Source organism: Hirundo rustica, chromosome 2, assembly GCF_015227805.2.
Source record: "Hirundo rustica isolate bHirRus1 chromosome 2, bHirRus1.pri.v3, whole genome shotgun sequence".
NCBI classification, from domain to species: domain Eukaryota; kingdom Metazoa; phylum Chordata; class Aves; order Passeriformes; family Hirundinidae; genus Hirundo; species Hirundo rustica.
Genome location: NC_053451.1, coordinates 103,041,903 through 103,568,343, shown reverse-complemented (window position 1 = coordinate 103,568,343; position 526,441 = coordinate 103,041,903). Strand labels below are relative to the sequence as shown.

The 526,441-nt window shown below is 40.4% G+C and overlaps 7 protein-coding genes and 1 non-coding gene across 17 annotated transcripts; 5 read left to right on the top strand and 3 right to left on the bottom strand.

Moving 5' to 3' along the window:
- The first annotated feature begins 51,831 nt into the window (after positions 1-51,831).
- On the top strand, positions 51,832-108,671 carry ADGRG2 (adhesion G protein-coupled receptor G2). Of its 2 annotated transcripts, none has more exons than XM_040055426.2 (28): positions 51,832-51,865; positions 62,996-63,114; positions 69,678-70,295; positions 81,735-81,773; positions 83,168-83,200; positions 84,765-84,797; positions 85,757-85,798; positions 87,716-87,763; positions 88,345-88,412; positions 89,988-90,061; positions 90,865-90,904; positions 91,023-91,057; positions 92,387-92,469; positions 93,123-93,183; positions 93,653-94,341; positions 95,927-96,125; positions 96,449-96,605; positions 98,660-98,809; positions 99,031-99,153; positions 100,356-100,401; positions 100,507-100,610; positions 101,185-101,309; positions 102,066-102,334; positions 103,020-103,119; positions 103,438-103,712; positions 105,235-105,336; positions 106,066-106,218; positions 108,271-108,671. In XM_040055426.2, exons 2-28 carry the CDS (start codon positions 62,997-62,999, stop codon positions 108,453-108,455), a joined length of 3,969 nt encoding a protein of 1,322 aa, XP_039911360.1. In that variant the 5' UTR covers positions 51,832-51,865; position 62,996; the 3' UTR covers positions 108,456-108,671. The 2 variants fall into 2 exon arrangements, with proteins under 2 accessions (XP_039911360.1, XP_039911361.1); XM_040055427.1 differs by lacking the exon at positions 108,271-108,671 and adding an exon at positions 105,583-105,627 and having other exon boundaries at positions 106,066-106,198.
- Positions 108,672-111,795: 3,124 nt separating this feature from the next.
- PHKA2 (phosphorylase kinase regulatory subunit alpha 2) lies at positions 111,796-157,006 on the top strand. Its single transcript, XM_040054951.2, has 31 exons — positions 111,796-111,928; positions 116,938-117,096; positions 118,423-118,470; positions 118,946-119,114; positions 119,947-120,029; positions 120,661-120,741; positions 121,756-121,854; positions 122,170-122,316; positions 122,533-122,586; positions 123,155-123,277; positions 125,065-125,160; positions 126,556-126,663; positions 127,352-127,430; positions 128,866-129,000; positions 130,836-130,945; positions 133,385-133,529; positions 134,010-134,088; positions 136,217-136,380; positions 137,014-137,187; positions 138,324-138,412; positions 139,372-139,505; positions 140,985-141,141; positions 142,548-142,627; positions 142,858-142,936; positions 143,032-143,161; positions 143,749-143,850; positions 144,446-144,564; positions 147,949-148,116; positions 149,604-149,657; positions 151,020-151,220; positions 151,741-157,006. Exons 1-31 carry the CDS (start codon positions 111,851-111,853, stop codon positions 151,912-151,914), a joined length of 3,618 nt encoding a protein of 1,205 aa, XP_039910885.1. The 5' UTR covers positions 111,796-111,850; the 3' UTR covers positions 151,915-157,006.
- Positions 157,007-157,614: 608 nt separating this feature from the next.
- On the bottom strand, positions 157,615-192,356 carry PPEF1 (protein phosphatase with EF-hand domain 1). The gene is made up of 17 exons (XM_040057176.2): positions 192,155-192,356; positions 186,920-187,108; positions 183,663-183,790; positions 182,802-182,853; positions 177,013-177,185; positions 175,145-175,259; positions 173,203-173,249; positions 169,131-169,297; positions 167,543-167,579; positions 166,904-167,053; positions 164,514-164,714; positions 162,995-163,180; positions 162,258-162,400; positions 161,510-161,616; positions 160,384-160,547; positions 159,455-159,539; positions 157,615-158,998 (listed from the first exon to the last, which is right to left on the bottom strand). The coding sequence occupies exons 2-17, from the start codon at positions 186,981-186,983 to the stop codon at positions 158,805-158,807; spliced, it is 2,013 nt and encodes a 670-aa protein (XP_039913110.1). The 5' UTR covers positions 186,984-187,108; positions 192,155-192,356; the 3' UTR covers positions 157,615-158,804.
- A 4,965-nt stretch (positions 192,357-197,321) lies between these two features.
- TRNAV-UAC (transfer RNA valine (anticodon UAC)) lies at positions 197,322-197,394 on the top strand. Its single transcript has one exon. It is a non-coding gene; the product is annotated as a tRNA-Val (tRNA).
- Positions 197,395-202,164: 4,770 nt separating this feature from the next.
- RS1 (retinoschisin 1) lies at positions 202,165-214,920 on the top strand. Its single transcript, XM_040056282.2, has 6 exons — positions 202,165-202,216; positions 210,256-210,281; positions 210,571-210,676; positions 213,199-213,340; positions 213,480-213,675; positions 214,764-214,920. The coding sequence occupies exons 1-6, from the start codon at positions 202,165-202,167 to the stop codon at positions 214,914-214,916; spliced, it is 675 nt and encodes a 224-aa protein (XP_039912216.1). The 3' UTR covers positions 214,917-214,920.
- Positions 214,921-226,268: 11,348 nt separating this feature from the next.
- On the bottom strand, positions 226,269-349,590 carry CDKL5 (cyclin dependent kinase like 5). Of its 4 annotated transcripts, XM_040091241.1 has the most exons (19): positions 349,520-349,576; positions 310,712-310,822; positions 301,547-301,776; positions 300,977-301,011; positions 274,616-274,661; positions 271,493-271,629; positions 268,388-268,508; positions 267,205-267,264; positions 261,708-261,798; positions 257,236-257,425; positions 254,557-254,637; positions 250,074-250,234; positions 246,785-247,817; positions 243,312-243,417; positions 241,188-241,311; positions 233,745-233,847; positions 229,947-230,069; positions 228,728-228,847; positions 226,269-227,487 (listed from the first exon to the last, which is right to left on the bottom strand). In XM_040091241.1, the coding sequence occupies exons 3-19, from the start codon at positions 301,608-301,610 to the stop codon at positions 227,104-227,106; spliced, it is 2,979 nt and encodes a 992-aa protein (XP_039947175.1). In that variant the 5' UTR covers positions 301,611-301,776; positions 310,712-310,822; positions 349,520-349,576; the 3' UTR covers positions 226,269-227,103. The 4 variants fall into 4 exon arrangements, with proteins under 4 accessions (XP_039947175.1, XP_039947166.1, XP_039947193.1 ...); XM_040091232.2 differs by lacking the exon at positions 310,712-310,822 and having other exon boundaries at positions 349,520-349,590; XM_040091259.2 differs by lacking the exons at positions 310,712-310,822; positions 349,520-349,576 and adding an exon at positions 312,413-312,455.
- A 27,452-nt stretch (positions 349,591-377,042) lies between these two features.
- Positions 377,043-448,019, top strand: SCML2 (Scm polycomb group protein like 2). Of its 2 annotated transcripts, XM_040056914.1 has the most exons (15): positions 377,043-377,130; positions 390,468-390,575; positions 396,542-396,610; positions 403,238-403,308; positions 407,807-408,041; positions 411,136-411,224; positions 412,664-412,907; positions 424,833-425,086; positions 430,029-430,164; positions 431,377-431,580; positions 436,003-436,185; positions 437,196-437,309; positions 443,148-443,429; positions 444,123-444,286; positions 445,746-448,019. In XM_040056914.1, exons 2-15 carry the CDS (start codon positions 390,554-390,556, stop codon positions 445,869-445,871), a joined length of 2,193 nt encoding a protein of 730 aa, XP_039912848.1. In that variant the 5' UTR covers positions 377,043-377,130; positions 390,468-390,553; the 3' UTR covers positions 445,872-448,019. The 2 variants fall into 2 exon arrangements, with proteins under 2 accessions (XP_039912848.1, XP_039912850.1); XM_040056916.1 differs by lacking the exon at positions 396,542-396,610.
- A 10,344-nt stretch (positions 448,020-458,363) lies between these two features.
- On the bottom strand, positions 458,364-503,748 carry RAI2 (retinoic acid induced 2). 5 transcript variants are annotated; one of them, XM_040057099.1, is made up of 2 exons: positions 503,657-503,748; positions 458,364-460,566 (listed from the first exon to the last, which is right to left on the bottom strand). In XM_040057099.1, the coding sequence occupies exon 2, from the start codon at positions 460,459-460,461 to the stop codon at positions 458,791-458,793; it is 1,671 nt and encodes a 556-aa protein (XP_039913033.1). In that variant the 5' UTR covers positions 460,462-460,566; positions 503,657-503,748; the 3' UTR covers positions 458,364-458,790. The 5 variants fall into 5 exon arrangements, with proteins under 5 accessions (XP_039913033.1, XP_058275507.1, XP_058275508.1 ...); XM_058419524.1 differs by lacking the exon at positions 503,657-503,748 and adding an exon at positions 503,091-503,165; XM_058419525.1 differs by lacking the exon at positions 503,657-503,748 and adding an exon at positions 489,588-489,647.
- Positions 503,749-526,441: the final 22,693 nt, after the last annotated feature.

Sequence of the window (526,441 nt, the reverse complement as noted above, 5' to 3'; positions counted from 1 at the left end):
GAGATTGCTGCCTTTTTTCAGATGTTCTTTCTTTTAGTGGTTTCACATCTGTCAAATTTCATTCAGGGGAATGCTTTTGGTCTTTTGCTGGTGGGAATAAGTGCTTTGAAATTTTATGCAGGTAATGGTGGCATGTCATGATTTATATTGTTCCTTCAAATGGAGATCCATTAAGAATAATTTAGAAAATCCATATTTTGAATAGATTTTTTAAAAAGATCTTCTGTCATGGAAAAGCAGCATCATGTAGATACTGAGCTTGAGTTACGTCAAGTCGTCTGCATGCCAGAAGAAGTTCAGATGTGATAAAATGTTTCTTTGTCTTGCTCGCTTGCTTAACCTGGACATTTTTGCATAGCAGTTATGCTTTATTTGTGTGTGCATGTGTGTGTACGTAAAATGGTTCCCAAACAGTATAAACCTCCCTCTAACAAATTGAGTTTGAAGGCGTCTTTATGTTATTAATTAAATAATTATGAATTTCCAGCTTTTGTAAACAAACTTTCTCAAAGAAGTATCCAATGCAGACAAAAATAGAAAAAGGAAACAAGAACAAGGTCCCATCCAGACAGCATAAAGTCAGAGCAAAGGCACAGGGAGAACAGGTTTCTATTACATGTCAGTCATGCAAAACAGAAAGAATGCCAGTATTAGAAGCACCTACAAAATATGCCTCAAGAGAAACATGCACATGAGATGCTGCACTGCCAGACAGCAGCGTACAGGGCATACAGTGCATGAAATCAGAGAACACCTCCAAGGATGAAAGGTTAACAGTGATGATATGTTCTTTTCTTGGGTGTCATTCTGTGACCACAGGCATCCACTGTGGACAGTAAAAACCTGTGATTTCATGCAGAAGCTCAACCTAGAACTAAAATTTAAATGAGAGTGAAATATGAAATACATTCAAAGTTACTTACGGGCAAAAATTTAGGAATAGGAACAAAAGGCATGAAAATGAAAAATCAGAATAATAAGGTCAAATGAAAGGATTCACAGATTTACCTGAAAAACGGTGGGGTCATCTTTGATAGTTTCATTTATAGGAGGTGCGACATAGAAGTGAATCATCCTGTCTGAGCTCATTATTTAGACTTCATGGCCACTGAGGAGAAATAAACAATCCTACAGAATTATAACCAGTAAAATAAATGGACCTGTGGAAAAGAGTGTCTTTGAATATGTACTTCTGAAACAGCCACACGTAGGTGAGAAGAATTGCATGTAACAATGATCATGACAGCCAAGAAAGGCAGGTGTTAAATGTTAGTTTATACTAAGTAGAATAAACCAGCAAATATTAGAGGGACCTTCTCGACCACAAAATAAATATCTTCAAAGCCATGCGTGCCTACTGTGCATCTAGGATGAGATGCAATTTCAGGGCAAAGAAAGGTTAGTTGGGGGAATGGCAGAATCATGGAATGGTTTGGGCTTAAAGGGACCTGAAAGATCATCTAGTTCCAAACCCTTGCCGTGGGCAGGGAGTCTTCCAGTAGACCAGGCTGCTTGAAGTTCATCCAGCCTGGCCTTGAACACTTTTAAGGATGTGGCATTCACAATTTCTTTGAGCAACCTGCCCCAGTGCTTCCCCACCCTCAGTTCATTGGTGCATTTGAACCCCCTGGAGTATCAGAGTTATTACGTTATTTACTGTCAATTTCTTTTTCATTTAAGGAGAAACAGAAGAAGAAAACGAATCCAGAAATTTGGTGATACCAGTCTTTTACCTCTTCTAACAGCTCCTGAAATCTCATTTTCATTTCCTTTTCCATAGCTCCTATTAAACAAACAAAACCCACAGTAGCTTTTTAACTGCACTCCAAATGGACTCTTCCTTGGTGTGTCTGGAGCTGAAATAATGCAGAAACCTCTAGTGGATTTTTTAAATTCATACTAAAATGGAGAGGCATTTTGCCTCTCCTCCTGCTCTGATCCTGCCAAATGCTACACAGGCTGAAATTTGCACAGGAGTTTGGTTTCATTTTTAGGCATATGGAAATCTTGTTCATTCTTTATTAGAATTAAGAATATTACTGCAATTATCCTCCATATCCAACCCATAATGGAAAATAGATCTATGGAAGCCTGACCTAAGGTAATCTTGGTTCCCTGGACTTATGTGCACTGCTTTTGAAACAGCCTCTTTTCCATGTAGCCCAGGGCAGGAGTCTACATTTATCTCCAACTTGTTGCTTTTATTTTGCACTTTGCAGTAGAGACATTCTTGAAGTACGTTGTACAATGTGTAGGTTTCCCTTTCCAAAATAAATATATTGGATCACTGTTATTCTGGTAACTCTCCTGTTTTGAATCTGGATCTGGCTCCTTAGGCTTGTACTTTGTGAAATAAAGTCATTCCAGTCACAGAGGGCCAGGAGGCAAGAGATCAGGATATGTCTGGTTCATGGCTTTCCAATTTGACGAAGCTATGCTACCAGCATTTTTTAACTGATGATTACACCATTTTAAAAAAATCTTTACATTTTCAGCCTCTGGTAGATAAGAAGTGTAAAGGAAATCAGAGCAAAGTTTTCTACTTGCCAGTCAAACTGGCCTCAATCCTGCAAACACTTTTGCAGTAGTTAAGCTTTACTTACAGCAAAGCAGACCCCATTACTTGGTGATTTTAGCAGAACCAAGTGTCTGGTGAGTGCACAGTTGCAGGGAAAGGGAGAGGCAGGATGAAAGGAAATCCTAAATTGGTTCCGTCCCCTTTACTGTGTAATTTACAAACTGGGTTGGAGGGGGCTTTTCATGTGTCATATGGTCTAATTTGCAACAGAATGGATTTCATCAACACCTTCAAGAAGTCCTGTTTGTTCTACATGTGTGGATTGGCACAAGTTAACATTCTCTCAGGAACTCCTGGCATTTGGTATTCTTACCTGAAAAAGGAAGTTGTGTACAATTGGAGAGCTCCAATCTAGTTATGATTTAGTGTTCACTTTCTGATACACAGAAGAGGCAGCCGTCCTTTTGAAGAGAGAACGTTCTTTGTAAGAGAAAATTCAGAAACTGCTACAGAACAGACTCGAGCATCATCTTGGATGACTGAGCAGAACTGTGGGAATATCTAGTATTTTGTAACTTGTTGAAGCTTTGAGTCCAGATTTTTAAACCGCTTTCTAGAAGCAAAGAAATGTGCAAAACCAATGTCAAGACTTGGAATTATTGTCAATGTAGCATTAGAAAGTTGTTACTCTTGCAAATTTTGTACTTTGGGGCATGAAGGCTTGAATGAGGTTTCATTAATCAAAGTGGAAATACAGGCAAGTGTTGTGAAATACTTATGATAATCCATGCTTGTGTAAATTGGGAAGCAGTGTGAAGAATCAGGAAAATTATTTTATTTTTGTTTAAAGTGTACGGTTCTGAAATCTTTTGTAGAAAGTGAAAACACATGTATCTCAAAATGGTTAAAAAAAGGTCATAAATTTAAAGAGTACAACCTTTTTATGTATATACAAAATAAGCATTTCATACATAAAGTATCATCCTTGATACTTTCACCCCAGGAAATCTCATAGAGAAAATCATAAAAGAACAATGGCCAGAAAATTCGAGCTACTAGAAAAATATCACATATGCTTAATTATGGAGATAATGATACCCAAAATTACCAAGTATGGGGCTCTCCATCTTTAAACTGAGTTTGTCTGAAGTGATTCCAGAGCTGAGCACAAGTTATTAAACTCAATATATGAACTGCTGAATGCCATTCCCCAGGTGACATTATGCAGGAAATCAGGCTGCTGGTGTAATAATTTTACTAATTTTATTGGCTGGACTCTGCTATTCCTGTGTACCTCCTTGCAGATTTCAACACCATTATTAATATTTCTCAAAGTGAGAGAAATAAACTACAAATTATTTTCTACTCTTTAGAATTATGTATTCTCTGTTGTAAGAGGCAAGGCAAAGTGATCATTGCATTTCATGTTCTGAGCAACTGTTCTTCCTGTGAGTTTTGATGAACCATAATTTGTCAGGGTGGCCCCTGTAAGTCTGCTTGAAAATATTAATGAGATTTCTGTGGTTGCAATTTGCCCATTAGTGGTAGGATAAAAATAATCTTCACAGCTGTTAAGATTTATAGTCGTATGTGAAAATATATCTGGGGAGAAGGGAGGGCATCAGAAAATGAGATCAAGCAGTTACTTTAAACTGAGAACAAAAATATATCCTGACCAATTCATTTCTAACTCTGATCTCTCACATAAACCTTTAATAAGCTTCCCTGTTAAGGGAACAAATGTATTTTGTCATTATTTTAAGGAAATTACAGCTTAATTTTAAGACATCTATTAAAAAGTTTTTAAGGAAGCATTGAAAAAAAGTAACATTAAATCATATTGCAGACAAGAATTCCAAAAAGAAAAAAATATTGACTTGCCGATAATTACTGTGTTGTATTTATTAGGACAAATGTGACAGGTTAAATTTGGGGTTACCAGCCTGTGGCTGGAGTGCTAGAAAAACTTTTCCTTTAAAGCAGATGACCTATAGCTATGATGCAAAGTGAGCTCTCATGCTGTTCTCAGAAAAAAAATGTCCAAAGCAGCTTTGACTGCACAGAGCATTACACTGGTGAAAAAAAATAATCCATTCTTAGGTTTTCTCCAGTTGCTAATTTATGAACTTGGACAATGCAATATTCCTTTAAAACAAGAATCTAAAATTCATGCAACTCCCTTCACAGACTGGTAACCTCAAATGCATCTTATTAAATGCACTGGGTTAATAATTTATTTAATTTTAATCATTACTGTGATTTGCTGTTTGGAATATAATTTGAATTTATATTTCATCAATTTTGCCTTTATAATTAATGATTCGATACATAGCTCTCCACTGAAAACCACATGACAAAATATATTTGATTCTTTATTAATCAATGTCTGCTCTTTTTCATACAACATGAACAGAAGCAGCTTATCCAGTGAGAAGTTTTGGCCTTCTGCATCTGCAGCAGTATAATTCTCAGTGCAATCAGATTTTCTCTGATGCTGGTTTTCTGAAGGAGACTCAGTTCACACTGTGGGTATTATTCCATCATACATGTCAGTGAATTTCAATGTTTTATGGGTTGTTGACCTTCTGTAGTTTTCCAAGGGAAAGACAGATCCTGGGATAGTGAATTTAAATTATAATGCCGGTAGCCGTGTGTCTTTTAGTCCTATTTTAAAGACCTTTCAGAAGCAGTCAGCAAATGCCCAGGGTTCTGTGGGACACTGTGGAAATCACGGAACCAAAGGAAATATTTGCCGGCCTCCCCTTTGAGAGATAGACATCTGTGTGTGTGTGTCCTGCAGGACACTAAAGAGCCCCAGCTTCAGCTCCCTCCTCCCCATTGCTGCGGTCACACTGAAAAAACAGGATTCCCAATCCACCATGAAGCACAACTAAAGTACTTATAATTAAAAATACATGGAAGAGGTAAAAATCTGATTTTGGACAGTGTCTTATTCCCAGCCTGACCACAACACACCAATTTAGAGCCTATTTCCAAAGCAGTGTACTTTCTCTCCAGTGCAGGCGTTGACTCATGCTAAGGAATGTATTCCATTACAGCTTTGCTGGCTTGCACTGTAACTTCATGTAGAACCAGTTAGTTGCTGTGGTGACAGCAACCAACAAACAGAAAAAAATCATGAACTCTTTCAGGACTGGTCAGAGCAGCTTAATGACAGCATCCATGCTTAAAAGTATAAAACTCTCCTTGTTTTGCTCTCATTTAAAAGGAGATTTAAGGTGTAATATCATCCTAAGGCCATTTATGTCTCCTCCTGTGATATTAAATTTTTGAAGCTATAGAATCTGTAATCTATAGCCATTCTTTCAAGAAAATGTGGAGTTTATCTCCTTAATAACAAACTGGTCCACAGTTAAACCTGGTGAAACTCCACTGTCTCTTGGAGAGGTATGTGAAGACAGAATCTGAGCTTGTTGGTGTGGATAATACTCATCTAGTGCTGAAATCTGTATAATACTTTTATAACCTGAAATTTACTCTAACATTCAATGGGCATGCTTGAAAAATAATGTAGGATAAATGTAGCATTGCAATATGTCCAGAGAAGTACAAACTCACTGAAAATTCACAAAAAGTAAAAGCCATAACTCTCTTCATTATTACTCTTATATTTGATTTTATGAGCAATTTCAAGAAAGGCATAGTGTGGGATGCTATCTATGAAGAGGGGAGATTTCTTATTTCAAAGAGAAAAAAATATTTTACAAGTCCATTATTCAGTTCTGACTGTGGTAATGTTTAGATTCTGCAGATACCATCCAGTGACAATGAGATGGGTATAAAGTTACTGCAAGGATGCTGAGTTGTTACGTGCTCTGTGTCAAAGGAGATGGAGATTGGGGGAAAAGGTTATTTAGGGCTCTTATAGAAAAGGAGGAGTTTGCGTATCAGGAGGAGATGATAGTGTTCTCTTCCCTCAGATTACTCTGTTCAGTTTGAGGAATGAAGAACCAAGGGAAAGATCTCACTACAAGTGAGTTTGCCCTTTTTGTTCAATCCACTCACCAACCACAGGGACTGCTAAAATCTGGGAATACAGTTTTGTCCATTGCACTGTTACAGAACAGAGTTTCTATTCTTCTCTTAATGCATTTTGGTTTAGAAGAGTGTCGTAGTTAAAGCTGCTCATGAAAAACTTTCTGGCTGTGGGACTCCCAGATCTCCTGGGAGTGTCAGGAGAACTCAAGCAGATTTCCAGCCAAACTACAGAACCACAGCACAGCCCAGGCTAAAAAGGATCTTGAAAGATCATCTGGCCAATCTTTCATGGAAGAGGGAGCCCAGATGAGATTATCTAGCACCTTCTCCAATTGCATGTTAAACCCCTCCATTTATGGGTACTTCATCCTGTCCCTGGGGAGGCTGTTCCAGTGTTTAATAGTTCTCAGTATATAAAGTTGGATTTTTCCTAATTGAAGATGGAACCTCTGCTGGACCAACTTTTGTGTCCCATCCCTTCCCCCTACCCCCACCTTTTCCATGTATCTCCTTGTGAGGTGAGAGCCACTGTCCTGTTTCCAGCAGGAAAATGTTCAACCTAAAATGTTCAACATAAAATGCTGCAATTCCCTTGTTTCATCAACCCAGTGCCAAAGCATTCACGGGGGCACTTTGGTTCCTGCCTGCTTGCAGGAGCACCTGTGGAGGGGGCTCTAGGTAACCCCACCAGAGCAGCCAGCAACGTGTGGTCACAAAATGCTCAGGGGCTCACCTGAGTGTCCTGCCCTGTGTCCAGCCCCACAGGGACAGCAGAGGGCTCTTCCTGTGCCCGTCTGCTCCATCTGCAAGGAGGACATCTGGGATAAAGGGCCACCTGAGCTCAGACAGAGGTGGGACACAACACACAAATAGGAATATGGGTACCTTCATGCAGGTACTCACTGCGAGTTAGGGGATGCCTGGGCTCACTCACCTCAGAGGAGAGTGGCTGTTGCAGCGTGGTGGCATTTTTATGATTGTGCACAGATCTGGCACTATACATCTGCATTGTTATTCTCATTTGTTGCCATTTTAATGGCCGAACTGTCAGATCCATATGCCATGCTAAAATGTGCAAATAAAAATCAGTGTGGGAAAAACAGACTTGCATGAGTTGGGGAATTTGGCTCAGAAGTGATGATACGTGCGCATATTTGTGCCTGCAAGGACATATATTTGTATGCATGTGTGTGTGTGTGTGTATTTCATTAATAGATGCTGGATTGCTACAGTTAGGTAATTCTCAGCCCATTATTTTTATTGCTAGATTTGTTAACTTGCCACTTATCCCCAAGGGACTATATTGACATTGGCAGGATAAGCCTAAGGGCTGTTTTGATGTCTAGACAAAAGGAATTAAAGACAGCAGAAATACTTACTCAATATTTTCCTTCTGTGGGAAGTTTCCGTCTCACTCTTAGGAGCCTTTTAATGTAACTCTATTAACGATTTAATATAATAACAAATGTGTGCTGTAATGGAATAAGTGTAAGCATTTTACATGTATTTACAGTTGGCTGGGCAGACTCTCCCTGCCTAACACCAAAGCCAATTTAATATTGTGGATTTGAAATTAAACTAGGAGTGTTAAGTCTCTAGGAATTTCCACTGCAATGAAAAAAACTCCCCTCAGTTAGACTGGTACTATGGAAATCCTACACTATTTTGAAAGGAAGATAAGGTAAACCTAGTCTTTAAACAGCAGGAGAAGAACAAAGCAAAAACTTGGATTATCTCTGTGTGAGCAACATAATCTAGGGAAGATCCATGGATGCATAAATCCTAGGTCAGAGAACAAGCATTAGAGTAAAAGTCTTGTCTGGGCTCCTACCAAACCACCAGACAAAACGTCCTGCTGCATCGCTCCCATCATAACTACTGCAACAAGAGAATTAAAGGGAGGAGTGCTGACAGCTCTGCTTTCAGACTTGTGTCTTGATTTTTCTTCTCCCACATCTTTAAAGTTATTTACGTCAAGGTGTCTTCTGTGAAGAGGATCTGAGATTTGTGAAGGAAGTCTGGCTAAGTCAGAAGATTTTCATGGGAAAACATCAAGAGAAAAGAATAGAAGATTAAAGGGCAGTTCAAAGAGAAGAGAAAGGATACATTAGTGAAGAAGTCCAGGAGAGAGTGAGGTAGAAAAGATATATATATATATGGATATATATGGGTAGATAAAGAGGTTTTAAAAAGTTTCCATTCTTATGAAGATTGAGCTGAGTGAAACTTGTCTGAGTCACCAACAAAAAAGTTTGTCAAGATATTCAGTGTTGGTTCATACTAACTACTCTGTTCCCTCCAGGACTTTGAAGGAGGTGTTTTGGTAGAACAGTTTAATTAAAATTAAAGAGAAAAGCCAAGAGAACCCTCACACATTTCCAGCAAGATCTGTTCCCTGCTATTGCCATCCTATCCCTTCTTTCTGGAGTGAAGATACCTGCTTCACCTCTCTCGCCGTCAACCCCAGTTTAGAAGATCCCACACTGTATTGTGGGGAGCTTCAATCTCTGCTGTGTCACAGCCTGGCTCTGTCTCCACATTTGGCAGGGATTTTTGGCAATGTCTTGTTGTTTCCACTCCATGCCTCCCTCTGGTACCACAGGGGCAGATGAGCCTCGCCTGTTACTCTAACTGAGACAATTTCCTTTTTGATTGATGACCTACCTTAAAATGTGAGGACAATGAAGGAAAAATAAATGTTGCTTGGCTTTGGAAATCTGCTCATCTTTATCTTTTCCAGCAGAGAAAAGAATGTAGTCCAAACCTAAAAGAGGAAGAATTTAGAGGACTGAATACCAAAGTTTTATTACCCAGACCTTTTTCATATAGAAAACATAAATTAAAGAAATGATATATATAACTAATGAAAGGCAACATAGAAGACAGAATGAAACAGAAGAGGAGAGCTTGGAGAAAGATCTCTCAGTTACAGATGCTGTATTGTTAGAAAGTTTAAAGATGCATTTTGTTCTGGAAGCCAGGAATACTTTTCTCAAAACCATAAAACTCCATCATGACCCAGATTATGAAAAGGCTTTTCCCTGGCCTTACTAGAAAGGAGAGTCTATGGCAATTTGGAGGCTGTTTGACAGCCTGGAGCATGGGGCTTTAAATGATCTATGTTTTTTGGACTTGATTTTGAAGTTAGAGAAGACACTGTCAGTCAGCAAACCGCAGAACAAATGTAACCCAAAACAAAGCTACTAACCAATTTGCAAATGCAACTAAATTCAGGATTGTTCACAGTGCCTGTGCATGCTGGGGTAAAATGTATCCAAAGGCTATCAGAGACACTGAATTCTCTGAGTTCCTTTACCTCATTCCTTATTTTTTTTAACATGACAGAGCTGTTCACAATGCTTATGTGAAACCCAGCACACATGTGGATAGAAGTATCTACAGACACACGTGGCCATTCTCAGCTATGCTTTTTTTTCCCCCTAAAACACGTTGTGGATGTTTTCATATTGCAGCAGTAAGTCATCACCACTGTGGTGCTTTTCCCCAGGATTCCAGCGGGAACTGGCTGTTCCTGCTCTGTGTGACAGGGCTCTGTGAAGGCACTGTGCGAGCTCCTTGTTCTGCCAGACTTTGCTCCATTCCTTGCTACTGTGTCTCCTCCTCCTCAGTAGCTCTGGCACTCACAGTCTGCATTTTCTCAGGCAAGGCTGTTTTTCACTGCTGGCTTTGTAGAGCTGATGGCCAGGTGACCATAATTACCATAATATAGTCAAAATGTGCTTTGTTCTCTGTGTCAGTGCCTTGAACGTGCCTCTAGACACTCCAGCTTTTCAACAGCAATACTGTGCTCAGTTTACGGACATTTGTAATTGAAAAAAACCCCCGCAAATCTGTCGCTAGGTGATATAGAGACAGTGTTTATTTTTTGGGTGAGAAAGGTGCATAAGGTTGAGGTATTCAACTCTGTGGCATGCATTTTAGGTATGTGACGCCCACTAACTCTCTATAAGTAATATATCAAGTATTTTATATGCATGAATCATGTTTCCAGTTGTCTGTTTTTAGTATAAACCACTGGAATTCATTATAACAATTTCTCTCATATCGTATATCAGCTTCCCAGTCAAGCCCTCAGGTTTTTTAAACACATTTGTATTATATTTATCCTTTATTTGGTACTCATCATTGCATACTTGTACTTCAAAGGAGCTTGTTCAGGTAGCTTAACAAGGCAAATATTTCCCTATAAACAGCAAATTCCATTCCAAAGGATCATGTATTTATCTTCTCCTCCAACTGTTTTTTTGATTTTTTAAAAAAATAATAGAGAAAGCTCAACTAGAAGGATGCCAAGTGTTGGGGATTTCAGATATTAAATAATTGTGACAGTTGGCAATACTCTGGAGTTTGCAGTACATCATGCTTCTATATTCCCTAACCTGTGATTTCAGATGTTCCTGTTTCAGTCTTTACCAAATCCTTAATTCTGTAGGGAAGTGAAATATCCCCGAGAAATTTTGTTTTTCTGAAAGCAAACTGTTGCTATAGCAAAATATGATGTCTCAAATTTGACTACAATGGAGTTTAAAGGAGAGCGAGATATTTTAGAACATAAATCATCTCTGCAAAATCACTGAAAATGCTCTTTAATAGACAAAAGAGGGTGAAAGTAGATTTAACTGGAAACTTTCCTGTAAATGAAAAGCATCTTTCTTTAGTGGAATCCTCCAGCTGATGTTTTCCATTTAAAATTATTTGCATCTCTGTTCCAGGCACAAAGTACATATATTTTCTTTAACTGTATTCTTACATCCATGTAACTTAGAAGATGAGGTTGGCCTTGGAGTACACAAGTGAGCCACTCACCTGGGTTTGTCTTCTTCTGGATACTCAGGACAGCTGCCCCACTCAGGAGGAATAATGGAAGGGAAAGCAGTGTGTTATTCTGAAGGTGGTACTCAGTTCCCCCCTGGTGGCTGGGCCCTCCTGCTCAGACAGCAGTTCCCACTGTCCCCTAAGCCCTGGTGTCAGTGCAGTGCTGGCTTAGAGAGAGACATTGGCCAGTACACTTGAGTTGTTTCGCTCTCCACAAAAGCATTTAAACGTGTGAAAAGACATTGCTTTGCAGGAAAAAAAAAAAATATAATGACCTATGTCGTGACTGGATGTAGCATTGCAAGTATTTGCCTTCATCTGGAATCCCAGCCTACAGCTGCCCCTGGCCTGATGGGAGCCTCTCAGCTCCATCTCCTAGCCCGCCAGCACATTGGCACTGGATTTAGATATTCACACTGAAAGCATCCACATCAGGTCCATATAATCTCTGTGGTGGAGCATGGCTGTTGGACATCATCAGGCAACCCAGCTGGCTTTGGGACCCAAGTATTGTGTCAATGTGGGCTCAGGTTAATTCTGTGCTTAAGAAGTAGGGCTAATTTAGCTCAGGGGCAGTGTTGAGAGTTACAGAGCTTTATGGAGCCTGTGATGAAATTAGAAATGCTGGGAGCTGGTTCAGAGGCTTTTGCTCCAAACCGTATAGCACAGCACAGCCATTGCCCTTCAGTCCCAGAGTGCACAGTGAGGTGCAATGATAGCTTGAAGTATTCAAATGGCCAAGTCATTTGTACAACCTCACCTCCCTCAGTCTCAGAGCTGGATTTTGTAATGATTATATTAAATATTACTCCACATAAAAGCACTTCCTGTGCCAGGGGCAAGGTGTTACTCAGCATTGTGGCTGACTCCAGTCAAGGGTAAAGTGCTGTATTCTTCTCTTTTTGTTGCCATTAAGGAAAGTGCAAGTGGCTTCCAAAAACTGTGTTTTCAAGTTTTCATAGTCCTAACATTCATATAATGAATGAAAAAAATTTTTCTTCAACTGGTAGCCTAATTTGAGTACAGACACCATAAAAAAAGAAAAATAGTGACAACTTCCTACATTTGTATGGCACAGGAAATCATTGAAGCTGATATAAAGGTGCCTCACAGACTTGTAAGATTGATGCTGTGAGGTCAGTCTTTAATTACAACAACTCTAAATATTTATCCAACTATAAAAGACAAAGTAATAAACATTTCAACTATTTGGGAACTAATTTTTTTTTTTCCTTTTGAAACACAGTGCTGCAAATATGACTTATTTTTCAAATGGTAGCTGAAAATGGGTTTTATGTAATCTAAGGGGTACTTTTTTTACATATTTAAAATGCAAAGCAAATTATAGATAACCTGTCAGTAATATAAAATCACTAACCAATCCAGGAGTACATTTAATGTAATTCTTTTGATGAAATGGTTAAACATATTGGATTAGAGCAAAACACATGTAAGTAGAGAAGTTTAATGATCAAGTAGTGTCCTAGGTTACAACGTAAGATGTGCCCAAAGTATGTATTCTATCACCATCGACATGAGCTGTTGAAGCTAGGCTGGGCAGTGTTTCCCTTGCCCCCTCCCTCCAGACTATCTTCTGTTAATGGCCCATCAATACCGTCCTGCATGACTCATGGATAACTCCCTCCAGGAGCTATCTCTGTTTAATGGGCAATCAAGGACCCATTGCAAGACTGATAAAATGGTATCAGCCCATTGTGAGATGCTCTGCCCAGGGGGAGGAGCCAAGCATTCCCACCTGGATATAATCTGGGATTCGGGACAGCACAGGCAGCCTTACCCACTGGATTCCCAGAGGACAAGAGCTACCAAACCTTTCTGCAGGAACACTGCTTCAACAAGACCGCTTCATCTGGACTGCTACCACCATGGTGTCAGGTTGTATTCTGACTCTGTCAGTGGGGTTTTTTTTTGTTTTTTTTTTTTTTTTTTTTGGTACTACTGCATGTGTTTTATTTTATTTTACCTTTTTTTTTTAATCTCCTATTAAATTGTTTTTTTCTGACTTGGATTCTCTTGCTGGTTTTGCCTTCAAGCCAGCACGAGTAGAAAGAAACATCTTTTGCCAAGTATTCTCCTGTTTTCCCTAAAGCCCATCAACCACTGAACTCTCCCTCACTTGAGCACTGTTCTGCTGTCAGGTTTGTGCCCCACAGAGAGCCCAAGGTGCCAAGAAGGCACCACTGTTGTCCATCTTCCTCTCCCAGGACAGGATGAGCTATTCTCAAATTATTTCCCAGGGACTACTTTGAATATATTATTTAATAATGGAAATTTTTACATGTCATGTGTGAGCTTTCTATGGAGTTCTTATTTCCAGACCCATTCTCAGTTTAACAAATAATTTTTTCTACCATTTTATACTGTGATGTGTGTTTTTCATGTAAAATGGAGTTAAAATAGTTGCCAAGGAAGCAAGAAGTGACTGTAGTTAAAACAGCCTGAAGTGTTTATTAATCTTCAACTCAAGTGCTGGAATGGGAAACGCCTTGTTCAGGGAATTTTACTTTCCTGAATCCCAAACTGGATTGTTTAAGTGCAGCTGTTTGTGTTATGTGCCTGTCCTTGTAGAATCACACACCAATTTGTGTAGATTCAGGTCGATAATGGTAAATGGAGCTCCTATGGTTAGAAGAAGATATTGTTTGAGTAAAATCTACTATTATGATTAACTTGTAACAGATATGAATATTTTGAAGACAGATGGCATATTACTTCATATATCCTTGAATTTTATGCTATGAATTAATTTTTTTTAATATTATGTCATATCTTACATGTTTTTTCTTCTAAAACTATTCCAAGGAGTACAATCAGACACTAGCAACAGCACAACACAATCCAAATGACCTTGTTATAACCGTGTAAGTGATTCCAAACGAGGAAAAACAGCTTACAAAAAGCTTTGAGTCTCAAGGTGGGTGTGCTCAGACTCCGAGGCAGCCTCGTTGTTGTGCAAGGGGACCAGGAGGAGTCTACAAGGAATCCTTTCTGACAAGGGAGCCCAAATTCCATATCCACGTGGTGATGCTGAGGTTTTACTCCCTGGCCTCGGTTATTCCCTCAGCAGTGCCTCGAAGCTGGCGTTGTGCATCTCGGCAGTGCCACCGCGTTGGAGCGAGGCCAGCCCAGGGATGCAGGGCTGGGGCTGAGCTACAGCAGCAGGGGAGGGGAGGCCCAGGTGGGCCAGTGGGAATGGAGCCCACGTTGTCCTGCTCCCCAAGAGCCACAGGGGGAGGCTGGGGTGTCTAAGAGAATGTTAGGCTCCCTGGCTTGTTCCCAGCAGGGGCTGCTGAGCGAGGCAGGACCTGGTGTGGCAGGAGGATGTGCCAGGCTGAAGGCCACAGTGGGTGATGCCTCGCTGGGTCCGCACCTCAGTGCTGGCTGGGAAACTGCCTTCTCCCTCTGCACTGCCATCTGGGTGCTCAGGGCCAAGACTTTGTACTTTTGTGCCACCAGGCATGGGTTGATCCCGTCTTCTTTTGTCAGAGGACTGGGAAAGGAGATCTGGATAAAGGAGCTGCTGCTGCTGGCTGCCACCAGACCTGAGGGTTTTCTGTCCAATTGCTCAAAGGGAACCATTTTCTTTTGCAGCTGCAGAGAGAGCAGCAGTTTGATGCCACATTTTGTCCTCTTTGCTCCAGTTCTGGTTTGCCCTTGAATATGTTTCTGAATATTCACAGTGCTTCCAGCTAGTCCATGCTAAACTTTTTCTTCATTCCCACTGCCAACCGAAGGTGGCTTCCCAGGGGAGCACTTTGCAGTTGCTGCTTATCCCAAGACCCAGCCTTTGTAAGGCTTGGAGGAAGCGCAGGTTACTTTTCCCATGTCCCTCTGCATTGCCTAGATCTGGCTAGCAGCGGGTAGGTGCCAGCCAGAGGCAGGCTGCAGGATGGATGCAGTGCTGGCTGACTGCCCGACATCCACGCCTGGGCTCTGCCCCTGCAGTGCCCCGCTGGCGCGGGGGTGACGCCCGTCGCTGTCCCAGCCACCACACCACTCGCTTGCAGGGCTCCTCTGCGTCCCAGTGTAAAATTAACCACTGTCTCTGTGTGCCCAGGGCCAGCTTCAAAGCCCTTTGAAATTGTGGGGATTTTTCTACCCACTTCAAAGGGCCCTGGCTCATGAGCGTGCAGCACAGGGCGCACCAGTTAATTTTTAAACTCCCATTACCTGAAAACTTCTTGTAAAGTGTACTGGAGCATAAGGCTGGGGACGAGCTTGCTGAACACTTGACAAGGCACAGATGAACACCTGGGATTAAAAATTTCTTTCTTTGCTATTTATCTTTTTATGCCGTGCACATGCCTTTTAATCATTCCTTGTAATCATTTACCTATGTTTCCTGCTGTCCTGCACATTTAGTGCTTGGTTGTTCCCCTTGCGACACCTTGCCCAGCAATCCACAGGACCCAACGAGGTCTGCAGAGCTTTCCTGAGCTGATCTTACATTTCTGAGCAGCCTAAAGGTTTAGAAACCCTCGGCATACTTGAGTCAGAACCACACAGCATGCACAGCTCTGAAGGAAGCTGCTGCTGCTGCTGAGGACAGTCTGTGGGCTGTGCCCACATCCCTCCCTGCCTTCCTGCCTCCTTGTCTCTTGCATGGCTCCCAAAATATCTCCTCCACTGCTGCTTGGGATGCTTACTGCTACAGGATGGCAGGACGAGAAGTTCTTCAACAGGGTGCAAAGGCTGCTATTCTATTTGGCTCTGGTTTGTGATGTGTATAAAGATACAATGTAAGATTAAACAAACAAACCCAAAGAAAACCCCTTTCCTTTATTTACTTTCCTAGGAAAACTTCATGGTTTTTGTTTCTTCCAAAGTCCTCTACATTGCCCATTTTACATCTCAGCTCCAATAGTAATAAAATAAAGTTTTTTAAAAAAAAGGAATTTGAAAAAAAATTTGAAGTAGTGCCGATAGGCAAAGAACATTTTATTTATAGACTGAGGAATAAATAAACATACCTCTGAACTGAATTGGAGAGTAGTCTCCCAAAGGAAATAGTGGATATCAAATTGCTTGAATAATTTAAAACTAGGACAAAGCACTTAATAATATATGGCAGAAAAGAAGCCTGTCTTGGCAGGAGATGGAGTGGATGACTTAATCGGTCTTTTCCTCTCTAGCCTTTATTATTTTATGGTTTGTTACTGCAGATGACTCAATGTTAACAATGCTTATTTTCTTACAACTGCTTACTAGAGAACAGTGTATGTCCATGTCCTTATTCTTTATTAATTATCCCCACTTACCAGAAAGACACTGGAGGTGCTAAGCAGTTTTTAGGAATATTGTGTGAGTGTCTCTGTTTTAGGGCTGCATATATAAGAAGAATGGCATCTTCTAGCTCCATCCTACAGAAGGCACCATATATGTCGCATATCACTAGGATGCTTTATCCATCATCACAAATTACAGCAAAATTATTTGTGGAATCTTTTTGAAAGCACTGAAATTGGGTTGGTATCACTAAAGGTAAAAATCACTTTTCTTTAATGAACACAGTGTAATGTAGCAGAGCTCTGTGAGAGAGGGAAATCCACAGTCTGAATTGCTTCTGAAGTGAGCCCTAGACAAAATACCATATTCACTTTGGAAGTGTTAATAAATGACATTAAAAGTGACTGACACCTGTTGTTCTATCTTATTTGGCCATAAAGAAGCTTCTAACCTGTGTAAAATACACTGAGAAGCATGTGGGCAAAGACATTTCACTACAGACTTAAGGAAGTGTTTGTTGGACATTGGGTAAGTCAGAATGTACATTGCTAGGAAAAGAACAGACATAAACCAAAAATGATACAACTATGACTTCACTTGACATGAAATCTGTGCTGTTAAGAAAACAGACAATCACTGATCAGATAAATACAAATGACAAATATAGGAGAGCCTTCACTGGCTTGGCAGCTGGATGAGACGAACTCTAGGAGACTTCCAGGAGAGAAAAAGACTCAGTTTAGAGAGAGGGAGATGGAGTACACAATATAAAAAAATATAAATATATATAAAAAAGAAAAATTCTATAGTATCTACATTCTACACATTCTTCTGTGCAAAAGCAATGAACTTTCATAGAGGGAAGAGTAAGTTAGAGACGCTGAGAATCTTTCTAATAGAATACTGAAGAGCTGGAAAATTTTGCTTGGATCGTATAAAAAATCTACCACAGATGTCAGACAAATATCCATTTAGAATGATTTAGGTGTATTTGATATTACTTTGGGCCAAAGTACACCAGATGATTTCTTCATAGTCCTTTCAATCCCTGCTGTTTATGAATTTGTGAATTAATGGAGAAGGCAAGTGTGGAAAGAAAAATCCTGGGAGGATACTTACAACAAGGCTTATGAGATTAGCGTGGAAAAGGCTTCCATGCAATTACTTATAGTATTGCCTCATTTTTACATTTGTCATGCTGCTAAAAGAAGACAGAAATTGGCATTTTGGAACCATTACAGAATTTTTTCAGTTGTTATGTTTGGCATTGTAATCCAGAGCACAGACAAGACATGACTGCCAGAAAGATACATTTACAGAGATATTGAGAAGTCTGTGGTGGTTCTCATCTGAGGATCCAAAGGCTCCTGGAGTGTGTAATTTGATTTCCATGAAGGGGTTACAGGCAGGGCTGTGCTTATCAGAGGAAAGAAAGTGCCAGCAAAGAACCATGCAAGTTCTGTGTCTCTCGAAAATACTGTCCCAATAATCCTCAAACCCTTTTATTTGCAACACCAGCAAAAGTTCTGTCACTGCTTTTTCACCATGTTAATTTATGCATGTTGGCTTGTGGCAGAGGGCACATTCCACATACAAATAGTCTAAATCATTCCATTTTACTATCAGGGTTACCACGGAGAAAAGTCCTCTTAGCTTCTTGCTTATTTCTGCTCCATAAACCTTCAATATAGCTTTAGGCTAACAGAGTTTCACATCTACAAATGCCAAAAAAAGCCTGGAAACAATCAGTACTAAATATGCTGTGAATCTCCCATTTCATTCATGCATATTTTCAGAGGATCAAAATGAAAATGTAGCAGCACCTATGATGGAGAAGCAAAATACTAGCTTTATCTAAAGATAACATCTGATTCTGCTATTACTAAAAGCTGTTTGCTTTTAGCTGCTTTTTAAATTTTATATCCCATTTTGATTGTTCTGGTGAGAATATGGGCATTTTTTGCTACTTTCTTATGCACTGAAATATTTGGTTGTTGGTTGTTTTTTTTTTTTTTCCCCCCTCCTTACATAGGATTTATGTCTTCCCTTGCTTTATTGCTGTCCTTTTAGTTCACTGTGTTCTCACACTGGAGGGCACAGCCTAAATAACCAAATACAAACTATTCCCTCATCGGAGCTGTCACCCTTTACTGATATCAACAAACATAACTACTGTAGTGATGAGCTCCATAAACTGAAGCAGAAAACATCTCCCAGGATGCTATCCATTCTCTGCTGTGGAAAAAAGCTCTGGTTCATTGTTCCCCAAAGCTCTGTTAGTATTTTTTCAACAGCTACTTTTACTAGCCAAGGCTGAAATATTTGGAGAGTTCCCTGGGTGAAATAAAACTGTTGGTGGAACAAACAACTGGGAACAGTGTCACTCTTATTTTTCAAATCACTTATTTTTCCCCCTATACCCACTAAATCCACTACAATACCAACCTCTTATTAAAGATGCACTTGATGAAATTATTTGGCTGTTGATGTTCCAGTCCCGTAGGGTTCAAAGCCCGTTAATAGCAGCAAATTTAACTGTTTTTTTTCTGAAGTTACATGTTCACACCCACCCTTCTGTGTTTTCCTTTTCCCTTTCCTTTCCTCTTCTTCTACTGTAAGAAAATAAACAATCGAATTTCTGGAAATGTGCAAAGAAGATTTCCAGAGATCATCAGGGTCCTCCTCTGATGTTTCAGAGGAGAGTAGGTGCTGGAGAAGGTGAAATTCATCAGAAGCAACCATCCCTTCTTGGCTGTGCATCAGAAATCCTTCCATGAGAAGCTCTCCATGTACCACAGAAACTCGAGGGGAAAGGAGGCTTTTCTCATGAGTCATGAGTAGAAGTTGCCTGTGGCTCCCAGGAATGGCAGTGAGTGAGAGGAGTGAGTGCTGGGAGCAGCACATCCCAGGAACGTGGATGGAAGCCCTAGGGAAACACCCCACAGCCTCCGATGGTTTCTCCTGGAGATCGGGATTTGGGTTACTACTGGTCTGCATTTCAGCTGCTTGCAAAAGGTTGGTGACATCTGATTTACCCTGCAACAAGCCTCTAAACTCCTCCTTTAGATCAAAAGTAACAGGACACCAAAAATTGCCTATGCTGTACTTTTTCCATTTACAAGTTTGATCAAGACATTTTGGCTGCTCTGGTTTTGATGAAAATGAGGAACAAACAAACATAGCCTCTTAAAACCAAACCAAAACACAACACAATAAAAACTAATTTATGATGCCAAATAAAATGACAACAAAAACAACAAAAATCTGTCTTGTGCTTAGAAATGTCTGTGAAAGAGAGATGCCAGGGCAAAACTCTCCCTATTATAATGAAGTAGTTCTCCAAATATCATATAATGATAAGCTTGACAGGAATATAGGATGGATCAACATTCACTTACATCATTACCACATAGCTGCAGCTTCCAAATAATGCTAAATAAATATAGGAAATAGGAATTGTTTCCCAACTTTTTATTTCCTTTATATGAAATATTTAATCACAATTAATTTTGAAAAATAATTCCATTTATTTCTTGCTAACTAGAAGGTACCAGTGGTGACATTTTATCAGATACAATATACTAATTCAGATAAAACACTTAAGTTGGGTTTAAGTCAATTAATTAAGTACAGGAAAGTCTGAGACTGTTCCAGATAAATTAATACTAATACTTCTTGCTCCAACGTTGTTGCAAGTACTGTAGCACCGAGTGCTGTAACAGCTGACTCTGATGTCTGTGGGGCCATTCCAGATTTGATTTTGTGCAATGTTCACCCATAAACTGCAAAACTTGGCCACTCTACAGGAAGAAATTTATTTTTTCTCAAATATAAAAGAAGAACTTTTAAGCCACTGAAAGAAAACATGATCATTGAGCACTCAGCACTTCCAATTCCACCACAAAACCGTGTCTCCAGGTGCCACATCTACACATCCTTTAAATACTACAGGGATGGTGAGTCAGCCACTTCACAACCTAGCCCAATGCTTGAGAACTGTTTCCATGCAGAATTTTTCCCCAATATCCAATCTAAATCTCCCACAGCACAACTTGAGGCTATTTCTCCTTGCTCCCTGGCATGTTACCTGGGAGAAGAGGCTGACCTCCACTTTGCTAGAATTTCTTTTCAGGCAGTTGTAGAGAGAGATGAAGTCTCATCCCAGCCCTCTTCTCCAGGCTAAACAACCCCAGCTCCATCAGCTGCTCCTCACAGGACCTGCACTCCAGACCCTTCCTCAGCTCTGTTGCCCTTCTTTAGACTTGCTCCAGCACCTCAATTTCCTTCCTGAAGTGAGGGGCCCAGAACTGAACACAGCTCTCAAGGTGTGGCCTCACAGTGCCCAGTACAGGAGGACAATCCCTGCCCTGCTCCTGCTGGCCACACTATTGCTGACACAGGCCAGGTGCCATTGGCCTTCTGGGCCACCTGAGCACAGCTGGCTCATGTTCAGCACTGCCAGCCCCTTTTCCCCAGGACACCTTTCCAGCCACTCTTGTCCCCCTGTAGCACTCCCTGGGGTTGTTGTGGCCCAAGAATGAGACCTGGGACTTGGCCTTGTTTTACCTTGCACAATTTGCTTCATCCCATCGATCCAGGCTGTCCAGATCCCTCTGCAGAACCTTTCTACCCTCCAGCAGATCAACACACATGATCACCTTGGTGTCATCTCCAAAGTGACTGAAGGTGCCCTTGATCCTCTCATCCAGGTCATCAATGAAGATATTAAACAGGACTGGCCCCAGTACTGAGCCCTGGGGAACACCGCTAGTGCCCGGCCACCAGCGGGATTTTGTTTCATTCACCACCAATCTGGGCTCCACCATCCAGCCAGTTTTTTACCCAGCAAAGAGCACATCCAGGCCGTGAGCAGTGAGGTTCTTCTGGAGAATGCAGTGGGAAATGGTGTCAAAAGCTTTACTAAAGTCCAGGTAGACAATGTTCTCAGCCTCTCCCTTCTCTGTGAAGAAGAGAAGGAGATCATGTCAGTCAAGTAGGACCATTGTCCAGAAATTTTCAGTGAATAAACAGTAAAAATATTAACAATGTTCTCCCTCTTTAGCAAACATTTGCTAATGGATTTCACAATAACAATACGTGTTTTCAGGATAAAATCACATGCAAACTAAACGTTATATTCTGTGTGGGAACACTAACAGTTTTCCATCTTCATTACAGATGGGTTGGACACAAACTTTTTTTTCTGTAGTTATTAAATCATATTGCATGTTTCTGTGTTGACAGGTCTGGACTTCTACCAGAATGCAATAGATACAGAAGACTGCGTAATATCTGACACTGGCTAATTTTCAAACAGTGTTGTTTATCTGTTTTTTGGACACACAACTCTGTGACTGATGGCTTCATTTTATCAACAGGATATATTACTTTTACTAGTTTGCATGTGCAATGTGGAAAGGTATCAAAATGACTACCCAGATAACCATGAAAACTGAGTTCTTTGATTAGTCTAAACTCTTGGAATTCTTTAAAAAATATTTCTCCTGGCTTGTCCATCCCTATTTCCATTCACTGCCTTTTTTCTATTTGTATGGACAGCAACTGTTTTCCAGGCAGGAATTATAACGTGACCCAAGAGTCTTTTTAGCTAATTAACATCTCTCCATAATATACATGCAGCCAAATGAGGCCTCAGGAGTGAAAGACCAGTCTTCCTTCTAGTCCTTTGAATAAAACTGCAGTTTAATATAACAACAATTTTATACCACCTATTTCTTGCACTTCTTTTGAGCAAAAGAATTTCCAGATAAATCCACTTCTTCAGTTTGGTGAGAAATTTCTAGTGAATGAAGCAAGACTCATCACAATGTTGCTCATTGTTGAGTTTTGATTAATGTTCCCACTCAATTGCTGACTCACTCTCTTTCCAGCATGTGCAAATATTTGGTTTCTTTCTTTTTCTGGAGCATGTTCTGCAGAGCCCACTGATGTAGTATCCAAGGAAATTTTCAACATCAACCAAAATATTATCAATGCAGTAGAACTTTGGTGACATCCTTCTTTTAAGGGTCTGATGAGACTGCTCAACCCAACCATCCCAGGATTCACACTAAACAACTAAGTGCTTTTCTGTTGTTTCTCATAGGAAAGAGAACAGTGACACTGAGGAGTCTCTTAGTTCAGGTCTTTGGCCACATACTAAACCAGAAGTGATGTAAAGCCTCCAGGCATACCAAAGGCAGAGCTGAGTTCTGCTATCCTTACAGAGACAGCATTACAAAACTTATTTACAATCAAATATTTGATGCTAACAAAAAGTGAAACAGTTGGGGTAAATTTCTTAACATCTGTGGTTAATCTAATGCAGGTTTTCCATCAGTTCAACCACATCCATGAATAAATCAGTTTTCCTTTCCTTGCAAGTCCTTTTTTTTTTTTTTTTTTTTTTTTTTTTTTTTTAGATAAATCTTCCTTAGTCTGGCTGTAATCTGAAGCTCATTCTTGATGAGAGTGTTGAAAATAGAAACATCATTCTCTAGTAGCTTGATAGTGAATCAGACATCTGGTGTTCTTTTGCTACTTTATGTTTTCAATAAACTGTCAAAGGCTGCAAGATATGCCTTAACACAAACAGCCCTTATGGAAAGTCTAGAGGCAGAATCTTCCAAAGTCAAATGACCCCCTGGGTTCTCAGGTCGCTAAATTCTCATATCATGGCCATGAAATCCCTCCTCTGGCTGCTTTTCCTGTCTTCTACCTCCCTTCTTCTGCATCTTTCCCATTTGTCTCAGCGAAGAGTAGTTGAACTTATGCTTCAAGTGTACCCCTGATTTCCCCAGAACAGAGCTGATCTTCTGGGAATAACCTTACTCCACCTGTGTGATCCTCAGAGTGCTCAATGGACACAGTATTGTATTTCTTAAGTCTCTCCCTGGAAAATCTATGGTCAAGGCATACATTGAATTTGAAATGCAAAAAAAGAAAAAAAAAAAATTCAAAAAACAAACAACCAGGTAAAAAGCCCCTCACCAGAGAAAGGTGCTTTGTTGTGGTTTTGTTTGTTTGTTTGTTTGTTACCCTGCAATCATTGGTTTCTACACCAGTATTTTTCTGAGTCAGTATGAAATTACCGTCCAGCCTCCAAAAACACTCTTGCTGGAAATGTCCTGTTCCCCGTTCCACAATTTGTCGTACTCAATTTATAAAAAAACAACCAACAAAATAAAAAACACTCCCTTTCCCCACCCCCATGAAACAAAGTGTCTTTATAACACTGAAACTTTTATTGCTGCTGCCAAGGGCAGACACAGGTTTCTGCTAATTCGGAGCCGTTATGAGTCCTGTCTCAGAGGCGCCTCTGAAGACGGGGTTTGACTGCTCTCTGCAATCAGCCATGGCTCCCAGCGTCTTGGGCCTGGCAGAGCACCCTCCCTGTTACTCAATAATCACTAGGCATTTCTTCATGCCCTGGCCCCTGTGAGGAACATGCTGTTACTCTCTGATGCACAGGAGGTGCACATTACAGCACTGTTAAGGTGCTGCGGTTTATATTTTCACTGAGTGTTTGGGTGGAGAATGCTTTGTTGTTATTCAGTCATTTTGAAATCACTCTTAATGCACGTCAAGTTAACCAAAGATGCTAATGAAAGCGTTCATTCATCGGAACCAAGCAGACCATGCAGCCTAAAAGGCTTACAAAAGACAGAGGTGAAGGAAAGAGAGGAAGAGAGCACTTAACCTGTATGAAGTTTGGGACAGCTGAGGGAGAGCATTGCGTAGACAGCGTGACCACACCCGGTGGGAACATTTCTGGATTGCCACCAGCCTCATTACTAAGGCACAGAGCAGGTGCTGCTCATCGACATTCTAGCTGCAGAAGACCCAGAAGGCTTCTGTGTTGACTTTTTCTTCAGGATCTCCTCAGTCTGACACACAGCAGACCATAGAGAACTGGGTCTCCCCCTCAGTGTCCAGGCCCTCCCCTTGCTCTCTGACCCTTGTGTCTCTTGGGCTGCAATAGCTGCGGCTGGTCAGGCACTGCCCAGAGCCTTCCACACATTTCCCAGCAGAAGCGAAGGGATGAACTCTGACATGAGGAAGACTCTGCTTTGAGGCAGGGATTTGCAGGAGAAAATGCCTTTAATGCATTGCTGTACAGCAGCTTCTACAAGAGAGGAAATATTGATGGGCCACGTGGCTCCGTTTTCTCTCTCCCTCTCAAAACCTGAAGTAGAGCCCTTTGAAAAATGGGTGAAAGCAAACTCCCTTTTCTCTCCTGCAGCAGAGCTCTCATGAAATCAAGTGGTTTGCTTTGTGGCTTATTTAGAGACACCCAGGATCTCCTTTCCAGGTACTTGCTTTGTCCCTCCTGAACCTGCACAGCCTTCATGCGCACAGCACCCACCTTTCCCTCCAGCTTTGTTCAGTGTCTTGCTAAATCACTGCATAGCACTCGGAAGATTGCCAAGTCTGCCTCCAGCCAAGCCTATTTGGAAGACCCCTCTGGCCTTCATTTGCACAGGTGCAGCCCCAGCACGGAGGAGGATTAACCACACGTGTACCTTGAGCTGTCAGCCGCGCTCCGTGTGCGAGCCGAGCTGAGAACCCCACTGAGAGACACATCAAACCCGCAGGAGTTATGGCAGGCAGGAGAAATTACAGAGGGAGAGGGCTTGCACATATTATATATATATTATATATGTATGTAAGTGACTGATTGTAATTAGTGGAAAGATTTAAAGGGCTTCAGCAAGCTTTGGATCAGATCATACTCTTTTTTTTTTTTTTTTTTAACTTTGGGTACAAAGCTTTTGCCAGTACAAGGTAAACTGGTTGAAGTATTTCCTGTGACTCACTGAAAAGTAAATGAGCTATTTAATGCAACTGCTACATTCATTTCAATGGATATAATCTAACAGCAGCCCAACTACACAGGCAGAATTACATAAATCACTGCTGAGCTACTAGCAGCTGATAAGATAATTGCTAAAACACCATTTACAGGAAAGTAGTCTGTGTGAAAAAGCAATGTTGGATTGATGCATATTTAATTTCTTAGTGACTTCAGTTCTAGACCCTTGTTTATTAATCTTACCTGCCTAATTTAAATAATGGGATGCTGTGTGCTTTTCTGTGTCAAAGAGAATATTACCAGGCGCTGGTTTCAATATGAAGGAAGTGCTTGAGATATAGTTAACTGTGAAGTAACCCTGCTCATAAAAATTAGAATTTTTGAGCTAAAAGCATGTTCCACTTTTAATCAAACACAGAAAAACTTAACATTGAATTTCTATATTCTACCACAGCTACAGAATAACTGTGAAATAAGAAAATGTTCCAAATATTCTTAAAAAAAAAAAAAAAAAAAAAAAAAAGCAAACCCAAATCGGGGACCCAAAGTGACAATGGCTTCTCTGGATTATTACAACAGAATATTGAAATTCTTTTTTTGGCAATGTGCAGTCATAAAATGTAATCAGGTATGTATAAGAAGTCAGTTTGATACATCCTGGATGCTATATAAAACAGAAATGTTAAAAATCATTTTAATTTAAGTCTTGTCTCTCAAATAAAAATTATAGATTTGCTTGCAAGTGGAATAACAAAATGCAACCCAAGTTCTTAAAATGTAGGTGAGTTGTAAATCAACAGAATACTGTTCCCATGATTGCTAATTTAAGTGAAACCTGAGCCACTAAAAACCTAGAAAAATGTCAAGGTCATTGTCAATAACTTTGATTAGCAATGGAAAAGGGACACAAGAGCAGGCTAATGGTAGGAGGACATAAAATATTAAAAAGGAGCTTTTGATTTGTGTGCTATGGCTAAAACTAAGTAGCTGTAGCGATTGACCAAATAGTAGCCTGTATGTTTCTGACAATGTACCCACCAAACTATTAGTACTTATCTGATTTTCCCAGTTGTCTTGTGAACGCTACTTATTCTTTGGGTTTTTTTTGTTTGTTTGTTTTGTTTTGTTTGTTTGTTTTGTTTGTTTTTTAATCTGGGTTTTAAAAACAGAATAAAGTATGAGAATGAACACACCAACCTGTTTGCAAATCATTACACAGTAATTTATATTCCTGGATTTAAATATATATAGAAAAAGGAGAAAACAATATGCATTATTCTAGGGACACCTTTTTTATATTCCAGTTCCCAAGGAAAGGCATCACTGTGTAAATATCTCCTAGGTGCAAGGCTGTGCAGCTGTGAGCTGCAAGGATACACCTTTGCCAAGCACTGGAGATTTCTCCAGGAAGACAAGGAACAGGAGATGGGAAGTCCTTCCTGGAAGATGAGACATCCCACTGATTGTTCACAGGCCTTGGACTGCAGGAAGCGAGAATAAGTCAGGAGAAGTAACCCTGAGCTTACCTCCTGACTGGTGCTCCTCTGCTCCATGCTAAACTGTTTTCAGCAGGAGTGCACCCCTGCAAATCTTCACTGCCAGCTTGTACAACAGATGCCCATGCCAGGGACACTTGCACATCACGAGAAGGTGGCATAAATGCTTCAAGCACAAGCTTTAGCTGGAGAGGTCATTCAAGGGTGCAGTTATTTCCCAGATAAGCACATAGTGTGTTTGTCCTTCAGCCTCGTGCCATTTCTGTGGGGAGTTACAAAACAAATGATGAAGTTAAAGTCACCTTTCTGATAGACTGAACCTCTTGAACATTACAGGACAAAATTAATTGCTTCAGAGACTTCTGTGCAGTTTAATTCTTTGCACAGATAGGGAAGAATTAAGAACTATCTAGTTTTATTCTTGAGGAAAATACTAGTGGAAATTATAGGGAAAATGAACTCCAGCAAGTACCAATTCTATTTTTCACTGACTAAATCTGGTGTACCATACATCAGCTTCAAATAAGTTGTGTAATTATATTGTGTTGCAGAAAATCAGCTCAGATATTTAACTAGTCACTATGAGGTTATGAACCTAATGTTCTTATTTAAGAAGAAAAAATGGAGATTTAACGTGAATTAAAATGAAAAATTTATACTTTACAAACTGCAATGACTTCTAATTAGAATAGCACAATGAGTGCATAATACACCTCAGTGAGGGCTGGAGGTGTCAGCAGAAACCTCTAGGAGCAATTCTGCCAAACACTGCTAAAATTCAAGATTTTCCAAGTGGAAAACTTCACATGGACACACAAATATTTCCCAATGATATTTTTTCTCTCTGGAATCTTACTAATGGGTTGTGATTGCAAGCCGAGTCATCTTTAGGGCCTAACATTTTAGTTGGTGTCCAGTAATTTGTAAATTGTTTTTGGAATCACCCAGTGCAAACATTAGAAAAAACACACAGAGATATCCTTACTGTTCTTGGTAACTAAACTGGAAACATCGTGGAAGAAAACTACTGATAAGAGAAATTCCGTTTTTAGAGTTAGACCTTACCAGAAAATTCATGGCAGCAGTTTCATAATCTGAAGAGGCAGATAATTTTGCAGGGGAGTATAAGTACTGATTGCCAGAAGGAGGATGTTTTTTGTGATTTCAGCATCAAAGAAAATAAAGCAGCATTTTAAACACCAACAGCTTCTAGAACCAAGACGAGCATTTTCATTATACTGAGGGTGACCTAGTGCATTAATAAGTCTGTGACTCAGTGAATCTCTCAGATAATTATCTACAATTCTACACAGCATTTTGAGGCTTTACTTTGTAACATCTAAACTTGGGGCTCTTGAGGATTTTTTTGCATTCTTAGTCTGTACCATAATAATGATAGGGGTCTTTGTGGCGTGCTGAAATGCAAAAATCAATGTACTCAAACAAAATAAGAGAAATAAATAGAAAATACTAATATAGGAGTGAATTTAACCACTGGAGAAAGTAGTCTAAAAATAGTTTCACACTAGCAGTGATGCTGCCTGATGAGCTATCTTTTAAGTCCATTAACTCTGTGACTCAGTGAATCAGATAAATATCTAGAACTCTGCATAACAGTCAGTGACTTCTTGCTCTCTTCCTCTAGCCTCTAAAATAATTTTTTTTTAACTCTAGGTATTTTTAGCATCCTTTCTTTCCTGAGAGGGGTATGACAATTATATAATGTAGAAATCAATGAGGAAGCAAAATACCCCTTTCAGATTCACCTTTGCGTCACCGGCTGATTTGCAGTTGTGGACTGCTGTGATGAGAGTAGACATGGAACAATCTCTTCAGAAATAAGATCAGAGGTGCTTTAGGGTGGTATATTAAAATGTGGGTGCTCGTTCAGAAGTAGATGAAAGGTGTTTCATTTTCATATGAAAAAAGTCTGCAAACGTGTTCCTGCATTTTACCTTGACTTTTAAGTAAAGGCAAAATTAAGAAACAAAGGGGTTAGTTGGGTTTCAGAAGGAATGTTCTCTGGTATTCATGGTACAGTAGAGTTACACATAGAGAGTTACACTGGCATCAGTGAGTGAAGCATGCATGAAGACATGAAGCAAATACAAGTTTCAGCTTTCCCATGGATCACTCCCTGAAAAAGATCATGATGATTTCTTCCTAGATGCGCCGAGGGAAAGGGGTCCACAGACCGTGATACTGAGTTTGGGTAGCTGAGAGATTCACTGTGATAAGTTTTTGGCCTGCATATCCTTAGTAGCAAATGAAGTCCCAGACAGGATATATTCAGGAAAAGATGTGGCCAAACTTCTCAACAAGCTCTGCAGAGCTGACATTTTTTTATCAGACTAAATCTGTATATTCAGACACATGGTGTCATTTCTGGTGGTGTCCTGTGCAGAGCCAGGAGCCAGACTTGATGAACCTTGTGTGTCCCTTCCATCTCAGGATACCCTATGATTCTATGATTCTGTTCTATTCCTTTCTGGCTCAGCAGAGGCTTTTCCCTGCCTGATGATGCAGAGCACATTAATCTTTTTTTCCCCACAGCCTGAATGGCACAGTGAAACCAGCTAGAATGCACAGAATGCAGGGGACAAAATTCTATCTCTGTTCTGGGCAGCATTGTCATCTGCCTATGCTGGACTCCCATTCCTCTCCAAATTATCTTCAGGCACGTTTGTCTCCTTTCCCCTTTGCTCTCACCACCACCATGGCTCCCAGAGGTGCAGTTAGTGGCAGAGCAGTCCTTGCACACAGAAACTCAGCCGAGGTGATCACTCCCTGGCACACAGGACACCCTACAACGTGAGTCATGCTGCAGTCACACCTTTCCTTTATCAGCTGTTCCCACCCTATGGGGCATGAAATATCAGTTAAAACTGTCGTTTGTTTGTTTGTTTTCCATGCACAGTAGTATGCATGAGCAAAGTATTTTGTGGGAAACGTTTGCTCACGAAAATCAGATATTTTTCAGGATACTGCAAGCTTAAAAAGTACTTGCTTTGACTGAAAATTTTTAGGGATAATGAAAAGGTATTTGTACTTTTTAAATGATTTTGTGAATATTTTTGATGATCTGACACATGGAATACTGAGTTTCTTTCCCTATATCTACCAAATAATGCAGAACAGAAAAAAAAATGGAAAAAACCCCCATTAATCTGGACACAAATGAATTCACCTAAAAAAGAGGACATAATCTTTGTGTGTGTATCCACCTGAATAAACAGTAGCCATTTTGCAGAAATCTCTGTGGGATTGTCCAGGGAATTTGTTGTAACCTGTGGTTAATCATTGATCATCTTCCTATGCAAAAGTGCAAGTCGCATGACTTGGTGAATAGCATATAGGAGAAGAATGTAATAAGTAAATATTTAGCCACTAGCTTCTTATTTCCATTCGTATCATGTAGAGCAAACAGACTGTGTACCAACTGCCACTTCCTTAATAAGGAAAAAGCTAGTAATGCCAATAAAAGGTGATTTTTATTACAGAATAAGTTGCATATTTTTCATGCTTTATCTTCACTTCTTATATAATGACTCTTCTACTACTGCATAGTTTAGGCATTGCTTTTGTTTGCAGTACAGTTTGTATACTTTTTTGGAGAGTGTTGGAAAAAATCTGTGGAGAACTTGCCTTAAAAAAGGACTTTAGAACTACCTCCAAGTATATAAAAATAAGTGCCGGAGAAATGTTCTGAGCACTTTATCTAACAGGATCTTTCCTGTTAAATATTGCTTCTAGTATACAATCCGTGTGCTTTAAAATGTTACATGCTGTTATTATGAAAACAAAGAGGTCTACAATGATCTCATTGCATGATTTATAATTTTAAATGTAACCACAGATGCTTCATTTTCTGAAGATCCTCCTGAGAATCAAAACACAAGAAGTTGACCTTAGCACCTGCACCCAAACACAGCCTTGAAAATATGTGTCATTATATAATCAACATGAGCAAACCATTTAGTCAAAATTGGGAACACCCAAAGAAGCTGTGCACACTCAGATGGAAAGACAAAGAGCACGGGCATTGGTGTGCCATAAAACATACACAGTGCAATTTTTACATGAAGTAAAATTCTGAAAATACTCTTTTAAGTAATTTCAGCTGTAACCAAAACTTCATTTACAGTAGAATGTAACTGTAGATATATTCTGATTCACAGTGTCCTGTATTACAGGACACTGCTCTAATATAGTCTACATACATACAGCAACAAGAAACCCAAGAACGCACTTTTCTGTGTATTAAATACTGATTAATCAGAATTTAATAATCATCCTTTTTTTTTTTTTCCTGCTTTAGAGCTCTCAGACATCTGGGCAGTCAACTGGAAAATGTTGTTAGACATATGTGACTAATCATTAATCACCATTAAAAGTGAACAGCCAATAGTCAAATGAGATATACTTTGAAAAAAACCCAACAAAACAACAACAAAAAAACCCTGAAATTTATTTCCTAAGCTCTTTGGCACAAGATTAAGGACAGCAAAATATGTTTATGGTGATCATGGTGAACCTGTGAATTATTCACATGTAGAAAGAAGATTTTTTGACCATGAACGTGGCCTCAGAGGTCTCATAAGAGTGAGAACCTCCCAGGTGGATGTGACAGTGAAAGCAGTATCCTGAGTGTTCAGCAGTTACCCCAACCCACTTGGCTTAGCTCAGTGGGAGTGTGAGCCATCCCAGCTGGGAAAGGAGCTGCATCCTGGTCTAACTGGGAGTGCAGCTGACCTGCCTAAAGTCTGCTGGACTGAACATCATCCCCAAGTTCAAGCACCACCTCCCTTCAGTTTAGCTAGTGCTTAACAAGAGATACTGCCTGGTGAATGAGAACAGCGCCAGGGAAACATTTGAGCTGTAACTTTAGATAAGAAAGCGTGAAAGGTAAGCAAAACTGGCAAAGAAAGACCAGAAGGATATAGGTTAAGGTCACATGATAAGACCAGTGATAGCACAAAGCCAGTTACTGGGTGGCCTGCCCAAGGTGAAAAGATTTCCCACCACCTTTCCAGAGAGAAATTTAAAATAAATCTGCCAGTACTAAGCTGGAATGGTGTTTGGATTTTCTTGGAACCAGACAGGTATTTAATTTCCCATATCCCAAACTCCCTTACACTGTGTTAGCTTTTCATTTCCTTGCGTTGGCCTAAAAACATAGAGGTGATTAGTTTCCTTTAAAATGTTAGCTGAATGCATGTCTTAATGGAATAAAAGTGTTGTAGACTTGGGATACTTTAGGCTGAAGTATTGGGTTTCTTACAATATTTCTTCCCGAAATGCCACATTTATGTATGTTCTTGAATAAACACTGGAAGTATTTGTTCACAATATTTTTGAGGGCCATCCTTGTCCATTTTTGGCCAGTCAGGTAAAGAGAAAAAATAAATCTGTAGAAAGGGCTGTTCCTCAGATCTTGGCATAAATTATTTACTTTTGAAAAGTTTTCTCAGCACTCAGTTTCTGCTCCATTATGGATTTTAAACTTCTTGGATAGTGGTGAGTAGTGAGTTTGGGCTTTGACTTCTTTATTACAAGTAATTTTTCATTGCAGTAATCTGTTGTTGCTGTCTACTTAGCCACAGGATATCTCATTGTTTATATGTTTACACCAAGCTTATAACAATGTTATGTCACACAATAACTTAGCATAACAATTTAAAAGGTTTAAAAGCAAAAAACAAATCTCATCTTTGGATTACTTCAACCAAACAAATACCGTTGATGATTATGACATTCTCATTTCTGTGGACTGTTTTTGCAGTTAATGCAGACAAAAGTACACCGAGTTTTTTTTCCGAGGCTGTCAGGAAAGGTGGGATGAGAAGCCCCCCAGGCTAAGATTCCCATTTATCCAGCTGACCTGTGGCCATGCTGTGGCTGATGGGGACAGTCCCTTCCTCCCCCGTTGCCCTGGCTATGGTTTCCTATCGCCACACCGGTGTTGGCAGGAGCAGTCATGCAGCACATGGTCGACTGGCCTCTGAGTGCCACTCTACAGCTGCGTAGTGTTTTATCAGCCCATTTTCAGCTTTGCTCATGAGCTGTCCACCTCTCCCTCTGGCTGGACGTTGGCTGGAGCATCTTCGTGACCCGTCCCGGAGCAGCAGTGGAGCCCAGACCCAGCGGTGAGTGTGGGATTCTGGCCACGAGGCCACCAGGGAGGGCTCTGGCTGATGCTAAGTAGGTGTTGAAAAGGTCTCATTTGTTCGGGGGAGCGCGTGGGCTGGCGCACTTTCCGAGCTCTGGGACACCACACCCTGGGGCTGCTCTGCGAAGGCAGCGGCTGCGCCCGCCAAGGAAAACGGAATAAGATGCAGCTGCTGCGTCCAGTGGCAAGCTCTGCTCTGCCACTCCTTAATGCATCCCAGAGACTGCCGCAGCTCTGGAAAACATATTCCTAGCTCAGATATGGTACACTGACTCTGGGCCTTTATCAAATGGTGATTCACTTTGAATCACAGACACATGCTGAATAAATTAATTCATTTATTCATTGCAAATACAGAAAATAGCTGCTTATTACAAATGCAATTCTCTTTTAGTCTTGTCATTTATCCTTTTTCACTGTCTATAATCCTTAAACATCTTAGCCCATATGACAGATTTATAACATTGAAAACAGGGCTCTTTTTAAGACAATCAGCTTGGGGGATATAGAAATGACAGACTTAATTTTTTTTTACTGTGTCCTTTAATATAGAACAGTCAAATTAGTTTCATATTTTTTTATTAAAAAAACTCTCCCCAGCTCTACAAGTTTCGCTGCCAAACGTTATAGTATACTAAAAAAACACTTCAAAGTAAGGATTTAAAATGGAAACACTTATACACCAATGCTAAGAAATTCCAGGGTTCTGCTCTTACACAACTTCTCTTTCCAAACGAAATGGTCTCATCAAGATTATTGAAGTTGAACACTGACTATATATTTAATTTCCAAAGTTCTGGGGTAAAATATCCAGTTTAACAGAGCAGCTGGAGTCTCACTCTCCTAAAATCGTTGGAGGGCTGGAGTTTTGCAGCTGTGTTTGTGACGTGGAAATTTTAATAGCTTTAGAGAAACAAGAACTGAAGTTGACACATTTGAGTTATAAATACGATTTGATAATTATAGTGTCTGTGGTCTCGTAAGAGTTTTTCCTTCGTATTGCAACATTTTTTGTATCAATATTTTTATGTTGGCTCTCAGCTTTTATTTACATATTCTGATGTAACCAGAAAACACTACAAAGTCTCTGAAAATATTTTCCTTTGGTAATTATGGGACGCTTTACTTTAACCTAATCAGATTGCAAACCCAATTTGCTTAGTTTCAGAAATGGAAAGTTCTTTTTATAAACTTTTTACTGTTCATAATGGATGCTGCTGGTAACTCATTAGGAAATATAAACTGCATTTTAGCAGCTCCTATTTTATTTAGTAGAAAGCTGCAGCCCTTGGAATTCATACATTTTAGCATGCTAGGATCTAGGTTAAATTATATATATTTTTGAACTTCCACATCAGACAATCGTTTTCCTAGAACTTCACCAATGTGATCATAATAAGCCATTTAACACTTCTCTTGCCTTTATGTTCTTGGGAACTTTTGCATACATCAAGAAAGATGCACAACATCTAATATTTCCAAAAGGAATTATATGATCTTCTTATTTTACCAAAATGTCAAATACACCAAATTATGGCTATTATTCCTAAATTATAGAAAGCAAATATACATTTTAAAACTCTGTAAAATAATCCACTGTTCTGAACCACCCCATCTTTAGCAGCCCCCTCTGCAGCTGGAACTGCTGGGGGTGCTCAGAAGAGAAAGTACCACAAATCTTCTATGAAGTTTCTTCTGCTATTTTCATTAATGTTGAATTATGTTAAGATGCATTTAGACAAAAAAAAAAAAAAAATACAATTAACATGCCTAAAAATAATTTTAAATACTATGATCATTGAGTGATTTCTTTAAATAGTGAAGTAAATAAAAATATTATAAAATTATTATTGTAATTTTAAGATGATTGATTTCTTAAACCAATGTGTACACGTAGTTAGGTAATTGAAACTATAATTTTGGAGCACTACATACACCTTACAGGAAGCATAGATCCAACCTTACCATCCTTTACTTTTTTATTGATTGAAGAAGTAAATAAAAGTTTCTTATTTTTTTCTAAAGGTTTGTTTACAACACCACATCAAATAGAGGCCTTTAAATATCTAATGGTTTCACCATTATTTATTGCCAACTTTAAATAACATCCAGGTCGCCCACATGACTTGTTATCTCCCTCTCATGTGTGTCTTATGAGCTGATGAAACTGAAATGTACTTCTATGGGCTGGATAATTCAACTCCTCTCAGTCCTAAAACATAGAAAACATTAGAACTAAGGAAAAACAACCCCATTTTCAGGATTTCCAAAGTCATATTCCTACAACAGGATAGACTTTTCACATCTAGGTTTAGATGTCTAAGTCAAACAGCCTGGTTTTTTGTGTGGGAGAAGGTCAATGATAAGGGTGAGAATTTGGCATTTCAAAGATGCCTGAAATCAGGCACACAGAGCTGAAAAGTCAGATCAGTATTCAGCAGAATATGTCATTTGCCCCTGCAAGAACTGCCATGGTGCTTGCCTTGCCCGTTTTAATTTTAGAAGACTGTCTGGTCTACCAGGTGAAAATGCCAAAAGAACTTGACTTGTTCAACATTCTCACAGTTCTTACACCGAAACCCAACCCTGCTTCATCTGTGGATCGGGTTCATAGCCCTTTTCCTTGACTAATATGCACAAGTGATCACAGAAGTACCTCAGACCTATTGTTTAAGAAATGAATTCTACTGGGGGGTGGAGTGGACCTTATCCTCTGTATAACACAACTTCCCCAGTCTCCTAAAAACTCTGTAAGTAATTCAAGATGGTGGAGTTTAATAAGGTTTTTGAATACAATCTCTAAGCAGGCAATATACATTACATCTGCAACTAAGTCATTATTTTGTCACTTGAAAAACCTTGGGCTGCAGTCCAAGAAAAATCAGATGACGTTAGATACTACTGTGAAATCATCAAATTATTCAAAAAATGTTAGCAGTTATCTTGGCACCGTAAGATATCACTGAGCCAAGAAGATGTCATAATTGGAATACACTGGAAATAAACTAACTGGTATTTCGTGCAGATCCCAGTTAGTTTCACAATACCTTTGGAATAGTAACCAGATATTTAAATAAAAAGTTTGCAAATTGCACTTCTTAAAAACTTTCATTTAGAAGTCAAGGAAATCATCAAAATATAAATATTTTAAGAAAATAAGAATTTATAAAGAATGTATAAATTTATAAATAATTTAAGAAAAGAATAGTTGCTTTTCTAGCTTCTGTAGATCTTCTGCATAAGAATTCTAGGTATTTACACGGCCTTATGCTGAAGTTTGATATGAATTTGGCGAAACTTTGGCAACAGTTCCAGTCCCATGGTAAAGCTTCCTTCACTAGGCACTCATTGGATTACTGTGTCCAGGCCTGTCACCCTTGACCATGATCTTGAACCATGTGGTGAGATCTTGCTGCTCCTGAAAGTTGGCATCACTCCACGTGCTGACAACCTCATCTGGGAGGTGTTCCTCTTCTCAGAGTGGCCTGAATGGCTTCCCAGTGCTGTGCTTCTGCCTAAACAGACAGATGCCCATGGAAAAAAGCAGTGGGTTGCATGACTTCTCTCACAACATTCAGTACTTTGTGGACAACAAACATGGGAGTAAAGGGGAACTTTCTTCCAGAACTTCCTTATCTCCAGTAGCCTCCTTGCCCCTGATTTGCCCAAACCTGTTTTTCTTATCCCAGTGACTCCTTGTCTTTAATCCTTTCTGCTTTTGATTTCTTGTGTACATACTGCATGGGCAGGGCTGTGCATGAGAAAATACATTACTAACCTTGCTCTTTACCTTCCCAGGTACATGTGATGATTCAGATATTATAAAAATAGGCTTCACGGAAGTTTCCCAACAAGTCATGTCTCACTTTAGCAAGAAGAAGAATCCACACAGAATCACAGTCTACCCAAATACAGTGGGAAGAGTTCTAGGGATACAGACCAGATTTATCAGGATTCAAGTCACCACCACATACAATGAGCTCCTAGAAACAGTCTCTATCTTGTAGAGGACAAGAAATGAATTGTGATACTTAAATAAAAGAAGAGAAGCCCCTAACATGTGTAGTCCTGATTTGTGTGATTTGAAGTGATTTTATCATGAATTAATTAAAACATTTTCAATAGATCCCTAACAAATTGTTGTTTCCCATTTCTTATGGGAGAGAACATTTTTCTTATTTCCATGTCTACAAACTGAAAGACAGGCTCAGATTATCATTAATCTTCCATGCTTTTATCACAAATAATTTTAAATTCTATCTATTCTACCTATTAACCTAACAATATATAGTTCCAGCATCTTATTATGACATGGTAAGTTGTAAGTGATTTGTAACCTTACTTTGGGCCACTGACTTAAGCAATCAAATAAAGACCCAGATGTCTTCAGACAGGAAGCCTGAACAACATGTATTTTTTCATTCCACTTTTGTTTTACTGAAGTCGAATGAATGAAAACCCTCTCAGATGCCTTTCCACAGGGAAAAAAAAAAAGAAAAAATTGTTGAGCAGAAAGAGATGTGGTGAAAACTGTGACATGGTAAGCATCTGCTTTTTAACTACCCATGATCTAGACCACGGTGTACAAAGTGTACTCTTGTTCTGTTTTTTGGATGTCCAGATATTAGTAAACTTGTCCTACTCAAGCATCAGGTCCTGCCCAACTTCTCCCATGCAGATGAGAGTTTCTCAGCACCCAATAGTGATTTACGGGGTTTCCAGCTTGGGCACTGTTTCCTTGGGATGTAAATACACAGCATACAGATGAGAGTGGGAATTTTGTGACCTTTCAATCACTCATTCACACAATAACTGTATGGTTTTATTTGCACACCTTCTGTGATGGGATATCCTATGCCCTTTAAACTGAATCTTCATACAAGAAGTCTGAATTCTAAATATTGGGACATAAACACCAGGTCCTGAGAAAGACATAATGAAGTTTCTTCACCAAAACCAAAATGAAAACAAGTGCCATTGGCTTGCTAAGAATGTCTGTTTCTGTGACTGAGCCCTCAACAAAATTTGAATATATAACAACAAACACCTAACTGGCTGACATTTGGTGTTAATTATTTGCTAGCGGAACCACCCAGCAATATCTGGCATCACCCCTTTCACTAAATTTAGAACAGGAAATGATTGCACTGACACAGCACTTCCATGAGCACTTCAGGCTGAGACTGCCACTGAAAGGAGTGACCCTGCATCAGCCCCATCCCTGCTGCTCCCAGCTCCTGCCCCAGGGCCATCCTCCACTCCTGCAGGAGTATCCTGAGCGGTCCCTCATGCCCTGGGCTGAGGCACAAACCTGCGTGAGAGCTGCCCTTGCAAACAACCCCAGCTGACTGGGTGGGCACACGAGTAGCTGTGCTGGAACAAAGTAGGACATGATCTGAAAAGAGGAGGAGGAACCACTGAGAAAAGTGGAGGATGTGATTCACTTGCTTTAGCCTAAGACATCACAGGAAACTGCAGCAGCAGACACTGGCTTCTGCTTCACACATGATGGATCTGAATTGCTTTATAATTGCCTTTATTATCAGATATTTCTACTTATTGCTGAGGAAGCTCAGATATATTTGGCACTTTCACAGTTATTTGTTATGGAGCAATAACATTAGTGCCATTCAAAATTCATCTTTGCATCTGAAAATCCTGTAGTTTTTGGCTAGCATCCATTGACAAAGGACTCTACAGCAAGTATGATCTGCCTGAATATCCATGAATAGGGAGTAGCTATGCCTAGGGAATTTACACCTGCCCTTCCTAATGAATTTACCCTCAGATACTTTCTCTACAGTCCTTAATGGTAACGGCTTCTCATTGCTTACTTTTCCCTGTAAAAGATTTTGTGAGGACCTTAATCCTTTACACCTTCCTACTGTTCTTGTGGGAGACCACAGTATCAAAGTTGGGTAGAGGGAATAACTCATATTAATAAACCTGGATGAATTTCCAGGCATTGTAGTTAAAAACATGCTTTATCTTTGACAATCATTATTTTAAATGCTTATTACATTTTCCTAGCACATTTTATGAGAGTTTTCTCCATTCAGTTAAGATTCTTAATTATTTAATCCTCACAGCTATGTCTCTATTAACCCTCATTTATTCAGTCATCTGTAAAAATGCCATTATCTCTGATTCTCATTCAAAGTGTTGTTGAAAGCAGCAGTATTAGCTCCCAGCTCTCTATTTCATTATTGCTCAAATAATTTAACAATGGGGAGAATATTCAGGGGGACAGATCAGAGAGAGCTGCCAAACTTCTGACTCAATCTATGACAAATTTTGGCATAGGGTAGCAGCAGATTTTTAATGAACAAAAAGCAAATAAGGTGGTTTTGGTTTTGGTGTTTTTTTTTTTTTTTTTTAAATTCAGTTTGTTCACTCAGAAATACATTTTATAAATTAAGAATAATCCTCTTGCACCCAAACACAGGGCTAGGAGACGAGAGGGACAAATGATCTCTCTGTTACCCTTGTGAATTTTCTGTAGATCCTGCTCCTGCGTAGCAAATTGTCTGCGCAGTGAGAATCATCCTTTCCACATTTGCTCTGGTGATTTGACACTGGGACATGTTTCACATCCTTTTCTCCTCCCAAACTGAAATAAATTCACAGCAACAAGACCTGTAGGTACTGCACTGCCCACATCTCTTTATGTCCAGGAAGTATCTTGGGCAGCTTCTCATTCAGTTTTTTGCTCTCTTGTGCCTCTGTTACAGATCTTGTCTGAATCTGCCAGAACCAAAAAGAGATTTTCTCTCCTACACTTTGAATGATGCCAAGATACATTCATCTACCGTTAGGAAGTCACTAGAAAGAAACCAGGTCATCTTTATTCCTATCCCAGCTCCACCCATTTTGCTTGCAATTCAAACTGTTGAAATTCAATCTCCTACAGAATTTCTGAAAATCATGTGCGTCAAAGGGGTATTTATGGAACTCCAGGAAATGCTTCATCCTCTTCTCCAAACTGCAGTCAGTCAAAAACTGTGGGGCCTGACTAATGTGCAGAGCAGTTGAAGCTCGTATGGTAGTTGGTTATCAATGCGTATGCAAAGAGCAAGGGAATATTTTTCATGTTTCAAGGATAGGGTAAAATACACTGGGGTTGTAAATTATAAGGAAATATGACCATCTTTCAGATTAAAATTGTTTGAGCAGAGTGGTTCCTAATAATGCTGAAAAACTCACCCGCTGTACCCATGCTCTAAGCTGTGTTAGAGCAGAGAGCAGCTGTTGCCTTTTCCTTGAGGAGAACACAACTGGAAAACATCTAGAGCCTGCAAGAAACCAGCACCTGTGAAAAAGCTTTCACTTGGTCGTGTCTGATAACAAATTCCAAACATTTAGCTTGTTTTGCAGTGGAAGAGGATGAAGAGGGGTGAGCATAACATCTGACCAAGTGTCATGCCAGATTTGCTTCAGTATTTGACAATAATCAGGCTCTGAGCTGCTCAACAAAGGGCTGAGTATCACATACCTGTTTTACCAGAAGACAAAATGAACCATGAACAGCTAAATACTTTACTGAGATCCATAAGATTGGCTTTCATTTTCATTTCCCTGATCTGGCCCTTAAGCTCTCTGTTAATAGTGTACCTGAAAGTATCGATGCATGCAAGTATTTGGCATGGTAATCCAGTTTACACTGACAATGAAGTCAGTGAAGATATGAGAGCTCAGCTAGTGAAGACTTGGATGTTTAGCCACGCAGATGAATTTGCTTCCTTCTTTCACCAGCAATACTTAAAACTGCTGAAAGGATAATGGATTTGTCCAAACAAACTGAATGCCTTTACTCAACAATCAGACACTCTCCTTTAATTCCTTTGAACCACAGTGACTTAATAATTGAGAAGAATTCAAAAGCAAATTAAAAAGTACTCTTCATACCAAAGTAAATGTTTTCAGAAAAAATTCTTGCTGAGAACAATCACTCAAGGGCACTTCTCAATTCAAGTTTGGTGAATACACTGTTGGCTACTTATGTAATCAAACTAACTTTATTTTTACATTTCAGAGAAAGTTGAAGATGAATTTTTATGGTGCTAAATAATTAAAGCCCAAATGGATTTTTAATCACATTGATGATTATAATTTATTATTCACACATACACATGGTTAAAATGTAAACATAAATTTGTATAGATATTAAATACTGTATATACCTCACACAAAGAGTGAAAGATGTTTCATGGTTGCAACTCAGGATAGATTTACATTTTTACAAAAAGAAACTGAGAAGAGAATCAGGCATTAAAAGCATATTCTTCAGACTGAGTAATTTTGCTATATTATCATATTTTCATATATTAATTTCATATTATATACTATATAGTATATAAATATACATTACAAGTGGAGAGATATTTCCAAGTCAAGGACTACAATATTGCAGAACAAGTCAGAAAAATAATCCAGGCAGCAAGTTCCATTTTCCCCAGCAAGTTACTTTTCTGTTGTTAGGTTATATGTATCTTCAGATAAGCACTTTCAAGATTTTTGGTTTCCAGCTATCAACAGTGAAAATAAATTCCAATCATACAGGAAGTCTTGAAGTCTCTTTTTGTCCCACTAGGAACATCACAATAGCTTGAAGACAGAACTGAAACATCTGCTACCAGGATTAGATGAGTTACCAGGGCCTAAAGAATCTACATTTCCTGTATTCTTACAACATCTTTATATTTCAATGACTGTATTGTTTAAGCCACAATTATATCTTTAACAGAACATTGGAGAATCAGTATGCAGAGAAGAAATTTGAAGTGTCAGCATATTTAAAGTAAATGGAATTAGAGATAGCTGACTAAATTGAGAAATACATTTTTATCAGCTTGGCTGCAAAATGGCCGTTTTTTTTCCGGCTCTGTGTAAAACAAAGGGTCATTTTCTTAATAGAGAATGTAACTACAGGAATCTGACATATTTTCTTGGCAAAATAATCAAGTTAGGGTGCGCAAATCATGCTTTTTAAAGTTAGGTTATTAGTAAAAATACTTCATTAGTCAATGGTGGAAGTTTATTACCAGTGCAGTGTGCAACTGCCACATGAGCCATAAATAAATCTGTTGTCTCAGCAGCATCTTGTGGCATTGGGAGACAGTCTGTACTCCAAAGTGTCAGTCTCTCACCAGAGGACTTCTGGGGGTCTGTGCTCATTCCAAGCTCTTCTCAAACTCTACCGCCCTACAGGGCGCAGAAAACTCTGATTTACCACAGCCTGAAAAGCAACACTGATCTTTAAAGCAATGCTTTGCGTGTTGGTGGAGAGGTGTTAGTGGCAAAGGGGGCTGCGAATGGCCCGTGTGAGGAGGAGCCAGAGTTGCCCCATGCCAGACCCCGACAGCTCCAGACAGCTCCAACCAACCCACCACAGGGCAAGGCCGAGCCCCGCAGCCAACGTGGTGGCACTCCTGGGGAAAAGCGTGTGAGAAAGGGCAAAAAGCCACACAGCAGTGTGAGGAACGAGGAAAACTGGTGAGACAAACAGCTCTGCAGACAGCGAGGGACTGCGAGGAAGGAGGAGAGGGATGCTCTAGGCGCTGAAGATGAGGTTGTCCTGCAGCTCCTGGTGAAGATCATGATGAGGCAGCGTGCCCCTGCAGCCCATGGAGAATGTCATGGTGGAGCAGATATCCACAGTGCCGCCTGTGGAGGCAGGAATATCCACGGCAGCCTATAGGAACCCCAAACTGGAGCGGGTTCTGATGGGAACTGCATCCTTTGGTGGACTCCTGCTGCAGCAGTCCTAATCCTGAAGGAGTGTAGCCCAAGGAGAAGACCCACACTGGAGCAGGGAAAAGTGTGAGGAGGATGCAGCAGCAAAGAACTGTCCTGAACTGCCCATGAGCCCCATTCCCCATTCCCAGAACCACCTGGGAGGAAAATGGAGAGGAATCAGGAATGAAGAAGTGAATTTGAGCCTGGAAAAAACAGGGGGTGGGAGGAGGATATTTCATTTTTTTCCTTTGTTTCTCACCATCCAACTCAATGTTACTTGGCAATAAACTGAATTTTCCCAACTCATGTTGAGTCTGTTTTGCCTGTGATGGTAATTGGTAACTGATGTCTTTGCCTTTATCTTGACCATGAGCTTTTCCATGGTATTTTCTCCTCCTGTCCTGCTGTGGAGGAGGTATGAGAGAGCAGCTGGGTGGATGCCTGGCAGCTGGAGGAGGCCAACCCACCACATGCTCTAGGATAGTTTCTGTTCCGTTTTATAACAATAACTGTCTCCTTTTACAATATACTGCCACTTCTTAAATGCTTTTAGTGCAGCTCAGACAATGTTCTCATTCCACAGAACTATGCGGATGGGGCAGAGAGAAACACACGCCAGATGCTCTCTGTGACTTCTGGTTTATCTTGTCCTTAGTGACTTTAATCATTCCTACAATTTCTATGCCTGAAATTACCTCTGGAACCAGGAGATTCCAGAAATTACCTCACAGATGTCATACATTTGCAATCAATTTGTTCAGCTTAAAATATTTTAATACCATGAAAGACAAACCTTGAAGAGAAGTCTTTGAAGATATCATAAAGCTGAGTTAATATTTTAAAGAACCGATCGTTAAGTCAATATGACTATTTTGAAATTAAAATATTTTGGTTATTAATATTTTAATGCACTAAATCATTGAATAAAATGAAAAATATACATACCAGCACACAAATAAATCACAGCTAATAAGTGGCTAAGTAAAAATTTAGAAGATAAGAAAGAGGCATGGTACCCAAGACTGCATTGGCCAAAGACTGAAAATACAATTTTCCTGAGGCCATCAGAAAGTATAAGGTTAGGCTTTACACTACCTGTGGAAGACTACCAAGACCAGACCTCATGAAATGTCATATGAGGTCCCCAAAGACCGTATATGAATCTCAGTGTGCAATGAATTTAAAAATAATTGGGAATGTAAGGCCAAATACAACTACTGAGAAAACAATTAATTAGGTTTTACTGTAGGAATACAGACATCCATATTCTTGCATATTTTTTCATTATGCTATCCTTTTATTCATTTTATATATATTTATAATTTATATATTATATACTGTATTCTTGGAGAACTGAGGACCACTGTTAGATCCATCCTGGTCTGCTTCAAGCAACTTTCCCTATGCCAAGCTCAGCTAAACTGCACCTTACTGAAGCAGGTTCCAGGTGTCAGCTGACACAATGATCTCAGCTGGTCAGTGACTTCGGCAATATCATTTTTAGACAGGTAACATAGTTGTCTTTTGTCCCTTTTATTTGTTTATTTACTTTTGTGGCCGTGGCCATGAACACTTTGACCCAAGTACCCAGGATAATGAGCTGCATCTCCAATTCATTTCCATTTGAATAGACCTTTCTGAAAAAAGAGTGCTAAATAAAACTCCTCTTAAGACCTTAGTGATTCTTTGGCAAAGAGATTAATAAAAATTGGAATTCAGAAGTCTCTGCTCAATACTTTCCTGGAGGTAGAAGGGACCACCATAGGGCCTTTACAGAAAGGCAGGACAAATTTCTGTCAACATTAGCAATGGGCATTTTGTATCTTTGCAAAAATTAACTTATAATCAGTACAGTGACCAAAGGATGAGATAATTAAGAGGAAATAATTTATCACACAGAAAAGATCCTAAAAATAAAGTCGTGGTCTTTCCAAAAGACAGGACTAGGTCCAATCCAACATCCAAAAGACAAATACAAAGAATGTATTCCATCTGTGTTCAGAAAATTTCCACAGGACCTATTAATCACTCAAACAATAGTAAGTCCTCAAAACAAACATTGTGTAGACTTTCTTCAAACCTTTTGAACAGGAATGAACTATGCTTGAAATACAGGTGCTGTTACTTGGGATCTGTTTACACTGAATAATGTAAACATTCAGGACTCTGATAAATTTAAATTTAATATTGGAGGTAATATATTTTAGAAAATTATGTAACATCCAAACTTGTGGCAGAGCCAGCCTAAGTCTGAAGGTGAGAAATGATATTTCACAAGGGAAAAACAAAGCAAAACCACCAAGGGAACAACTTTCCCACCCAAAATAAACCTCCCAGACAAGCTTAGGGACTACAGAAAGGTAACCCTGGCAAAACAAGGTTACCCAATGACACAGAATGTAATACTTCTCTTATAAAAACATGTTTTTTCAATTGAGTAATTCCAGTTGGAAAATCTATTTTTTAAAAAATAAAAACAAGTGTTGTGAGAGACTTATAAAAATGCATTCCAAATAATTTGATGAGACAGGCACAGAAGACTAAAAGAAACATTAATTTTCTGGCACTTGAGGCTTTATTATATTATTTTTTATCTCAGTTATAGTATGTTTAATATTTATTTTTGGTAATTATATTACCTAGGTAGAAGTGGATTTTCTGCACAGAACATACAGGATGTCAGTCAAATCACAACTAATGGCAGTGCTGGGGTTTATTAAAACTCCAGTTGTACACTTAAACAAAGATTTCTGGCACCACCACATGTTAGCATCACTGTTAACATTTTAAAACACTGAAAAAAAAAAGATTTTTAGTACCAAACAACACATATATGCAGAATAATGTTGAATTTTATCTCTCTTCTATAGATGAATAACCTAATTGCCGTTGACCATTTTATTGTTCCTTTCCATCAGACATGCCATGAGAGTTTTCAGTGGATATCAGATGAAGATAAGCCCTTTGCTGTGTGATGGCTCCTCCAACCACATGCAAGGCTTGTTGCAGCAGAGTCAGCCTGTAGTAGGTTGTCTAGCTGCACATAGCCTGGCTCAAAAGCTGCCACTTAGTGGTACTTGAAATTCCAGTCTTCAACTCAGAAATCATTTATTGCAAAGTCTACATACACCGAAGTGTTTGGAAAATTAGATGTTTCCTTTGTCTTATTCCTCTGCACAATACCAGTATTAAGAGTCAGGTTTGTGATTTCCGTGTGTATATATTCCTCCATCCCAGTCAGAGTGAGGGAGAAAGGTCTCTTCTGAAAAAAGTTTTTCAAACTCTTGTTTTTCCTCCCAAGCATTTTAGCATGATTAAAAAGAAACTTTGTTAAATGGATTTATGCTGGTGTAAAATCAAAGGCAGGGTGAATTAGATGACCTTTTAAGAACGACTTTCTTCCAAACTAGCAAAAGATTGAAAAATGGACAAGGTTGAAAAGGAAGTTGAAACTTCAGCAGAAAGGTCTTTGAGAAGTACTGAAACGGTTTCCAAAGGTCTCCCCACACTCCCTGATTCAGTCACAGTAAAGTGGGCAGAGATCAACACTGCAAAACAAGGGAGTAAATTACAGAGTTAAACTGGAGAAGGAGATCTCTCCTCTGATAGACCAAAAGCAGATGTTCTCCCTCAAAACACGATGGCATCTTACACCATCCATATCTCACTTTGCAGCTGAGATATACATACTTTTAAAAAAAGATACAGCAAAGCCAAGAACAGAGTTAAGACAGGACAACTATGAACACAAATTTTCCTCTCAGGAAAAGAAGAAAAAAAAAGTGTTGTCAGGGGTGAAAGGGCTTGGCATGAAAGCTAAAATCCTTTCCCTAGTACGTGAAAGATACACACTGCAGACCATACACTGGAAAAGTGTTCCATGACAAAGAAAAATCTCCTCTCTGTTGCTTTACCAGTTACACAGATGTAAGAATCAACTGGGGTATAGTAACCTCCTTGGCTTTATTTTAAGAGTTCATGCTATGATAAAAGTCTTACTACACAAGACCATTTAATGTGGAACCATTAGTCAGTGTCAATTTTCAGAGGTTAACAGAGCTTTTTTTGTAAAGTAAGTTTTAAAAAAAGAGAAGTGAAAATGTGAAATGTTACCAGAATGAGAATTTGCCTGCCAAGATCCACATAGACTTGCTTTTTATGGACAAGTTACAACTCCTTTAAAATGCTTATTTAATGGAAATATATATGTCAGTACAATTTAAAGAGAGTGAGTGCCATAAATAGAGAATTGAAAGGTTTAATTGTCCTTCCCAGGTGTTCTCTTCAGAATTGCTTTCCTTGGCAACCCTTCCTTGTAGTTTCCCATAATGTTGATTAGCACCCTGGTCTGGGTTTTTGGGTATGTGAGCCTTTCATCGCCCTCACGTTTTTCACAATTTGAGGATCATTGTCCTTTGCTTGGCTGAAAGCGTATTTTATTCTAAGCACAAGCAGAGTGTTAGCAGAAGTTCTTCTCACAGTGTGATAGACCACCTGAGGCTGGAGGGGATTTCTGAAGGTAGTCCACTCCAAACTCTTGCTCAGAGCAGGGGCTGTTGCAGCAGTTGCCCAGGACCATATCTGGACTTCTGAACATCTCCAAGGGTAGAGACTCCACTCTCTGGGCAACCCGCTTCAGTGTTAAATAACTCTCACCATAAAATCTCTCTCACATTTAAATGGCATCTCCTGCACTTCAGTTTGTGCTCTGTTCACTTTTTAGTCCAGCAGGTAATAATGAAGGCTTTCAATTCCACAGAATGGAGTGTTGCATGAGAACATTTGCAGAGGGAGAAGCATTGGAGGCCTGATCACCCAAAAGAACAGAACGCTCATTCTGCTGCTACATATAATCATTCACTCGTCATGTAAGGTACGTGAAATTCTGTCAAAGAAAACAGTATCAAAGATTTCTCATTTCTTTTGGCCTCCAAACCTAACAAATTCCCTCCACCTTTACCCCAATTTGGAATGTAAAGGCAATAGGGACCCTTAGCTGACAATAGGAATACAGCCTGACAGGACACGGCTGAGTGTTTGCAAGCAGGACAGCCTGCAACATGGAATTCAGCAGTGCCAAATAACATGGTGAACATAAATATCACTTGTCATCAGTAATGACACAAGTAGAGAAATGCATATTTCATTGGTGAATTGAGGCCAAGAAATTAATCACAGAGACACAGTTGTTTTATTATTACCATTTTAAAACCCTTCTTGGACCTTCAGTAAGGAAGAGACTAATGAAGAAGCTGCTACAGTCAAGAGGAAATCTTGCCCTGGGTTTTGTACTTAGTATTTGACAACATATGTAAAATCACAGCTGGATAGACTAAGCCTCCTTATTTAATGATTACATATCTAAGAGATTTCTTGTATATATTGGCTCAGTTAACATTTAGCAAACACTGTGCTCATGGTACCCACACCTATATGCTACTTTCTGACAAAAGAATATTAATAAGTAGTCATTCTATTAGAATATCAAATAAGTGTATCTACTCCAAGGACTCTTTTGTAAGATACAGATTTATTGGTCAGGCACAAACTTCTATGAGAGGCAGCTGTTTTCCACAAATCAAGCTCTCAACTTTGTGCCTAATATGTGCAGTTTTAAGATTAGGCTTTAGAGCGTCCTCCTTTCAGCATCACAGGTAGTCCGTATCACTTCTTTATCCTAAAATTGCTCACTTGTTTATGTCTTTGTAATCCTGGATGAAGAAAATAGACCAAAGGATTCATAGATAATTTTATTTAATCTCCAGTGCTACCATCAGTTAAAACAGAAACCCTAACATCTTTTTTACCTGAAGATCTGTAATTTATATGACTGATAACTAATACATGATTTTATAGAACAGGAGTGATTTTCAGGAAGGACTGTATTTATATATGAAAGAGAGAAGTGTAACCATTTTAACTGCTATTTGTACCTCCAATCACTTTCTGGAGTTCACAGAAATGTATCACATGGTAGAGAAGATGACAACAAAACAACAAACCCCACAAAATCAAGAACCCCACAAAATCAAGAGCCATGGAAATGATCTCTTTTGGTTTTAGACCAATTTGTTTTGACATAAAAGGTATTATATTAATGTGATTCATTGAAATAGTCAGTCCCCTAAATTTATGCTCCCTGGGGTTGACCATATGCACATCACAGGGCAAAGCAACCTCCCAATCCTGCCCACTAAGAAATAGTGAAGTCTTATCAAACATCTTTGTGAAACAACAGCTTCAAACCTTCAGAGTATAAATGAAAAGGGAAACAGACCTTACTTCTCCCACTACCTCCCCTCTCCACTTTCTCTTGTCAGTTACATATGTTTTTTTCCTAACAAGACATGAATTACATAATTAGAACAAATTCCATTTGGATACGTAAATGATAAACATGAAATTTGTACCAAAACCTGTCACAGTAATGTCTTATCTCCCTAGGAAACATACACAAACACAAATAGAGAAAGAGTTTAAAGTAGCAGCAGTAGTAGCATAGTAGCAGTAGAAGTAATAATAATAATAATATCCCAAATAATTTAGAAAGATTATTGTGAAATTCTGGTTAAGATTAGGTTAATGAGAATTTAGTCACTGACTTTGTTGGAGTTGTTGTTAGGGTTTCTATATTCAATCTTGTTGAACACAGGTGAAAATAAAAGACTTCAGTTGTTAAACCCTTGAAATTCAGTACTTTCCCACCACTAGAAGAATGCATGGCCAAATTGGACATCAACACCAGTTTATGGTACCTGTGCTTCCATTTTCTGGAGAGTCTTCCAGATACAGAAAAAATAAATTTATTTAAGATGTTTTCATATGATCATTTTGTTTGAGGAGGGAAGATTAGACTCCTTCTCTTCAAGGAAGTATCATTTTCTTAGACCTGCATTTATCACCTGCTGTTCCTACTAATCCAGTGCTCAGTATTGCACAAGCACAATAAAGGAGGCATTGAGCAATCTGAATTAACGTAACCTTCTTTTTTTGGCGTTTTCTCAAAAACATGACAAAACTAGTGGGATTGAAAAGTTCTTTATTACTCAATTATCCATGCTTGTTCCTCAGACCTGTTCCTCAGTCTGTATTTTCTTGGTAAGTGAATAGGAGTTTGCCTTTGGCTTCCATGCAACACTACCTCGATGCAGTGTTGTCCTAGAACTGTATAGATGGCATGGATGGCAGCTGAGCAGAGCAATGCAAATACACTGGGAATTAAGTTCTTTACTTAGCTTTTAGGTCATTACAAATCAATTTGGTTTAGTTTCTCTGTGGACACCACCCAGCTGTACGCAATACACAGTTCAAATAAACAGAAATATATATTGAGTGTTTTCCTTTTGTAAGTCGCACAGTAATTTCTCCTAGAAAATCAACTCGGTCGGAGTGGAAAGAGAATAAGTATTTTGAGGTGAATCCCTTACCTGCAATTAAATTTCAATGCTTGAAAATTCAGCAACTGGATGATTTTTACCCAAAACATTGCATCATCTGTCAGAGGTGTTGGATGGACAGAGACAGACGTTCCATTTGTACATCTGTACACCAGTAACTATTCACACGACAAGCAACACAGAAAGCTTCCTAACCCTGCACTACCAATGGGTAAGGTATTCAGGAGCAGGCTGGGCTTGGATTTCCAGGCTCGTTGAACCTTTTAGCCTTTCTGAGGAGACATGAGTAAGCCACATTGGTAAAGTGCACTCTCTGTGGATGTGTCAAAAGAGCACTGATGTAGACTCACTAGGCAAGCCTTTTCATAGACAAATGATATTCTTATGCATCACACCCTTAGCACAAACTTTAGGACTGTTTTTCTTTTCTTTCTCATTGACCTCAGACATCCAGATCAGAAGTGCTTATAATTCTCACAGGTAATTTAAGCTAGGAAGAGAACAAGAGTTTGTGTCCCTAAGCCTTTGAGGAAGTGAAAGATACTCCACCAAGCAAGGCAGAGAAAGACAAATGCCTCCTGTTTTTTCCTATGCAAGGAATTGCAAAAGCATTGGCCTTGTGTTCAACTAGATGCCAGCTCCAAAGTATCCAAAGACACCACCGATCTAAGCAAAATGAAACAAGCCTCTTCATCTATCCCCATTTATTCTTTGCAAGTATTTCTCTACACAGCTATGCTCATCATGTGGACTCATCACATCTTGTATCCTTAGGAAGACCTGCTGTCTGTGATGTTCCTAGAATTTGCCCCAGTCTTACCTTTTCAGTAACACTGAGAAGAGTTGTTGCTTAAAGCTCCAGCCTTTCCCTCTGGGTATGATTTCCCCAGCTACGCCCTGGAGCCAGGCTTTTTCCTCTTTTTAGCAGCGCCTAGGTACCAAATCTCCAGCCTACATGCAAGGAACAGTTCCTAAACATTTGGTATCAAATGAGTCATTGAAAATCCTGTCTTTTCAGAACATGCTTCATTCCAAGCAACTGAAAAGTGAAGAGGTGTGCCACAACTTCTCAGCTTTCTGCTGTCGTAATAGAGAAGCTCATGTACACCACCAAGAATATGAACGGACGGAAGGTATGAGTCTCATTGAAACGAATGAAGGCTGCTAAATGTGCAAAATCTATGTTAACATTAGGGCTTAACGTAGTTAAGTCTGTTTTAAAGGTGAAGTAAACTCTACAAGAGCTGGTTTAACCCTGAACACGTTGCTCATCAAGGAACGTGAAACAGTTTACTCGCAGCGATTGTTCCTTCCCCCGAGTTGGTTGCGTGCAGCCACCAAGCGTCCCCACGCCTCGTCCCAGCGCAGCCGGCACCGCTCGCTGTCTGCAGCCCGCGCCGCGCCGGCCCCAGGCCCCAGCAGCTCCCGGGACCGCGCCCGCACCCGCGGGGCCGCCGGGCGGGAGGGGCCGGGGCCCCCGCGCCGGCTTCCCTGGGCTTTTCGCAGCACCTCCCTCGCCTGCCTCCGCCCCCGGCCAGTGGCTGTCCCAGCTGCCGGGGCCGCCGGCGCGCCTGCTGTGCCCAGCGCTGAGCGAGCGGCGGGACGGACGGACGGGACGGGACAGCACGGACGGGACGGGCGGCCGCCCGGCGCCAGGTGAGCGGCTACGGGCTGGCGAGAGCAGAGGCGGCCGGAGGCGGGGGGCTCCCGAGGGCGGGAGGGAGCGGCAGCGCGGCAGCGGCGGGGATGGGAGTCCCCTGAGCCGGGTGGAGGTGAGCGGCTCTGCGGGGCCGGGCGGCAGAGGTGCGCGGCTCCCTCGGGATGAGCTCTCCCGCCGACCCTTCCTGCGGGGACGGGCGAGGTTAGGGCGGGGAGGTCCCGCGGTGGTGGGCGGAGGAGCGCAGGTCAGGGAGCTCTGACCTCCCCGGGCGAGTGCCCTGGCTCCCGCTTAGTCACGGATCCTGGCCTGGAGTGGCCCCGCGGGTGTCGCCCGGCCGGGGGAGCGCGGCCCGGGGGCTGAGGGGGGCAGGGCCGGGCCCGTTGGGACTCGAGCCGGGCCGGTGCGGGGCGAGGCCGCCCTGAGGGGCTGCGGGCGGCGCGGCCGCGCTGCTCACCAGGTACGGCTCTCGGTGCTGCTGGTGGAAAGCTCTCCTTCAGCTTTCCAGCATTATCTTGAGTGCTTAATCGGTCAACGGCGAGAAACATTTAGTAACGTGTTTAAATTGGCCTAAAAAAGGGATTGATTTTGGTAGAGGCGTTGATGGGGTTTGAATGCGGTTTAGACCAGGAGACAGGGTAGTGTCCCGTTGGGACAGTATTGCTAAACCGGATCGGGGTTTCTTCTCACATCAGCTTAAAAGTTTTCTCTGCTTCTTTCACACACATTGTGCAAGGAAACCTGTATCGCTGGAAGTGATGTCTTCGGAGTCACTTTTTGTGCACAGTAATTATTTCGAGTGGGGGGGTTGTCTGGTTTTGTGGGGGGTTTTTGTGTTTTTTGTTTATTTGTTTTGTTGGTGGTTTTTTTTTTTTATGTTCTCTGGCTAGGTGTACTGGAAGCATCTATTCTTGACTGAATTTATTTTTGTTTTGGAAATATATAGGTTTCGTCGTTCATGGATAGTATTTGTAATGGTGCTGAACTCTGTTGCTTTTACTGTGTTATTTTCTTGCATTGATTTATGTGGAAAAGGGGAATAGATGTTTGTAAGCTAGTTCAAGGTGTGCTTATCCAGCAAATTAAATGCATGATTGTGCAAGCCCAGGCTGGATTTGACTTACGTGAAATCACAGAATCGGTAAGGTTGGGAGGAACCAAGTGGTCATCTGGGCCAACTTCCCTGCTCAAATCATTTAGAGGAACTCTGAAGGTGTGTTAGAATGGGCTTCAACATGAACCAAAATAGAGTTTACAACCTCCAGATCTAAGAGATATCAATCCCAGAGCAAATCAGTTGTGTCTTCAGTTCTGTCACTTGTACTGAAAAAAGTAAATCTGGTGTTACGTGTGTTTGCTCAGAACACGTTCCTCCCTTTTGCTTGCATAGGCTAACAGTGTACATCATCACTAGAAGAGAACTACACAAGCTGATATTCCTGTTCTTAAGTTTTCCACCTTAAGGGTATTCCCAAGTGAAAAGCAGACTTCTGTAACTGTTTCCATGGGGGAAAGAAGCAGAATTTGTTCCTCTGCTAGGTGACCAGTAGTGTGTTTGTTGAATGAAAGAACAAAAAACACGTCTTTGCTTAGGAGGATCTCCAAGTACTTGTCTTCACTGAGGAAGCACGCTTATAATTTAATGATGAAGACAAATCTCTGAAGTGGAACACTGTGAAAGAAGATGCAGGAAAGAAATTGCACATAAATGAAATTTGCTCAGATAGAAATTGGGGCCCCAAAATTTTCTACTTACACTGTAAGATAATATATCATTATCATATATAAATATATCATTTCTACCGAGTAAACTAGTGTTATTGGTATCTTTATTAATATTACTTTAGTATCTTAAGGTAATCCTGTTGATGAAATGGAGTTTGTTAGTGTGTTCTTTTTTCTTCAGTGCCTTCCAAATTTAATGTTAAACCTCTGTTTCTAATACACCAACAGAAATTGGCTCATATTAGGGCCAGTTGGAGAGGGATGTAGGACTGAATTCCCATTCTCAAATTAGTAACTCAGTTTATACAGTTTTTGTGCTGTGAGTGCTTTTAGTCAGGTCTTCCACTGGTAACTGTGGAGTGCTGGCAGATTGAGAAAGTTTGGGAGTTCATGGGAGAATAACTCTTGTTAAATTTGGACAGTTTTTTGTTCTTAATATGTAACATGATCACTGGCCTTGGCAAATGCAGTTTAGCTTTAACACTGACCACTCCACTGGAGTTTTATGTTTTTAGTGGAATATTAGATTAGATTATTTGAAGACCAGAGTAAGGGTAGCTCATGCAAGTAATCTCATAGGCTTCAACAGAAGAATAAGCATGGATAAGTCATGTTATTTGGCCTGAAATGTTAGCTCTATGATAAATGATAAGTCTACTAGTGGTTTTATATATTTAGGTTCAGTTAAAAGCTTTGCTCTTTTCTAGATGCAAGGATTTAGACAATATTAATTTGTTGGTAGGTGCTATTCAGCTTGTGAACATGAATGCAGTTGATTGGTTTGTTACACAGGTGTTCATGATTATGAGGGTTTTACTCTTTCCAATCATAAATTCCTAGTGGAGTTACAATTTGGAAAGGCTCTATAATTGCTCTATGAAAAAGATAGGCTTGTACAACTATATGGTAATTAATAGGACTCAATTGCTTGTGAGTCTTGCATTCCTTTTGTGACAAGATACCTTTGAAATTTATTGTTGTTCAGGATGGACTGAGGGTCTTTTGTAGCTGACAAAATCAAAGACAAAAAAAATCCATCTCAAATTCCTCCCTGCATGAGTCACGTGGATTTGTCTTCAGCTGTGAGCTGAATATTTTGTATGCCACAGGTCTTCAACCTGTGAGTGCTACCTACATCAGATTCAGGACAGTTTTATTGCAGGTGTTATGCAGGGGAACTGATACAAGATTTTAGAAGTATGTCTGGCAGTTCAAGTCCCAGAGTCAGTATTTTCTGGCTTTCTTTTATTGATGAGCTCTGTAGCACAGAAATATAAATACTGTTTGCCACAATAGCTGCTTTTCAGCTAGTGCCTTATAAAAATGTGATTTTGTTGTTCTGTTCTACATCCTCTTCTGCTGGCTGCTTGCATACAGTATTCTTAACAGCTCATAGAAAAAGTATAGTTAGTAACATGACTAGCTTTTTTTTATTTTAGAAGAAAATTATAGAATATCAGTTATACTAGATGAGACAGTAGATAGAAAAGAAATACTTTATAAAAATAGAAATACTTTATAAACCTTTAACCTTAAAAAGTTCTTCAATCTACTTAAAATACTTTTTCAATCTGTAGAATTTATAGAAAATTACTAGAATTTACCACAGTATTTCTGTTTTCTGAAATTTGCCTGAGTACCTCAAGTGATGCCTTAGTTACCAAAAAAGAACAAGCCCTCACAGATTAAGCACTATTTTCTCATTTATGGTGTTCATTAAAGGAGTCATTGAGGAGTTAAGGTCTAAGAGATCTGTCAGAAGGTTTGCTAGAAGTTGTTATGTTTGACAAGATGTGATGCTTTTAGAAATGGTAGAATTAGAAAGACAAGGAGTAATCTGATTATGATAATTGTGGAAATATTATTGTGCACACATAACAAAACTCATCATCTTTTACTGATGCTTTTAGTGTCCCTGTCTTTAGAGAAAAAAGGACTATGCCTCTCTGCCTGAATTTATTAGACATTTGGACATGCTTGATTGTGAATATTGCTAATTTTAATGTTTAAGTTCTAAGTTCCCAACCCGACTTTGAACACCTTTGTTTCTTTTGCACCAAATTAATTATGGACATAAGCTGGCTGAATGGTTTCTGATGGGTTTCATGTTTTGAAGTGACTTTGTTCCTCCATTACTTATTCATGCCATAGTCTATGTGTTCATGTAAGTTGGATTAAAAACGCTGTCTTTTTTTCACCCTCAACTCTATTTCGGCAAGTCAGCAATGTGGTGATTGTGGTTTATTTCTGAGAAGGCCAATCACTCTTTATAGAGGTGGTGATGGTGAAAAGAGCCATGTGGAGTGTACAAAGTGAAGTTTTTGAGCTGATATGTTTGTGGGGGTGCACACAGGAATGGTTCAGATTTAAATAAACTTTTCTGAAGTTGCTTTCAAGTCATCTACTCACCTGTGTGATGGCTTTCAAGTGTTTACCAATGTTTGCTGTTGACTCACTTTCAGTTGTAGAAGTCTAACACGGGCAATGGTACCATCTCCTGTTCCTCTGCAGACACGTAAAGTGAACCCTGAGGAGGAGAAGTGCTAAAGGAGGCCCAGAATGCTGTTTGGGCCTAACCCTGTTTCCTAGAATGTCTTAGTAGAGGTTCTCTAAATATTTACCCCATGTGGAGACTGAAGTGCCAATGTGACTGCATTTCCTTAGGCTGTGTAGGGTACTGATGCTGTATCTGAGTTTTAGTGGGACTTTGGAAGATGCTTGCTTCAGTGCAGCCGTCTTTCCAAACTGAAGAGTTTTATTTCTGTGGTACAAACTATTCTTTTTGGTCATTGGGCTGTCAACTGAAAAGAGTCTGAGAGACTGTTATAAACCACCCCCGCCCCCTTCCAACCAAAAATTTCCACCAAATATTGTGCTTCTTAGCTTCCAGAGAAATTTTAATGGCACCAAGTGCAAGATCCAGGAGACCTGTTAAGTCCATAAAGTGAAGCTTACAATGAAATCACAGTATAGTTTCTTTTTTAGGGTGTTGCTATTCGAGCCAAGAGAGCTTAGAAAGGAGACTGGGGAAGAAAAGTGTAAATTGAGCAGAAACAACTATTTACTTTTTATTTTCCTCCACTTTCAGTAAGATGAAACTTTGAGAACTTTTTTTTTTTTTTTTTTTAAGTAGGAAAATTGAAAGCATGAGCTGGGCAGTCTTCTTTTTGGCATGCCTGGTGCTCACCTCACAGCCTGCCTACTGTTTACTGATAAGAATATTCGAGGTTTTGAAAAGTCTTTGTCTTTCCCTCTATCTCTCTGCATCAAATTAAGTCCTGTAGCTGAATACAAAGGTTTTTGAAAACTTTTTGTGTACTTTTTTGTGCTTATATCTCTTTTTACCCTTTCCCATGCTTTTATATGACTCAAGGTGCATGCATAGTGTTCTTTTAATCATTTCTGATGTGCCAACCTTTGTGTGATATACTCCGCAGAACACATCTTGTTGTTTCCCCCCCTCCCTTAAACCTATGTACTTCCATACCCCAAAATATTAAGAAAAATGTAAACAACCTGTCTGAAGTTGAAATAATCAGACTCATGGCAAACATAACTACTTTTATTGCATGTCTGCTTGTCGTGCTTCATCAGTACTTTGTAAACTCTTTTAAGACAAAACGTGCTCAGGCATTGTCAGTGAAGGGCTTTTTAGTTTGCTCTAGAATTAATAGAGGGTGTGGGTAAACTGTGGTCTTGAGGGAATACACCGTGCAGAAAAGGATTTCCTGGATAGTGTAAAACTTTTATAAGAGCTAGAGAAAGGCCTTTTGCACATCTCCCAGGTGACAATTGGATATGAGGAGGAGGTGAAACATTTCCAGTCTGGGTAAGAGGGAACAAAACTTGCTTGTAATTGTCCCCTGTCCCGTTTTTGTGCTATATAGAGCCCAAGTTGCTGTATGAGAGAATCAAGTCTCAAAAGTGCAGTGGTTTTAGTCCTAGGTCCATAATGGAGGGCCATTGAATAGCACGTTCCACTCCTGAATCCACTTACACAGGCCTGAGTGATTAAGTGTGCACTTTTACATGAATCTAAGCGGCGATCTGTGAGCTGAACTGAAGGCAGACCTCGGCTTGCACAGCTGGTCATTTATAACATAAAATGTATTAAAAAGTCATCATAATGCCAGTATCCTGCAACGATTGAAGGGCTAAACCAAAGAACGGATTTCTCAGAGAGTTCATCCTCCAGTTCTCTGAAGAACTCAATCAACCAGCTATGAATTTTGCAGATGACTGATATCTGTGCTTAAATGGCATGTTGCTCTCTGTAAGCCAACTTATTAAAAAGTAAAATATTTAATATCTTTGAAAGCAGTAAAGATTTATGTCAGGAGGAAAGTCCTTGAACTTGAACACATTACCATTACAGTCTTAGAAAAAGCTGGTGTTTTACATAAAGGGACTATATGAACATGGTGACTATATAGAATACAGTTTTTACAGATATGATTAACATCGGAGAAAATTAATGAAAACCAAACTATTAACAGACAGTAATAATCATATTACTGTCTTCTGGAAACACACTTTAAAAGCCCCCCATGGAACAACATTTTAAACTCAATGGTGCTATTTCTTCTGTTAAGTCAGTAAATTCTGTATGTGCCAAGATTTACTGTGACACAAGAGTTTCCAGCATAAGCGTCCTCCCTATTACATCTAAGTTGCTTCAGCCAAAATTTAAAAATAGCATTAAAACTTTACTGTGTTTTGGTTCCAGTCTGGAAAATATAAGGAGCTGATGGAAGAAGTCTACAGTCTTATATTTCTGAAAGGGAAGACATCAAGAAGTTTTCATACCTGGGCAGTACAATGTGTTTATCTTCCTTGGTTTAGTGTTTTATCACCTGGTATAGACTTGAATAAGGCAGAATGTCACAGAACAACAGCCAGAAGCTTACCATTCATTATTCTCCTCCTCCTCAGCAGTAGCTTCTATAAATTTGGGAAATATTTTTATTGAAATCCAAAATCTTAGTCGGGGATGTATCCAGAAGACAGAATAAGACCCAAAGACTATGAATGAAATAAGTGTGGCTTGAACAAAGCAGTTCGAGCTGCAGCAGTAGACAGCGTGATTGGAAGTAAATGAATGACTGCTTTGGACCATGATTTCTAAGTTTCTGTAATCAGCTGTTCCTGCATTGACTGTGAGAACTTGCTCTGGCTAGAACTTAGCATAAAAGAACTAATAGTTTATTAAATGTTAAAGACTGCCAGTAAATATATATTTTCAACAGGAATTATGAAATTTGGATGTGAAATTTTTCCAAAAGTGATTTAACAAAATATGTTACAGAACACCACTGCTGTATTTATGTTTTGCACTTTCTTTGTCTTTAGTCCTATGAAAATATATCTGCTGTACTACAAGGCAAGCAATTGCTGAAGGTAAGTGCTAAATGTGTCACCTATGGGTGCACACTTGGAAAGTAGTAAAGTAAAATAGCGGGGCATGAGCTAATTATTATTAATGATAGGAATGCAGACTCCTTTTTTATACCGTCTTCCTGTCTTTGTTTCCACTAACGACTTTAATTTGCAAAGAGTGTGATATCAATGCAGAACTGTGACGTGTATAACACAACAGACAAACAAACAAAAAAATCTAATTTTTCAAAGTATGTTTGTTCATTTGTTTTAAGAAAAGTGCTCTCAATTATAATTTGACTTTCAAATTAATAAGATGGTGTGAAACATTGTGAGACCTGGGTACAAGGTTGTCATTGGTCAAAATAAGATACTCTTCATGGAGAGCAAACGGGACATAACAGATTTATGACTGAGCCTTTAATTTCTCTTTTCTGAATTTTATTTTTTTCTGCTGATCCTAAAGAAATGTTTTATATTGTCATCTATTTCAGACACTTAGCTCTTTGTAAGTAAGAACCACTTAGTTGTACCTGAGAAAGTGAAGCCAGCTGGTTACATCTTTACCCGTAGTCTGTGCGTAGAATTCTTTCCCACACTTGGGTGGCTCAGTAACTGTTGTACTTAATTAGATATGCTTGATATACACATGAAAATTTTTCATCCTGCTGCAAAAACTATGCATAATTTTACTGGACTCCCTGAGTCACGCTGTATTCATCTATTATGAAGAACAATACAAATGTTCATTTGTACACATGAGCAAATTAATGACAAATGAAAAGAATCCCTTATGCCTAATTCTGTCATGTCCACAACTATATATCTGCAATTATATTACTGTTCAGGATCATTAAGAATAAGGTTTTAGGATTCTAATACGGAAAAGGGCTTACATAAGTTTAAGAAAAACATAACGGCCAAATGTTTTGGAATGTATCATAGGATCTTTATTTGAATAGATATGGTGAAAATGTATTTTATATCTTGCTTAAAAAAAAAAAAAAAAACAAAAAAACCCAAAGATAGTAGCATGTTTTTCTTTGGTAGTCTCTAACAACATGGTTACAAAAAGAAAGGAACACAATTGTTATTTTCCCAGCTCTTTTAATTGTATATTTTATCTGGACATTGGAACAAATCTTGAACTAGTGTAACCATCCGAAGTCTTGCAAAAAGTCAGTTGAGTTGTGACCGTGTCAGTATTTCACTTTATACATTTACTCAGTTTCCTGCTATCTGGATTTTATTGCTTTTCTTGGGATCATTAATTTTCATTCATAGCTTTGAATGGTTTTAGAGTTCTTGATATGACTGAGTTCAGTCAACAAGAAGCTCTGACTCTGTCCCTACTTGTCTTGCCAGGCCCATCTGTGGAAGTGAGAAAAATGTCAAAAAACCCCACTTGAGATAAAAAAACTTAAATGTACAGGAAGTGTTTATTACAGCATTTTTTTAAACACTAGACAAATATTAGAAAAGCTCACTCTGAAATGTCGCAGTTAGAGGAAGGTCCATTCAAACTCCTCAGGGCTACAGAGTGCTCAGACAGGGCTGCAGTCAGTACCAGGAATTTCTTGGCTCCTGTACTCGAATTTAGACTTTTGTAATGCAGTTTTTATTTCTGGGGGATGGGACACTAACATCATTGTCTAATGAGCTCTGCCAAACAAAACAGAAGGCATGCTTGGTGGTTCAGGAGTAAACATCTGTCCTAGTCAGCTCATTTCATGTTGATCAGTTTGCAGGGCTGAGGCTTAAGGGGAAAACCAAAAGCAGGGAATGTAGGAGTATTCTGGATCACTATCATATGTGACACAAAGCGAGCAGCTTCCCTCATTACTTGCCATTGTCCATGGCTACACTTGTGGATGCCACTGAGTATTTTTGGTCTCCATCCCATTCACATTTCAAATCTTGGAGTCTAGGTAGAGGAGAAAAGGGATGCTGGGAGTTGTGTTTATTTTGTTGTCTAAATACATCACTATGGATGCATGGTTTAGTGTACAAAAGATTTCCCCATAAAATGGAAGAATCTATATTATAGATATAATATGCAACTTGGTTTTGCTGGGAAGTGACCTAATTTGAGACTAGACTGGGAAATGTAAGTAAGCAAAGAAAGGAAACAGTTTTTGGATGAGCATGTCTTAACCCTAGGAAATTACATTGTAAATGCAGTCTTTGAAGCTGTCAGATATATTTAAGGACAACAATTTTCATTATCAGGTTCTCAGGATAATTAATTTAATTCTGTTACTTAGGTTGCTAATGGAACAACTTTATTAATACACAATTTTTAGGCATTCACAGAAGCAAGCTGAGGACAAGTTTCAACATGTTCCTGGAGATCTTTAGAAACTGACATTTCTTGCCATTTCTTGCTTTGTTTGGTTTTGATCTGTTTCTAGATTTGTATATTAGGATATATATAGGATTTTGTATATTAGATAAGACCATGATTATAGCATGTGATTTATTTTGTCACGTTTTTTTTATTTCTTAGAAATATTGCATGTTGCGTAGTTCTTGAAAATACTGGCAACAATCTTCCAGTGCTCTTAATTTTTAAGAAGCCTTTACTTTATGCTTTCTATGTTATACTGTTATATGGTTATAATTTATTTGAATATATGTTTAATCAATTTCTAAAGTTTCAATTACTCAGCAACTTCACTGTTCTTAATTTGTTCCTGTGGCACTTCTCTTGCAGAGTTCAGCCCATAGTAACCATTATAAATTAAAAAGTATTTGCAGTTGTGTGAATGCTTGCAAAAAAATTACATTTTAGCCCTAACCTTAAAAACATTTAAAGCCCCAGAAAGAGTTCAACATTTAACGATGCCTGAAAAGAGGGGAAGCTACTGCAGCCTGACACAGCACGAGCAGTACAGTACAGTTTGCTAACCAATGCACCTGCACATGCACCCAACTTGTGATGGCCAAGTTAAACTTCTGGTGTCAGGCAGAAGGCTCTGAACTACCCTAAAGCTGATACATGGAAAATATTCAATATGCAAAGTTTACTGCTTTGCATGTTTCAAGAATCAGCTACAGACTCACTTGCCACTATGTATCTAAACTTTTTTATTTAAGAATAGTTGTCTGAAAAAAGCACCCGTTTCTTTCAGCATGCAAAATATTCAGATACCCCTATTTTTGAAAAGATCTTAAAAAAAGTATCTCACAGAATGGTATCTCTTACAATAGGAGACAGATTCTTTTTCCTACACATTTTCTTTTTTCCTGTTGCTCACATTAAACAACCATCACTAGTAAGAAAGGTGGACAAACCAGATTTTCATGATATTGTTCATGAACTTGCTGCCCGTAGTGTTTTGTGGTGTTTCTCTCTCTCTCTCTTTTTTTTTTTTTTTCTCCTTTCTTTTTTTTTTTTCCTTCTTTTTTTCAGTAGCTTCTTGCTTTGAAAATGAGATGAAGGTTGGGAATCATGATCTTGCTTCTTAGTTCATAGTGTTGCTATTAAAGTGTCACATGAGAGAATGTGTGGATAGTGGACTGAAGAGATGCTTTCTTGCATACTTAACTGAGATTATGAAAGCTTTTGGACAACCTCTCCATGCTTGCTCTGTCAGCTTTTTGTTTGGGTTGGGCTTTTTGTTGTTGTTGTTTGGGAATCTTTTGGAGGGGTTTGTTTGTTTTTCAAATGCTGAAAGTCTTATTTGTGCAAGGAGTCATGGCCATGCTCTGATGTATTTGTAGTCTTTGGAGAATTAGAGCTTGGATGGTTTTTTTGGTTGGCGTTTTTTGTTTGTTTGTTTTTGTTTGTTTGTTTTGGGTTGTTTTTGTTTGTTTGGTTGGTTTTTTCCTTTCAGCAAACATCTTTCTCTCTTAGTGTCTTGGCAATATACAGAGTATCCATATTGCATTTCTGTGCAATATATACCCAGTAGTATAACAGGGTTGAGAAGATTTATGCTCATGTTGGAAGCATATTTTGTCATAATGTTCACACACCTACACATTTTCTAGTCATTGTGGTTTATTTATTTATCTGTTTCTTCTAGAATGGTTGCCTGGGGAAAACAGCACTGCTGTGTTGGCAGAATACAGGACATTTTCTTGAGATTCAGGATTATTCAAGCAGTCCTTTTATTTCAGTTGTTCTTGGCTACAGCAAGCAAAGGTAAGAGAATTTTTTCCTGATTTGTCTAGTGTTGGTATTCCAAATAAATAACATTAGTCTTGATGAATAGGACTTTTGAATATATTCAAAGAGGCAAGTCTTTGCCTCTTGAAATCAAGAGGAAAAGGTGTCATTAACAAGAAATGAAACAGTTGGTGCTTAACATTTTGGATGCTTTTTATGTTTTCATAAAAGTCATTGGTAGAAACTTCTTCTAGACTGTGGATGAGGAGAGAACCAAAACACAATTTGTACTAACAAGACAAACTATTTTATTGCTGGTGTTTTTTTGAGCTGAAAGTGTTACTATTTTCAGAACACATTGCTGCATCATTTGCACTGCTCTTACAAAAACACCGCAAGATCCTTTGAGCTTTGCTCTATTTAGGGCATGTGTGTGTAGAACATCTCCTGCATTGATCTTGGTTATGGATCTGAATATGCCTAAGGAAAAGGTAGTAAGGTCCAAACATGTAACAGAAATGACGCATTTGAAGTTGGCAGTTTATGCACTTTATGTACCAGTAAATGAAAAATAAATTCATAAGGTTCTTGCAGATAAACTGAAATGGTGATGCTTCTTTGTGAGATAAAATAGAATAAAGTGAGGTAAATTAACTTGTGGTTTTTTATGGCTGTTCTGTAAACCGATGGTAGTCTGTTACTGCTCTGGACCTCAGCTGATAAAGATAACAGTGCTTGTCATTTAAAGTTTCCTTATGTCAGTAGTGTGTAATGAATGCATTTTTCATGTTAATAATGTGCTTACTGTATTAAAAAATTGGGAATGTTTTTTTTTGCTGTGTACTTAATGGCTAGTTTCAGAAGCTGCTTTCTGTGTCATGGCATTTTATTTTACTCTAGGTCAGAACTTCTTGTTCAGATTTACTGCCTGATTTTTTTTTTTAATAAGTATGCCTGCTTAACAATATTGTACAGCTACTGAGGTTTCATAGGTTACAGAGTAGACTAGTTTTGGCTCTAATCTCCAGATACAGTAACTTTTATTAAATGTTTCTATTGAGACAGAATCTGAGATTCAGGTGATAAACCCTCTACTAAGATGGAGAGGTGTTAACCTCTTGTACTTTTAAATAGTAGAAAGGACAGAGCTGCTCAGCAGATGGACAGATGCCATAGAAGAGTTTTTCCAGGGAAAATTCAACTGTATCTAAAGTATTGAGGAAGCAAGCAAAGAAGGATTTCAGTTTTCAGCTTTGTATCACTTAAAACTGTCGGTAATCATCAAGGAAAGCTAAACTGACAGAAGAGTGTGTTTATGTTTTTCCCTTATTTTATTGGGGATTTTTGGTTTTCGGCTGCCAGCAGCATGTCTGCTCTGTTCTCTCCTCATCTGAGGTGCCAAAGTACTTTTCTGTTCTCCAAAAATTATGAAGAGAGAACTTCCTGTGTTCTTTTTGATGCTCAGGTGCTGGATAATGTGATGTTGTTTATCCCCAGCTAAACAAATAGAACTATGAAAGAAAAGGAGGGATAAAATTAATTTTGGGGAAATAGTGCTTAGCTTCAGATTTTCAAAATATTCAACAGAATCAAGTGACCCACATGTAGAAGGTTTAGAGTTTTAGACTTCTATAAACAGTTATGAGCTCTAGATGGAATATGTGGATATATGAGAGTCTTTTGACATAATTTTAACGGACTGTAACAAGCCAAATGTGTCACAGTTGGCAAACACCTGCAAGGAAGTTAGTAACTATTGTTACTAGTTAAAAGCCAGATTGTAGAGACACATAAACTTGTGACTATTTTTATTCAAGAGAATGCCTGACTATATTAATGCTCAGCTGTACTGCTCCAGTGGTTATTATTAATACAAGGAATATAATACTGGTGCTTATGTACTGAGAGAATCTGCTCCTGTAGGTCTAATTCTTAATACCTACAGTCGGCCATCTCTTGTAAAGGTACCAATTATCACTGTCTAAAAATGTTTATAAAAAAGAAAGAGATGCATTTTTGGTTTATGTTGTCATGCTCAGAAAGTTAATTTTAAACATTTGGAAGTATGTGGATACATTTCAGGATTTCTTTTAGGGCTTAAGAGAACATGCTTCTTAAGTACATGCTTTTAGTTTTAGTGAGGGAAAAAACCCCAGGCTTTGCATCTCTTAGAGATAAGTATAGTAAGAAGAAAAAATTTGCGTTTCAGAAAAGGCTTATATGTCCAAATACAGCAAAAAACATTAAAAAGTCAGCCCATGATTACTATTGAATGGAGTTTCCTTCACTCCAAATTATGTTGGGTTTTTTAAATTAGTATTATTATTATTTTTATTGTCATAATTTTTTTTTTCTTTTCTTTTCTTTTTTCCCCTCTGGAGCTGTTTGAAGCATTCATTCCACTATGCTCCCTTTTCTGTGCTGTGGTGATAAAGGTGTGTTCATGGCTACTTTTCTGAATGTATTGTATTGTCTGGATGTGAGAACACTACAGGAATGCCTCTGTTAAAGCACAGGCAGTTCCAGCTCCTCAGTTCCATGGTCAAGAGTGGATCCCAGCCCACAGCCACCATTTCTTGAGAAAAAAAGTGATGATTAACATATTTTCCAAAGGCTTTACTGTAATGTCATTTCCTGCTTGCAGTGTATCCACCCACATGTCAAGGAGATTTAGTCAAGATAATACTGATAAATAATTTCTAACGTAATGCTGTACTGTGCTCACTTGGAACAACAAAGTGCATTTTCTGACTATGATTATGATTTCCTTTTTGCTTTTTCAGCATTCTTTGGGTAGATAAAGCATATTAAAATTTCCAGCCTTTCTTGTAACAATTCAGATAGTATTGGTATCTGTTATCTTACTTTTGGTATTCCTTTTTTGTACTTTTTTATGACTGTTTAGAGCAAAACGGGCCAGCTTTCCAGTTTCCAGAAGGGTAGACCTTTCTATGGAAAAACTTTTCTTAGTTTAAATTAATTCTTCAGGCCTTGCATATTGATCAACAGCAGTCTTTTTGGATTATATAAAGCAGACCAAGAGAAGCATCAACAGGTTCATCTCATTTTGCATAATTTCTGTTGGCTACCTGTCTTAAAACTGTTTTGATCAACAAGTTTGTGTCCACTCTGGCTCCCTTGAAGTAACAACTCCCCTAAAGAACGTAATAGAATTTATCCACTACTGGCATATCAACACTGATTTAATGCTTAACGTGAAATCAAGCCTCTCTCAGAATTCGTTTACTTCCAAAACCAAGTCTGCTGATGATACTTCAAGTTTTGATTCGTATTTTTGCTCAGGAATGGAATTCCAGTCTGTCAGTTTGGATAGTTAACAGTGACTTCAAATTTTGAAGCTGTATCAGGGAACTTCCTTTTCCAGTCAATTGGCCATCTCTGCATGCTCAAGATTGCTTACAGGAATTTTGGAGGCTATATGAGTCATACAAGTATACTTCTGCCATATACTGTCTGAGGAACAGCTGCTTCATCAAGTCTTTCAAAACTTTCAGCAAAATTCAAAATTTCTACTTAATAGTGAAAGACATGAGCAATTCTTTTTAATTTGGAAAGACTGTGTCACCACTGTTGGCATGTAACTAGCTGGCTATTTCCTTTATAAAATCGGTTTCCTTATGATCTGTCAATGCTGTAAGGTGGAGATCAGTTCTAATTTTACTTAAAGAGATAGGTATATACAAGCCCCCATTTTAAAAAATCTCACATTCTGTGACACTTCCCCTCCCATCCAGTCTTCCTCATCCAGTTTTTAAGTAATTTTAAAACTCAGTTTTCCATGCTGATGTGTTCTTAGCTGAGTATCCCAGATTTTGCTTTCAGTCTCTTTGACAAGTGGCCAAACTGAATGAGAGAATTTATGCTGCAGGGTTAGGCAGGGGAGGCTTGCTGTTGGGTCAAGTATGTTTTTCTTCTCCTTTGCCATTTTGAACCAATCTAACTATTCACTCACCATTCAAAATCCACTGTCTGCTAGTTAAGATTTTTACCTAATCTTAGCCTGTACCCAGAGAGTTTTTGTTTGGTCTATGGCCTTGCATGGCACTTCTCTCACATATACTGAACTTCAGTAATGATTCCAGGCTGTGAGAAATGCGTGCAAGTTTCTGCTAGTTAGCATCACAGAGAGAGTCTCAAATTTATAGGATGCAACAAGAACCGGTATCAATGACTTTCCATTAAACTGGATTGATATATTTCCTGTTTCAAACATTTCTGATAGCTTGTACCTATCAAGTTGCACTTGGAAGTTAGGAACTTTCTCCTTGTTTTCCCTTGTTGCTATTGAAAAAGAAATTTGAGAGCCTGGAGGTCAAGAGACAGAAAAGTTGTCAGAACTGGCCTGATGAAAGCTGGTGCTTTGGTTGCATGAGAACATTACAGAAGAACTGGCTGTGATCTTGACAGCTAACTAGGACTATGAACATAACCTGCTCTGGAAAAAAAAAACCCATCCAAGTTGCCTGGAAGTTTGTCTTCTTACAGAGGATCTAATGGAAAAGTTTTTTTTTCCTATGTTAGATGATCTTTTTCTGCTTTCCAACCCTGACCAATCATGATTAATCCCATACCTCCTCTGGTGCGTACATAAAAGCTCTGCATATATTGATAAATAATTACCTCCTTAAAGGTGTCAGTAGTGTGTTCACTTGCACTGGCTGAACATCTGACAGGCTGTTTCATTTTTCTGCTGTTCCATTTCATTGTTCCAAAATTTTCTTATTTTGTTGCTGCTGTGTGCACCATAAATCAAGCAACCGTGATACTGATTATGCAATTGAAGTGTGCATAATTCCACAAAATAAGAGTCAGTTCCTGAGAGTTTACATCTATAACCACAAAAGCCTATCCTTTTCTGTGCTGGGACAATGGAGGAAACAAGGCACCTACAAGAACTGAACAGTTACGCTCAAGTTTCAGTGTTTGTGGCATTGTCTGGAACAACTTGTTTTATAGGGAAGGTGCCTGCTGGACCTGTTGTTTATGAGCAGAGAGGGTTGGTGGATGATGTGATGGTTGGAAGCCTCAGCAATCACAAGATGATTAGTTTTTGATTTTTGGAGACTTGAGAAGGAGCCCTGAAGGGCAAAGGAGTCCTAGAAGGCTGCACATTCTTCTTCAAGAAGGAATTCTTAAAGAGGCAGGAGCAGGTCATCCCCTGCTGAAAAGTGAGCCAGTGAGGAAGATGACCAGCCTGGCTGAACAGAGATCTTTGGCTGGAATTTAGGAAAGAAGAGTTTATGCTCTTTGGAAGAAGGGGCAGGAAACTCAGGAGGACTATAAGAATGTGTTAAGTTTAGGCAGGGAGGAGATCAGAACCCAACTAAAATTTATTCTGGCTACTGCCATAAAAGCCAAAAATGTTTCTATAAATACATTAGCAACAAAATGGTAAGGAGAATCTCCAGCCTTTATTGGATGAAGTGGGAAATGCAGTGACAAAGTGTGAGGAAAAGGCTGGTGTACTTCATGCTTTCTTTGCCTTAGTCTTAGGGTACCCAGCCCCCTGAGCTGTAAGACTGGGATGAGGAGCAGAATGAAGCCTCACTTGTATGAGGTTCAACAACACTAAGTGCCAGGTCCTGCACTTGGGTCCCAACAACCTCATGCAGCACTACAGACTTGGGGAAGTGTGGCTGGAAAACTCCATGGCAGAAAAGGATCTGGAAGTGTTGATTGACAGCTGCTGAACATGAACCAGTGTGTGCCCAGGTGACCAAGAAGCCAATGGCACCTGGCCTGGATCAGCAATAGTGTGGCCAGCAGGACCAGGGCAGTGATTGGCCCCCTGTGTTTGGCACTGGTGCCACATCTCAAATCCAGTGTTCCAATTTGGGCTCCTCCTTTCAAGAAAGACATTGAGGTGCTGGAGCGAGTCCAGAGAGGGGCAACAGAGCTGGTGAAGAGTCTGGAGTACAGGTCTTCTGAGAAGCAGCTGAGGGACCTGGGATTGTTTAGCCGGGAGAAAAGAAGACTCATGGGAGACCCTATTGCTCTCTTCATTAAAGGAGGTTGTAGCGAAATGGGTTTCGAGTTTCTTCTCCCAAGTAACTAGCAACAGAACAAGAGGAAATGGCCTCCAGTTGAAGGAGGGGAGGTTTAGATTGGATACTAGGACACATTTCTTTATGGAAAGGGTAGCTAAGCATTGAACCAAGCTGTGGAGAGAAGTGGTTGAGTCCATCCCTTAAGGTGCTCAAAAGATGTGTAATGTGGCACCTGGGGACATGGCTGAATGGTGGACTTGGCAGTGCTGGGTTGACAGCTGGAATCAGTCTTGGAGGTCTTTTCCAGCCTGAATGATTCTGTGATTCTGCATGGTCATCCTTGGTCTTGTGCATAAATTTCACTTCAAAGCTTTCATGAGCAGCTAGGATTTATTGACTGCCTCCAAATTTGTCACTTCCTCACCACAAAAATAAATCTGAAGAAGTAGGTTGCAAGATTGTTTCTTAATGTGTTGTTTTGAAATCTCCTAGGAAAATGCCTAGAAACAGTACTATATGGAATAATAACTTTGGTATAAAAGATCTTTTTTAAGACTAAATCATTTTACAAATCACTTTTTCTTTATTTAGATCAGGAGGATTTCCTAGGGCGATACAAAGCCGTCTTTAAGACTGCATGTGAAGATCCTTGGAGAATGTCTTCAAGAATTTCTCTGCATCCCTTGAGAGAATTCCTTGTCTGTGTGCACCTCAAGCTGTATTCCTCATACAGCCCATGGACAGCATATGTATATGCTGAAAAAACTCTTCACTCCAATCTCTCTGCAAATAAGTATGATCTTGGACTTACAGGAGATCACAGTAAATTGAAGATATGGTTGTTTGGAAAACAAATAAATACTACAATAAGACTTCGTAAAAACATTTGGAACCAAATATGTATCCAGTGGAAAAGTGATAATGAGGAGATGAAGTTATTCATAAATGGAACAGAAAAATTACACAAGAAACTAAATGGGAAAGTTAATTTGCCTGGAAAAGGCCAGTTTTTACTTGGCTGTTCAAAGCTGCATGGTACAGCTGTGTCACCTCGCCAGGGTATGACTGGGGAGCTGTACCTGTTCAGAATGTGGGACAAGGCAAATATAACACAATCTAAGGACTGCCAGGATAGTGGTGTTATACGCTGGAGAAAGGAGGATTGGACCTATAACACGACAGTAGAAGAGGATAACTCTTTACAATGTGGTAAGTACCACTGCATTGCTTTTGAAATGGTAATTCAGTCAAAAGTTGATCTGCGTGTGTCTAGCATTTCTCTTCCAGATTTTACGAAGTCTTAGTCTATTAATCATTTCTAGCTAAATTCTTGATGAGCTCATGTGAGGACCTACATCTTTTCCCAGTTTTTATCCAAATGAAAAGGTATAGCATCAATCTTTTAAAGACTTTTCACTTGCTACAACTTTTCTATCAAGCATGTTTGTAATATGAGAGCAGGATGCATGCAACTAAAACTCCTTGGAGTATTGAAGCATGTATCAATGCAATCTTAAAATATTATTTACACCTCTCCCATTCAGGGAATAAATACAGAGGAAAGCATTGCTGGTTTTCATTCCGTGCATTTGCTGGGCCAAAATTTCAATGAGTGCAACTTTTCACAGCTTCACTGGCACATGACAGCATATTTATTCAACTGGTAGGGTCTACATCTGAAAAAATTATAGGAGGATCAAATTTCTTCTTTATGAGTATCAGTAATGTCTCCTTTATTAAAATGACCAAATGGTTTCTCACACGTCTCAAAATTCCCTTCTGCCCTGAAAAAGTACCATAGAAACCTTTGAATCAAACCAAGATTTTATTTTCAGAGAAATTGAGTTCAAGCAAGAGAATAACCCTATTTTTATCTTTTGCTATCACATCTGTTGGCAAAAAAGACAAACTTGAATCAAGCTTTTGAAGGAATATAATTTATCAATCATAGGAAATTATATTATCCCCCAAGAGATTTCAATGTGACTAGCTCAAGTGTTGTTTCCTAAAATTTTTGTATAGCATCAGTGATTCAGTTTAACTGTGAAACAGTTTTAATCTTCATCACCTTTATTCTTAAAAAATGTACCTATCTATTTAATGCAGGTTCAAAAATATCTTTTATCTATGTGATCTTATAACCACTGCCTGACTGGACTAGATTCAAAAGGTGTCTTGGTGAGGGCAGTAAAGTAAGGTGACCAGATTTCTTTTTCTGTGAGAGAAGGAAATCTGTCCAACAAACTAGAACCTGTGGACAGTGCTTCTAGCACTGATTTGTAATGAATGAAATGCCTTTGCTGTCCTTCATGATGTAGTCAGGAGCACATACTTTTTGTTGGGTTGTGTGACTAGGGAAAGGAGCTGAAGAAAGGATGTCTTTTTACGCATGTCTGGCTGTGCTTGAAGGAACACAGTCCTAAGGCTCAAAGGAGGAACATTCTGGCTACCAGTTGTACATTTGGTACAAAGGAGATCTGAGAGAGGTATGTCTCGATAGTGGGGAAAATCTCAGTCAGAGTGGAGCATCTTACTGTCTTTTACTGATGCACAGAAAGGACAGCCTCCTTGTTTTCTGTTCCAGCAATTTCTGCCCTGAATATTGAGCATCCTTGAGCATCACAGGGCAGCTTGATCAGGCAAAGTTTTAGAGTTCATGATTTAGCAGCTTGTGGAATCCTTTGTGTACCTGCAAGAGCCCTCTAGTGAGTATGCAAGATGCATTGTTTTCAAAGCTTTGTTGCTTAGCCAGACTGAATAACTGGGCTGATAGGGGTTTGTTTCAGTGCAGAGACCATCTCTACTGCCAAATATAAGGTATTTCCTGTAGGTAACTTGGAACATGAACGGCTTTTCAAAGAGAAGCTTGCTGGAATTTTTTTACAGTTTATTTGCCTTCCTTCAGTAATAGATGCATTTTAGCTGATTATCCCCCAAGTGAAAAGCATATATTTAGCAAATACCAGTCCAATATATAACAAAGCTTTTACTGTAGAAATATCTAGTAGTCTGTATCAGGTGATTTTAATTGATGTTGTTACTACTCTTACAATCTGATTTCTTTCAGTAAGTTCCTCCAAATGCCTGTGTAAAAATTACCTGATTTGGGAAGCTTCTCTGTATTTTGTTAAAACAGAAGGACTTTCAGTAGTAAGTCTGCAGAAGGATCTAATTTTACATCTGCAATGAACGTCACTGGCAAAGGGCTAAAGTTTAGGAAAGTTCTCTGCAGGCACAAAAGGTGAAAAGGAAGTGGTTCATTGCAATCATAATTATGCCAGAGGACAAGTTTCAGAATTTTTTTTGTGACCCGATTGGCATTTTGTGCCTACATAAAACAATTATTTGTAAAATGTTTTGTCAAAGGCTACAGTAGTTTCTGTGATTTCTTCTTTGCTTAATTATTCAAAGTCTTTGTGCACAGTTGTCAAATTGGTGTCTCATGGGCAGTGATCCATTGTATGAATAAGTCTAGATTTACTTAGCATCTCTTTTCCTACCTTGGTTTTTGTTGACTCTTCTGATTGTTTTACTTTGGGTTTTATAATTTATTTCTGAGAAAATATTTTCAAATTACCAGATTTTTTTTTTCCTTAACCACTTGAGGTGTATTAAGGTTTAAAATCCTGATTGTGGTAAGATTCACACACATGCATAACATTTAAAGGTATGCTTAGCTTTAACCGAGTAGCTCACTCCCCAGAAGTGGCTGGGATTACCTTTGCAGTAGCTACATATTTTATGCATCTGAAGATTTGCAAGAAAGGACATATCTGACTGCTTCCTACTTTGTGATGAGGCTGGTCACATTTCTTGGACTAATAGTTCTCAGTTGTGAACTTTTAGATCTGAGTTGAAGATGAAACTCTTGCTCCTTCCAGTGACAGTCTTCTGGTCTTCCTGCTTGGTGTGGCCACTGCATGCTGAGCAGGTGTAAATACTGCAGGCAGGACCAGAGAGGGAAGGAGGCCTCATCCTTGGTGTATCACTGGCCGTCTACATACATTCTTCATATTTCTTTGAAAATTCCCCTCTTGCTAAGAGTGAGAAGTAGTATAACAGCTGTGATACAGAGAAGAGTGCAGGTTGAATGCTTCTCACTTTACAGATCACCCCCTGGTATTTAAAAATACGCAAGTGAAGAAAGATGTGCTTACTATTCCTTATGCTAACCTTGGAAAATTTCTTTATCTTGCTCCTTGATGAATGATTCCTCTGTAGCTACATACTTTAATCTGGACAGTATGAATGATAATCTTGTCTCTGTATAATCCAAGAAAAAAGTCTACTAAGTAATCTAAAGTTTGGGGTGATTTAAGAGAACAAAAACTCATTTATTTTCTTGTGTATAAAGTGTTAAATCCTTGAAAAGAAACTTTATTCTCCTTAAAGTACCAGCTCTTCAGTTGTCATTTTTACATGTGATTTTTTAAAGTTGCCTTTAATAATAACTTCACAGTGAAATGCACTGTTTAAACATTAATCATTTCAGTTATACATTAAACAAATATCCAAACTGTTACGCTGTGCATTTATGCAAGGAGCACAGATATGATGGGATATCTTCAGCAAATTTGAATGAATAAATAGATTATTTGGGGCATAACTGTAAATAGTATCACTGACGATAAAGCACTGCTGTCTCATTTGTGATAGTGGTGCTGTAACTTCTAGCCTGTTTCTTTTGGTTGCTTTTTATCCTAATTAAAATTCAGTAAGTATGTTATGGCATTTTTGATTTCTCTAAAACTGTCCCATCCAACCTTCAAGATTAAGGTGTTGCCTTCCCTTTTTCACATACTCTTTTGACTTTCAATATTGCTGAGCCTGCTACTGGTGTTGCTGAAGAGGGTTTCCACACTTCTGGGTACAGAGCAATTTAATGCTGATAGGAGAAATGGGAAGTGACCAGTGTCCTGCTCAGTGTGACTATGTTGCCTCTGCATTCTCAAGGAAGAGGAAAACTTCATTTTGGGGTTTTGTTCTAGTCTGCAGATATGGACAGTAGAAGGTAGGTATTAGGCTCATGTAATCCCATTTAAAGATTTCCCAACTGTGTGCCCCTCTGATGGCAGGATCACCTTTACTGGGAGGGAGGGTGGAGTCTCAAGGCTTTACATCCTCAGGGAGGAGGTGGAAATGCAGCTGTCACTCATCCACTCATCCAATCTGCATCCCAGTCTGTTGGTATGAAACCTTGAGCTGTATTACTACGTTTACTGAATAGATCATGAAAGCAGAAGATGAAAAAGTAAATTATTTGTCCCAATGCCTTTTTTTTTTTTTTTTTTCCCTAAAACTCTAAGGACAGAATACTTAAGAAACCTCTAGAAGCTCTTGAAGGAAATGTGATGGGAAAAAATACCTAACTCTGGGGTGCCTTCTTGATGAGTCATATGCCACTTTACTTTGTACCTATTAGCAGAATACATGTTTGACCTTCCCTTTCTTTCCTCTTGTTCCCTCCCTCTCCTGTGATACCAAACAAAGTGGCTTTTTGGAAATCAGCCTTCCAGAGAAGTGTTACGTTGATTCATCTCAGTATCTAATGTACAGCTTTCCACAAACAGATAAAAACTGTATTTATAACCTAATTTCTCACAAGCAGTGAAACATCAAAGCTGAGTTAAAAAATACTGAGACTAAATTTTCTGTTAAGGGTACTGAAATGAACTGGCCCAAGTGACCGAGCCTGACGTGAACAAGTTCTGATGTTTGTTTCTGTCTAGTGGCCAGTGATAATTCATCTTCTCTTCCATGGTGCCAGGGAGTCAGAGCAGATACAAGCTGTCATGAGGGACTCCAAAACATAAAATTAAGATTGCATTTGAGTTTTATCCTATAAACTTATATACAAAGTGCCTCAAAAATCTACCTTAGGTAGAATGTCAAGATAGGCTAGTATTTCCAGTGTGCAACTAACTAACAACTGTTAACTTGTGAAGGATTTTTATGTGTTGTTATTAATGCCTTGTGTGACAGAGTGGTTCATTTTGGCAAAACATTTATTCAGCTGAAAGGTTTGTCAAATGTTAAAGGGACCCAATCTCTTCCTGGAAAATATGGATTTAATTTGAATAGGAGAATTGAATGTCATATTTTCACTCCCTGTTTCTGCAAATAATTTGGTTGTAGAACAGCACTGTTTTGAAATTTTGGTGTTTCAGCTCCTCAGTTTTGTTTGTGAGCAAGTCTTGTAAAATGCATCAGTGCTGGGCATCTTCATTTCACTGAATGCAAATGGAGTGCAGTGGTTGCTGCACAGTTCTGGTGACTGCTGTAACAAACAAGTAACTGTTGCCTGTAAAAATGTTTAGAAGAGGATCTGCATAGACTTAAAAATTGCAATGTGGAATTGACTTTTTAAGTCATAAATGCTTGTAATTGCACAAACCAGAAAGTTTATGATACTAGATATCTGTTCAGAATTAAATATTGTCTTTGGCCTTTCTGGTGGGAATTCTTAGTGCAAATCAATTCCATTGACTGAATCAGTTGAATTTTTGGTGAAAAAACTTCCAGCACTGTAAGTGTGCTGCAATTTCTTAATTAGAAAATCTATTTTTTATAAATTTCCTTGTATTTTTATTTTTATGTGTAAGTCAAAATTGATATTAGCAGCAATATACAGTTGTGATTGTCTCCTGTCATTCAGTGGTGACAGCCAAGTACTGTGGCTTCAGGAGACCAAATTACATAGCCACCAAGGTGTCCCTTGGGATTCTTCCATTTTCTGTTGATCTGTTTGTGAGAGCTGAACATAGTCAAGACTACCTGTACTGTGAAAGAAGAGTTCTGGGCGCTAATAAGACTGTTTCCATTTTTGGCATGTTTCTCAATTAATATAAGTAAAATTTTAGTCACTTCATTCCATAAATCTCTCCTCTAGGCCCTGCACAGGTGAGGCCATAAATGTATGTTTCTCTGCCAGGAATGCTGTTGTGCTTCTACGGATTGGCAGGGCAGTTTCTGCTCCTTAGCATTCAGTGCCTTTTGGTGTCTGGAGCTGGCTAGAGAGCAGCTGCCCTTGCATTCTCTCACGTGTTTCTTGAGGCCGGCTGGCACAGGTCTTCTGTCTGTGCTGTCCCCTGCCCCTCCTCACCAATCGCACAGCCTGGGCAGGGGGAGTGTCCATTGGGAGACTCGAGTTCACTAAATTTCAGACTCCTTCTCTGAAGAAAGCCCAATAGTTGCTTGCCCAGTCTCAGGCTTGCTCAGAGGATGCTTTCTGCAGAGGTTTAAAGGAGATCACGAAGCGTTAGGGTAAAACAGCAGTCAGCAGCAGCACTGTTCCCCTGAGACAGGGGGACAAGAAACTGCTGCCAGTAATGTCGTTCTTGCACCAGATTGTTATGGGCAGCCCGATTGCAGCTGCTTCTCACTTCTCCACCCTGGAAAAACTGAAGTGCTCACAGATCAGGTTTCCTGAAGACAGGTGGATCAGAAAGGGTGTTGCCTTTCCAAAAAATTTAAGAAAGAAGCTCATAAGTTAGATTGAAGGTAGGGAGAAGAAAAGAATCTTTTATCATTATCACACTTGGAGATAGAACACCATGCACCTTTCATGCTTTAAGGGCTTTTTCTCTGTCCTGTGCCTGAGCTACTGAGCAAATGGTATACTCTGAGTGACAGTGCTTTTGCTGCAGGCACCAGAACCATCTGTCCCATCTTGACCGCTGTGTTACAAAGCCCCCTTCTGCCTTTCTTTCCCTTTCACTGAATTCATTTTCAATTCTGCTTTGCTTGGTGCAACAGCTTCAGCAGATTTTCTGGAGACCATCCTATTCTAAAAGATCCTGTAGCCTGAGATTTAAAAGCTGTTATGCTAAGGAATGCTGTAAGCACAAGGCTATTTTCTTTAGACAGGGCCAGGTATTGATCTCTCTCAGAGCTACATCAGCCCGTGCAGCTAACATTAAGTAGTATTAGTAGGTTTAATCTCCTGCCAGTCTGGAGCTGCTGCAGTTACACTGGTTCCCATTGTCTGACAAAGTCATTGGGGAATGAAGGTTGTCACAATTTTTGCAGCTGTGGTATGGAGCTGTGGTGAGAGCTGCTAAACAGGTTTCATACCTGTGAAGCACAGATGAGATTCTGAGGCGCCGTGCGACTGAGAGACGGGACTTCAAAGAGGGGGTGCAAAAGTAGCCCAAGCAGAGAGCCTTAAGTCAAAGCTTAAGTAAAAATAGCTCAGAGTTTGAGTTGAAGTTAAAGTTTATTGAAGTCTAAGTCTAAGTTGAAGCTATTGAAGTCAAGGTAGAAGGAATTTAAGTCAGGTATTATTCTCACAGTACAGTGTTACATACTTGCTACAGCTCAAATTAGGCCCCAGCCCTAAACAATCACAAGATTTTCCCCATGAACTACAGCTAGCCTATTGTTAGCATTATTTTGTCAGCTTTTACAAAATTACATAGTTTTAAAAACCTTGATAGTTACTTATACAACTCTCTTCCTAGTTCTTCTTCATATCTGTCTTCTCTCTGCACCATGACCTGTACCCAACTAAGATATCTCGATTCACAAGCTCCACCGTGCCCCCCGCTTCATCTCTTACCTGTTTTCCTACACCCAGGTTGTGGCTTAGCTAGCTATTTGTATCAGAACAGTAAAAAATTATATGAAGGCAGTAAAGGACTTGCTGCTTTTGTTTCAATGATGCATGTTAGTGACAGAAACTGGTGCTTATCTTACTTAATCAAGTTACCTTTTCCCTCAGAAAAGAAATCATGTGAGAGCCTATTCTGTCTCCCTTGCAACAAGAGCAAAGAATGAATCTGCCTATTTAATTACTGTTTGAATCTCCAAGAGTGTTTTCTATTAGAGAAAATGTAGCAAAATATTGCTACAATGTGTAATCCTTTGTTTTGGAGTAGGATATGTATTATGTTAGATTAGGTGTATTGATTTGGTGATCCTAAACTAACGGTGTTGCAAATGAAAATCCATAGAGCAAATAAATTGAAGTTTCAAAAATGTAAGGATTTTCATGCTCTTATCAATAATAAACAACCTAAGGCAATAAATTTTCTACTAGCCTGTTAACTAACACATCTTGAGTTACTTTACTTTCTACACCAACTTTAGGGATATTTTGGATTGAACTCTAATCCTTCTCCAAATAAATCTATTCACTTTTTTTTTCTTGTTCTTAAACACAACAAAGGAGGAGGGTCAGCAAATAAATTATATATATCTCCTCCTTCCTCCTTTCTGTATGCAAAGGCGATTCTGATTAAAGACGTGGTTAATGAACTTAAAGCTGGATCTTGATAAATGATGTCTCTTACTCATGGATAATTTCTAGCAACTGTAGGTATATGACTATTGTGCTGTAAGAGAAGCCATGGTTAGACTGGTCTCCATAAAAAAATGCATCTCAGATTATGCATGCCATCATCAGTTGCTGCATTTGCCAGCTCCGTAATCATGGCTTGTGTTTAGCTTGGTTTACTCCTTATAGTGCTAGATGTGCTATTAAAAGCTGTTGGCATTTTTACAGTTCATTGTCTTTTTACTAACCTACAAAACTAAATATGTTAATGAACAATTTTTGTACCTACCTCAGGGTACTCCTTGTATTCTCAAAAATTCACTATGTGGTTGAAGGGATATGGAGGATGCAAAAGGCAGCTTGTATACAGCAAGACTGTCTCCACTGATTCCACAAGAGTTTGTGAGAAAGATCTTGTAGATTCCCTGTGCAGATTTTATTTTTTAAATGGACAGAAGAAGCAGTGTGGTGGTGTTTGCTCTGAGATGCTACATATTCAGGTGGGTTCCTTTTGAGAATTTAATTTCCTCCAGAGGTTTTTTTGGAGATAGGGGCTTTTGCACTGGTTAAGACAGGATTAGTAAGAGGTAAACTTTTGGAGATAGAATTCACTTTCTGTGGTAGGAAAGTCAGATTGCCTACCTGTGGAAGGTACTTTGTTCTCTAACCTGAAGTTTAGTCCATTATCTTTATTCTCCCCATTCTACCTTAAAAATTATGTACTGTTTAAACAATACAGAATAATTTTATCTGACTACTGCTTCAGTTCTGCATATTAAAGTTAGTATTGTCTTGGTATTGTATTAAGGGTTTTCCCCAAGCCGACACTAGGTGGTAAGAAAATAATTTTATAGCACCTGTAATTCTTAATCACTTTACAATTTTAAAGTAACAGCACTTGCACATAAGAGCTCTAGAACATATACCTTACTGGATTATGTAAATATGTATTTTATCTGGACTTGACATATAATGAGAAGTCCTAATATTCCTGAAAAATTACTATAAAAATTAGGGTTATATCCAGATTTTCATGATCTGTCAAGTTCATATGTTCTGATTGTCAAAAAGAGCAATTTTACTTCTCTGTAGGCAGAATCCGAGTTGTCTGGGGGAGTTTAAATTCAGTAGGCTGATACATATAAAGGTGTGGATTTTTACTTATGCTTTAACTTAATGGATATGTATTATTTTATTAGACTGTTGGTTCTCTCTCTTTCTTCTACATAAGAAAATTTCTACCCAGGATGTAAATAACCTAAAACAAACAGTTTCATGGAAATCTCCTAAAAAATTGTAGTGCAATTAATCCAATTTCCATGTATTCATCCTGCCATGTTTCAGAGTTGCTGCTTTTAGCTTTATGCTGTGTATGCCACTCAACAACAGTGAACTGACATTTTTCATCTTGTCAAGCTCGCGTGTTGTCTCTGGCTTCAGATCACTGGTCCCAGTATCCCAGCATTGGGGTAGCCAGGCAGCAATCTGCTTACGTAACTGGCTGGCAGCTCTCATCTTTGTGCATCCCATACCTTGCTCAGAAATAGGGACTGGTTAATTTCCGTCTCGTTTATGATTTCTGACCTTTCCATTTCCTGTTCTTGTGGCTGTCCTGCTGCAGAACAGGCTGCCTCTTCTGAGTTGTCTTCCTACATCATCTCCAGAGGATCTTCCTCCTTCTCTAACTGGGTCAAGCTCCACTTCCATAGCTCCCCCTTGAGTCTCTGATTGAGCTGCAGCATACATTTGTTTTTCCTTAGATCCAGAGATCCTATTCCCCCTTCCATGGTATGGGACAGAGGCCTGGTAGGCATATGCCAGGACCCAACACAGTACCAAAATTCTCTGTCTTTGGTGTAAGCAAGACATCCTTCCTGCAAGGTCTGCCTTCTCACCGGGATTCCTTGGCCATTCGGGTGTAAACTCCCATACCATCAGAGGTGGATATTGCTCTAGGCACCTGCCCAAATTCTCCTGCATACCTTGCTACCTAGGAATTTGTTCCCTCAGAGCATCTTCTTGTGTGTTGTCTCCAAGTGCTTGGTTACTGGAGGTCCCACAGAGATATGAGCGTGCATGACTGGATTCAGAGTCTGGGGATGATTGTGTAGACTACAGTTGCAAGTGAACCCCCAGTGATGGAAGAAGGAAGGTGTCAGTATCTGAGGGCATTAGCAGTGGTGGAGGTAATCTACAGCAACCTGAATAACAACGAGGTCTCCAAGGATCTGGGTGGTGTGCATTGCACGTGGGCTGTCTGGCACAGTTTAGTACCCACCAGTGTGATATGGCAGTGATGGACTGGCCAGATACCGAGGCATTACCAGTGTAGAAACTGTCCCACCTACTCCAGCCATTTGGAGAGAATCTCCTTCTCCTTCTGCTACCCTTGGGCTTAAATCATGGCTATGCTTACTGTCCCACCAGGTTCACTGTCTTGAGAGCAGTTTTTCCTCCTCCTTGCCCAGACAGGGTCTCATCTATTAAAGGTGCTGAAATAGGTAACAGCGCTTTAAGTATAGGTGATTGCTACTTGTTTTTCAAGGCCCAGGATGGTGTTTTGAGTGGTGACAGGCTGCAGGGAACATTTGGAGCTGTCTGCTACTTTTTCCTTCACCACAGGAAGCACATAGCACTTGTCTTGATGGCAGGTTTGCTGCAGTGGTGTGATTTAATTGATCTGCTGGGCCTCCTTGTTGGTAGCCCAGCCACCATCTCTATTCCAGGGAGGCTTTAGTCACTTGGCTCACTTGATGATGTCACATTTCACTTGCCTAAGTGTGATGGCTTCAAATTGTCAGATCCACCCCTTGATCAAGAGCCCATCTGTGTGTTTCATCTCTCCCTGGGTGTCCCTGAGGGCATGTTTCATGGGCCTATTGAGGTGGAAATAGCTCAGCTTTTCATCCCAGCCCTCGTCCACCTGAGCTGCTTAATTTCTGGCAGTCTGATCTTTCATTGTTTAGATGTTCTTTGGTGGTGCAGCTCTTGGACGTGTGAGTATATGATGTGCATCCACATTATGATGTTCATATACGTGCTATTTTAGTACTCTTCATCTTTACTCAAGCAAATGTGCTGAATAGGTTTCTGAAGACACTGGCAATGGAAGAGAAGTGGCAAAACTCATGGCCTAATCTGTAGCTTCCATAAGTATAAAAAGATAAACTGAGGAAAAAACTGAACTCAAAAGAGTTCAACTTCCAGCTTTCAAAAAGTCTCGACACATTTCTCAATGGATGCAAAGTAGGTTTGCAAACCATTTTGAAGTACCACATCTAAAATGGTTGTGTTTAAAGAAGTGTTGTGTATGTATACGTGTGTGTACAAATACGTATAAAATCTGCTCCTAAAAAAATCTTCTTATTTTGCAGTTGAAACTACTGCTACGCTGCCTAGCAGAAAAATAACAGGTATGTTTGGGTTCTGTGGGATTGTGCCCCATTGTTCTTCTGTTTTAGAAAGTATGTAGTAAGATTGCTGCTTCTGTGACTTTTTAATTCTTGGAGATAGTTAAACATATGCAAACATTTGCAAATTAATTTTCCATATCACCCTTGTGGCTTATTAGCTAATTTTGTGATACAAATAACATCAGTAAGTTTCCAGAGAAAATGAAAATAAAGTCACTGAGATGATTCTGATTCTTGCTTCATTACAGAAATAGTATTCACATTTATCCTTTGGAAAGGCGCTATTGCTAGTTTCCAGTAAGGCAAGCAAAATACTCTTTCTGGAGCAAGGAATTAATGAGTTTAGCATTTCAGAAAATCCTTGTTCACTATTTTTAATTTAAAAAATCTAGTTTTCTTCAGGGTCTTTTGGTATCTCTGCAGCAAGAGGAAAGGCTTTACAGTAAGATTAGTGTATTGTAAGTTACATTATAGGATGACTTTTGACCTTTGAGAGATGTTGAAATACCTTAAGTATATTTTTAAAATAGTGCGTTATGTTTGCATCCAGCTGTTCTTTAGATTGTATTTCTGTGATAACTGTGACCTGTAATTTGACTTGTCTCTGACAGTATCAAAACCCGCCCAGTGACTGAAAGGGCCAACTTTAAAGTTGCTATGTGAACAAGATATCAAATTTCCTAATTTCTTTTTGATCAAAATACTGACTGTAACAATATAAAAGTATAATAGCTAGTGTTTTCTATATAAGTAGTTGGCTGGTTCCTATTAAGATCAGGAGTTCAAACTTGAAATGAATTAGTTTTTTTTAATCGCTGCTTTTTACAGGATAGAAAAGAGAATACTTATCAATGGGATAAATTTTAAGTGCCAAGTGTCACTGTTATTATAAAAAGTCTGAGAAGAGTTCTTCATACCCAGCTAGAGCCATCTTGCCTGTGTATGCTTGATTCCCATTCTCAGAATTAGCAAAACACTCAGGATAAGCATGTAGCTTTCAGGCCAGTGTGGCACGTATCTTGGATCTTTAACATTATACAGTTGTGGTTTTGTGACATTATACAATTCAAACTGTCCAGTATTTCTGGGGGGGGGGAAAAAAAAAAAAAATTGTCTTGCATCGAATTCTATTCCAGTGTATAAAAATAGTGACTTTTTTTAAACCAGAGGTTGTTATATCTGCCTTTTATGACAACCTGGAAGCGTTATTCTGAAAGAGCAGGTGTTGCCCTCTTCTGGTGAATGCAGTAAACTGTTGATAATATAAGAAAAGCCTGCAGATGATGATAATGTATGTGTCTGAAACTTCATAATGGTCTCTCTCTTTTTTTTTTTTTTTTTTTTTTTTTTTTTTTTTTTTTTTTTTTTTTTCTTCTCTGAAATAAAATTCACAGATTCAGAAGAATCAGCTGCAACAACAATTTTTGGTAAGAAAATCAAGACTTTACTGATTTTTTCCAATTTTTGTTATTTCCTCTTAGGTAAATCTGCTTTTGTCTGAGGTAGTGCAGAAAGGTTGTAATGTAAGAGAGTTCCAAAATGAAAATATTTTCAAATTACTTGTTTCATTCTACACTGTAATAAAAGAGGTTACCTTATTGGATCACTCATGGCTTGTGGCAGTGGTCCTTAGGGTGAAATAGGTGCAAGTTGCTTGATCAGGAGCCTTTTGTTCAGTTATCTGAACAGTGAAAAGTTTTCAGAGATGGCAGAGGAGGGAAACTGTAGTGAGAGCTCCTTTACCTCTCCTCCCACTCCAGCAGATTTCATACAGTGTACTGCACTGCACACACACACACGAGGCTCTAACAACTTCTGGAACCAGAGGTGATAAGCATCATCTATGAAAGCATTAAAAAAAAAAGAAAAAATAATGACACACACACACACACACAAATAACCTGTGGGAAAGCCAATCGCTTTTTTGCTTAATATATGCTAACATAGAGTGAGTGCTCTGCATAAAAGAAATGATGCAGATGTAAACACACATGATCTTGTTATTTTACAGATACAGTCTCTCTTTGGGAATGGTTCCTCTTTAACAACTGCATCACATTCAATATTTGTGTAGGATATACTAGGCCAAGTAATACAGATGAAACCAGCACTTCGTTTTCGCTCTGCTCATATTTTGACTACTTGTTAGTTGCATCAGAAAACTTGTTCTTCTGTTGCGAATCTGCTCTGGTCCCTTGATAAAAAGTCACTAAGTTGTCATATTGAAGTGTTACAAAGTGGTCGTCTAACCACTTTGTTTTCCTGTGCTGACACCTAAAATATTCTTAGTAAGCAGAGCCCTTTACATTTTCATCTATTGTCTTAATTTAATTTTAATTTCTTTTTCCTTTTGGTGTAGCTGAAAAAAACTTGGCATCATTATTTTATTTATATATGGTTATTGACAAAAACAGCTTTTTTGGAGAGACAATTTGCCAAGCCCAGTGTGTCATCTGATTATGACTGTCGTGAGTTCATGCAGGAAGAGGTCCTTGGGGTTAAGCAGTTATTGCAGTTGGATATGCAAAAATTAATCTGCATCTTCTGAAAGAATGAAGCAAAATGAAATTATCTGAGGAAAATTTGATTCCCAACTTGTTGTATTCAGATGCTAGGATTTTTGAAATAATGTGAACATTATTTCAATTATTAGTATTGAAATAACGTGAACACTCCTAACAAGGTTTGCAGTTGTTCTTAAAATGAAATTTAGATAAATAATATTCTGTTTCTGTGTAAAATCTTGCAGGCTTGATATTTTTTTCTCAAAAATTCATAGAAGTAAAATACTTTATTAATATAATTTTTTACTTCTTTTATTTTTTTCCCTAAAATTCTGTATTGTTACTTTTGTCACCTATCCTATTAATTCTTCAGGCAAGATGTTATTAATGATTCTCTTATTTAGATTTTGCTGGATTTAGACTTCTGGGCTTTTTTTGTTTTATTTTATTTTTATAGATTTTACTGTTACGAATTTTTCTATTTCAGATCTGTCATCAGAGGAGTCTACACAAAGTGCAGGTAAGAATTTGCATGAAGAGAGTGCGGTTTTAAGGGAGACGTTTGTTGCATTCATGTTTGTTGCTTTTTTTTTTTTTTTTTTTTTTTTTTTTTTTTTTTTTTTTTTTTTTTTTTTTGGTGACTGGGATATGTTTACTCCAAATTATTTTCTTACATGATTTTAAAATTTGTATTTATCTGCAATCTGTATTTTAAGTCAGCATGTTTAGGGCTCTGAGGTGCACTTAACTGAGCTGTAAACCTCTTTTCCATGCAAAATATTGCATTGCTTACCAAAACACAAACAGGGCAGATGTATATTTTAGCAAGTATGTAGGGAGTTTTGTATATAGGATGCTTTCTATGCTTTCTGATACTATTTAAGCTATTCTACAGAACTAAAATGTACACCCTATTTCTTGAAGACACTTACATATGTTCTTGCAAGGAGTTGTCAAATAGGATCAGAAAAGACTCAATCAGAAGAACTTGTTACCCCTTCCTTTCCTCATTTTCCTGTTTGAGACAAGGAGTCGGTTAATTCCTTATCAGTATGGATTTCTCTGTGCCTGTAAAGGAGCTGGACATCCTGCTGCTCTTCACTGTTGATTGAAAGCCACATTTTTAGAACAGGATTCCTCCTATGCTGAAGTGCCTATGTAGAATAGGATAAATAGGAATCGCCTTAAAAGCACCACTTCCTCCTCTGAACGATAGGGAGCCAGGTGTCTCTGGCTTGGGTGGGGATACAAACATAATTGGATAGATCTTACTCCACTTGCTGCTTTTGCATCTCCCAGACTGCAAGTATAACTTCGTTTTCTTATAACTTGTCAGATGTTTACACTTTTCTCTGGAAAGACAGAGTCTGAAGTAGAAATAAGAATTTACTTTTGTGACAGATATTTCATGGGGTTTTTTAAGTTAAAATGTGAAAACTTTTGACTTTTTTTTTTTTTTTTTTTTTTTTTTTTTAACAGAAGCCTTTACAACAACTGATTATTACTCCACCACGACACCAGGTAGGGTTCATCTATAACCACTGATACATTTTTGTGCATCTCAAATTTTAAATGTGTGTGAGTTCAGGAAGTCTGCTCCCAAATGTTTTTTAATACGCTTTTTAAATGGTATTGTTGTGTGTCATATTGACAGTCTGCCTTACCTCACATTAATGTCCAGTTTGGTAGAAGGACTAATTCTTCAGTGCTTTTCCAGATGGCTGCATATAGAAGAGTTTGGTTATTTTGTAAGTCAGAACAGTAGGTTATCACAAAACTGTAAGAAACACAGTCTCGGGGACCATGTTTGCTTAAAAAGAGGTCTTCATGCCTTTTAGTAGATTGAAGCAAACTGAATACAGTCATTGTACTTGACCTCAGGGCAGGCCAGTAGGAGCAGGAATAGACTGAATTTGATTTTTTAATTATCCACATAGAAGCTCAGTAGTGCCATTACAATGGATTCGCCCTGAGTTAGTGCAAGTGGAAGAAGAACTGGCTTGGAGCCTGAATGACAGGGATAATTTGACTGTGTGAACATGACCTGCAGAAGCATTGCAGCTGTGTTATCTGATGCCCTTGGGGGACTGTAAGCACTAGTGATTTTTGATCAGTATTATATCCTCCACACTGCCAATCTATTTTGTGCATTTTGGTGGCATGCAGAGACCTTAAGACTAGGGGGTACACAAATGGGTGCTCTGTAAGGAAAAAGGAGCTGATGTTAATCTTCTGTGACAATTTCGGATTTCATGTTAGGTTTTTAAAAGTTGCTCTCTATGTTGTAAACAATTTTGACAATTTATTGTTATACTGACATTTGATTATTGTTTATCAGTTACTTATGAGCATTTTATTTTTTTAAGGATTGTTTTAAAAAAGCAGTATATACAAGGTTTGTAACTATTTCACTGCCGACGAAAGGGAAGGCAAATGTAGGGTCATAGAATTGTTAAGGTTGGAAAAGAGCTCTGAGATAATCAAGGCCAACCATCAAATTTATTTGATTCTTAACTGCTGTCTGAATTGTTTTTTTCTAGTAATTTGAGTATTGCTTATATTCTGTATTGTCTGGTAGCTTATTTATTGATGGTGATAAAATTAATAAAGCAGCAAACTTTTACAGTCAAATGTTTGCACCACAGAGAAAGTGAAAAAAAAATAATTTCCCTTCTCATTTGGTACTAACTAATGATAACAGCAGAAAAAATAGAATTTTTTTTTCTCTTAATGGAGGCCAATCCATCTGCTTAAGTAAGGAGAGTTGTTTTAATGAACAAGTATAGGAGTTTTGTCTTGCATGCAAATATCTTTCCGGTGCTTTATTTTGAAATGATGCAACAGAGCCACCTGTTTACAGTACCCTAATTTAGGATCAGTGTTATTTCTCAGCAGTGTGTGTTGTATTAAAAATATGGAAAATATGGAGCAGCCAAAAGCTTGCTGTAACTAAATTAAGGCATGTTGTACCAGATAAGAGTGTACGTGGTTGCTGTCATCATAGCTTGAATTCCATCAGGTAGAACACTTTTAGCTTCATGCTATCATATGGAGCCATAGTAGGATCCTAGGCAGATAAAAGTGTTTGAATTCTGTGATAATTAAAGAGCTTATCAATTATATGCTGATTTCTGTTTAAATTTAAATTAAAAAAAAAAAATGGAGACTACTTGCATTGTAAGTCTTCTGTCAAAACAGTTGCAGAAATTTATTCAAAATTAATTAATCAGAGGCAGCATATTTCTGAATACTAAGACTTGGAAAATATCATGAAAAGTGCTGGAGAGAGGTGAAGCCTAGATAGTATGTCAAATGCTTCCAGAATATAAAGACGTTTACATTTCAAACACTGGAATGATTGTAAATATGTGTGATAATCTTGGATTTAACTTTTTTACTCAGTAGTTTTGTTTCTTTCCCCCCCAAAAAAATCTATAGCAGGAGAAACCATTGTATGCAACGTAACACGTGTCTGTAATTATTCAGGTTGGTGGTTTTCTTTTCCCTTTTTTTAAATACAAATCATGTCCAAGTATTTTAAACTCCAAGTAATGGAGCAATATTTAGTTGCCATGTAAAGGCCAGGTCTGTAATAAATTTCCTTGTAAATTTAGGGGTATTTTTATATGAATTCAAAAAATATTAAAAGTGGGGAGGTTAAAAACTGTTTAGACTCTTGTATTTTTGATCTTTGGTTGCTCATCAAAGGCACACATCAATTGCAGATAAGAACTGCAAAAAAACCCCAAGGAAAAAGTAAGCTATGGAGTTCTATTTATAGTAATGTGAAGTGCAGTTTTTCTGTTTTAGGAAAAGATTAACTGGGAAGAATTTAGGGACAGTCATCAAAATTCAATATATAGAAAATAATGAAGCTATTGGACTAGTTCATTTGTTGAAATAGGTGAAAAGATGGAAGAACAATTGCAAAAATAGATGAGCCTAGTGCAAGTGTTCTTATTTCCCTTGTATCAAAACACAAGACAGCAAATTTTTCAATTCTCAAAAAATTTTACGTTCTGTGTTTCAGCATTGATTTTCCTAACTTTTTTTACTTTTGGTTTTAGTGTTCTATGTGGGCAAGGTAAAACTTCGGGCAAGTGAAGAAAGTAACACATCACTAAATGTAGAAATAGTAAGTATTCTTTCTTTTAAAACTTTATTTTAAGGAAGGTTGAAGTGAGTTTCATTGTCTACACTTAAAATAAGTAACATGATTCTTACTGTGTTTGCAGTATAAGATACTGTTTGCAGTAGATGGAACAGCTCTGTTTTAAACAGCTGCTTTGCAGCTAAATTTTAAAATTCCAGCTAAGTAAACTTCCTACAGTAAGGACCTGTATTCTCTACCTTGCCACTGAAAGGAGGGGGAAGCCCTGGGTAATCTCAAAAATTTACATTTAGGCATTCAGGATCTTCCTTTGGAGATTGATTTAGGCACTTGCCTTTGGAAGATGAGCATCATTAGATGGCAGCTATTTGGGCATAATTAAAGTTGGATTATATCCTGAGATAATTCTCATTCTCATCCCTATCCAAGATTCTCATAAATAGTTGTATGCTTTTTTGTGTATTTTTTCGATTATGCTTTTGCATGATCATTCTATGTTTTTTTGATTGTGTTTACTGAGTTATTAATTTTGCAATAGGTTTATGTGACATGAGTATATCCATTTAAGCAACACAAGAGAGGCTTAGGAGGACAGTGTCATACATGGCAAGGACCATATAGATGATCCAGTATCAAGATAATAGCATGAAGATGAGAATGTTTAATTGTTACAGATGGAAACTGAGGAGAGGAAAAAAGAAGAACCTTGTGTCTTTATCCTATACATCCCTCTCAGTCAGCCTGAGATTTCACTTGACAGTCGCTGAAAGCATGAGAGTAGTCAGCAATGTAACCACAGAGAAGAGCCACTGCACAGCTGCTCCTGGAGCATCGAGTTTGGGCAGGGATATATGCCTCTGGCAAAAGCTTGCTCTACATTCTGTTGTGTTTTAGTGGTGATAATGCCTACTGAAACTGTCCTGGCATGGTAACATTACACCTGCAGCTTCTGGAAAAAATGAGTTTCCATAGAATAATATTTCTTAGGGGAAGTCAATACCACATATATTAGATGATGTTTTTCCTCATGGCCCTTGCTGCTTGCACAAAATGTAAAAATAACCAGAAATGCTGGTAACCAGAAAAGCATAAGAATGCATATGTAGAAAGGTTTCTTAGATAAACCTCAGTGTATCCCCAGACCCTAATGCTAGATCATACTTATTTAGCTCAGTTCTGTCATGTCTTTCACTACAGTTCTTGGCTTCTCACAGCTGGTATTTATTATTTATGTCATCTATGGAGCTTGTCCCATTGTTGCATTTAGAGTTAAAAGATTCATTCGGTGTCTGGACTAATCTGTCTTTGTTGCAAACTAAGCCAAATTCCTCTTTTTCCTGCATGAGACATGATGAGTTCACTGTCCTTTTGCCCCTATCTTCCACAAAGATTTTGGGGTTTGGTCTGTACTAGATTAGCAGTTCCTTCCGTAAATTGTGACAACAATGTAATGGTAAATACTTGTTGCAGTGTATTCATGAGAAAATGTGCTTCTTATCTTTGTAATTTCAGCCCATTAAAATGTGTGAAATGAACAATTTTCTTTAAAGGCTAAAAATAACTGGTTGTACTTAGGTGTGCGATCTTTTTTCCTAACAGATTAATAACATAACCACCCACAATCAAGTCAAAAAATTAATTGAAATTCCAGCACATACCCCACAAGAACTTAGGTAAGTAATTCTGAATAAGGCTTGAAATTTTTTTTATATTTGAAAAAGATGAAGTGAGACTTTCCATGTGTAGAGCAGATTTTGTGTTATTCCTACACATTAAAAAATTCACGAATTGTAAGTTCTTGCTCTTTAACATAAAGTTCATACTGGTTAGAATATTCTTAGTTAGTTTATGTGCCGCTGGAGTTTCTTTTAAAAAATGGTACACCAATTATTTGTTAGAATTTAAGGATTCAGCCTGTCTGGTAGAACTTTCCTAGCTGCATGTTCTTCAATAAATTTTCTTGAAGTCATATCTACGGTTTTATTTTGGTGTAGTTTTTTCTTTCCCAGTCTTTATAAGCAGAGGTTTGACTGAGTGAATATTTCCCAAACTTGCCCTGAAAATCAAAAAGATGTGGTCGGTCAACAAATCTTCTTTGTAGAAGAAATCCATATTTCTTACTCATTCTATTTCTGTGGCTTTAAGTATAATTTTAGAATTCTATTCCAAGTAATGCTTGGCAAAAGGCAACATTAAGATTTATCTCTTGCTCTTTTAAGTAGCATTTACAATGAGTTGATGTTCAAATGTGATGACAGAGGTTTAAATTTAGTTTGTGTAGTGACTAATAGAAGTCAGCTCTTCAAATGTTTAATGCTCTGAAAAGTGGATTTACAGAATTAGAACTGGCCTGACTTTAAAATATCATTGATTAACTGAAAAATATTTTTTCTCTGTGATTTTTTAGTAAATTGTTGTAATTGTTTTTAGAAACTTAACTAAAAATCCTACATAACAGTAATACTGTATTTTAAAGCATTTCAGAGTTCAACAAAACCTTGCGAGCAGTAAGTGAGGTAAGATTACTGTTTGTTTTACTGTTTGGAGAACTTTTTTCCAACTTACTTCTGATAAAGCATCACTCCTGATTTCTCCTTATAAACCAATTTTTTCTGTTTTCATTTGTCATTACAGTCCTCTGTTATGGAATGCAGTGCAGAAAATCAGAGGTTCGTTTTTAAATTTATAAAGACAAAATATTTAAAAGCTTATATACTGGCTTGTGATATGTGAAGTATGCATGGCTCTGTAACAGGAGAAAAAGACAAAATGTCTAGGAAGTTCGGAATTTCAAGAAACACCCTGGAGAAATATATATAGGTTAACAAAGAAATTCTGATTTCATTATTGTCCTGGCATTAGTGAGTTTGAAAAAACCTTCTAGAGTTCATTGGTTTCATTTAACCCAGATGTGTTGCTTCTCATTAGTCTTCTGCTGAAGCCCAGGCTTCCCTGCCATATTCCTTCTGCATCTTGGTATTACCTGAGTCATGTAACTGGGAGCACCAGAATTTCAGAATTTGTGAATGCAATGGAATCTTTATGAGGGATTTGCTTGACACATCCCAAGTTGTTGTTCTTCAGCTTGGGAAGCCAACCATCCTTGGGTTAGGGGGAGTCTGAGGAAGTAACCAGTTCAGGGCCTAGAAACCATAGATTATCAGAATGGCAAAGCTCCTCCAGAGAGGTGATCCTGGAAACCCTGAAACATTGACGATGTCTCTCAGTTTAATTGCTACTCACCATTAAATTATGCTTTAAAATTGTCAGCTTGGAAACACTGTATTGTAAAACAAAAAGTGAAACTTAATTTCCCTAAATACTTGAATTTGGACTTTATCTTCCTGGATTAGGATGAAAGAAAAGTCCAAAACACTCAAAGAAAATAGACAGATCATACCTTCATGTCATATACTGGCGGTCGCTAGGGTAATCTTTTCATTCTTATGAGCTGGAAAGAAACATTTTCATTCATCTCTATGTTTGCATTTGCTGAATATGAAAAATTTTTACTGGAGGTTCCCTAGTTCAGACAGGGCTTCAAGTCCTTAAACTGTAGTTGTAAAGATGGAGTTACACACCTGAATGGATCACTAAAGTTCTTCTTCAAGAGAGAATGCTGGCTCCCCCAGGTGATGGAGGTTTCATAAACACTGGCATATTTACACTAACAGTGGAGACTACATTATTATCCTTACAAAATTACCAACTCTTTAATGACCAACATTGATCAGGGAGGACTCCATTTAAGAACTGATATAGTAGAGTTAAGGGACATTAAGTGCCACAAACTGATGTATTATGCTTCTAATCAGCCTGGCATAGTGGTTTACATGCATTAAAAATATGCCCATATTTGACAGAGCCTAGGAAAAATGCGCTTTCGCGCTCAGCAATCGTGCTAATGTGCTTTCACTTAGCATTTGATGTTAGTTCCATGTGTAAAAAAGATGCAGCAGCTGTTTCTTGAGTCTTAAGCTTTGTTCTTCTCATTATAGTACACACTGCAATTTCATAATGAAGCTGGCTGAGAGAGAGAACATAAGCAGTTTAACAGAAAAAGCAAAAATAAGTCAACTTGGTAAGTCATACTTTAAACAGTCTCATCACAATTTTATGTCTTTACATGTGGTCTTCAAGTAGCTAAAAAGACAAGATAGTTACATTTAGATAAAAATATTTTCAATTTTGAGCAATATAAATAACATCAAAACTCAGTCTTCTGATTTTTGGGGATGTATGTGATAGAAATAACTTTTTAAAACATTTTGGTGTAAAATTGCCTGCTACTTTAATAGAGCACACTTTGAAAGGATTAGGTGTAAAATAAGCTGAGAACATAAATGTCGTGCTGAAATGACAATTTGAATTGAAAGGGTTGTTAAGTAGCCAAACTCTTGTAGTGATATTGTGACAGGGTGGAGTACTGGCTCGTAGCAGTTGTCTCTGTAGTGTTGCATTTTGGTTTGTTTAAAATAAAAAAAAAAAAAAAAGAGAGAGAGGAAAAAAAATCTGAGCTTGTCAGGCACTGAACAAAAATCTGGGGGTATGGCAATATTCTGACGGGTCAAGAGTTCCTTTGCTTCACAAAATTAATTTGAGAACAAACTTCAAAATAAATTATGCATTATATACTGTTTAAAGACATAATACACATGGTCGAATATTCTACTTAATGGTATTAATGGTATTAGCAGCTGTTACACTAAGGATAATGCTTCTTTGTCATCTCAGATCGGTGCTGCTGTTCATCAATGAAGTATTGTTCCTTGACTGCTGAGGAATTACAAATGTAGTAAGTATAAATACAAAATTTAACTTGCTTATTTCCTAATGCATGGCTAGAGCTAACTTCCACTGTAATCGTTAGAGGACTCCACAAGAAAAAACTGACAGGCATTTTCCAATGTAGCTCCCTCTTCTTTCCTGTCTCTTTCCCTTCCCTCCCTTCTTATCCCTTTTTTTTTTGTTCATTTTTTCCATGATACATCTAGCTTTTGTGTTCAACAACAGCTCACCTTCAGAACAGGAAGCAAAGGCAGTAGTAGTATTTGTTTATGGAGTTGCTCGTTAACAACTACAGCAAAATAGAATGTAAGAATCCTCTAAATATTAGAGCATAAACCATCCAATCTGATTGATTTTAAAATATACATTATTAGTAGTATGTCCATATAATTTATATATATTCCTCTATTATAACTTGTTTTCTTTAAAGTAGAAGAAATGTTAACATGGATTTTTGTACCTTTTTTCTTTTACAGTTCTATACAAGTGCCACCTCATCTTATATGGGTTCCTTCCCCTCATTCTCCTTCTCTCCCTAAAAAAGCTTTTCTCAAATCTAATTCTTTTATTCCCCCCACTATACTTTCTGCTAAACAAAGCCCCACAATTAGACCACTGATCCCACCGTTAACAGAAATTTATTTTTCTGGAACTCTTTCCACATCTCCCCTTACAAACCCTCTGTCTGAAAGTTCTATGCCTTCTACCAGTGTTACCACTACACATTCCTCTTCTGAGTCTCTTGCTCAGCCCACCATGCCAACTTTTTCTTCCATAACTTCCAATGAATCCATCACTGTTCCCATACCTGCTACAAAATCTGTCATTAATGCTGCTTTCTCAATTAAATCTGATGCTGCACACCTTAACAAGACTTCTACAATACTTTCTTCTTCTGTAGGTTTCACTAAACATTCTTCACTTCCTTCTTCTGAGCCTCACAAACTTCCAATTGTGAATCATCAATTTGAGGCTATCACCAAATCTGTTGCACAAATTCCCCCTGCTACAAGCCAACCTATAGCTGCTCGCAAAAACGTTAGTACAGTAGCTATTGTTCCCCTTACTCCTTTCACAATATCTTTGACCCCTACTGCTAGTCCTGTCAACCATTCTGTCTCAGCTTCTCGTCCTCATTCTACTGCTGATGGCCATGGGACCCCAGGTAAATAAGACAAATAATCTTTTTTGTTTGAATTCCATATACTGGATTTGCTTTTAAGCTTCATTAAACAATGTTATATATATGAGAGGTGACCTTACAAATGCAGCTACTTTGGATGGGAGTGTTGACCTGCTGGAGAGTAAGAGGGTTCTGCAGAGGGATTTGGACAGGCTGGATCCATAGAGTGAGGCTCAACAAGGCCAAGTGCTGGGTCCTGCACCTGGGTCACAGCAACCATAGGGAACAGTCCAGGCTTGGGGAATAATGTCTGAAAGCTGCCTGAAGGAAAAGGACCTGGTAGTGCTGGCTGACAGTGGCTGAACATGAGCCAGTTGTGCCCAGGTGGCCAAGAAGGCCAATGGCATCCTGGCCTGTATCAGTGACAGTGTGGCCAGCAGGAGCAGGGCAGTGATTGTCCCCTGTACTCAGCACTGCTGAGGCCAGACTTCACACCTCGTGTCCCTTTCTGGACCCCTCACTACAAGACAGACATTGAGGTGCTGGAGTGAGTCCAGAGAGGGGCAATGGAGCTGGGGAAGGGTCTGGATAAGAGGAGTCTCAGGGGTGACCTTATCACTCTCTACAACTCCCTGAAAGGAGATTGTAGCTAGGTGGGGGTCGGCCTCTTCTCCCAGGCTGCCAGTGACAGGATGGGAGTAAATGGCCACAAGCTGTGCCAAGGGAGGCTGCTGGACATCAGGAAGAATTTCTTCTCTGAAAGGGTTGTTAAGCTTTGGAATGGGATGCCCAGGCATGTGGTAGAGTCACCATCTCTGGAGATGTTCAAGAAGTGACTGGACATGCTCAGTGCTCTGGTCTAGCTTACAAGGTGATATTTAGTCAAAGGCTGGACTTGATGATCTTAGAGCATTTCCAGGCTAAATGATTCTGTGATTCTATTCTGTGTGAAAACCCTGAGACAACTTCCACCTGATGTGCATGTATTTTAAAATGCATTCTGATGCCTTTTGGCATGGTGAGTGATACCTCACGCTACACCATTGTTTGTAACTGTCCTAGGTAGGTACGGTGCTCAATCCCCACTAGAACAAATGTCTTTTGGACAGAAAAAAAAAAAAGTCAGAGAGCAAGGTAGATTTTTTTTTTTTTTTTAAACTATCCTAATATTTAAAATATTGCATGGTAATTGTTGGATCATCCTAAAAATATTGTTATTGACTAGGAATATTCTTAGTGGCTACGTATTTTCTTATGAAAATTTTACACATTTTACAAGCTTATTTTCAAATTTCTGACACTGTCTTGATTTTACTCTACATTCAGGCATTCAGTGTCTAAAAACTCAAAATAATAGGTTATTTAATATATTAATGGTCTGATGTGAGGAACTTTGAAATCAATAAAACATGAAATTAATGTTGGCAGTTTGAAACCTTGCTTTGTTTTCATGAGATCTAAATTACGACATTCTGCAAATTAGCTGATAGGGAGGAATTACGTAACTTGTTGAGAAACCTTATGAGTAGTGATACAAGCTTTTAATCAAGAGAGCTGTTTAATTTTTCTGCTTCTCCAAGCTTACGTCATTTGTTGAACACAATGTTTAACTTTTCATTTGTCACAGGAAAAACCCTTTCAGCTACCACAAATATAACTTCTGTACACACCACCATTAGTATCGCTACAGCTGAGCAAATTGTGTCCAAAATAGAAAATGATTTAGCAGCTGGAAAAATAGAGCCAAAAGATGTAGAAAGGATGGTTAATGAGGTGAGCAGTATCCTCACTGCTTCTCAGCCATTACCACCACGAATTTCTAACAGGTAGGTCATTTTGGCAATAGGTTACAGAAGTGTTGTATTTACTGTCTTGATTAATTGGCTTCAGCAAGTTTCACTTTCTCATAATCATAATCCAGAAGAATATTTTTTGTTCTTTAATATAGTTATTCAAAATGGAAGGATTGTCATTCTAATGTTATCAGTTCTACTATAATATAATGCCATGGAAAACATTGGGGGTTTTTTTGTTGACGCCATAACTGAGCATTTTTCACTAGACTCGGATTATTACTTCATAACTGTAACTTGCTTGAGCATTTTGGATGTATGTGCTTGGTAATACTAAATATACTTTTTCTTAACAGAATTATAAAACTGGTGGACTATATTGGCTTAAAACTAAACTTATCAGCATCATCTGCTGCATTTGCCTCCCCTTCCTTGGCTCTGGCAGTTGTCAAAACCAACAGAATTCGCTCCAGCCAAATGTCTTTTGCTGTCCAGGACTCAGCTGATCTCCAGGTTACAATACTTACAATACCTACAAATTGTCAAACATTTATTTTAAAGTGTTTATGGTTTTATATTTATAGGAAGATGAGTTTGTTTCTTTGTTTATGTCAGTTTCAGGATCTTTAGTTCATGTTAGTTTCAGGCTTTTCTTTAAGCCCTTCACAGTTTTTCCTTTAATTTTCAACTGTGTAAATAGGCGTAAAAGAGAGATGACTTAGCAGAAACTGGCAGAACTAATAAGCTGTTGGAGAGGGTACAGCTAGAACACCAGAATGGACAAAGTGCTTGGCAGAATAACTTTGCCTCAAGCCCCCTGAATTATGAGTCATTTATTCAACCACCATGACAGTGCTGAAATTTGTCGAGGAGTGTTGCCAGATGGCTTCATCTGTTAGAAGGAAATAATTGTAGAGGTTTCCAGGAAAGAACTATTATGTATGTTGCTTGGTTAATGATGCTCAGCCATTTGTCACTAATGGCATCTCACCAAGAAAGAATTGCTTAGAAAGTTTGGTTGGATCCCCTTTATCTCATTCAAAACCTCCCTCCTGACAGAGAAAATAATGGACAGTACCAGCCTTGGAGGCTTAAGCAAGGAGAGATGGAAAGTTTTGGACCAATTTTGACACATTCTGCCTCCTCAGAGAAGAAAATAGCTTAATGTATCGTAAGCCACACGTAGTCCTGGAACTTTTCTGTGTTGCTGAAAATTATATAGTGAAAATGTTTTACATTTGAGTTGCTTTCTATTTCTTAACAATATACAGTGCATGAATGTGAGATGACTAGGAGATGGTAGTACTGACATACAGATATTTGCTAAGGAATGATTTTTTCTTTCATGGCACTGGCAATGAAACACTGGAAATTTTCAATAAGTATCATCTACTTCAAACTAGAGTGACAGGAGTGCTTTTGTGGAATGATTTAGGATTTCTTTGATGGCTGTCTACACCAATGATCTCCAAAGCAAGGTTTGAGTACCCCAGGGTGTGCACATGACAGTCCATTGCAGTGCAAGAAAATGTTATTTTTATGATTAAGGAATAATAAAAGAAAAATTTAAAAGTAATTTTTAATCCCCTTAATTTTAAAAAATATTTTATAACTTGCATAATATATTAGTACACTGATTCATACTTGTAACTTATGGATAGGTATATACTGGAGTTTATGCTCAAAACTTTTAGGGGATGCAAGATCAGAAACATTTGGAGTGTGCTGGTCTAAAGACATGAGTTAGAGCACATTGTTAAGGCACTTTGGGGAGTTCACACTGTTATTCTTATTCCAGCCATTCTTTCAATACTCAGATAATTTCTTTCTGCAGTACTACTAATATTTCACATCTCCCAGGAACTCTGAGGTGATGATATTTGTATTTGAGAGATTTTTGTACTAAACACAGCTCCCTGGTCTTTAAGCACAGCACATAAAATGTTCAGCAGATAAAATGGGTGAAAGTTGAGATGCCTGTTTGTATAATATTAGATCACTAATATTGATCTAAGCTCTTGAGGTACCTGAGTGGTAGCTTATCCAGTTTATTTTTGTAATTTTTGCCAGATGATCAAAAAGTTAGGGTTTATGTTCTTATTTCAGAACATAAACTTAACCTACCGAACTTAAAAATGTATTGACAAATAATGGCTATTTACATTTTTTCTGAATTCTGACATACTTCCTACAGGGTATAAAATTTTCTTGCCTTTGCAGGCTTTCATGCTGTGAAGTGTCGATCTCCCTACACAGTTACATAGAGCTACCTGGGTTTTTGCTCCTCACCTTTTCCAAGTCAGTACAAAACACACAGTGCTGTATTATGTTCCTGTAGGGAAATGCTTACAGCCAGATTATTTTCAGCTGTAGGCAGACCTGAAATGGGATGCATCCTTTTCAGTCCTGTAAATACTATTTATGCATTGGAGCAGGAGTGGAATGAGAGGAGCGGTGGGTTTGTGACAATAAAGAGATACTTATTTTGAAGTTTTAAACTGAAAATATGTCATAATTTATTTATTTGGAGACTGAAACAAGGCATAATCCTGATGTCTCTCTTTCAGATCTCTCTAGGAGTTCAGCCAATTCAGAATTTAAATAATCTTGGATCAATTACGCTTCCTTCATCATTGCTGAAAAATCTACCCACCAAAGAATTGGACTTGGCTTCTAGAGTTATATTCAACTTCTTTAAAAAGACCACTGTGTTCCAGGTATTTTTTGGCCCACTGTTCATAAGGATTTTAAATTCAAGCTTAGAGAAAAATATGAATGGATTTTTTTTCTCCACATAACGCATTTTAAAACTTCTGACTTAAAAAGTAATTATTTTTGTCCAGTGTATGCTCCACATAGTAAATGAGCTTGTGGATGGTGTACTCTAGTATTGTTTCCTTTAGGATTTTAAAATCTGGTGCTTTTTTTGTCATTCCAGGATCTTTCCTTGAAGAATGCATCTTTAATCAGCAGTGTTATATCATCAAGTGTTGCTAACCTCAAAATTAGCAACTTAACTGCAAATGTTACTGTGATTTTGCAGAATATCAAGCCTAATCAGGTAAAATTTACATTTGGCAGACTTAATACAGCTTTGTTGCCTTCACTGAAGTTGTTGTAGTGGAAACATTTTACTAAAAATACAGGTCAGCTTGTCCTGCTTTACTGGTGTGGACATTTCATCTCCACATGGACATTGAATAATATTCCTGTTCGCTTATTTACCACTGATATAAGTTTTGGTTCTCAAGCAGTGTAAGGTAATTTTGCTTTATTGCAAATTCATCCAGCTTTTATCTTTCTTACTTACCCTTCTGTTTTATTCTACAAATAATAAAAACTCTTAGAGGGATGACTGACAGTGTGGGTTGCTATGGTAGATGCTGCAGCTAGGACTTTTGTGGGTGTTACATGGCCAGGAAATAATGTGAGTATTTTTTCTCAGGGGAACTGAAACACAGGATTGTGTCATCTGGGATTATTAGGATTCTTACACACTATCTTTCTGAAAGGATCATCAAGGGTTAAAGACTTCTATCTCATATCTTAAGAGAGTTTAAAATATTCAGTAATTATTAACTTAAAAATTTTAGGGGTTCCACTAATGCACCTGGAGCTTTTTTCAGGAGCTGGCTTAGTGGCATCTTTACTTGTTTTGACATAATAATAAGTTTTGAGATACAACTGCAGAAGTATTAGTATTTCTAGCAATATAGTGTATTGCTGCTGGTATTTATAGAATTATATATATAGAATTATTTGCATGTGTGTGAGGAAATCTATGTGTAAATGCTTAACACTGTGATAGTAGGAAGTGATAATATTTGCAAATTAAAAGGTTTTTCCTTTTCTGTGGGGTCATGACTTCAAAAGTTACAAAGTCTGGAAGGAGAAGAAATTCCAAGAATTTGTATGGTGTGGGAATAATGAAATGAAATGCTCTCTCTTTATGAAAGGGCATTCAAAAGGTTCTACCAGGAACTGAATCTTTGCATAAGCACAAGAGCTAGCTCCTGTCTGGTGACTTCAAATTTGTTCAGCATATTTGTGCATGTGGTTTGCAATATTAGTCCTTTTATGCACCTAAATTAATTTTGTGTTCATGTAGAACAGGCATATTTGCTGTATACAGTGTTTGTTCTTGACTGAATTTTGTAGATCATTCATAAATCATTTGATCTTAAACTCACAGTTTAGTAAGTGGTTTTTTTGTTGTTGTTGTTGTGTTTTGTTTGGTTTTTTTATTTTTTTTCTCCTAAACAGGATAATTCAACAGTTAGATGTGTATTCTGGGACTTTAATAAAAATGGTAAGTACTTGAGATCACCCAAGATACTATGCTGTTTTAGCTACATTAATTCATGTTAATATGAATAAAGCCTTTTATGAATAACAAAGCTGCTTTTTTAAACAGGTGGACATGGAGGCTGGTCGTACGAAGGTTGCACAGTTAAAGAAAGTAGAGTAGATGAAACAGTCTGTTCATGCAACCATCTCACAAGCTTTGCAGTTTTGATGGTAATTATTTTAAAAATTATGTAATCTTATCCTTGTTGAAGAGCACATTTCACCTTGAGCTGTCTTAAGCAAGTGAAGACCCAATAAACTCACACGACCTAATAAATAATACTCAGGTTCTATTCGCTTTAGTGTTAGTACATACAATTAGCCACGTGCTTAAACTCCTTGTTGAATGGGAGTCCATGGGCTCCACTGGAGGAAAAAAAATTCTATAAGTGCTGCAGCTGTTTATACTCTAGGAAATAAAATTTAGAAAATCAAATTTAAAACAGGTTTTTAATTAAATGACTTTCCATGATTAGAGTAATGGAATTCTAAAATAATACCTCAAGTTGGAAAGACCCATAAGGATCATGGATCCCAGCTCCCTGCTCTTTACAAGACTAGATTGATTTTTTTTTTCCATCTAACCTTTTATAAGAGCCATGATGCAAAGAATGGAGTCCGTTTGTTTGTTTGTTTGTTTATAAGCGTAGAGGGAAAGGTGCATTTTGATTTATTTTGGTGGGGTTTTTGTGTTTTTCCATTAAATAAACCTGTTCTCTGAAAATAACTTACATTTCTGTTTTAGGACTTGTATGGAAATAATCCTTTGAATCCCACACAAGAATTGGTATTGACTTTCATATCATATATAGGCTGTGGCCTCTCTGCAATTTTTCTTTCTGTTACTCTTGTGACCTACATAGCTTTTGAGTAAGTACCCATGCAGCTGAGCTCCCTCTTTATTCTTCAATTGTGATTGATTATAGTCTTCACTGAGAAATCCTTTTCAATAGTTATGGATTCTGTCTCCACAAATAATGCACAGATTTGGCCAATTCAACAGGAAGGTGATGATTCAGTCTTCAGAAATGTTAATCTCACGAACAGGTGAATTATCTTGAGGCTCTAGGCAGTAAGAATTGAAGAAGTAGCACTCTGAAGTTTTTTACTATGGATTATCAGAATGGAAGTGTGAAGGAATAGATTTAAGATACAACATACAAAAAAGCAGTACAGAATTTTAGCATTTTCAAAAACATTTGTATTCTTTGTTTATTCTCCCATTATTCTAAGACTGGGACTTGTCTCTATCAAAGCTTTAGACATGCAATCAAAAACTTGATCTAGTTTAGCAGTAAAGAACAGACACATTTTGGGTTTGGGTAGCAATGTAACAAGAAGTCCAACATACAAGGCAGGAAAAACCAAAAACGTGGTACTAAATATGTCCAAGTTATTGTTTGTATTTATGTAATCTTTTCTAAAAAACTTTATATATACAGATGGGTAATTTGGAAGTATGTTGTAAATTATTCTATGTATAAATGCAACATATTGTTGTATATGAATGAAAATGTAAGATTTTTTTTCCTTGGCATTTGTGAATGCCAAGGACTGCAGGAGAGGAAGTTAAGCCAAGGATCCAGGGACAGCCGATGTCATCTCACAAATTTGCTTTTTTCGTAGGAAAATCCGGAGAGACTACCCCTCCAAAATACTTATTCAGCTGTGTGCTGCATTACTTCTACTAAACTTAGTTTTTCTCCTGGACTCGTGGATTGCGCTGTATGATACACGAGGCCTATGCATTGCAGTTGCACTATTTCTTCACTATTTCCTCTTGGTTTCCTTCACCTGGATGGGCCTGGAGGCTTTCCACATGTATCTGGCCCTTGTGAAAGTCTTTAACACCTATGTACGGAAATACATTCTGAAATTTTGTGTTGTTGGTTGGGGTATGTATTTTTTTTCTCTTTTATGCTAACTAGATAATTCCTCTTAACAAGTATTTCAATGAATTTGACACAGGTCAGAAAGGAAAATTAGGCAATTATTAAATGTTATATGTTCCACCTTTCTGAAGCATGGAATCCCCCCAGCCTGCAGAACTGAAGTTTCTGCAATGCACAAGGATAATAAATTTTCCTTGTGCTAGTACAATGGAACCTATTTTGAATGCGCATGCTTCCATTATTTTGAGAATAAGTGCCAATAAGTATATATATTCCATTTCTGGACCAGCACTGTTGTTAACAAAAAGCAACAAAAGCAGATCTAACTGGATAGAGGATGAAGAGATTCTGATTTTTGTCTCCTGTTTGTTTCTTAAAACATATGTAAGAAAGAAAATCAGTTATCCTGTAAGATATATTTTGAATCAGTTTGAAGACTGGTGGTATTTTGTGGTTTATTCAGAAAGTTTTGGAGCTGGCTGTGGAGGACTCCTCTTGTTTCTTTGTAAGTTGTACTCCTGAGCAGTTTGAATGCTGCAATTTTTCAGACAGCTAGTACTCAGCAGAATTCAACAGCCAAATTTTAGCAACAAGTTGTAGATTTTGTAAAAAAATATAATAATTTCAAGTCCTTGTAGTACTGTCTCTGTTAGGATTTTTATGTATGTGTTTGCTCATTATCTTCTAGGGTTACCAGCACTAGTTGTGGCCATTGTGTTGGCAGTATCACCGGATAATTATGGACTTATAACCACGGGAAAGGTTTCAATAAATGGACCTGATGAATTGTGAGTTAAAGGGAAGTGCTTTGGGGGGAAGATGAGGGTGGGGGGTGGACGGAGGTCCTACAAATAGCTTTTCTTTAAGGTGAAAGGGGGAAGGCAAGGAAGCAATAGCAGTTCTCTGAAAGAGTATGACTGCAGTATCTCATGTGTTTTAGGGTTATTGCCTATATGAAGGCTCAAATCCTTTGGCCAAAAAAGAATACATTTTTTTTATAAAGCCAAAAATGATTTGCATATGCAACAAACTACAAGTTTGTCTCATGTTTATTTCACTTAATTTCTGTTTCTGATAATGGTTGACAGACTATTCTTTTGTTTTAGCTGCTGGATCAAAAATAGAATTGTCTTCTATATTACTGCTGTGGGATACTTTTGCCTGATATTCCTGATCAATATCAGCATGTTCATTGTTGTGCTGATCCAGCTCTGTCGTATCAAAAAGAGGAAACAACTTGGTGCTCAAAGGAAAACCAGTATCCAAGACCTTAGGAGTGTTGCTGGCCTCACATTCTTGTTGGGAATTACTTGGGGGTTTGCTTTCTTCACAGTAAATGAGGTATTTACTTACCTCTTCACCATTTTCAACACTTTGCAGGGTAAGTTTGTCCTCCATTTAAAAGCTCCCTGTGTATAATATAACAAATCAAACATTTTGAAATGTCATTTTCTTGATTCAGCAATAAAATTTTAACTTTGATATGCACAGTAACATGTTAATTATATTAAACATGATACTGCTTTACAGTAACCTTAAATTGCAGTTTTGTTATGATAAGGTACGGAAAAACTAGATACTACTTATATAGGTATTATATATTTATAAATATTTTCATTTAAAAAATGTATGCAAACCAGATATCCCTGGAAGTGACTGTTTCACTAACAAAAACCAGATGATTTTTTAATAGGCAGCTGTTCTTAGTATTCATGTTATAAGGCAGTTAATGTAGTGAAAACAGTGTCATTTCTTCAGCTCCCCTAAGGCTTCTGGGGGAGGTTTGACATTCAGAAAAGGGTCATTGAAACAGGCAAGGCTGCAACATCTAAAAGTTAGTGACTCAACTCTCAAGCATGGCCTATATAGTACTTAAGAATATGTGGGAAGTAGATATGGAAACATGAAGTTTTGCAATGCCAGGGTGCTACTGGACATATCCAAAAGCAGAGTTGCTGCAAAGACATTTATGTAAACAGGAGGTATTGTAGCTGTCCACAGTGTCCTAAATATGCCTAAATTGCCCTTCTGAAGTTTTGATCCAAACTACTGCATAAGTGGCACTTACATGACTGGCTGGATGATTTCCCAGAGAGATTGAAACAATGAAAATTGCAGTTCAGTGTACAGACTTCTTCCCTATTTGCTGTGTTGATTTACTATTATTTACTATTCATTCTAAACCTAATACAACTGTTTCCCATTGTGATTGGAAACTGCAAAGGCTGAGTGCCATTTTCCCTTTAAAGGGAGGCAATTGTGATGAACTCTTAAGCAGGCAAAGTTAGGTGCTGCCCTGTGTCAGTTAGTGGTGAATGAGAAGTAGACAAAGAAACTGTAATGTGGTGCTGGTAGGTGATGGGATGAGCACCATCCCTTCTAGAAAATACTTGAAATTGTGGAAAAATTATTACTATTTTAGATATGAGTTGTTTTCTTTGTATGAGTGCTCAAAATTTTGCAGCATTGATGGTAACAGGTTAACTGCTGATAACAGATGTAACAGATGTAACATGTAACACACCTTGTGCTAAAAAAGCTTCATGATCTGATAGCGTGGTATCACACCCTCCCTTTGACATTGCTTTGAATTCTTTTCCAAAAGAATTTAAGTAACTTTCAAGATCAACTGGATTTTTCCCTTTCTCTTTGGTAGAAGGAAACTTTATGTACTTTGTGCATTTGTTTGTATTTGGTTTTTTTTCTTTCGTGTGTATGATTCCTCTAGTCTATCTAAGGAAAAAGTGCTCTTCAGTGTTCAGAGTTGTAAACTTTTTCAGCAAAGAAAAGTGTCATTACTTTTTCTTAGAAATTTAAAAGAAATGAAAGAAAACCAAAACATTGTTCATCAGGAAGTAGTAAAAGTGGATTTTGCAACGATCTTTTATGTTATTGCTTTGCAGGTTTTTTCATTTTCGTGTTCTATTGTGTAACAAAGGAGAATGTCCGTAAACAGTGGAGAAGGTACCTTTGTTGTGGGAAATTCAGGCTGGCTGAAAACTCTGGTAAATATTTCTTTAAACCTCTGAATACTTACATTTAGTGTTAAGTTCCTAGTATTTTGTAATTTAAAAAAAAAAAAAAAAGGCATTTGATCATGTTGCTGCAGTTGCAGTTCTGATTTATTATCCAAGATACAGTAAACCTCCAACATTATACTCTTTAAAGGTGGTAGCTGATGCAGCCCTTGCATGTTTACATGCTGTTGCCTTAAGCTGTTAACTGCTGAGAGATGACCTCTTCCACTGCAGGGTAAAGGCATGTCTTTGCAGAAGACTTTTGGTCAGTTAGAAACGGTAAGATTTGTTCCAGCTTCTGGGTCAGCCATAGTTTTACCAGTGACTTCTACAAAAGCAAAGTGAAGCGTAGTTTAAACCAAAAAAGACATTAATTAGTTAGTTATTTTGTTACTAAGTAGTTGTCCTCTCATAAAGCCATATTCTTTTTATACACTTTCACTTAGAGGATCAACTGCACTTCAGTTATTTTTCTGATCTGGTCTACAGTTGTAAAACTATGACAGTTGGCTGCTTGTATTTTAAAGAGGGACGAAAGAAAAGGAACTAGATTTAAATAATTTTAAACATCAAGAGTCATTAAATTCTTAGGAGAATATAATTGTGTCTAGAATACTGCGAGAAGCGTGTAAAGCCTTGGTTTTATATCAATTCAGTTGCATTATTACCTATATTTTTATATAGTGCTTGTATGAGTTGTGTTATTTTCCGTTTTAGACTGGAGCAGAACTGCTACGAATGGTTTAAAGAAGCAGACTGTAAATCAAGGAGTATCCAGTTCTTCCAATTCCTTACAATCAAACAGTAACTCCACTAACTCTACAACACTGCTAATGAATAATGATTATTCAGTCCATGCAAATGGAAATGGTAAGTATAATGCAAAATAGTATTTCTTCAGAAGTAAAATTCTCCATCCTTCCTCTTCTAACGTAGTACTGTCCTCTGCACTGCTGCCCTCTGCTCTGTTCCTGAGAAGTTGAAATGCAGGTGTAAGTAGCACTGTGCTCAATTTCATTTGCAATTTGCTGTGGCTTATTTGTCTGTTGAGAAAACTAGATATGAATCACCACTGAATGTACTTATTAAAAACTGTTCTTTTTTCAGTGAACAAAATCTAATTCTTCACGCTCTTGCAGAGTGCATGTCATGCTGCTGATTTGAGCTCTCAATAAAGACAGTCAATTTTTCAAGCAAAAATAACTTACAAGTCTGTAATGTATAAAAAACCCTAAGTCAAGCAAAACTCAGAAGACATTACTCCCCTGTGCCTGAGATATTTTTCCCAACTGATCAACAGTTGAGGCTAAGAAGTCATGTCATCAACTAGAATGTTTATTATGAAGTTGTTGAACATGCTTGGAGAGACTGTGTTGTCCTCATTTCTTGGCCTATGCTGTCAGAAGACAGCACATAATCAACAGGATTATATCAGCAGATAACCTCTCAGAGGTACAGCTATGTAAATGCTATGGAATTCATGTGTGGGTTAGAGGTTACTGTTCCTTTTAGGGTACTAACTGCACATTGCAGAGAAATACAATCACAACACCTCGAGAGATGGCATTTGGACATGCCAGAAACAGCTTTGCAAATTTAATTTTTCTGGGTTTTTTACATTCCTTTGTAGAGTATCCCTGTTTGGACACCCCATAATGTAATAATTAACATACTTTATCTAACAGATCAGTTGAGAATCAGAAACCAGTAACACTCACTGTCATTAGATAAAAAGTAAGGCAATATTTTTAGGTAGAAGAGAGAAATTTTCTGGCACAAAAGCCTGCATGTCTTGTAGGGTTCTTTTTTCCCTGTTATGTTAATTGCTCTGATGAAAGAAGCCATCTCTCCCTGCAACATCTGACATGCTTATGCATAACTACAAAAGCATTTTGACTGCTTTTCTCAACAGAAAGAAAGATAGCAGAAATGTTCTATTGAACTTGTTTGTTTTAGTAGCCGGGTGAATGAGCCTGCTGTGGCTTCCTGAAAGAAGTTTTTTTATTTTGAGTATTTTAGAATGAGATGCTAAATTGATGATCTAAACCATTGAGTGATGCCAATTCTGTTGGATGTGCTCCAATTCTGTCCTACTATGTTCCCCTAATCAGACCTTTACAATGTGTCTGAGTCCTGTGCCAAAAGCTTCTCAGACAAAAGCAGCTGAAAGAACTTTGATAAAACCTTGTTCCTGTGCACTTACAGCCATGGATATCATGGGTGACCCACCTCATTTCCTATTTTATTGTCTATTTTGAATGTTGTGAACCTCATACCACATCCTCCATTCATATGAAGAGGGTTGTATGATACCTTGCCTTTGTAATTTGACGGAATTGTTCTTCTTGATCCTTAGAACTTCCATAAGAGGCTAAAACCTAAGCTTGGATAGCTCCCAGCAAAGCTCTTGGAGGCAATTCCTTACACCTAATCTTCCAAACATGGGGCAGTTGTATCTCAAAAGAGCTGGGCTGATGCCTCCAGAAGGTATTAGATTGCTGTTAGTTAGGAACATGGGACCTTCTAACTTGCTGCACCTCATTGCTCTCCTCTCAAAGCTGGAACTTGAAAATAACATTGCAACACTTCATTTGAAAAAGTGACCTCCAAAACAAAAAGCACTTGGGAAATTAGGACCTATGTCATAAATATACTGAACTATAAACACTTTATGGTTTTAGCCTCACTGCTTCTACTGAAATGCTATTCCAGATTCAGGACTGGAATATGATTAACATCTCTCAAATATCAGGATTTTACACAGGAAAAGAAATGTATACAAAATATTTACCAAAAATACACATTTTGAAATTGTTGCATGGATAAAATGACAGTGTATGAACTCCCTACAGTGACTAAAAAAACATAGGAGGCTTGATTCTGAACCATTCTGATAGGGGATGCACTTTTTTGTTTCAACAGGCCATCTTTCCAGTGAGAAGAATGGTGTTTGTTTCAGTGTACAGAATGGTGATGTGTGTCTCCATGACTTTTCAGGCAAACAACTTGTATTTCAAGACAAGGATGGTACTGGCAGCCAAGAAAGCCAGATCTCACTCAGAAGGACTTCAAAGAGAGGAAGCCTAAATTCTATGGAGAAAATGTGATTTCCTTTTAAACAGCACATTATTTTACAGTGTGAAGTAGAGTTTTACTTTAGCAGTTTTACATAATGTGAGCAGACCAAGAACTGGTTTTATTTTATTTAATATATGGTACTGGAACTTCAAGGCAGCCATGCAATGGATTGACAAGGACAACTATTTAAAAAAAAAAAAAAAAGGAATCTACTATTTTGACAAGGTCTTGAATGGCAGATTACAGCTGGCCCATGTCCATTTTATTTCTTCATCAGAGTGAGGTTTTCTGAGGTGGTGTGTTTTTTGTGGGTTTTTTTTTTTTGGGGTTTTTTTTTTTTTTTTACATTTAAACAAATTTTTTATTTAGACTTTTTCATTACAATTAAGTTTATCTGGATATAATGCTTAGTAGTATTGTATAAATGTAGAAAGTTACAACTTGTGCATACAAACGATGTTAACTTTAAAAATGTTAGCTACACTGTCTTCATCTTTTTGTACGTTTTAGTAGCAAACTCTGCAGTGATGTACATAAGCAGAAAATATCAACCTTTAAGCATCTCAATGATACTTTTATATTTATTTCTTGTAATATAAATTTAAATATACCTGTGTATAGAAAAAAATGGTATTTTGTTTGTAACTTCTATTGTAAGTTTTCATTTTTCTTTAATTAATTAACTTTAACATAAAAATGATACAAAAGCTAATTTTTTCAGTAAGTGGATCACTTACAGTGGTTTGAATATATTCAGTAGATGCAGAACTGTAAATAACAAACACAATTGGTCTTGAACCTTTAGCTACCTTTTAGTACACCACAGAGGGATTGCAATTGGGTATAATTCAAGTCGAGTGCCATGAATGGCGTATTAAATAAAGTAGTCAGTAGGTTATTAAGTACAACTAAGTTGTGTTGGTGGTTTGAGTGAACTCATCAGTTTTTGCCATGGATTTCACCAGGGTCAGTATTTATCCCGAGTGGTGAGACAATGCCATTTCTCATTTGCAGTGATGAAAGTAGAGAAGTTTGGAGGGAAGGGGGGAGGCAAGTCGAAGAAAAAATAGAAATAATAAATGACAGCTGCTATATTTAGTAGTTGAGAAATTGTTTCATTGCATGGCTGTTTTTTAAGGGGCAGCTCTTGAGCTATTCTAATGAGTATTTCTGCTTGTGCTTTGGCTCTTGGTTGGTAGGCCAAATACTGAGGAGCTAGCTCAGTAATTGCTGAAGCAAAATTTCATTCCTCCTGTGATAATTACCTGAAAAAAATGGATTTTGGCTCTTCATGTACAACAGCTGAATGTTCATACAGCATTTTGAAGATTCCTCCTGAACAGAAATTGGCCTAAGCCCTGGTTTTACCTTTCCTTTGTCACACACGTGCAGCTGGGGCACTGCTTTTCCAATTCGCATTCTTGGGCAAAAGTTGGATGCCCCCAAAGCAAACTAGGGCAAACTGCTGCCAGACTGCAGAGTACCAGGCCCTGTAAAGAGGGCTGTGTGAAGCAGGCACATGCTGAAGGGGAGCAAGGGCTTTGCTTTCCCAATGGGGAGGGCTCCCTGGGGCACCCTGAAAACACTTCTCAACAAAAAGCATGAGTTATGTGCCGCTTACCTGGGGCTCTGTTGGAGTTAGCAATTGAACCTCTTCAGGACTCAAACCCCATTGCGGTCCTGTGGGCAACACATGGGTTCTTTCAGTCACTTACATCCAAGATTACTCTGACTATGCTTTTAAGGTGAGAATTTAAAATATTTGTTTTGTTTATCCACAGGGTTTTAGCTGCATGTTGGTAAAAGCCCATCCTGGAATGCTAGTAGCTGGAATACATTTCTGTGAATGCTTTAACTATTTGGCTAATTGCCTTTGCAGTGTTTCATGTAAATTTATTTAATGTTCTTATATTTATATTTTCAACTGTAAAAAAAGCAATAAATTTGCAGCAAGTACAACACAAAATATGTAAACTTTTTTCTTTTAGATAAATGTGTCATTAATACTGGGCTGCATTACAATTCTTCAGATTACAGGATCAACAGTATGTAACCTCTTGGAGAAAAAGCTGACCCAGCTTTTGTATTTACTCTCTGCTACATATTTTACCTTGCATGGTTCTAACAGATCTGGATTTTAGCAGAGAAAACCCTGATGTATGTTAATTCAGTCAATGCCTGCCCTCAAGTCTGCTGAAGCTCTCCCACAGGAATAGCTGAGTTTGGCTTCAGTAATTACATTCCTTATGAAAACACATATTCCACTGACCTGCTCGGAGTCTTCTTTTTGTTTTTATTTTTGCACACTAAAATATGTTAGGATTCTTGAAATAATTTTTATTTTATATATTCCTAGGGGAGAGGAGTCCTCTCTGATTTTGCCACTTAATAGCACGCATGTATCTGTAGTAAAAGTTTGCACTTACACCAGCATAATATTTTTGCTCATCCTCAAACTAACTGAAAACTTGTGTTTACATTGGGTAAAACAGTAAAATTGGTTCCAGTATCCTTTTGGTACTTGGTCTCTTGCACTCTGTTTAGCCAGGACACCCAGAGTTCAGGGAAAGCTGCACCACCTGCCCAGAGCACAAAGTAAAAGATAGAGATACACAGCAACGTGCCGTCTACAGCTGGCACCACCGTGCTCAGCAAACGTGGTCCCTTAAGTGCAGTGTCTCTAAAAAGCAGTGTCCTGAAGGGGCAGGCTGGTGCGGAGTTCCGGGCAGGAGTGAGCTGCTCCGTGTTTTGGCACGGCACAGATTTCACCGCACGGCTCTGGCAGAGGGAGAGGATGAACATCCAAGCTCTGTCCTTTCTCCTGCAGTGCAGGACCTACAGGGGCGTTGTCCGACCGCCACCGAAGGAACGAACAGGTCTGTGAGGGATGCTCTCAACCACGACTGTCAATTACACTCTGAAGGAAAAACAGCAAAGAAAAGTTAAAATAGTAACTCTGTTAATGCTACAATTTCACTTAGGAAAAAAAAAAAAAAAGAAAAGAAGGACAACGGGAAAAATATTCTTTCCGAATTTTGAGTGAATGACACACCCTTAGCTACTCTGCTCCATGCTTTTGTTCGACCAGATTTCAAAACGGTGGGGTTTTTTAAGGCTGGGGAAAAGAAAAGCTTCCACCAAGTATTCTGGCATTCTCAGCTTTATTTTACGAGCTTACGAATAGGTCGTACACAATCGAAGCTATTTTTCACAAACGCAGCTGGCTTTTGTCTCCAGGCGGCCCCTCCCCTGCGCGGTCCTTGTGCACCGCGGTCCCCGTGTCCCCGCCGTGCCTGAGGGCGGAGGCCGCTGCCCGCCCCGCCCCGCCCCGCCCCGCCGTGAGGGCGGGGAGAGGCCGCCGCCATCTCCGGGTACCGCCGCCCCGAGCGCGGCCGGGCCGGGCAGCCGGGCCGGCCTCGGGGCCATGAGGAGCCGCAGCAACTCGGGGGTGCGCCTGGACGGCTACGCCCGCCTGGTCCAGCGGACCATCCTCTGCCACCAGGTGAGGAGCAGCCGCCGCCCCGGCACGCCTGCTCGGGGCTTGTGGCGCCGGGCGCGGTGGGGCCGCGCCGGGGCCGTGGGGCGGCTGCCGGGGCCGGGGGCTGCAGGAGGGACGCGAACATCCCTCCTCCGGCCGGCGCACGGCCTCCGGTCCGCATGTCCCGCCCCCGCCTGCGGAGCAGCGCGGGGAATGCTGAGGCCATGTGTGGGTCCTGGGCGTGCTTGTATAAGTGCACCTTGGAAATCGTATGGAAAACGTAGCGAGTCTGAGCTTGTAAATAATAGTGTTGTGTATACAATGTCTTCATGGCATATGATACACACCCACACTCTCCCTCTCTCTCTCTCTATATATATACACTGTATACTGTGTGTATATATATATACACGCGTACATGGTAACAGCAGCATTACGCCCTGGTGACATCAGGGCTCCGAGCAGGACTTTGTGCCCTGCCTGTCAGCACAGCGCGGTGCGGATCCCTGTGTGCGGCGGGGCACGTCCCGGAGCTTCCAGTCTGTTCTCCCGCTGTCCGCGCTGATCAGGCTCTGGAGCATCAGGCGGGGCTGCCTGCACAGGCGGGCAGCGAAAGAACGAAAATAGCAAGGGTGGTCGGGAGAGGTTGTTGAGCACCCCGTGTTTTTTCGTCAGCACAGTGCCCTGTGCTTAGTGTGGTTGCTTCACCCAGGTGGGCACTGAGGACTCAGCAGTGTCGTGCTTTGGTTAGAACAATCCAGTCTATGAAGATGAGCAGCAGGGCTTTTTTGCACAGACCAGTTACCAAATATGCTTTGTTGATGAGAGTTGCAAGAAGCTGGTAAGCAGTGGAAGAAGAGGCTGGGACCCAAATGCACTTTGTCAGTAAGCTATTTCTCACTAGCCGTTGTTTTGAGCACAGGGTCCAAACATCTGGGAATTGGTGTTTGTGTACTAATTATTGTAGACTCAGTAGAAACAAATGCAAGAACTGGTGTATGTGATGTGAGAAGATAATTTTTGTCTCTTGCTGTGCTGGGGTGCAGGAGAAGCTTTTAGTTGTGTTCCCATCCCTGCCTTTTGTCAGCAAGATGACCTTGGACAAGTTGCTTTGGCTTCCAGTGCCTGTCTTAATTTCCTTGTTTATAAGATGAGGATACTGATAAAAGTTTCCATTAGGGGAGACATGGAACCTCAGATTCAAAGCTCAAACATGCCCCATTAAAGCCTTGATGAAATTAATATTTAACAATAGTAAAAAGGGTAAGTAAATGGTTGTACAGGGGCTGGTGACCCAGAATTTTGTAATTGCTATTTAAAGCAATAGGATGAGTGTTCATGACTGTGTATTGCCTTTTCCACTAAGGGCTCAATGTCTGGGAGAATTCAGAGGGGGGAAAGGAGGTAAGTTTTCTTCTTTGTGTGGAAGGCAAGTCACAGGCTAGCAGCAAGGCAGGGGATCAGTGGTATCTCAGTAGGATCCAGAGAGATGCTTAAGGCATGTTTCTAGATTTTTTTTTCCTATATTTATAGTCTCTCTGTTTTTTTCACTGCTATAGATTGAAAATGTTGTATTCAGCCAGGTGAAGAGTGCTTACCTGGGCGTTAGGAAGACTGTTTTTGGGCCACATGCAACTGTGTCTTTCTTGGGAGCAGAAAGTCTGTGGCTGGGTGGGCTTGGATGCTGCTGCCTCACTGCTGCTGGTGCCTTCTTAGTGCTGCTCATGAAGGAGGCAGAGAAGTGAGTTTTAGTCATGGGTTTGCCCAGGAGCAGCCTGGCAGAAGAACCACAAGGTGTTTAAAATGCTTCTGAGGCACCGCTGCTCAGCAGGGGGGTGATGTGTGACTGTCACCCTGCACCTCACACCCACAGCTGCGGGAATGCAGCCTTGGCACATCAGCTGCTGTGCTCTGACAGAGGACAGGGACACCCTCACCTCTGTGAGGCGCAGCAAGGGCACCACCGAGCGTGCACAGAGCTTTGGGCTTTGACCAGGTGTTTAACACACCAGGAGCTAGGTTTCTCAGTAGCAGCGATTGATCTTGTGCTCATTCCAGTCACTAAATCAATGGGACTTTTAGAGGCAATTTTTGATGCAGGATATCTGTGCTACCGGGCAGATGTCTTCAAAGGGCAGGTTCAACTGCACCAGGGCTGACAGTTTTCTCTGTGTGGCACCTTGCCGGATCAGGTGAGTAGCAAATCTTTTCCTGTTTTGCAGATGTTGCATTGTCCTTGTCAGTCCCTGTAGCGTGCACAGTGATTGTTATCATCCTGTTGTAAATGGAGGATAAGACCAGACTACTGGCTCCTGTCTGTGGGGGGCTGCAAGCACTCCAGGGCCAGGGATCAGAGGGATGCTTTGGTGCTGAAGCAGAGCAGACATTGAAAAGCACCGCCAGAAGGATGTTCTCAGCTGCTTATCACACCTGTTAAATTGAATGACATAAGAAAAAAATGTGAATCTTAAGATTAGGAAATAGTAAAACTTAACATCTATGTACATTTTAAGTATTGCTGTGGTACTATAAGTGAAAAGCATGTGGACCTGATAAGGAAAGCTCATACCTTTGTGGGTAACCCCAGCTGTATTACGGAATCACACTGGAAGGGACTCACAAGAGTCATCAAATGCAACTCCTGGCCCTGCACGGGACCTTCCCCGAGACTCATTCACGTCATGTTACATCTGGTTCCACAGGCAAATCTACAAGCTTTGCTAGAGCTTACCTCAGTTTTCACTTGACAGATCAATGGGACAATCTGTTAATGGCACATTCGCACATTTCAGCAAGATGCTAAACTACTTGCTTTGCTGCTCTTGTTAAAACCCCACTGGTTTTGTGCCTGTGCTGCTGAAGTTCTTATTGACACCTGCTGCCCTGTAGGAGCTGCTGTGTTTTGGGGTTTGGATTGTTAGGGGGCCTTTTTGACTCCAGATTGTTGGAAAGATTTAAAAATAGGTTTGGGTACGATACAGAAGTTTAAAGTGTTAGTCCAGCAATCAGCTTTCTGTTGCAGTGCTCTCAGCTGGCAGCCCATGGTGCTGATAAAATTCTTTGCTCTGTGGACCTTATGTGCAGTGTGATTTGCAGGATGAGACCTGCTAGTCTAATTAGCCATCACTGCATAGATGGAATGCTTTAGCTAAGCTAAAATCCCTTTGACATCAGTGGGATTAAGTGTACTGAGTGTTTCTGTGGGTTCTTTAGCACCTTGTAAGCGTTGTAGTTTTCATATGGTGTCAGCAGGTAAGAGAAGAAAGTAATTGTAGTTTTTAAGAGAAAACACCTCTAAAAAAGCTGAAACAAAACCACTTGAAATATTAATTGGTGTATTGCATTGTTCTGCTAACATTCTGAATGTGCATGAGGAAAGCTGAATGTGCCCCAAAAGCTGGGACCAACTTGTAGAGGAATCAAAGGTGGTGAAATGGTGATAGCAGCCTGTGGATGTGTTTACTAAAATGTCTTGAGGGAGGCAAGTCCCTTCCTGGGAACTGAATAGGGAACTGAATTTTAAAGTCTTGGATCGACCATTGCTCTGGGATTTCCATTTTGGTACATAGACATTTTTATTTTTTAACTGGCAGCAAACCCAGCATGGAGAGTAGGGAGAAATAAACCAAAATTATCATTTCTCGGACAGCAGAGTGACCTCTGTTAAGACAGGGCTGCAAGTGAGTAGACATTTGTTGTCCTAAATTGGAGGGAGGGAAATGAAGTGTCCTCTACAAACACTGGCTTTTGTCATGTGGGCACAGTGCTGAACTGGGACTTCTGTTACTCCTTGTTTGACTTTTCAAGATCAAAAAGAAGTTTTTTAAGCTGTTTGCATTCATATGTGCTGCTTTTCCCATCAAACAGGTGAGTAGGGGTCCTTCAGCTGTTACTTGGTTTGTGAGGACGTTGCTGAGGCGGGGCTGTTGCAGCAGAACTTCATTTCTGCTCTGAGTGAGGCCCTGAGCATTGCTGTATTAAACCCTAACAATGGGACAGACTGTGCTGGGTCATGCCTGTCAGGCTGTCGCCCCTGTGCTGCTCAGTGGTCACATGCAGAGGCCAGGAGATTGTGACTAAAGCCCCTCCCCCTCAAACCAACTTTTTAAAAAATAACTGGAGTGAACCAGTGTGTGGGAGAAATGAAAAATTGGTAGATGTATCCTTTTAAACTTTTGTAAAAGTCTTTAATATTGTAATCTTTGCCCCTTGTCACACCAGCCCCACCAACTGGTCTTCACTGAAATTTCTGTAAAGACTTGATTCGATTGAAAGTTATATTGGCCTTTTGCCTCTTTGTCTCATTTTTTTGTTCGTCAAGAATGTACAGCCAAGAAAGATGGCCTAAAAATAATTAAGGATAGCAAAGTGGTGGGAATTAATGACGCAATGAAAAATTTAATGGAGTATTTGGGATGCAGGAGAGTACTCAGTGCTCTGCTTTAGACAGTGCTGCTTTTCAACACCTTCAGAATTTTTTTCCTGTATGTTTTCCAAAGGAGGACATAAAAAAGGTATTACGTTCGTTTAGCTGTCATAAACCCAGTGGGCAGATATATAGAAATACTTTTTTAATCTCCTAGAAGATCACTAGTGGTTTTTTACTTTCTCAAGATTATGCAACAGACCAGTTACATAGAGTAGCATATAACCCACAGTCAATTTCTAGCATTAACTCAGTACCTTCTTTTCCTGATAAATATGTAAGATTTAAATTTCCATTTCCTTGATGTATTCTGAATTTCACTCAGTGACTTAGCTACTAATCCTGTGTGGATGAATATGTCCAGCTGGATGCTGTAAACTTTATAGCCTGAAGTGTTCAAATAAATTTTGCATTTCAGTTGTGTGAGTTTGGTAAAGAAGGATGGGATCTCACCTCTGTTGTGAAATCATGAGCAGCCACAAGTGTGCACTTAGCATGAAATCGTCTTTAGTTTGTCACCCTTAAGTACAGAAAGAAGTGATGCTTCTTAGCAGATGGGACTTGAGGTGGTAATGTTTGTTCTTTATTTCTTCTGCCGTGGTTCTAGAACCCAGTGACAGGGCTGCTTTCAGCCGGGGCCGACCATAAGGATGCCTGGGTACGGGACAACATCTACAGCATCCTGGCCGTGTGGGGGCTGGGAATGGCGTATCGGAAGAACGCGGACCGGGACGAGGATAAAGCCAAGGCCTACGAGCTCGAGCAGGTGTGTCAAGGCTCAGCATAGACCAGTTCCACTCTTTGGGTTTTCTTCCTGTAGTGTTTTTGGAGAGTGCGTTCGCACCGCTGCTGTGTCTGGGATCTGGCAGGGTTTTCCCAGCTTGGAGTACATGTTCCAAAGACAGCAGCATCCATGCAGTGTGTGGTGTGCAGTATGCCTGGCACCCTTCTGGCAAGGAGGATTTGAAGAACTGGATGGCAGAGAACCTAACATCTGAATTTAACTACAAACGAAACAAAAATATGTAGAAGGCAAACTTCCATCGGTTGTCTGATTGTTGAAAATGAGGCTTCTGAGAGATTTTGTGCCCTGATTTACAAGCCTCTCTCTGATTAAACCTTAAGGTCCCTCATGATGTGTGTTGCAGAGCAGAAAATCAGGCCTAGGCTGCTTGAATCTTGCAGCAGTCTTGCAGCTAGATCATTCTTTCCCATAAAGAGGAGTAAGCCTTTCAAAGGAGAAGTCTTTGGAATGTGCACGGAGGTTGTACATTATGTGTAGCCATATTAGATCATAGCAGAGAAGGTAACGATCTCCAGACTGATAAGATCTGTGCTGGAGAATTCGGACATAACTCACACAGGTAAATACTAAAATCTGCAGCTGGGAATGTGAGTATCAGAAATGGGAGTGTAGACAGAGGTGGGTTAAATGGGAAGTGAGGGACAGTTGATGTCTTGCTGTTGTTTTGGAATCACTGGGTAAATTTTTTGCTGGTATGCCCTAATCCAACTAGGGAGGTCCATGGTGACAATAACCTTGACTCAGTTTAGGTGATCATATTTTGAAGCTATATTTTTGGGGTGAAAAAGTGGGTTTGATTATTTAATGCACAGTCTTGCACTTCTCTACATTCACACTTCTGGCCCTTTCTCTACTAGTCACTTGATTTTTGTTGTACTGTATAAAGAGTGGAAGAAGCTCTACAGGTTGTGCAGTCATGTCAATGTCTTGAAGTCACCTACCAAAGTTCCCTAGATTTGTCACTCAAAAAATTATTATTAGTATTAATATTCTTACAAGACATAGCATTTTTCTTACTTCCTTTAGCTGGATAGAAGGATCACGGAGAGTTGTTCTACTGTTTAGAGAGGACCTTTGGGAAAAGACTTCTCCTAGACAGGGATGAAGGAATAAAATCTGATCAGTATATTAAAAAAAAAAAAATAAAAAGCATGCAAAACATTTTGGGCAAATATGCATTCTTTTTTACCTTTGGCAGGACATTAGTAGAGGGTGTGAAATTTGCCACTTTTGAATGTTGTTTGTAAGAGCTGATGAAGCTGAAACGGATCTGTTTTTTTCCTGCAGAATGTTGTGAAGCTGATGCGGGGACTCTTGCAGTGCATGATGAGACAGGTAATACCATAGGATTGGGATGTTGTATTTACAAAGCATTTTATTGAAGTGTGTAGTTCTTGTGTCTTCTGTGGAGTGACTTTGTGTGTACGCAGATGATGGTGTGGGGAGTCTTCTTAACTCTTGAGCAAAACAATGACCTTGCTTCTACTTCTTGTCCAAGTAATATTTTGAGATTGTGCTTGGAGCAAATCAAGTTTTGCTTTTGCAAACTGTTTTTCACCAAGATACATGCCTGTAGTTTAGATCTGAACGCAACAAGGCAATTTAGTCTTATTTTTCCCTGCAGAGATGTGGATTTAACTGGAGTCTAAAGTCAGGGTTGTGTTTAAGCCCTCAGATCAATCAAAACTGAGTGAGGTAACAGGATTAAGACCTCAAGATTCTCCTCACCTAAGAAAAGTTGTTGATTTTGAAATCGTTCGGTGAACTTCTTCCAAAATGTCTCAGATTTGAGATTTGTGATGTTTTTTAGGTAGATAAGGTAGAGAAATTCAAATGCACACAGAGTACCAAAGACTGCCTCCATGCCAAGTATAACTCTGCAACTTGTGCCACGGTGGTTGGGGATGACCAGTGGGGCCATCTACAAGTGGATGCAACTTCCCTCTACTTGCTCTTCTTGGCACAGATGACTGCATCAGGTAAGCAGAAGATTTTTTTTTTTTTTTGCCTTTTGCTGCAGCCTTTTCTATTCCAGCTTTTATTTAAAAAGAAAAAAAAAATTGTAACCAGCTTCAAAGATCTTTACATAATTATTCATCAGAAGCAAGTCATGTTTCTCTAGAAAAGAGATATGCCTTACTTGGAATTTCATGTTTATAGTAATTGGCAGTGCCTATGCCCTTAATCAAGGCATCAAATACATGAGCTAGTTAGAGTCATGTCAGAGAAGTCTCATTTTTAAAGACTTCGTAGGGGAAAACCACATTTCTTCTGAGAGTGGCAACATCAAGTCAAATGCACTTGTGCCATTAATGTTTCTTCTCTTACTGGTGCTGTTGTCTTGTGTTCTTCTTAATTGTACTCCTCCTGTGAGGATAGGGATTTGTTTCCTATCCTTGAAGCCCCTTGCATTTGGCCCTTGCAGAGCAGGCACTTGGTCATCTTGAAGGTTCCTAGGGAGAGCACTAAGCAGGCAGAGGGCTGGGGAACTGCAGAAATTGGTGTGCACTGCTCTGGAGAGCAAGAGCTGGCTCAGGTGCCTCTGCTTTATTCCCATGGTCTGAGTGTCACCCTCACAGTGGTGGTTTTTGGTTGGTCTTTGAAACAGCCTGTAATTGGTGAGGTTTGAAGTATTTTGTCAGTAGCAAGTATTGAGGCTTGCTGCCTGACCTTTGGAAATCATTATGAGTTTTTCCTTTGATTTCAGTGGGCAGGGGTTGGTAGAAAAAAACCAAAAACATGAAACTCACTGAAGAGTAGTTATTGCAGTTCTGATACAATATAATTATTCTCTTTCCTTCTTTTGATCAGGGCTACGTATTATCTTCACCCTTGATGAAGTTACTTTTATCCAGAATCTTGTTTTTTACATAGAAGCTGCCTACAAAGTTGCTGTAAGTAGTTACTTACATGTAAATCATCTGAAGGCTGCTCAAGTGTGGGTGGAAAATTATTTACTGCTGGAGAAGCAAAATAGGGACTTGTTTTTTCTGTGAGAAGATATCAGAATCTGTCAGTACTTTAGACTGCAAACAGCATCTTTGGAGATGTTAAGAAGGCTGTGGAGAATTTTCTGCTGCATGGGTGAGGTATAATTGTTCTGTCATAATAATAGGGGGTTTTATTGAAAATCAATAATATTTCATGATGTCTAATTATAAGTCTTGTGGGCCTTTCTAGAAAGGGCAGGTTGTTAGCAAACCAAGTTGAAGGGACATGGAGAGAAACATGCCCAGGAGGAGGGATAGAGGGCTTTGTGTGCTCGGTGAAGGCAGTGATTCATGACTGTGTACATGATCCTGCTGGGGTGTATTTATATGTTCTACTTTTCAAACATGAGATGGGTCTCTTTGGAGACTTGGAGCCCCTTTTCTTCTTCTTCTTCTTCTTCTTCTTCTTTTTTTTTTTTTTTTTTAAGCAAGTAATTCATGTCATGTAGGGGTGGGGGTTTGTTGTGAGACAGGGGGCAAAACATTGCTTTTGTAGATAACCATACCATTTTTTTTCTTGATGATGTTGTTACAGGATTATGGAATTTGGGAGCGTGGTGATAAAACAAACCAAGGAATCCCTGAACTGAACGCAAGCTCCGTAGGGATGGCCAAAGTGAGAATGTCTTCCTGACACCCCTTCATGGCTGCTGTGTTATTAAGAGCTCTGACAAACCTGACGGCTCCCTTTGTATGGTCTTCTTGGCCACTGCAATAGTTAGCTGATTGTGTAAGAATTTTTGTTTAGGTGTGAGTATTTTTTATTGTAAAGTCCATGAGCTAATGACTCTCATTGAAGGACCTCAGTACAGTTCCAGGGATTGCAAGAGTGGTACCAGATTAATTGAACCATGAATCTGACAGATTCAGTGAGCTGCAGTCTTCTAAAGTGGCCTCTGGTTTTCTTTCCCTCCTCCTTAATTCTTCAGCCTCTGTGTCATATGTGGTGTTGTCATGGTAAGATTAAGCCAGATGTAAATATTAAAAAACAGCAGAATATCAGTTTAAGAAATTTTCTTCCAGTAGTTTAGAGAGAAAAATAAATTAAGATATACTTAAAAAGAAGTGGATATTTCTGGTTCCCTCATAGCACGAGGTTACAGAGATGCTGAATGAAGCTCAGGCGGCCATAAATGTAAGTGTGCAGTTGACAGCTACCTCACTACATGGTGTCTGAGGAACAGACAGAAGACAAATATCATTAAGGTCAAAGGTGTATTTGCCTTTCAGCAGGATTTGTTAGATCTTGTGTGCACTGCAGGAGGGAGAGACCGTTGGTCTTGCCCCCACACTGATATAGGAGGCTATTTTGGAATATAGGACAGGACAAGCATTTTTTGCTAAGTACGTCAATATTTAGATGATGTCTCAATGGAAACCCAGCTCCCAATTTTTTTGATTTGCCTTTAAGTTGTAGGAAGGGTCACCAGTACATCAATCCTCTATCCTGCTAGCTGAAAACCAGAAATGTTTTCTAAAATATTGCCAAGCTTCCCTTTAAGTTTGCCCCCAGTGGGGCAAACTGCTGTCTTACATAATTTCTTTCAGAGGTTAAGCACAGGTGTTAGGGTGTATAATTGGTTTAAAAGGTATTTATTGATTTGGGGTTGTGGTTTGGTTTTCCTTGAAGGCTGCTTTGGAAGCAATTGATGAACTAGATCTTTTTGGAGCTCATGGAGGACACAAATCAGTGATTCATGTTCTTCCTGATGAAGTGGAACACTGTCAGGTAAAAATTAGTCTGCCCTTTGCTTTACTAGGGGAAAACCTAACACCCTCTCCCTTTGTTTTTAAATGAAATGTTGGCTAACTAAGTCAAGAATGTAACATAATACGGATGGCTTAAGGCTGTGCTGCTCACTCTGTTTCTAATTGATCATGTGAAACTGAACAGTGTGAAGCATTCTCACTCTAACTCAGTTAAAAATGGCTGCACAGACTTTTCTGTCAGTTTGTAAACAGTGTAGTCTCATTTGCACTTGATATAGTTTTTTAAATAGGCAAATTGTTTTACATCCCTCTCTCCTGTTCTTGTTTTGCTCAGTCTATTCTGTACTCCATGTTGCCAAGGGCATCCACGTCAAAGGAGATAGATGCTGGCCTTCTGTCTATTATTTCTTACCCAGCTTTTGCAGTGGAGGATGTAAACCTTGTCAATGTAACCAAGAGCGAAATCATATCCAAATTGCAGGTGAGACTTTTTGTTTCCCAAAGAGAGAAGCAGAACCTCTTTCTGAACCAAAAATCCTAATTAAACAAGGGTTGCCAGACTTGGTTCATCTGTGCAGGAAGAGGGGGAGGAAGATCCCTAGGTACCTGTAAAACTCGGCACATACCTTAATGCTGATGTTAGTCTGTGAGGAAGAAGTGTATGGGACATTCCCTACGCTGTTGTCTGTTCTTACAGGGCCGCTATGGCTGCTGCCGCTTTCTCCGAGATGGCTACAAGACACCCAGAGAGGTACTTCGGATCTATGCTTATGATGTATATTTTCAGTAAGCACGTGGGAAGAATTTTATCTCTTCTTTGTAGACATACTTTGTTTTATTCACATGAAGGGGTGAAGTTCTCCATCACTGCTAAGATATTTTATTGGATTTGGGGGTAATCCAGGTATTCACCCTGTAAAGGATTCATATTTGAGGGAGGCTAAGGGTTTAAAAAACAGTTATTAAAGACAGAAGTGAATTCATAATTCTGTAAGAACTTAACCCTTAGATATTCTTATGGTGTCTGAGATGAAGTGGTATCTCTGAAACATCTCCAAATATCTTTGAAATGAGTCAGAGCCAAAATAATTTGGGTGAAACTTTGATCCTGAGACTAGGAAGAATCGATTTGTCTAGAGAACCATTAAATGAGTTTGAGAGTGGATGTGCCAAAGAATTCAAGAGACTGCATGGAAACTATTTCTGGTGGTTTTATTGCTTTCCATGTTTTAATTTGTATAAAATAGGCTAGCATTATGATTGGAATATAAGTGACTAATTTTGCACTGTGACTAAATGAGTGTGGTTGAATTTTTTAGGATCCAAGCAGGTTGCACTATGATCCTGCTGAGCTCAAGCTCTTTGAGAATATTGAATGTGAGTGGCCAGTATTCTGGACGTACTTCCTAATTGATGGAATATTTAATGGGGACAAAATCCAGGTGAGGAAAGAAGAAATTGCTTTCAAATTGCAAAACCATTTACCCACAGTATTTTGTAACTTTGTTCCGTGTTTGTTTTGGGTATTATTTGGATACCCCATTAGCAGAGTGGAATAGTCTTCAGCCAATTTCACCTTCCCTGGCAGTTCAGGATGTGGTAGAGGCAGCAGGGTTGTGCACACTGGGTCCTGGTTGACCTCTTCCTGCCAGGTTGATTGGCTCTGTTAGCTGGGGTGATAAAACTGGGCTGAACAGGGTTTATTTGCCTGGTTTTGTGTATTCACCAACCTTGATGCTCCTTTCACAATTACTTCAGGATGAGACAAGCTTATTTTTCCCCAGCCTCTCTGGCTTGGCTGCTGAGAACAGGATAAGTCACTTCATGCCATTACTGTGCCAGACATCCAGTGGTCAGTGGAACTAAATGGCTTGTAGCCCTCCAAAGGTTATGGTGGCACCTGGGGAGTGTTAGTGAGTTAAAGAGCAGCAAGTAGCCAGAATTAAATGCACTCGTACCAGAAGTTCTGCATATTGGTAGCTTGATAGAAAATAAAAATATATGTGATTTAAAATTGCCTAGTATGCAGAGGGATAGGAGATCCCTAAATTCTATAAAAAATTGAAATGTCATCAGAAACGATTCAGAGAATTTCAGACCAAAGAGCCCTCTTTCTGTATCAGATGTTGCAAACCAGGTGAAAATTCCTCCTGACACTAGACACATAAAATGTTTTCCTGAACACAGTAAAAGTAGTCTGGTGAAGAGAGAAATGGCATTATTTTGTCAGGGGGAAAATCAGAAAGTTTACTGAAACTTCAGTCCTGTCAATAAAATACCACTTCCTGAAGCAGTCTCTAGGCCTTAGTTGGATTATCTGGGACAGTATGTACCTGGTTGTTTTTTTGGTGTGCAGATGGGACTGTTCTAGGGCATGGTCAGGGCAATTGCTCCAGTTTCCACTGTTTAAACATAGCTGAATGAGTCACTGGGACACTCAGGTGAGTGTCTAATACCCAATTACTGCTGAAAACAAATGGTTTTGCTTGAAAAATAAGCACCCTGAGGACTCAAAAAAAGTGGAGTGGGACAGAACACTGAAAATGTCAGTGTATTTGAAGCTATAGGTATCTTACTTGGAGTGATCCACTGTACTCAGGAATAGCAGAGAAAGGATTTCTGAGGCAGGTGCTGGTAGTGCTTGAGAAGTCTCCCTCTAAGTAAAAACTTGGAATGGAAAGTTAATAAATGGAACAAACTAAGGAATCTGGTAAAAAAGAGTTACTCTACTTACAAAATTTTAATCAGATTAAATCAGTTAAAAGAAACTGTTTTCCCAATCCTGCAAAGCAGAATTCAGTAAGCCACAGACAAATGTTCGTGGCATACAGCTAATAATGTATACACCTTACACTGACAGATATTGGCAGTCTGATGTCTGTGTCACTGCACTGTCAGCCATTGAAAATTCCCTCTAGGATCTTTTCCAGTGACTTCTCAGTAGGAATATGTTGGAAGTTTTGTACTGCAGCTTTGTGTTACAGATTGAAGACAAGTGTTCCTGTGATCACACTCTGTGATTCTATGTTTCTGATAACACTGAGATGCTGGAACAGTCTCTGATAATTTGAACCCTTTTCTTCCTTCAGCAAATCATGATTCCTCCACTCCTTTTTTTCTTTTTTAAATATATGAACTTTCAGTAAAAAGTACTGTTCAAAAGGGCTTTATTGTTTCAGTTTTGCTGACTGTAATATGAATTCTCACTCTCTTTTAAAAATAATTCCAGGTACAAGAATACAGAGAGGCTCTGGAAGGAATACTTATTAGAGAGAAGAATGGATTAGTGTTAATGCCTGAACTCTATGCAGTCCCTCCAGAAAAGGTATTGGGAAAATGCAGCGTCCGGTACTTCATACACAAAGTAGAGGGAGCAAGAGGAGTGTCAGTCTTACAGTTTTCCTGTGTCTGATGAATCTAAAGCAACAATAAAAAGTACTATAAAAAGTACTATTGCACATTATTTTAACAAGTAAGAGATGTCCCACAGCTCCTGCTGAGAAATGGTAAACTTCAGGCTTCCAAATGGTCACATTTTTTACTTGTAATTTTGAGTGTCTGTGGAAATACTACAGCAGTCTTAAATTTTACATCCTTAGAGCAAGACATGTGTTTAAGAAGTGTTGATACTGACTTAGGAACTGGTGCTCAAAGACGAAATAAAGCATAGACTGTCCTGTCTGTCTAGTCTATTCATTGATTGTGCTACCCTTTTCCAGAGCATGTATGGGAGGCAGGTTTCAAGTGGATTAGGGTTTGGGCTGGCTGGGATTTTTGTTTGGTTTGTTTGGGTATTTTCTTTTCCCCCAAATTTTGCTGTTACTGTTTATCTCATTCTCCCGTTGTGACAGGGAAATTCAGACGAGCTTATGTGCTCTTCCATGCTATTTGCCTTTGTATCCCTCCCTGCCAGCTTCTTCTCCCACTCCAGACTTCTCAGCCCTCACTCACTAAGGGTGTGGAGCCTCCTGGGTTGGTCTGAGTTGCTCAGCCGACGCCTTGCTCGCAGATCTGAGGTGGAAACTGAATTGCCTTCCTAGTGGGAACAAGCGTGTAAGAGTCCAGAGCCTTCTTGTGAATTTTGATATGATGATAATGATCTGAAAAACGTGCCACATAAACAGGGTGGATTTTGTCTGTCTATAAAAAAAATATGAAATGGCTGCCTGAAGATGTAATCAGGGAGGGTTTTTGCCCTGCCCTCAATAGATCTGTATACTGCAAAACTAAGGCAGTTTTTCTAAATTAGTACATCTGCTCTTAATTTTTCTATTGACCATCCTTGCTAATGGAGGAAAGGTGGAAAAAATCTTAATATTGGAAAGCACCTTTGCTTCAGAAAGCTGGGTAGACATCAGAAGTTCAAGTGTCATCTTGGAAAGGGTTGGAAAGCAGACACCCAGTTACCTATGAGCAGCCCAGAGGGAAGGCAGCAAAGGCATGGTGAGAAGAAAGTGGAAGAGCTAATACCAAAGCTACAATTGCATGTGGAGTCCCTATTCATCCTCCAGTTTAAAGGGTGGGAAGAGGTACAAAAAGGAAGTGTAGTTCTTGTCCCAGAAAATGTGTAGCCTTAAAAGTGAAACCACAATACCTCTATGTCAGTAGTAAGGGCAGGCTTGAAAGGGTTGATGTTGGACCGTATGTCTGCAAATACTTACATGTTGATTGTTCTTCACAACTTTAGGGTAATTTTTCTTGCTTATGTATTTGTTTTCAGGTAGATGAGGAGTATGAAAATCCTCACTCGGTGGATCGTGTCCCGATGGGAAAGTTGCCACATCTTTGGGGCCAATCATTGTATGTCCTGAGCTGCCTGTTAGCAGAGGTAATTATTTCTTGCAAGTAGATAAACTTGTGTTTCATTTTGTTTGAGATGGCTTGGGCTTAAAGTACAGTTTGGTTGACAGGGAGAGGACAGTGTGTTTTCCAGTAGAAACACGTACGTGAACCGTGAAAGGCTGACTCTGAGCTTTCAGGACCTTTTTATTTTTTTAAGTATAGCTATGCAATTGTCTGTTTCTAATGAAGCTGAGTAAGTTGTGACATGGTCTGGATATTTGGTTAGAATGGAGGAGCATGCCCAGGCTGACTTGGCTATTCCAGAGCCTGAATTTTGGGCCTTTTCAGCTTTACTAAGCTGTTCCTTGCATGATATATGGCATGATGTATCTGCTAGTCAGACACATTATAAAGCCAGACTAGTTAAAAGAAGCACAAATATCTCTCTAAAAAAAAAAATCACTTTCCATTATATCAGTTGCGTAACTCTGAAATAGAAGTTCTGGATGCAGGTTGTGTCACTCAGAACCATTTTCTTGTTGTTCCAAAAAATATTGCAGCCATTGTTTTTACTGAATGTACTACTTAGTGGACAAGGTAGATAAACCAGGCTTTAAATCCTGCTGTACTGAAAAAATATGAAAATTGATTAGGATTTATTCTATATGTCACAAGTCTTTTGCTTAAATTCTGTTTGTTTCCTTACTTTTTTCTTTCTTTTGCATTTGTTCCAGGGATTTCTTGCCGCCGGTGAAATTGATCCCTTAAACAGGAGATTTTCCACTGGATTTAAACCTGATGTTGTTGTACAAGGTAGGGGAATTTTGTAAACATTCTGTGTGAATTGAATCGTGTGGTGGCAAAGTCCCTTCTCCCTACAGGAGAGATGAAAGATGTGTTTAAAAATTATGTGGATTTTTTTTTTGCATGGGACATAGATGCTTTGATGACACTGTGAGAAGGAGAAAGAGTTTGTTTGCCTCGCTTCCTTTTTCCAGGAGGGAAGACAAGGTTTAAGACACTTAAAAAAAAAAGTTAAAATTTTAATACTTGTCTGGAATTGGAGAGTGGCAGACTTAATCTTGTAGTGAAAAGGAAAATCTTGGTAACTTCTAGAAAGAAGAAGCAAGACTGACAGGAGATGGATCAGGTTAATGAGGTTTCATGTAGCCCCTTTTCAGAGGAAGCAGGGAGCACTGAGTGCAAGGATCTCTGTGCACAGAGGTGAGGCAGCCAGAGTTACCAGCTTTTGGCTGCTGCAGGGAGTGGCCTCTTTAGTTTGTGCAAGAACAGCCAAACCCAGAAATTAAGTAGAGAGCAAACACCAGCAGATCAGGTCTTAAAGAGTTTTCCAGGGCCTGGACTGCTCTGATAGAGCAACCAGCTCATTTATCAGGAGCAGCCTTTGTCAAGGATCCTGTGATGTGGGCTGGTGCTTGTTTACCCCCTGTTGGTGCCTTGTGGGAGTAGCATTTCATTATTCTGAAGTGCTTCATTTCCAGTAGAAATATAAGTGCTTGCTTATTTTTAGCATCCTTTGGCAAGTATTCACAATACAAAGAAGAATACTGAATTGTTAGTCCCAAATCAATAGGCCAGTTGTTATGGGCAATGCCTCAAGTGGGACAAGAGATGGGGGTTCTGGGCCTGGATTGTAAATTCCTCTCATTAAGGATTTTTTTTTTTTTCTCCCTACCTCTGCCATTCCATGCTCTCTGAAACATTTATTGCAATACAAGTGACAGCACCTGTTCTGCAGTGACTTGGCTGCATTGTTATAGTGCGCTGTGTTAAAATAACAAAGATTTTCAAGTCATGCTTCCCTTTGTTCTGTGGGGGGGAAAGCCCTCAAAGAGACTCTCTGCTAAAGAGACTGTGTGATCCAAACTAGTGGAACTCAAAGAAATCAGAAGCAACTGATTAAGTCCCCAAGACCTGCTTTAACCTCAGCAGCTCTGACCCTGCTTTGAGCAGGAGGTTTGAGTAGAGACCTCAGAGGACTCTTCTGACCACCACTGTTGTCCAAAGTGGATAGGAATGGCAAGAAATACTGAGAAAGAGAGAATTAAAATCTGTCAGGTGCCCTATTGCAATCCCTTTTGATTTCATGAATCCATAAATTAAGAAAAAAGGCCTTCGTGCCTTTTTAGTTAGCTAAATGCATTTGTTGAGAGGTTACGGTAGAGGCAGTCAGTTAAAAAGAGTAGAACATTGTTTTTTACTTGTGTTTTTGTTTTCTGTTGCACAGTAACTGTTTTGGCAGAATCTAATCAAATTAAGAAACTCTTGCAAGACCGTGGAATCAATGTTCAGAGCATTGCTGATATCCATCCACTCAGAGTGCAGCCAGCTCGCATCCTCAGCAACCTCTACACCATGCTGGGTAAGTATTTCAATGTGGAAGCCTCTCTACTGCCAGGCAAGGTATTTTTTTAAGAAGCTTAACCAACTTAGAACTTCTGTCTTAAATAAGGGACTCAAACCAGGGGAAAAATTACCTTGTTAGAAATGGTGGTAAAAATACAACTTTCCCTGTGCCCTTGGAGTTAGACAAAACCTGACTTCTTTTGTCCTCCAGAAACTACTTCCATAGAGAAACTGTTTTTTGAAAAAAAAGCCTGGAAAACGCAGAAGAAAAAAATCAAATATTTTTCCTTTAAGAAGTCATTTGAGTCTGGAAACTGGGCAGTATGATTTTTATCTTCCCAACAGGCAGTCTGGGAAGTTTTCTGCTCTGAATCAGGGAAGTTGTACTACTAACAGATCATCTTTGGGCTGTCAGGTTCTTGCTAAAGTTCCTCCCAACCTGGAGCTGAGATAAGCTGCTGAAGCTCCCTATCTCTGTTGCAAACCCAGAAGCCTTTAGGGCTTTTCTAAACACAGAATCTTAAATACATTCCAGCTCCTCAGCAGTGGCTCTCAAATCCTGTTTTCCCCAGAGCCTGAATTGACTTAAATAAATGCCCCAAAGCTCTCACTGGTTCTACTTGTTAAGTCTTTTTATAACTGGTTCTTGATTGAATATTGAAAATAATAATATATATTGAAATAATTGAAATAATTCCTTACTGGAATTATTTGCATCTTGGTGGAAAGTTTGTTACACGTATTCCTAATTTAACTTAGTTTTACTTCTTCAGGCATGCCAGCAGCTCATGACTCAGAATTGTGGATACTGCTATAAAGTACAATTGAGATCAGTTGAGATGGGGTGACTCAGCACTGGTAGATTCCTTTGCTGTGTGGACAAGGGAAGCTGTATCCTGCTCCTCTGTCAGTCTGGATCATGTTCCCATGGCAATTTGGTTACAGATAATGCTGAGGCTGCTCGTGGGGTGAACATTTTTTTGTGGTGGTTTTTGTTTGTAAGGTTTGTTTTTTTGTTTTAACAGGGAGCTTTTTTTGGAAACCTTCAGAGTGATGGGGCCTTCAGATAAGTTTTAAAAAGTGTGCCCTTTACACAGAGAAATTGTATATGTTGTTTCTGTGGAAGAATCTGGCTCTTCATTTCGAAGTTCTTTAAAAAAAATGAGACATTTGCAGGGCTTTGCTGAGGATTACATTTATTTTATTATAATTCATAATAGCTTTCTTTCACTAGTGGAGGGGTGTGAGTAGGATGATTTGATACATTGTTTTTAACAGTGACTTTTTTGGGAATGTTCACAGTAGTATTTTTTCAGGCACATGGTTATTTGTTTCTTATTCCTTGTCAGAAAGATTTGAGTCAGCTCCTGCCTGCTGGTGCAAAGGTTGCAGTGTGGATCATTTGCTAATAAGTTCTACTGAGAAAAGTGAAGCTTATTAAAGCCTGATGAAAATCTGTTGCTGTGTTGATTTAGCCTGCAGAAATGAGTTTTTGAGGTCCTGTATTTGAAAACACTGGAGTTTCTGGGTTATGTTGATGGCCTTGTTTTTGTAATATTACATCTCCTGCCCTTTTTGGTGGGGAAGCCTTGGGTGCTGAGCAATTACTGTAATTATAAGACCAAATCTGTGGTCAGTGAAGCCAAAATTTTAATTTTTAATCAGGCCTTTGAAGGACTCTGGCTATTATATTGCTGCTTGCTACAAAGCCAGTTTGTAGCCTCACACTCCGTTACTGGTTTTCTGCCTTACTGGTATTAGCAGAGTAAATTTTCCTGTCCAAAGTGGTTAGTTTGGAAAACAGCACAGAAAATGTTAGCTGGGATTCTTTTCTTTCTCTTTCCTTTCCAGGACGGAACAAGAAGATGAAATTAAGTGGCCGACCGCACCGACACATTGGAGTGTTGGGCACCTCCAAGCTCTATGTGATAAGAAATCAAATATTTGCTTTTACCCCTCAGGTAAGCATGTAAAGCTGGCAGGAAAATCATTCCTTCCTTAATGGGGCATCATTAGTGAAGCACTTTGCTTTTCCCTGCTGTCATTGTACCTTAGGTAGAACAAGGCTGACACAGCAGATGTGCTTTACTCCTTAGGGTTTTTAGGAGGACAGGATGATCAGCATGGTAGAACTGCTGATGTCTCTTTTCCATCAAACAGAGTCTGGTTTCTTTGGCTTCTGGCTTAGGAGACCACAGCGAATCAATAGTACAGAGCTGTTACTGATCTCTGCCCACACCAACATTCTAATTAATGAAATAGTTTCTGCAGAAATAGATGACTTAATACAGCTTTCTACTGATTGCTTTGATGAAAAATTCAGTACCACAAAAGAGTGCCAAATACTGTAACCCCTGGGAGGTGAAGGTGTGATCTTTTCATTATATTGTTGAAACGGTCAGTAGTGCTGAGAAATGGATGTTCTGTCTTTTCTTTCTCTTTAGTGTGTGTTTTCAATGTTGCTGAAAGTTTGGATCCTCAGAGAATCAATGATTCTTATTTATACATGTAATGAAATGCAATACACTTTTCAACAGAATTATTCCAGCAGTTGGCACTAGATGGCCAGGGAGTCTCCTGCTCCAAGCATGCACAACTGATTCAGGATAAAGAATACATCCACCCTTCTAAAGAGGTGTTTGACCAATGAAGTCTTTAAACTCCAGCTGAAGGCATTCAGTGGACTCTGTAGAAGGTCTCTGTACTGCTTCATAATGTCCAAACAAATCAAATTTACTCCAAAAAATGTAGATCCTTTCTCATTCTTCCCCATGTCAGTTGATCACAAGCAGCTTTATAAAATGTTAGTTGCTGTGTTACTTCCCTCTACCAATTTTCACTTTTGCAAATAATGGGAAAATTCCTTAGAGATGTGATTTTTTTCAAAGTATCTCTTAGTTCACATCTTACTATGTAAGTTGGACCCAATATTGCCAATAAAATCTTGTCATATATCAAATAAAGACATACTTATTAGGATGTTCCAAAATGACATTTATCTTTACATTAGCAACACAGTGACAATTCCTGCGTATTCCATGTTTTACTAAAACCTACATAACATTTTCCATTGTACTTTGAAGCCAGACACTTCCCCTGATGTGATTTTTTTTTTTTTTTTTTGAGGTGGATGGAGTTAATGTTTAGTATCACCTTCCTAAGGTTAGCAGTTAAATCGTCTTGTTGATCTTGACTTGTGCCCACAAATTTTGTGATTTTGTCATTTGAATTTCGTTCTCTTTTCTAGTGAAAACATTGATTGGGTGTGGGGCAAAGGCTGACTTCATTCAGATACAGTAATTCTGAAAAAATGGTTAATAACTCCCTTTTGAGAACCATTTTTAAAGTAGTTCTGCTTCCTAGGATGTTTTTGTTCAGCTCGTAGTGTGAAAATTTGCAGAAGCTGGCAGGTGTCAGCCCTTTTCTTATACTTACCATCTGGTTGCTCCAAAGAAGGAAATTGTACTAATCTGCTGAGACTGGTTTTTAACCATCTTACGTTATAATTTTATAATTATCTTGGCTGTCTTAAATTCGCTTTGTTTTCCTTTGCTTTTATGCACTGGAATTGGCCTGGTTTTTTTAAATGCCTCTTCCTTTTTAAAGACAGGCAAGTGTATTTCCTTATCTCTGGATTTCTGAGACTTGTTCTTTCAGAATTACCAAAGCTAATTGAGAGTGGCTCAAGGATTGTTTTGACTAGTTCTTGATTCCTTCTGTGAAGAAATTTCTCTGGACTTTGTCAGCTTCAACTTCCATGTTCTTTATGCACTTACCCCTCCCCAAGGCTTATGGGCTTCCTTACCTTTTGTTGTGGCTGCTTAAACATACTTTCTATTGTTTGTCTGGCTTCTTTGGTTCCAGCTCCTGAAGCAGTCATCTCTTACTGTGGTTCTTGGCTCCCTGCTGCAGTGGGAGCAGCACTTTGCCATTGCACATTTCATGGACCTTTTTTCCTCAGTAATTTTTCTGCCAGCTTTTCTGTATTTTGCTTGACTTTCCCAAGAGACATACTGTAACTGGCTCCCAGTCCCCAGCGTGCACTTCAGCCTGTTTATTGGTTTTGTTACTACTGTTGGCTCTTTTCCCACATTTAGGGTACTTCCATCTTCCAGATCACAGGTCAGTGTAATTGGGAAGATTCTGCTTTGTGGCTGTGATTGCCTAGGTTTTGTTTGTATGGCTTACTTTGATGGTCAGTCTAGAGGTATAAGAAAATAGACTTTTGCACAAGCATGGATTTCTTTTTCACAGTCTGAGGCTTGTTAGGTTAATTCAGGTCATTTGTGTTGTGGTCAGGAGTAGCTCATACGGCTTTTGTGAATTATTTAAGGGGAGAAATAGAAAAAATAAGGAAAGCACTGACAACTACCCCTATGTTGTGTTTTTCTCTTCTCTAGTTTACTGACCAGCATCACTTCTATCTGGCTCTAGACAATCAGATGATTGTGGAGATGCTCAAGACAGAGCTGGCTTACCTCACTTCTTGCTGGAGGATGACAGGGAGACCAACCTTGACATTTCCCATCACCCACACAATGCTTGGTAAACTTAATTTTCTCTGTTTCAAGCAGAGTAGATTACTGCAGGAGAATAGGATGGATGCTGATTTGAGAGAAGAGGTAGCAGGACTTCTAACAATAGAAGTACAGATTTTTTTATTTTCTCAAGTGTATTCTGAATTTAGATGACATTGTAAGACTTAATTTTGGTTTTACTCCCTCTTCATATGCTTCCATGACCTCATCATCTCCATGCTATTTCTGTCTAAAGAAATTTCATAGAAATCCCTTTGGAACTTGTCTTGAGCGGGTTGGTGTTTATCTTTAGAACTTGTCTAGGGATTGTGTTTTGTTTGCTTGTTTGTCTGGGATTTTGAATAAGCTAGTAGTGGTAGAAGTTGTGGGTTCTGCTTTAAATTTGCCTGATTTACATTGTAGACAACACCCACTAATTCAATGTATTTGGATATAATAATTTATGGATGTGTTGGTGAGTTTCGATTCTTCCATTATTCTTTTTTAGTTGATGATGGTACTGACATTCATCCAGCAGTTCTTGCCACAATAAGAAAATTAGAAGATGGTTATTTTGGAGGTGCAAGGTAATGTCATAATCTCCAAATTATTATCTCTATGATTTTAAAAATTAAATCCTGTAAAAGTCTCAGTTTTGAACTTGTGGTAGTGCAAAGACTTTATACTAGAATTCTGCAGAGAAGGAAGTTTCAGCTTTAATTATTATGTGCTAATCAAATGGTAGATGGACCTCAGGTGCAATGGAAAAGATCTGTCTCCCAAAAAATGTACCATCACTGGCTGCCATTAATGGATAAAGCAAACAAATATCAAATCGTTAGAAATATGAAATCTTGACTCTGGCTGGGCTTCTGTTATTAAAAAGCAAATCACTTTCACAGTTACTGGACATGATTTAAACATTGATTGCACGTAGTACTTGTAAGCTGGTGGGTTCCATTCATCTATATGTGAAATATGATGCCACAGTATCTCCCTATTCTTTTTCTACTTGCCCTCTCAATTGGTATCTTCCTTTGACATTCAAATATTGTTGTGGTTTAACTCCAGTCAACAACTCAGCCCCACCTGGCCACTCACCCACCCTCCCCTTTGTGGGACTGGGGAGGGAATTGGAAGAATACAAGTGAGAAAACTCATGTGTCGTGATAAAGAGAGTTTAGTAAGTAGAGCAAAAACCACACGTGCAGGCAAAGCAAAATGGGGAATTCATTCACCACTTTCCATGAGCAGGCAGTTGTTCAGCCATCTTCAGGAAAGCTGGTCTCCATCAAATGTAACTGTGGCTTGGGGAGACAAATGTCTGTATCCCTGAACATCTTCCCCTTCATCCCTCTTCCCCCAGCTTTTTATGCTGAGCATGACACCTATGGTATGGAATGTCCCAGGGGTCAGCTGTCTGGCTGTGTCCCCTCCCAGCTCCTTGTGCACCCCCAGCCTGTGCTGGTGGGGTGAGGTGAGAAGCAGAACAGGCTGGGACGCTGTGTAAGCCCTGCTTGACAGTAACTAATATCTTGTAGCTTGTTCTGTCCCGCACCGGGCGGACGCTGACCTCCGGCTAGCTCAGATCTGCACAGCTACAAGATGTTCCCAGTTTGGACGGGCACGCAGGTTATCTTTACCTGCTGGCTCGGCTTCTCAGCAGCAGCTGGACTAAATAGTGTCGTGACAGCAGCGGCAGTAAGAAAAGGATGGCTCTCAGCTTAGCAGGTTAAAAGATGTTTATTCAGGCCCAGCTGCGGGAAGTCCACAGCTGGTCCAAACCGCAGGCCAGACAGCCCAGAGACCAAGAGCAGAGAGCAGAGCAGAGAGAATTTGAATCTCCCTCCTCCACCTTATAAGCGGGGGAGGGGTTCCAGCGGGGTTACAACAAGACAACAAATCAGGGGATTCGGGGGTAACCAGGTGTGCCCACCCCCAAGCCTCGGACCACTAAAATCCAGAGCCAAAGGAATTCCCCCCAGGGGACCTAGCACCTGAAGCCCTCTCCCTGAGATTTTGCAATCTGGGAGGGATCCCAAAGTGATAGACAGGCTGCCCCAGAGAGGGGGGTTGGGGCAGAGGGGATGTTACAAGTCAGGTGAGGGGTGGGAGGACTGACACAAAACACCTTATTATGTACAGAAAACACAAAAGGGTTACAGAACTGGGGATACGGTGAATTGAACCATAACATAAAACTTCTTATAAAAACCTAATAAAACAATTCTCGCACTGCCACACTAATACATGCCTGTGTTATCAGTGCTGTTTCCAGCACAAATCTGAAGCGTAGCCCCATCATTAATTCTTATTCCTAAAACCAGCACAGATGGTTTGGCAGCCTCCAATTCTGTGAAAAGACACTGCCATTCATCGGGCCTTCTCAGCCCCACTTCCTTATACATTATCCTTGGAGCTCAGGTCTTTGTTCAGGGCCTCTCTTCAGATGAACATACAACACACTGCATAATTAGGCTTTGAGTTAGGCCTGTTACCATAGCACAGTTAAAATCAATTAGTACCTTGAGCAGTAAGTACCCAGCTGGATCTGCAACTGTTGTTTTCCTTTTTTATTTTTCAGTGTCAATTTCTGTGGCTTTATAGTTAGCAAAGGTGGATTGAACAGTAGGTTTCATAAGTTTTGGAGGGTTGTTAAAAGCTAAGTGAGCATTGATCAATATCAGAATGGTGGATGTTAATGCTCTTTTACAGGGTGAAGATAGGCAAGCTATCAGAATTTCTTACCACCTCTTTTCATACATATCTGAGCTTCCTGGATCCAGACTGTGACCTAAAACTGTTTGATGACCGTAATGAGAACTGTCATAGTCCTGACAGTGAATATGGAGACTACCCAGCAGATTTCTGTGAAAAAGGTAGTAGTGTTTTTTCACTTGGTATTTTTTTCTCTGTCAAGTTCTATCAGCAGAGCCAGGGTTTGCCTACAGTACAGAGTCTGTTTTGGGCACAGCTGATGGTCATTTGGTTTTCTGGTGCATCCACCTGGGGACAGGACCTGCATGAATCAGTTTGGAGAATGAATTCATGTGTGTTCTTCCTGCATTTTTAGTATGGCATTGACTAGCAACTGCTGCAGCAGAGCTGGGTCTGGAGAGTCAGCAGGTGGGGAGGTGGAAGAGGGAAGGGGACTGTCAGAAGTCTTGGACAGGAACTTGTGTGGAAGAGATAATAGTCTTAGAACTGTGTTCGAAGAGACTTTTACAAACTTTAAGTCCAGCTGTTTTCTATGATCTACCAGCAAGATAAAACCCCTTTTGATTCCTTCAAAGGCAAAACTGACTTTTAAATCTGTTTTCAGTGTCAAAACCTACTTTTTTTCTTTTGTTTCCAATTTGTTTGGCTTAAAAATCTCTTCCTTACACTGTTGCATATTTGAGTGCCCTTATAAATAAACAAGAATACAGTGGTGTGTTTGAATAAGGAAGTGATGATGACAGATAGTAATTTTTACCTTTAAGAAAACCTTTTTTTAATGTATGTTACACTAGATAGCCAGGATGAGCTGGATCAGTATATAAATGATGTCCTGCAGAGCACAGCACTGAAGTCATACCTGCCTCCCACTTCAAAGACAGCGAGTCAACCACCTGTGTTCAGTGCAAACCATTCCACAGAAGAGATACTGTCAATAATGGCCAAGACAAAGGGCTTGGAAGTTCCAGGTATTTCTGCCTATTGTTTATTTAGTGATAATAATTAAAGAACCTGGTTTGGCTGTTACAAGGGGTAAGTTCAAGTATTTAAAAATTATACCTTTTGACATACTTGTGCCACTACTTCCTTCTGTATAGATAAAAAAATAGATTCCTTAAGAGGCAAGAATGACTGAAGCTGTTGCTGTCATGTTCCCACTGTATCCCATGTCGTGGTCTATACACAGACAACCTGCAATGAAATGAAACATTTAATCAAAATTAATGTTATGGAAGCTTCTTAGTTGGATAGAATTTTAGAACCCAAATCAGTTAATTAATTGTTTTGTCTTTGCTTGTATAAGGACAGACAAAATGTACTTTTTTATTTCAATAAAGTTGCTGTGAAATGAAATGTTTCAATACAGGAAAAGCATAAAAATATTCACATATACTTCCTAAATTTGTTAGAACAAATGGAGCAGAGAGGGAGCACAATCTTTCTAATTATGCTACATTCCTGATAGCTTGATTGGAAGATATACACCAAAATAAGACTTTGGCTGAATTTGTACATAGGTTCCATCATATGCATTATTTTACATGTAGATATGTAGTATTCAATGCCCTGGTCCATGGAAGACTCCCCTTTACTTCAGTGTAAATTAATAACTTCCAAGCTTTTCTCTTAGTCTTTTCTGCCATCTTTCATGTGCCACATCATCTGATCCTCCATTGAATTCAGCATATGAAGTTAACAGAGCATTAACCTGCATTTAGCATTATAATTTTAATTATGAAATCTTACCAGTTAGGCCATTTTCTCTACTCATTTCCTGTTGAAATGTTTAAAAGACTTGGCAGTGTCAGGTCACTGGGTTGCAGGGTTTTGGAGTCATGGGCCAAATAAGAGGTGTCAGTTGTGCGTGAGCCTTTGACGAGCTGATCTCAGAAACTGTCAGAGCAAACCTGCAAGGAGATAAGGTTCAGAACATGAGCTGGCCTCAGAGGTCCATGCACAGCATCTCAGGAGCACTGCCTCTGTATTTTGAATCTTGGAGGTATTTCTGTTGTTTTTACCTGGTCAGGCTGTTTCATGTACGTGTTTTTGATTATCATGTTACTGAAACAACTTTTCTCTCTGTTCTGGTGCCTTTGCTTTCCAGCCATGTCTATGTCTCTTCCCACTAAAGTTCTGAACACGCACCGAAAGTCTCTGAATCTTGTTGATAATCCTCATTTCTTTGAGACAAAGGTAAGATGTGGGAATTTTTATGCTTTTGTGGTTTTAGGATGCAATGCTTGTAGCCTTTCCTTGTGTTTTCCTTCCAAACCCTATGCCAGGTCTCATTTTTCTTCACAGACAAGCCATTCTGTCCAAGGCACTCCCTTGTTTTGGAAATTATTTTTTTGGCTGGATGAAGAGTTTTTAGTTAAATAGACGCTATCAAATGGAAAGTTTTTAATTGCATGTGCAAAACAGAAAAGAACATAATAGTTGCTTTATTTTTATAAGCCAAAAGTTAAGTCATCATCTTTAGTTCTAGCTGAACACAAGGAGAAGGACGGGATGTTCGCCGCCTTTAGAGATGTTTTCCAAGAAATGCTACTTATAGTAACATCTGGGCAAGAGGGAAACTGTGAGTGTCCTTAAGGCACCAGCCAAATGCCATCTCAAGGCATAAAGATGGGGTTGTGCTGGACACTTGTTTTGTCTTTGTAACCAGCTGCTGAGAAGGATTACATTTGTCTGATTAGTTATAATTTTACTTTCGTAAGCTTGGAAAATTTATAATGGCGATATTTGCATTCATAAAGCTCCGCTTACATACAGGTTAGAGATGGAACTCAAAAAGCTCCAAATTATTTCAGACCAAAAAAAAAGGATAATACCTCTCTGCCTTTCTTTTTACAAGTGACATAAGATGACAGGAAAAGCATGCAGATAATTCAATTTCTTTGTTTTGTCAAAAAAAAAAAAAAAAAAGTAGATACGAGGTTCCATTCTGGGGATTGTGTTTCTTGGGACTAGTCTCCTTTCTGTGCCTGCAGTATCCTGGCAAGAACTATGTGATGTGTCTGTATTTCAAGTGCAGAGCTTCGTTGCAAGTCTGTTGTGGTTTTTAATGGGAGGTTTGAAGTTACAGGAAATTACAGATCTGCTACTTTTTTCAAGGTCATGTCTGTTGATTTTTCATCCATCTTTGTTATCAGGACTGTGAAAATGTTTTGCACTTACCTAAAGATGCTCATGGTGATTTGGATTGCAGGAAGCTCGTTGATCAGCTGAAGGAATGTCCAACACTCCATGATCAGGCAGACATCTTGTATATCTTGCATATACTCAAGTAAGTTTCCTGAGTATGAACTTCAACATCCTTAAGTTTGGTCACAGTTATCTGATTATTCTTGTGCAAAAGGCTTCCACTGTTCAGGTTGTGTTTTGAGGGGACAGTGGAAATATTTTGTGCTTTAACAAGCTTATTTTCAGTTAGTTTGATTGCAGGAATTATTTGGATACACAAGAAGACTTGTGCAAATTTTAGAGTTGATTGGCACACAGCTGCAAATACATAAAGCCTCCAGGGCTCAAAAATTAGATGCACGAATCCTTTCCATGAATGAGAACACACCCTGCTCTATTTATGGCACTCCATTTAAAGTTCACAAAGATTTGGTGTGATTTTCATACACAGGAATGAAAATGGAGGGAAAATTCATCTTGTCGTTTTTGAACTAAAGGCAAAATGCAATTTTAATGAATGTTTGCTATTTTTCCTCTAATCCCTTTGCACATTTAAGTCTACAACTGGCTAAAACTTGGTACTTTTAAAAACATTCTTGCAAGCAGTCTAGACCCACCTGCTGGGGTTAGTAAACACCTGCTATTTCAATTGATGGGAACAAAATGCAAATACAAACAATAGAATAATCTTCTGAAGTGTGTTTATTGAGCTTTTTTTTTTCCTGTGCAGGACAATACTGCTGGAACCTGTTAGGCAGCTAGCTTTTGGTGCAAAGACAAGTATGTGTTAATCACAGATGGTCTTCCCTACTGCTGCAAAGAATGCATTTTTGTTTATTTTAGTCTGTGTCCTGTGAGGACCTCTTCTTTGATCTTCTTGATTTCCCAAGCAAAATGTTCAGCCTCTTCTCTTAAAGAGTAAAGGAAATACTGTAAAAAATACGTTTTGTTGTGTAACTGCATTTAACACCAGTAATTTCACCAAGGGGGACTCTGTTGGGCAGGCAGATGGACCTCTGGTGGACTCTGTCAGCAGGAGTTGAAAAGTCATTTTGTGACACTTCAAAACATAAGAGAAGCCATAGTGCAGTGAATTTCAAAACCAGGAGATGAACAGAAATCTCCTTTGCTTTTTTCAGTAATGGCATAAGCAACACAGAAGTTTAGTTAATAGCTAAGAAAGAGGAAAGGCTAAAAAATTCTCCTGAAGGATCTGAAAATTTGGTGTAGTCTTCAGCAGTACTGCAGATATTGTTGAATTCTGCTCTGAAAAACCACTACATGGAGTGTTCCTCCAGCAAACTGTCCATGCAAGTGCTCAGTTTCAATCTAGTGGGAAATCCTTCAGGTTGTTCCTTTTCAAGTCGCTGCCTCACAGCTGAGTGAGTGCTCAAATTAGTGTGAGAGTTCCTGGTATCAAGAGAATTTTGTCCACATATAATCAATCTGTGGTGAAGGCACAGATGTCCCATTTGGTATTTAATTCTGTCACCAACGTGAGCCAGGCAGTCGAAATCCAGCTGTGTGGTGATGTTTAGCATCTTGCCTGATGACAATGAACCTCCTGTTTGTTTTGTGGCAGAGGTGCTGACTGGGACACAGAGCTGGATGGACAGTATGGTGTCACTGTTCACTGCCTCCTCAACGAGCTCTACAGAAAGGCAGGCCTCAATCAGGAATGGGGCTTAATCCGTTACATTTCTGGCATACTCAAAAAGAGAGTTGAAGTCCTGGCTGAGGTATGAAATACAAATAATCCTGGTTCAACTTCCTGCCTGGGAACAGAGAGAGAACTATCAGTTTGCTGTTGGGGTTTGTGCTTACCCTTCTTCTGTTTTTACTTTACAACATACATAGTGCAGCATTTTTAATTAAATAATGGTTGTTTTTCTGATCTAGAGTCTTACTACTTCTTTATCTTTCCTCTGTACTGCAAACTACTAATGCTGGCATGGACTGAGAATGTCACACTGTAAATAGTTGTGAAGGCTTCATTTAACCTCTGTTAAATGGAAAAGCTTAATTGTGTGTGCTTTGAAAGCTGCAGTTGTCACTGGTGATTGTCTATTGCTGTTGTGATGGTATGAACACTTTCGGAGTACTGCTACATCAGGCTGCTAGTGATGACAAAAAAACATGTTCTGCCCATTTCCATCCCCTTGGGTGGACAGTCTGCCTTGTGAATGGATGTTTGGAACTGTTTAAATATCCATGACTATTAAGTGGTAACAAGAAAAATCCACTGTTAAGGGTACAGATATGGTTTTGATCATTACAAAAAGGTTTCCTCTCTAGTATTCTAAAAGTATTTAATTTTCTAGTAATCCCCTGCATATTTCTGAGGAGCTCTTTCTGTAATTCCTGGCCATTTTCAAGGCTCTCTGTCACATCTGCCTTATTTTAGTGACAGTCCTGTCTGTGGGGAGCAGTTGGTGATAATCACTGTACATGGTACTTCATTAAGCACAGAACTTCTTCCCTTCTCAAGACCCCATGGACAAGCAGTACAGACATGCTCTCCAAAAGCCATGTATCTTAACTTGAGAAGGTATTGACAAAGAATTGGGGAGGAGGAGAATAGGGATGATCTGTTTTCCGATGTTTTTTGATTCACGATACTAAACCAGGTCAACTGAACACCCACATTTAAAGGAGGTCACTACAAAAGAGTAAACACTGTGGTATTGGGGACAGTACCTATTTCAGAATATGTCAGGAATGTGATGCAGTGTGCTGGGTGTTTGTTTTAGGAGATATATTAGTTAAAAAGAAATCCTGTGTACTAATGCTGCCAAACTTTTCATTGATTAAAAATATGGTTGCCTTAAATAAAGAACAAAAGTTTGTCATATGATAAAGGATGAAAGCCTTTATTGATCTGCCAGCCCCACTAGAGCTCCTAATCTAATCATTATGCTGCTGATTTCACTGAGCAGGGAAACAGGCCACTTTCAGCCTGGGCAAACTCTCATATCCCTGTTGACCTCAGGAGATCTTTGGAAACTATTTAACAGCGTTCTGCTGGATTTTCATGTCTGGTAATTAATAGAAATGCCTTTTAAAATTGCTGAAGAAATTGAATTAATTTAATTCACTTCCACGTGACTCAGAGAAAGGTCTCTTACTTTTTGTCCCCTTATGATAGGCATGCACAGACCTTCTGTCACACCACAAGCAACTTACGGTGGGCCTGCCACCGGAACCCCGTGAGAAAATCATTACCACGTAAGTTGGAACTCTGCCTCAGGCACAGGCTGCCCTTCATCTTCCTGCTGGCACCTTTCTGCTGTTATTGCCTTCTTTTAAACCTTACTCCTTGCCCTCAAAAGCATTTGCAGCCGCCCAGGTAGAATTGTAGGCACCTTTGTTCTGGGTGATTTGATGCCAGTGCATGTTCAAGAATTTTGCAGCTGGTTGTGCTGAGTCACTGCCACCTGTGGTTTGTCTTCTTGCAGCCCACTGCCACCTGAGGAGCTCACAGATCTCATTTACGAAGCCAGTGGCCAAGACATCAGTATTGCAGTCCTGACACAGGTATGCAGCCTGTGCAGAAGGGCTCCTTGGACTGTGCTGTGCTCTGAGCTACGAGGACCCACTCTGATGGGTGCTGTATGGATTTGTCCTTCCAGGAGATAATCATGTACTTGGCCATGTACGTGCGGTCACAGCCCAGTCTTTTTGTGGAGATGCTCAGGCTCCGCATTGGTCTGATAATCCAGGTGATGGCCACTGAGCTGGCACGAAGTCTGAAATGCTCAGGTAGGAAGCAGTTTTATTGTAAGGGTACTTATGTTATCACTTCTTCAGCCTTCGTGGTTGATCTTCTCAGTTATGTGTGTTAAATCCTTTTATTAACCTCTTAGTTCATATGTGCAGTTACAGACTCTGAAAATCGCTTTTTTTTTTTACTTAATAAAAGATTTCTCTCCCCCCAGCACCCAGTTACTCAAAGCATATCAGAGGATATTCTTTATGGAATTCTCTGTCTCTGGAATTTAGATCCACATGTCATCTGCTGTTGGGAGATGGCTGTAATATTTTTCCAAATGATTTTGTTCTATAAGGGAGCAACTGCTTTCTCATCATGAGCTTCGGTGAAATTTTGCATAAGCTATGACATAATAAAGATGAATGCAAATAGTGTTGTTTCCATGGAGTGTTTTGTTGTTTAGTCTTGAAATATATTTTCTTTGAAATACAATGACGTATTATTTTTTTAAAAGTATGGGCTAACCAAAGAGTTATATGTGATTTGACTTCATTCACAGTTTCTTTAGCTGGCTTTATAGATTGTTGACTTCCCAGAGACATTTGTCATTTTGTTTTGTTTTATTTTGTTTAACTAGGTGAAGAAGCTTCAGAGAGCTTGATGAATCTAAGCCCCTTTGATATGAAAAGTCTCCTACATCACATTCTCAGTGGGAAAGAGTTTGGAGTGGAAAGAAGTTGTAAGTTGTTCACTTTTATATGTTACATTAGATTGTCTTATAAGTGGGGACCTATTCTTTCTGCATGTAAAATAAAGATATAGGTAATGTATGTGACCAGTACATGTGTATATCTGCTGTGGAATAAACAAAACATATATGATGGAAGCTGTCCTGCACTGAAATAAGATTGTATCAAGTGTTCAGTAATATGAAGGCAAACTTCTAAAATGAAGAAATTTTATGGAACTGGAACAAAAGCCATGAAAAGGTCATATCTTACCTGCCTTCAAGAAGCATGTCTTTGATGCTTACATTCCTGACTGGAACATCAGCTGTCTCCTGGGCTCCTCTGTCGACCCTCAGAGACTCACTGCAATTCTGACTAAATTTACAATTGCTCACTGTCTTGGAAAATGAGTTTCTGATATCCAGGAATGGATTTAGGCCTCTTACTTGATGCAATCAGTATTGAACTCTTGATGAGATTCTGTGAAAGGATGCTGTCACCAAGAGCATTGGACATTTCTGAAATGATTTGTGTTTAACTTCTTAGCTACAATTTCATCTATTTTTCTACCGCTAGAATGTTAAAAATGTCCATTTGCTTCTTTAGTGCGACCTGTAGATTCCTCTTCATCCAGCCCTGCAATTTCTATTCGTGAGATGGGGCATTCTGGAGCAACCAAAACAGAAAGAAGTGGTATTACTAAATTGAAGAGTGAGATGAAACAGGTGAGGGTTTTCTGTCAATGCTCATCAGAAAGTACAGCTGTTCTGGAACTGTGTTATGTTAGGTTTTATTCTTGCTAAATAACAGAAATTTCCGAAGTTGCTTTGGTTTTAAAACTGATCACTAAATAGAAGGCAGTTAAGGGATGTTTCCTCCAAAAATGCTCTTCCTCTTTTGTTCTTGTTTCACATGCTGAATGTAGAAGAACAAACTAGTGCATTCATGGTGTCCACTGTAAAAACAGCTCTCTTCTATCAAGTAAGGAGAAGTCAGATGTACAGAGAGAAGCTTTTATTCAGTGTTCATTTTTGTACCTGGCCCAAGTTGCATGCCTTTTGGAAAACATACATGTGGAAAAGGAATCTTGTTTTGCTTTCTTCTGGTTCTATTCCTTCAGGAATGGAGGATGATTACTGCTAGAATTTATACAAATATATTCAAGTTCAATACTTTAAATTAACTTCAACTGAGTATATGGAGAGATTACAGAAAACACAACCAAAATACTCTGAATGAATGTGACTGATGGTTTTGTTATGAGAGGTTTGATTTCTCTATTTTGTCTCTATTAGTAATTTTCTTTTGCTTTAAATAAATAGGAAGGTAGTGGTCAAATAAAATATATTTGTACGAATGGTTCTATTTTTCCTCAGGGTTTATACAAACTAGAGAGAGAAGGCTGCAAGAGACCTCTTTGCAGTCTTGCAGAATAAAAAGGAGGCTTAAAGGAAAAGATGAAGAGATGCTTTTTGCCAAGGCCTGTAGTGACAGGATAGGGGGCAACAGTTTTAAACTGAAAGGGCGGGTTTAGATTAGATACAAAGAGACTTTTTTACAATGAAGGGGGAGAAGCAAGTGGAACAGGTTGCCCAGTGAAGTTGCGGATGCCCTGTCCCTGAAAATGTGTAAGGTCAGATTGGATGGGGCTTTGAGCAGCCTCATGTAAGGAAATAATTGATGTTTTCCTTTGATTGAAGAAACAGGCTGAATAAGGCTTCAGAAAGGAGTGGCATTTTTACAATGTCCTGACATGAAGCATTTGCAGGTGGCAGTAAAGATCAGTCAGTGGTTCTTCATGGGACATGGTAAGGCAGGGAAGCAGAGACCCCTGAGGAACACGTGATGCCTCTTGTGAGAGCTGGTTGCTGTTTGAGCTGTGCCACTGCTGGAGCACCATCGTGGATGAGGGGGAGGCAGTGGAGGTGCTGCTGACGGTGCTGCGCTGGCCCTGAGGTGGCCTTGGAGGTCGGTCTGAGCAGGGCTCACAGTCAGACGGGGCTGTCTGGATTTGGGGCCTTTCCAGGCAGGAGAAGGGACAAGGCACTAGATGGCAGCATTATTTTGTTTGAAATACAGAGGTGGGCCTGAGCTGGAATACTTGGACCTCTTGACGTAAGAAGCAGTTCCTTTGTTGCTTTCACATTCCAGGGTGACTTGGTGTTTTGCACAGAGGAGGAGTTAGCTTGAGTTTATTTTTGTACCCCCCCCTTTGCCTTTCCTGCTGCTTCCTGCCACATCTCACTGCGTTCTCTGAATAATTGACTAGCAGCTAATGTAATGTCATTTTGGCAGGGGGTTGGGTGGTGCAGGATACACTTTGTTGTTACAAGGAATATTTCAAGTACTTGTACTAACATCTCTGGAATGCTGAGCAACTGCAGCTCCCTCTTTTGTGGCAGTTCTTTCCTGAGTCAGAACAAGTAACACTGAATGTGAGGGCATGGTTTGGGGTGGGCAGTTAGAGAAAAGCGCTTAAAGTCTGAGGTGCTGCATCCACGTTTCAACAAAAGATTTGTGTTGCGGCTTTTTTAGTGCTGCCCATCCAGCTGGCAGCCTGCTCTCTCCAGCCAAGGTGACCTTCTCAGGCAAAGAGAAGCTGGTGGCATTGTAACAAATGGGGAATGAAGCAGGGAGCTCAGTTTTACTTGGGCCCTGAGCCACAGGGAAGCTTTTGCTTGCACCTTAAACTGGTGGTTTGTGCTAGCCATGCAGGGAGCACCGTGGATGGCGTGGGCTGCCAAACAGGTTCCCGGCATGGCCGGCTCTGCCTCGTGGAGACACTGGGAACCAGCAGCAGCTGCCCTGGTATCAGCTGAAGTGCAACACTGCAAGAGGCCAGGGCTTGCTGCAGTTTTTCCCAGAGTACCTGAGGCTATTCCATATTTCTTGTCTTTGCACCATTGTGTTACCTAACCTTGTCTGTGTTCTCTTCTGGCTGTCTGATGTTGGTGTCTGGTTTTGTTTCCTAGTTCTTTCATGAGGGGCACTCCATGTCCAGCAGCGGGTTTGCTTCCACGGTAAAACACCATCTGTAGCTCTGCACCTGCTCTTCACCTTGTGTGTGTTTGTGTGCAGGGGTCTTGGCTCTATACACCTCCTCTGTCTTCTCCTGCCTAAAGCCTTGTTTTCAAACCCTACCTTTTTGTCTTTTCTCCACTGGGAACCAATTCTCATTAGTAATGCCCTAATAGAAGTCAAGTCTTGCATTTAGATCCACTTAGTTCTTCTGACGCTTAAGCAGTTGTAGCAGATTTAGCCATTGATAGTGGATTGTTACAAGTGTCTTCAGCATGTAAGAGTAATGTAGTGTTGAAAACTGTGGGTGGCCTCTGGACAGTGAGGAACCCAGAATAGCTTTGAGTTGCTGATAGGGGTGGCATAGGTATCCCTTCAAGAACTCATCTTCTTTCAAGGCAGAGAACTGTAGCTCTTCTTAAGTTCTCATTGTCTGCATCTTCAGACTTAAGTCAATGGCACACCTCCCAGATGCCCTAAAAATACAGCTACAGAGCCGGAAGTTCTGTCTGTCATGGTCAGTTTGCAGTGGAAAGGAACATCAAAGGAACACCATGTGTGCCTCATGGACACTAGTAGCAGTGGAAATGGACTGTTTGCTGGGGATTTTTTTGCAGAGCTTGGCTATGTAGAGTCTATGAGGCTTTTTTTTTTTTTTTCTATGAGGGCCCCTCTTGCTAGACTAATGAACCCTTTGATACTTTTACAACACCGAGCCCCCTGTCCAGGTGAATGGGACCTACCTGCAGATCCCCCCACCTTGCACACCAGTGACACTGCCTTGGAAGCAGCTCGTGCTTGTTGAAATAGTGAGGTGTTGCATTAAAGCAAGCAGTGAGGTTCACTGGGTTATGCCATGTTGAAGTGCTTGCCTGTTTTGTTGAGAAATGATGGAAGTTGTTGAGAAATGAAGCTTGTTGCAAAGGGGAGAAATGGGGATGAAGGATCAATCCCACCTCATCATTCTGTATGACACCAAGGCCTGTATTTTTTCCCTTGTTCTGAGGAAGCATTATAACAGAAGTGTATTGGCCAGGAGTGGCACTTGGGGTGGTAGAAAGCAACTAACCAAAGCTTTAATGTCCTTACAGAGGGGCAGTACTCCATCATCTCCCACCAGCACTTCTCCAACGGGCTCCAGTGGAGACATGAGCTGGGGTGACAGAAAAGGGCAGTGGCTGCGCAGAAGGAGGCTTGATGGTGCTATTAACAGAGTTCCTGTTGGCTTTTATGAGAAAGTGTGGAAAATCCTTCAGAAGGTAAGCTGACTGCTGTGGAGGAAGCAAGCAAGCTGTAACTTGGGGACGTGGTGGTCCAGGGATGGCATCTTGCCAGGGGTGGAAGTTGGTCAACAGGTGGAAACCAGAGTCAGTGTAGAAGGGTTTCTCTTGAACATAAAAGGGCTCCATTAACACAAGTTCATGTGGTTTTTTTTGAAAGTGTGTTTTTCTCTGAAACCACCAATGCTGGATTTTGGCTGAGTGATTCTTTTCCACCACTGCCTGCGTCCCCTGGCCTAATGCACGTTGTCAATGCACTTAAAGGGCACTGCAGTGCAATGCAGTTCTGTGCTCCAGGTCAGAAAGGCTGCGAGAAGTCTCTTCCAGAATATTTTGGGACCTCTTGCTATCTCTTCTGAGCTGTATGGCATTCTTAACCAATTTTGTGTGTTAGTTTGGTTTTAAGTGCAAAGTAAGTCCTTGCCAGCACCTTGGATATCAGGGGTACAGAAATGTAAAAAAAAAAATTAAAAAGCAAGTCTCCAAGAAGAGGGAGAGAGGAATTACAAATTTTAACTTATTTCAAAGTGATTATGCACCTGTTTTTCTGCTTTGCTGAATACAGGCCAGCATCTGGCACTTCGCAGCACTGAGCTATTCGTGCTTACTTAGCTGGAAAAAGAGTGGAGTGCATAACCAATTTAGGCTGGTTTGTCCTTCTAAAATCCCTTACACTGAAGCTGTTAGTGTTGATGTCAGCCAAGACAAATCATATATGACCTCCTGGCTATTTACTAATAGGATCTCCCAGCAGAGTGAGGATCACTTGTGACGTAATGTAATAGCTGGGAGTAATTGTATGTTTTTTCTGGTTGTTAAAATGAATTGTGCTTGTCTTCAGTATTTCATTCTTAAAATCTCTTTGGACTATTGATAAAATCTGTCTCCTCTTCTTGCTGTATTTCTATTCTATACATTCCCAAATGTGTCACTCCTTAACCTGCCTTTTCACCATTTAGGTTTTGTCATGGTTTTCTTCATACCACTTGTTATTTCTCTCCCCCAGTGGTTGGCATCCTGAGGTGTGGTGTCCTGGATCTAAAACATATAACTAAATGTTGGTCTAGCAAAAATGAAAAAAAGATTCTCGCTTTTGTGATCTGTTGTCTTGCTTTTGTGTTACCTTTTATTTCCAAATCCCTTCCAGGAGAATGCTCCCATCGATTTGTTTCCCTCCTTTGTTTGCCTTTGCTGTAGTGGCTCCTGAAGTGCTCTGCTTCGTTAGCTTGGCTGGAGCACAGCATGCTCTGGTGTGTCATGTCAGGCTATGTCTAATCTTTGCCAGTTACATAATAACTTCTTCAGGAAGGATAAAATAATGTTTTTGAACAGGGTTTTTTGTGTCATTTGGGGGTTTTTACTTTGCTTTTTTTTTTTTTCCCCCCTAACTGAAAGTTGTTACATATCGGCTTAGAGCAGAGAACTTGCAAGAACTGTAATTTCTGTTCACTCTTGAAATGTTTCAGTGCCATGGTCTGTCCATTGATGGGTATGTCCTTCCTTCTTCAACCACCAGAGAGGTACAGTAAAATGCCTGTGCTTTTCTAGCTACGTCTGAATGTTTGGTTTGACAGTGTAAGATGCAGCAGGGCCTCTGTTACAGATCCTTGGTTTTACTTTTAGACCATCTGGACCTTCCCCCAGCACCTCTGCCAGCTTTCCTGGATCTGTGCAGGTGAATTCCTGCTAGGCAAGCCTGGGAGGAGGCTTGTGACAGGTTTTCCCTTTGTTGAGCCTGCCTTCTGCACCCTCACTGTCCCCTTGTGCCCACTGGGCCCTCCAGAGAGGGTGGCTGACAGCAGCCCTTTGTGGGGAAGCTGAGGCAGCACAGACTCACTGGAATAGAGCAGACATGTTGCTTGCCACTTTTTTTTAATATGCTGCAACAGCAGTCCGTGTAGTTTGGCCTCAGTCTCAAAAGTAAATACCAGTTAAGGATGATTGTTCCTAACCAAAGCTTTGGCTCTTTAAATCCATAGTATTTTCTTGCATGTTTTTCTTAACTGGATTCTGTCTTTAGGTGCTCTTGCAAATTTTGAATTCACATCTGTAAAACAGACTCTTGTGAACAGTAATCCATCAGTGCAAGAGTGGTGGTTGTGTGCCCAAGACTGTTTTCCTGACTGTTTCCCTCAGATTTGTTTCTGGGTTCCTTCTTTTCTGAGGAACTGTGGTAACAGCTCAAGAGAGGAGCTGGAATTTTCTGCCAAATTTAAATGTTGGGGTTTGTGGGTTGTTTTTTCTCAGAAAGGAGAGCATTATTTATCCCTATTGTGTAGGTAAAGAGACTTCTATTTTTAGCCTGTGAGACCTGGACAGTATCTAATTTTGCTGCTTAAAGCAATTGAATAAAATAAGCACAAACTTCCTAAGGCAGCATGACATCCACTGAGCTATGCCATTGCAAATTAAGCTGCTCTGCAAACAGAATAGTGATATTCCTGCATGGCAAAGCTCAGGGGCTATTTAAAAATCATCCCTCTAAGTGGGTGGTTGTTTTTAAATCTCAGCAGTAAGTTTGGCTTTGCAACTCACCTGCAGGGCCAGAAAGATATGTACAAGGCAGAGTGTGCGAGACCGCAGCCTGAGGAGCAAAGAGTTAATGTTCCAGCTAAGCATCAGCAGGCTGTGTGTCAGTGAGATGTGTGTGATGGGTTGCAGGGCTGGAGCAGGCTTCTGGAGGTTGTGTAACCGTTTGCAGAATCGGGTCTAGCAGCACGAAAACTCTCTGTAAGTGCTAAAGCTGCACAAACATTTTGTTCGCTTCAGTCGGCCTGCCCCCACGTGCGGAGAGGAGCATATGTTGCGGTGTTTGCAGGATGTGAGGAGCTAGTCTGTTGGATTTGTCAGTTTGTCTTTCCGTTTCCACTGACGCTTGCCAGATGACCCCGTGCGAAATCAAGTTTGCAGTGCACGTGGAGTCGGTGCTGAACCACGTCCCCCAGCCCGAGTACAGGCAGCTCCTGGTGGAAGCTATTCTGGTCCTGACGTTCCTCTCCGACATCGAGGTGAACAGCATCGGGGGCATCATCCACGTGGACAGAATCGTGCACATGGCCAATGACCTGTTTCTGCAGGAGCTGGTGAGCTCAAAGGGCAGTGGGGAAAAGCCTCCTACTTTCAAAATTCTCCCCTGCTCTTTTTTTAATGTGTGTGATGAACTTGATTTTTCCCTGTCTCTGTTCCTACAGAGACAGACCAAATCACTTAAGTATCTTCCAGAAATATATTTGGGAAAACTAATGTAAGAATCGTGGGAGATTTAAAGGGAATAAAATCGTAGAGCTAACAAGCTCTGAAGTACAAGGGTAGATTGAAGTGAAGTCCTGCTTTATTGAGGCATTACTATTACCAATATTTGAGTAAGCCCACCCATTCGCCCCAAAGGACAAAAATCCATGAAGTTATATGTTCTTCATTTACTTGCACTGATCCAGCTAAGTCACGTGGGCCCTATAGTAATCCTTATTAAGGTTTTCACGAGGGGAAAGAGAATTGCTTTCAGTATTCAGCACAAATAAAAAATCATAATGTGGTGGTTTTTTTCCAATAAATAAGCCCTCGTGCCTAACTTGCTCTACTTCTTTGCTTGTGTCTTTACAGAAATCTTTTGGAGCTACTGGTAGTATCTTGGAGAAAGACGCAGCCACAGGAATTTGCCACTTTTTTTATGACAGTGCTCCCAGCGGAGCCTATGGCACCATGACTTACCTAACAAAAGCCATAATTATTTATTTACACGATTTCCTGCCCAGCACGGGCTGTGCAATGCAGTAAGGGACGCCTCACACGGGAGGGAAGGCTCGGAGGCTCTTCCTCCCCAGTTCCCTGTCACAAACCCCTTGGCTGGTTGCTGCCTGTGTGTGTGCCATGCACTTCCTCAACACTTGGCACTGCTGGGGATGCTCTGTGCACACCTACTGCTGGGGACAGGGAGCTGGAATTTGGCCTGGTTTTAGGAGAGTGTGCAAGAAATAGCAAATAATGAGGGTTACTCTGCCCAAAGTGCATAAATGTAATTCATATTAAATTAGCAAGAATTATACAGTTCTGCCAAGGGGAAAACAGATTACTCTGTGGTGATCAAAAGGCATAATAAAATGAGGGAGCTGCATCTCAGGCGCAGAGTGTCACAAATAAGGGAAGTGATGGAATTCATTAATTTTTCTCCTGCTGTGTGTAAATGTACATCATTGTGAATCACTAATGCACAGTGTGAAACATCCAGGGAAATGTAAATTAGTGGAGTAAGAATAACTTGAAAAAATGTGGTGATGTTTTTAATACGCTTTTTTCCTGAATCTCGTCTCATTTGCACCTAGTCAGTGCAGGGCTAATGCCGGTAGGACAAACATCCTACAATATCCACTAATTTGAGAGGATAGCCTCTGTCAGGAAGCCGCATCTGTCTTTAATCTGAATAGCTTCCTTCCCTGCATCCCCAAGACTTTGGAGACAAGATCTCAAGACTCCAGTTTCTCCAGTGTGACAGACAGTTTTATGCCTGTAATCCTTTCCTCTGAATGGAGCGAGATAAACCTCTTCCACTTGAGCACCCTTTCTAAGTCTCCTGATCATTTCCCTCGCAAACAGCCTCAGAATTAAGAATGGCATAATTGTGGCTTTTCCAGTGTGGCATGAGTTTATGGAAGGCTTTGATGTTTCTCTTTGTTTTGTTGGGGTTTTTTTCTTTTCTTTTCTTTTTTTTTTTCCCTTTTCCATTTTTTTCTTCTTTTTAGTTTGAAGTCGCACTGGTCTCATGTAATTAGGGGTTGGGCTGCCTGGAAATCTCCCTGCAGACAGTTCCCAGGTTAATGCTGTCAATTGGAAGCTCTGAGGTGCTGCAGGGAGTACGTGCATCCTGCATGGAAATGACTCCATGGCCATTTAAACTGAAAACAGAGGTAGGCAGCCTCTGGAGGGGAGAGCCCTGCCTTACCCCAGGCACTGGCTGTGGTTTTCCTTGTGCCTGTACTGCTGGCTTTGCCACCAGCCACATGTCAGCATCTGGCCAATAGCTTAAGAAAGTGGCAGTAGCTTCAGCATCCCATGGCCACAGACAGGCTCCCTGAGGAGCACTGCTATCATGTGAGCAGAAAGGACCAGAGCAATTGTGGCTTGCCAGGTAGAGGGGAAAAGAGCAGATAGGCCTGTAAAAAGAAGTACTTTCTGGGCTATATATAAGCCTGTTTCTGTGAGCCTCCCCTCTACTCTTTCAAAACATAACTGTGCCATTTGTATAGGATTTTGGGGTGGTGGTTTTTTTGTTTTGTTTTGTTGGGGGGTTTTTTTGGTTCTTGTTTTTTTGGGGGGGTGTGTGTGTTGGGTTTGTTTGTTTTGTTTTTGTTGTTGTTTTGTTGTTTTTGTTTGTTGGTGGTTTTTGTTTGTTTTGGGGTTTTTTTTGGTAACAATAGTGTGTGGTGCTTTTGAGAGTGAGGTTTTCATTTCCAGTAGAAGTAATGTCCTGTCTCTTGCCTGATGGTCTCAGAAGGTCCAAGCTCCAAAGGCTGTGACCCCCTGCCTGCTGTCCCTCTACACAGTCACTGCTGCTGTAGCAGCATCTGGGAACTGGCTTCAGAGAGTGTAGGTGTGGGAGGCCTTAGTGTGAGATGATTTAATGTTTTTTTCAGAGACCAGAGGAGTTTAGTAGCCCAGAGGACCAGAAGCTCTGTGTTAACCACCATGGGAACCGTGGGCCTGTGCAGGGGCCAGTATAAAGTGAGAGTTCAGGTACAATTAGCACTTGGGTGTGGAAGTTACTTTATTGGCGTGGTGCCTGTTTTGTAAGGATTTACCTTTGTTATTGTTTGGTTTGGGTTTTGTAACTTTTCATATGTATTGTGAGAGCTCACTTGGCTTGTTTCCCGGTAAAAGGAAGTAAAATCCTTTGTCTAGTTTAAGCAGATGTGACAGTGCAGAGCACAAGAGCCAGGTCATGGTTTTTTATTCTATCCGGTATCATACAAAAAGTAATAACAGTTATTTATGCTTTTCTTGTTGAATTCTAGATTGAGAGAGATGCAAGATGATTTTTTGCTCAGACCTCTATTTTTTTTTTTTTTTTTTAACCTACCATGTAGATTTGTTTTCAGAAACAAGAAGGCTGATGTTGGTTTTCCATGCAGCTACAATGAAGTCTATAGCAGTGAAATGTATGGCCTAACATACCTGGACACCCCTTAACACTTCTTTATTTTTAAATGGGAGTGTCACTGGAGCCTTTAATATCAAATTCACGGTATGACCTAGGGTATGGTATACTCAGGATGATCACAATGAATTGCCACATGGAATGCAGGCAAATGGAAAGTATTTATGTGGTCATTTGAAGGGTTTAGGTATCTGGTGGTGAAGTGTGGTACTCAAACACAAGGCCAGTGGAAGGCAAATGTCATTTGCAGGGTCAGGCACAGCTGCACCTTGCTGCTGTGTTACTGCTCAGAGAAGAACCATTGCAACTGGAGAGTTGCCTGTGTTGTTGCAGTGCAAGCCCAGTTATGCAAATAAGGTTTTACACAGACCCCTGTTCTTTGCTAAGGATCCCCTGTGTGTGTGAGGCTGCTGCAGAGCAGAGCTGGTGCTGGCAGTGGCCAGGGTGTGCTCCCAGATAAAATACAGGACGAGTTTGCAGTTTGTGCAGGGCTGAGCTGATTGGCAGAGGCTCTCCTTGGCTGTGCAGCCTCCCTGGGGAGCCAGCAGAGGATGACACTGCCAGCTCCCAGTCCCTAGAAAATCATTTATGGAAAGAAGGCAAAGGTGCACAGACCCGTCCTGTGCCTCAGAAACAAGGGCATTGGTGAACTAAAATACTCACCTGAGAGCTGCTCATACCAGCCTGATGGGCCCTGCTGCGCCAGCAGTTTGCAGCTGTGGGGTCAGGAGCACCTACACAGTGCTGGAGGCCACCGGGTGTGCCTGGAGACAGGCAAGGGGCTGGGGGGAGGAACTGCCAGAGTAAGGACCTGTGTCCAGCTCAGAGCCCACACCACATGTGGCAGAGAAAGGACCTGTGTCCAGCTCAGAGCCCACACCACATGTGGCAGAGAAAGGACCTGTGTCCAGCTCAGAGCTCACACCACATGTGGCAGAGAAAGGACCTGTGTCCAGCTCAGAGCTCACACCACATGTGGCAGAGAAAGGACCTGTGTCCAGCTCAGAGCTCACACCACATGTGGCAGAGAAAGGACCTGTGTCCAGCTCAGAGCTCACACCACATGTGGCAGAGTAAGGATCTGTGTCCAGCTCAGAGCCCACACCACATGTGGCAGAGAAAGGACCTGTGTCCAGCTCAGAGCCCACACCACATGTGGCAGAGTAAGGACCTGTGTCCAGCTCAGAGCCCACACCACATGTGGCAGAGTAAGGACCTGTATCCAGCTCAGAGCCCACACCACATGTGGCAGAGTAAGGACCTGTGTCCAGCTCAGAGCTCACACCACATGTGGCAGAGTAAGGATCTGTGTCCAGCTCAGAGCCCACACCACATGTGGCAGAGTAAGGACCTGTGTCCAGCTCAGAGCCCACACCACATGTGGCAGAGAAAGGACCTGTGTCCAGCTCAGAGCTCACACCACATGCTGGCCCCAGCCCTGCTCCCCCAGGCCATGTCCCTCCTGCTCAAGCTGTTGCCTTCTCCCTGCCGCCGACAGGGACGTGGATTTGTCAAACCAAACAGATCAAAACACCATTGATCTCCAGCTGCTGGTCCCACAGGTAACTGTGAAAACTGAATGGGTGGAGTACAAAGTTTGTCTGGCTTCTCTCCTGCTAATTGTAGTTTCCTTTCTTGGAGAAAGAGTCCTGTTTGTTCCTGGAAAGTGCAGGTGAGCCACACAGTCCTTAGCTGCCTTGCAAAGGGGCAGCCACTGTCTGTGGGGTAGTGGAACAGCTGGCCTGCCCCATGTAGGAATGTCACCCCTCTGGCAGTGGCCAGGGCCTTGGGTGGAGTGGGAGCTTGAGTCGGTCCAAGTCCAGCCTCGGGTGCTTTCTGGAGTGGTCGGCAGTAGGAGCAGAGTTGCCCAGGAAGCAGGAGAGAGATGCTGTAGCTGTAGGGTGAGAGCTTGGCACTCGTCTGCTGGCTGATTCAGGCGCTGTGTAAAGGACCACTCACATCTGGAGTATTGAGTAGCTGCTGCATAGAATCATTAGATTAGAATCATAGAAAAAGGGGATTGAGGATGGGGGTTATAGAAGAGCTTCAGCTCAAGCAGTTTGGATTTAAGTACAAGCAGCAGGACTTTTTCCCACTCCCAGTTTCAGTCTCAAGTGGCATTTATTCCCAGTGTTGGATGTTTCACAGTTACTCTCCCCTTCTGTCAGGGGTCAGGGGGCTCTGTGCCACCAGCAGCTGACAGGACAGCGCTTGCTTTTTTGGCTCAATGAATCAGCTCCTCTCACACCTCAGTCCTGCATCCCCAAAGGGCTCTCACTGCCTGCCAAGCGAAGCTGTGCTGTGACTGTACCTTGGCATCTCCTCTCAGGAAGTGATCCCTTGAGGCCAGTCCCCTTCCTGCCAGGTTCAGGAATGTGTCCTTAGTGGGGGACATCCACACTGGAGGCTGCTAGCCATCCTTCAGAGCTCCCATGCCTCGTTGTACAGACTGGCTTTGTCCTCTCTCCTGCGGTAGGTGGCAAAGGGGGACTCCAGAGTGGCAGGGTCCAGTTCCACCTTGTCGCTTCACACCCAGCATGTGAAAGCCAACAGTGGGATGCAAGATTGCACCACACAGTGGTGTTTGTAAGTGGAGCCTTTTTGTCACTCCACTGGAATAAGGTGGGACTGATCATCACAGTGCATAGATCAGAATAACTGCATGCTAAAAATACACATTATGTATTACCAATGCCATTAACGTTTTACTGTAAATTTTGTTTGTACTATTAAAGATTTTTCTTTCCCCTCCCCCAAGGCACTAGAAATAAGTGTGTCCATGTTTGTTCATTCATCTGTTAAGTTACAAAATACTTCTGGAAAAGTGTTCTGCATTTAATAGTAGAAAATAAGAGATACAACAGTGCCTTAAACTTGGGCTGCTGTTACATTCTGGGATGATAAACTTGGATGGATGCTTTTTTTGTACTTTCAATACTTCTATTAGATGAAACTGAGCTGCTTTACTTAGCTCATCTTTAGCTATTAAAATTTAAAGAGGGACTAGACTGGAACTTTTTCCTACCCAAAAAGCACTTTATGTGCTTTGGATTTACTGAGGCTGAATGAGGTAATACAGTTACCAAAAAGCTCCTGACCTGATGTTGCTTTCAGAGTATAAGATGCAGGAGAAATAGGTCCAGATCTCCTGACTTCACCCCTTGGGAACTGACAGGGTGGGACTGGCAGGAATGGGAATACTGACTTGCAGTCAGGGAAAGGAGACATGAATGTGAGTACAAGAGTCTTCCATCTTGCTGCCTTCCAAAAACTGTGTTTCAGAATTTCTCAGTTTCCTTTTCTTGGTAAAGAATTTATGTTTAAGTATGTGCAAGACTATTTAGATTTGGTAGTATCAAAATATGTTTACCCTTGTGTTCGTACTCATCTCTGTTTTTAAGAAACCCAGTTCATCTTCAAGGAAGAGTGTTCTGTGGTGACTGGGGCAGGTACCAAAACACAGGCAAAGAGACACCCCACTTAGGCATTGCTTAGAATGCTAAAGCTTTATTCTGTGATTTGTCATATGTTGCATTAACATGCTGTGGATTTAGCCTTCATTAAGGTGACAAGTTATTATGGAATCGCCGAATCCCAGAATGGGTAATGTTGGAATAGACCACAATCAATCATCTGCTCCAACCTCCCTGCTCAGACAGGGTCATCCCATAACACATAGCACAGGACTATATCCAGATGGTTCTTGAATATCTCCAGTGAGGGAGACTCCACACCCTCTCTGGGCATTCTGTTCCGGTGCTCGGTTGCTGTGCAGGAAAGTTCTTCCCCAGTTTCAGGTGGGACTTCTGTGTGTCACTTTCTGCCCATTGCCTCTTGTCCTATTGCTCGGCACCACAGTGAAGAGCCTGGCTCCATCTCAGAAACAGTTATGATTGTTTCATAGCTCCAACTCCCAACAAATGTGGGGAAAAGTAACCAGAGACAAGAGGCAATCTAGTGCAAGTGTAAATACCTTTCAACCAAGATCCTCTAAGTTGTGCCTGTAAACTTTAGGAAGGATAACAGCTTGACCTGGAATGATTTAATTCCTCTGCATCATACAAAGAGCAAGGTTAAACACAGGACTACCATTTTAACCATTCTTTCCTGTTTTCTTCTCCTGCAATGGAGACCCCACAGCCAGCCTCCCTTGTGCCTGTTCCATCAGGGTGGGTCTGATATGTTCCCTGTGGTTATCTCAGCTGTCACCAAGGACTGCTCACAGACATGTACCAAAGTCTCTCTTCCTACACAGCTGTAGGCATGACCTTGGCAATGTTCAGGGATCAGATTGATGGGGGAGGAGGGGGTGAATTGTAAGGTCCTGGCAGTGTGTGGCAGTGACACAGGAATACTGTAAGTGTGGGTTTTCATCTCCTCTGTCCCATATTAGCAGGAACAGATCATCCAGGAAGGGCTAAATAAGGGCTTGCACAGTGACCCTATCGAGCAGCCCTTTTATGACTAATGACAGCAAGCTGAGCTTCCAAGACAACCCACAAGAAGTTCTGCCTTTTCATGAGGTTGCCTTTTTCTCGAGTCTGTGGACAACATGAAAGGCCTCTAAAAATTCATTGAAGTCAATGTGGCCATCTTTGTTGTAGTCTATGCTGAGGACTAACTTGTCAATGGAGTCATCCTGTACATCAATGCCCAGGTGAGAAGTAAAGAGTCTCCATGTCTGGCTGAATTCCTCAAGAGAAATCAAACCTAAAGGAGACAAACAGTAGATTGCCTTTTGCAGTGTTGTTTCCTCTTCCTGCATAAACACACACATGCACACTCCTGCACTGCAGCAAAGTTACCTGCCTACCATGGGGTTAGTGCCTTCGTGATTGAAGCACATTTTTACTTTAGGTAATGATTGAATGTTTTTGACTGGAACTGAGAAAGCAGTAAAGAGTAAGAGAAATGAAGGGAAAAAAAAGACCCCAAAAGAGTGAAGCCAATACTGGAGCTGGGGTGTGTGAAAATTCTTGTTAAGCTCTGTGCACTGTGCCTTATATGGTTGCAGCCTGACTGCTCAAAATAATTTCCACTAAACTGGAGAAATGACATCACCTCTGGTTCCTCTGTATTTAGAAGCCTTAAGGAGGAAACACAGTGGGGAAAAGATAACTAGTATAGGCTCCTTAGAGCTGACACAGTGAAGTTACCTGGACTTACCTGAGTGATCTTTGTCAATGATGTTAAAGATGATCTCCAGATCCTTTCTGTATCTGCACAGTGTTTCTGCCAAAGCTGGCTGAGCCTGGTTTTGAAATCACATACAAGAAGACATTTAGACCTTGGTTTGAGTTAATTTAACCAGCAGAATATCTACTATCCAGTTTCCATTTCCCCAGTTTAATTTGTCAAATGTTAAAAAAAAAAAATCTTTATGCTTGAGTTCTCTGGAATGACACTTCTGTGTCTTGCCCTGAGGAATAATCAGATAAAACCTGTCACTTTCAGATGGCAGGGCAAGGGGGAAAGGAGCCCCTCACACCTCCTACCTTCAGTAATTATTTGTGGAAATAGTGTTGGATAATCTAGGGAAGATAGCGCAGACTGTGCACTCATACAAAGCACTCACTGTACAGATGTGAATGGATCCTGCTGTTTAGGAAAGTTACGGTGATACCTCCATACCAAAGCACTGTGCAGCCATTTGGTAACAACTGGGCTCTGTAGAAGTGACCTCAGATACTATTATAAACATCTAAAAGTCCACCTACAAATGTGACTTTCTCCCACAGGGGTCTTAACTGCCTCTGGAGCTTGTTTGAAAAGCTCGTTTCAGAGAGTAAGGGTTGAGTGCTCTGGGCAGGATTTGTCACATCTCCTCAGCTCCGTTATCTAAACGCCCTCGAGAGCCAAGAGAAACTAAAAGCAGTTCTAGCATGTGATTCATCCAACCTATTTTAAGCATCTACCTTAGCAGGGAATGATGATTCGTACCCTAGCAGTGCATATTTTCCTCCAGTGACTATAAAAGGAAGCTCAGCAACTAGTTCAGCTGTAGATGTCTACTTGATGGGCCAAACCACTGTCTTGTGCTTCAATTTGCACCAAAAGTTGTTCCTCCAAGAATTGCAAGGTGTTTTCCTCTTTACCTCTTTTACAGGTTGGCCCATTTTCAAATCATAGAAACAGGACATGAAGTCAACTTCTCCCTCTGGGTTCATCTGTGCTAACTGAGACCGCAGCATTCTCCAGGGCAGTTCCAGCTGCAGGACAGACTCCATCGCTGCAGCCCAGTCATTGACAGAAATCCTGCCTGCCAGAAGGGGTCAGGTCATGGTTAAAAGTACAGCACACAGCACACATCAGTCACCAGCACAAAGGGTTACGAAACACAAGGATTTTCTCTGAACCCTGGGATAAAAGCCCTCATAACAAAGGAGCAGTGGGGTTGGACTAGGCACTTCCACGGGTCCCTTCCAGCCACAAAGTTGTGATGCTGTTGTGACGTTCAGCATGTTTTAACACCTTTTGAGAAAGCTAGATTATGCCATGAAGAATTTTATGCCACTTCAGGTTTCAGCTGAGCTGCAATTAGAGTGACATGTGGCTGAAAACTCAACCAGACAGAAATATGTGGAACAGCTGTTCAGTGGCCAGAGAAACAACATCATGTTTATTGAGTGCCTTTGTAAGGTCACAGGCAAGTGAGAAGCCATCACAAGGAAAAGTTGTATTTGTGGCAGCAATCAACTTCTTGCTTCTACCTAAACGTTCATCTGTTAACTTAGCACTGACTTTTATTCAGCTGAGGGGTGAGTGTGTGCCTGCTGGAGGCATAGGTAGGCAACCTTCCTCAGATACCTCCCAGACTCAGAAGGAGACCCATCCCCCCCTCACCTGCGACCCCAGTTCCCTGTTTGACACATTCTTAAGACACTCCTACATGAAGGTGGTGGTGACCATTGAGCTTCTGGAACTCGATTTGCCTGCCCAAACTCTCTACCCAACAGCGAACATCATTTCTCTATTTGCCCATGTCTTTCAGTTTTCTTTTTCCTACTTCAAGCTTCTTCCCCTCAAGCTGTTTGGGGCTAAGCCCTTCCCAACACCAATCCTCCTGTGGGATCATGAAGAACAAGGTCAGTCAGCCCCTGTTGCTCGCAGCCTGATACAGGCAGGCAGGCAGGACTCATCTCCATGGGGTTTGTCCCCTCTGCCCCACACACACGGAAGCTGTTTTCCCCATGGTGGCGACTGACAGAGAGGAAGTGGTACCTGTGCCATTTACATCGTATTGTGCAAAAGCGCTGGTGAGTTCAGACCTGTGAGCATAAATCTTCTCTCGTAAGGACTTTAAGGCAGATGATTCAATTGTACCTACCCTAGGAGGAAAAAAAAAAAATCAGCAGATTATTAAAGGATTAAAATCCTCTAGCATTTTATGCTCTTCAACACTCATTATAAAATTCTTATATCCTTTAACATGTAGTATGTTTAGGGTCTAGTATGTTTAAGTAGGATGAGCCAAAACACACTGGAACATTTAAGACAACAACCCCAAACCAAACAAAACCAGCAATGCTCCATAAGAATAATCTGAGTTTATAAGATAATTGAGTTTATGCAGGTAATTTTAAGCTGCTTTCCTTTAGTAATCTGACCACACTAGTAGGCATGGCAAAGCTGTCATGATAAACTTTTGAGACTCAATTCATAACAGGATTTTTCCAGATTAACACTGCAGCCTTAAAGCAGACAGGTGCAGGCCATTTATGAGTCCCTGACAATTGTCTGTTCTAACTGCTTACCTCACCTAATTACCTTTGGGAGTTTCTCAGGAAACCAAGTTAAGCACTTTGAACATGTTTTGTCTACTGTATTAATTTTTAAATTGTTAAAGAGAAAAGCAGTGAGAATCAAGGCAAATGGATGCCTACAGTTATTCAATCAAGCTCTAGACTGTGGCAGGTCCAGTCACATGTGAGGTGAGTCCAGGCTCACTGCACGCAACACACAGCTTTACCTCTCCCGCAGATTCTGCCTGCGCGTGAACTTGCTGACCTGATACTGCACAAAGCGAGGGGTCAGCTCGGGATTCAGCTTGATGTAAGCGCCCCGGTTGCTGCCCTCTTCATAATAGTTAGAGGCAGAGAATATGGTGATGACCTGCCATAGCAAACAAAGAAACTGGATTGGCCACAACAGCTCTTCTTGACACTTATTTCTGAAACTGATCTGAGAAAAAAACTATGTGTCTACGTATGTCATTCACCAAGATGTTCTTGCCTTTTGAGTCAGAGCTCTGGGCCTTTAGTTTTGACCTATCAGACTTCAGAGAACAGTGAGATATAACATGCTGTTTAACAGAAACCTCTTTCTAAAAGAGACCTGGTTTTCAGCATTCTTGTTGGCCTCCCAACAGAACATGTTAGAAGGCAGGGCCAGAAGAGAAAGCAGTAAGTTAAAGGCCTCTAGAGCCTTAGAGCATCTCTTGAACTGTATTTACAAAAAACTCTTGTTGGGGGTTTTGTTGATGTCCATTTGTTTTCATGTAAGTAATAAATGGGTCCCCACTTCCTAAAGCAGTAAAGAATTTTGTTACTCAGAACTCAGTAATTTGTTGCAACATCTATCTAGGACGAAGTTCCCCCAAACCCAGTTTAACAAAGTGACTCTTTTTTTACAAGAAATTTTGCAGACAAATCTACTGGGTGTTCCTGTGAAATTCACAGAATTCTACTTTGCATGGAAGCATCTTACCTTCCCATCATGACTGATCTCATAACCTTCTGGCTTAAATTCATGAGACCTGATGAGCATCTTCAGATTATACCTCTCAAATAGCTTGGCAGTGACATCAGGACCAAAGTAACAGCCTCCTCCTCGACACTTGTTTGGTGTGCAGCCATTTTGGCTTCTTGGATCACTCCACAGAATGTCAAGAATCTATAAATAGCAAACTCAAGCAAGTGAGAACTGATAGTAGGGGAAGTCTGGTAGGCTATGGCCGTCTAAAGTCCTGGCCACAGCAAAAACCCCAGAGCACAGGGAGAAGACACATCTGAGCTAACACGTAGGTCTTGGGGTTTTTCCTTCCTTTCAGGAGCATATTCTTATGGGTTGAGACTTTTGTTCTACTTTTTAAGAAACATTATCTAGATTTTGGATGGGTTTGTTTTTTTTTTTTTCAGAATAAATATAATTTCAGTAATGTACCTCCTTTCACAGCTGAGGTTTTCAGCCTTGGGCAGGTGCATCAGGAACAGTACCTGGACTATTTCAAAGAGAACAAAAGCTGCCTTCTTCACGTGTAGGCAGGAGAGGCAATTTCTATTTCCCAGCACAAATTGGATAACCATACTGGTCACTGGTTTTACCTAAGCTTGGGAGTACCTGCTCTAAACATGACAAGAGTTGCCTTTGGCTTTATTGTTTTCAGTTAGATCATGTTTCAAACCAACATTTTACATATTAGCATTTTAGCAGAGTTCAGACATGAAGATTATCATGGTTTAATTCTAGTCAGTAGCAAACATTATTCAAAACTTGTTTGTTTATACTTTTCTGGGCAAGTCTTGCACTTCGTGTTTGTGAGCATGGCTTAGTGGATGCTTGATTAGCTGGGGGAGTGTCAAATTTGTGGGGGGGAAAGAGGAGCCTTGCTTGTGCCCATTATGTTAGTTTGTAGGTAAGATAGGTATCTTGGGAAATCAGATTTTCAGAGAAATTAAACTTTTCAAATTGTCACAATTTATTAAATGACAGTATACCAAAAGCTCTATATTGTCTCTGATATTCAAGATGAACAGCCAGAGGACAAAATCTTCAGATTTCTGAATAATCTGTCTGTAGGTCTCAGGAGCTGGGTGGCTTTTGGGGCTATATCAACATTCAGCTGCCAAAAGCACAGCCAAAAAAAGAGGCTTTATTTCACCAACAATTGCAGTCTGACCTGTTTAAACCAACAACCATTTCTGTACCAACAGAACCAACCACATGAGGGCAGGCAAAGCCATTTCCTACTGAGCAGTTTCCTCCTCCTAATGGCTAAGAAAATAAAATACAGGGTGAGCTTTACTTGGAAGGTATAAAATCCCAAGCCTTTATTACCAGGTCTACAAAAGGCATACCCGAATAGGTATCTAATATTCTCCTTACAGTGACTGTTTTCCTCTTAGGAGACAGTTCCCTCAGACTCACAAGCACACTGCCTGAACAGAACACCTGCTGAGTTTGTGCGGGAGGGGTTTGTTATCAGTGTGTCTTTGGTTTCACCTACCTGTTTCCATTCCTTCAGGGCGGGGTCTGGAGGCAAATTTGAGCCCGAGGGCTCAGTGAAGCCCGATGAAGAGATGCGTTGTGTCTTCCCTGCCACATGCTGGTTGGCAGTGTGTTTGCTGGGTTTGGTTGTGGGAATTCTCTTCTTCGGTTGGTCCTGTCTGTCTCTCGCTGACTTTGGCGGCCGCATCAAAGACTTCAACTTTTAAAAAAAAAAAAAAAAAAGGTACCATCACAACAACAAAAGTTGATACAGAGATGTTGGCTGAAAGGCACATCAGCTCATGTTTCCTGTACTCAGGAAAATTCCTTGAGTTCAACTAATGATAACTCTCACAATGTCCTGAATTCACAGGTTTGGGAGAAGCTGCAGGTATTTGGCACTTGCAGAATGCTTTATACCTATCAGTGACCAAGCTCTTCAGAGCTGCTTTCATATTCTTATCCAGACACACACACTCATTCCAAACACAGTCAATATTGAGGTCTCATTACACAGCAAGTAGGGTCTGGGCTCAGGGAAGACACTTCAGTGCCCAGGTTCCTTGGAAACAAAATATATGTTCATATTGTACTGAGGTGAAACTCCATTCACTTCTGCTCTGACACAGTACCATGCTGTTAGATTAATTTGGCTGAATTAAACCGAGAATCATGAAGACAGTAGTGAAACTGATGAAATAATACATCAAGCCTTACACCATTCAATCAAACTCCTGCAATGTGTATGGGCATTTGCTTTTTTGGAGTGGTACACTATGGTTCCATGAATGACCATTAACATGGATTCTTCTCCAGGGAATGTCCTCTCATTTGAAATTCTCTCATACTAGCTTATTTCCAGAACAAAACCAAAATAAAACCCAAAATCAAACCAACCAACCCAAAAAACCCAAAGCAAAACAAAAAACCCAAACCAAACCCAACATCAACCAATAAAACATACACTGTCCACAGACCCCCAGATTTTACTCTTTAACAAAGCAAAGGACTAATTCAAAGCAAAATGCACAACACAGGGTTATTCACCAGTGCACTGACCAGTATTTCAAACCTGTCAGCTGCCAGCTGTACCAATTAAAATACATCACTTGGCCTTGAGAGACATTGCCCTGGGTTGTGGCCCACACATGTCTCATTAGCAACATCCTCCAGCGGCAGCAACTTTGACCTGTTAATTCTGCATTTCACAGATACTGCATCAGAAACACGCAGAGCGGAGCCCTAGTGAAAGCATGAGCAGAACTCTGCTCATGGTTAGAACACCTCTATCTGTGGCTATGCACCCAGTTTTAATGCACAGTGGTGCAGCCAACGGAGCCTAGACTCCAATGATGAGAAGTATTCACGCCCTTTCTCATATCTTTAAAAGAGACACAACTGACTGTCCTGAAAAGCATTTATTTCTGTTTTAGAAAATAGCTCTAGATTCCACAGACATTGATGACAGGGTACACCAACTTGCTCAAACACTGGTCTCCTATGCCATCTGAGATGCTCCACTACATCTGTCAATTAGTGGAGGGAGGCAGACACAAATCTGGCCTAAAGGGGACTGGTGGAGGGGACCTGCAGAGAAGACTTTCTTTGGAGGCAGACAAAGGCCAGAGGGGACATCCCTAGCCAATGGGGCACTTCTTGAACAGCATTGGAGATGTGTGCCTAAGTGATGATCTCCACCCGATCTCCTGGATCTCCATTGACTGTAAGGAGTCTCAGCACCCTGATCACAAGCAGATATCTTGATTTAGTTGCTCAAATTGAGACCAAATCCCACACCACGTTCTGCTGGTTCGAAAGATCCGGTTTTGCTCATCTTTTCAGAAAAAAACATGAACATTTCTGTCTCCTAAATCCCTGAAAAGCAGCAGATTCTGTTTTATCAAGGCCAGTTCTTGAATTTTGATCCTTCTGGAAAAGCTCTCCCACATGTACAACGCTCAGCTGCTGCCAAGGGAGCACCTCACAGGTGGAGAACTTCCCCCACACAACAGATGGCAGAAGCACAGCCTCAGGAAAAAAAAGGCAGTGCTGGAAATATGTGGCTAGATTGATTTCTAAAGTGTTTAAAGGAAATGCCCAAGAATCAAGTACTTTTCATACTTTCTGGCTAATGTGTCATCACTGCAGGAGGAGGCATTAAAGTGACTTTAGCTATTTTAAGGCCAGAAGACCCATGTTATGCAGAGAGCCAGACAATTGGCTCTCAACACCTACTGCAACCTTCCTTCCTAAGCCCTGATTCTGAAGGAAAATTAGACTATTATTTTTCTCACATGCCTTATACTGCTTCAATTTGCTTTCCTAATGCAAACAACCTGATCCTAGCATTTGTACCACAAAATTTTTAAAAGAAAACGAAATTACCCTCACATGAATATGATCTCTTACCTTATTTCTCTCAAGTGCATTCAGGAAATCCAAATCTGTGGTGTCTGAAATCCCTCCATGTAGGATAAGAACTTTGCTATCAATTATAGTGGCGAGGGGAAGCCAGCTAAAAACATCTCGCAGAAGACACAAAATCTGTTTCCAATGGTCCTGTAAAATATACTCTTACATTAGATCCTATTTCTGGCAGATTCTGCTGCCTCTAAGTTCAAGATTTTACTGAAGTGTCTGGTACAGTTTATAGGAACAGTTTTGTTCAGGTTCCTGAACTGCAGGAAGTTCTGGACTGCAGTTCCTGAGCTGCAGCCCTGACAAACATGTTCTGACATTTACATTAGGGCCACCTGATTGTCTCTGTAGCCTTTAGTTTTTTCTTTCATGCTCACCTCTTTTTGTTTTCTTGATTGGTCTTATGGAGATTACTTATTTCATCCCATAGATCTCTGGGGATAAGAAGCTAGCACTTAAAATTGTTTTGTCAGTTATTCTCCTGATAGGCCAAAATAATTTCACCTACTTCACGAAAATAATTCCCTGCTACACCTAAATAAACCGGTTTGAAGTTTTCTTGTTTACACAGGTTTCATTTTACATGTGCAAGACTACAAAAAAATATAGGGGAAGGAGAAGGAATCTTACCTTGTACTTCTTCGAAACTTCTTTTGTGAAGCCGTATCTGAAAACAGGACAGCATCATGAACTGGTGTTCAGTATGGCCCTTCTGCATGGTTTCCTGTGCTGTGGTGTTTTCCTGGAATTTTCTAGCCCCCTTTCTCACCTGCCATTCCATCTCACCTCAGCTGAAATGTGCTTTCCTCCACTCTGTCTTGAGAATTGAGTTAAACTGGTTTCTTGTACATAACAGAGGGAACAGAATCTATCCAAATATTTATTAGGAGGCCTTTTTGCCATCTCTACCTTTTAGATACCAGAGAGAATACCAAAGGAACCTCATGATGAGCAAAAATTCCCACGAAACCTTTGGAGAGTTTTTGTCTTAAATATCATATCATCATAGAATCATATCATAGAATGGTTTGGTTTGGAAGGGGCCTTAAAGATCATCTTATTCCAACCCCCTGTCATGGGCAGGGACACCTTCCTCTAGATCAAATTGCCCAACCTTATCAAACTGCCATGTCCTTTCCCCCAGAAGGGACAAGGACTTTGATACCTCATTCTTTTAACACCACGATATCCTTCATCAAGGAGCATTTTCACAACACTCAGCTTTCAGATTTACCAATGTGCAGCATGGCTAATCAAAATGCACAGCAAAGAGCGACAGACAGGAATACATCTGTGCACTCCATACCATCGCAGACTCGGTTAATATTTTCTTCTGTTTTGGGGAGGAATTTTCCTACCTTGTAGATTAAGTAACTGATCTCGGTTTACGTTTGTTGTTTGTTGGGGTATTTTCAATTAAGTGCTGAAAAAGTAACTATCACGTGAAACTGATTCTCTTTTGTGGATCATGAGTAGGACTCGCCTATGGGCCTCTGACCCAGGTGCTAGCACAGAGGCCTGTGTTAAAACAGCAATACATCCTGTGTGCACACATCAAATGATCCAAGGGGTACAGCAGGTTACCCACCAATCAGTCACCCAAAGACTTTCTGGGGCAGCTTAGAATTGTAGGGAGTAGGACTGAGGAGTTCTCACATCTCTGAGAGGCTTTTTGTCTCCAAGCGCCACTTTGAGTACAGCCAGAGCCACTGGCTGTGCTCACTCCCTTGGCTGCGCTGCCCAGCTGAGTGCAAACGTCTGTGCTGGAAAACAGGGTGTCAGCTTTCCTGCACTGACACCTCCAACTAATGAAGCTCCTCTGAGTAGAAGGTAGGATATTGTCATGCCCCTTGTGTTAGAGAAATGAAATCTTAGTTCAAACTTAACTAAAGTGTCAGATTTCACTAAATATGTGCTTTAACTAAAATATCATACTTCCGTCCATCCTTCCCCAGTTTTGATACTCTGGAAGCTGCACTAGGCCCTCTGACTTCAATGGATTATGATGAGATCAAAGTCAAGGTTCCCATTCAAATGTCTGTGTGTAGCGAGGATGTTCCTTCTCCACACGAACACACTGAAAAGGCAAAGCTACACTTGACTACTCAATAAAACATTATTTTTCTTTTAGGGTGTCACAGTGGCTAAAGTAGCATTCAAAAACTCAAATATTTCTAGTGATAGGCCAGATATTACCTGCCCCACCCCCAAAATCTACCTCAGGTTCATGATGTAGTCTTCATGGTTTCCTCTATTCAAGTGTAAATCATTGGGATAGATAAGAAGAAATGCAAATAGGATTATAAGGATTTCCATAGAATTCTTCCCTCTGTCAACAAAATCACCATTAAAGACATAGCGGTTTTGTTCTGAAGGCAGACCATTCTGCAGAAAGAAAAAAAAAAAAAAAAAAAAAGGAGGCTGTTATGCTACTGTAATAAAGGAAATAGCATTTAAATGAGATCCCATTGCTAGAAATTCTGGAAAAAAAAAATCCTGCATAATACAGAGATCTAAAATGCACCATTTCTTTATTTCCACTGCTTAGAATAAAAACTTTCATATCAGACAACCTGAGCCATTAGAGAAAAGAGGACCTCTCTGGCTGTTCTTACAATGCCATCTCTAATCCTTTCCTCTACCTATTAAATTAAATTGAAAGAGGCCAAAAAGAACATCAGTCTTGTAGTAAAACATACATTTTTGTTACTGTAACTGTTTCCAGGAAATTATGCACTTGCAAACAGAAGGGAGTAATTCAGTTTGAATGGAAGATAAGAAATACATGAAAAATTATCTTCTGATGTAAGTTTGGATTTCATATATTTACATTGCTTGCAGTGTGTGCTTCCAAAACTCCTGAGAAGGGCTATAGTCCAGAGGATATAAAATCCTTGAGAACTTTGAAGAGTTTGATTTCAGTTGCTTTAATCCTGACAGCACTGCTTGAATCTTACACATGAGAACCAAGACAGACTTGAAAGCTCACAAATCTGAGAGGTTGTATATATAGGCATTTCTTACCTTATTTTTTTCCTGAAGTTACAGAGAAATGCTTTACTATAAATGGTGACTTATTAAAAACAAGTATTTTGAACTGATGGTATGTTTTATTAGATTAATTACCAACACATCAATGGGTGCCATCAGCTTACAGAAAATATAGCACCACCTATATGTAGCTTCACCATTTCCAGTCATGAGCATCAGAAATAGTATTTCAACTTTGACTTGCCAGACTTGTTTTCTCAATTGATATGTACAAGAAATATCAATAGAACATCTATAGAATTACATTATAACTGGAAGTCACTCTTAAAAGGCTTGGCAGCATTGCAAGGCACCCCCCTTCTTGAATATATCTACGGGGTCAGTGTCAGGTCTTTCTTGTGTTCCTATGGCATTACTGCTATTCTGCCTTAATGGGTTTATTGCAGGATGGGTGATGTGGCCAGGGACTCGATGAAACGTGTAACTGGAATCCTTATGAGAATACATTTTTTTGTTCCAATCGGTGTCCTGTGCTTTCATGATGCAGTAGTGAACCCTGGTCTCTCCATCTTGGCTGCTGTAAATTCAGCTTCCTTAGATTTTGCTGTAGCCTATCCTGAGCCCTTTCCAAGTTAACTTAGAAGGGGCCTGTGCTTGCTCTGTGCTCACAGGAGTGGCAATGTATAAGACTCTTCTAACGCAGTGGTTAAAGCGATTTTAAAAAGGAGAGGATGGATTTCAGGAGTGGAACAGACAGCAGAAATTCAGCAGCAGTTTCTGGAAAGATAAATAAAAGCTTTGCCTTAAAACCAATAGGCATGTGAATTCACCAGCAGACCGTGAGTATACACACAACCACTCTAACTGCAGTCCTCATGGAAAGACGTCTGCTGGAGCACTCTCCAGATTCTATCACCCTTCTTTTGGAAAAGCTGGCGCACAATTTGAGTTTTAAACAAGTTTGGTTTGGATTTCCAACTTCAGTGTGATATTTTAGTTTCATTCCACACTCATGCAATTTCTTTTTCATTGTTTCAACCAATGATGAGAGCAAAACTAAACTAAAGGCTGCGGCAGCCTCTGACATGTCAGGAAGGCAAACAAGGCCCTCTAATGATTAGCAACTTGCTGCTGGGCATCATTACTGTATCTCCTGGGTTAGTGATTAATTAATTCCGTTTGTTGGCATTTTCTACTGCTTCAGGCTATTTCTATATATAGCATCCCTTTAAAAATCTTAACTTAGCAATACATAATTTAAAATTCAAGTGTTTCAAGGAATATCAGGAAACGCTCTTATTTAATAAAGATTAATGCAGGGACTGACTTACAAACGGATTATTGAGGGGAAAAAAAAGTGTCTTATCTTCAGCCAAACCAGGTGTGAGGATTATACACCATCTGCAGCATTGTATCAATATGCTGTAGATTGCCAGCTCTGTGTGTCTGCTGGGAGTGGTTTGTGGAAGTGACAAGCCTGGTCTGCATGCAGGCCTCCAGAATCCATTTCAGCTCTGCACAGCCCTTTGCAGACCGAGATCACTCCCATGGCATTGTTTAGCATTGAACCCTCTTGTTTAAAGTAGTTTGTACCAACTCAGAGGATGAAATCCCTTCCAGCTGAAACAGAGTTTGGGAAGGAGGAAAAAAAAATGGATGCCTGCAGCCAAATGGGTTCACTGCTCATCTGAGTAAACTGCTCAGAGGGGACAGAAAATAGTGTCATTTAATTTGCTTCTAAATAACTAATCGGCTCTCTCATATGCTCTCTATATTCTCAACTATTTTGAAAGGACAAAACATTTGCCCATTTATTTGGTTTGATGGAAGGGACTTCCCTGGAAGTTTAACAGAGAACAACTGGATGTTATCTCTAGTCTGAAGTCACTGGGAGTTTTGGCTCTGAATTTACTGAAGTTAGGATAAGAGTTGCTTATTTTTTTCTCTTTATAGCATGTATTAGAGGGGGGGAAGTACTGGCATCTGTTTACTCTAAAAAAAATAAAATGCAGGCTGATTGCAGTTGTAAATATATCTGAGCATTTATCTCCAAAATAGTTATATTTCCCATTTCAGGTTCTGTGTAGGAAACTGATACATATGATACTCTTACTCCAGGTTTAAAAAGAGAGCTAAGCAACTAAGAGACTGCAATCCAAGCACCTGTTAAAGACGACGGATTAGTAAGAAAAGCAGCACTCTAAAAAAAGGTCTGATTATACTTTGACTATACTTCAACAGACTTCAGGTGTGCACTTGGGCAAAACCACCATATTTACATTCAACAAGTGTCAGATGAAATGTAACAAAGCTGGAAGCAGGGGAAGAATTACATCATTTAAACACCTGGTTTAGCTCACTTCAGTCTTCACTCAGTGCAGATGAATGTGTAAGGATCTGGCTCAGACCCTTTCCCCCCCGGAAAGCTCAAATCAAAGAGAGTACCTGCTCAATCAAAGGTGGTGATTTATCCTGAAGATAAATGTGAAACTAAATGCACAACATTTCCTGCATCTTCAGTTAAACATACAATTATGGAAAAGCTACCCTGGAGCTTAATTTGTTTTACACATCAGTAGAACAGAGCTATGTTTTTTTAGCATGATAAAAAAGGATATGTAAAGGGTGCCCAAAGTACTTCTATTTTCTGCAGATCATGTGAATGCTTCTAAGACTTAAAAAGCTTTTAAACACCACTCTTTCTTGTTTCCTGTTAAAAACACAAACACTCCTCCCCCAAAACACCAACAACCCAAAATCCAAACCAAAAAACCCCACAACGAACAAACAAAAAAACCAACCAACCAAAAAAACCACCCTAAACCAAAAAACTCCAACACCAAACAACAAAAAAACCCAAACCAGCCCAAAAGCAAACCAAAAAAACCCTGCAGGTATCAGTGGAAGGCCTAAATGAAAGCTTCTGCATTTTTTCCTTGAGTGTCAAAATTATCCATGGCGTAGTGTTACATCAGGAACTCATTTAGCTCCTGATTTTAGCAGACTTCAGTCAATGTGGAACTTAAAACAGTGGCAGAATTTTGGAGACTTTGCAAGGAGTCCTCTTAAGTTTTGGCTCATGCTGCATTCAGGAAAATAATAATCTCCTCTATCTCCTTCACAGTGAGCAGGCAGATAAGAAGAAGGAAAAGCTCTGACAAAGGCACCAAATTGTTCCAGGATTTGTGTGTAGTATATGCACATGAGCAGTTCTAATGCTGATAAATGTCACACATGAATATTTGTTCTTAATAACAAGTCATAAAGTGAAAATACTACATCACAGAGTACCTACTTACCTTATAGAATATCAGCAAAAGATCATCCAGGTTTCCATGCAAATCTCCTACAGGAAACAAAAAATATTTTTTTCTTTTTAAATTTTATCACAGAGGAGAAAGGAACTGGAATTATAAAACTGGAATTAGTTTGACCTAGTAAGTTTTTCTCCATGTTTTCCTTATGCATATAAACCCAGAAAATACCACTAAAAGACATTTTGAAATATAATAGACTTCTAAATACTAATGGGTTTAAATTTACCAAAATAGCCCTTTTTATACTGCACAGCTGAACAGGGACAGGTTTTGATTCCAACCAGCAGGAAGTGATGCAGAGTATCAAGAACTGCCCACACCTGTGTGCCTCAGTGCTAAGGCCACAGGAAGAACGATGGATTGGGCCCTTTTTGAGAGCTGTGTTGGCAACATGCAGGAGGATTTCGCCCCAACACAAAGCATCACTGCAGCACAGACCCGCTGTGTACCTGCCTGCCTTTCTTGCTCAAAGAGCCAAACTTCTCATGTCTGTGACTCACCACCACAAAGCTGCAGAAGTTTCAAAACCTATCTTGTGATAATATGCTTTTACCAACAACAAGGAAAAGAGATGTGATGTTTTTATGTGTCTGTTTTCTGTGCAACTTTTGATTCATTATGAGCCTCCTGTATTTGTTCTAAGGGATCTTTCAAGCTATGATAGATATCACATATGTGGATGCAAACATTTCAGGTATATATTTAATCTGCATTATTAATTTGAAATTATAAGAAATGGAGAGTGATACCTTAAAGAAATTTGGACTGATTATGTTTAAAAATGGGTTATCAGTCTTCTGCAGAGGCTCTTTCTGGTGACAAAAGCTTTTAGTTTCAGTAAAGGAGAGGGATCCCTTTTGATGCTGCTTACATAGTGCAAATGTAATACAAACATGAAGAGGAATATTTAATGAGAAAATGTTGTGTTGTGAACAAGCATGAATCTTTGCTTCCTTGGTTTAGAAAGGGGTCTTGTTGGCTTGGTTAATGAATTATTGTTTATACAAAACCTCATTTAAACAAACCCTTTCCTGGCAATCAAAATAGATCCACAACCACATCTTTAAAAACATTATTTATCTTGCATGTCTCATAGTACCTCTCTTATACCGCTTCATCATTACACACAGCACACACTGATAGATGTCAAGAGTTATGTCACCATTATTGTTCTATTTTGCAGCTACTGCATTCTGTGTTGTCAGGATACCGCATCCCATTATCCATAATTTACAAAAGTGTAACAAAATAATGGGCAAAGAGCTCTTAGTTCTTTACTGTGTGACACATCATTCTGTGAGACTAATTTGTTGGTTGTATAAAGACTTATCCATCCTCTTGGGTCTCCCTAGAAATGAGGGGCTATTAACGTTTCAATTTATTCTAGATAGTCATACTGTCAATGAAAGGGTTTTTTTGCTACCCATATTAAACCCTCATTAAAATCATTATGGAGTAAATTATGATTAAAATCATTAAAATCATTACTGAGTAAGGTCTTTTTCTCAGTGAGAGCAGAAAGAGGTGAGACTTAACAGCCAGTGATCAAAATACTTGGTGGCATTTTAGAGGTGGAAGTGCAGGAGTATTCAAGCAGCACTGCAGTGTTAGCTGAATTAATACTGACTCATTCAGAAATGTTAAAGAAGAACAGGAAAGAGGAGGTTAGGGAATTTCTTAAAATATACTTACTATGACTCAGGGAGGTTTTTTGTTGTTTGTTTGTGGGGTTTTTTTGTTTGTTTGTTTGTTTGCTCCAATTTATGCATTTGTGGGGGGAAAATAAATAAAAATAAATAGATACATTTTTAAGGGCATTGAGAACTTTCTTCTAATGGCAAAATTTGGAAATGTCAGTATCATTCTCTAACCACTTAGAATATCAACCCATAGCCCAAAGCAGTTATCTCCTCTGGCACCTTACCACAGACAGTTATCTCCTTGGAGTAGGAAGTTGAAAGATGGGTGATATTTGGCATCTCCTTGAGAACCCTCCTAGTTTCACTTAGCAGCTGCAGTACATAGCGGGCATGAAGCAGCTGTGAGAAGAAAAAGCAGGTAGAAAAGGAAGACTTCTTTTAATTAGCAATAGGTCTGTCTGTTTTATTAATATCAGTCATGTATTATGGTTAATATCAGCCAAGGTTATTTATAGTGCAGACCTCCAGACATGAGTACAGACTGTATGGCCTAGTGCTGGGAATTAGGAATGTTCATAGCTTTGTATTTGCTTCGCAGTGAATGGACATGGAGCCCTTAATGAACTGTTTTACAGATTTTCCCAATGTATTTATACTGTGCTGTTTCTACTCTTTCTGTTTTTCAGAGGAGAAAAGATAGAGCACTCAGAACCACTGCATAAGGCCATCTGTTTAAAGTAACAGGGGAAAAAAATAAAAAGGATGTGATTCTAGGTGTGAGTAAAAAACAAACAAACTAAAAAAAGAAAAATCCCACAACCTCCAAAACACAAGTCAACAACAACAACAACCCCCACCAAAACAACAACAACAAAAACCCCAAAAACAAAACCAAAAAACCCTAAAGGCCATAAATGATATTTCAGCAAATTGCAAAAACAGTGACAAGAAAGCTCCAGTAAGGGCTGCTTTGGCAAGGGCTATCTTCCTGTTCACAGTGAAGAAGTTATAACAATACAACATTGAAGCTTCTGGTCTTCTCTCCTAATGTTATTTATGAAAATTTTGTCATTGGTGATTTTTAAAACTTTTAATTCCAACAGAGATCTGAGGAATTCTGCTGGAGGAGATAGATGAGCTACAGAATGACTTTTCAAGATTCATGTTTCTAAGCAAACAGAAAGGCCAATTACATACGACCATTTCCTTAATAAAATGCCAGCCACAGTAAGAGAAGGGAGAGAGGGCAGTAAGGTGAAGTCTGGGTTGGTTGATTTATCATGTGTTTTATATTATGTACTTTTACAATCAGCCTCCACAGAAAATTACTGGAGAAAAATATTCTCATTTAGTAAATTAAAATGCATGTAGACCCTTGCACCTTTTGTACAGCATATTGTTAGGCACAGATAATTACAAGATCAAACAAAGCTGTGCCATTTAATTCCACCCTGCTCCACCCTCATCTTGTGGGCAACAAAAGGGCTTGCTCAGGAATATAGAGAATGAGGAACAGCCTTCTCATTCTGTGCCTGGGAAGCTGCAGCCTGAGCTCCAGAGATTTGTGCTATCACTCTGTTCAGCTACACTAGCAGTGCTTGACAGTCACTCCACCGTTATGGCGGAGTCTTGCACCCTGCAACGAGGTGATTAACCCTTACACCTCAATTCCTCTGAAAGAGTGAAGTGGGGGAGGAAAGACAGATGAGCAAACAATGAACACTTTTAACGTATAAAAAGATGCTAATTAGTTTCTATTTTAGCCCGGTACACCTTTCCCAGTCCTGCACTCTCACTGAGAACTCCTGCCTTGCAGCTGCTAAGGGCTCCCATTTTGTTTCACTAGTCCCTGCCTCCTTCCCTGGTGGTCATGCAGCAAAGTAGTGAATCAAATGTGGGAATTCATCTGTCTGAGAGCTGCCTGCTCTTGATTTTAGTGTGTTAGCTTGCAGCCAGACCAATTTCCCAAGGCAGCTTACCATGCACATCTATGATCACACTGGGCCAGCAGGAAAAAGTAATGAAATGTAAAAGAAGGGTGAAATATCTCTTTAAGGTAAGGCACCAGTTTAGCTTTACACTGGATTGTGGAACTACAACTTGACAGATGTAAAATAAGTTAAAAAAAGAAAACAAGCTGGATGCATTTTACCTGTTCATTCCTGAAAGCATGAAGGAGAGCATTGGCATCTTCAACAGTAAGGGGGAATGAGAGTCGTGGTCCATAATAGGAGTCTGGAACAGCAATCTTCTTTTCAAATTCTTTTAAACATAAGTCTTCATCCACCACCTGAGGAGCACTAGGGCTGGTGAAAATTTGAGAAACTGGAACAAGATAGAAGGAAAACAAAAACGTAGAAACTCCACCAGTCTCTCATAGAGCTGTAACAGCATGGCCAAAGCTGGTTGAATGTAACTGCTTCAACTCCGGCAATATTACAGTGGCTGACTCCTGCCTCCTAAAGTGGAAAAGCTCCAGGTCTCCCCAGACTGTTTCACAATACTAAAACCTACCAACTAATCAACCACAACAAGATAAAAAGGACCATAGTTAAAAACAGGCAAAAACTCTTTTCCACCTGCTGGTAGCTGTGGTCAGAGTGCAAAACATTTTGCAGTGAAGTTGTGGAGCAGTCTGCTCGCAGGTAACAAGAACCATCACTGGGTACAAATTTCCTTCTCCCTTCCCTGGATGCAAGGAGACACAAAAGTCATGGCTGATCATTTAATGATCACCATCTCGTTAAAAGTTCAATATTACACTTTTAATACATGTTTTGAAGATTCACTTCTATTGCTGTTATTTTCCAGTAAAAATTTTTTGGCTAAATAGCATCAAGTCACAGTGATTATTTTAAAAGTCAACAACAAAATTCTATTTATTCACAGCAGACTGCAAATCACTCCTTTCTGATACAGCTAGGAAACAATGCCAGCTTTTGGGTGGCTGCCATAAAACTACTGGATGAAATAAAGTAAACAAAAACAGAGTGGTGAAAGTAGAGCACAGCTTTTAATTTTCCTGGAACATAGAGAAAGCAGGAACACTGCTAATTGCTTTAATCCAATATTTGAAATGTAATTGACTGATCAGGAGATCTCAGTGCTTTCTTCTTGCAGATTGTCTTGGTCTTATATTATTCTAACAGAGAGAACCAGGCCCTAAACGAAACTGTTTTAGCAGATGCTGTTCCAGAGTTGCTCTTGGGAGATGATTGTTGTAAACACTTTTTGCTGGGCTACAGTTAAGTTTTCTGTAAACCTGATTTCCTGCAACTGCAAATAAAAATGTATTATTTACAGCTGTGTAGCTGTATTATTTATTGCTGATTTACAGCTGACCTGTAGCTGTGACTCAAAACTCAGAGTACCCAAACCCAGCATGTGGCCTCATAAATTATGAGATTCATAAAGGCCAACTTGTCTTGCAACTGGATAAAATCCATATTAAAGAAATAAATAGATAAAAATGTAATCTGGATTTTTAAAAGTCCCCTTTTACTATCAGCACTTCAGCTGTGGGCTGATTAGCACATTCAGTGCTAATGCAATGTTATATGTAGCCATTTAAATGGATTAAGGCATCAAGTAACAGCAAAGTGCTCGGGGTTCACTGTTTTCACCAAGTGCAGTTTGATTTGCAGTCTTCCACCACAGTTACAGCTTTGTCTGGCTGGACACCAGAATGTCACCATGGACAGAGGCAGAGGCCGCAGGCCTCTGGACAGTATCTCCCCCTGCACCCGACTTCCCATGAAGTGGGCAACTGCAGAACCAACTCCTCAGAACACCCAAATGCCTCATTTCCTGCCTGTTCTAACCAGATGTCCTTCTCAGACGTGACTCGTTCAGAGTCAGTGATCTTCTCTGCATTTCAAGCCAGGCAGATGCCTGCCCATGCCTGCTCCTACTCCTGCCTTCCCTTCCAGCACAGAGTACGCCATCCATTCATCACCATACCTCTGAACATGAACTCTCCTTCCTCGCAGACTCACTTCCATTTTGGCACATGTTCAGGCTGGGAAACCCAATCCTTCCCTGTAGGGCATATCTCTGCAAAGTACACCCCATTTTCCACTTCTGGGTGAGCTGTCAAAAGTCAGTCATGGTCATTACCCTTGAAGTGTGCTTACAGATCCTCAGGCTGTCTTTCAGCTGGATTTTAGGGCTTCCTGCACAGCATGACTGTTCCATCTCTGAACAGTAAGTGATGGATGACCTAATGCAGCCTGGGGAATCACCACGCTGCCCAGCAAGTACCCCAGCTCACCACATGCCCCGTGCAGGACCGATTCTGAAGGATTCAGCACCCCTCACATTTTGCTGTTCTAGCTGAAGCTGTCAAGGCTCTCTCAGTACATACTGAAAGACAGCGGAGAAAAGTGTTAGCATGCCTGGTTCAGGCACATGTGTCAGGATAGAATGAAACATCCTCTACCAGCATCTGCACCTCTCCACTGACTAGAGGGAGCACAGGCAATGACCTGCTTTGTATTCTGACACCAGAGCCCAAGCTCAGGGAGTTGAGCCTTCACCGTGAACAAAACCCAAACAGCTACCCTACAGCCATACTCCATGTTAAACATAAACACTCAGAGCTAAGCAGAGTCAAGTGTGGCCACAGAAAGCCCAAACACCTGCTTCTCCTGCCTAGAGCACCTTGCCATGGGAGTTTTTCAAGGCAAGTCAAAGCTGCCACTGCCAAGGATGTACTCACTATTGGGGTAATCGTGAATCAGCTACTTCTGCAGCTCTGAAATTAGTTCTCTGTTCTGCCACCATCTGTGTGCCTCCAGCCTGATCACTGGGGTGTTTGGGAGCACCTCTGACTCCTGAGAAGTGCTTTTACATAAGCCAGATACAGATCCACAGCCCTCAGGTCAAAGCCAAATGGACACTGTGCCTACAAAGAGGAAAGAGGTTTCTAAAATGCTTCAAACATTTCTTCCTTCACACCATTCCTGGTGCTACAAACTGCGGGCAGCTATAACTTATTCCCTACTGCAAGAATCACTCTGTGCAAAACATCTTGGAAGGGTGTTAAAGCTGTAAGGGAGGCATCACAGGGAGTGAATCTGCAGAAAACAACGCTTCTTTTTTGTTCCCCTTTGAATGAAGGCTCCAGGAGGTGCCCTGGTGACCTTGAGAGGAGCAGGTTTAGATTCCCAGTCCCACCATTTTTCTCAGGATGTGCCTGCAGTCTTCTCACCCTCAATGTGCTCATAAAAGAGTGAGCAAATGGGTCATCTTTTGCTGGAAAAGCAGTTTCCAGCTTTCTCTGACCAGAGAACTTTCCATTGAAAGCTGAGAAAGTAGGAAGATTTTTTTTCAGGAAATGAAGGATAAAAGTATAAGGTAGAAAAGGGCTTTATTCTTATTTTCCACAAGCCCTTGCAAAATAGCCTTTAATAAGAAGCAGAACAAGACACTCAGCTATGTAATATCCCAATCACAAACTACAGTGACGTCTTAAGAAGAATGGGAGGATGAAAAAAGCTTTAGGGTGTAACAGATAAACAAGAACATCAAAACCTCTACTGTGTTAATGAGATGGTAGCTGCTTTCTTCCTTTGAAAAACATAATATGAAAAAAACATTAAAAAGAGGAAAGTAACGAGATTAATGGTGGAGGCTGAGTAGTTTATAATGTAAGGAAAACCATGGATCACAAAATTTTTAGGTAACCTTATCACATACTGAGAAGAACAGGCAACCTATTCTTTGCTAAGATTATTATATACTGTCTTCTTGGACACAGCTTTTTAGAATGATATGCTGTTCTAATTTAAGTGAGCACACACTGATGAAAAAAAAGAAAAAAGCCAGAGAACTGCAGGTTTTAGAAAATGCTTGAGAATAGCAAAGTCAATTTGAAGTCTCTCTGGTTGTTACGTTTACATTCACTGTGGTTCACATCTTAAGATGGTGATTCAGCAGAAGTAGAAGCAGTTCTTTAAGAATCCCTCTATTCAGCACTGATTTTGCTTACATCAGTGGGGCTAGCATGAGTGCTGCAAAGGTCACTTCCAGGGGCAAGCAATCAAGACTTTAAAGCAAAGAATGCACACAGCCAGCAGTTGGACAAAATAACCACAATCCACACAATACATATTTGATACGCAATTCCTCAAAAAAAAAAAAAAAAAAAATATATATATATAAAAAAATCTAAGGCAGTTCCTTTGCATAGGCAGCCTTGGCCATCCCTTTATTAAACATACAACAGAATTCTTCTGTTTTGTTTAGGGTTCTGGTTCTTATCTGTAACACATGGTGTTAGAAAAGGGGAACAAGCCAAGACAAAAATAAAAACTCTGGAGTAGTTATCAAGTCTTAACAACATCAGTCCTGAGATGGAAGATGGAAGTTTTAAGCCAGCTAGACAAAGGCATGCTTTACCATAAACCATATACACTTTATCACGTGTTTCAGCCTAAACCACATCTGCAATTCCCAATATCTGCAAGACCAAGAAACAGGTCACTTGTGCAGTGGTGATGAGGGGCAGCCCACAGGATCCTCCATCCCCCTACCTGTGCACAGGTGAGGCTCGGATCTCCACCTGCACATGAACAACCTATGCATGTAGCAGTGCTCTGCAATGTCCACAGCCCTAGAAAGTCACTTGAGACTCCTCACCTTCACTCCTTTTGTCAGTAGACACAGTTAATGAAGGTGGATAAATCATATCTACAACAAGCAGCTGTAAAATTCCATTTTAATATTATAATAAAAATAGAGATTAAAAATATTTTGCCAAATCTCAGACCTAGCACTACCGTTTTCTTTCCCATTCAGGTGGAAAAGCTGAACAGGGGTGCATTATCAGCATGAAGAAGTAGATGAAGTGAGCAGTATCTGATTTTCTTTGAGCTTGCCAATTCCTTCCCAGGAAGTTAAATGACTAAAGGAGATTTTTTTCACAGAGTATGGCAGTAATGGAGAAAAAAAAAAAAAATCAAAGGGAGAACTATTGTATCATCTGCCTTGACTTTGGAGTGAGGCTCAAATGTAATTTATTTTTTTGCAGAGCAGCATTAGGAACTCTAAAGTATTTAAGAGAGAAAAATTGCAATTTCTACCGGTTGTCATTAGAGCACTGAACCACTTAAGGTTTTGATGGTGGCTTTATCCTGCTATCAAAGTGTCTTGTGCAAATTTTAATTGGAATAACCTGTGGCTAGACCAGATGAAAGAGAAAAGGCATTCTCTTGTAATGCAATAAGAAGGGGACAGCCTCATTTTTAACTCTGCTGGGATTAGATCTATTCTGAATTTGTTCAGGGAAGTTATGTTTGTTTTCCGGACTTAGGAATCACTTTCAGTCTGTCCTTCTGTTGAGCTTGACCTCAAAAGGTCCAAGGATCCCAAAATACTTCAAGCATTAAAGGTTGTTCCTTGAATAACTGAAGCTTAATTGAGATGGTTTCCAAAGATTTATCTCCAGCAGTTTAATTTTATTTCCTTTTTTATCATTCACATACTGATGCATGTTGCAGTGAAATCTAGAACAAATTACATTTAAAAGTGGTCCAGAACTGCCAGAGGTGGTGGGGGAGAAGGAGAAACCTCTTTGATTATACCTGCCTTAAACCAACTGAACACAATCTTTCTGAATAATCACATCTCAGTTTAAGAAAACATGCACAAAATGCTGTGAAAATTGGATTTTGTAGGAAGGGCAGTAACATATAAGAAAGCACTGTAAGCACCTCTGAATATTCTCGTAAGGGCAACAGGCACCTGCTCTGACTTACTGACTGCTCTGAGTCACTAAGTAGATAGCAAGTAGTGTCAACACTTAGAGGATCAAATTCATATTACAGTATTTGGGACATCAAACCTCAGCACATGGCACAGGGTGTAAACATTGAAATTTAACTTTCCTCACATCAAGTTTTTCAAACACAATCTCCACATTACTGTTATTTTTATTGTTACCTGAATCAGGATGATTACAATGATCCAGCATGAATGTGAAAAAGTTGGATAGCTGAGTATGAAAAAGAAAATAACAAACACACTGATCAGTTTAGATGTTCTAACAAGCATTAACATCTTTTTTCCTCAATTACTTGCAATTTCCCATTCAGGGAATATAAGGGGGGATATAAGTCACTACTGTATATTTCCATAGGATCAGCCTGCAATAATGACACAATGTGTGCCCTACTACAAAAATACTTCCCCTTTCCTTTTTTTGCTATGAATTCACAGCTGACACTTCATGAATACATAAAATGTTTCAGGGCTATTTCAGTGCTGCTGATGTTTCTGGAAGTAATTCATCTTGCCCACCACCCAGAATATTTGCCTAGACTTCCTTCATAGTCAATAGAAACAATTACTACAGTGCAGTGACCTGACTTTAGACACAGATGCTAGGATGCACACAAAGGCCTATAAGTTCCAAATTTCCTATACTGACCCTAAATGAAGCCTGGGCTGACATGCTGAAACACTGATATCTCTGTTGCACATATATTGCATCACAGACAGTTAAGATCACCCATAGTAATCTGTAAATGACCAGCAATCCCTGGCTAACAGAGATACTACACAGGAACCTATACCCTAGATATGCTGTATGGGCAGAATGGTGTCCTGGTGCCTATGTAGTTACATTCATCTGTACCTCTGTGTATGAACACACACAACTTAGCTCATGTGTCAGGCAGGGAAACACTTTTCTTAATCAAGACCCAGCTTTGCAGAAGAAATCACCACACACCCATTCTGGGGATAATCACATTCCTGGGGATAACATAACTGCTTGTATAGGAAGGATGGAAGGTTACAAACCTGTAGTTGATCCTGTTCATCAGCATATTCGATTGACTGGAAGATACTGAGGGAATAGCGGCGCCTCATCTCCAGCCGGGCCATCGTAAAGCGGTACCACTTCTGGATGAGGACTGCAGCTCTAATGACTGTCAAAACAGAAAGCAGCCAAGGACACTTGGATGCAGGGTAATCTACAAGGAAAATATGCATGCTGCCTTTGCAGAATTTTGCAATCAGATGATGAATTCACTCCACGGTGCACCGTCAACAATAAGATGAAACTCAGTAAAAGTGAGATTGGAAAAAATACGTGATGCCTTTACTGTTTCTGTCTTCCGACACAGATCCCAAGCTAGCTGACTTGCTCAGGCCTAAGTAGTTACAACCTCCCCCATCTAATTGTCTTGAAGACAGTACCCAGATAAGAAGTCAGTCATGTTCAGCTGATGGGCACTATATGGGTTTTGGGAAGGTGAAGAAAGGAAGAACAGTTTGTCCTATCAACAGTCTTCATCAAGCTGCAGTAAAAAGCTTTGCTTTTGCAACTGTGACATGAATAACCATGTAATAACAGTATTTGCAACAGCCTCTTCTACCAGAAAGCTTTTTGCCTGCAGAGCTGCACCAGCAAGCCAGCAAAATTCAAATCCTAGGATAAAAAGTTAACAAAAGGTATTGAAGGGTAGAATATGTTGCTTAAATTGTTGCCAAGAGGCAATGAGGTACAGTTTTAGCTAGCTTGGTTAACAAAAGAACACTCACCCCAAAAAGTCAATGGAACATGCCAAAAAGACCATTTTTGACTATGTGCTGCATATGCATTCCACTCAGCACTTTAAGAAATTGTGTCTACTAAGGTCTCAGTCTGGAAATCTGCTGGAAACTTCACTGAAGGACAAATCATCAAGACTGAAGCCTAGAGGAAAGAGCCTGCTGCCTTTAGGCCCCATTCATACCACAAAGAGATCACACTCGTTTAACTGCTCAGATAAAATTTATTAAGCAGAGAAACATCTGGTGGCAGAAAGAGGTTCTGGGGTGGGCACTGTCCTGCACTGCAAAACAGTAAAGAAAAGCTCTGTACTAAAGGGACAGCAGTTTACACCAGTCGATTATTGCAACTGATCACAAATACCCGGAATTTTTATACTAGGATGAGTGGAACCTGAGTGAGAATGATTTTTTTCTTACTGATATTTATGCAGGTAAGGACAAATATTAATGGGAAAGTGATCCTATTAATAGAGTATAACAATAAGGAAACTTTTTCATTAAAATGCTTACAGATGCCATAACAATATGTTGTTTGCTTATTTTACCATTCATGAGTATACACTACAGTTAAGGTGGTAAAATTTTCAAGTCTAGGCAAGACCAAAATCCAGAAAGACTCCCATTCTGTAGATATTGCATCCATCCTAGAAAAATCCTCCTGTCTGAAGGAAATGTGATCCTTATATAACTAAGAGCATCCTTCAGACCCTATATAAACTCTGAGATCTCTCTTATTTTCTGTCCTTTCTGGAAGTCCTTACTACTACAGACCTGAAAGCCTGAGACATTACAGCAAGGCTGTCACCAACATTTCTGTTTGGAAGAGTACCTAAGGGGCAAAGCACAATCACTAGCACAGAAACGGATTTCCAGCATCAGAGCCATTAAACTTCCCATTAAAGCCCCCTGGGTTGCTTAATGGTCCTGAGCACTTAACATGGCACAGTTCCATTGCTATCACATAAGACAGATACATATCAATCACTGTGGTTAATGTTGCAAATCTAACAGAAAGTTTCCTGTCTTTTTTTTTTTTTTTTTTTTTTTTTTTTTTTTTTTTTTAATTGTACTTATTACAGCGCTGTTATTCTCAGGGCTGAATCAGAACATGATTTTGACACTAGGCTAAACTGCATCTCTAAAAGAAATTGTTATCAGTTCCAGAAGGTCCCTACACCAAGTATCTGTTAAATGCATGTTATTAATGCATTAGAGAAATGTACAGCCTCAGGCTGCAGATAGAATGATGGTTCAGCATCACTTGACTACTGTTGAAGAGCAGAAGGGAAAATACCCAACAACTCCAGCAGACAAAGCACAGTCCAGCAAGCGCACAAAGTCCTAAGCCCCACATCAATGTGCATTGATGGCTGTTGATCAATAAAGCGTACAGCTCCTCATGCCCACTCCAGGGTTTTACACACTCAGAAATATTCCCAAGTAGCACATCCCCAAGGTCTTGCAAGGCACACATAGGCACAGCATGCAAACCCAAAGAGGAAGAGCTGCCTCCCAGTTACAAGTAGGTCTGGGACTCCAGATGGTTCCATTCTACTTTCACTGCTGTGATCCAGCACTGATGCTGCTTTGTAGTAGCATACACAAAGCTGAGGGCTGCTCTCAAACCAGTCAGCTGGGATCCCTGTAGCCATGACTAGAGTGCTCCTGCTTCTTGGTCACCAGCTTCCTGTGACTTGTGTCCTGGCTCGGTAGCCAAAAAGAGCCTTCCTTTTCAACCATGGCTGTTCAGCATAATAATGTCCTAAGACTATGCACAATACAACATGGCTCTCTGCTGACCAATAAATTGTGCTTCAACGAAAAATCTTGAAAGAGTACACAAAGGGTCTGAGCAAAGGTCTGAGTGAATCCTGGAACCCACCTGCCTGTGCAAAGAGTTCATACCAAGGTGGGGTATGATAAAAGGAAAGTGATGATCCATTAGTTTAACTGAACATTTAACCAGGTCCTGTGGAGACTTTCAGCTGACAGCCTCAGTAATTGTCAGGGAGAATGTCAGGCCAGGCACTTGGTAGGCCAGAAAACTGATTTTGAAGTAATTGCAATAGCTTTGCTTTATTACACTTGTTTCATAATTGGAGTCACACAACAGCCGGGAAATTGGGGCGGTTTGCCCGGGAATCCTGTGGTGTGGAAAGCCATAAAAGGTCCCACTCAATTTCTTACCCCCTAAGCTTTGCCACTGACAGAGCAAGCAGACACCTCTAAAATGTAGCTTCTGCCCCAGATGCTGTGAATCCTCTACAACCCAATCTGTCAATGTTAGAGGTGGTCTAAAGCTGCTTCCTGACCTCAGCCAGCATCTAAAAGCTATGCAGAGTCTTAAAAAGAAAATAGTTAGAAAATAATTTTCCCTGAACAAGTATTTTGACAACAGGACTTGGGGGGAGGAGAGGGGAGTGGGGAACATTACCTTGCAATCCTCTTCTGGTGTTAGAGAGAGAATAACCACTTGCCCTGAAGACAAAGGCAACACTCACCATTCTCTGACCTTCTGTCAGCTACAGAACTGCTGCACCCCATGGTTCCAACGATGCTGCCCATCCGTTTTAATTGCTGCTGATACGAAGCATGTTTCTCTCAGCTGCTAGCATTATACACATTTCCTGTGTTGTTCCTTCAGTGATGAGGGCTGCACTTCTTTGTGCTCCTGGGCTCTTCTAGTACTCCTGACAGGGATGAGATTGGGAGGGAGGGATAGGGAGGAAAAAAAAATGGTGCTTGACAACACAGAATCTGAAGTACCTTCAGCACATAACAAATTATTGTACAGCACATCCTACATAACTGGACTAGACTAGGAGGTTTTTTTCCCCACATCTGATTACTATCAACTTGCACTCAAGAGAAATTAACTTAGTAATTAATACAGCTTACTCTTATATGTTAGCTTAATGTTAATGTGCAGCACTGATTTCTTATATGAAGAATAGCTATTTAAAGCCTTACTACTGGGGACAAGGGACTATGGAGAAACATTACTCTTCATTCTTATGATTTGAAAATTGGAACTGCAGAATTTTAAAGATTTTAAATTACATGTGATAGTATTGCTAAAAAACCCCCCAATCCTCAATCCTCCTAACACTCCATTGGCTTGAAAAGTTGCCTTACCACTCCATTTATCACTTTATCGCCCAGTGTCACCACCACCAAATTTACCAGGACAGACAGTTCCATAACAAATCACTTCATTATCAGATTTCATTTAAATAAAATATCCAATTTTCTGTTGCATTTCTACTGAAAAAAATCCAAGGAAGAGATTTTGCTGATGAACAAAGTACATTTTGAAGTGAAGTCTTCTGGGTTTTTCTCCTAGCACTTGCTTAGCTCTTCACTAAACAGTATCGTTTGCTAATGCAATACACTCTGTAATCAACAAATTCAAATGAATACAATTCCTCTGAGATACAAAATGGATCAATTTCTAAGCAACAAGAAATTCACTGATGCTCTTAGATATTGAACTTTGTTTTAGCTAAAGATTTCTTACATGATCATGCTGACCTCTCTCTCTGTCTCCAGGGATACATCTGACATCTAAATTATTTTATCTGTTGTTTTGTTTCACTGATATTACTTTTCTTTTAACTTGAGTTTTAAAAAAAGAAGAAATTTATCAGCATAAAATGAATGCTTAGCTACTATTTTCCTTTGGCTTTATTAGCAGAAATCAAAATAAATGAAGGATAAAAAAGAAAAAAAAACCATAAATGCATAACTAGGTGATTTTCAAGTTCAATAATTACAAAACGCTTATAGTTGTGGGTCTGCATGTGCAGATTTCAACATTTATTATTATATATCATGTCCTGTCATGTTAATATATCATAACTCTTTGTGGCTCTGGGGCTTTTTTTCAGGGTCCCACAAAACAAGGATATCCTACTCTTGAGCTGGGTCTGATTCCTTATGAGTCAGTAATTATTTCAGGAAAGAAGGATTTTAAGATTTTTTTTCTCCACAATGGACTGCTTTACTTCCCTATGAAGGAGCCAACCTGAAATCAAAAAATGTGCTCTTACATTAATTTTAGCCAATCAATGGCTTTGGCAGCATCAAATACAGCATTGATATTGCTAATAGTTCAAATTTGTCTTCTTTCCAAACAATTCTTGCTCTCCTGGTTACCATCTCCTCACTTTCCCTCTTAAGAGAATATCAAGCCTTCATTACTCCATCTCAAACAAGCCAGCTATTATTTTAATTGTGATCTGAAGACTGGCACTAAGGGCAGAATACGTCTTACAATCTAAGTTCTATTGCAGCAAGACTCTTGATTAAAGTGCAGGTGAGCCTGTGCCCAGCAAGTGGGCCATGGGAGACCCAAACAGAACCATCACACCTCGCAGGGCTCCCTCCAAACCACAGTGAACAATGGCCTGACCCAAGAAATGGGGGGCTGATTTGGGATCATACCCTGCTTTCAGTGACTTCAGATTTCCTCCCAGTCATCACCACTCTCCTCCACATACCTCCTTGAGCAAAGAAATTAAAAGATAGAGGCATAGGGACAGAAATTTTATTGTTACAGCACTAAATGAAGACTCAAACATACACTCAGAGCTTGGAGGAAAATTTGCGTAGATATATCCTACCATTAAACCTCTGAAAAAGGCCAAATCTGGCCATCAAAGAGCTAGTCCAGGGGAGTGATCACCACCTTCAGTCCCAAATATCTGCATTCTAAAATGAACAGAATGAACATTCAACTCGTTTTTCATGACAATTTCTCAAGTGGCTATGGAGCCATCCTTCTTGCCAACCTGCACGCCCGGACTCCACGCCAGGAGAGTAATTTCTGTGAGCTACTTACTACACGGTGTAGCAGTGTCTGCTGAAGAATCATTTACCATTACAAAATTCCACCCAAACGTTGGCTGATGAAATGGAAAGCTGGGTTTTTACCAACGGATTGCAAGAGACACCAAGGTAGCTTGATGAGAATTTGAAATATAACACTGTGTTAATATTCTGGATATTATACCACTGACTTACCTTTAAGAGAGAATCTGTCATGTTGACTAAAAAGCAAGCATTAAATTTCTACAAGTCAGTGATCTGCCCCACTTTAAAACATAACTTCAAAAAATTGCTAGATTTCTCTCAGTTTAGCAAAAAAGCCAGTTTTGTGATAGACAGGCACTGAAAGCATAACCCATCCACTGAAGCAAAATAAAATGCCTTTGCAATCATGCCAATGGACATGCACAAAGCTAAGCCAGAGTGGCACATGCTGCTCTTTCCTGGACAAGAGTCACTGAAGGTTACACACAGCAAGTGCTCCGAAATTTGGGTTTGAGAACCCAAACTGCTGAGAGTCTGACTTACAGAGAATATGGCTCAGCATCATTTGGGCTGGATGTAATAGGTGCTGCCCCAAATCAATCATGTCTCCAGTTTGTCAGTCACATAAAGACCAGGCTGCCTCAGCCTCAAGGAAAATGGAAATGCTGTAAAGATTTATAGCTGACTTTTAATGAAACCAGACAGCAGGGTCTTTGGGCAGAGAGCCATCATTTAAAACACACCTTATCTTTTAAAATTATTTGAGCTGTGCTACTGGCAGATAAGTGTAAACTAGGTTAAACATGAGGATATGGGAGCCATACAAATAAGAGCCACTAGGATTTAAGTTCTTACTCCTCTGTCTTTTTATTTGTTTCTTACCTTTGATAAACAAAAATGAAAGGCTCCTCCTTTTATTTTTGTTGGGATGGGGTTTCCATAATCATGCTACCTTCCCCTAGAAGTTGTTTCCAGAGCTGTCTCCAGCAATGTGCCTTCTTCCACTACTCACCCCTTTTCTCAATCATATTTGCGAACAGATAGCTATCTGTGAACAGAACTCCTCCCATAACATGTCAGGAGGTACATGCACATGGTGAGGTGATGAGATACAGTTTTCTGCATAAAGATTAGATGGATTGATGGATGCTTCTCAGGACAGAGACTTTCCATTGATGCCATCTTGCTATAATTTTTTTTTATATTACTCCGACTCTCAGATTTCCTTTGGAATTGTTTTCCTTTGGAAACTAGGACTGCAGAGAATGTAGAACTGCCATAACACGCCTTTGTGAGGGATTTGCTTCTGTGCATTGCTGAGGGAATGAAGCTGGAAAGACTAAAATACCCTAGAGATGAGGACTCAGACATCAAATCACAACACTCAGGTCAGGACCTGCAGAAGGACAGGTCTCCAAAACTGTCTTGTTAGGATTGTCAAGGATGGGAATCTGGAGATGAGTTGAAGATCTCATTAGCTAAAAGATCCACCCTGCAGAAAGTAAGATGAAGTGGTCACAGCCAACTAGAAGAGTGAAATGGAACCTGGCTATGGCACAGAAGCTGTAATTTTGACACCAACACTGAATTTGATCTGCCAAGGGGTTGATATGAGAACATCAAACAGACAAATCAATATGTGATTAGGTCTCCATCATTTTACATCCATGGAACAAGCTAACATTTCTATTAGGTGATTTTCAGTGATTATATATATGTGAAAGACAGAAATGAGAAAGGCTTTTTGTTAACAGAAAATTTCTTCAGCCTGCTCAGAGAAGCAAGGCTAAGCTCAATATAAAGCTGATAGAATGATTGCTGTAAGTGGCCCTGTTGATAGACCTCAGTGTTGGGGCCAGGAATCAATAGCAAAGGGGATGCATATGGCAGGTTGAGTGCTGGCCAAATGTTAGCAAGATACCAGAAAGCCAGAAAAGCCTGCAAGAGAATAGGATGAAGAATGGGATGAAGTTTTAAAGCAGACTCATATTCCTGAGCCAAGAAATGCACTGCAAAAAGAAATAAAAGCAAGAGTAGCAAAGGCGTGAACATGTAGATAATTCAAGTAATCCCTGAGCTCAGGAACTGAATGCAAACCCAAAGAGAATCTGTAGAAAAAATGGCGGGAGAGTACCCGTTCATGTTATTTATAACAATAAAGGGTACATTTACATTTTGACTTTTTTTTTTTTTTTTTTTTTTTTGGTGCAGAAAATAGACAAGCAAAGCAAGCAGCCTCATTTCTTTGTGCAGCAAGACTTTAGGCAGATTTTTTTTTAAAAAAGAGGACAAGTAGCAAATACAAGTGGACAAATGGGGTACACATTCTTCTTCACCTTGAAGAATAAGCAAACCCATCATATCACTTTCCAAAAATGTTAAATGCCTCTAGGGGGAGATTCCTTTAGGAAACAAGGGGAATATTGAAAATACTGAAGCAAATTTGGTTCTAGTAAATCGAACCCAACTGAAGCATAAAAATTAACACCCTTTAAGCAAAAAGTTGTATCACATACTATCCTGCAGTTAATGAACAGGGTCTTAATAACATCCTGAAAAGGCAAAATTTTGGAATAAATGTGTTGAAATCTGAGCCAGTTTAAAATTAAATTCATGCTTCAGTGTGGTTTTCATAAAATTTAAGTTAAGCATCAGAATAAGGTTCAAAATATAATATAAATTATTTTTTCTAAAACAGAAAATACATGAAATACAGTCGTCCCAAAGCTATTTGACCTCATCTGTACTCAGAAGTTCTGGATAAATGATTCAGTCCAAGTCAAACATTATAGTTTGAAGCAAGTGATTTTTCTCATGGTAAAATCATAAATAATGGCACACGCATCTGTCATTTTGTCAATTTGCTCTCTAAAATGAGCTCAATACATATAAACACACACATATACCCCACCCAAAGATATTACCTTTTTTCTTTCTGCTTCAGCAATACCGAGATTTTTTGTACAAGAATACCTTTAGAAGATTCTTTTTTTAAGAGAAAGCAACCCCTGAAGGGTGCAGCTCTGCAGAACAGGTGCTCCAATCCTCTCTGGGGCTCTGGAGCTGAGGAGCTGCAATGCACTTGATCTCCACCTATTTATACAGCTTCCCAAGAGGAAATTTCTTGAATGCTGCTCTTCAGACACAGTCAGGGGAAAATGCTGTTTTCATCGTCCAACCTGATGTGAAAGCTCATGGCTGCAGCCCTCCAGCTCTGCTGTCTCCGTGTTGAAGAGCTGTTTTGTCACCATGCCTCCTGAATCTCAGGCAGAGAAAGGGATGGGCTGAAGTTATCGGCCTCGCATCTGAAGTCACATGATCCCTTTTGGCCTTTCTGCTGTGTTAAGGCAATGATTTGCATTTTAGCAGATCTAGCACACCAGAAAAAAAAACATAAGGCTGTCCAGGTTATTTGGTTATCTGATGTGACTGGCACAGTTATGAAAGCCCTTAAGGAAAGAAATACTGAATTTACCACAAGGCATTGCACCTGCATGCAAGTGTTCTCCAAATCATTCAGTCAATGGCACAAGTATGAAGCACTCAGATCTTTTGTTGGGAAGCACTGTGCTAATGCCTTCAGTTCATTTCTTCATGTGTGCACATGTTCTCACCATAAACGTGTGACTGGAATTCTGAGGACTCAGTTCATGTTTTGGCTCATCTTCTCTTGTGTGACTGCTGGGAAGGGATTAGAGAAGCCGAGAACACCGCAGCCTTGCTCTGGTCAGAAAGCCACGACCTGAAATCAAACCCTGACCCCCAGCAGCATGTCCCACATCTCTGACCCAGCTCCTGGCCACGCTGACCCTCAGTAACTGCACAGGATCCCTAGGGAAGGGCAGAGCCATCATGGTGATTTGTTACTGCTCACAAAACAGCCCCCGAGGAAACTGCTCCACTGGCAGCGTATGGATAGCATGGGGACATTGTGATTTTGAACACATACCCCACCAAACCACTTGAAACTGGGAGGTGTCTGTAGAAGCATGATGGTGTAACATCACCACTACAGTCTCGGGCCCAGTCCTCATCAGCACATTATGCTCATCAGGCCGCCTTTGCCCCACTCCAAAAGCCAGGGAGGGGTTGCTTGCTGCTGTGCAGTGATGGAACAGGGTGCAGCAGCCATTTCTGTGGGGTCAGGGCAGGGCCTGTGGGTCCGAAGAGGGCCACAGGTTATAAAGCATGCTGTGGTGGGAGAAAGATCCATGTGCATGGGCACAAGACGAAGATCACTGTGCCCTTGCTCTGAAGCCTCTCCAGGTGCTAGAGCCTCACCAGGACTGGATAGAAAAAAAAGATTTCTGAGACTAGAGGCAAAGTAATATCTTCACCCTCCTGCCCCTCCCCAAAATTCTAGTAATACCATAACATGCCATTTTCAGAAATGTTTTGCCATCAGTGTGGTGACAGTTCTAAAGGCATCAACTGCCACTCTGAAGGACAGCATGATCAAATCCCCTTTTGAAACAGACTTTTATTGAGGTGCAAAAGATATTTAAAATACCAAACCAGCAAAGCAGAAGGCATTTGATTGACTGAGCTTGTCCTCCAAGATTCTGGAGTCCCAGACATAAGCTTCCACTTTCAAAGCTGTTCTTCTCCTGTGAGACAAGACAGTAAATGGAAAGCATATCAAGTGCAATAATTCCACATGACCCAGAACAGTTCTGATGTTTGTTTTTTCTGGCAGGATGCACTTTCCCTGATCTGAGTTACAGCAGCTAATCTTTTATGTATGATCACGCTGCTCTGCCAAAATGCATGCAAGCAAAAACACATCACAACCTCTTTTCCACTGCACTCTTGGGATACACATTATTTATAAACATTTACTGGACCTGATAAGTTCATCTATACTGGCATTTAACAAGATCTCTGTATAATGAGAGGTTTGCTCCAATTGCCAATAAATCCATCAGAAACATTTCATCCAAGATCAGTGGGAGAGAGATAACCTTAGCAGTTAGATTCTTTAGGACATGCTTTCTGCCTCAGTGATCTGACATGACCAAGCAACCTGATAAAGAGTCAGTGTTGCTGGACTGAGCCACCTCTCCAGTTACTTGTGGGGATCACAATAACATGCAACTTGAGGAAACACAAATGTCCTTTCCAAATTAACCTTTCCCGTTCAAGTCCAAGGAGACAACACTGTTTTCCTTTCTACAAAGGGCAAAGGGAACATATCAACAAGGTCACACATGCTACTGCTTCTTTGCTCAGCAGTCATGTATCACACACACACTTAATATGCTGAATAGACTTTTAGCATAAACAGCTACAACAGAAATTAGGCCAAAAAGTTCTGACAATATATGATTGAGCAGTCTAGCATGACAAGAAAAAACCCCAGTGATGGTGCTAGCATTGAAATCAGGGCATCCCTCTAAAAGCAGCCCTTCTTGATGTAATAGCACATATTCTGTTTTCCAAATACTTTGGAAACATTAACCCCCTGAGCAAGTCTTCATGCAGGCATTCCACATACATAATTCAAATTCTGCTTCAGGCTTATTTCTCAGAAGCACCCACTACAAAGTGATGTAACCGATATTTTTAAAAAAGGATGAAGATAATCATAGTTGAAGGGAATGTGCTCCTTCTAAGCTCTGACCATGGTTTCCCTCTTGCCCTACCAAGCTTAAAGAATTATTTTTTATATGACCCAGCAAAGTATTTAAAGTACTAGCCAAGGGAAAAATCCCTGACTGAGAAACTTGGATGGCCAATCAGAGACAGAAAGAAAAAAAAAAAAAAAAAAAAAAAAAACAAACAAACAAACAAAAAACAAACAAACAAAAAAAAAAAACCACAAAAAAAAACCTAATAGAAAAAAAATGAAGAGAGAAATTAATGTCCAAAACAAATTTAAACTCTGACTCAGTCAGTGAGATGACAGAAATCTGTGCTCACACATTAGAAGTAGGTTAATTTGTGTGAACACAAAAAGAAATGTTCCCCCACTGACAATTCTGGGTGAGAAGGTGAATAAAAGACATCAAAACTAGCATCCTTGGCAAAAAGCACACCAAATCAGAAATATGAAAGAAAGGCAGCAGTGGGGCCTCAAAGCTCCTGAAGACCAAGAAACTAGACCAGAACACTATGAAACAACGAGGATACTCTCTGTGAAAAATGAAAACTCTTTTTTTTTTTTAAAGAAAGTTTCCCAAATTATCAGATGAATGCAGATTATTCTGGGAAGCAATGACTAATGACCTAATTTGCACAACCCTATCTCTCTGACGTTAGCTTCTGCCTCCACTTAGAGCTTATAGAAATGATCGCTATCTACCTACAGCACTCAGGGTTTGACAGCTCTTAGTAAAGCAGCATGAGGAAAAGTAATGGGCATAAGAATTGCCTAAAAAAGCTTGATGTGCATTTTGTTGGTCTGGTGAACCAGAAGCTCTGCACACAGTGCAAACCCTACATCCTGATGCCTCAGGCCTACCAGACTGTCTCCCTGCCAAAGGGGTAAAGCCTTTAAATCAGGCTCTCCAGGTCAGGAGGGCACACAGATTCGAGTCACACACTAATGATCAGTATGAAAGGGTTTTAAAAAATATTTTAAATTGTTTTTTAAATAATGGAATCTACCAACTAATAAGTGCAACCACATACATGGTAAGGGGTTATCAAGTCTGTGGAAATAATTGTCTTCATCTCTATTTTCATCTAAGGCTTATTAAACTGCTTTTAATGGGCAAAGGACAACATTTTCTACTTTGTTAGAGTAAATAAATCTGCTGCTTCAGCAAAATCTTATTAATTTCAAAAGTCATGTCAACTGTGATATTTAGGCACAAAGTCATGTCAACTATACTGCTTTTCTTCCAAGCACCACACTTCCAAAACCTCCCAAACTTACATTTATATTCCAAATAATAACTTCTCTTTGTAACTTTTAACCTTTAAACACCGTACAGGTGCCTTAATTTGTGCTCCTACAAGCCGCTCCCTTTGAGATGTGAGGCAGAGCACAGTACGGTGAGGACTGAGGTAGTGCAAGTAGTGCAAAACAGCGGGTAAAACATAACAGAGGGAAGACGGCAGTTATCGTGGGGTGTAAGGGGTGACAAGGTGGATGGATGGATGGATGGATGGATGGATGGATGGATGGATGGATGGATGGATGGATGGATGGATGGATGGATGGATGGATGGATGGATGGATGGATACCCAAAACTCACGGAGGTGTTTCCCGCACAGGCCTCGGGCCCGAGCGGGGCCTGGGGCGGTGGGCGAGCGCGGGGCGCCCCCTGCCGGCGGCGGGAGCCACCCCCGGGCGGGCACACGACTATTCACAGTGTCCGTCCTCTCCGGGGGCTGGAAAGAGCCGGGCGTTCCTGCTTCTCTCTGCCTTATGTTTTTTAAACAGCCTCCTGTACCGAGGAAATCACCTACACGTCCCTCCCTCGCTAAGACGGGAGCTAAAGCGCCGCGCAGTAAGCAGCGAGTCGCTTCCCAAGGCCGGCTTTGAGGAAATCCGCGCAGCCAGGCTCCCCCGGAGCAGCGGCGGTGTTGCTGCAGCTCCCCCGGAGCTCAGCCCGCCTTTCCCACACTCGGGCCAACCTGGCGTGACGGTCCGGCCCAGCTTTGGGGAAACAGAGCGGCCGAGCTTATCTCAGGAGCAGTTGGATGCGCAGGAAGGCTGCCAGTCCTTTCCGAAGCGGGGTTAGTGGCAATGGCGTTGGGAGCACACGGGCTGAAGGCAAAGATTTACCGAACACATTCCGTGTGCCGAATACCTGCAGGGGAAGGGAGCACTCCCCTGTAGCGTGGCCCGCACTCTCCCGGGGTCGTTACCTGCTCCTGTGCGCCGTGTGCGGCCGGGCAGAGTCGGACCCGCCGCCGCCCCAACACGCAGCGGCACAGGAGCCTTACCTGGACCTGATTTAGCTCCGTCACTGCCCCTCTGTAGCTATCAGAAGGGCAGAGAACGTATTAGGGCCATTTTTAATTACTACATTTAGTTTTAATCAGTCAGTAATTAAAGAGAAAATACCAGAGTTCGGCAGGGAGGGAGGCGCGGTCAGAGTTTCGTCAATAGGAGCAGTGCAGCTAGAGAGAATGTGCGTGGCGGTTCCATAGTGTAGTGGTTATCACGTCTGCTTTACACGCAGAAGGTCCTGGGTTCGAGCCCCAGTGGAACCAGCGCCAAAATATTCCCTTTTTTTTTTTTTTTTTCCTCTTGGCTCACGCTGAGGTTTTCATAATCTCTTTTAACGCGACGAGTTTCGGTTTAGCTGTTTCCTATACAAGACGGGAAACCTCGTAAGCAGTTAAAGGAGGCGCGGGCTCTGCGTGCGGCAGGGGCGGAGCATTGTTTCCAGGGGAGCAGAAAGGCGCCTCAAGTGGGAAACCCTGGCACAGGGGATTCCTTCCGCAGGCCGCAACCTTGCCTGGGAACGCCCGCCTGTAAGAGGAGCCTTTCCCGGCCATCTTGGGAGAGGAATGCCCACCTTACCATGGTCCGTCAGAGGGGTAACCGAGGAGACCACAGAGAGCAGGGGCAGTGGGGAGAAGCAGCAGCCCGTGCCTCCTCCCAAGTAGCGAGGGGCAAAGGCAGTGGCGAAGTCTGCAGCACCATGCATCCCCAGGGAGTCTCACCGGGATACACTGGAGCATGGGTCCTCTCATCTCTGTGTTTGAGCGCTGGGGAAAGGCCAGCGGTTTTCACAGCGCACAGCTAGCAAGCACAGTTAACTCCATCCTTCTTTTCCCTTGTACTGTGCATGTAGCTTTTATTAGCTGGGAAAGAAAAAGCCATCTCAGCTTGCCTCGAAGCAGTTTAACTTTTAAATTATAACATGTTGTCTCATTTTGCACGTGCAAGGCTTTAGAAAAGGGTAACCTCTGGGCATGGGTGCTGGCACGGCTTCTGTCTGTGGGTGGGGGCCCTGTCGAGTGCTGGGGCTAAGACATCTCTGCAGGAGAATAGTCCCTGAGCTCCACTGACCTGGAGTCAGCTCTTGAGTATCTTTGAAGGATCAGAGTGGGCGGGTGCTATTTACCTATCTTAAAGATTAAAGAGAAAACATTGGCTCAACTTACTTTAATCAGAGACTTATTAAGAAACATACCTTAATCATCATCATATTGAGAAAACTATTAACGTTTGTCAGTGCTTGTTCTCCCTAAACAAACACTCTGGGCTACAGGCAAGCTGCAGTTAGAGATTGCAGATAGAGACTGGAGACCAGTGCAAAGTTACCTGGGCCAGGTTGCAAAAGCTTTTTTTGGGTGGAAAGCAGTCGTACATCCCACAGTGAGCCCTGGCAGGCTAAAGTCATAACATTAACACCATACTGATACTAAGGCCTGTGCATCCCACAACCTGAAAGTGCAGAAGTGCTCAGCTTTCCTCTGCCTGTTTGCTCAGCAGTGTGTGTGCAGCCCACGGGAGGAGAAGCCAAAGCAACGTGGTCTCCATCTGGGGTAAGCTGTCTTCTGAAGACTGGCTGCTTCCAGAAAGCAGGCTCAAAGCTGAGTCAGACACAGCAAGACTTCTCCTAATGTAGGTGCAAGCCTTTGGTGAGGGTACATCCCATCTAATAGGGATGGTGATTCCATGGTGCCTATCCTGCCGTGGACAGCCACAGCACCCCCAAGTGCATGAGTTACAGGGAATGGGCCTGGGCCTAGAGGCCAGCGCTAGGTTATTATCTACCTCATGTTTGCTCACATTTAGGAAAAAGTCTCCTTTTCAGAAGATGACTTAACATCACACTTCAAACTCGCAAAAAGAATGTTTTATTCCAAGAGCCATATCTTAAATGTTTGTGTAGTCTACTGCAACTCCATCCATTTGAAGGGGATCCAGCTCCTGACTCAGGCTCTAAAAGCACTGACACTCTTCCCCTCTCTGCACATCAGTATCGTGCTTCTCAGAGATGTCCGTGGTTCATACATATGTGTGTAAATGTGTGTTTTGTACATTCACTTACTGTGCTAAAACAAAAGTGTGCCAGTCACACCTTTCTGCTGAGACACTGCTCGTGGTGTGCGTTCAGCTTCCAGACGCCTGGATCTGTGCGTGCTGCTCCAATTGAGCCGTCTGGCACCCTGACTTGGGGAGAAACATGACACTGCTACATGGAGTTGCACTTCTCTCTCACACGAGTACCTCCTGCTTCCCCTCCAAGGCCATACACACATGCTGCCAGTCAGGCTGAAAGCATCTCCATGGTGCAGGGAGATCTCTGTATTTTTTCCCACAATCCGACAGAAGACAACACACCAAGATTCCTGAGGGCTATGAAAAAATAGCAAAATGTCTTTGGGCCAATGGGACATGAGCTAGAGCTGGAGAAGATGTATGGAGAAAAGAGCGAACCTGCCAGGCAGTTCCTGTTTTACACAGCAGTGGGAATATTACCAAACTGTCTTAATTTGGGCCATTTTTACTAGTCTCGGTTTTGTTCTGTAATCAAGGCCAGACTAATCTCTATATTTTTCGAAATTGTATTTTTCTTTTTTATACCGACCAAATGTAGACGTTTCTGGTGCTGTGTTATGTACTGGCCATTAATTTTTTTTTGCCTTCTGTACCTGAAAATATTTCTGTGCTTGCTAGGAATTAACTACTTGATTCATTTAGCAATGCTGTCTGCAGTGGCACCGTGGTTTTGCTGTTTACAGTTATTAAAATGAAAGACTATTAACACCATTAGATACAGATTGTTTGAACTGCATACTATTTATATAGAGACTTTAAAAATGCTCTTCTAATCTTCATGTGAAATAGTTTTGTTTTTTGAATGCTATAGATAATTTTTTAAACAAAAGCTGCCTTTCCTTCCGTGTAGAGGGAGTTTTATAACAGGGCAGCCTCCAGTGTTAAGAGTATCCCTTTGGATGAAATGTTCTTTGATAAGAGGTATGCTATTTCTGAACACGTTCCCTGAGCTACTGTGCATTTCTTACACAAAATCAAAATGTATTTGAAGGGTGGGGTTGACCATAAACCAAGCTGATTTAAAACTGCATGTAGTGATGGGAGAGAATTTGGTTTTGCTTTTCTTTAAAACTTGGTAGGTGATTTCTCTTTGTGTGAGTAGCTCTCCTTCCCTGTGACCTGTCCTTACGAGACCATAAGGTGAGAGGCTGAAGCTCAGGCCTGGTTTTCCAAGAGATATGTGGATGAAGGTATTTAGGGATTTTTAAGCTGGGATTTTCAAACTGGGATTTTCAAGCTGGGATTTTCAAACCCACAAGATTTAGACACCAACTGCTCATCAGTGCAGAGGGAATAGGTATGTGAGTGTCTTCAGCAGCTCTGGAAATTTCTGTCTCTGTGGCAGCCCATTTTAGACTGAACAGTATAAAGAGAATACTGTGTAGAGCCTGAAGTGAGAAGCTGCCTTGCAGCAGATGCCCACAGCCTGCCCTGGTACATGGGCAGGCTCTGGGTCTCATATTTCTTGACTTCATGGCTGGACATCCTGGTGGGTCTCACTGCCCCAAGATGGGAACAGCACATGAGCATGAGGCCTCTGGCAGAAAATCAGGAGCAGCCCCCTGCCCTTAGCAAAATGACCTCCTTCCTGGTGCCTGGGATGAGCTGCCCCACCTGGTTGCTCTGCCATGCTGTGATTCTCCCTCAGTATTTGGGGTGAGCTGACCCAGGTCCATGAAGCAGAGTGGCCATGTCTGTGCCACAGGGGTCTGCCTGTCACAGCCCTCCTCTCCATGTAGGTAGGGTACAGTGGGAAAAGTGTTGGGTTGCAGAGGTTAAACTCCTTGAGGCTGAGCAAAGCAGTGAGACCCCTTGGCAGGAGACTCCTCCCATCCATGTCACTTATCCTGGTGAGTCTGGGATGTGTTGATGCTGGAGGTGCAACTGCAGTGGGCTGCTGTACCTGACAACAGATTTACAGGGCATTCCAAATTTGTGGGTATCCAAAAGCAAGTGAGATAAATCCTGCCCAGGGGACTGTTTTTGAAAAGCCAGCATCCTTGTTTGCACAGCATTTTTGAATGAATATAAACCAGAAGAGCAGAGCTATGACTGGCTGAACTCAACAGCAGCCCATGTGATCTAAGCAGTGCCTTAATCCATTCCCAGTGCATACAATCTGAGATCTCTTGAAACAAAGCAAGCTGCTTCTGAATCAATTGCTTTCAAAAACCTCCATTAAAAATTCACTGCTAATTTCACATAATCAACAGAGATTGGAGGAACAGGTGCAAGATCCACTGGAATCACTAGCAGTCTGTTTTTGTCTTGAATGTGTCATTCTGCTATCAAATATTTGATGTAGGCTGGTTGAGAGAATACTGTAGGTAGAATGGTTAGCAAAGGGAGGAGTACATTTTTGTTAGAGATTCTTGCAGACTAGCAAGTAAACAACTGAAAAATTCTGGTTTTGTTTGATCTATTATTGAAGTTTTCAGCCCTGTGCAATTAGGTGACTGGAAGAGCAGTAAGGCTGGGGCAGATTTCTACACACACAGCCATTGCTAGGAAAGGCATTGCTAGTGTGGAGGTAAATAATTGGGGTGGAAGATAATGAATACATGCTATATACAATAGACTATATATATATATACACACTATATATACTATACATCTTCTATAAACATTAAGAATCTGTATTTCTGTGGGGTGTGTGTATGTGGTTTATATGTAGGTATAGCCTGGTTTATTTGGACATACGTCTGCATGTACGATCAGATTCACACTCAGAGCGTCAGTACCTCAGTTCTTGTGTCCTTTTTAAAACTGTTACAGATGGCACAGACTCTAGGATGGAGTTTGACGACAATTACAAGTAACAATTGTGTGGTTGGCTTGATGGTGCTTGATAAAATCATGGGAATGGAGGAGAGTAAGGTGCTTAGGCAGCGCTTAAGTTAATCTCATGCCTTCCCATCAAGCCAAGCAGTACACTAAGGAGCTATTCACAAGAGAGGAAGGAAGAGATGCAGTTCAAGATGGGGAGCGTCCTGCTGTCTCTTCTTTTCTGGTACAAAGGTATGCACTTTGCCTCCTGAGAGGCGCTTTCAGATATCCCTCTTTGTGTTCCCTGTTTCAGTCAGTCTTTCTTCTGCCAGGGGCTGTGGGGTACAGAGCAAGCTCCTCTCTGCATTCTCATGGAAACATCATAATTCGGGGAAAGGCAGAGTGTGGAGGAGATGTGTAATTTATGTACATGAGGGAGCAGGATTCTTACAGCTCTATGAATATTCAGTAGTAAAACTCTGTTTCAAAAAAATAATTGCAGTGTAAAAAAAATTGCCATATAATTTGTCAAAATATGAATTTGCAAAGAAAATTGTAGTGCAGCTGAGCCAGTGTGTAGATAATAACGCTGATTTGAAAAATGAGGTACGGTATAACATGAAAGACTGGTCCTTCATTAATCAAAACTCCTGATTAATCAAAACCTGATCATTTTCTCTAGCAGCAAGACCTTGCTGATGAAGATTGCCTTTTTTTTTAAGGCCTTTCAAGGTATTTTGGCCTGGAAAAGACTTCCAAAGATACAAATTGCTTTTTGTTCTGAAAGTAAGTCTAGAACGTGGGAAAAGTATCTAACAATTTTGACCCTTTCTAGTATTCATTTTTCAGAAAACAAAAGTAGGTAAGTGGGAGCTAGAAAGAGCCAGCAAATTTAGGGTCATGATCTTCTTCCATTTTAATTCACCCAGCTGTGGAGAAAAAGAAGATAATTTCCTGGTTAATATTTAAATTTCTGGCTACCTCAAAGCCAATGGCAAAGCTACTTTTTTCTTAAATAAGGCTGAGGGTTGCTCTTGGTAAGTGGTGGGCAGTGTCTGCCGACATGAATGTGTGAATCAAGTATGATCTGTCAGGGTGAGGAACAGATTAATCAGACAGTCTGACTTTTCTCTTGTGGGTGTTGAATTCCCAGTGTTTTTGTATGTCTGTTTTTTCCCTATCTTTCTCTGTTTCCATTGAATATTTTGCTCTACCAAATTTCATGGGTAGGAAAATAAGTGCCTCTCAACTAGCCATGCCTTCATTTCATCTTGTTATGTTTGGCTGTACCCAGCTCTGCCTAATTAATAGGTCTTTCTCTTAATCTCCCAGCAAATATTTGCACGTTCCCCTTGTACCTTATCTCTTCACTCTCCTTTGTTTCACTTGGGAACATTACTGGTGCCTGAGCTTCTAGGAAGAGTGTTTTTATACAGACTCCAGCAATTTTTTTTTCCCTATGGGTGGCGTAACTGCAATTAGTCCTTGGAATAAGTTGATATACCTTGCTCTGAATTCCAGACACAGCTTGCTTTTAATAGACACCCACACATCAGGATATTTTTTGGAGAGCCTGCATTGAAAAATACATTGCAAGATCACTTTCCGGGCATCACTCCTTCAGTATTTAATTTATTCTCCTAATTTATCGTATTTCTTAATTTACTGGTTTTCTCTGCTTCGTGGCAGAGCGAAAAAGAGATCAGCCCGGGTGCCCCTCACACTCCTGCCTCTCGCAGCAGGAAGGTCCCGCTAGGTCAGCCCCGGCAGCTACGTGCGCTGATGCCATGATAAGCTGCTTAGCTTATTTTCCCTGGCAGAGCAAGTGGCTTAGAGGAGCACCCGCGCCTCGGCTGGGCTTGTGTTCGCTGGGGACACGGCCCAGCAGCAGATGCAGCAGCAGCAGATGCAGCAGATGCAGCAGATGGTGCAGCGGGAGGGCTCCAGCGACGAGAGCCGCAGCAGCTGCCGGGCCGCTGCAGGAACCAGCGCACCTCCCCAATTCAACGCAGGGCATTTCTCTTTTCTCACCTGTTTTTTGTAGCTTTGGGAAAAAAAACCCACAAAAAACAAAACAAAAAACACACCAAAAACCCCAACCAACCACCAACAACAAAAACTTAAAGCTCAAGCATGCCTTTGGATCATGGTAAATAACATGTTTAATAGTGCTGCCCTTTGGCATAATCAATGCATCTAATGAAATTACTATGCAGGTGATGTTCTGCCTAGTTCGAAGCAGGAAGGAACAAACATGTCAATGAGGTCAGAAAATGCCAAACATTTCTAAGGATCACTTCGGGGGAAAAGATAATTAATTATACATCTCTTAAGAAAAAAGGGAGAAAGGGTTGACTTTTTTTTTTCCAAATTAATTTAGCTTTTTTCAAGTATTGGCACAACATTGAGAAAAAACAGTGGAAACATTATGGAAAAAGAGGAATTAATATGAATTAAATAGGTGTAATTGTGATTACCTACATATGGTTTTTATTGCCTTCAAATAAATACCAGTAAATATTAAATAAACCACAATACAAAAGAATGAAAAGGAAAACCAAATGAAAACCTAATGAAAACCATTCAAATAAAGAAAATGAAATGGAAATTGAAACAACACAACTGTGAAGAATCCCCACAAAGCGAAGGAGGAAAAGAACAGCCGATTTAAAGCCTGAGAGAGAAGCTTATCACGAAGCATGAGACCTCCCCTTCGCAGGTTGATGTCCTCTTGCCCTCGTTTTCTGGCCCTGACCGAGGCTGCCAGTGATCAGCAGAGATCAGTGCCCACAGGCTGATGTGTCCCGGGGTGTGGGTGCCCTGCTGGCTGCTGCTGGGGCCACAGTGTCATCTACAGGAGGAACAACCTACGGGCCACAGTGTCATCTACAGGAGGAACAATCTATGGGCCACAGTGTCATCTACAGGAGGAACAACCTACGGGCCACAGTGTCATCTACAGGAGGAACAATCTATGGGCCGCAGTGTCATCTACAGGAGGAACAATCTATGGGCCACAGTGTCATCTACAGGAGGAGCAGGCTGAGCATTTGGCCCAGCGTGGCTTTTCGGTGCCCTGGATGGGCACCCAGCTTTCACCAGGCCAGCCTGGCTTCTGATGTCTTTGGGAGGACACAAAGACGTGTCCGGGAGGTCTCTGCCTGCTGGCACAGCTCCCACGGACCATTTAAAGCCCACGCTTTTTAGAAATAAAGGTGCTGTTTGCACAGCACACTGTCCCATGGAGCCTGCCTAGCATGGCCGTGGAAAAAGCCCCGAGGGAAAATCGACAAAAGCAATCACGGAGTGTGTGGGCAGGGGGGCTCTGCCTGCCAAGGGGACCTGGGGACCTGCCACAGCTGCAGCAGGGGCCCCTGGCACCATTGCCTCTGGCACAGGGCAAGGAGAGATGGGGAGAACGCCACACATGTGGCAGCTTCCCAAAATGCACCTCCTTACAGAGGCTGGTGCAACCTGATGTGAGTCACCTTCATCGCCTGGCAGGATTTTCAGGGACGGGATGTAAAAATAGCCTAAGTTAATAATATAGCAAGATATAAACTAGTACCCAGTGGGCACAGAGGTGCTGCAATGCTTTCCTCAGTGTCTCAACCCTCTGCATTGCTTACAGACTGTTACCTAACTCTGCTTCTTGATGCTGCCTAATGCGGTGCTCAGGGAAAAGAGGGCCTTTCTGAAAGCATGATAAAACCAGTGCCACCCGTTCCAGCCATTCCTTTCATTTTTGTGACCTTTTGGGGCTTTGCTGGGGCTCCAGTCGTATTTTTCTGGGGTTTAAGATGTTTTCCTTTCCCCTATGCCATAACCTACAGGTGCAGAAGTGTCCTAGGTTACAATGTAAGAAGCAGGTGAACACCCCTCTCTGTGCAAAAGGAGCCCTTGTGCCCACTAAGCGCTGCTGCATCATGGGGGCATTGCTCTCCACTGGGAGGAGATAAAAATAACTTTACCTCTCTGAGCGCTGTTAAACTGAGATGTTGCTTACAGAGATGAGACAAAAAATCTACTGTTTAGTAGCTGGAGCTTCTAGGACACCTGTATAATACAGTAAATAAATAAAGAGATTAACATTTTCCACATAGTTTTCCTGCAGTGATCAAGTTTATGTGAACTTATTCCAGCAAATTGAGTGACTGACATTTATTCTGTGTTATATTTTATTTCTTTCTTTTCATTTTTAAAATGTGCTTTCTCATGCTTGTATATCTATCATTAATTCCTACACTAAAAAATTACTTGCTGCTGTGACTTTATGGTCAGGATAGTGAATATGATTCCTCAGGGTTACTGTATTGAACACAGCCTTTGGCACTGTTACTTCTGCCCACACTTATCTTCCTCCTTTCTTTCTCTTGTTTAACCACATTCCTAATGATTACAATTTTTCTGAGAAGCACCGCTACCTGTTCCTGTCATTAAAGTGCCAGCAGCTGAGTTTCTTTGCTATTGATTGCCCCTTTTCCCAAGTAGCCCTAAGCTGTGTCTGCTGCTTTATCCAACTTCCACCTCAGGAAACCCCATCCTGGCACCCCAGGGCTACCTCTGCCAGCTCTTTTCTTTCTGCCCCAAACCTGAACCAGTTCCTGGAGTATCATTCCCCTTCATCCTGCTCAGCAGCAAGTGCCAAGTGGAGGCATCTCAGGACCTGGGCTCCAGCCCAGCCTCACCGGCACAGGTTCCCTGGCACAAAATCATCCCCTGGATCTTGTCTCAAGCCCTGGTCCCTAAATCGTGTGCTATGGGAAAGCATTTGTGCATGGCAGTGCTCTGGACACCCCACGCTGCAGGAGGGGGGGACAGGAAAGGCGTGTGCCTTATCTCCCTGCCTCCCACAAACACAGATCATAATTTATTTCACTGAGCTGATGATTTGCTGAAGGTCCGGGGGGGCTGTAAATAGACCTCTTTCCTTTTTAATGTTCTGGGGGTTTTGTCAGTCCTGTGCTTTTAAAACAACAGCCCCTGGCGGCCGTGCAGGCCTTATGACTCTCCCTTGAATTGCAGCAATTCGTTCTGTCTGACCTACAATTACCAATTATCTTTGTAACCTTCCTTGAAGGCAAACATACTCGATATAAAAGCATGCTGCCCATCACATTTTTAGACTATTGGCAGCCAGCTTTCCTCTTCATTTCTTTTGTAGGACAGGGCCTGTCACAGCTGTAAACACACCAATATATCAATTACTATGTTTTGTGGCCAACTGCAGGCAAGGGCATCTTTCATTTGCTTTCCTCTCCCAAGGCCAGGGGTTATCAGGCTGCAGTGCCCAGGCAGGGCATTTGGCCATCCATTGCTACGCTTACTCCATGCCAAGCCCTGTCTGTGTTTGGATGGCTGAGCCCCTTGTGGGAGTGAGCCCTTAGGAGTTCACCTCTCCTAGCTGAAGAAGGGGAAGCTGAGCTCCTGTGTGAGGTGTTTGAATCAGCAAGTTCCACTGTGAGGAGTGGAGGTGCCCAGCCCAGCTGGGACAGCCAGAGGGGCAGCATGCCAGCACCTGTGTCCTGGCACTGCCTTTGCACCACTGTGTGTTGTGGGACTGACCCAATAAAACATTGGGGTTTGTGCTTGAAATTCACACTCTTTCTTGATTTGCAGTGTTGTCCCCTGGCAGATGAGGCTAAAAACCCTCAAAGCCACTCTGGTAGCTCAGGAGCAGGCAGCACTGGCTGAGTGCAGCCACCCACAAAATGCTGGGTCACCTGGGGAGGAGGATTTATTCCTGGTGGTTGAATTGATGCTACCATTCACCCACCCACCTGAAATCTATTCCTTTTTGCCTGTTGTTTCACTCAGAGCTGTTGAGTTTCCAGCTGCATGTGAAAAGGGTATATTAAATTTTGATCTTGGCTTTCAAAGGGAGGGACTCAGGAGGTCTATTGAAGGGCTCAGCATGGTCACAGAACAATATCCTACACCATCCTGGTAACTCACATCCTCTTTTCCCACCCCAGGCATGCAGTGCTCAAGAACAGGCCTCACCACACTACGGAACTTAACTTCCTAAGGTTAATGGCTGGACTCGATGATTGAAAAGAAGCCTTTTCCAACCCCTTTTCCAGCCTAAAGTACATTAAACCACCATAAGAAAACCCCCCCAAAACCCACAAAACTTTCTCCACAAAAATCAGTCTTCTAAAGATGAAAATAAAGTGGTTAAGCAGATGGAAGGAACCAAACCTGCAGCCCTGTGAGCCAGGGATTGCTGGGCAATGGGAACACACAGCAGGCTGTGATGGCTGGGGAGCCATCCCAGATGTCAGGGTAAGGAATCCCTTGCAGCTGATGCTCCTGGAGCAGGGCACCTGTCCTGCTGGGAAAGGACACCACTCCTGGCCAGGGGTCAGGAGAGATGCCTGCCAGCCTGGATGGCATGCCCCAGGTACCAGTGCCTCTCCAGCTCTAGCATCAAACAGCACAGGGCAGGCAGGAGAGGCGGGCACTGCATTACTTTCATTGGCAAAGATGGTGCAGTTTTGGTAGGTGATAAAATCCTGGTTTCTCTTATATTGACAGCATCAACTTAAATCCCCTCCACACAGGTTTAAGTCAAACCTCTTTGCCCTGTGTGGCCCAGCATGGGGGTGGCTTTGGGTTTGCCCCTCTGCCTTGGTTTTGTGATTGCACAGTGGAGTCCCAGGGCTTGCCTTGGTAACATCTGGCCTGGGAAAGGTGCAGTGCAGTGCAGTGTGGGGCCCCCACGCCGCACTTTCCAAGATGACTGGAGATGTACAAGCATGTTTTCCTCCTGAGCATGCTGGGCTCTGGGCGATCCCTGCCTCCCTCTTGGGCCTGACTAGAAGCCACAACTTTTTATTCTAGACTGGTGTTTACTTCTTCTGCCAGGGCCAATGCCATGAGTTAACGTGGTAAGTTCCTGATGCCAGAAATGCTGCTCTGGGACAATGAAGCACAGGAGACCAGCCCTGTGTTAGAGGAATTTTAAAAAAATTCTTTATCATTTTGCTTTTGGAGGTCTTTCTTTTAGACTCCTGATACATTTAGACTCATTTTCACAGCCAAAGAGCAGTTGCATTTCAGTAATAAGCAGAGCTTTGTATATAGTTTATATTTCAGCTGATTATAATTGCTCTGTGTTTGTGAGTCTTTTGAGATGAAACTTGCTGTAGTAATGTAAGATGTAAACTCCCAGCATTAGCTGGAGCTTCCTAGGCTCAGCAAAGTGACAGTGTATGAATGAATAAATCATAACTAGATTTCAGTGAATAATTCACAGTCTAATTCATTTGGTGAAAAAATCGTCTTTTCATATTCACAAAACCTCTGGGGATGGCAAGTTTCTCATGGCTCCTGTATGCAAGCTTTTACCTGCTCAATCACTTTTTCCTTATTGGCTTGTAGATTCCCTACATCTTTGAAAACCTGATGTTTGACATTTGACTTGTGCTGATGAGTTATCAGCAGTCATGGGATTATTTTTTTTTTTTTCTATTTTTTTCATAGCTGTTTGGGAAATATTCTACCAGTCTAAAAGCTATTAACATACTCTGCTCTGGACTTCAGTGTGAAGCAAGAAGAGCCTTTTCAGTAAGGAAAAAGCCTCATAAAAAAGCCATTGCTCAGTAAGAGGCAGGAGATAAAACAGGTCAGATGTTGCAAAAATAGCATCTCTTCCTCCACAGCCACAACTACTGGTTTTCTGTAAGAAAGGAAGAAAGGGAATCTTGTCTGTAAGAAGAGATTAGGAAGGCCTATTTATATTTATTTTTTCTTAATTATATCCAGAGAGAGTGATCTCAGGCCAAACACCTTCTGAGATGCCCTATGTCCTCCAGGGACACTTGGGATCTGCAGTGGCACCAGGCTAGGATTTTACCCTTGAAGTTCATCAGCTTAAACATTTTAAGGAGAAAATGTGACAGGAAAAGTGTGGAGCAAAAAGACAGAAAAAATGGATATGGGCAAAATTAGCTGTAAAGCAGAGACTGAGGGGTCCAGCACGTGCTTTGCCTCAGGATGATTCAGGTGTATCTGATCAAGAAGAGGAGATGCCGAAGGCATTTGGAGGAAAACCCGATGGAGGAGTAGCATAGACATGAGCATATGCAGTGCCCTGCTCCTGCCCTTTTTCTCTCACCTTCTCCTGGCAATCAGCTTGAGGAAATGTGGTAGATTCCTCAGTCCTTCCTCTATTTATTTGCCTCTATCTCAAGAGTAAATGTTGATTGTATTTCCTGATGTTTGCCTACGGCATCTCTGTTTCTGATCTCTCCCTCTTTCTCTCTCTTCCCTCCACGCCCACTGCCCAGCTGTGATGGCCCTCTCCCCAGGAGAGGTAAGTCTCTCTGGATAGTTCAGCTGCCAGGTAAATGTTGGGGTCTGACACTGCCCAGCCCTGGTGCCTTGGGGCAGAAGGAGGGATGGCACCTGGCCCTTCAAGCTCAGGAACATGCTCTGACTTCTGAAGCCAGGGGGATCCAAGTTGTTCATGCTGAGCTGGCAACAGGAAAGGGTCTCAGACAAGGTGCAGCAGTCCAGACAGGCACAAGCATTTGTCTAAGGGTCAGAATTCAGATTGTTGATGACTACATTGATTTATTGCTCATGTTTTCCCTTCCCTTTAGGATGAGAGGCTGGAGCTGTGGCACAGCAAGGCTTGCAAATGCGATTGCCAAGGAGGCCCTAACTCAGTGTGGTCCAGCGAGACAAACGGCTTGGAGTGCATGCCAGGTAACGGAGGGAGCCTTTAGCTGTGCTTGTCTGGTGCCCTGCTAAAGCTTCCCCTTTGCTCCTGGCATTGCAGAGCTGGCACATTCCAAGTCCAGCTGCTGATGGGGCTAGGGGAGCTGAACCACTGTGAGGTGAGGGGATGACCCTGCACCCTCAGGCTGAGGTCACCTAGGCTGGCCCATGCTGGCCAGTGACAGTGGGCATTTGTCACTCTCCCCCCGGAGCCCTTGCTGCTGGTGCTTCCGAAACTGGCTGGGGCAGCTACTACCATGTGTAGGATTTGCTGTAGGAAACCTTTTGTACCATGTAGGCTCATCCTCCCTTGCTGCAGTTTAGCCTGTGACATCTTCTAGACTCTCCAGAGATAAAAAAAAAACAAATTTATTCCTTCTCTGGAGCATATTTTTAAAAGGGAAGGGAAGGGAAGGGAAGGGAAGGGAAGGGAAGGGAAGGGAAGGGAAGGGAAGGGAAGGGAAGGGAAGGGAAGGGAAGGGAAGGGAAGATGGCAGGTTTGGTTGATCTGTCCATGGCCAAGGAACACGTGGATGAGGAGGGGTGCTGGGTTTCCAAAGCCCCCAACAGGTTTCCTGGCCAGGCCAGGTGTGAGGTGCTGATGTTTCTTACATTAGCATTATGTAGCTGAGTAATGAAGGCATTTCCCTTGTTCTCCTGAATGAGGAACGTTTCCACTGTAACTCCTAGCTGTCTCTGTCCCCAGAGTGGGGCTTTGCATTCCCATTGCCCAGCCCAGCCCAGCCAATGTGGTGTGGCCTGGAGTTCCCTGCTGCCTGGGGACAGTTTGCAGAGCAGCCATGCAGAGCTGGCATGGCCAAAGGGAGCAGCTGGCCTCACAAGTGCTGCATGACTTCTCTGGCTTGGCAGTAACAGTGTTCAATGGCTCAGCTGCTTTGGCTGGGCAGGCACCAGGCGTCTGTTTTCGCAGGTCCCTGCACATGGCACGGACTCACCAGAAGGTGACCTGCTAATTGCATTATGGTTGTGTGGTCAGGGGATTAGTGTTGCTAAAAGTAAAGTTGGGTGGTGACTGACAAATAGTAAACACACAGGGCCACACTCTTGCACAAGGGGAGCAAGGCTTTTAATGTGGTGGAAAAGCGTGATGTTTCCATGCCTGGAGGAAGGCGGGACAGTGGCTATATGTCTTCATGGGGAAAAACATGTTAGTGAAGTTCTAGCTGAGCAAGATATCTTAATGAGCTATTGATGCATGCAATATTGACCTAGTAGAGCTTGCTAATGAGACATCGACCACATGGCTGCAGTGCTGGGGAGTTGCACTGGGGAGGCCACAGTCATGCTGGGTTCTGGGCACCTACTGATGCTCCCCATATGTTGATTGTTTTCAACACAAGGCACCACGGTGGTTTTTCAGGCATGGATAAGGCAAGGAAACTTCTTACCCACGAGTGAAGCTGCACAGAGGTTTGCTTGCTCCTTAATTACTGAGACCTGTGAAACAGACTATGTTAAACTGGAGAAAGAGGCAGAATTACCTTTGGGGACTCCAGAGGCTCCACAGGCTGCAAAATCAGAAAATGCTACCCATGATATAGATGTCTGCCTAGGCAATCCCTATGTGAAACTTGAATGACTTCATTCTGTGAGTCTTGATACACAATGATAACCTGATCACATTAAAAAAAAAAAAAAATAACAAAAAACCCTGCAACTAGGTCCAGGTAGCATGAAGGTGCTCAGCATCACTAAAGTCTTGCCTTCCAGAGCACTGTGTGGTTGGAAGAAAGTTTTAATAACAAATGAGTATTTCTTTCTCAAGTAGTTTTGCAGCCAGTGGTAGTCATGTTGAATTTCTCACTACTGCAGAAGACAGTTGTGGGAGCAAGGATTGTAACCCTGAAGATCTGCAGTCAAAAACTGAGATGGAAATCCCTGAGCCCTTGGCAGGGCTGAGCATGACACCTCACTGGCACCAGAGCACCTGCAAGTTTTCCACAAGGGAAGGCCTCCTCCAGATGCAAAGAAGGTTCCCATAGCAGAAAATGCAGATCTGAGGGTGCTTGTGGAAGGATGACCAGAGCTGTCTCAGCAATTTTGCCATGCAAGTAGAACCATAAATCAAGACAGTCATTGGAGGGGCAGAAGGAGGTAAAGCCCAGGAAGAAAAGAAGTGCCCAGCATTACTCAAGGACCAGGCAAAAGCTGACAGCCTGGAGGCTGGATCCAGGTTGATGCATCCAGTCAGGCTCTTCTTCCACATGCCTACAAGAGGGAGATTCAGACTGCAACATCTGAATAAAGCCTTTCCCCCAAAATGTTGCAGTCAGAACAAGTCTAGTAAGTTTGAGAAAGAAGAGTTCAGAAGTTAACACAAGTGAAGGTTAGAAATGAAGACCCTATGGTTCGAGGGATAAGAGAATTCCCAGAATCCTAGTCAGGAGAAGAGAAAGCAGTGATACCCCAGGTGGTCACAATATATGCGCAAACACACCCAGAAAACAGAGCCACTTCTGTTCCTTAAGTGTTTTTCCCTTGTTCTGCAGAGTGTCCCTACCACAAGCCCCTGGGCTTTGAGTCTGGTGCCGTCACCCCAGACCAGATCAGCTGCTCCAACCCTGAGCAGTACACGGGCTGGTACTCCTCCTGGACAGCCAACAAGGCCCGCCTCAACGGCCAAGGCTTTGGGTGAGCTCAAAAATGCCTCCCTGAGGGGTCCTGGGGGCTGTGGGTGCGGGGGCCGGGGACCCCTGGCCATATGGGGGCAGGGGGGTCTGCCTGGGAGGGCACGGCGGAGGACAGAGCAGGGCTGGTGGTGTCCCCCCAGGTGCGCGTGGCTCTCCAAGTACCAGGACACTGCACAGTGGCTGCAGATCGACCTGAAGGAGGTGAAGGTGATCTCGGGGATCCTCACACAAGGGCGCTGTGACGCTGACGAGTGGATGACCAAGTACAGCGTACAGTACCGCACCGACGAGAACCTCAACTGGGTGTACTACAAGGACCAGACCGGGAACAACCGGGTCAGTGAGCTCCGCTCTTCGGCCACTGCTGCAAGGGCGGCGTGTTCGGTGACAACAGGTCTCAGAGGAAGGTGGATCTACAGGGGGATCCTGAGGGAGCAGCAGGGTGGATGGGTCTTGGTGCTCACTCTGCACAGAGAGGGGCCATTTCCCCTGAGGTGAGAGTGTGTCACGCTGACCAGTGCAGAAGGACGAAATGCATTATTTGTGTTTTCTAATGATCCTACTGGAGTCCAGATTAAGCTCAGAGGCATTAGCTGGCATTGCAGAGGAGGCAGCACCTCCATGAAAAAAACCCTTTCTCAGCTGTCTGAGCCACACAGCCCCAGCCATGCTTCGTCACTGCACGGGGATTTGTTTTATTGCCATGTTCAGGGATAGTGCGTGATCCTGGTGCAGAAAAACCCCTCAGACAAAACCTGCAACTAGTTAAGTCAAAACCCACCAAAACATTCTCATGCTGTACTTCTTAATGGTTGACTTTAAACAAAAAATTGCTTTGGGGACATAATACAGAGTTGCCTCTGATTCCTGTGCAGTCCAGCTGGGCTGGGGGATGCCACAGCTGCTGCCTCCCAGGTGTCCTCAATGCCCATTCATAGGAATGGCCTTGTCCTCGCATAAGAAGCTCTGCTGGCTTTACTGAAGTTCCTGCAGCCCTGGGGAGATGCTGAGCTTTCCCAGCAGATGTGACATCCAGGCCAAGAATGGGGAAAGGGCCCTCAAATATATTTTTTCATCCATATTGGCTTGTGTAGGAGCCTGGCTCATGAACTTCAAAGAGCCAGAGTCAACCATGCTCACTCTATAAACAAGCAGTACCTTGGTACAGGAAGGCAAATGACAGAGAATGGGATGAGAATGGGGTAAGATTTTCTGGCCGAGCCATAAAAAGTGCAGAACTGATGGGAGGAAATGGCCTACATATAAATCTGAATCAGTGTGCCAAAAATTATCTACATCCTGCTAATTTCAAAGCCTCTTTTGAGGGTGGAGGGGAAGGAGCCTCCTCCTCTGCTCTGCACAGGCACCCCAAACTCATGGGACGGGATTTCCAGCCCCCTAACCAGCCACCCCTCCCTTCACAGGTTTTCTACGGCAACTCCGACCGCTCGTCCTCGGTGCAGAACCTGCTGCGGCCGCCCATCGTGGCCCGCTACATCCGCCTGATCCCGCTGGGCTGGCACGTGCGCATCGCCATCCGCATGGAGCTCCTCGAGTGCCTGGGCAAGTGCGGCTGAGCGCGGGCTCCGGAAGGGCTCCGTGGGTGTCCGACCGCCCGCGCAGCCGCCCGCCTCGCCCCGCCGCCGCTCCTGCGGTGGAAAGGCCCAGCCTGCAGAGGGAAGGGCTGGCTTGAATAAAATGTTACTTCACACCACGCCTGGTGATACAGCTGCCGGGGGGTCGTGGGACGCACTCCGGGGAACTGGAAGGTTCAGGGCCGTGGCTGGGATCCTGTGAGATGCGGTGCTTCTGGCCCTGGGTGTCAGGCTGGGGAAATGATCATCACAATGTGCCGTGAGCACTGAAATACATGCGGATGGGGTCCAAAGGCAGGGCTTGGATCTTCTTTGGGAGAGCCAGGACAGACATCGCACCCTCATGCCCTGAGCCTGGTTGGGACCAGATCTGGTCTGTTCCCAGTACAAGGGCCCCCATCTGAATCTCACACTCTCAAATCACCTCATGTGTGCTTGTATCAGGAACCCGCAGGCCTGAGCTGCTGTGGCTGGTTTTGGGACAGACATCATGGTGCCTCGAGCGCCAGGTGGACAAACCCCCTCTGTACCCTCTGTTTTGGCACTGACACATCTTGGGGATCCAGCACTTTGCTTCCTGTGGATGTTTGGGCACAGATACAGGGACTCACTGTTCTTAACTGTTTGATCTCCTTGGCCTGATCTCCAGTGGGTGTTTAGCACCCAAGGAATTTGGGGCATGTGGGTGATAGGCCCGTCTTCCTGGGGTGACAGCCCAGTTACTAAGGTTCACGTCCCTGCCTCAGCCCAGGAGCTGATGCCCAGCACAGCCTAGGTGGGAACTGCATCCCCCACAGCTCCCCTGAGGGAGGGTTGTGGGGAACTCTTGAATGATGGCTTTGGTTTGCCCTCCCACACACCTGCAGCACAAACCTGGCAGGCACCATTGGCCTTTTCCCTATTTTCTAACAATCTGTGCATCCATCCCAAGGAGTCACAGCATCAGAACTCAAATGGTCTCAGAAGAGAGCACAGGCATGAAGACAGTGGCACTGAGGCAGCCTGTCTGCCACCCCCATCCTCTCCTTATCCCTATAGGCAGAGAGGTGAATCCTCTGTGTGCAGGGCAGGAGTACAGATACCACTAAAACAAATGAGACGTGACCAAAAACATGGAAAAAGCCTTTGGATGGCTGTGCAATCCATCACATTCATTTGTGAGAGCAGATGTGCCTTGTTTTATTCCTGTATGTAGAGACAAATAATAGCTGCCAGGGAAATAGCTCTTCTGGCAAGTCTGAAAGCTGCTCCACTAACCAACAGTATGAAGTCTACAGAGATGTAGAAAAGACCAATTCCCATCTGCTGAGATGATTGCTATATACCAGCACTCCATTGCTTCCCTCCCACTTCCTCATCCATGGATAGGATTTTTGCCTATCCACAAATTGGTCCAGGGACACATTTTCTTAGTAAGAAGTCTCTGTGTGGTTCTCTCAATGCTGAATCATCATGGCAAGCTCTGTTGAGAAGATCCACTGAGCTCGAGGCACTTCCTCTGCAGCCAAGCTGTGGGACCAGCATGGTGTAGCAACCTCCCTGGAGGCACCGCACATCCAGCACCAGGGAGCCCAGGGCCCCCCAGCAGCCATCACAGCTCTTGTCTTGCTAACACCAACACTGAAAGCTGAAGCGTTTCCAGGCCCTGGATGCAGTTGCCAACACGTTAACACACAGCTCTCCCTGCCCTAAAAGCACCACAGGCAGCTCTGCTCCATGTCCTGATGGATGGTAATGGGGGAAGGTGCCTTGGTGCTGATTTTTCCTGCATGACCGAGGAGTGGAGGGGTGGCTGCAAGGGGCAGAAGGATGAACTGGGCACAGGAGTATTTGTATCACCCCAAAGCAGTTAAGCTTGACTGTAGTTTGTCAAAGCCTTGTCTGTGACTGGCCTCTGAGAAGCTCCTATGCACAGTCCAGGGTTTTTCAGTCATCTGGTTTGGGAAACGCACCCAATGGCAAAAGCCAGAAGCTCCTGTGAGATTTGGAAGAGCTGGCAAGCTTAATGCATAGCCTGAATGGAGGGACCACACACCATTATACACCAAGGCACCACACTAAATTACATATCTTCACATGACTGAACCTACATAGAGGATAAAATAAAACCTTGGAGGAAGAAAATAATTTCCAGGTAGAAAGGACCTGTGCTATCACTATTCCAGCCTCCCATCTTCAAAGAAATCGCTAGACCTTTTTCTAGATCGAAATGTACGGCGCTACATAAGATGGAACACCGTGCATTTTACAGTTAATTTCCCTTGCCCTGTCTTTTCACTGTTCACCTCTCCAGCTTGTATGGAGAAGGAACCTACTTCTGACTTGCAACTAAATGGTTCCTGCTAAAGCAGGAGTTTCTGTTCTGATCCTTGCTATGCAGCTCACTTGCTAATTGACCTCTAGAAATTCACTTAACCTCTGCCTCTTATATAAAGAATGCTGAGAGGCTCAATTAATTAAGTGGTCCTGAAATGCTTTTAGAATTGCATTTGACTTCCACTTCTGCATAAATTCAGCATGTTGGAGTAACAGGGTGACTGAGGTCATTCTGAAAGTGAGACAACACCAGCTGAAGTATAATTACGTAAATACAAACCCTTTCCTCACAATCATAGAATCACAGAATGGTTTGAGTTGGGAGGAACTTTAAAGATCATTTAGCTCCTATCTCCCTGTCATGGGCAAAGGCATCTTCCACTAGACCAGGTTTCTCAGAGCCCCATCCAACCTGGCCTGGAACACCTAACACCTCCAGGGATGGGGAGTCCACAGCTTCTCTGGGCACTCTGTCCCAGTGCCTCACCACCCTCACAGTAAAGAATTTCTCCTGATATCTAATCTAAACTGCCCTCCTTTAGCTTAGAGCCAATCCCCTTGTGCACTTGTGTGTGAATCCCACGTGCACTTGCGAAAGTCCCTCTCCAGCTCCATTGCAGCTTCCTTGAGGTACTGGAAGGTGCTGTAAGGTCTCACCAGGGCCTTCTCTTCCAGACCCAAATCTCTCAGCCTGTTTTCACTGGAGAGGGGAGCAGCCCTGTGACCCTCCTCTGGACACGTTCAAACAGGTTCCCATCTTTCTTGTGTTGGGAGCCCCAGACCTGGACACAGCACTCCAGGTGGAGTTTCACTAGAGCAGAGCAGAGCAAAGCAGAGCAAAGCAGACGAGGGCAGAGCAGAGGGAGAGAATCCCCTCTCTCACGCTGCTGCCCACACTGCTTTCCAGACAATCCAGGATACAAGTGGCCTTCTGGGTGTCTCAAGCTGAACTTTTCATCCAGCAGCAGCCCCAAGTCCTTCTCCTCTTCTCCCAAGGGGAGCTCTTGATCTGTTCCTTCTCCAATCTGTATTTCTGCTTGTGCCTTTCTTGACCCACATGCAGGATCTTGCACTTGGCTTTGTTGAACTTCATGAGGTTTGCACAGGCCCAGCTCCCAAGCCTGTCCAGCTCGCTCTGGATGGTTCCCTTCCCTCCAGCGTGTCAACTGCACCACAGGGGTTGGTGAGAGCACTCTCAATCCCATTGTCCATGCTGCTGACAAAGATGTTAAACAATCCTGCAGGCCTTTAGCTGCAGAGAGAGGGAGACCAATGTGTGGCTTTGCAACTGCATAAAACACAAGAGGTTTGAAACAGGAAGCAGGGCCAAGAATTGCCTTCAGCTTTATGACCTGGATTTTTAGGATGGGATGCAGAGAGAGAAGTGAGGGAACAAAGGGTTCTGAGAAGTTTATACCCAATCTACATGATCAGAGACTGCCTCAGGCCTCCAGACCAGCCACTTTATTTGTTAGTCAATAGCCCCTTTATCTTAAGGAGTACATGCAGGAATTATCCCTTCACTTCCATCCAGAGAAAAATGACCACTCTGCCCTCCATCCCATGGGGGTCTGGTACTGACTACACTGGGGATACCACACCAAGGTGCTCAACCTCTTCAAGGAGATGGCCACTCCAGTTTCTGGGGCTCTGCAGGGGTACAGAAAAGAGGTTACTAAATGAGATTGTTGGAAGAGTAAGCGCCAAGTAAGGTTTTAAGAGTAAAACCAAGACCCCCAGAGCACTGGGCACCTAAAGGAAATGCATTTCAATCCCGTTTCTGGATGGAAACGTTAAAATGCTGGACTGATTGTCCTGGTAGAAGCTGAAGCATTAGCTCAGGCTGAAAGTTTCCCTCTGGGGAGGTGACAGGCACAGCTCAGTGCAGGCACTGGCAGCAGCCTGGTCTCACCAAGGCTGTGGTTGCTGCACAACCCATCAGGCAGCTTTTCAGAGGGATCTAACAGACTGCAAGTCCTAGCTTTCAGCACGTCTTTTGGAGCTCAGAGGGGAAGAAGGGAGGCCCAGGAAAAGCAGTCCCCTCAGTTTGTTTCCAATTACCCCAAAGAATGAGAGACTAGACTAGCAGGGAAATATTTCAAGTGTTTTTAAAACTACACACAGTAAAACAAAAAAACATAGACAGGATACATTAAAGAGGAAGCCATCAAAACCCCATATTGCTGACACCTCAACACCTCAATGTTTGCCTAGAAGTGTCTCAGTTTACGTGGGACAACGATGAAATGCCATCATGACGCTTTTCCTGTGGCGAAGACTGTGGGCTGGAAACTTTCAGGGCCTTTTAATTTCTGGTAGAGCCTGCTGAGGGGCTCGGTGGGTCGGTACTGCTCAAAAGAGAGAACAGCAGAGATTCTTGCCCTGAAGATAATCCGTCCTGCAATGAGACTAGAGGAATGGCGGGCAACAAGGTGCTTCAGAGATGTTGCCCCATGGAAACATCAGGCTTGTGGACAGATACAAGCAGCCTCTCAGGTGGGGGAGTCAGCCAGGACCTGGCAGTGACCCACTGGGCACAGGAGTCCTGGTTCTGCTCTGTTCCACTCATCCCAGCCAAGCTAACCATGGAGAGGTGCTCTGCAAGAGGCGTGTCAGGAATAAGATCAGCTGTTGAACAATGCCAGGGTTCTAGTGCAAAATCTGCATTTTTATTAAAGACATATTTTGGAAGGCCCATTCAAAAATACATTGTGCTCAGTAAAAATTAACCATTTCCATGCTGATAATTAAGGTTACCACAGGATATTTTTTTTTTTTTCTCTTTTAGAATATTTACAGCAACAATAGAAATTGTACAGAAGTAAGGAATGGAATACATGCTCAAAAAAAATTTGGTCAGGTGTACCAACAACATGATACAAAGGGTTGTATACAAACACTTTACAAATGGTTTATTAACTTGCATGAAGTCATCCTTAAATATTCAACACATTTTAAAATTGATTTGTATTCCAGGATTAAAAAGTCTAACACCACAACATATCCCTTCCACAACAGAAAGCATGGTATATTTAAAAGTTTGTGCGCTTTTGATTTCTAGTAGCTGTTAAAAAACATCAGGGGATCTTATCCATGAATTTAGAAGTTTTGAAAGCTGCCTCCCCAGCCTGTTAATCTGTACTGGCAGATAGTGAAAAAATAAAAGATTTTCCTAAACTTCATTTTTCCTTCTTTCTTCCAAATGACACAAATTTAAAATTAAACATTCCACAGTGGAGACCTAAGCAGTCCTGGAATTTCTTATCAGATTAACCAGATTTTAAAATGCCTGCATAGAATTTCCAAGAAAATTATGGTTTCTGGGAAGATTTTAGCTTACTGTTCCATATAATCCAAACATAAAGTTACTTCTTTCAATTAGTCATAGCCTTCAGTAGTATGAGTCTCATATGTGCACTAGCAAAAAAAAAAAAAAAAAAAAAAAAAAAAAAAAAAAAAAAAAAAAGAAAAAAAAGGGAAGTCGAGATAGTTCCCTATGCTTAAAGTTTTGCCTTGTAACTGAAGAGTTAAAAGCTCTGCCACTGGATTTACATGTCAGGAGTTTACACCAAGAGGTTCATATCCTACAGGAAAATTGAACAGTGGCTTGCACCTTGTGCTATGAACATGCTTTATCTTTATGCTAATGGAAAACTCTATGACAGCAGCTACTTCACAACGCATTTCTACGCCTGTACAATTAAGATGCCACCTTGCATTTCTCAGAACGGATCCAGAGAAACAATGCCCTGTGAAAACAGAGACCTGGTGGAACGAAAAGCCTGGTAGGCGGCGTGTTTTGGTGGGGGCACAACGAGGTAAGGTATCTCACCCAGATGAAATGGAAAACTAAAATGAAGGAAATCCTGAGCAAGTCTAAGGATAGCTGTTTGAGTAAAACAGCAAATAGGGTGGAGTAGTAGATAAGGCCTCTAACTCCCTGAAAATCTGCACTAGAGAAACAACAAAGAACAAGGCAACTGCAATATTTGAGAACCACAAGGGGAGGGCCAAGGGAAGACTGCAAAGCAGTGCAAAGGATGGCATTGGGATTCTAGAGGGAGAGCTCAGATGGCTTGGAGGTTTCAAAGTATTTCAGATGAAGGCCCAACAATATTTTATTACATAGTTGCTAACAGTACCTAGAGGAAGAATCTTTTTAGACATCTCTTCAAAATTTGGAGTCAATAATAAGCTCAGAGTAAACAAACCAAACCTTGACCACATTCTGCAAGAGAGAGGAGGTAGATTGACTTGCAGAGAAGACAAGAGATGTGTAGTCGTTCTTAGGCTAAGACACAAATTCCATGTTCAGGCTCTTGGGCCATGTTTTAAGAGTCACTTTTGCCCAGCTGCATATTTCATGTTCTAAAAGAGCCTGAGAAGCAATCTGATTTTGTGGATTGAAAGCATCCAAACATATTGGTGCCAGTCCTCTCACACTTCGCATGCATCTTCCACTGAGTAGGTCAAGCCCCAGCTTTTGCATCAAACAATTGGCTGCACACAAAGTCACTGATCTGTATCCAAGCAGAACTCAGAACAAGTAAAATTCAGGCCTAATTAATCAGATTTACCTATGCTGTCTCATGTGGTAGTTAAGATACTTCACTGAGACAACAGATGACCTAACACAGCTTTTTTTCTTACAATTGAAAGAGGATCTCCTATAAAATCTGCTTTGCTTAATTTTAATGAAAGTTGCTTCATGATTGCAAAATGAGGAATCTTCTGTTTCAGTATAACATTCAGTACAGCACAAGCCTTCACTTGCCTGGTGAGTCTAAGCACTGATGCATTGCTGCCGCTTGACCATTTGAAAAAGGTGCCAATATCTAGAATTTCCAAGCTTTGTTATATTAAAAGGGTTTACTGAAATCACTTCCTTTTAAAAAAAGGCCAGAAGTTAAATGGCTTTTTCCTTCATTCACTACAAACACAGTTAATGAATGGTTAATATCATGATACCACTAGAAAGAGCTGTGTAGGGAAAGGCACCTGTTCTTAATTAGTGCCTTGATTTGAAGGTTATTCAAAAACGGTTACACAGGGCACATCACCTTTCCAACCATGTTCTGTGGCACTCCTGTTTCAAATGGTGGGCCTGCTAACATGAACAACAGCCTAAGTGCATGGTTTGTGATATTACCCCATTAACAGATGGAGTATATATGCTGGCTGGAATGGAAAAAATAAGCATTCATTGCCAACCCACAATTTGCAGTATATCATATATGGCTATCCTTTTCATACTCTTTGTGTGACTGGGATGCAAATATTCTCCCAGCTCTACTCTGACAGTGATCAACACATACAGAATTACATGCAAGTATTTTGAAGCATGTCTCACTATCAATTCATTACAAGACAACAAGAAATTAAGCATGACTAAAACCCCCAATACTTCTAGAGCACAGCTCCTCTTTAAAGTGGCTAGGTTTTACCTTAGCTGCCTGGATCACAACAATGCTTTCTGAGCTGTATAATCTCTATTCCCATAGGTTCCCTATTCTTATAGGGAGCTCCACAAAATTGTTGAGAATGCATAACTTTTCTGGGTGAACCCAGGAGTCTACTCAGCTAACACCTCATCAGCTTTTGAAGTAAAAAGTAAAGGTTGGTATGTAGCTTTTTAAACAACTGAGATTCATCTCCTAAGAGATCTAACTGCAATGACAAGGAAGGTGAAGAGCCTACCACAGGCCACTGCTTCCTGAAGAGTCATTCCAGCCTTGGTCCCAGAAAGAAGTCGGTGTGGTAGAGAGAAAGGTGACAAGCCAAATGACGACCTGAGGATGCCTCATGCACTTGAAAGTTTGAAGCCTGCTTTAATATTGATCTAAAAGGACAACTGGTGTTTGGGGAATGTTTTAAGAGACAAATTTGGGATCATTGACTTCCTGCCAAGAACTCTGCCCAGTGCTCTCCCGGCAGTCTCTCAGAGGGGAAACAAAGCTTGGACTGCAATAAATGGAGCAAAAAAGCATTAAATAGGTCAAAGGGACTGTTCTCTGTGGCCAGGTCTGTTGAAAATAGATGTTGTTCTAGGTTAATACATTTACATGGCAGTTTAAAACGACAGCTTAGACACTTAAATAGTTTCAGTTAGGATGAACTAAGGTGCTTTTTTTTTCAGTTAAAAAGAGCTCAAGAGCTGTAACAAAAACATATAGACAAGATTAGGCAGCTTGAGTTCTGAAAAATGACTACAATTAATTTCTGAAACTTAGTTTCTTTTTTATTCACATCATCTGTGATGCCATAAGGCAAACGATTGCCAAAGAATAAAATACAGTTTAACAAGGATTCTTTATACGTAATAAATCTATAGAGCATGTAGCACAGGACTCACAGACCACTGAAAAGGAAAGCTCATACTTACAAAATAGTTTGCTCTGTAATCCTCCTCCTCTTTATTAAGTCAGAAAATCTCAGTCACTATAATAAGACTCCTTAGAAAACCTCAACAAAATTACATTAGTCATATTCTAAATATTGGGAAGCTAGACCAAGTTAAAAATACACAATCCATCCCAGCACCAGCTGGCTGAGCTGCTGGAATTTCTTGAAGAAAGAAAATACTACATACATTCAACACAATTTATTATTCAACTGAAAGCTACTACAGTCTGTTGAATTCAAGAGGAAAATGCAGTATGAAGCAGAAACAATTTTCTGTAAATATGGGCCACCAAATACAACATTCCTTGGGTCACCTTTGAAGATTTTCTAACTACTTTAAACAACTATATGTACAGTCAGGGATTACCCTGATTTAACTTAATGGGTACAGAGAAAAAAAAATCCTTTAGAAACATTTCTCCTTGCTAGAAATCATAACAACTACATATAGCCCAGTATCATCATTCCCAGCATGAAGATCTTACCAGCAAGCTAAAAACCTTGCAGAGACAAAAGGATACATATCCACAAAGCACAGAAGAGTCTAGACTGAACATTCCCTGTGAGACTGAATGTAGAATCATCAAGGCTGGAAGAAACCTTTAGGATCATCCAGTCCAACCACCAACCACCCCAGTCACCCCTAAACCATATCTCCAAGTGCCACATCCAGATGCCTCTCAAACACTTCCAGAGCCGGTGACTGCACCACGTCCCTGGAGAACTTATTCCAATGCCTGAACACTCTTTCAGTGATCGTTTTTTCCCCCCTAATATCTAATTTGAACCTCTCCTGGCACAACAGAAGGTCATTTCCTCTCATCCTTTCACTTGAGACGTGGGAGAAGGGCTGACCCCCACCCAGCTACACCCTCCTTTCAGGTGGTTGTAGAGAGCAATGAGGTCCCTCCTGAGATTCCCTTTTCCAGACTAAACACCCCCAGCTCCCTCAGCCACTCTTGTAAGACTTGTGCTCCAGGCCCTTCACCAGCTCTGTTGCCCTACAAGAGACATTCAAGCCTCACTGCTTAGAGCCCCACTCTCTCCGGCAGTGCTTTTGTGAGGGATTTCAGTGGCATCAGCCCTTATCAAAGCAGGGCCAACAAGGCTCATGTAGCTGTGACCAAGCAATGAATCTAACAGAGACTGCTGAAACAAGCTGCTAAACTCTGACAGTGACGACAAGTAAATATCACAATATCTTTCCTGGATGCCCACTGAACTTAGAAAAAACCTGAAAACCCTTTCACGTCTATTGTATTTATATATGCTATATATATGATATATCAACACAGTATATATCATATATAGAGAGATATTCTATATCATATATATCTCTTGAAAAATCACATGCGCATTTCTTGCAGGCAATTGACAAAGAAAGAATTCCTATTTTGTAATTTTTCAAATATAGCAGACATATTTTTAGTCCTGGACAAAACTGATATAACATCTTTCCAAACTCTTCTTTCTGACAACAATGTTTGCTGTTGTTAGAACTTTGGTATGACTCAAGAGGTACTGAACAGCATGTCCAGTTTGCATTGTTGTCCAGGTCAGAAGTTCAGCTTTTACTGCCTGGCTGCTTCTATTAACTACACCTATGGCTAAATCATCCGATTTACATTCAGGTTAATCTCTTTTTGGAAAAGACAGTGTATTTGCAAGTACAGCGTCTTACGAGGACAGCATGTAGAAAACAAACTAGGCAGAGTAATGAGGGAGTAGAACTAATGTGTTTAAAAAGGAAAGATTGTATTGTTCTGACACTACAGGCCTGGCTCTCCTCTTATTGCACAAAGTTATTAGACTGGCATAACTCTTTTGACTCCTACTGGCTCACCTTTGATTTACTTTACTGGTAGCAAGATAGGAATCAGGGTGCGTATTTGCTACACTTGACATTCACCAAGGTAAAGGCAGTTTTAACTGTGTTGTACAGGAGACTGGAACCCAAGATCTAGTATTTTGCTGAGACTGGTAGCTGAACTGGGTATGGGAGTATTTGGATAGTAAGACCTAAGGAGAAGTCAAGTTGCATGGCAACCTTCTCCCTCAATATCCAAATATCAGATTTGTAGCCTTAAATACATCCTGAAATATAATAAAAAGTGCAAGAGCAGTTTAAATTCTAATACAGTGTTTATCTTATTAGTTAATAGATTGCTAGAGATGTAAAATACACATATGCATAAAAGCTTATACCATGTTCTGCAGTGCCATGCTATGCTTAAGTGTCGAAGTTTTGCATTTCACTTGCAATTCATGCTGTGTTTCTTTGGTTTTCACCCCTGCTATTAAGTGGAAGAGCACCTGCTTTCGCTTGTAGTCATGGGGCACTTTATCTCTTTAGAAGAAACAAAAATTTGGTACTGGGGCACTGTGCTCTTGATGCAGATGCAGAAATCCCATTAATATTACTAGGAAAGCTAAGGACACAGGGGAGAACATACCACATTTAGATTACTGTACAGTTCTGCAGCCTCTTACATTTAGCCAATACTTCCAACAAAACAGCCCATAATAAAGCTTGGAATCAAATGCTGTCTTTTGTTTGTCACCAATAATGCCTATAATACTGGGCTCTCATAGCCAAGCAAGATTCATACTGTTACAGTCACGTTTATATCCACATTCAACTTCCCTTTATTAGAAGTATAATACTGCACTTTATATCACAAATGTATAAAAAATATGGCAGATAGTGTCATAACAATACTTTTCTTTTAAATGAGTATATTTAAAAAACAGACAGTTATTTTCCATTTATATATATATTTATATATAGAATAAAATACTCCTGATGCAATATATAAATGTTACCGTTAGTTTTTTATAGAAACTACTGTAGCTGTTGCACTGCTTCACAATGTTTCAAACAGCTCAAAATAACTTTACATTATAACATAAAAGATATGATTATAACAGTACGATATTAGGTCATCATAAATAAATATTACAAATCCTATCAAATATGGAAGTTTAAAAAACAAATTTAAGACATACAATTTAACTTTAAACCCTTAACAGGGATACACTTTTATCACATAAACCCCACTGTTTTAACTAGGCAGCAAAAAATGTAGTAAGGGCATAGGCCTAGACAATGTTTTCACCCTTATAAGTGCCAACACATACCAGAAGTTTCTTAGCTTTCAGACAGAGATGTGCACTAAGCTGGAATGTAAATGAGAGAAAATGACAGTGCATTTTTCTCCCTAACCGGCACACTCTGCCTGGCATCCCGTGACATTTCTGATGCCCGGTAATTCGCAGTTCCACTCGCGTTCCCGTATGATCCCTGACTCTCTCGTGGTGCCGAACGGCATCGCTCCACACGTACATATTGCACACCTTTATAAAGCTGAAAATGCAGTCTTACCATGGCCAGAACCAGCACCGCCGCCCTGCGCCGCTCTCCACCCACACCGCTCCCTTTGCTGCAGGGCAGTTACAAGGCCGTCTCCTTGAGATCGTTCAGGTTCGGCATCCGCGCCCGGTTTGTTCGGCTGTAGGTGTGCCCGTTCTGTCCGCTCTTGGAAGGCAGCTGCTCGGAGTAGGGGGGCCCATCGCTCACGCTCCTGTTCACGGGGGACACGTGCCAGGTGGGCTCCAGCTGGCTCGGGATCTGCAGCGTCGGCCGGCTCTTCGGCTGGGGCTCCGGCCGCACGTTGCTGCCGCCGCTGCCGGAGCCTTGACTCATGGGGTGGATTCGCACTTCAGGAAAAGAAGCTTTGGCTGGCTGGCTGGGTAGGGGCTGGAAGCGGGGCTCAGCAGCGACAGGATGGTTTGAGGAGAGGTGTAGGAGCTTCCGAAGAGATTTTAACGGCTGGCTCTGAAAGACACACACAAATGCTCCACCATATCAGACCTCCCATAAAAAAGCTGTCCTATCCTAAACTGAATATCTTGAACTTTACAGGACCTCTTCACTTTTAGTTCGTATCTGTTTGATATATTTCATTCCAAGCTATGGCTACACACCTGAGGAAATGTCTTCTCAGCACAGTCCAATCTATTAGCGACCTGAAGAGATGGAATGGAACCCTTTCTCTCTCAGAAAAAAATTGCCCCATCAATTATTTTATCCTTGTTTCCTTTGAAAATGCAGGCATAGACAACTGCATTTGCTGCTCATCTGCCACTTCTCCTGCAGATGAAGAAACTTAAGAACCTCAGCCACATTTTATGAGGAACAGATTTCAGAAATACCATTTCTTAAAAATGTGTGTTGTGAACATAATTTAGGGGTTAGAGTGAGTCTTGAGTATCCATCTGCACTGAAACAAGATCCGGCAGAACTCAGAAGTTATTTTGTTTGCTGGCAGCTGGGTGATAAGACAGCCGTAGTCTCCTGCCTTCTTTCACTGGTGAGAGGTTGAAGGTGATACAGGGTTACTGAACGTGGGTAGCAAGAGCCTGGGGAAGCCGGAGTACAAAAAGTGGTATGAAAGCTGTCTCATTAAATTCCACAGCTCACAGAGCAACTTGTTTCTTCAAACACTATGGCTGCAATGCTCTTTTCTAATGTATTTCCAATGTGACAACAATGGGGCATGGCTCTGACACTCCCTCCCACGTACTGCCCACTGAGCTGGTTTTAGAACTGGAGAAAACAAAGTTGCACTAGTGCAGTGCTATACTCCAAAAATGTAGCCAGCTGAAACTGCAGTCTGTGCCAAGGATCAAACTCTGCTGAGCAGCAGCCAACCCTCAGGATTCACCATTCCTTACAGAGCTGACTTGAGGGCTCTCGTACAGCCCTGCATCGCTACCACAGATGTGCTCTGAAACACTGCTTGCCTATAATACAAAAACATAACCAATATTTCAAAGGCTCAAAGACTGACACGGCACATTTAGTCTCTCTTTTCCACTTTGTCACTCTTTGTCACTCGTGTCCACATTTAAAAAAAATGATGCAGGACTGCAGTTACACAATTTTTTACATCCAGTGAGCAAGGAATTAGAAAGTTGGGAAACAATGTCAAACGCAATTCTTCCATTCACCAGAGAAATAGCTGTCAAGATACATCAGTGATATTAATACATAGGGAATTGATAATGCCACTTACATGAGGCTGGATTTCTGTCATCTTCTCAGGATGCCAATCCTTCGGCCTGCTGCTCTGGTGATTGGAAGAATGAATGGCTTTCTGTAATGCCAAGAGATCCTGACCTTCAGTGTTAGGCATCTGCAACAAAATGTTAAATACTGGTCTCCTAATATTTTCTTAAGAAGAGCTGTAAATAATTTCCCACAGTTAATTACAGAACACAAGTGAAGCCCATTACTGCAGCAGAATTGCAGTGACCTCTCAATAATTCTCCCCATAGTAAGAGCAAGTGGCTGTGGACATCATGCAGATTTGCTCTACCCTTAGCCCTTAAAGCATTCACATGCTGTTAGTGTTATTTGCTGTAAGAAAGAGCAGTTAAACAAGGCCTCAAAAATTAAATTAAAAACAAAATATTGTTGAGCCTCATCTTCATTTAAAAAGCATTCCATACTGCAGTTAAGACCATGGATCAGTTCTATAAATTTGCTCCAGAGTGAAGCAGACCAAAATCCCTCTTAACTGATGTCCTGACTGACATCACAAAACCAAGAGGTTTCTCTATTCCCATGTTTTTTCTCCTCCACAAATATACCAAACTAAAGCAAAAATTAAGAAACAACTGAAACTTTATGACAGAAAAGTAATTTAACACTTACATGTAGTTTTTTATCTCATTTCAAGAACTTTAAGTAAAAAGAGGACAGTCAAAATATAATCTGTTTTTAATGCAAGCTGTCTTTTATCATGAACATCGGGACAAACAAAAATACAACAGACACATGAGCTAAAGTTTTTTCCAGATAATCCATTATTAGTATTTGATTTATCTAAATTTATATATAAAGGAGTATTTTGTATAAAATCATGTATTTATGATATAGTTATAAACCAAACCAGGTTAATTTTTTTCCTGAATGAAACATAATGAGACAGTTTAATTTTAAACATACATAATTTCACAACTATTTCCCTTCCTTAGTCTTACTCCAAGGCTCTTTCTCTCTGGAACTATGTATGTTAACATTTTCACTACATTAAATACTAAAAAAGTTTTTTTAGGCACAATCTGTTTCAACAAAACTGCCAATTTAACTTAAATTTATTGAACTGGCCCAAGATACTTAACTGGCATGAAGAGGAAGTGATACCATGAAAATAAACCACATGCTGCTGTAGTCAGTAAAACAAATTTACTGGAGCATTTTACAGTGTTACTGTACTTAAAAATTAATACCATTGGTAGAGTGACTACAGGAAGTTTTTTCAAAGAAGAGCTATGCTTTAAATTATTCTTTGAATTAAAAAGAGGAAAGAGGGATTTCTTGATGCTTGGATTCTCGCCGTTGCTTGAGTCTGTCTGCAATATAAGACACAAAAACTAAATGCATAATATTTCAGTTCAAGAGATCTGTCCTGTCCTATGTTAACTCTTTTTTTAATTTTTTTTTTTTTTTGGTAATTCGACAATACATGCTATCAAGCCTATAATCTGCTTTTGGAAAATACAATAATGATTGAAAAAAGCCTATGAAACAAATTCAAGGAACTCAATGCATGGAAAGCATGTTAAAAAAAAAGATCAGCACAACTATTCTAAGATCCATGTTCATTAGGAATACAGAATGTGTTTATTTCAAAGGCTTTTGGAAATAACTGGTAGCTCTTGTTGACTTTACTAAGCTTTGCATTAAATCCTGTAACTCTGGCAATCATTTTTATCTTTGATAATGACCTAAAGCAGTATGACACTTCTTATTTTTATATGAAGAAAGTATTAAAGATACACTAACAATAACAGGAGTTGGTTTCAGAATGAGCAGTTGACAGTTATTCTAGGGGGAAAAAAAACCATTCTGTTTTTAACTTGCAATAAGAACTAAGGCTCCAAGATGAATTATTTCAGTTCTAACATAAATATGGCATTAGCAACTTCATGAATAGCTGCAAGTACACAGGCTGTTTTATTTTAATTTCTGGAGCACAACCACAGAACTTACCAGTGGATGCATGAACAACAAACAGAACTAGAAGGTACTAGAATTATAAATGGGTCTATTTTTCCCCTGCTCAGGTGCAAACAAGCATAGGACACATATATTGTGCCTTGCCTTTTCCTGTCTATCAGAAGAAATCTTAATTTTGCAATAGAATTATTATATGACTAAATACAATGACAAGTGCACTCCCAAAAGCAAAGGCTTTCAAACAGCTTTCTCAGCTTCTAGACACCATCCAAGTTAATGAAAATCAATAATTAGCACAGCTTATGTTGAGGAAATTTATGGTCAGAAGAATTTCCTGTTTCAAATTCAGTAAATTAAAAAGGAATGAAAGCATTGCTAAGAGAAATGCTCACCTGCAACTGTTTTTCCCAAAGCAGATAATTTCTTCAGACCCATAGCTTGAAATAAAATCTGCAAAACTCAAGCCTCCTCTGAAGGTAGTGCCTACTCACACTGTGCACAACCCTCATGGATATCAAATTGTGTGGTGGCAGATGACACAAAACTGTGATTCTAACAATCCTCAAAACCTTTTGCTACATTACCAAAACACTTCAAACTATGAAAAGGAGAATGGGTAAGAACAGCTCTGCAAAAACAATATTGCAAAGAACTCCCGTAACAGGCAGTAACAATTGCTACCCCATGATGCAGAGCACCTGGAGAACCCTAAGGAGAATAATTCATGGGAACAACCTGCAGGAAGAAGCATGAGGAACTGGGCTATTAGATATTTTGAGAATGACATTACTAAGATCTCTTCAATCCAATTTCAGGTATCTTTTACGACTCCTGTGATGATGCTCGCCAGCAAAATGAGACTTGCCAAAGGATATCAGAAGTAAATCATAGCTAGCTACTATGTGCTTCCTAGCTCTGTGACAGTCCTCAGGTCTAGTTTGTTATTTCTTGCTGAAAGTCTGTGTTTGAGTAAATAACTGGAATTTCACACTTGTAAGACTCTACATGAATTGTAGGTCTCAGAAAAAAACCTTGGGTAGTCACAAGCCGTCTATTAAGACTTTTAATAGGAATCCACAGAAAATAATGTATGTGTAGTTGAAGAGCTGATATTACAGTGCTGTGAACAGCTTTTACTACTAATGCCAAATCTGGTCCTGAATTGAAGGCAGTAACTTTATTTTGTGCTGGAAGATCCTAAAAACTGTCCCAAGGTTTGCTAGGTAGATGTCTTCAACTAACAGATGAAGAAGAACAAAGAACAGTGTCTGAGCCAGACACTTGTGCACACATCAGTGGTACAGTCCATGCCTAGATACTGTCCTGGCAATCAGCTGTAAATGGAAATGAAGTGAGATTCTTCCAGTTTTAGTTTGATCCAAAACTCAAGTTGATCTCAGTAAATTTCTAGATGAGGGTGAAAGAGTTGTACCACTATATTATTGCACTAATTTATCTTTCTGTGAGATACCAGCTCTATTTACAGTTTTTTTCCCTTCTCTCTCTTTCTGTTCGCCTCTACCCCTCATCTTAAGAGTGAGAAGAAACAGAAATAAGGATCATATATAAATCTGCCTTAGCTTGTAATCAGCTATGGTTTTGGTAGCTATAGATCAAGGAGCTTTTGATTTAGATGTTTTGTATAATGCCACATTTTGAGAGGCAACACAATCCAGTATGTATTTCTTTCACTCAGTTTAATGTGGAGGTAATTAATACACCACCTATCAGCTGAGCTATTGGAGCGTTGTTTGCCACCATGTCTGGATGGCTGGAATCAGAGTACAGCACAACAATGCAAATTAACCACCTTTTCCCCCCCATCCCCCTTCAAAATGCATTGCTGGAACCAATGGCCTTTGGTGTGTTACCCTTACATGGACATTTTGGTATCAAACAGTCCCAGAGCTATAATCCAGACATTTAATTCAGTTGTTTAATACAAATGATCATATTTGAACTGCATACAGGTATGAGGGTGAACAAGTTCAAAAGGAGAGGTAGATGTCATTGCTGTAAATCCTGCCCAGCAGGAAGGTGAGGTGCATTTCTGAGTGCTAGTTAATATACATATGCACATGTTCTACACAGTTCAAAGAAATTTAAAAAAAAAAACCCAAACAACAAAAATCCTGATAATCATTCCTCTCTCCCAATTTTCAACAGATCAGCCCTCCACCAACACTCAGTGTCATATCACCTTACTCTTTGAAAGTAAATATTTTCATTAAATCACTCCCCTCTGCCAGGAGTAAGCATGAATTACTCAATTCTGAGAATCTTCAGAACTCTAACTGCATTTGCACTTACAGGAACATTACAGTTTTAAATGTTTTACTATTTGCAGAGCTGCCATTTAAGAATGAGATTATGTTTAGGTTACTTCAGTTCTTAGGAATATCTTTATTATAAAACTTTGCGACATGTTAGTGTAGCACTATTTTTTGATAAAAGAAAGCCCTTCCTCCCTCCCAAAACCTATATGAAAATGTATGAGACATCAAAGACTTACACTGAATAACAAAAGCCACAATCCATTCCCTCAATAAAACATAAAACACTTAAGAATGGTAGAGACACATCATTCTTATTCCAGTCATGGAATGCAGCAGGAAAAGACAGTTACCAAGACACTTCCATGAAAAAAAACTGGAAAGAATTCTCATTTGTAACAATCTAATTTTCTCTGTATGGGTGCCTGAAACTATTCAAGCTCTGGGGACATGCAAAAATGAATTTACTATTCTTGGAATGCTATCACCATATTCTTAAAAACAATTTGTTGCAACATCTTAAAACTTGCATCAAAACTGGCTGTCAAAGGGTCTGAATGCAAACAAAGGGGCACAGGACTAGTAAGTGAAGAAATATGTGAAAAGGCAGAAAAATCAACCCTCAACAGGAGAAGAATTTGACTTTCATACAGTGAAGAGAGAAAATAAAAGAACAAGTGTATACACACATACAATCATAAATAATACAAAGGTACTGTATTAATCTAGCATATTAAAATGACATAATTCAAAAAGAATAAAAGAATTCTTCTATTAGAAATGCTGCATACTTACATTTTGAGATTTCTTCTTTTTCTTTTTTATTGCCCTGAAAAAACCTTGCTTTTCTTTCTCCTTGAGCTGTTCTGAGTGACTGTTAAGGTTTTCAGGACTTTTCCTAAATATGAAATAAGGTATTGTAAGAGAAATTTTATTATGGTATTACATTGTAAATTCTGTGTAATAGTCACAACAAAGAATGCAAATTATTGATTACAGTAAAAAGGTAGTTAATGTTTTAGCATTCATTGGTTCCAGGGTTACTATACAAATACCAGATAGACTTATTACAAGGGATAGGAGGTACACAGTGTTAGGGTAAAAATGATTAATTTAAACCAATGAATAGTTATTTAGGGAAAAGGAAAACATGCATGTGTTCTTTTAAGCCGGAATTTAATACTCAAACCAAAATATCACACAGGAGGTCTTTAAGAAAAATGAAAATCATATCTGAGAGAACATATAAATGGCGAGGAGCTATAAAGCACAGGTCCAGTTTATCCATTGCTTGCTGGAGAACAGGAGTTGCAAAGGTGGTCAGAGAGAACCACTTTCAATTGCACTTCCTGACCCTTGCTGACACGGTTCCAAATTTATCATCGGGGAAGCTGGGGGTCTACTGCTGTCCATTTCAACTTAAACCCTTCTGTTAGTTTGTTACATGTGAGTGAGACAGTGCTGGCAAAGGAGGTGACCCAAAAATGGAACAGGTGACTTGCCTGAAGACTGAATTTCTGCCTTTTAACTCTTAACTTACACGTCTGAAGCAACTAAAGCTGATAAATAACATGTTACTTTCAATATGCACAGTAAACCATGTATGTAAAGTGCTTATACAGGGTAAAAAGATGGTTTACAAGGACAGTGGTGAAACATAACTGAATGCAGTTCTAGTGCCCTTTAAAATTGTTTGAAATTTGAAAATGGTGCAGGAAAGCATCACAGAAATATTTTCAGAGATTTCAATCTCTTTAGTGTGTTTAAAAACACAGCCAAACCAGCCCAAATATTTAGTTTCCTTGATCATGATGCACAACTACTTATCCAGAAAGAAATGACAGAATACTCAAAAAATCTTTAAGCTAACAGGCAAAGACATAACAAGAACAAGTAGGTGGATGATGAAGCCTAAGAAGTCATATTAGAAAAATGGCACTGATTTTCACAATAACAGAACAAACTCCTTTGTGAAGTGGATTTTCCATCTTTGACATTTCAAATCAGGACCCAATTCTCATCTGGGAGAAACACAGCCAACAGGGCTGCCTCTGGGGCTGGATCCCAGAGGATAGACAACATTTAATAGCAACTAACATACAGAAAGTCATACCACATCATTTAATAGCCCTTTTCATGCTTAAATTGCAGGAAAACAAACAAACAAAAAATTATTCCATTGTCTTGATGGAAAACCTAAAGCAAAGCCACTGTTTTGAGGGCTCACAAACAGGAGCAGCTTTTCTTGGAGCGACCGTAATGTAGCAACATTTAACTGTCTAATATAGTTGCCACTGGCTTCTAATTCTGGCTTTAAATGCTATGCTATCAGCTGGTGATTCAGCTGCTACTACATGCCAGGCTGGCTTTTTTTTCTTAAATAAATGTGAAAAACATAATTGGGGTAGAAATCACTGGAGTCATCCTCCTTATTGATGAAACCATCTTCACTCTGGTAGGTGGTATCAGTTCCTCAATTTCTACACAAAACCACCTCAAATTTGAAATGTTACCTGGCTCTAAGTATAAATGCATGCAGTGTTTAAGTAAGAGAGTGCAACTGTTCATTAAGAGAATGGTCTTAGCAAAAAGATTCATAGGCAGGAAGTATAGTAGAAATTTTCCTAATTTAAACTTTTGGGAACTTATATGTAGATGCAGAAAATACATTCAGGTGCATGACAATATATATTTAATGTGGACATTAAAATACCAAACGGAAAAAACCCTGTAGTTTAATGTAATTATTACATTTATAACACATATTTTAAATATACTGGAGTGCTAAGGATTCCTGTTGATGTCACGTGCCTGTATTTGGTACTACTGTAAGTAATGTGACAGGTGTAAGGCATTCTTACACAAGTCACTTAAAGCTCCAAGGAGAAAGTCAAAGAGTAAAGACTACTGATAGCTTTGGGTTCAGTGAACTCGGGATTCTGACCTAACATGGACAGATCACCTGCTGAATTATTTACTAAATGATTTTTACTTGATTTGTTAGAAAAGTTGGAGGAAAGCATACCCCCCACCCAAGCATCCTGCTTGTACTCAGTCATGTAAATGGGGCTAAGAATCTTCTGAGCCTTTCCCCAAAGGAGCTCCTGTGCATCCACATCTGTAAGCACATCCCAAACAACAGCCCCAATGCAATTACCCAATGACTGCTGTCCACTGAGGAACCAGTGTCAGATCATAAGCAAGACCCCAGGAGATTACTTTACGCTGTCCTTTAAAATTTTTCAATGTCTTGCTATAGCTTTTCTATTATAAAGTCTATTCCAAAATGGAGATGCTATATTCTAAAAGGTGAAGTTAATCTTCAGAGTGAAGCTTGGAACAATTTTTGCCATATTTTTAGACAGAGATTCACTCAAGTGTGATTCTTTTCTTTGGCCCAGTGAACCTGGATGAGAAAACTGCTCTCCACAGCAGTTGGGCAGAGAGGAGAGAAATGAAATTCTGCACCAGGATTTCCTCTTTATGGCTACAGTGACCAGAGAGAATTGGAAAATAAGGGGCTGAGAACTGCTCATTTTCAATTGCTGCTTACCCAAAAGCCAGTGGTTTTATACTGAATAGTTTATGTCATTAACTCCTATGACTCATATTGCAGTACAGTTGTCTGAAAAAGCATTGACCTTGAAAAGCAACTGCTTCAAAACACATGCTCATTATGTGAAGAGAGTGAACATATATAGCATTATAGCAGGAAGCTTCAACACCAGGATTTTGTACTGAGTAAAAATAGAGCAGAACATTTTGATCGATGATGAAACACTGGGATATTTAAGGCATCCCAAAAGATGATTTTCAGATAATGGACAGTACAGTACAGAAAAAAAAAATAGGATTCTCGTAAAGATCTGTATGGTAGAGTCACACAACATGAAACTATGACAAACATACTGCAAGTATTTTGATATTTTGCAGAAAGCTTCAGCTCTTGAAAGCAAACAGTTCTACCAGAATCCTTTATGTGCTGTTTTAGTAGTCTGGGTAGCCCTAGAGAAGTGCCCCCACTCAGAGAGCTCATTCTCAAGCAGAAACCAAAGGAAAATGTGCTGTGCTCTGTTACTTCATCTTTGTGTGCATTTTGTATGGTTAGGACATATAATGTACAACACATTTGTTATTCTGGTCTGAAACACTTGGAAAAGGCTAAGTACAAACAGAAATTCTGTGATTATCACTCTTATTTATTGTCCCTAGTAGGAAAGGTATCCAGCTTCATGCAGGTGCAATGAGGTGTAGCAGCAAACATGCATGTGGCAAGCAAGCTGATGTGCTTTCACATTAACTATAAAGGAAAAATGGGAAGCATGTTGCACTCATGCTGCCATAGAGAGATTTGTATTGCAGACAGCTCTTTTTTGGGAGGCAGTTCCTCATGCTTGTTCTAGTTATTCTTCAGCAACCCTAATCTCAGCAGGCAGCCTGGCTTGGAAACCCTCTACTACTCCCTTTACTGATCCAATCGCAATTAGTAAGGTGATTGTCTAATTTTTGTCTAATGAAGGAGTTACTGAAATAGCTGAACTTTTCTTTGGAAAATAAATGACAAACACTAGTTCTCCAAGTTAGCTTTTGGTTTTACTCAAAGACCCTTAAGGGGCAGTTACACAGTTAACCATTCAGCAAAGACAAGAAAATGTCAGAAATGACTGAAACAATTCTAATAGATAGTTCAAGATAAGAATCTCAATCCCACAAGCTGAAGCCCACAGTAAGACTTCATGGTCTAAAAGGCTGGCATTTAAAGCTTAAAAATCAAAGATCAAATCTGAACTCTGTTTGGAGCTGCATTTTTTAAATTATTTTTCATGTGGAAAAGAAGGATTTATTAATTGGAATAAACCCCAGATCTATTATCTCATATACAGAATACCATTCAGAATTTGCAACTTCCTGATTTTTTTTACAAATTCCATTAAAGAATTGGAAAGCATTTAAAATGCAGCAACAGTCAGTCTCGCTGCACACACAGCTGAACATGCTCTAAACTAACTTGCTCAGATACTGGTAATCTTTTACTTTCAGGAATATTAAGTGTGACTGTAATGTTACACTGATACTGACACAGCGGTATAAAAGTCAGTCATGTCCTATTTACAAAATACTGTTTTGTTCTGGAACCTTGAAACTGAATAGTGGATGAAGTTTTAAGCCTTTTACTCTTGTGAGATTTTTTTGTTGTTGTTCTTTTCTTGAATGACAAGTGATTTTGTGTCTGTTTATATACATATTATATACATATAAAAATAGTAATATTATATGTATAGTTTCTCTTCTTTATTATTTTTGCAGAAATGTATGACATTTGCTAGAGAAGATATGACAAGCTGCTTGTCATTGCATGACTACATTTGTATGGACACAAAAGGTCTAAACAAAAATGCTTTCCAGAAGCCCCCAAATATCTTGTAAGTAGTCAATGCAAACACTTCCAATTTGATGTGAGATACACTGTTGGAATTGATTCTAAAGAGATATTTAGAACTGTGACAGTGGTAAAGATAACTCAGGCCAATGTTCTGGCACACTGCAGAATACAATTATCTTGCCTATACCTACTGATTTTGCCCAGCTCAGGACAAAGTTTGGATGAGTAAAAGAGAATAAAACATCTATTCTTGTATCAATATGAAAAAAACCTGAGCAAGTTCAAGGTCATTTACAGGAAATTAAACTCCAGCAAAGAAAAGATGTTCTAGAAGGACTAAAAAAATTGCCTTTTTTCAAATCAAGTTCAGAAATGATCTAGTAATTTAAGAGTAAAACCTGATGACAAAAGTCAAGTTTATAACATCTTTATTTTAAAAGGCAGGACAGTGGGGACAGAGCAAAAAATTGCACACAAAGACAAGGGAATATCTGTGACAATTTAGTCTAGCAAACATTCACAGAATCTTTGACAGAAGAAAGGCAACACAGAGCAATAGTATGAGAAGCAATATTTTACAGTAGTGGCAAGTCCAGGTGGAATACATGTCAGTCATAATTTGAGATGAATTGTCATGTACAAGTTAGGTATGTCAGTCAAACATCAAATATTTACTTCATCATAAAATTGATGTAAGCAGAACCACATTGCATTAGAGCTTTTGACATTTTCATAAGCATTTACACAACTTCTATACAGAAAATTAAGTAGAGGAACACAGACTCTTCACCACTCAGGAATCTAATTAAGCTGCATTTATGGCACAGAACAATTTTGCAACAACATTAGACCATTGCCAGGACAACTTGAACAGAGTTAGCATGTAGAGCTGGGCAGGAAACATTTTGGGAAAACAGGGAATAGGAAAAGAAAAGAGAAAGATAAGCATATGCCAAAATAGCAGCAACTTGGTGTTGCAGGCACTACTATTTCTTCCATTTCATAAGAAGAAATGCTTATTCTTCTGTGGGTTCTTCTCTCAAAGGAGCTGTTCCACTTTGTGAAAATATTTGAGTAATTTGGAGCAAGGACTTAAATCTAACTGTCTCAAAGTTAACGAGGGGCCTTTTTCACAAGGCCATATTCAGCACCTCTGTGGTCCTTTCACTGCTTAAACAAGATGAAACAGCTTCAAGAGAATGTTCTGAGGGAACCAGAAAATGTACTCCAGAATAACCTCTAACTTCAGATTAACAGCATTCACTTGTCAGATCTAAGATCTTGGTCCAAGCCTCTGGCTTAAATTACTAAGCCCCTGCACTCAAATTCCTTGCATTCTAAAATATAATGCTGCCTCCAAAATTTTTGTTATTTTGAGAGTATCTCTGGGTTTGACTGGCAATTCTATCCTGGAGTTGAAGAATCTTCAAAATAAAAGGTTAGTGGGTATCAGCCAGTTCCTTTGAAAAGTTTTTGTTTTGGTAATTTGGCATTATAAACAACAACAACAAGTACTTGATAAAAAAAATTCCCAACCAGCTCTAATAACATATTTTAGTTCAGAGTTAGAATAACATTACATGTTTCTTTGCAGTCAAGACAATATATTGCTGAATGATATATAAAGCAAAACAAGATTCCAGCTGTCTTATGTTATAGGCAAGATAGAAAGATCCAGATACGAAGGACAATGCAAACTGGTAAAAGGGGTTCAACAGTAGGAATAAATACCTTCTTTTGCCACATAAGTCACAACATAAGAACCACCTTTTTACATAAATGACTGGTTTCCTCAGCTAACTTCCAGAAAATGGATGTAGGTGGAGCTACTGAAGGACAGGAAGCAGCCTCTAGTGAATCAGAGCAGGTGAGAAGGGTTCTGGAGTAAACATCTTCTATTACTGACAGAGGTATAAAACCTGAACACAAGCTGAAATAGCAACTGTCCACCACCCACCACCCCCCTTTCTCTTTTAAGCACATAATTCCCTGGTTATTTGTGTGAAAACACATTAAGTCAACAAACCACTGAAACATAGTTGAACCATGCATATGTGAAACATATGCATAGTTGAAACAATGCATAGTTGAACCATGCAAATAATATGCAGTCCATTCTTCCCACCAATCCTGTGAAGCTCCATCTGCTTATTTTTATTCAGTGTGCTTTATTGTTATTTAACAAAGTATAAGATAAGGAGTGTTTTAGAGCCAAACAGCTCTCAGAGAAACAAAATTAAGGTATTTCCCTTTAAGTCTTGCATATGCTGTCATTTTATTAGTGTAAGTAAGGTGCTCTATGTTATATAATGGAGCCATGTGATGCTTTTAATCTTTTAAAATCAATATACACCATCAGGATGTTGCTGAGTCAATTTTCCCATAGAATGTATTAATTTCCTTCTGTAAACAAAGAGCAGCAGTCCCCATTGTAGGGTGAAAATATCCTTCATTAATATAGTATTACTTTATATATGGAAACATGCATTTTGATTATTTTTTTCCACTTGTCTAACAATTCATGCTTCTGGAATCCACAAATTTCTACACATCCTACACACACAAGCACTTTGTATTATCTTTAGCTAAAGACTAGTAGCGGGAAAAAAATTGTGAAGGACTGGACAAAAATATATAAACGATAATGCATTCATGTTATGGTTGCAATGAAGGATTCCTTGCTGCTCAGAAGGGGACAGAAAACATGCCATGCTATGCCAGTACAGCTGGAGGAAGCAACTAAGCACGTGGACAATTGCAAGTCTTGAGAAAAGCGTGAGGGTTTATGCTCCTGTTACAACAGCATCTTTTTTTTTCCTGCCATTCCCTACTTGTGTGTGCAAATTACAACTCACCAGGTATCAAAGGTGGTTTGTCTCTTGGGATGGTTTGTCACCGTGGTGCTGTCTGCTGGCAACACCGAGGCTCTGTTGGACACATTGTTTTCTATGTAGGTGCTCTCTGGACGCGGAGATGGAACTGAACAGAGAAACAGCAAACAATGCACACGGAGCTCTGCCGAAAGTCCCAGCTCCCACTCCTCTGCTTCCTCTCTGCCTCTTGCAGTAACAAGAGAGCAAAGACATGGGCATTTTGTGTGTGATTGAAAAAAAAGCTGACTTTTGTGATCCTTGCAGGGTAATATTGGTTGTAAAATGAGACCATCAGAACTTGGGTAAATTGTTATTCTATTTGTAGGGAGATCTAAGTGTGATTGATACTTAAACACAGGAAAGAGAGTAAGAGGTTAGAATACTGCTTTTATGGACATGAAATACTATATTTTTACACTTTGTCTTCACTTTAGACCTTAAAAAAAGTAGTACCTATCCTAGAAAAAAAACTATGGACTTTTAATGTAAATAAGAGATAATGCACTAAAAATTAAAACATCAAAATCAGATATTATGTATTTTTAATAGACATACTGTGGTTTTGAAAATACACAACTATATACAGATCTAGAACACAAATTTATTCGAATTATGAATATCACTAGAAAGAACTGCACTGGATTAAATATTGACCAGACACTAGTTGGAACATTAATGCATCATCACATTACACAATCTATCAAAACAGCATCTCTAAGTTTTTGTTCAAGCTGTAGTACAAAAGTATATGCAAATAAATACTGTTCTAATACAAAGGTTTAACATTATATAAGTAAGGATTTACCTTTTTCACAGCAACTTGCATATACTATTATCACCAGTTTTGCATATACACTATTATCAATGTATTATTTTAAATATAATATCATCTTCCAAAAGCAACGATTAAGTCCATATAAAATGCATTTGTTTGATCGATAAAGTTAAAGAGGAAAAATCCTCTCGTTTATAGTATGGAATTGAATAAATCCCAGACCTACAGTTTCTTTAGCGCATGACTTACAGAAAGTCATTTTTCTCTAGAACTTTTGTTTCACTATGTATAAAAATGAAGGATAATCCATGTCCAATTTTTAGGACCTTTTTAGGGATTAATGAAAGCAATTCAGGATTGAGAATTCTTAAGGATCTTCTGTTGCATTTGCAACAAAAGCACTCAAAAGTGTGACTCAAAACAGTACAAGCTTTAATTCTGCTCACAGGTTTTAACATTGCAGTGGGACACTTGCAAGGATTGTCGGATCTTAACGTGTCTGAATCAGGTCATCAGCCAACCGATCAACCTGAAGAGGATCAGAGGAGATTTGTGACTCTACTTAAGGTTATTAGCTGACTCATAATCGAATTTCAGCTGATTGGGACTTCTTAAGGTTCAGGGGAGCCACACAAGCCTCCTAACACTTGCAGGGCAGTAATTAGCCTCTTATTGTCTTTTTCAAAACAATTACCCAGGTTTAGCCATGAGGCAGCTGCTCAGAAATCACCATCTTTTGTGTGCCATAACAGAACAGTATTTATTTGTGTCTGTCCATACACAGACCTGTCTTATAATTTATTCTGAACCAGAATTATGTAAGTGTACTCTTGCTTGTAGGAAACCCTGATCTTTACTAAGTCTTAACAAAAGAAATGCCACAGGTTTCAAGCCATGAAAAGCTAGCATTACACTACTATGCAACGCAGTATCTGAAACAGATCAGTATGTATATGTGCTACAAGTGCATAGGTGTAAATAGAGTCTTTATAAGAACTGAAAATAAAAATTAAAAATATTAGCTAACTGCTTACTTTGGTTATATTAGTTCATTTTGCCCTGATAAATTATATTCTGCCGTACAAGGTACTGCAGTGGATATACTTTCCAATTAAAGAGAGCTATCATTTACAAATAAACAATATGGTACCAATGCAGTTCCTGCAAACAACCTAGCAGGTAAACTCACCCTGTGAAAGCTGAGAAACAATTCTTTTTCCAATAAACTTTTGTAGTTGTTCATGTTAATTCTTTATATCAATTTCTACTACTTAATTTATATTCCATGCTAAAATTCTTGATTAAATTTGAAAGATCCACCATGAAATTACCTCTGTAAAAGCTGCCAACTCTTCTTGGAACAGGGTCATTATACAGAATTCTATTCTCCTTAGTAGATGCTCCATCTTCTGTGTGTGGATCATGATATGCTCCACCCTATGCAAAAGAACAATAAACTATTTAAAATGAAAGATTGTAAACTGATTCACAATTTTTAACCAACATACATAAGCAAGAAAACTCCAAAATTCACCACACAATTTTCCTTTCATATTATTAATAACTGCAAATATCAAATCACAGACTACGTAATCAATAAGTATTTGGTTTTGTTGGTTCCTTGCGTCTTTCCAAAAGGATAAAAATGACATTAACAAAATTTTGCCTTTAAGTTGTAACTTTAAAGATATGAATCTGATTCAGGCCCTCATATTTTCAACCTGAATGAAATGTAACTTTAACACCTCTGGAGGAATCTTTTACTGGAGGCTTGCTAGATTAACTTCTGATGGAATCTGGTCACTCTGCTACTGGCAAACTTTAAAAAGCAGACAGGAATGCATCTAATTTGTGATAGTTGCAACACCAAAGTACCATCATCTCTCATCATCTCTTATCTCTTAACATCATTACCTAGAGGTACCAACAGTCACAAAATCTACTGTACGCGAAATAATAGAAAGTCTCTGAACTAAGAATTTTATAGACAAAGTACTTCAGTCAGACATGATAGCAAAAAGCATATCATTACCTCTAATTTATTCTATTTTCTTGAAAACAGTACTTCAAATCAAAGTTTAGGTGTGCCCTTAGAAACATCCTTATGCACATAATTTGCCAGCAAATATGACTTAACCCCGCTCTTAAATGAATCACAAACTACAATTTTTCCCTCGATATGGACTGACCACATGAAATTTAATGCTCTCTCCAAGACCCCAGAGGAAACTACTGAAACTCCTGTATGAACTAAAATACAGAATGTCCAAGAAGGACAAAGGTTAAAAACCAAAGCCACAAAAAAACCTAAACAAAATTAAAAACTGTGATTTCAATTCACTGCACAAGTGATTTGCAAAATCTACTTTGCTTTTTGCAGATGAAGATTTGGTCTCACTGTCACAGTGAAAACAAATCTTGAAACCAAGACCAGAACTGCAGCTAAAACAATGTTTCAAATCCCAGTTGTATTCTTCTAAAATTTACCAGAGGCTGAAGTATTTGATTAAATTACTACTTGTATGAGAAAACTCTTATTTATCAGCAGTTATATTTCAAGCAGGAGACAATAACAGCAACTTGTATTTTAATTTTCTTCTGCTTAACCCTTTTTGTGTACATTTAATTTAAGTGTTAAAAAAAAAAAAAACCAAACATCAAAACATAACCGCCGTGTTGAGACTTGAAAAGTCCTAAAACTAAGACTGGATGAGAGTTTTTTTCTTGATTTTTTATTTTTAAAATAAGATTTAAAGCTTTGGTTGCCTTTAAAAAGACTTGATAGAGTTAAAAAGAAAATCAATGAGAAACTAGAAACACGTAAGTGAGGAAACTTCACAAAATATAAGCAGAGAAAAAAAACTGCAGGAGAACTGATCAGAAAAAATAAGCATGAAAACAGTAAAGAATCTATGAGAACACATATTATTAATGAGTTTTTTAGTTCACTAATCCTGAGGGAAGTGGAATTTTCTGATTCCTAATGTATAATGTAGAAAAGGGGGGAAAAATGAGGATAGTAAAGAGCCAAATAATGACTTCTTTGTGAAAATGCCTTTATGAGGCATAGGAAGATTGACAATTTGATTTAGATTTGTTACTGAAAGCAGTATAAACAAATAAAAAACAGCTTTGTGAATTCACAGACTTAGCATCCATTTCAGAGAAGTCATTTTCCTTTCACAATTCTAATGGTTGAAATACAGATTTAAAAGCACTAAGCGACTGACCATAATAGATAAAGGCAAGTTCTTTATCTTGAATGAACAGACTTTCCAAAGCAAATGAAAATAAGCAAAACATAAGCATTACAATACACATCGATTTTGCTAATTAAAATAAAAATCTGTGAACCAATTTTCAAAGACAACGAATGAACCAATAAAAACAACTGGCCTCTAAACAGTAGGAAATAAAATCAGTTGAAATTACTATCTGCTGCATAATGCAGGAAATGAACTGAAGAATACAAGGTAATGTGACCTTTTATTATCAAAAACTGAAATGCTGATATTGCAGCCCTTCCAAATAATACCCTGAAGAATAAGTAACATTTAATTTGACTGAAATGAGAGAGACAGAAAAATAAGTAGACAGGAAAAAACTGGTTTTGAAATGGAGCTGCTGTAATCCCTTCTAGATAGCTTTTTAAAAATTGTTATTCCATTGCACTTCTATTTTGATATTTTGGTATTTAATGTTCGGCTAGACATAATCTTGAATGGAGATGTGCTATGAATGAAAAAACACATAATGTCTTTTTTTCTCTACTGGACTGAAGAGACAATCACTATCTGAAACTCTCTTTTTATGACCTATTTATGACCTATTAGGTCAGCTACACATTTCTTAGATGAACTACTAAGTAGGCAGAGTACTTTAGTTTCTCAGAGTAAACCATAATCTTTGGACCTTAAATATTATTTGGAGCTTTTGATTTTTTTCAATTTGTCAACAGATCTGAACTAGATGTTCTCTCCTTAAAAGTCAGTTCATCACAGGCATAGGCATAGAGAAATAAACATTAATTTTTGTATTTGTCTCTGTACCATTTTGTTAATAGAAGAATTTAAAGCTCTGAGGACAAATAGTCCTCTTTACATATCTGATGTGTAAAACACGAGATAATTTAGAAGTGCTGTGTTACGAATGTAAATCAACACCAGAAGTAGCCCATCCTCCACTCTTTAATGCTCACAGAAAAACACAACCAGGTATCTACTGACAGTAACCACTGTGAGGAGTCACTTTACCAGTGGCCACTACATCACAAAATCTCTAGATTACCCCAGTTACTTAATCATACTAATCTAAAGAAATATTGCAAGCTTTGATATTTCTCTAGTAAATTAGGGTATTTCAGCACTAATGCCCTGCTATGCCTGAATGAAACATTGGCTTCAAAAATTAACATTAGCATTCACAACAGAATACATACATGAAAAGCTAAATAAAAACACAAATGAGAAAGACAATTAAGCAAAATGATACAATAAAAATGACATCAGGCCATGTAACCAAGGACTAAAAGCAACTAATGAAATTGTCTCTTCAGAGACAATTGTTCTGTTCTCACATTTTAGTACTTTAAGATAATGGTATTCATAGTCCATTTTTCAAAAGCACCTTGAAATATTCAGCCCTTCTGAAGGAAAAAACCCAACAACATCCCCATGCCTTACAAGACAAATAAATGAATAACTGCAAAGAAACAAACGGAAGACAGAAAGCAGGCCACTGCCCCCACACTGAGTTAAAAAGAGGAAGGTAACCCTTCAAATAAGAGGCAATATTTCGGACTAACCCTATTAGAATCATCCGTACAGTCTTCTCGTGATGAGCCAACAGACCTTGTGAGTGACTTATGCTGCACCTGTGGAGATAACAGTTGCAGGCTGTTTGCTCTGGCTGCCATCCCTTGCCCTATGCTTAAGCCACCCTCTGAGCCCTTTGACCTCACTCTGTCCCGGCTCACATACATAGAGTGTCTATGAGGGCGCTGCTGTGAAGAAAAAGGACTGGTATAACCTAGACCATAGGAAAAAGACTCATGTGGAGCAGACAGAGAGTGGGAATGGCTTCCATCCATGTGATCTGGCAGTTTTAACTCCTCCATTGTTTTGGAGTGTCTTGTTGGCGGTCTTCGGGTGTCCAGGGTACCCTCGCTGCGGTTATTCCTCGCGGACGGACTGAGCATAGTTCTGTTATCGCTGTGCCGGGGAGCGCTCGGACTGGTAGGAGAGTTCAAGTCCATACAGCTGGATGGAAAATACCTACTGGTGTTTGGTTCTGCAGCTTGGGCCCTGGCCTCAGAGAGGTTGCCCACGGATTTTGAGTCTGTCAGAACTCCATGGCTCTTGGACTTTGTCCGATAGGAGGGACTCTTAGAAGACTGTGGGATGGTGTCGATGTAGCTGTGGCGACTGTGCTTGTCGCCGGGCTGCAGCGTCCCGGTTTTGCTTTGGGAAGTTTCCATAAAGGAGTGCCGGTTCTGCTGAGATCTGGCGTTAGACTTCAGGTACTTTGTGCCTGAACCATCAGAACTTTTGGTGTCCACGTTAAAATCGAACTCTGTTTTTCCCTTTGGTTCCTTTGGGCTGAGAAGATGCGGCATGTTATTATTGGCTATATCCTTGTTGCCAGATCCGGGTGTGTTGCTCGGTTTTTTTGCGTGCATTGGACTAGGTGCAGGTGCAGGTCCAGGAAGGTTTCCATTTAAAAAGCTCTCATTTGCTGGAAGCCCCTCTTCTCTTGGCCCGCCAGCCCCTAGTGTCTGCAAATCCTTGCTGTTTGATCTGTGGTGTGACTGCAAAGCAGAACTTTTGCTGGCTTGATTTCTATATTAAAATGCATAAAGAAGCATTAGTATACCAGATCACTTATTAACGTATTAATAACTTCAAAAAAGTACACCCATGCAGTTGCCATTTAAAACCACAAAATTTAACTGCAGTAAGATCACATATTGCCAACTGAGGCACCAGAAGCTTCACTAAAATAACAGATTTGCAAGCGTTCGTACATTGTTGTTCCTGGTTATAATCTGATGGCAAATTCTGCTTTGGTTAATGATTTTGCTGACAAAACCCCTGAAGATATCTAATCTAATCATAAAAATTCCAACATGTATTTGCACATTTATGTATGTATGAGTGTACTATGTGAGTACATCACTAAGTAAAGCATTACATTATGGAAATTAGCTGTGCGTCAATCGAAAAAATCTTAAATACACCTGGCACATCAAAGGAAGGTAGAACAATCAAATATGTCAGCTCTGTCAAAAAACCCTGACACAATCAATGCTCCTGGCTATCTAGTGTATCCCTGGTTTGAGGAAGAGGGGAGAGGAAAGGAGGGAAAAGAGGTTATTTTGAAATGGAGTGAGCCTGAGCAAGCCCTGTAACACCGAACACCAACCCAAGTCTACCACAGGAAGACAGCTTTTGTGGAACTTGGCACTATCCCAGTTTTTGGTACACTAACTCAGGCCAAAGCTGCACCTGAAAGGGTCTGCAACCAGACTGACTTGATGCAGCGGTACTTGGTTGTGTCCTTAACCTCTACTCTACTTCCTAGCTCTTCTGCTTTTGAGATTACAGGACTGAGATATGAACTGGTCCTGCAAACCCTGAGCCTGATTTTTTTGGAGCAGGATTTATCATCTCAGCTTTTCTGGCATTAAACCAGTTCTGCTTCTGGACTTAGGCTGGCACTGCAAACTAGCTAAGACTGAGCAGTGCTGGAGCTGTTCTTGTTTGCCTTGATGGACCTAGGCAGGCTATAAGCAATTAGCTTATTTCTGTAACAAATCTATGATGTAATTCAGATATATCACTGAGGGTTGAAGTGAGAGGTCACTGTACCTTTGTTGATCTTTTTGTTAATTATAACTGGATAATGCTAGACATTTTTATACCTAGGATTTTTGTATTAACCACTTCCATTGATCTCATCAGCTATTTAATTACAGTTTCTAAAACTTCAGCAATTTTAATGTCAATTTAAAATATTTTTCAGTTAACAGAAAGTATATTCTTTTAAAATTTAAGAGATATGAAGAAGCTAGTATTTTTACTAGGCAAGCCTTTTGGACAAGTTTCCAGTGGATGCAGGTTTTTGTTCTGATGCCACATATCTAATGGTAAAACTATTACTCTAAGCATCTGTAAAGGCAGCTAAAACTTTTTGGTGTCTGTCTTTTGAAAAAGTATAGATTGTAAATGTCATCATCCCCAGTCTTAAAACAGAGGAGCAATTGTTTCAATCTCACAAAATAAACTAAATTAAAACATGGCCAAGATTAAAAGCCTGCATATAGAATATTAAAATATTCTTCATACTTCAAAGGGCGACCTTTTATGAACGCATTTATCAGAACAATAACATGAAGCTTTTGTACTAAAGTATTTTATCCACCAGTAAACCTGGTTCATTGAGGCATTAAGTGACTTCTCTCAAGCTATGTGGGTCCAGCAAGGGAGTCACTGAACAAACACATCCTGCTTTGAGTCTGAGGTCAAATAGACTGGATCCAATCCACAACTGCAACTGCAGGCAAAATTCTGCTCTTCTCCAGTTTGGAATGTGATCGATGTGCACAATTTTCAGGACATTTAGCTGCTACAAATCTGTGTGAACTTTAAGCTTTTTTGAATATCAAAATCTTGGACAGATTTGTACATATACAGCAGTGGTAGCATTCCAAAGAAAAGAGCATTCCTTTGGAATCTTGGGCATCTTCCAAGCCACAAAATTCCTATTGTTCAAGGAAAAGGCTAACTTTTTTTTAAGGTGGACCACCCAATTATTCTTGTCATATGCAGAAATGGCTTCAACATTGATTTATTGTTTTTTAAGATGCATTCAGCCTGATGTAGAAAGTCAGCAAAAATTTCAGCTTGTGCAGCTGTAAATACTATGTGTGCTTCCTTTATTCAGTGAGACAACACAGAACAGCATACACCATGTCTCAGTGTGCCTACGCTGTCAAACAACCACCTCTCTTGTAGGTGATGCTGCATTGAGCACCACAACAACTCCCTGACTGGCAGAGCAAATGTCAGTGATAACAGTGACAAGACTACATTTACCTGTTGGATAAACTGTTGCTGTCTGCATGGTAAGGTTTTCTCTTAGCTGACCGTGAAGGTGAACTCCCACAGCGATCCAAGAGTCTTTGGGTTTGAAACGAAGGGTGGTTCAAACATTGTTCTGTCAAATATCTATCTGCTGGATCTAACTTCAGCAAGTTCTTTTGAAAAAACAAATCCCAGAGTTTAAATGTTAGTATCCGTATTTACATTAGTAGAAAAAAACCCCAAAAAACCAAACCCAAACCAAACAAACAACAAAAAAAAACCCCAAACAAACAAACAAAAACAACCAAAAAACCCACAAAACCCCAACAAAATAAAGAAAATTTTTGGGATAATTTTTTAATCTCCAGAGTTTCTGGGATTAGATGTCACTGCTAGAATAATTTCATGGTGCATTAAATTACATATACAAAATAAATGCATATATGTGTTATATGTGTATAATGTTATGTACACATATATGAAAGTATGTTTAAAATACAAAGATATCTACAACTTTTAAAATATGTTTTATATATATGTATTACGTTTTAAATATATGTATTTTAAACATAATTTTCAGGATATACCTTACAACATTGTTTTGAATCAAAAATATTAAATTTACCAGTAATAAAATGCTACAATGAAACAGGCTTTACAAACAAACAAAAACAACCATATGGGAACATTCTCATGCAAAAACAAACATTATTTTAAAGTTAGTATTTTTAAAAATATACAAATGTAAGAGTTCTGTTTTTAGCTTATAGGGTTAAAGTCCACCCATATTTTCAAAGAATTCTCTAAACTTTTTACAATGCATTCAGAATAACACTTGCCTTATAATTCTGTTAGATCAAGTTGTGATTCTAAACAAAGACACTTCCTGATACGTAGAAAATATTTTATCACAAAACTGAAAACATGAGCTTGGGTATTTTGGGAAGTTTGAAAGGTTTCTTGCAGGAAAAGAGCAACACAAAGCTTACATTGAAATATTCAAACATGCATGACTAGTAGAAAAATTAAAAGTTTGAATGGCTATTAGGTATAAAACCCAGCTATTTCTTAAGGGTTGTATATGTTTAAGAGAGAAGAGATCCATGTGTGTCTAAGCACATGCATACACACACACACACAGACTGCATTAACACCATATTCAGCCCCTTGACCACAAACTGGTTTTCCCTTCACAGGATCCCTGCACTTCAAGGTGAAAATGCTCAGGAAACAAAGCAAGTGGCAAACCAAACTCCTGTGCAGCTTGGTCACACAGTATGCTGCATCTTTCTTTCTCAAGTGACAAGCTGGACTGAATGATTAACAACTTATTTCCCCCTTTTTTTCTGGTGCTCATCACTACAGTGGCTCAAAAGGCCGAACAAACATGAGAAGGTCACAAGTGATTCCTACATTCCCCTTAAGGAGAGAAGATGTTCTGAGGCTTCTCACAAGTGCCTGTACAGTACCTTACACAGGCTGGATGACAAGCAAGGAGAACTGGAAGTCTACAGGTTATCACAAGGCTGGGAATTTGCCTGGAATCCCAGAGAAACAGTGGGATTGGGCTCATGGCTGAGGCATGGTCACTGATGGGTACAACTGGTCTCAGAAGGAAGGAGATGGAGAGGCAGAAGAGTAACACTCCATATAAGTGATTCCCTGGATCATATCCAATGTCAGCATGGAACAAAAGGTTTATCCATTGACAATCTCCAAGTCAGGATTAGAAGGGAAAACAACATTTGGTATGTTATGGTGGGAGTTTGTTACCAACGATGCACTGAGGAGCATGAAGGTGATGGAAAGGAAAACTCTCTACAACAAAAAAATGTCTGTTCACAGATCCTCATCCTCACAGCTGACTTCAGCTATCCTGACATCCAGCCTGTGTACATGTCCCAGGAGATTTCTAGACTCTGTTGGTGGAAATTTCCTAGTGCAGCTGCTGGAGAGGCAAATTAGCCAAGGGGGAGACTTCAGTTAACTCGAGCTGCTGCTCAACAACAGTAAAGTGCTTGTGAGAAATCTGATCAGAGAAGATACTCTCAGCTGTAGCAACCATGAGATGATTACTGTTAGGAGTGAAAGAAGAGGTGGGAAGATAAACATCAGAGATAAGACTCAGGACTTCAGAGAGCAAATTCCATTTTCTATAAGGAATTACTGGGTAGAATCTCCTGAAAAACTACCATAAGAGGAAAGATGTCCAGGACAGTCATTGATTTTTATGGAAAATTTATTGAGAGTTCAGGAACAAAGCATCTTATTGTATAGAAGTAATCTTTTTCATAGGTTCAGGTTGGCTGAACAGGGGGCTTCCTACTGAACAAAAAAGTGAAACAGAAGTGTGTTGAGAACCAGAGGGAAAGCCAGGATACAAAGGTGGACTATAAAAGCAGTGTATTAGCACAAAGGTTAGGCCACTTCAGAAGGCCAAAGTCCAGCTAAGGCAAGTGAAGGAAACCAAGGGTAAAAAGAATGGGTTCTACAAATATTCTCTTTAGCAGATGGAAGCTCAGAGGAAATGCATGTCTGGTGCTGAATGGCAGAGACAATTGAGTGGCAGATGATATAAAAAATAGAGTCTCAATGTCTTTTTTTCCCAAGTCATAACATGCAAAACCAGTTCTCAACTCTCTAATGCTTGCAAACCAGCATGACTTGTGAAGGAGAGAGGAGGACTGGAGCAACACCAAAGCAACAAGGTCAATTTGGTGCCTCTTCATTAATCTAGTCCAGAAATGCTCTCTAAACAGATATATATATTAATAACTGCCTACTTCAGCTGGCATAAATTGAAGCGTGGGTTATTCAGTAATCTAGTAATCTGACCTGAGGTCCCTGGGAATGCAGATAATGAGGAGCACAACAAGTGTGGACATGTGTCAGACTGTCCATTGTCTGCAGAAGAGACAGGCACACAACAAAGTATGTGCAGCATTTGCAACATGCAATTTAACACAAGTCCCTTCTGTTCCCTCCTTGTAAGCTTCAGCTCATTGCTTAACAAGGTTCCAATTCCTGAATTAAGAAATGCATGTCAGACACAAAATATCCCCTTTACAGAAATTCTGACCTTTCTCACCTTGTAGGCAGAAACACAGACAGAAAAGATGAAAAGAATGAAATTATTTGGAAACCTGTGTTTCCCTAAAACTCAAGTGCTTCATTTCACAACCTTGAAACTTTTAAATCATATCAAAATAACCTAAAATATACTGAGATATAACATAAAATCTAGGATAAAATTAAAATAAATCCTCCCCCAGTACATGTAACGATGGTATTAAGACTTATATTGAAGTTTCTGTTCTGCAATATATGCTACCAGATCTTGAACTACAATTAACTATGAAAAAAATTTCTGTGAATTAGAACATAGAGGAGAGAGTATAATACCAAAAATAATAATCATAGACACTGGAGTATATAATGTTGCAGACTCCTTGAAACCAAGATAAAAGCCTGACTCTCTTCATAAGGCAAGGAGATCAAAGGGATTTGAACTGGCTGTGTTCAAAAAGAGTAGAGCATATTTGGTGGATTTCTGCTGGGTACAATACTATTAAAAGTAAGTAAACACCCAAGTATATTCCAAAGCATCTTTGTTTTTCAAGACAACTAGTGCAGAGGGGTTTGGGATCACAGAATTCATTCAGAGTTGATTAGCCATATCCATGCTTCATATGTGTCCCATATTGCCTTTAATTCTTAGGTGGTTCTGTGATTCTAAACCTAATTTTGGATACTATGACTTCTTTCTTTAGCTTACTGGGGAAGAAAGGATGTGAGGGTTGCACTGCAGCTTACCATGGGGGTGTTTTTATATTACAGTAGTAAGGACAACAACATGTGTTCCATATCCAGGAGCATGGCAGAAATCATAGCACAATGTTTTTGTGGGGAATTCTGATTCCCCATAAGAAGAACTCTCAGGACCATAACCTAGTCTGGCCACTACCTGACTTGTTACAACACAGGACTGAAGAATAGCCTAACACAGACACTGTGCAGAGATGACAGCAAGCAGATTAAGAGTTTGGATAAAAACCCAAAACTCCCACGTGTCAATCTCTGTCAGTAACTGCGCACATCCTCACAGCTACCCAACAACAAATGAAAAACAACTCAGGTTAGCCCAAGACTCTGTGGGTGTATCTAAATATGATGGGTTGAGGGCTCACACTCCAGCAGTCAGTGTCTCTGCATGCATGTCAGTGTGAATGCACAGCCTGCAAAGGATGGTGATGCCGCTTTGTCTGGGCTACATACCCTTTATCAAATCAGTTTAAATTGAACAGACCCTCCTGGCATTTGCAAGGGGTAGTTTCATGATTCCTAGGAAATACCAAGCCTTACTACAAAGGTGGAATCAAAATACCCCAAAAGGGACTTTCCAAGTCCCTCTAAGATGCATTATGAAAAAAAGGTAAAAAGTCACTTATATATTTTCCTATGTACTACAGACAGAAAATGAAAGACATTTTCCTACCTTCATAAGATCAAGTAATACACCACTTAAAATTCCCAAGTATCTTCTCTCTAAAGACTGTGGATGATTGACTGCTGGAAACTGCAAAAAATACACTGTAAATATACTGATCATGTAAACAAGGTAATACACAAATACAATGGTTCAAAAAGCAGAAACTAGTGAATCAAGGCATGTAATTAATGGGAATCATTAATGACATAAGCACTGAAAAAGTTAGTGGTTTATGAAAACTACCAAATATTACAGTGAAACAAATAGCTCTTGATGTGTAGTAAGCATCTAGTCAACCAAAGGGAGTATTCTTGATTATTACAGCAGCCAAGAAACCACTCTCAAGTGAGAAATAATCAACTTTTTTTTTTTTTTTGTGGCATTATGATTGACAGGAGTTTTAAAAAAGATTCAGAAGTAACATAAGTAACATATTTATTAAAAAAAAGGTTAAAATAGCTCAGAAAGAATTTGAGAGTGCAAATACAGTACTAATTAAATATTAAACATTAACAAACAATTCCCAAGTATTTTTAGTGAAAAAAGGCAAAGGCTCAAAGGTTTAAGTTTCAGGGTTACTGTTGTGATCATGCTGCTGGCAACACAAAGAGAAGCAGTGCACACTGCTGTGGGCATCCATTAGTTGTACTAGTATTGCTTTTCATAAAATTCACATGATGTGAACTTTGAAGAAAAATGGAAGAACATTAGTTTGAATGCTTTTATTTCTAAATAGTCCCTGTATTTTTCTTTTGACTTTGCTTTATTTTGAGTAAGCCATTGAAGTGGCTTACTAATAATTGAGAATTTTTTAAAGTCCAAGTTTGCTATATTGATCTTAAACAGTAACTTAGGCAAAACAAGGCTTCCACGCTTTCTCCAATTTTAACATAAACCAAATTGTAAAATATTCGTGTCTTCCTGTAGAGTGACAACCATAAAGAAGCTTTCATATCTAGAATTATCAGGGAAACAGGAAAATGTGCTGAAGCCATGCAAAGCACCAGTGGTTCGTCTTCATGTAACTTATTGGTAGAACAAATATTTATAGCCCTTCATTGCCACTCACACTTTTCTGTAAAGTCATGAACCTATTGGTAATTTCTGATCCCATATTATTTTACTTTCTTATGTCTTCAACATACCCTGGATGTTTTCCTCCTCCAAAGAATTGAAGAGAGATCACTAAATATTCCCTAAACCTCAGGAGTGAGGAAAACTGTGTTATATACATATATAAGGAGGATATGAGTAGAAAGAAAAGACAAACTTTGCAAATTTGGATCCATGCTGGAGTGTTTAAAGAGAACTTTTGTAATCCTGTTTTACAATATGGTAGTATTCACTTAGCGTAATGTAGAAATTGACAAAGTCTAAGCATATGGATAAAAAATTCCATGTCTTGGGCTAGTTACTATTTTGAGAATATCCAGCACCAAATCCAGCCTGTAAGTAATAATTGGCTTGATCACAGCATACCTACTATCTGCTGTGCAACAGAAAATCTTTCACCATTAAGCACTACACTACGTTCAGAAAAAATGTACTTTTAAGGTTGTCTTATAGCATAAGGGGTTACAAATTTCTCATACAAAAATCACATTTAGCCCACTGTTCTAACGAGGGTGAAATACAAATGGGACCTTGCAAGAAATGCTTGCCTAATAATTTTTTTTAAAACCCTCCACTCTTGAAGCGTCTACAAACTTCAACAAAAGTCTTAGTTATCCTTATACCTCAAATAATTACCTTAACACCTTAAGCCAACTCTTCTCTTATCATTATCAGCCAAACTAAATTTATGGCAACTTTGAGCATGTTTTAACTATGTCCCCACTCACTCCCTTTCATATTCTCACATTTTCTCTTTCTCAGAATAAAACTCCCATCTTGAGTCTTTAGCACAGATCAAGTCTCCTAAAACCTCCATATGTCTCTTTATATGATTTACAAGAATGAATTCAGAATATTATCAAGATCATAAACTCACCTTTCCAAGCAACCTTCATCAATAAAGAAAGGACAACCAAAACTGAATTACAAGGAAACATGAGTACAATCACTGACCATTTATTGTTAAAAGTAACAGAGCTACTACTTAGTTATTGATTCTGGTATTTTGTCATGTTGCATACACCAGCTTGCACAGATCTTCAGGCTGGTGAGTCTCTGTCACTATATTATATTGGCAAACCATTGAAAAGAACAATGCTGTCAGTAGGAAGAGCTTTTTTACTCATGAGACTTACATAAACTCCCCAGGAATATAAGTCAAAAAGCAGAAAGCTCTTCTGCCATGACAGTAGCACCTACAGCTCCGATATTTTCCAACAAACTAGCCTGAAGACAGCAGTCCTGAATTTTCCACAACCTGAACTTACAGAACTTTGTCACTGAACTTTACAGTGCAATCCTGGCAGGGCAATGTTAGACTGGGTATAAGAGGTAAATTGCATGCCAAAAATATCGAAGAAACAAAAGAAAATCTTTAAACACCTTTTAACAAGAAAACAAATGTATTTATAATACTTCTGGTGTAATCAGAATTTCACTTTGACTTATGAATGCCTTATAATCTATATATCCTCCACTTACTCAGAAACGTAGGCAGTAGATAATGCAGAATGTAAATGAAAAGAACCTTTACACAAGTAAATAAGAAAAAAGAACAAAGCTTTCTCTTACCCGCAAGCCGTGGAAGCGTGGGTTGCTGTAGAAGAGCTTCATCTGCTCGGCTGGCAGTGGGCCCAGCACCTTCTGAATGGTGAAGAGCTGGTCAATCTCACTCTCGCCAGGGAACAAGGGCTGCCCGTCGCTCAGCTCGCCCAGGATGCAGCCCACAGACCACATATCCACAGCCTTGCCATAAGGGGCTCTGTGGAGCCAAAATAAAGTGTTTGTCACCCACTGCCTTCTTACAGAGCTGCTTCAATTTATTGGCCGTATTTCCCACGCTATGCTTCCTCACAACACAGAAAAATAAACTTCGTTATTAAGCAAACTACCTCAAAACCCAAGCCCTCTGTTTCTGCCCTAGATTTCCTGATGTATCTATCACTGCTTGAAAAGCCAGGAGAGGAATGCTCAAGTGCCCCCAGGGACCTTGTTCTTTTTGAAAAATCTTACACACAAGAATAATCTTTTTGACTGCAAAGCATTCTCCACTCACAGTTAAACTACCACTAACCTCCCTTCTCTCCAGGGCTCATGCCTGCACTCTGTTCCTGCTTTACCTTTCTTATTTGATTGTGTTTAATAGGTGGATGGGTATACTGGGTCTGGCCACTGGGAGTACAGAAATTCTAAGAAATCTTTATTTCAGCCTTTATAGATATAAAAAAATAATTAGTGAGAATGAAAAAATATATTAAAAAATTATACACAAAAGTTTTAATTAGCGAGAGCACAGCGAGTGCTCCTGAAAACTATTCCTTAGAAAATTCCTTAGAAAAAACAAGTGAGGAAGCAATGAAAGCATCATAAAGTAATTCGTGTTTAGCAGCAAAGCCACTGGTTGGGGTTTGGGGAGAACTCTTTTTTATACACCCAAATTTTAAACACCCATATTATTCCAATAATGTCTTTCCAATGTTCCAATTCTACAGAATGACTTTTCACATTTAAAAAATAAATAAATAAATAAATAAATAAATAAATAAATAAATAAATATATAAAAGACTGGAATAAAGACTGAACTGAAAACATATTTCACTGAGTCTCTTCTTTTTGAAACTGGTAATCCAGTAACTCAAACTCTGTTTCAAGAGATTTAAGTTACAGCTTTCTGGAATAAGACAGCACCAAGAGTTGCAGGTGACAAATCCTATCCTAAATCTGTTCTTCACTCCTTCCTTATGCTGCTGATTAATGATGTTTAGAGAAAGAACATCTTCAAACAGCAATAACAAAAGAAGTTTCACTCTTCCCCACTGATTACTCATGATTATTTACTTCACCTGTGGAGGGAACAATAAACCCTTATGGTGATTTGGCTATGTGAAGGTGAGAAAGCATTTCCAGCTGGACAATAGCCTGAGTGAAACCACAGGCTCACTGAGCTGACTGCTGCAGGACTCTGTGGTAGCTGGGAAAGCTCAAGTAGGGCATCAAAACTTCAAGAACCACTTCTGCCTTAGAGAAAGTGCCATGAGACACTGTAGCCCTCTCACAAGAACCATCTCAAAACCAGAAGTTTGCCCCACTGGAAGAGACTGCTGACAAGGAACCACCAGAGGCAAAGCAGACCATGTCACAACTCCTCAAGTACCACTACTACTCAGTGGGGTTCATAATTTCCTTTCTAATCCTGCACAGTGGCTCCTGTGGATTTGCTGAGAGACTCAATGTTTGACCTTTCTAGGATGGTGCTAGCCCAACCCACCCATTAGGTCAGAATGACAAGTAAGCCCTAGTTTTTTTTTCTCAGTGCACAAGGCGACACAAGCAAGAATGGACTCCAAAGCCAAGGATCTGCTCTTTCTGTGCCTCTATTGGGAAACTGAGGCTCTGTAGGCAAAACAGTGAGAGTGCAGGTAAAACTCCTACCCTTTTATTATGACAAAACCCCAAATAAGTCTTTGTTGGCAACTCCTTTAATACACAGTTTTCTCCACTAAAATGTGAAATGGGGAAAAGGCTGCTGTAGATGGGGGCACTGTAGAACAAGCTAGGGTTACAAGGGAGGGATGGGCTGAAACTCCTTTGAGGCATGGACCACTACCTTCCCTTGCTCTCAAGAATAAAGCTGAAGTACAGTTAAGAACTTCTCACTATTTACTCTGTAGTCCAAGAGAAACAAATCAGAAAATAGCCATTTCTTAAGGCAGCACAAACTGCAATGATGTTGTTTGAAAAGGCAAACTCAAGACTTCTTTTCTGCTGATTGTCAGATCTGTCCTATAGGTGTTATTTTATTTGTTGCAGGAGTGACATGGCTGGACAAATGAAATAACTCCTACAGGAGAGACAGACCATATCATAGAAGCACTACAGTCTATGCCTGCACATATTAGATTCTCCAAAACATGTTTCCTACCTAGTAATTTAGCATGCTTTAAAATCTACTGGCTTTTAGCAATATTTTGTCATCAAAGGGTACAGACTGCTCCACTAATAGCAGTTACCTGAGGCTCTCCAAAGTGAGTACATTTTAGATGTACTGTGAATAATTAGGGTGCAATTTCTTTCCTCTCCTGAAATTTAAGTCTTGAATGTTATCACTAAACAAAAACCTCTCTGGGACACATTTTAGAAATTGAAGAAGTAAAACTGTATTTGTTAAATTGAATGTATTTAATAAACCGGTGAAGACTTAAATATTAGATGCTTATAAAGATTTGGTAAATGTAAAGAAAGGGGGAATGGGAAAGATGAATGCCTGGAAATAGAACAGGATTGCCAAGAAACAGACATCACTGTGCCAGAAAAACTTGGCTTTAAAAACATACACCAGCACAACTGAAACATTAAATACACAAATCCCCTCCCTTTCTTTACAAGCTAATCAAACTTACTCAACTACAAAACAGACATAATTTCTGCTAAATTTCCTCTGCCAACAAAACAGTTTCAAAAACTGCAGGTCAGACTAATACTATGTCTGTCAAGCTTTTCATGTCTTTCTTCCTAAATACTCATTCCTACTAGAGACAGAAAAAAAATGTATCTAAAAAAGTCACAATTGATGCTGTTTTTACAAGTCTTTTTTTAATACTTATATATGCACATATACACTTCACTGGGAGCTTTACTATTTTCTCCAAAACATGAAAAATTGAGCTTTGAGTTTTTAATGGCAACTTTAAGATGCTATTATGCACATAAAAAATCCAATTTGATTAAGATGAGCACAGCTCTGGGAATACTAGGATGACTTTATTGACAGAATAATTATTACTTAATTATTTACCTGTTAAAAAAAAAATCTAGTTCAGTGTTAATCAAAGGTTCCAACAAAGATTTGTTTCCCAGGAGCACTTAACACAGTGCTTAAAGACTCTTAGGAGTGAGCAGAAATTTTTGGTTCATCCTGTGGCCAATAGTTCCGTATTTTAAGAATATGTATATATAAATACACATGCACAGTATATTAGAATTGTATTCTATGAGAGCATTCACGCAGTTTAGATTTATGCTCTGATAACTTGACTGTAATGGGGAGATCACATAGCATAGATCTCCACTTTTTTTTTTCCCCCTCTTCATTTGCCCTTTTGGGTCCTATGAATTTGTTCATTTAGTACCTCAAAATTTATTTTACCTTGTGAGGTAGTAAAATGCTCAGATGAATAAAGAGGAAAACAGAGTCTGTATTCATTTAGAGATGAATAAAGGAGTAAAAAAAATTTTTTTTTCTGAGGCTACTCCTGTAACTAATACATTTGCAGTCACTGCAACACCTCTCAGTGTTTTGTTAAAATGATTTATACAGCCTACTTCAATAAATGCTTCCTAACTAGTGAAAGCCTAGCACCATCCATTTGAGTGACTTCAGCAGTGCTGGCAGAAGATAACTACAAATGAAAATCAAAGCACAGAATCATAGAAAGTTTGGGTTTGGAAGGGACCTTTGAAGATCATCTTGCTCCAATCCCCCTCACCTGGGCAGGTGATCCACTAGATCAGGATGCTCAGAGCTCCATCCAGCCTGGTCTCGACACTGCCAGGGATGAGGCACCCACAACTTCTTTGGGCAACATGTGCTAGAGCCTCACCACCTCTGAGCAAAAAATGTCTTCCTAATATAGTTCTGACTTAAAGGATGAAGATAACTGGAGATGTTGCATTGTGAAAGCTGTACTGCCATTGCTGTGTGATGTCCCCAGAGGGCTGATGGAACATTCCAGGCTAGAAGACTACCATGAAAACCTCTTCTGAAAGAACTGGGGATGGGGGTGCAGCAGCTGGAAGTACATCTGTTATAATTCAGCCTAATATTTTAATCAGTTAAACACTGCTCAGCTCAAGACAGGTCAATATGTCAATGATTCATACTGACTTACTGGAAATGAACAAAAATGAATGAAAATCTGGAAGCCTCTTGAAATCTTGCCTTTAAATCAAACACAGATCTCCACAGGCAAAGCTTACAAAAGGCACTGAAAAACTGTATAGAATCAGTGAAGATTTATTATGGCAGTTCTCAAACTGTACTTACCCAAGCAGGAGCTCAGGTGAGCGGTACCATCTGGTAGCCACGTATTCTGTATAGTTAGCATTGCTTCCTTCAGAGAGATTACGAGCAAAGCCTGTCAGAGAAACAGTGGGAAAGATTATATACCATTTTAGAAACAATGTGTGTATCATCACGATTCTGGCAGTTAGAGGTCACGTCTATTTATATGGAAGCAAATTGTTTACAACCCCTGCTGCAGAATGATGTCTCCAACAACTGCTTGTCTACTGAAATGCAAGCTTTTATTGATACAACAGTGAAAGTCAGCACATCCACTTTAATGACTCTCTTACTCGTGTACAATCCTCATGAGTTAGTGGGGTTTTGCTATTACTCTGTATGCTATGATGGAATCAAAACAGACTGATAAAAGTTATCTGTCAGTATGCCATGTCAGCTATTGAAATATTACACCAAATTTCACTGAGGTGCTGTTCTGCAGAAGAAGATTCCCAACTTTGGAAACACTACACATGCATGTGTACTAGGCTCTTCTGGTCATTGATCCTAACTACTACAGTCTCTGGTTTTTTAAACTGGTCAAAAAGACTACATAGTATTCTCATCTAAGGACACTCCCTCCTGGGCTTGGAAAGGAAAATGGTCATTTCCTCCAAACTATAAAATGCAGGAGTCTAGGAAAGTCAACAAAACTGTTTATATCTGCACTTGGCTTACTCCACGTGTAGTAGCTTCCCAACTGTTTTAGCATCACATTCACAACAAGGTTCTGCATGAATCAGGATCAGAAAGCACATGCAAATTAACTAAGATAACTTCTTTATCCACATCATTTTTTTTAAGAATAAAACAAAAATATTTTAAATGTATACTTATTGGCAATTGTACCAAAACTTCCCTACTGTCTTAAGGCATAACAATTATGACCACTGGCTGAGAGATGAGTGCATATGCTGGAAAATCCATTTGTAGGAATAATTCAAACTTTTACTTTCATTCTCCTCCATTCATTAAAGTCACTCAAGCACCACTATAATGTTACTGGATTTTTCATGTAGAAATACTCTCGGACACATGTTGGCACTATTTTCAAAAAGTATCAAGTCTTACTGCTTCCAAGTAAATAGTTAACAATTAGGTGAGACAGGACAGACCGATCTCAGCAGCAAGACTCCACATGTGTCAGCTCCTTACTAAAGCTCAAACTGAGACAAACTTTTGGGACTGAAATGCAGAAGCAGCATTTCCAAAATGCTTTCTTATTTGGATGTGGCATTAAAACATAGTTTAAAATTCCCCTCAGTGAAATCACTGTAAGTCTTTCCATTATTGCATGAACAATAAAGAAATAGTAAAAATTCCAAAGTGTTGCAGAAGAATAAGGCATAACTTTATTTCCTGAATCAATAAGTGCTACTTGAATGCAAAAGATGTTTTTCTTTATATCTGAGTTCCTTTGCAGAAGCTGCCAAAATTGCCTTTCTCATTCAACTATGTTTTGTAAAGTTGTAAATTAAAAAAAAAAATTAAAATTCTGAAAGTGTGAATCTTAGCATGAAGAAGCCCAGTTCCACTCACCCCTGTGGAATACTAATTTACTACGAGTTGAAGTAAAAATTTGGATGCAGATTAAAATTATTATTACAAGACTAGTGATCATAGGAAACAATTATAAAATTGTTAATGACACAGGTTACAGCCGTGAATTTTTGCAAGATACCTCTAATTTCAAGTAATTTTAGTAAATTATAAGATGGGATAAATATGATGAGGAATGAATATTTCAAAGCTCTCTGAACATAAGAATTCACATCTGTTCCCATAAAGTCTAATGAACATTACTGGTGCTGCTGCAGAAAAGCTGGAAAAGAATTTATTTTTTTTACTTCTAACATGGGGATTGAGTGAATTTTGAAATATTACCATATTTAGAACTGCTTAGGCAGCCCCATTTCTGTTTCAAATCATGAGCTATCTGATTAATCTTGGCAGTGGAAAATCCTTCATTCATGTGTTTAAAGAATAGAGGGAAGATAATCAGGAGCTACACCGAAGAAATGGGACAGTCAAAACGTGGGAAACCCCAAACTGAAAGGGAGGGAGGAAGAATGGAAAAAAGTTGTCACATAATAGAAATAAACAGGTGCTGATGTGACACATGAGCCTGGCAGCACATGGGCTCCTGTGCATCAGAAGAATCAATAGGTCAAAGTTTCATCCTCCTTCACTGGCCACATCCTCCAGGCCCGTCTATCAGAACTTGGTCACAGAGAGGAGCTATTATGTCCAGAAACCAGCTAACGTCGCCTGAAAAATCAACCCCTAACTTCACAGGCCAGGTGCAGCATGGATTTGATGTGGCAAGACAGAAAGCAAAGTTATCATCATGGGCTTCAGTGTCACCTTTATACTGTTCCATGATGCATTTTATAGATCCAATATTGCTCTGACCCTACGACACCATGCAGAAAGATGATGGACAGAACTAACAGTTCAGGAAAGCATGTTTCTAAGGGAACAATTATTTTTAGTTATGATGGAGTTTTCTTACTGTTCCTTCTTCCAAACTGTGCTGAGGTATCAGGAATATAGAAATAAGAGAAGGAAGCTAGAAAGATTAGACAAACTAAACAGTGAGAAGGAACAGATTAGAAGAAGATAGGAGGAGATTTGGGTTAGAGCAACCATGAAAATAATAGCATCTGCAAAGGCATCATGAAGCAGAAAGTACTAAGCAAAATCAGAAATTTCAGGAAAGGACTTTAAACAACTCAGAAGATGGTAGGAGAGATGTCAAGGAAAAAGATGTAACAAAAAAAAGGAGGAGGCTGTCAGCTTCTTACAGAGAAACAAGGCACATTTAAGTTAGACATAAGGTAAAGCACTCTAATCTTAATGACATGTAACGCTAGGGAACCTCTATTATTCAGAATTTTAAGAATATACTAAGCAAAGATCTGTCAAGGATGACACAGACATTCCTAATCCTTTTTTTGAGTAGGTGGAAAAACTAGAGGATTTCTTGAGGTCTTTTCCAGTCCCATTTTTCATGATTTCTATGCTTACACACCATACAGAAATTAAGAGGTTGCTAAAACAAGCAATTTTGAAGCCTTGGTGTTGAAACAGCAAACATGCTAGTCATAAAACCAAATTATTTCCAACAGTCAGATGCATCTGCTGTAATCGGCACTATGTACTGTTCTCTTTCTCCACTTCTATTGGAAGAAATGACACCCACACAACATGTGTCCAGGCAAGCACAACAACCAATCTCAATTTTATTTAGCACGGTATGTACAGAACACATGGCACAAGGATTATGAAGCATTATCTCATAAAAAAATTTATGAACTTTTCTGTTCAAACTGGTTTTGTCCACTGGGCTATTGGAAATGGGTGCATTCTCCTTTTCTTTGTATTTGTAATCACATGAAGAACATGATGTTGTCTGTGGCAAGTACCCATGAAATCCAAAACATGAGTTAAATAAAGTAGTCAGGCAGCATATGTTAAATGCTGCTACAAGGCAAACTCTTATATCCTAATCTCCTCATGTTCAGGAAACACTTGTGGTTAACACCATTCTGACATGTATTTTACAGTAATAGCTTAAGCTACTAGCAATTATGTCAATTAGCAATACCACTAAAAAATTAAAACCGATTCCACCTTACAAGGGTTGCTCAGAATTTTAAATTCAACTAAAACCGAAAGGCCAATTGAAGTTAAAACTAACCCACATGAACATTAAGAACAGAAATACCGGTAACAGTTTGCCTTCTTTGATGTCACGCTGATCACTCCGAGTGCACTGTGATTGCACATCTTTTCCAGCAGCAGAAAGAGAGCGTGGCTGGAGCACACAGCGTGAGCAAGCCAGCAGACCACACAGAACACTGCTGGCAGAATTCACATCATCTCTATCCGGTGCGAAAACTGAAGTCCAAAACACCACCACACCATCTGTCTGGCTTTCTATTTTCATGCAGTTCTGCGCAGAGGATGTTGACACAAGTACACATGCAAAGATCTGTCGGCTGATGTCATGTGACAACTCTAATGACATTACTTTCAAGCAGGGACATCCCTCACCCAAAAGAGAAGGAGGCAGGGAGGGCCAGGAAGCTCCCATGAGGACGCACTCGTGCTCCATGCCACCGCTGGCTGTTCCTGCCTGTGATGACGTTAGCCCAGAGCGTGCAGGGACAGGCGCTGCCCATGCCGGGTGCTGAGCTCTGCACAGGGCAGGGGCTTGGTCCCGCAGTGGGGTTTGCTGGTAATCACATCAGTGTAAGGGGAGGGAGGGCAAACACAGCAGTGCAGACGGGAGACCTTGGCTGCCGAAAGGGCAAAGGCACCAAGGGCACCACACTAGAGTATCCCGATGTTCTGTGCAGTACCTTACACTGCAGAACAAATGGCACTGAATTCAAAGAACTTATATGGACCAAATATTCAATTTTTTTCTGACAATGGTTATTATTTCTGAATGTTTAAGCAAAAATGCTTAAAAGAAATAAGCAGCACTGCAAATGACAAACACCTTTCTTGTCTTCCTTAAAAACTCTTTTGATTTTATTTTGTTAGCAGTTCTTTTCATTCAAAATTGCAGAGGTTTGAAATGACAGCTTTCGAACTGTTCTTACTGAAAAGCGCCATTGGGGTAACACTATGGAACTAGCTTTTATTTACCAAGACAAACTGTAAGCTTTTCAGAGGGAACAATATTTTATTCTGTGCTTATGTAGCATATAGAATAAAAATACAGATTGTTGGAACGTTCTGCCCTGTTGTCCTCTTGGATTACTCACACAGGCAAAGTTCGCCTTGTACTTGCGAGATGACTCTTCAAAGCCTTAAAGCTGACATTCAATAGGCATTGGTAGGTCAGGAAACATCAGAGTTAACCTAACATGTACAGCTCTGGCTCTCACCTCCAGTCATTCAGTCATTAATCACATGTGGATTATATAAAAATTTATATATATTCCTCAACTACAGGTATATGTAAGTATATATTCCTTACTTATATAATTCCTATTCCTATAGAACCTATAATAACACACATAACATTCCACAAAAGCCAATGGTTCAAAAAATATATATAAAAAGTACAAGTTTACTGTGTCTCTGCTAAACAAGTAGTAATTATCTTTTTTTTAATACATAAGCCAAATAAACCTATAGTTTTGCCAGCCTCCTAATCAGCTCATCATCTGTGCTTTTCTCAGGTGAGCCTCAGCAACATCAAAAGCAGAAACCTTGTCTAATACAGGAAGAGAGAAATGCAGTGTTTCTATTGACATGTTAACACAGGTATTTCACAGGGTATGCAAATTATGACCATAAATCTTTCAAATTAAAATACTAGCCCCACCCCTGAAGCAGTAATCAACTCTGACTGCTAGAAGACTTTTAGACAGTACATACTATAGAGCTCTTACAAAATAAGGCAAAACTGTACTGCAACAGATTTTCTTTAAAAATATAAGCAGCAGTTATCTTCCAAACTTACCGAAGTCACACAACTTCAGAACATCATTGTGGCTTATTAAGAGATTCTCTGGCTTGATATCTGAAGTATGAGAGTGGGTGAAAAAAAAAAAAAAGCTGTTAACTTCTCTTAATTTTGGACTTTGTCAACAAATATTATTTCATTAAAACTTATTTAGAGATATTCATGCAATCATAAATGAAGCATTATAAGAGCAACTGCTGAAACAGCTTCCAGCAATTCAGCTTGTGAACATGCAGAATTAATTTTCTGCCTTTTGAAGTCTTTTAAAGTGTTTCCCAACAAAATATGGAAAGATAAAATGTGCTTACAGATATTCCTGGGCAGAAAACCAATCTCCATATTTCATTTTGAAAAATAAAAGAAAGGACTGGTATTCAATTACCCAGTTAACCAATAAAATATTAAGTATGTTGTGTTCAAAATTTTCAGTTATAATGACCATTTGATCACCTCTTGTAATTTGTTTAGAAAAAGTGTCTTGCCCAGTTTGAAGCCCTTTTTTCATTCCTATATTATACACACAGTGTATTTTTCAAATTACATTTTGAAAATATTTTAAGAATCATGCTGACCTTAAATGTAAAAAGTACACTATGTGGGAATTTTATCTTATTGAAAATATAAATGAAAAATGCTACTCTTGCGAAGTCACAAAGCAAAATACAATTTTATTGAATCAGGATAAAATACATAAACCGGATCATACATCAAGATACATATTTTATGTGCTTGAAGCTTCAGAAGGAAGTAAATATACAGTGCTGAAACTCAAGGGAGCTGGGAGGAGCTGCCTTTGGAAATAAAACATGGGGGACCAAGTTTTAAGTTTTAGGTTATTTTTCTTCTAATATTCTATTAGCAGATTCAAAAGTGAAATGACTGAGCACCATGAAATGTTTTAAAAATCCTTTTCCTTAGACAACGTCTGTTCCTGCAGTTACAGTTTGTCATGATTACCACTTCCCAAAGACAGTGGACAGCAAACCCTTTATGCAGATGAATTTTGTTTTAAAAACAATCTGGAGCCATGCAGCAGACTTCAGACCCAGCCAAATTTACATTCTTTTTTCTGTTGATATAAAGCAATTGCTTATATTTTTGTTAAATGCAAATGACTTCAAGCTGTAACATGTTTCCCTTTAGAAAGGCCCTCATTCCATGGGGAGAAGGGCACACTTACCTCGATGAACAATATCATTCTTATGGCACCAATGAATTGCTTTAATTAGCTGGTAGATGTAGCTTTTCACTTTCTCTGGTGGAACTCCATTTGGCATTTCTTCTAGCAATTCAAGCATATTCTAAATGTTTAAAAGACACATTATTTAAAAGAGCTATACTCTAGCTGCTGGAAGATAACATGCCTTTAGCCTTATGAAGAAATGTATTTGGGCTCCAGAGCTCAGCTATGGAAAATCAGTAGTTTAACATTCGGGGAGTGAATTTTAATCAGAAGCATTCTCCTAGCTGTCTCCGTTCTGGAGAAAACACTTGTGAAGACAACAATCCTAAAAAGTGAACCACCAGTCCTTAAAAGACTGTCATCAAACCACTTTCCCTGAAACACCTAAAAAGTCATTTTGTTACAAAACGTTGCTTAAACAGAAACACCAGGCCAGGTGCGTGGCCATACAAAAAGTTTAGCAGACCAAAGCATTTTGTAAATATTCAACAGTGCTTTAACACACCGTTCTCTTGGTTAAGTTAGTTCTGCCACTTTGACGCTGCAGGGCCACGATGAATCACCAACGGTGTCTGTATATGGATGGGGATAAAACAACACAAGCCTCTTAGTGCACATGAAGTAACAGATATAAAAATGCCTCACAGGGGCATAAATAGAAACCCAGGGAGTATCCTGTAGCTACAGATCAGCTATAGTGATCTTGGACATCTTGGCACTACAGCAACTACACTACCGCAATCATGGAACTACGGATCAACTACTTCATGGATATAAATAGGAAAGAAAATAAGTTTAGTGTTTATACTAGTATATTTCCCCTTCGAAAAAGAACACTTAGATTCCCATTATGTTAGCAAATGTCTCTAATTTTGCACAATTAGAAGTACAATGAAGTTTGTATGCTGATTTCTGAAATAATAATGGGCAGCAAACAGCCCATTTCAAGAGAGGAAAAAAAAGTCTTATTTACTGAACACCAAAATAGGAGTATTTTGGCTATATTGCCTTACACAACTCATTTAATTATGGATTTGAGCATTTGTAGATTTTTCATTAAAAGTAAATTTACCTTGTCTTTGACAAACATTTTCTTTAGCTGTACAGTAAATTTTTTGATGTTTATCTTGAAAGATGTTTTAATGAACAGTAGAGATTTTGGTAATGTTTGAAAACATTTCTAAGTTTTGCAGTTTGGGAGTAAATACTGGAACTTATGTGCTTGAGTGTAAGTTTTCTTACAAACAGACTTCAGATCTGAGGAAAGGAATTTTCTGTTAAGAAACCATATTTGATTTTAGTTGGATTCTTGTCCACACAGAAGGCTGTAGATCTGGATAAGTAAGTCAAGAAGTTAGTGCTACAAATACAAAACAAAATAATAGCATCAACACAGGAAGACATAATCCTATATGAAGACATTAACTAAGGGGATGATGAATAAAGGAGATTAGACTAAATGTGAATTTAAGTAATCTGGATTTTCAGTATTGCGGAGTTAACATTACCCAAAGGACACAAAGTGCTCATTACCAGGTAAACAAAAAAATTAGTCCATTCCATCACATTTTATTTAATTCTTTCTACTCTCCCCTCATCCAAAGAATTAAGAAACATCCTGGCCTTCAAAGAAACTATGGGTGGCACTACCTAAGAGATCTAAAAATAAGAAATGTTCATTTACTTCAAAATTTAACTGAAAAGAAAGGTGAACATTAATACAGGAATGACATTATGTATAAACTACACATGATGTCTACCTTTATCACAAAATTATTTTATTCTGAAGCAAATAATGTTAGATATTGCAGCCTGGTGTTTTTACCAATATTAACAATTTTTAAAATATATACCCCTTATCAGATGAATGAAGTATCTTTTACTTATGCTGCTCTTTCAACCCACTTCTCCAGATAGCTTAGCCAAGTCAGCTATAACAGAAAATTAAATGTATGTTCTAAGCTGGTGTGTGATCAAAGACATTTCATGTGTCTGGAACAATTACAAGGAACATGGGTGAAACAAGTCAAGCTTTGAATGTTAGATCCGAGTAAGATCCACCACACTAGAAGTTGCTGACCTGCTGGTGAAAACCAAAACTGATTTCTGCCAAACTGTGGGTTAATAGAGGTCACGTAACATTATGTAGTCAAGTCATACGACAAAATAAGTTGTCAACTTGACACAAAGGAGACAGCATTTAGGGTGAGAAATTTTTAGATGAGAGAAAATTGACTGCAGAGGACTAGCACTCAGCTAGACTTCAACACCACACTGCCAGGAAATTAAATGAAAATTTCAGTCAAAAGAACAGTATCTCATGAAGGCTATACACATATTTAAACCTGCATTTTATTTTACTCTATGCATCTGAACGCCATCTAACTGCCTCCATGGAGAAATGCTAAATGGTTAGAATTCAGAGGGAAGGTCTACCTTCATCAGGAAGGTTGCAAAAATGGCAAAAGACCAATCTGTTCTAGGTTGTTTCTCCCTGGAAACAGATCAGGAGGCTTGGCAGTAATAGGCCAATCTAAGGAAATTCTGGAATACGTTCAAAATGAGGTCAGGATGGGAGTTAATGACAGTGGTCTTTGCCAAATCCCTCTAAGCAACTATTGATAGTGGCCTTGTTACAGAAATACACAAACAAATCCTATTTTTAACAGGGAAGGGTGGAGAAAGTTGAAAGAGATTCCAAGGTCAAAAGTCTATGATCTTGTTTTGAAAGACTACGTCAAGACTCATTACACAACATAACACAGGACAGTTATCCAGCTTTACAATTAAACTGGATTAAAGAGTTCAGATGAAAATTTTTCTTCAAATCACACGTATTCCAGTCTGCATAATTTTTAAAATGTTGGCATTCACAAATGGAAGAATTTTTTAAAAAATACCATCACATGATGTAAAAACAACAGTAACAAGTGTTGCCATCTCACAAAAAATATCTAATTACAACTCCTATCACATTAAAGTTTCTGCTGCTTCTCTTTCGAGATTAGGATAGCTTAATTTTTAAAAATAAAAGCAATTTTAAAGACAGTTTCAATAAGCTGATGATTTAACTGTAGTAAGGTTACTACAAACTCAACTCACTTTTTCCACATATTCAAAAACTAAGTATAATTTTCCTCTTCTTCTGAAGGCTTCCTTCAGCTCCACAATGTTCTCCTGTTTCAAAGTGCGAAGCATTTTAAGCTCTCGTAAAGTGGTTTCTTTGACTTCTTCATTTTCTAGAGTGTAAAGCAAAAGTGACATAGTAAGCTGATTGAAAAACAAAACAAGTAAAAAGTGTTATAAAGATTTGTTTTGAACCCCTGATTAAATTCTCTGGTTTTAGACATTACAGAGGAAAAAAAGCTTATTTCAAAGTGTGGACTCTCTGTTGTCTGCATACTTTTGCACTGGAAGAGAGGTCAGTGATGACTGTACTTATTATGCAATGCTCACTGATTTCTCATCACTACCGTAAAGGTTTTCTATGGCAGAGAATGTCATAAGAAACAAATTGTTTGCATTTCCATCTTTTTTTATTATGAAGTCAACTAATATGCTTCAAAAAACATTCATGTGTGTGTACATGCTCTACCCCGCAAATAAGGATCACATACATAAACTACAAGGGCAGGCTGTCCTCAGCAGAAACACTGGAATGCAAAGCTCATCTTTGAACAACACCAAACAAATGTATTTGAATCTGTAGTAATTTTATTTTCCAAAAGCCATGACAAATTTTAAGACTGAAGCACAGATTTTTAAGTCCTGTACGTTCCTCACGTGGCTTTCAAAAGGAATTCGGCAAATGCCAGACCAGTGTAGCAGCCACAGAAGGCAGTAGAGTAAGTACTGATGCAACAGTCTTGAATCTAATTCAGAGGAGTCAAGAAATTTAACTGTTTCATCAATTAAATTTAATTTTAATTTAACTGATTTGACAATTTAATTGTCTGAGAGGTGTTCAAGAAAGGAGGAGCACTTCACTAAGGCTTCATACACTGCTTATTAAGGGGCCCTGAACTAAGTAGGTTCTAAAGGACACTAGCAATATGTGAAGTAAACCTGACTATATTAGGCTTTATTTTTCATTTAGTAAAATGATATCCATTAATTCAGTAAATTTGCTCATGCACATACAGAAACAGCATACTTAATCTCTTAGAACTGTTATCCACAGCAGAGTAACTAAAGTTGCTTGCATAAATTCAAAGCTAAATCACATTTAGAGGTCATGTACAGGACAGTTAGAGACACAGGAAGAAGAAACAAGGAAGAGAAATTGTTTTTCCAAAGCAGAAAGCAAGGAGATGTTTGCAGGGGAGAGTGAATAACACCGGTCATGCAAGCGCACTAGTCATCATCAGAAGAGAGAGGGGAAAAAGTAAAAATTGAGTGAAGCAGGAGAGAAAAGGAAAACAAAATACTATAATCACAAATGTTTTGATTAAAAATATATATAATTTAGAGCAATCTAAATCTTTTCATTTTAAAACTGAATGCTTGATGTTGGCTTGCATCAGCCTGATTGCATAATCTCATCTGTAACAAGACAGTCACTTCCCAGCACATTTAGTATTCATATGTCAAACAACGGCAAAAATTCAGTGAAACAAAAATGTCAATAGAAACAATTACAGAATATTCAAACTTCTAATGAACTACCATATTAACAAGACAGATGTGAAATGGGCTGAATCAAATCCATCAAAAGACCTTCTGTCATATTTCCAGAAACTCGTAAACAACTAGCTACAAATCTGAAAAGCAGTCATCAGTCATGTAAACTGGCATTATATAATACCCTCAGAAAGCCAGACCTAATGGCAGTGCTGTATTTTTTTGTTTCCATTTTCTGGTAGACAAGCTAATATAATAATCCTGTTTAGTACTGAGGTTTACTTCCTAGGATCTGTACTGAATAGCCACAGCAAATTCCAAAAAGCAATTCTGAGATACTCTCACAATCTGGTCAAAATAGTTACCACAATTAAACTATCTTCTACATCCTTTACAGGGATTTAAAACAGATTTCTGAACAGCAGAGCTGAAACATTTATCAAGTATACTCTTCAAGTCTGGGAAAATGACATGCCAAGCAGAGACTGCACTGTGCAAAACAAGATGTAAATCAGACCTTGTTGCATCTGACTGACTGAAAAATATAGCCCTTGTAACAAACACCACCTTCGTGGCCACCAGCAGTCCTGGAGGACAGCAAAAAAGAAAGTTTGCTAAAATAAAGTGAGTGCTGTTTTTTTAAATAACATTGCTCACTTTTGGCTAAAGCCTCGGCACAGGGCAAACCACAGCAGCATCGCATCACACCAGGATGGCTCCTCTCACACTTCCCACCTCTCCTGGGTGTGCACACCTCTGGGGCTCACGGCACACCCAGGGTGCACACAAGGTACACAGCTGCTCTCAAGGTCGATTGCCAGTGTTGCTATGATAGGATACAGCGACTCCCTGTCCCCCAACAAACACGGGTCACAGAGCCAGCAGTGCCTGGTAGAGTTCTCTGGGTTTTTTACTGCTGGGTGAGGAATGTGTGTGTGGAGCACTCAGAGTAATTTCTGTGTCCTGCCTTTCGCCACCCTCTTTGCCAGCAAGACTAATCCTTGCAGAAACTGGCTCTTCCTCCTTCTCAGCAAACTCAGCAATGCTGCAGAGCACACAAGGTCTGCTGTGAAGGGGCAAGGAGCAAGTTTCCTGAGGAGACTGAAGCCCACTGAAGTGAGGACAGAGCAGCTGCCTCACCACCCAGCTCCTTCCACAGATTGAGAGCTCCCAGATTTATCTTTCTGTGCCTGAACTTCTCAACTACTTCTTTCAGTCTCCTCCATTTACAACTTCAAGTTGCCCTGACATTTAGATCCGCTCTCACAGATGAAGGGTGATAAAGCACAAGGACTCTGCAAGTCACTGTTACAAGAGGACTTTTTACATCTTCTGGTCACATCCAATCTCCAAATGGTAGATCTTACTACCACGTACAGCATCACAATCTCATCCATATTAAGACAGAAGCATCAAGAAAGAAAGGTAGTTACCTAATTAGTCTCTAGGAAGGTATGAAAGATCAAGTGCCTTGAATATTTACAGAGCTAATAAATCATTGTGCTTTTAAAATCATATCTTGCTATATGAGACTTCTCATTTTAACTGGATAGATATTAACAACGTAGTTACTGACATTAAAGATCATGCAGAAAAAAAGATTACCTTCACTGTCTTTGAATTTCTTGATAGCCACAATTTCATGTGTCTCCTGTAAAATAAAAGCAAAGAAATGGAAATGAGCAAGACTTGTGCCTTTCCTCTTGCCTTTTTTTCACCCTGAGCATCAGAGGGAGGGAAAAAAAGCATCCAAAAGGAATTTCACAATGCAAAAAAATTAATTGAAAATCTGGTAAATATCTCAGTAATCAGGCCAAGTGCAATACAAACCCACACGCAGCAATATGTCACAATTAGGATCCCCAGTACAAAAGCACTAGAGTTAAATGCCAAAAGTTCATATTTAAACACCTTGTAATATATACCAGCGAAATTTTCAGAAGTGTTTTTCCTGTGACTCTTGTTTCACAGTTATTCTGAAGTCCTAGCAATTTTTTATCTACCCACAGTATGAATATGGGTGCTTATCTTTGTGAGGTGAACTGAAAATATTGTGCCAGTATGTGGCTAAGGCTTATAGTTAGACCCGTGATTTTGGCTGCCAAAAGTTTTTGGGCTTCAAAGCTCAAACACCCATAAAGAATACAATATTAGGAAAGTAGGTTCTCTGTGCCTCCTTTTAAAAATTGGTCACCTTATGGGAAACCTGTCCAAAACAGGAATCAGTAACTTCATTTAGCAGTGTTCAACCATGCCTACTGTACACTTGTGATAACTTCCTGATGTCCACCTGCCTTTGCATTCCTCTAGCATCCTCCACTCACCAAATCATAGATCACATGTGTCTCCTAAGTTTCTCTCTTGTTGTGTGAGCAGGAATGCATTTAGCACATGGACAAAACAGAGCCAACCATCGTAGCCTAGCCCAGGTCTATTCCCTCAATGATGCAGCACTGAACCTCAGCAATGGGACGGGCAGGAAGCCTTAAAGGCACGGGGTGAGGGCTTGTGAGCAGACAGGCAGGAGGCTGCCTGAGCACCTGATGAGCTAGATCTACCTTATACACCGTTACCAAACTTCACAGCTCTTAAAATACACAAACAGCAATATCCCACTATTAACAGCATACAAAGGCCAGATTGGATGTAAAAATGAAACCATTCTGGAATACGTGAAGACATGTGCATAACCAATTATTGACTAACACAAACATTTACTCCATTTTTCATTCCAAATCATTGTAACACATGAACTGGTAAAATACCTGATCCCAATTAAAATAAAAGCACCTGGAAACAATGGTTTGAAATAAACTGAACAACCTATTTTACTAATTATATTTCTACTACTGAGTTATAGTACTGTTCTATTTATTAATTCTAATTCTATTAATAATAGTAATAGTTACTAGGACTATGAAGGAAAATTAAGAGGGTGAACAAATGTTGTTAATTTGACTACAGGTATCTGCTGTAGGAGCTCTGTCTAATTAGGCCACTGAAAGATTTTTCAGAAAAGAAACACCGTAATTGCTCCTAAAAGCCTCTGCTGACTGTAATATGCATACATTTAGACAGCATGCTGCAACTCTTCGCAGATAAAACAAATTTATCCATTAGTATTACATGCCTATTTCATGAGAGGTAAAAGAAAAACTTCTAGATGTTTCAGCACAAAAAGGCTGTGTTTTTATTCTCAAAGTAATAGCTAATTACACTGAAAAAAATATAGGAGTTGAAACATGTACCCCACACAGACAGCAATTCTGATCCATTCAAGAAAACTAGTCCACGTAGCTTCTCTGCCATATCCTGATGTTTACAGTGCACGTGATTACTTTGGAAATTAAGTTTTAAAAGCTCTTGGGTCAAGGTCTTTCAAAGACTTGGGTAAGATATGCTATCAAACATCCTCAAGGATTCTATTTACAGTACTTAAAGCATGAGTGGTTCTAGGAACAACAGGAACAGAAAAACCTCAGGAACCCACTTAGGGATGAAGAAGTTACCTGAACAGTTCAAAAAGATAACATTTAAGAAATTTTAATTTTAAAAGCTTCGTAACTTGCAGTATTTAATTAAACCAATCAAATGAACATTAATGGTGTCATAAGGGATTAAGAAGATATAACATGACACCTTCCCTATCTTTGAAAAAAGCCCAACAAATAATATTTAAATAACCTGAAGTGAAACAACAGCAGAATGAGACTAGACAGTAGGTGCTTTAAAGAGCTGCCCTAGTAACATTATGTTCCATATTAGTGAGGAACTAAAGGTTTCTTGGAAAATCTCATCCTATGTAAATGATATTCTCTAGGAATGTGCTACTGGTGAAACAGTCAAGCCAAAGCTAAAATGGATACAAGGACACTGAAGATTACTACCACAGATTTTTAAACACATTGTACCTGCTTGACAAAGTCTGTAACTTCCCTGTGATGCAGAACACCTCCAAAAGAGCTGGGGTGCTCTATCTGACAGAAAATTGCAGCCAAGTGCACATTTCTCAGTTCTTGTTCACATGCTCTAAAGCAACTAAATGGTTTATATAAAGTGACATAAAAAATAGGAGCCCCTCCTAATTTTAAACTAGTTTCAAATGAAAGAACCCATCTGAAATGCCCTGTTCCTCTATTTCCATTACTCCTACTAATTTTGATGTCCGGTTTCCACCAAATTTTAAAAAGAAAGGCAAGTTATAAAAAGAGGACATTTCAAAAAAATTGTCTCAAATTCGTCATCTGTATACAGAATATCCTTCCTTGGGGGTAGGAAGCAGCAAGTCTCCTGCATCCTGTATGATGCTGCAGGTCAGCAGCATATGTAGACTGTGCAATGCAATCAGCCATGGTACATAATTTTCATTAATATAAACTAATGCAGAATTGAAAACATGGAATCATTTTTGTATATGGACAAATGCAGCAGGCATAAAAGAGAGGTGGTAAAAAAACACTTCCTGGATCAAGAGAGGCATGCTGGTCAGATGTAAACCTGAAGCTTCAAACAAGTACTGACAGGCACTTGGTGCAAAGCAAACAGACACCACATTGCTGAGCCTTGAGAAGATGGACACAACAGGGGATGCAAAGAAAAGCAGAGCTTTGAGGAATGAATAAATTCAATAGTGATAATTCAGACTTCTGGGAAAATCTGAAAGGTTCTTCACAGATTGAATTTAGACTTTGTTACTTAAATGTCTACTTTAAAGGCATTTTGGAGATCTGAGCTCTTTTGTGTATCTGGTCTTCTGCTCTTCAAAAACAGGTTAAATTGGAATTCTCCAAAATAGAATTATCATTCACTAAAATGTTTTTTTTTTTGCATTTCCTGGGGTGTTTTTTCAAGATTGTACTATGAAACAGAACCGTACTGAAAACAATGTTCAGCCTGATTGTGGAAACCTACTTACATACTAGCTCAGTATCCAACTCCTAGCATGAAAATTGTTATTGACAATTAAATGCATCACCTAGGTAGATAAGCTGGTACTACTTGATTCAGAGTTTGATTTCAGTGGATGTCAAAGAAGGAAAAAACTCACACAATCCTTTCTGATCTCTACTACTTACTACCACCAGCTTATATCATGAAGCAGAAAAAATTGAATTTGCTTACCTAGAATTTTGCTTCACTCAGCTACATTTATTACTAAGCACCTCATTACCACATTCTAATAATAATAAAAAAAATGGCCTTAATATTTGACTTTACAACAACAGCAAACACAGAAGTCAAATCCCAACACTTGTATTACCTCTGATTATTGAGCGTGTATATTATAAACATTCTATGCTATAAAATTATAGGAATAACATAATTTTACAATTAAACATACAACAGGAATATTACTGAAAAGACTTTGTCAAGGAAGTACAGAAAGTGGTTATTCAGACTACATGATGACACATGTCTAAATTGGGTTAAAATATGTCTCTTCATGTACAAACCTGCAAATATCTTTTAATAAGGCTAAGACAAAAATTTCCGTTCTATTTCCTTCACATATAAATATAGTGATAGAGAGGAGGAAGGAGATACCTGTTCACGGGAAAAGGGTACCTCCAGCCCTGGAGAGACAAATCACCTCACATTAGGGCTCAGTCCTTTCCTATACCTCAAAATATGTGTGGGAATTGCCTCTGGAGGAAACACCACAGATGAGAGTATGGCTACGAGAGCTGAGCATTTTCACTGCTGTGCTCCTTGCCACCCACAAGTTTCTCTCTGAGATTTCCTCACAAGATTGTCATAGCTGGTGTTTCCTGCCACCACTATCAAACTAGAAGGGTTTCTAATCAAAACCATTTTATCTCATTTGAAGGACAGAGGTCCCCTATTTTTCCACTGTCTCTACAAAATTCCTGCGTCAGAAGTCACTTTTATTATATGCAATTATGCATGGCACAAGACACAAGTGTCAGAACAGCAAAGTACTGTATCTCTGCTGTTTTCTTGGAAGATCCTTGATGGGAGTACTCAGGGAAAAAGATGCTGCTTAGAATAAATCAAGATCTTACAACCGTTATTGTCCGGAAAGATAAAGCATATCCTATTCTTGAAAATGCCATGTAACAAAAAACCCACAAACCTCTTTAAATATTTGTCGCTATTTTGATTCAAAGATTTTTTTTTAGGACTTTTCCTCTATCTTTTGCTCATCATGGAAAATATGACACAAAACACAGGTACATAATAAAGTTCTTGAAAAACAGGTAAGATTCCGACCTTCTGAAAGTTAAATCATTCACCTACAATTTTACTGCCTCACCCTGTATGAATACAAGAATTTCTCAAGCATGGAATTTTTAAGGAACCAAAAGAACAAATTTTTATAAATATCAACAAATGTGAGCAGAGATAGCAGCAGTCAACACTGAGCACATCGCATGCACAAGCAGCAAGCTGCTGCCTTTACTCGGGTGGTGCTGCTCAAGCACTATTTAGTACATCACATCAGGGTTTTACACCAATATATTAAGTGAAACAATAAAATATGATATGGCATGTTCTGTGATTGGCTCAAACATTTCCATCTCTACAAGTGTGAGGCTGTTTAGGCCCAAACTCAATTTCTGTCAGAAAAAGTTAAATCGATTGCATTCTCTACTCACAAAGAACAATTACATGTCATAAAAATTATTTAGAAGTGAGCAATAACCTGGTTTGATCCTCATCGATCCATTATTACATTTATACAATTTAGTTTGCCACAACAAAGACACACATTGAAAAAATCAACAAAATGCAGCCAAACATATCCAATGGCTAATGTCTTTTCAGAACATAGTACAGTTTTACTTTGACTTGTATAAACATCAATATGTTCTACAACATTAAAATATTTAGAACAGATTTTTCAATAATCGTGATTCTTGCAAAATCAAAGAACATTAAGCAGTCAGCCGCAAGGCAGCAAAAGCCCAGAAAACCATTACAAGATGGTGAAGCATTTTTCATGAGCTGCTTAAAATGAATCTAAAAAAAAAAAACAAACCCCAACCAAATAATTTTTCAAATTTACTCTTAAAACAAGAACATAAAATATTAACATTTTAGTCAGATCAACGTATCGTAAATGTGACATTTATAATTACCAAAGTTTTTAAACTAAGCCAAGCAATGCACACTCTGAGAGGTCGCAGGCATCGTTACCCGCAATCGTGTCAGGTCCTTAAATCACTGCCCAGACACTGTCTGGACTCCATTTCCACTCTGCCTTAAACCACTGCTGCCTTTAGACAGTACTAAGACAAGAACACAGCTTCCTGTTGTCTCAACTCTTCACATATAACATGCTGGCAATTTTTCTGGCACTTACTTTCAAAATCTACTGGAATACCTTAAAATATTCTCTATAGAGAGATGTGCAAGATGATGCAACTTCTTTTTTCAAACAGGTTGACAATATGAAGTATATAAGTCACAGGCACAGTGTTTTCTTCTACACCTAAAAACCTTAGGAGAATTTTCCTCAAGAGATGCTTCACTGTTTCAGCCTTATATTTCTCCCTTCAGAAAATTGCAGTTCCTCTGTTTATCAGCTAAAACCCCCACACCTGGTTTATCTAAGCAATATAACTCTTAGCATAGGAGAACTTTCAGGAAATTACTTCCTAATCTAAAAGTCCTATTTATTTTTAGGAAGAGACAGAGTCTTTGGATAATAGAACAGTATGACTGAGTTACCACAATGCCTTTATTTACTGGAAAATTGCTTAGAATTTTCCCAACACATATGTGAGAGTTTACTTGAGAAGAAGCAGCTAGAGTGAATCACCAGAAATCAATTTTTTATCTCTTGAAAGCAGGATGTTATTTACTAATCATCTAAGTGCAGGAGAAGACTCCTAACAGAACAAAGAGTTCTGTATTTGATGTGCCATTTTAGGGAAGATGGTCACACTGTCTCCCGAGGAAGAACAAGAGGACTAAACCTAAATCCTAGAAGATTTTCAAGGGGAACAGCCATATAAGCTCAGCTATTCCACTGGGGAAAGAAGCACAAGAAAAGGCTGAAACCTAGACCTACAAGTTTGACAGGAAATGACCAGTAAGTGCAGGTAATGATGGAAAGACACTTGTTTTAAAAAAAAATCATGCAGATGGAAACAGTTTCTCTGATTTCTTTATCTATGTCCTTCAGAAACACTTGCAACAACTTCACTCTTTGTTCAGATATCATGAGGAAATGCTTGCATTACCAATCTTACTTATTTGTTTTAAACCAAGTGTAGTATAAGGGAGTTATAAACAGCAGGCATCTCTCATCCAATTACCAGATGATAAATGAGCCATGATAAAAAGCCAAATGAGTGGCCCATCTGTGTCCATGGACTCCCAGACCGGGGCTCCAGCCCCAGTGCAGGCTCAAGGGACAATGATGCTGATGCCAGGGACTCTCCAGACTGCAGGATGTTTTCAGGCTCACAGGACAGTTGGGGTTGGAAGGCACTTCTGCTGATTTTGAATGTCCCCATTCCTCTGGATATTCTGAACAGCCTTCAAGGCGTTCAAAATCTGCCAGGATGAGATTTGGAGCAATGTGCTGCAGCTGATTCTGCTTTGAGCAGTTGTGAAGAGGCACACCTGAATCCTACGGAGTGCACTACAAAGCATGCATTTTACATTCTTCAAGAAATTGCAGTCTACTAATTCAGGGTGTAAATACTATCCTGAAAAGAACATTTGAAAGAAAGTGAACCCACTCAGTATTTTCTACTAAGTATTGGGCTGATGATAGCGGTTAGCATAAGAACTTCCAAAGTTCCAAGTGGATTTTGCATGTTTATTCACGATTTTCTCCAAGCAAGAAAGTAAATAGGCATCTCCAAAGAATGTGTAGAATAATGTAATGAAAAGGATCTGGAATAAAAACCAGCTTTAAACACTATAAATGTAGGTATTCTAGCTTTTCATGATAAACTCACACTATTGCAGCAATTTTTAAAATAATCTGTGTCTCATTTCATTCTGTTGTAGCACTAATTCATATAATTTTACAATTTGACAGTATTGTTTAATCCAAACCATGGATGTAAACAGAAACCAAATTCAGTAAATGCCTATAAAATTCTTCTGAAGCTGAAATGTCAGTGATAGCAATTTCAGTTCCAAACCTCAGTCTTCTTCCAATTCTATTCATTTGGTTGTGGGGTTTTTTTTGTTTTGTTTTTTTTTGTTTGTTTGTTTGTTTTTTGGTTTTTGGTTTTTTTGGTTTTTTGGCTTTTTGTCTGTTAACACTGGAAATTGTGAAAAAGAAAGGTATCTTTAAATAGCATAATACTGCATTGGCAGATACCAGCATCATATAGTTACTTTTAATAGCGTAATCTTGACACTTGTAATACAAGTGTTAACCAAGTAGAAAATGTAGAAAGGCAAACTGTACTTACCTGCAAGGCTTCCTTTAAGATATCTGACTCCATAAATTCAGGGGTCAACAAGACATTTATAATTACACTGTATTTCCTAAATTTTTTTTTTATAATGCAATGCTCCTTTCCTGGGAACCTTGTAACTCAAGAGTAGGTAGAACTTATTAGAAAATAGTTACTTTCGTCGGTCTTTTTTTTAAAAAAAAAATATTTGAGTGCCAAAGTCCTCAGTGTTGTTATCCTAAGTTTCAGAGTCATAATAGTTTCAGCATGATTGGCTGAAATTCTGAAGTTTCTCACATCTCAAGCTTTAGTTTTGAAATCTTTATTTCTGAAGTGGATACAATTTATTTTTTATCTGGTACTTTCACATTTTAAATTTTTGGGGGTTGTCTTTTTTCTTATCAACAATCCGACAGTCATTTTCTTTAAACTGTAAAACAAGACCTGCTGTGAACCACAGGGAAACTTGTCAAGCAGGTTGCTGAGGCTGAGACTCTTCAGATGGAATTCAGTTTCAGATTAAGACATCTACGTTCAGATCCCTGTATGTGAGCCCTGTGCTCAAACTTCTGAGAGCATGACTCTGGTCATGATTCAGTAGGCTAAACACGGGTATCTAGTAGCATTTAAGATTGCTGAGGTATCGACAACACTCACATGGGATCGTCAGAGAGGCCTTTTAGAGCTGCCTCCCCTGAAATCTCCACCATAGGTTTTTTGAATACTCTCCGTTCAAGGTCTGTACTTTCTAACATTTTCTCCTCAATACACTCATGATCTTGAACTCGACTATTTTGCAAACACTGTAGCCAATTATTCTAATAATCTGACTGGTCTTTCCATCACCTGCGTCAAGTCCTGATACTCTCCAGAAATCTCTGGGACTGCTAACATCACACCACACTGCCTGTCCAGGAAATACCTGGGGATTTAAAGTCCCCCCTGAAAACAAGGGTCAGAGTGCCCCCCTGAAGAAACCAAGTGTTTCAGAAACATCATCAGCTGTATAAAGAAGTTTTTGCCCATTTTTTCACTTTGATCAGGTGGTCTACAATGAAGACCCAATATAATTCCACAGTTTCTGGTTCCACCTCTAACTCTGAACCACAGGGTCTCAATCTTACTGTCACCCCCCTGCTATGACCCACCTTTCCCTTAAGAGTGGGCCATCACACCATCCCAGAAAATACCACCATATATCTGAGACACTCTTTCCCACAAAGGGAAGCTTCACTCTGCTTTCTTTTGAGCCCATCTTTTCTCAAATATCTCTATTCATCCATCCATCCACCATAAAGTACAACTATTGATTCTATGTCATCAAATTTTATATATCAACTAAATTACTGTTTTAGTGTACAAGCTACAGCAGGACTTCTCAAACTTAGTTTACTCAGCTTAACACTATCTTAGAAAAAGAAATTGTCTCTCAGTGCTGAAGGAAAAAGACCTAAACATAGCAGCAGCTACTGTCATTTCCATGCTGCAGAAGTAGAGACAAGGTTTGCCCTAATTTTAACACCTCTCATGTGCAAAAGGCAGCAACAGCTCCTCTGTATTCTGCAGTGGGCCTTAAACCAGAGGGAGTAATCGCCTATTCAGATACCAAGCAGACATTCCACATCTGTTCTGGAGCAAAAGCAAGAACCAAGACAGAGATTATTTTTGGTTTAAACACATTAATTACCTAGTAAGGGTAAGTTCTCCACATCTGGGGGAAAGCCTCAGCTACAATGGTCTTCCTGTCTGGAATCCCAAAGATGAGAACTTTAACGTTTAGTGCCTCCAATAAAAAACTTTTCTTAGTTTTTGACTAAAAACTTTTCTTCCTCACATTTTGGGCACACAAAATAGTGTAACACTGTAACACTGTCTTCTTCATGCAATTTGGTATGCAAAAGGTGTTACTTAATGTAACCATCACTTTTTGTATTCTGGTGTCAGCTCATTGTTAGGTTTGGCTAAGGAACATTTCAGATGTCTACATTAACCCTAGGAATCTGTCATTCCCTTTCACTTATTCCAGATCTTTAATGAGAATATTTTTGGTGTTCTCCAGGGAAGGATAAATTTAAACAAGAAATGCCACTTGTATTTTCAAGCCTCAGTTCACATTAGACAATTTACAAGACATCTTTTTGCTCTCTTTGTCTTTTTCATCAAGAAATATTTTTGCTGCCATTACGCTCTTACCAAGGCAAATTAAATTTCAGAAGTTTTTTTCCAATCTATACTGATGTGTATTTCAGTGGAGACCTCCATTTCTTTTCAAAGTTTCTACATTCAGGTTTGCAATGAAAAATGGCTTTTCTTGTCTGGGATTATACAGACAGTCCCTTCTCTGGATAATAAGAGAGAAATTCATGCCTTCTAAGAAAACCGCCATTTTTCTCTGTGAAGCATTTAAAAGTGAATTCCTTTTAGACATTTTCTCTCCCTCACAGAATAGCATTAAGATTAAAATTCATTCCAAACTGTTTAAAAGAAAGACAGGAGGCAAAATTCATACATCAAACACCTCCTGATCACTGCTGCAGAGGCTGGAGTAACAGGAGGGCTGCCTCTACACAAGGTGCATGGTAATTTAGCTAACTTGACAAGCTGAACATACACATGGAAATAAAGGAATCCGCATCCAAGGAAGACTTCTGCCACTACTATCAGATGAATAAAAAATGGCAGCTAAGTTTTTATAAAAATAGCATTTTCTACAGATGAAATTTCAGCTTCACAGCTAAATTGAGAAAGAGAGATCGTGGACTTTTTTCAGACAGTTTCTTCAGTATCTGAGAAGTCAGATACTGGCTAGATCAGTATATTTTCCCTTATATTTCAATAAGGAGAAAAAAAAGTCTAAACATCACAGAAATTCTGGGAAGACTAAAAAAAGCTTTTCTAGCAGAATCTGCCCCTGCCAGTAAGACTAACATATTGCACTTTTAGATCTTACACACAACACATGTACTTTTAAGCCAGGAGGAAAAAAAAAAGGATAACCATACAGAATTTAAGTTCACTGTGAAAGTTTGCCCAAGCATGACAAACAAATATTTCTTGGAAAAAGGGGAAGGAGAAGTATCTGACTGAGTTTATTATCACAAACACTGGAAACACTACGTGGGGAGAGAGGATAAAAAAGTGCAGAGTGAAGAGCTAAAGGCCAGGGAATACATAGGCTAAAAAAACTGGGGAAACAAGGCAGACAAATGCATCCTGAAAATAGATTGGAGAAGAGAACTGGGGTAAGACTCAGAACCTAGTGTTAAAACCAGCATAACAAATAAATGTTTCTGTGAACATTAAAATTTTACTGGAACCCAATTTAACTGCAAGCAGAGGAACGGTGAGAATTCAGAAATAGCTGCAAACCCACTAAAACCACAGATGAGCCTCATTCCACAGCGTTCTGGCATGCACGGGGGTTGAAGGCAACAGGTTACTAGCTATGCCGTCTCAAATACGAGAAGCTGACAGCTGTGTGACAACTGCGTGGGTTCCCATATGGTGTTCCATGATGAATTTTGTATTTGAGAAGTCTAGAAAATTATGGGGGCAAAAAAAAAAAGTCAGCTTATCACAGTGTATATAAGCAAGGCAGTATTTGAGGGGAAAAGGTGGCATTCTTTCATTAGAAATACTGGTGTATGCAAAAGAAACTGAAGCCCTTCCCCAGGCCTAAAATAAAAACAGCAACCTCTAAGGCTAAATTTAAACTGAGAACAGTTATATTCTGTGTTTTAAAAGACTCAATGAACATCCATAAAGTGCCAAATATTTCCTAAGGTAGAGTCCATCTCATTTAGCTTTAGCCAGCTAAGAGTTAGATAATCAGTGTGAATTGTCAAGGCTTTCCCCACAGTTTGCAAAAGCAGGGGAGGGAGAGAAGATCCGGCCAGAAGGTTACTGATTTTAATAATTTCCAGATGGTAAGAGTTCCTTTTTGGATTTTGGACTCTCTCAACTTATATAAATGAGGGAGATTGGTTATGCAATGCCTAAGCACTGAAACAGTGGGTGAGATTAATTCCACCCAAGTTACTCAACTTTGCAGGCCTTCTGTCTGTATGTTTTATTTTTGCATGCACAAACTTACATGCATGCGTATGTTTTTAAGGTACATTTCCAAATCTTGTCATACTAGTAACCTCAGGGATATTACTTTCTCTGGATCATTATTCTTTGAGTTGCATTGCTACATAAAGATCATCCCAGTCCATTGGATTGTATTTGTAATTAACATGCTGGAAACACAAATAAAGTATTTCAAACTGTGCTACTGAAGTAAGAACATCTCCATTGCCAACGTAACTGCAGCGTCAATTCTCACATCCCACAAAGCAATCTGGCATAGCTAGCAGCAAGACCAGAATTTCTGAAGCTCATCCTTCTTCTTTCACCTGCGTGTTAGAGAATAAAGTATATGTTCACTGGAGAGGATCTTCACGAAGCTATAAACATCCCTGCTATGAGCTTTGCATTTCCTTTCTCTGGTATAATTACAGGTACTACCTCAGATCAATAAAACTTTAAATAACTTGCAAATAAGGCCACGTTGGGAGTAGCTTTTATCCTTATGTTAAGCTTCCAGAAGAATGTTTCAGATCAGATCCTTGAGCAAGAGCTCAAATATTTACCATGAGAGGTTTTCATAAGAAAATTATGGATTTAGAATGTATATCATACACTGACATCCTAGAGCCATATTTCTCTCAGTTCCAAGGCACTACAAAGATTCATTTAAATGAAGGTGAAAGAAAAATAACAATTGGAAAAGCATTATGATCCTTTGTGGAGTAAAGGTTTTGAACCTTTTACTTGGCAAAATTTTTTCATTAATGTTTAATAACAGCATTCCTGCTTCAGGTTTGATTCACGATGACTACAAAAATGCAAAAGCTAAACCTGTACAAGGAAAATTGGAGCTTCACTGCAGTACTTGGTCTAAACTAGATGCAGACACGGAAAACAAAACCCTCAGAGGAAGGGTGCCTTCTGTCCTTTGTAAACTGATATAGTAGCAAGCCTTCTGGTGGTACAGAGAGTAAACAATAGTTTTAACAGCAGTTTGTTGACTAGCATTTGTGCTTGAATGTGCTAAATCTGACTTGGTTTCATCATAACATGATTCTGAGTGTGATTTTTTTTTTTTTTTTTTAAAAAACTCCACAACATTGCACTATAGAATTATATAGCCATAGCTCTGGATATGTGGTAATAAATTTAAAAAGTTAGCAAATGAATAAATCAGTTATTCTAAATACAGTTGAAATCCTCATGGTAAAAAAAAGAATTAGTCTCATCACACAGGTTTCACTCAGGTAGTACTGTTTGAAGAGTCAATTATCACCACTGCTTCAAAAAATAAAAAGGTGGCCTTGAAGAACATTAATTGTTAACTTATCCCAGTCTAAAAATCAAGAGAAAAACCTCAAACAAATCCATAGATAAGACATCACTGTAGCTTATTTTTCCTTTACTTTTGTCTTTCCACATATTTGTTCTCTGCAAGAATAAACTATGCCCTCATAATTTGACTCCTGGCCAGATCTGTTCTGAAAGGGCATGTTCTTCCATTGAAAAATTCTGGGTCTTATTGTTTACTGTAGATACAGAGCTATAAAACTAAACAGATTTTTCATTTTCATTTTTCTTTTAATAGCTCTGAAGTGGAAAAAGATTGTCTTCCTTCACACAAACATACTCAGGAAAAACACAAGACACTTTTGCAATAAGAATAAATTTTCAGAAAGTTCCTGAAATGTGTTCCTCAGATGAAGAGACAAGTGAAAGCTGAGAAAATATAATCACAAGACTTTGGCTGTGAAATTTTTATTCATATTTCCATTAAAGCCTTGTACATGCCTGCTAAATACTTTGATAAAACAACAGATTTATTGCCATTCATATTTTATACTGAGATACAAGTGTTCAGTTCTCCTTACATCTATAAAAATGAAATGTGTAACAGCGTGCTACTAGTACATACAAAAATCTTTATAGAAGCAACAGAAGGAATGGGCTAGAGTAGCATTTTCCAGAACTGACCAGAAGAGAGCACTTATGCTGTCACTCATTTATTAAACAAACTTGTGTTTGTGTGTATACACACTTGTGCATAGCCCTCTACAGTGTGCACGTGTAATTGGGAGGAAGTTCATCTTCAGCAACATGAACACTATCCATTTCATTGAGAATCCTACTAAATAGAAACCAGGAAATACGACAGACATGCTGATCACCTCTGATTTGCTTCTCTGATCCTGATATCACCTAGACATCTACTCTTCCTTCTCTTTTACGCTGTCTGAGGTATATGGATGAAGGGAGCACTACACCCCAGAATTTCTGAGAAGTGCCACTCCCTCAAATCCTTTTTTTTTTAACCTGCTAGAGTCCATGGGATGGATGTTGTTTGGCCTATGTTCAGCCTCTCTAAAAGTCACTGGGGAAGTTCCTACTGATTCTCTTTTGCTCCCCAAATAGTTCCCTAGCACAACAACATTAATAGCAGTGGAAGCAGGAAGGACTTACAAAATTAGAACAGGTTCAGAGCCCAGGGTGCAACTCCATCAGATACTATCTTCTACATGTTTCTTAACACCATTCTTTCACTGGCTGATGCTTTGAGGAGGAAAAAAAAATGGTAGGCACCATTTTTCACAGTCAGTCACAGAAAACTTGATCCTGTAGAAGCAGCAGCTAGTCAGCTCTGCTCTGCAGATGGCATTGCCTGCAACATATTTCTGTGCATAAACATGGCATTACTCTATCTCTGTTGGAAATGTTAATTGATTTCAAGAAGATAGCTTGCCTCCTGGTCAAGATGCATACTGCAAAAGAACAGGTAGGTGGAACCAGTCAAGTTTTCTGGATCCTATAGAATTTCATCTTTCCCATCTCAGTGCATTATTACATTTACAAATACCACCTACCTCTGTCATACCTCATGTTTTTGTTTTAAAGCCCATCTATAACCCAAAGGAAAATCGGTGACTATGATAATCCCATTCAGCCAAAGTTAAATCTAAGAAAACGGTTTTGCAAATAATTTTCAGCACACTGGAATCTGTGGTAATCTTCTGTTCTTAGAACTGTATGAAAAACATGCTTCATAATATGCATTTTGGAAGGAGTTCTCAATGTTATAAGGATTCTTTCTGGACTGAAAGATTAGGAGAGCTGTTTAATAAGGCAGCACACTTCTATGCAAAAAACTGGAAACAGAACAACCACCCTTTCAGAGAACACAGGCATCTTGTTTCTCCTGCAGAAGTGTGTAAAGGATCAGGGTAAGTATGAATGGGAAATCTGGGAAGCACTGGGAGAGTGCACACACAAGTGTGCACATGCACAGTTTCTGCACAAGGTTCCAAGAAAAAACAGTGTTGATAATCAAGAATATTGTTCATGGTATGGTGCTTCAAAAGTAAAATTGAGTAAAACGTTATGTGAAGCCCAGAAGGTTGCAGCAGAGCTGATCCACAAGCAGACCATGCATCCCCCAACAGGAGGACGGCTGCAAGGTTGCAGCTTATAACATATGAGCCTATCTTCTGTCAGCCCATCAAGGAAACAGCTTATAAACATACTTTTCAAACACAAACTCCAAACAAGGAAAAGCAGAAAACAGACCCATGGAAGTTGAAGAAAGCAAGACTGAAGCTAAGGACCATTCCATAACAACAGACAACATCTAAACATAATATATAAACAAAAGATGTCAGAACCAATTTGTCATCACCACCCAGAGGAACTCCAGAGATGAAGAGAGGACTTGAAAGCTCCTTACCCTCATCCTCCATCCTGCACACTGGAAATACTGCCCAAAGCAAACACCTCTCCTGAGCACACACACACACGCCCATTTACACTTCTAAGCATGTGGGTACAAGGGTACAAGTGAATGAAACCATGAAGAAATGGGCATCCATGAGTACAATCATTTCACTTCAAGACCTGCAAATATTCACCCTCCCTGTGGGCAAGACTAACACTGAACTTTGTTATACTAATTTTTCTACACCCAGTACTGTACAGAAATTGGTCTTCACATGGAGGAAGAAACAGAAGATGCCTTATCAAAGCTTTAAGGTGAAAGCAACTATAAAATTGGAGAGCAATTTTGGTATCTGTTTCCAAACAAGGATTACTTGTTCTGTTCAGAAACAAATCCTCACTTTGCTACACATCTGAAAAAGTGAAAATAAAATTGCATAAAGTGTGTGATTTTTCATAATGGGTGAAGGAAAGCCATTATGTTCTACGGTGTTAGGACTTAAAAGGAATTTGCACCAAGATTGGTCTAATTTAGCAATTTAAACTAATATGAATCAGGGATAGTAAAAATGCAAATACTTTATAAATTCAGACGATGTTTTTGGTTTTGTCTTAAATCAGAAGCAGCTTAAATAGATATACTTTAGAAAAGGAGAAACTAGCATGCAGTTGGAAATTCTTGAAAAAAGCAAGCAGCAGACTCATCAAGCTTTATTGATGAGGTGCAGGTGCAGCTACACACAGCAAAAAGAAGTAGGTGTTTTGAAGAGTTTCAGAATTGAAACATGTGTATAAGGCACAGATATCATAAAGAATGACCCCAGTTCTGTGCAAACATTTAACAACTGCTATTGGTTGAAAAAAGAGCACAAAGCACTCTTAGCAAAAGTGGCCTCTATTCAAGAGCTCAGCCTACTTTCCCACTGTATCTAAAATTTCTTGATCAGCACACTCTGGTGTCAGGTTTGTCTAGTCCCTTACTTAGGCTTTTAGCTGTGTGCAATTATTAGATCCTTTGCGCAAGAATTTACAGATTTGTACAGATTTTAACAGCTGTAATGGTATAAAAGGAAACTGCTTTCCTTTCCCCCCCATTTATTCCTATCCAGGCTTTGAATGAGAAGTAAATATCACTATACTTTGAAACAAGTTCTAAATTCCAAGAATTTTTATTTTAAAATATTAGAAATTTTTTTCTATTTTAGGAGAGTATTCCATCAGTTAGGAATTATGCAGAAGTGAGTAATCAAGGAAACGTAACTTGCTTTAACCAGGACTTTCAGAGGGACAACCTACTATTTAAAAACACACTGTAGTCTTTACTGATTTGAAAAAATACAGTGCCAAGAAGAGTCTGTAGTTTTCAGACAGCAATTAAATGATAGGAAAGTTTTCACTGTTATTGTCAATGTTTTACCTACACTGTCAAATGCTCATTTTCTACAACTCCTGAGTTTAAAAAAAACAGACTTTAAATTCACAAAAAAAAATTAAGAAAATAAGGTAATGTGAATGGCATATTCAAGACACTTTAGTGTATTTGAATTTTAGATCAACTTCATTGCTACAAATAATTTTGAAAGCCAGACAGATGATCCAGACCCATTTTTACCATGGTACATTTAATAGTCTACATGAATGATCTTCTGTGCTCTTAGTGGCCTTTGTTTAAATACACAGTGTTTAAAAATCAATGATTAACCTAGTGCTCTTAGAGCTGCTCATGTGTCCTAGAAAAGTTTAAAAATTCCACAAGAATCCCTCACAGGAAAACAAAGTTAGCCTAAAATTTAGAAATACCATTTTGTTTGCATCAATTGTGCTACACAGTAATTTGCAATTTGATGACAAGACCAGATTGTAGTCCAATATTCAACCAAGTTCATACTACTACAGATGTAGTCCTATAATTAGCCATATGCTGTTCCCTCTCCCATATATTAATTTGCATTAACCATAAATTCCCTCGCTTGCACCGCTACTTTCCTAATGATCCAAGACCCTACATCAGGTCTCTAAATTCCATCTATTTCAATTTCTTCTGCTACTGCTTCTAAGAAATACGGTAGCCATGTTCCTCAACCTTGATTTTCAGCATAACATTTTCAACTTTTCTCAAGGAGAAATAATTTGTATGGATAGTCTTGCTTTGGGTGCTCAGCACATCCACACCTAAAAGTATGATTTCACTCACAAGGACCTTAAATTGAGATACAGCTCTACAAGCTGTCTGCAATTAAGAGCCATTAAGGGCAGCCCCAGAACACACTGCTGCAGGTCTGAATATGATTACTGTATTATTACAAGTGCAATGATATATAATCCCTTTGCAGATGGAGTTTGCAGCAACTACTAGGGGGCTTGTTTATTTACTGGCAATATTCCAAGCAAAGCTCTTATTTGTAGCATAAGCAGTAACCTTTCATGTAGCAACACCAGGATCCACAGCAAGAATTCATATAAAAGATTATGTAAAATAATATCAGAAATACATATAGTTTTTTTAAAAAACAAAAGAAAAAGGGCAAAAGACGTCTGGTTTATCCAGAACCATTAGTGTGACCAACTGGAAGTAAGCATCTGACTAAAAGAAATACTAATTTGTGATGCTGCGATGGCAACAAATTGCTAACCTTTGACTTTACTTAAATTAAAAACAGTAATACATTTTACTTGTCCTTCCAAAGCAAGATTAATCACTCTTGTTATTTTTAGCTCAGGCTTCTATGCTTCTTTCAGCTACCTGCATTACTGAAGTACAAGGGTGATCCTGTTTGTCTCTCTCACCCTTACTGTTTTGAAGATCTGCAGGATCAGGTGTCTCTTCACCCCAGCTTCGTACTGCATGATATGCTACAATGGACAAGCCAACTAAAGCCGTCCTGATTTGTGGTGCTGAGAGCAAACACCCTCACTGTACTGCTTTAAACTGAACACATCTTAAGAAAAATTCTTAGCGTTCCCTTCCACAACAAGTTAATTTCTCTACTCTGAAAGCTCTGTCTCTTATCTTTGCCCTACACCTTCCATTTTCAAATATTAGCCACCGGGAGCACAGGAGGGACAGAATGAGAATTTTTAGTACTGAATGCCACCCATATCTGAGCAGGGTTCATAACATGACAAGCACAAAAGAGGAGGTAAGGGAATGGAGTATGCTATAAGAGAACTTTCAAACACCAGTCTGGATTGTCAGAAAAGATTCAAAGGGAAACAACACAGCACAACTGCAGACATCAAAGCAGCATAATTCCATCAATATGGCTTCAAAGTGATCGATGTTATTAACAAAAAACATTAACTTTCATAAAATCACAGAATATCCTTAGCTGGAAAGGACCCACAGGATCCTCGAGTCCAACTCCTGGCTGTGCACAGGACATCTCAGGAATGACACCATGTTCCTGAGAGCATTGTCCAAATACCTCTGGAACTCTGTCAGCCTTGGTGCCATGACCGCCTCCCTGGAGAGCCTGTTCCAGTGCCTGGCCAGCCCCTGGGTGAAGAACCTTCTCCTAATATCCAACCTAAACCTCCCTTACCATTCCCTCTGCCAATTTACTGCATTTAAAAATGCATTCACGCCCACTTTGTTGAACCCTGGCCAGGCCCTCTTAAAGAAACTTAAAGAAAAAAAATTGTATGTGACTGACAAAGATAGCAAGGGTTTATATAAGATCAAATTAAATAAAACCTTGAAACAGAGCATATCTTAGCAACGTATAACAAGTAACATAGAGAAAACAATGAAAGCAATGAAAAAAAGATCTGGGTCTACCTTACTTCATCCCCTCATCCTACACAGCCTCACAAGTGTGAACCCAAATGTTTACTTCAGTTAATCCCAGGATTCAGCCTTTGAGGAAATTAGAACAAATCCAAACAAAGATCTATTTTTTTTTTTTCCACTAGAGTGGGTAAGTAATTTTAGAATTTGGTAATTTCCTCAAAATTAGTACTTTGATGGTTTTTATTAAGAAATGTATTATGATAAAACCCTTAAAATAATTGAAGAATGAGAGAGACTTGGGAATAAGATTTTGAGGAAAAGAAGAAAAAAGCAGCAGTATTGTGATACAGAGAATATTATATCCTACCTTGGGGGGGAGAGGAGAGACTGAATTAGTAGTGGTCTGCTCAAGCTGTGGGAATTCAGCAAGGCTTCTGAGTTTCTATGCTCCATTCTGCACAACTATCTGATCTTTGGAGCACTAACAGTACACATATGAATCTTCCACTTACTTGAATGTTAAATAGCACTTTATTGACATCAATCATATATTTAAAACACATTAATATAATGTTATCCAACTGTCTGTTTCCCCCTGCCACAGGGGACTGAGAGGACTATGGAAGAGGTTCAGGTAAAGACAAATGTCACAATGCACCAATGAAAAATGAAAGCCTTATAAACTATCAATACCACATTCACATCTACCCTGCACAGGAAGCAGTTATAGATGTTTATTTTATGTCTCTTATATGTATAGAAAGCAATACCTGAAGTGACTCAGCACTAATCAAGCTTGCCTCTCACTGCTGCACTCAAGGGATCGCCATGGAAGTAGAGTTTGGAAGTCCACAAAACAAATACTCTACATCTAACATTTCACACTAGATTTCTGTAAGAAATTCTAAAGGTTATTCACTGCCCCATAGTGAAGTTGAAGCAAGTGGCATGACTTTCAGCACTACCACTTGCTTAATAACTCTATTTTCCTCACATAATACTTAGGACAGATCTCAACTTTGACTACTGCAAACATTTACTACTGTCAAACTCTGTTTATCTGGAAGGTCCAAAAAGTCTCATATTGTTTGTGTTTCATACAAATTTTGGCACAAAAAAATTTCAGTGATAATGATGCTTTAGCCCAAGGAATAACAGCATTAATGGAACAATCTTCCACAGGTAAGGTGCCATTACTGAAAGAAAACAGTATGCCGCACAGAGATTTTACCCTGGCAACAATTAAAACCAAAAATTTTGCCACAAAGCCAAACCAAATTTAGTTGATTGAGAAAATTAGCATATTGCTTTTAATTACATACAAAAAAAAAAAAATCAGCAAAAAATTTTAGGACTAGGGGAAAAACACAGGCAGCAATCTGGTCTGATTTTGAGACCTCAGATTTTTCATTTACTTATCATTTAATTTCTCAGTCAACTGAACAGGAACTACTCCAATCAGTCATATCCAAAGGAAAATGAAATAGAGCTGTACCCATTTCATTACAGAAAGATAATACCATTAGAGACAGACTGCAATGACTGTATTCTTCAGTTCAAGTACCTAACACATGCTGGGGAGCTAAGGAATCTTGAGAGCCAAATCTAAAGAAAGTACATGAAAAAATACAACAAACTGAAAAACCTGCAACTTTTACAAATAAGTACACGTACCTTTTAATTTTGACACTAAAGGGGAACTCAACAACATAAAAATGGTTAGCAGATTTAAAGTGAGAAGGTGTTAATGACATCAGCAGACACAAGAGCTGGAAAAGCGATTCAAACGTCCACCAGGGAAATGCAGAACCCTGCTTTTATGACAGTATTAGAGAAAACACGAATTTTCTATGACTATGAAGTTCTCATTTACTCTATGAAAGCAGCATAACCAGGTTCCTGGTGCCTGTACATAAAATTTCTAAAAAAAGATCAGGAGGAACTAGGGATCAGTGGACAGTTCTAGAAATATGCATTATCTGAATTATCTGCGATCCTAGGTGGTGAAAGCACTCAGAAAATGTAGTGGAATAGCTTGCATGACCAGAGCTCTGCCACAACAGACACAGCTCATCTTCTGTTAAATATCCTAAGAAGGCAAGGAGATCCTTGCAGAGGAGAGGGGTGCTTGAATGCACGTACATTTGCTTTCAAACAGCTAAGACAAAAGTCAAAAGTTTTGGCATGAGGTTTAGAAGACAGAACAACACATGTTACATTAGGGGGAACACCTTACGAAGAGAGCAAAATAGATAAAGGGAAGCCTTACAATAAAATCCTTGTTTTTACAGAGGACTTGGAGCACTCCAACATTTGCTACAAGGGTAATACAGTATGATGGAGACAATCAGATTTTTGGAAAACAGAGAAAGCAATTGCTTGACACCGATCAATGAACCTACTGGAATGTGAAGGCTGATGATAACCTCAGAGGCAATTTGCATGCACCCTGACAGAAGACCACTGTACATGGAGGAATTAGTGATGCACATCAGAGTTCACCTGAGGTGGACCAGGCTCAGCTGCCTGGACTGCAGGACAAACCCAGCCAGGTCATTGTACCAGAGGAGCCCGCAAGCAGCTCCCACTCAGCATCTGAAGCTACATAACCTGACCTTGCCTTTATCTAAGGGTATAGCAAGAAGGTCTCCTGAGAGCATCTTTCTGTTTGACAACAGAATTGATGAGGAGTTTTCTTTAAAAGAGTCCTGTAATAGCTTGAATAATGAAAATAGTGGAAATACCCCTTACAGACTGGTCTGCACAGTTTGCTGCACTCTGATGAGAGGTCATTCAGATGCTGCACAACTGAAGATTCCCAGCAACTAAAGGGAAGATCAACAGATTTTTACTCTGTTATAGTGAAGTTAATACTCACTAAAGAAGCAGCACTTTAAATTGCAATTTATAGAGCCTGAGTGCCTTTCTTATGGCTATTACAACAGACCAGTTGTATCTCCACTATGACAGTGGAATTTAAGATTCTGAAAGAATTAAAAGAGAGGGACAATGGAAATACAACCCTGGACTTTCAAAAGAACAGATTTCACCTTGTTCTAGGATCTGCTTAGAGACAGCCCTGAAGGGCAAAGGAATCTATGAGGGCCGGTTGTTCTACAAGAATTACTCCCTCAAAGCACAGCAATGGCCATGGGAAAATTTTCTAAAGCTGGCCAGGATTGGTAAAAAGGGAATTCCTGACTCTGCTAAAACACAAACAAATAGTGTGAAGTGCGAAGAAGTAGGTTACCTGTAGAAACAAAAAAAGAATATTGTTTTCAAAGGGAAAACTAAGAAAACCGTGACCCTGGTCCACAGGGGTTCTTGTAATAAAAGACATGAAAAAAAGCTCAGATACTCAAAAGAAATGTAATGATTCTGCTACATATTCACTATACTTTCTGATGAGTAAAATGTACCTTTAAGGGGTCAGCAAATATTTCTTTCACGTATACTGAGACAGACAAACAACTACCCAGAACATAATGCAATAGTATTACAGAACGCTCAGACAAGACAGTATTAAATATTAGGCTAAGAAGACATTGACTGGAAGAAATAAACCTTTCCCAGAGGTTATTCTTCATTATTCTTCAATGTACTGAAGTGTCAAATAATTCTAACTAACATTTCTTTTTGTTTGTTTTTAATATGGGAATTGAGTGGTGTTTATCTCAAAGAAAAAGGTCTAAAAATGCCTCATACTATTAAGAACCAGCACAACCAGACACAATTTTTACAATAAAAGTGAAAAAACCCGTATCATTAAGCAGGAGATGTTGGACACATAAGAAAAACTGGCAACAAACTTTCAAAACATTATTAAACTGTATCCCCTCAGACTCAAGACCTTTGGTAAAACAGAGTACACTGCAAGAGAAGTCAAGGAGATTTCATCCATTTCAACTATGCTTTTAGAGAAACTGCATCACCTTCCTGCACACCTGGCTACCCTAAAACACCATCATCAATTTATACATACAAATATATGTATATAGGCATAGAATCACAGAGAGTCCTGAGTTGGAAGGGACCCACAAGAATCACCAAAGTCCAACTCCTGGCCCTGCACGTGACGCCCCGAGAATCAGAGCATTTGCCTGAGAGCATTGTCCAAATGCTTCTCATGGTTTGCCTGCCTGCTTGTGTGAACCCACCTTCCTCTCCAGCCTGGCTGTGTGGTGAGCTCTGCCTCATCCTAAGAAACAACCCCTTTTCCAGCATCACCATCTTCTCCACCTAGACAGTCTCCACTTAACTGATGCACCTAAGAATGTATTCACCTCATTTCTACCAACTACTTGCAGCTGCAATGGTCAGTGTTTCTCCTACAAACACAGTTTATTATCTCACACTGCAACATTTCCTTTTCATACTGTCTTTTGGCTTAATCTTTTTCTTTAGGCTTTTTTTTCCATGTGCCCATCTTTGGAGACCTATGGCTTTACCACAGCATCTTCCTATCATATTATTGCCCAATAACTCTGCATGAAGCAGCAAGACCACTTTGGAAAGTAAAAAAGTTTATTTAAAGGGCAAACATTTGACAAGTTTTAAACATTAACAAAGATTCTTTTCCTCAGTCATGATCTCTGACACTACTGAACTGTTCAAGTGGCTTTTCTTTTCAGAAAACAGCCAAAATCCAAATAAACCCTTTTTAATAGTTTGTAACTACCAAATGTATTTCCAGTATTTTCAAACACAATGCACTTCAGTGTATTTCCTTAGGAAACATCTCATGACTAAATGAAAAAAATAGGAAAAAGCTTTTCAGAACATCTCTTTTTTTCAACATTATTTGTATTAGCTTAGCATCAGAAATAAACCCCACAGATAAACAAGTAATCTTTATGTGCAAACCACAATTAGCAATGAAGGATTTGGGATAAAAAATGGGCTGTATAATAGTGTAAACACAGTCATTCTAGAGGAGCTACTTTAGCTTTTCTGGTAATGTTCCCTTAGCAAAGGAAAAACACATATAATAATGACAAGGTATTTGTTCCTTATGCCATTCCTTCCTACTTAAATCTATATACACACGCCAGTGAAATGCATTGAGGTAAAAAGCTACATACTTACTGAAGCACTAGTGGATTATATGTTGGAAAATTGTTGCAATTAGGGGCTGGCTCCTCATTTCACACAGAATTTACCCTCTCAACAATACAGTGGTGATATATTGACTTAAAATAGCTGGAAATTTGATCCTCGCATATGACCACTATTCAGAAACATTAATATAAATACTTCTACATTCAAAGGTATGCCCAACAGCAGCCAAACAAACAAACAAACAAACAAAAAAACCACAAAACCCAACCAAAAATGCAAATCAACACCCCCAAACCATACATCCTTGCATTTCCTGATAAGTCTGTTAAGACTGCATTAAAGTGTATTTAATCTTTGTTTTCCTGTACAAGCAGGAAAGGCCAACACTTAACTTTTAGACAGTTACTTTTTTTTTTTTTTTTTAAATAGATACCTCCCAAATTCATCTGCTCTCAGAGGCTTGGTGCAGCTTGTTTTACGTGAGAATCATAAATCAGTTAGATGAAAACAGCAACATACCTCACCTTTTCTTTAGATCTCCGAAAACTGGAGACCCTAGGTCTTAGTAAACCCATCTTATAGAAGCTTGAAGAGACACCATTTGTTTTAAACCTCTAGCACACCTGTTCCCATTAAGACGAAGCTGTGGAAAAAAATGGTGCGACAACCAAAAAATTTAGATGCTCGCAAGGAAGCCAGCAGTCTTACACAGGCTGGTTGAACATTTTCCTCTGCTGAAGGAAAGCCTTTCCTTTCTACTCCTCCAGTGTGCTGCCAGGTATTCTCACTGGAACCTGGACAACAGATTATCCTGCCAATACACCAGACTTCAAGAGTACTGAACTCTTTTGCATGAGCGTGAATAGACACGCACAGCTTAAATTTCACTCAGCAATGCAGGAAATCCTAGAAACAGCTTGAGTCTGGCTGAGGTTACCCTCCAGAAAGAACAGAGCTGCCTAGTACAAACTGTATCATCACTATGCAGGTGTTCTCAAACTACTTGCCCTGAATTTTCATACTGTAACTATCTAAAACCACCCAATTTACCTAAGTCACTCTATTGACTGTTGTACACCCCCCAAGCCCAACAAGGCTTCAGCTTGAGATAGGATCTTGAGTTCCAGTTTTTTCCCTTTTTTTAAAAGTCAGTACAACAGCGTAAGACCCTCCACATAGACCCATATGGTGTGCAAAAGCCCTTCTGTGTACACGCTAAAAGCCACCACTGGAACAGAAATCCTCTGCACAGTCCTAACCTCTTCTAGAAAAAAGGTATGAACTACATAAAAAGCCTTTAATACATTTTTGGATCACTGCAATTCTGTGACTCTGAAATGTTTTGCTTCAGAAAAGTTATTTTGTTAAATGACTACACTGCAGCTCCTAAGACAGCAAAGTAGTTTGTGTCAGTTCTGTGTTGATGAGCAGCAAGTTCAGATACATCCAATTTACACACTAATTGAAACAGCTTAGACATTAATTTTTGTATCAAACAGTGGTTTTTCTTTCCTTTTCAACTTCTTCCTTTTCCAAATTAAAATCAACAACCAAAAAAAGCCACTGCTTTCTTAGAGCCATTTGATCATCCTACAGAGGTTGAAATCCCTCATGCACTCCCCTGTCTCTCCCCTGCCCCTTCCAAGACAACTAAGTAACTAATACTTCTACAGCAGTATTTGGCAAATAGTTTGGCATTATAATTAAAACTGATTGAGCATAAAATGTGTTCCAAAATAATTTTTTCCCAGTCTCTTTTCTTAAAAACTCTCTTAGTTGAAATTTATAAACCATTAATAATATTTCAGACAAATACTGAACACAAAAAAAAAAGAGATTTGGTACTAGATATAGCCACTTCCTCTGCAACTTGCAATTAAGATTGCTGCTAAGTAACTGACTGCAAGAAAAATCCACCCCAGATGCCATGTCTCATACATATTAACATGTTAGTTCTCATTAAAAGTCATTGCTTCACTCAAACACCATTTCCCTCTGACTTAAAAGCAATTCACTTACCTTGTGTCTGCATTTAAGTACAACGCCATAGGCTCCTGAAACGAAGAGAATGAGAGATAAGCCATCTAAAAGCAGAGAAGAATTAAAAGTGGCAAGATAAAACAGTGTTCAGCAACCTCCTAACTTAGAAGTAACATTGTTCTTCAGTATTATTACCCAGAACTTGCATATACAGGTACTAAATCTTTGTACACTGAAACAATTTCATAAAAATTCCTCAAAAGTAAATGGATTTTAAAGCACTGAAGTTTTTTTTAAAAAAAATATGCTTGCAGGTAAGTTTGGTAACTTGAATCTCCCTATTACCACTAATGAGAAATCAATATATTCAACTTTTAAAAGGAAAATAACAACGAAAAAAACCCTCAAGCCCCCACAAAACTGTTCTATTTCTCTTCCCTTCCTTTCAGCTTCCAAACTTCTCCATCCATCTGACAAGATAATTAGCAGAAGCTATAGATAATAAACACATACAAGAAAAATTCTGCCGTTGGTAACTTCTTATCATCAAGAGGACTAAGTCAAATACATATAAAATTCTAATTAATCTTTTATTAAGATACTACTTACCTTCACCTACAACCCCAAGGATCTCAAATTTATTCATCACATTACCAATGTTAGGAATCTTCATCAAGACAAATTCCTCTTACGGTGAGAGCCACAAAGCATGGCACTAATGGGACCGTCGGAAGATTTTGCAAAAGGCAGTTGTGAAAAGGCTCTTGGAAAAAAAACTTCCACCTTGATCAATCAGACTTCTCACGCCCTCGTTTAATTTCTAGACAATCAATAGCTTCCTGCGGAAAGAACAGAAAATAATATAATTAGTACTTTGATTTATTTCAGTAAGAGAAAGCAATGGTATACAGACATCACACCAACATGGTCTAACAGTTCTAACAGACAATTAATTTACTTCCTCATTTTATGATCAGGAGAGCTTAGCAGCAGGTATTATGGACAGAATCTTATGAGGCCATACATCTGACACAACAGCTGGCATTGTAATCCCAAACACAGGATCTCTATTACAGTAATAACTAACTGGCATAAAGTTAATTTTCTACAGAACAGAAGGAAACAAAAATGTTGACACAGGAACTACCTCAGTAAGCAAAAATATGCTTTCAAATATTTAGGGTCTGCTTGGTGTACGTTGACAGCGAGGTATAAAAACAAATTTTGTTTAGTTAATTTCTTATTTGTCCACTGTAATGACAAAAAGGATATGGCAGAAAGAACAAGCTACAGGAGAAAATAGGTTTCTACTACTATTTTCTGTGATTATTAAAAAAAAAAATAAAGGCAATTAATTTGCTAGGCTGACTAAAAATGAGATTTTTATATTATTTCCATTACCTGCTTATTTAAAAAATGTGGTAAACAGAAAAAAAATGTTTTCAAAGAGCTTTTTCCATGCTCCCCGAACATTGAAGTAATTTTTCAAATCAAGTATACGCAGGGTAAAAAAGAAAGTTTTTTGGTCTGTTTTAGGCTCACCACTTCTGTGCTATCCTATTAGAAGCTTGATAAACAAGACCCATCAAATTTTGGGTTTACTAATTCAGACTGCATTTGATCCCTTCATATAAAAAGCATATATCCCACAAGCAAAAATGGGGAAAGAAAAACCCTAAAATGGTTTCCCCATGAATTGGAAATATATCACCTTTACAATTCAGCTATTCAAGGACAGAACTACTCGTGAAGAATGAGATGGCAGGATGGAAGTGAGTACATTTAATTAAGTTATGTGTAATGGGTGAGTGTGACCCAATAATGCTGCGTTCAGCTCCCACAAATGGATCTCACTATAAACCAGGGGTGCTGGCCAAAACCCAGTGTTGACCAGGTCACACGCAACAAAAGGACAACCCAAGGGTGGAGGGGAATCACAATGACATTTGCTTCAGCAAGACACAGACAGATCATGTGGGGAGGGGTTGTTATTTTAGAATCAGCTCCAGAGTTAACCAAACACAGTAATCTGAAAATAAAGCAGTGAGTTCCAAATTAAAGGGATAAGTTGGGGTTTTCTGGTTTGCTTTTAGTTAGTTTTATTTTTTAAAAAAGCTGCCCAGTCCTTTATTAATTATTTCAGCGGTTTAATTTACTGTTTTAATTAATAAATTTTTTCTCCACTTGTGAATTGTACAAAATACTCTTCCCTTTCCCTTCCATATGTTCTCCTCCTATTTCATTTGGCATCTCCTTCTCACAAAAGCCTCTTTGCTGTTTGTCCAGACTTTCTGGTTACAGTAACAAACGAAAAAAAAAAAAAAAGAGGTCCTGGAAAAACAGGAGCATCTGCTCAGTTGCATCCATCAACATGAGAACAGAGCCTACACTGAGCTGCATCAGCATTCTGCTGGAACAGGCTGGTGCCAGGCACAGGGCGCAGCCGACTGTCCCCATGCTGCAGCTGAGTGGCGGAAACACTGCTACACAGACCTTGAAACAACCATTAATGCCACCACAATGTAAGCAAGACACAACAAAACTGGTCAGCCAAGCTCAGAGCAGCAAAATTACTTGCCAAAAAGAAAGTAAAAGTCAGAAAATATATATTGCTTTCTATTAGCACTATTCAGTAACATCACCAAATCTGTTACTTCAGTTCCCAACATTATTCACTGATAAGTCCTTCCAGAAATTAGTTTGTGATAAATCGATTACTTATCTGCTAATGTTATCACTGTACACTCTCATTCTGCCTCACAGTGTTCACAATACTTCCTAAATATATGAAACTTATGCGATAATGTACCAAAAACTCAAGAAGAAATTTAGATGCAATTTCCTTTGTCGCTCCTTAATAATTCCTAAACTTCTCATAAACTACTTAAAGCTATACAGGCCTGCAGCTTGTGATCCACTATTTTTATTTCCTATTTTCAGTTCTGCAAGTTTATTCAGTATAAACTCAAGCTTTTTATTGGGAGTAAAGGTTAGAATTACAAGTAGCTAATCTCCCTTTCTGAAATCCCCAAAGCAGGGAGGTTGTGGATCCCCAGCCCCAGCAGTGGGAAAGGCCAGGTTGGATAAGACCTTGAGCATCCTGCCTAGTTGGGAGAAGGGTTGGGAGAAGATGATCTTTAAGGTCCTCTCTAAGTCTTAACCTTCTATGACTCTATGAAATTCCATACTATACATCTTCTCCCCACTGATCATGTACCATCTTCCCTTCTCGCTTCATTAGAAGAGCCCCAGAAAACTGATCCCCTGCTACCCCTGGATTCATGGCACCTAGAGAAGCATTTGCATGTAATTCCTTACAGGTAAAACCCTGTCAACTCAGGGTTGTTAATGTTCACTCACCATCAGTGACATACTTCAACTGGCCCAAAGAAACACAAAAACCAGCTTTGCCAATTCTCCCCAAAGTGCATCAAGACTGACTGACATCACAGAAGCACACAGGGGGACTCCCAAAAGAAAACTGCACTCGAGTGACCCACCTCTTTCGCACTAGCTCCAATTCTGCTGAGGGCACTTTAAGAGAACTTAATCTTGAAATGAAAAGAAAAACTAGTTAAAGATGACTAGTGGCATGCAGCAGTAGTGCCAAACATACCCAAACACTTTTTGCCCCAACTCTCTTGCCTCAAGCTGGGCCACAATTCAAATATTAAAGTCAGACTAGCTAGACCCATTTAATCTTTAGACAAAATGTATATGCTTGTTTGAGAGCTTTGCCTTCAAAAGCTGCTGAAAGATTAAATTCAAGCTGCTAAAAATATTTGTTCAGTGGTAGTACCCACTTTTTGGGATTCTTTAGCTTTTTGAAAGGCACTGGCCTTGTTAAGATTGTTTTGAAAACCACTGACTGTTGTAGGGAATCTGGTGACATGAACTCAAAATCCCATGAATGACACAGAGTCTTACGAATGTCAGAGTGAGTAACTAATACCAAAACAAGGAAAAACACCTAGAAGCTTTAAACCAAACTTTCAAACAAAAAAAGTAATTTCAAGAAAGTTATCCACAGCAAGAATTATTTTATTCTGTAACTTAGTGAGAACAGGCTGGATACTTTCAAGCTGAACATGGAAATAGCAAGGAAAACCCAATAGCTGTCACAGTTTCATTCCTTGCACCGAGTGCAACACTGGTCTGTTTTCCTAAGTTGCTTGGTGGCTAGAATAACCCTTGCAGAAGTGGAAATAAGGCCATCATTTACTTCTCAAAGCCTCTCAGTAGGGAAATAGCAGTCATTCTCCAAATATCCCTTTCTAAGGCAGCCAGATTTACAGGATATCAACAATTTATTACTTAAGCCAGCTATCTGAGATGCTCTTAACATTACCATGATGTTTTACAAAACACAGAGCCAACTCAGCAAAATGAAATGTCGTAAGATGAACATGAAAAAATTAGTCTTATTTAATCCAGAAGTATAACAGTGTGAGACTTTAATACAAAAGTAGCTGGTTTGCAGTAGCATGTAAGGCTTATACGTACATCCCAGAAAACATACAAACATTTTTGAAACGAGCATACAGAATACTACAGCATTATGGTACCTGATAATTCGAATTGAATTTAAAGGGGTGAGGAAAAACCTTTGCTTTTCCACAACTCCTTCTAGTGCATCACCCAAAAGCATCAGACTTAACCACTCAATCCAAAGCCTCAAATCCTAAGTAGAAATGCTATGCTTTATTTCATAATCATTAATACCTGTGTGGAGAGGGGAAGCATTTTTTCATAAATAGATTTTAGTAGAGACACTTAGTGAGAATTATGAAACACGTGAGGTAGATGTTTGCCTTCACAAAATGTAGGAAGTACAACTGTTCTAGAAATACAGGTAATTTTGTATATCTATATCTTGCAAATCAAGTATTCAGTTAATTTCATTTACCATAACAGAAAGAATGCATCCTCCTGAACTTAGTAACAAACTTCTAATTGGCTTCAAAGTCATCTATGAGCTTTTAAACAAGCTTCTTGCCAGCAGATAAAACTCCCCCCTTGGTCTTCTAAAACAAGAAGTAAGCTTAGTCTGTTTATTTATTTATTATGTTTACTCACCAAGAGGACACAACTAGAAATTTCTAGAGGCTGGTTTGCATTTTCCTCTGTGCACTACCAAACCAGTGGGTCCATATACAAATCTAAAGAACTTATACCATCTGTCTTTGATGGTTATGCATTAATCCACACCCTGTCATGTCTTCTGTCAAACAAGGTACATGGATGAAGAAGCATTATCCACTTCTGTTAGCAATGATGCATCATTCTGCACCTTTACTTTTCCTCCCCAACATACATTTAGCTCTATTCATTGAGGTTTTTTAGGAAAACCCTAGAGAGCTACAAGTACCCAATTCAGTTACAGAAGTATAAACAACTGACAGGGTAAAGAAAATAGGTGAGTTTTTTTTCTGGATTTATTGATCCAGAAGAATGTGTCAGGACTATTATGAAGAATTACTGATCAGGAAGAAAAAATTCAGTATATGAGAAGCTGTAAGGAGGAAGCTAGCAGTACCATTCTGATTTAAGGAATGAAGTGAAAAAATAATACAATCATACTGCTAGTGACATTGTACCAGTCTCACCCCTTAATTTGGAAAAAAAGCTATGACTTTATTTTTCCATGTTATGGAGGGACAGTAGACCTCCTAAATGAGACAAGATTCTGCAGAAAGAACCATCCAGATTTCACAATATGAAGAAATCCACAACAAGGAAGCTGACAAAAGAAAAAGCTGAGGAGATAAAAAGCAACAAGAACTTAACAATTATAGTAAGCCAGTTTTCATACTCTAAGCTTCAATTGATTCTCCTCTGCTCATAAGAAAAAATTAGGAATGAAAAAAAACAGCTGGTGAAAATAAATACAAAATTTAGAAAACTGTGAAACTTGAACAAATTATGTAAAAGCAAAACACCAAGGTTCCTTGCACAGACTCACAGATTTTAAAATTCAGCTCCAGAAAGCTTTTCTTGACATTGCTAATATCAACATTGGACCCTGACTTCACCATTGCTGGTTTTTGGAGAAATTGCTTGAGGTTTTTCTGTTTTGGGCTTTTTAACATCTGTTCAAATAACTGAAACCTGCAAATGCATCTGAATGATTATACATTAAGGGAAAGCATCATCACACAACTGGGCCTAAAGGCAGCAGATCTCCATGGTCACAGGGCCAGGAGTGCATGGGGGAAGAACCTGAACAAGGTACCCATCTCAGCAAGCAAACAACTAGGAAAAAGGGTGAATCAGTTCCCTAAAACTAAAGATACCTGTTTGGTTAAATCCCTAAAGAAAAACTGAACTTGAGGGCCAGGGCAGCAATAACCAAAAACTGAACTTGAGGGCCAGGGCAGCAATAACCATTTGGTTAGTTTTATCTTGTTCTATGAGTGCTCTTCCTTTTGTATCCAAGTACAGATTCAAAAATAAATTCAGCTCATCCTGGAAATATGAACTAAATTCACTTCTCTGAGTTAAAACACAGGATTCATGATCTTCCCTAACAGCTGTGGCCAACTCAAAAAGAGTGGGTGCTTAGCAGGATGCTTCTAAGACCATACTGACAAATAAGCAGACTGATTATGAAAGCACTAAGCACAAAAGCAGCTCCCATGAGTCATAACAGGAGGACAGGAAAGACAATTTTGCTTCCATTTTAGTCTTGCTCTCCAGTAAGAACCTGAACAAGTAAGTCTACTGTGGGTGTGACAGCTTCTTACGCAGCTGATGCCGGTCTTTGCGCATGCTGGGTGGGTTTCACTGGACCTGCGGCAGCTCTGAAGAAGAGGATAAAACTCAACAGCGACCTGGGAAATCCAAAGCCTTTGAAGGTTCTGGCACAAGGCTCCTGACACTTTACACTTCCATTTCTATCCAAGTGCCCAACAGTTGTAGTTGAAGTAAAAGCACTTTGGTTTGCGATATATTCTTAGGCAAAGAGGGGGAATTTTTGTTTTTTTTAGATAATAGAAGGTTTTATTTTGTGACAGAATAGCTTGCTGCGGAAGAAGTTAATGTTTCTTTATCTGACACAATATTTGTAGTGGTCCCCTTGGAAGTTGGTTCTTGATTTTAATCTTTCCTTCTCTCTTCCCAGAACACTAGCCTCCAAGTAATATCCTATATTCATTTGTCATGTTGTCTATGATTTAGTCCCATATTATTTTGGACAGTCTGCCATGGACTTTAAATCCTCAACATAATATTACAAAATAATATTGCAGACACTTTTTCATCTTTAGAAGTACCCCCCCCCCCAAAAAAAAAAAAAAGCTGCTATTTCCAGTTACACATCAGGACTCACTTTGTGGCTCAATTCCAACGTTTGAAGATACATATTTAGAAATAAGAAGGAAAAAAAAAAAAAAAAGGCACAAGGGCAGAGGGTGTTCTGGTCCAAGAAAAGTACAATATATTCTCTTGAAGGGGACATGCTAGAAGCAGCCAGGCAGCAGGTCTGCTCTGAAGTCTGGGCTCAGCAGGGCAGCTGTGGAAGGAACGGGCCTCCGGAGCGCGTCCATCACGCTGCCCGCTCCCTGGCATCCTCGGGCACCGCGGGATTCCTCTCACAGCGGCAGCAGCCCCCGAGTGAGCGAGCCCTGGCAGCAGACAAAACAACAGACAGTGGCAGAAGCCCTGGCCACTTCAGGAAAAGCCCTCTGATTCGTAACTGGATCAGCCACCGAACCTTGTGTGCGTGCACGCACAAAGCATACTGGTGATTTAGTGAGACTGAAATTCTTCTCATCTGACAAAGTTTCCCCCTCCTTCCAACCCAGTTTTGTCTTCATTGTTCTAAAAATAACTCCCACTCACATTCTAAAAGTCAGATGTTCCTCTCTGCACTGTATTTGGCTTAGATGGATCTTTCTCGTAAGAATACATAAAAGTAAAGGTGAATAAGAAATATTTGTAAATAGCAAACAAATGCTGAAACTAAATTCTGCGGGCATTCTAATGCCGGTCAACACAACTGCAATGACTACTCTTCTTGCAAACTTCAAGCATATAATTAAATACAGATGACTGGTTCACTATCTGAACCAAGTAGGGAAAAAAACTCCAAAAACCAACACCAAGAAATCCCTTTTTCCCTGAAAAGGGCATACCAAATACACAGAACAAACCAAAGCATGAGGGGGGGGGCCCCCCAAAATTAGTACTAAATTAATAAGAAAATACAATGCATGCAAATGAACAGAACTGCATTCTAATTACACTATAAAATTATTTATCATTGCTTCTTCATGCATTTTCCAAGCAAATAATTAGAAACATTTTATTTAAATAACACTGATCTACCTTATACAAAGTTAACCCTGAAAAGAATGCCATCAAAAGTTTTTAAAAAAGGACAAAAAGAAGCAAATCAACAGCTAATGGTTCTAATATGCAAAGACAGGTCATTTCAAGAATAAATTCATATTAGTATGCAAGCATATGCACAGGAGCATGTTTAAAGAAAACTGTCAGTAAAGTCATTACAAGTGATTAAACTACATGGTGGACAAATGGTGTAGAGTGAGGTTTTGTGGGGGAGTGCTGGATGATTTTGTAATTTTTTTTTTAGGTTGGACTTATTTCTTACTTAGAAAAAGACTAATTCCATCAATCTCAAAGCAGATTGGTTAAAAAAACCCAAAGAAATTAAAATTTACAGAAACATCTCCCCATATTAAATTTCATCTGAAGATAATGCTACTATTTCAGTGTGTGAAACTCTATTACAAGGCATTTGCTCCAATTTTACCAGTTAGGAATTTAACTGAGTATGATCAGTACTAAAAGTGTACTTATGTGTACCAAGATGTGCTTATTTTACACCTCATAGTTGGGGCTTTTTAAAGTTATCAGAGGAACTGAACACAAACCATGTTTAAATTCAAGGTGAGTTTTGCTATGCTTTCTAGTTGGAAAAAAACCCAAAACATTAAACTTACAAAGGTGAATAAATCAATTAAGTAAAACCCAAGTCAAGAAGACTAATCTCCAAAGTGGCTCAGACTGCATTAAGAGGTTATGACCATCACAGTAAGATGAAGTTCAATAAAAAAGATTCACAGTCCAGATGAAGAGAAAAAAAACCCCATCAACTAACAATTCCACTAAATTAACAGCATTTGTTAATTGTTAACTGTTTTTAATGTAACAACTTATTAACATAAGCTTCCTTGAAGCAGAGGATAAAAGCTTAGAGTATTCTGGAATGTCACACCACAGAAACAGCTGCAGCACTGAATCATGTATCAAAGACAATTTGAGGGAGGAATCCGAACATTAAACTGAAAACTCTGAAATAAAGTTTGTGTTCAGTGCAAATCCACTGCAGAGAAAGGACAGCAACAGAGTGTTGACTTGTGATGACAGATGTCCTCATGCTGAGCCACCTAGAACACCTTCAGGTGTTCTAGTTCTTCAGAACTTCAGTTTGCTAAATTACTACAAACATTTTTGGAAGATAAAGTGACCAACTCATTTTGCAATATGTGTAAGCGATTTTCCAGTAGAGGAGGAAAAAAAAAAAAAAAAAGTAGAGAAACAAAGGCATAAATTTAATTTGGTGATCTCATCCAAAAGCAGCGGAAAAATAAATACTCATTATACTATCTCTCTCCTGTCCAGCCAAGGACACATGAGGAATTGGCTGGTTGGATGCAACCAAGAGTGGTCAATGGCTCCAAGTTCCAGTTGGAAGTTGGTGATGAGTGATGTTCCTCAGGTCTCTGTCCTGAGTCCAGTGCACTTTGATACCTTTATCAATGACCTAGACAGTGAGGTTGAGCGCACTTCAGCAAGTTCACAGATGACATGAAGCTGAGTGTTACAGATGACACAACAGGACAACACGGCATCCAGAGGGACCTGGAAAAACATGAGGAGTGGGCCCATGAGAACCTCATGAAGTTCAACAAATCCAAGTGCATGGTGCAGCACCTGGGTCAGGGCAAACCCAGACATGAACACAGGACAGTGAGAAGTCACTGAGAGAGTCACTGCAGAGAAGGACTTGGGGGCTCCTGTGGATGAAAAGCTGGACGTGAGCCAACAGTGTGCACTCAGGAACACTGGGCTGCAGCAAAAGCAGCCCAGCCAGCAGGTCGAGGGAGGGGATTCTGCCACTCTAGTCTGCCCTCATGAGATCCCAGCTGTGGTGCTGCGTCCAGCTCTAGGGTCCTCAGCACAAGAGAAACATGAACACATTCGAGCAGGTACGGAGGAGACCACACACAAAGAGCGCCGGAGCGCCTTTCCTACAGACAAGCCGAGAGCAATTTTCCAGCATTGGAAAGACCCTGGGGAGAGGGAGTTGGAACAAGACAATCACTGAGGTCCCTTCCAACCCAAGCCCTTTGTGATGCTCCGAGGAGGAGAGTAAACAGAGTCACTCTGGTGACATTGGACAGCCAAGGTCAACCCCTCACAGATTCCTAATTGTAAAGACGTAATCAGGATGGATATTCTCTTTTCCTCTCCTGCTTATTTCAACGGTTAGTTACATTCTTAAGTCTTGTCTTTAATTAGATGTTAAGCTCTTTGATGAGGAAACTTTTTCCTATGTTGAAGGCCTCTGGTGGTGTTATAAAATAACATTTAATTTAAGATTTAATGTTTGAAACCATGCTATGGTAAATAATCCTTTGCATGAACAGCATTGCTGTGGTAAAATATCTTAAAGTAAGTGAAAGTCTTACCAGAAAACTTAGGAAAAAACTTTAAAAAACCCTAGGAGGTAATTTGAAGGTAATTTGATTCATTTCTGGAAACAGGATGTAGTATTTTTTTTTTTTTTAAATAATGAACAATGTTATTTCAATGCCAGCTTCCATAATCACTTTAAACAAACAAATTAAGTAATAGCTCATCTTTTGATTTGAGCCTAGTGGTTTTCATTTCATAGTTAAAAGAAAAAAAAAGAAATTATTTTAAATCTCACATAACACAAAAACGATCCTAATAGAAGTACAAACATTCAGACAATCTTTCTTAACACAAATGCAGTCTGTACTTTCTCTGTATCTTCATCAACCACCATCAATACACTGGTAAAACATTCATAACCAATGAACTTTGCTTAACTAGTATTTTTGTCCATACTATTAATCTGTCAAAAATCTATGAGCTACATAAGAAAACAAAACAAAACAAACAAACAAAACAACAACAACCAAAAAACCCCCCAAAAAGAGAGAAGAATCATCCAGATTAGAAGTTTAGGTATCAATGGAAAAATATTTAAACATAAATAGGAAATGGCAGATAGATGGCCTTTCTCCCACAGAAAAAGGCAACTCAAGCAGAGCGTCTCCTGCTATGCTGACAGCTTCTTGCTGAGAGATTCCCATGACAGCAAAAGCATGTCTGGATACGTAAGTGACCCAAAAGAGGACCTGAAAAACAGGTCCTGAGAAAAAGGAGATGCATCTAAACAGTAAATAATGCTGGCAGACCCACCAGAAGAAAGGTAATAAAAAAACCTCATAATCCTGATTTTCCTCCTTCATGTGTTTTTCTATCCTTTGAGTCTTCCAAGTTTAATTATGGAGTGTGGAGGGTGGGAGGAGGAGAAAGGAAAAAAGAGGGAAGGCAATGCTCCTGGCAAAGGGCAAGAAGGGTGGGTGAGGGAAGAAGAACAGAGAAGCCACTCCAGGGAATCATGGGAGAAGACAGTAAAAGGCTGGCATATGGAGAAGTTCTGAAACGAAAGAAGAAAACAAAATTCTAAGGACAAGAAGCTTCAGGCATGAGTAATGAGTTCATCATGATACTTGAGATTTATATTAGTTTATAAAAAAAGACAGACTTGCAGCATACAAAAGTCAATATTTGCATAACTGACTTTCTTGTTTCTTATATATCTAGCTACTTCTTGTAGAAACAGACTTCTAATATTCAGGGAAATAAAAGTAACTTGGGAGATATGAATGTACAGAAGTGTACACCCAGAAAAATGCTGCCATTTATTTCTTCAAAAGAAAAGTTTTTCCAAAACTACCAGGAAAACAAAGGCTGGCAACAATATAGGGCTTACTGTATCTCAGAGGGTTAAACAGAACTTGCCAAAGTTCAGTTATCACTGCTGACAAAGGCTGCTAGGGAGATGCTGAGGTGACAGACCCTAAATCAAAGATGAAACAGCCGTCATTTGCTTGCAATACAAAGCTGTACAAACCATATACATATATTGACAGGCTTAAATACTGGTCATCGAGGAGCTAGCTTCATCCAGCTTATCAAGACATTTCCTTACCCACCACAGGCAGCAATCACAGAACAGCAGCACACTGACCCCAGGTCTAAGCCAGCACATCCAACCAAGGCAGCCACTGCTCAGCAGGCTGGGAGACATGCAAGTTTTAACCACGCCATATTGTTTCTTTCCACTAATGTTCTCTTTGTGCCTTTCTAACATCAGAAGAATAATCTCCACCTTCCTTTGGAATCCAGATAGAATGGCTGATATGCTATTTGCTCAGACAAAAAGTCAGAAATAATTCTTGTAACCTCCTTTGTTTTATATCACTTTCTTTATTGCTGAGGCTGCATACTAAACTAATTTAAATGTAAGTTTAACATTTAGGCCTTTTTGTGGTGCTAGATATGCATTTTATATTCCCCTCCACTAATATGTCAAAAGGCCCAACCAAACAAAACCCACCAAAACACCAATTTACAGAGCTGAACACCTACTGCTGCAGAGAGAGATATTTTTCTAATATATATATATATATATATATATATATAGGAGTCAAATCTCCCCCCCCCCAGTCACAATGAAGAGAGCTAAAAGACAATCAAATCATGTAAAGAGTCTCCATCCTGAGCTGAAATTTATAATATGGATGTTAAATTAATTTCGCAGTCTATTTCCATCAATTTTTCAAAATACTTTACACTTTAGAATAACTCTTATTTCTCTGCTTGCATGGTCAGATAATTTTAGAAAACAAAATACTTTCAAAATAATTAGCACAACATTTTGCAACAAAATGCAGCTCAAGTACTTTTTCCCACTGCAAGGTATTTACTAGACTGCAGTAATTCTCTTAACACTTTTAAAGCTTGAAACACACCTTCTGTTGAATGCTATGAGTCAGTTTTAATGACAGTGTTATGTTCAATTGCTCTGTAGCTTATGCAAGGGAAAGAATTTGCATTAAGTACCCAACTTTAGAAGCCACCTTCTCTTCTCTTTTGTTAATACAGAATAAAGGTTAAAAAAAAGGCTATATTCTCTGCCTGCTTTCTTATTGTTTTAAAAGAATAAATCTAGTTAGCTGGCTGTAATGTAAAATGGACATAAATTTTTTTATTGTTATTCTATGAATGGGGGGGTGTGGGGGGGGTGGTGCTGTTGTTGTTTAGGGTTTTTTCCAGAAAGTCAGAATACAAAAAAAAAAAAGAGTAAGTTTCCTTATTTAGTAAAATTTCAGAACTTTAAACAACTTCTTCTGCACAAAAAGTTAACTTTGTTAGAAGGAGAATAAAACAGTCTAAAATGCTCATTTTCAAGGGAGGGGAAAAAAAATGCGGGAGCAAAAAGACTTACTGCTATCATAAGGGTGGGGGTGTGCAATACCTTTGTCTTCTTCAAGAAATTCAACCAGAAAAAGTTTTAACACAACATGTCTTTGACTATGGGTCTTTTAGTCCAGACTATGATTCAGATTTATTATGCTTTTCTTTCATTTGCTTTGTCCTCTCATTTAAAATTCCCCAATTCCTCACCCTCCCCAGCACAATATCTCATATTTATGTTGGGGTATTTTGTGGAAGTTCTTTTGGGTTTTTCAAACAAGACTACTCTTCACTCAGCTCAACAAAATAAGGGCTTGACCAATTTTGCCAGAGATAAGCCTGGCAAATTTTTAACTGGTTCTCATGCAAACTGCTGCCCAAAATTCCTCGCAAATACCCTTGCTACACAGACACACAAGGTCAAACATTTTTTTCTTATCTCTGCGGATTTTATATATACACACACACAGAGAAATGTACATATGTGTACACCTACTCCTAATGACAGGGGACAAAGTCCTTCTTCCAGCAAATCTAATTTCTTAGAAGTTCAACTAAATGACCACTTTTCTTGTCTTTATTGAAAGAATTGTGAATTAAACGGATTACCTCTTCTGCTCTTTCTACTTTCTAGAAATAAATCATATATAAGCCAAAAAGCTTCACTGAAACCATAACTTAATCTCTTTTTAGCACTTTTAAACAGACCCTAGATTAACCAGATCAAGCAAGAAAAAGGTAATTTACTTCCTATTTTTAGTCGAAGTTCAAAAGGTAAACTCTACAAAAATGAAGAAATGGTCCGATGGACATCTTCCTCCATGGTTGGAAGATTTTGTATAAAAGGCTATGCTATTACAGTAATAAGTGACATTTTTGCAGTGCAGAAAAAGCGCCAAGAAAAACAGATTTCTCATATACCAGTGGACTGGAAGACTGATACAAACCACTGCTTTCTGAAAGCTCTACATAGAAAATAAAGCAAATCTTTGGAATGAAGAAATTACACACTTTACAAACCTGTAGAGACAGCAGCTCATGAATTAACAAAGGACCGTCACCCACATGAGGGTAAAACAGATACGTGCATCACGCTTTGCCCAGCATATTGGAGAACAATATTCACTTTTATGAAACAACTACAAGGAAAATGTCAACTGTCTCCAGCACAAAAAGAGTCAATTTCTCAAAATAGAAAGTCTGTCATTATTGCCATGAGATGTGAACACAAATTATACTGCCATTTTTGTTAATTTGCAAGTAAAACCAGAGGCAAAATCTAATACCATTCTGATCTTGCTTGGGGGTGTGAGGAGGAGGTATCAGCCCTTTTCTTTTACTTATGTAAAAGCAAGCCTTTTTTTTTTTTTTTTTCTTCTCTTAGAAGAACTTCATATAGTACTTGAATCTGCTCCAATAACAAGCTCTCAATTCATTTCAGAAATATATTCTAGCTCTTGCCGTTCAATTAATTGGGGGGAAGGGGGGAGGAATCCATCAGCACATTTTCCAACTATTAGAAACTTGTTTCTTGGCAAGCTGAGAACTTAGCCAACTGAGAGCTTAAATAAATTTATAACCTTAACTCCAGTGGCAGTGAAATGTAATGGTCTTACTTCTAGTTCAGCCTCTAAGCAGCAGTAGCAGCTAAGTAACATCAGAATTAGAACATGGAATGTGGTTAAACTCAGGCATTTTGAAAGTCTCCTCAGCGCACATTAACACATTAAGCAAGGTTAATGAAATATGCACAGATATTCACACTGCAAACAAAAGCAACTATTTTAAGCCTGATTAAAGTGTTGATGGACTTTCTCTAAGTAAGATTATGTTAATTTATGTTCAGTGTATAGTTTTATTAATAATTAAAAAACATGTCAAATGCCATTATTAGGAAGATAAATACATTTGCACCAAAAATCTGAATCAATGAGATCTTGCAATACTTTATTCCAGAAGCAGAAGTAAAAGATTTCTTATCTCTACACAGTTTTTAAATGCAGCATGCCATCAAAAATAGTTCGCATCCTCTTCTTTCATGTGAGAAAAGGGAAATCCCCTCCCAAGACACAGTATACAAGCAACCTCTCCTCAAAGCTGTTTGAGTGTCTACTTGAGGAAAACACTGACAAGAATGTTTAGTAAAAAGAAGAAATACTATTTAACCCCATCTGAAGTGTCCAATTAAAGTGGGAAAACTTTAAACTTTCAGAGTTCAAGAATATAGGCAACTAGAGGTTTAAGCACACTAAACACTTATTTCACTCGTAACACAGGCATGGTAAAGTGCCCACTATGCAAATGTAATTCATACAAAAACCCAGGGCTAATTTAGTCGGTGTCCTTTTAGCAGTTCTTTGCCCAATTTAAATTTATTCTGCTTAGCTCATACAAACTGTTTGGACACTGAATGTGCCAGCTTGAATTTGGCAAGGAAAACATGCTCTTACTATGTAGAGCCTGATTTATTTTCATTTCTATCTAATTAGTTAAAAATAAGTGTTGTGATGGGAGATTTACACTAAACTAAAAATCAAGACTTTTACCAGTAATATTTAATACTGTATTTAAAGGAATCAAGAATATTTTTTAAAAGTCTACTACCATAAGAAGTCAAGTAGAAACTTGCACTAGTACTTAAATGATTATAATAAATATATTATGCTTTATAGTAAGATTATGTAAACTACTTAGAAGAAGTGTACAAACCAAAGCCACCACAATACAAAGCATCAGCCACTGGTGGTGTGTTCCATCCAATTCATAGGCATACAACTACAGAATTCCCTATCCTCAGTACAGTAAGGATCTCAGCATCTACTGCCTACCAAAGTACACTACCATGCTGTCTTTACTCACATAACTTCTACAACAGAAGGAAAACAAAACAAAAAACCCGCAACAACAACAAAAAACCCAACAAAACTACACACACACAAAAATCAAACAAAAACCAACCAAACAAAACCTCCAAGACTACTTCAGTTTTTCTTCTGGATATTATCCAAATCAGTTTTTGAAGTGACAAAAATTTTTCACCCTCAAAAAATTCTTCGCACAATGAGCGTCACATACTCTGCACATGAATCAGCAAGAGACCACTGAGGATCGCCAGCAAAAGGCCACTGACGAGTAAAGGACTGCTGTGTCACTAGAGGCTCTAGTGTTTATTAAACTCCACAGAAAATGAACCAAAACCTTGACAAGCCTTCAATTAACACCATCCAATTAACTTTCACATAACAGGAAATAAGAACACAAGGCTCTAGTCCTCCGCATTGCCTTCCCAGGGTCACAGTCCCATGTCCTACTAAGGTTATAACCTCCTTTTTTTTCCCTGCAGTAAAGAAAAAAACAGCTCCAAAACCTGGGTCAGAGAAGCCATACAATCTTAATATTCCCTCCACAAAGTTACCTTAAAGGAGAAATATAAACAGAAGCTTTGGGTAGTGGGAGTATAACAGTGGTAGTCTTATAGCACCTTTAGAGATACTGTTCAATCTAATCTTATCATCCCTACACAGCACGTAACAATCCATCATTTCAGTAAAATAGTGATGCACATCTTCCCCATAGTGTATATTTTTTAAACACACACATATATATTTATAAAAAATACATACAAACTTTATAGTATACACAGTAGTATGAGAGAAAATGTAAAGAAGCATTTGTCTTTGAGAATGTCGCTATGGCAAACCCATAACCACACCCAGACTGTGAAAAAATCTCAGTTTCCAAGAGTGAGCATGTGAGCTATAAGAAGGAGGTGCACTACATTAGAACTATAGAAGATACGTGGCTGGAAGGGAGTAAGTAGAAGAGCAAAGCCTGCTCTGCTCCAGTTAAAAGTGGGACAAAAGTCATTCAATCAGACTGCTCAGAACTCAGGCTATAATCCTTATTATCTTTGGGGAGCATTTCGAACAAGACAAACTAGAACAACATGATGGCAGACTTTGACTGGGGAATCCAGAGCAAAAAATAAATCACCAAAACCAACCAAACAACCACCACAACAAAACCTGTATCACGTTTACAGCACAAATGAGCAATGGCAAAGAAAACAATTCACACAAAACCCAAACCCAAACCAAATCAACAAATTTAAGAGTGCAAGGGAGCTTCTGTACTGAACACTATTCACTCACATTTAACAATAAGCACATTCAACTACCCAAAGTTTGCTACTTTGGATTTTTCCAATTTCTGGCACTGCCTCCCAATATCAACCAAACCTACTATAATATGCCTATATTAACAAAACTGAAGTCTACAAAAGTACTTCTCAGTTTCATTCCATCTCATCCTCTTAACTGCTTGTCTAATGGTACACAATTAGTTTTGAAAAATCTCTAAAGGATAATCAAGGTTTTTTTCTCTGCAATGAACTGGAGTCTCATCTATTTTCTTCGGTGTCATGCTAGCTCATTAGCTTCTTCCTTTGCACTCAGGTAAGAACCTCAGTAGTCAACTGGGGACCTCCTGAAATCTGCAAATCAAGATACAGAAATTACCATTCTGAAGGCCCTGTGCTTTCTTAGTTTCTCCTGTTTAAATGAGGTCAGTACACAACAAACAAGCTAGGGTGCAGGTGAGCTGAATAATCGAAAAAGATCAATAGAGACTGCGAGATGCTTTCTCAGGTGTTCCCCCATTGCTAGCGAGACTTCCTAGGAACTTGCAGCTCAATCCATTTGAACAACCCATAACAGAAATGGACGACTGGAAATTCTGCATGCCAGATTTTATAAAGCCTGTGCTTTCTACAGGCCCAAGAAAAATAATCTGCCTTCAAGAATTTTCATGTTGTTCTGTCGAAAAGAGGAAAAAACCCCACAGATTATGCTCTAAAGTAACTTCATCAATAGCCAGAACAACAACTGGGGACTACAGAGGGACTACAGTCAACTAAATTCATAGGTACACTAAGAAAAAGGCAATGACAAAGTTCCATTACAAGAGAACAGATGATATTTTGCAAGACATATGGTATTTATTTTTATGCGTTAGTCATACAATACTACTATAGGCCTAATTTTTCTTCAAAATAGCACAGTATTTTATGATGAGGTGTACTGCTGATATTAATTTTGCACAGTTTACCATTTATTTTTGCAGTTACAAAATGACTGACTGCAATTTTCAAATAATGAACACAGTATACATGGAAAGGAGCATTCAGTATATATACAGGTGTGTAGAGCACCTTTTAGAAAAGAACAAGCCTTCACAAAAGCTACTACTGAATTCAGAGGAGGAAAAAAAAATCCAAATGCAAGCACATGCCAATTTTTGAGTTATCTCTTATCTTTGCAATCAAATCTCCCAAAAATCTCATTATACATGACACAGCAACAAATAACTAGCTTTGGATTGCTGCAATGACTGTCAGGTCAATACAGTGTAGGCAAAAAGGTACCCAATAATATCAGCAAAAGATTCCATCTGAGCTGTAATATATCCTTGTTGACTTCATCTAAGAGAAAAGTGTTCCAAGACGCTACAATTTTTAATATTTCATTTTTTTTAATATGAGAAAATGTGATAGAACACATCCCCTTTCTCAGTTTATGCGGATTTTGACTGAAATCTACACATCATTCTGGGAGTAATTTAAAGGACATCTATTTATTTATTAAAATTAATATTAACTCTCAAGTTAGTTCAACAGATTCTTCGGGTGAGGGTGTTTCAGTATTATCTATGCAAATTTTCTGCAAGTTTTTTCATGTCTTAACCTTTGTTATTTGCCCTCCTCTTTCTCCAGCATATTTTCCAGTTAAAAGTCTTCAGGGCTCTACTTTATGAAAATTTCCATGTAGCATCAAAAATAACAGTGGGAAAAGATCATCAATTCCTTAAAGGAAAAATAAAAATAAATGCCCTTCTAAAAAGCTCTTATCCCAAATCAAGGCAGAAAATCTAATAAAAATTTATGAACCTTGCAGACACAGAAAACATAGTTTCTTGGTTTGTGAAAGTAGCTCTTGCAGGGGTCAGCCCACTCACAAAGAAGACAACATAACTTGGCTGAGGCCTCACCATTAAGATAGTCTCTATCATGATAGTGTTTAAAGAGTAAAACACCCTAATATTATTTTATGGTGTTTGAGAATGGATTTGTTATCATCCTTACTGTTATAGAAGCCTGTGAAGTACATCACAAGCTTTGTATTCAAAGAACATCATTGAATAGAAAATCAAAACTAACAAAAGTGTCCACAAATATTTGCGAGAATACAATAATGTTTCAGGATACATCCTGATACTCAATTCTAGTTGCTCCTGATCCAGATAAAGTTGTCTGCAAATCCAAGTACCCACAGCCAATCACAAATCCCTATTTCTACCACCTCTATTAGTCAAGGGTCAAAAACCAGTTCTAGTTTAAAAGTTTTTACACAAATCTATTTTATTTGTTTACATACAACATTTTTAAAGAAGAAATCCAAACACACTTATTTAGCTTTCTTCTTTGAAATAAGTTACTACTTCCAAAAACCTTTGCAATAAACCTATTATATTATTTTCCAGTGCAGATTTTACACAAGAAGGATAGAGAACAGAGGGGATTTTTTTTGTTTGTTTGGGTTTTTTTGTGTTTTTTTTTTTTTGTTTTTTTTTTTCCAAAATAAACTCTGCTCTGCCTTTAGGCCACCATCACAGCAGGCTCAAGGGGACACTCCAAAGTAGCTTTGCCATCTGGATTCCAGGTTGCCAAATTATTAATGCTCTTTCAAACAATTATTCCAAGAGAATTGCTTGAAACTTTTTACAGAATACCGCCACTGTTTTCTCTTCCTGGATGACAACTCAAGCCTCATGTCAGCAAAGACAAATCACAGATCAAGCTAGCTATTCTTACATACCGCCTCTTACCCTAGCCTAGGTTAACATTTAAAGATTCCACACTACAAATTGAAGATTGACTTCTAACTCTGTATCTAACAGAGGTGACTAGGTCTGTCCTGTATCACTAACAGATTAGCAGCATTACAAATATTTTTTCATAGCACAGCAATCACAGTGGTAAAAGTTTTACCTGTTGTGCAAACAAAAAGAAAAATTCGCTACTTGCGCTCCAATGCAACAGTGATTAGCTCAAAAAAAGAATGACAAAGACAGAAGCTCTTTTAAAAAGCAGTAAATGCACTTAGTTTTTAAACAGCTGCAAGTGTGTTTGCCATGTCACGGACTTAAATCTGGGTATATGTTTCAATGCCTAACTAAATATAGATCATTAAGTTACAGTGATGAGGGAACTGGAAGAAGCAAAAAAAAAGCATAACAATTGATCAGCATCCCCACAAAAATACACAATATACATCTACAATGTCATTATCCATCCCTCCCTTCCTAGTGTAAAGGATAACATTATTCTAATACTTGAGGTAGAATATTCCTATATTAAGTTCAATATTTAAGACTTATAGGATGACATAAATACACTGGAGCATTATGAAACATCCTGAGAATATAAATATAGCATTTTGATTTCTTAAAAACCCTACAGCATTCAAAAAAGTAGACAATTACCTTTTCTTCATTTAACCATATGAAAGACCTGTATTGGGACAACCATTCATTCAGATTAAAAAAACCCCCAAAAACTAAACCAACCATATTAAGGTGCAGCCAAATTTCCTGAATATCATCTAAGAAAAATTAAATTATCTCTATTCTCCAACTGATTAACCATACCCTCTAATAAACAAAGGAAGTTAGTACAAATAAGCCAGTTGCATAGACAGGAAGTTTCTGGAATTAAGTTCAAGAAGTTCTAGCACATGACGAACAAGTCAATAGATTTAATTATTTCCAAATGGAAATACACTTAAATCCCATAAAACATATGGTACCAAAAAAGCCTGTACAGCATGGAAAGATTCTTCTGTTATTCTGCTCTGGGTTCTCATATTCATAGCTTAAGCAGGATTTTCCAACCATGTACATCACTCATTACCATAACCAGTTTCAAGAAGAGTAAAAAGCTGAAGCACAAAATGAAATGCTAAAAACTAAACTACTTAACACTAAAATGTATTTTAAACACTATATGCACTGAAGTCACTCACCTTTCCAAGCAGAACACAGAATCAGAGAGCTGTACCAAGCACTTGTACCCTACAGTGATCAAGACACTCAGAGCCTATGAGAAAGCAAACAACCTTCCTCTCCTATCAGTGCTCAAACACTGCAAACACTGCTGTTTTCTTTTTTGATTTTTGCTCATGCTGCAAAATGTATAAGTTACTCCATATTTCATTTTTAACTCCTGTTTATTGTGGGTATACAATCATATGATTTTTGAAAGCATATGAGCAAATACAGGCCACAAATTAAGAAGACCCAGGCACCCTAATTTTTTTTTTTTTTTTCTTTTATTCTATTTCGATACAGGAATACTTTTAACAATTTGCCTATGTGGACACATTCATACACCTCTGTGTAGGTTTTCCAGGTGGTGTGTAGGGCCTGGAGGAGCACATGAACTCATTCTGCACGATGCTTATAGAGAGTTGAAAAGCCAGTCAGAGTCTCTGACTGCCCCAGGCCCATCACTGTCATTCAAACATAGCTCCCACTGAAATCTCAGCTTCCACAAGAAGTTTTTGAGTGGTGCCCAGCAGCAGGACCAGTGGCAATGGCCTCAAATGGGAAAACATGAGGTTCCCTCTGAACACCAGGAAACCACTGCTGAGGTGACTGGGCCTTAGCACAGGTTTCTCCACAGAGGTTGTGGTGTGTCTGCCCTTGAGGATGCCCAAAAGTCACCTGGACATGGATCTGAGCAACTGACTCTAGGTGCCCCTGCTGGAGCATGGGGGTTGGACTGAAGCACCTGAAGAATCCCCCTCCAACCTCAGCCACTCCGTGATTCTGTGATCAGATCCCTAGAAAGGGAGGAGAGACATAGCTTGCCACCAAGCCTCACAGCAGAGGAAAAAGAAGAAATTCCCTTTCAAACACCTGGCATTAGAGCAGACTCCCTTTGCTCTCAGCTTTGGTCTCTTACATCTTCTTCTCAATAAGCGATCTTTATCTTGCCCTCAAATACCTTCTCTTCTTCCCCTTCCCACACCATTATCCTGTATCTTAAGATCAGCCACTCTACTAAGTTAAATCAGTAGTGTCCTCAGGCTTTTCATCTTTGGATCCTGGTAACTTCTAAATTCCAAACAGCAATAATAACATTCAAACAGGATTTTTTTTTCTTTTTTTTTAAGTGTATGAAACCTGGACAAGCTTTTATCATTATTTGTGAAATCTTGAGTGTAGGTGACTCTGAGAATCATGAGAAGGTGACTCTTCCATCCCTTATTAGATACTCTAACAGCACTTTAAAAGAAAACTTTGTGGGGTTTTTTTGTGTGTGGGTTTTTTTGTGGGGTTTTTGTGTGTGGGGTTTTTTTTGGGTGTTTTTTTTTTTTTTTTTTTTTTTTTGCTTCTAAAGTAGCTTCTTTTTCAACAATTAACTGTTTTGGCTTTAATTAAATACGAGTCAGAACCAAAGCATGTGAAAATCCATAAAATAATCAGGCTGAGGCAGTCATCCAGCATAGGGAAAGTGGAGAGAAGGAAAAAAAAAAAAAGCCCAGATGCATTTGACAAATGTTATAAGCAATTTAAAAGTAGGATCCAAAGGGGAAGCTTCGGAAACCTTAATTATAGAGAGTTCCAGACCTATGTATTAAAAAAAATCCAACCCAACAAACCCAGAACCATCTGAAGAACTAGCAAGACCAGATGTTTCAATTTATCCTTTTTGTGTCTTCGTTAAATAAACATCACTTTTTAAAAGTAAGCTTAGAAAATCTCGTATACATATCAACATCTATTCTAAACCAATAAACCGCACTTTTTATCTCTAGATCAGTATATATCACAGAATATGAGTAGTGGTACAGTATTCAGTTCTCAAATTTACAAATTTCAAGCTGACAACCATGATATTCATGAAGGCTTTGTTCCACTTAGAGAGGAGATCTGAGACAAACAGAAAGGGATGAATTCAGTATGATAAATAATGTGGAACTGGTGTTGCTCCTCCTTTTAGTAACAAAACTGGCACTGCAAGATAAACAAAAGACTGCTTAAAATGCATATGCCTCAACCTTTAAATTAATTTTTAAAAAAGATTGACTATGAGCCTATGGATTGTAGGCAGTGGTCTTGAAAAAACCCCACACCTTGCACAAATGCTAAACCAGGATCTAAGCTTCTTGTCTGGATTTTTTGTTTGTGGGGTTTGGGGTTTTTTGTCAGTTTGGGTTTTTGGAGGGTTTATCTTTTGGGTTTTTTTGTAAATTCCTTAAACTGTTGTCTGTCCTTAAGCTTAAGGCCATATCAAGAAACCTGTTTCAGTTACCCAAGCATTTCTTTCCTGCAAAAAAAAGCTTCTTCAGAAGTTACACTTAGTGAAATGAAAGAAAGCAGATTAAAAGATCAGTTCATGCAATATCACGGATATACTAGAGTTTCCCTAGTTTAACAAAGATGAGAGATCTGCAATCAAGAACTGATTGGGTTTTTTGTAGCGCAACAGGAAAGAATTAAATAAAGGAAAATTGTAACCAAACAAAAGCCCAACAACAGAAAAAAGAGGGAAAGATAATGAGCTGTAAAATGAAAGGCAATTACCCAAGGAAAGTGTTTAAAATCCTACATATGGGGTGGGGGAACCACTCCCTTCTGAAGTACTGCAATTCATTAGGTATTGCATGGGTGTAATTTCTTTACCACAAAACTTAGATCAGCAAACTGATACAGACTTAAAACAGATGTGAATGTAATTTAACTTGAAGAATGCCAGTTGCTTACTTGGACATTTTCAGGATTACCTGACGGGAGCAGAAGTTTCATTAGTAAAAATGGCACTGGGATAAGCCCTCAGAAAACCCTAGCCTCTTATGTCCGCTTTTATCACAGATTCCTGGGCTTTCTAAAATGTTTTACGTAATGGAGTTTTCTACTGGCACAAGAAAAAAACTACAGCACAAGAAAAAACACTTAATATTGTTTTGTACTAAGTAGAGACTGGGCACATTCTCCCACCACAGCCTTCAAAACTTATTTCTGGGTGATGCTATGTTGCCTTTCATGACCCTGAAAAGCACTAACCAATTCTGTTTCATGGATCAACATTGCAGATTAATATTGATAATTGGATTTGTATATCTGCCAAGAAAATATGATTCAGCGTTCATCCTCAATACTTATTTCTCTTAAGGTTTAGCATCACTGTCTATATTAGCATGATTAGTAGGGATCACATAACAATATCTCTACAGCAAATGAAGAAAGCAAAAGAAATACTTGTGACTGCACATTTTCCTAATAAAATTTAGAAATTCTGCTTGTAATTATGTAATTTAAAATTATCAGATTCAATTTTGGAACTTCCTTTGTGTTCCTGTGAAAAGGGAAATGCTATGCAACCATTTAAAGAATGGTATTTGGGACCAGCATCCTCAGCTGTTAAATACTGCTTAAATATAGATCATGGAACCTGTTTCACAGCTTAGTTAAATTTAAACTTGAAATGAAAGCCTTGGAAAAAAGAAAACTATATTTGATCACCCACACCAGTTAAATACTGGCAATACCATTTTTCATTATCCAGATTTCAGCAAAATCCTGAGTTATATTTGTATCTCAGTATGTACTGCACTGATGTCTCTCTTAGTTCCTATCTCCTTGGGCCACTTAAACTTGATAGGCAAATCAATTTGCATCTGAGCACCCAAGGAAACAGACACTAAGGCTGCATTCCATCCTGGTGTTAGTTTTTGTAGAAGATTCTTCAACACTCACGTTTTTCTCTACACAGCTTTGTCCTGAAAAAAAATAAAATTGAGGGATCCAAATAATCACCTATCTTCAAAATAACTACAAATTTTCCCTTTCTGGCATGAAAACCTTTAAAACCCAGCACATAATAACAATCAATCACCTCAATGACTTCAGTACTGTAATTACTAATTCTACAGGTCAAACTATAAACTTCACAGGGAAGACATTAAGGTCTTGTTAACTTGGATAGCATTCATATTAAGAAAGCAAACCGAAGTTAAAAGTCTTATGTTTCTACCACACGTGCTGCTGGGCTTGTCTATACAGAGCAATAATAATGAAATTTATGATAGATATTATTCCCCGCAGCAACTCTAGCACAGCCTCTCAAGTCTAATTCACTGCTCCTATATATAGTAAGTATTTTTACTGTATTAAATACCCTCCCATATGATCCAGTTCCATATTCCCTTAAACTCTACTTTAGGGATTAAACAGCAGAGTATTGCATGAATAAATGGCCATTTTAGCAGATTAAACCAATGCTGCAGTCAGAATAACATGAATTATTTCTTTCTGTACCAACAGCAATAACTGATAAAGACCATTGTACTACCCCACACTAATAGTGATCACCTTAAATACACCACAGTTTGCAGAAACTGACATTATGCCTTGCATGTCAGCCTCAGTAATTACAAGCAAATTTCAGTTAACAGCATAATCCAAGAGTTCTTAGTCCAATTGCTGTAACAATAAGAGGAGATCATAAAAAAATGTTCAACTGAATGTAAAGAATTTTTCTCACGTTCCCTTCATGCTACTTGGTTTGTGTGCACTTTGGATGTACAGCAGAAATGACCAAGGTCAACTGGTAAAAAACCAGTCATTGAGAAACCCCACAATTCCAGCAATGGCTATAAAGTCCTGTGATAAAAATCAAGACACTGGCAGAAGGCTACAGAGGTTTCCTAGTTAATTAGACAAGCTCCACCAGCACCTGCAAACCAAGGACACTCCACAAGCTCAAACAGGAGAAACCAGGAGTTAGCCAGGATAACGCTGGGGCCACTGTGCTCCCTCCCCTTGCAATCTTACCAACAGCAGAGTGGTACCGGCAAGACACGAAAAATCCTGACAGCTTCCAGTTAATGGGAGTTCCCAAATTCCCCTTTTCTTCTAAGCTCATAAATTGGGAAAAGGTATTTATTCCTTCAGTGTGCTTCACAACCCACCTGATCACCATGGCAATCGCACAAAAAATAACACAGCTTGTTCATGACTAGAATCTTTAGCAACTCACATGTCTGAGACGAAAAACCAGCAAAAAGTTTGCTGTCATGGACTCTCATTCACTTTCATCATCATGATCAAATCAGTAAGATTCTGATGTTCTTCTTTTCATTTTGTTAATTCAGAAGATTAATCCATGGAAATGGAAAATTACCATTACCAGAAGATTACCAATGAATTAGAGAGGAACTGCTTAAGAGATAATTAACCAACTGCATGCTGAACAATGCATTCACGAGACTGAAAAGGATACGGTACTGTGTTTGATCAGATTAGGAACTGCTGAGCAACATCTGTGAATTTCACTCAGGGCTGAGGGAGAACAAAAAATACTCAAAATTCTCCTCAGTTATCCTAAGCACTTGCAGAATCCAGGCAAAATTAGCAGGGCCCATCTTAAGTTGTAGGACAGAAATTTTCTTTTCCTTCCAATTTGAAAACCAGATGAAGTATAGCAACCAGTTCAGTGATGTACAGATGCAAATAACTTTTCAAGTTTATTTGAAGAGAGTTACGGGATTTTGTGAAGTATTCATATACACAAATATCTTGAACTTTCACTTTAAAAAATACCTTTACTTAGTAAAGATCCAAAACATAATAATGAGTTGGTTTTGTTGTTTTTTTATTTGCTCTAAGAACCAAAATAGTCAAAGCTTTTCAATCAAAAACCTGAGAGGCAGTATGAATTGTGACTGCACAAGCCCTCAGCTTGGGATGTGCAAGAGCAGCTCCAAGAATGCTGGAGTGTTCAGGGTGGACCCATGAGTCAGTAGGTACAGCCACTTTCCAATACCCTCCCAGGAATGCTGCAGTGTTCAGGGTGGTCTCCTGAGTCAGTAGGTACTGCCACTTTCCAATACCCTCCCAGGAATGCTGCAGTGTTCAGGGTGGTCTCCTGAGTCAGTAGGTACAACCACTTTCCAATACCCTCCCAGGAATGCTGCAGTGTTCAGGGTGGACTCATGAGTCAGTAGGTACTGCCACTTTCCAACACCCTACACTATTGTCAAGGGCGTCAAGGACTTCAGACAGGTGACCAGACAGGGATCTTCTCAGTGTTTATGAGGGTGTGAAGATCAACCCAGATTCTTCCTGGAGGTGTCCCTGAAAGGACAAGCAGAAGTGGGCATGAACTGACACAAAGGAAGGTCAGTCTCAGGCAACCGTGGTGGTGAGCAGGACTCTGACCTGGAGCAGGCTGCTTCCAGAGGCTGCAGCCTCATGTCAGAGATATTTAAAACACGATTAGAACAAGGTCCTTGGGCAATCCACTCAGCGTGGCCCTGCAGGAGAGGGGCATTTGGCTTTCCAGAGGCGCCTTCCAGCCTCAGCTACTCTGTGATTCTTTGGAGTTATCTCAAACTACAGGGCAAGATATGTCTGAGGGTATTGGAACTGCAACTGCCCAAATTCAAGAGAATAGTGCAAAATCTTATTATCCCTTGCTTGTTCTATAGTGTCCATGTTTAATGCCTCCATTTTAATTTGCCACAATCCTCTTAAGCCCTGAGATACTCCTTCGCTCCTGCCCGCACTTCAAGGCAGCTAGCAGTTTTCTAAACATTGTTATCCATACATAGTCCCTTCAGATGTGCCTAAATTAAGAGAGTTCTTAAACTTTGTATTGCTAATCTTGGCTCAGAGGCCTGTTTTGCAAAATGTGAATTGTGTGTTCCCTCTTTCAATGGAGCATGAAGTGTTTCCTGAATTTTCAGATGTCTTCATTGCTTCCTAATAAAAAAATTAAAACAAAACCAAAAAAACTTTGCTTCTTTATTCCCCACACTTGCTACATTAAATTAACCAATTTGTTACATCATGTAGCAATTACTTTAGAAAACAGAAATACAAAAGTGTCTGAGAATTCAAGGGACAGATCATCAATTTCAACTTTTGCTTTGAAATAGTTTGAATGACCCATCACCAAAGCACTAATAATACTATAGTAATAGGCTATTCACTTAAAATCCCTATCAGAGGCCCCAGGAATGAAATTATTTTACCAGGCTAGCTTTCTTTATTGGAAAAAGCAGTATGAGCTCTGCCATCTTCCTCGAGGACAATGAAATGAAAGAGATACAAGAAGAACTTTAACTCCCCTTGAAGAAGTTGCATACGGCCCGAAATTACTCTTCAAGACATTCTAGGTTACCTGTGTTTGCCTAACCACTGAATTACGCTTCATTTTCTGGTTTCATTTGTATAGCAAATGATTTATTAGCTGCTTATCCTCTAGTCCGTATTACAAAAAAACCCAAAACTCTGTCAAGTCTAAAAAGCCAAGACGGAACACTGTGGAGTGTAACTAGGGGAGTACAGACATGTAACACACAAAAATCTCAGACCTACAAGCAGGAAAATCATCACATTTAGAACCGAACATAAAAATGCATCATTGACTCAGGCCCTCTGTAGGATTTTAGTCTAAATTTGCTGTGGAGATGCAAAATGGATGGGGAAAAGTTTACCACTTAGAACACCAAAGAAGAAAAAGGTTTCAGTGAGAAGTTACTGAAAAGGACTAGACCATGCATTTCCAATCCCACAGGAACAACAGGTTTTAACCTTTTCATTGCTTGCTTAACTGTAACCATACTTATGACTTCTCTGGCATACACAAGTTTACTAAGCAACAGTTGTTCAAATTAGAAAGGATGGTCTCCTATAATCAAGAAAGAAAGACTGCATTCTGTTCTCCTACTCACACACTGGGAAACTTTGCTTACAAGGTCACATCTAATATCCTTCTCCCATTTCAGCATATAGGGCAACCAGTCCTGGCAGAGTAAAAAACACAGCTCTAAGAAAATTAATTTTAAGTTTTTTAACTCTGTTTCAAAACTGACGCCTGCACTACTTATCTTTTAAAATCAGACTGACAAGGTACAATTCAAAGGCTACCTAATTACATCCACATATCAAAGAACTGCTCAACAGCTTTTCCTCACAGACAGACACTTGGGGAGGAAAAAGCCCTAGTAGAAGCATGTCCATTTGTAGGTATCATGTGCCTATTATAACATTTAATATTACATCAAATAAAACAATATAAATCAGGGGAGAGAGATAATATTTGAAACCATTTCCCCAGGTACATAATTGAGTATAATTGGTATTGAAACAATTGCCTCTGACGTGCTTACGGTTCTTCCGTCATGATGACTTAATTAATCATAATGATTTATTTTTTATTGTTCGCCCTTCCTCAGAGTTACTGAGGTTTTCAGGAGCCTCAAATTCCCTCACTGTGTTCAAAAAATGTGATCTATCTATGGCATCTGCTAGATGCTGACAGACAGGATGATGTCCAAAAAATTATTTTAGTGCACCATGGTCCCAATACAAAATCATGCTAGGGAGGTAGAGGCAACAGTCAAACCTCTTCCCATGATCATCTGCCCATAGTTTATGAGTCTGTCCAAAACACATTGCTTTAGTCCATGTTATAAATGCAGTATGCAAAAAACTCATTTAAGAATCAAACAACTTCAGTAAGGGAATTCCTTATCTAGAATTCCTTGAGGATTTTTTAAGGCAGATACACTATTCACTATTCATTAGAAAATGGAAACTAACTTGCTATCACATTCAGTCATTCAAACATTTGAGAGAGATGGGAACAAACAGCCAAATCTTCCCATTTAAGACAAAACCGTCATAAACCCAGTAATTCACACAGTGAACAGCCAGGCCTAAGACTCACAGCCTAAGCAAAAGCTAAGTACTTCCAACTCTCTTAATAAAAAATAAGTAAAGTGAAGTGCATATTTATTACCCACTTTCCAATTAATTATCAGGGAAAGATACCATCACCCTTCCTCCTCTATTTGCTTCTAGTACTGGTTCTTCTACTTCCCTTGAGATTCACCTTATGCTTTACACAAGTCAAAAAGCTTCCTCACAGATACCAATGTGGATTCTAAATGAAGAAAGTAAAAACCCTAATCTGTGACACTAAAAAATGTACCTACTAAATACGGGATCAGAGTAAGTATCAACACATCTAGGTTATCAAATCCTTCTAAAAATCCCCCCTGCTATGAAAGAATACAGACAATGTCTTCAAAAAAAGTATTTTGCATTTTTCATTAACCTGGCATCTGTTTCTTTAAAAGAAGGCTACATATCTTTAGATGCTTCTTGTTTCTTTAAACCCAAAGTAAATCATTAACACTACTAAGACCTGCAGACCATAGGTATTTCAAATCTTTGTGGCTCTGCTGACACAGTAGGAGTCTATATGAAGTATTGTCATCTGCCTAAAAAATGGAGCTTTACTAAGATCCAACCTTTCAAGAACAGTAAAAAAGTTACACTTGCTGACCACAAGTCTACCGAATCCAGCGTGTGGTTTCTGTCAACAGCCAGGAGGTAATAATGAGTATAGAATAAGATCACTACAAGCAGGAAAGCACAACCCTTAATATCCTCCCAAAGACTTTCCCTATACAGACACAGCCCCCAAACACAGTATTGTTCTGTCTTCAAGTGAGATCATCACTTTCCCAGATCTATATTTCAGTACAGCTGTTTTGTACATTTTGACAAAACAATGTTTATTTAACAAAATAACCCAGAAACTAAAAGGAGCATAATACCATGTTGACAACAAGTCAGTTGTCACAAGAAGAGTAATTTAATACATGAATTATCTACCATATACAGATTTGCAAATAAAACCTAGTTTAGCTCAAACTTGATGTTATCATCCTTACAAATTTCTGGATGGATCATAAACTGATTTGTGGCAGACTAAGGCAGTTCATTACAGTAGTTACTCAAGGCCTTAAAACCTATTAGCTTTACTTAGTGGAAAAAAAGAGTATCACTCTACAGAACAGAACAAGCTAAAAAGCAAACTGCCTTAGCTAACCAAAAGTCACAACAATTAATTGAAAATGACTGAGTAATAAATCAGCCATATGCTCAAAATATTTTTTTTCTAAAAATGTCACATTCATTACTGAAAGGCCACAAAGCACATACCTTATCTGAAGAACCTAAAGTGGGTACTTGTCAAAGAAAAGGTTAGGATGCCAGAGAAACTAATACAGGGCAAAAGGACTTTTCACCCACAACAGCTCACATGAACTGCAGAACAATTAAAGCATTCCCTTCTACCATGTCTTCAGACTACTTTCACTGAATATTGAAAACACTGCTAAGCGGTATCTGTCTGAAAGAACACAGAGACCCAGAAATTTCAAAAACTATTAAGTTATAGCTGTAGTTGCAACTTATCTGTGTTCTTATTACTTCATCTAGTCAGGAGTGATTATTCTTAATTTACCAGAGCGCTGTTTAAGTGTAGTGATCCAGCCACAATGACAAATTTGAACGGTGGGAGCTCAAGACGGCAGGGAGAGAAGGGGAAATAGCCCATTTAGTGCACTTATATTCAAGTTATACAAAGTGAGATTGCCCATCATACAAAACTGGGAGGAGTTGTTGACTTCTGAAGGCAAAGAGGTCCTGCAGAGAGATCTGCCCACACCAGAGGGCTGGGCAACCACCAACCCAATGGAGCTGAACAAGGGCAAGTGCCAAGTTCTGCACCTGGGATGGGGCAATCCTGTGCTGGGGAGATTTAGATTAGATACCACGAAAAGGTTCTTCACCAGAGGGTGGCTGGGCACTGCAACAGGCTTCCCAGGGAAGTGGACACAGCACTGAGCCTGACAGAGCTCAGAAGTGTTTGGACAATGCTCTCAGGCACATGGACACATGCTAGAGGCGTCCTACGCAGGGCCAGGAGCTGGACTCTATGATCCTTGTGGATCCCTTCCAACACAGGATATTTTCTGATTCTAATAATTCCCTCTCTTCTTTCCAGTTGTTTCAAAAATGAGCAGCTTTTAATGCTGCAAAATTCTCATTTAAGTTTACTAGCAGAAGCAGAACATCCGCTATCTGCTTATGCCTTCAAATAATTAATTTGCCTTTTTTTTTTCAGATTTGTAAAATAAAAAAAAAAAAAAAGCCTACTACCTTTTGACATTAGTCTTTTGAAATACACTACTGTAAAACTGATCTAATAGCTATTAAGTGTAATTTTATCAGTTTAAATTAAACTAGAATGGAAATTGAATAGGGTGTTTTCAGTAGTTTAAGAAGTGCAGATTACTTGATTCATTAATCTCAACATTCGTTAAGGGTTACAATTAATTTTTTTTTAATATAGAAGTCTTCCTGAGAAGGAAAAGACATTCATTTCTGGTTTGAAAGCATTTCTTTACCTGATACAAAAGCACAGAGCAATATGGAACTACCACTCTCAGTATTTTCTGATCTCCTTCAATTTATTTCCATTGATTAGCACACAAACATGATTAACAACAGAATTCTACACTTACCACCAAATAAAATGCCTTGTAAAAAGAACTGATCCTAAATAATATATTTTCTTGTACCTGCCATAAATATGCAGCATGAACAAGTATTATACAGACTCAGTTGTAGAAAACATATGTAAAAGACTAATACTGAAGACACTGACATATGATCTTCTGCTGAAAAATAAACCCTATATATGGGCAGTAACAGTGAATTTTCATCCTCAGGCAAGTAATAGAAAGCATGAGTTCATATGTGTATTTCCACTTATGACATGTACCTCTACAAAAATCAATAAGCTTTAAAACCTGCCGATGTTAATTCCACCATATATTAAGATGTTAGCCACCAGAAACTGCAGCAGAATAACAGCAGAGCTTCCATATGTAGAAGATGACTAACAAAGTAGAACTTCCTACACCTCCTACCCACCAGCAGAGCCTAGCAAATCGTTTCAATTTTACATATAGGTATCAGTCTTCTAGAGATGAATGATTTCTTGCATGTTCCCTTCTTTCAGAGTACCTGAACAGTGCATTATGGGCTCATCTGAAACAAGAATTTGAGCGTCAGCTTCAAATCAGTTAATCTGGGATAGACACCTAGCATTACTCTATGTTTTCTGGGATATTTGACAGGAAACACGACTTTGGGGAATAGTTCTAGTTTAGTATTTCCTTTTATTACTGTCACCATTATGGATAAGCTATCACAGACACATCTTTAAACAAATTACCAAGGCTAGAGTTTTTATTCTGCAAAATGTGACTGTGTATTGCAAATATCTAAAGGCAACTGTTAGAACATCAGCTGGAATAAAAGACAATTAGCTAATTAGATTCAGTCCTTTTTTTTTTCTTTCATTTAATTGGTAAGACATAGTTCACTAGAATTTTCAAAAGATGTCTTCTTAATACTTCAACTGAAGAGCTTCAAAACCCTATTTGAGGAATAAAAGTAGGCAGAGAAACAAAAAACCAAAAAGATTAAAACTCACATAACATACTAAAAACTTCTCTTAAGATCATCTTACGTTTATAAACCATATGCACAGTATTTCTCTATCATAAAGTGGACTATTTATAAGAATGTAATGCTGTTTAAGGAAAAAAATTACAAGAGGTAGGCTTCACTGCAAGGTTACACAGGGCTTGGAACGTCAGAGAAACAGAAATGGACTGAATTGAGTGTAGGCTTTTTTTTCCTTTAGTGAAAATGAATGTAAGTGAAGTGCAGACTGAGACTTTTTTCTATTTCTATTTGATACGGCGCACAACTGGCATCTAAACATGACGTTCTTAAATGGTAAAAAAACCCACAGAAGTGCAGATCTTGATATTTCACCAGGATTTTTTCCCAACCACAATTTTTTTTTTCCCTTTCTCTCTTCAATCTCCTGCAACATTTGCAGTAGTTGCCCCCCAAAATTTCAAAACTGTAGAAGCCTATCAAACAGGATAAAGCACACTGGAAAACCCAGGAACTACAGAGATTAGGCTGCCTATAAAACAGAGCAGAAGAGCAGATCTCATTAAGGGTGTATTTCCCACTGTTGAAAAAGCAAGTTAGCCTACTGTTTCTGAATTACTGTATTTTAAAATATGTGTTTATAGATGTACTACAGCAACACACTTCCCCCTCCTCCCCCAGTCTCACAAGCAATGCTTCCCCTCTTGGTACTTCCACATCCTATCACTTCATTCAACAATTATTACTTTGCTTTTTATTTTCTTTATTTTTACATAAGTACAACTGAACTGCAAAGCTAGAAATGTAAAGTTTATGTAATTATGACTTAATAATTACCAGACCTTAAGTCTTCAAAAGAAAAATATTATTGAAATCATAATGGGGCTTTGTGTCCCAGTCAGAAGAACAAATACATTATGCAGTTTAATATCTTTAACGTCTTTAATACAAATGGACCAAACAGTGAAGGACATTACTGGAACTTTAGGGAGATATTACAATTACCACTGAATAAAAGAGCTCAGCATACCTCAGTATGCCATTTTAAAAGCAGTCTACGACCTCGGGAGACTTTGTGTTGGGTTTCTATTCAGTATTCTCAAATGTTGAACCAAGGACTCCACTATCAAAAAGGAGAAAATAAAGGAGTTCCAAACAACTTCCTGTGTACAGAGATAGGTGGAGGAACAGTGAGGAGTGCTCAGAACATTCCATCTCATGTCACTGACAAAGCTGCAAAATCTATCTAAAATGTCTTTTCAGTACAGGCACCAGCAAAACTCGTTTCCACTTAACCTCTACCTTCTGGTACAAGTAGAATAGATGAAAACTATTGCTGTTCACATCCCTCAGCTCTGATTCCATTAAGCTGTGCCTCTGCTGCAAGAAATACTTACAATAGAGGGAGAGTTAATAGCATTTACCAGATAATTGGGGGAAATGATGTTGTTTATTTTGCAAAAGGGCTACTGTTTAACTAAAAGAATCATTACAAATAAGTGCCAAAAAAAAAAAACCACTGACCACATTTTTACCTTAAAATCGTACAAACAACAGCATATGAACAGTGGAGAATAAAATAATAAGGGTGGCACCCTGATCAGAGCCAAGCAACAAAGGTGAAAACCACATAGCAACTTCAGATACAGCCCAGAATGTTCACAGTTTATTCCAAGAAGCATAAGTGTGCTACAGATTTCTGTTTTCTCAAGGTTTGCTCCAGTTTGTATTTCTCCACCTTGTTTCACAAATCTCTTAAAGGAAGGCATGCAAAACAAGGCAATTAAATAAGCCCATTCATGGAACCCAAAGTGTATTTTCAGATCATGCTCAGCACAGCTCCTCATATAGCACAGATTTTTATTTTTTTCCACTCTTTCCAAATTTAATTTATTTTATTTACTCCACTTAATAACTTTGAACAATTTATCAGTCATTTATAGCATGGTACATAATGCTTTATTAACTAAACTCCTTGAAGGAACAGGGGCAGTGTATTATATCCCACAATTCTAGTAGACTTTTAAGCAAAAAGGCTCAGACTACTAGTTTGAAAACATGGACTCTCAAAAATGCTGATAGACAATATATACCTTTCATCATAGAACAAATGCAGGTAAGTAACTCCTAATTACCCAACACTTATAACTAAATCTGTTTCTCACTACCAAAGGACAAATTCCTGTTTTCATCTAATACTTCTGTTATGAAAGTAGAGGGTCATATTTAACAGTGTTTAGATTTTAATTTGGGTATGCTGGATTCACAGTATTTTAGGAGCACAGTAATGACCCAAAAAAAGCCTTAGTCAGTGGCTGCACCCTAGAATTTACTCAACTGGAATTCAGTCCAGTTGCTATCTTGACTTATATGCCGCCTGTTTTTAGCACTCCAGTCACAGCTGTACCATAAATAGCTGGCAGTGGCACACGCACAGTTTTCTGCTCCCCCACTACTGATATCTTGAAATCAATTTGTAAACTTATATGTTCCTCTTTCAGAAGCATTACATTTCTCTTAGGTACTGCAGTGCAATTGATCAACCCCTGCTTTCCTTTTTTTTTCTTTTTAAGATTAGTTTGAGCTGTTACTTCTCTTCCTTTGGCTTTGTTTCTAATTAAATGGCAGCACTGTTTTCCTCAGATGGAATTATTAGAAAACATCTTGAGTTATAATAAAAGTGATAAACACAACATCCATTACTTTATTCTGTATTGTTAAGTAACAATATTTAAAAGAGAATGCCTACTTGTCTTCATTTAATCAGAGAAAATGGAAAAAGACTTATCAAATTGAAGTATTTCAGTATGTACATATTCCAGATGACTTTCCTGAACACTATTTAAAAACATTTCTTCATGTTCCAGTAATCTATATACCTTTTGGAAAATTTCTCTTCAGCTCATGTATTTTGGAGGCATATTTAAAAAACAAGAACAACAAAAACCAAGCAAACAAACAAACAAAAACAATCAGGAGAAAATAAGCTCTTGGTATGGTATTATTTGTTACTTAAATTGTCCATTAAAGCATACTGTAATTTAAAATAATCTGATTCTTGTAACAATTTAACAGCTTGATTTATAATAAAACTGTAGAGCATTAACAGTGCATTTTATACATTTTTGTACTCATAAAGTCAATCTTGAGGCACACATCATAGGACATTATCTAGCTTACAGATACCTCAGGGCTCAGCACCGTTTACTGTTCTACCAGTAGATCTAGGGAACCTAAATGTGAGCACATGCTACACTGCAGTAATACCCTTCTGCTTTTGCTCGCAGCATGTAACTAGACAAAAGCAGGGTTATCAAATGTTGAAAACTTATCACAGCTTTTATTATTTTCCTTAGAGATTCAAACTTCAGGTGAAAACATACTATGATACCACTTCTACTGGTGTACCATGCCAAAAATCTATGTTAGATAGAACAGTATCTTGTTCTATGTAACTACCAGGCATTTGCAGACATTAAGCAATTCACATCACGTTCAAAATTATTTCTGATTTACAGCAGAGAACTTCACCACCACAGTCAGCCATATGCAATTTAATCTGTCCTGCAGTTCCTCAATAAAATGGCAAAGTCTATTACAGAAGGAAAAGGAAGTTAGGAAAAAATTTACCGTGCATCATACAAACGTAATTGATCCTAGAGGTCCATTTTAATCTTTATCATTGCACCTCAAATAAGATCCAATTATTTCAGCTTCACTGGTGGACTGGATTTTCATCCCAAGAGATATGAATGAGCCATGAAATGATTTTAAAAAATGTAAATTAACACTGCACAAATATATACGTTACATACCGAGCTGTCAAATCCCACACTTTAAACATCAAACTGAATCTGCAGCTTCCCAGTTTCAATCTTTTGCACAGCATATCATCTCAAATATTAGCAACATAGCACAAGGACTGCTATCCACAGTGCAATGCCATACTTGCATTAAACAGTGGTATAATGTTCACCTTGAGCAGGAACATTCCAGGGCAGTGGGAGCCTTATCCACAGGGGCAACTTCTCACCACAGCCTTGTACCAGACCCTTCTCAACCCCATGGCCAGAACAATGCACACAGTCTTCCAGATTACCCAGCACATGGCTCTCTCAATGTCAGGGCTCCACAGCAGATGAAAGATCTGTAAATTCGCTCAACAGAATAGTCTTGCTTTCACCCCTGCTTCCATTTCACTACTGCAACCCAGCTTCCACTACCTCATTCTCAGCACTGTATGCAAAACCAGCTTGAAGACTAGAAAATATACCGTATTTTCCTTTCTAAGTATTAGTTACATTCACAACAGGTTGTAGAAAGTGGAAGTGGTCAGGTCATTCATCTGTACAGTGACTTCCAGAATCAGAAATTAGCTGGGGGTCCCATCATACAGCCCTTACCTTCGAGATTCAACACTTAAATAAACAGTTAAATAAAAACACATTCTTATTTTCATGCATTCATTACAATGCGTTCACGCCCTACACCATCAACCTTGTATATTCAATATTAAAAGTTATTCCCCAAATTCGGGAATCTGAATGGTTTTGGATCGCTAAAAATGCACGGGACTTGGCAATTTGATGGGAACTGATATGTTGTAACTATTTCTGCATCTCACAAGTTCAATGAGATAAAAAAACCCCATCAAAATATCAGAAAGTGAGCAAGAAAAACTCCAAAATACTTTGACAGTCACAAAATGACAACTGCTATTAATAAATTCTTTAAAAATCTGAGTTATTAAAAAGGCGTAAGAACTAGGGGTTTTTTTTAAATTACCTATTGGTTTTAAAGTGGGAAAGTAAATTTGCTAGTGTAAACTATTTATTTTTTTTTCAATAACTCTTCTCACTAGCATTGAAGCTTTATGTAGACTAATTCTTTAAGGACAGCAGACCTCCTCTTTGTTAATTTCTTTGAAAAGCGGTGAGATAACAAGCTTGATCTGCCTTCCATTCTCAGTGAAATGGCCAACAATAGCTCAAATGTTATTTTAAGTGACTATAACTGGAACAGTCAAACAAAAGGTCACCATTTTACTGGCATGGAAAAATACAGGATAGGTCTCCAAGCCTCCCAGGGCTGTTCAGCAATTTGTATGATCAAAGGCGAGCAGACTTTGACCTTAATATCGGTATCTTCCTATCTCCCCTCATCCACACATATTATCTGCAATACAATTTTAGTCACTGTTATTTTACAGTGATTTATATAAACAAATGTGATTTATCTCAGAAGGAAAAAACCCAAACATCTCCAAGCATCCAAACTTATAGTTAAAACAATCTTAAGTTTCAAATACATTAATTAAAAATACACACGGATTTTTTTTCCTGTGAGTTACATCACATAATATTATGAGTCAGCAGAAGCAACTGAAAAACAACTAGGTTAATAGATGAAGGGCCATGCCTTTTTTTTTTTTTTAGAAATGTCATTCAGTCACAGAGCTTTAGGCAACTAAAACATCAATGCGTATAGAATTTACTGAAACAGATTTAATGATCTCCAAATGACAGGAATAGCTATTTGTTTGGGAAAAGCAGAGTCACAGTCACCTTCTTTTTTCACCTTCTGAAAAGACTGTTTTGTTACTATTATTGTGACCATCCCACACTGTCACCTTCATACTGAAATCTGTTTTTATTTATACCAGTAGTAAAGTTTTTAAAGAGAGCAACACATTTGTGCGCTGAAGCTACAGATTTCCTGAAAAAATCATTTGAGCCCTCCAATTTTTTTTAAAGAAATATTTAAATTATTTCAATTTGATTTGCTGTGCTACAGCACCTCTTTCTCTCTAATCCCCCTCATTTCTATATATGAGGTTCTATGTTTGAAGTTCCTCCTGGCTAGCTGACAGTCTTCTTTCTTCATCAAGTTCATATTTCTGACACTGACTTTATAGGATATGCACAACCTCTTTCCCACGTACATCAGATGATGTTTTTTCTATGCCACCTATTCCTCCTTGCTCTTGATGACGGCTCTAAGCCGAACAGCTCTTTCCTCAACTCCCTCAAAGACAACAAACTCTTTAAAAACCTAAGTTAGAACATCAAACGGGTCTCCCACAGTAACTCTGGGTCCTGTGACCATCCATGAGAGCACAATACCCTTGCTTCCCACCTAGAATAATCCCCCAGTTATCACCCCTGTGACCTCCCTCCCATCATGCACATACAATAACCTACTGGAACAGCATCATGACTCTCCCACTTTCCATCTGACCTTCCCTGTGCACGCCCGCCTGGCAAAAGGCAGCAAATGCCATGGTGGTTATTACTACAGGCCAGCCACAGTCACACAGACTGGGGTTCCCCGTTTCTTGCCCAATCTCCTCTCTAACCATCTGCCTGTTTCTGTCAGACCTGTATATGCATGCAACAGGGCTGGAGAACATGTCCCCTCTGCCAAAGTCGACTAGGAATTGGACAAGCAGTTCAGAAGCCACTGGCAGGGTGGGAGGACAGGCTAATGGACAGATGGATGGACAGATGGATCAATTGCATAAGCAACCTTCCCTCAAACTAAAATAAAACTTTGAAGTCCCACCTGTTCCACGAAGCATTTCATCAGCACTAGCCACTCCCCACGTCAAGGTTTTCTGTTTTATAATAGGCTATACCGCATGAAGTAGTAGCTCTAGTCGGTAGATTTACCAGATCAACGCATTACTGACTGTACATCACGATGTACAGCCACAGCGCTCCATAAATAACCGCCTTTAAACACAAGCTGTACCCAAACAAGATTTCACAGTTAAGGAGAAAAAGAATGGTTGCATAAAAACATTATAATGGCATGCAATTTGAAACATCCTTTGGAATAATAATGCCAGCAAGGAAAGGAGAAAGAAAGCACCAGCTTTTAGGGTAGGGTTTTTTTCAGGTTGTCCATTTTTTTATTTTCTATTTTTTTTTTTCCTTGGGGGGGATGGTGGTCTGTTTTGTTTTTCAAGAAATACGAAAAGGAGAAGTAAAAATAAAGACTACAACCAATTAAAGGATCTGCAAAGGCGTCTTGCATCTCAACAGCCTAAAATTGTGTGAAGTGATAGAGAAGAAGCTGTGCTAGATGAACAGATGGATCAGGAAAGTGTGAAGAGGTCCATAAGGTAGAGTCAAGTTTTTAAAGCATGAAACTTCTGAAGCCAGCACAGATTCATTGTAAGTGTTTTCATAAAAGGATTAGTTGAGGTCAGGGGATTAGGGGGTTTCTTTGGATTTTTTGAGAAAGCCTATGGATGTAGGTAAGTAACAGCATACTACGTCTACATGTCTGGAGTGGTGGATTTGGGAATACTCCATCCTTGTCCAACATGCAAGGCAAGGAAGACTGGAAGCATTTTTGCAGAGGTTAAGCAAACAACCTGATGGCAACACTGCAGATGTGGTAGATCAAGAATAGAATCAAAAATAGAGGCAGATCAGAGCCAAAAAAAAAGGGGGGGGAAAAAAGCCAAAAACAAAAGCACCAAAACATTTGTTTCGTTTTAGTCAGAATTCTCTTTTTAAGTGCTCAAGAGAAAAAAAATGCAACAGTGTCATTAAAATGAGCCAAGCAGGCAAGTGTGTGTTCCCCAGAAAAAGAATAATAATTTAATTTCACATGACTTCTTCCAACTGACATTTTAGCAATAAACATACTTTTAGGAAAATACTGCTTTTGAGCAGAAGGTCTACCTAGAAAACCTCCTGAGGTCCGTTTTCCATCACTGATGTTAATTATCACTTCAAAATACCCTACGCAGTCCTAGTAAAAACACAGTAGAAAGTTGGAGAGAGAGTATTCTATATTTATTAATAGATTCAGCCTCATTTAAGTAAACACCCATCTTGCAATAAAAAAGGTTATAAGTAGTGCATGTTCTGAGGTTCACAACCGAAAATCAGTAACAGCTACTGTCATTGCTATGACAATTGCCTAGTTTTTGACTAACAAACAGCTTTAACTTTTGGATGAATAATCCAATATATAAATAACCCGACGCATAAGCACAATAAACCATTTTTCATCTCAAATGCTATATAACATTAAAGCAAACTTGTTGTAATGCATTATAAACCTATGCCCATCTCCTGTTCATCATCATTACATTTATATTTATGCAACACAGAAAACACTGAAGAGCTTCCAATAGGCCTACCAACTACTTTGAACAACATCAACTTGAAGTATCAATTAAGATGTGTTAAAAACAGTTCCATATACTATACAAACTGCTATATGTTTGATAAGTCTAAGATTTCTTCACCTCTGAAAGGGGTCACAAAGTCAGATGGGCCTTAATCCTACATAAACTCCTGTATAAGCAATGCAGCTGAAGTTAAACACATGCTGAACTCACCATGCGCACAAATATTTGTAGAGAGGGCTTAAGTGACTCTGGGGAATAAACAAAATGCTGCCAAGTGTTCAAAATAAAAACCAGAATTTTTTCCTGCGATTTGTTTTTAGCTACTGGAAAGTTCTATTGAACACAGCAGGTTAGCAGTAATTTAGAACAAGTGTAAAAGGTCTGACAAGAAGAGTTTTAGGAACAGCTGGCTATGACATGCCCCCACCTTCCATACACCTCAGTTTTGCTATTGATATTTCAGGTAATCGCCAAAAAATGCAGCCTACAAAAACAAACAAAACAAACCATCCTCAAAACCAAACCAACCAAACAAAAAACCCCGCTCTCATCATCTTGAAAGAAGTAGAATGACCAAACTACACTACACTTATTCATAGAAAATGCTGGTGACAAACCTGCAATTAACATGATATGCTGCAACATGCAAAATGAAAGCAGCACAGTGCTGATGTATGCTGAGACAAACACAGGGAACTTTTGAGAAGTGAATTACATGAAAAATACACACACACACACACACAAATAACTTTCTTAAGATTAGGAAATATAGCAGCAAGTAGAAAGCGTATAAACACAAATTTACTACGCTATCAAGTTTAAGTCACAAGATTCTGTGCTTTAAAGACAAATATATAGAAGTACAAAGCTTCAAAAGCTGGCGGTTATTTTGCACCCATGAAATCAGATTGGTTTAACAGGTTAAAATATTACCCAGAATATCACATGCAGGCCAAACAGAAGGATCTGCCCTCTCAAAGTCAGGAAGTGATGAGACTGAAAAGCCCCCACTGATGTACATTCACTTACTTTGCATATAAAGTGGGACTTTAGAGCTGAGGAGTTGCTCACTTCATAAGCACTAACTCAAAGTAAACAACACACTGGAAAACTCCAGGTGTTTCTACACCAGATACTGATCCCAGAGAACCATGGATTTAGTAAGCACTTAAAAAATCCATTTTAGGATCCCCAACTTCTATGAATTTGATGATGAAGTCAGCCAAAACATACTTCTACACAGAAATCATTTTAAGTGTAAACTGTTTCTCCAAAGTCACTAAGAAATGTACAGTTTCTACAATACAGGATGACTTTTAAACACTGATACCTAATTATGAAGAGGAGAAAGAAGTGAAAAAAAGTTGTGGTTTCAAATTTGAGGTCCAAGAAATTTTTTTTTTGATACTTAATAGTTGAATAAATATTTTATTCATCCACATGCATTTTATTGCATCCACATCCTCCCCTTCCTTCAGCTGAATACAGCAGTATGTTACCATCAACACCTGTTCTACTACAGTCATCTGTAAGAACACATTAACAGAGACAGTGATACAATATACCTAAATAATGGAGCTCTGTGTGGCTAACATACTGAGAAATCTTTTAAAAACTGATTCACACTGAGGTTTTTCACTCCCCCTCCCCCCCACCTTTTTTTTTTCTTTTTTTTTTTTTTTAATAATATTGCCACAGAAGTATTTCTTGTAAATGCCAACTATACCACTACATTAAGATTATATTCTTTTTTCCAAACAAGTGCCAGTGTAAAATTAAGTTATCCTATTATTATAAATAAATAACTAAAGGATTAAATTTCAAGACACTAGTAGGCAATTCCAACACTAAAAGGCTGTATTAGGAATTCAAATTTGAAGCCAAGCTGGAACACACAAACATCTCTGCTAAAGTAATGACAGAAAAATAAATCTAATTACACTCAAGCTAGAATTAAAAGCTTCTGGAAATCTAACAGTTTAGTATCACAGAAAGTCATCATATAATAACGATAACTAATCCATATGCATTTTCCTCATTTTAAAACACAGCAATAGATTATTTTTACTCCACATCATCTAAATGTAACTTACATCTCAAATGTGATTGAGAAGAGGAACACAACTAACTTGAGAGCCCATACATTCATTTCTGAAAGCTACTTTGCCTAAAGAAACAGGCATGGAAGTTCTCTGAAAGCTACCCTATTTCCAATGAAATTCTCACAATTGCTTCAGAGAAGGGAGGAAAAAATATATGTAATATTTCTACATCAACACCATTTAAGACATGCAGCATCTTTTTACATTTATTTTCTTCATTGTGACTTTGTCAAGGTATTTAACAAAACTATTTCTGCATGCTAAAATATCTTCATTAGCAGTGACAAAGAAATATATTATCATCTTCTAAATTTTAAAAAATATTGTTAAAAGCTGAATACATTAGTCTTGTGAACACTCAGAACTGTAACATTTTTCCTTCACCCACATCTAACATTATGAAACTGCACAGACTCAGCAACAGGGCTGATGATGTAACAGTGATTTCCTCAGTTTATGTATTGTTTAAACGTTTGTTTTTATTTACATTATAAAATTAATGCTTACTGCACAAGTAAGTCTTAATCTAGATACTAAAGTATCAGAGTTAAAATACAGAACTTGGAACCAGGAAATTAATTCTATTATTTATTATATTACACTCATCATTCTCATGTTAGAAATAATATCAGAATGATGATGTTCTGAAGTAAAAATCAATATAATAATCTAGAGTTTATAGGTTTAGCTCATAGGTAATACTAAAATTCTTTAAAAATCTCAAATAGAAATTTTGACAAATATAAGGCATTCTTGTTCCTTTCACAAGATGAGCACATAGTTCACAATGACTTCATTTATCCTCCATGTCAACACACTTCCAGGGTAGTTCTCTCTCATTACTGTTTCGTGACCCACGTTCATAATTCACACACAATAAGCATATAACAAAAAAAAGATTTCATAAATAAGAACTCATATCCTAGTCAGAACTTAAATATCACCTAGGAGAAACTGTTGGTTAGTTTTTTTCTATCCAGATTTCTCCTGCTGTTATATGTTTGAGAACAACTGAACCCAGTGCTTACATGTGAACAGTTCTCAAGAGTTTCCATATATAGTCAGTATTATAGATAGTTATTTTTATAGCAGCACTGAACTGACTTTTCAATATATATAGAGAGGGTGTTTTCTGCTTACAGAAATTATTCTGTTTTTCTACCTTGTACTTCCAGTCTTAGCTGTCCTCCCACTCACATGGTCCTGCTCCATACAACAACAGAAACAGCACTGCCAGTGTAAGGCCACCCTGGGACTACAGCTCACAGAACGCCAGGTTAGAAAGAGACCTCAAGGGTCATTTGGCCCAAGCTTTTCCTGGAAAAAGCACAATCTAGACAAGATGGCCCAAGACCCTCTCCAGCTGTGTCTTACAAGTATCCAGTGTTTGGGAATCCAACAGTTTCCTGGGAAGATTATTCCTTCAGCTGATTGCTCCTATTGTGAAATATTTTCCTCTCATGTCCCATTGGAATATCCCCAGGAATATCTGGTACCCATCACCTTTCATCTTCTCCATGGGACTACTTGCAAAAGGGAGTCTCCATCTTCTTTGCAGCCACGCTTTTAACACTGGAACGTGACGCTAATTAGATCAGTGCTCCAAGAACAGTTTCCACCAGACTAATCCAAACCTCTCTTTTATAAAGATGCTCTCTTTGTACCAATTATACAATTTCTTACACTTCCAGGTAGCTGCTTCACTGGCAAAGAAGGCTTATGAAATCTCAAGGGTTTTGTTAGGAACATACAGCTAGAGTATGCATTTCAGTGCTAAAGTCTCCAGGTCTATTTTCCCCCCATTATTATTAAACTAAACTGATAGGATCCATGAGAACATTAAAAAGAATCTGCAATTTCTTTGTTTCAACACCAAGATTTGAAAACTAAGCCAGGGCACATCAGCTACACCATTAACAGGTTTATTCTAACTCTCATTTTAAAGTCAGACAAAAGGAATCAAAACAATATCTAGTTCCAGCTTCCATAAAATTCCAATCTAAAATGTTAAAGAAAACATTTAACATAAACTAACCATTAATTATATATCTGATTCACTAAAACTGTCCACATTAAGTTAAAAAACAAGCATAATACAAATATTTTTTTACATGTGTATTTTTAAAGATAACTGCTTTCGACGGCAGGTCCAATACCAACTGAAATTAATTCTACATCTTAAACATGGTATAGCATTTGCTCCTTGCAATGCTTGATTTCTACAGCTTTAGATTTTTCCATGCTCCTATAAAATACGGTCTTTCACCAGTTCTAATGTGCCATCCAGTTGTTCTGCCTGCTAGAAAAATCTAAGGAGCTAAATCAAAGCAACCAAGATTTTGACACGATTCTGATGTAATTGCCTAAATATTACAGTGTTAGGTAAATACTGAAAAACAAGGCCATATTCCTGAGAGTCAGTTAATGTGGAGGCTTCTTGAGGCAAGAGATCTCTCCTTGAAGAACATCTTGCCAGAAGTACAGAGGGGGAGATTTTCCTTCCTATTGCCAAATGAGCAAAATGAGAGAAATTTTGAACACCCACACAACTAGAGGTAGTATTTAAGTCTGTACAATGGAAAAGGCCAATACTTTTCTTATTCAATCCACCTATTAAAAATGGCACTTCGTGCTTCTACTACACACAAATATCTTTTCTAAAAAGCTTGGGGTTTTTTTTCCACCAACTGCAGATCCTTTTGCTGTTAAAAGCACACGCATTAAGACAAGAACAATCTTAATGATCGTGCTGTTATAGGCAAACCCAAAAGACAATCAGAAACGCTAAATTTTGACACACTTACACCGCATCTGAGAAATAAATCCTTAAGTGTAGACACAGACAGTAAAATAAAGTGGGACTTGTAGATTGCACTAGCCAAGGAGCCACTATACGCTGGCTGGCCACACACAATTTGATCACTCATTACACTGGAAGCTGGTGGTGCCCAACAACTCTCTGAAAAACAGCAGAGAGGCATAAGGAAAACAAAAGAAACTAAGAGGACAATTTTAAACTTCTCTCCTGCAATACCGCAGAGCCACTTGTGATCTGCGTTTATCAGCGTGCCAATGGATTTTCTCAGCCCTCCTCCGTTGTACATTCTCTTCCAGCCTATTTGAGACCTTGCAAAGCTTTACTAGATAAACATGCATTTGCAATAAATGACTCTTCCAGATGTAACCATGACTAACGTATTACCATCCTGACGAGCCTACTGAGTACAAGTCAGGTAAGAGCTTCCCTCGCCCGAGGCACAGCACCCAGGAACATGCACGATCATCAGCAATTTCACTATGGCAGTTGCAGGCTGTTGCTGCCTCAGACAGCTACCTGCCGCAGCCATGGTCGGCACCGCACGATGCAGACAGGAGGAGGATCTCTGCGAGCAAGGCTGGAGTAGTTCAGCAACAGCAACAGCGTGCAGAGCCCTCACATTCACAAAGGGAACGGAATAGGAGCTCAGGTCCTTGCTCCTCAAGCCCTAGAATAGGCACTGCTGCAGATACACAAAACCCTGCTCGAAAAAAAAAATCCTCTTGCCTTCCATATACTCCAAGGACAGCAACCGAGGTTTCCCTGCTCAACCACCAATACAGGAGACGAAAGCTGAGAGCAGAAGCAAGGAATAGCCCAGCAACGGGAATCCCGGCATCCCTCATCTTCGCAGCGGCTCGAGGTGAGGAACAGCCTTCTCTCCTGGGTGTTGTCCCCTCTGACGCTCTCCATCACCACCTGCCTACCTTGCAACAACTAGTACGTCCTCTCACAACTGGCACCGACAATGCACAAGCCCAGCAACAGGGCGACCGATTAAAATAAAAAACAAACCCAAAACCACACAAAAACCCCCAAACCTACCCAACAGAGAAACACTGCCTCCCCCAATCCATAATAATCTACAGAGCATCTTTTTCAGAAAAAGCCCTAAGCCCTTCTAGTGCGGCGGAAGAAGGCATTAGGGAGGAAGCGGGGAGAGCTCGGCAAGACAAGGCTCAGGAGGGGCGGAATCCCACGGGCGGCCGCTCCTCCCGCCCCCGGGGCACCCCGGCCGGACCGAGCGCGGGCCGGACCCGCCGGCTCTGCCCCCTCCCGAGAGGGGCGGCCGCGGACCCCGCGCCCCGCCGCACCCCGCCGGGCACCGCAGCCTCGCCCCCGGGCCCTTCCCGGCCCCTCGGGCGCACCTGGGCCGGGAGCGGAGCGGGGCGCAGACACCGACCGGCCCCGGCGGGGTGGGAGGAGGGCGGCAGGCGGCTGCCAGCGGCGGCGGGGAGGAAGAGGAGACGGACAGGGAGCCGAAGGAAGGGGCGAGGCGCGGGGTTGCCTCGCCGCAGCAGCCGGGCGGTGACAGGTGAGGGCGGCGGAGGGCACGGGGCGAGCTCCCGGCGCGGTTCCCCTACCTGCGCTCCGGCGCTGCCGCCGCTCTCGGTGCGCCCGCTAGCACTTCCCCGCCCGCCGCCGCCCCCTCGCCGCGCTCCCCCGCCCGCCGCGCTCAGCCGACCCCGCTGGCCGTAGGCCCCACCCCCGGCCCGCACTGATGTCTCCGCCCACCAATAGCAGAGGAGCGAGCGGGCAACGGGCCGCGCCCACGACAGCCTCCACCAATAGAAGCTCGCTCTGAGCTCATCTTCCCGCCCCTGGCCCCGCCCCCGCGGCACCGCCCCGCTCGGGGCCGGTTCGGCTGAGGCGCAGCTGCCGCGCGGCGGGCGCGGGAGGCGGTGGGGTCGCGGTTCCCGGGTCGCGGTTCCCAGGTTCGCGCTGGGAGGTCCCGGGGGCAGGTCCCGTCGCGGGGGACACCTCCGCGGGTGGAGGGGCGGGGGGCCAGTCGCCGGCAGCAGGGCACGGTTCTGAGGGATGTGTCCCTCCCTGACAGAGAGGGGGCAGGGGGCTTTTCGTGCGGGGGATTCCGCGGAACGGATGGGCTTCGTCCTTTTTTTTTTTTTTTTTAAAAATTTCTTTTTTTGGCATGGAAACTGGTCCCCGCCTCCGGCACGCAGAGCCGTTTGTCACCGAGTGCGGGGCGGGGAGGCGGGAGAAGCGCTGTAGGAGCTGCTGCTGCTTTTGCTGGATGGGTGGAGAGCAGAGCGGCTGGAGAGAAGGGGAGCGGGGAGTTAAAAGTCAGTATCTCTCTTTTTTTTTTTTTTTTTTTTTTTTTGGTCCTTCCACATCAGCTCCTGACGCTGTGAAAATGCCTCTCGCCCTTAAGCATTTTTCTCCGTCCTTTTTTTACAAAACTGTGATCTGGGCTTTCAGAATGTGTTGCTGGCGCCTGTAAGACTTTCACCTTTTAGCTTTGCTCAGGCATAATAAGAGTTTTAAACTAAAAGCCACCTTCGAGCAGACATCGACTATCAGATGCATCACGGCAAAATGTAGCTTGCAAGTTATGGATGCTTGATCTCGACTCCCATTTTCTTAGTATGCTTCAATGGTTATTGAAATTAGAAAAATGTTATGAAGCCCAGTGGACATAACATGCTGCAGAATTCGGCAATGGTTGAGTATTACTACCAAAAGTATATTTCTTCTTTAAGGATATGTATGCTAGAAAAATCTGCACAGACAGATAGCAGAATTTATGGCATTGCAGTGCATAAAAATCAGGCATCTCATTTTCGTTTGTTGTTCCACACAGACTGTTTCATGAGCCTTGGGGCACTAAAGTGTTTTAGTTTGGATCAGGGATGTACTTTTGAAGTAAATGCTGTCATCATCTCTGCTAACAGTGCTGTAATTCAGAGTGTGGAGTGGTGTTGGAGCTCATGAAATAGACCCTTTTGTATAAAGCTAAACTAATTCGTTCCAGCCACAAATGAGCACTGGGTGGGACTCAAAGTGAGCTAGTCAAACACCAGGAATCCTTGAGGTGAGTACAGCTTGAAGATCAGGCCCTCAGCACTGACGTTGCACTCTACAGGTCTGTTAGACCTTGGTGCTTACCAGTGTAGTTGAAGACTTGCAGCTTTGTAGTTCAGAAGGAAGGTCCCTGGGGGTTTCTAAGTGTAACGTCTGAAAGACCTGATTCCTGGTTCACAGCTGGCAGTCAATCGATACTTAAAAACTTTGATGCTTAAAAGTCTGCCAGAAGTCCCAGTTCATCTATGGATCATCCCATATTCTTGTGTCAGGAGTGCATCACATCATTCACAGCTACAAGGATAACTTGAACTGATGTAAAAAATCTGCTACCACTGCTGCTGGTCAGATATTATCAATGGCTTTTGTGGTCCTTATTAACCTCCCTACACCTGCAGCAGATTCCAGGAAGGCAGTGGTGCTGCAAATTTAAAATTAAGATAAATGGGTAGTGGTTTTATGATTAAAAATAACTGAATGAACATCCAATAACATATGTTAGCAATGAAAACATTTTTTCTCTCAGTGTACCTTGTCATTTTAATATGAGGCCAGCTTGTAAGAAATGTAGCGTACATAAAGTTTTTGTAAGAAGGCTTATAGAGAACCACTGCGGCAGCAAAATCAGAGCTGAGAGATTTTTTTTCTTACAACATACACAAAATAAATTTATTTTTCTTACAGTGCTTCTCACATGCAACCAGTTTTATGCACTAGCGTGACATAGTTACTCTTTTATTGAGATCTGTCTATTTTTGGAAGGTGTGTGTGAGAGAAATATGTTATTTAATAGATAAGATAAAACACTTTCTTATAAACTTTAATCTTGAGGAGCTTGACTACAGACAGCAGTCCATAATTTACATGTCTGAAGTCAAATACCATAGCTCACTTGTCTTCTAGGTTACTTCCATATTCATCATCATATTTTTGCCCTCATCTTGTGGTCGTAACAGAAATGTTAGACTACAACAGGTCTTTGTTCACTTTCTCCAAAAGTTTAAGGCTAATTTAACTCAGTTATAAAGATGGAATTTTCTAATGTGAACCCTTCAAATCAGGCATGATGTGGAGGTCAAACCCTTTTTTACTGACACATCTGTTACAGAGATGTGAGTTTTGTTTTGGCAAGCTAGACTACATTCCACAAAGTCACTAAAACGTAATATAGGACAAAATATGTTTTACCAGGTGAAGCAAGCAAATATGACTCTGAATACAAATAAGCAGCAGGTCTCATTCATAACAAGATAGCTTTTTTTTTTTAGACAAACTTCCTGTTTAAAAAGGGGAAACACCCAAGTTTCCCAAGGGCCTCCTAAGTGTTTTCTTTAGGAACTCCTAAAAGGACTGTGGAATGATCAAGGCCAGAGACAAACAGCTGGAGGCAGCAGCCAGCTTGTCTTGACTCCTTTTTGGTCCCACAAACTAGCTGGCTCAGTGTTAGGCTGGCCCTCCAGTGCAGATCAGAGCAGTCTGATCTGTTCTGCTGGAAACAGCGGGAAGTGACAAATCCTACACGTCCTACTTCTCTGGAGTACCTGGGAGTCACCACATCAGCCAGGTGCAAAGGCAGCTCCTGGTTTGGTGGCCAACCAATGTCATAGAGTCTGGAAGGAGACACCTGCATACCCATTGCATCTGTATTTTCACTGACACTAAGAGCCAAGTAGGAATAAGTTTGATGTAGACATAAGTGGAAGTGGGAGATGAGGACATTGAGTAACAAGCATTCGTTTAGTGAGGTATGGATGCGTATAAATGGGCCAAGATATTATTATGGCATTAGAAGAGCCTTTAAAAGGGCAAAAATCTATGGGAGTTTTTCTTAGCTGAAAAGTGCAGAAATTGGCACATGGATAGTAGCAGAATATTAATTTCTTCTCTCTTGCAATGATATTTCATTATATACAGAAGAAAGAAAAACCATGAAATAGTCAATAGATATTGTTTCTTTCCTAAGGTCTTAAGAGAAAACAGTGTAACAAAAGGGAGTGATGCTGTTTTTTATTATTGTTCTCTACAAACTGGCTGTTGCTTTCCTGGGAACCAAGCTCTCAGCTGAGCAATCAGTATTTTTAAAATAATTTTATGGTGAATTTCCTATACAGTGTTATACTTTTAATACATGCAATAGTCACAATTCTCGGGTGGCAGAGTTTCCACTGACAGCCTTTTACAAAACTTTTCCTAAAAGGTATATTTTAAAATGTGTAATTTTTAAGTATAGCTCTCGATCATTTAATTTTGAAGATTAGGCTCATGATCAAGAGTTACGGCTTTATTCCTTCCTGCGCAGTCATTTCTCCGCAAGGACTACAAACCAATTCTTTCTTCCTTCATTTAGTGAGCGATGCAACCAAAATGGCAGGTGGTTCACTCCACTTATTTTCCTGGTGTGGGTGGGGTGTGTGTGCCAGTAGGGAAGAGTGTTTTCTGCACATCCCTGTGACAGAAATACAAGAAGCTCTGACCAGCGCTTCTAAGCCAGATGAAGTCCTTCCAAGAGCAGGAAAGTAACAGAAGAAATAATACTTGGTCTTTAGGAAATAGTCTGTCTTCTTCAACAAGACTTGTGTAGGCTATGAAAAGTACCAGTCATCTAGAGCTTACCTACTCTCTGCCTCTTAGTTTAAAATAGGTTTTCTGTGCTGCTTAACCACCTGCTGTATTCTTCTCCTATGCATTAGCACTGCCCTTTCTCCTGGCTTCCTAAACATACGTGGGTAGTCTGCAAGATACACATTCTGCTTTTACAGAGGCAGGACTCAGCCTAATTATAACCTGAGACCAGAATGTGACTGTTTTGACTTGCAGAAGCAAAGATGAATAACTGAGTTGTTGGCATTTAATTTTAGATATTCTGAACTCAGTCTGCTTTTTACTTTAATTTATTGTACTTATGACAGTGCTAATACCTGAAGAAAATGACCTATGTGTGCAAGCGATCATTTGCTTGTATTTTCCAATGAAGTAAATTGACTTTTAGCAAAGTAAAAACACTTGCTGTTCTTTTGTAAATCTAAAGCCAGTGTGTTTTTTATTATTTCTCTATTACAAGAAAATAGTAGACAGAATAAAGTTAAATATTTTTACCAGACTACAGTAATTTATACGATCTGACATTTCAAGAGCTGTACATCTTTATTTCAATAATAATGACCAGTTGTGGTTAATGGATTTCATTCATCCTAATATCTCTTACTGTGTGTAATAAGCACGTTCAGCGTGCACATAGGTAGCTTTGCCCATGACATATTTCATCCTTGAGCATAATTCATAGTTTTGTGTCAGCATTTGGTTGGAACAAACGGGTCAGATGACACGATTGCTGGGTGGCTTTCTGCTGCAATAGTCTGTGTGTAAAGCTTTTGAGGGCAATTCCTGGTTGTGTAGACCCTTCAATGCAGCAGTCCTCACCTTCATCTCAGAACAATGGTAAATATATCACTACAGACTTACACATCCTTTTGTTTCCCACCTATTTTTCCCCCATGGAGCTCTGGGGTCTCTAGCAATGATGACAGATTAGATTGGATAGCTCACATATTTATGTCGTGATTATTTTCTTAAAATCAGTCCCTTTTCCAGAACATTTGTAGCTTTACATAAACCATTTCCCAAAGCATGTCCTTTATTATATTTGAATACTATACTTTCCTTCGCTGTCTGACTGCTTCTTACTGCTTTATCTCTTGATTGCATTTAAACTATGTAGTTACTATTGTTTTCAACCATACCAGCAGTATCCCTCATTGGAGGGCTCTTTTGACCTAATTTTTGAGACAATATTTCCATATAAGAGGAGTATCACTTTGCCTTCTAAAAGAAATAGAATTTGTTAATTGTCTTATTAAGCCAAGCCTCATGGAGACCCGTGCTTCTACATTTAATGTCTGTATACACAATCCAAAAACTTGATGTAATATATGAAATACCACACCTAGGTTGATGTACCATAAAATGTAATCTACAATTAAATTTAAAAAAATAACTTTCTTTAAATGTATGCTTATATGTGTTTTTGTAGCCTGACATACAAAAGGTTGTGTTCTAAAATCTGAATTTAAATATAGCAGAGAAAGAGGGGTTGGACAACAGTATCAATGCAGTTGAGATGTAACAATTTTTATTGATTGCAACAGGTATTATCATCACAAATTTTCTTAAAAAGAGTCTTACACTTGGACAGAATTCCTATTAAATGGATCAGGTTTCATACAAATACAAAATAATAGGATCATAGGATCATACAAATACAAAATAATAGCATCATCCTATTTCACACACATGATAGACAGTCGGCTAGATGTATCCCAAGGTGCAGCATCCTGGCAGAGGTGAACCTCAAACAGAGATTTTTGAGGAAAATAATGAAGTGGTTTTCCTGATGTTTTTGAGGAACTCAGCAAGAACACACTGGAGCACACAGGAGATAACATGGATGTACATTCCTGAATTTTTAACAAGCCGATAATACCTACCATCCTGGGTAGGGTGGATGTGAGAGCTTGGGAGATGATATAGTTGGGACAAAACATAAATGGACTTCAAAATGAAGACTCTGTCCTGGTGCTGAAAAGACGAAGGGAGCAAAGAGAGCGTTGTAGGGGAGGAAGATTTAAAACTTTCCATCTCCCATAGTGATGATGAATTATTAAGGTAGTTCATGGCAAGGGTAAGAAAACAGATGTTGCAGCAATAAATGTGTGGCATGATGAAAATTTGGATGAGTTTTAAGTATGCATATAAATGCAAAAAGCCTTCTACTAGAAATGTTAGAAAAAAAGTTTTTCATTTCAGCATAATTTGGCTGTGAAAAAAAAAATATGGAGGTGGAAAGTGCAGATAAGTGGCAGGCTAGATATGATTTATCATGGTGACTGCAAAGGAGATGCAACTGAACGTGCTGTTTTAAACACATCATTCTTGGGGTCATGTCCCTGGAGAACAAATTTGAGACAAATTTTATGAGGCTTTCCTTTGAATAAAAACAGTCAGATCTGCAGTGAAGAGATGAATATATAACTAAATCATCATAGGGTCACATTTTCATAAATGCTGGAGGTGGGTCTTGAAGGAATGCCAAATGACATGAAGTGGTAATGGATAGGTGCACAGAGAGAAAACAACAACAACAACAACAAAAAATCACAGAAATGTAAGGAGGACAAGGTTTCAGTGATGGATTATTATCTTTCAACTTTCAAAACCATTAACATTGAAAGGTAAAAGCAGATTATGTTGTGTCTAAGGGGAGCAACCCAATTTACAGAGGTTCTGGAATAAAACTGGAGAAGAGGCAAATTTAATGAGCTTGGAAATGGGAATGAGAAGCAGAGCAGTTTGTAGCTAGTGAGAAAAGGGGATCAGAAAAAGAATGTTTTTGGTGGGAGCGTGAGAACTGAAGGAGGAGTGAACAACAGTTTGCTCAGGATGAAAGAACTGAGGCAAACGGAGGAGTTGGAAAAGAGAAATTCTTAAGCTGTGACATGGAAGAAGAAAAGGAGTTAAAGAAAGGGAAGTGATGGAAAGCAGATGTCATCATGTAGAAGACACTGGTGAGATCCCAATGTGGAGAGTGAAGGAGATGCAGGAGCAGAATAAAAGGGAGGATGATTCAGGGTAGCTAAAAATCCTACTTGCAATGACAGATGTTCCCCAACTGGAGAATAGAGAATTACTTAACTAGGAAACAGGAAGAAACGTAGATGGATAAAAAAAGCTTGCAGTGGGGAAAAGGGGTGAAGTAAAGGAGGTAGAAAATTAACAATTCTTAGGATAAAAAGAGAAAGGTGAGAAGATATGTGGGAAAAAGAGAAGGGTGACAATGAGAATTACTGATCATCTGAAAACTGTAGAAGGTTTGACTGACAAGGCTTGAGGGAGAAGATGACCTCAAGCACGAGGGTGCAAGGTATACGTTTATTGTTTAAAAGGGAGAAACGCTGCATCAGAGATTCAAGAATATGGCTGATGAAAATCAGTGCAAGGTTGTAAGCTTGGTATAGGTGAAGGAGGAAGGAACACAGAAGGGAGAACATGGGACTCTTCAGCCATGGGCTCAGGTGAATTTGTAAAGACTTACATGTGATACAGTGAAAATAAAATGCTTTGAGCTGAAATCAGAGGACAAGGCTGAAGATGGAGAGCAGACAGAAAGAAAATGATAGAGGGAAGTGAGAAGGGTTATATTTAATGCTGCTAATGATGGAGAAAGAGTAAAAGAGATGTAGCCTGGGAGGAGCATGGACAGGGAAAGAGCAAAAATCCAGTGTGACTGCCATGAAATGTATCTGGGGGGATAGAAATGAATGAAAAAGAGAAACTTCTGAAAGAGAGGGAAGATTAAAAAAAGTATCCAGAACTTGGTGAAGGTGAAAGGAATGACATATGAAAAAATGGATGACAGGGGTTTTTACAGAGACAAAGAGAGTGGGAGGAAAGATGGGTGTAGGTGTGAAATTTGAAGCTGTGGAACACGACAGGTAGAAGCAGTAGAACGGGAGATGTAGCATAAAGACAAAATTTTCAAACTTGGATGGTAAAAATAATGATCCTAAATTCTCCTTAGCCATCTTACTAGAAGGTGGCTTTAAAGCAGAGTCCCTCAAAATATTTTTCTTTTTTCTTTCCAGACATCATCTGCAAATAGTTACTCAGATGTGTGGGCTTTTCTCTGGAGGGAGCAGCAGGAAATGAACTATGGATTCCTACTCTGTCATCTTCAGTGTGTTCATTAGGTGGTGCTGGAAAGGCTGATAGAAACTATATTTAATAAAGTATCATGTGATTCATTTAGCTGAGAGAAGGAATAGATGTTAATAGTGCCATTCCTAAACAAGTTTAGCTCTTTCTGTTTCACCACATTTGGCAGATCTCCTTGGATGATGCCTGTACTAATGCCTAATACAGACTTCAGCCTGAATGCAACCTGAATGGCTGAGACCAGGTTTATTTCAGCAGTCTGCACTGGAGGGCTCCGCTGCTTGATAATAGTGTTGGTTTCTGTCTTAGGGACTTTCCTGTTTTTGCAGCTGCTTCTGCTTTGTTTGGAAGTGGATACCTCTTTTTTTTTTTTTTTTTTTCTCCTGGACATGGGCCTTGCTGTGCTTCTGTCACCTGGAGCTTGGGTTTCTGCAGAGAACAGTCCATAAGACCCTGCCCAGAGATCAAAAGGGAGCTTCCCCACGTCAGCAGAGAACACACACTGGCTGAGTGAGCTCCTCCTAATGTTCCTGGCAGGCGGCTTTGGCTCCTGTGAAATTCAAAGTGTGTGTTTTTACATGCAAAGCTTTGGGACGGGATCCATCTTGCTTGAATCCACCGCTCGGTCCCTGTAAGAGCTCAGCAGCTCCTCAGGGGCTCCTCAGGTGAGGGGGTTCTGCTCTCACCTGTCCTGAGAAAAGGTCTGCTGCACTCGTGTCCTGCGTGCTCCCCGTGGTGCTCTCCACCAGCATCAGTATTTCAGTCATAATGCCCACAAAAATCCTCTTTCCAAGAGAAGCTTTCTCCTTCCTGTTTTTGAGAAGGGATTTGGTTGTTAGGCCTGGGGAGCTGCAGCAGACTGTGGTTCTGATTTGTTTTCTAGGAATGACTAAGAGAGGAGGAGTTTGTACTCTCTGACTAAATTCTGATGACTGTTAGCAACCACATTTCTTTAACTGTACGTGAGCTTGCTGAAAGCATGTTTTTAATCTTGCAAAACCCTCCTCAGTTTCTGATGTCACTTCTCACATACATTATGTTATGTTCCATTTTTGGCTTCAATCCTTCTGTGTTTGGCATATAGGATTTTCCAGGAATATTTTCAAATGGATTTTCTCAACTTAGTAAACCTAAAACTTTCATATATTTTCATTGTCCACTAATGTCTGAAGATTTCTTGTCTTGAGTAAAACCCCTTGACCCTGGTTAAAACCAACATTTTGTTTTACTATGTAAGCATCTTAAAAGTGAAATATATTAAATCAGAAAAATTAAGAACTAGTATGGTGGAGATTTTGCTTTCAAGTTATAGCAAAGAATGCAGATAAAAAAGTTCAAGTCTTGATCAGAGTAACGAGTATGTGGGATTAATGACTTGGTTGGAAGATGCATCAGAAAAAAGGTGATGATTTGAATCCTCAGAGGCAAAATGAATGAATCACACAGTAGCTGGTCTTGGTTCAGAATGATGGTTGTCCCAGATTAGCTTCCCTGGTATCATTTTAACAGGAAAAAAAAAATATTTTAAAAAAAAAATCTGGATGTGCAGTCTGATACTTGCTTTTGAAAAATCTGAAAACATAAGGCTGCAGTTCTCCATTGTGGATCACTCCCTGGTGAAACCAACATCCTTTTCTCCAAACTGTGTTGGAACCGGTTATCCTGTACTGCAGTGACATCTACTGAGGGAAAGTAAAAAAAGTCTTGGGAAAGCAGTGTTCGCCTCTCTAAACATAATACAGACAAGAGGGATTTAATATACTATTGAATAAGGAGAGGTTTACATTTTTCCCTTTGTCAATTTCAGAGCTGTTATTATCTGTTTTTTGTGAAGCACCCATCACCACTATGTTCCCAGACTTTAAACACATACTTAACTAATGTATGTGACCTGTTTAGTATACAAATACTTAATTCCTGAAAGATTGTGGTTTAGTTTTAGTTGGTTCTCCATTTGAGAATGGAAGTAAAGGGATTTTTTATCTTTTTTTCCTCACTGAAGGAGGGGAGATTAGAATTTAGGGGGCTGGCAAGCATAAATATTGTTCAGACAGAGCTGGCTGTTGTGTGCCACAGTGGGTGGAAAGGACAAGAGAATTGTCGCTTCTGCTACTAAGGTGAACTGCTTGTATTTTTGTTACCTTTAGGTAGAGCATATTTGAATATGTGTTTTCTTTATGCCCTTTTGCCAGCAAGCACTGTTTTGTACTGGAAATTAACTAATGAATTGCACAAGACTAATGGATTGCGTTACGTACAGCTGCTTGTAGAGGAGATCTGCCTCATTTGCTGGCAAGACTTTGTGGTCTATACCTTCCTCATCCAGACATTTCCATCTCTTTCTTCCAGGGAACTGGATTATGTGTGGATTATCTAATCTTCTTGCCATTGACAGAAGTGTATGCAGTTCTCTGGATGCGGAGGAAAATAGGATTCATGCCTGCACTTCCATCCCTCAGAAGCAGACAATATCTTGGTTTTTTAGTTGCAAGATCCTCCTTGAAGGGATACCTCCAAGCAGAAGAAATCCCACCACTGTATTCATGTGCCAAACTAGCAATGACCTTGAAAAAAAAAAAAGGCATAATGTAGCTGGAAAATATTTTTTGATTAGGATTACTGTTGTTTAAAAAAGACCTGAAAATAGCAGTGGGAAGGGTTTATAGTTCTGCTTCCTTCTGCATTTTTTTATTTTCTGGTCTTCCATCATGTAACACTTACAGCCTATAATTAAAACAGCTTGCTGCTATTTGCATTTTTATGAGAAGAGCCTCTTCTAACATACCACTCTTAAATCTCTCATTTGATATCAAGTGAAATTTAATTTCAAGGCTTTACTCTTTGCAGATCATTTAACTCTTAATGGCTTTTCATCCTAAATCTATCTCTGCTTCTGTCTGAGCATATGTGTCTCCCTCCTCATCTCTGTCTCTCTTCCTTGTTATTTGTTCACCTTTAAGCCATTCCAAAACTATTGGAAAGACAGATTGCAAAGACAGAAGCCTAAATTTTGCTATTATGCTCTACTACTCTGGCATGAGTTCCTACACATTCCTATCAAAAATATTTCTGGAACTGAAAACCCAGCAAGGGAAAAAATGAGCTCTAGGCTGCTTATTAGTTAAATAGTTCTGTGTAGCATTATTTGCACATGGGAGTAATTTATGGATTTAGTTGAACAGTCAAAGAACTGTACTTTGCACAATATTCTTGGAAGTGCTTAACTTAAGGACATACATAAAATTAAAATACAATTTATATGCTCAGTTCTAGGTACTTTTTGTAAGGCATCCTTTAGGAAAGTAATAGCTAGCAGCAAAGCATGTCTAGCAAGTGGAATTTTCTGTTGATTCTCTCATTCCCTTCTCTATCTTTCCCTTTCCTGACAGAAACAGATGGAATTTTATTTTCTCACAATTACTATGAACTGAGACTAACAGCTCCTAAATTAGCAGTGAGGGGGTGGAAAGGTGTGGAAAGCAATAAAAACATGCAAACCCTCTGTAACAGTCTGATCAGTGAAATGTGGAAATAAATCTTGTCAATCAATCAACAAACCATGGCTGCCCTGTGGCTTGTGGATTACACCCAATACATGTAATGATCCATCAGTCCTTCATATAATTTGTGTATATTAAATGATAAAAAAAATATTGATTAGACCTTCCAAACTTCTATGCAAAAGAGGAGGACTGACATTTCATTTACCTACTGATAAAGTCTACAGAGAATTTTTTTGAAGTTGTTGTTTGAGCATGGAAGCCTTTTGACTTTTCTGAGAACATTTCCTTTATGTTCTACTTTGCTGCATTTAGTCTTTTTTTTTTTTTTTTTTCCTCAGTTTCCTCTCTTCTAAAATTTGGTATTTTCTTTTTGTGACCATTATCTTATTTTTTTAAATTGTTGTATTTAATCACAAGAGAGGGCACAATGGTAATAAGCTCAGTTTAAAACCTACTCCAGTTATCACATGGACATCTGAAAAAGCAGCCACTTGACTTTCTTGTAGGCTAGTTCTGGAGTTGGTCTGGATGTGCCACATGTCCTGGCCACAATACGATTGTCTGACACAGGCCCCAGGAGTCACACAAGGACTTCCTGTGCTACAGCTATGTTTAATTTTGAGAAAGAGGACTTTATAAATTGAACTGGTCAAATCACTTAAACTCTTAAGCAGGCTGTATGAAAAGATGAGGAAGCTAAGATTCAGAGAAGTACGAGCTGCTGAGATGTAATTTTCTAAACCTTGATAGAGGTGTGCAGGAGGAAGTTCTGATGCAACGCTTCATTTTGTCCCTGATGAGGATCTCATGGTGGAAAGTGCACATCACCTGAGCTGGAGTGAGGGATCCCCTTCAGCACCAACAAGGTGGGGATATCCTTTCAGGCAAAGAGAAGTAAAGGAAGAAATTCTCTGTGAGGGAAAGAAAACAGCTACAGGTGAGGTATATTTCAAGCTTACTTTTGTTTTTGCTACAGGAACAAGATCGTGCTGCTCCTGAGTACTGGTTGTGGGCTGCCCTAAGATCAGTAAATTCATTCAGGTATGATGGACTTTGCCATACTGATATTGCTGATACCTGTTAGCTCAAGAACAGGATGTCACTACATTCTTGGTAGTGTTTGTACTGACCATAACCCCTTCCAGAACTGATTACCAATGCCAGATGATGAGGATTGCTGCCTCTGGTCTGACATGATTGAGGCGGTCTAACACTTAGCTTAGGCTGCTGTGTAAAACAATAGCCCAGAGGCTGGCAGTGATTCCTTCCTATCACTGAGGAAGCTGAAATACAGAGGTTGCTCCTGGTTACACCCCTGAAGCTTAAGCAGAGCTTCCACGAAGATGACTGTGATGCATGGGATGAAAGATGTTCAGTACACTAAAATTATTCAGCTACATATTTTCTGCCAAGTAGACCCTGAAAGTTCTGGGAGAAATGCCAAAGTGATGCTGGTTGATGAATGCTTCTGAGCCATCATGTCCTTGACTGCAGGAAGAGAGAATTGTTCAATCAGGGTTTTTTTTAAGGTTACCCTCTCTTTGTTTTGCTTTTCTTTGCATGGAGTGATGTTAAATACTGGCTAAAAAATTGTATACTTGTTTGATGATGCCCTTCTTGTGGAGAACCATAAGTTAGATACAGCTTTTAGTTATGCAGTTTCCAGAGATTCCACTCTATTTATTTCATAGTTACCTCCTACCAGTATCATATGCATTTTCCTGGGTTTTCTGGGTTTGCATTGTTTTGCTTATTCACTGCATACAGCACATTGAAAATTCTTAGTAATCTTGCAAACACAATCAGCCTCATTCAAATTCCTTATATTGTGTGCTCCTTCCATTTCATGGAAGGTCCAACTTCACTCTCCCTCAGCAAATATAGCTGGGAAAGATTTGTCTTAAGTCAGATCTCTAAAACCTCATTCTTGAGCACCTGTTTAACAGGATTCTGCACTACACGTTGTTTTGTATTTCGGATTTTTTACCTGTGCCTAAAGGCAGTGGCTATTGACATTTCTGCCATAGTGGCTCATTCATACCAAACTTGCCTCTGAAATATGGCTTGTTTAGTTCACTGAACTACTCTTCTTTATCTGAAAAAAAATTAAAAATTACTGTCACAGTTAGATCATGTTTATTTTCATTAAATTCTTTGCTCCTGCTAATTTTCATGAGGTTAAAATGTTTCTAGATAATGGTGTATGTTTACAAAGCCTTTTCAGCATCTTAAGTCCCTAGTATTATTTAACTGTATAAGTATTGCTACAGTTCTAGGGCTTTCTTTTCTGTTTAGTGCAACCAACATGGAGAAATTTTCATTTTCCATCTGACATTTTTTCCCACATTGTAACAGGAAGATATCTTTCTATTTTACTTCAATCATACACCAATTGATGTTTCTGATGCTCTTTTTCATGCCTTATTTTTAGTAATTGTGATTGTACCTTCAATGGAGCATTCATTTCACATTAGCATCTTGTACTCTGGAGGGATTTTGTAGTGATGTAGAAAAACAGTCTAGAAGCCTTCAAAGAAAGATTGTCCAAAATTTTTTTTTTTTTTTTTAATTCATCTTTGAAGTATTCTCTAATTTTTGACTCCTGTGAGAACTAAATTAGCCAAATTCAGTATATACTAAAATAATAAGCATTTTTATTCTGTATTATATTACTATGTGAACAGATGGAAGAAAGGAGTTGAGCACACAAGTGTTCAGGAGGCACTGGATATATAAGGGTCAGTCTGCCTGTAGTAATAAGTGTGCCATTTCATCTGCACTGTGCTGGATTTAAAGGCATGGTTAAGAATTCTGGGTTACGAAGGATATTAACAGCTCTGAACAGATATATCTTTGTCTGGGGTTTGCAGATTCATTTGATTATGCTATATATGATCATATGTTCAGGGCAACAGGGATGTGCAAAGAGCCTCTGTAAACCAGAAAAGACAGAAATACTCCTGTAATCAATGACTCATGTAATTAGCTTTCTTACTAGTGGAAACAGCCAACAAAGTTCCAAGGAAGCCATGAAGTGTCTCGATAAATATAATAAAAATATTAATATGTATGAAAATCTACTGTGGCACATAAATTTCAAATGCAGCTGAAGATAAATAACAAGAAAGAAAGAAAAAAAAAAAAAAGGCAAAACCACATATAAAGGTATCTTTTTCTTTATGGGCTTAGACTGAAGGTAGACTAAAGGTGCTGTCATCTGGACCTGTAACATCATGCATGCCAGAACTAATATTATGTGGAAATTGTTCAGAGCAATGTAATTCAGATTCAATGTTATTTTAGGCAATGTTAACACTGTCCTGACTCACAAGAGAGAGAAAATTAATTTGGTCTGGATCCTATTATTCTCCCTGAGAATATATCTTATTTGAATTAGATTTTTTGATCAAATTCAGTATCTGATTTTCAGATGCTACTTTACAGTCATATTTACAGACTTTCAGTCCTAGTTTGCCTCCTATTTTTAGTAAAACTAGGGCTTTGCAGGGGCTAAGCTAAAGCCTGAGGGCTTTCCAAAGTTGCAAAACAAAAACAACAGTACCTTTTGTTTCTGTGCAGTCTGCTGCATTTTCCATCTGCCAGAGCATTTACCATCTCACAAGAGCTTTTAGCCCAATCTTTGGATTTGGTGTTTACCTTCTTGTATAACTACTTTGCCTTTTTGGAGTAAGTTTTATGTCTTACTGCTATATTTTCTTTAGATTATTGTTTCCTAAAGTTACTGAAGCACTGAAAATGCCCACAAGGACAGATTTCATTAAAGAGCAGTACATGGGTCTAATTGTAACTAAAATAACACAAATTGACACTTCTTTTGTCATCTCCATGCAGTAGTCATTTCTCCAAATGCCTTGGGCATCTTGGAATGTCAGCTTATTAAACTTAACTCAACAAAGAATTCTAGGGCACCGTTTTGCAAAGGATGTTTTATTAGTGAGATGGAATCAAGAATCATACAATATAAAGGTTCCCAACTTTGTACATTAAAATAAACTGATTTTACAGGCTCTTCAGTAGTGCAAATTTCCTATTTTCAAAAGTAATTTCCTATGACTAGGACTGGATAGAGTAGTGATACATGGATAGGGACAGTGCAATGGCATTTCTGTTTTCTCATCCCATGATCTCAAAAGCACTATTTGGATGTTACAGCTCTCTCCTTGTCCTTCAACATCCCTTCTTCAAGTACCTACATTCAATCAGAAAAGTCAGACAAATCACAGTCATTTGGTATTCCATGGTGAGCACTTTTGAGCTGGAAGAATAAAATACCTCAAGGTATTCATGGCTCAGGCCAACAAAACAAATTGGTCATAGTCCCCATGGTTTCTAGGGCTTAATGTCCTTGCACACTTCCAGCATGTGTGGGATTTTACCAATGCATTTAAGGAAGAACAGCTTTCAGCCAAAGGTTATGAAGTAAGAGAGTCCTGTAACTTCTCTGCTGCTGTGGTGTGTCTGAACAGAGCATCACCTCAGCCAGCTGGCCATAGCCAGCAGAGAGAGACAGATGGAATGAATATGGCAACGCTGCTATGAGCTGTAGTGATCAACACAGGCCAGGGCCATAGAAGACCCTAATCTGCACATAGAACCAGGCCACTATGTAAATTAAAAACAAATTAAAAAGTGGTGATTTTCTAGTCTTCAAATTATTTATGTGATCATATGCATTCACTAATTATCGCATGGCTGGTGGCAGGGCACTAGGATGAAGTAGAGAGTTTTTAAACTTCTAAATTATAAAAAGTAATCTTTATGTTAAATAATAATATTTTAAAAGTCAAAAATAACCAAGTTTTTTCTGTGTTGCTAAGTAATTGTAAGTAGGACATTAGTAACTTGCTATTTGTTTATAACAGTAGTCTGAACTTTTAGCTCAACTAAGAGAATACAAAAACATCCCCAAAACAATCCTTAAATAAAGTCTGTCCACACAATGGTATGACATTAGCTAAGTAATCCATGTCCTGCCAGTGTATTACCTCAACCTGTTCCTCTCTTGTCACAGGCAGTAAAAAAGGTCTTTGTCTTGTGCAAATAAAAAGACATTTGAGCATTTCTAAGTAAAACTCTGAGAGAAAAAATATTTGCTTAAGACAAACAACTGTTTCATGACAGACCTATTTTGGGTGAAAAGAATGTAAAAATCTAAGCAATGTGTCTCTGGTGTATAAATAAATGCCCTGTAATTGTCTTTGCTAAAAGTGGAGGTAATGGTGTTGAAACAATAGACCCCATTGAAAAAATGAAATCCTGTAAAGTGATAAATGTGTAAGGTCAGCTGAACTATCTGAAGGTAAATCACTTTTCTTTCCTTAGCTACTGACATCTTTAATCTGAGAAAGAAGACGTCCAGAAATTAACTCTGTGCGTTCCACAGAGGCAGGAAACGACCTATAACAGGTATAGGATCACACCTGCCACTTCACTTAGTAGGAACCCCTCCATTACCCTGCCTCTTCCCTGGATTAGACAATTCCTAGCACAAAAATCTCCAAACTGTGTTCAGACATGCTCACCTCTTGCAAAGACTGTTTCACACAGATTTCTGGCAAAACTGATGAGGCCAATGCATTTCTGGCCAGCCTGTGGCCAAGGGGCTAATACTTCACATTCCTTCTAAGGGGCTGGGGTCCTTTAAACCGGTAATGGGCAAAACTCCCCTTGTATACACAAAGAATTGCTGTATCAGTGGGCCCAAGCCATACTTGGAAGTTCCAGCTGGAGGGGAGAGGGCTGACCAGGAGGTAGTTACAGTTTAGGGGTGCTTTGTACAGCTCATACAGATTTGCCATAACAGCAACAGTGGCCAGTAGCCTCCAACGGGCTGCACACATCAGGTAACATCACCAGCAGTGGAGCACAGATTTAACACCACAAAAACTAGCACCTTATTTCACACCAGTTTACACAATGTCTTCTTGCCATGCTTTCTCCATTTCTCAGTTTCCATTGCACCTTCCAGCTATTCCTAATTCTGATCTCTCCCAGCTCCCTTTAATTTTCCAAGTACTTTAAATACATAAAATACTACATATGTTATATTGTGTGTATATATATCTGATACCTACATATCTATAGAGCACTGCTGCTATCCCAGGCAGCAGCAGTGTCCTGTTGTAAGGAATTCTCCTCTCAAGGAGAGGAGAATGCACTTAAGTCCGCAGCTCAAGGATCCTTACTGCACGTGTAGAAACAATGCATTTGTGATGGGAACATCAACCTCTGCACCAACAACTGGGTACAAGCATAGAGGGCTTAGTTTGAGAGGGTTTTGACTTTGTCTCTGTGCTCATATTCTCTTTCCTTTGAAGGCGTGAGAATTTTTCCATTAGGGCTTACTCTGTGAAGTAATTTTGGGAATAACCTCACAAGAAACTGAACAACAATAAATATATAAATGTTGAAAAAATAAAGAAAAAGCTGTTAATGTCAAGCGTGTAAGAACTTACATCCATGGCAAAAAAAACCAAAAAAACCCAAAAAAACCCACCAAAAAACCAAAACAACAACAACAACAAAAACTACTAGAAAGAAAAAACATAATGTTCTGATAATTCCCATATTTGATGTCTTACTTCTTATGCAATGCATTTTCCTTACGTCTCTGGTGTTTCCATTAGAAATATGATTCTCCTTCACTGCCTCCTGCTCAGCTGGTGTTTTGGTCATGACAGTTTTTCATCTTTAAGAACAAAGGAATTTTTGTATTTTATAAGATCAGAGATTTATGAAGTCCCATGACTTTTCTCTGAAAATGTCAACATAAATGACTGTATAAAAAGTACAAGCAATTGTTACAGGCAAAAAAAGAGTTTTCTTTCTTACCCTCAGCATCTGTCAGCTACAAAAGAAAAACCCAAAGGGATGCTCTCTATTTAAAATTATCTCTATTATTATCTTCATAAGACAGTCAGAACTACTTTAACCTTTACAGGTCTATCCTTTTGTGATGTCTTGTTAGCTGTTGGTTAACAGCGATGTTATATTGTGTTAAGGAGTTTCTATTTTTCTATTTTAGCTCATCACATTTGCTGATATTCAAGTTCAGTATACATTCTTACATTTGTGAGTTTACATTATTTGTATTTTTTCTGCTTTGAAAATATTTATTTATTTATTGCCCTTCACTCACCTCTACATTAAACAGCCCCACATACACAATGCCTCCTTGCATAAAAGTTTCAAGAGAATTTCTAATTTGTTTCATCATCTGTTTTTGAAATAATTTTGTTTGCATTTTTTTGAGATGGAGAGAACAAAGTAAAACACAATAGAAAATATAAGTTTGAGTTAAATAATGCTTGGATATTGTCAGAGTTGTTTTCAGTGTTGCTTATAGACACCTTTCTTGATAAAGAACCTTTTATGTAGATGCTTTCTAAGTGTAGAAGGATTTGCCTTAGGGATCATGAGCATCTTTGACCCTTTGTTGCAGTTGAGGCAGAGAAAGTATTCCTAACATGTTCCTGAGAAGTATCTCTTTGTCTGCCTAAGAGTGAGTGTGTATTATTTTAGCAGTTCCATGATTTATTTTAAAACTCTCTGAATGTACTGTTTAACCTGAGGACTTGTCCTTCACCTCATGCTGTTGTTTCAACAACTCTCCGATTCCTCAGTCTCCAACTAGGTAGAACAGAAATGGTGTATAGGGCTATTCTGGCATTTTCTTACTGCTTCAACCCCCTTCTTGTATCCTCATACTTTTAACAACATTTATATACTTTTTTTTAAAAAGTAACATGCAAAAAATGTTGTTAAAATTGAAAGCTAAAAAATAGTTGAAATGCTGCATTTTTTTCACCCAGAGATTGAAAGCTGAAGGTAAGGTGGTATTTCTATGAGAAAGGAAAAGTACATTATTTTTGTATCTTTGCAAAAAAAATTACTTCAACTGCCATAACATCATTTCTTTGACTAAAAAACCTATGTATTTATTCTAAGTAGTTAATAGTTTTGACACAGAGAAAATAAAATCCCATTACCTCTATTTTGTATTATCATCTATTATTAGGACAGGGATGGGTGACAGGAGATGACCACTCTTTCCCTGCTGAAAGACAGAGGTGTTAGCACAGCTGCTGCTTGTGCTTGTGGCTCTTGTCCGACCCCCTTTCCCTGGCCACCTCCTCTCTCTCTCCCTTCATGCTCTCCAGCAGCAAGGCTCCACTGGGCTCTTCTGCACTTGGTGGAAAGCTGAGAAAAGCTGTGCTTGGAAGAGACCCCTGCATGCTACCAGTGCCCACGCTGCTCTCAAGGTGGATATTGAAGGGCAGAAGCACCTGTTCTTAATAAAGCCAAGTAAACTAAGCCATAAATAAATGAATGAATGAATTATTGAATAAATGAAACAGCAGTTTAAGTACCTATTTAAACCAAGGTATTCTGTTCACAAGGAATTGTGCTTTAAGGACAGCAGAAGACACTGGCATTTGTGAGCTTGCAAGCTGAGAGCTGCAAGCAAACTGCCTCTGTCATCATTTGAAAACATAATGCTGACAGATCTCTGACTTGGCAGTAGCACTAAACAGGATTAACCACTCTGGCATCTCAGGTTTCATTGCACTGAAATGGAAATAAGTGCTGTTCACACAAAGAATGGCATTTGTCATATTATTCATGCCTGTGGTGGCCTCTGAGGGTGTACATGATTGGTCACATCAAGCCAAACAATGCATGACTTGAAGCTAAACTTTCAAGAGTGCTTTAATGGTATTATTATCAGTTAATTCTTTTGGGTTTAGGGTACTAATTGAAAGAGATAGCAACCTGGCTCAAACATCCTGATTCTCTTGGCTTCAAAGAAAGCACTTTTTTGGTTTTACCCTTATGCAGCACACTTATTTACCAGTTAGCCCTTTGCCCACCCATGGCCCTTCTTATCACCTCCATTTTTCCCAGGCCATGCTCAGCACAGGGTGTAGCCCAAGCAGGACTTACACACCCATCACTCAGAGACCGGATTCATTTGACGGTGCATTTGAGATCCTGTTGCCAACCAGGGCAGTTCCTTTCTGCGGCTCCGGCAGGTCACAGCTGCCACCCTGCCCCAAAGGCAGTCCAAGTGGTGGCCAGCCTGGGCTAAATCCAGCTGATGGCCCACACCCTCCCCTCACTTGCCAGCTGGGCTCCTCCTTGCTACCTTGCTTGCTCCTGGCTTCCTTCTGCCTGCCCCACCCTCCGCAGAGCCAAGGGGCCACGGGGAGGCTGCCAGCATTCGCTGGCAGGGAACTGTCAGCAGTAACTGGCAAATCCCATGGCAGAAGTGCTCGGTTCAGTAGCATCACAGAAACTGGACTGGATTTGGAAGTTGTGGGACCATGGGGTCCAAAGGTTACATTTGAGAGAAAGCTCACTCCTCACGTGTATCTGAATGGTTCTGCCAGATTGCCTAAAAATATTGGGAGACAAACGTGGATTTGCCTAAATTTTTCAGTTTCTCAAAGCTTTCCCACAGCCAGAAGAGCTCGAGTTTTTTTCACGTGGGACTGAGTTGGGCAGCGATGCCCCTAGACAGCTGGATAAGCCCCAGCAGCAGGGAGATGACAGGCTTTGCAGCAGCTGCTGAATTCAAGGGTAGGGATTATTAACACTTCATCTTGTTTGCTCTCACTCTTCATGATGAGGGTGCTCTATTTTAATTGAATTTCCTTTCCACTTCCAAAGAGCATCCAAAGGAGAAATGTCAGCACATAAAAGGAGACTTCGCTTTTGTTTGCCAAAATATGAACCTGGAGCCAGAATAGTTCCTCTCTGGTAATTATAAAAGCTCAAACATTTATTACTCTCCTGTTGGATGACACTTGTAGTACACCTTGGAGAAATTAATTCTTACCTAGACATGCAGAGAAACCACCGGCATTAAGAGAAAATGGGTAAGTTATGCCACCCTCTATCTTGTTTTGGGGAGTGTGTCAACTGAAAGACAATAATTAACCATTAATTTTTACTATTGCAAAATTAATTGGAATTTGGGTCAAGTGCATTGCTAAAATATTTGTTGACATATCAGGATTGGTGGCAGGATGTTTATTAGAGCTTCTGCATTTGGACCTCTTAATACAAATCACTGATCTGGATTATTATGACCCAGAAGTAATAGTTTTGTTTCCTGGTGTTCTTGCTTTATTTCAAATTCCATGTTTAAATCCATTTAATAAAATGTTTTCTCCTATTTTATTAATTTCTTTTAGCCTAGCTGGAAAGATTTCTACTACATTTACACAAGTGGTTTGGATTCACTGCAAGTGTCTCCAGTAGAGGGATTTTTTTATGCCATTCCAGGATTTAAAAACAAACAGACAAACAAAAAAAACCCCCTCAAAACAAGGCTGATACATCCAGTAATGCTAGCTCTAACTCATAATGAGATAGAACTAGAATTACTGAAAACATTTGATTGCATAATTTGAATTCAAACACAATGCAATTTTTGTCAAAGTAAAGACAGAGTCATAATGAGGTATTTAGAAATACTGAAACAAATCATTTCCATATAAAAACCAGTTTTCCTTTGTCAGTTTATGATCGTGTTCTGGATTTTTATACTTCAGCTATACAAAAAACTACTGCTTAAAATTTTGGTCTTTTTTGGTATTACAAATCTACTACATGTTTTTGTCCACAAGATTTTGGGAGTAAACATATTTTTCTTGTTGTTGTTTGTCATTGTGCAGGAAGTACTCCCTTAAAATAATACAAAAAAAAAAAAAAAAAGAAAGTTGTTTTCCCTTGCTGGACAATTTTAATCACTATTCATCCCGTGGCAAAAGACCAGCCTAAGCCTTAAGTATAACTTACATGAAATTGGTTTCTCACTGCTTTTTCTTTAAAAATCAATTTTTAACTAATACAGCCAAGTATTTTAACAGGTTGTGTGGTGAAATTCTGTTTCCACTTATTTCTGTGAGCCTTCTGTACCTCAGAGAAGTTATTTTCAGGTTTGCAGCTATGCAAATGAAAGTAACATAACTTCTTTCAGGGTTACCAGTCCCTACGTGCATATTGTGTATATTGTAATATCATAGCATTAAATGCAACTGCTTTAGAATGCCTGAATGTTTTTACTTACTCTAGTCACAGTGAGTGTTCTTTACACTTGTCATCTGAAATTATTCCTGCTCTTAATCTACACAGTTTAAAAATTGTGAAGGAGGTGATGGCATTTTCTATAAGCCAGCAGAAAAGGAAAAGAAACATTAAAGATGATGTTATTAAAAGCATATGTCATTGTCACACTTCAGGCCCTGAAGGACTTCTGAGGCTGTTCTGGAAAAAGCAAACTTCATTCTTGAGAAAGAACAAAATGTTAATTTGCTGTCAGATAAAAATCTACAGTATCTGTTGAATTCATGTAACTGAATGCTAAGGCAGACCTCTTTAGGTCTAAATTGCAGCTTTCTTCAGCTAGTGAACTGCACATCCTCTCAGATATCTGTGATATACTTAGTCACATAATCATATTGTGACAGCTTGAAAGGAGGAGGACTCAGAAAATAGAAAAGCAGTTTAAAATTCTTAGCGAAACAATTTATTTTTGAAAGATAGTGGCATGCGTTTCACAGAAAAATAAAATCCTTTCCCCAAGGAAGCTGATATTTTCCAACAGCCTCAAAGACATCTTACATTCATTGAATCATGTTGTTGGCAGGGACCATGGAAGATGGCTGAGTCCACTCTCTGCCTAAGGGCCACTCTAGCTGTGCCAGCTCCAAACGGTGGTGCAAACTCTTCCTGTAGAGTTTGAGGTTGGTGGCTGCACAACCAGCCAATCTTATTCCTGTCTTTATATTTTTTTGTTTTCTAATCTTCTTGCTTTGTTTTAAACCTTGATCCATCCACTATGGAACCGGAGAGTGAATTCATCCTTTTCTTTACAGCACTTGCATATACCTGATACACATTCGTACCAGTACTGCATAGATATTTATGTTTCTGCTTCTGCTTTATCACTTCCAACCTAAATTCCATGTTGTGGGGTTTTTTTCAAATTTTCTTCTAAGTCATGTTCTATAGATACCTGATCATTCAGATTGTTCTTTTCTGCTCTTTCCATGGGCTACATATTTACTGAAGCCAAACAGACAATGGCTACTAAGTTTTTCTAGGGCCATGTAAATAAGGCTGATTCACAAAGAGCCCATCCTTCTTTTTCTGTAGTTTTAATGTGGTTTAACTTTCTCATTGCAGCTCTGTGACAATATCCCCTTTATACAGATTGCGATTCACATAAAAACAGAACTTTTTTTTTTTTTTTTGGTCATATAATTGCAGCTTTTTTTCCCTGCAGAACACCCAGTAGTTTCCCCTTTCCTGTTTGTATAGCTGATTGCATCTGCCACTGCCCAGTAGCAGGCACTTATCCCTGTTGAATAGAACCTTCCTTTTTCCAAACCAAACTACTAGTGTGCGAAAATCCTTCTAAACCCAACATCTGTCCCCCAGCATTCTAAAGACTCTCAGTTTGGTATAATCTCCAGTAATGTAAACATGTTTTCTGAACCATCACTGAGTTCATTAACATCCTTCTTACAACGAGCCGCTTGTATGAGCTCTCTAAATAACTTCTTCTACATTGTTTTCCTTGTTTGCTGAAAGAATATCATATGAAACCATGTCAAAAATCTTACTAAAGTGACATCCAACATGACCTTCAATGTTTCTCCTCTGCTGCTGATCCCTTCTTACTTTGTTGCAGGAGACATTAGATTTGACATCTTTTGTTCTTGACAAAGCTGTGTTGGGTGTTACTTGTTGTGTTACAACTGCTTAAAGATAGCATGTTTACTTGCTCCAGTATCTTTTCTGTGTACTGAGGTCAAGCAGATTGGTATATAATATCTTCTTTCCTTCTTTTTCAGTAATACAATTTCTCCCCTTCTATCCTGTAACATTCCTTCACTGTAAATTATCAATGATAACCATTAGTTTTCATCATCCAGTCCTTTAAATTCAGGTGACGGAAAAGCAGCAAATTGTGTTTGAATGATTTTTCACTTCGTCCTTTGATTGTCAAATCTGAAATCTGTCTGTTTTCCCAATTATCAATAATGCTATATATATATTTTTTATATATATATATATATATATGTATGTATAAAAGTAAAAATTAGATACAAAAATATTAAAAAGCTTGACTTTCTCAGTGTTGTCTACTGAAAACTTACCAGTTCTGCTTGATACGGGCATAATCATTTGCTTGATTCTTTTCCATGTCTGGTAACATACTTAAAATTATTTCATGTTAACCCAAATATCCCTTGCTAGTTGTGTCCCATTTTCTGCTGCATTTTCTTACTTTATCCCTGCATGATCAGGCTGCGCTTTTGTAGCTCCTCCAAGTAACCTGACTCAGCTTCTCTTTTCTGGATGCTTCATTGCTGTCTGAGACTCAGGAGGAGCTTGTGACAGTCAGGCTGATCTTTTACTCTCACTGTTGCATTTTCTGCATGGATAATTCATTTACTTGTACTCTTAGTGTTGTTTCTTTGGAGAAGTGACAATTCTAAACTTTTTTTTTTTGTCTGCATCAACCTCCCAGAACATCATGTTGACCACTTGTAAGAGTTCATGGGAACCTACCTCCATAAAATGTATTTTTTGGTGTGTTTTAATGTTGTTGCCTTTTTCTAGAATCTCCCTGCAAAAAACTGTGAAGCCATACACATATATGTATACATATAGAAATATGTATACACATATATACACATATAGAAATATATACACATACACACACATATATACACACATATAAGTGTATATATATATACATGCAGACATGCATGTCTGTCTCTCTTTTCATGAAGAACACTGAGAACTTTAAAAAATGCCTGCTTTTTCTGACCCAAATATTTCAGTTCAATACCTACAAAAGAAAATGAAAGATGATGGGCAAATCACCAGAAAACAAGCTCATCATTCTACTGGAAAATAGAAGCAGTCAGGATTTCTTCTTCCTTTTCTAATAATCCTGAAAAGATTTTTGTTTGTTTGTTTTATATCAGCTATAACTTGTAGGAGAATGATACATGTGAAGGCATTATAGATCCAATTGACTCCTGGATTAGAAGAAGGTGTTAAGTTTTCTTCTATTCGGCTCTTTTTACTGGTGATGTATCTTGTAGGTATTTATTCTTATGACTATTATAATATATAATATAAACAATATTCTTATGACTATTGTTTATTCGGCTTCATCACATCAGGGGTCTAAGAAGCAGGATTATTGTTGGCTGGGCTTCCTGATTTCAGCCTTCAGGGAAAATTACGAGCAGGTATAGAACTGCACCAGTTCGTGTCTGACAGCTCTGCAAACCAAGATATGGTGTCTGACTGGCTCCCAGGGAAAAGCTTCCTCAAATGTTGTATCTAGCACTGGCTTGGCTTTAAAGAATAGCTTTAAAATATGTTTTCATTTCATCTGTTTCTCACAGGGACTTAGTCTGTGACACTTGGCATGTTTTTGTATCCATCTCTACAATGAACATAATCTCTCATTTTCCTGCAAAAGTTCAATATTACAGAATGGGGAAAATATTTCAAATTGAAAGCAGCATTCATCTGCATTGGTGATTAGCATAACACACTTCACTATAGAGGCTTTCTGTAAGCATGTGTCAGTATTTCTTTCTCTTCATCTTGTGTATCTAAATTACTTGGATTAGCATATTTTTACTTCTTTCCTGTTGTCTAAATATTAAATATTTATAATTATGTCAAGGACTCATTTTCCTTGTTTCTAAAGAGCCATTTACTGCTTATGAGAGTGCTTAAAATAAATTGTTAATAGTAACTTGCAATGTATGCAGGATACTAAAGTAGGCTGTATGAATTTCACTGTCATACAGAAGAGTGTGAGGGGGGTTGGATAGGTATTTGGAGTTTCTTTTCTGTGGTTTGTTTTGTTTTTTCATTAAAAGAACTCATAGAATGTCACTCGCATGACCTTAGCATTTAAAATTTCACTTCCAAGCGATGTTAAACAGTGAAGAGATGAAAGTTGGGCACAAACTCCTCTGAATGCTGGTAGCATTTGAAGTATGATTTTTTACCTTTTATGCTTATGCCTACACGCCTCGTGGGGTCTGAATTAAAACACCCAAAGCTTATGAAATCGGAATGCATCCTCCCCAAAAGCCAAGGATGAGCTTTTCCTATTTTACAGTACTTATAAACGTGGATGCGTAGGTCTGTAAAATAAACGTGTGGCATTTCCCAAGCGGATATGCACCGATTATTACGTGCGTTATATATAACTATACGCATACACCGCGACCACTCGTGCTCGTACAATGCAGGGCACTATTCACCACGTGCACACTGGCGGTGCCGGCACCGCCGCGGCGCGGCTTCAGGCTTCCCTTCAGAATCCCCGGCCACCGATCCCTCACGCCTTTGCCAGGCGTTCGCTGCCCACACCGAGGTCTCCCACACAAACACCTGCCAAGGGCTCCTTTTCCCCCCTCACAGGGCGATCCCGCTCCCCGGGCGCAGCAGCCCCCGCCAACCCCGATCCTCGCTCCCTCCCTCCCGCCCCAGGTCCGGGTACAACGCGGGGATACTGACGGCGCGGGGATGCCGGCGAGGCGCGGGAATGGCGGGGGGTTGCGGGGATGGCGGCCGCCGGGGGACGGCGTGGGGTGCGGGGATGCCGGCCGTGAGGGGATGCGTGCGGGGCGCGGAGATGGCGGCGGGTGCGGGGATGCCGGCCGTGAGGGGATGCGCACGGGTCGCACATCTCCGAGCGGTGCCGCCCCCGCCGCGGCGGGCGGAAGGGGTACGGCGGGCGGGGGGGAGAGTCCCCGCGCCCCCGGTGCCGCTGCCGGGCATGCGCGGTGCCCCCGGAACATGGCGGCGGCGTGAGGCGGGCGGCGGCAGGAGCGGCTTGACAGGACGCCGCGAGCCCGCGTCCCGCCCGCCCGGTGAGTGGCGGCAGCGGCGTTTCCCGCTCCCCGCGGTGGCGGGCAGGGAGAGAGGAGCGGAGAGAGAAAGGGAGGCGAAGCGGAGGTCGCGCCCCCTCCTAGGGCTCGCACCGCAGCCTCCGCCCGCCGTGGCGGCCGGGCGCCCCGGTCCTGGGTTCCCGTCCTCGGCAACACCCCAGCGCTGGGGGCGGCACCGGGCTGCCCCACGCTCCAGCGCCGCGTCCCGGTCTTGGCGCCGGCCGCTCCCCTCCTGTGCGGGCTGAACTTCCAGCGCGGCGGGTCCCGCCGACCGCGCCCGCGGGGACCCGCGAGTGGCCGAGTGCGAGCGCAGCTGCGAGGGTGAGAGGAGCGAGGCGGCTCTGTCTCCCGGCTCTAACAGCGTGCCCCTCTCTGTCCGGGAGTGGCCGCGACTCCCGGATAGCCGGAGCTCCGGTGAGCCAGGGCGGCACGGGAGGTCCCTGAGCCGTCGGTGCGTCCGGGACGAGCGGCGGGGCTGGCGACGTTTGACAGGAGCGCGGGCAGGACACGCCTCCCCTCGCCGGGGCGGCCCCGCTGCCTCCCCCGCGGCGGCGGCGCTGGCTCCCGGCCGGGGCTGCCTCTGGTCCTCCCTGCCCGGCCAGCGCCGAGGCTGGCGAGGTGCTGGGGAACGGGCGTCGACCAGAAAAGCCGGATGCGTGTTAAAAATAATTTAATTCGGAGCGCTCGCTTATGTTGGGTAAGAGGGTTGGGGGTGCCGCTTGAAGACGGCGCGGTGCCAGACGTGGCTCGTTGTGGGACGCTTGGGTTGCGGTGCACTGCGGAGCTGTTCCCGTTTTCTTTACAGTTAAACTGCGTATGTGGCATATATTGATTCTCGACTTAAAGGGGGTGTCTCTCACAGGGAGTCATCGTTTTGCATGGTCCAAAGAAAGTAGTTCAAGTATGGAAAGTTCTCTTGCCGTGTTGTGCGTCATTGTTATCGCTAGCTGCTAGGCTAACCTACAAAACGCATCGCGGTGCTGTAGTGTGTATCAGTATTCAAGTTAAATTTTATGCTCGATTATTCTTTAGGAGTAAAGGCATGCTTTAAGTCTTAATACAATTTAAAGTTGAAGTCTTTCCCTACAGTTATTTGCTGTTTCTCACCGATGAGTTAGACTATAAGAGATAGCAAAAAATAATTCTAAGACCTAAAAGGTTTAATGAAAATGGTGAATACTGATATTTTAGTGAGTTCTGTAATGTAAGCTTTGGTTGCGACTCATATATAGCCTAACTAATGTAGACAAGGTGATTAAAACTTAAAAAGCGTAGACTCTTAGATAGGACAGGATGTTTTCAGAGTTTCAGAGCATGCTGTGTCTGACTTAGAAGCAGCTCTTCAAGTGTGACTGGTTATGAATTTTTTATAATACAGAGTAGCACTCTTAAAGCTTTAGTTTTTAAAAGCATTCCTACTTCACCTTACTCTTTGGAAGTGGCAGAGCAAGGCAGTTGGTGAGGCAGTCGTGCAGGATCGGTAACAACTGCAGCGCTGGTGCAGATGGGAGCAGTATTGCAGGAAGGCGTTTGCTGCGTTACACTTGGGTGTTGGGCTGTCCCATTGATGTTACGGAGTCAATAGGGGAGGGAATGTATTGCGCTGCACCAGCTCTCCACGGGCCACCCTCCAGTGCTGCTCAGGCCACAGCAGCCCACAGCCCGCGTGAGCGGTTGCACTTGCAGTGCGTCCGCAGAAATTCCTTGTACAGACAGACTGCGCATTAGGGGGCAGAGGGAGCTGAATTTCTCCCTTAGGGTACCATAAAGTGTAAGTGCTATTTAAGGATGATATTACTTGGACTGATGTAAAGAAAAAGTGCGTTGGAGACACTTCTGTTAGTATTTTATTTATGGGAAGTCGCACAGTAATGCGAGTGCAAGGCTGCAGGAAACAGTGTTTGGTGAAACTGAGGTTGAAACCGGGAAGTGTTTATGTGGCTTTTGACTTTAACGTGATCTGGTCTTGAATGTGGAAATAGAGTTTACTAATTTTGTTTGAAACTCTAACATCTAGAGTTGATGCTCTATTTTTCTATTTGGTGTGAACAGGTAGCAATATTTGTGATATCTTTCAGGTTGCTTGGTATTTTATATTTTTGTAGTAATGTTCAGATTTGTTCAAAAATAAATGTTGGCTTTTTATGATCTGCTATAGTGAGAGTATAAATTACTTTCAACAATTAGAGGCCATGTAGATGTGAGAACATAACATAACATAACTAGATTGTTCTTAACATTCAGACATATATGAGTCTTGATGTAGGAATTTTAGGAAACAAGCAATGGTAGTACTTTAAAATATTTTTCTTTTGACTTTGTGTTTTTCTACATTGAATGTACAGATGCTTTTTTCCCCTCTTTGCTGTGACTGCCGTTGCTGTGACCAGATATTGTGCTCTTAAGGCAGAGGCATTGTTTTCTGGAGTAGCTGCGCGGGTTCAAAAGTGGCATTTGCTAGTGTAAAATTTGTAATACTGAGAAAGTATTGATTCCATTACCTGTCTAAAATTTGTGCTAAAATGCGGCTTTACTTGAGAGAATGTGAAGAAACTCAAAGCAAACATAGATAGCTGCTTCTGCATGTTGTACATAGGTGTCTATTTTTGTTTTCTTGATATTCCAATGGGATTGTGAGCTGTGAGTGAGTCCTGTTTACTCTCTTTACTGAGTGAATATATGGGGGACAAATGAAATCCTCAGCAATTATCCACTGCTACTAAATAGTGTCACTAACAGGAAACGACATTTGTCATGAACTGTTCAGGACACTGCAGCTGGCTTTCTTGTTTGTCTGGATACATCTCAGACAAGGGTGAGTGAAATACATAGTTATTATTTTAATGTTTTAAGGAAATCTTTAGAAATATCGTTTGACAGTCTATTGTGATATTTTTAAGTGTAAATATAGAACAAATTACAGGTAGGGACCAGGACACTGCTTCAAGGAGTCTAGGCAAGGGAGGTTGTTAACCAGCTTTGTGAGCTTCACATCTGCAGGGCATTTAAAGTTCTGTTCATTCCCATTTGAAAGAAATAGCCTTAGGCACCCAGCCTTAGTGCTGATTGCTTCTTTCAGAGATTAAAATCTTAAATGTAAAGCACTATACCATTTGTATCCTTTAAAATGTAAGACATGCAATGTAAATTGCCTAGAATGAAATTTTTGTAGCATGTGGGAAGAGCCAGAAAAGCCCATATGAAATTGTCAAGGTTTAATAGAGCAGTGGGTAAATAAGCAATGGAAATGTTAAAGTTCCAGAATGTTTGTTAACATTGTAATACAATTTGATGAATAATTCTTTTTTACTGTAATTGGTGCTTTTGGTATATGAGGGTGCTTTTCCTAGAAAATTTGTACATCTTCTTTGGAGATTTCTTGTAAGGTCCAATTGCTCTGTAATTAAGTGTTAAGAAGCTTTAATATTAGTTATATGCAGTTAAGTTTATTTTTGCATTGTAATGATGTGTGTGTGAGCAGCTTTTCTTAGGACGTCTGAATGGAGAGGCAATTAGTTTGTTTGGGGTAAAGTTGCTGGAAAGTGAGGCAGTTAAATACTTTAGTGAACTGTAGGGGTTTTTAAGAGTATGTTTCTGTGTAAATACTATTTTTGTATCTTCATGCACCTGCTGGCTGGCTTGACGTGTGTGGGCAGTGAGGGCTGAGGATGTGCACCCAGCTCCTGCTGCAGTGCTGGCCACGGAGCAGCAATGCTGCCTCACTCCTGGGAGCAGCAGGAGATGATTTGGTGAGCCACCTGCTCAGCCCAGATGTGTTTCTGTAAACTCACCACACTGCCTAAAACTCGTATCCTGTATCTGTGATATCTTCAAGTAGATTGCCATCTTTTGGGGATGGGAAGGATGGCTTGAGGTACCTGAGCCTCTTATCTGTGATGGACCTGTACACAAAGAGTAACTGGTGCATAAATGGTGTCGATGACCATCAGAGGGGCTTTTGTCCTTGTTAGTCTTTCTGCTTGGCCAACAAGGGTGTAGGTCTGGGGGAAAGTCAGGAGCTGCCTCATAGCCATTCAGTAAACAGCAGCTGTCTCTATCAGACAAGTTATGACTTATTTATTTGGGCTTGCTCTGATAGTTTCTTTTATATACTATGGACATTTGGCATAAGTGCACACAACTAAACCATTTGTAGTAGAGGGGATATAATATATTACACCCTTAGCACTGTTTGTCTGCAGGGATGTGATCTGTATGTGCCCTTAGCATTTCTCTGCCCAAGTTCCCGGTCACAAAAAGTAACAGCTTTAGTTTGTATGTCTTTTGGGTAGGACCAAAAACTCATTATTTCCTTATCTTAGATCTAAATGAAGTATAGACTTCTTCTTTGTGATGTTAAGTTTCATGTTTATTTCAGCAGTCTTGTTTCAAGACTGGTTTATAATTCTGAACTTTAACCAAGGCACCTGCTTTATGGGTAGTGGTTGCTCAGTTTGGATCCAAGCTGGTGCAGTAACGATGGTGTGCTTAATGTGGTTCTTATGTCTGCTCTCTTCCTGTTTTTCTGAATTACTTTCAGAGCCTAATATCAAAGTCTTTCTGAAATACTGCACCTATAGCAGAATTTTTGTGCTCTTTCATGTGTTTTAGCAGGGTGAGAGCCTTTCTGCTTCACAGGTAAGATACTGTTAAGTCCAAACTAATCCTAAAGTACATTTTCTTTTTTGGCTTTGTAAGAATTATGCTGTACCCAGTTTAAGCATGAGCAGTGTTTTGGACTGATTACTGATTTTTTTAATTTTATTTTTTTTTTTAACCCATAAGTGACTTGTATTCTTCCTATTAGTATGCTGTTATCTAAACCTAAGCAGAATGTATTAAAGGTAGATGTGCTGTTTAGATAATTTCATTCTAGGCTTTCAACTTCACAAATCAGGTCAAATTCTATTTAAGATACCAAGGGAATTCCGTCATTTTAATTTCCATCAGTTTTCATAAAAGGGATGAACTTCTTTGATGGAAATCTAAGTCAGTTGTCTTCTCAAGGTAATACGAGACTCCTTTTAGTGTAGGGCAAAGACGAGGTTGAGCCTTTCATCCTCTACCATACATTAGTTCAGGGAGCAGCTGAAGTTTATAAAACCTGTAAGAGGGTAGCACTGTTTTAATGAGGTGCATACCTAAAATGAAGCATGTACCATTATTTATGTACTGTGTGGAATCTATCAGAGATTAATGCAGGCAGGTTCAGTGGAAAGGAGTGCAGTTCTTGGGGCACTTAAAAAAGCCCACTTAAAAAGGGCAGTTTGTAAAACTGAGTCTTGTGCATGGAGGAATGTGAAAGGGTATCGGAGCTTCTAAATTTGGTGGAAACCTTTATTGTCACTAACATCTGTCAGGGGCTCAGAGATTAAAAGGGCTGATCTGATGCATGTGTGATGGCATTTCCCCTACCAAATCTCTTGTATGTGTACCTTGCACCGGAGGGCTGTAAAGAGCAGACAGTGGTTTTTTGGGAAGGCCAGGTGATATCAACTGGTTTTAATCCCAAAATAAGCAGTGTTATGATTAGATGAAAAACTGAATATGGTATGTAATTATTTTTCAGCTTGTTGCAGGAAAATACTACCTATTCTGCATATTCTGTAGTGCTCAGTGGTGTGAGCACTAAGTGGAGGAAAGAGGGGGATTGCCTTCAGAAAGGGGATCTCCAGAAACAGCAGAAAGGGACATACCCTACCTCTGTCCTGGGCTGGAGCCACATACAACCAGTGACAGATGTGCTGTCATGCTGAGGAGGAGATGGAGAAGATTGTCCTGTTACAGCTTGCTTCACCTTTGGGTTTGGGGTTTTTTTTAATATAATTGGAAAGTTGTCTTGGAAAGTGGGGCGGGAGATACAGATTTGCTGCAAGTTTTCCTGAGTCTGTAGTCTTCTTCCGTTTTTGAAGAGTGAAGCAAATAATACAGTGAGTATTTGCAGCTGTCTTGTCCTTTGAGCATTTAGGAGTTGTTATGTCTTTTATGACCTGTTAATGCTTTGTTAGCTGCAGAAATGTCTAGCAACACTGAATAGTCCTTTGAAATGGCACTTGGTGTGATTCTTGGGGTTGTCCAGGGACAAGAGTTGGACCTTGATGATCCTTGTGGGTCCATTCCAACTCATGATATTCTGTGATTCAGTGATAATGTTTGTGCAAATAGATGGACATATATTTTTTGGTGGCATTTGCACAAAGGCCCCTTGTGTAAGGGGATTTTTTGAGTTGGGGAAATAGCACAGCCATAAGCACCAGCAGCAGGTGAGTCCAGTGTGTTTGCCTGGGAACTGCAAGCAGCTCTCTGGGCTTTTTTTTTTCTGCCGAAACATTGTCTCCACAGGGGAGCTGTCAGGAAATTGCTTAAGGGTTGTTTACTTCTGTTTTGTTCCCTGACTGGACACGAGTATGTGGGATCAGTGAAGTTACTCCATTATATAAGCCGGGCTACATGATGAAGTGTTGCAGCAGCAGAAAAATGAGTTGAGGCAAATTGTGTCTTCGTTAATATGCAGTGGCAGGGAGTCACAATCAGCATTATGTTATTTGGATTCTCAAGTGGGAGAGAGAAACAGGTGTTTTATGCATTGGAAGAGGATGGTAGCAGAAGTATTGCTGCTGACGTTGAAGTACAAGCGAGGGGAGACAAACGTTGCCTGAAACCAGGTAACTTCATCTGAGGTGCTGACAGCAGTGCAGAAATGTCCCAGGGCTGTTCTCCATGCCTTCAATGAAAAAAATTAATTGTGCATGTTATTTGACTTTTATAGATTTCTTCATCTGACTGAAGGTATGCGTGTTTCTCCGGATACTCTGTTGTGAATAAAAAATCTGGAACTTAGGGATGAATTTTCCAACTACACGCTGTGTGGATAGAGTTCTGTTGGATCATGTCTGAACCAAGACTTTGTCTGAACCAGAACCAAACTTTTACAGTCCTTTTCCAGTGTGAAGGCAATGTAGAAGGGAGGAAGCCAAAGTTGTCTAAAAGGGTGAAAAATCCCCTTTCTGCCATTGTATTTGTCTTTTTTCCCCTTGTTCCTTTATGGATAACACACTCTGAGTGCTGCTGGGGGTGTTGCTTCTTGTTTGCTAAAGACAAGTTCAGGAAAACTGTGTAGGGCTCTTTAGAATCTGGGCATCTCTTGCTATGTTTGCAACAGCAAATTCTTTTCTACCTTACCTGCTGTATTTACACTGCTGAAAGTAAGCTCAGTGCCTTGCAGAACGAATAGAGACCTCTCTTCAATGTCAAGGGAGTCTGAGCTGAAGACAGAGGTGTATCTGAGTGTAGAGACAATTTCATGCAGGGATGTAGCTCTTAGTGCTAATTGTAAAGATATTTTTTCATAATTTAATTAGTTTGCTTTATTTAAAAAAAAAAAAAAAAAAAAAAGGAGTTAGGTATTTGGACAAAACCAGGTTGAATAATAATGATGAATGTTTTCAGGAAGAGTACTCCAGGCTTGAAGGGAGAAGTGGAAAACAGCACAGAGGTTTCAGTGTGTGAATGCACCAAAATGTTTAAACAAATTGTCAAAATCTTGTGCTGCTGTAAATACCTACTAGTAAACTACTAATTCTGGCAGTTTTGTTTAAGATAGAAACATAAGCTATATTTTAAAATTTATTTTAATATAACATTAAAATATCCTTTCATGTGGAAAGATTGGCATTTTAAGAATATTTGAAGCTGTTAATGGCCAGTCAGCCGCTTTGCTGAACTGCTGACTTCACACATACCATTTCCTTTTTCAGGTTTTTACAACCCCACATCTTCTGACTTTTAAAGCAGGATGGGGAGGAAGGGAAGGAGGAGAAAGTCTTTTTCATTTTTTGTTGGTAGCCATAGAGCAACTCTAAACTGCAATTTTAAAAATTACTGTCAATTTAGTAAATGTTAAATCTGCATGACATTAATTGTTTCTGTTGTGCATTAATACAAGCTATGCTGTTTAATTTGGAAACCTTACTTCTCTGATGTTCTCATTTATAAGTGTGATTTCTTGTTTCAGGATTTTTTGGGACAAATCTTTGGTCTATACCTTGTTAGTGTTTATTTTTAAGGTATACAATGCCTTGCTCTGTACTGAATAACACACTTAATAGGGTTTGAGAGGTTAGAGAGAGTTTTGCATTCTTGAAATGTATGACTTACTGTAATTACAGTTGCTCATATTCTAAAGCAGGTCGTAAACTTACCTGGAGAGAGAGCAGAACATTTACAGGCAATATTTTACTGCTGACAGCTTAAAAGTTTGTTTATGCTAATCACTTCATAAATAGTACACCACTGGTGACTTTCTGAGCAGTTTTGCAAGTGCAGAAAATCTCTGCTTGATGTTGAAGCAAATGATACTACAAAAATACATTTGTGAAGCACTAAGTACCCGCTTGCTTTCTTTAACAACTTAAGAAATACTCAAGCTTAGTTGTTGTAATGATATATATGGCTAGTTAATATTTGCTGGTTTGAAAGCCTGTAAATTTGATTAAAGTCCATCTGTCCTAGCGTTGGTTTTAGTGGCTAGAGGAGGTGTTCGGATATATCAGTTTTTAAAAGTTCAGCTATACGAAAATGTGGAAGTTTAATTTCCTTTCCTTGAAAGAATTTAACTTTTTTTTTGGTGTTTCTCTTTTTTTAATGCAAAGAATGTGAACTAAAGGGATTCCAACTCGGATCAAATTTCGTGTAAGAACACCGACTGATGATGTATTTGTGTGCATAAATGAAAGAAGACCTGATTTTTAATGTTTCGGTTTGAAGTCATATATGTGTAATGCTAAATAATACTGAGTTTATAAATACCAAACTTTTGTTACATTTTCTAAAGTTCTGATATATTAGTGTAATTTTTCTTCCTTTAGCTTTTGAGATGTTACATTTCCATAACGATTCTACAGTATGCACTGAGAGGTAAATTGACTGTCTCTATTACAGAAATGAGGAAGTATGCTGTTGTGTCTTCAAGTATACTAGATGAGTCTATATGCTGGGTAGTTTGCTGGAAATTATTTTTAAGTATTGAGAAGTTTATTTAATAAAATACTGTATATTATTTAAAAACTCCTTTTAAGTTTTACTCTCCTTGTTTGTCTCTTTCAGCCCCTTAAAGACTTTTAAAAATGGTATGAAGTAGGGTTTTTATTTAAGAGACAGCAGATGAATAGATGATTGGGTGTTCCAGATTCATCAAGGATAGCTTTGAAGTAATGCAGTGAAGTCACACTTGTTTGGGAAGCGACTGGTGCCTGTAGGTCCATGTTCCCCATGTGTGGAGTCTGGAGTGTGTATCCATGGGGGAGGCTGCACAGGTCCTTTCCTTGAAGGGCTCTGCAGCGCTGGCAGTGACAAACAGCAAGGAGGAGAGGGGCGATGGGAGCGTGGCCAGCAGTTGTAGCTGATGTCTCGTGTGTTTCTGAACGTAATTGCGCATGAATGCTGGCGGTGAGAGCAAACAGAGGGCTTGTATAAGGGAAAGAATTGGCAGAGGGAAGTATTTCTTAGCTTACACTCTCCCTGTTTTCTGCCTATAACTTTTTGCTGTACAAACTGTAATTCTTTTTCACTCTTGCATATGGAATTTTAATCTCGAAGAATTTGTAGAAGAAAAAAGGGGAAAATATAACTCTGTTCATGTTAAGCCTGAAAAATGTCTGCCTTTATTTCAAACTAAAACTGAGAACTTCATTGACGCTTCCAAGTGGCTGTTTTGTTAGATTTCTCCTCAGTGCAGCGTGTCTGTGTAAAATAGCCTCAGTCCTTATCCAGCAGACATTGCCCATTGACGACTGTCCCACCCATGAAGATGCCAATGGTGAGGTCTGAGTTACTGCATTTGTACTTCTGGTAGGGTCAAAAAAGCTAATGGGCTTTAAAATTGCTGGCTCTTGCCCTGCCTTAGATGCAGAGTCATTGAGAGAAAAACCTTAATCTTTTTTGTATGGACTGAACCCACTATCTCCTCTTTGCTGAGGCTTCTTCTAAATGTTACGTTTATCTCCATAGTTCTGTTGTGTGTTTTTTATGAGCAGGCATGCTGTCAAGATAAACTTGCACTGGGAAGCTCTAGATATGCATAATTATTTTCTTTTTCAGGACATTTGGCTTACTGGAGTGCCTGGCTAACAGTGAGAAAGATAATGGAGATGCATGGCAGGCAAAAGGGAGCAATTTTGACATTTTCTGTAGAATGCTGTCTTCTTTGAAATGCAGCAGTACAAGCCCTTTGAGTAATTCTTGTAAAATAGAAAGAGCAAATTTAGGCAGGAAAAATGTTTTCCACCCTGTTTTCTGACACCTAGTATTATGTACTAGCAGTGTAGAGAGGGTGAAGACCTAGGCTTGTCTACTAATATAATGCTTTCTGACAAAAGACTTGCACAGTGGGAGGTGGCTAGTAGAAGTGATTTGGGGATTAACAATAAAAACTTCAGTAAAGAATTAAAGGCAGATAAATGCTTTCCATCTGATTTTTTTAAAAGTGACTCATGTAAGGGATGTTAATCAGAGAAAGACTAAAACTCAGTTTACAGAATGAATTGAGTTGTAAGTGATGTAAATAATACACTTCATGAGTGTAGATATCCTTTGAGTGCTCTTTGGATTGAAGATATTTGATGATTAATCCAGTATTATCCTAGGTTTGTGGGGTTTTCCCCCTTGCTTTTTCCTTAATTTGCAGCAAATGGTTTCTCACTGGGTTTTGTACTTACAGTCGCCTAAATACTTTGGTCATTTTCTGTCTGTGACTGAAAACGTCTATGCTTATCTCAGTCTTAATAACTTTGGTTTTCATTCTGCAGTTTTGTGCACTCTGATGGCATTGCACTTCAGCTTGTCATTGCATTTCTTTGTTTACTCATATATTCCTGAACTTGTTTTGTTTCCTTCCATTTGTCCCTTCATTTCTAGAAGCTGCTCAATTAATTTCTTAACCCCATCTTTCTCACTCAGCTTGCTTGCCAAGACACACTTAAAAGAATGCCTTGAGATCTGTCCTTGCTGTGTAATTTTGCCAGAATGTGCCCTGGAGGTGTTTTCCCTGTGTTTGCTGGTGTTATTCTTCTCTTCTGTGGTGGGCGTGCTGTGGGTTGAGCCAGCCTGGGGAGGGTGAGTGCAACTCAGGGACTCTGTCTTGGTTAGCAAAGGACACAACTGCCTGGCTTAGGGTTTGCCACTTAAGTATGCGCGGTGGTGGAAAGTAGTTCCTAGGTCTGCCCCTGCAGAAGAAGTTACACTTTGTTTCGGGTTGACCCTCCCCTGTTTTTGAGGTAACTGGTTTTAATTTTGTCGTGGTTCAGCAACATGTAGTGGTTGTTAGTTAGAGGCTCAGAAATACCATTCTTGAATGTTTTCTGTGACAAACAGGACAATCTATGAGCTAATTTAATAGCAGCTTTAAATTGAATTGTTAGGTGTAACTGAGTTCTAAGTAGCACCTCTTCGAATCAGTAGTATACTGTGTTTCTGCAGTTGGGTTTGCCTCATTTCAAACAGCTCTTTCAGAACTTTCAGTTGTCTTATATTTTTAACAGGCTGGTGGGCATGCTGTAAAACAGCCTATCTGGTACAACACAAGCTAATGAAAAGCTGGAATCCTTTTTATGTTCTCACAGACGCTCCGGTTGTGCTAAACTTGATGACTATCACTGCAGGGTTGGAATCTTTATTACTGCACCAAGTGCAATCTGGTACTTGGAACAAAAAGATAAAAACCATTCGCTGTTCTAAAGTAATCTGTAAAAACAGTTACTTTGACTCTGCATCACCTTCCATGATTTATTTACTGGCAGTGGAAAAGCTTTGAATTTTTGGGGGAGTCTGTGAAAGTATGAAGTATTTCAAATTTATTTGATGGCTTAAAAGGATTTCTATTCTTAATCTTGATGATCACTTATGCTGTGAATGCTATTGTGTAGCAGAACCTGCTTATTTTATGGTAGTATTCAGTTTTATTTATAACTCCTTTCAAGTCTCAGTCTTGAGTTTTATTAATATCTGTCCGGCATGTTCACAGACAACACACACATTAAATGAATTCATCAGTCACTGGCATTTAAAAAAATCAACTTACCAACTTTTAATTAGCTTTAGCCATGGTCTTGCACTGTATAAAGTTTTCATCATCCAGTCCATTATCATAGTGTGCAAGTTTCTTGAAGAATCAGTAGAGTATCACAGTTTCAGGAAAATACTCAGCTGTATGATACTTTTCTTTTTATATGTGTTATATATGTGTATTTTCATTCTTTTTTTCACGTGTGAGTAGAAGAGTCAAGAAATTCCAAGTAGATAACCTGCTTTTCAACTGTTAGTTCTCCTGTGTCACAGTGGAAAGATGTAGCTTCTAAAAATATTACCCTTGACAAAATTAATTGTGGAAAAAATATGCAGATAATTAAATTTTAAAAACTCCTCAAGTTTTTGGTGATATCAGCTTTAAACCTCATGGAAATTGCTTGAAAGGAAATTATCCAAGAACATAATTCAGAAAGTTGAATGTATTTACCCATTATTACTTGAAAAGTTAATGGAGAGGGATAATAAACTTGCTGGCTTTGTTGCTTCAGGCCTAATGCTTGAAATGAGTTTGATTTGAACACAGTCAAAGTTCAAAATACTAGATACTGGAGTAAAAAATCACCGCAACACACACAAAAAAGAAAGTTTGTTTTTTGCTGTTTTACACTAGTTTAACCAATCCTTCCCTTCCAGTTTCTAAACCCAACAAGAATGTGGCTCCTTGCTTTTATCTGCAGTTAGCATTTCCCTCACAGTTCTCTGTGTGCTGTTACAAGTCTGTTACAAATCAGAGGGCAAGGGTATCAGTGAACACTTGGGCCTTGTACAGATTTTTTATATTAATTTTTTGTTCCCTCTTCAACTGTAGTTGTGCAAGATAATGTGTTTTACCCAAAGGTATTGAAGTTGATGATTGTTTAACTTTATGCAAGTGAGGCAGGGTGAGTAGGTTACGTACACAGAGTCTTAGATTTTTCAGTAATGTTTCTTGGGGGGAAAAGGAATAAAGCACATTTTATATCTTTCTTAGATTTAGAAATCCACAGAAAATGCAAATCATTAGGCAATGAACTGTCTAAAACAAGGAAATGAAAGTTTGCATTTGGTACCTTTGCTACTTTTATTTAACCGTTGCTTTCACACTACTCTCCTACAGATAGTTTGTTAAACACTTGCAATTTAAAACCAGCAAGGTAATTATACGCCATTATAAAAAAAATTATCCTTTCCAAAAAAAAGAAAATCCAAACGCCAACAACTTCCCCCCCCTAACTTGTTGTATTACTGCTCCACAGGAAACTGTTGTGCTGAAAGGAAGAATTAAGTGGTCTTTCAACTTCAGCCTTTTTATTGTGAGAGGGGAGATCACAGAAGTGTTACCATGGGGAGAACAACAGCGAAAGGTAAGGCCTGGTAGCTTTAATCCAAGAGGAAAGAAAGTGGGGAACCTGCTAAATTCTCTTTTTGGAGCTGGTGGGATACAACATGACGATTCGCTATGGTGTTAGATTAAGGAAGACAATTTGTGATCTCTGCTGAATACAGGTAAGGTCAGACTTCACATTGTTTTAGAATACTTGTGCTGAATTTGGCTGTCTTGAGTTCTACAAGTTTAATGAAAAGAATTCTGTCCTGTGACAGCTTTGAAACCATTACTGCGCTCAGAAATTGAGGAATGTGTCTAGATATGCTATGAAGTAAAATGTAAGGCTTTATTTTGGCGGTGCCTATAATTTAGCAGGATGATAACTAAGTAGTACAGATAATCAAATTTTATCACAATGAATGGCATTAGCATTTTTCTCTTGAAGTTAAAATGAACATTTTAAAAGGAATTTATCCGCAAGTACACGGTGTACCGCAAAGGTGTGATTTCTGCTATGTCATGTCTGCAGATGATAATTGTAAGTTCAGACCTAAAATAGAGAGTGAGACTTAAGAAGAAACAAGAATGTTTGAGCTGGTGTAACGAAAAAACATGAGGAGCAAAAAATCTACTGTCTGAAACCACGTTGCTGCTGCTTTGGCAGCTTCCAGACTGGTAGTCCTCCCCCATAAAAGGCTACTAGCACTTTTGTACTTTCCTTGAGCTTTACACCTTCAACCCAAGCTGCTTTATGTGCTTGTGTGTTCCCTTGGTAAATAATTGTCTTTTGCTAGAATAGATTTTCTGTAGTGGCAGGAGTCATCCGTTTAATTGTTGCACCAAGAGTTTATGGAGGAAGTCTGTCTCCTTCTCTTGAAGATTTTCTGCATGGCTGTTGTCTAAATATAGTCAAAGAGACTCCCTGTTCCAAGCAGATAAGATAAAATGCTCTCTAGGGAACCACAAAAAGAAAGGAAAGGAGAAATTTCATATTCACTCCATCTGGATATCCTCAACTGTGTGCACTGAGGCATGGTGAAAGGTAACTGAAAGTAGCAGGGAGTGAGAAGAAGGCCCCTTCCTGAGCAATGTAAGTCTTGGGCTTGTTTTAGTAAACTTCATTTGAGGGTGAGTAACTGTGTGGCTTGGAAAGAGCAAAAGTTTTTGTCACCCAAAGGAATTTCACATACACCAGGAAAAGACAAGGGGTTTGTTTGAGAAGAGTGGTATCCTGTCGTGGTTTGAACAGCCAGAAGAGTGGAAGACTTCAAGGGTGGTTGAGGGATACCTGCAGAAGTCTTGAAAGCATGACTGTGAACTTCATTTTCCCCTCATTGGACATGAACAAATAACAGATCTTAGAAGACAGCACATACAGGCCTTCCCATGTAGCACACCATTCTGGGATGGAAACTATTACTGTTAAAAGACATGATGCTTGCCATCACTTAGACAAAACAATCATCTAGTTTGCTTAAAGGTTATGTCTTCTAGAAAGAATTGCAGAGTTTTAAAGCGTCTCAGGCAAGAAACTGGCGTTCAGTATGGGAGCTTGTAACAGGAAATACACATCGGTCACCAGGATTATCTTTACCTCTGTCTTCTCTTTTTTTTTTTTTTTTAATTTGGTATTCACAAGTCAGTCAGGATAGCTTTGTCTTTTTTTTTTTCCCCTTTGTCTCTAATTTCTTAAGTGATAGATGTGGTTGCTCTTGCCTGTCTTCTGTTGAGTAATCTTATCGGCAAAATTCTGTGGTTACAGATAGGGTGGGAGTAATGTAAACACATGAAGTTTTGAATCAGTGAGCAGAAAGCACTATGTTAAATAATCTTACTCTAATCTTGGCTTGTATCTAAAGCTTTAGCTTATGAAGTGCAGTCTAGAAGATAAATAGTTGGTGAACAATAGAATGTATTGCTTTTAAAATTTTAGTATATGCTGCTATTCTTGCTACCCTAAAAGAAAGAAATCTTTCACAGGGTATTTAGCCTGTACATGGTATAGGCTAAATATATATAGATATATAGCAAATATATAAATGCTATGTACTTATATGTATTACATAATTTTCAAAACTTTTTTTGAAATTCTATCTTGTTCTTCATTTTCTTTTAGGGAGTTTTTTTAGCATTTAATTAAGTCCATTTGATTAAGCAGAATTTCATTCTATTTCTTGTTTTGGCAAATGATCTAACACATACTGTGTTTTACATTGAGAAATAAACTGAAAGTTTTCCCTTTAAAAATGGACAGGGGAAGATAGATGATAAATTAAGCTGACCTTTTTTTTTTTGCTACCATGAGCTTCAAGACTCTAGGACTAATAAGTCTCTTCTGTCTCCAGTATATAAATAGAATTCCTATTTTCAAATCAATTTTTCAGGGTTCAAGGAATTAGCCATTGAATGTGGCTAGGAGCTGAATGTACAAGGGGACGAAAAGAAAATACTCTTTGTACCTGTACAATTATTCACAGGTACATATTATGTCTTTCTTTACCTCATTTTTTGAGGTTTGACCTCAAAGCTTGACCAAAGCTTGATGCAAGGTAAGGATCATATGTAGAGAGTCATCTTGTTCAGCCCAGTGATTTGAATAATAGCCTTCTGGCTAAATTTTTTTCTGTGATCTTTGGAAGATCATTTAAATTTATTAAAATATAAAATACCAAAATTTCAAACGTAGATTGGCATGCATTAAAAAAACCCCTTGTGTTGATAAAATATTAATATTTATAAAATTGGTTTTAATAAAATCTTGCTTTCTTTATAGTTTTTTTTTAAATAAACCATAATTTTAAACCATAAATAAACTACCTTAACTGCCAACATTGGAAAAAGCACACCTGAACAAGGCTAGGAAATACAGGCTGGGAAGCGATGACTGTGAAATACAGACTGGGGGAAGGTTTTCTGGGGTGGCAGTAGGTGCATAGTGTCCCATGTGGAAATGGGTTGGTAATTCTTACTGCTAGTAGCTTTGCATCTGCTTACACAAAACACTTCAGCTTTGTAATGGTATTCCCAACTTCCCACTGGAGAAAGTTGGAATACATAAAAGCACGGGGATCCTTTGAAAGCAATCTTGGTTTTATTCAGACTTACTCTTGGATGCTTCTGCATATGCTGGGTTAGATTTATTTGTGTGTTTTAAACAGCAGATTTCCTTCAAAAACGAGTGATAGTGACAGTGCTTCGTGTTTTCTGTGAATGAAAGTGCCTTCACCTCAAATGAAATAGTTGTTTAAATTGCTTTTGAGAAATCCACTTCTCATTAATGTAGTCATATCTTCTTTTCATGTAGTTTTCTAATGGCTGATAAGGAAAATATGTTGCCAAGAGTGTTTTGTTTGAACTTTCATATTTGCTGTGGTATTTTTGAAAGAGGCGCTAAAGCTATCTGGTACAGGGAATAAATAATTCATGCAGTGATTGTCAGCAAGAACACATATGGTGTCCAGGCTGCAGTTTTTCACATTCTTTCACCTGTCCTTGATATCTCTCATAATGAAGGGCTGTCATCTTGTTTTTAATCTGGCATTGTTGGGTAGATACCCTTTCATGTCTCTGTCCTTTCAAGCTTTGGGTGTTTGCAGGGAGCAGTTATTACTACTTTCAGTGGAGTTCCCCATAAGAGACTTGCTGATTTCCCTTTTGGACATAGTCAGATTGGGAAGTTACTTGTTCTGAAAGCTGACGGCCTGATGCCTGCAATAGTACCATGACTGTTTGTGGGAAAACCTGACTGGGATTTTAGAACATGGCAAAAGGTCCTGCTATTGATTGTTACCTCCCAGTAGAAAATTAGCTGGATTCAGCTCAGTCCCAAATAGGCTGGCTGAAATATATTTTGACCTGTAGGATGGAGAAGGTGAACGTTAGCCTTGCATCTTTTCTGTGTTGCTGAACTAGTTTTAGCATTATCCCTTCTGAGATTCCCATAGGTAGTTGTAGGGTATCCACTTGTGTGAGTTAAAGCCCTACTGCTGAGGAAGCCCTGGGGTTAGGTAATGCTCTGTGGGTGCTGTTGCACATAATTTCAGCAGTTCCATCTGAAGTTGACCTTCATAAGCATCTTTTTTTCAGGAACCTATATAATAGAAAATTTTCCAAATCAAACTTCTTCCAAAAGAAAGGGCATGTAAGTCAAGAAAGAAGATAAAGTCAAGGCGTAAGCATAGCATTTTATTTCCTTTTCAAAGGACTTGAAGTTCTGCCCATGTCTGGTTTAGGAGAAAGAAGTGCTATTTTTGCAGTGTGTTTTGAGCAGTTACGTAGCTGTGCATTGATTTTGGAAGGTGTCCTGGTCCTGAGTACACTGATAGGCTTTAATGACGCTGACTCACCTGGGACCTCTACCTGCCCTGCCCAGGACCCCGTGTCAGCCCCTGCCCCAGTGATGCTGCAGCAGGGCCAGTCTCTGGATCACCATAGCCCCAGCCCTGGGTCCCATCCCAGCCCCAGCCTATCTCCTGGGATGGCACCCAGGGCTGGGGCTGCCCCCAGTGCCACCCCCCTGACAGCTCCTGGACAGAGTGATGGGGAGGCTCTGGATGGCGAGGCCCTGCCTGGCCACCCCCAAGGGTGCCCTGGCCACTGCTGTGCTCCAGCCAATGGAGCATCACATCCTGCCGAGCCCAGAGCCACGTGGATGGATCCTCTCTGCACTAAGTAGGGGAGGATTTTGGGACCAGTGACAGAAGATTGTCATGACTCAGCTCTTGCATTACTTGGCAGTTCCTTGATAATGAAAGTTGTGAAGTGGAAGTGCTGAACACCACACATTGCTTGTCAGTATGTTTCAAGAAATGCTTTACTTACAGAAAATAAACACTGTTAATGCTTAGTCTTTGCTGCAGAAAAACTCTTTGTATTTCAAGTGTTTCTGTCACCAAATGCTTCACATTCTAGGTCAGGAGTGTTTTTATTTCAAGAGCAAGCCAGTCAATAGCTGAAGACTTAAAAGCGAGTGAATACAGCAACTAATAATCAGCTGCTAATACAATCTTGCAGTAAAAGTGAGCCTTCCCTTCACCTGTACCAGTTCAGGCTAAGTGGGATAATCCAGGCTGTGAGCTAGGCACAAGCAGAACTAGAGGAGCAGCCCCATTCCCAGTACTGAGGCATTTGCAGACCAAGAGAGTTATTCTCCTATGTAGATCTTGGTAAAAACAAAAAAGCTTTTCAAATCTGAAAATGTACTTGCATTTTTGTTGTCAGGTCAGTATCATATTTGAATTGCACTCGAGTCCACGAGTGTCAAAAGCAGGTCACTAAACAATGTATTTTAAAAGGAATGAGTGGGACTGTCTCTCTCAAGTCTTCTCCATTATAACTGCCTGGTTCTTCTGTGTCTCTCATACATGCTGAAATCATCAAAAATGAAATATGGAAGACCTCTTTCTGAATGTGTGCCAAGGTTAATGATAGAGAAGGTAGATTCTCCTGAATGATTATTTTAAATAACTGATATGTGCAATGAGATAGCCACCTTGAGTATTTGAGAATTTTATATTGAGAATATTGAATATAAAAGAATTTCAATATAGAATGAAATCTTTAACTCAGAAATATGGTTTTAGGATGGGCTTGGCTTTTTCCTTGTTTCTCAGTTCACAGTGATCTGTGTAATAAAATGTATAAAGATATCCAGTGATCTTTAGGATCTCAAATTGTGTGTAGGTTGAAGTTAAATTTAAAAAATAGGACAGGATTGCTATCTATGGAGTTGATACTCCGTATTCTGCAACTAGATTTATTCTAATAATTGATATAAAGTAGTCAAAAGCTCTGCTTTTTCATGCTGTACTTTTCAATATATTTTGAATGGAAAATAGTGCAGTGATTAAATTTAGAGTATAGATACATTTTTGATTATGCACTGAAATTAATAAAATAAAGTCAGTAAGATATTCTGTATTGTTTGAAAGCATTCTGTGTTATGCTGGACACCGTTATGATGAGAATATTACATTTATTATGCAATGGAATCTTGTCTTTTAGATTCAAAGAATTTTAAAAAAGAGAAAAATGGAAAGAATCAGCAGGCAAACAACACATCTTTAAAAAGTGGTAGGTATTGCAGCTGTCAGGTTATTAGTTAAGGTACTCTAAAAGAAAAAGTGTGTGTTTGGATTGTACTATTTTCTGATCTTTTTTTTCCTTGTTGGAATCTCTTGGGTTATTACTGGTGGGTAGTTAAAAACATACCTTTGCTTTTGTCTAGTTGTTAGGAGGGTATGTTTTGGTATAGAAAGTGATGGTTGAAACTGCTCGAGTTGAACCTGCTAGTTTTACTTGCCAAGATAAATACTCTTTGTATGTACAATCAAAGATGCTATGTAAACATTATTATTTTTAAAGCATTACTGATTTGTCTGTTTTTCTCATCATGTGTTTCTCAGTTTCACGTCTCTTCTGCGGTTACCTTCTATTTCCTTAACGTGTTTCCTGGTGCCAAGAGAAGGATTTTAAGTTTAATAGTCTTGAGATTTTAGGATTGCTAACTGGATTAGATTGCCTGGGATACTAATTTGACTTTAAATAATTGATTTGAAAATGGAATTTGTGGGGTTTTTTTTTTTAGTAAATTGCGGAAAAATACACGTCTAAGAAAGGATCCAGATTCTTAGCTAACTTAGGCTCTACTATCCTCAGTAGGTGTCATAAGGCAGTGTATATGTGAGATTGCTGTCAGGGTAGCTTCTGTGGGCTGCAGTGAGGCAACAGCAACATCCTTACACACCCTTTGCATGCTCATGTTGTTTGTTTGAATCTGAGACAGTACGAAATGTCACGAGTAGTACTGACTAAAGTACAAAATCTCTTCAGGAGTTCTTGAAAAAAATGACACTGAATTATTTAAACTCTCACTCTGCTCACTTTTCTGTGCCCTCTGACTCCTGATAGATGGTCTGGTTCTTCTTGGGTACCAGTGGAGACCAGTAGCATAGTCACTGATCGAGCATGCCAGGATTACTGACACATTAGCTGGGTAATTGAGTTAATGACTTTGCATAAAAGATACAATACCAGTCATAGTACACCCTTCAGCTGTTACATTTGCCAGAGCTAATTTTTTCATTTATTGGGATTCTGGCCATCAGAGAATGGCTGAGGTTGGAAGCAACTGCTGGAGGTCATTTTAAGCTGACCTGTTGCTCAAGCAGGAACCCCCTAGAGCACATTAATCTGGATTGTATCCCAAAAACGTATCTCCAGAGGAGGAGAATCCACAGGTTGCCTCTGCAGGCAACCTGTCATCTTTGTTATTTGTCCGTTACTTTGAGCCAGAAAAGGAAGTTTATTTGTCTTTTTTTCCCTCTTCTGCAGTGTAAAAGGAGCTCCAGTCAAACTGGACTCAACGTGTCTGTTTTAAATAACGTTGTCTGACATGACAGACGGAGTGCTGTAAGACATCCCCCCCACCAGCAAAGTGCTTTTCATATGTGGATAAGATAACTGTATTTCATGAGTCACTGGAAAATGTCCCTGCCTCCTCCTGCAGTTGAGAGCAAGGTGTTGAAAAAGCTTTGTGGAGAAGCAGTGCTAAGCAGGCAAACTTTATTCTGTGTTCTTGACTTGGTCTGTGCTGTTAACCTAGTGTCTGGGAACTGAACTTCCTCATGAAATCTACGCTCAGCTCTATCAAACAGAGAGGAGTTTCCTGCAAGATCTCTGATTTTCTACAGATGAGATAATTTCTTCCTGTGTTGTTGCTTGTTGGTGGCAAAGGAGCAGAAAGAGCCTCTTGATGCTAGATGAAGAAAGATGCCATACAATGCTTTGGGCTAGCAACTAGGAACTCTCCAGAGTTTTCAGGGGAGTGTGTGGTAGGAAATGTCAGAGAGGAGATACAGGTGTGAGAAGAATGTGTTAAAAAAGAAACAGACTAAAGTGAGTAGAGAAAGACATGAGGAGAAGAAAAATTCTAACTGAAGGATCACAACATACAGAAAGAGGTACAAGGTATAAAACAGAGTATGAAATACTTTACACTTAAGCTGCTATATTTTCAAGAATATATGAACAGAAATTTAAAGGAAATCTACCTTTGAAGAAGAGAGATTGTGGGATGAAGACCAGAAAAGATCCAGCTCCATGTCCAAAGTCTCAGATGGGTCCCAAGGGAACCTAGGGGTGATCTGAGAAGACACGACTTGTTCCATCTGCCCAAACAGTGTTTAGGCTATGGTGATACTGTATTATATTAACCTAAATAAACCAGGACCTTAAATTATACCAATCTGCAAGTGACAATTCATAGTTTAAATCTTCAGTTAAAATTTTGTAAAACTTTTGATTTACGCTAAACTGGAATATTAGATATGGTGAAAAAAGATGGGAAGCACGTCACCAAACTGGACATTCACTTATCCATGGCAGCAGTTATGACAGCTCCAGGGGTGCTGAGGCAGGGGACTGATTTCACAAGGAGACTTCTCACTCCTTTTGGAGAACTTGTAGTGATTGAGGGAGTTTCCCCATGACTGGAAAAGGTCAAACAGTACGCACTGTCAAGAAGGACAAGATGGGCGCACCTGGAGAATTACATGCTGGCCTGCCTGATCTAAGTCTTCAGGAAAATTATAAAGAAAATATTTCTGGAAACCATTTCCAAGCAAGTAAAGGACAACGATGAGGTTAGGAGCTGTGGAGGTAGATTAGCCAAGTGTGAACTGTGCATGACAGTTCCTGTTTCCAGAATAACTAAGCCTTTTGTGCTTAGTTATTCTGGAAACGGGAGAGAGCCGTGGATGTTGTTCATGTCTACTTCAGCCGAACTGATGAGGTGTGGTTTGGATAGGTGGATGAAAAATTAACTGGACTGTCAGGCAATGCAATGTCCACCTGGCAGATGGTAGCTAGTGGCATTTCTTAGAGGTCAGTACTCGGGCTGATGCTGTTTTATGTCTTACCATCAGACGGGTACGATTGGACAGAGCACACTGCCAGACCAGTTTGTGGGCAACATTTAATGGGGAGGAGTAGCCAGTAGGCTGGGAGGCAGGACTGCCCATCAGATGGACGCGCCAGTGCTGGGGAGATGGAGTGGCAAGACCCCGGTAGGATCCACTCAGTGGTGAATGGAGAGTCCCTCTCGGCCGCGGGCAGACCGGAGCCCTGCAGCGGCGCAGGAGGGAAGGAGCTGGGCAGGAAAGGCGCTGGAGCCCGGCAGGCGGAGCTGAGCGTGGAGCGGCAGCGAGCTCTTGTGGCCGAGGGCATCACCTGCATGGGGACCCTGCGGGCAGCAGCCGGGAGAGGCCGGCGCACTTCGGGGCGTTTGGGGCGCTGTAGCTGGAGACCTGCCTGCAGTCTTGAGCTCCACGGTACGAGGAAGGCACTGCTGTAATGGAGCAGGCTGCCTTGAAGTCAAAAAATTAAAGGAGCAGGCTGCCTTGAAGTCAGAAAATTAAAGGAGCCGGAATGCAAGACGTAAGCGAAAAACTGGTACTGAAACCAGAAGAAATGTTTCTTTTTCAGCTAAAAGAAAAGAAAGCTTATGGGAGATGGTCATGCTGTCTTCAGCTACCTGTCAGGTGGATGGGAAGGGGACAGAGCCAGGCTTCTCTCAGAGCCACTGTGGATGGAGAAGTGACAAATACTGGCAGGAGCACAAAAAATTCCTCCTTGGTGAGGAAATCTCCACATTGAGTCTGATGGAATCCTGGAGGAGCAGGTGGCTGAACTAGAGACCTCCTGGGGTCCCTTCTTGCTTGAGTTACTTTGGAACTGGCAGGTTTGAGAAGAAGTGATAGGGTATTGATACAGCATTGTAGAGAACATGAAGGGTCATTGACCCGTGGATCAGTGTCAGTAACGCAAGCAACATGACATAAACTCGGTCCCTCCATTTTTTAAATTAGTCAGGCTTTTTGCCATTGCTGCTTGTTTTGAATCATTGTTGCTTGTTTAAGAGCCTCAGTCCTATGCTGGTTATAAACTAATATTTTTTTTCATTTACAAAAAGCTCTAATTACCTTCTGGTGTAGGTTTTGTTTTGTTCCATTTCCAGTATATGCTGGTTTGTCTTCAGCATAAAATTTTCTTTTTTGCTCTGTTTTTCACTTTCGTGGTAGGTTTTAAAGCTGTGGTTGTTGCATAATGATCTTTTCATAAGCTATTTAATTCAGCCTGCAGATTTGAGTGTGAAGAGAAATGCACATTAAATTATTTAGTATGAGCTAATTTTCCTAAGGATTTCTGGTTGCCAGAAGCTGCATATTTCCAGGGTCTTTAGAATTAGAAATACGTAAAAGACAATTGCTTCTTTAACTGTGCACTCTGAATATACAGAGAAGCTTTTGTGTAGATATTTTTCAATGTGCTTATCTTTCTAGGGATGCAACTTACATGTTGCGAACATCCATGTGTCTCCTGCTTCTATAACTGCAGTAATTAAATGATAATTAGCACCTTCTCTGAGAGCGTGGGTCTAATTTAATACAGTGTATCTTCACAGGTGGAGAGCATCTAATTTTAACTCCAGGACATTTTTGCTTGATGCAAGAGCTTTTTGATAGCCAGGATTTAAAGCAAAGAGCTAGGCAATGTTGTTTTCCTCTTGGCTTTATCTGCAGCTGTCTGCTTGTGTCACCTTCTGTGTCTTTCTAGTAAATGTTGCCTTGAAAAAACAAAACTGTTTCTTTCCCTCTGTAGTTTTGGTCATCCCACAAAATTTACCATCCTCTTACTAAAATTGAGATAATTTGGGAAATGTTACTTTTTAATTTTTTTGGAGGAGGTGAACGATGGTTTCTCCTGCTAAATTCGATGTCACTGAAGTATCTATATTTGTACAGTCCTTAACACAGTAAGACCATGATGCATTTTACAGCTTTTACATCGTGTCAGATCTGAAACAGCTGGGACACAAGTAATTTTTTCTTTTGACTCGATCTAATTATGTAGAACTAGATATTTACTGAGGTAAGCACTGATTTAAAAACTTTTTTTTTTTTTAAATCAGAAGGCAACCTGAAGTGGCAGCTTTATTATTAGTCCAAGAAGAATTTTTATAATATAAACCCCCTCCTATTAGTTAATATTTTTTAATTTTTGCACCCTCTTTAACCTGCTAATGAAAAGAGCAACAAATCTGGAGGCTACTTTCTGGGGAAAGCTCTGAAGAGCTATTTCTGCCTTCCTGAAATACTAATATATGTTGAAGTTAATATATCCTACCTTTTGTAAGTAATACAAAACCAGTGATACTATATAAATGTGTGAATAAAATTTTCATTCCAAAATAGGTGGAATTCCAAGATGTTGTGTCGAAGTGTCTTTGTTACCAGCCTGCATATTCCAGACCACCAAATTAACAGCTTTTGACATTTTACTGACTTGTTACTGACTTCTCACAGAGCTAACAAGCGCATGGCTTCTGCAGTGCCAAGGACAAATGGCTCATACACTTTTGAATCTGTTCCACCAAAAGCCAGGACCTCAGCAGGCCAGGGGATGGTTCCCTCTTGCTCGAGGCACTTGGTATTGTCAGCTGCACAGCTGAGTGCTGTGCTACTGCCAGCAGACTCTGCGTTGGAGCCGCCACACATCCTTCAGAGAAGCTGTGTTTGGGTGCTGCAAGATGCTGCCAATTTCTGGTCGTTTCTTTGCTTCTCCTCTCTCCTGAAGACTGCAGTGTTTAAGTGTCTGTGCCCGGTGGCGTTTTTGGAAGAATTACTGACGTACCCGGAGCGAGCTCTCCATCATCCCCAACGATTTTGTGTTGGGCCGTGTGAGAGGATGTTGCTGAGCCGCTGGGTGGCATCACTGCATCATTTTGGATTCTTCAGTGCTTTATTCTTCAGAACCATCCAAAAGATGCTGCTTGAACAAGAAAAAAAAGCAAAAGAGCTCACTTAGATAATTTAGTAACAAAATTATTAGCTGTGCCGTTGTAGCTTTTCTCTTACACTTTATATTAAAATAATTAATATCCTTGCTTATGTCTTTGATGTTGATTCTTCATATTTTTCCATTCATGCAAAACTGATAACCCTAATTAAATCAAATGCAGAATCCAGTTGCCCATACACATAAACAATAACACTATTAACACTGGAAAAAGTACTATGATTTTGATACTAACATTGCCATAATGTTTACCTATATATGCCATATTACGTGATATTCTACAAAAAGAAACCTTTCTGCGATTTCAGATTAAAAGAGACAAAGATGCAGTTGGAAGGCTATGCTAATCTTTTTGCTTTCTAGTGGGTAGTATTGGTAAGGTATATTTCAACAGTATCCCTGTGTCTGTGTTTTTCAATATATATCATCTCAGTACTCACATGAGGTTACTGTATCAATCCTGCTGTTACGGGAACTAATATATAGCAAGGCTAATGTGATTTTTATAAGGATGTTTGGGAGATCCTTGTGCAGAGAATTGAATCTTGATATTCTGACTTCGATCATTTTGCATGTGGAAAAAAAAAATTGAAGGAAGGTTTATATTAATTTTTCCTATTGTGTGTTCACCCCTGTAAATTAACATTACTCTTGAAGCTCCTTCAAGGTCTGTATGTATCTCAAAGGTGGAGTTTCCACTTGAAAGTGATTCTGCTCTTGAAAAAAATGTATTCTACAAGATGGTTGGGTTTTCTGTCCCTTTCTTTCCTCAGATCCTCATTTAATTTAAGTTCCCTTTTAAAAAACTGTGTATATGGTCTTTTTTTATCTTGTGTCTTCCAGAACAGTTTAATTGGGATGAGTATCTGAAAGAGACTGAATCAATAGCTGCCCCTCTGCATTGTTTCAGACAGGTATGCCAGATACTATTTTGCAAGTGTGTGTGTATGTGTGCCTTTTACAGGGTGATCCTAGAAAAACTTCACATTTAGACTGCTTGCCGACTTCCCATTTGACTTCTTTTGATCTGTAGTTATCAGTAGCTTACAGTTTTGGCAGTTGCTAGCTACGGAAGTTTTTTCATTCTTGGTTTCTGCCTCAAGCAAAATTTTGAGGGTTTCATTAAAATTGTATCTTTGAACTCTGTTTTCCTTAAAAAAAAAAAGTTAATGAAAACAGATAGCCTTGTCAGTGTTCAAAAATGTTTTCTGTTTTTTTCAATAATCTTAATGCTACCATGGTTTTAGTGAGAATTAAAAATTTGGCTGATTATCAGAGGAGTCTTTCCTCTGTCCCATTTTTGAAAGATTTCTTTCAATTCTGTCTAACTGTAAGATGTATGTGTAGTAGAGTTTAGTCACCACTTTTTTCCTGGTTCTCTAATATGTTTAATTTTATCTCTTTCTGAACAGAGTGCTTTCAACTTAAGGGTAACAGGTGCTAAAAAAAATCAAAAAAATCAAAATCAAATGGAATATACGGGAATACAAAGGAAATACTGAATTTATAATGAAGGATGTTTAATGTACTACACTATATGTATGTTTGTATTCCACTATACCCTACAAGTTTGCTCCCCCCTACCTGGTGTTTTGGTTGATGCCTTGAGAGGCTACCTAGAACAGAGGCTAGGCAGAGTTAAAGGAATAAAGTAGGTATTTATTAAAAAGGCCTTCAAAGGATGCACCTTGGGCAAGTACAAGAGCCTGGCCAAGGCTACACCCAAGATGGGATGACAGGGCACGAGTTTTCACACTTTTATAAGTTTTGGTTCATTTACATATTGGGGTTAATTGTCCAGTTACAGCTTCAGGTTATGAAATCCCTTCCTCTCAGATTGCTGTGCTCAATTCACTGTTTATGCTTTTTGGGCCTGAAACTGCAACGGTGTCCTTGGTTCTCAGGCTGGAAAAGGATTGTTCTGTCTGATGAAACTGTGAAGAGAACTTGGTAACACTTTATATGAAGTTCAGAGTTATATACTAATGCAGTACAGAATCTGGAAAATATGAAAGCTAAAACTTAAGTCATCATGTTATGTATTTGCAGATGCAGTTTAAATCCACCATCTTGTGTAAGCTAATGACCTCCAGTTATTCAGCCCTCCAGAGACTGAGTCGATCTCTTTGGGCATCTTTCTCCCTGTTTTCCCAAGCTGAGGTGTATCCTGTGTGTTTAAAGTTAAATAGGATTCATTTTGGTCTCTGTGCCCTCCCTGTATTAGGAAGATAGCTGCTGAGGAATTGGATTGTTCAGGTTCATAGAAGTGTGATCGGTGTGACAAGCAGTGCATGTCTAGTTTAGTGGCTTGGTCATGTTCTGAAATTGTTTTCTAGGGTCTGTTGGTGGTTTGATTGTACTGTAAATGGTACTAGCCTCCAGTGGGGGCCCAAATAATAAGCAGCACGAATGGAATAGTGAGAGGGAAAGGAACCATCGCTCAGTGAGTCTGAAGCAGCTGCAGGAATGGAGAATAAGGAGAGAGAAACATGGGGGGTAGCATTTGCTCATGATAGATCTTGAATCTCGGCTTGCTCTTTGCAGGTGAGGATAAAGGGCAAAGAGTCCCTTGCATGCTGCTTTCAGTGAGAGGTGGTGGCTAAAAACACTGGGGTCCATAGCTCTGAGTGGAGCTCCAGAAATTAATTTCACAGTATGTGTTTTTCACAAGGCAGACACCTCAAACTCCTCCTGGGTAGAGGCAGAGGGTGGTATATTGTCCCTGGATCTTTCTGAAGTTAATGCCTTGCCCACAGACCATAAACCACCATGATCAGAGTGTATGCTCCTGAGGAATGTAACTACTGCAGAAAGCTGCTTGAAAGCCTTTCCATGTGCCTTTCTTGCACCTTCCTCTTCCCTAGTAATGCTCAAGAAATTTGAACTGTGCAACCAAATAATGCCTTGAATAGAGATGCTTAGGTGACATGCATTGATGGGGATAAATCCGAGCGACCTGGATTGCTTAAGGAGTGTGTGAATTGGAAAGAAGAGCTTTAATTTATGTGCATAGCAAATTTTAAAACTGTTTGCATATGCAGATTTTCAGTTTTTCCAGGAGTCAACCTTTAAGTACAAAGTGATATGCAGTAGTGATAAGTGCAGAGTTAGATCCTCTCACTACATAATGTTTGCAGATTTTAGAACCTAAAGTACTTGTCCTTTGTGTAGGACTAATTTGACTTTTATTGGGTTACACATGAATTGTACATGTCATTATTACTCTGTGTAATGCAAAGAAATACACTGCTGTAGCCAGCCAAAAAATAAAGAGCAGAGAGAAACTTAATTTGACAATTACATGCAGAATTTGTGACCTGTGGGAATTTTGAAAGTTTAAATTTAGCAATAATTAAAAATTACCTGGGGAACAATAAATTAAAGCCTTTACCATAAATTAAGACTCAGCTAATAGAAATTGATTAAAGTATTTATCTTAATTTAGATAGTTTAATTTAGAAGGTATTTTATCTGTTGCTTTGTTTTTAATAACTACTTAAAATTTCGATCTACTTCATATTCCTTTTTCTTGCCCTAAAACTTTTTCCCAAGCAATTGAAAATTTTAAATGTAAAAGCTCGGTCCCTTGTGGTTTGAGCAGAACTTAAAGCAAGGCTGTTACTGAGTGAGGTTTTGTTATTTTAAGACAAACTAGCATGGAGGACTTACTGTTTTAGTAGAATGCCTTGAGTTGTTGGTATTTAAACAAGCTCACCTTTACCACAAACAAACAAACAAACTCCCGAATTTCTCAATTTCTGTTGCTTTTCCTGGTTGTACAAAATAACAGCTTGACAAACAATATCCTGAAATTGAATTGCCCTTTAAATTTAATATGCTTGGGCTCCCCTTTCAGCCAGCCTGCTGTCTGAGTGCAGCAGTAGCAGATGCTCACTGAATTTTGCTCGCCTCTTTGGCTTTTGGGCTCAGGCTCCTCCAAGGCTCCTGCTGTTGATCTAGGGTGTGTTGTAAACAGTGCACCTGCACAATATAGCAAGTAGAGCAAGATGCGTTTTAGACATTTAAATGTGGTGGAGAAAAAATATCACTAACACTTGTTGCAGGAGCAGATTTCTTCTGTCTTTTCCTGTGTCCGCAGACAGGTAAGTGCACTTTGCCTGCTGTGAGATCCCCACCTGACCTGGTCAGGCAGGCACAAGGGGACATAGGAGTCCTGTGAGTGTGGATGCCCATGGGTTTGGGTATTCTAACGTGCCTGCTGTGTTAGAAGTCACACTGTGTTAGTCTGGATGGGGTAGCTACTGGGTTTAGATGTCATGGGGAAGGCTGCTTACAGTTCTGGGTGTCTATTCAAAACCAACCTTGTACTGAAGAGTTGCAGATAAAGAGTTTCCAGGGTGATAGGAGAATAATCATCATCTCCTAAGAGAAATTTCAGTGCTTATTTACATTGCTGAGAGGGTCAGTTGTAGCTTTTGGTTTTATTTGCTAAGGTGCAAAAATAAATTAAATCATAGTGTTGGCCAAAAATTCCATCAATAAAATTTGGGCTGGAAATGAGGAGACAGCTAAAGAGAATAGTGAGAGGCATTCAATCCAGTTAGTGTTGATACAAAGCTTCAGACATCATTAGGTGAAGTAATTGCCTGCAGTATGACAGAAGAAAAGTAATCAGACTGCAAGCCAGTCAATCTCTGCCCATAGTGTGGTGATGTATGAGTAAAAAAATACCCCCTTTTGTTCATCTTTAGCATGTGAGAAAAAGTTCTGCCTAAAGACCAAATTGCATTTGTCACTTTCTTTTCCCTGTGCTAATTAAATTGGCTTTACATTGTATGTGAATATATTCAGTTCTCTACAAATAAGCACAAGCTACAGCATTTGTCTTAGCGCAGAAGTTTTATACGACTTTAGGACTGTTGCCTTTCTTTAAAATGTTAACACTAACTCATTTTCATGTCTTCTTTCTTTGTTATGTAAGCTCTTTGTTTGATACAGAAGGGTCCAAATTTTATTTAGATTTCCAAAATATTATTACAACGAGGATAATTACTTCTTTTGAGTTGGAAGCTAATAATCCTTGTGGTTGGGATTTTTTTTGGATGTGTGCATTGGTTTCTGCTTGGGTTTTTTGGTTTTTTTCAGCTGAATGTCATGTTTCCTAACATCCTTGTATTCCATTCACTTCACTCTTATGTTCATGTCTTCATGAAGATTCCCTGGTTACCCTTCTTAGCATCCTTATCTTTTTAGAATTTAATCATGCTTATGCAGTTAGTAGGTTATCAAGTTGCCTTTCTGACTTGCTGCTAGACACTCAAAGTTTAAAAGCTTCTTCATATTTATCACTTTTATTATAGGTTTGGAGGAAATAAATCTGTATATTGAACTGGCTGGTAAATTTAGCAATAATAACAACAATAAGAAAAAGTCTTTTACCTTTTATTGTAGTCTAGAATTCCACCTACGAACGATTTCAAGGTTGGTATGAAACTGGAAGCGCGTGATCCTCGCAATGTTACCTCAGTTTGTATAGCTACAGTAATTGGAATCACTGGTGCCAGGCTAAGGTTGAGGCTGGATGGAAGTGACAACAAAAATGATTTCTGGAGGCTTGTGGATTCCTCAGACATACAGCCCATCGGGACCTGTGAAAAGAAAGGAGGCATGCTCCAGCCTCCACTTGGTAAGTAACAAAGCTGCTGAACAAATGTGTGTGGAGTATTGCTTTCAGGAAGTCAAATTTACCTTTTTGTCTTGGCAAATTTAATGGTATGAACATTTCACCAAACCATAATTTAATTGAAAAAGAGGTAAGTAAACTTAATTGTGGCTAAGTGAATTGTGGCTTTTTCTTATTTTTTTCATTCTGAGGTAAGAATGAGCAATTTTGTTTGTTGTTTTTTTTTTAAATAGGCCCTTAATGTTAAATGTGCCCGTTCTGTAAATGTTCCCTCACACACAGCCTGCCTTATATGTGTGTATGCAGTGTTTTGTTGCATGATGCCATGCATGCTTCTGTTTGGAGCCCTTGGAAGGAGTTGGAGAAAGCCAAGTTTCCCCTTTACTTACATCTTTACATCAGTGCATCTGAGCAGCTCACAAGAGGACACTGGCTGCTACAGGCCTGGGGAGCCTCAGCAGGGCTGCTGGAGGCACGCTCCTGCAGGGCAGTCAGGATGTTTCCTTGGGCACCGAGCGACTTGTTCTCTAGGACAGGCAGCATAAGGTGGGTTAGTGCAGAAGTGCAGCATTCTGCTCTGAATTTTTACTCTGAGGTAGTAAAAGCAGCACTCCAGGGCTCTAGCGAACTGCATGATATTCTCATTGCCTCAAATCAACATATGTTCAAGAACGTCAGATCAATTTGTCATGGCTGGTTTGTGAGCACAGCAAATGCTTGTGAACAAGGTATAGCTTTCTTATGCTTTGAAATATCATGCAGAACATCTTTTGCCTTCTGTGAGTGGTGTGAATGACATTGTGTCTCCTCAAACTGAGAAAGAGTGCTTGGGTTTAGTCTTGCTGAGGAAGTTTATTATGTAGGGAATTCTACAAAGCAATTCCTTGTTACCTGGTGAATGGTCAGAGGTAACTTTGACTAAACTGCTAGAGGTAGTAAAATGTGACATTGCCTTTCTTTGCTGTGATTAACCTGTATATTTAGATCTGCATTCTTGTACTTGTATTCTTGTATTTGTCAATAGCTTAAAGTTCTATGTATGGAAATACTTAAAAGATTTCACAATGATCTGCAAGTAGTTTTGCTTTCAAAAAGGAAGAATAATGACCAAAATTTACCTGCACTACTTTCTCCCCTGTTATGGTCTTCTGTAATTTTTAGAAGGTGCAAGAAATAATAAAAATAATAAACTTTAAAATATTAAAAAAATTACCTGTATACAGAAATTGCTGCTGCTTTTCGATCTTAGGGTTATGAACCTACTTCTGGTTTGGTGCTGTCAGTAATTCTTAGATAATTCTCATTGGAGGCTTAGTGAGGATAGGTATGCTTTCTCTCAGTAGCCTCTCAAAAAGCTTGTCCTCCTGCTTTGGAAGCAGCTTCCAGTTTTTTCTGTTTGAAAGAGGAAGTGAAAAGTATAATTTCACTACACTTCACTGTGAATCTTGATTTGCTTCTAGAGAGACAGCCACAGGAACAGTTGACATAGCCACTATGACACTTTACATAGATTATAAGGGTAGATTTTTGTGCTGTTGTGCTCCTTCAGAAGCACTAGAAAGGCAATGCAACCCGGGTGCCAGTGTAGGAAAATATTGCTTACAGATACAGTTTGAGTCCAGATGGGCTTTTTTTCCCCTTTTTTCCAATGGATATATAGAGGTTTTCAATGCAAACACTAGAAATGCCTGACATCAGGGAAAAAGTTTCCTTTTTTTTTTTTTCTTTCTTCCAAGAAGTTTCTCAGTTTAACCTCTGTGAGGTTCTTGATACAAACTTCTAGAATGAATGAAGTGATAGTAGTATAAAAAATGGAAGAGTTCACTGGTTCCTTCAGTTGCATACTTGCACAGTGTTAAAAATATGGCTTTAGGAGCACAGCAGTTTTTAAAATGTATTTCTAAGCCAGAGTGAAGAATAAAACAACTGTGGTTATGTGTAATGGGAGCAGTTGATTCGTTAAGAGGAGAAACTTTCCATGACCACCAGTAGAAAGTTGATACCTTCTCTGCAGATACTGTTTCTTACTCTTACCTGGTTGGGCTGCCTGCAGTGCAGCACCTAGCAAGCAGCTGTTCCTCTGCACCCAGGCATGTAGGGTTAACCTGCCCTCTGAATTCCTGGTTATTCAGAAAAGAATGTGGGTGCCACTATTTTGGCCCTCCTGCCCTAGATTTTTCTAGAGATAGGCTGAATTCCAGCAATCAAACATTCTGGCATACCTAGATAAATTTTTTTAAAAAAGCCTTTTTGGCAGTTTTACAGCATCCTGTTCCCAGGTAAAGCTGGGAGCTAATTGAGTGTATAATTACCTCCTGTTAGACATTTAACCAATGGATTTTTTTTTCCTTAGTAGTAGGGAACCTTCTGGATACTAATGTTCCACTTCTATCATAATAACTAACTAACTTAGTCCTTCCTACCTGATTTTTACATGGCTTTAATTATGCATGTTGCATAAGGGTTTTGAGAAAGTGATTATTGCAGCAAAGTGTTCCTGTTCCAGCCTCTGTTTTCCAAAGGTGAGCTTTTTGTTGTTGAGATCTTAATGGTCTGAGAAAGTTACGTTGTAGATAGCATTTTCTCTGGTTTTACCAGGACAACTTAAAGTCCAAATGAAGTTAATTGAAACTGTTGTTCAGTTGTCACTCCTCTGTTGTGCTTGTGTATCTTTTCTGAGCTACCTAGTTGGGAATATTGTGTTTCAGTAGCCACACGTGTTCAGGTTTTACAAACACTGATATGAAACCAGGCCTGACAATCAGCTCAATGGTCCCCGAATTATGACACCATTTATCATGTAGGAGCTCTGCACTGATTTAGGTGTTGCATAGGTAGGTCTGGCTTGAAAACTGTTTATTCTACTGAAGATAGCTTAAAGCTATGAGCTAAAGAACTGCTGTAGCATATAATCAGATTTTAGATGAGTAAATTATTTACCTGATCAAGAATTGCAGATATATTCCACCTTTCTAGTTACAGATTTTTAAGACAATTGTTAAAGGTCTGTTATGAGGGAATTCATGAGCTTTTTTTCTCCTGCTGCATTTTACAAACTGAAAGTAGGGCTGTTTGGGTTTTGTTTGTTTGTCCTCAGGGTTCCAGATGAATGCATCCTCTTGGCCAATGTTTCTCTTAAGAACTCTCAATGGAGCTGAAATGGCACCTGCAGCATTCTTTAAGAAGGTAAGAAGAAAGGCATTTCTAGTAAACAACTTCCTATCATTTGGTCCAAGGTTACATTTTTAATGAGGACGCTGAGATATTGCCCTGTTGTCTGCAGGAAAAGACGGGGAAGGCAAGACTGTTATTTAAAATGACTTTGAACTGGATTGACATACTGTGGAACTAGAAAGAAGGATCTGCTTCTAGACTGTAGAGAGGGCTGTTTCTTTTCCTGAGCTAAGACTTCAAAGTATGGTGTGTTATTTAGAAAAATTGTGTTTGCTCATTTTTTGTCTCATGGATTTTAGGTAAAATGCATATCATATTACTTAACAGCACTGTAGTCATGTGAATGTGCACAGCCGTAAAAAAAAAATTAATAGGGAATGAGACCCACTGGAATACAGTAGTGCTTGGAAAGGTTTTATTAAACATTTTCATTGGTCACACACTCGCCATTTAAAATACAGTAAGAAAGTAGTTGAAAATAGCTGAAAAAGCCATTCAGATTCGTAAATATGACTCTTGAGTAAGTTACTGTGAAATATGGAAAATTATATAAAAATAACTAATATTGGAATGAATTGATTCAAATTTTTGTTGAGGTGATAAAACGCTGTTGTCATACTGAGTGTGTTCTCTCTGGAGTGATACTGACAGGTATGTTAGCAAATCAAACACTTGGGTTCAGGCCTGCAATCACATCATTTGGTGTTAACTTCATATAATTATAAACTTCTTTAGATAAGATAATATAAATTTTCTGAGGTGTGATGAGCCATGTTTCTCTGTGCTAGCCTGCAGCACATCTGAGATGGGCTTGGATAATAACATTCTTGAGGCTGAGGTGGTAATTTGTGTTTTGTCAGATAACAGCTCCTGCTGTGGAGGTACACTTACGCCAGTCACATTCTCTTGATTTTTGTTTTTCTTTTGTCCACTTGGAATTGGTCTAAGGCCAACTGAGTTAACAGAGGCCTATAAATAATGTCCAATGCTAATGAATTTTTCATGGATTAATTGAAAGGTAAAGGTTTTACCAGAGAGTTATCAGTCCCCAGAAATATCCATGCTCTGCAAACCTCTTCTTTATTAGCATGTAATAATTTCATTTTAGTGTCTTGGCTGTCTTGCTGCCCAGACATAATGTATTGGTTGCAGCCTCCTCCTTATGTAAATACTTTTATCAGGGTCTTTCTCTCATGGAGAATTTTGCTAATTATCCCAGCTGTGTTTGGGGAATAGAAAAAAGATTTTTTTTTTAGTGCAGAAGAGCAAAGGCAATTTTGCAATACAAATAAGTTTCCTTTAATATGTTCTATAACTTCCTGAGAGTAGGGACTATAAGAAGTAAGACTGTTGAGGAAAAATAAAGGGCTGTTATTTAGTTTGGTTTTTTTTTTTTTTTTTTCCCAAGAGGTCATAGAAATACAAATATTCTACCACGCTTATTTTTGTAGGAACCACCAAAACCTGTGCCAAACTGCTTTAAAGTTGGAATGAAACTTGAAGCTATAGATAGAAAGAACCCATACCTGATTTGCCCAGCAACCATTGGAGACGTTAAAGGAGATGAAGTTTTTGTTACATTTGATGGTTGGAGAGGAGCATTTGACTATTGGTGCAGGTGTGATTCTCGAGATATTTTCCCAGTCGGATGGTGTAGCTTGACAGGAGATGCATTACAACCACCAGGGAACAATGGTAAGATGACTAATAATATTGCTTAATTGTTTTTCTCCTCAATTACAGCAGAATTTTAAAAACCAGCTGGCTAAATGCAGATAAGACTGAAGATTTGATTTGTGACTAGCATATGAGGATGAAATGTTGTTGAATTTTCTTTATGTAGCTTAAAGCTAATAGAAATTGCGGGGAAACAATTTTTGCCTGTTCATAGTATCTCTGGGAATGTGTTTTATTTAATACTGTTAGGAGGACTTCTGATGACTTCTAATTTTTGTGTGCTTGTAAAGAATCTTGAACTAGATTTGCGGTTTATATTATTGATTGATACATGTTCTTGTTTAGTCATACTGGCTGCTGCAGCACTTTGTAATGCTAACTGCTAAGTAAAATAGTCTTTGCTTCTGTGATGATTGCAGGTCTAAACGATATATTTAGTGTTTCTTCTTTCATACTCAAAATTCTGTCTTGAAACTGCCTATTCTGAATGCTTTGTCATCCTCTTGCCTTTAGGGATGTTTGCTGATCAGGTGATAGTGTCTCTTTAACTAATGGCCACTTTATAATGTACCACACTCTACCTTAGAAAGAGGGGAAATAGCATGAAGAGGGATATCCCTCAGTGTAATCCCTTTGCTACTCCGGGGACTGCTTGTCCCCAGAGTAAGGCTTTTCTGTCAAACTGTTTGAGTTTCTCTATCCTCATCCCATAAAAATTTGTCAGAGGGTTTGGAGGGGAGGAATCATATATTAATTAATTTCTTTATTAACCAGAGTAATTTGTTCTTGGTTAGAATTTTCACAACTGGTGTTAGGTGAGTAAGGAACAAGTAGATTGGTGTCACAGAATTCTTGCTGGAAGTAGGAAAGGAACAGAAGCAAGAAGGCAAGAAGTCAGTAATGTTTCCTGGCCTTTCCATCCCCACTGTTTTTCTCCATCTTTTGCTAGCAGGTCAAGAACTGTATGGAAAATCTAATTGGAATTAGTTAAGGGTACCTCTGCATCTTTGCTCTCACTTGCCTGTCTGAAGTTGCTGCCAGGGCTCGTAGTATCTGGAATTGAGTTTAGTCCATTCTGGGACATTCCAGCAAAGGAGTAGCTATGTGTGTAGCTGTACTGTCCAAAATGATCAGCTGGTACAAACCTACAGTGAGAGTGAAGGGGATGTTAGGCGAGGGATGATGCACACTTGATCAGAAGTCATTTAATAGGTACCACACTGACCTAAGTCTTAATGTTTCTGTGCTCCCAATCTCTAAAGTGTCTTTCTCAGCTTCTTCAGAAGGTTGACCTTATCTTAGGTGATCATGAATGAGATGTGTTTAAATGCTTAAGTTAGTAATTTCTTTACTGTGGGGGTGACTGTGCACTGGCACAGACTGCCCAGAGAAGTTGTGGAGTCTCTCTCACTGGAGGAGATATTCCAGTCTGGACACAATCCTGTGCTGTGTGCTCTGCTATAACCTTGAGTAAGGAGGTTGGAGCAGGTGACCACTGTGGTCCCTTCCAACCTCACCCGTTCTGTGATACACAAGAGAGGCGTGTAAATAAGTGGCATTGAGTTTTTAAAGCATATTTTTGTGAAAGTTTAGATTACTGAGTCCAATTTCATATTCTGGAAAGAATATTACTAAATTGTTTAGTCTACTCCAGTTTCACCGCTGGAAAGCCAGCAACAGTTTGAGGTAATACATCCAGAATTTTTTCTTGCCTGATTAATGCTTGATAGAACTCAAAGTTGTTTGACAATAAGTAAAGCTGGTTATGTAATCCAGTTCTTTAGGTAATAAACCAAACAAAATTCAGACTTGAAATATCTATCCAGGTAGGATACTATTGCTTTATAATGAGAAACAAAAATGCTCCAGGCATTCATAAAATCTGAATTAAGGTCCTTAAAAACTTGCAGTTAAAGCCGAGAATTTTGAACTGTAATAGAAACTGAGTGCAAAGAGGTGCAGGCTGGAGTGTTTTTATTTTGGATTCCAAAAGTGAGACCAAAATTAACTGCAGTTTTATTGAAATTGTGTATTTATTTTTCCCCATTCTGTGCATAAATAATTTTTTATTTCTATTTTGCTTTGTGTTATTTTTTTTTTATTTTATATTTTATATTTGTATGTGTCATACACACTTATTGAATTTACATAGCTGGATGAAATACTTTTTGTTCTCAGGTTAGGTTTTTTACTGTTACTTGATCGCTGTTGAGCCATTAAAGAAGTGCAGTGACAATCCTTTATTAAGATGTAAATAATAGCTTCAAGAAGAGTATAGTCAAGTTGTTTCAATTCAGAAATATGATGGCGTTATCAGGATTCTTCATTGTGTCACACTAACATTGACTGACATCACATTGTCACACTAACATCTCCTGTTAAGGGAGAAAATATGACAGGTACTACATTGCGGGGATTTGCTTGGAGTATTGAAGTGTTATTCTGGTCTGGATGTTTTTCCTGCTGGTTACCTCAGTATTTTCTGGCTTGAATTCCTGGAGTAGAAAGTGAAAATAATTGACTTAAGAGTGGCTTGGATTCCAGAGTGAATATGAAAAGTATTCTTGATTTTTGTAAAGCTGAAAGCATTTACATGTGTTAAATCACTACTTAGAGGGTTTTAGTGAATTTAGTGAACATGAAATTTAGTGAACATCCAAAGCTAATATCCTGCAATCTAAGTATGAAAGCAGGAAAGTATGCTTTAAATTTCATTCGTACCTAGGATAACAATTTCCTGCCATGAGATGTATTTTGGGGTCTAATTTAACCTTTTGCAAAAGAGATGAAATGCAGTAAGGGAGACTGTATGAAAGCTAGGGAAGATTTTATTTCAACTGTCTACTGTCTTAGCCTTTTAGGATGCCCAGAGAGAATGTAGGACCTCTGCCATGAGAGGTGTTTAAGAACAGTTTAAATACAGGCTTCTAGGATGTGGGGGAGTTTATTCGGACCAGATTGATTATATGTTATTTTTACTCTTAATAACTGTATCCTCTGTACCTCTCATTGGTATTAGACAGCTCATGAACTAAGAAGATAATACAGAGATGTTAGGTGAAAAGTTGTTTTGGACCAACTGTTGGTAGCATTTAGGCCCTAATATTTGTATTTAGGTTTTGTCTTTGATCCTTATCAGAAGATGTGACTTCAGTGGACCTGGCTGGATGTCAGGATATGTGCACAGTGGTATGAAATGTACCATTCGATATTTATAGTATCAGAAGCTGTGCTTAGCTAATATCGAAGTTTGTGTCATTAGAAATTTCTCTGATAGTAGTAATTGGTTATGTATGGTTTGACTTCAGTGCTTGATGTTGGCTTGGCTTGCTGCCTCAAGGTTAATATTTTAAGGATGCAATAGATTGTTTTCTCTGTGTCTTGTGATCGTTTAAAGGCTTTTAGAGATGACTTGTTACACATAAACAGTGTTGTGAAAAGTACCTAATGCAAGAGATTGGCATAGTAATGTCTGTGCTGGAGCAGTCTGGGGGATCATCTGCTCTTGAAGACTTTCTCCAGCAGAGGCTGAAAGCAGATATCTGAAGAAAAGCGTAAGCACAGAGGAGACAGGTCTGCACAAGTGTTCGCAGTATCTGTCCATCTACAGCCCAGCACCTTCCAAGCCCAGAATAATGCTTTTATGCTGGTTACCTTCTCAGGTACTCAGCATAAAAGGGGAAGAACTTGATCTAAGCTGTTCTATTATATACTGGAGCCATCTAAACTTTTAGCCCCTACAACATTCTTTTTAGCACCTATAACATAAGGCATTCTCTAATTGAGTATATTTTTTGTGGTAAAGGAGATACTGATTTTCCTTGCTGATAGTTTCGTTTGTTGTCCTTGGTTTCTTGTACTGAAACAGTTTCTTGTACTTCCAGTACTTTTACAGGAAGATTTTGGTTTTGTTGATCAGGGATCAATTTTATTCCTCTGGTCACCCTTCTTCTTCTGTACTGTTTGCTTTTCACTTACAGCATTTTTGAGCCACTGGATCCAGAAGTGCACAATATATGGAAACTTAGGGACATAGTGGTGCCTTCTGTTATGTTTTCTGTTCCTTCCATGATTATTCATTAATTGGTATTTGGGATTTTTGGACTTTTACTGATATTGTGTGCTTCCTTGGAGGGAGTATGAATGCAAAAAAAAAAAAAAAAAAAAAAAAAAAAAAGTCAGTCTTGTTGCTTTAGTGTTACCTTCTGTCTTTGCTCGTTCTTAAGTTTGGTCATCTCTTGGGTCCATGTAACTTCTGCTTTTGATATATTTAAGAAAGCTTTAAAAGTTTTATATCTTTTGCATGTTTTTTTATTCACTTTTTTCCTAGGCCAAATGTATTGTACTTTTCTATTTAACCACAATAGATTGTATTTTTTACTTTACTCAGTTGAATAATAAAAATCTGTTGTTATACCCAAGAATATTCTTGGTATTCTTCTATTGCTCTGTAGCTCATTGTATTTGAAGGTTATGATTGAAGTAGGCAGCAGGTGACTGGAGATTGTCAAAACTTTTTCTATTTTCTGTTTCTGTATAAATTCATTTTACTGTTTAGTTATTACATGTAAATGGCAGTTACTTAGGCAACCCACCTTTTTATTTATAATAGAAGTAAAGCCTTTTCCATAAAAGAGAGAAGAAAAAAAAACGACTGGGGACAATCCATGTGGGAAACAATAAGTAGTTTCACCTGCAAAGATTTATTTCAATATTAAGTAGTATCTATCATTTAGATGTGAACAGCATCTGGAAGTAGAGGGATCAGTTTCTACATATCCATGATCCCCCCAGTCTTATGAAGCTAGATTTTTGAAGTATAAAGGTGATGCTAAGAACTCAAAAAGTTGGAACTGTTCTATGCACTCTAAAAATTTGGGAAGCCAAGGGAAGATGATAAAATAATTAAAAAAACAAAAACAAAACAAAACAAAAAACAAACCAAAACCATGATACACTGTAGCTTTTACCCTAGTCATATTCTTTCTTTCCCTCTCCTCTGTCTCCCCCTCTTCCCCACCCCGTGTCTCCTCATTGCTCTTCTCCTAATTTAGTGCATTTATTGTCAGTGCGAGCAATCTTCTTTCATTATGCTAATCAGGGTGTTGATGTTAAAGGTCTCCTTCTAAAACTATCTGCAGCAATAAGTGTAGTATAGGCTCAAGCAGAGATTTAAAAGTATCTTATTTGTCTATTTTTTGATTTCTTCATTTTATATAATTTTCAGTCATGTTCTCAATGTTTACTTTGTGCAGATTTACAAAGCTAGATACTAGATACATTCTTCTCTGTTGCTGATGAAATTATGTGAAAATAGCTCTGGTATGTTTTCAGACGAATTGTGCACAAATGTGCAACATCAGTACAAACCTAAGTATTGCCCTGTTTACAGGTGAAACAAGAGAAGTGTTGAAACTTTAGGCAGAGCTACAGTTAAATCTGTGAAGACTGTGTCTTGTTTAGAGTAGCCAAAAAAAAAATCAGATAAGCGTGGTAATTAAGTTTCATTAAAGGAAGAAGACGTGAAGTGGTACAATTTCATCCTGCTGGAGGTTTTAGTTTCCTGTCAGTGCAGCCAGCTTCTCTTCACGAGCAGATCACAGTAGTTAAATCAGGCACATACAGTAAGCAGATTTATGCTGTCTTCAGAATTGTACATGAAAAACTCCTCAGCGCTTCAGGCTAAAATTTGATTTGCCACGTTCTCTCAAATGTTAAGCTTTTTTTATTTCGTACTAATGTTTCTTGACATCTTGCAGCAGGGCTTGGATAGCGCTACTACAGGGCAGTAATCACTTAAGAAAAAAATAAAGGTTTTGCCTTTCCCAAAGATGCGACCTTATTGTAAGTCTGGATTCCTCATCATCTTACCATGTTTATTTATAAGGTAATTGCAATTTTCTTGTAAATAGTAAGTACTCCAACACATGTATTTTTGATTGCTACATGGATTTTTTTTTTTTTTTTCTTTTTAATTTGTGCTTGTTCAGGTCTTACGGACACTGCAGGTATTTCAGTATACTCTAAATAGAAAGTTATACTACTGTATAGACCTCCCACCTGCAGCTTGAGTAATAAAAGACCTTACACCTGTGAGGGCTAAGCAGTAAAGAGTTACTAACCTAGTTGTGCCAAACCACAGCAAATGGTTGTGGTGCCCTACTAGTGAATGGGATTGAGTGGATATTTTCCAAATCTGTGTTAATTGGTGTAAGCTATGTCCAGAGTATCAGTGCTGTCATTCAGATGCTGGGACAAAACAAATTATGGCATTGTACCATCCATGCTCTATGTGTCTTTTTTTCTTCCCCGCAATCTTGTTGCATTTTATTGTCTCATTTTGGGCCCACCTTTCATCCTGCTTATGCTATTTGGTGGAAAATAATGGCAAAACTAGGGCAGAGTCAGTAATGATTGGGTGAAAAGTCAGGTTGTTAAATTTGTACTCAACGTGTAGAGCTGGGTTTTGCCAGGCTTGTTGACAGATTCCTCATCAACACATCTAGGTTCACTTCAAGTAACTCAAGTTGATACTGTTTTGATAGCTCAAGTTATTTGCCTGCTCTCTTCCTTGCCTTCCTTCCTTCCAGATTATCAACAAAATATAGGAGTTTTTTGTTGGGGTTTGTCCGGTTTGGGTTTTTTGCTAATGTGGTTGCAATGGCAATACTTGTTGAAGGGTGAAACTAGAAGATGGCTTTTCACAGTTCTTGGTTTCTAGGGACTAACTGAAAAGATCTTCCAGAAGTCTTTGTTTTGTTTTGCCTGTAACTCCCAAGTCCCATGTATCCCCTGCCCCATCTTAGCTTGTGAAAGTTGGTTGGTTATGGAAGTGGAAAAAGTTAATTTGATTCGCAGAGGGTTTTGATGGCTCTTAAATTGTATTTTCAGTGGGTGGTTCTGTAGGGGCTGGCTTGCCTACCTCTTGAAAATGTGGCACATTGGGGATGGGGGTGAAGGACTGAAGGTGCTACAGTGCTGCCTGGGGAAGTCACTGGGAGAGGAATGCTTTTTCTTTCATCCATTTTTGTCTTACATTGCTTGGCAGCCTCCATTTTGCCTTTCAGTCCTGTCTAAGGTAGGCTAAAATTTTTTGCAGAAGACGGAGACTTTTTATTTCTTTTATTATATTGGTAACAACAACTAAAATCGAGAAAGAAGAAAATTTCAAGCTGTAGTGTCCATGTCTTGCCAAGGTGGATGTTGAAGTTTCCAAGTGTGATGTTGCTTTTTAGATAGCAGAATACTGACTTATAACTGATATTGTATCATAGCAACATATTAATTAGTATCTCACAGCTACCTCATAACCAGAAGTAATCCAAACACAGATAGGAAGAGGTGGAATGTATTAGAGATAGTGACACTTTTGTATGGCTCTGTTGTTCAATTGAGACATAAGGACATAAATTTTTATAATCCTTGGCAGTAAGCTAAAATTGCTAATCTCTTCCACTTCCTTTGCCAGTTGTCAAAACTATCACGAGAATAACTGTATTAAAGAAGGTTAATTTTATAGTTAAAATTCCAGGCTGGAATTCAGGAGATATGTTTCCATTACTTCTCCTGTGGAATGCTCACATGGATTTAGGGTAAATTGCTAAATCCCTTTGCCTCATTTCTTTTGTCTGTACATGGCAGAAGGACCAAGCTTTTTATATTCCCAGAGGAACATTGGGTTTCTATATTGGGGGGCATGGGGACAATACTACAGTACAAATAGAATAATTTCTGTCTTGAAAGAAAACCTGTTTGTAAAAGTGAATTGCTTTTTTTACTGGCCTAATTGGCACTTTCACCTCAGGTAGCAATTCTGTGCTCACAGAATGCATGGCAGTGAGCCCCTACCTTGCTTTGTGTGATTTGCCATCATCTGTTCTAAGTCTTGTCTTGTAATTGAGGTTCTGTGACACTAGCTGAATGGGAGATTTATGATGTTTAAATATTACAAATCTGAACCTTTTTTTTTCCCCGCTTTCCATAAAAATATGGAGTGAAACTGCCACTGCTGATTATTTGAGGGAATTTTACTAATTAGAATTGCATGAGAATTCAGGCTTTTGAGCTGTCATCTGTTTCATCCCCTTCCCAAGTACTGGAGGTTTCAGTAGCTTCAGATTTCACAGTTGTCTTAAATATCTTACTTATTCTGGCAAGAGATCTTGGAGATAACATTCTGGGGTCAAATTTTGCAGTTCTGCCTGTGTCTGGGCAGTTTTTCTGCTTCTGCAAGCAGAATTTGGCCTTCATGTAAGGTGTAACCTTTTGGTTCCTTTTCATGCAAATGAACTCAGTTGATTGCAGTGGATCTGCTTGTTTCAACGAGGGACTGAGTTGTGGCCATACATCTCCAGATTGTGAGTTCCAAGATTCAGGTTTTGGGGTTTCTCTTACATTAAAAGCAAAGTTCACAGCTGTTGGGATTCTCACAGAACCGTTTGCGGGGGGAAGAAAGAATGTTTCGAAAGAGAAGTATTTGAAAATGTGAAAGCTGTGAGTTGCATGAAGGGCTAGCTGTGTAGCTGTAGCCCACACAGACGTGGGACTATAACTAGAGCTCTGAGAACTGTGAAAGCGCAGTTTGGTTGCTAACATTTCTGTAGGAAAGTATATCTGTGTAGTGTGGTCTCTGTTCTTCAGTTACTGAGGGTGCCTGTACACGTTTTAGCTCTAAGCAAGACATTTGGGAAAGGAAGGCCATGCAATGCATCCCATTCCTGAAACTGAAGTGGTGGATATTTGTGTAGGTGAGCAACATGACACAAATGTTTGATTTTGTTTGTGCAAATGAGAGGACCTTTGTGATGCAAAGCAGCATCCTCAAAAGGCAAATGGGCTTTTTTGGTTGTAAATATCCCGGCTAAATACTGCAGTAATTGCAAGCAGAGCTTGGCATTTTTCCTCTCTATTCTCTTCATCGTTATATTTTAACAAGTTCTCATGAGACTATTAAAATGTCTTAGTTTTTGGAACATGTGGCCTAGTGGGGATAACTCTGTCTACAGATGCAGTGGCTTGGCAGCTTGATTTTGCATGTCTTTTCATTTCCCCCTAGATCCTGTGACCCAGTGTAACCTTTGGTCTCCCTCTGAAGGCCGGGGTGAGGGAAGTATGAGCAGGTGACTGATGAGCACTGTCAATGCAGCCTGCAGACAATATGGGAATTACTTTAGCACTCTCTCACTCCCTTGCGCTCCCCCCATCCTCTCTTAAATCAACAAATGCAAATAGCAGCTTCCTCATTTGCTGCTATCTCCAGGAGGCTGCCCAGGCAGCATGGGCTTTGTTGCAGTCCTGCCTATTAAAAAAAGCAGCGTCAGCCCTAGGCAGACGGAAAGATACCAAGTGGGACCCGATTCCCCCTGGCCCCTTAATGGTTAATGCTGCTCATATTTGGTCCTCTGGCATATACAGGTAGGAAGATGCTGAGATAAGGTAGTGCTTGATGCATGTGGTTCAAGAGGGCAGCATGAAGTGGCTGCTGGAGCTGTTTGCATTGTTATTCTTTGTCTGGTAAATGTCCTTCTAGAAGGGAATGGGCATTGCCCAGTGTCCAGAACTCATACCTGTGCTCCTAGAACCTGTTGACTTGAACATAGTGTGTATTTAACAACAGCTCTGTCTTTACCGTGTGAGAACAGAAATGCATTTGCTAGATTTCAGCATAGGCGGAAGCAAAAAAAAAAATTGTTCAACAATATTTCTTTACAAGGTCATGATTGTTTTGTTCTATGCATAGTTGTGCAGCAGAAATAAATAAAAAGAGCTGCATTTTATGTTGTTGAAAGTATAATACGATATGTAGTATTGTACTGTGTATAGTATACAGTTGATATTGTTTTGCTTTCCAGATATACAGGTTAACATGAGTTGTCGTTCAGCAATTCAGGAACAGAAGTGTAATGCTGTGCCAGTATTTGGTTAAAATTCTGTTCATCTTATTTTGTCATTGCATATAAAAATATGTTTTGGCACACATAGGTAAAAGGAAAGTGATCCCTTTGTGCATCCAGAAGGTGGTCCTTGTCAGATACCCAGGGATACCAGGTCTACATTTGATGTATTGGGGTTGCAACCAACCATAATGAAGAGATTTCTTCTGAACTCCCATTTAGGAATATTAGATTAGTAACCAAACCAGGCAAATAGCAATGTATGTAAATGCTCCTACTGCTATAGAAATGTGTGTCATAGTACTTGTATTTTATAAGAAGTCTGTGTGCAGTGTGCATTTCATCTTACAGTGACATTTTCTATTGCAAATACTTAATAACAGTTAACTCCTGAATAAAGATACAGAGTTAAAGGAACAGTTGTAAAGCAAGGTGCTGGACTGTTAAATTGAATATATTTCATAGAGCTAGACATTAAAACTGTTACTCAATCTTTAAATATTTTATTTTTTAAATCTCTCATTTCAAAAGAATATTTGTATTTTATTTTTTGTTGTACTTCCTTGCCAAAAAGCTTCAACATACTAATATTTTCAGGGAAGAAAGATTCCAATTTCACAAAAATACAGAATTAACAGTCCCTTATGCTCCATTTCCAGTATGAATTAGTGCTTTGAATCAGGCACTGGTGACCGACACAGTCAAAGCCTGCTTTAACTCTAACTTGAAATAGTTCTCTAAGTTATGTTGTATTAAATTTACAGTATTTAAGGTTGAGGTGAATCATATGAGTTTCATGATCAGAAAGATGCAAAAGGCTATGATAGGGACAGTGTGACACTAGAAAGCTCTTTAATTTTAGTGTAAAGGTTTCAAATTATTTCAAATACGTTGTGTGTTTCTTTCCCATACCTCTCAACCAAGGTGGTTTGATGTCAAAAAATTTCCCTGTTTCGTCTTCTGCTTACCTGTCCTGCACCTTATGCATCTGTCCGCCTATGAGTGGTTGGGCCAACAGAATGGAGTGTTTGTTGGCCACAGGGACTTAGTATTTGCTTTTTGTTGGCCACAGGTGCTGCTGTAGCATGGTGCAGTACATCTTTTCATTGAGGATACGTCCTCATGCTCTGTTCAGCATCCTTTTGATGTTCTAATCTGTCCGTTGGGAAGGGAATTGTTAAAATAAAGCCATCATTATTTCAGAGAAGAGCGAGTTGGGTGGAAAAGACCTGTTCACTAGGAAGTTTTAAGTTAATGAAATCTGGTTAAATCTTAGAGCCTTACACCAGATTATAATGCTGTCACGTCGTATGCATATTGGAACATATCCAAGTCGATATCTGTTGGGATCCCATATTGGATTGGGATGGGAGATTAACCCATTTCATGGAAGAAAATCACTTCAGTGTTAAGAATGAAGAAGAATGATACTTTGTGTTTGATTTTTGGAAACCCTTCTTTGAAATGGCACCAGGTAGAAAAATCTGTGTATGGTTATGTGAGCTTAACTGTTTACACCAGCACCTCAGACTCACTAAGGATGTTTTGCCTGCCATCAGTTTTCTCCCTTCCACTGGGATGATTTTCTTTGCTGCTCAAAGTTGTTTTGCAGCTCCATAGAAGTCTTGTAAGACATTGCATGTCTTGTAATTGTGGAAAATGCTCTTAGCAGAAAAAGGATGTATTATAGGCTGTATAATTTGTGAAGTATTTTTGAAGGCCTTCTTGATGAATGGCACTTTATAAATATGGGAAGCGTTTATAAGGTGAGTGGATTAATTCTTGGGGTTTTTTCCCAATTTTTATTTGAATGTTTTTCTCTTAGGGAAGTCCCTCTAAAAGAATGGGTACAAAGAGTTCTCTCTTTGGCTTCAATGAAATTCTGTAGCTTCATGCCAACCACTTAAGTTCAAAGCAAAAAGTATATTCATTTTACAATGTAAGTTGTACAGTACACTTTTATTTTTTTAAGCCTTTGTTAGAAAAGTTGCTTTCCATTGTTCATTTTGAGGTTTTCCCCCCCTTCCCTTTTGTTTTTGTTTTTCCTCAGTTTCCATTACAAAGAGCAGTGCAAAAATCCAATCTTCCCCTTCCAAAGTGACCCGGCGTTCAATGCAGTCTCCACAGAAATCTGCTCCAGTACCAGCGCAGCAGCGGGGCAGGAAACCAGGTCGGGGCAAACCCCCTGGACAGTCTGCAGTTCCCAAGAAGGGCAGGTCTCCTAAAAATATTCCCCTGACAAAAAGCACCTCTCATACTGAAAATCTTAAAACAAGGAAAAAAAGTTTAAAACCTGGAAAAAAGGTTAGTCCTCATCTACTACTTTACTTTATATTGCAAAATTTCGTAGTGAGATTTTTTTTATTATTATTACTTAATTTTCTGTCTTCTCTTCAGCCTTCAGGGCTTTACTGTTTTTAGCAACTGATTACAAGAAAAAATTTAGAATAGCTCTTCTGGAAGATTTTAGTATAAGATCCTGTGGATTATTTTATACCCAAACAAGATTACTGTTTTATTTATGGGTGAGTAACTGGTCTTGAAAAATGCTGTTCTGAAACAGAGAGACAGGAAAGCCTTTAAGCTTTTTAGTTTGGGTTAGTTTGTTACTGAACCATATATATAGCTTGTGGGTTTTGGTTTTTTATGGGGTTTTTTTTTCAGGTTTAGAAACAAAGAATTAAAAACAGTGAGGGCTTTATTGCGTAATTTAGACTTCTTAAGCATACAGCTGGATTTGCCAAATGAATCTCATGGATACCCCCTAATCCTGGAGCTTCTAATACCATGAAGCAGGAAGCTTCTTTTTCTCTAGATGTGGGCCTCATTCTGCCCTGGTCTGAGAGGCATGTTGCCTTTCTCCCTGCCCAGCTGAGTCAGACCTGGAGTGCTGGCAGCTGCCTCCAGCTTCAGCTGTGGTGGAGCTGTTTGGTCAGGTACATTATGGAACTGCTGTCCCCTCACCCCACTTCCCACTGCCACTGGCACCAGCGCTGGTGGATGAGTAATCTCCAAATGAGCCAGTCCAGGGAGCACAGCATCCATCCCTCCTGCTGCCTTCTTTGTCTGCTCCACCCCAAAAAAGCACAAATGCTACAGCTGCTGCAAGGAAGAATAGGATCACAGCAGGGCAGACTTAGGGCAATTTGGATTTGGAAGTACAGTCTATTTTCTGAGGTTTGCTTGTGCACAGCAGACTGTCCAAGAAGAGTAGCAATCCTGCAATGTCTTTCCTCAGGCAACTTGAGTCTGTCCTTGTGCTTCTTCCTGCTTTGCATTAGCACTAGTGAGGAGGTGGGGGGCACTGCTTTTTCCTAGTGTTTTGGTGGGGTTTTTTTCTGTTCATTCCCCTTTCCTCCCCACAAGAATCAAAAAGTAGAAGATTTGGGGCTTTTCTCCTCCAGTCTCTATCAGTGTGGGCTGTGGGATCTGCTCCTAAAGAGGCCTGGGAAGAGGTGGAGTAATGGCAAGGTAGGGATTCTCCCTTCCAGTGATTGTGCTGATCAGTGTGAAGTAACATTATCAGAGCATAGCCTGAAGCTCTAGTATGAAACTAGAAGCAGCACTCTGTTGAAATGATGATCACAAGATAAGAAATTATTTTGGAGACCATAAATTGAAAGTTGAGCACTCTACTCTGCTGCCTTCCCCTTGCAGTCAGACATCCAAACCAGTAGGCTACTGATGGAATTGGTCTCCGGTTTTGTTTCTCTCTGACTTGGTGTTTAAAAATGCACAGCAAGAGAGATTAAAGAGGAGAAAGGTGCTCCTGTGCAGACTTAGCTGGTGGGTGGGGTGTTCTTCCTAAGTCTGGATAGGGCTTTAAAGGACAGCTTTGAATACAGGACTGTCATATTTTAAGGTCTTATTCAGGTGTGGCAGGATGTGCACTTGCATGTAAGGTTTTTGTCCTCTAGCTGTCATTAAAAAGAAATCAAGAGGCTTTATCTATGGTTTGAAACAGTAGTTGGAGGCACCCTGCCATTGGAAGAGGCTTCTGGGCTCTGGGTGTCCAAAAGTGTCTCCTTGGAGCATTTGACACCTGGTTTGTGTGAAGTACTTGGGGGTACTGCTGACATTCCCTCTCCTGAGGCAGCAAATCTGAGGTACCTCTATGTAGTCCTGATTTCCGCTGTGGGATCAAGCAACAGAGAGTTAGGTTTTGCAAAATCTAGGATTGATCTATCTAATTTGGGATTTTTATTTCGTAAACTTCAGCATTAAAAACTTGAAAAATTAGCTGCTTTTGAGAAGGCTGTTACTGCTTTTATAAGGGATTAAATTGCCAAGATATTATACATATGTGCAAACTTTTCTTTGGACTGTTACACCTGTTAACATAAGGGTAAAGAGAGGAAATGGAGCTTTGTGGGAGTTCTGCACAGACAGGGTGTGTCTGACACAAAGTGCAGCCATACATCCTGTACACCTCACAGTATGTGTGCAAATATGCAAGTGGTATGTGCCTAGAGGCTTGAAAGTGCTTTTTTTCTTCCACCCACCCCCCTAGACTGATGCAAACCCCCCCCAAGATATTGCACTAAATGGTTGTGCTTCAAGTGTGAGTGGGCTCTTTGGTGTATTTAGGGACATTGGTATCTGCGTGTCTCTCTGCAGAGTTGTTTGAATTTCTTTAGGTTGGTTATGCTGCAGCGTTTATCATTTTGCAGATATTACCTTTTATTATACAGCTAGAAATGTTGAGCTGTTGCATCGTTTTTCACCTTTTTTTAAATTTTTTCTAAGGTCTGTAAGTATGAGATGCATGTTGGATTTTTTTTCATTTTCTCACAGCTTGCACTGTTTGGTTTTACCCTTTCATAATAAAGAAGAAACCTCTGTACATCTCTTTCATTATATTTTAAAAGTACTCTTTACATAACAGTGCAAAGAATTCCTTTCAGAATTTTTTGAGGAAACCCCTTGGTCTGAGAGTGGGTGCCAGCCCTAAACCCCACAAAAAAAGTTTTTAAGCATGGGGGTGAAGCTGGTGAGGTGGTCCTGGTGGTACAAGTTGTGAGCCCTGCTCTCTGCAGGCAGACAGAGCTGAAGTGCCCTCCCAGCTGGCAGGGGCCAGCCAGCCCATGCCAGCCCAAGCCACTGTGCCCAGCCCTGCTGGGAGTGTGGACTGTCTCGTGGAGCAACACGGCTCTGGGCTCGCAGCTGGCTGCCCATCACTGGGGGTGCAAAATGAGAGCCTCAGCTGAGCAAGCATAGTGTGCTATATTCCCTTCTGAGGGAGAAGATAGGAAACAGCCAGCTAGTCTCACCACTCGTGAGAGAGTGGATGATTCCCCTTAGTTTAGTGTTTGTATTTTGTTTTCATGCCTATATTTTTCCCCATTTCCTCATCTTTTCCCTCAATTCGACCACCCATTTTTAGTAGCGTGGTACTTCCCCCCCTCCCCGCCCCCCCCGCAAGAATCCTTGCTACCGGGAGCCTTCAGGAATGTTGGACTTCAGGTCAAAACCTCAATCTTCCCAAGTGCATTCTTCTTCTCTGTGTTAAGGATGGAGACCTTTCTGTAATCCAGTGTTAGGATAAATGGTCAATTCAGCATTCCAACACCTGACAAGTAATACATCACTACTCGGTTCTGTGCCACCTGTGCCACCTCATCTCATTCACAATGCAATGCCAAGCCGTGGCAGTCTATTCCTTATGTTCATGGGGATTCCACCCAAGTGCCATACTGTCAAGTACTTTCTCCAGCCAAACCTATGTTCTCCGAACTGTAAGTGGCACAGATTTTTTTCTTTAAAGTGCCTTGGATTTCAGAGGAAAGTTAATTTCTTCTTTCTCGGTGTTGTGAAGAAGTTAAACACTGCTTCTCTTTTAGGAAGGAATATATTCCGATGGCTTTCTACATGGTTTTCAAGACATTACTTGGAAAATAGGCTGCTTCTAAAAGTGTAAAGGGTAAATACTGCTAAATGGAAGAGGGCTTAGCCTTCCTAAGCAAATTGACTGAATTTTTATTTCACTATATATTAGTTTTAATGGCAAATCCTTACCATGTGACCACAAGTCTCTGCTGCATTCAGCAGTGTCAAGACCTTGTGTAATCTCTTACATTCCTAATTTTTGCTAGGTAAGAGAGTCAAAATGTAATCTGTTCTCATGCAAGAATAAGTGGTGAAGGGAATAGTGATGAACTCCGATTTATTATTTCTTTTATTTCAATGTATTTTCATAGTATGTCAAAACACATCACTGATCTCTGGTGACCAGTGACAGGACCCAAGGAAACGGCCTGAAGTTGTGTCAGGAGAGGTTTAGGTTGGGTGTCAGGGAAAGGTTCTTCACCCAGAGGGTGACTGTGCACTGGAGCAGGCTCCCCAGGGAAGTGGTCACAGCACCAGGCCTGACAGAGCTTGAGAAGTGTTTGGACAATGCTCTCAGGCACAGGGTGTGACTCTTAAGGGATGTCCTCTGCAGGGCCAGATGTTGGACTCAATGATCCTTTTGGATCCCTTCCAACTCAGCATATTCTTTAATTCTGTGAAATGTCTTCCATGTGCACATCTCTTTTCTAAACCCCAGTCCAAACCAAATTACAACAAAATTCTCTTTTCCTCAGCTGGAGATGGTAATGCATGCAGACCAATCTCTAAATCACTGATCTCTGAACTCTGGTTATCTGTCATATGATAAGCTGCAAATAAGTTTGCTTTGGGAAAGGAAAAGGTTTTGGCATGTAACTCCAAGCTTGTTTGATATCTTGCATGAAGCACCTGAAAATGCCTGGAAGTGGTTACTTGAGAATTTCAACCCCTTTGAAAACCAGTTGAGGGAAAATACAGGTGCACTGTAAATGCTGACACCTAGATGTGACTTAGGTTTTTTTATGGCAATACATACACAGCCCAGCTAACTTACTTGAGCTGTGGTAAACCCAACTGGAAGGGCATGGACAGGAAAATACCCCAAAATACTTCTTCCTGAGATTTTTAGAAGAGTCATGAATTAGTATATAAAGCTCTTTCTTTTCCCACTTTTTAGGTAAAGGTGGGTTCCTTTCTAAGTCATTTGTCTTCCACTCTGTTGCTAAAATAGGTGTAACTGCAAGCTGGCAGTTTCTGGTCTTCCTTTCCTGAACTTTGCCTTCTCTGCTGTGTGTGGTACTTTTCTAGTAAGGAATACACACATTCATTAAGATGGTAACTGATAGCAGAAAGGTTGTGCAGACTCCTTAAAAAACATTAAACTTTTTGACTCTGGGTTTTGTTTTTTCTCTCTTAACAGAAAAAAATCTTGCCAGAACAACTGACTCCTACATCTCCTTCTCCTCAACCATCTCCTGAGGGGGAAAATGGCACTATGCAGATACTTAAAGATGGAATCAGTTTGTCTGGTCCAACTGCAGCAGTTATATCCACAGGTAAAAGACAGATTAAAAAAAGTGTGTGAAATGGCTTCCATGTCAAGCAGTTGTCTTTTATGAAGAATGTGCTGCAAACTTATCACTGCAAATCATTATCCAGGTGCCTTATTTTTTAAAGATACTTGTAGGAGCTGGAGTTACTTTTCAGAATGAGTATTTTGATGCCCACATTATAGCAATAAGTGCTGGGCCACAGGGACTTTTGACAGATCTGCTAGACCTGGCAGTTTGTTCCTGTGTGAAGAGGGAAACTGTACAGTTCTTTCATGTCTGTCCCACTCCTTAATGTATGAAATGGGAATAGATGTAGCTAAAAGATCATATGATATTCTGTTCCCATGCAAGCTGTACTGTAATGTAACAAAAATGAGATTTTATCTCTATATAGCCTTACATGAAAAGAAACAACTCTGTTAAAACCCGGTACAGGCAATCAGAGGGAATACATTCCTCTTTCCTCATGTTTACTTTTTATTTTTTGCCTCTAAATATAACGAAATGTGTCTTGAAAAGGATTCGCAGAAAGGAAATAATTTAGTAAATGAACTAACCCACTGAGGAACTGGTAACCCTCTAATGAAACAATTCATATATTGTCAGCCAAAATCTTAGAACTTTCTAAAAACTCCATAAATTATGATAATTTTGCTTGGGGTGATTTTTTACATTTAAAACCTGTTTTTACAATAGAAATTGTCAGGCTTTTCTCATGCTCAATTTCAATCAGTAGCCACTCTGTGTGATGTATATGTTAGTGCCATATGGGTGCTCCAGAGTGAGCATCAGGGGCAGGTATGTAATATAGGGTTCTCTTTGTTGGAGCTTCACAAATAGGAAAAAAAAATTTAGGGTGACTTGGTAAGGCCTGCTTTGTGGAATTGTGACTTGGTAATTTGGAGTACTTGCGAGTAGTTTGTGCTTTACTGGAGCTAGTGTATGAGCAGAGATTAGTCAAAACACAAACAGATCATGTCAGCTTTGTTACATTAGTGAGGTAGAAGAGAGCTTCAGAAAGAAAGTAGGATTTTCAGGAGAACCTTGGTAGACGAGCACTTTCTGCATGCTCTGAAAATATGTGTGCATGCTCAGCTTCTTGAGTTGACCAGTATAACTCTTCTGCAGGATTAAAACTAAAATGACAGTGTGCATTTCTAGCTTGGAAACATGTCTTGGTTCCTGGGCGGTAAATAACGGCTTGTACCTTTTCAGTGTGTGTTTATGTGAACAAACATGGAAATTCTGGGCCTCACCTGGACAAGAAGAAGGTTCAGCATCTTCCAGATCATTTTGGACCAGGTCCTGTCAATGTGGTACTTCAGCAGGCTGTACAGGCTTGTGTGGATTGTGCCTATCAAGCCAAAACAGTCTTTGGATTTCTGAAATCTGGCCATCATGGAGGGGAAATGATAACCGGTATGTGAAGATGCTCTGTTTCTTTTTTTCTTTACTTGCTGAACTTGAGGTAGGGCAGAAGAACTGAAGCAGCTGCAATGAATTTGTATAACTTTTGTAGCTGTGTAAACACAGGTGTGAACATGGATGATGTAGGATTTATCTTACTCTGTGTTCAGAGTGATTCGAACAATTCTTTAAATTAAAATATAGCAATATCAGCGTTTAAATTACAAATGCACAATACAGTTAGTTTCTTACACTAAGTAGAGCTTGTGTACCTCATTTAGCAGCTGTAGCCAAACATTTGTCAAGTAAGCTCACTACAAGTGAAATAATCAGCTTTATTAGTTCAAGCCATTCGCATAATCTTAGCCATGCATGGTGTTTGTGTTCTTAAAGCATTAACCAAGTGGGTGACAAGTCTCAAGCTAATCTGTTTAGCTTCCAGGCAAGTGATTCCATATGTTAAAGTTGTTGCTGCTTCCTTTACCCCATTCCCCAGAACTGCAGCAGTGTTTTAGGTCACTCTTGATCCACCTATGTCCCCTATTATGGAATAGTTTTATTTCTATTACATATTGATGGCAAGCTTGTAGATAAATTATCTTAGATAAATTATCTCTATGTCTCAATCTGAATAGCTGCTACTTGACATTTTTTCCTTCTGGGCTAGGAAATACTCTATGTATAACAGCACATAAATTCATAATTCCTTTGGTGGTGGTAAAAAACTTGGCATTACTTTAATCTCTTTACATTGACACCAGATGTGAAAGATGATTAGTGGAATAGAGGTTTGGTTAAGTACTCTTAGTTGCTGCCTAACTGTATTTAAAGAGCAGCACCCCAACCTGTGTATGTCATAACTACAGTGAGCCTTGCTTAGGCATCTCCCTGAGTCTGTGCACAAAAGGGATGCTGCTTCTCTGCTGTGTAGTAGAGGTTTAATGGCATCATATATATGTGGTTTTGAAACTGGTACTGCTTTATTTTTTCAATATATATGAATGTTTGTTATATTATTAATACCTTGCTGTACCTATTTCAGACAAGTCAATTTTCTAGACCAAAGTGCCTGGAGATGTTCGTTGCCAGTATTCTATTTGTGATTGTTTCTCATGAAGGGCTCATCACAGGCCAGTGGCATCTCTGGGCTGTGACCGAGTGATTGAAAATAATAATTTCAAGCAGGAGAGAAATTTCAGATTCTTTATGTCGCTGTGGCTTGTTTGCATTCAAAATTTCTGTACAAAAAGGCTTTATTGTTGTGCACCTGGCTTCACCCCAAGGCCTGTATTCTGGATTTGAGAACCTGGTGATGAGGACTGCTCTGTAAGCAGAGTCCTGGTCTGGCTGATAGCCACAAGGCCCCAGTGGGTTTCTAGTGCTCTTGAGCTCTTGCTTCTCCGTGGCTTGTCAAACAGGTAGCTGAGAAGTGGCTGAGCAAACATTCCCTGTCATTTTATCAAAAATTTGTGTGTGATAAATTTTGTGAAGCATAAAATATTACATTGATTAATGTAGCACATTACATCTAGCTGTGCACGTGGATAGTAAGGAAGAAGAGGGAAGCAACAGTGGAATAAAATACGGAATTACAATTGTAGCCTTTTTGTTTTGAAGTGGGTTTGGAGGGTGGCTTGTTGTTCAGGTTTTGTTTGGGGTTTTTGTTTTTTTTTTTTTTCAGACTGTCAAGAAAAAAAAATGTTGTGGCAGAGAATAAGCAAAGAAATCTAAGTCTTTTGTGAACTGATGCTTTTATAGAAAGTATTATACCTGCCATAGGAGGAAACTGGGCTGATGAAGACATGGATAAAATAATCTTGCTAGAATACATGGAATGATTAGTGGGTTCTTTTGGTTTAGCTGCCAAAGAAAATAATTGTTTTGAATAAAATTAAATTTAGAATTTTTCCATCTTTTCTTTCTCAAACAAAGGCACAAACTATTTTATTTTTGCTTAATGCATAAGCTTTCAACTCAGGCAAATAGAAAGGAAATTAAAGGCTTGATTAGCAAGCCCACTAATGGTGGTGGTGTCAGTCCCTTTTTTCTCTTTTAGCACAGAGACTATGGTGTTTGGTGGGATTAAATAGATTGAGGCTCAGATAAATTTTCTCAAGCAAAGAATTAAAATCAGAGTCTTGGCTGAGTTTCATCACTATCAGAAAAACACATTTCCCTGATTGTTTCCTTCTCCCAGCTTGAACCTGGCACATGAAACATACTTAAAGAATGGAGGGTGAAGAAATGAGTGAGACTCTTCTTCCTGAGGGCTGGGGTTGCACATGCAAGCTCTAGTCCCTGTTTATATTATTGTTAAAATGGAGGTTATTGCACCTCAGAGGCACTCCTTTTTATTTTTTTTTCCCTAGCATTTATCAGGGAAGTAAGGTGCTTATGCTTTTCCCAAGCAGAGTAAACAGCTGAGCCTGTGGATCTGGGTCCCACACCCTTGGTTGGAGTTTGTATGGTTGTCCTCAGGTGTTAAGAGTCCAAGGGAGCTGCATTTGCACTGAATCTTTATTTGTGGATTTTTCTCATGGAATGTTTTGCTGGGGCAGTCACAATGTCTCAGCTGTTTCTTGCTTTATCCTGCTGACAACTCTTGAATAACACTGTTCTTTTCAGTGTTTTGTTTTTTTTTTCAAAATGAGAAATTAAGGGGTATAGAATAAGTCATTTTCCCAAAGGCCATAGAGGAAGATCCACAAGGCTGTTACAGGGCATTTTAAATTTCTGTTGTAGCTGACTAAAACCTTGCAGTAAATTTGTCAGGAGGTCAAGCTATGGTAGGTCTCACAGCCCATTTGCTCCCCATAACTGGTTGAGTTCCAAGCAAAAATTTGCCTTTGGAGACCTCTTTCCTAAACAGGATATAGAGGACCTTGTGTCTGAGCCACGAGTGGGACTGTTAATCATTAGCATTTCATTTGGACATTGGAGCCTGAGAAAAACCCAATAGGCCATGGAAACACTTTGTTCCTGTAGTACTGACTCTTAAACTTCAAGTGCTTCCACTGGTCAGTCTGTCATGGAAGCAGGTGGGAGAGGCAGCACATTGTTGTGGATGCTGGCTGGTAAACTCACAGTAACTCTAATCAGAAGCTTCCTTACATCAACAGTGTAAGTAATTGACACTTCAGATTTCCTAAGGAAGCCTAAAATATGCTAGACTTAGGCATTTTCTTTGGTTTTGTGTATATTATCTGTCTTTTTTTTGTAACACCGTATGGAAATATCCCTGAATTCATATCTGTGAATAAAGGCTTTCTTGTCAATTCTGGCTTCTTTCTTTCTTTTTTTTTTTTTTTTTTTTAAGCATCTGCTACAAACAAAATGTGATCCTTTAAAGCTATGCTTATGATTTGGAAACTTATGTTAACGACAGAAAGCTGCATGACAGGCTGAAAACCAAAAAGACAAATTCATGCGTAAACCTGGTGTTTATGGCTCTTGTTTTCAGCCGTAAGCTTCAGTTACAAGTTTGTTCCTACTTTGTTCTAAAGTGTTCCTCATCACAAGTAACTAAAAGTTTCAGCTGATGTAATGGTAATTATTTATCCATGTATCTGTAGTATTGAGTCTTTCCCAAACCTTACTAATTTTCCCGAAATAAATATCCTCAGCTGCCACACTGTTTGAGGGCAAGGAAAGAGGTCAGCAAGGAAAAGACACAGGAACATGACCAGACTCTTTGTAATCACTCAGTTTAAAAGACAACAGATCCATTTGTGGCTGCTGTGGTATCTCTGCCACCTAACTCCTGTTGAAATAAATTAGAGCTTGACCACTGTAGTGTTGACAGCAGAATAGATTTCTCTAGTGATAAAATAGCAAATGGCAAAACAGTTTCTGAGTCAGAATCTCGTGGTAATGGATGCCAGCAGCTTACCACGAGTATTCTCCATTCAGTTAGAATAGAAACTGAGAAAAAACTAAAATTGTTTGTTTCATTTCCTCAGGTGTTTTTTTGATGATGCTGTGTGTGTTTGTTTGTTTTTTAATAACTGTTCAGGCTTTTTGTTGATTTTTTAGGGGATTTTGGGATTTTTTTTTTAAGCAAGTATTATAAAGAGGATTTTTTGTGCTATTTACTGCAAATAGGTGGTGGAGAGCTTGCTGCTTTATAAGTGATGGAAATTCCACATAAACTTTTGGTGGTGAGGGAGTAGTTGTAAGCTTTGTTATACTGGTGTGAATCCAAAGTTATTTTATTAAAAAAAGTTCCCATAGAGCAAATTTAAACTGACATGGATCCAATGGAAGGATCAGTTCTTTGGATATAATTTTTTTAAACTATCAGAATGATTATTTACTCCTCTTGTATCTTGCATGGTTTAAATCAAGTCTGGATGTCTTCTCCTTGAAGTTAAGGATGGTGTTTTACTATACTTCATGATGCTTGGGGGGTGTTTGACATAATCTTCTAATTCACAGCTTCCTTTGATGGGGAAAAACATGCCATCAATCTTCCTTCTGTAAACAGTGCATCGTTTGTCCTACGCTTCTTGGAGAAACTCTGCCACAGTCTGCAGTGTGATAATCTCTTCAGTAGCCAGCCTTTCAGCCCTTACATGGGATGTGCACATAGTCCTATGGAGTACGATAGGAATAAGCCAGGTACTGTTAATCACTGAAAATAACAAGTGTTGATATATTTTAGAAATTAGGGGGCTCTATGAAATGCAACTTCTTAGTGTGACATGAATTGCTTGAAATTAATACACTTCAGTTCTTAGTGAATTGGTTCCAGTGTGGAAGTGCTTTGACAGTAATGGATAGGTTATACCACATGTGCAGAAATAATTTTGTTCAGCAAACTTCTCCTTGTAGGCCAGCCAGAAAACATATGTACTTTACCACTGCGATACTGCTGAAAAGACAAGCTCAACACTTAACATTTCATTTGTTAAATTTATGTTCGGCTTATAAAATAAACTTACTGAAAGATGCTTGCTGTCTGTGAGAAGGCACTTCCCCTAAAAAGGAATTCAGTCTAACCCTTCTAACACAAGTACAAAGTCTTTTCTTTCTCTTTTCACCTTACTTATGGATGGCTTGAAAAATTTTACATTCTACTATGTACATTCCAGTCATCCGGTAGAAAAACTTGTGAAACTGGCAGCTTGTGAAATTTTGTGTGAGTCCAGTACCTTTGCTGCACCAGAAACATAGAACAGGAGATGAAATTACTTGCCCAAGATCTCCCAACAGGTTGTTTCTAGGAGCTGGTATTCCCAGGTGAAGCCAGGAGTCACAGCTGAGATAGCCATGTTGTCAAGACAGTTTCACAAGATTTATATTGGGAATGAAGCTTCCTCAGAGCTGTTTGATAGCAAGTCTGTGTTCTGGATGCTGATGTAGAAATTTTTTTTTCCTCTTTCCAGTGGAGAAATTATGTTTATAATTCTGTCTATCATATGAAAGTTCTTAGTTTTAACTACTCAGGAAAGTAATTCCAAGCTAATTCAGCTTTGGAATTTTGTACTGAAGTGATTGAGTCTGTGTGACATAAGAAATGGAACTCTAATGTGGTGAATGGCTGCTGTCTGTCTTTGCTTCTGTCTCTGGACTTGGCCCATGAGCAGCTTTATCCTAGAATGATAGGCAGTGACTTTTCCTCTTCACAGCCAAAGAAGAAATACCTGAAAACAGGAGTGCTAAACGATACCCTCAGGACTCTCCACCATACACTGCGCCTCTTTCCCCTAAGCTTCCCAGAAACGATGCTCATCCATCTGAAGGTAATTATATTATGTCAGAATTATATATGAGGATTATTTATGGTTTCAGTATTTCTGGTCAAAAAGGACTAAGTACAACATATGTGTCTGGTTTGTCTCTAGCCTTTGACAGGTCAGGGTGGAAGTATGTTAATTATTGATCACTGGCACAGATTTTGCACTTAAGGAATATCTACTGCAAGTTCCAGCAGCGCTTCTCCTAAACCTGCGGTCTTTTCTGTGAAGGGGCTCAGGCACACAGGTGACAGATAAAGCCTCCTGCTTCATGTAGGGCTACTGAGCAGAAGACCAATTGCCTTGAAATGGGTTGGGAGATAAATTGGAAGCAACTCTTAACTCTAGGCTGGGTTCATTAAGTGAGTAAGGGTGCAGCTTGATGATACAACTCAACTGAGTTTATGGCTAGCTGCCAGTGGAAGTTGTGCTGCTCCTGCTTTCCTTGCCTCTTTGTCCCTGCAGTGAGTCCTAGCCCACCCCCTGCTCCCTTTCCCTGGCTGGGTAGTGAGCAAAGGCACAGAAAACACTCTGGTGAAGAGTCTTGTTTTACTTCTCTGGGGTGACTCTCTGCAATCGGATGAGCACAGCAAAGGGTTGAGTGGAAGGCGGCCGTGGCCAGGGAAGCGGTGTGACCTCCCTGTGGCAGCTTGCTCTTAGGCTGGTGTAGTTCACACATAAAATAACACCTTTTCCTGGGCTGCAGCTCAGCTGCAGTAACTGAGCACATGTCTAGTCTTAGTCTGCCTCAAATGTGAGGTAAAGCATCTAGATTTAAATGTCAGTGAGAGAGATACAGCAAAATGGTTGAGTATTTGCTACTTAACTGATTAAGACATGGTAGTTGATGGTACTGACTTATCCCATCAGATACATACTTTCTCTTGCAGCAATATATTTGCACATCATTTCCAAAGGCTTTTTTGAAGTATAATGGGGATTAGTTACATTTTTCTCCTTGTTTTCTTTCCTTTGTGAGCTTGAAATGATTTTGTATTTATTAGCATGAGTGGGGGCAGGATATCTCTTCTGTGCATATTAAAAACCCATAAGACTACAGTTAAAGCAGAAAAGGATGTAAAATTAAAGTGTTCCAAATGATAGCTTATTTAAAATTATATATCTTATTATTTTGTATATATAACATATTCACATCTTTTTATTTCCTGTAGCTGTTATTATACACAGTTCTGCATTGATTATCAACTTCTGTGTCTTCACAAAAGAAGCTCTGGTTTAATTTCAGAGATATATTGTACATCTAAGTTATGTTTCTGGTACTAACTTATTAAGCGTGGAGGAATTAATAATGCTCAAATGAAGTTGTTTCAGTTGGAGCAAAACAAATGTTTAAGTAGATCTGCAGTATTTTGTAAGAAATCTTACTCAAGTAAACATGAATACACATACTGTTTTTTATTCCTTGTTTGCTGGTGGATCTTTTACAGATGGAGTCAGTGTACCCTTTAAAATACAGTTTAAGATTAGTAGTTCATTGTAAAATGCAGTTACTTGAATAAAAAATAATTAAAATAAATGGTTTTACATGGTTCCAGAGGTTTGAATTTGTGCTCTGTGCTTTTTAACAGGCAAAGTGTTCTCTAGCATTGTGTGTTTCCCATTAGGACAATGTCCTCTGCTGAAAATCTGGAGGCAATTTTGTAGCGGTCAGTCATGGGTTGGTTAACAAGAAAGATCTGCCCCCAAAAAGTTCTGGTTCCATTGAGACACAGTTGTCTTAAAATAGTTGTTTTGAAATATCATTTGAAGGCAAAATGGAGTAATTGTGGGAAACGGTCTTTCAAACAGCTTATTTTCCTTCTGATCTGCTCGGGGATATGCTTTGCAGATTTTGCTGCCTTTCTTGCTCACCAACAGTTTTTTCTAAAGTTATGAAAGATAAAGGAGGAGGGAGTGAGGAATAGCTCAGACTCCCTTCCCCTGAAAACAGAGTGTTCCTACTACTGTGTCCAATTACATCATTTTGTTATGTATGAGACAGAACAACTGGCTTCTAATTCCCAGAAGAGCTTCAAGAAAACAAAACATCCAGTTCCTGCTGAGGCTTCAGTGCCTAAACAGTCTGCTGTCATCCCTACATTTGAAACTTAAGGCTTCTTACTGGCCTTTCATTAATGTACCCCGAGGTCAGGCATTCTGCAGTGGAACCTCCCATCTCTTTTCATACCTCTGTTATTCACAGCTGCTCAAACTGTTGAGGTAGGAGAACTGTGTTACTCCATGGATTGCAATGCTCCATTTGCTGGATGCCAATTTTGCTGCATTTTGTTTGTAGAGAAGCTGGATAGATGGATTGGAATGTGAATAGGATACTATAGCTACTGAACAGAAAGCCTTCCCTAAAAAATTGTATTTCTCCCCTGGGAAATATGCCAGCTTTTCCACCTTGTGTATATGAGTTTAGAATTTACAGTAAGATAAATTCAAATGCCGATATCTTGGAGGAAAAAAGCAGAGTTGATATTTCCCAAACCTAGTATTTGCTTCAGGATATATAACATCAGAGAGAAATCTGGGATATAATTGGAATGAATACTATTAAGTTCTTATGCAATGCAGTCAGTTTTAGCATCTTTTTTCTACAGAAATCTTGACAAAGATAATGTAAACCAATTATTAATAAAACCCAAAAAAACCCCTATATTCAGATTCCTGCTAGTTTAATATAAAAACTTAAAAAATGTTTTTTCTTAATACGTTACATGGAGTTGGCTGATACGTGCTTGAATACTCCAGTTGAAACTCTGCTGGGTAGTATTGTCTCCATTGCTTCATCCTACTTTTCAAGACTTCTGAAATCTGAATCTACAGGTTCAGTCAGTTAAACCTCACGCTCCTTCATACAGCTTTGCTGTAACAATTTAAGGTATCACCTCTACTTTTTGGCCTTGGACTGAGATGTGGTTTCATTCTCTACAGCTCTAATTTTCCCTTGATTGGCTACTTTTTAATTTTATAGTGTGAATCATTGACTTCATCTCTTAAAGTCGCTCTGAAATTCTGTGGAATTATATGTTTTGTTTTCAATCTTGGTAAGCTGGTGTAAGTACTTCTGAGAAATACAAAGGCTTTTATTTTCTCGTTTGTTTTCTTTGAAAATCTCAGTAGCTTTTTCTTTGCTTTTGTGATTCAGGTCTGACAAACTAGAAAGTTTTGCAGTGGTTATTTTAAAAGTTACTTACATGAAAGAGAGTGACTTGTATCCATAAAAGCTTTTTATTATACAACTATCAAATTTAGTAAAAGATGTTACATCACCTTGCAGATAAGGAGTCTAGGAAGGCTAGACATAGAGATACAGGAACAGGCTATCCTCAAATGCTGAAAGACAAGCTTGCACAGAAGAAGACTGTCCTGGCTGAACAGAAAGGTTTGACTTGAACTCAGGGTAAAAAAGGACCTTTGGAAGAAAGGGCAGGAAAATCAGAAGGATACAAGGATACTATTAGGTTATTCAGGGTGAAAATTAGAAAGATTAAAGCCCAAATAGAATTTAATCTGGATACTGCCATAAAAGACAAGAAAATTATTGTCTTTTCTCTCAGCAGTCAGGGGAGGGCTGAGGAGAATCTCAAGCCTTTATTGGATGCGGGGGAAAACAAAGTGACGAAGTTTGAGGGAAGGCTGTTTGAAGTACTTTGTTCCTCCTTTTCCTCTGTCTTTAGGACTAAGATCAGTTGCTCTCCTTGAACCCAGCATCCTGAACTGCAGGGCAGGGATGGGAAGAAGATTGAAGCCCCCACAGTCCAAGGGAAAATGGTCAGCACTTAAAATATGCGCCAGTCTCTTGGGACCATATAGAATCTGCTCAGGAGTACTGAGGGAACTGGTTGAAGTGCTCACCTCCTTTTACCTTACTGTGTTCTGCAGTTATGTGAAAGGAGGTTATTGAGAGGTGGGAATTCGTATCTTCCCCAACTAACGCTTCTCCCAAGCGATAGGACGAGAGGAAATGGCCTCAAATTACACATGGAGAAGTTCAAATTGGGTATTAGGAAAAACTTCTTCACTAAAGGCTTGTCAAGCATTGGAACAGGCGGCCCAGGGTTGAGTCACCATCCCTGAGGGTATTTAAGAGACATGTAGATGTGGCTCAGCGGTGAACTCAGTGGTACTGGGTTAACAATGGTTGCTGTGGCTTTTTCCAGCCAAAACAATTCTTTGGATCCATTCTGTGTTTCTATGGTCTTGCCTTACGGAATTCATGAAGTAGGGAGCTGGCTCTTTGAGAGCTTTTAATTCCCTTTCAGAGTTTTGCTGTTTGAAGGTCAAAATACAGTAACAGTTCTTCACTACTACACTTAAAACTGGATTCAGAAAGAGAACCTGAGACCTCATGAGGCAAGTTGAAAGCATGCTTGAGAAGCTCACTGGGTTTTTTAGGAAAATACTCTTCCTTTGGTTTTAATTCGGCATTTGCCCAAGAAATTTTTGAAAGCTTTCTTATAAGAAGGGTAGTAAAAAGCTTTTTACAGGAACTTGTTTTGCAGAACATACTAGCTCTTATTCCAAAGAATATGCTGCCTCACTAGCATATGTTTTGTAACTTCAGTAGAGTTATTTTCAAGATGGTAGTGTGGGGCTTACACTTCTGTGAACCTGTTAGCTATATTTTTCCAGCTCTTAACTCTCCTGCCAAAGCAGCATTTGTTTCATACAGATTTGTACATCATGCTTCCAACTTCTTTCTTGTGCTAGATATTGGCCTGATGCAAACGGAGGGGAGTGTCTGTGATTGCTAGAGAATGGAGTGGTGTTCCTATTGAATTGGGTTTTTTTCCTGACATGGCATGCTTCTCTCAAACAGACCCGAATTGGGCTGAATGGGAGTGGAGTTTTCAGTAATTGAGCAAAGCTGGCTCCTGTCTCATGGCCCAGGGAAAGGGACATGCTGAACTCCACTCATGTGGCTTAAAATCAGTGACAGACTTTAAAAGTTCACAACTCTTCTGAGTGGATGTTGTCTTCTGTAGAGTATAAATTTGCTGAAAATGCATAAGAGCTAGAATATTGTTACTTTTTTTTTTTTTTTTTTTTTTTTTTTTTTTAACTTGCTTCATGCATTCAGTAATTTACCTTTACCTGTGTCTTTAGCTTTCCAGAGTCTGCAGTTAGAGACCCTGAAGCCCGGCCCAATGCAAGGAACTGTGTGTAGATAAAGCAGGGTGGTCAAAACATGTTACAGTAGTGTGCCATACCAGGCACTCACAGCCTTCTGTGGCTTTGCCTGTAACCTCTTCCCTTTTAATAATGGTACCTCTGTCTGAACCTGTTGGGGTCCATAGATAATAATCGTCCACTTGTTTTCTTTATGAAGTTAATAACTCCCTCTGCTGTTTAGAACTTACTAAACAATTGTTAGTTAACATGAGTTTTTTGTTAGTATAAAAAATGTCTTGCAGAATAAATGCTAGATAATATTAATGGTTTTCTTTTTAATGATGTGTTTAAAAAACAAAGAAAATTCTCGATTAAAATTATTTGATGTATCAATATTTACAGCAGACAATTTTATATTAAAAAAAGTCCTCTGTCATTTCCCTGCTCATAGCATTCAATAACTACAACTGAAATGATTAATGGAAGATTGTCCTAAACTTGACATGTTAAATATTTTGCTACAAAAATAATGTTTTAAAATACAAGTAAGAGCCCAATGATTAGTTGGGGAAAACATTCAGTCTCAGTGATTGCCTCGCAGGGGATTTGTTAACAGGATTACAATCTGTCAGTACCTTCAAGAGAATGTAGGTAGCAATACCTTAAGTAACAAAGGTGTAATGTCCATCACTTTGACCATATTGATGCTTGCTTTTTGTGTAGCAGAAACATTGCCTGTAGAGGAAAACAGCACTTCCAAAGAACACCGGTTTTCTGAGGATTGTATGGATTCTGCACTTAATTCTGTAAATCCATCAAACCCAGCCTGTCGAAATTCCACGGAGTACCGTACTTCAGGAAATGCTGCATATTACAGAAATTCCCATCAGCCAGCAACTGCTACCTCAAATTCAGCCCCAGTCCTGCGCAGGCTCTCCCTGAGTTCCGCTGGCAGCAGTGCTTACTATGAAGTCAGTAGGAATCGGATACAGAGGCGGATTGAAGGTATGCTGTTGTACAGAACCTTCCAGAGTATGTAACTGCTTCTATTAACACAAAAAGTTATGAATAAAGAAGTTCTTTGCCTTTGGAAAGCTGCATATGGAGTGAAGTGTGCTGTTGCCAAGCATGTGAGGCTTGCTAATGTAACTGCAAATACGGAACTTAAGCCTGTTAGTACTAACAGTGTCGTCCAAGTCAGGGAGGGGATTTCCTGCTGCAGCTTCTTCTTACTGCTGTGATGGACCCTGCAGCAAGCCAGAGCAGACAGGGGTAGCTATATGCAGCTCACTTCCTGAGCATCTTATCAAATATTGCCATGTTGCTGAAATACAGGGATAGGGTTTCCTACTGTCTCTCCCTCTGTCTGCACAGCTTCACTTGCCTTTGCCTCATTCCCAGTTAATAGCATCTTGGGACCCAGGAGCCAAGTACAAGTAAAACTAATCTGTCTAGGTATGTTACAGTGCTAATGTTTGTGCTGCTGTAAGTATTTGCAGTTATAGAAGTAATTTAAAGGCAAGAGGAACAGTTCAGTATTATTAGAAGGAAAATAAAGCATCTTTTCATTTTAATATATTGCAAACAATGCATAATAAATGCCGTACGTTAATATTAAAGGGTCTTATGAAATGAAATGTGTAATCCATGTGCAAACTAGTGATACTTCTTCCTTTCACAATATTTTTGTATTAAAAGCTGCAAGTTCCACAACTGGACCGGATTTGAGTTCACTAAAAAGGGAACCTTCGAGAACATCGAATAAAGATCCTTCCACTTGGTCAATAGAGGAAGTAGTGCGTTTTGTGAAAGAAGCTGATCCACGGGCACTGGCTCCACATGCAGAACTCTTCAGGAGACATGTATGATGCATATCCATTCTGTTCTAGTAGATTGTGTCATGTTAATCTCTTAAAATACAACTTTCATGTCTATCAGTCTGTTTGCAACTGGAGGTGGAGTAGAGTCTCCCCATATATTAAAGAGAGGCTGAAAATTACTTTCCCACCTGAAATCCCTCCTGCAGTATATGTTTTCTGTTTTTCAGTCTTGCTAGACTAACAAAAATAGGCACCTCTTTCCAGTGTATATGGAATAATGCCCACCTGGAAGCGCCCAAGTTCTAATGGCCAACATCCCTGGTACCCCTGTGATCCCTGGTGCTTCTAGAGAAGATGACATTTTCATGTACAGTGTGGGGCCCCTGTTTTGGAGACTTAATGTCCTGGAGCAGAGGTTTAGCTGGACACTTGGTCATTGATACTAAAATTCAGAGTATCAACTGAAATATTTAATTAATCTGTTTGGGAAAGCATGTGTAGGGTTTCATAGCCCTAACTAGATGTTATCTTTAGAGACAGCAACTGTTTCAGTTTGTGGTAGGTTTGATCTCCCCTGCTCCTTGCTGTGCCTTTCTATGGTGGGTTGCTCAGTAAAGAGCTGCTTTCTTACTTTATTGCATATATGGCTCTCCAAAAAGAGATTGGCTTTACTCTTTAGTAGTATTTCACCCATTTTCTGCTCCAGCTCCTCCTAACAGTTTAGTCTCTGATTAAGCTGGATTGGAAGGAAAGATGAAAATAACTTCCGATGGAGATTCCTGTCTTATATTTTATTCTTAGTTGTATAACAACAGTAAATGTCACTTGTTTTGTCAGGTTCATGTTTAAAAAAGTATGAGTGTTTCTCTTTATGGTGCTTTATGGAGCTAATTGCCTGTCTATGATAGGTAAGGATACTAAGGACAGTTTAGGACTGTCATATTTCAGCAGCTTCTCAGTCAGACAGTTGAAAACTGACTAAGTTGTCCTTGGTCTTGATCCTGACAATCTCTTTGGTTCAACATGGAAATAGATCTGACTAATTTCCCATATTTAGATGGTCTCTAGCCCCTTCCTCTGTGTGACTGTTTGCAGACGCATGCCAAAATCCTCCCACGGCTGTTTTCAAGGTTCAGTGCAAGGCCTTAGTGCTTGGATCATTTAATCTCTAACTGCACAGAGCTTCCTTTGCAGCTTCTTTTTATTTTTTCCCTTGACCCATTCACTTTTTTTCCTGGTTGGAAGCCCTAATTCTGAGGGCTGACGGGTCAGTTTCTTTTATTTACTATTGTTTTCTTCCTTTTACATCTCAAATACTTAGTCACACATTAAAAAATACTAAAATTAAATTTCAGTGGTCATCTGTAAATTCAAAATTACAGTTACTGTTTTATATATAGTAGGTGTATTTTTACCACAGTATAAACATCTATAATTTACAGTTTTACCATGCAGCTTGTTAAAGTAGTTGTCTGTTGTGTTTTTTCTCTTCCTTCTGCAGGAAATTGATGGGAAGGCACTACTCTTACTGAGGAGTGATATGATAATGAAATATATGGGACTGAAGCTGGGGCCTGCCCTAAAGCTGTGCTACCACATTGAACGACTTAAACAAGGAAAGTTCTAGCCAATGGGGACACCACAAACACGTGTGTTCGGATCACACCAAGCTCTCAGGTTCACAGCCATCGCCTTGATTTGAAACTCTTTTGCTGATACAAATCTTTATTTTTTGAAAGTGCTCTTGAAATGTAGAAGAGACATTCAGGATAAAGGCGGGAAGGGATTTGTATTACATTCTAGTATTTTTGCAAACCGTTTCACAGGAGGTTGGCAGGGAAGGACAGTTGATCATACTGAGTATGGGCAGGTCTGGTAACAACGCTCTCCGAATCCTGGAAAGTGTGTTCTGCATTAGACTTCAGCCAATGTGTTCATATCCAGAACCAAAACAGCTGAATCCCAAAGGGAAATAATAAATTAAACCATCATCAGGTGTTTATAATTTTTACAGGGGTGGCTGTAAACTTTTATATTGCAAGAAAACCTTAAAACAGAAGATCTCATCTCTGTAGTGAATATTCTGGTCTTTCAGAAGAGAGGAAGAGTTATGGAAGAGAGGGCTTAATACAAATATAAGCTTTTATAAAGTGTGATTATCAGTCCTTTGGGAAGTTATGAGGACAAATGTATTGTATATTGTCAGTTTAGGCAGGCAGTAAATATTTCTGTTTCATGGAAGATCATACTGGCTGTATAAACAGCCCTTTCTGGGACAGACTGATTTCACTGGAACAATGCCTCCAGATATTAAACATTCCATCTTTTTGCTAGGTTTGGCGTGGATGTGTGTGTTCATGCTTTTTATATGTACACGTGTATGTGTCAGGGAAATACATACTACATGAAAATATACATACACATTGTACATATCTTTTCAGTTTCTTAATATGTACTTTGCACTGTGCCAGAGAGAACTGTACAATTTCTTGGCTTTTTTTACCAGTCAATTTAGTTGTGTATTATTTTCATTAGCACCTGTTTAATTTGTTCTTGGAGTCAGAAGGTGACAAACAATCAAAAGTCTTTATTCATACAGGCAAGATCCTTGTACTATGCAATACTCCTGGTTATCCATCCCTTAACTCTGAGCCATATTCTGATATATATTTGGAAAGATACATTTGGTTCCAATGTTTTGGGTTTATATTTCCTGTGAGGAAGTGCTACTATGTAACTGATAAACTTTTTTTTTGGGTAAAACTGGTGCTGTTTGTATAAGCTGAAGAATGAGTGGTGATAAAACAGTTTGTTGTCACTGCCAGTTGTAAAATACATCAGGGACAAGAAAATATACTTTCTGTTTAGGAAACTGAATGTACTGTATGTAATAGTCAAGTGATAAAACCGTTTGTTAGGGAAGGTGTAGTCCTAAAATGGTAGGATTTATTATATTTCTTAATGACTTTTTATATGAAAGCATATAGTATAAATGTATTTTTTACAAATTCCTTTTTTGAAAATGACTTTCTTTACCCATAGACTGATACTCATCAGATTTCAGCAGAGGAACTGCTAGAAAAAAAGTGAATTTTGTGACTCAGAAGTCAAAGTATTTTGTTATTTTAAGTGACTGCAATGCAATTTCAATTCAGAAAGTCATTTGGACCCTGAGAATTGTTTTTTTTTATTACATCATTAGACATTTGACACTAAAGTTTATCTGTATCGATTTGTTTTGCATATCTTTTGTGGTGCATGTATGCTTAGATGAATAATACAGGCATGCTCTTTATAGTAAGAAAAGGTCAGAGCATTGATTGAAGAAGCAGAATATTTTCTCTTGGTGTTAGAAATATACTGACTTAACTTTCATTATGGTTACACCAAAAATTATGTGTTAAGGAAAACATCATGCCCTACATGTTCAGTATATTGTTTATACATATATAAAATTGTATACTACTTCTTCTATGCTTTATTATGCTGAATTTGTGTTCTTCAGCATAAAAAGATCTCATACAATTTAAGTGGAAGTAATTGACTGAAAACAGTTTTCATTGTTCACATTGCCCTTGACATAACAAAAACAAAGGTGTTTAAATTTTCTGTTTGGTCTTTATGGAATGGCATTTTTGTACGTGGCACTATTATGGGTATAAATATTTGTTCAAGGCTTTCTGTGCACTCATGTGCACAAAGATAACTGTGATGTTGCTGTACCAGAATTTTCCATGTTCTGTAGTGTGAGAGTCAAGCATTCAGAGTCTTACAGCAGAATATGTTTTTTATTCTTTATTTTCACTGGGATGTTCTTACCTAGCGAAAAAAATAAAATAGTTTGTTCATTGTTGTAACTGTCTGTTCTGTTTGATGCCACGTGGATGTGTGAGCACTCTTTGTGTAGGCAAGGGTGGCTGTCTGATCTGGCATTTGATATTTCTAGACAGTTCATGAAAAGGTCTGATATAAGGAGGTTTAATGAGGAGGGTAAGATTATTCCAACCTTGTTCATCTGAAGCAATTAATGTTTGAACTTGGGTTGTTCTATGCTTTCAAAATAAGGACTTATCTAGTTACTCAGCTATTGAGTTTTGTAGATCTCATTTTGCAACTTACAGCTTACAGAATTCTCATATAACCACTGAGGGGAAGAGACTGATAAAAACTGTTTGTGCTGTGTTCAGATAAAGACACAAAGTATTTTAAATCAAAGCAGTTAATGGCAGTAAGTTTGAACTTCGTACACTTCAAGCTTTCTTATTTCTGCGATAGAGGAGTCTTATTCCAGTGCCTGAAAAGGAACTTGGATTGGGTTAATGGCAACCTCAGAGCTGTCACTGGCAGGTGATGAAAACTGGAAGTTGGCAGTGCCAGTAGTCCAAAAGCCTTTTGCATCTGATCTCTCTCAGAACACACTTAGTATCCTTTTGGTGTTTATTTGATATACAAGACAATATGATTTAGTCTCTTTGTTTCTCCAAGTCGCTTTTCTGTCAACATGGATTCATCTCTTTATCTGGTTCTGTAACTTCTGGTCATCTTGGAAGATAGCGCCTTAACTCCTCAGTGCATCATGGGACTATTGGAAATTAAAATATTGCTGCCTAGGAGGACTAGAAGCTCTAAAGATTATTTTTGCAGAGCACTTCTGCAATAGTGGAATTGAAGAAGGCTGGAGGGTAATCTGTGGCAGTATGCATATTGTAGGACTTTTTCACACATATGTAGGAATGACAGTGAAAGACAGCAATATCATGTTACAAATGTTGGCTTGAAGGATGAAGCATCTTTCCCCTTTTTTGTTGCTTTGGATAAAGACACACCATTTTTTTAATTTCAGGTTGTAGATAAAGGCACAAAGATGTTCATCTGATTACTCATTATATTTGTAGAGCTCTTCTTCCTCTACAGTCAGGGATATAATTTGCAAAAAGTGATGTTAACCTTCTCTGTAGCTCTGACAGTTTTGTGTGAGTCTGTGGATGTGATTATGTAAGCCCTGAACATGATTAAAAATTTTTAAATTTTAGTATCTCAGGTATTTCCACGGGGGAAGAATGAAGCCCTAGGTGGGGATAACTAAAATCTTGAACTTCTAACCTGATTAGGTAAAATTTTCTTTGTGCTTGTCTTTCCTTTAATTGAAGTTGAAATTCAGAGAATTGAAATATGGGTACACTGAGGCAAAGCTGGTATTCAGTACCTCAGCCTTTTCCATGTTCTATGTAATGAGGTCCCCTGTCTCATTCAGCAGTGGGCCCCAGTCTTCTTTTGTCAGCTATAGAATGTTGTCTATTTTAATGCGGGATCATGAAGAGAAACACATTTTAGAAGGGGATGATAGCATATTTTTTTCTTTGATTGACCAGCTAGTTACATAATAGAGTAAAATTAATGAAGAGGTGTGAACCTCTTCTAAGTAATGAGTGTCTTCATCTTTTTGTCGCTCTTTCTGCCGAGTTGAGGCTGTGTGGAGTTACACTGGCTTGGCTTGAAGAGGAAAAAAGAAGAAAGAGAGACCTCCTTGAGATCAGTTTCAAAGGTCATATATTCCTGCTCTCTATCTTTATTACATGTAAAACCGTGGGAGTGAGTAAAAAGTGCTCATTTGGAACTGCCTAAGAGTGATGCAGGGAGGCAGAAGCTGATTTCATGTCCATTTTAGTGGTGAAATGATTGCTGCTTTTTTTTCAAGCCTTGATTATAATCTTTCGCTCTGTAAAGCTTACTAACTAGCCCATAATCCTGGGATTGTGTTCTTCAACTGTCAGTGTTCCTGTTGTTTCGAAGGTCATGCAGAGCCATTTTGAGACTTTTTAAAATCTGAACAGTCTGTTGTAAATTCACTGTATTGTGAGTCTTCAAGTGTATCCATGGATAACATTTTATATATCTTTTTTTGTGTTTTTTACTGTGAAAACTGCAGCGATAAGGTTGGGGGGTTATTTAATAGCAAAATATTTTGCTACTTCGTTCTCTGATAGTTTGTTCTAAATAAATCCTCATATTGTGGCAGTGGTTGATGACGGGAGTCCTGTGTGTGCTTAAAATATGCTATTAAAGTGATCCAGCAGGCTTTTAAATTCCTCACTTACATAATCATCCATCCCTGTCCTAGCAGATAATTTTGATTAGCTGTAATTTGTCCCATTTGAATCAGAATTAGCTTCCATCAGCTCCAGAAAGTCCCAGTACTGCTGTACACACTGAGGACTCCTGCACAAGCTGCTTCTCCTCACAGCTTTAGGGACCACTGCTAGTTTTATTTCAGCTTTCATTATCTGCAGGGGAGCTGTTTAGCACTGATAGTGAAGGCTGCACACCTCTACTCCTTTTCTTTTAAAACACATGAAGGTATTTTCATCCACAGAGATTCACTTTTCAGCATCTGAAATCAAAGGCCTTTCAGGACAAACAGCACGAGCAAACAGATGCCAGTACAAGGGGAAGGGGAGATTGCATCCCAAGTTGTCTGAACAGACAAGCGTGAACAGATGTAAGCTTGAAGCTGGCAGAAACCCTCTCTGCCAACGGTTCCTTTCTAGCTGTGACAGCTGGAAGAAAACGAATATGCCACAAAACCACCATGACAATTGCCGTTACCCTGTGCTGGCTGTCCCAGCTCTGAGGCCCAGAACTGGAAAGACAAAGACTTATCTACCCTTCCAGGCAGGCATAGAGGCAATTGGCAAGGCAGTGGGAAAAAACATAATGAATGGTGTTAGAAAGTCTGGTGTTCAAATGCAAGAGGTCATGATTTTACTAAATTTTTCCCTTTCTTATATTTAGGTTTTTTTCAGTAGTTACGGAGGCACCCTGTTTCCCCAAGCAATTGGGCCAGCGTTGTCTAGATTTCCAAAGAGTGAGGTTTTCAAACCGACCTGAACTCTTCCTCAACTTCTATCTCTCCAAACTAGTGCTGCAGAACAGATTTCCTCTTATTGAAGACCCTTTTGAGGCAAGGATCTTCCCCTGTGCTTCTTACTCCTGCATGTTATGAAAAGTAGGGGGAGGACTCTGCAGCTTTTGCTTGCTTTATCTCTGATGTACCAGCTATTGCTACTGATCTCAGCCCTTGCCTGGGCATGTACATGGTGCTGGTATGAACAGATGCCTCTCCCCTGCATGATGTTACTCAAGGTGTGATCTGCAAAGTGCTTTTCTTTTTAAATCCCTGCTCTTACCTGAGCAAAACAGTGGGGAGAGAGAAATTAATAAATAAATTTAGTTAGTTTTACTCTACCCTTGGTTTATGCTTGTACATTAGGGCTGTGTTAGTACATAGATAATTTTATTATATTGGAACGTAATTGCTTATTAGGTTCAATGGGTAATGTGACGGGCAGGTTTTGTTGGTTGGTTGGTTTTAGTTTGGGGAGGGGTTTTTTTTGTTTGCTTCAGGTTGGGTTTTTTTACCTACTATCAGCTGTTCATTTGTTTCCAAGAGGCCAGCTCAGCAAAAGGGAGCATATTACTTTCATGCATCTTTGCATTCACTGTAATATATTAATTGTAATTGCCTGGGTGGTGTTCAGCTACAGGAAATGAACAAGTTGGAGAAAGTTTAAATGTTTTGAAAGAAAACAGAAATGCAAGGCTGGGATGAGTGATAGGGTTTGCTTGCAATAAACATGGGAAGGAAAATACATGAAGAATGAAGTAATGGAAAATTAGGAAGGAGAAAACCAGGTGGATATATCAAGATAAACTGTTTCAGATTCACAGATTACTTGTGTCTTTGACTATTCTTGTTAAGCTGGGATTTTTAATGGGAAAGTTAGGAATAAACATTTTGAACCATGTCAGGGATGTGAAGCCTTTTATCTTGACATGATTTTATCTGAAAACAAGCGATGAATCCTTGTTATTTCCAACCCAATTTTTGGGACATGCACTCTCTTGTCCTTGAATTGTTTCATAGTTGCTGCTAACAACTCACTCTTGATATAATTTCTTTTAAAGCCAGACCAGTTGAGGAGCCAAAACCTGTGAATACAGGCTTGGGTTTGACTTGATGTAACTTATTTTTTGATATAGTTGTCCAGGCTCTTTCTCAGTTTAGTCCGTGGGAGTCGAGGGTATGAGTGATCTGACCAGGTACCAACATCTACTTTACAGAGACTTCTTGACTCTATTGGTTTTATGAGCCAGTTTCTACCATGGGAGTCTCAATTCCCATTTCAACTTTAGCACATGAGATAATTCCCTATGTAAAGTGCCCTTCACTGCAAGAAAGCTACAGCAACCCTCTTAGTCGAGTCCTTGGTTGGAAGACCTAGCTGGCATTGAGAAACAAATGTTCAGGTGCACATTACAGTAACCAAGCAATGTTGGCCAGGTCCCATGTTCTACCACACAAGAGGTCTGGCTTTAAAGTTCAGTTGCCCAGAATATTTAGCCAAAATTCTATCCACAGAGAATATTTGTGCGTTCTTAGATCTTTGTTGTTGCACAGATTGCTGTGGCAAAAAGCAGAGAGCAAGCACTTAAATATTCTGTTGGTGTTTTTTAACCCCACTCTGACCCCTGTGTACACAAATACAGGGAGTTCTAGTTGAGTGTGGCACATGCATCATTGGGCTTTGAGTGTGGTGGCTTTGTGCCATCATGGCTGAGCTGTGGAGGGTCTTTGAAGGGTAGGTACATGTTCTCTTACACTGGATTGTGCTCTGTGGACCAAGCTTTCAAAGAACTTACTTTGAAACGTTTAAAAAAAAAAAAAAAAAAAAAAAAGAAAAAAAAAATTCCACCTGTTACCTTTATAACTGAATGCAAGTAGGTTGGGTTTGGGGTTTTTTTTCCTCAATAAGTGAGAAATTGTATATCAAAAATCAATAGCTTCCCCATGCTTACTGGTGGTACTTTTTGGGGCTTTCTTTGGGTACATAAGGTCCACAAAGAAGGACCTCCTCGTTTTGTGTCCAGTGTCCTGCCCTTGGTCTGTGGGATGCCAGTCTGGGACAAATCATTGCCTATCTTTGTTCCTAAGAAAAGAAAGATGGAAACTCTGTTGATGAGGATGTGGTGGGAAGGATGATACTGAAACAATGCAAAAAATGTGGCTGTTTTGAAACAGCTGTGGCCTAAGGAACATTAGTAATGCCAGGGGCGAGGGGGGGAGGGGGACATACAGGGTGATGCAGGGATGCAATGTGTCTGTTACCAGCATTTCACTGGAAACACAGTTCCAAACAGTAAAAAAATTATGTTCCACTTGGAAAAAAAGTCCTTCCTTCCAAATATTTGATTAGATTGTACTCTGCTGTTTGCTCTTTTAATTTTCATATCTTAGTTTGGAAGAATCCTAATAATTTCAGTACTAGGATATTATGGTATTATTATAAGAGAGCTTGGGGTATATGGGCACAAAGCAGTACTAAATATTTTAGCGATTAGTAATATTTCTACTCAAACATGAAGAAATGTTTCAGATGGTTCAACAACAGAACAGATTTTCCTAACAGGATTGCAATGCCATGATTTTAACAACTGCGGAAAATATGTTTTCCACACTAAAATCACAGGATTTGCTTGTAGGGGTAGGACTGTCCCAGAGTACTCTGAATTGAAAACTTCAGCATTAAGGGTATGTTTTATAGTCTAAGAGAAATGCAGCTTTAAATAGGAGGAGGAGGAAGCTCTAGGAAAAAAGTGAAAGGTGAGTGAAAAAAGCAAATTGCACAAATTAACATTATTAATGTCACTGTGTCAAGCTGTCTGCCTTTGGGAAGGCAGGAACAGACCCCAGCGGAAAACAAGGTCCTTGACTGAGCCCTTCAACATGTTTTTATAAACTTGAGCACAAAAAGAAACTAAAACATCTGGCACCAGGATATTATGCAATGTTATTTTAAGCTGTTTTCATTGTCTAATATTCTTCATGAGAACTGTTAACAAGTCACTTACTGTTGTCAGATCACAGTCCCAAGTTGCCTCTGTGCGAGTGAAGGCGCACAGACTTCTCTGATTCACTCCCTTCCATGCTCGGTGGTTTTCCCCTGAAACCTTTCATGTGCAAGTGCGTGAGGCTGATCCTTGAGCCCCTATGGGTCAAACCTCTGCAGGGATGTGCAAGGTGGTGTGATCACCCCAGTGCTCTGGAGACCTGAGCAGAAAGTGGGTAGAAGTGGTTCAAAAAGTGAGACCTTGTGGCACGTCAATTTTATAGCAGATCGGAGTGTGGGTGGTAGGGGAGTATAGGTCACACAAGTTACCTCAGGCATGGGAAAGGCAAAAAAAAGCTACCTTTGCTCTTCTGCTTCCCTTCACATTTCTGCTGGAATGGTTTTGCTGCCCCTTTTCCCTGTCCTGTGCTGTCAGGGCAGGAGCAGGAGGTTGCACTGCCTTGTATGCTATGCATGTGTGGTTTCATGTAGGGTCTCCTCCAGCCCTCACTTTTTGGTTGCCTTCATCCCATGAAAGCGCTGCCTTGCCTGGGCTCAGTGCCTGCCTTTCTCCACTTTCCCCGAGTGGCCTGAGCCATGTCTTTGAAGCTGACATCTTTTCACTCTCTGTCAGCAGCTCACAGCCAAAGGCTGTTGTTTTGCTTCTCCCTTTCATTCTCTGGCTGGCTGCTTGCTAACTTCAATAAAGGTGCAATGCTAACAGGCTTGGATCTTGGCTTCCATTACCTTCTTTCCTCTCCCCATTCTCCATCTTTTCCTTGCACTTCCAGTTGTCTGTGCCTTACCTGACTGCTTTGTGTTCTCCCAACCCAAAAACTGCCCAGTCCAGATAAGTTCCCTGTCTGAGATGCTGCTCATTCTTCTTTTCAATTAGGTTATTTTGCTAAGAGCTAACTCCAAGTGTGGAAGCCTTAGGTGTGCACCCCTGGTCCTGGAGCTGTGCTTTGGGCAGCATAGGGGAAAGGCTGTCCTGTGTAGGAAAGCTGGTACATCTGAGCACTCCTGCCCCCGAGGCTCCCCTGTCCCATGGGCACATCTCAGATGTGCAGCCCTTCTGCCTGCCTTGGATTTAGTGTCTGGATTCCTGCAAAGCCCCTGCCTGCCAGGGGAAAGAGAGCAGACGGAAAGGTAACATGACCCTGCAAACTTGTACCTCTCACTCATTCCCTAGTAAAACCCCACACCCAAAGTCAAGTCACATGGAGGCTGAAGCCAACAAGGGGCAGCTCCTCTCTCCCTCTCCTCTCTCTTTCCCTCTTGCATATACTCATCATTGTAAAATGTCTTCTTCCTACCATTACAGCTTAATGACTTTCCCTTCAACTTCACTAGAGGTATTAATGTCTCCATTAACAGCCACCAGAAATGGAAGCTCCATATATCATGAGTGCAGCTCCGCATCCTTCTCATACAGAAGTTTCAGAAGCAGTTAAAATGTAGCCCTGTAGAAAATTAATGGCCCGATATACAAAATCTGTAATTGCTGCTGGAGGCAAGGAGGAGGAGGAGGAGGTGAAAGTGCTCAGCTTTAGTGCAATTAAGTACCTTGTTCTATGGTTGCTTCTCCCCCGTGCTGATGGGGTGCAGGACTTGTGCTTCACGCACGAGGGTGGTGGGAGGCAAATGGTCCCTACTTAGCATCATTTGCCCAAGAGAGTTCAGCAGCAGGAGAGGTGCTGGCATGTGGCTCCTCTTCCCAAGGCACAGCCTTGAAGCCTGGGGTTGCATGAACTGGCAGCAGGGTGGGGGAGTGTGAGCAGCCCTAAGCCTTCCTGGGAGGATGGTGTTGAGAATATTCCCTCTGCCCCTGCAGTTTAAGCAATGGAAAAGCCAGGCAGGGGGGTGAGTGAGCCCAGTCTGCTCTGCTTATCCATTTCTATGGGAATGACTCCAGCCTCTGTCACAGGCTCTGGGGGTGATGGTGGCAACTGGCAGTGCCAGGGAGCATGCCCATTCTGACCCCGTAAAGCTGGGGAGGCTGTCCTGGAGTCTCTCTGTTAGGATAATTGGAGCCTGCTCTGGTTTTCCTCAGCCCTGCTTCAGAAGGAAGAGGTTGCAGTTACTCCTCCAAGGGACTGGGGTAAGATGCAGCCACATGGCTGCTGGTCTGCTCTACTGTTACAACCAGTACCGATTGGCTTTAAACTCAATTTGTTGTCCCCAGGCACTGGGTGTTTCGACAGTGCTTGTATGGTTTGTAATGTCATAAAGCTGATTTAGCCTAATTTGTTGTCAGGGTTTCTGGAGCCTGTGGTCTAAATTCAGTTAAAGCAGACCTCTGTGTGTGCAGAGTGGGTTGGGAGGTACCCTCAGCATTGATGCTCTCAGTAAAGGCCTCAGAAGGAGAGGAAGGAAAAGCTGAGTACCTGCAGCCAGTGGCACCAACAGGCTCTGCCTGTCCCAGCTATCCTGTGGCCAGCAGGAGGGGCAGCAGTGGATGGATGCCCTCTCTGCCTGCTGAGGATGCTGCAGGGAACGACTCACACAAGGACAGCAAAGATTGGGGCAGTTTGGTGCAGCAGATGCCACCACCAGTGTGAAACACTTCTTAAAAATAAAAAGAAATTAAACTTCTTTTGAACTTGCTTCTGTCAACTGCAAAATAAAAATGACAGCAGCCAATTTGGTGACCGCCTTATTTTACTGTGGTATAGGCCTGGGGGAAATTGACATTTTCAGAAGGTTTTTTGACAGTCTAGAATGGGCAGGCTGAAATAGAAGGGGACAGTGACAACTGGGATGGCCATCCCAAGGGACGTTGAAATCCTCAGCCTCTGCACTGCAATAACCAGATGACATATTTCATTAGCAGTTTCTTGGAAGGAGAAAAACAAAGTAGCTGAGTATTTCCAATTCAGAAAAAAACACAGTTAAGATGACCAAACATTAATGAATCCATCACCACTTTACTCTTTTCCAAATGTTGTCAGTTCTGCCACCTCAGGGAAAAATAAAAGGTTTTAAAATACTTAAAAAGCAAGAGTTTGACTGAACTGATGCTGTGCCTATGTGAAAATCTTCCATTTTTGTATTAAGCAAGAAGGCAGTGATCCTTCAGCCAAGGAAAAGAGAAACATCATGCCCTTCCTAACCTCATAATGCAGATTCATTTTCCAAATACTGAACTGGTGCCTGCTGCTATCAAAACTAGCAGCAGATTTTGGCAGGACACTGGTGCCTATGGGTGTGAGACACTTGACACAGTGAAGCTGTCCCTTTGAGCAACTTCTCATTGTATGAACAACTGCAAAAACCTTCCCAAAGCTGTCCAAGAGGAGACTTGGAAGTAGGTTGGCTGCAGCTAGTCAAAGGCAGGCAGAGTTAGCTGCAACGGCATCGGATGGCCTTACAAAATTTGAATTTTGTTACCATTTCAAATTACAAAAAATTTGAATTTCGTTACAATTTCAAATTACATGGTCCCGGTACAGTGCCAGAAACATGTGATTTGAAATTGTAACAAATGTTTTCTACAGGTATAGCCACAAAAAAGGCAACACCCACCAAAAATTGTCCTCCTGCTCTCGCATTTGTCCTTCCATCAGGATGTTTCTACCCGTGAGCTGTGTCGACTTCGAAGGTGACACACAGTAATTCACCTCCAGCTCATTTCCACAGACAAGTGCAAAACTGTAACCTCGCAGAACTTTTATTTTAATTCACATTTCTCCATTGACGTAGGCAGCTTTGTACACGGCTGAGTGATAAAGTTACACAGCTCAGCTGTTCTATGTGCATTGATTTCAGCCATCAAAGAAACGCAGAAAACGAACAAAAAACAACTTTTCCATACAGCTGTAGTCAGGCTGGGAAAAATTATGTGATTCTTTTTTCCCCTCCTGCCTCTGCCAACCGAATTCCCCTGACTTTTAGGCTTTTCTATTTTAAAAGACTGAAAACGTTACTTAAGATGGTTTGCTATGGGTCTCTCACAGTGAACCTGTCTTAGGCGTGCACTAGGCTGTGGTGCTCACTCCCACTCCTCTGGTAGCTCATTTGGGTGCATCATTAGCAGCTGTTGTGACGTGCTCTTCAACACTGCTGCAGGACAAGATCATTTTTCTTAGCCTGCTATTTTTTTTAATATATTTTTTTTACATTTTAGGCTCATCACAAGTCAGTTGCAGCACTTTACAGCTTACAGACTTTTTGCACGACCTTCTGTGTAGACAGAAAGCGATCTGGAAACGAGAAAAGAATGCCGCAACCAATTAGCACGTACAAACATTTATTTTGAAATTTCCATTCCAACTGTTATGAAGAGTTACATCATCAAAGCACTTTATGGCAGTGAAAATAGCTCTTACCCCTCTGACTCATCCATTACTCCATTAAAGCTGCAAAATGTGCAATCTGCTTGAAAAATAGGTTGCTTTTTATTCAGTTTCCCATGAAAAGTCAAAATTTGGTAACAAAAAAAAAAAAAAAGAAAAAAAAAAAGAAAAAAAAAGAAAAAGAAAAAACCAAACCAACCCAGCTTATAGGGACTCTACATCCAATCCTCTCCCTCTTCCCCCAAAAATAACTTACAAAGATAGTTTAAAGTTTTAAATGAGTTTAAAACTGAGTGCATCTTTTTTATTATTTTTTTTTTCTTCTTCTTCTCATAATAATCTTAAAATTCTAAAAACGCATAATTTACTTTCTTGGAAAAAAGGCAGCCAGCCGTTGCTTCTTGATTGGAAGAATATGTATCTCCGGCGAGTTCATTTTCTTTAGCTTTACGCTCCTGTTTTTGACGGGTTTCCTGAGGGCCTCGGCGCTGTCCCGGGGCTCGGGCGGGCTCTTCACATCGTAGCACTGCAGCACCGAGTCCTGGGGCAGGTCCCTTTTAAAGGAAAAGTTTTTGGTGGAGACCCCCGACAGGCCCTTGATCTTGCCGCAGAAGATGGTGGGCACGGCATCCTTGACGGAGACGATGACTTTGGCCGTCTGCGAGGTGCTGACGATCTCGATGTTGTTGCCGGCCTTGGGCTCGCAGCCCGCCCTGCCCGCCTGTTCCACCAGCCACTTCTGCGGCTGCCGCGGCAGCTCGGCCGCGCCGCCGCCCGCGCCCCTGCCCTCCGCCTTGCCCGCCGCCTCCGGGGGCTTGCAGGGGGCGAAGGGGGCGGCCGGCCCGGGGAGCTTGTCCGGCGCGGGGTGGGCACCGAGCTCGGCGGCGGCGGCGGGGCCGGGCCCGGCCGTCTCCCCGTGCGGCCCCCCCGGCTTGCGGCAGGAGGCGAGGGACAGGTCCAGCGCCCCGTCCTCGGGCGGCGGCGGCGGCGGCGGCGCGGCCTCGCTGGCCCGAAGAGCGGGCGGCCCTTTCATGGAGAGGTCCAACGCCTCGTTCTCACCGCCCATCTTGATGACGGTGTGACGGCTCAGCTGGGGAAACTCCCGCGGGTGGAGGAGCTCGAAGGGCTTCGTCTCCTCCTTCTCCAGGGGCGTCTGGGTGCCCTTGCAGGAGCTGGGGGTAAAGAGTGGCGGCTTGGGCGGGTCAGGGGCCGCCTTGGCCTCGGCCCCGTGGGGCACGGGGATGGGCACAGGGATGGGGATGGGGATGGGGACGGGCAGGGGCACGATGACGGGGTAGGGCACCAGCAGCGTAGCAGGGGGCACCAGCGGGGACAGGGGCGAGCTGAAGGCCTGCGGCGGGAGGGTGGCGTAGTCGGGGGGCGGCTGACAGGGGGTTGAGCCCAGGGCGCCCTGTGAGGGAAACAGGTCCTGAAGGACGGCGGCGAATCCCGGCGTCTGAAAGACCGGGGGCAGGACGGGCTCCTGCGCTTGGCCGGAGGGCTTGGGGTCCAGGAGCTGGGGCTGCCCGACGGGGGTGGCGGTGCCGGGGAAGAGGCCGGCGTGCAGGGGGCTGGCGGGGCAGGCAGCCCCCGGGGGCAGCACCAAGGGCGAGTTCAGGTGCTGGAAGACGTGCTGCTCCAGGAGGACGGGCAGCGGGACGGGGCCCTGCGTGGTCATCACGTAGGGGGTGGCAGCGTTGGTGGCCGGCATCTGCGGGGCTGCGCTGCCGGCGACCTGCAGGTGGATGGGCAGGACCACGGGGCTGTCCCCCAGGCAGATGGGCTGCAGCACGGTGGCCGCCACCTTCAGGGCCACCCCGCTCTGCGACTCGGCCGGCGGCGTTAGGATGGAGGGCGCGGGGACTGTCACCAGCGGGGAAAGGGCTTTCTTCATCAGGTCGGCCGAGTTGATGTTCCAAGCCTCCGCTGTGATCAGCTGGGCCACCCCATTTTCCAGCTTGTTGTTGGCCATCGCCGAGGGTGAGTTGGTGACATCCATAGGCAGGTTTGGGGCATCTTTGTACAGCTCCTCCATGCCGCAGGGCTTCTTGGGCTCCGCCAGCACCACCTCTACATCGCTGTCAGTGGGACCAGCGGCGGCACCACGCTGCCAGGAGCATCAGCACCGACATAATTTGGCCTGCAAGCCAGAAACATATTTTAGGCACCACGTAAATCTTTTCCCTAAAATAATATTTGCAATTGCCTTTAAATACCCACCGCCAAAGAAAAGCCGTTAAACATTTCCACACTTCAAGCTAACGGCTCCGTAATGCAGTGTACTATATATACAGAGATGCTGGATATACATACAGCACTGCGTGTTGGGCGAAACATTTTGAAGAACTTATATTTAGCCATAAACATGGCCTTAAGGACTGCCTGGAGGCAAAAAAACCTCTCAGTACACAGACTGAAACAAGGACTCAGGATGCCCATTCCACATTTTTAAACAAAGCTTCACATAATGACCATGCACGTAGAGCTGAGTGACAGCATGTTGTTTTAACTCAACAGAAGCCCCAAAACAAACATTTCTAAAAATACTGCAGCCAAGAAATATTCAACCATTGGTGACGGGTACTTCATTCCCCTTCAGTACTTGTCCCTTTTTCAACCCGGAACTGCCATGTGCACGATCAGAAAGGAGCATGGCCATGCTATGGCAAAGCAAAACCAATCCGAACCCCAGCATCCACCCTGCCACAGAGCTAGAGACAGTAATGTGAACCAGGCACCTGATTCATTGAAGACATGGGGGAAAAAAATCTAAACAACTTAAAATCCATTTTGACAGCCCAACTCTTTTTATCAACCGAGCAAATGGCAATTAAAAAAGGGTAGGGATGGTTTCTGTTTATGATCGTGGTGAAATATGCAACTTGTTTCCCCTAAAGATCAACACTTCTCTCCCCTGGGGAAAAGAAATTAAAAAAAAAAAAAAAAAATCAGTAAATTAATGGCACTAAGAAGGATAAATAATTTCTGCCCTTTGAGCTGCTTCCAGCAGACTTTGGCTGATGCCTGGCTGCTTCGCCTGGTGCTGCCCGTGCCTCTCCCGAAGTGTGAAGAGAATCCCGCCGTAGTAATAATCACCATGGAAACTTGTCCAGTTTCAACTCTGTTACCATGGAAAAGCACCAGCACACCCCAAATGTACATTTTTCACCAGCACACAGCTGAATCCTGCTCCCTATGAGCAAATGATGTGCCATCACCACTGCCCAGCTACCCAGGCCCATGAGAGCAAGGCACTTCCCCATGTCCTGCAGGGACATGTACTGGGATGACAGGAGATGACAGGGAGGGCATCACCACTCTGAAATTGAGATTGTCTGGGTGAAGGGTCGCAGCTTGGGGATGTGCCTGCGTCTAAGAGCATAAAGAACTCCTTGGCTCTGGTGCTTACAGAAACAATTTGCTGGCACAGATGTTTCTAAGACCAACAAACCTGCAAAGGGGTCAAGGGAAAGGGGAAAAAACCAAAAGCCCACAAACAGAGGCTAAAAAATGTCAAAGGCAAGGAAGTGGGAAATCTACTAAATCTCTCCTGAGGTCTGTAAATCCTTGGATTTGGCAGTGAGATACTATGGTGAGTGCAGGACTACCTACAGAAATGCCAGGAGTTGATAGCAGAGGCTGGTTGGGTAAAATGCTAATAATTTATCAGGCACATTTGAGTTCTTAAAAAGGATTTTTAGAAGTAAACACAAATCATTTTTTTTCCCCTCCTGCTGCTGGCTTAAGGAGAATAATTCTGGATTTTTCCTATCTCATGAAATGCTCTGCAGACAAGATTCACAAATAAAGGGCTGGGGTTTTTTTGTTTGTTTCCTTTTTTCCAGCTTTGGCTGAGACACATTACAGGAAGGCAGAGATGCCCAAGTGCTGAAAACAGGAGCAAAATAAAATTCCTTATTCAGAAAGTGACAAATATCAGTAAGAAAACCATTGGGCCAGTGTTGTTTTGAAAAAACAAAAACAAAAATGAAGAGTAATTGTTTATAAAAATAAAGATGATGAGAAGACAGCTCAGCAGATTAAGCTGAAAAAAAATAGACATCATCATTTCTGTTCAGGAATTAAAAAGCCATTTTCTACTGCTCTTACATAATCTCTCCCTCCCTGTTTTTCAAATGACCATTTTGGTCTCTGCAGTGCACATCAGCATCTTTGCTCCTCCAGCTGCTGCAGCACAGCTGAGTGTTCTGCACATGACACTGCCTCTTCCCAATGTTTCTGTTTGCTTGAGTAGTGTGAGACTGCAGTGTTTTCACAGAGAATTAATGATCTGGTGGGGACAGGAAACCACCCCGTTCCCCTGGCAAACCCATTAAACACTGAGAAACAGAAAAATTAAGATTAAAATTATGCTGTGTAAGAGACTTGAGGGATTAGCATGCTGTAGGGACCCATGGAGAAAGAGACAGATCGCCACTGAAGATGAGAGCATAAAACATAATAAAATTCCCCCATTGCTGCTTTAGAAGGCGACAGTGCTGGAGGCAGAGGAAATACCGAGGTGAGGGGAAGAAGCACTCATCTATCACCCTCAGAAACCACGGACAAAAGCCTGTAAGCTTGGCTGGTTTTTTTCAAAGCACAGTCAAATATTGTTTTCCACACTGAACACTATATGTGCCTAGGATCTGTAAAAATACATTGTTGGGAGCCAGGTCACTACCTCTGGGAGGGCCCCACTGTGTGAGGGGAAGGAGACAAGAAAGGTGAGGTGCAGCCCTTGAACCAGGTTTATGGGTTTGGGGTGAGTTTTTTCCCCCCTCACATTTTCTATGTAGAAGTGTACCTTTCTGTATTCCAGTACACCTGCTTCTTGAGCATGTCACCACTATAGAAAAAAGAAAAAAAAAAAAAAATATATATATATATAAAATATACATACTTAAAATTATTTCCTGATCTTGCCTGCAGCCTGCAGTTTGGCAGTAGCTGGCTGCCAGGTACAGTGGAGTCCAGCACAACTTGATCCTGCTCCCTGTAAATCTATTTTTAGTTTCATTTGGGAGGGAATCCCAGGGCTGCTAAACATGTGTTAGACTAAAAATCTATTATCAAGGAGTAAGCAGGCAGAGAGAAAAGGATCCAAGTCCCCAAGCCTCAAATGAGGAAACTTTGAACATCTGAGATCAAGAGACAGACTGAAATTGTCCAAAGGTGTTTTGTAGTTCCTGGACTCCTTACACAGTACAAAACCTTAAATCCTCATCGAAGTGACTGAAACAAAAGTAAATTTTCAGTATTGGCATTTACAGTGATGGCTATACTATACTTCTCCTGTAATAAAAAATCAACCTGAAGCATGTGCTGGGGTTTGGTGATTTTTTGGGATCTTTTAAAATTGCTGCTTAACTACACACAAATTATTCAGTTACTCAGTTTTAAAATAAGTTTCATGTATTTAATATACATAAAAGAAGTTAATGTAATCTAGAGGAAGTGCCTTAAGTTTCCTCTGCCTATCATACCTCAGTCCTGGACAATCAAATTCACTCTCCCTACTTATCTATTTTATATTTAATTTGCTGTTTGCTTTAACTGAAAAGAAGCTTGAAACACTGAAGCAAGCCCTACTGTAAATAACCCGAGCTTTCCCATCAGGGTGCTGATAAGAGCGAAGTTCATGGCACTATGCAATGATGTGTGTGACTGTACAGGAAATGGTATCTTAGCTATACACAAATGCTTTGAAAGGGTAGTGATAACTCCAGCTTATTTTTTTTATCTCCTGCTGATAGCTGTGCAACAGACTTTTCTCAGGGCTGCTGTGTGCCTTCTTGTGGGGCTGCAGCACAGCTCTCCCTGTGCTCTGCCTGCTGGTCTGTACCATGGCTGGTACCTCATGTCTACACAGAACTCAAATTATACTGTGAACACTGTGGGAAAGGATTAGATGCTCCCTCTGTGGGATGCCGGGTTCAGTATCTCCCGGAAAAACAGGGCTTCCCTTGAGTATAAACACAGTAACAAACAGAAAATTAAAAATCTTCACTTAATGGAGCTGCTTGGGGACGAAATTATGGTTGGATAGAGGCTTCAATGTTTTCCCAAAACTTGCTGCTTGATGTCACTGATTCAACCAACTACAAATCATCTTCCATGCTACAAATTTTGGTCTCCGTAGTTTCAGCCATACACAAAGGCTTTACCATAGTATTATTGGCATTTTGTTGCTAGAATAGAAAAAAATGTATTTGAATAAAGTGAGCTTTCACATACCAAATATATGGAACTATTACTACACAAATAACACATGGGTGGGCTCTCCCACATGTGCAACCCACGGATGATTTCCGCAGTGTTTGCCTCTCACTTTTCCCACTGATTCACCTGTTCATTCAGGCACTTGGGACTGAGAATCCATGCCCATGTATGCTTTTCGTAGTGTAATCCTCAAGCACCAAAGGGCAAAGGAGTAATCAACTCACAGCTGGTGGTGAGCTTGCCTTCCCCTGTGTTTTTGATACACCACACACATCACTTGGGTGCAGAGGCACCATGAGGGCCAGTGGGGCCTGGCCCCCTTCTGCTTGCAGATGGGCCTCCAAGGAATGGGGCAGGCAGAGCAGAGGAGACCCACAGGTATTTCTTAAGGCGAGCTGGCCTTCACCCTCTTGCCAGCGTACAGCTGGACCCCAAACACAGTCCCACTGCCTCTGAAAAAGGGGCTCAACTACCACTGCTTGGTCATCACAAAAAGAGAATCACTGGGCATGCACTTCTCTGTTTCCTCTAAGGGGCACCAGGGAAACATCCCAGTTCAGCTCTGCCCTCTTCCGTCTCAGTCCCCTGACTCAAACACGCAACACCTAACTCCCTGTTAAGATTTAGGAGGTACCATTCAAAATCAGCTGAGGGCAAGGAGAGAAAGGCATTGGAAAGATAGGCAGGATTCACTCTGGCACCGGCCAGAGAGAGAAGGGAGGACTACAGCAGGGCATCACTGCCAGTATGGAAGTTACACCCACAGCCTTTGCTGCCCATCCTTCTGCACATCTCCTGTTCACCATGCACACATGCACTGCCACATGGTACTTCTTACTCTATGGAAGCTACACCGTGGAGGATGAGCTGAATGCTGCCAAGGAGCAGTTAAAATAAGCACCTCATCAGACAACTTCAAAAGATGCTAGAGAAATAACGCTCCAGTGCAAATCATGCAACAGGTTTATTTTCCACTGCTGCATTTGTGGATCCTTTCAAGAAGCAAAGCTATTTGCATCAAGGCTCCCATCCAAGCTGTGAAGCCCTGGGGAAACAAGAGAGAAAGGAAATCATTACAGCAGTGCAAAATGGCACGTTATAGATGGGACATGGACAATATGTATACACTGCTTCGGCACACAGCATGATCATTCTCAAATGCAGCAGCCTGACTAACTGATGGTACTCCAGTCTTTTAAATAGTTCAGTTGAATAAATACCACGGCATCTGCCTATTGCACAGGCTAATCGCCTGCAAAGAGCACGCTGGAGTCATATATTTGCTAACTATATTGCTGTTGTCAACAATTTGTAGTTAGCAATCCATTCCAGGGAGAAGAGAACTCACTTTTTTCTCATTTAAAAACAAATCAGAGCAATTGAAAAAAAGAAATCCTGTCATGGGCCTGAAATCAGTGCCTTCACTCCCAAGGGCAATATATACAAGAAAGACAATAAATGCTGTGGAAGGAATAGAACATTTTCCTGACAAATTTCAACCTGTAGTGAATTTTTATACCCAATTTGAAAGCCTCACAAAACCCCCTACATTTGCAGTGGCAACCATGACATACCCTAAGTGTAAGGGAGATGGCACTTGCTGCTGTACTCCTGGATGCCTTTTCCCTTTTCTTTCACTCCATTCACAAATTATTTCACTAACTGGTTGTAACACTTAACTGATGGGATCTGCTTCCAAAAGGACCACTGTTTACACCATATACACTACTACATGTAAGCCAGCACTATAAAAAAAGGGCTAACTTGAAATTATTTCAGATTGATCTTGCTATTCCCAATTCTTCAATATTTCTCGTATCTGCAGCATAGGCCTGTTCCTGGGGTCTCTGAACCATCATGCTTGGAGGAACCTTTCACCAGATTTCTGAAAATAAAACCTTTACAGTCGTAGTTTATTTTTTATTCTTGGTATTGTACACAAATGCCTGAACAGCATCAACTTGCTTAGCTGCCAGTGAGCTGAACACACACTTAGAGGTGGAGACAGTGCATGGAAATTTGATGTATTAAACTTGACATGTGGAGGATAAATATAATTTTGTCAGTCATAATTACTGCTGAGTCACATGTTAAGTGATGTCCCTTTGACCCAGCTGGGGCTTCAGACTTGGTGCAGCTTTTGTGCTCCCAATTTCTTTCAAACTGGGAAGACAAGTTACTGTTTTTATGACTGTAGAAGTACCTGTTTAAATCAGCTTTCCCCCTATACAGCTGACAGCGTGCACATGTCTCCTTCAAAGCATGAGGCAGTCCTTTGGGATGGGGATGTCAGCACTGCAGCTCTGTGTTGGGACAGATTATACAGTGTCCAGCCCTGAGCACCCACCATGGGAAGGTGCTGCCTGCATAGCCCTGGGGGCCTATCTTCTCACCAGCACCTTCCCAAAAACCGAACTTCCTCCAGCAGAGATGCTCTAGGCCCATCATCTTTGTGGCTCATAGTCAACTTGATGTCCATCACAACACCCAGGTTCTTTCTGGCTCAGCTGCTTTCCAGGTGGGTAGACCCTGGCATGTACTGATGCTTTTCCCCAGATGCAGGGCTTTGCACTTCTCTGTGGCAAACTTCACAAGGCTCCTGTGAGCCCAATTCTCCCGCCTGTTGATGTCCCTCTGGATGGCAGCACGACCCTCTGACGTGTCAGCCGGTTTTGTGTAATCTGCAGACCTCTGCAGGTGCACTGTGCCCATCATCCAGATCATTAACGAAGAGGCTGAGCAGGGTGGGAGCAGCACTGACCTCTGGAGTACACCCCTAGAGCCACCCAACCCAACTGGACTTTGTGCTGCTGGGCCTGTTCCGCCACTTCCCGAGGCTCCGTCTGCCCCTCCAGCCCCCGCAGCAGCTGCGTGTCTGTGAGCATGCTATGGGACACAGTGACAAAGGCCTGCCTCAATGCCAACTGCTCCTCTCTCACCTCTGCCAGGCTTTATTCTCATACAGCAGGTCAGCTTCCCACAGGGAAGGAAAGCTGACAGTAGACTGCAAGTCTAAGAATGTCTAAATTAAAACTACACGAGGGAAAAACTGAACTTACTCTAGGGATCTGTCTTGCATCAGAGCTCCTGAGATTTACTATACCTTAACCTCCACAGCTTTCATGCGTGCTGTGCACGCATCTATTTACTTTTGTAGTAGGATCATAGGAAGAATGCTAGCATTCCTAGGTCCAAAAAGTGAAGTGCATGATTTTCCTATGGGAAAAAATATTTTGAAGATTTTTTCTTGTCATTAAATATCCCATTTAACTCATTATTTGGTATGATTTTCAATCAAAACACTATATTCGCCAGAAAAGCAAAGAAAAATGAGCTGGTATGAGTACACAGAGCTAAGCAAAACAAACAAGAGAGCCCTTACTTTATAGCAAAATTTAAAACCCACACGTTTTGTTTTCCCAGCAATCAATACACCAATGATAACAAGAGGAAAAGGATACCAATTAAACATAATTTCCGGCCCTGCTTCCCCCAAAACTTGAAACAAAAAGTACTCAGTGTCAGCCTAATAAAATATTTGTTGCTTTCCCAGTCAAGTCCTTTATTAAACAGCCCATAAAGCATCTCAGTTCTTACAAATGCTTTCCAAGTTTGATACCAGTGAAATGACTTCAAAGCCTCATTAATTCCCCAGTGGAGGTTTGTTCACTGCTCTGAGACACTTGGCTCCCTGTTCTGTCCTGACTCTCCCCACTGATCCCAGGCACAGATACTTTTACCACATCCACTTGATCTTCTCCAGCATTAGATGAGCATCAGTGTGGCAAAGGCTGCCATCCACTGCCCACCTCTTCTTGCTGATGTGACTGTCTTGCTCCTGCTAAGAGGGACAGGGACCCTGCCACGGATGTGTTAACAGGTCTCAGCCAACACGTTAGTGAGGTGAAGTTGAAAATCAGTTCTTAAATTGCTATGCCACTTTTGCAGGCAGAATATCTGACTCTTCCCTGTTATACAAACACTGTCTCCCAGCTAGCCACAAAAGTGAAGCACACCAGACTATGCCCTTGAGAAGCAAACCAGGTTCACCAGCTCAAATCCAGTAAATGGCATGAGGTGCCACTAAATGGCATGAGGTGCCACTAAATGGCATGAGGTGCCACTAGCACGCACCCACCCTGAGAGACCCAGCCCCTTAAACTCACTGCAAACCCTTTCCCATCCACTCCTTACAGCACATCAGCTCCAGTTCAAAACCACTTTTTCTTGGTGCAGACAGGGCCAGAATAGGGCTAACCTCCGCTTTATTATAAAGCCATGGGGTTAGAATAGCAAATTCCAACGCTTCTGTAACTCATCTTAAATCAACTGAAAGCCACATTTTCACATAGCCTCTCGTGGTCCTTCTACAGCCCGGCTTAAATAAATAAATAATGAGAAGAAAAGCAAAACCAAGTGAAAAACTGAATGTTGCAGCTCACAGATCCTTTCTGATGATGTACGAATGCCCTTGCCTAAGAACACAGGAAAGGACGTGCAGGCGATGAGCCACACGTGTGCCACTCAGCCTGCCACCGTGGGCTGAAAGGGATAAATCCCTTCTGCTGCCCACAGCTCTGGTGGCTCTTGTGACACAGGTACAGTCCCAAATGAGAAGATCTACCGATGAAGAGCTGGCAATAAACAGACTCGTCAGCTTATCTTCTCTTGTGGGACAGGGTCTCACTTGGGAGCACAGGCAGATACAAAGGTGCAGGAGTATTGCAGTGCTGCCCAGGGATCCAAAGGATAGAGGAATCTTCCCTCTCCCTGTGCAAAATATAGTTATTTAATGCTCTGTCCTTCCCCACTAGCATGAGTAACCAAATGCTCCATCAGCTTCCCACTTCAAAATCAAGTTTATGCTCATAGTTTCAGATTTATTAGGCTGACTCTCCTTCTCTCCCTCCCCATCACTTTTATAAGCCAAGCCCAACATTTCACCAGCAACACAATGGCACTAATCTTCAGCAGAAAGTATGCACACAGCAGATTTCAAGCACTCATGCACCACCCTATCTCATAATATATGAATGGAAAAAAAACTTTCAAGAAAAAAAGGGCCCTTATTTTCATTCTTGCAAAATTTTTAACCACTGCAAGAATTTTGTTTATAAGAGACAGAAAAATGTAAGACTCCTGTGATGTGATTAACAAATGCAGCATTTTTTCTTTGAATCTCACAAAATTTAACACATGCTCTTCTCACAGCATTTGTACCAAGTGTTTCCCGGTTTGACTTCGAGGGGAAGAGAACTGACCTCTTCTCTCTGCCATGCCATGATGCATGAGATGTCAGATGAATTCTGACTGAATTCAAAATAACACCAGCATGAGATGCAGCACAATGGTGCTGATGGATGTAACAAGAAAACCTCAAAACCTCTCAACAATAACCGATTTTGCCCTCCTAGAAGTCCCAAGACAGAACTGAGAAATATGCCTCTGACAGATGGATCTGACCACAAGTAGTATGTAAATAACAGAAAATACTGAAAATATGTCATATTGCATCTCAGTGCCACTGAGGTTGCCACTGTTCAGTCAACCAGTCCAGGTTATCAAAGAATCATAAAATATACTGAGCTCAAGAGGACCCATTAGGATCATTGAGTCCAACTCCCGGCCCTGCACAGGACATCCCTAAGAGCCACGCCATGTGCCTGAGAGCATTGTCCAGATGCTTCTTGAACTCTGTCTGGGTTGGTGCTGTGACCACTTCCCTGGGGAGCTGTTCCAAACAACCCAAACAACCACCGGGTGAAGAATCTTTTCCTGATATCCAGTCTAACTCCCTGTGACTCAGCTTCATGCCATTCCCTTGGGTCCTGTCACTGGTCACAACTGGGAAGAAATTGATACCTGCCTCTTCACCTCCCCTCATTAGGATGTTGAAGACCAAAATGAGGTCTCCCCTCAGTCTTCTCCAGGCTGAACAGACCAAGTGACCTCAGCTGCTCTTCACAAGGCTTCCCCTCCGGACCCTTCACCATCTTTGTTGCCCTCCTTTGGACACTCTCTAACAGTTTAATGTATTTTTTGTATTTGGCACCCAAAACTGCCTGCAGCACTCAAGGTGAGGCTGCCCCAGTGCAGAGCAAAGCAGGACAATCCCCTCCCTTGCCCAGCTGGCGATGCTGGGCCTGATGCCCCCTAGGACACAGCTGACCCTCCTGGCTGCCAGGGCACTGCTGGCTCATGTCCAACTTGGCATCGACCCAGGGCCCAGGGCCCTTTCTGTGGCACTGCTCTCCTGCCTCTCATTCCCCAGTCTATGCACAGAGCCAGGGTTGCCCTGTTCCAGGTGCAGAATCTGGCACCTGCCCTTGTTAAACTTCATATGGTTGATGATTGCCCATCTCTCTAAGTTATTGAGGTCTCTCTGCAATTAGAGATTGCAATAAATGGCATTTCCTGTAGTGCCTACAAATGTCCCACATGCACATGCACACAAGCAAGCACTTCTGTTGTGCCTTTTGCCTCATCCACTTGACTGTGAAGTCTCATGGGCAGCAGTCATTTTGGCACATGATTAGCAAAAAGGACAGACCTCAGCTTGGATTCCATTTACCACTGCAATCCCTCATGAGGATGAATGGGCACACATCCATGCACAGCCTCACTGAGGTGACACAGGGCTGCCTTCCCTTTCAGAATAGCCACTGGCCACTCTTTGTGGGTGCATGCCTCCAGTGTGCCTTCTCTTCTCTCTTCACCATGTTTCTCTGCTGCCAGAGCACTTCTAGTCAGCCTAAGTGTGAATGTTGTCTGAATTTTACTAACTTGATTCTCTGTGAACAAAGATCTTCTAGCCAGTTCAACATTCTCTTCTCCAGCTGCTTTGGTATCTGAGCTCTGACCGACACACTGCTCCCACTGCATGGAGGTGAGACTATCCCAAACTACGCCAAGACTACACAAATAAGTAATAATGCTCTTTCTCATCAGGGGTCCAGACTCAGACTACCCAGGGAGAAGGGCTGTATTTCAGGAAATGCAGGGCAACCAGTGCTGTAAAAACAGCACTGCTATTTATTGCAGGTAAAATAAATAGCGTTTTCCTGATTCTATGAACAAGTAACACGAACCTATTTTGCAGATGCTTATTGCAAGACGAAACAAGGTCAGTCCTGCCCATACTTTTCCATCAAACCTTTGGAGAGAACATACATCATGATGAGTGCACTATACCAAATTTTGTTATTATCACCTCCCCTATCTTAATGATGGCTGCGTGGTTCCAGAAGAGAAGCACGCTGCTGTAGGATATAGAGCTCCTGACATATTTACTGCAACATTTTTCACCAGTAATTTTCACTGCAATGTGTGCTATTACGTGTTCAGAAAAACTTAGGGAAACTGCAGGATGCAGAACGACAATTACATCTTTCCCAGATGAGACTACTACGTTAATGGATCGGCGTCATCCATCACCATAGATCGTAAGTCCTCTGGGGAACGTCACCAGCCCACTCCAATAAATCTGACCAGGAGATTTCGTATTTGGCTGCTCAGCTCAGGAAGCAGTCTAGCAATGCAGTTCACAGCATGACTGTGGCTCAGCTCTCCTGGTGAGATGGTGCTCCTCTGTGGCAATGAAGCTCTGGATGTAAGAGGTCCTGCACTCCAGCACGTAAGAGCAGACAGGGCTGCAGCCTGGCATTAATCCCTCACACAGTCAATTCTTCAAAGAACTGAATTTTGGTACATGGATTATAGACAGGGGAGGAAGAAAGTTGACTAGTAACTTCATTCCTTTACCATCAACAACAAAGAAAAGGAAATAAAAATTACAGAAGAATAAAACTAACAGCGAAAAAAACCCAAACAAACCTGTCAGAAGACTGATGCAGTTCTGAAGCAATTTTTTTTTGCTGTCAATCTTCTTGGTTCTTCAGGCCTCCTCAGCAGACAGAGCAGAATGTCTGCCATGAAAATGTAAGGTGATGCTCTATTAGGGAAGAACATACTTCTCACAGGCTCTCCCTTTAGGAAAGTCAAACAAATAACACAAATAAAAACCTCCATGGCTGTACCATGTCCTAGCTTATCCTTGTAATAACAGGAGGATGGGGCCTGAGGCTGTTTCTGCTTGTCTCCTGCACTAATGCAAATACAGCTGCAGTGTAAGAGCAGGCTGGGGGGGAAGGTCAGCCCCACAGAAACCCTTCTGAGAGGCAGCTCTGAGCAAGGGGCTCTGAGGGCACTTTTGTCTCTCCTGATTTGTGTATATTCTGTTTCAGGCAGTAATATATTTTCCTGATACATTTTTCATGTAGCTGGAGCTAAGAGATTTCTTGTACCTTATGGAGTGGGGAACACCACAGCATTGCTACTCCCAGTGGCTTAACCATTTTGAGTCCTCTCTTCCCCAAGGCACCAGCTTTTCCCACTGACCCCACGCCACACTGGACCAATGTCACAGATGATGCGCGTGGTCCTTCTTTCTCAGCCTGGGTATACAACGAGGTGGCACCAACACCAATGTCTATTCCCACCAGGACAGGGCACCACCAAACATACCCCCCTTACAAACGGGAACAGCCTTGGGGTGCCACCCATGCCTGTCCAACCCTCCCTATCCCCATCTGTCAGCTCTTAAGCAACTTGTCCCCAGGGCGAGTGACCCCCTTCCCCTGTCTCAGTGTGGGTGCGCTGGGTATGGCCAGGGGAACAGGGATGGACACTGAGGGCTTGAACTACTGCAACTCCTGCAGCTCCAAGCACCTGACAGAAGCACAACAGAGCCTGGGAGATTAGCAAACAAGGAGGAAGTAGTTTTAATTATATAATAACTTTAAGGAATAAAAACTGCCTATAGCCTGTGTAAGTTGTGAGAAATAAGACGTGCTCTTCTTGCCTCAGGCAAATGCTTACATTGGTAGCAAGCTTGTCCATGAAAATGACACCCTTGCAGCTAGAAACAACAAGAGCACCCAAGACGTACAAAATATTCTGTATTTTCTTGGTGAGGTGTTAAAGGAAACAACTATGCTCACTGAAGAGCTTGCTTTTGGCAAAGGGGGTGGGCAGATGCCACCTGCAAAAGCTCTCCCTCATCCCTTCCAGTAGGACAGTGAGCATCTGGTCTTTGCACTTGCCCCATGCTTAAGGGGTGAAGTCACTGCCAACCAGAAGGGCTGCTGCACCTTTCAGTGCATGGAAAACGTAGTTCTGTCCTCAACTACCCCAAGAAACCCTATGGCTCCAGCTGGGTGATCCTATCCAGGCACCCCACATGCAGGGATGGTTGGTCTGTGAGCTACTGGAGCAGTGTGTGCCAGGTCACTGGGCTCCCAGAGGCTGCTGCTGGCCTGTCTCTGCCCAGGATGGTGGCTGAGGGAAACCAGAGGCGTCTGCAATATGAGATGCACAGCAGGAACAAGCCGCACCACCATGGGGGTTGCAAAAGAAGCCCAGAGAGCTAGGGTGGCAACCAAGAAAAAAATGCTATTTTTACTGCCTGTCAGTGGACATGCTCATGTGCCAAAATGTTGGTCAAGCTGGGTAACATCTGGGCAGCACAAACCAAACCAGAGGAGACAGCTTTCCCCTGGCAAGCACAAACCCTTTACAACCTCAACTGAATCCTTCCTAAAAAGGTGTCGTGGTCCATAGCTCAAGAAGCCAAGCAGAGAGCTGCTGGCCATGGCTCCTCTGAGGAGGGTGCCCACAAGGGCAGGTACAGCGACCATAAACTCTGTCAAGATGTGCTCCAAAACCAGAAGGCACCAGAGCTGCCCTGAACTTAGCATCCACAGTTTTCCCCATGGGAAGGACAGGTCTGGCTGCACCAACCAACTTGCATTTCCATGGCTGGCTGACGCAACTGAAAGGGCTCTCATTCCCAGAAAACACTTAATGTAGGTTATCTCCAGTGATCTCGAGGGATGGCAGCCCTTGGATGGACCTCACTGGCGAGGTCAGTGCCAGCACCCACCGCTTCACATGGAATGCAGCCATGGTGAATGCACCCCAGTGCACACCCATCTTGCCACCCCCAGGCATCCTCCACGTCCAGTGGAAAGACTCCTCTAGAATGCTGCAAAAGCATGAAGAATCAATCAAATCCATTGACTTTTGTCTGACAATAGCATTTTTACAGCTCAATGCAAACCAGAGTACGCAGGAGGGCATACTGCTACCAAAAATAAATTAAAGAGAGGCCGTGGGTCTTTGAAGATCCCAAAACACCCAGTACAATTTACACCCAGTAAACCCTGCCCAGTCCTTACAGTGATTAAGGACAATTCAGCCCCTGCTCTGGGTGAAGGTTTCTCCAGGACCCAGCTGCCAGCACATGTTTGGTTTTAGCCGTCTAAACAGGCACTGAGGGATTAGGTCTCTGGGCGTCTTCAATGCTAATTAAAGGCTGTTTATTATCCAATTGTTCCCGATAGCGTATACTTCTTCTTGGGTAAACACGGCCGACGCCAATGCCTAAAAAAACCCACAAAACCAAAAGTGGTGGAAAGGTCAGCATTTCACCAAGTTATGGGGTGCAAGGGACACCTCACAGGCTGCTGGCACCTGGCTCTCCCTATCCAGCAGCCACAGGCACGGGTGCTTGCCACCACTCAGAGCTGAGTCTGAACACTCCTGAGCTCCATCAACTCCTTCCATGCTGCTCATGACTTGGGCAGTAGTTACCAGGAGAAGATCTGGTCACATTTGCTCCTGGAGCAGCAGTGTTTACATGCAATCAGATCTGAACAAGGCAGCTGGAGCACACTCCAACAGCAGCATGAAGTTGGTACCAGAGCATTCTGGACAGCATTTGTCACACACACTGACACACAAAATGTGCATCTGGAACAAGGGGCAGTATCCTCCCTCTTCAACAACCAATTTTTAGGACCCTAGAAAGGGCTTACCCATATAATGTTAAAAAAAGCCCTTTGGCAACATCCTTGATACAGCCAGTGAAGTACAGCTGTGTTCTCCAGAACTCGGCGTTACGTGGTGGTGGACACCAGGTGGGTTTGGCTGGAACTAGAGCTCAAATTTTACATCAAAAAGCCACTGAAGCTACAGACTCAGGCACTGAGGAAAACAAAAATGTAAGCTTATCCTGGTTGCCTATATGGTCCTGACTGCATTATGATTCATTCTTAAACACAGTTAACTCCTCTTTTTTCAAAAGGCCTTGTCATGATGCAAAAGGTCCTCCACAAAAGGAAGAAGCAATTTTTTTTCATCTGCCTCTTTGTAACTTTTAAGTTTATGACTCCAAAGTAAGCAACACTTATTTCACATAGATTTGTACATGAAATGTGAAAAATTTAAATTGGTCTATGAATCTGCTTTTAAAGATATAATGCTACTTGTTACCCTTGTAAATGTATAGGACTATTTTAGTCCTTCTCTTGCTGCATCTTACAAAGGCAACATAATGTAGTTTCAGTAGCTGTAGTTTTAAATGTGTTTATCTGGGTCACTGCTACTTACAGCATAAGAAGATTTAGTGAAGCCAGTTTAGAATCAGTCTAGTGCAGAGGAAAAAATTCTTTAATTAAAAGAATTATATTGTTTGGAGGGTAAAGATCTCAACATAATCAAATTAGAGTCTTTGGACTGATTCAAGAAGAAAATAGACCTATAGGCAATTTTATTCAAAAGAGCTTTTAGGGGTTTCTGGATTCATCACAAACTATTTCATGTAACTGGCAAATTCAGGGAGAGAAAAGAGAACCCAGAGCATGACAACATTAGGATTTTCTTTAATTGTACGATGTCAAATCAAGAATAAGAATGTGATTCCTGATTGTGGCGGTCCGTCTGGCTCACTTGGAGCACTGCTGGTGTGCGTGCCAGCTCGCCCTGAGAGAACACGTTTCTATCTGCACAGTGGCCGTCACTGAAGACGGCACAGAAGACAACCTGTTTGGATTGCATTGCTCCCAGATGCTCCTACTAAGAGAAATAATCTGCAAAGAGAGAAAGCAGGGGGGGATGTTCAGAGGCCAGGAGTGGCACCAGCCTCTGTGCATTTCCAAAGGTCCTAGTGACTTGGAAAACACCCTAATGAAGTTGGTCAGGAAGGGCAAAGCTGTCACTCACGTGGGAAATGAAGTGGGAGGCTGAATGGCCTGAATGGCTGAGCACATCTGTGTGATGCAAGGCAACACCCCTCAGCATCACACTGCCCATCAGTGACAGGGAAATGACTCAGAAGACAAGAGCACTTCAAAGGTTCATGGAATACTGGTTTATTTTAGCTGAATCCTGTCTGCCACAGAACAGGGAGGACTGCAAGCAGAAAGCATCCGCTCTGCATCCTGTGACTGCTGCTGGAGTGGTTCATCCCGCAGGAACAAAAGCCTTCCTCCTCTTTTCCCTTTCTTCTGGTCAAAGGAGGAGGTCATGCTGGGAGATAACCACCACTGCTGCTGCTGAACAGCAGCCAGAGGACGCCTGACACTGCACTGGAGTGGGATGAGAAGTTCAGCACCCGTCCCACCCTGCCCCACGGTCTCCACGGCAGAAAGCCAAACAACTGCCGTAGGGTACGGCATCAACAACAACAACAACCAGTAGGGTACTGGTGTGACAGAAACATTAGGTTACAGCAGCTGCACCACTCTGATCCTCAGTTAGTCATTCCCCATACCCTAAGAGCAGCAACACAGGGAGGAAAGGAACGAGCATGTAGTCAGCAGTTTGATCCTGTTATCGATCAGATGCTAACAGAGGGAAATAACTAAGTACAAAATATTTCTTGTGTTAGAAGAAGGTAGGAAGGGTGATGGATTTTCTGCAGATTACTGAAGGCAAGAAAAGGAAAGACCTAAATTCTCAAAACCCCAAAGCTTATACTTAGTTTGTTTCAAACAGGGCCAATTTTTACCAGGTTTTTGGAGGTTGCTTTTTGTTTGGGTTTCTTTTCAGTTCCTTCAGTCTATTCCTTGTTGACAGACAACACCACTAGTTATTCACTGGATATAGTGATCTACAGCTTCAGTTTTTGGGGTTCCCATGTGATTGTAAGAGGGCAGTTTCTGGCATTTCAAGTCCTGCTGCAGCAGAAGTCAGCTCACAGTCACAGCAGGGCCAGCTAGAGATCAAGACTCCAAAGGAGTAAAAAGCTCAATATCTAGCCCCCTAGCAAGAGATAATTAATTTTATCATACTGTTTTTTAGAGATTTATCATTTCCTTTACCTTCCTCCATGCACACAGTGAAGAAAATCTGTTTTAAACATGTGACAGGCATGATTTCCATTAGAGGATAAATTTGGGGGATAAATGAAGAAAAAAATGGAGCTATTATTAACCCAGAGACAATCATTGTGCTGATGAGTGAGCACTAGCATCTGAACGTGTTTTTCCGCTTATTTACCAGATCAGGTTGCCACACCATTCTTCAGATGATCTCAGATCACTGGAACCCCTTTCCTTAAAAACAGGGCTATTAAGAAGTAATTAAATGTTGTCTTTGGGTTTGTGCAAGTAGGCATAACCACTTTCTCCCCAAGTGCCTTGGAAGATAGCTGCTGGTCCTTATGGAACAACACATTTGGCCCTAACACCACATCCCACGGGCTGTGAAGCCCGACATTCGGCTCGGCGGGATTTTGGTGCAACAGCTTCAGAGAGCTGTATCGGATCGACCCAGAGATGCAGATACCTTTGAAAGCAGGTCAGACACCAATCCTCTGGAGACCAGAGCATGCCCCAAAAACCTGAAGCAAGGAGCAAAAAGAGAGGGAAGGATGCAGAGTTCTGACATCTGTATCACAGAACTGTGGGGACCTCTGGGTTGTCTCCAGATCAAGGACCACTTGATAGCAGTCACCAAACGCCTTCTGGCAGAACACCACCGTTCATCTCAAACTTCACTCATCCTCCCAGGAAAGGCCACTATGTTACATATGCTTCATGATCTGTTCCTAGGAGTAGCTGCAATGGAAGGAAGTGGTAGCACATGGAAATGTGGCACCAGCAGAGAGTTTGGGGAATGCAATTCTGGGGATGCAAATGGTGCTGCTGTGAAAAGTGGAGATGGTGCAGGGTACGAGACAGAATTCTGGGCATTAAAAAACCAACCAAACGAACAATTCCCCTCCTGCCCCTCCCAACAAAAATATGCAGGGAAGATGAAGAGGTGAATGGAAGAAGAAAACCTAGAGCTGCTGACCCAAGGGGAAAGATGAATGAAGCTGCAGAGAACACTAGAAGTAGAGGTGCACTGAATTTGCTAGGGAAGATACAGAAAGCAGGGACAAATAAAGACCTGCTGTGCAGTGCCTTTATCATGCAGAAATTAGACTCCTTGAGGGATGTCTACTGTATTTCTAAAACAGTTGACAAAGATGGATGAAAAATTCTTCTGAGCACAACGGAGAAAGTGATCTAATTTCATAATTCCGAAAGCTGCAGAAGAATAGGCTTGTCTTGATCATACCACAGAAAGCCAGATCATGTAAACAGGTGTACTTGGGCAGACAATGCTCTTTTACAGGCCTCCATGGGCTCTCCACAATCCAGCTCTGAAGGTCTGACTTGGATTGAATGCTCAAACAAAGTGACTGGCAAGCAGTGGAGTCTCAGGGCATCTCCACAGTGAGAGCAGCAAAACTGTTCTCAGCTAAAATTGCAGGAGCTGCATTTGTGTGGAATGAAAACATGTTGAGAACAATGTTTAAAGCTCTTGAAAAAAATATTCTACTTTCTGCCCGCAGTCAATCCCATTCACAAATCCCCCTGCAGTTTGCCTTCTAGAAGGAAAGAATATTGCACTGAAGCCATTCCTGAGCAATAGTATTTCTTGTGATGACCAACCATCAACTTTAAACTTATCTCTTACTACGCCATTAAGAAATTTCTTATCATCATCTTTAAGCCACAGATTCCTGTGGACTGCTTGGACTGATTTTGTTCTTCAAATTCTCTAATAACCCCAATAATGAAGATTATTAGAAAAAGTGTGTTATGCTGCAGCCAGTAAACATCAAAAAGACCATCCTGAGATTTATGACACAAGATTGTAAGATCTGACAGGCAGCATTCAACATGAGAAATAAAGTAACTACGAGAACAGAGTCGGAAAAACAAACAAAACCTATTTCCAAGTCAAAGCAAAAAAGAACACGAAAGACCCAAAGAAGAGTCAATACAGATTTTCAATTTCATTATTTTGATATAATAAAATTCTTTCGATAGTGTTGCTTGCTCAGTACAAGCATAGAAATTGTAATGGCAAATACTGTACTGTGATTTATGGATTGAAAACTTGTCCAATTTCATTATGCTCGTAAATGTAACACTGCAGACACCTTCTCTTGCAAAGCTAGTTCTAAATTGCTACATCAATATTAAGATAATCAGAATTGATATTTACCTTTTACAGGAACAGCATGTGTCTGTATGTCCACATGGGCACATACACTCCCACAAACTTATATTTTTAATATTTCTCCATTTTGTGGATCACAGGAATACATGCTACAGGAACTGCTGATTTATCCCAAAACAACCTATGCAGTTGCAAGGTGGCCAGTCCAGGATGTTTTTACTGCTTGTACCCTTTTCTCCCACTGAAAGTAATTCAAACAGAAGTACCCAGCAGAAGTTTGGTTGAATCATTTGTTATCCCAGAATTTAGGAAGGTGTAACTTCACCTTCAGTTTACAATGACATAATTGATGGATAAATCACTGAAGCCCTTAGACACATGGTCCAACACTTATGTTAATTCTATTTTGTGGGCCTGCTATTTCTGGGTCTGAGAGATTTTAGCTTGCTAGTAGCTGCTAACTTTTCCCAAAGAAAAATTTCTTAAGAAAGTTTCTTAAAACAATCTTGGTAAACAAGTCTCTTTTCTCAAAACAATCTCCAGGTGGTGTTTTGCTGGTTCTCTAGTTTAACCAATGGAAGTAGAGAGGTGTTGTTCCTATTCACCAATCATGTTAAGTCTGTATCAGAATACCTTATAAAAGGTAGCAAGAATTAAACAATAAAGCATTTTTTCTATGCTCTTTGCCTTCTGAAATATTTGGAGTCTCTCACCTTTCTCTCGTGTCCTACAACAACACTATTTATATTTTTCAGCTGTAGTAGATAGTGGTAAATAATTTTTAAACTTTCCTTTCACTCATGGTTTTGCAACAGAAATACAAAGCAGTGCTTTAAGGCACATTTCAGGAGCCAGAGCCCACATGCCATTGTCGACAATATCTGTGGGACAGGAGGCTGACAGGGAAGCAGAGGATATGAGACAGCACCAGTGAGGGAGAGAGAGGCAGAAGTGAGGATGCAACGTGGCCAGAGAGGGACAAGCATGTCCCTCTACAAAGTGGAGCCCAATGTCCACGCTGATCCCTGCCCTGAATGCCTTGGGCCACACATCCCTCCTGGCTGTCCCCAGAGCAGTGCCTCTGCAGCACTCTGCACAGCCAGCTCACAGAGCCCACGGCTGACAGAACCCACAGCTCACAGAGCCCACGGCTCACAGAGCCCACGGCTGACAGAACCCACAGCTCACACGGCTCACAGCTCACAGAGCCCACGGCTGACAGAACCCACAGCTCACACGGCTCACAGCTCACAGAGCCCACGGCTGACACAGCTCACAGAGCCCATGGCTGACAGAACCCACAGCTCACAGAGCCCACGGCTCACAGAGCCCACGGCTGACAGAACCCACAGCTCACACGGCTCACAGCTCACAGAGCCCACGGCTGACAGAACCCACAGCTCACACGGCTCACAGCTCACAGAGCCCACGGCTGACAGAACCCACAGCTCACACGGCTCACAGCTCACAGAGCCCACGGCTGACACAGCTCACAGCTCACACAGTTCACACAGCCCACGGCTCACACAGCCCACAGCTCACAGAGCCCACGGCTCACACAGCCCACAGCTCACACAGCTCACAGAGCCCACGGCTCACACAGCCCTCGGCTCACAGAACCCACAGCTCACACGGCTCACAGAGCCCACGGCTGACACAGCCCACGGCTCACAGAACCCACAGCTCACACGGCTCACACAGCCCACGGCTGACACAGCCCTCGGCTCACACAGCCCACAGCTCACACAGCCCACAGCTCACACAGCCCACAACAAACACAGCCTACTGCTCACAGAGCCCACAGCTCACAGAGCCCACTGCTCACACAGCCCATGGGTCACACAGCCCACTGCTCACACAGCCCACTGCTCACACAGCCCAATGCTCACAGAGCCCAGTGCTCACACAGCCCAATGCTCACAGAGCCCACAGCTCACACAGCCCACAGCTGACACAGCCCATGGGTCACACAGCCCATGGGTCACACAGCCCACAGCTCACACAGCCCATGGGTCACACAGCCCACTGCTCACACAGCCCATGGGTCACACAGCCCACTGCTCACACAGCCCATGGGTCACACAGCCCAATGCTCACACAGCCCAATGCTCACACAGCCCAATGCTCACAGAGCCCACTGGCCAAGGCTTGCACAGTCCACACCCTTGGCCCTCAGGGCAGCCACCCTTCGGGGGGGCATCCGGAAAGGGACTCCAGAGGGAGAGGATAATGGGGACAGCAACTGAAGCTCCAAGGACACGGATCTGTCCTCTGCAGCAACTGGAAGAGTGAGGGCATATCCAGCCCTCATAAATAAACCAGGCCACATCCCCATTTCTGCTCACCATTGCAGGAGCCCACAGGGTGATCCTTCGCCTTGTCCCCCTCGATCACTGTCACAAGGAACAACAACTGGCACTTATCGCAGAGACATCTCTGAGAAGGAGTGACTTCAGGACACAGTGTCCTTCCCCAGCCCCTTGAATCCTTGAGACAATTTACAATGCTGTCACTCGTACATTTTCCCTCCTCATCTGCACAGTTCTCGTCTCTAAATTTAACATTTTGCTCTCTAAACAAAAGAAAGCAAAAGCCCTTAAGAGTTCTCGCAAGACCTTGATGATAAGCCCTTTTATTGATATTCCAGTTCACTTTTCAAAATATTTGCAGATTATAGGATAAATGATGTTTGCTTTTATCCCCATTTCAGGAGATAACTGTTGGGTAACTTACGATACCCAGACAAAAATGTATTGGTTAGCACTGGGGAAAGCGGATCCTTCCCGAAATTAGCCTTTGACCCAGTTAGTCTTTCATAAACAAGCAATGATTTAAAAATCCTCAGCAGATAAGATGTTTGCAGCCCCAGCATCAACTTGCATAAATGTTAGAAGGTGTAAGCATAACAAAGCTACATCAGCCATAATTTACAGCCCCGAGTCTGAGGATGAAAAACTATGGAAAACTTCCCTAATGAAATGTCAAAGCCAACTAGCTTCACTAGAGCTAATCCGCAAATCTTGATGACAGCGCAGATTACTCAGCCTGCTAAACTGACAAGTGCCCAAGGAAGCTCATATCCCAGGGATTACACCTCCATTTCTGTTTGCCTTCTTCTGAGTTATGTGGAAGAGCCCCAGAGGAAACAAGTTTCAGCTCATCTGTTTCCTTCTGAGGGCTTTCAGTACACTACCCAGTCCTAAAGCATCAAGCAACAACACTACATATACACACAGAGAGACAAGAGTCCCAAATATTGACATTACTGTGCAATAGGCCAGCCACCCGCAGATACCAGGCAGAAAGCTGCTGACAGATGCTGCAGCATAAACCTCCTAAGAACCCTTAGGTTTGGCAACAAAATCTTCTGTTCTCCATTCACGCCGCCCTGATGCTTGGATCTGAATAATGCCCAATATGAGAGATTTATTTTTTTCTCACACTGGCTATCTATAGAAAATCCTTTTTTGTAAGTCTCTGTTGTGCAGCTTCTGAATGTCAGGCCCAGCAAATCAAAACATTTTATTGTAATTTCATATTGTTTACTTTTGCGAGGCAGGATCTTGGCAGAGACGAGTGTTTCCTCCAGGGACAAGGAGGATGGGGCTGGGAGGAGGGGAGGACAGACGGATGGAAGGAAGCATTTTAATGCAGACTTCCTCACTGTCTGCTTTAATAGAGACCTGGCTGAAATACAAAGGAAGGGGTAAGTAAGAAGACCTTGGCTACAAATTTAGAGATGCCAAAGAATGGGCGTGAGGATGCTCAGGACCAGCCTAGGAAGGCAATGACAGCAGGGAAGCAGTGTGGCACCAGAGAGACATCCCCAGCTCCAGCCCACCCACCACTGCCCCTCAGCAGGGTTGGAATGATCCTGGGGTGACCACAGCAGGCACAGTCCAAAGGGCTGTGGCCAAGAAGGAGCAGAGAAGGACAGCCTTGCCCAGGCTGCTCCCACCGTGCCCCCACACATCCCTGCAAAGCCAGTGTGACCTCCCTAACCACAGATGCTCCTGGTTCCTTGCCCAGACCCTCCTCCTCCCTACACAGCCCCAAAGTGTGGGCAGGTTTCCCTCCAGAAAAGATGGTACCACCCAAGCACATATTTCTCCATGAGGATCCTCCCACTATTCCAGGATAGAGGAGGAAGCTCCTTATCCCCTTCTGCCCAGGGACACTGGAAAGCACCAGTGATTCCACCACAAGACATCTGTGTTTCAGTGTGTGCTTCCAGGGACATTTGACACACAACATTCAAAGGTTTGGGTAAACAGTATCTGAGTTGATGAGAGTTGATTTAAGTGTTTTACATTCGGGGAACAAGGCATTTGAAACACGTCACGTTATGATGTGATGTCCTCCAAGAAACCTGCAGGAGACGTGGACGTGCCAAGGCAGCAGTATGCTTGAAAGCAGTTTTACTGACTTTGTTCTGTCCCCAGCTGTCCAACTGAGAGACCTAGACCTTCTCATCTTCTTCAGTCCTGGATTCTTTGGGCTGCTCCACACGAGACAAAGTCCCAGGACGCACGGAAGGAGCTGATGCCTTGAAGTCATGACTCGTGCTGTCTCCAGGACCACCCGCGGTTGCAGGCAGACTGGCAGACACAGGCGACAGCTCCCTGCTCCCACTGGGTGCCTAGCAAACCTCAGCAGAGTCGAACTGCTAGCTCTCTTCCCGGCGTAACAAATCTCCCTGTCCTTCAGCATCGCCTCTCTCTCCTTCTGAAGCTTTGTTTTGGTAGAAGGCAGTTCACAAAGACCCTTACACAAACTCATCCAATGACAACTGCTTTATTACGTAAAATGATTCACTGGTGTTTAAAAATCCCACAAACAGGAGCCCTCCCCTGACTTTATGACCGACTTCCCACGAAAGCACTGAGGCCAGCAATGGCTAATGATCTGTCTGGCATCGACTCCTTGTGAATATCTCTCAGCAATAACAACTGATAGCAGAGCTCAGAGCCTACACATCATCCTCCTGTTTGTACATAAATTCCCTTTAAAAGGATTTCAGCATCCTCACACTGCCTCTTCCCAAGCGTTCAGGCTCTTAAAGCCAAGTCAGCCAGACAGAATGGTGCCACGCAAGTACAAACAATGCGGGACAATTTTTTATTACAATACACGGCACGATTCGTTCTAAAAGCACTGCCAGTAATATGCAGTGTGTAAAAATACACATTCATCATAGAGAGGTTAGATACTAATTCCTGCAGCTTAATTTCTTCTTGAGGGCACCAGCCCATTTTTCAATTAAGGCAGGATAATATTATTAATCATAAAAAATTGCTGATGTGTAAAATTGTTTCCTTTCTGGCTAGCATTGGCTGAGAGACATCAGACATGCTGCCTCTGAATGAAACTAACTTCGTGGCAGTATGGAAGCTGGATCATCCTTTTCGGTGAGGATTCACGCTGCTCCCAGCCTCAGCCAAGGGGAAAGGCATGTCCCTCAGGGAACGTGCAGACCCACATCTCCACTGCAGCAGGTGCAGGCTGGTAGCAAGGAGCCTATGGATGTGGAATTCTCATGGAAGATACAACACTGTCCACTGTGCGGCAAAACAGCTGGCGTGAACGGGCAGCTCCATGCCAAGAGGGTGCTACGATGATCTCTGCTGCCTGAGCATTTCCAGGGCACTGTGTTTCAACAGCCTCTGAAGAGAAAGGTTTCTGCCCCCTCCCTCAATTTTCTGTGCTGAATTTGGTATTATGGGACTCTCTGGTGAGGTCATCAATGCTTTCTCTTCAATGTTTTTCCCCCTTTCCTCGGCTGCTGAGTGGGTTTGCCTGATTCTGACCAAAATAACTGCACACGTTCCCTTCAGATAGATAGGGCCACCAAAAGCAGAATGGAGGGAAGAGAATTTAAGAAACAACGCAAACCCTCTAAAACAGTAAACTGTGAATAAGAAAACCTCTCCTTGCCATGTAGTCAGAAAAGGAGACTGCTGGACTGTGACTTGGCAGGATCCAAGAAGATGCTGCAGAGGTGTGGGCATGCCAGCATCCTGCAGAAGGACAGCAGCTCTCTGCAAAGGCACATCCTGGTACCTGGCCCCTCACCCTGCCAAACTGGGAGCCTCTCAGATCAGCCCTGGTGTGAGTGCTCCACTCCACCCAGGCCAGATTATTTCAGGTAGACAGGGAGGGACTGCCACATGCCCTGGTCTTGCTCCTGTAGCAGCCAACCATGACCTCCAGGAGCCCTCCACAGGACACAGAAGCACCCAAGTGAGGAGCAGGGCTGTTCCAGGCCCCTCCCAGCTGGGGCCAGGAAATGAACCTCCACTCCAGCAGGTTTGCTGAGGATGATGGAGCTGGAAGGAGACAGCCTGGTTCCTGGCTCCACAAGTGCCTGACGTGTATTTTGGTGGCACAGATCCAGACGAAACGCCTTCTTTCCAGCCTTGTGTCCAACCCTTTTTCCATCTATGGGCAGTTTCCCTTCCACACATCGCAAAGTCATATATCCCCTGACTTCTGCTGAGACTTTGCACCCCCTGCTCACAGGACCTCCCAGGAGCAGCTCATGGCAGTAATCTTCTTGGCAGCTCAACCCTTTTCCCATTGCCTGGAGAACTTTTGGCATCACTCCCAATGTGTGTGCCCCTGCCACTCATCTCTTCCCTTCCCGGTCTTGTTTCTCCCATGTTCTGGAAACTGCACCCTCTGTATTTTTTTCCCTATAGTGACCAATCTTCTCCCAGCAGCAGAATTCCCCTCCTGTTTTTCCCACACACAATCAACTCCATAACACTATTCCAGTTATCTGTAGCCTTATGTCTTTAGTTTTCTGACATCACCAAATAGTTTCTTATCTGCGGCTGGTATTATTTATATACACATAAATACAAAAGGCCATCTTCCACCATCTTATCAACTAGTGACTGAGAATAAATCACGTAAGCAGAACAGGCCAGACTTTGGGACCACCTTGGGAAATACTCCACCCCACAGCTGTTGCCTCTTGGCAAATACTAGCAAGAAGAGCACATTCACTCTGAAGTCTGAGGAGGCAAATCATATAAACAGAAATGGTTTCAGCCAAAAAACCTCCTTTCTGACAAGAGTCACTGCTATTCACATGACTAGGCTCATTAAGATCAGTGAGAACTGGAAAAAACTGCAGGATGGAGTCTGCGTGTGTCTCCCGGCTGAGATGTTCAATTGTATTTTTCCTTGTGAAAAGGAAAACTATCCCTGCACCACAAAAGCAATAAATATAGTGGGATTACTGGTCAGCAACTCAATGGACACTACTTCCAGCAGCCCTAGAGTTAGTAAGTACTCAGTGACAGTAATTGTCACAAACAACCGAACCACCAAAGAGAGATTTCCATGTTATCTCAACCCATACATACATAAAAATACCAGTTTGTACAAATCCAAAGTATGTGAGGTTAAAGCTAATGGGCAAGCTTTGTTGAGCATCTCAAAAATCAAATTAACTGCAATCAAATTCATGGCACAACTCAGGGTTCATTTCATTACTATCAGAAAATTCAATCTCTGAAATCTTACAATATTAAGCTAAAGCAATGATCTTTCTGTTAAAGTTCTCTCTTTTTTCATTTCAAGGTGAAAGAAGCTGGCAGGCCTGGGGAAGGTGAGGGTGATAATTCCCAGCAGGTACTACTGAAAGCTTGGCAAACATTTAATTAATTACTCTCATATAAAGGAAAAGAGAAAAAACCCAAACATCATTTCAAACACACACTCAAAGACATGTTGCATTACCAATTCTACCTCTTGCATCTATTTCTACATCATGCCTTTTCCTGCACAAATGCATATAATAGGCATAAACACACATGCATAGGTAGGCATATACATATTTAAATTCAAAATACAAATCCATTAGGGAGCTAGTTAAATCTACTCATTGCTGCAATAACTAACCATATCTCTGTGCTATACTGCAGGCGGGAAAGTCAGAAGTTCATTGCATTAAATTCAGGCATTTTCCTTTTTTAATGAAGCAGCCTTTTTGGTTTATTTCACAATATGAACTCCTTAACCTTACTGTAAGACCTAGCTGTAGAATACTCACTGCAATTTCAGACTCCTTTTTTATCCCTCCTCTTCAAGATTTCCAACTAGGTTCCTCTGCGGGAGTCAAGTGCAGTTTTAATAAGGCAGATGAGGCAGGGCTTCTCAACTGCTTTTGATAGAGGTGAGGTGGTCAGCTCTTTATTGACTTTCTGCGGTACTGCAGCTACAGACCGTACAGACAACCTTGCTTTATGAGCATGCACCAGGCAGAAGGAAATGGGCCTGGAAATTTCCAGCCAGCAGTGTTTGATGCACTGCTTGAAAAGCTGCACAATGTGCATAAAAAAAAAAAACCTAGGGACAGCCTTTTTCGTCGTTGTTGCTACACCATCAGGCTGCAGTTGTTACATGGACCTAGGAAAGCCTGCTCAGGAGCCATTTTAAGAATTAGTATGTCTCAGGAAATGGAAAGAAAACAAGGCTGGTTATTTTGTGCACATTAGAGAGTGCTGCATATCAAAGACCCCTTTATAAACACTTGGAAAAATCACATGGGAGGTAATAACCCACTGAATTATTTTACTGTCCTTTTCTTGTGCAGGCAGCAACAGCACATCCACACTGTACATAGTGCACAGCTGCACTGATATACACACATCCTCACAAGGAGATGTGCAAAAAAGGAAGCAATCACGGGCTGGTATCATGAACTATTAAGGTTTTATTGGCACCAGCATGGAGCAACTGCATCACTAATTAATAAATGCACACAGGCTACACACATCCTTCCAATCAAGTGGCAGGTAGCCTTCTTTACACCCATACATACATTACCTGAGCCATTTACCCTACTCCTTGTTTTTCTGGTCTGCACCTTCCCCTCTTCCCCCACCACCCCACATCTACACCAGTAAGGCACATCCTTGAATTCTGCTCTGACACAGGCAAGATGAACATCCATGGTCCCATTCACGGGCCTCCCACGAGGTGCCACTCTGGACCAGTATTGTAGCAGCAGACAGGGTCCAAACCATGTAGACAGGAGGTTTGGAACCCTCCCCCAGAAATGTCTCCACATACGCTGCCACAAAAATAACCATTGAAATCAAGTTTGACATCTCTCTGTGCCTCTTTTACTCCCTGCCCACGGGGGACAACATCCTCCCGCCCCAGGGGAGCACAGCGATGGTGAGCGGATCACAGACAGCAAGAAGGGCCAGACACACTGGTGATGGCAGCCCTACAAAAGCCAGAACAGACTTTAGTCCCTACAAAAACGTACCCACACAGGGCTGCACAGCCCAGCTCGCAGCCAGCAGCAGCAGCTGCAGAACCGCTGCCGTCAGGGACCGGCTGAGGGAGCCAGGTCCCACCTCCTGCCGAAGCACCGCACCTGAGCATCCAGCACTGCTGCACGGTACGCAGCACAATTTCACATCTTTAGCTAATTGCTAAGCTCTTGGGGATTCTGAAAATAAAGCTATACAACAGAGGGTTTCAAAAACCGTACGGCTACAGTGTTCCTGTCAGAGGATATACCCTTACTGCAAGCAAGACTTAACTACATGCTTAAATTCTACTGACTTCAGGGGACATAAGGATTTGCTTAACTTCCATTACACCAGCCATTTGTTTTACACTTACCTGGAAACTATGTCTTGCCTTTTCATGTACAGCACCGAGCTCCTTCCAGAGCAGGGTATTACTTCTTACACATAAATGGAAGAGCAGGTAGAAACTGAGGCATTTTTAGCTAGCTACCTGAAAAACATGGACAGTGAGGGACAGATGGTCTTGCTGCACACTGCAATGCTGAGTGCTCCTGAATTTTCACCTGTGAGAAAAGCATCAGTGTACAACTACAACATAGTCCTTAAAGAAGGGTAAGGAAAGGACAGTAACCCACAGCACAGAACATTTCCATACTGTTTTGCATTTTTTTTTTTTTAAATGAAGCTACAGGGAACAGACATCCTGTGAAATAACAGATGTTAAGACTCTCACCACACATACACCGCTTTAATTCAGATCACCTTGCTGAATTAGAAAGCTAAGCACAAGATAAATGTCCACTTTCTCCCCTCAATGCCTGTCTTGAGTAGGGAAGGGGTGTGCTGATGTTTAGTTATGTGTTTCCTCCCAGCTCCCCATCTGCAGCTCCCCAAAGTGTGTTATTACAGCACTTCAGCATGTTTTTCCAAATCAGATGCCGCTGACATTGCAAATCTTATGAATTTTCTCTGCTGACAGGGATTAGATACTCCTTCACTTTAACCCCCCAAGTTGGCAGAAGCTGGAGACTGGCCTGGACCTGCTGCCAGTTTGTGCTCAGGCTCTACTCCCAGTAGGCAAGAGATGCTCAGGGCTTCTGGAGAGTCATATGCAATACACTGACTTAATCAAAATTATATGCCAGTCTCTTTAAAGCAAAACTCAAACAGTCAAACAATTAATTTTTGCTTTAATTCTTAAGATCTTTTAATTCTTAAGATCTTAAGATCTACATGTGTTCAAAATACTCTGCGAGAAGAAACAGACTGGCATGGTCTTTCGTTCTTTTGCTGGTGGCAAGGCGATTATTCCTATCATATTCTGCAGGGGTGCTGTCAAATGCTGTTTCAGGCTATGGGCCAAAACCTACCCCCAGCCCATGTGCTCACTTCCCACTGGCATCAGTGCTATCTCCACCATGGACTGACAGTAGTAAACGGGCAGAGATGTGCTGGCTGCTCAAACAGCACAATCTATGTGCTGAATAATTCATTTTAAACTGTTGCACAGATGTCAAAATGTTATTGCTGATTTCTAGCCAGCAGAATGGGCGTTTCTTCTCCTGATATGAGTGTGTCACTGCCTGCAATGCCAGAGAAGATCTGGGGGATGTCTCAGCCAGACAGCAAAGCCCATACATGGTATGCCTGTGAACATACAATTAAAACCACCATTTAAGGCCACCTTTCACTCTCCTTATTAGGATTCTCCTGTGGATGCACACACCCATTGCCTTTAAAAAATTTCAAAAAAGCAGCTCAAAACATGGTGTGGTTATGTAAGTTTGAGGGTAGTCTCCAACAATCTCTTCAGCCCTCTGGATTTTTGCTAAAGTCCCATGGAAAAACAACAAAGTACAAACAAGAGTTGCAGATGAGATTGGATAACAAAATAAATCCAGACAAACAAACAAACCCCCCCCCCCCTCCCCCCCCCCCCCCCACCCTGCCTCTGTAAATGGGAACAAAAAAATGTATCCTAGAGTTTGTCAGCCTAGCCATGGAGTGAACTCTATGGTACAAGTCAAAGATCCTCCTGCCCTCCAAAATCAAGGAAGAAAAAAGGAGTTTTCCTGTGTTTCTCCTTTCATTAAAGCTGGAGCAGCCAATATGGTCCACTCCAACATTGTCCAGACAATGGCTTTCCCAGCCAGGCAGCCAGGTGGGCTCCAGCTGCTGATGGCCAGGTGCCCCCTCCAGCGAGGTGGGAGTCCTGTGTGCAGGTGGGCTGGGGTGGCTGGGGGTCATGGGAGAGGTGGAAGCGAAATGGAGAAGATCCAGGAGAGTCACAGGTTTTGAACTGAGATCAGAGACCTGGGTTCTCTGACACAAACCAAACGAGCAAATGCACCCCAGGCCAGCCCAGGAGCCTCGCTACTAGGGATGCGTCAGCTAAAAAGTGGGATTTTTCATGTTCCTACATGGGATTTTTCATGTCTGCTGGTCTATGTGGAAACAGACCTAGGCTTAATGAGGTCTAATTTGTTTCAAATCCATAGGTTTCTTTTTAATAATTAACAATCCCCATCACTCAGCAAAGTCATTCCTTACCCCTGACTACTTGCTATTAGCAATGAAATTTACTGTGAAATACTGTTAAAAGGTGGAAAGCAAGTGACATAATTCACGTTTTAATTAAAAAAAAATATATATCACACAAAGCTGGAGCCATAGAAGGAATAATAACTGAATAAGCCTAAAAACCCCCACCCCAACCCAATGCCTACTGCTCCCCATTATCCACTTTATTCTTGTCATGCTATTTGAATTCTTCTAATTGACTTCTCTTACTGGATGCTCTATGCCCAAACCATATTTCAGCTTTTCGCTCTGCGATTCCAGGAACTAGAGAACGTGTCGGCATCATTACCATGAGCATTACACACCCTCACACAAAAGGGTCCAGGAACTACAATTAACACATTAAGAAATAATAACTGCCAAGGGAGCAACAGAAGATAAACAGCATGGAGCTGATGGAGCAAGAATTCTGCTTGGGAAAGGGCTGTCTCTTGGGTAACAGGCAAGGGAGAGGAACTGAAGTGCTGTGCAGCACCGCCCATTTACCAGAGAAAACCCCAAAATCAGTTGAGCCGTTCACACATTAATTTCTTGAAGTTTAATTTCACTAAAAGCTGGCTTTAAACTAGATTTCAAAGGAATCTGAAGGCTCCTGTTCTCAAAGAAATAATAACCACGTCCTGTTCCAAAGTCTAAAATTGGTATATGTTTTTTGGTATTTGAAAACCTGCTCTGAAGTGCTATGGGTTTGTAATCTTCTTGTTCTTTTCCAATAGCAGTGAGAAATACTTATTTGTTTTATCCATACATTAAGATATATTGATTAAAAAAACCCACAAAAATACTTTCATCCTTCCCGTCAATATCTATTTTTATGATTGCCTGCTTTTGTTTGTTTGTTTGGCTAGCTTGTTTGGGATTTTTTAAAAAATAAATAATTATTTTCCCAATTTTCCCAAGGTTTTTTAATGAAAAAAAAATCAGATTCCAGGGTCTTTTATTTAAAGCTTCTACTCAGGGAATGTTTTGTGTGACTAGTCCTGCAGAAGCTGCACAACAAAAGCCTGGAAGAGCATGCCAACCATTTGGATACCTATTTTCACCACTGTAACCAACAGAAATCATGGAGCATGCTGCTCCCTTTGGGCATCAGTCTTGACTTTAGCTATAGCTTTCAGCTGGACCAGCCAAAGGCCTTAATACTTTTCAGTGAGATTGGGGGCTGAAGGAACACGGCACAGGCGAGGTTTATGAAATTCTTTGTCTCGCATCTCTCCCACCTTGGGGCTGCACAGTCACAGAAAACCCCACAAAAACATCACCATTAAAATAACAGCCTTTCCTACACTCACCCAAATCCCCGTGCAGGAAAAGGGAGGCAGAGGAGGCACAGACACAGAGGGTAGGATTAGCAGCTCTGCTCAAAGCCACCTTTTGGGAGAGAGGGGGCGATGCCTGTGACCCATGTGGGGCTGGGGCGCTGGGTCTGTGCGACAGGCGCGATCCCCCCCGCTGCCCCCACGCACTGCTCATCAGTCAACCCAGACATTTCAGCAAATCACATGGCACTTTGTAAAAACACTATTGTTTTTATTTTCCAATTTTCCGTGTTTTGTGTAGAGTGCTGCTGTGTTCAAGCGAAGTGAATAAAAGCATAAACAGCAAGCACCATCTGGAGAACATTCTTCCAGCATGCTGAGCAATAGCAGCCGCCTGTGCGCTACCTGCTATAAATAAATGTCATTAAAAAATGTCCAAAAAATTGTTGGTTCCTATTTGATGGAACTCTAGCCAGATAAAATTTTCCTTAACCCTGCCTTCAGGTACCCACCACCTTCACAGAAAAAAGCTCCAAACAGATGTAGATATTTGTCTCTCTTTCCTTCATGTTAATATGGGTATTACTAACAGAGTAGCAACCCTACATGTTACTCTAATAAGAGCAACAGAGATTGCAACTTAAGCGTAACATATGAACAAAGCACTGAAAATCCAAATGCTTTTTAAACTGTACCAGGTTCACAATAGGGAGATATCTCTCAGCCTGCTAGCAAGAGAACAGGCAAAATTATTCATTGTCCAAACTGATAGTGTATCAGTTTGGAGGGCAAAAAAAATACCAGAAAGTCCGTAATTTATTTTCAGTCTACACAAAGCCACATCTCCCTCTCTGCTGACAAAATACAGACCAAGCTAGCTGTGGGGCTGGGATGAGGCTCTGCGAAGGGTCTGAGTTTGCTGTGTTTTTTTACTCACTGCAATTAGAGCTATGCAAATAATGGAATTGTTTGCTATAGTGGCAAGGCTGTGGAAAAAAAAAATTAAAAAGAAATATTTGGGTTGAGTGATTTAAAAACAATTTTGGTAAAATGAAAAAATAAAGCTGTCTGGTTTGTTCTACTCTGATTCAACTCAGAATCCATTCAGTTTGAAATGAAAAATACATTTTCACGCTGGAACAAAGCATACAAGCAATTGTCATTTTTCCTTCTTTTTTTTTTTTTGTTTGTCAGACAAACATTTTGAGCACCCAGGCAGGGATGCTTGGGAGAGCTTGCTGCTTCTTGGGGAGGCAGGAGAAGATCTTTCTCTTACCCCAGCCCTGGACACCTCATGCTGTTGTGCAGGGGCAGGGCTGAGTGCTGCATTTTTCTCCCTTGAGGACGCTGCTGCCAGCCCTTCTCTTCCCCCATGCTCTGCTCTGGGCAGCAGCCGTGCCCAGGGAGCCCAAGGGTGGCAGGCAGAAGTGGCTATGGGAACAGCAGCACTGCCTTTTCTTGGTTACACGAGGCCCAGCCACGGCTGGCACCGGGTGACCCTTCCCAGAGTGACACAGCCCTCGAGGGCCACACGAGGCTGGGCTGCGCTCTGGGATTTGGCACAGGGCTGAATGTCCGGAGGCTGACACAGGACACGGCCTGAAGCCTCCCTGATGAGCCACTAGCCATCAGTAGGAAGAAGGATTTGAAGACATTTTAGAAGTTTTCTCCCTTGCTTTAAACCCCCTTACATTGGCAGATGTCATGAAGTGAGAGGAGTGAATCTGTCTCGTTCAACAGCATCCACAGAAACAGGCTGGGTCCCTTTCACAAGAGTGGCTGAGATTCCTGAGGCACAGGACACATCACCAGCACAGCCACCCACCATCATTTAAGGCCAAGAGTGGAAATGATGGACATAAGCCAGATCAGGTCCTTCTCTCGAGCTATGCTGCTTCGTCCAAACCCAAAGTTGTTGTACACTGGTGTGGTCACAGAGCAGCTCTGCTAAACCCTTGCTTTTAGCTGGGACTGGCCACCATTCCCACTGGAAGCAAAGGCATCCTTCCCACCATATTTTATTCTCTGTTTTCATTGGGACTCAATATACAAGGAACTGCACGAATAGGGACGAGGGTCCAGTCCCTTCCCTGATGAAATCATCATTTCAAACATAGCAAGGGCAGGAAATGATAGCGTGGTTAGAGTTCTCATTAGCCATGTTTTCCTAATATTTATATTTTAACTACTTTTATTTACAGAGTCCACTCACACTAGTTAAATTATATACTTTGGAAAAGAATACAAATAATGTCTGGAAGTGAATACTCTGGACTACTGGGTTTTTTTAGGATAATAATGATTATCGTGATTAACCAGACTTGATGAATAAGATTTTACCAGACCAGGTGTGGAAGGACCATGGCTGTCTGTCCATGCATGTACACACGCGTGCGTGCATGCATGTGTATGGGGGGGAGGGTTGTTCTTTGTTTTGTTTTTGCCTTTGGTCAAATTCAAACAATGAGCAGTAACAAGAAGCAAATGTCATTTTCCGCCCATCTATCTTAATTTGGCATCCATTTTAAAGCTTACCTTTGACCTTTTAAAATGTTAATACACTTAAGCAGATATAAAAAACACAAAGCTCCTGGAGAAACTAATCACAGCCATATCATGATGCTGGTCTAAAAATGTACCATCAGTTGTTTTCCTCTTTAAAGAAACATTTGTCCAATGCAGCAGCAATAACTATGCTACAATTACCTATTATTTCCCTTTCAAACAAATAACCACATTAAATGCTATAGCAAAACCCTTTTGGCATAACCAGCACAATCTACTACGAATCTGTTTTGTTGAGTAACTGCCTAGAATCACAGCAAGGGTCCTGAAAAGAACCTTGAGAAGTGTCCTAACCCATCCCTCAGCCCCAGGCAGGGCCAGCTAAATCTAAACCTTTCTTGACAGGAAACCTTATTTAGATTTCCTTTAAGTAGCAGCCTTAAATAGAACAGGGGAAAATTGCACAATTCAAAATATATTATATATATACGTGAAGATAATTTATATATGAGTATTGTGCATACAAATAAGAAAATACAAAGAGACGACCCTGACCTAAATGATAAGTCTCCCTCCTCTGACCACTTAATACCCCCTAACCAAAGAGCTCAAAACAGGAAACTCTAGTAAAAATACCTCCTTCCTTTATAAAAATAAAAAGCTACTCAAATGAGAACCTTAGCTCCTTGGAAATACAGGGGCACCTCTTTTCAAGAAAATCAGAATTATCAGGTCCCAAAATATTCATGTCTTTATGCTGCAAAGCAAAGAGCTCTTCAGTTCCACCAAAAAGCAAAAATGAAGAGTGTTGACCAGCTTTTCCAGTAACCAAAGTAGGTCTAAGATGTCTGTAGCCTGTTTGTGATCAAGGGCATCCACCTTGTCCCCCGAAATAATCATTTCTGGTGGGAGGCTGTGCTAGGTCCCTCCAGGACAGTCACTGCACAGCTCTGAGGTTACTTGCTATGAACGTGGGGATCCAGAGCACACAGCCTTCTGCTGCTTCCACTTTCCTGTCTCTAGCACTCATGGTGGCACTCGTGGCATCCAATTGATTACTACCCCCACCAATTTAACACCCCCCTTTAGAGGACAGAAAGCTGAGGTTACAGCCAAAATGCAACCTACAGGAGAAGTAACGATTTTGTAGCTAAACGCAGCTATTACACAAGCATCTAAAAAACCCATCAGTTAGGGACCTAAACATCAAACCCAAGCCAAAGGCAGATGCATTTCCTCTGTGAGCAGGGAAGTAAATTCCTTGCATCTGTTTTCTTCCACCTACCAACATCACTTTGGTTGTAGCGCAACTAGAGCGTGGTCAAGCAGTTTTCTGCCAAATGAACAGAAGCTTAGACACAAGGATGTGGGGAGATGTGAGATACTGAGCTCGGCACCACCAGCCCTGTGACAGAACAACACCCCTTGATGTATCCTGCACACACAATTCAGCAGAGTTCTAATGCAGAGACCAGTTTCTTCTGTCACAGAAGCTTTGTGAATCCACCCTAATAACACATGGTTTCTCTAGACATGGAAAGGCAAGAGGTAACTCCATCCATCCCCCAGGGACCAGAGATGAATTACAAGCACGTCACATGAGAACGGAAAGGCTTTCTGTGTGCTCCTTCTTCTAGGATCTGCTTGTATGTTCCTACTTCCTTCTGGTCTCCCCTCAGCATCCCACAGCCTGCAGAGCAAGCTCTAGCTATGTCAGAAGTCCTCTTCCTCCACCTTTCTGCAGGGCAGACCTCCTGGCTGAGAGCTGCCTCTGATCTCCAGCCCCATCACCAAGGATGGAGATGAAGGCATCTTTTATTCAGACAGTGATGCCTGACTTCTTGGTTAAGAAAACCCTGATTAAAAAACAATGTGTTGCCCTTCCTGTTTGCTTTGCAGTGGCCTTGTGTAGATCCAGCTCTACAGCAAGTGATCCATCACCAACAACCAGAAGGATGTGTATCATGTAAACACAAAAATACTTCACATTTCACTTTATTTTTTGTGTTTTCCATTCTCATTGTCCGTCTATTCCAATACTCCTCACTATCTTTTCCTTAACCTAATTATTATAGATATGTATGGAACACCTAATAGTTTTCTTTTAACCAAGGACCATTTTATGCAATACTGCCACATAAGCTTCAAAGACAATCAAATTTAAAAGAAAATAAACACAATGAATTCACATTTCTCACTTTGTCACTCCTAACCCTTTGTTTTTTGATTTTTTTGCTTACATGCCTTTGTCACACTGTTTGTGAACAGTTTATTCACCATATTCTGATAACCACAGACTAGAACTTCAGCAACACTCCTCTAGTTAATTAGTTTATTCACTAGGCACAGATTAATAACGGATAAGCTACAAAAAGCTCCTATTGTCTGAGCCAGTCACCAAGTAGCTAACTTGGCCACTCAGGCAGGGAGAAGTTTTCTTCTCTGAAAGGTGACAAGTAGCTATGTAATGATTTCTATTATTTTCTCAATGAACTCAGAGCAAATAGGACATTGCAGCTAGAAAAAACACAGAAAGAGAAATTAGCTGCTACTGTCATTAAGGATTCAGAGACTGATAAAGAACAGTTGGTGCAATGCAGCTGGAGAGGCTTTTCGGAGTAAAGTGATTATTCTCTGGCCATTAACAAATTATTTTTTCCTGGATTGAAAGAGCTGCACTCCTCCAAATAACCTGGCTTTGCTATGAGGAGCACACTGACTGCCAGGGCAGGCAGGAGCCATCACCCTCTTGGCCCTCCTGGTGGTCGCTACACTTCCCTCTCTTTGTTTCCACGCCACAGGAAAAGCGCAGAATAATTAAAAGGTTGAAGCACTCGCAGACATTGGAAGAGAGACTGGTTTTCAAAATTAGCCTGACCAAATAAATTTGGAGCTGCACCCAGAATGTTCAGGGGTCTGCCCTTAGAAGCCCCACTGAAGCTTAGTGAGGTGTCACAGCAAACTTCCCTCAGCTTTCTTGTCAATGAGCGCTCACCCCCAACCATCAGCTCAAAGATAACACAATGATAAGACATTTGGGGACACAGTCAGTCAGTCCTGGGGCTTGTTCTCATGCCTCTGTGCCTGCCATCGGGGAGGTGGGGGGGAACCCAAACCCACACCCAGCTTGTCCTCCAAGTCAACAGCAATTGCCTTCCCTTCTGCTAGAGTGGCTGTAATCTAGGGAGTGGGAGAAATACAGAGACCTGGAAGCTACTAAGCTGAAAGACACCTTTTCTGAAGAGGGTGGAGGAAACAGGAGACCTATCTCAGGCTCTTTGTTTAATCCTTGAGAACATTTAGCTCTCTGATATCTTAAAGAAGCATTTCCAAACAACTACATGTGCAAATTGTGACCAGTGATGAGTGGTGTCCCTCAAAAGTCCATACTGGGACTGGTACCCTTTAATAACTTCATCAATGACACAAACAATGGGATCAAGAGCACCCTTCACTCTTGTGGGACCCCACCTGGAATACTGCATCCAGCTCTGGGGTCCTCAGCACGGGAAGGACATGGACTTGTTGGAGCGGGTCCAGAGGAGGACCATGAAGGTGATCTGAAGGTTGGAGCACCTCTCCTAAGAGGACAGGCTAAGAGAGCTGGGCTGCTCATCCTGGAGAAGAGAAGGCTCCAGGAAGACCTTCAACAGCTTCCAATATCTAACGAGGACCAACAGGGCAGACAAGGACAGACAACAGGGACAGACATCTTAGCAGGGCCTGTTGCAATAGGACAAGAGGTAAAGGTTTTAAGCTAGGGTCAATTTAAACTGGACATAAAGGAAGAATTTGTTTGTTTTTTACTTGGAGAGTGAGGAGACACTGCAATACATTGCCCAGAGAGGTGGCAAATGTCCCATGCCTGGAAACATTCCAAGTCAGGTGGGACAGGGCTCTCAGCAAACTAATCTAGTTGAAGATGTCCCTGCTTACTGCAGGGGGGTTGGACTAGATGACCTGTAAGGTCCCTTCTAATCCAACTATTCTATGATTCTTTTAACTAAGCAATTTAAAAGGATGCTGGAAACAGGTCCTGCTCAGAAGGGGATCCACCCACACCCAAAGCCAACTGAATGTGGAGCTGCAGCTGACACAAAGGTCCCCAGGACACCCAGCCACCTGCAGGACCGGCAAAATCCTACAGATGTGGCCCTGTAAACTCACCTCACCCATGTTACAGCACTGCTCTGTACACTAAAGGACAGCATGGATAGAACTGGGTGGGGGTGGGAAAAAAGGAAAGCCAGAACTAACAAGCAACATTAAATCACCCAGCAGAGCAGCTCCTCCACGGAGTGGCCTATTTACAGAGTAGCTCAGTGCCCTGGGAGGGATGGGCAATACTGCAAACCCAGGAAAGGAAATTCCCTAGAACTGAGACAGGCTAACAAAAATCCCCGCAGCCTAGGACCTCTCATACAGCCACCTCTTTTTTTGAAATCTTGAGTCTGCTGGGAGGATTTAGGCCTATGGCTTTGAACCTAAGATAAGGAAAACTTTTTCATCATGAAAACAGTCTGTGAAACTCAAGCAATGCTTGAGTTAAGGGAAATGTTTCAATGTATTGTTATTCTGTAGATGCTGTTTCTGGAAGCAGGACCCAGCACAGCCTGATCTCAAAACAAAGCCATCCGTGGCTAGCGCCACACATCACCAACCATCTCCTTCCTCTCGAAATAAAATAAAATAAAAGCAAGTACCCCCATACATCATTCATCCATCTATCCATCCCAGTTTCAAAACAAGAATGTTTGTCAGCTCCCATTTTACATCCCTTTCTCTGGCTGCCTGTTCTACAAAGCCACCATTTCGGCTGCCTGTGCATACAGACCAACAAGCACACAGCACCACAACAGCTCCCACACTCCCATCCTCCTGCCTGTGGAGAGGATGGCCACCTCTCTTCCACAAACCCTCACCTGTGCCGCCACAGAATTTTCAGGGGATTTTTTAAAAATATATATTTTTTTAATCAGTAACTCTGGGGCACTTATCAGAGGTACTCAGCTACTGTAACAATCACATGATTTATGTAAAAGTAATTGGGGTTAAACTATATGCCACATCAAACTCTTCACATTTGGCCCCATCTTTAAGACCTAGAAACATCTGAAATAAATAAAACCATGTGTCATTTAACAGGGTCTGGGCTTAATTAGGATCATTCTGAATTTTATGGGAAAAGCCTTGTCCTGCCAGCTTTACATAGCTAGTCTATCACTTCCAAGGTTATCTGCTTATTTTTTTCCTTTAGTACCTACATCAAAATATTTTTCCACACAGCTTTTCTTTTCCCTTTTTTTTTTTTTTCTTCATCCTCCAACCAGCCGGATGACAACCGCTCCTTATCTTTGGCTGTCTTCCATGCTAAAATAAGAATGCCGTTGTTACGCCGAGGGAGCTGCACCCTTCCACCTCCGTTCCCTCCTGACCAGCACGCAGCTGGCTGTGCAGGAATGCCCGAGGTTCCATTTTCTGGTCATTTTTCTGTGGCATTGTTGCAATTTACCCTTTAGCTATAATTTCTATTTCTAAATCACACCGGGCCTCTCTCGTCACGCGTTTTGTAGCCTCAGGTGACAGTCTGTGTCCTGAAGAGCTGGTGATCCTCAGCCCACCTCCACAGCCACTTGCTTTCCCAGCTTGACGAAGGCTCGCCGACACGCGGGCGAGCACGCAGCCAAACACAGCTCGAACGATGCTGGGCGATTCCATCAGCAGCAGAGAATGACTGGATTAGAAGAGGGGCAGGATTAGAGGCTGACGAGTCGTTGTGAGGCTGCTGCGTCTGTATGATTGGCTCCAGCAGCAGTATTTGAATGTCAAACTGTACCCCCTCTCGACAGCGAGGTACCACCTACCCTGGGTTTCACGGCAGCACAGACTGCTGTGTGCAAGGCAGCTGGTAGAAAGTAAGGGGTCTGAGCTGGGGTCTGAACAGACAGCCCTGTACAGATGAGACCTTGTCAGGTCAGGCAGAGCTGAGGAGAGGGAAACATGAAATGATTTGCCCACAGCTACACTGGCAGTTTGTGTCAGAGGCAGAAACGGGAGCCAAATTTTTTTTAAAAAAAAATTAGTTCCTCATGCAGGAGATGAGCCAGCAGCCTTTGTTACATCTAAATGCATTTTCTTCCCTTGTAATTCATGCTGCTGCAGGCTCTGCACTGTGAACTCAAGCATCCTGAAGTTGTAGGGTTCTCAGTGTGACCTGCTGATTGCACATGCCAAGCCCACAACAGGACCAGCTCCATTTTCCAGCTCATGCCTACAATCCAATCGGTGCATGTTGCAAGGCGCAAAAGCTTAACACTTTTTTTTTTTTTTTTTTTTTTTTTTTTTTTTTTTTTTTTGCTAGGAAGTGATCAGGACCCTGCAAAACCCATCACTGAGGTGATTCCAGTCTGACCCAGACAGCTCTGGCTACTGAATCGCCTCCAGAATTTAATGTATACACAGGAACTCAGCAGCACTCTCCAGTCAACTCAGTCATCCCCTCTTCAAATCTGGCCTCAGTCCTCTCTGAAGGTGAAAGACTTCAGCTTCTGCCTACTGGAGCTCCTCACAGAATTACTATAAAACTCATCAGAGATGCCGAGGATAGAATAGAGAGAATGCATTAATTGATCAGGTTGCTCTAGCAGAGCGGTGCAGGAAACCACCCTGCCTATCAGCAGCCTCCTCTGCTAGTTACTGTAGGTACATCTGATTAACCGGGGCCACTCACAGCGTCATTAAATGGAAGGAAAGGCTTTCCAAATTTACATATTAAAAAACCGGAGGTGTGCCGATTTCTGTCCTATGCAGTGTTTCCGACATAACATCAGTAATCAGCAGCGTATTTGTGAGGAAATCTTTACTCTGAACGCTAAGCCGATTTGCTAACGATAAATGACATGAAAGGTTACTCAGAAAAAAGAACATTTCCTCATCAAGTTTAAACGGAAAATACCTGAAGAATTAATGGGCAATCGGATACTCTTTCCTCTTTAACAATACGTCCCCATTACACAATATGTATACTTCGCATTCCGCATTTGAATAATTTTTCTTCTTAGAAAAATAATTCTGACGGAGAACACGCAAGAAAACCGCCATCAACGGCGGTAAATAAACCAAAGCCGAACTAATCTCCAAAAAAGAGGCGTGTTGGGGGCGAAATGAGAGAATAACTGCCCCGCCACTCCAGCCCAGGACGCCTGCACCCTGCAGCATCCCCCCGGAGGGACGCAGAACTTCTGGAGCACGACACTTCACCCCGGCACCCACCGCCACGTACACCCGGACCGCCGCGACGCCGGCGCAGATGCCCCACGCCCCGCGACAGCCTCATCCAGAGAAAGCCATTAAGGGAGACGCAGGTGACAGTCCACCCGCCAGGCAGACTTCGCCAGGAAGCCGGGCGACAGAGGGAGGAATTTCTGCCCCAACTTCGGAAGGGTAAATTCTCCTCCCGCTTCTCGCCTGCGACTGGCGACGCGAGGGACCCCAAACCATGCCATTACCGCCCATCTCGAAACCCATCCTGCCTGTTCTCAGCCTCCTTTTCCGCGGGCCGGGCGCGGAAGGCCGCCGGGCCCTGCCGTGTGCGCGGGGCGGCAGCCGCGGCCCGCGGGGGGCGATGCCTGGCGGCGGCACCCGCCGCTCCTCCGCGCACCCACGGCCGTGAATTTGGAGAAGTTGCGCAGGCAGGAGGAGGAGGAGGAGGAGGAGGAGGAGGAGGAGGAAGGGCGGGGGTGGGGTGGGTGGCTCTGCCCGTGCGGTCACGGTCTCGCCCCGTCCCTCTCCCCGCCGCGGTCCCTCCGCGCCCCCCCCGCCACCGCCGCAGCCCCGCTGCCGGGACGACCCGCACAAAGCCGCCGCCGCCACCGGGATCTCGCTGCGCCCGCTCGGCGCCACCAGAAACAATAGTCACGGGCCGAAGCGGGGACCGCGGGGCCGCCGCCCTCCCCACGGTACCGCGGCGCCCGGCCGCCGGTGGGAAGAAGGCTCGGGGGGGGGGCTGAGATTCCCGCAAAACGCCGCCGCCCCGGCCAACCTGTCACCGCTCCGCCCGCCCCGGGCCGTCGGTGCGCATCCGCTCCGCGGCACCTACCTCCGGTGGAGGGTGCGGCAGCCCCTAGCTGGGCTCCATGGGGCCGCAGCCGCCGCCCGCTCTGTCAAGCGCGGCCGCCGCCGCCGGGGACGCGCCGCCCTGCCCTGCCCGGTACCGCGTCCCGCTCCCCCCGCGCCGGGCGGGCCGGGGCGGGGCCGGCGGCGGCGGGGCCGGCCCGACCTGCGCCACGCCCGCCAGCGCCGCCCCCCGCGCCCGGCGGGGACCGGCAGCGCCGCGGGTCCCGCGGAGCCGCGCCGGGAGCGGCCCGGACCCCCGGGGGGATGCTGCGGCAGGCAGCGCCATCCTCCTCCATAAATCTCGTGGATTTTTTTTGCTCCCCGCTTGCTTGAAGTTTTGACCTTGTCTCCTCTGCGTCTATCTCGGATTGACCACGATTCTGACTTCCTGTTTTTCTTTATTCCCCCTCCACCTCTTTACCCTTCTTAATTTCTCCTCCCGTCCGCCCCCCCCGCCCATCTTGTTCGTCCTTGCTTTCCCTTGTCCTCGTTTTCCCATCAGACCCTGAATATCCCAGCCCCTTGACCTTAGGCTCCGGGCTTTAAAAGGGTTTTGTCAAGGGCAAAAGAGGGTTTTTTTGTAGGTTTTGAATCGCTATTAAGTGTCGCCAGCAGCTTATTGGAAGGTGCGGTGCATTAAGCTAAATCCGTGGCTAGTATTACATAATATGTCCTCGAATGTACATGAAAGATGATTGTAATTCCATCTGGATTTCTGTTGATATTAGCAAACCGCTCAAGATTTCCTCTTGTGGTTTAATGGGCTTTTCAAAACCTTTGACTGGTGCCGGATCAAACAGATTATGATTTAAGAAAGGGTAAAGCACACACACTCATGACATTGTAGGAATTAGTGAAAGAAGGAAAAAAAAAAACCAAAAAAAAACCAAACCCAAAAACCAACTTAGTAGGTCATCTGCCTAATCCATCTTCCAAAAGCGAGTAGGAATGTCCCCCATACAATAATTTATGGGCATTTGTCTAGTTTTCTTTCAAATGCTTCAAATATGTGGCTTCCTCATTGCCCATAGGAATTTAGGTCAAGCTGCCTGTGAGGTAACTCCGTAGCATCTTGGGATTTAAAATCCACTACTGTTATTCCAAAGTGGTTTGTTTTTTTGATCTGCCTTTTTTTTTTTTCCCCAGACAGCACAACTGTACAATTGCAGTTGGTCATTTATTTCTTGCCCATCATCATGGAAGTATTTTGGCCATCACTTTCCCTAGGTTGAGAGCCCAGGGACATGCACAGCTGAGAAAATGTCAGCTTCGTGCTCAGTGTGGCCAAAAGAGTGACTCAAATGTCAGGACTTGTTAGGAGAGCAACGAAGAGGAAAAGATTTTACACTGGAAAAATATGTGCTGGACCTGTGCTCTGAATACTGCTGGAATTCTGGTCTCACCTTCTCAAAAAGGTCATGGCAGAGCTGGAAAAGATTTGGAGGAGGCTAGCAGTGATAATCCATGGCTTGAAAGGGTTTTCTATTTAGGTACGTGCACACTGGCAAGAGGCACCTGAAGGGAGATGTGACAGAGGTTCCTCAAATCTTGAGCAGCATGGAGAAGGTGAGCAGGGATTGGTCAGATCCTGGCTTCCAGCTCAAAAGGGAGAGGCCATTAACAGACCTCCTGACTGTACAGAGGTGATTAGAGGTGATTCTTTGTGCAAACACAGCTGTCGAGCCCTTTGCCACCGGACAGCAGGCAGTTGATGTCATTTTCGGGGAAAGTGAATGAATGCACAGGAGAGAAATGCACAGAGAGCAACCAAATCACAGCTTGCTCAGAAAGGTCCCTCCATGACAAATGGCTTGTGGCTGAGCTTGCTCTCAGTGGTCACCTGCCAGCAGTGAATACACCTCTCAGATTTAATGTCACACCTGTGTTATTTTGTGCTGCCCACAGCTTTCCTAATGTCCTTACTACATGGATTTGAGTAGTAAAAGGGATGAGTGGCTTTCAGTGGGAGAATGTCACTGCTGTACTAACATGTAGCATATCATGGAAGTTGGAATCATCAAAACACGCTGAAAAAAGCATCATTATGCATTGAGTCACTGAAGAGAGACAGCACTGGTTGTGACAAAGTTTCCGTCACTCTTCTAAAATGTGACAGAAATAATCAAATCTAGCTGTGGCCTGGGGACAGTGACCTTAATTTAAAATCAATCAAAGATCCCTCTCTCAATGGCAGCTGATTGTCCCGTTTGCTTTCAGAGTGATGCCCTCCCAGGCCTGCCATTGTCCATGCTGTTACACAAGTGGGTAAGCATTGTGTTGTCTCCTTGTCTTCCCTCCTCCTCCATGTCTTTGAAGCTGAGATAGCATGATCTTGAGCTTCTCCATGTTTCTAGCAGAAGAATTTTTTCTGTGCATTTATTTTTAAATCTGTACATGCATGCCTCAGTATGGCTGCTTTATCCATGCACCTTCTCCAGAAATCTGCCAGTTTCATATTGTGTCTTGGTACAAAAAACTAGCTGTAGTGAGGTGGGTTGCCACACAGGAGGCAAACTACAGCAAGAAGGAAAATGAGGGAACCTAAACTATGGATGTGAATGACCTTGGTCAAGTGGCCCATGGTCATAGTACTTTGTGGGACTGATCCCATAGACTGCTTCCACACTGTTTGTGCAGGATCATGTGTTCAGATAGATCAGGACAGTCACTATTTGCCTGTGATGCTGCTCCACCTCCACCTAAATCTCAGCACGAATTTGTGTATGTGGCACTCCTCAGCTCTCATATAAACTGTGTTCTGAACTTGGGTGTCTGAGGTAGCTCTGTAGAGAGGATCTGCATGAACCTGGTGTATTGTCTGTGCTGATAAACGTGACATCTTTTCTTTTGCCAAGCATGTAAAGCAACCAGCAGTGTCATTCCTCTCACCCTATCACTTGATCACATAGAAACTCTTTGATCCCAGGATAGTACTATACAGTAGCAAAATTAATACTGCCAGGTGTGATTACTAACATAGCAATCCAGGATGCCTTCCGAGCTTTAAATTCTGCATAGGCAGCCACACTACAAATGCTGGGTGGGGAGAACTGACAGAGGAGTGCACGCACACTGTTGGGAGCATTCAGAGCCCAGCAAGAGTGCTCGTTGCACCTAAAATGGGGATTCTGAGCAGATGCAAGATTCATAGTGACAGAAGTAATTTTCAGGTTTTCCTCTAATAATATATAGGCAGTAGTAGGCCTGTGGCAAGTCCAAATTGAGTACTGAGCAGCTTTTAAATTGTTTAAGGCATTATCTATTATAAGGAAGTTTATAAAGCTCCATCTCCATTATTTCAGTTTTCACCAGGTCATAATCCACTTGACCCTCGTGGTTTATTTCATCACTATTGTCCCTCAGAGGAATTATAACCTTTACCATTACCACTTGCTAAATATATCACGAGGTTTTAGTGATAATGTCGTAAATCATCAAGCTCAGCTTTGTTGCTTGTAATGTGACCATAGTATATACTGCTTTTTGGTGCAGTGATTGTCAGCCTGCCCTAGTTATAGTTCTTTAATTATTTTATAATGGGAGGAACACGTGCTAGCAGATATGAATGTGTATTTGATTTCCTTTAACATTTAAAAACTGCGTTTTTCTAAGGTTGTCTGAATTTCAGGTTCAGGCTTTTTAGGCAAGCTTTCTTCAATCAAACATGGAAAATACAAACTCATGGATATTGAAATCAAGCACAGTGACTTCAAGAACAGCATTCTCACAATTGTTTCTCTTTTCAGTTAAATTTATGAGCACTCCTTAGAAATCATATGTAATTTGATCGTCCTGAAAGCATTTAGTGAGAAGAACAAAGATATGACACATAGGCAAGGTTCATTACTCTATCAGTTTTTAAAAGGATAAGCTATGGGGAAGCTAATGATAACTGAGAATTTTGGATTACAGTAATGCATATAACTATGCTGCTTTTTACATTTCGGTCTGTTTTTTAGGAGAAAGTTGGTCCCGTGTCAGCCCCCCAAAAGTCTTAAAGAGAATTTGCCATAGCAAAGATGTGCTACTGAAGCCAATCATCATAAGTTGCACTTAAAGATCAGCTAGCATCAGAAGAAGTTGGCCTCAAAACTGTTTTGACAAGACATATATTGTTAAGCAGTAATTGGGATTCAGTCAAGCTGCTTCTGGCTCCAAGAAGGATTAACCATTACTATAAATCAGGCTTACTTGCTGGGACTGCTCGGATCCAAAACTTCTTTGCAGCAGCACCTGCAGAAGGAGTTTATCTGACAGGATATTGTGGGGCAGGTCTGGGCATACAATGCCATTTCTGGTGATGTATGGTGAAACACCTCAAACCAAAAATCTCTCATCTGATGAAACAGTGGAAATCTATCTTTGGGGAGGAGGAGGAGGAGTTATCTGTCTTTATTCTACAGACACTTCCGCTGTGGCAAATGGAAGAATAGGGGTGCACTTCAGCATCCCCCCCTCTCCACCAACCCACAGGCTTGTATGTCTACAGTGTATTAATTTACATCTGAGTTAGTCACTCTTCAACCTTTATGGTCAGCCGGGAGAAATAAGCACTTTTAGATGCCATTCTTTGACTTTTCTTAGACATGTACTTTAGGAAGAGATAAATCACTCCCCCAAGTGTCAGTGTTTCTCTGTTGACCACAAAAGGAACAGAGAGTGATTAGTTCAGAGGCAGGTGTCTATATTGCAGGCTGTCTACAGGCAATTAGGCAAATCCCGGACAGATTTTTCTATAAAGCGGCTCTTACAGTGGCTGTTAAATTGTTTCACAAAGATTCTTATTTCTGTACCACAAGTATATAAAAGAACATATTTTCTCCTTCTTTTACACATTTTTATTTTTGAAAAGCATTATGTTAGCAGAGCCTGCGTGTTGCATTGGAGTTGATTGTGTTGGTGCTCTGTTCAGAATTGTTTTCAGCTGCCTACTGAGAAGTTGGCAATTTTTGCACTATTTCACCCTGTGAGTTTCACCAAATATTTGTCTGATTTAATGTAAAGGTGGAAAAAGGGCACATTTTACACCAAGGGGATGAATACAGCATTAGAAATATCTCTCATCACTGTATGTGACTAGAAAGCAAAGATGAGTTACTCACACTTTTTTTTTTTTTTCATTTGATCACAGGGCAAGATTTTAAATGCTATTAGTAATGAAAGATCCATGGCAGTAAGAGTCACTGTGCTGCCAATAAGCCCACTGAGCCCATGTACAGTACATCTCAGAAAAGGCCCAAGGCTCAGATGTCTATCTCCATGTTCTTGTATTCTCAACAAGCAGTGAATAATGCATTAGTTTTGCTTCAAGCATCCTATTTTGAATATGCTTTAGCCAGAATTATTAGCTTTCATGTAGTATATATTGTCAACAGAGGTCATGCTCTGCACCCATCTAGTGCTGTCTCCAGAAGTGCCCTGGCACAGCACATAGAAATGTTTTACTAGAAATTCTCGTAGTTGGTTGTCACCATGAGGTCCCCTGAGATGTCCAAATTACAGGTACTCCAGGTCCAGCTGGAGTCACTGAGAATGTTCCTGCAAACACCACCTGTCTTTGGCTCAGGCTCAAAATATTTACAGAGCAGGAGGAGGGAAACTTACATTGCAGTGACCTGGGAGGACTCTGAATTTCTGTGCTCATATTGCACTGTGGAGGTCAGCCCTTAGACCATCTGCCTCTGCTCAGGCACTAAAATGTGTGTGTTGGGCTGAAACTGTGCAAAAACAAGTAAATCCCTGGGGCTGCCCCTCCTCGTGCCTCTCCTCACCTGGCCGAGGTGAGGAGAGCCTGAGGAGAGCCTCTCTTAAACCCTTAGGTCTTGATGAGGGCCACCAGTGACCCAGTACTGATGGTGACCCTACTCCTCTTCTGAAACTCGTGTGAGAAAGGAGTTGCACATCGCAGTCCTGGGGTGAGGCCGTGCTCTTGGTTGCTGTGAAGCTGTACCATTCTCCCCTTTAGCAGCTGTGGTGGTCTTAAAAGAGAATTAGCTTTTAGAGTTATAAAGAGAGCATTGTTTAAGATAAATGGTATCATTTGGAAAGGAGTAGGCGTTTACTCGCGCAGATGTGTACAGACACACACACACACACACACACATATGCACACGTCTCTCAGTGAAGTTTCCACAGCTACCCTTAATGCAACTCAGCCAGCTGTTAAATCCAAAATAGCAACGAGTGCACATCATACGCCCTCTGTATTACCATTTGAAAGGGACAGTTCCTTGGGAGGATGGAAATTTGACAGGATATGAATATGTCTGACACTCTATTAGGCACTAATTCAGCAGGACTGGCTGAATGAGATGAAGAAGCAATGAGGAGGAGAGAATCTCTTCAAATTTGAGCTGATTGGTAATTTTGATGAAAGCCCTTTAGTCTCATTCAGTGACTGTTAATTACCTCTGGAAATTAACAGTTATCTTTCTCTTCAGGAAATGTTGTTCGCCTGCCAATATAGAAAGATTAATTAAATTCTTACATGGATGAAGGTGAAAGTAGGGTCCTCGTGGTCAGTGCACATTTTGGCTGTAGATGCAGGGATATCATGACAAATTCCCTTTACAAAAGAGCAGTCCAACTCTTTTCTCTTGTGTTTTCACAGGAAAGTATGGTGTCCTTGTCCTTCTGTGTGAGGTTGGCTTGTATGTGCTTTCAGCAGGAAAGTCTGGATGTGGAGAGCTGTGAAAAAAGGGAGGGAAATGACTAGGGTTAAACAGCCTGGAAGTAAATTAGGGGAAGCCTCTTTCACCACTCAAAGAGAAATAATTAATATCCTGGACAAAGATATTTCTGCTTCAATTGAAGGGAAACCCTCAGCTTAGACCCATCTTTACAAAATATCACAAAAGTTAATTTATTCAAAAAAGTGGTAACTTGAACCTCACATCCATAAACTATGCCAGCTTCTCCTACCAGTTCTCATTTATTTGATCTTGGCACAGCCTCAAAAGCTGCTTTTGTCAGTACTAATGATGGTCTTTCCACTGCTCAAGAGTGTATTTCCAATATCTACTATTATGTCATTCACTCCTACTGTGCAGAATTAAAAAAAAAAAAAAAAAAAAAAAAAAAAAAAAAAAAAAAAAAAAAAAAAAAAGGAAAGAAAGAGTGAGGCAATATCCCAGGGAAGATCCTGTGCAGGGTTGGTACAGGCTTTTGATTGAGTTCTTGATTTAGAGCTGTCAAACAAATACCTGGGCATAGTTGTTAAAAATCAGGAAACATCACGAAAGGAAAGGAATGCTCTGTCCCTTGATCTATTTTTTTACAACAAGGAGACCTTGCATTAAATTTTAATGATAGATTAAATAGACAAAAAGCCACTTGGAAGCCCAATGAGCAGAGAGATTCAGGCTGCCTCTGTCAGGATCTCAGGGAGGAAATGAGGCAGCTGAGAAGAAGCTCAGCATCAGGAAGGAGGCAGCAGGTCAAACAGACAGACTTTCCAGAAGCAGCCTGGCGGGGAGCAGACAAGCAGCTGCAGTCAGCCGAAGCCAGCAGGGCAGCCAGCTCCAGAGCTTGCTCCTGGTCTGTAGTGCAAGCCAAGCTGCCCCAGGGGAGCCACTCGTGTGTTCCCACCCTCCGTGCAGCACCGGGGCGGCAAGCTGGCAGCACCAGGCCATCCTGCCAGGAGTGTGGCAGCTCGACCGGGGGCAGGATGTTAGTCCCCATGCCAGCCTTCCCAGCTGCAAAGGCTGCCCGCCCCACCCCTCCTCCCTTGGGCAAGGTTTCTCTGGGTGCTGAACTACAGACCTTGGAAAGGAGGTGTCCAGGAAAATCCCGAATTTTGGGTCTTATCCTGGTCTCAGGGGGAAGTATTTTTCACACATTATCCAGGATCGGCAACAGGCCAATGCAGCAATGCAAAATGCAACCTTTGCTTACCTGATTTGCTTTGATCAGAGAGGATCCTGCTTCACAGAAATATGGGATACCATCCTGTAGGTTTATCCAGCAGCAACATTGAAGGATTGAAGGGTTACACTTAGAAGATTCTGTCATGGATGAAAGACAAGTCTATTTTGGCTCTTGAGTGTTCCCTATAGAAAGTGAAGAGGAAATAATACTTGGCCCATTGGCAAGTGTCACACTGGCGACAGCTTTCACCTCCCTCTAGTCTACTTTAAAGTGTTTTTTAAGATCAATATATGAAAGCACAGCAAGAACCAATATTTGCTACATTTTGCATGGGCTCTAATGTTAGAGGTTGCTGCCAACCAACGGTGGTATTTTTTGGATGTGATAAATTTGGAGATTAGTATCTTAGAATGTGTTCAACTGAATCCATGCTGGGGAAAAGCATTTCAAATTATGAAGACAGGCAGCAGGAAGTAAGTAAAAGTGATTTAAACTGAGAAGATGGGATGGAAAAGAGTAAGACCCTCACATAGGCCATGTCTGTTCAGTGGCCAGTCTGGAAAAAGCAGAGAAAAAGAAGAAATTCTTCTCTATGGTCTAGCCAACCAAGATCCCTCTTTATAGCTTTTAAATAATGTCACACGTGGAACAAATATATAATTTCCAAAGAAAAACATGGAAAGTCTCAGCTATGTTCTTATGAATGCTTTCTATTTCTTTCCCAGCTAAATAAATCTGTTTACCAAGTTGGACTCAATTCTGCAAGTCGCTTCTTCAAAAGTACATTTTTTGACAAATGTGTTGTTTGCCAAAAACATTCTCTCAGCTTTATTAAAAAAAAAAAAAAGAAAAAAACCTAAACCAAACAACTAAAATTCAATGGATTGGAAAGAATCCAGTAGGCTTTGGTTCAGTCCTTGTAAAGCAGCAAGTAAACATTTTCTGCATGCTTTAGTAGAGTGTATGACTCCTCAGTCCTCCACAGTCTTTGTGGAGAAGGGAGCTGAGCACATGGACAAAAAACTGGTTAGATTTGTTTCATCTTCAGTTAAGAAGGAAAGCTAGATCTTCAGCCTCTGGCACTGACATTAAACTGCCATGATTATAGTCACAAACCCTTTTTCCTCTTCTATGGCACACAAATACAAGTGTTCCAAAAGACATTAAAAGGTAAGTAAATAACTTCATTAACAAAATAAATGAATGCTTATAAGTGAAACGGAGTAAACTGAGGCTACCTGGAATAATTCTGTGCTATTTGAACTTGCTTTTAGGTTGTCTGCCTTTAACTAATCATGTCATAGCAAATAGAAACACAGAGGTACTATGATAACAGCTCTCATGGTGAATGTGGTTTTCAGGCTGCTGAAGCTAAAAAGCGGTGTTTGACATCTAATGGCAAGTGAGAGAGAAAACATCTATTAGACATGTTAAATGAGCAGTGTCTCCAGTTCCTAAAAGATATTGACTTGAATGCCATCTTCTGAGACAGAAAGAAAGACACAGTGATACACACACATACATATGATGGAAAGAAAGAGGTATACATGTGTTTATGTGTAAGCCAATACTAGCACCGACCAAATGGTTCAGAACTGAGGCAGAGATGCACATGCACATGGGCTTTTGCTGCACCTTTCTTCCTCCTGTCCAAAAGTTTTCACAATATTATTTGCCCACTACTTTTGCAGTATTACTTGTTCATCTTAAAACAGCCACCACACTCTCTTCCTACAAAACTCAGGGACTGTTGGCCCTCTCTGGCTGCTGGGATTTTGTGATAGCTCCTACAAGAGCAGTCAGTGCATGAGTAATACTGGGAGCCTGGCAGCCCATGTCACTGGGATTCCACAAGACGTTATTTTATGATGCAAACACGTCCTGACCTCCAGAGCACTCAATATATCAAATGTGTAATGTATGCAGAAACAATCCCAGTAAGGAAGGAGGTAAATAAATTTGTTATGATTTTAATGATATGCATTTTAAATGTCACTTTTGCTGAGCAATTAGGGTCTGAAGAGAGTGACCTTTGCACAGTGCTCAAATTGTCCTGAGGCACAGTACTCCTCCATGCATTTATTACTGCCTTGTGTGATGAAGTGTAGGTGGTACGATGCAAGTCCATCATTTGTGGGAGGGATCTCTCTGGTTGAGACACACAATACAAGCAAGGTGGTAGAAACTTTTTGCCACAGAAATGCTGTGTGAGAAGCAAGGAACTCTTTTTATTGAAATGCACGGCATGTGGGTGCCCTTCAATACACAAATACACAAATGTGGGCTGGGGGGGGGTCTCTGAAGAGCAGAGAACAAAGGGGACCAAATCACCTTCCCAAAGTGTGGCGTTCTGCTCTTCCCCTTGCTTCCCAGGTGAGCAGTGTGGAGATGGGCCATGCTATCTATGTGAGTATAGGAACAACATTTCCTTACTGATCCCTGCTGCTGGATTCTGCTACAAGCCCAACATCTTCCAGAGAGTGTAGCACACCATCTATTCTCAGGTGTATCCACCCTCTGTGTCATGTTTAAGGTATTTTTTCTACTTACTTACACCAAGAATCGATGTTTTAGCCTCTAACATGTAGGCCCACTGGTTTGTCATTAGCAGTTTCAGAGGCAGTGTTTTAGGCAGAGGAGTGATCCCAAGGTAAGGCAGTCCCTGTGGGGCAGCTGCCACTGCAGAGGGAAAGCAAAGCCATAGACAGCTGCTTCTACTTCCTGTGCATCTGTTTGTGGCGTGGACAGCTCGTGTGGGAACTATCTACACCCTAGGTCTAAAGATATAAAGTATTAGCTTTACAGCTGAGGCATTTTAGTATGTGACAAAATGCAAATGCAAGTAGGAGATATTAAAATACAGGACCCTGTTTTGGCAAGCAAGAACATTACAATAATGTAGCAGTGGGCAAGTTCTACCTTCCAACTGTGCCTTTGTGAGCTCTGGACACTGTGTGGCATCTGTTAGCTCAAAAACAGTGTGATGCATCACCAGAATAAGCAGCAGATTATACTGAGCCATTTTCCTCTCTCAGTATTTTTCCTTATAGTATTGGTAACAAGTTGGTGTTTCTCTGGTGGAGACTGCCAGGGTTGCCTACAGGTCCGATAGGAATGGGGAAGGTTGGCAAGGGGACCGATGGTTCTGCTTCATCAAGGACGTCCCTCTGCAAACTGGAAGGCCAACCCTAGCAAGGGATGTTCAGAAAACCTCCATATCTAATCAATTCTTGGTTTTATTGCTAGCAAGGCTGTCAAGCACTGGGCAGATGGTTAATATTTTCTTTCACTATCAGGCTCTCTGTTGGATTCAGACCAATGATGTAAATATAAACAGCCCTGGCTCTTGGTCACTAAAGCCTCCTGCCATCAGCCTTCCTGGAGAGATATTATTTAAATGAACCAGGAAAGTGAGTATCACTGAGTAAAGCAAACCAATTAGCCACACAAACTGGAGAACCGATCTCTTTAACCGAGTACTCAGTTTTGCTGTCACTAACTCACATCCAGGGGGATTTGGTTCCATGTTTACTGCATGCCTGGTGCTCCGTGGCTTTGCAGGGCAAGAGAGGTGTTGGAGTATTTAGGATCGTGTGTGTTTTAGGCCATCTGGCATGTTTGAGCCACATATGGAGCTCTTGCCACATTGAAATATTGAACAATTGGAGCCCAAACTTGGTGGTCTTTCCAAGTCTAGCTGTATTTCCATGATGTGAGTCCATCTCTGGGGCTGATTCCAGTGAGTTGAGGGAAAATTAAAATTATTCATTAACAGCTGAATAATGTTTTGTGCCACTTCTTTCCAATGTGCCCATATGTGTGATTTGCTGCCATCAGTTCTGCAGTGTCCTTCCATTCCATTCCCCTGCTCTGATGCATTCAGCACGTGTCCACAGCGCTAAAGCCTGGTACAGCCCGTGTAGGGATACATGCATGGAGGAGTCCATCACTGCTTCCCCACGAGGGAGAGTCACTGGAGGGACACCTGAGGGACATTCATGTCCCCCTTACCTTTCCTGCCCACGTGGTGCTAGGAAAAAGGGGACTGGTCTTACCACTGACCCAAAGCCATCATGGAGGAGGACTCATGACTACACATCAGCTGAGCACGTGGTTCCCAAGGGACACCAGCCCCTGCCATCGTCCCGCTCTGGACACAGGGCATTTCCAATGTAGCATCCATCTGCATGCCTCATAATGTGTTCCTCCACATCCTTGCAACTGATCTTTCTTGAGCAGCATCAGCATCAAGCTTGATCCATTTGGGTTTGACCTTCTTATGGCAGTGAAAATGCCATTTGAGTCTACATGACATGGGGAGACCCTGTCACGAACCCTGCTGTGTGTTTTTTCTTCCAGTCACAGAGTAGAACCCTGCTGTGTGTTTTTTCTTCCAGTCACAGAGTAGAAAAGGGGAATATAACCGAGTAGATGATGAATGTTTCAAGCCTCAAAATTGGTACATTCTAGGCGTAATTGTTTAAAAAACAAACTTCTGGAAAATCTCCTGTGGAGACCCCTCATGACACCTCATGACATCTTTTCATGCTAGAAGGGAGACCTTGAATCAGAGAAATATGTAGTATTAATAGGCAAAATAGCTCCTCTAATCTGCATGATTCATCTCTAGAACATTTGTAGGTAAGTACCAGTCCTATATATTACTGGAGAGGTATTTCGTTTTCATGTCTTTCAGTAGCATTTTTACTTGCTTGTTTGCAAGTTCCCGTGTCTCAGATCTTTCCTTTTGTATTTTTCGGTTGGTTTGCTGTATCAAATGGAAGTGCATAGGGATGGAACAGTGTTGGCATTGTTCTGGCTCTTACTGTATCTTGAAGCCAGGGTGCACCTATTGTGAAGCAGTGGCTTCAGACAATAGGAAAGGAAAAAGCTTCTACAGATTTCTGGATCATGCTTTAAAATTATTCTGAAATATTATTGTGGATTAGCTTAATGCGCTGTAGAAAGACTGTATTTCAATGACTTCTGAAAAGAGAAAAGAATAGTTCATAGGGCATAAATGAGCAAGTTCACTGCTAAAAAAGAAAGTATGCAAATTATACAGAGAGATATTCAATACTCTAATTTAAAATATTGAGTATGGAAAGAGAGTCTAGTTGGGGGGAGTGGGGGTAGGGGAAGTTCTCATGCAATTATGCAAGGATATCCATGTTTTACATTTATAGTGTTTCACGGAATATCTGGAATTCAGCCTATGCTGCCTTTCAGAGGTAAAATAAATAGAGGCAAAATAAATTGAGTGAATACATATTAAACAAGGTTAACTTGCATCTAGACTTCTGAGAGCCTGGTATTTGCTTCATTTTTAGTCAGAAATTTCTAAAATCATAGGCTTAAAAAAAAAAAAAAAAAAAGCCAGACAGAGAATCTTTCTTCCCCCCTCTGGTGATTTTTCTCAGCCACTTGTGCTTTCGCTGTGCTGCTGGAGTAGCTGGGAGACAATTGGAGGTTATTTTTAGACTGACTCACTCTGCAAAGCTGACATTTGTAGGTTAGGCGTACCAGTTGCCGACTGCTTCTTCTTCTTCTGCATTTTCCTTAAATATTCCCCTCCTAAACAGTTGGACATCCTCCTCCTCCTTCCCCAGTCTTTCCCCATAATTATCAAAGTAGTAAACCCCAGTTCTGTCTGTCAACATTTTCTGTCGAGCTGAGTTAAATGCGTCATTTAGGAGGCACAGTCAGCTCGTGTCCTCTCATGCAGCTGGAAAAACACAACAAGAAGCAGTGCTTCTGCGCTTCAAATCTGCTCCTAATGGAGAACAGCATGTTGAGCATCCCTCTAAAGCTCAGAGGAGAACCAGGACATGGGCTGGATTCACATACTGGGGGTCTCCATACGACCCACATCAACACATTTTCTTTGCTTCACAACCTCCCAAGAGGAATTTGGCTGCCCACAACCTTTGTCCCCAGAGAAGGGGATGCACAGGAGCACCGTGCAATGTGACCTGCATTTCTAGGGGTTGCCTTTTGGCATCCTTGTCCACTGAAGATGGAGAAAATGAGCTATGTTTTAAAGTAAAATTGCTAGTGTGTTTTGCCTCTGAGGAATTATCCAAATGTGGGTGTGCAGGCAGCAGCCCTTGGGAGCTGGGGTGCAAATCCCTGGGATGGATTGTCACCAATTCAAGGAGCTGGAGATTCCCTGGTGTGTAAGAGACTCCATATTGCAGTTATTCACTGCTCCTAAGCCATAGCATTTAGCAGCATGGCAAATCTAAATCACTGAGCTTTCAACTCTGAACTCTTTCAATCTGCTGGAGTTTATGGAAATACAAAGACTTTCTAAGCCCAAGGAGGCAAGATGGTTGGTAAAATCGGAATTCAACAGCAGATTAGATTATGAAACTGCCATTAACCTACTCTATATTATCATCTCAAATCCTTCTAATATATTTGCCATGCAGCAATACAAACATTATTTTCCACTTAAATTAAGGCTGAACAGAAATCCTTTTTCCAGTGAATCTTTTTCTTTTCCTGATGGTTTCTTTTTTAATGAATATTTTCTTGCAAATGGGAATTTAAATAAATCCAGGCATGTAATCTTTTAGGACAAAATCCATTTTTTTTCAGTTGAGACCTCATGTGGGCCCTATGCCAGGTAAAATCTAGTGTGCGGTCTAGGGAAATCCAGCCTTGGGCATCTTATGAAGTCAGAGCTCTGCAGTTCTGCTCAGTGCAATGCTCCTGCTGAGGTTTATGAGCACAGGGTTGACCACAGACCATGCTCATGCCGAGTTACCAGGACCATGTCACCCTTTTCTGCCCTGATAATGCATGTTCCCATCATGGTCCATTAAGGAAAACCCTGAAATCTGCTTCCAAAAGAGCTGGCTGGGGGCAGACAAAACACATTGCTGCTGGATCCACACCTTCTTCCATGTAACCCAACTCCATGAGGTGCTTTATCAGAGACAAACGCTATTTCCATATCAGTAAAGAGGGAAATAGGAGCATGACCCAAATTAGGGTGTCTGGAGGAAGGGCTGCTGGGAGACCAGAACGGTTCAGGCAAGGGCATCACTGAGGTTTAAGTAGTCCTTGGAGGAAGGCATGGCTGAGTGGGGACAACCTAAAGCAAAATAAAAACGCCTCACTAGGTTCTTCTTTTCTTAGCTCTGTACCTTCTTCGGAAATGAGGTCAAACAAAAATGTTATTACACTCTCTCTGTTTTAATGAGATTTCAAAAGCTGCTGCAATATGGTGACTTGGTTGACTCGGGAGAGCACACTGAGGAAAGCAGTTCATCGCCCAGACGGGACAGTGTCTTGGTTCATGCTTGTAGAAGCCCAGGGTTGTTGTAGCTCTGCCAGTTTGGAAATGCTCTGTCTCAGGAAGCAGCTCTGTGCTGAAGCCTGGGAGCTTCTCCTGCTCTGGTGAGCATCGGAGGGGAAACCTGAGCCCAGTAGTGGGAGTAGCGCTGTCTCTGTTCATTTCTCCAGCAGTAAGCAGGATTCTGCCTGTATTTAATAAATATACACCTGTTCTTTTATTTCCCAGAAGTGTTCCCCATGGTGCTACAGACCTCACGAGAGCACAAACCTCTCCCTGCAGTGGCCAAATAATATCATGAAGGTCGTGTTGGTAGGGTCCCTCTCTCACATCACTACCACCGGTTGCCCAGAAACAAACCTCCTGAAAATTCAGATGCTAAAAGCAGCTAAATGAAAATCAAAAGCAGGAATTAAGAAGGAAGGAAATGTGTTAATTAACTGATTGATGTTACTTTGTTGGTTCTTACTCTGCAGTCAGCACTGGTTCAGTGAAATGTGCTTTCAAGAGAAATGATGCTAATTAAGTACATGACAGAGTGGCCCAGGTAATAATTAGCGAGGGATGAAGTGACCATTTGTTAGAATTTTTTTTGTCAGGACTGCAGGTAACTTATATTTTTGTTTGTCTGGCCCAAGCTTGGGCTACCTGTAAAGATCTTCACTAAGTAAAGTCCAGATCCCCCCTGGCTTAAAAAGCAGCAGAAATCTGAGATACAACCAGCATTCATTTTCTATTATGCAAATACAGCTTCACAGTATGACACATCTGTAAAGCTTCATTTGGTTCCCCCCCGGCACAGTAAGCATCTGCAGCTTTAATGTCTTTGATATACTGTTTTTGATTAGATTAAAGATGATATTTATAGTAATTTCAGTAATGTCATTAGCTGTCACTAGAGTATCCTCCAACATTTTGTTTCCTCCATATGTTTTGCAGGAGGGATAATGAAATTTGACTGTCCTGCATCTTGTGTATAATAGCCTTGTTGGGAGCAGGGTTCCATGGGATCAGGCACTACTCTTCAAGTGAAAATGCTGGTGATCTGGAGTGCTCTGTAAACTGTGCATGACAATCCTGCCCTCTGCCTCGCCTCCGCTGTGTCCTTCCTTCCCCATCCCTCCAGAGACAAGGTCCCCTTTCCTGTTGGTTGGGTAAAAATGCACTTCTTGTCTGTGGGGTCAGGTCAGGAGGGACTGAGGGAAGGATGGATAGGTGGGAGGGTAAGACATGAAGAGTGACTACAGATCACTATTATATTTAGCAGAGAGGAAAATCCTGGGGAACATGACGACAAGCAATAAATTCCTTCAGTTTAAGAGTTTAAACAAAGGTGGGGAATTATTTATAGAAGGACAGCGAGTGTTGACCAAAGGTCAGGGAAAGGAAAACAGTTCAGACTTTTTTTTTGGCGTGGGGAAAGTAACTAGTATGTAGCACATTTGCCAAGACCAGAGGGGCCAAGGCATATGTTTGTGGCCATGCAAGATGAGAAAGACCATGGGTTGGCGTTACGTGGTGACAGTCCTGAGGGTGGGAGAGGGAAGCTGGACATGCAACCAAGAGATTTTTTCATCTATTTCTGATCCCCAGCCTCCTTCTGCAGAACACAGCTTCAGCTCTCCAAAGTGTGGGAATAAATGCTACAGTTTTGGAATTGTTCTAGATACACTTTCCTAAAGTCCAAAATATACTATTTTACTTGAAAGAGTAATGCACTGGCATTTATGGTGGGCCGTGGGCACACTGGAGGTAAACTGTTATTGCAGAATTCAACATAGAAATATTAGCTCCCCAAGAGATGGTTAGTGAAAGTATATGTGTGAGTGACTTTGTTTAAGTAAAAATTGCTTGACTTTGCAAGATTATTAGTGCTGAAAAAAAATAAAATTAAGAACCTCCAGAAATATATCCCCAAAACATTTAGAGGGACAAAAAGAAATAGATTATTTGGAGTATTGCACATAAAGGCACATTCCCAAGTTGTGCATACTGAAATCTGACCCACTGTAACATCACCGTAGGCAGAGGGGGTCCAGCCCCAGTGGGGAGGGCTGTGGAGAAAGCGAGGGGGAGAGGTCTCTCTAGTCTCTGGAGCATCCATTCACCTCAATCTGCGGGCAGAAGGGGTACACACAGCCCAGTAGCCTTCCCTGGTGAGCTAGAGATGATGGAGATGTCACCTGATGGCAGATGCAGTTGATTTGGGCATGGCACCCTCAACCTTCCCAGGGCAGTGTCACCTTGGTCAGTTTAGCACCAAAAGAAGAGACATTTTAATTCAGAACTTGTTGTTCCTCACAGTCTAAGGCAAGTTCTGCCCCTAACATGAACAGATGAAGTCACTGCTGGTTTAAGTGGGCATGGCAAGAGCGCATCATGAGGCAATACCATCCACAGCGGGGGATCCAGCCCTCATATTCAGCCAGTGTGCTGCTCTGAGCTAAGAGCAATGCTCTGCTCATATTAACCTTGGTTTGGTCCCTTTGCCCAGGGAAGAGAAGCTTGCCACGTGACTGTAACACGGGATCTTCAAGCCAATTGTCTTTCTTTGGCTTCATACTAGCTTAAGCTGAGACAAATGATTGTGTCATTGGTCTAATCAGAGCTAGTAAGTCCTTTCAAGCAGCAGTTCCCTTGGGAACAGCATATATTTTGCAATCAAACTGTATTTCACCACGAGGTCCTTATACAAAGGTAATAGGCAAACAGCTTTTTTTTTTTTTTTTTTTTTTTGCAAATGCATTTTGCATTTATTACTATGAAAATGTAATTTGAAAATGCAAAATCAAAATCTCACTTGGAAACTCATACACAGTTGTTTACATTTCTGAAAAAACCCCACTTCCTTACGAATTCTGGTTCAAAAGATATGTGAGTCATGCTTATATATTTTCATATGTAGTTATAGGCATATGAAATATATTCATATCAGTATATTTGAAGATAGACTTCATATAGCAAAATATTTTGCATATAGCCATTACATTGCATTGTGAGTATTTTCATTTATCACCAAATTCAGTTTGTAGGAACTATAGTAATCCATGTATTTGTCTAAGATGTGTGGGAACATCTGTAGTTCTGTCTCCTTTGCTGCTGTCTTCTCCCTTGCACTAACCCTTTTAAACCTCCCAGGCACTTTCTATTCCTTCTTTTATTAATTTTTACCATTGAATCACCATCCCAATTTCATTCAGGTCTGGTTTACCCTGGTTCAGAAGTTCATTTCACTGGCTCCCACACCACTATCCTGAGCAAGCACCTTCCTTCAGTGGGCTCAGTCTGGGTGATGTGGGGCTTTCAGCCCAACACGCCTCAGAAAATGTGCCCACCTCTGATCAGCCCATGGCTACCTCACATCCTCCTGCACTCCCACCACACAGGAGAGCTCTTCACACTGACGATCAGGGGTTTGAAAGGAGAAATGTTGATTGTTTTCAGATCCTTCAGTTCTCCATCCTGATTAACGTCTCATATGGAAGAAGTTTATGTAAAGCTGATGTTCACAGGCTCTGCATTATGCAATATCATTCCCTGCTAAGCAATTCTTGTCAACACCTATAGTCTGTTTCTTTGTTGGACTCTTGGTGAAAATTGTTGAAACTCATGTTTTAATGTTCCCTCTCCTATTATTTATAATATAGGGACTTAAAAGTGACAACTAACCAAAAAAGTTCTTGGTAGATATTTACTTTTCTGTATATTTTGAGCACAATTTTTTCTCTCTTTAAAGAAGAGGATTGCTTAGCCTAACAATCTCAAAATGTAATTAAAACATAAAATAAGAAAATGTTATAGCTGCCCTCCAGATGTTCTAAAGAGTTCCTGTAGGGTAAAAAAGATGTGATCTGTTTCTGAAGTCCTCACAGCTTTCTGCAATATTCACTGTCTCAAGCTGTCAGAATTTACCTGCCAAAGACAGACATTTTTGAGAAGAATAAGGAGATGATCCTTTTAACCTCAGCTGTTACAGCCAATAGAGGTTATGAGCCAGTATCCCAGCTATACAACATGTTCCCAGTCGCATAAGCTTTGTCTGCTATCAGTCCCCCTCATCTTCTCACCTCTCATTATGCTCCTCATTAGCTTGTGTCATGGGCTGGTTTATGACTATCCCTTCAGGAAGGATGCCCCCCATATCCCCATCCTACTGTGGTGCATGAGGAATACCCAGGATGAACTCCCTGGAAGAGACTGCCCCCCCCACCATCAGCTCCTGTCTTCATTTGAGATTGGAGTGTCCTTTCTTCACAGCTCTTTGGGCAGCAAGGCGGAGTTGGCTGCCAGACCCAAGTCCTCTCAGCAGACTCATCGGAGTGCCACAGTTTCAGGGTTACCCTTTATTCCCCCTCAGCAGTGTAAACCCAAGCTTTTTTAGGCAGAATCTGTTGGTTTTGGAAGGTCTGATGCTTCCACACCAGCCTGGTCCCTGCAGAATCATAGAATCAATGGTTTGGGTTGGACCTTAAAGATCACCTAGTTTCAAACTTCCTGCCATGGACAGGAACATCTTCCACTAGACCAGGTTCCCCAGAGCCTCTTCCAACCCAGCCTTGAATTCTTCCAGGAATGGGGCATGCACAGATTCTCCTAGCACCCCATGCCAGTGCCCTACTGCTCCCAAAGAGCAGCCAAGGAGTTTTGCAGCCTGTGAACCATAACAAGAAGTCTGCCATGGACAGTCTTAAACCCAGCTTGTGCACACTCCCATTGTCACTAGCAGAGCTGCTCAGGAACCAGGATTTTGCCATTCTGCAATTTGTAATGCAGGGGGAGGGAGCAGTCCTGAGCCCCAGCAGGGAGAGTTGCATCCTGCAGTGTCTCAGCTCCCCTCCAGCTCCAGCTCTCCTCAAAAATAAATTGCAGAGCTACCAAGACATCATGTTTTGATGTGTTTAATTTTGTTTTTGTTTTCACTCACACACCAAAGGATATTCATGTATGAAAACAGAAAAAATATCAAAATTACCTGAGCTGAAATTGAGCAGAGATGGAAGATTACAGTATTTTTTTTTTCTCACCAATATTGGTAACAACCCTACCCCACAAAATATTTAGCTGGAACTACATTTTGCCAGAGAACTATTTGGTCTAAAGAGCATAATTTTGCACATTTTCCCCCAGCTGTTAGTTTAGTTTTGGTGGGTTTTTTTAATCTGAGTCCTGAAGAGCATGTATGTGTTTGGGATTATAATAATTTTGGGACGAGCTCCCCATCTGCATGATGCAGCTGGCAAATGAGCAACTCAATTTGCACCTCGTGGTCTACATAGGATGCCGCTGTCAGGCCTGTCAGGATGTGCTCAGCGCCGACTGAGCCCCCCTTCCCTCTCCTCCAAGCCCATTTCAGAGCATCGCCTCCAAATCCCCCGCCCTGCAAAAGCTCCGGGGACCTGCAGGCTTCCCCGGTAATCTCTGGATCATCCAAAATCACGCCTGGGGGGAGGAGAGAGGGGGCTGTGATGAAGGGAGCCACTTGTGCCTGCACAGGCTTTGGCTCATTCTGGAGTTAACCTCTCTGCTTGGGCATCCTCATCTGCAAATTGAGGAATAACAACACATTTCCGAGGGGCGGTGGGGTAAGGATTAACCGCGATGCTACTTTGAAGCGCTATACACGTGCCAAACAGTATAATCATCCTAAATGCGAGGCCGGGATAATCCATGTATTTTTGGCAGCCCTGGAATCCTATTTTACTTCATCTGTTTTAATTAATAAATTTAATTTCACATTATTAGGGAAAACAAGGATAAAAAAATAGAGCCTGCATATGCTTTATTACAAATTATTGTTATCAGCTGCCCCGCAGGACTCCAGTCAGCACTAAATATGAACAATGGTTAAATTACAGGGGTCAGAGAATGAGCACAATCAAAATGCAAACACTTTTCTTCTACGTGAGATGGGCAGGGGGAAAAAAAAAAAGGAAGAATCCTTGGAACCTCCTTGGAGCCACTAGGACTGCAGAGAAGCATACCAAGTAAACTGTAAAACTGATTACTGGGCTCAAAAAGGCTAACATGCAATTTGCGTTCTTTTTATGTAGATTAAATGCATTCACTGCAGTTCATAGAGCTTAGATACTCAGCAGGGATTCAGAGGGCTGGGTATCAGTCAACCACAGCCAGCCACTAAACCACAGGGCAAAATCTGCTATTGTACATTAGAATAGTCACTTAATCTATCTTAATGGGTGAAAACCCCATGGGACAAATGTATATTAAAATCAGAAAGTTAGTTGTAATGTTTGAGGAAAGTAGGGTTTTTTGAGATAACACTGTAAAACACTATTAATGAGTCTGAAATCTTCTTGAACATCTTTATGTTTAGCTTTTGAAAATACAACTGCCCAGCAGTCCAGGTCTGTGGACTGGGAGGAAACCCAAAGACATGAGACATTTGCCAAAGGGCTGTGCCTGGAATAAGCCAGGGAGGAATTAAACAGGATTTCCTTTGGGTGGCTGGTGTCAGATGCGTTTCTCTTGAGAACATAAAACATGCCAAACATGGAAGTCTGGGGACACGACTTCCAGAATATTGGTGCTGTAAACAATAGTAGAGTCACCTTTAGGAGAATAACTCCAAAAATGTTGTGGGGTTTTTTTGTTGGTTTTTTTTTTTTTTTTTGGCAGGAGCTACTGAAAGGCCATTCTGCATCTGCAGGAGAGCAGAGAAAGCCCAACTGTTTGTCTGCCTTCTTTCAAGAACTCGGGGTTACTAGAAACTGAGAAGAAATAACACAACCTTATCCTCTGCTTGAAAAGGTTCCTATTTATTTTGCTGGTTTCTGGGCTCTCCTTGGCCCCTTCTAGCTCAATTCCCCCTACAGAAAGTTTTCTCCCCCACACTATTTATATCCTATTCGGAGTTAATTGGGACAGCCTGCCATCATGGCTCAGAAATAATTACTTTGCCATAATTAGTCTTAAATCAGGGTTTTTACACCTGTGCTGAGGATGGCTGATCAAAGCAGTGGCATTCCTACCTGTGGACCCTGAAATGGTGCTATGGACAAGGATCCCAACCCCCATGTAAAACACAGATGGGTACAGATTAGGGGGGTGATATGCTTTGACTGTCATCCATCAACATTTTTTTGGAAAATACTTGATGAAAACCACCCCCCCCCCTAAAGCCCACAATGTCCATTTCACCTCAGCTGGACATGGAATGACATCTTTGCCAGCTGTCTCAGCTGCCTGGTTACCAGCTCCCCATGGATGCTACTGCAGGAGAGCCACTTTTAGGTAGAAACTGCTTTTGGTAAACCTGTGCTCCAGAAACGCAACCTGAGTTGATTGGTCTGTGAACTAGAAATGATGCTGTGAGATCTAGGGGACACACTGGGAACTAATGTAATTTCCTGACTTACTCTGTTAATCAAACATTTGCAGTAGCCTCCTAAAAATGTATTCCTGTTGGCTGGAATGAGGACCCCAGACCCCCAGTACAGCACTTGACCATGCAGGAAAACTGGATGACCTTGAAAGCCAGAGCAAGAGAAAGCAAATGCATTCAATGGGGCTGAAGGTCAGGCCTTGCTCTCAGGGGCTGGACAAGCACTGCTGACACAAGCTGAAGGCTCCTGTGTCAGAAAC

Excerpts from the sequence above, each read along its gene's own strand:
- RAI2 (XM_040057099.1), bottom strand. The coding sequence starts at position 460,461 with ATGGAGGAGCTGTACAAAGATGCCCCAAACCTGCCTATGGATGTCACC.
- ADGRG2 (XM_040055426.2), top strand. The coding sequence starts at position 62,997 with ATGGTTGCCTGGGGAAAACAGCACTGCTGTGTTGGCAGAATACAGGAC. Across the intron at positions 91,058-92,386 it reads TGCAGTGCAGAAAATCAGAG|TACACACTGCAATTTCATAA; the intron begins GTTCGTTTTTAA and ends TTCTCATTATAG. Across the intron at positions 100,402-100,506 it reads CTGGGACTTTAATAAAAATG|GTGGACATGGAGGCTGGTCG; the intron begins GTAAGTACTTGA and ends TTTTTTAAACAG.
- PHKA2 (XM_040054951.2), top strand. The coding sequence starts at position 111,851 with ATGAGGAGCCGCAGCAACTCGGGGGTGCGCCTGGACGGCTACGCCCGC. Across the intron at positions 117,097-118,422 it reads AGGCCTACGAGCTCGAGCAG|AATGTTGTGAAGCTGATGCG; the intron begins GTGTGTCAAGGC and ends TTTTTCCTGCAG. Across the intron at positions 122,587-123,154 it reads GCTACAAGACACCCAGAGAG|GATCCAAGCAGGTTGCACTA; the intron begins GTACTTCGGATC and ends TGAATTTTTTAG.
- SCML2 (XM_040056914.1), top strand. The coding sequence starts at position 390,554 with ATGGGGAGAACAACAGCGAAAG. Across the intron at positions 390,576-396,541 it reads GGGGAGAACAACAGCGAAAG|ATTCAAAGAATTTTAAAAAA; the intron begins GTAAGGCCTGGT and ends CTTGTCTTTTAG. Across the intron at positions 436,186-437,195 it reads GTACGATAGGAATAAGCCAG|CCAAAGAAGAAATACCTGAA; the intron begins GTACTGTTAATC and ends TCCTCTTCACAG.
- PPEF1 (XM_040057176.2), bottom strand. The coding sequence starts at position 186,983 with ATGGGCAGCATCGTTGGAACCATGGGGTGCAGCAGTTCTGTAGCTGAC. Across the intron at positions 167,054-167,542 it reads AAGTTTCGAAGAAGTACAAG|GACCATTGGAAACAGATTTT; the intron begins GTAAGATTCCTT and ends TATATTTTACAG. Across the intron at positions 159,540-160,383 it reads TGGGCCAACCTGTAAAAGAG|GCTCAGCCAGCTTTGGCAGA; the intron begins GTAAAGAGGAAA and ends TTTCAAAACCAG.
- RS1 (XM_040056282.2), top strand. The coding sequence starts at position 202,165 with ATGCAGTTCAAGATGGGGAGCGTCCTGCTGTCTCTTCTTTTCTGGTAC. Across the intron at positions 202,217-210,255 it reads TCTTCTTTTCTGGTACAAAG|CTGTGATGGCCCTCTCCCCA; the intron begins GTATGCACTTTG and ends CCCACTGCCCAG. Across the intron at positions 210,677-213,198 it reads CGGCTTGGAGTGCATGCCAG|AGTGTCCCTACCACAAGCCC; the intron begins GTAACGGAGGGA and ends CTTGTTCTGCAG.
- CDKL5 (XM_040091232.2), bottom strand. The coding sequence starts at position 301,610 with ATGAAGATTCCTAACATTGGTAATGTGATGAATAAATTTGAGATCCTT. Across the intron at positions 301,012-301,546 it reads CCTTGGGGTTGTAGGTGAAG|GAGCCTATGGCGTTGTACTT; the intron begins GTAAGTAGTATC and ends TCTTCGTTTCAG. Across the intron at positions 268,509-271,492 it reads TTTTTGAATATGTGGAAAAA|AATATGCTTGAATTGCTAGA; the intron begins GTGAGTTGAGTT and ends TTAAACATTTAG.